Genomic DNA, 559,794 nt, shown 5'->3' on the forward strand with positions numbered 1-559,794 from the left:
GCATTCAACAACACAGGATAACCTATGGCCAAAACTACCATAACTTCATGCTATCATACCAGACAAGAATATACTCAGAGGTTTTCAGGAATCCGTTCCCCCACGTTCCTCTCAGAGATTACCAATAGCCATCCAACTTTTCATCCTTATCGGACCTACTAGATCTACAACCATTCAATTATACTACCAAGTCGGCCATTACCAGCCATGCACATTGCCTTTTATGCCTTTCTCAGGCCAGAGAATCCACTACCATCACCACCACTCAGACAAAGCATTGTCTTTAACGATCCCACGTACGTAAACACATATATCATTACCTATTGGCTCTACCACATTCCGAAACGAGTCAACACGCACCAACAGTAGAGAACATACATCCTACCGACAACAAATGGTGTCCACTTTCGGTCCTAGATTTCTACCTTCAAAATCCTTCCAGGAATTAAATACTGTAATGCATTTAAGGAAATGTCTGGTTAATTTGTATATATTTGTTGACTGTATTAAATCTTTGATTATTTATTTTTGCCCTCTTTATTTACAGGCCTACCGTATCGTCGGTCTCGGCACACCACAACCGACTTGCTCCCTTTATACTATCCTACGCTTATGCTGGATCCTTACTCCATATACGGCTATTTGCCCCTTACACAAATATATATATAGCTATGTATGTATAAATAAATAAATACAAATAATACAAAATATACATATGTCCATATACATAATTACATAAATAATTTCATAAATATACACGTAGACTTCAAATATATAAATATTTTGAGAGCGTATGGTAGCCCAGGAATGAGAATTACCCCCATAATGGCATACCATTTGCAAAAGAAGACAACCCAAGGTATTGCAAATGGGGTATGTTCAGTCTTTTTTAGTAGCCACTTAGTCACAAACACTGGTCAAAGTTGGCATTCATAATAGTTTTTTTGCATTTTTAACACACAAACAAATTTAAATGCTAAGTTGGCCAGTGTTTGTGATTAAGTGGCTACTAAAAAAGACTGACATCCCCCATATTGAATACCCTGGGTTGTCTACTTTTCAAAAATCTTTGGTTTGATGTGAGTAAATTACATTGTCCGGCTTCAAAAATGTCCCAAATAGGACATAGGTGCACGATGACCAGCTGTGAAAATTCCAAGTTGGAAAACTGGAATGTGCACCATGCAAATAAGGTCTTTTAGACGCCAGAGAACCCGACACACATATACATGGAGGGTATCACTGTACTCAGGAGATGTTACTGAACACATATTGGGGTGTTCTTTGGCAGTAACCCTTAAAGTTCTCAGTACATATATTCTTAAATTGCTATGTGTCTCATATAAATCAACAATTATTATTATTTATTTTTTTAAATTGGCATAGATTGGTGGTAAAATGGTTGCATGAAAAGAGTCAAAATACCTCAAGTTTAATACCTTTGGTTGTCTTCTTTTAAAAAATATATACATGTGAAGAGTTATTCAGGGATTCCTGACAGATATCAGTGTTACAATGTAACTTGCGTTAATTTTGAAAATAAAAATGGTTTGGAAATAGCAAAGTGCTACTTGTACTTATAGCCCTATAACTTAGTAAGTACATGTTAACATTGGGTATTTCTAAACTCAGAACAAAACTTAGAAACTATTTAGCATGGGTGTTTTTTGGCGGTTGAAGATGCGTAACAGATTTTGGGGGTCAAAGTTAGAAAAAAGTGTGTTTTGTTTACATTTGTTCGTCATATTTTATTCAAAAAATTATAGTAAATTATATGATATGATGAAAATAATGGTATCTTTAGAAAGACCATTTAATGGCGAGAAAAACGGTGTATAATATTTGTTGGTACAGCAAATAAGTAAGAGGAAAATAACAGCTAAACACAAACACCGCAGAAATGTGAAAACAGCCCCGGTCCCAAACGGTAAGAAAATTGAAAAGCAGTCTGGTCACTATATAGTTAAGGCAAGCAATCAACTGCAGTGCACAGTCCAACATTATCTTCATACAGAAGCAGTAATTAACATAGGTAAACAGGTAGGTTAAGTTGGATTAATAAACAACACAAGTACAATATATTTGCATGTAGAAATATATAAATGATACTCACTGTACTGTACAAGCATTTCATAATAAAACTCTCTTCCTGGGTACCAATCTCATAATAACATATATACTGATATGCCAGTAAATAAGCAAATAATGTTGCCACTTTAGAAGCAGGGATGGCATCCTTCTAATAATTCTGTGAAAATAGGAAATGGCACATGCTTTGCAGGTACTCTGTTACATAAGCAGACTGTGTGATGTCATAAGGCCACAAAAACAAGCTGCATCTGTTAGTCATTGCTTACATCATAGTCTGGCCTTGACAACATTCTTACCAACATACCATTCCCACTCAATACTATTATAGCTTCAATAGTTTATTATTACCAGATATGCACACTGAATATAATCCCAAAAGCAGTGGAACAAGGACATTTTACATTTTATTTTGTTTTTATTTTCTTTAGTTACCGTATGTCTGCTATTTTGATTACTGTTATAACTGTATAACTGTATAAAAGTGTATATAACATCTTGTATTTAAATGAGCACTCCAAGATTTTTAAAAACTAGTATGACCTTTGTGCTTCTTTCTTTCTAGCTCCTACATATCATTATTTTTTCTATCCTCTCTACATGCTATCCCTCTCTCTTCTTTATCTGTAATTTTTTTTTATCCTATTGTAATCATTAATCCTCATTTCCTTTTTTCTTTTTTTGTTTGCTTGTTTTTGTTCTCTTGAGTATGATTTATCCTCAGTCAATGTTTGTAGGAAAATATCGGTGATTAACCCAATGCTTCTTAAATTAATAGTCCAAGTACCATAACCACTACAGCAAGCTTCAGTAGTTATGATGCCAGGAGTGCCTCCCAATGTAATCCATCCCCCGTCTCCACCATTTTAGCAGAGAGCTAAACAGGTCCTTAAGCTCTCTAGAGGTTCACCCTGCAGGACAGGTCTAGCTCGTGGACTTGCACTACTAGGCTTAGCTCACAGAGTGCGTTTCAGGCTGTCCAGCTGATGTGAGAAACAGAACTGTAATGGTAATGCTGCTTGGATTTTTTCTTTTTCATTTTTAAAGTGGCCCTAGCGCTTTTTTTTCTTTTAGTTTTCCTTTTCTTATGCTTCTTGTACCTTGGTCATGCTCCCTCAGGGCAGGACTGGGAACAAAAGCAGCATTGTGCCAGTATAGTCTGCAGATACAGAGGCAGAAAAGATAACTTAAAATTGAAACTAAAAACCATTACTCTAATGTGAAAGAAAGCACTTATAGTGCTTCAAAATGAGCAAAAAAGAACGTTTATTTGAAGCAGACGTGCATTAGCTTATAATCAATGTCCAGCTATTTTGACATATTAAGAAAAGTTTGGTAATGGTACTGGAATGGTGAATGTATGCTGTCGCCAGTGGTGTATTTTGGATCTGTGCTGCCCTAGCCATGATGGAACTCGAGCACCCCCTAATTTAAATTTACCCCACCCCTTCCTGTGAAGGCCACACCTCTTCAGATACACTGACATATACACACACTCACTGCTTTGACACAATATGACACACACACACACACTCACTGACAGACACACACACTCACTCACTGGCGGATCCGGGGGGGGGGGGCAGTGGGAAAATTGCCCCCCCCCCCGCCCACCCGAGGCTCTCCCCTGTCAGCTAATGCAGGACTGGCACTGTCCAAGTCACGGATATCAGAGATCTCCCTCCCTGGTCCGCAGGCACCATTCTGGCAGCCGGCAGTGGAGGGAGGAAGAGAGGATCCGGCAGGGGAGGAAGGGAGAGAGTACCTGGGAGCTCAGCCTGCAGCTCCTCTGGTTCCTTCACTCGCGAGCACGGATCGTTGCCGCGGTTACCACGGCAACGCTCCGGCTCTCGCAAGAGTGAACTCTAGCCCTGAAACTGCGGGCTAGAGTTCACTCTCACCACTGTGACCACCAGGGATTCCCCACGGACCACCAGGGATCGAGAAATGTCCCCCCTCCTCCCTCAGTAAAAGTAAGAAGGGGGGGGGGGGCATTAATGTATTTATTTAAAACAAATATATAAAAAAGCCCATCTACCCTCCTCACCACACATTTACACACTGCCCCCTACACACATTGCACCCCCATACACACACTGCTCCCCCACACACACACACACATATACTGCCCCACATACACTACCCAACACACACACACACACTGTCCCCATACACACACTACCCAACACACACTGCTCCCCCCACACACTGCCCCACATACACTACCCAACACACACACACACACTGCCCCCACACACACATACACTACCCAACACACACTGCTCCCCCCACACACAGCCCCACACACACATACAAAGCCCCCCATACACACATACACTGCCCCCACACTCACACTGCCCCACACACATATACACTGCCCATCCATACACACACTGCTCCCCCCACACACACAGCCCCACACACACATACAAAGCCCCCCACACATACACTGCTCCCACATACACACACTGCCCCCACACACACCATACACATTCACACATTGGCCCCCACACACATACACTGCTCCCGCATACACACACACTGCCCCCACACACACACCATGCACATTCACACACTGCCCCAATACACACATTGCCCCCCCCCACACACACACACTGCCCCACACACCCTACACATTCACACATTACACCCCCCCACACACACACTGAACCTTTCACACACACTGCACCCCTTACACATTGCACCACTCACACACACCACTGCTCCTATGCCCTACTACGGCGCCATATCCCAGCAGACCCCAGGTAAGTTGTCAAACTGTTCTTAAACGGTTTGACTACTTACTCTGGGAGGGGGTCCTGGCACCATAAGCACTACACAGAGATGTAGTGGTTATTGTGCATGGATTATTTCTTTAAAAAAATCTACAAGTGCCCCTCCCAAGATCAGGCTCTGGATCCGCCACTGCACTCACTGACATACACAGACAATTACGCAGACACGCACCAACCCACATTCACTGACAGACACACACACTCACAGACACAAACACACTGACAGACATACACACAGACACACATTGACATACACACACAATCACTCAGACTCACACACACGCATTCACTGGCAGACACACACACGGTCACTCAGACACAAAGGCTCCCTTACAGACACACACTGACAGATATACACACACACTCACTCACTGACAGACACACACAATCACTCAGACTCACACTGAGAGACATACACACACACTCACTCACTCACAGACACACACTGACAGACATACAAACATTAACTGACAGACACACTCACAGATATACATACAGAGAGTCACTGACAGACAGACACACACACACACATATACACTCACACACACAGACAGACAGACATAAACACACACACACACACACACACTAACAGACATACACACTGAAATACATACACACACACCTTGCCAAAACAAAATAATATTAAACAAACATTTTAAATCTTGGAACAAACATTCAATAATATAACTTTAAAAAATATCTAACATTTTTAAACTTGCATTATTAATGGCGGCATGGCTAACTGAGCAACAGGCCTGATGTGTCTGAGAGGAGCTCCTACTCCACAAAATAGTAATTAGCCTTTTGCCATGAAAATAGTGCAATTTCTCGAGACAGACTACAATAGGGCAGTGGCCTCCCTTCAGCCTGACATCTGTTGATCCTTTGACAGGCAAACCCATGGGCCCTGCCCAAGATGGTGCCTGCGAGGCCACGAGGCTCAAGTGAATTGAATAACTACGAAAGGGAGGAAATTTTCACAGCCTCACAGGGGCCTAGTGGAGTGCACTGAAGAACAGACTCGGATACAGACACATCTTCCTCCACTAAAGGAGACAACAAAAAGCCACTGCTTGATCTTCGTGCAGTCCGGAAGGCAGACCTAGCTGGGTTGCAGACAGAAATATTAGGCAATGTCGAATCCCAAGAAGGGGAATAAGAGGACAGGCTGGTGGAGGCCTGATCTCAAATAGACACATTTTCTCAGCAGGTCCAACGACTTACCCGTACAGTGGTATCACTTGAGGCAAGGCACCAGAAACTGTGGGCCCAGGGAACCTGTTGTACTATGCCAATAAAGTAGTCTGGCAGTAGGGGTGCGGGGAAATAGTGGAGCCGCCAACTCTGTCAGAATTCAGAAAGCTTCCACCATCAAGGCGGATGCGCTCAGGGATGTCATAGTCACTCTGGACATCGCTATCAAGTCTCTATGAATTCTTCTTGTGTGCTCCAGGAACCCGCCCCCCCCCCCACTGTCAAAACCTCCTGCACACTTTCAAATCTTCCCCAAGCCTAAAATCCTTTAAGAGATCCCTCTACATATCTATATCTATATCTATATATATATAGATATAGATATATATATATATCTATATATATATATCTATATATATATATATATATATATATATATATATATATATATATATAATCAACCTGTCATGGCTGATTATATATATATTTCTTACCTGTTCTATGTAAAAAAAAATGTTTATATTGTGTATTAATATTGTTTTTTTTTATTTTTTTGTACCCTATTGTATCGATGCAATGTTTTGTGGACCCACAACATACTTGAAAACAAGAGAAAGTTCAATGTCTCCTTCCTGGTAAAATATTTTATAAATAAAATAAAAAATAGGAGAGTCTGGTAAATTGTTTTGATGATTTACCGTTTGCAGTCTTGATGGAAAGGTGCAGCTTCTGGACGATCACCAAAATGCTAAAAGAGCCTGGCATATGATACCAGTGGGAAACATTAGGTACCTGAGATGTGTCCCTGTTGCTGAAAGGGCCCCTCATGATCACACAGGTAGTAATCTGCTCTTACCACAGCTGTACTACATCTCAATTGATGTGATTAGATATAAGTAAAAAGTCCACAATTTTCTTATTGTGTTTAGCATTGCTCAAGCTAAGATGCTACTGTTACTACAACAACAATCCAGCACCACCAATACAGTTTCACAACAAGGTATGATGAACATCCTCCACAACAAGAAATACTTCAAAAACAATATCCTGCCACATCCAAAACCAATACCAGGTACAGATAAATAATTTGAGCACCTAAACACTCAGATATTCATATTTTATAAATTCAATTGTCAATTTTTGTCTTTTTTATGGCTACATGCATTGTTTTCTCCATCATTTTATCCTGAGATGACTCCCATGCCATATGAATTCTGCCTCATTCAATGTTGACAGCTGTACCACTCATACATTATTTTTTTTTAAATCCATGTTTGTGCCTAGATCATCCACAACAGACTCTTATGCTCTAGCCACAATTTGGACACTAGATGAGATATGTTGTTAAGCTCACTAAATGATCCCCACAGTTTACAGTTTACCAGTTTGTCCCTTGCAGTTTAGGGTATCTTGCCTACTATTGTTTTTCTAGGTTAGGGCTGTAGTCTTTCTATCCCTCAGACCGGATGGCTTTTAAGAATATACCCCCCAACCTCTAAGCCATGGGGTAATGCATGTTAGGATGGTGCTCATTTCTCAATCTAGGATGGGTTGAGATACATAGTACAGTACTAATGTAAATGATCGGTGCACATTCCATTAACTTTTCCAGGCTCCCTGCCTTGTTCCTCAATTTATTTTTATTCTATTGTTATTTTTATCTTATACACATTTCAAATACTGTTTTTAATGTCAACGTAGCGCTAGTTAGATTGTCGCTACATGTAAACCACTTCACCTTCTAATGTTCGCATCTTAATATAAAACCCACATGACAACTGCATTTGCTCCTATTATTGTGTTATGCTATGATTTTTTATTAATGTCTTATTTCAGTATCTAGCTATGCCAATCTCATGTCTAACTGTGGCAAAAATAAAGAAAAAAACCTTTAAAATTAAAAGGAACATAATACTTGCTCATAGTTCCTACGAATCCAGTTATTAGCAAAGGAGGGATCTTCTATAACAAATCTAGATTAAGATTCAGGTCTATTAATAACTGACTGGAGGACCTGCCTATGGCCCTTACTATACCCCCCATGTATAGCTGGTGAATTGAGGTTTAATGAATAAAACGTTCAGCAGCAGGTCAGTGAATGGCTAAATAAATCCTCCCATTTATCAATAATAAAGAGGGACTGCCTTTGGTAATCTCCTTATCTACCCGGCCTTAGTCAGTGGGGATTACCAATATTTGTGGGTTTAGTAGACCTCCCAGTAGAGAAGGAGAAAGCCTCAGGCATGGAACTTGCTAATAACTCAATATTATACACCTTACGTGTCTTTTAGATGCATTTTCAAACCTGGACTATTTTGTGTATACGCATTGTATGCATAAGTATGTTTCCTAAATATTTTCTGCAGTCAATAATCAGATTGACTTTTGGAATAATTCTTAAAAGTGTCTGCTATAACAAGCAATGTATTAAGTTTAGATTTGCAATTATCTATATGTTTGCAAAAACAACATTTGTTCTATTATATTAGTGTAGGTTAAATATAAGTGACAGGTTTATTTTAAAAGTTCTAGCAACCGTTTTGGCAGAGATTCAGGTTAAAAAGATCCACGGTCTAAGGGTTGATTCCCTGCGTAATCCAGCTGAGATGAATGATGCAGGAACAGTTGTCAATGATAATGTATTTTTGTTGTAACTGCATTCTGCTGACTCAGATAGTGTTATTCTATTTAAGATTGATCTCTTTCAATCATCTGCACTCATCACTTATCTTAAAGAGAAACTGTCACTTTGGACATTTTTGCACATACGACAGCTGTTAGATTTAAAAAAAATCTTATATGTTTAAAAAGTTTTTAATGTGTATGCCCTGCCAGGCACACCTCCAGAGGCAACACATGCAGGACCTTTTTGAATACCGTCTTAAATTCCTTCATCAATTCTTCAAAATACGCATAAACCACAGATGAAAATCTAGTAGCCAAGTTTAATATACTCTAGCTATAGCATTTAAAACCAAATAAGTTATTTTGGTAATAAACTTACGGTAATTATAACTTATTTTGAAAGAAAAAACTAATTCAGCATAATAAATGAACTATCTCAAAATAAGTCTCAGTTGCTAATTTAAATAATAAAATACAATGGATTTTATTTTATAAAAGGCCAAACTTTAGCTTATATATATCTAGTGTTCTACTCCGCACATTTTTCGAATGACAGACACACACAGCACCTTCACGTCTCTTACACACAAATCCTAAAACGTAAATTTAAAAACATAATTATTACACATTTCCCCTGAAGTGAAATATGAAATCTGGAATTTGTTTAAACAAGTGGATTTGTTTGTATTTAAGTTCAAGTTACCCTGAGGCGGTATCGATCTTTCCACTTCAGTATAAGTGATTATGTCACCGGTGAAAATATTGTGTAATCCAATCTACACTGCATGTGGTGAAAACCATGTGCAAAGCAAGAATGTCTCCTAATAAATTCACTACACAAAGAGTGTATGAAGTAGATCCTTCGAAAGAGTGGTTGTAAAAGTTCAGACAGGCCTGAAGCTTGTGTGGAATCTTATTGAGCAGTGAACAGTAGAGTTGCCCAATACACTGTAGCCCTTTCTCTACCTCTCAGTATGTAAAACACACTAAAGAGAGCACAAGGGGGAAAAGCTGAAATATGAACCAGTTGTGCTTGAAATATATGTCAGTAACACTCACACGTCGCTGTGAGTTACAGAAATAAGAAGTCTATTGAATCTTCCTTCTTGTTTTTTTTTTTTTTTATTTGAACATCAATGTCTTTTTTTTAAAAAAAAAATTATTTCCTTTTTCTTTCTTTTTTTATTATGTCTTTTTGATGTATTTTTTTTTTTTGCAAAGTCTTTTTGGTGTATTCTATTTTTCTTTTCCAAAATGTTTTTTTTTAAAACATTTAACTGCAATATAATAATGTTGAAGCACAAAATTAAAATGGAAGATGGTTATTTTTTAAGTAATAACTTTTTTGTTTGTTTGAAACGGCTCAAATATTATACAAATTATTTAATGCTATCAGGGATGTAGAATGAGCACCAGTCAAAGTTTAAATTTGCAAAATACTTGAATTCATGAGGCAGTGGTAGTCGCCCTGACCTGCAATTCATGAGGGACTTTTCGTCACCGTGGTCAGTGTGGCACCATAGTGTTGATTCGATATCTTCATTGGTGAGTGCCGTTCTTTATCAAAAAAGTTTACAATTCCAAAATATAAATTTTTGTGTTCTTAGAAACAAATTCCAATTGCATTGTAACTTTATTGACATTGATACTAGTATGCACTCAACTTGAGGTGGATTTTTGCTTTGTATGGTATGGCTTACAGTAGTGGGAGTTTGTGTTTATTTGGTACAAGGCTTATAATGGGTGATTGGAGCTCCAATAAACGTCTGGTAACTTTTATTAATGATTTGGTGACAGATATCAGATTGTAAAGACATAACTATCAGAACTGCATACCTTTAGGATAAGCCCTTTGGCAGGGAACTATTTTTATATTAGATCATCAAGGATGAGATAGCAGGTTGAGTGTTTTTTTACAAAGGTATTTGCATGTTTTAGCACTTTAACTCTGCTGATTCTCTTATGCAGCTCCCTGTTGTTAGAATCAGTGTTGCTAAGAGTCAGTGGTGGATTTCTTAACTGCCACACCATCAGGGGGCAAGCACAGAATCCCAGTGAAAAGCTATTATGTGTTCCAAACCAAAAAGGAGTCTTTTGTCAGAGAATTGTTTGGCTAACAATGTGCATTTCAAAGAAAATTAATGCCCACCATGACAAGAAGGAAGAACTCAGAAAGAGCCACAAACAGATTAAGCACAGCAGACTGCAACAAACCAAACTGTAAAATGTCAGGAAGTCACAGGATTGCCTGTAGGAAAAGGCAACATATAAGGAGCACTTGCAGATGAAATAAAAATAGTTACAGATAGCAACTACTAATTTAATGGTGGCCAGCTTTTCAGCAACAAGGTGTTAAGTTGTTGGAGTAGCAACATCAGACATGAGTGCTCCTATTTCCTAATCTTTAAATATGTACATATATATATATATATATATATATATATATATATATATATATATATATATATAAAGATCAAAGGTAGGAAAAGCACTCCAAGGACTTCTTTCAATGTAGAAAATAAGTAAATTTTATTCGGCAACTGCCATAAAAACTTCAACGTTTCAGTCCTGTGTCAGGACTTTCGTCAGGATCCTGACGAAAGTCCTGACACAGGACTGAAACGTTGAAGTTTTTATGGCAGTTGCCGAATAAAATGTACTTATTTTCTACATTGAAAGAAGTCCTTGGAGTGCTTTTCCTACCTTTGATCTTTATCAAATTTGCTGACAAGCACCGGGCTATACCTACATCTTTACAGGAGTGCAAGCATCGGACAACATTGTGTATATATATATATATATATATATATATATATATTGCAACCATGGCACCTGTCCGGGAGTGGGATATATTGGGCAGCAAGAGAACAGTCAGTTCTGGAATTTCATGTGTTGGAAGCAAGAAAAATGGGCAATAGTGATGTCCCGAACGGTTCGCCGCCGAATAGTTCCTGGCGAACATATGCGATGTTCGGTCCGGCCCCTATTCGTCATCATTGAGTAAACTTTGACCCTGTACCTCACAGTCAGCAGACTCATTCCAGCCAATCAGCAGAAGACCCTCCCTCCCGGCCCCCGCACCTCCTGGACAGCATCCATTTTAAATTCATTTGGAAGCTGCATACATTTAAAAAAAATATATATATATATTATTTTCCCTTCGTATAGTGGCAATACTTATAAGTGGGATGTTCCTTAGGATTCTGGACAAGAAGCTCCCCCTTCTTTAGAATTTAAATGCTGTGCTCCGCCTGCTGCCTCCATATAAGCTGTAACTCAGAGACACTCCCCAGTTCTTCTTGTCCCGGCAACGGGACGGACAGTTTCCCCCACAGTGCAGGTGGAGATTTGGTGCGTTCAGCACAGGTTGCTGACCGGGAGGTGAGTGCCCGATAGTTTCCCGGGCGGGAACTGAGCGGCAACAGTACTTCCGGGTTCGCGTTACGGAACGTGACCGGGTACTGTCTTTTGTGGTTTTTCTGACGGAGTTCCCAGGCGGTCCTCCTTCATTGCTCATTACGCATGCGCACAGCGGTGGAACGCACGCCCGGGAGGCTTTGCGTTCCACCAAACACAGAATCACGCTACTGAGCATGCGCGAAACGGTGTTTGGCGCCAAATTTAAAATTTGGATACATGGCTGTGCAGGACCTTCCTGACCCCAAGGGTGGGTGTACAGTTCTGGTTCTCCGTGTCACCTGCCCTCCTACACGGATCTTAGGTGATTTAAGGTGAGGTTTAACTATGAACTCTCCTTTTTTTCACCTTTCTTTATGCATGCTTCTAGAATAAGTCCTATGTCTCCAGATAAGACAGATATAGACAAGATGTCAACTTCTGTTCCAAACACCACAAGTAAATCTAAGCACTTATGTTGTCTGGAATGTGCGTTACCTCTACCTGACGGATGTCGCAGGTTATTTCTAGTGCTGCAATTACCAACCTATTGTCCTACCGGGGTTTTGTCATTTTCCTACGTCGGATCTGGAAAGAATGTGACATCTCCTAGATGTTAGAAGATCCCTGAAAATCTGTCTTCAGATGACTCAGGGATTAGATCCTTAGATCTATTTGTATTCTTTCATGGCGCTAACAGGGGTTGTGCTGTCTCAGGACCCTCTTTGGCCAGATGGCTAACGTATACAATCAGGTTGGCTTATCAATCAAAGGGATTCCCCTTAGTTTCCCTTTAAAGGCTCGTGCCTCTAGAGCTATGACGACCTCCTGGGCTGAAAAAGCAGCCGCCTCACCTGAAGACATCTGCAAAGCTGCTGCTTGGTCTTCCTTACATACTTTTATCAAGCATTGTAGGCTGGACGTATTCTCATCATCTGAAGCTGCTTTGGGCGTAAGGTGCTACAAGCTGTGGCCTGCTGAGTTCCCACCCTTTGTTGTTTGCAGGGGTCTTGCTATATCCCACTTGTAAGTACTGCCACTATACGAAGGGAAAAACAGTAATTTTACTTACCGTAAATTCCTTTTTTCTTAGTATAGTGGCAGTACTGGCTTTCCCTCCGCTTTCAAATAGATTAAATTCTATGCATCATTCGGTCTCCGTTTGGTTCTTTTGTATTACTGGTGAGTGTCTCTGAGTTACAGCTTATATGGAGGCAGCAGGCGGAGCACAGCATTTAAATTCTAAAGAAGGGGGAGCTTCTTGTCCAGAATCCTAAGGAACATCCCACTTGTAAGTACTGCCACTATACTAAGAAAAAAGGAATTTACGGTAAGTAAAATTACTGTTTTTTTTTATTTTATTTTTATTTATTTTTTTTAATTCTTTATTTTTGTAGTGCATGGAGGTATAACAAATGAGCATGTGGTACCCCAACGGCATTCCTCATGCTTTTCAAGTAACAATTGTAACAATAGGGTATATGTTAATACCCTAGTCTGCGCGGAGCCCTCCATGGGTGAAGATGGATTCATTTTTTTTTTGCGCTCGGGTTTTTTGTTATTTTTAAGTTCGACGGGTATGATGGCTTTTTATTTGGCCTTTTTTGGGGCTGAAAAATTAAGATTTTAGAAAAAAGAAGACGTCGAATAGTAAGTTGAATTTTACTTTACAGGGTAGTAATTTTATTCCCCCCTCACTACTTAAGGTGAGGGGGGTAGGTAGGGGCTTTTTTATTTGGGTGGGGGGGTGGGTGACTAGGGGCTTGGGGACCCCTAGTCACCTTGATGGGGGGGATTTTCATTTAGGGCCCCCACCCGCCGCTCAGGGGTGGGGGCCGGTGGGGACAGTAGGTCCCCCCCTTTATTGTTTTTTAGGGCCCCCACCCACCGCGCAGGGGTGGAGGTCGGGGGGAGGACAGTAGGTCCCCCCCCATTATTCTTTTATAGGACCCCCACCCGCAGCTCAGGGGTGGGGGCTGGGGGGAGGAAAGTAGGCCCCCCTCTTATTGTAATTTAGGGCCCCCACCCGCCGCGCAGGGGTGGGGGGCGGGGGGAGGACAGTAGGTCCCGTCCCCCCATTATTCTTTTATAGGGCCCCCATCCGCAGCTCAGGAGCCATGTTACTCTGTATATAGAGGGAGCCATGTTTACACGGTATATAGAGGGGAGCCATGTTACACTGTATATAGAGGGGAGCCATGTTACTCTGTATATAGAGGGGAGCCATGTTACTCTGTATATAGAGAGGAGCCATGTTTACACTGTTTATAGAGGGAGCCATGTTACTCTGTATATAGAGAGGAGCCATGTTTACACTGTATATAGAGGGGAGCCATGTTACTCTGTATATAGAGGGAGCCATGTTTACACGGTATATAGAGGGAAGCCATGTTACTCTGTATATAGAGGGGAGCCATGTTACTCTGTATATAGAGGGAGCCATGTTTACACGGTATATAGAGGGGAGCCATGTTACTCTGTATATAGAGAGGAGCCATGTTTACACTGTATATAGAGGGAGCCATGTTTCTCTGTATATAGAGAGGAGCCATGTTTACACTGTATATAGAGGGGAGCCATGTTACTCTGTATATAGAGGGGAACCATGTTACTCTGTATATAGAGGGAGCCATGTTTACTCTGTATATAGAGGGAGCCATGTTGCTATCTGAGGTGGTTAACTATGATTGGCCCTGGCATGTTTGTTAGTCTGGCCTACATGGTTGTCTGGCATGAATAAAAGTAGCATGTTTGAACTATATTAGTAGTTAGACTAGTTTGCACTAAAACATGGAAGACATCCTAGTATGAATCGTGATCAACCGCTCTCAGAGACTATGCATTGCGACATGTATATGATGTGGAAAGGTTAACTGTTATGACTGTCTATAGAAGAAGTGGCTTTAGCTGCACCTTAAGGATCACCAGTCCGTGGGTGCTGTATCTCTGCGACTGCTATTCAGGAGCCATAGATTGCCTGGTATTGTTGCCAATGCTATTCAGGAGCCATAGATTGCCAGGTATTGTTGTCAATGATATTCAGGAGCCATAGATTGCCGGGTATTGTTGCCAATGCTAGTCGGTGTAGTCCTGTAGCCTCCTGGACTGTTTGCAATTGTTTGCGGTGCGTTAAACGGGGAGTTTGGTCTGTCACTGTGAAGCGGGCATAACCCTTACACTACCTGATCGATACAACATCATACCTGATGTTTTAAAGCACGTTATTCCAAACAATTTAGGAATGTTAGGTGATTTATGCCCTTTATGGATTAAAACCAGACTCTGCATCAACTATGTAATTTTCCATGGGAGTTTTGCCATGGATCCCCCTCCGGCATGCCACAGTCCAGGTGCTAGTCCCTTTGAAAGAACTTTTCCATCACTATTGTGGCCAGAAAGAGTCCCTGTGGGTTTTAAAATTCGCCTGCCTTTTGAAGTCTATGGCGGTTCGCCAGGTTCGCCCGTTCGCGAACATTTGCGGAAGTTCGCGTTCGCTGTTCGCGAACGGAACATTTCATGTTCGCGACATCACTAATGGGCAAAGGTAAAGATTTGCAAAGATCTGATTGACTTTAAGAAGGGACAAATAGTAATGGCTAAACAACTGGGTCAGAGCATCTCCATGACAAGTATTTTGGGGTGTTCCTGATATGCAGTGGTTAGTACCTACGTAATGCAAGGAAGGACAATCAGTGATCCTGTGTCAGGGTCAAGGGCGCTCAAGGCTCTTTGATGCCCCTAGGGGCAAATGCTAGCCCGTCTGACCCAGTCACACAGAAGAGCTATTATAGCTCAAATTGCTGAAAAACATAATGCTGGGCATAGTAGAAAATGTGTCAAAACATACAGTGCATTCCAATTATATGTGTACCGGGCTGAGTAGCCGTAGGCCATCAGAGTACCCACAATGACGACTGTCCACTGATGAAAATGCCATCAATGGGGATATGTTTGTGAGAACTGGAACATTGAGCAATGGAAGAAGGTTGTCTGGTCTAATGAATCACATTTTCTTTTAGATCAGGTGGATGGCCAGGTGCATGTATTGTGTTCACATGTGGAGGATATGGCAGCAGGATGCACTATGGGAAGAAGGCAGGCCGGTGGAGGCAGTGTTATGCTCTGGGCAATGTCCTGCTGGGAAACCTTAGTTCCTGGCTGGATATTACTTTGACACTTGCCAAGAGATTGTTGCAGAACATGTACACCCCTTCAAAGCAATGGTGTTTGTTGATGGCAGTGGCCTTTTCACCAGGATAGTGCACCCTACCACACTGCAAAAATTGTTCAGGAATGGTTTGCCAGCACACAAGGTTGTCTTGGCCTCCAAATTCCCCAGATCTCAATCGGACTAAGCATCTGTGGGATGTGCTGGAACAACAAATCTGATCCATGGAGGCACCACTTTACAACTTGCAGGACTTAAATGATCTGCTGCTAATGTTTTTTTTTTTTTTAAATTCTTTATTTTTGACGTGCATGAGGCTAACAAGCATTCTCACTATGCCATAACAGTCATGGCGAGTTAAAGGTAAACTGTGATGTTAACAGTATAGGCATATTGATATGTCAGTACACATTTTTGTTTTTATATAGGGACATAAGAGTAAATTAGTTTAACATAACGAGTGAGTTAGGAAACATTCTATAGGTCGGCACCACATCAGTGTATCATCAGTTTCCACAATATTCCGACAGTGGCATGATAGGTCACATACATTTTATATTATACACGCTTAGCCAACTATGTGTGTCGTCTGTGTGATGTTAATTAAAATAGGACAAAAATTTTTCCCTAGGAACAAGCGCAGATGGCATGCAATCCGTCTAGCAATATACAATTAGTCACGTGTAGGATATGGCTAAACAGTAGACAGGTCTGATAAATAGTACACTGATACCAAGCTACATTAACCCAGTACTGTCCTGTTACTAGTCTAGCTTAAAGGAGACTATATAGGTTGTCATATCTGAAGAGAAATCATGAACTATATACAATTTAGCTAACATATAACTTATTGAAGAGGAGTTTCATATGAACCCCAAACCGTGGGTAAAAAATTAGTGGGTGATGTCCCTTTGGAGCCTGGATAGTCCTGCTTCACCTCATGTTGTGGCCACCGCATTGGTATCAGAGCAGGCCCTCTGAGGGACAAACGGGGTAATCCTAGAGGGGTCCCATGTGTGCGCGTTAGCGGTATAGCTCGGGCCAGTTTGGGCAAGCGCATCTCGTGGGAGGCCGATGGTTTCCAGCATGGCCGCCGCCTCCTTAATGTCCCTGACTGCGTGCACAGAGTCCTCTTTCAGGATGTGGAGTAGCCGCTGTGGTCTCCAGCGATATGGGATGGCATGGGTGCGCAGCAGTGAGTTAAGTGGTTGGAGAGTCTTCCTCCATTTCAGGGTGTCCCCAGATAGGTCTGAATAAAACGTGAGCGCCATGTTTTCGAAGGAAAGTGGCGAATTCCCTTTGGTTGCTGCCTGTACCGCTGCTTTCTCCCTGCCGCTGCTGAATCTGACCACCAGATCACTGGGTGCGGTCTCGGGGGCTTTTTTAGGCTTTGGTATGTGAAAGATCCCGTCAGTCATAATGCTTTTTGCCTGCTTGGGCGTAAGTAGCGACCCTAGCAGCCTTCTCACCAGGTGCGGGAGTTCTGCGTCTGGGATCGCCTCTGGGACACCCCGTATCTTGAGGTTATTTCGATGCCTGCCGTCTTCCATCACAGCCAAGCGTTGTTCCAAGATGGCTTGCTGTGTCTGGAGGGTCCGAACTGCACCAGAGAGAGTGGTGATTGTCTGGGCATGTTCAGCTGCTGTCGTCTCCACCGTCCCCAAGTGGCCCACCAGGCCCGTTAGATCTGCCCTGAGTGAGGCCATGTCGGCTTGCAAGGTGAGCTGGAGGCCGTGTAGTAGCTCCTTCAGAGTGGCATTTGTCACCGGAGCTGAGTCAGTGTTCTTTGGAGCTGTCTGGGGCCGTGGTGGGAGGGGGACCACAGCGGATCCCATCCCCATTAGCGAGTCCTCCGAGGAGTCTGAGTACTCATCCATATCAGCGGCCATCTTGGGCCTGCTTGTGCCGTGGGCCTGCCGGAGTAGATCTCCTATGTTCATGCCCGCTTTGGGCTTATCGGGCTTTTGCTTTTTCAGCTTGCGGCCCATGACCACTATTAGTAGCCGTGGTCCGGTTTGCCAGCGGTGGTAAGGGGTTAGAAATTGCCAAATTGCGGCGGTAATTGTCCTGCTGCTAATGTTTTGATGCCAGATACCACAGAAAATGTTCAGATGTCTTGTGGAGTCCATGCCTCGATGTATCAGAGCTGTTTTGCCATCACAAGTTTGACCTACACTGTTTTAGACAAATTGTTTTTTTTTATATTCTTTATTTTTATCTGTATTGTGCATCGTATAACAACAAAGCCCGCTTTGCCACAACAGCAAATGCAAGTGAATGTCAAACAAAAGGAACAGGTGTAAGGCAGTTAGATTCAGGCACTTTTATAGAGTTAGAGGAATCAGGCTAATGTGTCCATAGTTATGAGCTACGGTGGTGTCTGGTAGAGAAAGCCCCATGGGCACAGGAGTATATTAATTAATTTAAAAAGACATGAGAATTACATGAAAGTGTACTGTTAGGGGGTTGCAGTAGTTTTCCCCCATAGGGTAGCACGGTATGGGGCATCAAAGGCTCGCGTGTGTAGGAGAACCCCTAAGGGATTAGAGCCCCTCCATGAGTCTATGGATAAGGTACTATATCTTACTATCAAGACTTGGAGAGGGGTGCGGGTGGCCTCCGTTATGGTCCCCAGTGAGTGGGTCTAGAGGAAACATGAGCATAATTACCCAAATGTGTGCGGTGAAAGAACATAATTAAACAAATAAAATCAGCCTATGGCAACTTAAATATAAACGCGGTACACAGTAGTGTTAGTTGGTGGACCCGTCATAGGTTTGGAAGTCCGTCTGGGGCAGTGTCGTTCAGGTTTCTTCCCTGGTGTGCACTTTGCGTTGTGTGGAGCGGGGGGTGAAATCCTGTATAGTGAAGGGGTTCAGACACGCCAGACCTGTTCTTGCTGTCCCCACTGGGCCGTGCAGGTTCAGGCATTGCAGGTGGTATTCCAGCTTTTGGAAACTTGAAGCCTTATATGTGGAGCCCTGGTGTGTAAAGGACAGGGCCTTCGGGAAGCCCCAGTGGTAGGAGATGTCCTTAGCTCGTAGGGTCATCAATAGTGGCTGTAGGGTCTTACGCCATGCAATAGTGCCTCGGGTGAGGTCCGGGAACAGCGATAGGGCGGACTCTTCAAACATCAGGGGAGTGTGTCCACAGGCAGCTACACGAATTGAGGTCTTGTCTTGCAGGGATTGGAATCTGATTATCAGGTCTGCTGTCGCCTCTGATGGTGCTGACGCCGGTTATGGCAGTCGCAAAATGCCTTCAATCCTAAATGCTTTGGCTTATTTTGGTGATAGTAGCGTATTTAGCAGGCAGCGCACATAGTGCGGCAGGTCGGTCAAGCTCACCGAGTCTGGGATTCCCCGCACTTTTAGGTTGTAACGCCGTCTTTGATCTTCCAGAGCCTCAGTTCTGTCTGCCATGGCATTCTGTTTCTGTTGGAGTTCCGCCAGTTTGCGTTCCACAGAGGTGAGCCTATTGTCGTGTGTGCTCGTCGTTGCCTCCAAGAGGGTTATCTTGGTCACGGAACCTTCTATGGCGTCCTTATAATTTGCCATGTCAGCCGCTATGTTCGCTCTTAGTTCGGACAGCATGTCTTTCAGTTGGGCCACTGTGACAGGGTCTCCGGTAGCTGGTGGCTTGGCTTTAGGCGCTGCTGGCAGGTCAAACGAGGCCCCCTCTCCATGGTCGTAGGAAACATCTTCAGAGGAGTACGATGAGCCTTCGTCTCCCGGCGCCATTTTGTCCCATGTAGGCTTTTGAGGGCCCCGCATCAATTCACCAATGTCGCGGCTGAAGGGACCTTTGTCTGCCCGCTGTTTCTTATTTTTTCGACCCATTGCACTCTTAGAAAGTTGGGTGGCAGTTTGCTGTCGGGTTCTGGTACCAATTCCGCCTTATTACCGCAATATATAATAACATAAGCCCGGAGCTCGAGAGAGTCAGACAAATTGTTTTAATGTTGTGACTAATCAGTGCAAGTACTAATTTGGGATTGCCCCATGTTATCTGGAGTACTTCACAGAAATCTATCTAATTTAACATTTCTTATGAAGCAGAAGCACCCTTGCTTCCCTAAGTCTAACAATTTCTCATGAGTGGTACAACAAGTGATATATATTTTGACATATTGGTATAAAAGGAGTAAAATTGATTAATAATGATAATTATCAAATGCTCCCTGTATTACAACACACTTGTTACTACAGACTAAGGAGATTTATACAACTTTTTGTCTGGTTCTTTTGAAGTGACATATTGTGCATTAACTAGACTTATTTTATGACCATGTCATGCATATGCATTGACCCAACCCAATTCATCATGGTAAGTGTGTGGAATGGTCAATGGCAACACATGTTTTATTGCTTTACGGGTCTATTAAGGCTCCAAATGGTATTATTTCTTCTGACCAGAGGTCATTTAGTCGGTCACAATCGTGAAAGATAAATTTTGAATGACTGCTTAGTGTACCATGTGCACTCCTGTTATTTAATGATATTTTAGTAATACATTTATAAAACAGATTTTGCAAAGTTGTAAAATGGTGGAAGCGTGTTTGCAAAAATTAGCAGGGATTTATTCACTAAACAGTGAGATGTTTTGCATTAATGATCAACTTTAAAAATGTGTACAAAATAACAGATTCAGTGAAAATGATCCAACTTTGCTAATCAGTAGTCAGCTTACAAACTACTCTTTAGATAATAATAAAAAAAAACTAAAAGTTGAAGGAGTTGTTCAATCGAACCAAAAAACACAAAATAAATATTTAACAACATTAAAGATAATAGACGTAAGTTATTTAAATTATGCATTCAGTTTTAGTGATTGGAAAGTCGTCGCTATTCTCTTACAGTTTCATTTGTTTTGTGAATCTGGAGTTCTGGATTCAAAAAGAGATAATTGATCAAAAAAAGATGATTGATCAAAACAATATAACTGGTAGCTGGGGGATGAGAAGTAACCAATAGAGTGAAAACAGGAAGACCAGTAGATAAAAAAAACACCCATACATATTATTTATGATATATTTCATGAATATATAAATACAGATGTATTTATTTATTGACTCCTCCTTCTCTCCTTTATTGGTTGCTTTTTCACACTTGTTCTGTGAACCAAATGGTTTGGAAAATGCACCTATCAGTTTACCAGAAAATATCTCTGTAATATTTATGTTCTGTAAATATTTTGCAGTACGCTGATTAGCCCAGTTTCTCACCCTTTTGGTTCACCTGAATCAGCTTCCCCAAAATGATCGCATAGGCGATATTTGTGACCATATGAACGCAATTTGGTCTAACCAAAAAAAAAAAAAAGCATTTTTGTGGACAAATTGATTTGGCCGAACCAAATTTTGCCTTATGCATCATATTTCTTCAATGGTTTTAAACATATAAACAGCCCAGGAATCTCTATTTCAACTTCTAGTGTAACAAAAGCATTTGGATCCTAATAATTACTTTACTTGCTCCAGCCTAGAATTAAAGGAATACTCTAATAAAAAGCAATATATATATATTTAAGACCCCTGGGATCCTTTATAGCTGTAAATTAATATCCTCTACTCACTATTAAAAAAAAAAAAAAAAAAAAAAAAGTTTAGAAATTACTTTTCAGTTTACCGATAATCCAGCACATACAGATTCTTTACTGCAGCCCTGATGACTTTTGCCCAAACAAATGGTTCTCATAGATAAGTATTGAGGACATACGACACATGCACTTAAAATGTCACGATCTGTTATTGTTTGGATGAAGTATTAGTTGTACATCCACAGGGTTATCCACTAATGTGAGAATTAAAATTAATTTGAATGAATTTCAAATTAATGTTAAAAATAGCTGCAATGGAAACATTCTCTAAGTGAGCTATGCTTCCAGATTGGCTACTTTGGCCTTAAATTTAAAATTCACTTTGAATTCTCACTCTAGTAAATAACCCTGCCAGTGTCTGGAGTTGACATCTGCTTGCCGATGCATGATGCAAAATAAAATCTATGTATATATTTTAGAACAAAGCACCTGAGGCTGTTGGAAATAGTCAATAGGGGTGTGGGGATTGCAAAATACAAACTGTTAGATTAACCTTCTTTGCTGCCCAGGCAGTCCCTTCATTTACACATGTATCATGTATATTAATGTAATAGTAATTTTACATTCTGCTCAAAGGAACACTATAGGGTCAGGAAGACAAGCCCCCTTAGAAGGAGTTAAACTCACTTAATTTCCAGCGCGCGTCGGTCCGCAGGCCCTGCCCCTGATCCACCTCCTTGGTGACATCATCAGAATTTGTTTTTTTAGCCAATCCAATGCTTTCCCATAGAGAAAGCATTGGATTGTCTGAAATCGACAAGGAGGCGGGTTGTAAGAGGGGCAAAACGCTATATAATACTCTTCCGCAATTTAAACCAGGATGGATACGTTGAGATTTCTCTCATTTTCAAGTATGTCCTGGGTCCACAAAACATTGAATTGTTACAATAGGATACAATATTACAAAAATACAATACACAAACAATATATATATATATATATATATATATATATATATATATATATATATATACATACACACATTATTATTTGTTATTGCAATATTTATCAGAATTAAAAACATGTAAAACATCTATTTTTGCTTAGACTGATTCACTAATAAGAACTATTAAATGAATAATATAAAAATCAAAATACATAGGTATTGGTTTTCCATCACTGATGATGATCAACCACCATATTTTTAAAAAAAAAATGAAGTTCACAACATATAAGGGGTATGGTAGGTATCTGCTAAAGCATAATGATATGATTAATAATTGGAACGGTGCTAATCATTTAACCGCTGCAAACTATTTGTATTACTTTATTTATAAAGCTCAAATATATTGTACATTTGCAATAGGGAATACAACACACGAAGTGGTCCTCTGTTCCTTTTTTGTTGTCTTTACTGCACTTTTTATTTCCCCCATTTGTACAGCATCACAGAATATGTTGGTGCTTTATAAATACATAATAGAAATTTTAAAAAAACACCAGCAAAAATCAGAAAAGACTCTTCCTAGACTAGTCAGCTTACAGTTAAGAAGCAAAGTTGTACCATTGCCAGAAATGTGGTAAGAAAAACTAAACATACCACCCAATTAAAGAAATATATATAAATGAGAAAATACTAATAATTTATACAAGTTGATTTTTTAAAAAAATCTTATGAAAAAATATATATTTAATATTATTTGAAAAGCACCAACATATTGTGCTTTACAATTCTAGAAAGGGGACATTGATTATATAATGATGTGCTCAGGGAGTCTGTTTACTAAGTTTTAGTGTCAGGAGTGGGCAACTTTCTGTTCCTTAACTTATTTCACAGAAATCCCCTAACACCATAGCAGTGTGCAGGAAGGATGTCTCTGCATTGGCCACTTATCTCCCAGTTAGGATGCGCCGTGACGTCATATCTCCCCGGGATTGGCCGCTTGCTGATGACAGGCACTCACTAACTTTTAAAGCCACCTTTTTTATTTTTTTTCTCTTCTTTTTTTGAAAACTCAGCCGCAACATTCTGCTTGGTCTTCCTCACAGACAGAAAGACCTACACTGGCAGCTAAGGCAACTTAAACATCTGCTCCTTATAGAAACCTCTTGAACTGCCCCCTTTTTTATTCCCCTCCTACTTTCTTCCTTTCTCTCTCACCCTCACTCTCTCTCTCTAGCTTTCTCTCTCTTTATAAACTCCCTCTCTCACACTTTTCTTGGCTGCTGCTTTAAAACAAGATCCTAAAAGCACAGATCCATTGCTTCTTCACCATTCCCCCCTCCACCTTCCCCCTGGCCACTTGAAATCAGGTTTATAGTTACTGGCTACAACTAAACTGCTGCAAAGCCTGAAAGGTTTGCCTGGAACAAGGAGAGGATTCTATTTTTTTCACTTAACAGGCAAGAGTGAAGGAAAACCTGGAAAGAAGAATTGGGAAGGAGAGGAATAAAAAAACACCGCTTTCAGGAAGGAAAACACCAGTTTATTTCAGTTTCAGGAGAAGATATATTTATAAACGTTTGCGGGGTGTGAGTGTTGCCTGCATACATGGCTTACAACAGGTGGGGGATCGTGCTCTGTGCATTTGTTCTCCTATCTTGTGTGGCTGCTAATGTTGAGAGAGTTAGGAAGATCACTTATGTGGTTCACCCTGGACCTCCTGGTACCTACCAGCACTCTGTGCCCCTGGGCAACCGCAACACAGTGATCAGCAGCAGGCAGCAGAGCACCAGCTACGGGAGCACCCAGGAGAGGACCCGCAGGATGAGCAGAGTCAGCGGCAACCCTTCTGCCGTCCACCAACAGCAGCCCCAACACATTGCGGGCCAGACTGGACAGGCTGTGGGCAAAATGACCAGGCACTACTTCTCCAGCAGCAGTCTGCAGCACGACCCTCAGAGGAACCCTACTTTTCAGCAGTTGCAGCACAAACTCCAGCTACAGGGGTGAGAGGCTTGTTTCATTGAACTACTTGAGTACAGGCTAGGGGGGATGGGGGAATCCCTTGGACATGCTTAGAACTGCACTGTTTTGGTTATAGCCCAGAGATATATTGTAGCCATACAGATTATATAGAGGCAGGTGCTTGTGATTACCATGTAACAATTAGCCGGTAGCTACATGGATAGTTATTGTTCTGCCAAGATCAGTGGTGTAGGCTGCAACACCCACCACGCACAGCCACTTTTGGAATGGCTTTGCATGGTGAGAGTTGCATTTTGTTGCAGATGGGTGGGCATATGTAGTAAGCAGCACTTATAATGCATAACGGAGTTTTCTTATTCTTGATGTTAGTGTGAGTTATGAATGAGGATATTAAGGGAATGTGATTAATAACAGTTCTTGGGGAAAGGGAGGTGGGATTGGTCTGTAAGAATTCTGAATGGGACTGCTTGGTATTTGCAAGAAGTGCAGGGTGAGCTGGGGTGAATTACACCTTTTATATTGGACAGAAGATTTATAGAATTGTCAGTAAAATAAAAATGTACAGTTTTAAAAGTGGGACAAGTACAATGGAAAGAAACAGTCAACATACAACTTACATTTCGTTTCTATGGTGATTGCTTTACTTTTTGAACTTATCCTTACAGTCACTTTTATACGACTTTAATAGATCCTCCAGAGTCCAGTACATTAAAAACAGTGGATTCATTTCTGAAAGTGCCACTTGTAGAAAAGTGAAGCAAAGGTCTTAACTTTTAGATTCACTTTTAGAACTTTTTAGTTCTGTTTTGTGTAATTTATCACTGTTATGGGTGACACTGATCTTGAATGTGTAATTAGAATAGTGAAATTAATCATGTGCTGGAAAAGTATGTAATTGAAATGCTAAATTGATGGCACATTTAAAATGGTGTATCATTTCTGCGCACCACACACATAATATTCTCTTATATTGGTTCCAGAGTTAAATTAGGACTTAGAGTTATAAATGATATACACTGTTGACACCTGACTAACTCCCGCCACACTTTTTAAAATGTACTAATGTGACAAGTTGCTTAAAACATTTTTTTTTTACAGTGGTAAATTAACAGGCGCTCTTCAGAATATTTAATAACATCAGTAGGCAAAGGGCATTAGCTGATATCTTTGTATGCATGAATGGGTTAATTATATTGTAAAATGGCATGTGGATGCTCATGGTAGATGATGAGCTAACAAATGAAACTGGTAAATAGTATCCAGTGTCTGGCAACAAGCGCCCAATATAAGAAGCGTTGTAAAAGGGATAAAAGTGTAAATACTCTGTATAAAACAGTGATTTACATGTGATGTATCAGCTTTCCAGTTTAGTATACTAATGTACATTGTCCCAGAAACTGATTTGTTGAATGTATGTGACATCAAGACATGTTTAGGAGTAACCCTGTTATTTTTCAATGGCAGGGAAGAGATATATGCTCAATTTCTTTTTAACATTCTCAAAAATGTTAGGCGCCAGCGGTAACATTTTTAGGAGCCTTGACTTCCTGGCTTCTGGGGTTTGTCAAACCTTGCATTAAATATATTTAGTGGGTCCCTTGTGACATTGTGGCCCCGGGCTCCCACCTGTTCTTAATCCATCCTTGTTTGTAGGCTTGTGGATAGAATGTTTCATTCTTCAATCCATAATGTAACTCTAAAGAAATTCACATCAATCACTTTGTAGAGTGTCACAAAATGTCCTCAGGTAATAAAACTCTAATAAACAGATACATAAACAAATGTAAAGGCACAGTTAGAATCGTAAAATCTAAAATGGTACATGTTACCATTTTTTCCCTTTAACCAGTGATGCTTAATAAAATGTATCACTGTATCATGTAGCACAGAAACCTTTAAGTTGGCCCTGCAATATGCATTCTCGAAAAAGCCTACTTGGTCAATAGGAACATCTGGTTGAAACGATTGTCTGGGGTCGCTATATATCTTGTGCAGAGGGAACCTGCCAGTATTGTGGATCTGGATTGCTCATCTTGGTAGGTTCAATCTGATACATGAATAGCTAAGGTTCTCTATGTAGTGGCACAAGTGAGCTAAAACCTGTATGAAACGTGAGCATGGAGGGCCTATTCAAAGGATAAGCTATTTGAGCTGTTGTCCGTTCTCTGTTGTCTTGTAAACTCTTGTTTTTGGCTAATCTGACTACTTAACCCCTTAAGGACCAAACTTCTGGAATAAAAGGGAATCATGACATGTCACATATGTCATGTGTCCTCAAGGGGTTAAACTACATTTGTTTAAGAGAATGGTAGACAAGGATTATTTTATGTATTTTGGGAAAATTAGAGTTAGTTATTTACTCAAACCATTTAAAAAAGTAAATACTATATATATATATATATATATATATATATATATATATTCAGTTAAAGTTAAATTACTGAAATGTAATGATGATAGGTAAAGTAACAACATTAAGGACTGAGCTTGTGAATCCAAGACAGTCGGCAGGTATTTATCTGGTAGAAAAATGTTAATTCTAATCATAATTTGTAATCTAGAGACAGGAGAATTAACAATGGAGATCACTGATAACGGATCACATTAAAAGATCATAGCCAGATAATGACAGGAGCCTCCTTTATCCCTCTGGGGTCAAGGGGGGTGTGCTTTCAAGCATTTCGTAGCATTGTTGCATATGAATGAGTTAATATAGTTCAAGGAAGACTTTGTGCCGACAAATTCACCACCACGATGGCGTATACTGCTCTAAAAATACATTTTATTAGTTAAGCTTGTAAACTACACTTTTTTATGCTTCCCTGTCAATTTCAGCCTAATGGTCATCCTATACTTGGTTGGTTGTCAAAGAGACAAGTTAGATCACTGCACTGATCCTATGCTACTGCTTAATACCAGAGGCATAGACATCTTAAAGAGCTGTTAGCCATCACACTAGTTGAAGTCCATTATTCGTCAGAGAGGAGATATACCAGCAGGTGCCTGGGATCTTGGACTGGAGACTTTATAAGGCTTATTAAGCTCATCATTAACATATTTTACATGCCTCATGTTGGCCATTAAGCCTGTTGCAGTCAGCAGTAGCAGACAGATATAACAGTGATGGCTATCCTTGGCGGCACCACTCTGTTTTTGGGCTACAAATCCTATGAATTGTAGACTAGTGATAGGCCAGCAATACATCATGAGGAATATAGCTTGTAAACAAATATGGACCATTGTTAGCCAGCACTAGTCAATGCACTGCAGCCTGAAACATCACACTGACAGGTATCAACATAAAACATCTTATTTTGCTACAGTTCTTATAAGGACTTCAGCATTTGATCATTTTAGAGGGGAAATTAAAGGGACGTATAATCACCAGAACAACTACAGCTTTTTATGTTTGTTCTGGTGAGTATAATCATTCCCTTCAGGCTTTTGCAATAAACATGTTTTTTCATAGAAAATGCAGTGTTTACATTACAGCCTATGAATACCTCCACTGGCCACTCCTCAGATGGCTACTAGAGGTGCTTCCTGTGGCAGTGCTGCACATTGTGCATCACTGACATTCAGTGTATCCACCCTCTGCATGGAGACATTGAACTTTCCTCATAGAGATGCATTGATTCAGTGCATCTCTATGCGGAGATGCTGATTGGCCGGGGTTGGGTTTGGCTTGCGCTTGCTCTGCCCCTGATCTGCCTCCTTGACAAACTCAGCCAATCCAATACTTTCCTATGGGAAAGTATTGTGATTGGCTTTACTCACCACTTCTGATTAGGTCAGCCAAGCAGGCACATCAGGGGCAGAGACTGCAGCAGCAAACTGGAATAAAAGCAAGATTTTACTATATGTAGGGGGCTAGATGGTGTTTTTAACACTATAAAGTTAGGAATACATGTTTGTATTCCTGACCCTATAGTGTTCCTTTGAGTGAATTTGATATATTTTGTCCTCATATTCATGATCTCTTTTCTCCAAAACATTTACATTTTGTTAAATGTTTACATTTTTTTAATAAAGAATGGTTCAGACTCCTAGACTAGAACCAGCACCATGCTGACAAGACCCCAAAGATTGCAACTGTACAGCCTATGGTTGTTTTCTGGTTATTTGTACTTTTGGATCACACCCTATGCTTTGGTTTAAAAAAAGCTATGTTTAAAACAGTGATTCTATGATAAAGGCGACTAAAGAAATGCTGAATGAATCAAGGTCTTGCGTTAGATATGTAGATGATGTGTAATAGTACATTTTGAATTTGCATAAATGAGTGGGGAGTTTTAGCGTGTTTTGCTCTTACCGCATTATTCGTACTTACTCTAAAGGAAACATAATTTAGATTTTCATGTGGACGTTAATGTGGAAATTGAGTTGGAAATGATTGTGTTTTTAAAAATCAATGATGGAATTCTTCAGACTGGTCAGGAGCCATCATTAACCCTCTTTATGTCTAACTGATATTAAATCGTTAACTTTTCAGTCCATGTGTTTAATGTACCCATTTAGGTTCAGCTTTAGAACAATAGCTTTGTTCTCTGAAAAATAATGTTTGTATTATATCAGTAGACATTCATTCATCAGTTCAAAGTATTTTAGTTCACATTTGGGTACACTTAACAAACAACAGGACAGCCAACTTGCAAAATTGAAATGGCTGAATTTAACAATTTTCCAGTGTTATTATGGCTTTGATTGTGTTTTTTTCCCCATTAACTCAGCTCATTGTTTAGTGAAGAAAACTAAACATTAGGATGTACAAAATAAAGCCAAGAAGGAGGTGGAATTTTGACAATATTAAAGGAACCCTTTACTCACTGATTAAAAAGGGGAGGAAGGCAGGTGCGTGCTTGTACAGTGAAACTGCCACTTACATAAGATCTGTGGAGCTACTGGCAGTTTAAGAAAACCTCCCTGGCTGTCTGACAGGCAAGGAGTTATAGCCGCCACTGTGGAAGGGGAGAGGTATAACCACTACATTGTTAAGGGCCCTGACTGAGCACTAGGGCCAATAAGGGTCCCTCTAGAGATATGCAGTCCAGTTGAGGAGTTACAATTAGACTGCATGGAGGCAATTGGGTGCGGGCCCATTAGCGGGGTGTCCTTTTTTTATCCTGCGCGGTAGTCTCAGGAGAATGTGATAACATATGTGAAAAAGCTGTGCCAGAGGAGAAGAATAGTGCATTGGCATTTGCAGCCAGATCATCTCTGGACACCAGAGAAGTCAATCTTTGTTTGTTCCTGTCTAGCAGTGTATATCAATATCTTGTCCATGACTGTTTGTGTGTGTATCAATTGCTGTGTTTGTGAGTATAGTGTCTGTGTTTAGGATTGTGTATGTGTGGAGGGGGGACTTTGGGGTTGTAAGTGGCCCAAAGTGTTCTAGTGGCAGCCCTGCAGCAATCTTAAATGCTTTATATGTGTTCCATAAAGTAAAGGGTGAAATTGGTATCAAAAGATAAACAATAGATCAAGGAATGCATTAAAGGAAGCAATGTGGATGTCCAAAATAACCATGTTTTTTGCTACTCTCTAAAAGTGGAATTTTACTTTTCAATTAACTTTTCAGAACAATATAAACATAATGCCTGGTTGCTGTGCTATGCTTATATTTCATATGGTAGTGTCAGATTTATAAACAGTACGATAAAAAGCTTATATAGAATTTGAAGCCATATAGACTGTTTTATTGTTACCATATTTACTACTCAACAAGCTCCTACTGATCACTATGAAAAGGAAAACACCTTTTTTCTGTACAACTTCATTGAAACATGGTACATATGTATGTTCCAGGTCCCCAAGGAATATCTAGATTGTAAGCTTGTTCGAACAGGGTCCTCATCAACCTATTGTTCCTGTCAAAATTTGTAATAGTTTGTCTCATTTGTTGTTAAATTCATCCCTGTATAATATTGTAAAGCACTGCGGAAGAATTCAGAGCCATATAAATGCCAATAATAATGACAAATACTTTCAAGTAAATGAGTAGGCTTCTTTCCAATTACTGTTCAAAATACCGTAAATCAAAACGTGGTGTATACTCTTTATGTTGTATGACTTTGACTATAGATTTAATTGAAAGAATTCCATTCCACTCCAGTGGCATTAGAGTATGAACTAGTATGGTTAGAATGGGGTGGTGTGTAAATCAGGGGTTTCAACCAGTTTGCTATGGCACACTGTGCTTAAAGTAAAACATGTGATATATTGAAAACTATTAATATGACATTTGACCTTCCTAGAATGTGCTTGTGTGCATGCTTATACTTTGAACTCAGAATGTCTGCTTTTTAGACAATGTGGAATGCTTATCTAATTACAAAGCCTTATAGGCTAACTACAAAAGACAAAATGTGCCAAAAATTAGTTACGTTTGTAGCTTCAACTTTGAATAAATACCAATCATCTGAATTAAAGAAATAAATTTCTAAATTAGTTACAAATCATATTGTCCTAGATTAACCCTGAGTTGGACCAAATAGCTGGGAAGTATATTTCCTACATAGACATAGAATACATAGACGCCGCACGTCTATGGAATTATGTGCTGAGCGTCGAGGAATGCGGGCGCCATCTTGGACCGGTCCCGCTCTACTGAATCTATTGAAGAACCCTTGGAAAGTCCATCTCACAAAAGGTAAGTGAAGGGCATGAATCATTTCCTTCTGGCATTTTCATGTGAACACTGCCTTTTCAGAGAAATGGCAGTGTTTAGATTGCCCCCTACGGATTAACTCTGTGACCACTACTCAGATGGTGCTTCCTGGGGCAGTGCTGCACACGCTCTGCATGGAGACGATGAATTTTCCTCATTGAGATGCAATGAATCAATGCTGAGGAGTTGCTGATTGGCCAATTTGGCATTTGGCCCTATCAATCCTCCATGCCAGTTTCAGAAAATCCGATGCTTTCCCTGTGGGAAAGCATTGGATTGGCTAAAAATCGTAAATTCTCATGATGTCACCAAAGAAGCAGATCGGGGCAGGGCCAGCGCCGGAAAAACCCACATGGCATTGGAAACAAGGTATGTTTTAACCCCTTCTAAAGGGTCCATGGGGGGCAAGCCACCTAGATGGGGGTTTTAACACTATAGGGTCAGGAATACATGTTCGTGATCCTGACCCTATAGTGTTCCTTTAAATGACGACCTTCTGTTGCATCCCAAATGTAAAATATAACGAGAACTGGTAAAGTTTTGACAAACTATTTTGTGCCAGATGGATTTTGTAAATATTCAGCAGCCCTTCATGTTATGGTAAAAAATTAGAATTCATAGTTTCATAAAGGTGAATTGACAGCTTTTGAAGAAATTGTAGGATTGTGTGACATAAGTCTCCAGTCAGAGCTGTTTCTTTATATTCAAGACTGTTAGTAGCTATGTGTCTGACACTCATAATACTACATGCTGGAAATCCACTTTAACCACTTGGTTTATGGCACTGTTCTTAAAATAACTCTCAGAATACTCTACAGTCAGCCATCCCAAAGGAAGGGATATTTTCTCTCTATATGAAATAATTTCCCCTTGTACATAGACCATGCCCTTCCTGTTTAGCCATTCTTTCATCGCAAACACTAGACTCTAAATGCTATGTAAGCAGATCAAATGATTTATGCGCTCGATGTTACAAATTCAAGCAAAACAGTAAAGATTTGTAGAGACTAGAAGCTTCTTTGAGCAGGGCTTTCGTCAAATCTTGTTCCCATATCGTGTTGGTTAGTCATTAATTACTTGTATGTTTTGCATACATTTTGTACAGCACTGCGACTGTGTTGGTGATTTATAGCTAAAATAACACAAGAACATGAGTACGGGTATTATTTGAATGTGTTAAACACTAAATTCATTTCATCGGTGTGCACTGCACATTTAATTAAAGTGTGCACACAGGGATTCTTCTAGATATAGATATATATTTCTCAGTCATTAAAGGGACACTGTAGGCACCCAGACCACTTCAGCTCATTGAAGTGGTCTGGGTGCTGTGTCCCTATTGTACTTAGTGCTGCAATGTTTACATTTCAGCACTAAGTCTACACTCAGTGGCTGTCTACCAGTATCCAGCATCAGATTTTCCCCATAGGAAAGCATTGAATAATGACATCGGTGGGGGAGGAGTGTGAGTGTAGCCTGACCCAGCACCGAGGGACATCAGCGCTGGTTTCAGGTAAGTGGCTGCTTCGTTTTCCTGGCACTGTAGGATCCCTTTAAGAACATATATGATTATTAAAAAAAATACTAGCTAAACCTTATAGGGAACCTATAGTCTTGAATATATATATATATATATTTGTATTTATTTATTTTTTTTCTAGTCTATAAGGTCTATGATATTACTGTAACCTCTGTCCATCCCATTGTAGTTTGTAAAATGCCATTTAAGCATATTTTACTCAATGTATTTACAGCGCCAAGAATTGTTTTGGGTACCTGTAGTGGTCTTTTAAGTTTTAATGCAAAGTTAATAAAGTAGTCGCAAAATACCAACATTTTGTTCTTGGAATAATGGCATATTTATATATATCCTGCCAATTTTCGCATTCACTTATCTTCAACCTGATAATCAACCAAAACTAACAAATAGGTGCAGGTAGGGATCTACATGAGGTATAAATCAGCCGTGCATCAGGGTGAGCCTAGACATATTTAGAACATACCCTGCACATCCCTATGCTCCTTTTTACCTATGTCTGCTAGTGACAGGATATTATGGTACTCCAGCTGTTTTTGATGCAACTACTACCATGTCTACAGGTCCATAAATTAGACTTGTGCATAGAGGAGTGGGAAAATTGTTTGGCCGAATCATTTTGTCAGAAAAATGATTTTTTTTTGTGTGGTTTGAATTTATCCTTGTGACATTTCAATATAGATGAATTTCATACATGCAGTCGTTTTGTGTAAAATTATTAGGAAGAACCAAAAGGGCACCTTAATGTACTGCACAATAAATATATAATATAATATTATGTATATATTTTGTAGTACACACATTTTCTCACCAACTGGTTTACAGATGAAGTGATAAGAAGTAACCAAATGAGTAAAAAAAGGAGGAGCAGTAAAAATAAATACAAATCAATATTACATATAAATATAAAAAAAAATGTGTGTGTGTGTGTGTGTGTGTATATATATATATATATATATTTACTGCTCCTCTCCTCTCTTTGTCACTTTTCACTTGGGCTTTGAACATAATTAACATTAAATGACTGTCCACTAAATATCAATCATCTTTCTTCCTATAAATCATCTCTTTTTTTATATACCATGCATAGAACCCCAAATCACAAATCAAATTAAGCTGTTATCCATTGTCCCTTTTGGTTGTTTTATGATATGTCTGTATGGCATGTTGGAGTTACGACCCACCCATCACACAAAATTCTGAATAATCGCAATTGCTTTGAAAATATATATTTTTTTCATTATTTCTTACCAGAAATAGCTAGTGGAACAAACATACTTTTGCAGATATATTTAGATTATGCGATTTAAAAAAAAAAAAAAAGTGTTTGTGTTGTATCTCTAAAAAGAGGTTTTGTTGGCTGTGTATGATGGGAGTTGTAGAGCACATGGTATGCGTATGCACCCGAGTAAGTACATGAATCTGTTTGTTCAGTGAAACAAACCAATTGGGTGATACCCCAGAGGAGGAGATTTATAAAACACGTTATTAGTAAAGTTGTGCAATTGTGTCGCAGTGTTGTAAAAGTACGGCAAATACATTAACACGGTTACCAATGGAATCAGCAGGGTGGCTTCTATTGAGATAGCTCCAAATTTTGAACATTGCCTCAAAACCATTCATATCTCCAGAGTTCGGACTATCTAAAGCAGAAAAAGTAGCTGCTAAATTGATTAATTATATCCATTGTACCTCCTGTTATCCAACCTAAAAAGTAGTTATTTTCTGAAAAGAAAATTGTCCATGTTTTCAGTCATTTTCCATCTGCCCCTCTTTTTCATCCTAATGTCCTTCTCTAAGAACTAAGAATTTCTTGGCTGTGTGAGTGTGTAACATGAATCTGTTTATAAATGAAACAAGATTGTTCTTCTAAATTAAATTCTCGGTTGCATAATTGGTTATGGTACATCATGAAGTCCTGGATTAGCTGTCTTCTCTGACCACGTGTCCTATCATTTCCCCTAGAATAACATTTTTAATCTCTGATCATTTGTCATTTAAGAAGTGAGTGTTTGATTATTGAAAATAAATCACTACTATTAATCAAGTTATTCAAGTCATCTAATAGACTGTCAATTTATAGAATGTTCTATTTTGTATTTAAAAACATGTAATTAAATTAACAGTTTTATTTCAAAAAAGTTATCATAATGCAAAGAAAAGTATACAAAATTAATTAATGTAAAATACTGCACAGCATGTTTGATGGTGTAAAGAACTTAAAGGTTCTACCTCTTCATTGATAGCTATAATGCCTGTGAAAGATATCCATTATATATAAGGATTCAGTCTTTGGTGGAACAATGGGTTGTAGTAAATATTTAACTTAAGATTAGTAGTTTAGAGTGCCAATTTACACCAAATAAATCTGTCAGCTTTAGATAGTGTTAACTTCATTCTAAAGAGATCTACACTAAATATTTACTAGTGGATAGAATGGAATGATTAATTTATACAGTGCTGTGTTAAAGGATCACTATAGTGTCAGGAAAACAAAGCCGTTTTCCTGACATTATAGTGCCCTGAGGGTGCCCCCACCCTCCGGCTCCCCATCCCGTGGCACTGAAGGGGTTAAAACCTCTTCAGCAGCTTACCTTAATCCAGTGCTGGGCTCCCTCGGCGCTGGTGACCTCTCCTCCCCTACCGACGTCAGTTCCCCCATCCGACGTTAGCGGAGCCGAATGCGCTCTGCACGAGGGAGGCGAAATGTGCCTCCAGCATCGCAGATGCGCCTCTAGTGGCTGTCCGGAAGACAGCCACTAGGCTAGAGGCTAGATTAACCACAAATGTAAACATAGCAGTTTCTCTGAATCTGCTATGTTTACATCTGAAGGGTTAAAACCTGAGGGACCTGGCACCCAGACCACTTCATTGAGCTGAAGTGGTCTGGGTGACTATAGTGTCCATTTAAGAAGGGGAAAAAAAGCATTGCAGATAGTCATTCAAATTGCATACATTGTAAGAAGTGGTTTATTCAGTAAACAAGTGTATTGAAAACGGAATAGGAAAATGTAGGCCAAAACAGTTTTTCTCCAACACAGCCTTATTGCAGCTTGACTATATTAGCTTGGATTTTGTTATTTAGTGTTCTTCCCCATATTTAGTGTTCTATTGATGTACTCACGCTATGAATGTTGGAGACAGTTCCCTAATATCCCCAAAAGCAGGAATTAATGGCAGAAGAATATACACCATTATGTTTTGAACTGCAGAGTTAAAGGGGGGAGGGGGACATGACACTATAGTGTTCCTTTAACCTAAACCCCTAACTCTAGGTCCAGGGACAATGCAAGGATTTTTGCCACCATTGACAAAGTTCCATTTTGGCACGCAGGCAACTACATTATCTTCATAGTTACATAGTTACATAGCTAAAATGTGTGTCAGACTTTCTCACATTTGTTTTGCTGTTGATCCAAAAGAAGGCAGAAAACCCAGTTTGAAGCGCCTCCAATTTTGCAACAAAAAACGAAAATATTCCTTCTTGGCCAGAATGGCAGTCCAATTATCTCTGTGGATCAAGAAACTATTTTCCTACTAATTAAAAATGATATCTCTAAATATTGTATTTTTGCAAGTATGCATCCTGTTGCTGTTTAAACATCCGTACAGACTCTGATAAAACCACCTTTTCAGACAGAGAATTCCACATCCTTATTGTTCTTACTGTAAAAAAACAGTGAATTGAAAAGCTGTGCCTGATGTTCAGAGTAGGAGTCACAGCGTGGAGGTGGATTAGCAGGGTCTGGTGCAGGGTAACCGCACGCCCCCTGGTGTTGAGCACCAGCGTTTGTGCAGCCACATACCAAGACCCTGAATCAGCTTAAGCGGATACCAGGAACTAGGAGCTTGGAAATTAAGCAGACCTCCCAGGAGCTGAATATGGAGGCTCTGCAGCAAGATTGTATCCAGTACAGAAACAAGGCAAGACTAGAAATAGACACCAAACATGAAAACAAGACAGAACTAATAGAACCCAGAACCAGAGAAGGATAGTAAGCTAAACCCAGAACATATACACAAGACACGAGGAAAACATGGACATAGCATGGGCAAGACTGGACAGGACTGTACATGGACTGGGTATACAAACTAAAACAAGACAATATAACATAGGCAAAACAAGAGGAGAATTAACTAAGTACTACATATGGAAATCATGGGGATTTAGTCACACTATATGATCATACATTGCATAAGCCTGCCAACAACGCCAATGTACCCCATATCTGGCAGGTCCTACACTGCCTAAAGTATGCTAAAAACAACCAAAAGACATATATAGCACTTACCTGCAAGAAAGGGCAGAAGCCTTGAGGAGCTGCCTGCAGGAACACTGAAACAGAGTGAAAGATGGAAAACAAACGGGTGTGGCAACATAAAACAAACATTTAAATGAAACCTGGAGACTGGGAAATCCATGGATGAACTATAGGAATGAACCCAGAAATCCCATCATAAAGAAAACCAGACATAGACTAGAAAACCAAGCAAGAATAGCAAAAAGAGTACTGGGTACCAGAAGCCAAGTCCAGACATCAGAACAGAGCAGAGCAGGACGTGACAGTCACCCAGCAGCAGAGAGGGCTCCTCTGAAGCAGCACCAACCCTAGAGAACCCCTACAATTCGGTGCCCTAGGCAAATGCCTTATTTGCCTAATGGTAGAGCAGGCCCTGTCTAGGTACCCAAATCTTAAATCTTAAAACTCCTCAAAACCTAACTATAACCCTATTTTTACTTCAGTGCTGTAGGCGCTTGAATTTAAAGTTGGGTTTTAATAAGACTACTTATAGAAATTGCAACATCATCCTGTTTAACAGAGATAGTTAAAATGCATCTCTTTGATGACAACATGTTAAATGTTCACATTTCAGTGTAATGATGATATAATGGTGAATGTACCAATCTAGGCCTGAATAGTAAAATGTCTTATGCAGAGTGCCATGGCAACTTTAATCAGTGGTGTGAAAGATAAACCATGTAATATACCGAGAATGTCACATATTCTCTCTAAATGCTGGCTATCATGACGTGACCTAGAAGGTCAGAAAGCCTTAAAGGGTGCTAACTACTTCGTAAACATAGTAATCTGAACATTCTATGCCAATGTTTTATTCAACCACAATCCTGCTGTGAACCAATCTGTGTGCATACTTTGTATAACACTTTTTATGGTTAGTGTATCTAAAAAAGAATTGTAATTTGAAGAACATTGTGGTGTGTTTCCACAAAACATTATTAGACAATCCACAAACGATCTTCATATTTTAAGTTGAAAGATATTTTCCGGAAAGATTGAATCCTCAATTAGCATTATAATTTTTTTTATTTAATCATTGTTTTTAAGGAACACTCCGGGCACCATAAAAAGGTACGTGCCCTTTTTTTGTTTTTGGATATCCAGTCACACATAGCTGAACATAGCAAGCAGAACAGGCTAGATAAAGGTAGAAACTGCATATTTTATTTTAGGTTATAGTAAAAGTAAAGTGGTGGTTAGTAGTAAGTAGTAGTAAGATATATAGTTGCTGGTAGAAGGAAATAAGTGGTGCAGATCAGGAACTAAGAATGTCCTGTAACTTGTAACTTAATATGCGAGTGTGAGAGAGGTGACATAAAAGAAGTATAAGCGTATAAAACCAGCATTAGTATGTACTGGTATGCTAGCAAATTGGCATTTTTTTTCTTAGAGAATGTGTTTGTCAGTCAGCCAATGCCTTCTAATTCATTTTGTAAGAAATACGGGGTACTCATCACATGGATCTGCACTGGTGGGGAATGGAATGCTTTGGCCAGGTTGCCTGCATTGTTTCTAAACTGAAGTTTAATCAATATCCACAAATGGGTCTGTGAAGACATCCTTTGAGTAAGCAGTAGGTCTTTGCTTGTGTCTTAGTCCTTGCAGGGTAGGCCTAGTATGGTGTGTTCTCTGGAGCTTTGGATGATTGCATGGTTGCAAATGATGAGGTCTGATCTAGATCTTTTGGCGGCTGACAGCCACAAAGTAGTGGTAAAAAACATTATTTTGGTATCCTTACGAGTGTAAGGTAGGCCACCAAATACTGGATTATTTTGGCAAACTCTGCTAATAAGCTCCTGCCAGAATGCAGTTAGGAGACAGTCCAGAGCCCTCCCGTAAGGATACTCTCCCCACTACAGCTAGGAGCAGGTTGAGGAGGTTGATCATGGGTATTCACAGTTGGGTATGAAGAATACTGTGTCAGTCATTCCTAGAATTGGTGGCAGGATAACTCCCACCGACCCAAACGTGGCAGACAGGTGGTGCATAAGTGAGGTTTGGTGAGAACTCAAAGCCAGGGGTTTAAACAGGAGGGGTTCGCCTCTCCCACTCACATGCTGAAGTAGGCCACTCCGAGGTATCTATCACAGAGGCTCTCAGAGATTCGGCCACAAAAGTCAGAATTCTGCCTGAAGATTTTACCATGGGTCTACTTGTGAATAATCGATTATGAGGTTGGTTATGCATAGAAATAAAACAAGCAGCTCATTTTTGTCCTCTTGGAATGGCGTTCAGACTCTGCCCCTGGTGCTTTCCCTTTTTATTAATGGGGAGCTCCTGACTGGCTTAGAGCATCAGCTGACCATTATAAGCCAATCAGTATTGCCCCTGCCCAGCAGCAGGCCATGCTTCCTGGATCAAAATAAGAAAAAGTGAATGTGAATGGTTAACCCCTTAATGTAAGGAAACGCCAGGATACTCCTGGTACTATAATAACACTTCCATAAAAAATAAGACAAACCCTCCCCTATGCCTGGGAGATAATTGAGTTAGAAACTGCACTAAACTCAATAATCTCCAGGCACAAAAAACACAACTTTTAAAAACACCTTGAAAGTACCCCTAAAACACATAGAAACCCCACAAAAGTCATATCCCCTGATAGACCGAATCTGGGGGACCAACATATCCAAAAATCACCCAGATCGGTTAACTGGTTCAGGATTTTCATGGAAGTCATAATTTTGACCGACCGTGCACATGGTCTTATGCCGTAAACAGTTCCAGGGAATCAGGGCTAAAGGTGAGTCTCTCTTTTTGGAGTACGAAAGTACATACATTTTTAAAGGGCCCATAGTTTTTTGGCAGGAGGCTGACAATCAGGCCCCTCCACAATATATAATTAGCCATTAATGTAGTTTGGCTGAGATTTGCAGGACTTTCTTGCGCTTGCTAGTATAACATACTTCCCTTCTCTGATTATCAGGACGCCTGTGGGAGGGAGGTAAACGGGGGCAGGCTAATAATGTAATCTATTGTGTCATTAGCTCCACCCCAAAGAAGCACACCCGCCTGAGTTAATTGGAGGTGAATACACACCAGGCTGCCTGCCAATCATTTTAGCATGCCCTCTGAGGGCAGGTCATGCACGGAGCACTGTTTGATGCACTCGTGCTATGTTTGTTGGAAAAAGGTCCCTGGTGTCCCCAAAAATGGTACCCTTGGAAATTAAGGTGAGACAGTGAGACATTACCCAAAAATTGGGACTGTCCTGCCAAAATCAGGAAGGTTTAGAGGCATGGTATAATGTTGATTGGGACATGTTCATTTAAGTTTTTATATATTTATTGTAATTTATTTTAAGATTTTGCATGTTTAGGCTACAAAACAAAGTTATTCATTAAAATGGCAATTGTCAGAAATTCTTTAAAATTTTAGAAACATTTTGACATTTTTTTCCACCTTGGCTATTTTTTGAGACTCAGATATTTTTACCTAAACGTTTGAAGTTCCCGACATTTCACTGTTTAGCGTATTACCCTGATTATATTTAATAAATAAAGTGATGTGTGTAATGTTTTTACATGTGTGATTCCCAATTTGAGAACTTAAGGATTTCTTAAGGACCTCTTAAGGCCTAAGCTGTTTGTTTAAAGAGTATGTAATTGTGCCAAATGTGCACTTGAATGAATAAAACTTGTCCTCTTGGATATAATTACATTTCAGGCAAATCTCCATTTGTAGTGCTCTGGGGAAATATAAACCCCAGACTGCAATATTTTTACATGGTGGCTATACAGGTTCTATACTGGGCATTAGTCTGCACCCTATGGGATTTATTCATATAACCGAAAATTGTGGAGAACTGATATAATTGCAATTTTGACCTAAAATAGCTGAACTGAAAAATGCATCATCTTAGCTGTTTTGGTAGTTTGGCTGCTATGGCCACATTTTCCTTCAGTTCTTAAAGGCTCCTTTTTAAACTTACGCCAGCAAAGAAACACTATAGGAGGTTTCTGTGTGTCAGTCCACCCATATATCCGTACTATAATTTTTAGTTGTATGACAAGTACACTTTAAATCATGCTGCATATCTCTATAACTGATTTTGGCATATACTTATACTGACTATTTTTAATATAGAAAATTCAAGCTAATTCCAATGTTATTTGTATCACAGGGTTAATGTCTGTGGGGGCAAGTGCTGTCATGGCTGGAGCAAATCGTCTGGATCTGAACGATGTACCAAACGTAAGTGCAAAAAGTAAATTTTTAATGACGTTTCCATTTAGTTAAACCATTGTATGATTAATAACTTGCAAATATAAACATTTCTTCTTCACTTACGTAATATTAGGTAGCTCAAATATGGACATGTTCAGACAAGGTTTTCTGGTCACAGTCTCACATTACATTTCTACTTTATTGGTTGACATATAGCTGTTGTAGAGAAGGGAACCACAAATGAGAGAATCCACCCCAGGGATCCAAGGTACCAGGGAATCACCAGGATCCAAGGTATCCCCCATCCTTTCATCAGCGGTGATATCCACCTGGATAGATGTCTGTTAAAGGGACACTGTAGGAAAAAAAACGCCATCATTTTATTCAGGTGGTTATAGTGTCTGCAGTTCCCTGATACTATCCTTCCATTCATCATTAAACAGTTTTTAATGTTTTAATGCTTAGCGAGAGTCCTCAGAAGCCCAAACCCTTTGTGCTGCTTGAGGAAGCATTAGCCTGAGAAGGTGTCAGCTGACTGCTTACAGCCTATCCCAATGTAATTGCAGGTATGAATCAGTATGACTGCAAGGAAGTGTATAATCTCTGCCTAAGCTATACAGCCAGAGGGGGTGGACTATGGGAAGCCAGGAACTCTCATTCAGTGTTAAACTGACCAAAATTAAGTGCCAGAGGACTCCAAGCACTATAACCAACATAATGAGATGAAATTGTTAGATTAGCTGCAGTGTCCCTTTAATGTACTTCTGCCACAATCCCATGCTAATTGCTAACTTGAAGAGGATGTACCTGAGGAACTAAGGACTACCCTTTTCTGTATTGGATTGATGGCTGGTACTTGCTAATGTGCAAATTATCCTGTTTGGCCATCAATCAAAATTCCCTGCATTTGGAGGACAAGGCAGGATTTTAAAATCGGTCACAGATGCTTCAAGCACTTTACAGAGCATCTACAGGTCTTAAAAAATAGCACACAGGCACAATACTTGAATATTGTGTAAAGGTTCTGCATATATGTAAAAGGGCTGCATTTGTATGATTTAATGTGTGTAATATTAATTGTGAATGTGTAACTGGAGTTGTATATGCCTAAGGCTACATATGTTTGAAATTAGTTATAGTTTATTAGTTGCATATGTTGTACTAGGGACTAAGTGTAATGTGTATGTGTAATAAGCTTTTGCCTAGGCAAATAGTTATTTGACTTTTAAAACACCATTTGCATGGACAAAAGCCAGGGACAGTGGCTCCTTCTTACCAATAGCTACTCAGGCAACCTAGGAAAGTGGACCATGTTTACCAAATACTGCCTTGGAACCCCTCAAGGAAAGTAAAAGGTATTGACGAACAAGAGCCACTTTACTGGGGTACCTGGGTTCATATTGATAAGTAGAAGCCATCTTCCTGTAGAGCTTGGGTGTCTATTGGCAAGCTGGGGCTAGTTTCCCCAACTATTAGTGACCAGGGGCCACTTTTTTTGATCTCCTGGGGCGTATATTGGCAAGCAAGGGCCACCTTCCCATGGTTTCTGGTCGCTTGCAGTGAGGGAAAAATGTATTTGAGCCCCTGCTGATTTTGAATGTTTTCCCACTGACAAAGAAATGATCAGTCTATAGTTTTAATGGTAGGTGTATTTTAACAGTGAGAGACAGAATAACAAAAACAAAAATCTAAAAAACACATGTTAAAAAGTTATAAATTGATTTGCATGTCAATGAGTGAAATAAGTATTTGATCCCCTGTCAATCAGCAAGATTTCTGGCTCCTAGGTATCTTTTATACAGGTAACAAGCTGAAATCAGCTTGTTACCTGTATAAAAGACACCTGTCCACATAAGCAATCGATCAATCAGATTCTAATCTCCACCATAGCCAAGATCAAAGAGCTGCCCAAGGATATCAGGGACAAGATTGTAGACCTACACAAGGCTGGAATGGGCTACAAGACCAAGCAGTTTAGTGAGAAGGTGACAACAGTTGGTGGGATTATTCGCAAATGGAAGAAAAATAACTGTCCCTTGATCTGGTGCTCCATGCAAGATCTCACCTCGTGGAGTTTCAATGATCATGAGAATGGTGAGGAATCAGCCCAGAACTACACGGGAGGATTATGTTAATGATCTCAAGGCAGCTGGGACCATAGTCACTAAGAAAACAATTGGTAACACACTACACCGTGGAGGACTGAAATCCTGCAGTGCCTGCAAGGTCCCCCTGCTCAAGAAAGCACATGTACAGGACCATGTGAAGTTTTCCAATGAACATCTGAATGACTCAGAGGAGAAATGGGTGAAAGTGTCAAGAGCTTTTTGGCATCTTCTCAACTCGCTGTGTTTGGAGGAGAAGGAATGCTGCCTATGACCCCAAGAACACTATCCCCACTGTGAAACATGGAGGTGGAAGCATTATGGGTGTGTGTTTCTGCTAAGGGGACAGGGCAACTGCACAGAATCAAAGGGACGAAGGATGGGGCCATGTACCGTCAAATTTCGGGTGAGAACCTCCTTCCCTCAGCCAGGGCATTGAAAATGGGTCGTGGATGGGTATTTCAACATGACAATGACCCAAAACACACAGCCAAGGCAACAAATGAGTGGCTCAAGTTGAGTGGCCTAGCCAGTCTCCAGACCTTAATCCCATAGAAAATCTGTGGGGGTAGCTAAAGGTTCGAGTTGCCAAATGTCAGCCTCGAAACCTTAGTGACTTGGAGAGCATCTGCAAGGAGAAGTGGGACAAAACCCCTCCTGAGATGTTTGCAACCTGGTGGCCAACTACAAGAAACGTCTGACCTCTGTGATTGCCAACAAGGGTTTGCCATCAAGTACTAAGTTTCACTCATTGACATGCAAATCAATTTATAACTTTCTCGACAGTTTTTCTGGAATTTTTTTTGTTATTTTGTCTGTCACTGTTGAAATACACCTACCATTAAAATTATAGACTGATCATTTCTTTGTCAGTGGGCAAACGTTCAAAATCAGCAGGGGATCAAATACTTTTCCCCCTCACTGTATATACTATATAAGTATCTGTTGTCTGTGGTCTCATGATATTTGTCATGTTAAAACAGATTAGTACTTATTGCGTTACTGCTAGAGTTGAACATCCAAATAGGTACCTAACCCCTAATAACATTATTCTTAATAAAAAGTTACAATTTTATGAAATAAGAGATGTCATTGTTTTATTTATTAGGGTTGATCCTGAACAAAACGTCATATGAGTTCAATAATGTCTCAATGGATTATAATAATCTTAGAAGACAAGTTACTGTATTGTGCTAGAATAGAAACATATATTGCATCATAACATATCGTATCCATGGCTCCTTTTTACAAAAAGTATTGCAGTTTACAGTTACATTTGCTGATTTTTGCAGTTTTTTTTTGTATTTTGTTTCTTTGGATTTGTAAAACAAACTATTGAAATAATGAAATTGGTTACTATATTTGTTTGTTTAAACCTTAGGGTTACAAACCTTTTATTCATCTGAGGTTGCTCAAATGAGTACCATTGATTAGGATATTAATCACACCTTATAAATATTAAGAAAGGTAAATTAGTAGAATTTATTATTCTCAATTGCTCGTCTTAATATTATCATATTCAGATATCTTTATAGTTATGTTTACCACGAGCAACATCATTTTTATTTATACCTCTTTCCAAAGTATTTACTGCTTCAATCATTCAGAAAATGTTGATAATTTGCATTATAAAATGTATAATTGATAAGAATTGATGTTGCTTAATATTTTTCTTTTTTCTTTTTTTTTTTTTTTTAAATATGAAGCATTTAAATGAGAGTCCAAATAGACTATTGTGCACAAAGAATGTTCACCTTGACTGTATAGAAACAAATGTCCTGTAGGTGGTGGTATTGTTTAGTTTCTCTGTGAGTCCATAAATCCTGTACAGTAGCGCAAGGACAGCTTAACTGTACATAGGAATTGTTTGGCTCCGAATCATATTGTGAAGGATGCTTCTTGGCTGCTACACCCTTCTTAATTAATAATAACTTATCTCTAATGTGAATCTATGTCATAGAGTGAACTAAATGACTGCTTCCAACTTGGATACTTGCTGATAATGGAATTCTGGCCACATGGAAACTGTTCAAAAAGATACATGGGATGCAATTTGATTAGTATACAGATAATGCCTTTCTTCTTCTGTGCTGCTTCTGAAATGTCTATATGTGGTTTGAAAGTATTTCTAACAAGTTTAAAGAAATACTCCAATTAATAAATATATATATGTAATTGGAGTGTCTCTTAAACTATATAAATTCAGTTCTACCCCTTCCCCTATTTATGACCTGAAAGGCTTAAAATCAAGTAAATTGCCTCCTGTGATTACCGATGACTTGTGTTCAATTAGATGTTTCTCATAGAGAAGCATTGGGATACATGGCTCAACCATATGCTCACTGTGATCCACTAACAATGCGTTTAATAGAGAACTCTGAAACGAATACTTCTCTATGAAGAAGGAATGCTCAGAGGATGGAGCAACCTACAATGCAGCTTGTGTGACTGCATCAGGGCCCCAGAAGAATTAGAGATCCCTGCCACTGCGCTTTAAGGGATTTTAGAGTCCATGTAAGATGCTTATGCGGCACATTGCATTTTTACTTTTAATCTAATTTCTTATGTTCTGTACCGGTCAGATATCACACACAGTTATAACTGTCTTCTCATTCTCAAACAAAAATACATATACATTAATAAAAACAATAATTTCTCAGTCTTATGAAATGCATTAATATACTTCTCCAATCAAAATCAATATAGAAAAAGCGTGGATTTGGATTTTTTGTATGTTAAATTTCTGTTTGTATAATCTTAGGAAACATTTTGAGAGCGGCTAGATTTAAAGCACTATAATCATGTTTATAATGATTTCCTTTTTTTTAAAGCCTCTTCGTTCTAACCCACAGAGCATTGCTGCAAACATGTACTTTAAAGTGCCATATCTATATCACTGCAGCACATTAACTATTAATTTTATTCTTGCGATTTGTCTTACTAGTTACTAGTTCATACGATTCCATGGTTATTTATGTAAAAAAAAATTGTTAGCATCAATATATGATGATAAAATTAACAGCATCCACATAATGATATTCCCTAGCACGCAAGACATCATTCATTGTCTGTGATAAATCTGTCTGCGACATCATCATAATTTCTTATTTGCTCACGTTTCTTCTGCACTTCTGTTTATTTAAAATAACAGGCAATAGTTTGGGAATAAATTTAAAGCTGGATTTATTTGTGGACTAAACTGTGGCACTGTCAAATGCTTTCTCTGTGAAACTTAAGTTTTAAAAAGCTTTGCATTCACTTTACATTTAAGTAATGTAATGAACAAACCCCCTTTTGATTTAAAACATTAGCTTTCTATACTGATATTAAATGTTCTGATTTTTATTGACACTCATGTATACATCTCTAAGGTCAATAAATGTAGCTTTGCTGTCTTGAGTGACATCACCTGTCAAAACAACTTGAATTTCTTTAACAGAACTACAGGGTAGTGAATTGAGTAAGATCCTAAAAATGTACCCAGCCTTACAATCTCCTGCTATAACTCTCAAAATTACATTATCTCATCATTCTGCAGTTGTGTTCCATACAAAGGCCACACCTGCGATCCAAAGAATGTCTCTTGTGAGCCAGTATATCCAGTTTTGAAAACACTATTCTTGCCCTCGCTCCTTTCGCACAAACACAGAAAAATATGTAATTAAAGGGTTACATTAAGTGTTTTGATGTTGGCATGGTTGGTAAGTGTTTTGAAGTTGGCAACATCATTAGCCAAAGTTCCGGCCAGGCTAATGTGAATTCTGTGCATAATGGGTTTCTGTTGTCAAAACACACAAAGCTTGCTAGTGACAGGTGACAAATGGCAGTATGCCCCCCCCTCTGTTCCACCCAAGTTCACGCCTCAGCCTGTCCTCTGAGACATCCCTCCCCCTGCAGTGAAGTGGAGTGATGCCACTAGCGAAGGGTCAGTATGCAGGGAGAACTTGGCATCGGCACTTCACAAAAAAAGGTGAGGTTTTCGTCTTTCTTTCTTTTTTTTAAGCGGGAGCAGCGGAGGCATGGTAGCAGGTTTTTCTTCAATTAATAAAACTCTGGATTAAACCTTTAAACAATAATATGGTTGTTTTTTTTTTTTTTTTTTGCCTTATTGCTCATTTTGTAACAGTTGAAACATTTGTTTGTGTTCCTTTGATATACATTTCTACACTGCTTTCAGTGAGCTAGTAGTGTGCCTGTTGAATAGCTGTGGTATTTGATAACAGATGGGTAAATTCAATACTCTCTAAATATCCAACAAGTAGATGCTTTGAATATAAGTAGCTTTTTAACTGGGCCTTGGAAAGGATTTTAAACTTAGTTTGGTGTCCCTACTAGTGGGGTCATGTTTGCACAATAGCTAGTATAGCCACTGAAGGAATCTGCCAGATGTCTGGAGAAGGACCAGTGAGGAATTCCAGGAATATCTGAGCTGAGGTGTATTTAGGAAAATAAACTGAGCAATGCAAAATGAAATGATGTACACAGAGAACAATTCTAAATGCTGGAATCTCCCTGCACGTTCTTGGCCCCTATGGCTTTCCCCCTTTTTCCCTCAGGAATTTTTTCCCATTAGCATTGGGACCAGGTTATACATATTTAACCATTTCATTGTTTGTTTAATCTTTCCATTTGTTTGCAAACTTTGGCAACTATGCCTGTGCTGTCCTATAATATGCAGGCCAATCAATTTGCATATCATTGTTCGTTTCATATATTCTGTTCATAAATTAGATCTATTACCACAAAAGACAGGAGGGACCACACTCATTTCCTTTAGACCAAATGGGTGATTACTAAAGTAGGTTCAGCAAATCCTTAGCAAATGGTGTGTTTTGGATATACCATAAATTACATATAGGCTTAGTACAGGTTACACTGGAGTTTTTTTTAGCAAAATGTTAGTTCTGATAGTGTCAGGTTACCTTCTGTATCAGTCAGGAGTCAGGTTACCTTCTGTATCAGTCAGGTGCATGTCACAGGCTGGCATCTCATTGCAGGATACTGGGGACACTTCTACTAAGTTTCAGCTTGTCCCTAGCGATTTTCAGGCCAGCTGCGATAAACCCACTTCCTTTTATGATGCAGCGTCGTCATGACGCTAAGAACGCCACAGCCCGCCAAGGTCTTCAAACGAGAACATTTTGGAGGTGTGGTTACCTACCTAAGTGAACACGGTATTTAAAGAGAAACCATGGAGAGACTCATTGCCCTGTTGTGGTTCTTGTTTGACCCAAGCGCGCATATTCCATATTGGTATTCTTGTATTCTGACTTTGGCTGCGTTTGACTATTCCTCCTTCTGTGTTCCTTCGACCTCGGCTATTGCATTATCGTTGATCCTGATTTCTGGTACCCCTGACCTTGGCTCGCTATTTGACTATTCTTTGTGCATGTAGTGTTAGTCTGGCCATCCTAAAGTCCATTACTAGTATTTGCATTCTGCGTGTAGGATCCCCAAACTTTCCTGACAGATAGTTTCCGTGGTGACTGCTACACTTTTGGAACTTTGTAGCAGAACATTTGATAAGTCTCCATCTATGTGTCTGAGGCAGCCATGACAGAGTGTAGAGCTCCTCCCACAGCTTATCTGACAAAAGACCATTAATAAAATAATCATGAATTATCTTTGGCATGGCTTGACTCTTCATGTGAGCAGACACATAGATTGTGAGCTCCTGGCAATCCCCTTAGTAATCTCTTTATTATTTACCTTAGTTTTATAGCCATTCCCTTATGCAGTTTGGCATAGTCTTACCATAAAGGGAATTTCGGTGTCCACACATAAATTTAGGTTTCAGAATTCGTCGATGACCTTCTCTTCGCCATTATCCGCCAGTCCACCTCACTACCACCACTCATGGGTGAATTAATCAAATACAGTACTCTCTCTGTTTTCATAGTGAATAAAAGTAAAAGTAAAACCCTAAACATATCGATTCCACAGTCAGAGGTTCCCTCTGTGAAACAACACTTCCCCTTTAAGTGGGCCTCCAAGAGCATTAAATATCTAGGAATAAAATGTACTGCTTCCTATAAAGACTTATACACAAACATTTCCTACCATCCTAGAATCTAATAAATCGGACCTTAACTGTTAAAGGAAACTTCATTTCAGATGGCTAGCCGACTAAATATCTTGGTTATGAATGTTCTCCCTAGGCAAGGGGTAGGTAGTCCGGATGTAGGGAACTACAAACATGATGCAAATAATTAGAATTGTTTTTCTTGGATGAGAAATGGAAGATGGTTTTCTATAACACATTTTATGCCCATACGAGTGTGCAACTTCTAGAAGCCAATTCTTCTCTATACCTCTCCCACACCCCTTATAAAATACAAATACTAGTTGTTGTTCTATTAAGAGTGGTTCCTTAAAATTGAATATTATATTTCTATAGAAGAACAATATGAAATGAAAGACTTTTGTAGGGATGTGCATGAGCAAAAAATTTTGTTCGGTTCGGTACTTCAAAAAATTTGGGACTTCGGCAATTTGGGACTTCGGTTCAATTCAGCACTTCACAACGTCGGGACTTCGGCAATTCCCTAAGCCTAAACCAACCCCTAACCCTACCCCTAACCTAACCACAACCCTACCCCTAACCCTAACCTAACCCCAACACTACCCCTTCCCGTAACCTTACCCCTAACTACCCGTAACCCTAGCCCTACTCGTATACCTACCCCTAACCCCACTTCTAACCCTGCCCCTACCTCAAACCGTACCCATAACCCTACCTTAACCCTAACCCTACCCCTAACCTAACCCCTATACAAGCTAATTTAAGGAATATACATGGATTGTCTGGGTAATCTGTGATCAGCTACTCTTTACCTCTTATAAGGGGTCGTTATATACATGCCACAAACTGCCTATAATGGGTTATATCCCTGTTTAAATATAAGGCTCAGTGTATGTTTTTTTCAGTTTTTTTTCTCTTTATTGTTTTCTTGTTGTCACCTATTATAGATATTTTAAATTATCCCAATAAAAGGTAGATTTTATACATACAGGTTCCTCAGGGACTTCCCTTTTTTTGCCCTCTGGGATTTATGTGGTATTAAGAGAGAAACAAAAGGGGGACAGACGAAGAGACACAGAAAAGAGGTGTACAAAACACAAAAAGGAGGAGTAAGAAACCCAGAACTGGGAATAAGAGACACACATGGGTTTGCAGGACCTGGAACCTACTTTCACGTCTGTCAAAGTTATTCACATAAGTGAGAACTCAAAGCCAAAATAGACGAACTGGAAAAAAAATCTCTAAATCAGCTATGCTTCCAGTTAATCTACAATTGAATCTTAAATTTTAAACTCAGTTTGGATTCTCCCTTTGGTAAGTAACCTTGTGAGAGGTGGCTATAGCAGCATTAATTTTTAAGTATCGCTGTTGCTAAAGTCAGCTCACTAGGGCTGTCAGTGATAATGCAGGGTCATTCAATGCAAACAGAAAGTGGATTTCATATTTAAGGGAACACTTCTCTAAGTCAACTATACTTTTTGTTTGGCTTCTTTTGACCTTAAATTTGAAACTCATTTTGTATTGAATTTCTGCCTCACTTTAGTTAATAACCTTGTAGAGTTTTAATTTGCTTATATCAATTTTATAGTTATTTGTGCGTGTGGCATTTGTGCACGTGGCACGTGGCTGTTTGCATGGACAAAGGACCAAGATTTACACTGTGTATGTATGGGCTATTGCTCATCCAAGGCTCAAACACTGCCCGGTTTACTAAACTGAGAATTGTTGGAAACGGTAAATTTTAGGGGGGGTGGGGGAATTCACAACAATTTTCCATTTAGTGAATAACCTTGTCAATGTTCAGTTCCCTTTAAATAATTCAGGTTTTTATAATCTATATCTAATGCTGTTACATAGGTTTATTAAAATTGCAAACTTCCATTCATGGGAGGTATTGGCTATAAATGAGCCGGGACAGCTGACAAAACTTTATAACCCTCAGCACGTGTGTACAGTCTATTGATTGATGGGAGCATTTTTTTGGCAAAATAAAATGTCTCCAGAAGGCTTTCACTATAATGAATTAGGAAAGTATTAGGATTATTAGAATGCTTTACCCCAGAGTGAAATCCAATGAATTTTATATGTAAAAAAAGCCAAAAATGGCAACACATTGTAAAATAAGATTACAAAAAATATAGATATTAAAAGTCCACATGTACACGAGCAAAAGCAACAGAAACTAGTGTTTGCAAAGCAGACTAAAGTAGCTCCATAATCAGAACATACATTTTAAACGAAAACAGAGCATCAGATGAATAAGGTTATGAGTGAATTTCAATGTATTAGTGCCAGTTCCTCTTTAAACTGAATTAGATAAAAAACTATTCTACTTTATTTTGGTTTGCCCACTTTTGATTAATCAAACATATTATTGGATATTTATGATACAATCAATGTATGATTTTGAGTTAGTACAGAACCAGTATTTAATATGCATTTACTTAAATTAATCCATCTTTTTTTTTTGCTGCAAGCTATACCAAGATGTTCTTCCATGCCAACTACAATTCACTTGGTAACAGAAATACAGGTTTTAGAAATGATAATAAAAGAAGGGTGATGGAAAATATTAATTTATGATTTAGAATGTTGTTTTTACACAAATAGTAACACATTTAGGATTAAAGATATAATATGGTACTGAAAAACCTAAATTATGCACATACCCAGCTGCTTTCAACATCTTACATAGACAGCTATAATTCATTATCAGTAAGTCAGTTTTTGCCATAGTAGACGCAGGAAATGGGAAATTATATCATCACAGCAGTGTATGGTGTATGCTACCATTTATTATGAAAATGTGTAAGTTACATTTTACAAAGGGAAACAATGTGAGTAATTCACTATTTTATTACTGGCAACAATTATCTTGTGGGGCACTGCCCTAGGTACCACTATGGACGAGCTATCACTGCCAATCACCACTGTGGACTGAATGGTAAGAGCCATAGTTGGATGAAGTCCTCCTTATCTGAAAGATCACACTGTCATGGGTGGCAGTACTGAGACCGGGACCCCTGAATGCCTGATGATGATGAGAGTCTCAGCGTGGAAATGGACCATCAGGGCCTGGGGCAGGTTAACCACACGCCCCCTGGTGTTGAGCACCAGCATTTGTGCAGCCACATACCAGGGCCCTGATGCAGCTACTGCGGATCCCAAGAGCTAGGAGCTTGATGATATGCAGACCCCTCAGGAACTGGATAGGGAGGCTCTGCAGCAGATATGTATCCTGTACAGAAACAAGGCAAGACAGGAATAGGCACCAAACAAGACAAGACTAGAAGAACCCAGAACCGGAGCAGGACAGAAAGCAGAACATGTACACAAGACATGAGGGAAACATGATCAGGACAGGACTGTACATGAACTGGGAATACAAGACAAAATAAAACAAGACAAGAGATACAAGGCAAAACAAGAGGAGACATAACTAAGTACTATATATGTAAAACATTGGAGATTTAGACATGCATAAATGGCCAAGATGTATGCAGCCCACCACTGCGTCAAAGTACTCCAAATTACGGTGGGTCCCATCTAGATATGCATGACTAAATAAACACTAATAAAACACACACAGCCCTTACCTGCAAGAAAGGGGCAGAGGACTTGGAACAACTGCCTGCAGGAACCAACTGAAACAAAAGGATTCATGGAAAAGGAAAGGGTGTGGCAACAAAAAACAAACATTTAAAGGAATCCAGGAAACTGGGAATTCCAGGAACAGAATAAAGGAATGAACCCAGAAAACCCAGCATAAAGAAAACCAGACACAGAATAGAAAACCAGAAAAACCAAGAGAATTTAAATAAGAATTGTAAAAAGAGTACTGGATACCAGAAGCCAAGGCCAGACAACTCCGCAGAACAGAACAGGATGTGACACACACTGAGTGTCCTGAGGAGTGCACTCCTCAACACTTAATGATTATTTAAATCAGGCACAAGCAAGCCAATATCAATAATAGTATCCTTGTCAGTGAACGGATACAAGCCAACTGACTTAAAATGTGCCTATATAATACAAGGATACTCATGTCATAAAACAGGTACTCATACTAGCTTTCATTTTCCTTACAATTGTAAGATCATGCACAACGGGACTATCAAGGGTATGCAGTACAGCTAGAGAAGCAAGTGCGATTATACATAGTACCCCTAACTGTTCTTAGTACGAGTTAGAGCACGATAGTTACATGTTTTATTTCTTAACACGAAAACACCAAGTGTAAAGAAATTGACCACACCTAGGAAAATGCAGGCAAAAACGCATTGTATGATTACAAATCCTGAAATATGTAAAAATTAGAATTTGCATTCGTGCGGATACTGTTGTAAGCCGAAAACTGCTGCGTCTATGCCTATCTTTAAAATGTATTTATATTGTTATGTGTGCTGTGTATACGTTGTCCTGCTTTGGAACAAATAAAGAATAAAAAAAAACAGGTACTCATAGTGGAAGGACTCTACTCGATTAACCCCTTAAGGACACATGACATGTGTGACATGTCATGATTCCCTTTTATTCCAGAAGTTTGTTCCTTAAGGGGTTAAAACAACTCTCCAGCAAAATCAGCTCACTGACTTGCAATACAGAGGGCTACAATTACATTTTCCAGGATATGCTTGATCATGCATTCTCTCTTAAACATTGTCACCCAGAACCAAAATTTAATTCTCTCATTCAGCTTGAATCATCTTTAATCTTCCAGGAGATCTATCTGCATTATTTTTTACATTTGTCTAGTCACCCTGTATAAATGCAAAGCACTGTATGCATTTCTGGATTCCAGCTAATAAAAACAGTCAAAATATGGCCGCCTGGTTGCTAACAAATCAAACATGTTCTTGTCACATGACACTTATCCTTTGTTAATTGGATAGGTTGCCTGCAAATTGGCAAATACACTACAATAGTCTCCAGCAGACTTTAAAAGCTTTTCTAAAAAAAAAAAATTCAGCTACTTCAAGGAGCCACTGGTTATTTGCTGCCTGAAACATACCCTTCTGTGTACAAAATAAATAAATGGGAAGATACTGAGTTCACATAAACGTTTATTTCTCAAGTCCTTTCACATACTGCTCCTCCCTGTTGAACTGTAAAAGAAATTCTTTGAAAAATATTTAAACATATGTCATAAGTTCATCTCTTTGTCCAAGCTTTAGAACAAAACCCAGTAGTGAATTCCTACCCATAATGTTAACGTACGATCAACTAGAAGCGAAGCGATCTATAAAGTGTAGGAATTGTATACACGAACACATTGACACATGCATAAATAGATATGAATTGTGTGTAAATTGAAGTCCATATACACAAACACAATCCCCCCCCCCCCCCCCCACACACACAAATACAACAAGATATGTGAAATTAACAACATTCAATTTACAAATGACCAGTGCATACTGAAAGGGAATTTATTTATAGGGTTCTTGATTAGTGATATATCGCCTTTTCCAAACCAACTTTGCTCAGATATTGAATGCCTTAATATGTCTGCACCACACATAAATCTTTGTATTTTTTTCTTTGCTCATATTTACACTGTCGGGTCATTAATCTCACGGCTGTGTGTGGAAATATAGAGTTTCTGATATTATTTTCAGAGAAGCAACTGGGTCACAGGTTCTGCAATGTGTGGGTGGTTATTAAAAATGTAATGCATCTTATGTTTGAGCCAGAGATAAAAATTGGTAGGAAAGCCAACACTTAATCTGCCTCGAATAGCACACAAGGGGAAGGGATCATTTTGAAAAACAAAGTTAATGTGTTTGATAAGGAGTTTACAGAGCAAACAGCTAGCTGTTTGCATTTTTGTGAACTCTCTAAATTTCCGTCCATGAAATAGCTGTATGCCTAATATCATCTCACTGTCTCCATCAAGCCTCCTATATACTAGTTACCAAGGGACAGCTTTTTGTCTCAGGCACCTTGGCACAGAATTCACGAGACTCCTTCATGCACCCCCCCACCCCCCCCCCCCCCAAATAATAAAAAACAAAAACAAAAAAAAAACATGAACAGTTCTATGTTGCTTGCTTTATTTCGGAGGTGGAGGTGAAAAGAAATCTCTAAGCAAATAATTCATACCAGAATTATATTTAATTCAATGAATACAATAGTACACAGATAACATCACCTGTACATTTCCATGTAATGAATATAGAAAAATGTATAGCGTGCTACCATGCAATACATGAGCCCTTAGTCTCGTCCAGAATGGGGACATACAAGCCCTTTGCTAAAAGCAAACAAAGTAACAGTGCACCGAGTAACACAATAATATTTGAGTTTTGTTTCTTTTTCAATTTATTTTTTTGGACTATATTTTTCATGCATTATCTCTGTAAATACGTGGTCAGATATTTTATTAGAAAATCTATTTAAAACCTTAAGGACACGAGGGGCGGAGCCTAACCAACGAGCTGGCTGGACGTGCTCTGATAGAGCTCCCGCCACACGACACCTAAATCTGCGGATTACACAAGCTACAATGCCCCAATCACCCGGGGACCTGGCCCACGGCACGGGGGAACCCGGCCTGAATCGGATGGTGCCACACTCGACGCCCGGGACGACCGGGCACCGCTACGGCAAATCGGGGCCTACCAAGAGTGGCCGAGGAGAAGGACGGCCGCCTTCCCTCCGAATACAGCCAGCAGCACGCAAGTACACACTTACCCCCCCCCCCCCTATGGACCGGCGGGGGATATCCCGGTCCCCGCCAGACGGCGGACCTCGAGCCCTATACCTCCCGACAACGCCCGGGAATCTCTCAAGCAAGACGGGCTTTGGGACCTCCAAAATGGCGGACGAGAGCGAACTAGCTAAACAACATAAGCATCCATTACCTAGCTTGGGCACAGACATAGCTGAGAGAGACCCAATCGATAGAATCTTTGAAGATTTTTGGGCTAGATTGCTGGCACTCTTACAGCCACCCAGGCTGAGCAACACAGAGCTTACAAAGCGCACAGATCACGCAAAGGGGAGACCTGGGAACCCCCCACGAGACAAATCGGCACCCCTAACCACAAAGCCCCGAACTCGAGGCCCTGACACACTGGGGGCGGCATCAGAGGGGGGCCTGCAGCACCAGCGGAGACGCCGAGCATTGCACGAGCCCTCCTCGCTAACGCCGGGCTCTAACGCACCACACGAGAAGCCTCCGAGCACTCAGCCCACTCCGACGGCTGGGGCTCCACGCCGGCGACACCGCCATGAGGAAACACAAAAGCCTACCTACAGTGAAAAACACCGTAATAAACCGGTGCAGCCTGTACATGCTTCCAAGTATCAACTGCACAGGCAAAGGGCAACGTACAACAAAATCCTGCAGAGATTGGAGCAAAGGAAGCGCTGAGCGGCCTCACAACAGCCGAGTAAACGTCTACCTTCAAATCGGCTTCCAACCCGACAACAGAAGCTTACAGCTCTGGCTGCGACACAGACCCCAAAATGTCGGCTCGTGAAGTGGCGCCCATTGCTTCGGAAGCAGGCAGCACTGGCGAGAACACAGCGGCGTCCCAGTCATCGGTCTACTGACGCACCACAGGAGGTACTGGGGATCTCGACCCAAAGGAGAGACTCTGCCATCTGGCCCACCTTGATGATGGGTGATCAGGTCGCCCTCAAGAGGGACAAGTCGGTACACCCGGTGGGCATAGGCTGAGGGGGATGTGAATAAACGGCTTGTGGTACAAGGCCCCAGCTTACATGCCTGGCACTCTCAGGGACATTAATACTGCTGGTGACGACCTACAGCCCAGATACCTACCTGGCCTCATGTACCCCTGCTGAACTGTGACCAACATGCCATACCTTGTGTTGCGCCTACTTGCAAGTTGATACACTAATATAGCATGTTTAGAAACGTAACTAGCATAATTCCTTACCTAGTTTATAGCTAAAGTAAGACCGCTGGCTATTACCAGGCCTTTTTATTCTTGTTATCCATATTTGTTTAGACATAGCAATTTTACATTAAGCGATACAACTAACAAGCAGACGCTGCAGAAACACTGTCTTACCTAGTTTAGCCTACTAAGATTTTCTTGCATATGACAGCCTATAGTTTGTTCCTCTAACCATACCCAACTGCATATGTCAACGGGCCACCACGAAATCGTATGTCCCTGTTTGCATTCTTCACGTGCTGACCAATTGTACGAACCAGGCTATATAATTGTTATTACATATTTACACTAATGTTGGGACTGTATTAGGCTTAACTACTACCTCCCTATGGAGCTGCATTGGGTCCAGGCTACCGACACCCATGACACAATATGCTCATATATTGTAGATTTATCATCCTGCCCTATCGAGCACCACCGTTTATTGTTTCCTTAACTTGCTATGACATAAGCCTGTTTAATTCATTTACTCTTTTAATATCTTGATACCCCTCTTACTAGAATATTACGCAAAAGTCATTCTACGAAACGAGGCTTCGCACACTAACTAAACTACCTTGCCCGTAGTAAGCACCCATTTTCACGTAGACCACAATCTTCTACTCAGTAATTATAGACATGCTTCTACCACCAAACGTAATATACAAAAATCGCTTAGATTGAAACGCTCCTGCTGTTTATGATAAAAAAAAAAATTGTGCTGATATTTCCTCATGCTGACCAATTGTTACCGTATGTCTGATTATATACTTGTCAATGCTGTTGGGGCATGACGAGCCCGCTTGTTATACTTTCATGCACTCCAAAAATAAAGAATTAAAAAAAAAAAAAAAAAAAAACCTTAAGGACACATGACATGTGCGACATGTCATGATTCCCTTTTATTCCATAAGTTTGGTCCTTAAGGGGTTAAACACCTCTCCTTAAGCACTACAATTCCATAACCCTTACACTGTCCCTAATGCAAGCACTAATCCTAGCAATGACACTAATCCTAACACCGACCCTGACACTTTCCCAAGTAAAGACAAAATATATGTTATGGGAAAGTAATGGCATCTCAGGGTTCTGGAGACATTTATTAACCCCTTGATCTTCTGTCGTGGCATTATTTTCCAATAATAGATTGCACATTTTGCCTCTCTCTGTATGTTTGTATTAGAAATACATTTGTAGTGTCATGCTTTGTAGAGCTTGGTTGCTTCATCTAAGTGTTGCTTCTAAGTGTGTGTGTGGTTGGAGATATTCTGGAGAGTTTTACAGAAGCTTCAACTGTCTAAGAGTTGTGCTAAGAGTTCTTTTTTACTGTTACAGGTAAGATTCATCTGTAGGAAAAGGTTACTGACTGCACAAGGTTTGATTTCCTGTTGGTAATTATAAGGCATTTGATTGGATTAGGTAGCTACTTGCTATTGATTGCTATTTAAATTAGCTATTGTTTGCTAATAAGCAGAGGCCTACCCAGGTGTTAAACATTCCTAGTGGGAGGTGATTTTAGGAGTATATAAGGGTAGTTGTCATTAGCTTGGCTAATAGAGCTTGGTTGCTTCATCTAAGTGTTGCTTCTAAGTGTGTGTGTGGTTGGAGATATTCTGGAGAGTTTTACAGAAGCTTCAACTGTCTAAGAGTTGTGCTAAGAGTTCTTTTTTACTGTTACAGGTAAGCTTCATCTGTAGGAAAAGGTTACTGACTGCACAAGGTTTGATTTCCTGTTGGTAATTATAAGGCATTTGATTGGATTAGGTAGCTACTTGCTATTGATTGCTATTTAAATTAGCTATTGTTTGCTAATAAGCAGAGGCCTACCCAGGTGTTAAACATTCCTAGTGGGAGGTGATTTTAGGAGTATATAAGGGTAGTTGTCATTAGCTTGGCTAATAGAGCTTGGTTGCTTCATCTAAGTGTTGCTTCTAAGTGTGTGTGTGGTTGGAGATATTCTGGAGAGTGTTGCTTCTAAGTGTGTGTGTGGTTGGAGATATTCTGGAGATAAACTGGAGGTAATCTGAGGTATCCAGGAGGATAAATAAAAAAAAAAAGGTAAAATTAGTTTGATTTAAATTATTCGCCTCATTGGAATGGCAGACTTAGTTCAGTGTAATAGTTGCTTTGCATTTGTTTCACATTCCACTTTTTGGAGGTTTGGTTGTTGTCTAATCTGTAGACAGTTCTCTATCTTGCGGCAGGAGATTGTATTTTTGAAGTCTGAGATTTGTAAATTATCTGGTAAACAAATTCAGGCTGGAACTGCTGCAAAGCCATTGCCGCAGAGACATACTAGGAATGGCAGATGGATTACTGTAGGATCTGGTAGACTTGGAGTTGTGGATAAAAGGCATATTGCACAGTCTGTTGTTCTACATAATTCATTTTCTGCACTTTCAGAGTGTAGTGGTGTCCTGGAGATAGGCACTGAGGCTAGTGGTGTTGTGCAGAGAGGCACTGAGGCTAGTGGTGTTGTGCAGAGAGGCACTGAGGCTAGTGGTGTTGTGCAGAGAGGCACTGAGGCTAGTGGTGTTGTGCAGAGAGGCACTGAGGCTAGTGGTGTTGTGCAGAGAGGCACTGAGGCTAGTGGTGTTGTGCAGAGAGGCACTGAGGCTAGTGGTGTTGTGCAGAGAGGCACTGAGGCTAGTGGTGTTGTGCAGAGAGGCACTGAGGCTAGTGGTGTTGTGCAGAGAGGCACTGAGGCTAGTGGTGTTGTGCAGAGAGGCACTGAGGCTAGTGGTGTTGTGCAGAGAGGCACTGAGGCTAGTGGTGTTGTGCAGAGAGGCACTGAGGCTAGTGGTGTTGTGCAGAGAGGAACTGAGGCTAGTGGTGTTGTGCAGAGAGGCACTGAGGCTAGTGGTGTTGTGCAGAGAGGAACTGAGGCTAGTGGTGTTGTGCAGAGAGGCACTGAGGCTAGTGGTGTTGTGCAGAGAGGAACTGAGGCTAGTGGTGTTGTGCAGAGAGGCACTGAGGCTAGTGGTGTTGTGCAGAGAGGCACTGAGGCTAGTGGTGTTGTGCAGAGAGGCACTGAGGCTAGTGGTGTTGTGCAGAGAGGCACTGAGGCTAGTGGTGTTGTGCAGAGAGGCACTGAGGCTAGTGGTGTTGTGCAGAGAGGCACTGAGGCTAGTGGTGTTGTGCAGAGAGGCTTGAAGACTATGGTGAGGCCTAATAGAAAGCAGTTGTTGTTGGGGGATTCCATCATAAGAGGTGTGGAGATGGACAATGGTGGTCTTGTGAGGTGTCTTCCCGGAGCTACTGCTCACAGAGACAGGAGACGTATCTGTAATATTGTTAAGCAAGCAAAGCAGGAAGGGGAATTGGATGTACTTGTCCATTTAGGGACAAATGACTTGGCTTGCAATGAGGTTTCAGAGGTTAAGGAAGTTTTTAGTGTTTTTGCCAATGATATACGGCAGGTTGCTTCCACACTGTCATTCTCTGAAGTTCTGCCTGTGCATAACACTCAGAACGACAGGCGGATGCGTATTAGGGACTTTAACTTGTGGCTTGGTGAATGGTGTCGGGAGCAAGGATTTGGCTTTATTGCTCATGGTAGCTCTGTTTGGAATGGAAATAAACTGTACAAAAAAGATGGTTTGCATCTTTCTCAAAAGGGAACAAATGTTCTCAGTGAGCAGTTCAGAGGTTTTGCTAGGATGTTTTTAAACTAGGAGGGGGGGGCAAAAGGGTGATAAAACATCAATCCAATTGTCCCCCAAAACAAGGACAGAAGGTGCCTGTAGCAAGTGTGTTAAAAAATGATAAGCTTAGAGTCATGTCTACAAATGCTCGCAGTTTAGGGAATAAGATCCATGAACTTGTGGCAATAATGGCAACTGATAGTGTAGATTTAGTCGCTGTTACCGAGACATGGTATAATGAGAAAAATGACTGGGACATAGCAATACCAGGGTACTCTTTATATAGAAAAGACAGGGAAGGCAAGAAAGGGGGAGGGGTGGCCCTGTATGTAAAGGATAGCATAAAATCTAGCCTAATAAAGGTTAGTGAGGCGAACATAGAGTCCGTTTGGGTTACGTTAGAATTTGGTAATCACACAGTAACTCGTGTAGGTGTGATTTATAGGCCCCCAGGACAAATTGAAGAGTTAGATAATCTACTAGTTGAAGAAATAGCTAAAATGACAATGAAGGGGGAAGTTATCATCATGGGTGACTTTAATCTTCCTGATGTGAATTGGAAAACAAAAATAGCTACTTGTGCCAGGAGCACACATATTCTAAACTCCCTACTGGGATTGTCTCTAAAACAAGTCGTTGAGGAGCCAACTCGTAAAGAGGCCATACTAGATTTAGTGTTAACAAATGGAGATTTGGTATCAGATATTACTGTAGGTGAAAGTTTAGGATCCAGTGATCATCAGTCAGTGTGGTTTAATATAAGAACAGTGACTGAGTCACACCACACAAAAACAAAAGTTTTAGACTTTAGAAAAACAGACTTTTCTAAAATTAGAATATGTGTAAAGGAGTCATTATCAGACTGGAGCAATTTATATGGAGTCCAAAAGAAATGGGATTATTTAAAAGTTGCACTACTGAAGGCAACAGAAAATTGCATTAGGCTTGTCAGTAAAAGCAAAAAATTCAAGAAACCACTGTGGTACTCCGCAGATGTGGCCAAAATAGTAAAAAACAAAAAGTTAGCATTTAGTAATTATAAAAAAACCCAGAGTGAGGAAGACAGAATGACCTATAAGATTAGGCAGAAAGAGGCTAAGCAAGTTATAAGAGCTTCCAAATCCCACACAGAAGAGAAAATAGCACAGTCAGTAAAAAAGGGGGACAAAACTTTTTTTAGATACATAAATGAGAAAAGAAAAGTAAAACAAGGATTAGTTAGATTAAAAACAAAAGAAGGAGGGGGCGGGGCCGGGCCGCCACGCTGAGCGGTCGCACGATGGTGCAGCTCCTGCAAAATGTCCCAGTTTTATGGAAAAATCTAACCTTATCCTTACCGGACAATGACCGACAGCGGCGACCAAGTGCAAGCATCCACCCTGGCTCCGAGGAGAGGCTTGCCGAAGAGTTTTAGTCCCTCGGAGGGGTGTTCTCTGTCACCCACGATGGAGACCTCTCGGGCGGTGAGCAGGGTAGGCGGCCGCTGCCCAGCTATCCTGCCCGGCCAGAGGTGAGAGTGTAGTGCAGAACTAAGGGGGTCCGGCCCTGTTCTCCCCCCTCTGGGCCGGCGGGGGTGATCCCGGTCCCCACCCTGGGCCTGCCAACAGGCAGAAAACCAACACACCTGGCTGCGACTGAGCTTCCCTAAAAAGCGGAGGCCGCAAGGAAGATGGCGGAGACCGCATGGTGAGCCACCCGAGCGTGAAAGAAGGCGGACACATCTGCCGCGCAGTGACTGCGGAATGACATGAGAGGCAGGGAAATCACCAAGTACCTGCAAAGATCCACCAAGTGACCAGCTAAACCGTGACGGAGAAACTAGCAAGCACAACCACGGAAGATAAACCCATGGCGGGAGATGGAGGCCCAGCAACGACCTCATGTTAAACGACCCTCTCCGACGGGTGGCAGCCGTGCAGAAGCCGACAGCGGCACCATAAGGGGAACACAACATAGCTGCGGAGATATCTCTCCACCTGAGGCAGGCACGGGACTGCATCGCTTGTACATTGCGGGGAAACTATTGCTCTGCCACCCTGCCATCACACTGCCACGCAACTCGATACGCAGTCATGGACTTTCGTCCTGCTGATACAAAGCGGGTCTGGGGTGGACAATCTTATAGAAAGCGAAGACATCTGATATAAAAACAAAATGCATTTTGACTAAGCTATTGTCACTACTCACTAAAGTAATCTACTAAGACAGCGGTAACTATAGCATGTACCTAGCTTGTAAGAACCACTATGTATTGCTAACTCAGGCACAGCTAGTTTAACTTGTCTTATCACACATATGTTTTATTCTGAACACGCATAGTTACTTTAGCATACTACGCAAATAATCTATAACATGCCTAACTAACATGATTTAAGCCTGTTGAGATATATATATATAAAAATAGTGCATTATCACTCTTTGTTTTGAACTTAGCATGCGGATTGCCTTTGGGGTACCACGTGCCTGAATGTTATCACCATATGCACTACAAAAATAAAGAATTAAAAAAAAAAACAAAAGAAGGAAGGTATGTAGATGAGGATAAAGGTCTAGCTGACTGCCTCAATGAATATTTTTGTTCGGTATTTACAGATGAAAATGAAGGAAAGGGACCTCAGTTAAGAAAAAGGATAAATGAGTCATTTATTACACGTGAGTTTACAGAGGAAGAGGTTCTATTTCAACTGTCAAAAGTAAAGACAAATAAGTCAATGGGACCTGATGGAATACACCCAAAGCTATTAAAAGAGCTTAGTGGTGTACTAGCAAAACCATTAACAGATTTATTTAACCAATCATTGATAACAGGAGTAGTCCCAGAAGATTGGAAGTTAGCGAATGTTGTGCCCATTCACAAGAAAGGTAATAGGGAGGAGTCGGGCAACTATAGGCCAGTAAGCCTTACTTCAGTAGTGGGGAAAGTGATGGAGACCATGTTAAAGGATAGGATTGTTGAACATCTAAAAACACATGGATTTCAAGACAAGAGACAACATGGGTTTACTTTAGGGAGATCATGCCAAACTAATCTTATTGATTTTTTTGATTGGGTAACTAAAATTATAGATCAGGGTGGTGCAGTAGACATTGCTTACCTAGATTTCAGTAAGGCTTTTGACACTGTTGCACATAGAAGGCTTATCAATAAACTACAATCTTTGAGTTTGGATTCGAATATTGTTGAATGGGTAAGGCAGTGGCTGAGTGACAGGCAACAGAGGGTTGTAGTCAATGGAGTATATTCGAAGCTTGGGCTTGTCACCAGTGGGGTACCTCAGGGATCTGTACTTGGACCCATTCTCTTTAATATTTTTATTAGTGATATTGCAGAAGGTCTTGATGGTAAGGTGTGTCTTTTTGCGGATGATACTAAGATATGTAACAGGGTTGATGTTCCAGGAGGGATAAGCCAAATGGAAAATGATTTAGGTAAACTAGAAAAATGGTCAGAGTTGTGGCAACTGACATTTAATGTGGATAAGTGCAAGATAATGCATCTTGGACGTAAAACCCAAGGGTAGAGTACAAAATATTTGATAGAGTCCTAACCTCAACATCTGAGGAAAGGGATTTAGGGGTGATTATTTCTGATGACTTAAAGGTAGGCAGACAATGTAATAGAGCAGCAGGAAATGCTAGCAGAATGCTTGGTTGTATAGGGAGAGGTATTAGCAGTAGAAAGAGGGAAGTGCTCATGCCATTGTACAGAACACTGGTGAGACCTCACTTGGAGTACTGTACACAGTACTGGAGACCCTATCTTCAGAAGGATATTGATACCTTAGAGAGAGTTCAAAGAAGGGCTACTAAACTGGTTCATGGATTGCAGGATAAAACTTACCAGGAAAGGTTAAAGGATCTTAACATGTATAGCTTGGAGGAAAGACGAGACAGGGGGGATATGATAGAAACATTTAAATACATAAAGGGAATCAACACAGTAAAGGAGGAGACTATATTTAAAAGAAGAAAAACTACCACAACAAGAGGACATAGTCTTAAATTAGAGGGACAAAGGTTTAAAAATAATATCAGGAAGTATTACTTTACTGAGAGGGTAGTGGATGCATGGAATAGCCTTCCAGCTGAAGTGGTAGAGGTTAACACAGTAAAGGAGTTTAAGCATGCGTGGGATAGGCATAAGGCTATCCTAACTATAAGATAAGGCCAGGGACTAATGAAAGTATTTAGAAAACTGGGCAGACTAGATGGGCCGAATGGTTCTTATCTGCCGTCACATTCTATGTTTCTATGTTTCTATGCTTAGAGTCTCTTGCAGGGAGATAGATGCCAGTGGGCAGCTCCCTACAATGCCTACTAGCAAAGCCAGACCTGCATAAAGATTCTTCTGTCCATTCATAAAAACAAGGATATAGTTTAGCTAACTTGCAAAGTATCTATTGGTAGAATGTTTTGTATATTGCATTGTATTGTGAACGTTTTATTCTGTGTTTTAATGTTATGTAGAACAGTCATGTTGTCAAGCATTATAATACCATTAAGCTCTTGCAAATCTTAACTTAAGATAGCAATTTACCCCATACTTAAAAGTAAATGTTTCATGTTAGATATTACATCTGTCGGGTTAATTTTAGTCTGGTAGAACTGAGATAAACCGCTCAATTAATTAGAGACTGTCCTTTTTCAGTTTTTCAGCATTGCGTAAAAGGTATGTGAAAAAGGTATTTACTAGTGTCCATATCTAATCAGTTATACTGGCGTAGAAAACTCTTCGATTGAACTGAAAATTTCCCATAGGGAAACATAAAAATAGATACTAGGAATGGAATTTATTATATAGACTATACAGCTTACATGTAGAAATTGGATTCATTTACTAGGAAAGTCATAAAAAATCTCCTATTATTATATATTGGAAGAACCTAGCCAATTGTTTCAACACTGTTACTACTTTTACCAGCCACAACTAGCCCTCCAAATGGACTAACTGAAAATGTGCATGTAATCTCATTGTAAGTAATGGTGGATTGTTAGTTGTTATTAATATCTTTATACTTTATTTATGAATTGCCAACACATTCTGCAGTGCTGTGGATAGGTATAATTAGTCCAAGTAAAAAGGTAAAGTTATGTATGAGAGGATACATAATGTGACAAACAAATACAGGAGGAGTTGAGGGCCCTCAACCTGTGAGAACTTCCAATCTCGATGGATAGCAGGGATGAAAAGGGATGGAAGTTGGGACTGCAAAGGTGAGAGAAATTAGGGCATTTATTGTTTAAGTGGAATGCGTTACTGAGTTGAATGGTAGGCTTCCCTGAGCAAGAATGCCTTTAGTGAACTTTTAAGAGAACTCTATAGTCACCCAGACCACTTCATCTCAATGAAATGGTCTGGATAAACTGATCCTGTCCCTTTAACCCTGCTTTGTAAAACATTGCAGCTTTTGAGAAACTGCAATAATTTTATGGCAGGGTTAAGTCCTCCTCTAGTGAGTGTCAGTATGACAGCGACAAGAGGAGCTTCCGCTGCACTAACTGAGTAAAGCCCGTTCACATGACATGGTAGGCCCATAGGAAAACATTGATTGAAAGCTTACCTATGGTGAAGGTTTAGTGCATGTGCCTGCACATTATGTAACCAATGCTCCTCTATGTTCCTTTAATGGAAGGCATATCAGGGGAATATCTGACAACGTGGGGAAGTGTATTCAGTTAGTTCCTCACAAGGGACGTCCTGCAGTCTAGCATGGGAACAGAAGATGTAACACGTAAGTCACTGTTAGATCTTATAGGGGGGCTGGAGTATATTTGTTGATTAGTGAAGACAGGTAGTGGGGGCATTGTTAGTAACAATTTGTCGGTCGGGGGAGAATTTTGAATGTAATTCTGCTATGAATGAGGAGCCAGTGGAGGAATAGGTGCAGCAGGAAGGGAATGACGGCTGAGCAGAGTCATTCATGGTATGTTATGTATGTATGTTTTTATTACACTAACTTGGAATAGCATCTGAGCAAACGTTTGTCTTGTATTGTATTTATCATTGTTCTTAACAGTCCTGCATGGGTCCATCTTGTTGTTGTCAGTGTGAGATAAATTTAATCCAAATTCACTATTTCAAAGTGTTCATGTAAGTTTTGTAGTAGTGGAATTTTCCTGCTTCTCAATTAAATTATTGAATGGATTCACTCAGCACGGGCTGGCAAATGAAGCTTAAGTAGGCTTTATGAGCATTTCCGGCCAGTAGGTAATGCTGTCTTACAGATGAGCATAATCAACCCTGTGCTTCTCTCAGACACATTATATGTACAGCACTACGGAATCTGATGACGCTATATAAATAATAAAATAATAATAATAATAATGTTACTAAAGCATGTATTAAAGGAATTAAGTTGTTATGGTGCCTGGAGGTTCCTGGTGCTGGCTTGCCTTTAGGTGTTAAGCCGTTCACGAATGATTTATCGCCAAACAGTTTAACATCTGAATAGTTTAACACCAAAGTCTGGTATCCAGCGGTATTTATCACTGCCCCCTGCTCCTCCCACCCCCAGGCTGACACTATAAGCTTATGAGTAGGTTCCCATTCATAAAAATGGCTTGAGAAAAAAACATATGTTTCTCAAGCCATTTTGTGATTGGGGAGCTACTGATTTTCTTAGCAAAGCAGCAGCGACCCTGTCTGAAGCTGTGTGAGACTTTCTTTTTCAGGGAATCTGAGAGCATTGGAAGGAGAGAAGGCAGAGCTAAACTGCCCTGTTTACAAAACGGGTTAAACAATGTGTGAAAGGTAACCACTAAAAGTTAAGCCAGCACCAGAAACTTCCTGGCACCAAAACAACTTAATTCTGGTGAAGTTGTTAAGGTGTCAAAAGTGTTTGTTTAAATAATATTTGACTACAGATGTAATATTTGTAGAGTGACAATCCATTAAGTTGTAATTTTCAGTAGTTTTTAAAACATGTACTGTATACATGTAAATTGCCTTTCAATAATCTGTAATATCTTTGGGATGTACCCAGGATCGGCGGGTCCATAAGGCAGGACAGGTGGCCGCTTTGGGGCACCAGAGCAGGGAGGCGCAAAAATCCGAATCCCCTGCCTTTGGCTGGGTACTCGGATTTTATTAAAGAAACTGAGGCCCATATTATGCATTCTCTTTGTATTTTATTCTCTCAGCAGCAAAACAATTGAGAGAGAAAAAAAAAGAAGTAATTTAACAAATAACATTATAAATCTACATGTGAACAGGGCAGCCAATCAGGTTACAGGTGTCCATATAAAGAAAGTTGTCATGTCCTGTTCTTCCTCTTTCTTGCTGCTGCCTCAGAAAGCTAAGTATTTCGTCATTTCTTTTTGTATTCATTGTCAATAATTTTATTACTACTATTATTCTTGTTTCCCCTGGTGTATGTCTTTGGCGTCCCTCTTTGTGGTGTCGGCACTTTGGGGACCTCACTGGGTTCCCTTTGCCCCCGCCCGCCTCTGGCCTCCCTCCTTTCATTCGTGGTCCCCCTTCCCCGCCCGCGGCTTCGCGGCCACATTCGGGCGACGGCGGTGAACCCGGTGATCTCCCCTCCCTCGGGAGAGCCACCGCGTTCGTTCTGCTCAGCCGCATGGGGTTTTTCCCACGCATGGGGTTTTTCACACGACACTGGATCGACCGTGAGCTCTGTGCGCTCGCGCCCTTTGTGAGGGGAGGAGTTGGAAAGAAAGAGAAGGGGCTGGGGGGTTTGTAAGAGACATACAAGGTGGTGTAAGACACACTAATCTTCGCCTGTGTAGCCAAAAATCCTTGCACCGGCCATGGATGTACCTCTAAATCAAGGATGTCAAACTTGCGACCCACAATGAATTTCATTACGGCTCAGCGAATCGGGGGGGGGGGGGGGGGAAGGGGGGCGCAAAAATCAATTGTCAGACTGACAAATGATTTTTACGCCCACCTCGGCCTGCATTTCCTAAGACCACAGGCAGCGTGCGGCTCCATAAGAGAGATATGGAAGAGAAGGAGAGATATAGAAGAGAGGAAGAGATATGGAAGAGAGTGAGAGATATGGAAGAGAGGGAGAGATATGGAAGGGGGGAGAGATGTGGAAGAGGGGGAGACATGGATGGAAGGGGGGAGAGACATGGAGGGAAAAAAACATGAATGGAAGGTGGGAAGAAGAGACCTGGATGGAAGGGGGGTAGAAGCGAGCGGAGTGGAGTGTGCAGCCACACATTACTCTGCCTAGAGATTGCAGAGGGATTAGGGAATGAGCGGAGCGGACAGTGCGGCTACCAACTGGCTGAGACTGCAGTTTGCAGAGGGACTGAAGGAGCGAGCAGAGCGGACACTTCAGACAGTGGCATTACTACTGAAATAGTAAGTAACTTGAGGTGACGCTTTTGAGTGAATTATATATATGTACCCAGGATTACATATTGTTTGCATGAGAAGGATACGAGTAATTTTAGTTTGTGCTGGTCTAGGAGGTCGAACTCTTTTTTTTGTGTGTGGTCCACATAAACTTAAGCCTTGTTTATTTGGCTTGAGTTAGCCTTTGAGTTTGACATGCTTTCTCTAAATGGATAAGAAACAGATATAAATTAAAGGGTTAAGGGCGATTTGAAGTGGTCATGGTGGTAGGAGTTTGTATGTGCAACATTTCTGTTCTAAACACGGCACATCCAGAGTTATATTTCCTTTTGCACTGGATTACAGGTACGTTTAGAATTTAGAACAATTGTTTTCAGGTTTCAAATGGGATGGGGGAGGGGGGTTAGCTCAAATTGCCAGTATGGCATTCCATACTTTAATCAAAACATATACCGGTATATTTAAAAGGGTTACAGTAACTCATTAATTTTAAAGTACCAATATATGTACAGCTCTTTCATATAACTCTACAGTCATGCAAAGTATATATGTTCAAAAATATGTGTTTCTTTATTGAAGGAAATGCTTTCGCTTGACAAAAGTGACTCCTAGCTGCCTTGACTGATGACTGACAACATATTTATTATTAAATAGAGAACAGAAACATGATTTAGAAATGTGGATAGCTACAGGAATTTTATCTTTGCATATAGAATTATATTATTAACACAAAATGGTTTGATTTCTAAGTAAATAAATAACTGCAAGCAAAGTAGTACAATTTTCATAGGACAATATGGATATATCCATTAATTCTTAAATGGCCATTTACCGTTAAGCAAAAATACACATAGGATGTGTAGAAAAACTTACACAAATACCCAAAAGATAATAATGACTGCATTACAAGCATAAATATACAATATAAACATATATAATTGGGCAGCTACCTGCCACATTAGAAAATTATACTGTACAAGTAAATAAGTGACAAGTAAGAGCTGGGGGTAGCCATTCACTCAAGTATAGCTCAATACTAATAACCAAAATTAATCCGATACCACAGAGTGTCCCACTAAAGGAGTAGTGTGTGTGATACACTATACCAATAGAGAAAACACTAAAAAAAATAGCATATAGTGAGGAACGGTCTGCTGAATCCAAATATTTCAAGTGGGTAATGCCAACTGAGCACCCTTCTGAAGTGTATACACTGATTGCCCAGTACTGCCAGTAGACAGACCCAACCGTACAGCAGTCAAGTCTATGTCTGAAAGCTGGATCTCAACACTGGCGTGCAGAATAATTATAGAATGTGAAATGCCCAGTAGCACTTAATGTCCCAAGAGCTTAACTGAGTCAAGGGTGGATTGAATGGTATTCACCATGCTGGTATATGTATGAGAGGAAGGTGAGCATAGGGGCTTTTCCTCATATTGCAGAGAGGAATATGGTTTTGTCTTGCTCACTATCATATATGATAATCCGAATAGTAGGAGGGGAGTAAGATGCCTTTACAGGTTTGGGAAACATTAACTTGCCATCTCAGAGGAAAGAGATGGAGAAAGAAGGTTAGTTCCCTCTCAGATGTTTAATCAAAATGCCTCCTAACTTTGATGTAGCTTCTCCTCCTTTGGTCATCTATTACATATGTTTGCTGTTAAACTGTGTGATGGTCGTGACGAAGGTCGTGCAAAGTACTTGTCACACATTTCATGGAAACCAACAGTCTCTTGACAGGTTTGATATGGTTCATGGCTCCTGCTATTTCCTCTTAATGTATTAATGTAAAAGTCCTGTAGACTTTTGAACAATCCTGCAGTGACAGGAGCCAAGTCTCCATCCCCAGAAACCACATCTTATTTGTGAGTGTTGTAGGAGACTTTTCCACTATTTTCAAAGGAGAGATATTCCAGTAGTGAGGCAGAGAAGACTTCAGATTATTGCTGTGTCTATGCCAGACAGAGCTTTTTTTCCCCTCTGTTTTTTTGCTTCTGCACGCTATGGCCCAATGCACCAGGTTGGCTAATAGGGGTAAGTCATATAAAGTGTGTCATGAGATCAATTATAATTTTTTACTACGTTTAGTACAGAGTTTACAGGCTGTGTGTCTATCATGATTGGCTGCTAGCTTGGACCAGCCGTGTGCATATATTTTAAAAGGATGATCTATTTTGCATTAAATAATGGGGGTCATTTTCAGCCTACAGTGCCCCTTTAAGTAGAAAACAATGTCTAACTAGAACATCAAAATCCAAATTAGTAACATGTATTAACTGTATGTTGAGCACTAAACCATTAATTGTTTTGCATTTTTAAAAGTTATTTCCCCTGTTCTTGTGTACGTCTGATGCAGTGTCCTATAATGCGGTACCATTTAGAATGATGTTTGTCTTTTGACCGGGTCTCAAACTATTAAATTGCAGTTATTTTTTGTCTCCTTCCCAAATGACATATAAGTCCTGCCCTCTTGCATCCCTTTGTTCAACACCAAAGAACCAACATAATGTTTCTTCATGTAGACACTGATGTTTTGAATTCTGGTAGTGTATTAAATGTGATACATTTTCTACATGAGTGGTACTCAACCTGTTTAAGAATCAAGACCATTTTCAAGATTCATCACTTTTACAATACAATTGTGAGTTTCTTGGCCATAAAAAATATCTTCACCCTGGCTTTAGGTCACTGAGCGTACTCATGGGTAAAAAGGTAACAGTATTCATTGACTGTTGGAAATGTTAGTAAATCAGATGGTGACAGTGGAAATATTGTATTTGACCCTGACTTGCTTAGACAATTAATACTTTGAAGTGATTTAAAATCGTCCTGGAGGTTTCTAATTACCATAGCATACATTTACCCTTAAAGATAAATGAGTGTTTGGCACCAGGAAGAATAGTTTTAAAAGTTGTGTTCCCAAAGATTCTGACAGTATTGGAAATTGCTCAAAGTGTGGTGATAAGATCAAATATAATATGGATACTGTTTTATCTAAGATATATATTTTTCATATATTCTGCATTAGGACTGTGAATGGAAAACCAAGCCTGTGCAGTTTGGCTTGGTTCTATTTGAACGAAAGAGAACCTTATTGAGAATATTGTACATAATGCTCTCTGTTTGCTATTCACTTGCTTGGATGCTTAAACCTACAATGGAATCCCGAGTAAACACTATATACTTCTTTGCAAATAATGGAGTTAATCATCTTGGATAACAAACCTTGGATGACAAAAGGATTTCCTATTTGCTCAGCTGAAATGGCCTGTTCAGAAACTATAGAATTCTTTGCGTGTGGCTGCATAACAAGTCTTCATGTTTCATTTTACAAGTCTTCATGTTTCATTTTATCACAGCCAAATTTTTTGGTTTCATAGTAAATAGGTGATTTATAGAAATGATGCTGATACCTAATGTGCAAAGAGAAGGGGCAACTTTCTCCCCAAGTTGGAAGAGGGACAGGTGTGGACTTGCTGAAATGTTGGAGCTATGGCACAGTAATAGGGTATCCTAAAATATTTTACACTTGCAGTATGTACTAAATTAGTCTTCTAAACTTTATAAATATAGGTCTATAACACTTACTAAAACTGGTTTAGTATGTTTAATATGTACTCTATAGAAAGAGTAAGGCACCAAGAAATGGCATAAGAAGCACAAAGCATCATAAAATCAGAAATTAATGTAAGCATCTCTGACAAGGCCCTATTGTGGCTTTATATGGTTCTGGAGGTTAAATCTAAAGGTGATTTACTAAGGTGAAAATACAAAATTAATTTAAAGAGAAATACAAATGCATAGCCATAGTAGCCAAACTGGAAGCATAGCTAAAAATATATTTATTTTTTTCAGTTTGGCCTTTTTTCACATTGAATTCTCATCTTAGTAAATAAACCCTTTTGAGTTTTTATCCAGGAATATTGTTAAATTATTGATACCAGTGTTTAATCTCACTGTATAGAGACTGTATTCTATAACTGTATCTCCAATAATACTTTGCCTGCCTGAACGAGGACTTACCTTTTATCCGTTTTGTACTCTTGTCACTTCTACCTTTGTTGTCCCTAGATAAAACATTAACATATAATGCTAAAACTGTAGGTATATACGTAGACATAAATATGTTGTCTACAGGAAAAAGATTGAAAATAAAGTAAATTTGACTCATCAGTAATACAAACTCATAGGTGATGTTAATTGGGGTTAGAGGATAAGCAGATGGAGTAATCTCAGATATTATAACAACTCAGGCACAGGCAGGATGTCTAGTGGAAAACATGATTTAGGCTACTGATCCTGGCTAGCACCCGACTATCAAACCCGTCTCCACTGCAAAACAAAACTAGAGAACATATCGTAATCGCCTCAAATCCATGCCTGTTTAGTAAACCTCATAATAAACGTTGCAAGCAGTTACACAGTATTTAACATATCAACTTTTGCCATTTTAAAATTACGTAGAACATTAACTGTTTTCCAGCTTACTCAAAGAAGGCACAGAGTCACTGTTCAACCAGAGTATCACTTAGTGTATTTGGGAGAATGTCAAGAACAAGGCCAAACTGTTAAAGACACAGCAGAAGCAAATGTATCTGTATCCAGTTCATTTTCTTATCCTCATGTATTTCTTCATCCTCTATACTGCTATTAATGGACTATGAAGCATGTGTAATTTGTAATGTTTGTACTGTCAAACATCCGTGTTAAAGGCAGAATCTGATGACCAGTTTTCTTCCTTTGATGTTCTTCTGCTATTTGCTCACCTTTCTAATGAGGTTAGCAGTGTGCTGCTCCGACATCTAATGTTCTGCTGTTGTGGGTCACTGACTGCGATAATGGGGTCTAGAGATTTCCTGTTGACACATTTGACAGGACATTCACGAAAATGTGATACCTAATACTTGTTGATACAATGTTTTCAGGGTCAGACAAACAATTTATATTGCACATTAGTATGTCAATCCTTCTACCTTCGCTGCCCAAAAGACATGGCTATTTTCTTCTATTCCTATTATATTATTAGATTAGAAAAGATAATCCAAACTGTGGACATTGCAAAGTTTAGTTTATGCTTTAAAACCTTCTGACAGTCATATTGGACAGTGGAAACAATGTCACTTTAACATTACAATGATACTTGCTAGCAATTAAAAAAAAAATACTATTTGGGATATTTTCTCCCAATTTTCTTAGGGTGAGACGAAAATCTGAATCCTATTATTCGCCTATTATTTGCTTAATTTGCAAAGGATTGAAACTCTTTTTGGAGCTGCCTGAGGTGGAGTTAAATCTCCAGCAGCAATCTGAAATATTTCTGTATGTGCAGCGTTTTGGGTAAAAAGAGTAGTGGTTCTGGTAACTAAAGTGTCCGTTTAAAGGTCAGGTGGTCACAATGGTTCCCCTAAGATATCACAGACATCATGGTGCTACTGATTTTGTACTTATTGATGCTGCTATAATGAATCGGATAAAAGGAGACGCATTTCACCATGGGATTCAATTTAATATCGTTGGAACTTAAAAAAAAAAGGTTTCTTCATATTAAAATATTAAAACATATATCATATATAAATATTATATTAATATATCGGAAAAATGAAACTAGTACAAAGGTTTAATATTTCTCATAATATTAAATCATTTTAAAAGCATATCCAACAATATTAAATCAAGGCCCAAAACTAAACTATGCAGTGCTTGTAAGTACGTTTGCATGTATTTTTCGGGGTTGCTTTAACTTAGAACAAAGAAACAAAAATATCAAAACAAAAACTTCTGCAGCAGGTTTCTATGATATTGAACAGATTACCCAGCTCATAATGTAAATAAATACATTTGGTTTTCTGTAATACCAAGCGGCTGTTAACACTAAACCCTAATTTTAAATACAGACATAGGACCTTTTAAGCAAAGTTAGTGCCTGAACATCACATTATATTACATTCCTCAAAAATATAAAACATTACCTACATTCATTAACCACGGGATGCCATTTGGCAAATTCAGATAGGCTGCAGTTAAATTACCCTGTTTCATAAGAAATCTCCTGGGTAAATGGCTGAAGACTGTCAGTGTTTATGTTTTGCAATCACTAGCCTTGGGATTTAAGTTACAGCCAAGACATATTAATGACTAAATTCCACTTTGCATTTAGCCAGACTTTTACTTAGCAATTTGCCAACAAGATGCATTTGTATAGATTTAACAGTAAAATGTTTCTGAATTCTCCCTTTTATTAACACAGAACAGTTTAGGAACATACTTTGGATGCAGTACCTGTTCTATTGTCCAACCGATTTTATGTGATTTCACAAAAAATGGGGGTATCCCTTGTGTTTGCATGTTGTGTTGGTGTTTGATTGCTTGGAGGTGTGCACATAGGCACTGCCATATACATATACATTACCACACAGATACACACATATTAACACTGACATATACACACAAATGTATATACACACTGACACATGTGCACACCTTGACACATGCACACATGATATGTGCACACACTCTGACACAAAGATACTGTCTATCAGATACACACACTGATACACAGATGCACAAAAACAAATACACACACACACAATCTGACATATGTAAGCACATCCATCACACATACATGTCAATTTATTTATTTGCATCCACCCTCCTGTTAGCATAACTTTTTAACCAAAAGGGGGGCGTGCCTGTGGTCCTACTGCTGCTGACTGAAGCTGGTGGGAGTGAGTGTGAAAGTCTGCAGCAGCTCACTCCTGCTACTCTCCCCATGCTGCCTGTGCCGCAGACCTTCTCCCTGCCATGTGGCTCTCTCTGTATAAAGCTTGGAGGAAGTGACAGACTATTATTTCCTCCCAGGTAGCATAAAGGGCCTTAGTGTCCAAATGGGCCCCTGTTCAGTATCGCCCTTCGGATGGCCGTAAGTGCATGGGCCACCAGATGGGCCCCCAAAACATGCAAGCCCCGGTGCCTCCGCCACTGATGTGTAAATGATATGGAAAGAATAAAAAAATAAATGTATTAATCATTGAATACTATTGTATTTTTTTTTCTTCATTTGTTTGACCTTTAAAATGTTTTTGAAGTTGACATAATGTCCTACTTTCTGAATGCTCCTGTCCACACCCCTACTCACACCCCTAAAATTAAAGTGTGACTCTGTGTCCATTTGAAATGTTGGGAGGTTTGCTTCATTCATGTATAGCACACGGTGAGTGAGGAACAGCATCTGTCAGCAGGGAAACACTAAAGCTTTATAAAAGAGCCACTTTCTAATGAAATCAGGACTTTTATGAGCTGAGAAAGAGGGGCACCCAACCCCAAAAACACTCCGCAACCGTAGTGCTCCTTTAACCATCTTTCAGTTTTACACTTTATAACTTGTAATATAGATTCTACTCTATTCAAGAAACAAAAAGACATGTTATGGAGATGATGCAGAAACAAGGAATGAGTCTAACATGTCAAATAATGTTTATAGCCTATCTCCTGAGGAAGAGGTTACGGGATTTAATTTCACAAAGGGAACGAACAGTCTGTAAGCTTCAGGAAAATAACCACAGCTACTGTAATGTCAAATCCCTCTGCAATGACCATAACGTTTGCTGGTGGCTTGAAGAGCAATTATATATGTATCTAAAACACACGTGAAATATTGTTAATCTTACTGTCCATCATGACTCATAAAGTAGCGTTTTGGTTTTTATCTATTAAACAGATGTGCAAACATGGCTTTCACAAATTGTATCGAAATGTAAACAAGGGGTGCATTCGCCAAACAGTGAATCATGGTTTGTGGACGGCAGATGTCACAGATTCTTGAGCTTAGCTATTTTTGGAAGACAGATGGTACCTTACTACAGCTAACTGTTTAGTTAATAATCCCTTAAATAGGGACCAGTGGTCCTCCTAATCCCTGTCTAGATTTAGGGCCTCCCCTTTTGGAAGAAGGTGTTGAAGGGACACTCCTGGCACCGAACTTTATCGTTTTTGCACAGAATAAATAAATGTTTTGCCGAATGCTCAACAAGCCTGCCTCTTTAGCAACGCCCCCTCATGCCAGAGGGCACTATCAAAGTTATACACACAGTCTCAGCACTAATAAAACTGAGTGAGCAGCTTTTAATTCACAACCTTTAGATAAACTGCAAACTTTTAGTGATATCCTTCTATGCTTTCCTGGGTGTCCTTTCCTTCTAATGCAGGTTGTTTTCTAGTTCAGATCATTCTGTACCGAGCTGTGTCCATACTTTTTTCCGTAAGGAAATATTTTTCTGCAGTGAGGGTTGCAGCAGTAATTAGGCTGCAGCCTTCTCCTTCCAGTCAGGTATTGTCCCCTCGGCTTTGCCTCTTCAGCTCCTTTCTCAGACAGGCATCCATACCTCTGTCTGTACTGTGACAAAGGCACATCTGGCTCTCAGGCCTAGCTCTTATTAACTTGGCCGGGGATTCAGGGACCAAGCAGCCAGCAAACAGGTCAAAAGGCTCTGTGACTGGGATTCTCAAATAACAAACCAGGACTCAGAGTTCAAGATGGAAATAACACAAAATATCTCCCCTGCCTGCAGAAATCATAATATACAAATGTACCTGAATATGCAAATTACAAGCCTTTCTATTCAGGTCATGCATATATACTTAGCTATTTCAGGATCCCCACAACCAACAGATGGCGCTGTACAGGCTACACATCAGCAGAACATCAGCAGGACAGGCTAGTACACAAAACATTTAAAGGGACACCATAGTCACCAGAACAACTACAGCTTATGGAATTTGTTCTGTTGAGTAGAATCATTACATTCAGGCTTTTTGCTGTAAACACTGTCTTTTCAGAGAAAATTAAGTATTTACATTACAGCCTACTGATAACTTCACTGGCCACTCCTTAGATGGCTGTTAGAGATGCTTCTTGGGTCATGGCTGCCTAAATGCATCCAAACATTCAGTGTCTCCACCCTCTGCATGCAGTCACTGAACCTTCCTCATAGAGATGCATTGATTCAATTCATCTTTATGAGGAGATGCTGATTGGCCAGGGCTGTGTTTGAATTGTGCTGGCTCTGCCCCTGATCTGCCTCTTTGTCAGTCTCAGCCAATCCTATGGGGAAGCATTGTAATTGGAATCAGACTACCACTTCTGCTGTTGTCAGCAGGCAGTGGGCAGGTCTAAAGAACAGGCACAAAATAAGCACCTGCAGGCTTGAATGCAAGTAAGATTTTACTATATTTAGGGAGGCATGAGGGGCACAGGGGGCCTAGATGGTTTTAACCCTATACGGTCAGAAATACATGTTTGTGTTCCTGACCCTATAGTGCTCCTCTAACAATACACAATTACATTATACACACCCTGCACCTGTAATGGGCACAGGGTGATGACTAAAACATTAAGTGTTCATCTTAAAGGACCAGTATAGTGCCAGGAAAACAAAATCGTTTTCCTGGCACTATGTAGTCCTTACGTCCCGTCCCCCCCCACCTTCATGGCCCCCGCCCACTGGGCTGAAGGGGTTAAAACCCCTTTAGCCACTTACCTTTCTCCAGCGCAATGCTTTCCTATGGACGTCAGCGTCTTCTCACTGTGATTTTCACAGTCAGAATCGCAGAAGCGGCCTCTAGTGGCTGTCAGTGAGACGGCCATTAAAGGCTGGATTAACCCTCAGTGTAAACATAGCAGTTGCTATGTTTTCAGCTGCAGGGTTAAAACTAGAGGGTCCTGGCACCCAGACTACTTTAAGCTCCTGGTGATGGTGACTACCGTCACAGGTATGATATGTAGCAAGAACTCTAACAGAAATTCCTCAAGATCCAGGTGTGGGTGCATGAAGATATAAACACCTATTTTGAGATTCAGCATGTAGTACAGTGATAACAATCGTCAAATCTCTGCAAAAATCATTCAAGTTGGCAGCATTTGGACATCTCTGAAATATCTTTCTCACTCTCCATGAAACTGCTAAATAAGCAAAATAATAACAATCACTTTTTTTTTTTTAAAAATTCTTTATTTTTATTGTGCGGAAGTGAACAAGTCGTCCCGCACCGTCACAATAACGAGTGCAAGAACAGGCATAAAACACAGTGAAACAGATTACATAGGGTATTGAACATCATGAGTTTTCGCTGGTTTCATTTCGCTTCTTCAGCAGATTTTTATATTTAGGTGTACAGCTGCTTAGCTTGTATAGATTGACATTTATACTAGATATGTTTACAAAACGCAAAACAGAGAGCTTATTTCGCCTTGTAGACAGACGCTAGGGTCCTATTGATGCTTAAAACAAATATTAAAACATAGTTTAAACAAGATGGTAGCTAGTAAGCTGTTAAGTAGCATTTAGGAGGCATGCACATGTATACATATAGTGAGAGTAACTAAATCAAGCTGGGTACATGCTGATTGGTCATAAGGGGTTCTTCAGTCGTTTATCAACAATAGCGTTAGGTTAGTGAGTGTGTTATATGTCGTCGCTTTAGCCTCAGGTCCTAGGATTAGTCGCGCTTTATCATGCTCGAGTGTGGCATAAGTACTCCAAGTACTCCGAGCATTAACAGGCTGTCTAACCAGTCATGTGTCAAGCATTGTGTCTGTCGCTAGTTAAGTCACATTGGTACGAGAGATTAAGTGAGTTTATGTAAATCCTGCGTTTGTCGGGTTAATCTACCATACTTTAGGTATCCAGTAAATAACAGTTATCTAAAGAAACAAAAACACATATATAAAAAAAAAAACACATCAGAAAAAAAAATGACTGGTTAGGTTAACAAGCTGTGTGCCCGTGTGTACAGTGTGGACCATAGGTGAGTATGTTGATGGAGGATATCTCCAGGCATCGGATCTCATGTGGTGGTGGTACATAGTTCCAGTGGAAAAGATGGAGGCAAGATAGTGTCAGATTTAAAAAGTCCTGCTTTAGATGAATAAGCGGTGTCCCCTGCAGCTGCTGATCTTTGGTGTCAGGGAGCATGGTCTGTGGCTGGTTGCTGAGTGCTTGTCAAGCCCTCTGCTATGCCCCTTCCGCCTGTGAGCTTTTCTCCGACAACAGGGGTGTGGATGATCGATTTTAGCTTCTCCACTTGTCAGGTAAGCCCCTTAGTGCAGCGGTGGTTGTGGGGCACAGAAGTCCCTGTGGGGCGATTCGGTTCTCTGTAATGAGGGTATACAGGGATCTTGTGGGGGCTGTCTGAGGGTCCTGTCTCAGTGAGGGTGGGAGGCTTCCCAGGGTTCAAGGGAGTTTGCAGTTGGATGGTTGCTGTATGGGTCTGTACCTGCGATGTATGCTTTCCGCTCTATATACTGCTGCAGTGGTTAAGCAGCTCAGCGCCATCCCGCATGGCCTCCGCCATTTTGGAGTCACTGCCTGGAGCGTGGGTCCTAGCGGTCCTGCTGCTTCGCCTGAAGTACTTGTAGGCGATCAGGTCTCGAGGGCGTAGACCGGGATCACCCCCCCGGTCCAGAGGGGGGGGAACGGGACCGGTATCCCAGCGGGCCCGACTTTGAGCCCCGAACAGCAAGCGGCAAGGCAGCGGCCGTCCGCCCCGCCCGCCTCCGGAGTAGGCCTGTAGAACGTCGGGTAGGATTCCTCCTCCAGGGGACTGTAGCCTGTTGGGCCAGCCTCACCCTGGATCCTAGGGCTCTCTGCCCGGCGAGGGCCACCGGTGCCGGTAGGTTTTGTGCCCAAATTAGTGGTTATAAATCTGCGTTTAAGCTTATGCTGCAGGAGCTGGTCCTGCATGCGACCAGCCAGCTCGGCGGTCCGGCCCCGCCCCCCAACAATCACTTTTTAAACAAACAAAAAGAAAAAAATAGAGGCAGGTGTATTATAGTTGAAATATTTTTAAAGTGAATAAAATGAAATAAAAAAAACAAAAAAACATGTAGATAAAAATGTGTAAAATCAAAGAGATCAAGCTTTCCTTTTCTAGTAACCAAAAATGGGGAGTAATGAAATCAATATTTTCTTTTTGTCAAGAGAATTTTAGTTTTAGTTTTGTCAAGAGAATTTTAGTTATGTACTGTAAAATATAAAGGTATTTTGAGTGGGTCTATTATCTTGACTTTTGCAAGATGACTGGATTGTCAATAATATTGTAAGGGAATGAATCCAACATTATAGTTATATAGGAAGTAACATTACAGTTATATAGGAAGTACCTAGTTCATGTTGATGATTGTTCCACTATACGTTTCCCCAATGAACACTATTGAATAATATACTGATGTGAGACACGTAGTGATTTTAGTGATTACGTCTTAGTGTTCTTCATGGTTCTTTTCTCAAGGGGGTCTGGTGGTTGACATACTGGGCATCTTTCTGCCATGATAAAGTGTTTCTGATTTTGCAATGAGTAGTTAACCCCTTAGGGAAACATGACGGAACTATTCCGTCATGATTCCCTTTTATTCCAGAAATTGTGTCCTTAAGGGGTTAATTTGCATCAAAAGCCAAGATAGTATTACATTTGATTAAGACACTAACTATATTTTTTAGGTGATCAAAAAACTTTATATATATATATTATAAAGAGCTACTTTCAAAGGGACAGTTCCTCTGTAACCGTGAAAGTGCATCTTTTGCATGTGTTCAGAGAGATCTGATTTGCCTTGTTTCTTTATCAGTGACTTAAAGGGACACTATAGGCAACAAAATAACTTTTGCTTAATAGTATGGTTTTGGTGTACAGATCATATCCTTGCAGTCTAATTGCTCAATTCTCTGCCATCTAGGAGTTAATTTGCTTTATTTGTACTGCCCTGTTCACACCTCCCCTGCATGTGGCCATGTCAACACCTGTGACCTACACAGGCTCCCCACACAATTCTTTTAATGGGATATGTAATGTTTAAACTTCCTTTATTGTACAGTCTGTTTCATTTAGAATGTCTTATCTCCTGCTCTGTTAATAGTCTTGTAGAGCCAACGAAAACCTCCTGGGTGTGATTAAAGTTCAAATAACAGAGCGAGAGATAAAACTTCTAATGTAAACAAACTGTGCTGTAAGATCTTATTGGAAATGAAACCATGTTTCATGTAGGCTAGGTGAGTCAAAGCAAGTGGAGTTGTTTCTAGGGCTGTGTTAACGCTTAAATGGCAGTGCATTGAGCAATAAGACTGCTGGGGCATGGTCTATACACTAAAACTGCTTCATTAAGATAAAGGTGTTATGGTGCTTAGGGTACCCCTTTAATTCTCTTAGTCTGCAAACTAAGTGGGAAACACTGTATCACCCATACGTATTATATATTTCTTTAAAGGAGAAATAGGGCTTTCTTTTATACCCTATATGTATACATAACAATATTAAATAGCAATAAAATATTTAAATAAAAAAATAAAATAATAAAACTAAAAATATTTTCCCTGTTTTACATGTAATAATTCTTACACATCAAGCAACCAAAGACAACTTATTCATAATAGATTTACTGATTAGTCTTAATTGTTAAAATGCCCAATATGTCTATTATTTAACTTAATTCTTAGAAGTTATGCAACAAATACATGACAGAGTTAATTTTGGTTTTACAGCTTAAAACAATACAAAACACTGGTATGCTGAAATTACAACTTTTATAGCAGTCACAGAATCCAAAACAGCAACACAAAAGTATATATTTGTAGAAAGTACATACCCCTACAATATGTAACTAAGAGTATTTTGACACCTTTCATTTAAAACCATTTTTGTTTTTTAATTTATTGTTTTTGCAGTGCTTAGAATTACAAACATGCTTGTGCTGCCACAACAGCAGGTACAAGCTAAGAGCTGTTGCGTCGCCAGGGTCCCAGTGCACTGCTTTGCCCGAGGGCCCATAATGTTGTTAAGATGGCACTGGTCGTGGGTGCGTCAGTAGAAAATCATTTGACCCATAACTAGAGCATAGAATCCGCAGTCTACTAGCTCAATAACCACTACAAATTGTAATAGTGGTTATGGTGCTTAGACTGTCCCTTTAAATAATTTAATTTTTTTCTTTTTTCTTTTAGTAGCTTCAGTATATAAGCAGGTATTGTGTATGTAGTGTAATTTAATTTTTTTATTGATAAGGGTTAAGACTGAAAACAAGGCTTTGTTTAGTCAGTATTAAGTTGTTTGATTGTGGTTTATGTATACATTATATAATTGTGACTTCTACAGATATCTTATATTTAGACAATGTGATTAATCATCTCCAAATGCCTTGACAGAAATGGACAATATTTTGGTTTCCCTTATATTGGTTACCTTTAGTTTACACTACCATGGGTATGCTTGATCATATCCTTTCTTCATTGAGGCGTCATTACTTCTGGATATGCTGAATTGTTGCTAAGAGAGAATGTTATTTTCACAGATACATAAATTAACATTATATATTTACATACATATATTTACATTATATATACATTTACAAACACACACATACATTCATATACAAGCTGACATCAATAGGAAACAATGAATCACACAATATTATTATTTTAAATGTTGTTTACCCCTTTAAAATGTTTTTTACAGGATAATTCATTAAAGTCATTAAAGTCCAAATATGCTTGGGTCAGTGGGTCAAATTAAAATAAAAAGTGAGGACCTAATGTCCCTTCCAGTCTCAGTCATTGGTGATTAATGGGGGCTTTTAAATGTATAATATATGAAGGGGTCCTAATGTACACCGACCCTCACCCATGGTAGTAGGTGGAGGCTAAAATTAAATGCACAAGGTGGTGGCAATGCCATTGTCCACCCTAACAAATTAATATTAGGGGTCCCAAATTGTGAGACACCCCCCCCCCCTATAAAAATACCCCACCTACCCACTCATGACTGCTGACCAGTCCCCACCCCCGTTACACCCAACAAAAACACATGAGACCATAATTATGGGTAAGGGCAACAGCTTTACTAATTTTACACCTTTTTAACGGACCAGCCTTCCATCCAACTGTCAGCTGTTGTGTAACTTCCCCCAAACAGACAGATCCCACTTACTTGTCCAGAATTCGTACCGCCATCAGCCCTCGGCAGGCTGCGACTCCCCAAGCCACTCAACGTTTCAGTTCACTTTCCATTTTGCTGGCCAGGAGCCAGCACCACCTCTACCCCAGACTGTATTCCCAAGGTAAAAATGTCCTGACCAATCCCCAACAGGTGGACTTCATCTCTCCTCATTAAGTCCACATTGTCTCCCTCCAGCTCCACATGACGAACCACTATGCCACCCAGCCGTCGCACAAACCTAGAGACCGTCATGTTTAACTTTCGCCACCCACGCTTGAGACCCTGAGCATGCGGCAAAGCCCACCAACAAGGGCGTGGAACAATTTTGGGCAAGATGAGAGTGAGATCCCGAAACAGAGCCACACAGCGGGCCAGATCCTGCTTGATTAAATAAATGAGATCCACTGGTCTCATCCGGCCACATCGTTACCCCCCATGAGCACCACCAAAGTCACCGGCCCCAACAAAAACCTCCTCAACTCGACACATTCATCATAAAACTGCCCCCCATGATAGACCCCTAATACCCTGCCACCAGCCCTAGCCACTTCATATGGAAAGCCCAAGTTTCTGCCGTAGGACCTCACCTCCACTCTGCAAGCTGCCCAGTAAACATATGAGTGGCCCAGGATCCACACATAATGAGGGGAACCTACAAGAGAGGAAAGCATTACAACAACTGTGACCAAAGATACAGCCAGAAACGACCTGAGTCCCATCTGCCCAAACTCTTAATAGCAGATGCCCACCTCACTCGAAAGGAGTGAGCAGAATACCTAGAGGCGTCAACTCCACAAGCTCCTATCGCCTTCCAGAGCAATGAGTAGAACTGGTATTGTGTCAATGGAGACCCATCCCGATGCACCAACAGGGACACTGACGCCCCAGGCATTTGCTTCCAAATAGGCCCTGAACAACTAAACCAGACAAAAGGGGCCCCCAGTGGCCCCTATCCGAATCCACAATCCCCGACCCACATGGTCGGTTTTGGATCTACGCACCTGAAGATCCAACGATGATTCGGAGTGCCGAACATCTGACAGCAACATGGGAGACACCGACCGCAAGTTGGGCACCACCAATTCACCCATTCGGAACACCCAAAAAAACTAATAGAGAACGCAATCCGAAAGAACAACACCGCAAATTTCGAAGCACACAACTGCGGAAGGATCAATAAGAGCTGCCACAGTAAATCCACCGAAATTGGTCTCCTACTATCCTTACCTTTCCTATGCCTCCAACCTTTTCAAACGCTCTGGGCACTAAACTCTTTTGTGAGATCCCTCCACCCTAAAAAGCAGAACAAAAATTACAAGGCTGACATCGCTTCCGCAGATGCACACGACTTACCTTGAGTCTGTAACGCAGACAGGAACAGCAACGTAATTTCGAACTTCCCTGATTCCATAGCGATCCTCCGCTCCCCGTCGACGAAGGACAGCCACTGCGACCACACAGACCGATATGCCCGCCACGATGCTGGAGACAAAGACTCGGCCACAAGATGCCTCAGGCCTCCAAAGCGAGGTCCCATAAAGATGCAGGACACATCCGTCTCACTCAGTCTGCTTCGTGTGCTGCCTCTCGAAAACGATCCCACTGAAACCGAGAAAGAGTCAGCCACCACATTTAACACACCAGGAACATACCTCGCTTTTACCCAAACATTAAACTGCAGGCTCAGCCACACCAAGCGCTGAAGCAATGCCAACACGGGGGGAGAGGCCGAAGATGACCGATTCATGTTGTCCATGTGAAAAACCACCACAATATTAATTTGTTGGGGTGGCCCAAGCCATTGTCCACCCCAACAAATTAATATTAGGGGGCTCCAATTCTGAGCCACCCCCCCCCCCAAAAATAAAAAACAACAACTACCCACTCATTATAATATTAGTTAGGTGGGGGGCATTAAAACTAATACCTCTATAGGAAATTCTATGTATCATCAGATGTCAATGATATCCTGATGCTACTACTGAAAAAAAAGTCAGTACCGAAAAAAATAAAAGTGCAATGCAACAAAAAAATAACTCACGTGAGTCCTTTGAGGGCTTTGCACAGAATGAGGATTCAAGACAGGAAAAGCCTATATAAAGGCTTTCCCATGTGGCAATGGCATGTGCACCCCTACCTTCCTTGTATATTGCAAGCCCTGGGTGGGGGCTGTTGAAGGCTCTGGTTACTCTACAGGTTTTTATAACATTAATTTTATAATAGTAGTTGCTACTGACACTGGGTAAGGGCTACTCACACACATAACTTTTCAGTTCCTGCTTCAGAATGCCATTCCTAGCACCATACAAAAGGGGGAAGGAGCTGAGAAGAAGCTGTTTTGTTTTGCCTTGTTTTAATTTAATGGGGGCATACAAGCTGCTTAGTTTCCCACGATGGGCATGAGTTCTTCCCAGTCATGTAGGAGTAATCTCTTGTCCAATCAAGAGGCACCAAAAAAGATGATTGATGAGTAGGGGACAGACACTAAATGTTTATTTTATTTATTCACAGATCAAGTGACAACTGACCAATCAAGGGGAAAAAAGGAGACGCCGTTAAACAATTTATGCTTCCAAGCTGGATTATTCCAGACACTTTGATTGCAACTACTGAGGAAGACAGACCAGCAGCGATACAATGTATTTAACCATTGCTGTGTCTGCGTGGGAATGAGTGAGAGCCTGGGTTATTGATTCCAGTGAGACTAGGCTTAGTTTGCAGCTGTAATTTGCAAGATACCTACTTCTGCCAGGTGCATTTGAAATAACATTTAGTGGGAAATAGGAGATTAACATTTTTTTTTATTGGTTTTAGTGTGAGACTAGTTCCCAATGTCTGGTGGTGGAAGTGATGAATCCAATGATGAGAATTCTGTTTTCCGCATCATTGCAGGCATAATACTTTTAGCTCTGGCCTACTGTCAGTATGATGAGCCAGATGAATAAGAAGATTAGAGAGTGGACAAAACAAGTAGCAGGCCAGTATTTTCTCTGGCAACTAGTGTCTACACACCACCTGCATCTTCTTCACCATCTCCAAACCTATCTGCTATAGAATTGATACATCAAATGAAGACAGTTGTGGCATCTACAAAGATACCACAAGACTATTCCCGAGAGCAGACGCAGAACAAGGCAGCAGGTCCACTGGTACTGTATATGATTCTGTGCAATAATCAGCATCTACCACCAGCACTTTCTCCATCACTACAACCATGACCCTGAGGAAGAACAGGGTTGAAACTACCTGTAGGTGACAGAGGGTGGTTGGGCAGAAACAATTGCACTCCTCATCATCTGGTGAACTAATAATCAGATAAAAAAATAATTAAAAAGTTTCCTTTTGTCTAGTTGCTTCTTACGCCACTTACACTTACTTTAATTCACTGATTAAGAATTGACAAATCTAGCCCAAACAGAGTTTGAAATCAGTGATTTGTACATATTCGTAATCCTATACTTTGTATAGGGTCCAGATGCGTAAAGCATAGATTTTAAACCTGACACTGAACAAATTTTGACTGTAATTGAGAATTTCCCTTCCGGTCAGAATTTGTCTATTTACACTGAATTTTATCCATTCGGAAACAATTCAGTGTTTTGTGAGTTACCAAGCTAGTATTGGGGGATATAGTGGAAATCCACTACATCTAAAATCTCACCATTGTTTCAATTGCTTATCTAAATTGGCTTTATTTTCTATTTTGTTAAATTATGCACAAAGTGCATCTTGAATATGTGTCTTTAAATTAATAGGTTCTTATTTGCTTTATATACATTTTCTTTGGTATGTAAAATGTATATCTTTGACCAGAATACACAAATGGAAAAATACAAAAAATAATAGTTGTTGCGAGGAAAAAAGGAGACTACATTTCAGCATCCATTTTGCTATTATACATAATTGTTTCTTACATTTTGAAACCTCTAATCCCATAATTTATATCCACAACCATAACTTTCCAGCAGTTTTTGTGTAGGAGAGAAAGGCCCAAAGGTTCCATAGACCATCAGATGTCACATTTTGTGTTGAGTCTTTTTGAAACTGTCTCAATTTGGAGATTTTTTGTTACATTCAGTTTCTTAGCCATACAGAGAGTAATTGTTGACTAATATTACTAACTGGTAGTTGATGTTATTGTAGTTGCTAGTCATTTTCTTTCTTTTTATACTTTTTTTTGTAAATTGCCTGTAGAGAAGCAGCAAGCCAGACTGATTAGTTTTCCTGTTTTTCCCTGAAATTCAGGTAATTATTCCGATGACTGTTTAAAATCTCAGTATAGGTCTACCATATGTGCAGAGTTTGTTCTGTCTTACATCTCAAGCATATATTTTACTTTGAAGGATACATTTTGTTAAAAGGACACTGTAGGCACCCAGACCACTTCAGCTACTTGACGTGGTCTGTGTGAAGTGTCCCTTTTGCACTTAGTTGCTGCAACGTTAAACATTGCAGTTCCAGAGAAACTTCAATGTTTACATTGCAGCTCTAAGTCTGCCCACAGTGGCTGTCACCTAGACAACCACTAGAGGGCTTCCTGAATCGAAATGGACCTTTGGTATATGACGCTGGATGCCCTTATGCTCTGCATGAGGACATCCAGCATTAGATTTTTCTTCATAGGAAAGCATTGATTCATTGCTTTCCTATGGGGAGGTCTAATGCGTGCACGCCATTTGCCGCACATGCGCATTTGAACCTGCTTGTTGCGGGCCGTTAGAAGGGCGGAGCGTTGGCCAGCACTGAGGGAGATTGGCGCTGGGAAAAGGTAAAAAAATTATTTTTACCCTTTATTTACCTGGGAGGGGAGTCTGTGAGCGGGGTGTGGGGAGAGGGAGGCAGAGGAAGCTATAGTGCCAGGAATACAGATTTGTATTCCTGACACTTGTGGTGTCCCTTTAATATGGAAGCAGGATATGTTTCCAGATATGCAATTACTTGTATGCTGCTTCCATGTAGTTAATTTAGCTTCCCATCCTTACCCTCCTACAATAAAACTGCCCTTCTCTCTCTGGATAGCTAGATCATTAAGCAATAAGACCACCGTCAACCTAGATTTTTTTATGCCATCAACTCACATTTATGGCTTTGTGACACTGCTCCTTCTAGCAAATATCACCACTCTTGTTGCCCTCACAACAACCTCATCCTTCTTCTCCCATACTCCATGCCCAGCTGGAACTGGAGATTGTGTTGGCCTTTGTACATCTTATCCTCCTGGATACCTTCTCCCAACCCATCCGTTATCCCCTCTATTCTATTTTCTACCTTTGAAACCCATATCTCTTCTTTCTCGTTCTCTGTTTCCATAATTGTGATACTTATTGTCTTACATTTTCTCAACATTCAATGAATGCATAGTGATTGTAAGCATTGCATCCAGTTTCTATTTTAATTATACTCCCTGCGTATGGTATAGTGATTGTATACTGTTTACACTTTTTATTGGCACTATCATGAACACATTTCTGTTACTTCAAAACTTATTCTATTGCAGTGTGTCTCATTATTTATCCTGTTTGTATAATTACCAGAGTCATTTTTGCATAACTTGTTTTGCGCTCTGGAGAAGAACTGTTAAATAAATACCATGGGATATGTATTGTTTGTTAACAGATTTTCTACGTTAAACCATGTTTTTAATTCTGACTCTATTTTTCATGAATTTCTCACAAACCGTATCACTGCAGTGTACCTGATATTCTGTATTTCAAAAGTAAACACGTATTTTATTAAAAATCATGTCCTCTGTATGTAATAGCATTTTTGTGAAACTGGTGTTGGTTGTGATCTCCTTGCACTGAATTTTGTACAACATTTTAAATGTTTATACAAAATACATTGTCAAGAAGAGGAGCTTGTGATGTTCAGGTTTGCCAGACATTTTATTGTCGCTTTCATGGCTGCCATATGGTAGTCACATACGTTAGGAGAAAACAAGATTAAAGCTATTTTAAGCCTTGCTTCACGAAATACTTATCAATCAGCAGATTTATTGTGTGCACATGCATTTGTGATCTTTGACCCATAAAATCAATGCAAGTACCAAGAGTAAGCAGAGACGTTAGAGCAGCGCTCCTAATTTATATTTCAGAATTAGCAAGGTTGTCGATGATTGCAGTTGCGTTTTACAAGGCAGTCAATGCTTTAATTTGTTAATAATAGTCTTAGTTGTAAATTACTTTTCAAATGCTTATTTATATCTACCAAACACTACTTTTGAAGCAAAATCCAAATAGGTTATGGTGGGAAAACACTACTTTGTAACAGTCGGTTTTCTTGAATAATAAATGTGAGCTTCTAAAAGTATATTTTTTATGAAGCTGATCACATAAAAAAAAACTTATTAGTATCCAATAGATATATTGATAGCTATGTCTAAATTATATGACATCAGTTATCAGGATGTAATCACCATGCTCGTATCCATCTAGGAGGGCTGTGGAGGTCATACTACATGTTATGTAATTGAGAGGTTATCTTTAAGAGACAACAGAGATATTTATATTTATAAGATATTTATACAAAATCAGATTTATGATAACATTAAAATAAACTTCATCTTTTTCTACACTTTCTTCCTACTGAGGAAAAAAACATGTATGCGTTTGTGACACTTCATGTGCATGAGTACATTAAAGATGTTTCAATGCCCTCAGAGGGCTTTTTCATTATTATGAATGAGAAGCAGCCAGTGGATCAGCATATGAGCACGAACGTTTCTGAAAATGTGTAGATGAGATATATTTTCTTGAACCCCTAGAAGATCAGTGATATCCTACCCTTTCTCTCCATTATTTTAGTTAAGAAATAGAGAAGAGTGGTGATGCTGTGGTGCAAGTGTTTTTAATCCATTTTTTCATTTTATAGTCTGAAAAAAACATGCATTTGACATCATACCACAACATGAAAATGAGTTTTTGCATGACATTTTATAAGATACTTTCTTGTTGTCACGACTACTAGTATGGTCCAGCACGCAGAAACTATGTAAACATATACATAGACAAGAAAAGGAAAATAAAAGGACAGAGCGTAAACCGGACCTTAGAATGACTAATACGCTAGAACCAGAGAATGGTCAAAGGGAAAGCCGAGGTCAAGGAAGCCAGAAAATACACAATACCGTTTACACAAGCCAAGTCAGGGAAACCAGAATTCAGAATAACCAGGGAAAAGCCAAGATCAGGATACCAGGAAATCAGATTCACAAATATAAAGCACTCTCAGGAAATCAGGAACAGGAAACCACGACAGGGCAAGGTACTAGAGTGAGCTAGGGATTTAAATATCCCTCTCAAAGGTCTGATTGGTCAGAGGGCGACCTCTGACCCCAGAACGTGCGTGCGCGTCGACGTCGTGACGTCACGCGCAAGTCAGTATAAACTTTGGGGGCGGAGCTGAGTTTAGGCGCAACCACGTGGTCAGTGCCATTTTGGATGTGGGCGAGACTGTCGGAGGATGCGGAGAAGCGGTTGTCGGCTCGCCGGTGAGCAGGTAAGCTTGTGCTGTCGGCTAGACTGTGCCGGTCGGGCACAGCCTTGGCACGCGGCGAGCCGGCAACCGCAACAGTACCCCCCACTCGAAGACCGCCCACCGGGCGGTAAGGACCCTGCTTGAGGGGAAAGCGGTTGTGAAATGACCGGACAAGACGGGGCGCATGAACCCGGTCAGCAGGAACCCAACAACGTTCCTCGGGACCATATCCCTTCCAGTCAACAAGATAGGATAAGATACCTCTGGACATTTTGGAATCCATTATAGAACGAACTTCGTACTCCTCCTGGTCACCCACTACCAAGGGCGGAGGAGGTGTGGACATTCTAGTATATCGATTGCAAGTAAGGGGCTTGAGTAAAGATACATGAAACGAATTGGCAATCCTCATATGGGCAGGAAGTGCCAAGGAATAGGTCACTGGATTGATACGTCGGATGACTCGAAAAGGACCTATGTACAGAGGGGCAAATTTCATGGAAGGTACCTTAAGTTTGATATGTCGTGTGGATAGCCACACCTTGTCACCTGGATGATAGACAGGATTGGCACCCCGTTTCTTGTCAGCTTGGACTTTTGCACGTATCGAAGCCTTTTGCAGAGCTGAATGAACGGAATCCCAAGTATCATGAATAGATTCTAAACGGGTGTTTAAAGCAGGAATGTCCGTGTCTGAGAATTCAGAAGGGAAAACTGTGGGGTGATAACCCTGATTTACAAAAAATGGACTATGATTAGAAGATTCATGAGTTGCGTTGTTTCTGGCGAACTCAGCCATGGGTAAGAGCTCATACCAGTTAGACTGATTGGCATTGATAAAACAACGTAAATAGGATTCTAAAGACTGATTAGCCCTCTCTGCTGCTCCATTTGTTTGAGGATGATATGCTGACGAAAAGGAGAGTTTGATACCCAATTGTTTACAAAAGGAACGCCAAAACCTAGAAATAGATTGGGTACCTCTGTCAGACACTATGTTTTTGGGCACACCGTGCAACCGAAAGATCTCTCTCAAGAATATCTGAACGAGATCTTGAGCAGATGGTAATTTTTTAAGCGGAATAAAATGTGCCATCTTCGAGAATCTATCGATGATCATAAGGACTGTATTGAACCCGTTTGAACTGGGTAGATCCACAATGAAATCCATGGCTAAATGGGTCCATGGAGCATTAGGTATGGGCAGTGGTTGTAACAGTCCACGAGGTGATCTAGGAGGAACTTTAGAAACAGCACATATTTGACATGCCCCCACATAATCTTTGATATCGTTCCTAAGAGTAGACCACCAAAACCTCCTGGAGATAGCAGAGAGGGTTTTATGGACTCCAGGATGACCTGCTGTGAGGTTATCATGGAATAAATCAAGTACCTTTTTTCTTAATGGAGGTGACACATACAGTTTATCCGGAGGTTTTCCCACGGGTGCCTGAGTTTGATCTGCTATTATGGCACAGAAGAGTGGAGAAGTCACTTCGGAAACTGTGGTGGCAATGAGGCATTCTGGAGGTATGATAGGAAATACCTCCTGTTCAGGAACTTCATCTGTCTCAAACTGTCTAGAAAGTGCATCTGCCTTTGTGTTCTTAGTCCCAGGCCTACAAGTGATTATGAAGTTGAATCGGGAGAGGAACAATGACCATCTAGCCTGACGTGAGGACAATCTCTTAGCGTCCCCAATATAAGCCAAATTCTTATGATCGGTAAAGATCAAAAGTGGCTCTTTGGAAGAGATGCCTCCATTTCTTAAGGGCAAGTACAATGGCCAAAAGTTCCCTATTCCCTATGTCATAGTTCTTCTCTGCAGGTGTGAGTTTGCGAGAGTAAAATCCACAGGGATGTAAAGGCGTATCAGGACTTTCTCTCTGAGACAGAATGGCTCCAACTCCTGTTTCTGACGCATCCACTTCTAGAATAAATGGCTTGGTTGGATCAGGATGGGTCAGGACAGGTGCTGAGGAAAATAAAGATTTTAACTGTTCAAATGCCTCTCTTGCTTCTTTGGGCCAAGATATGCAATTTGCTCCTTTTTTGGTTAGATTGGTTATAGGAGAAATGACAGAAGAAAACCCTTTAATAAATTTGCGGTAGTAATTCGCAAAACCTATAAAGCATTGTGTAGCTTTAAGGCCCTTGGGCAACGGCCACTGTAAGACTGCCTCCAGCTTGCGGGGATCCATCTGGAAACCGGACGGAGATATAACATATCCAAGAAATTGTATCTCCGTTTGGTCAAACTGGCATTTCTCCAGTTTACAGTAGAGACCGTTCTTTAACAGGGTTTTGAGTACTACTCTCACATGTTCGTGATGTGTCTCTAGGTCTGGGGAATAGATGAGAATGTTGTCTAGGTACACTAGAACGAACATGTGGAGGTACTCTCTTAGGACATTGTTAATAAAATCCTGGAATACCGCTGGAGCGTTGCATAATCCAAACGGCATAACCAGGTATTTGTAATGTCCCATTCTAGTATTAAATGTGGTCATCCACTCGTGACCGTCCTTAATCCTGACTAGGTTGTACGCACTTCTGAGATCGAGCTTAGTGAAGACTCGAGCTCCTTTCAACCTGTCAAATAACTCTGATATAAGGGGAATAGGGTAGGCGTTTTATCGTAATCCTATTCAAAACCCTATAGTCTATACAGGGGTTAGAGACAAAGAAGAACCCAGCCCCGGCGGGTGAGGAGGACCTACAGATATGACCCTTTCTGAGAGCATCCTTTATATACTCCTCTAAACAAAGATTTTCTTGGGGGGATAGAGCATAAACTCATCCCTTTGGAGGCATAGTACCTGGTAATAAATTTATGGCACAGTCATAGGGTCTATGTGGTGGCAACCCCTCCGACTGGGCCTTGTTGAACACCTCCTTTAAATCCAAATACTGCGGCGGTATCTGTGTGGTCAGGGGAGGTGCATTGATGGTACCTATTGGTTGTGGTATCTGCTTTAAGCAAACACCTTTGCATCTCTCACCCCAACTCACAATCTCTCCTTCAACCCAATCTAAACGTGGATTGTGTTTCAGGAGCCAATTATTATCAGACATGTAGGTGAAGATATGATTTGGAAAACCATCTCTTCAGAGTGAAGAATACCCACTGAGACAGTGATTGGCAGAGTTTCGTGTGTGATGAAAGGCTGGGTAAGAGGCCTTCCATCAATAGCCTCGACTGCTATAGGTCTCTCTTTCTGTCTTAAGGGCAGGAGATACTTTGCAGAGAATTCTTTTGTCTAGGAAATTCTCCGCTGCCCCAGAGTCAATCATAGCCTCACACTGTACAGCGGTTTTCTTTTTTTTTTATATATATTTTTGGTATGACATTATTGTATACTGGTGTGTTAAAGCATATGTTACATGGTATATTCATCAGTCGACATTGGTTTGTAAACAGAGCATGTTTCAGTTTGCATCTGACAATACCGCGTCTTCGGTTTGCATGTAGTTACTCAGGTTGCATACATTTGCTATTTGGTGTCATTATTTATACATTTCGTAAAAATAACATAGTAGAAACATAGTAAAACATATTAACAACATACTAAGAGAGTAATTTCTAATGTCTAAAATCTTACTCCGGAGTCAGATTACTGAATTAGGAAACTTCGAACGTTGCGGAGTGGCCCGACGTGTAAGGACCATGACCTCTCGTGGTTGTGGATGAATGGACATGGTCTGTCCTCCAGCAACTGTGTTAGGGTGTGTCTGGGGAAAAGGGGGGGGGAGTAGGATGGAGGGGGGGTCCTCATGGTGGAGTTCGGAGCGCCGTGGTGGGAGGTTCTCTTGGTGTCAGCTTGGGGTATTGGGTCTGCGGGGTGGCCCTAGTGTGTTCTCCTTTTAGATCCCCCAATCCCCAGCCATCCATAGTTCCCAGATTTTTTCATAGGTTTTCATGTTACCTCTCACTAGTGCCGTGAGGTGATCCATAACCTGTATGTCTTGTATTTTGTGGATTACTCTGTTTACCTGGGAGATTGCTGGTTTAAGCCACGCCTGTGCCATGGTAAGTCTGGCCGCAAGCGTGATTTTGTGTAAGAGTTTTTGTTCCTTCCTCGGCCAATCGTCTAGTGTTCTAGAGAGCAGAAACACCCATGGGTCTACTTTTACTTTCCTGTGGAATACCTTATCAAGTAGGTTCCCAATTTCCCTCCAGAAGGTCTGTGTTTTCGGGCAGTCCCACCACATATGGATGTACGTCCCTTTATGTCCGCAGCCTCTCCAGCACAAATCGTCTGTTTTTTTTTGCATACGGTATAATTTGACCGGGGTTGTATACCATCTCAGCATGGTCTTGTAGGCCTGCTCTTGTTGGGTGACACACACTAAGATAGCTTTGTTCGCGTCCCATATTTCTCTCCAGTCTGTGCCCTCTAGGGTCTCCTTGAGATCTGTTTCCCATTGTGTGGTGTAGTGTAGGTCACCCCAGTCGGTGCTGTTTGTGCACAGGTGTGCGTATAGGTTTGTGATAAGTCCCTTTGGGGGATTTTCTTTGAGGCACATTTGTTCAAAACCTGTTGGTGTAGTTTGTGCTGCCGTTTTTGCTAGGTTGTGTTGTGCAAAATCTCTAATTTGGATATATCTAAAGAAGTCTGAGGGTCGTAGCCTGGTCCTTTCCGTTAACTTCTCAAATGGCACTGTTTGGTTCCCTTCATATAGGTGTATCGCCCTCTGTAGTCCCGCCTCCTCTATATTTTTGAAATCTCGGGCCCTCATTCCCGGTGGGAACGCTCTGTTTCTCAATAGGGGCATCATTGGAGAGGGTGACGTGGTTAGTTTATGTTTTAAGGTCACTGCGTCCCATACCCAGAGGGAGTTTAGGATGGCTGGACAATCAGTGCGTAAGATGGCCCTGTGTTTCCTGGGTAGCCAGATGTTGAATTGGGGTAGGTCGGCTCCCGTTATGCCAGATTCTAGGTCCGCCCATCTGCGGTCGCCCGGTGTCGAGTGCCACATGGCCACTTGTGCCAATTGGGCCGCTAGATAGTAGTTATAAAGATGGAGTAAACCTAGCCCTACTCCGTCTTTGGGTCTATACAATATGTTGCGTGCCACTCTGTGTCTTTTGTGCTGCCAAATAAAATCCCCAGTTGTCCTCTGTAAGGGGGCCAGATCCGTTTTAGTGATGGGAATGGGGAGGGCTTGGAAGAGGAAGAGAAGTCTGGGGAGAATGTTCATTTTTATCGTGTGGACCCTACCTATCCAAGATATAGGTTTGTCTGCCCAGCTGTCGAGGTCGGCGCCAAGGGTCCTAAGAAGGGGGTTTTTGGGGTCTGCGGTCAATTGTATCCCTAGATATTTTATGGCATTGTGTGCTATAGGTATGTGGTGTTGGTTCCTTATGTGCGTTGTATCATTTGCTGTCATGGCTATTGGGAGAGCAGCGGATTTGGACAGGTTGACCTTGTAACCTGAGAGGTCTCCATATTCTGTTAATTCTCTGTCTAAGGCCATCATTGAGTTCTCTGGGTTTGTAAGGTTGAGAAGGACGTCGTCCGCGTATCCCGATACTTTATATGTTTGGTCGCCCATTGTGTAGGGTGATGGGGGTTGTCGTGGCGCCCGGGATCCGTATGTGTTCCTTGACATCTGTATACATGGTTTGGATCGTTTTGATGTACGGCTCGGGGAATCGGAGATGTCGTAAGAGTTCGTACAGGTATGTCCACTTAACGCTGTCGAACGCCTATTCAGCATCGAGAGAGAGGATGAGCGTTGGGGTTTGTGAGGTCGTCTGTGTCCATATTAAGTCTATGTTGCGTCTATTGTTTTCAAATAGCTGATGTTCGGGGATGAATCCCACTTGATCTGCGTGGACTAGGTTAGTTAAGTGTGGAGATAGTCTGTCCGCTAATATCTTGGCCAGTAGTTTTACATCATGGTTGATCAACGATATGGGTCTGTAATGTTCTGGGTAATTTGTGTCTTTTCCCGGTTTTGGTATTAATACTATGTGGGCCGTGGACATATCTGGGTCAGGATGTCCGCCCTGCAATCAGGTGGTTGAACCACTTTAATAGGTGGGGTGTCAGTTCTTCTCTATATGTCTTATAATAGCTGCCCTCGTATCCGTCTGGACCCGGGGCTTTTCGTCCCTTAAGGCGCGATATGGCTCTGTCTATTTCGACCTCCGTGAATTCTGCCTCCATGGTTTCTATTGCTGAGGGGGTCAATTTTGGGAGGTCAATTTTGCTAAGGTATTGTCCGATCTCGTCTCGCGTGTGTGGTGCTTTGTCGGCGTCTGTGGGTGTGTGGTTGTATAGGGTTTTATAGAACTCGGTGAATATTTAAACTATGTCTGCTGGTGCTGTCTTAATCTGACCTGTGCGGTCCCTGATTGTCGTGATGTGTGTTTGTTTTGGTCGTGGGCGGAGTGTGCGTGCCAGTAACGTGTGCATTTTGTTGGCCTGTTCATAAAATGTTCTCTTAGACCATGTCATCGCCTTCGCTACATCGTCTAGTAGGGTCTCTTTGATGTGGCGTCGGGTAGTTTGTAGGGCTATGAGCCCATCGGGGTTGGGATTGGATTTGTACCTCTGTTCTTGAGTGTGTAGGTCACGTAGGAGGGATTTTAAGTGTCGTGTTTTTAGTTTCTTTTTTCTGGTAGCTTCCCTAATGAGGGCACCCCTGATGACCGATTTGTGAGCAGCCCATATGGTGGTGGGTGTCAGGTCCTGAGTGGTGTTTAGTTGGAAGTATTCTATTATCTCTTTGCGTATAGTCTCTTTAATAGCTGGGTCCTGTAGTAGGGAGGTGTTTAATTTCCAGTTCCACTGGGTCGCGGTGCAGAGGTTGCCTAGTTCTATGCTTATGTCTGCGTGGTCGGACCATGTGATAGATCCTACCGAGGACTTTGTGGTCTTCTGGATGGCTTGGTTGTTAACTAAGAAATAGTCTATACGGGAGTATGAGTCGTGGGGTGCGGAATAGAATGTGTAGTCTACCTCTCCTGGGTGGTCCTGTTGTGCTTATGAAGTCATATACCAATCTATCTTGTCTCCCCCTGCCGTGTGAGTGTGGTAAGCCTCTTATGGTCCCCCTGTCTGTGGCTGGGCATGGAGCGGCGTTGAAGTCGCCTCCCATTATAATCATGCCGTGTTGTAGAGTCTTCAGTTTGTCTGCCATTTGATCCCAAAAATCTCTGGATGGTTCATTAGGTGCGTAAATATTTATAAGGTGTATGGTGTGTGCGAATAACGTCCCGGAGACTATAAGGTATCATCCGTCTTTGTCTGGGTTGACCACTGTGACCCGTAGTGGACAGCGTTTGTGTATTAGTGTCGCTACCCCGTTGCGTTTGGAGTGTGCTCTAGCCTCGTATCCCGTACTGTATATGTGGTCTCTGAGGGATATTCCCAGGGACTTGGGTAGGTGGGTTTCTTGCAGAAAGGCTATGTTCTCTGTATAAGAGCCTGCGCTTTTTAGGGGCATTCAGCCCTTTGACATTTAGGGAGTTAATGCGAGTGGACATTGTGATGTCTGGGGTGAGTGCATGTGAGCTGACTTACGGGTGTTGTCATCTGGCTGGTTCTGAGGTTTTGTCTTTGGGTTGTCCCTGATCTCTGTTGCTGTGATCGCCAAGTTTGGGTCGCTCCGGCTGTACAGCGGTTTTCTTAAAAGACAAGGTAACTCTGACAAGGAAACGGTTCTTTGTCAATTTAGGGGACATATACATCACACCTAAGGTCGGTCCCCGTACGTGACTTAGGTGTGCAAGTTTTCCGGCCGAACCGGACATGAAAATCTTTGATGTCCCTTCTTGCCGCAAAACATACATAACCCTTCATTACGTCTGTGTTGTCTCTCTGCCTCAGTGAGTTTAGCAATACCCAATTGCATGGGTTCAGGTTCTGGAGGTGGAGCTTGGCTAATCACCACTGGGTTAGAGAAACGAGGGGCTATGGACAAGTTAGGACGTCTATTACGTTGTTTGTTTTTCTCTCTTTCTCTGAGCCTGTTATCGATATCTATCATGTACGCGATAAACTCATTGAGATTAACCGGAAGGTCTCTAGCTGCGGTCTGGTCCTGTATACTCTCAACTAGACCTTCAGAGAAGGCAGCCACCAAACCACTATTGGTCCAGTCAACCTCGGACACCAGTGTTCTGAACTCTATGGCGTAATCGGCTACAGAGCGACTGCCTTGTTTTATCCTTATAAGGGCTTTGGCAGCGTTCTTTTCTCTGCCTTTAGGTTCAAAAGTAGCCTTAAATGCTGTGAGGAAGACACTGTAATAACAGGCTACTGCGTTTCCACTCTCCCATAAGGGGTTAGCCCAGGTTAAGGCCTTTCCTGTTAATTGGTTCATCAGATAGCCAATTTTCAATCTATCTGTAGGGAATGAACCGGGGGAAGCTTTGAAGTGGTACTCAATTTGGTTTAAAAAAACTCTAAATTCTTTGGAATCACCTCCATAACGAGGGGGAGGTGAAAGGGTTATGGACGGTGGTTTATGTGGCACGGGAGCCACTACAGGTGGCGGAACCACAGGTGGTACAGGAGGTGCCTCTAAATAGGCAGTCCTCTGGAGCAAGGTCTGAAATGCCTGAGCAAATTGGTCTAAAGTGTGGTCCATATCCTCCACCATATTCTCACAAGCAATCATATGTTTGCATAGTTCTGCAGGATCCATGGCCCTGTCGTAATGTCACGACTACAAGTGTGGTCCAGCACGCAGAAACTATGTAAACATATACATAGACAAGAAAAGGAAAATAAAAGGACAGAGCGTAAACCGGACCTTAGAATGACTAATACGCTAGAACCAGAGAATGGTCAAAGGGAAAGCTGAGGTCAAGGAAGCCAGAAAATACACAATACCGTTTACACAAGCCAAGTCAGGGAAACCAGAATTCAGAATAACCAGGGAAAAGCCAAGATCAGGATACCAGGAAATCAGATTCACAAATATAAAGCACTCTCAGGAAATCAGGAACAGGAAACCACGACAGGGCAAGGTACTAGAGTGAGCTAGGGATTTAAATATCCCTCTCAAAGGTCTGATTGGTCAGAGGGCGACCTCTGACCCCAGAACGTGCATGCGCGTCGATGTCGTGACGTCACGCGCACGTCCGTATAAACTTTGGGGGCGGAGCTGAGTTTAGGCGCAACCACGTGGTCAGCGCCATTTTGGATGCGGGCGAGACTGTCGGAGGATGCGGAGTAGCGGTTGTCGGCTCGCCGGTGAGCAGGTAAGCTTGTGCCGTCGGCTAGACTGTGCCGGTCGGGTACAGCCTTGCCACACGGCAAGCCAGTAACCGCAACACTTTTACATTGGAATGTACATTTAATACGCTCATATACCACCTGATTTAAATGTGCAATGTTCTCATGATAACTTGAATTGTGTTAATATTTATGGTTAACAAATGAGGTGACAATTACGTTACATTTCAGAGTATTGACAATGCTTTTCTTTGCTTATTTGTTTCTTTAACAGCAAACTGTAGTCCACCATGTCAAAATGGAGGAATGTGCCTACGACCTCATTTGTGTGTATGCAAGCCAGGTACCAAAGGCAAAGTCTGTGAAGAAAGTGCAACGCAAGACACATCATCGACTGTAAATGGAGGTTATGATCAGGGACTTCCTGCACCACCCTCGCGGCCAATCCCTCAGCAAGCTTCTCCAAAGACCTATCCAAAAAAAGCACAAGGATCTCCAGAATCAAGTCCAGTGGGACAAGTGACATTAGCACTGAAACAGAAGCCACACATAGGCATATCTCAACCATCTCAGCCACAGTAAGTTTTATCGTACTCTTATACTTTTATTTTGTTGATGCAGGTCATATAATTGATTAAACAGTAGTTATGGTAGGGTGTGGAACTGCACTCTGTCCCTTTAAATAGTATGTAGCTGGGTCCAACTCGGACAGTAACAGTACCAGAGACCAAATGCTGAGTAACAAAATAGAAGAAAGGTCCAGGCACTCCAAGGTACAAACCAGGCAATTTTATTGAACCCACTCCATCACAACGTTTCGACCTACACGGTCTTTGTCAAGCTTGATTATTCTAGTCCATTGACTCTTGGCTCTTGGGTGTGCATATAGTCATGTACATATAGTCATGTGCATATAGTATGTGTTAGTTGATGTATAATTAATAAGATTAGCAGACAACAATTTATATCTGCAGAACAGAACATTATATAAAATACATTTTTATGCATCTGTTTTTACAACATGTCTTTATATTATCAGGATTATTTATGACATAGAACCCAGATAGGAATCCAAGCAATCACCAAGCAAAAATAATTATCAAGATGGCAGGCAGCACAGCATCCTCTGCCAATCATTGCTAGCCAAAGCTGGACATGCTACATTAGAAGTTCAATGCTTCATTAGTTGAGTGATAGAAACAGGATGGAAAGCTCCAGTTTTTATTAAACTGATTGAAAACAGTTTAACATGAACTGATCTCTGAATCATAACTGCTACAGTTAAGTATAGTGGCCATGGTCTTAAAGTGCCAAGTAAATAAGGCAGAACAGAGATGGAACTCATGAGGACAGCAAGTAGAGACATGCTTTAAAGGGAAACTCCAGTGCCAGGAAAACGATCCGTCCCTCTTCCTCCCACCCCCCAATCCCCGGTTACTGAAGGGGTGAAAACCCCTTCAGTGACTTACCTGAGGCAGCGGCGATGTCCCTCGTCGCTGTCTCCGCGACGCTCCTCCTCTTCATTGCGTCAGACGGTGGGCGAGACTCATCATGCGCATTACGTCTCCCCATAGGAAAGCATTGAAAAATCATTTCAATGCTTTCCTATGGGGTTTTGAGCGACGCTGGAGGTCCTCACACAGCGTGAGGACGTCCAGCGACGCTCTAGCACAGGTTTCCTGTGCTAGAACCCAGGAAGTGACCTCTAGTGGCTGTCGAATAGACAGCCACTAGAGGTGGAGTTAACCCTGCAATGTAATTATTGCAGTTTATAAAAAACTGCAATAATTACACTTGCAGGGTTAAGAGCAGACAGATCTTGCATACTATCTGTTCAACATTATGGTCAATTCCTCTGCAGGTTGATCCCTTGAGTTTGGTGTCTGCCCAGACTTAGTCTGGTAGCTTGTGTGGATACATGATTTCTCGATTCATAGGAATCAGGAAGAGTAGCTGGCCCTTAAATATTTACAGAAACCTACATTTATAGTGAAAAAAAAGGTCAACTGTATACAGGATCAGATGTTTCCAATCTGAGTGCAAATGCAAAATCACCACAGCAAGAGAAACAAAAAAACAGCAGAGTTCTAAGGTGACCTGGACATATATAGTTAAAGTAAAGGAGTGTAATTACGCTTTACATTAAAGACCTATTCTTCTAAATTATTCTGAGTGATTCGGATCTGGAATATTTTGGGGACATTTATATTTATGTCCCAAACTCAGCCCTGAAAGACTCTTCTTGATGACAATCCTGGTTCACACCAGTGTATGTTTCTATCCTTGGGCATGTCAAATAAATAATCATCAGTATTATCAACTTTCTCTGTCTCTATATTGTAAACTTTGGTTCCTGTTACCGCCTCTTATTTGCGGTTATTTTGCTACATAATATGTTGGCACATTGTACTTGTTAGTGCTATCATTAATATTGGTAATAATAATTTATAGCACACTTTGACATAAATGTAAAATTATGTTTGAAGTAGGACTCAGGACATTAGAATTGTAAATTGCATGAAGAGGGCATCTAAATAAAAGATTAATCTATATTAAATTGGTGTCACAAATGCAACTCACTAACAATGTGTTTTCCTTTATTAGAGTTTGCTGCTTACAAACCTTTACGTATAGGGAGGGAGATTATGTTACAGATTTTTTTTTAAAACTTGCTATTTTCTGTGATGTCCAGCTTACTTTTACAATAGGGCTGCTCAGTTTCTTTTAACATGAAAGAGTACAGTGCATTCTGAAAGTAATTAGACCCCTTCATTTTTCTGATCATTTTTATGTTATTGCCTTATGATACAGAAGTTCAAGTAATTTTTTTGTTCACATCAACCTACACTCAGTACCCCCATGATGATAAAACAAAAATCTAATTTTTAACAACTTTTGCAAATTTATTCAAATGAAAAACTGAAATACCACATAGATGTAAGAAGTTTGGAACAACCAGGGCTCTTCCTAAAGCTGCCTGCGATGCTTAACTGAGTAAATGGGGGGAAAAGGGGGGTGACCAAGAACCTCACTGTCACTCTGTGTGAGCTTCAGAGATGTGCGGAGGTGGGAGAAACCTATGGAACACTCCACCGATCTGGCCCTTATGGCAGACTGGTTGGACGGAAGCCTTCCCTGATTGCAAGATACATGAAAGCCTGCTTAAAATTGGCAAAAAAAAAACACTTGAAGGACTCTAAGACTGTGAGAAACAGAATTTTATGCTTCAAAGCATGTCTTGAAGAAAATAGGCACTGCTCATCACCTGCTTAGTACTATCCCAACGGTGAAGCATGATGGTGGTAGCATCATGCTTTGGATGTGTTTTTTAAGACAAGGACTGGGAGACTCTTCAGGGATGAGGGAAAGATGAACAAAGCAAAATACAGAGATATCCTTACTGAAAACTTGGTACAAAGCGCGTAGAAGCTCTAGATTCTAAGCTCGTTTGAGCATGGTCCTCGTCATCCTATTGTTCCTGTAACAGTTTGTCATTGTCTAATTTATTGTTAAATTTACCTCTTTATAATATTGTAAAGCACTGTGAAATAGGTTGCCACTATATTAATGCCAATAATAATAATAGGAGCTCAGAGTTGGCTGACATTTTACCTTCCAGTAGGACAATGACCCTAATCAGACAGCCAAGACAATGCAAAAGTGGCTTAGAGACAACTCTGTGAGTGTCTTTGAGTGGCCCAGCCAGAGCCCAAACTGGAACCTAATTGCACATCTCTGGAATCTCTGAGGTGTCCTGTAAATGGCTGTGCACTGATGGAGATGAATGACAGAAACTACTCAAATCCAGGTGTGAAGTCCTTTTCGCGTCATACCAAAAAATACTTGGGATGTAATTGCTGCCAAATGTGCTTTAACTAAGCACTGTGTTAAGGGTCTGAAAACTAATATCAATATGATAGTTCTGTATTTTTATGTTTAATACATTTATAATAAAAACTCTGGTGTTTGCTTCGTCATTATGGGCTATCGAGCATAGATTGATGTGTAATGATTCAAACAATGGCAGAGTAAAGTTGAAACATAAAAAGTTATGAATGTACAAAGGGGTATAAATAATTTCAGAATGCACGCAATTAAAAATGTGTGAGTGACATCACAATCTAATTTAGTCCAGGCATAGAGAGGGAGCAAAGTGCCAACCAACTATGTTTAATTGCAGAAAGGGGCAACATTGCTTAACTGGTCATAAGATAGAAGCAGTCTGTTCTAGAACAGATGTGCACAAAAACACATTTGCTAATCATAGGGGATAAGTAAACAGAATATTGAAAATCCTGGGACAAGACCCTTTTGCAGGATTGTATTAAAGGGACACTACAGGCAACCAGACCACTTTATCTCAGTGATGTGATCTGGGTGCCATGCCCCACCTCATTGAATCCTGTAGCTGAAATCATTGCCATTCTGCTGGTACAGTATTATTTTCTTTGCAGAGTTAAAATGCCTCTAGTGGCTGTCAGTAAGCCTCCACTATTTATTCAGACCATCTGATTGACACAGCGCACTGTTTTGCCTCCCAATGCTTTTCTATACAAAAGCATTTGATTGGCTGAGATAATCGATCTCTGCAAAGGAGGCAGGACCAGCCGTGGACATGGGATGTAAAGAAAGTTAACTTTTGAGAAGTAATTTTTTTTAACTCTTTGTGGTAGGTGCGGGCATCTAGGGCAATAAAGTGTTAGAAATACACATTTGTAATTCTAATGCTATAGTGTACTTCTAATCAGTGGTGGAACTACCGCAGTCGCAGGGGTCACAGCTGTAACAAGGCGTGCACTCTCGGGGGGCCCGGCCACCCTGCGGACCCCTGCCCGCTAGCTTTGTAACACTGCCTCGGCCTGCGCGGTATAATCGCTGGGGACGCGCGTCAGGGGCCCATCGGGTGGTTCGTGCTGTTAGGGCCTCCCGATGGAAATACATTTCCAGGGGGCCCGGGCAGCACTGCGGCGCTTTAAAAGCGTGACCGGGCCCCCTGTGATGATGTCAGAGCTGGGAGGAAATTACTGCCCTGGTCACTTCCTCCCAGTAATCACTGACAGAGAGCCGCAGGGCCACTGGACCCTGCCACTGGACCCCAGGGAAAGTCACCCTCTAAAAGGTAGGAAACAGGAGGGTGACTAAAAATTTTCTGTGTGTGTTAGTGTATGTATGTATGTCTGTATGTATGTGTCTCTGTATGTGTGTGTGTTTGTATGTATGTGTGTTTATGCATGTGTGTCTGTATGTATGTGTGTCTGTATGTGTCTTTGTGTGTATGTGAAAGTGTGTGTGTGTATGTATGTGTCTCTGTGTGTAAGTGTTTGTATGTATGTGTATGTGTGTCTGTCTGTATGTATGTATGTGTGTGTATGTATGCGTTTTTGTATGTATGTGTTTATGTATGTGTTTGTCTGTATATGTGTGTTTGCATGTGTATCTGTTTGCATGTGTGTGTTGGGGGGGATGTATGGGGGGAGGGGATGTATGAGGGGGCTGGGGGTAGATGTATGGGCGGGGGCAGGGCAATTTCCCACTGGGGCCCGTGGTTTCTAGTTACACCTCTGCTTCTAACTGATATATGTAGAAGAAGCTAATAAGCAAAAGTAGATTTTACCTATGTGATCAAAAGATGAGACAAATGTTGGTATTCAAGGAAAGCTTTAAAGGAACTTTATAGGGTCAGGAACACACCCTATAGTGTTTAAACCACCATCTAGCCCCCCTGAATCCCTCTTGCCTCCCTAAATATAGTAACATCTTACTTGTATTCAAGTCTGCAGCTGCTGACTCTGCCCCTGATCTGCCTACTTACAACTGACATCAGAAGTGATTATGTGAAGCAATCACAATGCTTCACGATAGGATTGGCTGAAACTGTCAAGGAGGCAGATCAGGGGCAGAGCCAGAGCAAATCAAACACAGCAATGGCCAATCAGCATCTCCTCATAGAGATGTATTGAATCAATGCATCTCTATGAGGAAAGTCCAGTGTCTGCATGCAGAGGGTGGAGACACTGAATGGCAGTACTGCACAGTGTTCAGCACTGCCCCCAAGAAGCACCTCAAGCAGCCATCTAAGCAGTGGCCAATGGAGGTACCCCTAGGCTGTAATGTAAACACTGCATTTTCTCTGAAAAGACAGTGTTTACTGCAAAAATCCTGAAGGGAATGATTCTGCTCACCAGAACAAATACAATAAGCTGTAGTTGTTCTGGTGACTATAGTGTCCCTTTAACCCCTTAAGGACACATGACATGTGTGACATGTCATGATTCCCTTTTATTCCAGAAGTTTGGTCCTTAAGGGGTTAAACAATGTATTCACTCATTTTTTATAAAATTATCTTCAGCTGCAATTATTTTTTCAGTATCCCATCATTTTAATTCATGTGATTGGCAAGTATGGGTAGTTGTCTGGAACTAGAAGTTAGTTCAGTGTTTACATGCTTGAAAATAGAATATTCTTGAGGATTCATATGTCCCAGTTTGTACAGAAAGGAAGTAGGAGTCATATCAAAATATATTGAAGCTGCTAAAAACAGGATATGCAGACAAATATAGATTTGCGTATCAGTTAGTGGTCTGGTGCCAAACACCAGAGGACGTCAACATGGAAAATACATTTAAAAAAAGTTGTGAGTCACCTAATAATACATTTTCACTTCTATTCATCTCTGTTTACATAGTGACATAGTTACATAGCTGAAAAGAGACTTGCGTCCATCAAGTTCAGCCTTCCTCACATTTGTTTTTTGCTATTGATCGAAAGAAGGCAAAAAAAAAAACAACAGTTTGAAGCACTTCCAATTTTGCAACAAACTAGGAAAAAAATCCCTTCTTGACCCCAGAATGGCAGTCAGATTAATCATTGGATCAAGCAGCTATTACCCTACATTGAAAAATGATATCCTTGAGTATTCTGTTTTTGCAAGTATGTATCTAGTTGCTGTTTGAACATCTGTATGGACTCTGATAAAGCCACATCTTCAGGCACACAATTCCACATCCTTATTGTTCTTACAGTAAAACCTTTTCTTTGCTTTAGACTTAATCTTCTTTCTTCCAGTCTAAGCACATGACCTTGTGTCATATGTAAAGTCCGGTTTGTGAATAGATTTCCACACAATGGTTTGTATTGACCCCGAATATATTTGTATAATGTTATTATCAGGGGCGGACCCTCAGGGTCCCCTCAGGGCCCCCGGGCAAAATAAATCAAGGGCCCCCTTACAGGCCCCACCCATACTCCGCAGCAAGCGCCACCCATGTCCCGCCTCCATGCACCGCCTCCAGCCACACCCTACACAATCTTTAGACACAAGGAACAAAAGTGCAATAATCCCTTCAAGGCCCCAGTAGAGACTACAATTGAGGGCTAATGGGCCATGGAGGGGGGTCTTTCTAGCAGAGGCTATCTCAGTGTCCTTTAGAGAGTGTGTTAGAAAGAATCCCCTCCAGGCCCTATTAGAGACTACAATGGAGTCTAATAGGCTTGGAAGGGGGTCTTTCTAACAGAGGCCATCTCAGTGTCCCTGCTGGAAACAGTCGCCTCCAGGCCCCAGTAGAGACTACAATTGAGGGCTAATGGGCCATGGAGGGGGGAGCATTCTAGCAGAGGCTATCTCAGTGTCCTTTAGAGAGTGTGTTAGAAAGAATTTCCTCCAGGTCCCATTAGAGACTACAATGGAGTCTAATGGGGCCTGGAGGGGGGGTCTCTCCAACACTCTGGTTCCTATTCACAATATAGCAACACAACATAGCTGATACCTAGGCCAAGTTGGCTCCTCTTACCTTAATTACTGTTGCTGGCTGGCAGTCTGTGGGCTTGCTGGAAGGCTGTGGGCTTACTGGCTGCGGCTGACAGGCTGTGGGCTTGCTGGCAGGCTGTGGGCTTGCTGGCTACTGCCGGCAGGCTGTGGGCTTGCTGGCTGTGGCTGGCAGGCTGTGGGCTTGCTGGAAGGCTGTGGGCTTACTGGCTGTGGCTGGCAGGCTGTGGGCTTGCTGGCTACTGCCGGCAGGCTGTGGGCTTGCTGGCTGCGGCTGGCAGGCTGTGGGCTTGCTGGAAGGCTGTGGGCTTACTGGCTGCGGCTGGCAGGCTGTGGGCTTGCTGGCTACTGCCGGCAGGCTGTGGGCTTGCTGGCTGCTGCTGGCAGGCTGTGGGCTTGCTGGCTGCGGCTGGCAGGCTGTGGCTTGCTGGCTGTGGCTTGCTGGCTGGCAGGCTGTGGCTTGCTGGCTGCGGTTGGCAGGCTGTGGGTTTGCTGGATTTAAGCCTAACTGGTGGCCTGTAGGCTGGCTGGCTGTCTACTGGCCAGCCTGTGGGCTGGCTGGCCTGTGGGATGGCTGGCTTGCTGGCTACTGGGGCACTCGTAGATTATTTAAAGAAATAATCCATGCACAATAACCACTACTACTCTGTGTAGTCGTTATGGTGCCAGGAGGGCCGGGCCCCCCTCCCAGAGTAAGTAGTCAAACCGTTTAAGAACAGTTTGACAACTTACCTGGGGTCTGCTGGGATATGAGGCTGTAGTAGGGTATAGGAGCAGTGGTGCAATGTGTAAGGGGTGCAGTGTGTGTGAAAGGTTCAGTGTGTGTGAGGGGGTGTAGTGTGTGAATGTGTAGGGTGTGTGGGGCAATGTGTGTACGAGGGGGCTGTGTATGTGTGTGGCAATGTTAGTATGGGGGGCTGTGTGTGTATGGGTGGGCAGTGTATGTGTGTGTGTGTGAGGCAATGTGTGTAAATGTGTATGGTGCGTGTGGGGGCAGTGTGTGTGTATGGGGGGCAGTGTGTGAATGTGTATGGTGTGTGGGGGCAGTGTGTTTATGGGGCTAAAGTTCACTCTCACCACTGCGACCACCAGGAATACCTGGTGGTCACAGTGTTGAGAGTGAACTCTAGCCCGTAGCTCCAGGGCTAGAGTTTACTCTCGCAAGAGCCGTAACGTTGCCGTGGTAACCGCGGCAACGATCTGTGCTCGCGCAGGAAGGGCCCAGAGGAGCTGCAGGCTGAGCTCCCGGGTCCTCTCTTCCTCCCTCCCCTGCCGGCTGCCCGCACGGTGCCTGCGGATAGGGGAGGGGGCAATTGCCCTCCTCTTACTCCCCCCTCCCCCTCTTCTTACCCCCCTCCCCCTCTTCTTACCCCCTTCTTACTCCCCCCTCCCCCTCTCCTTACTCCCCCTTCTTACTCTCCCCCTCTTCTTACTCCCCCCTCCCCCTCTTCTTACTCCCGCCTCTTCTTACTCCTCCCTCTTCTTACTCCCCCCTCTTCTTACCCCCTCTTCTTACCCCCTCCCCGCTCTTCTTACCCCCCTCCCCCTCTTCTTACTCCCCCTTCCTCTTTTTACTCCCCCCTCCCCTCTTCTTACCCCCTTTACTCCCCCCCTCTCTTCTTACTCTCCCCTCTTCTTACCCCTCCCCCCTCTTCTTACTCTCCCCTCCCCCTCTTCTTACTCCCCCCTTCCGCTTTTACTCCCCCTCCCCCTCTTCTTACCCCCTTCTTACTCCCCCCTCCCTTCTTACTCCCCCTCCTCTCTTCTTACCCCCTCTCTCTCTTCTTACCCCCTCCCTCTTCTTACCCCCCCTCTCTTCTTACCCCCCTCCCTCCTCTTACCCCCCTCCCTCTCTCTTTTTACCCCCCTCCCTCTCTCTTTTTACCCCCCCTCTCTCTTTTAACCTCCCCTCCCTCTCTCTTTTAACCTCCCCTCCCTCTCTCTTTTAACAACCCCCTCTCTCTTTTAACCCCCCCTCTCTCTGTTAACCCCCCTCCCTCTTTTAACCCCCCTCCCTCTCTCTTTTAACCCCCCTCCCTCTTTTAAACCCCCCTCCCTCTCTCTTTTAACCCATCTCTTTTAACAACCCCCCCTCCCTTTTAACCCCCCTCCCTCTCTCTTTTAACCCCCCCTCCCTCTCTCTTTTAACCCCCCTCTCTTTTAACTCCCCCCCCTCCCTCCCTCCCTCTCTCTTTTTACCCCCTCCCCGTAGCGTGGCCGAGCTGCTCTGCGTCCGCGGTGCCGGCCGGATTGATAGGAAGGTGCACACACACTGAGTGTGCACCTTCCTGTCAGTCCGGCCGGGTACAGGAAACAGAAACTCCTGTTCCGCGCGGAACAGGAGTTTCTGTTTTCTGTACCCGGCCGGACTGACAGGAAGGTGCACACTCAGTGTGTGTGCACCTTCCTATCACTCCGGCCGGCACCGCGGATGCAGAGCAGCTCGGCCACGCTACGGGGAGGGGAGGTGAGAAGCTGCAGCCGCATGAGCGCTCTTAAGAGAGCGCTCAGGCGGCTGCAGCATTTAAAGGGGCGGCCGGGCCCCCTGATGGCGGGCCCCCCTCCCGGCCGGGCCCTCGGACCATGTCCGAAGTGCCCGACCGGTCAGTCCGCCCCTGGTTATTATATCCCTTCTCAGGCTATATTTTTTCCAAACTAAAGAGGTTTACATTTGTTAACCTTTCTTCATAGCTGATATGATACATTCCTTTTATTAATTTTGTAGCCCACTTTTTCTAGTGCCATAATATCCTTCTTTAGAACAGGTGCCCAAAATGGCACAGCATATTCAATATGTGGTCTTACGAGTGATTTATAAAGAGACTAAATTGTATTCTTATTCCAAGAATGAATGCCCTTTTTCATGCATGATAATACCTTACTGGCCTTTGCCACTGCTGATTGACATTGCACATTGTTGCATAGTTTGTCGTCTATAACAATTTCCAAGTCCTTTTCGTGTGTTTTTATCCTAAATTCATTTCCATTAAGGGTATACGTTGCTTGTGCATTCTTTACGCCGAAGTGCATAACTTTGCATTTTTCAACATTAAATTTCATCTGCCATTTGAGTGCTCAGTCCCCCAGTCTATCAAAATCCATCTGCAGCAAAGTAATATCTTGCTCGGTACGTGGTCCATCCGACATGCATAGTGTTTCATAGAATGTGAGCTTGGTACTGGCGGCTGTTTTGACCTGTGCCGTGCCGGCAAAGTCCCGGAGTTGGAGGTATCTGAAATGATCTTTAGTGGTTAGCGGGGCTCGAGTTTGAAGGTCTTCGAATGTTGATATCGTTGTATGCCCGTGTTTTCGATGCCCCTGAAGTCTCTAGCAGTTAGGCCAGGTGGGAACGCCTTGTTGCGTAGGTATGGCGTGAGTGGTGATATTGGGTGTGTGAGAGCGTGTTTGTGGGCTGTTGAGTCCCAGATCCTGATTGAGTTCAGGATTGCTGGGCAGGTTGTGTGAATCTCCGGTCTGTAAGGTCTTGGGACCCATATCCAAAATTGTGGGAGATCTGTGCTCATAAGCAGTGTTTCTAGGTCAACCCACCTGTGGGTGTCAGGTGGTGAGTGCCACTCTATTATTTGTGCTAATTGCGCCGACAGGTAGTAGGTGTGTAGATTGGGGAGTCCCAGTCCCCATTTGCTTTTGGGTGTGTACAGGGTTTGTCTCGCTATCCTGTGCCTCCTCCCGGCCCAGATGAATTAGTCTATGGCTGTTTGAAGTGGTTTGAGGTCTCCATTTGTGACCCGTACTGGTAGCGCCTGGAAGAGGAACAGGAGGCGCGGTAGCAAGTTCATCTTTATACTATGCAGTCTTCCTATCCACGAGATGGGTTTTTCGTGCCATTTAGCAAGGTCTTTCATTAGAGCGGTCAGCAAGCGTTTGTTTTTCGGTGTATATATCGTTGGTGTCGGGTGGGAGTGTAACGCCTAGGTATTTGAGTGGTTGGTGGGTAATGTTCAGTTTGTGGGTTTGAGCCAACCAATTGATGTCTGCTTCAGTTAAGCCAAGTGGCATGCCCATCGACTTCTCGACATTTATCTTGTACCCCGAGACGCGCTTGTACTCTTCTAAAAGGTCGAGGAGGTTTGGTACTGAGTCTTTCGGGTTAGTGAGAGTTAACAAGATATCATCGGCATATGCCGAGACTTTAAAGTCCTCTGTCGCTATTCGGATGCCCCTGATCCCTGGGTGTTCCCTTATACGTATTAGTAACAACTCAAGGGCTAAGATGAATAGGAGGGGGGACAATGGGCAACCTTGTCGCGTTCCATTTTTAAGGGCAAAGGGGCATGGCAATGTGCCAGGCACCAGTGTTTGTGCTCTGGGGTTCACATAGAGGGCCTGTACTGCATTGACAAATGTGTCCGGCAGGTGCATTTTGCGTAATAGCGTGAACAGGTAGGGCCATAGGACCCTGTCAAATGCCTTCTCCGCATCCAGGGCGAGGATCAGAGCAGGCGTTTGTTTCCTCCCGGCCCTCCATATGAGGTCCGTAGCTCTCCGTGTGTTTTCATATAACTGTCTTGTGGGGACAAAGCCCAACTGGTCAGCGTGTATGTATCTGGTGAGCAGCGGGTTCAATCGGGCGGCCAGTAGTTTAGCATATGCTTTGAGGTCGAAATTGATAAGGGATATAGGTCTGTAATTGGTGATATGTGTAGTATCCCTATCTGGTTTGGGAATGAGGGTTATGTCTGCAATCGTGAGGTCTTGGTGTGGCCTTTCTCCCTCTGTCCATTGTTTGCACATTTAAGTTAGGTGTGGTGTGAGTTCTTCTTTGAAGATTTTATAGTATGTGCCGTCGAAACCGTCAGGTCCTGTGGCTTTATTCCCCTTGAGCCCTGCGATGGCTGCTATTACTTCGTCAATTTCTATGGGTGCTCCCAGCGGCTCTACTAGGTTTGTGGGGAGTCTAGGTGGTTGGGCCTTGGTAAGGAATGTCGTGATCTCTCCCATGTATTCAGTGTTAGTCTCCGTCAGGGTAGGGGCGTGATCATATAGGTTGGCATAGAATTGTGTAAATTCGTCGTTGACGTCTATGGGGTCAGTAAGAATTGTTCCTTTTTTGTTTCGTATGGCTATTGTTGTGATTTTATTCGCTTTGGGTCTTAGGGCTCTCGCTAGGAGGGTGTCCATTTTATTGGACTTCTCATAAAAGAGCCTTTTCGTGTGGCGGATGTCATTGCTGACTTCTTCAACCATCAACTCCCTTAGCATTCGTCTAATTTCTTGTAGGTCTCTTGTTGTGGTGTGTGTAGCCGCTTGTTTATGTTGCATTTCTATTTTGCGTAGTCGTTTTTGTAAGTCCGTTTTTCATATTTTTTCTTTTTATGATGTGTGGTCAATTTTATGAGGAGACCACGGGTTTCGTATCACGGGTTTATGAGCCGCCCAAAGGGTTGTTGGGGAGATGTCAGGGGTATCGTTGTCTTGGAAGTAGTTTGAGATCTCTTGCCTAGTGCTCTCCTGTATCTGCGGATTCTTAAGGAGGGAGGCGTTCATTCGCCACTTCCAAGGTGTATGTGTTCCTGCGGTTTTTAAAGTGACTTCAATGTCTGCGTGATCTGACCAGGAGATACGGTTAATTGCGGTGGTCTTTATCCACTGCATACCCATTCTATTCGTGAGGAAAAGGTCTATGCGGGAGTAAGTGGCGTGTGGGGCCGAGTAGAATGTATAGTCACGTTCACTTGGGTGTTGGATTCGCCATGGGTCCAACAGTCCTGTGTTGAGTATGAATTTGTGTAACAGTTTGTCCTGTCCTCCTCTGTGTTGTGAGCGCGGGAGCTGTTGACCTCCTCCCCGATCAGTCGCCGGGCAGGGGGTCGCATTAAGGTCCCCTCCCAGTATCAAGATTCCCCTCGGGAGATTGTTCACCAATGTTTCGAGTTCTGTCCAGAACTCTGGTGAGGGGGAGTTTGGTGCATATACATTCACCAGGTGGTATGTGCTGGAGTGGAGGGTGCCTGACAGTACCACGTACCGGCCCTCTATGTCATTTTGTACGCTTGTGACTTGCAGTGGGCATTTTTTATGTATGAGTATTTCAACCCCATTTTTTTTACATTGGGCACGGGATGCGTATGCTCTCGTGTATATGTGGTCTGTTAGAGTGATTCTCGAGTTCCGCTGTATGTGCGTTTCTTGTACAAAAGTGACGTCGGCCTTATGGAGACGAACTTCTCTCAAGAGTAGTCTGCGTTTAGTGGGTATATTTAGTCCATTCACATTTAAGGAGGTTATTTTCAAGGCCATGTTTCGTGGTGGGTTAGTGTATGTTGGCTTACCCAGCTTGTGACGATTTGCTAGAGTGTTCCTTGTTCCTGCCGGGGTCAGTGCCGTCCACCCCAGCGGGTGTATCCCTGCAGGTTAGCCTTTGCGCAGGTCCGGGGGCGTGTATGGGAGGATGAGGGGGGCGTGGGAGGGTAAAGAGAGGTGGAGGTAAACAAAGAAAGGTTGTAGTGGGTTTACAACCTAAGTGGAAGCAGATATACAAGTTATATATACAAGCCAATAAACGTTGTGAACTCTTTGAGTTCACTATATGCTGAATACAGTAAAACAAGTAGTAACTTTATCCGGGTCTTACCAGTCGCCAGCAGATATAGGGGGTGGGCGTCCACCACGCTGAGGGTATCTCCTCTAGCGGGGGGGAAGCTCAGCCGGTACGCACCCTGGCGAGACTCATATAATATAAGAACAACCTGTGTCTTCTGTACAGTGGGAGTGGGGGGGTGTCCTCTAGTTTCTTTCCTGCCTGATCCGACCTCTTGCCTTTCTATTTCAGTTGTCTCTTGGTCAGGTGGGGGGTACCCTTGTATGCTTTTCCAGCGTGCCTATACTTTCTGCTGTTGGGGGCGGCAACTACATTTGGCAAGGTTGGGCAGGGTGGTCTTCAGCGTCCCTCATTCTAGATCCCTGCCATGTGATGCCAGGGTTCTCCTGCCTGTCTTTGTATGCTATGTGGTCGCAGGGGGGGTGTGTTTATGCTGTTCGTTCTCTTGTAGATAGGTATGGGGATGCCCTACTCTGCTGTGGGTAGTAGTCTCATGAGGGTCGTACCTGTGTGTGTTGTCCCTGTTAATATGTGTCCCCTTCAATGGCCTGTACTTGGCTGTACGCCAGTGATTGCGCACGTCCCGTGAGGAGCGTCATCAGTGGGGCGTGCCTCTTACCCTCAGTATCGCATAGTCCTTCGCCCAAGTTTGAGCGGACTTCCTAGGTCTGGTGACCCGAATTTCCCGCTCTTCCCGGGCTATGCACCACCATGTCCAAAAAGCGTTTACTGTCAGTAACCCCGCGTACTGAGTATGATATGCGTCAATGTCCGCCACTTTTCTCTCCATTTTAACGTGCAGCCCTGTGTGTGGGGTCCCCTTTAAGCAACATAATTAATTTTTTATTATAATTTTTTTTAAAAAAAATTTGTGTGTGTGAGAGGGAATTCCCGCCTCAGACTATGTCCCACCCGCCATATTGTAGTAACTGGCGGTGAAGTTGTGCCCTTGACATTTCATTACAGCCTATTGGGATATTTGCGCTGTAATTAGGTGGGAAGCTGTGTTCCGGTACGATTCAGCTTTAGTGCCCACTTGCAGCCCCCCGTTCCCCGTGTTCCCAGTTTCCAGCAGGCCTATGAGGTCTCCCATTCCCGCCCCCCAAGCCCCAGTGCCAACACAGTATAAATGTCATATATAGTAACTCCAGGCCAATTGGCACTAACTAAAGCATTATTGTATAAAAAACAAATAAAATATTAGAGGGTGTTCAGTCTTATAGTATACGTTACGGAGTGTCCTCGTTTCAGGTCGGTCGGGAGTTGTGGTCCTCCCAGCTGTCAGGTAGAGGTGACAATGCTGCCAAGCCATTCACCGGTAGTTGTAGATCATCCGGAACCGTGATATCCAAGTCCTTCATAAAGTCTCGGATGTTTGTCGTAGGTAACAAGATTGCCGGTGTGGGGCCTTGGAATATTATTATCTTGAAGGGATAGCCCCATGCAAAGCGGATCCCTTTCTGCCTTAGTAAATCCGTGACCTGTTTCCATGCCCGTCTGTGGAGAAGTGTTGCGGGAGCGATGTCCTGGTATAATTGAAATTCGGTTCCTTCATGCTGAATGGTCGCGTTCTGCTTTGCTTTAAGATGGCGTTCTTTGTTGTGAAGTAGTGCCATTTCATTATGACATCTCGAGGTGGACTGGTCTTCGGGCCTTTGGCTCTGAGAGCCCTGTGTGCCCTATAAATTAGCCACAGGTGGTCTGGTATGTTTGGTAGGTGTTGGCGGAAGCATTGGACGAGCACAGCTTTTATGTCTTCCTCTCTCACAGTTTCTGGGAGGCCTCGGATACGCAGGTTATTGCGTCATGATCTGTTGGAGATATCCTCCAGTTCCATCTCCAAGTCAGTGATTTTTTGCTGGAGGGTGTTGGTAAGTTTTGCGGTGTCGTTTTGCGCTGCGACCATCCTGGCCACCCTGTGTTCTGTTGCTGTTGTGCGGGCTCCGATGGCGGCAATCTCGGCCTTCACCTCCGCCGCTGTGCGCTTAATTCCTGACGCCAGGTATCCTTTAACCTCAGCAAGCGATTGGAGTATGGCGCTGGAGGAGGCTTCAGGAGCCGCTGGAGGAGGCTTCAGGAGTGCGTCTGGGGAGCTTGAAATGCTGATACTCACGTCAACCATGTTGCCACGTGGCGACGGCCTCTGGGTTGCGAGCATTTCTGCCACCGAGATGGCGTCCTTGGGGCCTTTTTTTGTGGGTTTGCGGCTGGACATCCGCGTTGGGTCTACCTGGACAGCCTGGGGAATGTGTGGTCATGTTCGGGTGCTTTTGATGCAGGTTGTTGCAAATTATAGTGCTGTTTATTGAGCCTCTGGTGCGGAGCTCTGACTTTAGGCGGCCATCACGGTCGGCAGTCAGACCACGCCCCCCAATTGAATATTTTTATGACAGCATATAAATTTAAATTTGATGCTATTTAACATTTTTAAAATCTGTAAGTATATGATATGACAAATGGATATGTTGTTGAGTTTATACAGTTTCATCATGCTTTTTTTTATACTGAGATCCTATTAAGTGGTTGAGCAGTAGGTGGCAAACTTTAGTTTTCAATGTGATTATCCTGAAACAGAACCCTGAGAAACACATGGGAGGTGTAAAATTTTGCAGTATATTTTCTAGCTGTATTATCCGAGTTCTTCTAATTAAATTTTAGTATCAAGCAATCCTTTTAGGCTTCAGAGCTTAAGGACTTAAAAAATAACCTCTCCTTAGTATTTGTGCATCGAAAATTAAACTTGTGGAGCTACTTTAGATGGAAACCGTAGCCAAACTTGTACCCTCTATGTTTTAATGCATCGATAACATATTATAAATGCAAAAATAATAATATAAATAAATAAGTAAGATCTCTTTAAAGATCCTAAAGGTGCACTTTTATAACTAGGAAAAGGCCCCACCAAAACTGAGCCCTTCATTCTAGCCCATGGGGCTTGATATTACTCCGTAAACCATTCTCCAGCAGGAGTTTATCCTCCACCTGCGGTCCCACTGAAAACATAGGATGTATAAAACTTCTGAATAAACTGATAGCAACGAGACTGCATTTGTTATCAGTTTATTTATCTATATCCAGCAAAGACATTGAATTGAAATCCTTCTTACTTTAGCACATGATGAACCAGGCTAACTAGTTGGTCAGTCTCACTCAGGGATGCACAGAGCACTTTTGCAGTGCTCTCCCGTATACTGAATGCCCTGAGATAATTTCATGCAGCCCTAGTGTTTCTGATCATGCAGGATCCAGAAGGTAACAAATGCAGAAAGATAAGTCCTGCGCTCACTCCCATCACTGGGCGGCTGCAATGACTACGGTACACATCAGCCCCAATATATAGTAAAAACCAAAGAAAAACAAGTTACCTGCGCTCTCTCCTTAATCCCTATGTATTTTTAAACAAATGGAGGTTTTTAAGTTACCTCCAATGGCCATGAGAGGATGAGCCCACCTGCCAACGTCAAGGCAGACCCCCCTAGGTGGGTCCTAACTCTAACCATTCACCTTGCTTCCTTGAGCCTCTGGCAAAAATCTCTACTGAGACAGAAAGGGGTATTTTTTATATACACCCCTATACATTATTAACCCTTAATACGGAACACATGGGATGGGCGGCTGCATTGTAACAAGGCTGAGTGATACAAAAAATGGATACAAATGCAGAAAGATAAGTCCTGCGCTCACTCCCATCACTGGGCGGCTGCAATGACTACAGTACACATCAGCCCCAATATATAGTAAAAACCAAAGAAAAACAAGTTACCTGCGCTCTCTCCTCAATCCCTATGTATTTTTAAACAAATGGAGGTTTTTTAGTTACCTCCACTGGCCATGAGAGGATGAGCCCAGCTGCCAGAAGGTAGACACCACAGAACAAGCCTTTGGTGGTGGGCAGCAGCCTGAATTCAGAGCAGTTCCTCCAAATCTGGTACTGTGGTGTATGTTTTATGTTTTCATTTTCACCTACAATTCCTTTTGTTGTTAACCTCACACTACTCTGTTGCAACATTACTAACACTATTTTAACCCTTTCGGTGTGCTGCTAAGATACAAATAAAACTTTACAACAACATAGTGGATCCCCATTTCTAAATTTAAAGAAATCCTGAACAAACAACTTCTCCTCTCCAAACACAACTGGCAAATACAGGTCTACTAGAAGAATTAAAAAAATAGTTCCCTCTTTCCCGTTCCTTGTGGTGCCACACATCAGATACAAAATTAAAATAGAATCTTATAATTGATCTGTTACATAATGCATAATAACAAGAGTAACACAACGCCTGTGAGTGAGTGAAAACGTGTTCCTGACTTAACGAAATCTTTACATTATTCTCCCTTGCCTTTGGGTATATTTTTAGCATGTCTCTTGGAAATGCTGAATCAAAGCTATTTACCGGTACTTTTACAGAATCGTAACTAGGCAGCACCTGAAACCTGTTAAGTACAGGAGGAGTCGTTATTAATATGTTTCTCCATATGGCAAGTTCTAAAGACTTTTCTCCTTTTGATAGTTTATAGGTAGGTTATATGAGCATTCAGTATGAGAAAGTCAGAAGTTTATTTGATTTCTTTGTTTGAATGACTGAATACATGACCGCATAGCCAAGATCCAACCCTGATCTACAAACCTTAGCCAACATTTGCCAGTCTGTAATTAATGGGAGGTGTAGTCCATCCACAGATGAAGAACTGCAGGTTGGTTACGTTTATTTTACATCTAGTCTTTGAAGTTTACAAGACCATGAAAACTGTGTTTCTGGTTGAGTTTACTTTGTGTTTAAGTGATATTAAAGGACCACTCTAGTGCCAGGAAAACATACTCGTTTTCCTGGCACTAGAGTGCCCTGAGGGTGCCCCCACCCTCAGGGACCCCCTCCCGCCCGGCTCTGGAAAGGGGAAAGGGGTAAAAACTTACCTTTTTCCAGCGTTGGGCGGAGAGCTCTCCTCCTGCTCTCCTCCTCCGATCCGCCTCTTCTCCTCCCCGTCGGCTGAATGCGCACGCGCGGCAAGAGCTGCGCGCGCATTCAGCCGGTCACATAGGAAAGCATTCATAATGCTTTCCTATGGACGCTGGCGTGCTCTCACTGTGAAAATCACAGTGAGAAGCACGCAAGCGCCTCTAGCGGCTGTCAATGAGACAGCCACTAGAGGACATAGGGGGAAGGCTTAACCCATTCATAAACAGAGCAGTTTCTCTGAAACTGCTATGTTTATGAAAAAATGGGTTAACCCTTGAAGGACCTGGCACCCAGACCACCTCATTAAGCTGAAGTGGTCTGGGTGCCTAGAGTGGTCCTTTAATGCAATAATTCTTTTTTTTTTTTTTTTTTTTTTTTTAACATTCAACCCTAACATTCCAAGACACCTGTACTGTGGCATTGCACTTTACACCACCTGGCCCCAACATAGTGTTTCCATGACAGAAAACATAAGCACATCTTTGATTCCAGTCAGTGAAGTTCTTCCTCGTGTGTCATAGTCATGAGTTACCAGCAATTAGTCTGCAACGGCAGCTGGTTTTGTAATATACAGTTTCTGAAAATCAAACCATTAGCTAATCTCCTCTAATGGTTTATATTAGATTAATCTTATTAGGAATTCATGCATAATAGGAGGTGACAGATTTGGAATAATAAAATGTTTAAATTAGAATAATGTGATTCTTTCCCAGGATCTGTTGCTTACGTAAAATACAGTGATATCTGGAACCGTTAATTTGCATAGCCTTATAGCCGTGATGATGATGATGATGATTATTTTATTATTTATATAGAGCCAGCAAATTCCGTAGCGCGGTACAATGTAATTATGATGATGATTATAACTTGGTAAATGGCATTTTGCAACCATCTCAGATGAAATTGAAACTAATTCAGTGGCACTGCATAGTCCACAAAATAATAGGATCCTTTAACTAAGATCCATATTTTAGCTAGTGGCTTAGTAACTCGTGATGCATTCAGAAAAATTGCTGTGTAGCCAAATTTAATTGACTTGAAAACTCAGAGACTGTACAGATGTGCAGATGAACCAGTGGTTTAGTCTGTTAGTATTAGAAGAAGTGCTCTCTGAACAGAGCCATAATGCTAAAAAATGGAATGACACAATAAACTGGATGCAAACCGTACCGCCAATAGCCTCCTTTAAGACCATAACAATATCACATTTATATGGAGTCCTGGAGTTACTAAACAGAAAATTGGCACAGCGGCCAAACACCTGCCAGTTAATTTCAGACAGGGTAAAGGAACCCGTGGCTCTAATTCTTCTTTCCTTTGCAGCTGGTAACTGTTATAAGACCTGGAGGTAGGTGGCTGCACTTAGGTATACCTTACCTATCAAGCCTGTTAGCCGCAATGGGAAGCAAAACATTTTTAAAATAAATTTTTAAGCGGTGTGCAGCCCGAGCCTCTTTAAACAACTGCCAACAACACGTTTTGCCTCATGAGCCATTAAAATATTGTCTGAGGTTACAATGATCTCAAACAACTTGCAAGTCATCTTGGGAAATGTACTCTAGTCATTATTGGTACAACAGTTTATCTATCGCTAACAATCAGATGATTATAGACTCCTGGGAATTCACTCTTCATTCACTCTTCATTTTAAAGATTGTATGTGCAAATTAGTAACCTGTCTGAGGTAACTATGCTTAAGGCCAGCCATCTGTCTAGCAAATAAGGATGTGTATGTAAAGAAATACAAAATGTACTTCAGAAATCTGTTGCCTGAAGCTATGTGTTTTGTGTTGTCGTCGCACTGCCGAGAGTGAGTGATACAATGGCAGAGAAGGGTTTCATTTCTTGGAAGAAATGTGAGCCTGTGCAAACCAAAGGAATGCATACTGTACTGTAAGTTTACCTAGCACAAACAGATATTCTGCCTTTTCCTAGACCTCTGGTATGTGGCCTTGGCTTTTTGTCAGAGTGCTCTCAAAGAAATAAAACAAATACTCTGTGATTTTAAGTGTGAAGTGGGAGCTCTGATAGAACATGGAGTTTGCAAATATATTCTCTTCCAAACAGAGATTTTTTTTTTCAATAGATGGCTTTGGCAACAAAGAAGTGAACAGCCTTTTCTTTCAATTTTTATTGACCCTATGCCAGGATCAGGAAGATATAGTGTTCTGTTTGCGTTGCTCTATATTCTGTGAGAAATATTTGATATTTAAGTCAAGGCCAGATTAAGGAGTTTGGGGCCCTAAAGCAATTCTTAAAGAAATCTCCCTCATGTGTCCTGGCGTTTTACCTCACAATACAATGTGATGCTTATCTAGTCAGCAGATATTAAATACAGGGCATTAGTTCCCCTACCACTTAGCACAAACCATGGAAAACATTTTGTTGTCCTGCCATTAATGCGTTTTTTTTGCATCCGCTTTCCCTCCTGGTACCCCATCTCCTGTAATTTACTGATTAGAAACTGCTATGTTTACAATAGGGTTAATCCAGCCTCTAGTGGCTGTCTCACTGACAGCTGCTAGAGGCACTTCCGCGCTTCTCACTATGGAAATCACAGTGAGAAGACGCCAGCGTCCATAGGAAAGCATTGAGAAATGCTTTCCTATGGACTGATTGAATGCGCGCGCGGCTCTCGCCACGCATGTGCAATTAGCGGATGACGTCGGAGGGAGGGGAGTCCCCAGCGCCGAGGGAGCCCAGCGCTGGAGAAAGGTAAGCGTTTAACCCCTTCCTCCCCCTAGAGCCCAGCGGGAGGGGGACCCTGCGGGTGGGGGGACCCAAAGACCCTATAGAGCCAGGAGTTTTATTTTCCTGGCACTATAGTGGTCCTTTAACCCTGCAATTTAAACATAGCAGTTTCATTGAGCTGAAGCAGTGTGGGTGACTATAGTGGTCCTTTAAGTACAACAAAAAGAAGCAATGAAATGGTTCCTTTACAACCCTCCAACTCAGATATTTTTTATGCCTGACTGTTTTGGCCTACGTTTCACAACATTTTTGTACCCCAGTATTACCCTCTTATGAAGAATGGTTTGGCTGGCGAACATATCTGTGGGTGAATTAATATAAAAGTCTCTGGTGGAAGAATTTTAAAGAGCTTCCATAAGGACCAATTTAATGTCGAATGTATATGGAAAGGAATTCTTTCTTGACTAGTGTTTACAAATTAAAATATATTTAATGCATATATACATATTTCATCCAGTAAATATGCTGGGTTTGTCGGATTAGATCATCTTTAAAACATTTTGTTTCTTTTAGTTCTGTGAGACATCTGCTCCATAACAGACAACTGTAAAATGTTATATCCTAGTAATCCGTAAACATTATATGAATGCTTCACATCTATGTTGCTTGGACCAAGTCAGAGAGCAGGAGGATAAAAAGATAAAATTAAATGAGAATCACTTACAGCAATCATGAGTGCAGATAAGCAAGCATGTAAAATTGGAAGGATGTTATATGTGGCTGCTATCCAATAAATGTTATATGTGCTGTAAAATAGGAATGCTGTATATATAACATACAAATTGTGAATGTAGCAGATTTCATTGTTGTTAGATGTTAATTTTGTGGGAAGGGAATGTAATGTACTGCTCCAATACTGTTAGGCAATAATTTATACTAAAAGCCAAATTACATCTACCTGTATGCTTCTACGCATACTTAATGGGCATATACGGTGCCTTATTCTTGTATCCCAGAAGCATGACAGCACGGAGGTGTCCCTTCCTTTTTGAATTCTATGTTGGAAAGAGAGGAAGTGATCTTCAAGTAATTAATTTCATAATAGGATCCTTTAACCCCTTAAGGACACATGACGTGTGTGACATGTCATGATTCCATTTTATTCCAGAAGCTTGGTCCTTAAGGGGTTAACTAAGATCCATATTGTCCGGGGCATATACCCAGGGTTCAGAACTTTGCAGATCAATTAGACCTGGGAAGGCCAGAACATTACAGCTTACCTCCTGTAATGAGCATATAGCAATGGGTAAGGAATGTTCAAACATTTATTTAGTCATGCAATATTTTTCTCTAAATTCTAAACGTGCATGAGCTCCACTAAAGCAGCACGGCACAATAATTTCACCCTGAGCATGGAAAAGCTATGGAGGTAAATATGTTTCTGTGTTTTGATTCTATATATTTTGTTTGACAGCTGGTACATTGCATACCAACAATGGTCTAAGACATAATGCATTCAGTCCAATATATGTCAGCATAGAAGTACAATATCAGTGGTAAATTGCAGCATGTCATCCTTCAGTTGTTCATTGCTTCAGGAGCAAATTTTGTTCCCAAGTCATCAAAGGTTTTTTGTTTTTTTTTAATTATAGCAAAAAGAAAACTAAAAACATACCCTAGAAACTTTTAACGGTAAGAGAAGATATCGAATACCATCAAACATATGTTGGGGCATAATGTTTGAAATATGTTTCTTGTGTCTATCCCATTTGTGTTTACTGGCTTTATTAGCGTTTAATGGGACGAGGGAACAAACTTTAAAGGAGCACTAAAGTCAATGAAGTGGCCTAGTTGCTGTGGTTCCACATGTTTAACACTGCAATGTAAAACATTGCAGGTTTTTAGGATCTGCGATGTTTACATTTCAGGGTTAAACACACCTCCGGTAGATGTCATACTGACAGCCACTGGAGGCAATCCTATTGCAGTAACTGAGTAAAACATGTGACTGCAGCCCCCAGGGCTGCCCCAAGACATTCTGCTGCCTTGGTCCACGGATGAAATTCTGCACCCCCCTCCCTTCTGCTCGAAAAGCATGCCAACATACATTATGTTATGCAGTGTGTATAATGAATGCAATGTCTGTTTGTATAGTGGACGTAGTGTGTGTATTGTATGCAATGTGTGTAGTGAATGCATTATGTGTGTTTGTAGTGGATGCAGTGTGTGTAGTTGATGCAGTAGATGTGTGTCTGGATGCTGTCTGTTTTTGTGTCATGGATGCAGTGTGTATTGTATGCAGTGTGTGTGTTGACTACATTGTGTGTGTGGAAGTGAATGCAATGTCTGTGTTTGTGTAGTGTATGCAGTGTGTTTAGTGCGTGCAATATTTGTGTGGTGGATGCAGTGTGTGTGGTGGATGCAGTGTGTGTAGTGGATGCAGTGTCTGTGTAGTGGATGTAGTGTCTGTGTAGAGGATGTAGTGTCTGCATCTGTTTAGTGATTGTAGTGTCTGCGTAGTGGATGTAGTGACTGCGTAGTGGATGATAAGTGCTAGGGGGGTCAACAGTTTAAATTAAGTTGGGTTTATTCCCTCCTCCCTGCCTCTTACCTGTGGGCTGGAAAGGGGTACAGTGTGTAGGAAGGTAACAGAATAGGAATCTCACTTTAGGGTTGAGCCATTCGAGAATGGTTTGACCCCTTGAGGTAATAGTTCACCCGGGGACCTCTTGGCACCTAAACAACTTAATTAAGATGATGTTATTATGGTGCCCAGAGTTCCCCTTTAACCAATTTCACAGACTGTGGGACAGGACTTAAAGGTTATTTTAGGATTTCATGAACTCTCATGGCATAAATCTATTGTAACATAAATACTGCATCAATATGTTAACTCACCACAGCCTGCTGTTTAGTGAATAGACCTTGAGTTTGAAGTAAATACATTTTATCTCAACAGTTAACCTTACTAACCTTGAGTGCATTCTCTTGTACAAGTTAGAACTTGATAGTCTTGACAAGCGTCTTATATTATGTAAACAAAGCAAAGTGTCTCCTTCATTAACAACTGCTATGATTCTGCAGTTCTCATGCCAAAAAGTAAGTGAACTAAAACCACTGGTTATGCTCCACCAATATCATGGCTGAAAGAAAAGTAATGCTGTCAAGGCAGTCATCCCGATTTCCACTAGAGTCAATTCCCTCTCAGAAAATGTAATTGTTTAAAAACACCTAACTTAGGCAAACATAATGGGGACTTATATACAGTATATAATCATACATTGCATATGCGTGCCACAACACCAATGTAACCCATTCTTGGCAGGTCCTATCCTAGCAACCTAATGCCTGCTCTCATGAGATTAATCCATTTACTTGGGGAATGCTGGGGCTCTCTGCAGTGCATAAACCTCGAATGAGGCACCTGTGACAGAGAGGAGTGCAAAACAGGGGACTTGGCCAAGACTCTTAAAGGACCACTATAGGCACCCAGACCACTTTAGCTTAATGAAGTGGTCTGGGTGCCAGGTCCATCTAGGATTAACCCTTTCTGCTGTAAACATAGCAGTTTCAGAAAAACTACTATGTTTACAAATGGGTTAATCCAGCCTCTAGTGGCTGTCTCATTGACAGCCGCTAGAGGCGCTTCCACCTGATTTTCACAGTGAGAAAACGATAGTGTCCATAGGACATTCAGTGCATTCAGCCCATGACGGGAAAAGGAGGAGGAGAGTCCCCAGCGCTGAGGGAGCCCGGCACTGGAAAAAAGGTAAGGGATTAACCCCTTCCTCACCTTAGAGCCCAGCGGGAGGGGGTCCCAGAGGGGGACCCAAGGACCCTATAGAGCTAGGAAAACGCACTATAGTGGTCCTTTAAATATATATACATACAGGTCTCCTGACAGGCGTGTTTTTAGCAGGACAATCCCAGTTTTGGGGTCCTGTCCTGCCACCCCACTTTTGTTCCCCTGGTATACCAAATTGAGGGTGCAGCAGGACACCACTATCTTTAGCAGTGCTCCCTGCATGGTGGCTGGAGACTGGCCATCCCATTACAATTCTCACCTCCCAATTGTTGGGCGATAAGTACATATTAAACCAAGTAGTTTGCGTTCACCTAGACTTGCCCAAGTCCCTCTTCAGTGATACCTGTTTTCTCAAGATTTGCTACATCTTTGGCTCACACTCCAGGTGGAAAATCTCTATTATGGAGCCATGATACCAATGGGGGGGGGGGGGGGGGGGGAGGGAGGCTTGTGAAAACTTAGATTGTGTAAGATCCCATATCTTGAAAAGTCCATACAGGTTTTTTTGTAATACACCTTCTACAGTCACATCATGTTCCTAGCTATCTATCTCCCCAGAGTAACATTGGAAGAGGACTGTGCTGTGGCATCACAATCCCAGTCCGTCACACTGCAGAGTTCTATGAGCTGGTCTGTGTAGGCAGTGTACGTACTCAAACCAATTCTGAAAATACAGAGTGCTGGTATCTTGATTAAAAGGACACTCCAATGCCCAACTACAAAAATATATACAATTCACTGTTTAGTAGATGTAGCCCCAATGACAACATGCATGCATTTCATTATTATTTTCTTATTTTGGGTATATCTAGAAACATGATAGTAAAGCCGGTAGATCTGAAAATTAAGCATTTCATGTGGTGCCATCTGACTTTTTACCCATTTGATATTCTACCTTGTCTGTAGTAGTGTGCTAGATTGCCCTTTTTCTCCACTTGATAATTTTGATGTTAAATAATCTCAAAAGATGTGTTGCTCTCTGGTAGGAAGATGCATATATCCTATTGCAGTGAAGCAAAAAAGACATGCCCTCTATAAGGTGAGCGTAAAGCCTTATAATTTAAAGAGTCAGGGAGTGGAATATTAACCATTGTCAGATGAAGATAGTTCCATAAAGGTGTCTGAAATAAAAGTCATCTAAAGTGTTCTCAATTTAGTTTTTTGTTCCCAACTATGAGGAATATTTCCAGTTTTAATGAATTAGTGCATTTATTTTAGTGCAAATCTTGAACTTCTGCTGAAATTGAATACTTTGGACACTTGCAAGCAGTGGTGTATTTTGGATTTGTGCTGCCCTAGGCACGACTAAATTCAGGCACCCCCAAAATCTAAATTTGACCCCTAATTCGTGTCAAGGCCACTTTTCTCATTGATACATGCACTGATATACACTCACTGACAGATACACAGTCATTGGCACACACATACAGTCATAAGCACACACTGTTTAACCAACACACACTTTCACTGACAGACACATACTGACACACCCAATCACTGACAGGCACACACACTCAGATACACATAAAATGACATACACACATTGACACACACTCACAGGCACACCCAGTCTCACTGAAAGACACACACTTTCACTCACTCACAGACACACACTGACAGCTACACTCACTCACTCACTCACAGTAAGGTGGACAGCCCCAGAACACAAACAATGGTATGGTGGAAACTGACCTGGCGCTAGAAGACATGGCAAACAGGTCACGGAGGAATAACCTCCGCCTTTGGGTCTCCCCGAGGAGAAAGAGGAAAACTTGCGGGAGATCCTGCTTTCCGTCCTCCAGCCTGATATCTCAGAAGAGCAGTGGCACATGGAGAGGGTGCATGGGGCCCTGAGAACCCAGAAGGCGGACGTAAATACCCCGCGAGACGTGATCGCTCGATTCCTTTATTTTGGCACCAAGGAAGCCTTAATGAAAAAAAGGCGCGATGGGCCGATACGGCACAAAGGAGCCGTGATTTCCCTGTATCACGATCTGGCACCATCCACGCTTCAACGTCGGAGGGAGTGTCGGCCGATAACGGAGGCCCTAAGAGGAGCTGGCCTGAAATATGCCTGGGGTTTTCCATTCAAATTAATTGTGTTCCGAGGAGACCGGGCGCATATATTGACACTGGGAGGCGACCCCCAACGTTTCTTCAGGAACCTTGGGGTACAACCACCCCCCTGGCTTCCGGATATCTCACTGTACCCAGATGATCTTCCGCAGTTGCAGACCGAGTGGCTTGAATCAGGGGTGAGGGGCCATCGCTGATGCGCAGAGGGTATCGTACTATTCTTTCACTATACACGACCGTTTACAGCCTTCTGCGACAGTCTACAGGGGGGTGTGTATATTGTATATTGCGTCCCCTTTGGGTGGGGGCTGAGGGCAGAGGATCCCTGTGGGACATGGCGATGTCCACCTTATGTTTTTCATGTGGTTGGGGAGCGGGGGTAGAGTCCCGATCTGGGTCTGAAGCCATTTAGTTATAGTTATATTTTTCTTTTTAGATTTTATCCCTAAGTTTTTCTTATGTGGCTATTCATAGAGGAAGCGGTATCTTCCGTGGGGTAGGAGAGATAACTTAAATTCCTGTGCGTCTCTGTCGACTGGATTGGGAGGGGTCAGGGATGCGGGTTTACCAGGGCCTGGGACTTTTGCTCCACTACAGCACGCCGGGAGGTAGAGGCTTGGAAGAATCTGCTCCCTATGTCGGCTGTCATTGTCTTACTTTAACGTATATTTTTGAAGCAACACGCCAGCTACGACCCAGCTCCGCCTGTCTTAGATGCCCCAATATTGAGAGACTCATGGGACGAAAGTATTCTTTTGATCGGGGAACCGATAGTGTTTCTGGGGTGGGATTGGCCCTGCTGGTGACTCAATGGTATTGACCCTTTGCGCCGCCCCCTTCTCCTTCCTCTCCCCCCTTCTTCTCCTTCCTCCACCCAGATCTACATTTTGATGTATAGTATGTCTCTGAAATATTAACAATGAAGGCACAGTCGCAGTTTAGAAATTGCCCTTCAAATGTGAGCTTTGCAGAGTGGAGTTTCAATGAATGTCAATGGACGGCGTGAGTTGCAAACAAATGGTCATATTGTGAAAACTATAGGGAGTATGGCTTAGCCGTGGACATTTTTAGTGGCAGCAGGGATAGCTGAATGTTTTGATATAAGATTTGTGTAGGTGGGCCCAGTGGTGTATTTTGGATTTGTGCTGCCCTAGGCACGACTAAATTCAGGCACCCCCAAAATCTAAATTTGACCCCTAATTCGTGTCAAGGCCACTTGTCTCATTGATACATGCACTGATATACACTCACTGACAGATACACAGTCATTGGCACACACATACAGTCATAAGCACACACTGTTTAACCAACACACACTTTCACTGACAGACACATACTGACACACCCACTCACTGACAGGCACACACACTCAGATACACATAAAATGACATACACACATTGACACACACTCACAGGCACACCCAGTCTCACTGAAAGACACACACTTTCACTCACTCACAGACACACACTGACAGCTACACTCACTCACTCACTCACAGTAAGGTGGACAGCCCCAGAACACAAACAAGACATTTGTCTGGGAGCTTGGGGTGGCATTTTTGGCACCCCCCTGAAAGTGCCGCCCTAGGCAAATGCCTTGTTTGCCTTGTGGAAAATACACCCCTGCTTGCAAGACTGAAATAGTTTCACAGCATAAATTAAAAACAACATTTATGTAGAAGATCCGGACTAAATTATTAACTTCTGGAAGAGCTGGTGCAAACCCATTATTATAGCAATTCAATATAAAAATCGGGAGAAACTCATCCCATTTTTAGATGAGACAGTAATATATATAAACTGCATCCTTGTATAAGAGCTAGTTATGTTTTCTTCCTAAATAATACAAGAAAACAGCCAAGAAAAATGTGAGAATTCCAAAAATGAAGAAATGCAACATGTGAAATGCATGTTACACACTTTTACGAGCAAGTTATAATTTTTCTGCTAAACTACTTATTTCAGGATGTCAGTACAACCTAGACACAAATGTTGAATTGGGCAGAGCTGCCCTCAGGCCTTTGGATTGCAGATGGAATCCATTTCTTCTGCATTCCCAACTTTTATGGACTTGAAAGAGAAAATTGTGAAGTGAAGCGACACCACCTGTTTCAGATAGCAGACACATCGGTTTCGTAAAGCCGTCTGTGGTGTAAATGATGATTATCCATAGATCTATAGTTAAAGGAATACTTTTTTCATGTAAAGATACACGCATCAACATTGTAACACACTTAGGATTAGAGTGAGTGTTTAAATGTATATGTTTACTCTTTACACCTTGTATTATTCACGATCAACCTAGATCCGAGGTTCATAAGCTAATTTTCCCACTTGTGTACCCCCTGGCATCAAAGTTCCATAAATTGTACCCATCATATTAGCAAAATGTTTGTAATTAATATATTTGCTGTTATTTCAAATTTAGACATTCTTCTCTTCCCTATATCCTTTTTTTTTCCTCTGCCCCAGGCTCCCCTGCTTTCCCTCTACCCCAGGTATATGTAAGTATGTCTAGATAAACACACTGACACACAGAAACACTGATAAAAACACGGGAACACGTGCACAGACATACATATACAAACAATGACATAAATACAAATGCAGACACACACAAAATCACACAAAGATACACAGATACAAACACTGACACAAATGCAGATGCACAGACACAGATACAAACACTGATACACATACAGAAGTACATATACGAACATTGACACACATGCAGATACTGACAGACTGATACAAACTCTGACACACCTGTAGATACACAGACACACATGCAGATGCACAGAAACACGTAAAAAAACACTGACACACACACAGTTGCGCAGACACACCGATGAACACACTGACACACTTGCATATACACAGAGACAAGCACTGACACACATACAAATGTACAGACACACAGATACAAACACTGACACAAATGCTGTTGCACATTCACACTGATACACACACTGATACACATACATGGATACACACACTGACACACATACATATGTAGGCACACAGATAGAAACACCTCCACACATGCAGATACACAGACACACAGATACACACCCTGACAGACATAAAGATGCACACACTGATACACATACAGATGTAGACACATCTGATAGAAAATGATAGAAACACTGCTACACATACACACACATAATAAGTGCATGGACCAATCAATGAGTTCCTCACTCTGTGGTTCCCCACTAGTGCAGTGCTGATTCACCGGCGGTAGAAACGCCACTGCCAAATTTTTCGCGTACACCTGGGGGTATGTGCACCACAGGCACAGGTTGGGAACTGCTGACCTAGATCTAGTGTATCTTTTCTGAGCAAGTTTCCTAACTTAATTTTTTTTTTTTTCGAAATGTTTATTGAAAGAGCGTGTCACATACAGTAACTACATGGTAAGATACAGTACAGAAGTCAACTGTGATAAATCATAAATATTTTTTGTGTCTGTGTACTGAGCCCTATTTTTGTATTATGCTCCTCTACCCAAAAACACTAAAACTACACATTACTCGCTTTCTTAAAGGGACACTCCAGGCACCCAGACCACTTCTGCCCATTGGAGTGGTCTGGGTGCCAACTCCCACCACCCTTAACCCTGCAAGTGTAATTATTGCAGTTTTTATAAACTTTGATAATTACCTTGCAGGGTTAAGTCCTCCTCTAGTGGCCGTCTGCTAGACAGCCACTAGAGGGAGTTCCGTGTTCTTAGTACACAAAAAGTGTTTTAAACGATGCTGGACGTCCTCACACTATGCATGAGGACCTCCAGCGCTGCCGGAATCCCCATAGGAAAGCATTGACTAAGGCTTTCCTATGGGGAGGTGTAATGGCACGTGGAGGAGCGTGGACGGAGCCTGACCCACTGTAAAGGGACATTGACGCAGGATTCTGGTAAGTGGCTGAAGGGGTTTTAAACCCTTCAGCAACATGGGATGGGGGGTGGGAGGGAGAGGGGCACTGCAGGAACCTGCAGTGTCAGGAAAACGGGTATGTTTTCCTGGCACTGGAGAGTCCCTTTAAGAGAGATAAAATAGCTTTGTGTGTTGGGGTAATACAAAAAAAAATAGTTGCAGCAGAGCCCATAGATGGCAAAGTTTGATGTTATCAGCAGTAATGACTAGAGGCAGAACATGTTGGTAGGTTAATACATGCGTCGGTGTGTATAAATGATGCACATTGAACTTAGCGCAACTAAACTGAGTAGATCGTTTGCAAGACCTGTGCAGTCTTATTCATTTATTGTCTTGGAACAGGTGGAAATTATCTGTTAGTGTTCTATTTCTATATTCTGTGTAATGTATTCAGTTATAGTGACTATAGGCCTTTCAGCCTAGAGACAGTTAAATATATTTGTCCACAATTTGTTCCTTTAATAAACTTGCCATGCTGAGGATATGACCCACAGTGCTACAGGGTTGCATCATAATTTTAATGGAGTGTCGAAAAATGAATGGTACTAACTCCAGGCTCTGTGTTAAAAGTATTAAATTGTAACGTCCTGGAATGAAATTAAAAACTAAGCACCATTTGAAGCATTGCACAGAGTATCTTATATAATACAATAATACAATCATAAACTTGCTTTCAGAATGCACGATCCCAAATCTGTTGCAAATAGAGCAGTACTTTGCTGGTTAAAAAAAAAAAAAAAAAAAAAGCAAATAATAACTACGTTTTTGTGTTTGGCACTTGTCTTAATTTAAAAGCACACTCTAGTCATACTCTGGGCACCAACACAACTTAAGTATATTTGATAGATTTTGGCTTCATACTCATCTGCACATTCAAATCTCATTAGTTTTGTAAAAAAAAAAAAAAAAAAAATTAAAGTTTTGTGGCTTTACACCATAACCTTTTGCCACATCCTGTCTTTTCACAAAAGCATCTTCCGTATTAGGCGTATTATGAGTACATACTTACTATTATGGTTCTCGTATTATCTCTCCGCTTTCCTTAAGCATGGTTTAGACATACTATACAGATAATAAGAGGTCACAATTTGCTGAGCTCCACTGCTCCACACTGCAGGAATGAAATGCACTTAAAGGGACACTCTGGGCAAATGTGCAACCAGTATACCTTTAATGCCTTTGGTATGGGTTTCATTACAATGCTTTTTATGCCTTTTTGGGGCTTTTTCTAAAAGGAAAAAAAAAGGAAACCCTTTTCACATGTAAAGCACTTTTAAGGTCAGCTCATTTAGAAAGTGCATTCTAGCTAATTTGTTCTGTGTGTAGTAATATTTGGAAACATTTTTTAAAAATAGCAGACCCTGATACTATTAAAGATAGTGCAACCAAATTTTTGTTCAAATCCAAAACAGGCAAACTGGATGTCAACAATAAGTTATTTGCCACTGTTCTGCATTTTCACTTACTCAGCCAAATAGGAGCCAAACGTTCAAGCTTGAGTTAAAGTTTTGAACATTGCTAGATTAAAGGGACACTATAGTCATCAGAACAACTACAGCTTATCGCATTTGTTCTGGTGAGTAGAATCATCCCCTTCAGGCTTTTTGCAGTAAACACTGTCTTTTCAGAGAAAATGCAGTGTTTACATTAGCTTAGCGATAACTCCACTGGTCACTCCTCAGATGGCTGCTAGATGCGCTTCCTGGTGCAGTGCTGCACAGAGAGCAGCACTGCCATTCGATGTCTCCACCCTCTGCATGCAGATAGTGAACTTTTCTCATAGAGATGCATTGATTCAATTCATCTGTATGAGGAGATGCTGATTGGCCAGGGTTGTGTTTGACTTGTGCTGGCTCTGCCCCTGATCTACCTCCTTGACAGTCTCAGCCAATCCTATAAGGAAGCATTGTGATTGGCTCAGACCACAACTTCTGATGATGTCAGCAGACAGCAGGCAGTTCAAAGGGAGACAAGGGCAGAGCCAGCAGCTGCAGCCTTAAATACAAGTATGATTTGACTATATTTACGGAGGCAATGGTAGCCAGGGCAGCTAGATGGTGGTTTTAACACTGTAGGGTCAGGAATACATATTTACGTTCCTGACCCTATAGTGTTCCTTTAAGCTGTATATTGAACAAAAATATGAGGACTCCATGCTGGTCATGAATAAATGGTGGCCACCATGTAAGGACCTGTTTGGGAACAGGGGGGGGAGGGAGGGGCGCTCACGGGATGCACTTGGGGAGCAGGCCTCAGTGAGTATCAGGGGTGACCAGGGGATCCTTACATATGTGGAACTCTCAGAGGATGGGGTGGAGCGAGTAGGGCTAAAAACTGGGGGGACATAGAGATGGACAACAGCTAGAAGGGGGGGGGGACAGAAATGGCACATGAAAACAGAGGGAGTTAGGATCGTGCATTCAGCTACCCCAGGAGTAATCCATGGCAGGCAGATCTGATACGTGGAATCATGCGAGACCAAGGGATCCCGTGGGACTACCTATTAGGTTTACAAACCATATTGGGGTACATGTATCATCACTTCTTTCGGACAACTGGGATGCAAGGACACTAGAGCCCACAGGTTGTGTTAAGTTTTGTTTCAAGAAAAAACAGAAGTGTGTAAGCGCTATAGAGATAATGAGACACTCAGTCTAGCTGCGCTGTACCACAGTGACACAAAAAGTATAGACAAATAGAAATAATACGAACAAAATAAGTGCGCTTAACCCCTTAACGCCGTTACGGCGTGCTATGCCGTCACGGGTTAAGTGGGCTTTAAAGCCGTTATGACGGCATAGCACGCCGTAACGGCTTGCAGCCCCAGGAGGTAAGTTATACTTACCTCCGCCGCGATCCGCTTCGGGAGGACTGCCTCACAGCCCAGGCAGCCCTCCCACGGCAAATGAGGCCCCCGGGGGCCATGTGATCGCTCTCAAAGAGCGATCACATGGCCCCCTATAGCTGGCTGTGGATCTGCCAGCAGGGGGACTGTTTGAAATATCAGACAGTCCCCCTGCTGGTGGGAAGTATAAAAAATAAATAAAAGACAAGTGTAAAAATAAATTAAATATATTTTTATATATATATAATATGTATATATATTATATATATAATATATATACATATTATATATATGTAACGTCATACAAAGTGTATTTTAATATTAATATAAGTATATATATTAATATTAAAATACACTTAGAATGACGTTACATATATATAATATGTATATATATTATATATATAATAGATGTACATATATATATATTATATATAAATACGTATAATTAAAATAATAAATAAATTAAATAATAAAATAAATAAATAAAATATTGAAACAAAATTTAATATAAATTATATATGCATATGTAATTTCATTCTAACTGTATTTTGTTATTAATATATATATATCGGTAACAAAATACACTTAGAATGACATTCTATATATATCTATATATATATAAAATACAAATAACCGCAAATATATATATATAGATAAATACATATAATTACATAAAAGATTACATTAGTATACACGTAGAATTTAAATACCTATAAATGCATATATATTAAAATTCTACATGTATATTTAAATAATCTTTTAACGTAATTATGTGATTTGATTAATTAAAATTTGATTGACATGCATGACAACACAGGGAGAAAGTGCAGAGAATTTAATTCGCAAGCACTATATTTGACCCTGTAACTCTCCAAGACACCATAAAACCTGTACATAGGGGGTACTGTTTTACTCGGGAGACTTCGCTGAACTCAAATATTCATGTTTCAAACTGGTAAATTGTATTACAACGATGATATTTTAAGTAAAAGTGGCGTTTTTTGCATTTTTTACAAGCGAACTGCACTTTTATGGTCTATATTATTGTTGTAATATGTTTTACTGTTTTAAAACACTAATATTTGTGTTTAGTGAAGTCTCCCGAGAATAACAGTACCCCCCATGTACAGGTTTTATGGTGTTTTGGAACGTTAGAGAGTCACATATAAGGCTTGCATTTCATTTTTTTCACATTGAAATTTGCCAGATTGGTTATGTTGCCTTTGAGAGCGTATGGCAGCCCAGGAATGAGAATTACCCCCATGATGGCAAACCATTTGCAAAAGTAGACAACCCGAGGTATTGCAAGTGGGGTATGTCCAGTCTTTCTTAGTAGCCACTTAGTCACAAACACTGGCCAAATATTCGTTTTTTGCTTTTTTCACACAAAAACAAATATGAACGCTAACTTTGGCCAGTGTTTGTGACTAAGTGGCTACTAAAAAAGACTAAACATACCCCACTTTCAATACCTTGGCTTGTCTACTTTTTCAAATGGTATGCCATTATGGGGGTAATTCTCATTCCTGGGCTACCACACCGTCTCAAAGGTAACATTACCAATCTGGCAAATTTCAATTTGAAAATGTAATGTTCTATATTTGACCCTGTAACTTTCCAAAACAACATAAAACCTGTTAATGGGGCGTACTGTTGTACTCGTGAGACATCGCTGATTACAAATATGTGCATTTTTTTTGCAGTAAAACCTAACAGTATTATGACATTCACAGTTAAAATGTCAGACGGAAATATAAATTTAAAAAAAAATCTTATTTTCTCACATTTTTTTTACTTTTATTCATAATAAATGATGTTCCATATATGAATAGTTAATGATAGATTAAAGCCCTGTTTCTCCTGAACAAAATGATATATAATAAGTGTGGGTGCATATAATTTGAAAGAGGGGAACTACGGGTGAACAGACACATAGCACAAATTCCAGTTTTTGTTTACGTTTTGTTTTGATCAGAACGTGCACTATTGACTCCGTCCTGAAGGGGTTAAACTGATGAAAAAATTTCTGAAAATAAATAATAAACAGGAAACAAATATAGTGCAGACTATCTGAATAGATATATAACGCACAATAGGGGGCATAGGGGAGAACTCACATGGACCAAAGCCCTATCGCCCCTGGCTCTGGGTTTGAAAAACTCCACTTGAGAGTGAAGTATCCCACACTGTGCTGACAGGATCTGGATGGTATGCTCCCAGTTGCTCCCAGATGGTTCTTTGCAATATAGGACAGAGAGAGGCAGAAACCCCTAATTGAATAATATCTTGGACACTTTATTATAAAAAATGGTTAAAAACTCTTACTTTGCAATTGGTGGGTATGCCAGTAAAACTACCCACATAAAAGCATGTGTACACAGAGTGTAACGCCGTTCGCCACTCAGTATCAATCCCATCCGGGTTTCGCCAGTCCCGATCACGTGATCTCTTCCGGGTCCTCCTCTCCAGTGGCGCCTTGCATGACGCGTTTCACCCACCTTCCTGGGCTTCCTCGAAGACGTCATAAGTCCTTAGCCCCTTCTTTTAAGTCCCTGGTGCCTCCCCTCCTGCTTTCTTATTGGCCGGGGTGTGGTTTTGTCATAGAGAGTTCATTCAGTTCCTACTCTTTGGGATTGCATTAATGGTCTAATGTCCATCCTCTTAAGTTTTGTTTCAGCTTTACGTTAATGTTTAAAGTATTATGCTCTGTATATGCTACAGCTCGTGGAGCTGACCATTTTCATACCCTTGTTGGCCCTGCGGGATTGTTCACATGTTATCAACACTGCTACTAGAGCAGTACTGGAGGGACGTGAGACTCTGACAGGGTTCGGTATTTAGAGGGAATTTGGAGATCTGTGGCGCCTAGAGTAGTCGAGATCTCAGGTTTCTCGGATTTGACCTGCGTTGAGACTCTCGGCCTCGTACAGTTTCCCAATAGGACAAAGCTCCTGAGCTTGGTGGACGAGACCCAGCGGGCCACTGGTGGCTCTGCATGTCTTATTCTCCAGACGCTTGTTCCTGGTCGCCACTTCTGAGTGACGAGGCTACTTAATTACTTACATATTTTTAATTACATACATAGTGTTTCTTACTACCTATCCTTCCACTCTTCTCTCCTATTCTTCCCCGACACCCACTTTTCCCACCCCCTCAGACATCCCCTAATACTCTCCCGGCTTAGACAGTCAGGGCTGCTTTAAAACTTGGAGTGCTTAGCGTTCCACTAGGACCAAGATGACACTAACACCGACCAATCTCACCATCCTCTCCATTAACGCTAGAGGGCTAAATAAGCCGGAGACACAATCTGGGGCCCTAAGGGATTTTTACCTGCCTAAATTATGGAGGCGGTGCGCAATCACTACTTCAAGATATATTCAAGCTATATAACAGTCCCAAATTGATGCAGCGAGAGACTGCGTACGGGAATCTATCCAAACGTACTTGACAGCACACTCCCTGCCAACTATCGACAAAGATGTTTCTGACCAATTGGACGAAACAATCTTTCTAGAGGAGCTAGCAATTGCGATAAAAAACACCAGACCAGGCAAGAGCCCCGGCCCCGATTAGCTACCACTCCGGGGAGATGCCTTCTCTTGCTATTAACAGATGCGGAGAAGGCCTTTGACAGGGTGTGCTGGGAGTATCTCTTTCAGACCCTCGGCCATTTCGGATTAGGACCCCACATAAGAAAATGGATTGAAGCCCTATACGACCGACCCACAGCTGACATAATAGTCAATGGGGCACTGACTGCTGAATAGTACATACATAACGGCACGCGCCAGGAATGCCCCTATCCCCCCTGCTCTTCGTCCTTGCCCTTGAACCATTCATGACGACCATTAGACGTCACAGGGACATCACAGGGATAAAGACGCGAGACACACAACATAAGGTGGCCGCATAGGCCGACGTCCTTCTCTTTTTTGCCTCTCAACCGGAAATCTCACTCCCGAACATCCTAAAAGCTTTTAAAGAGTTCGGAGCCATCTCCAATTTAAAAATCCACTTTTCCAAGTCATATGTCTTAAATACAGGTGGAACAAAAGGTACGTTACTTGGGAATCTGGTTGACTAGACGGAGCGGTGATCTATTCAACGAGAATTTCACCCCCTTACTGGTTACATTTAGGCTGGAAATGGTGGAATGGCCTTACCTACACATATCCTGGCTAGGAAGAGTCCAGGTTATAAAAATGAACTTTCTCATTCCCATCATGGTTCCCAAACCCTTCTTCACCTCTCTGCGCTCAGCGATGGGACACTATGTATGGATGGGGAAAAGACAGAGGGTTAAGCTCCCTGCGCTTATGCAACCTAAAGACAGGGGAGGCCTGCCACCTCCAAAGGGTGATGGACTGGACAAAGACAAATGTCCACAAACTATGGACAGTAGTGGAGGTATCGGAGGCAGGCAGACCAGTCTCAGTTCTGCCATGGTGATCCGGGGGGGGGGGTGGACTGACAAGGGGGGTTCGCCCTACACATGATACACCCTAAGATTGTGACAGAGGGTCTCCGGGAAACATGGCCTGTCGCCATACCCCTCTACCCTGCTCCCTTTGACACATAACTTCCCACCTGGACTTGTCCCAAAAACATATTAGGACATAATATGCACTCCCGCCTCCCTGACTTCACCACGTTCACACCCAAGAGGACCGTAGAAAGCTGAACTACCTCTTGGCGGGAGACACCCCCACTTTTCTACAGACTTTTAAGTATAAACAAGTGACGAACTTCATTGACAACCTCCCTAATTGGCGAGCACTTACCAGGAAACCAACCAAAATTGAAGAGAGCTGTATGCACCCAGATGCTCAGCCCCATGAGATCTCTTTTATATACTGTTACAGAGGGAGACCCTGACGAAGAAACCCAACTTCATGGGGAAATAGGAAACAGCCTAGGCAGAACATTTACTGACAATGAATGGGAAAAGATGTGCTATCTCACGCACCATTGCTCGGTCTTCAGTAGAACTCAGGAGACGGCGCTCTTACACGCTTTAGACCCAACTCACACCGACCTCTGCTGGAGGTGCGGGAAGGTGGTAGGCACCACACTACACATCTGGTGGGACTGTGAAAAAATAAGACCTTACTGGATGGGAATACACATCATGCTGGAAAGGTTCTCCGATGCGCCGCCTACCCTGGACCCAGCGGCAATAATCTTGCACCACACGGCCAACCCCAGATCCAGATATCAAAAATCCATGACCATTAGAAACAGGCAATCATCCCCTCACTGCTGACATGGTTCACCCAAATGGAGGGGCTCAGCGCAATAAAGGAGCTTCACATGGGGGCAGTTCACACCTCCACAGCGTATATGGAGATTTTGTCTCAATAGATTTTAACCACTACCGCAGCAGACTTTACATCCAAACTACAACTGTAATTTAACCTGACGGACACAAAGACCTCAGACATGTACCTCACCTTCCCCACCTCTCCATCCCCTCACTCCCCTTCCTCTCTTCTCTTGTTCTACTTTGCTCCCAGGATCCCTTCCTGTACTGGGACACTCGACGATAGGGACCCTGAGCAGAGATCCCTTGCATCTGAAGGGACTCGCAAACCTGATGGGGGTACACTGATGCTTAAATAGTGCTCAGAGAAAGGAAATCACCCTCTAAGGGAAATCCATAATTCAATACATGCACCCAACCTATAATATTTCCTGGGTACCGGGTTCCACAGTTACCGGAAGGAGGCCCTAATTACGGAAGGAGGCCCTAATTGTCGATCACACAAATGACTATAGGTTACCATCTAATTGTATGTATGCTAAAGGACCTGCGTGTCCACCATGATGATGCTATGCTAAAGGACCTGCGCGTGTCTGAAGTATGCCTATAATAATGTGATTTCTCTAAACTTGATGACTTTAAATAATTGATGGGACCTGCAAGTTCACACTGCAGTTTTTTTTTTCTTATAAAGTATCAAAAGATAAAAAAATATCCAATAAAAATATATTTACAAAAAAAAAAATGGTGACCAATAGGTAGGCCTTGATTTGTTGTAAAACTTGAGGCAAGCAAAACCTAGTGAGGGATTAACAGGGTTATTTACTATAGTGAGAATTCAAGTGAATTTAAAATTGAAGGTCAAAATAGCCACATTGGAAAAATTCTCTAACTCAGCTTTGCTCACATTACAGACTCTCTGTTGTTAAAGGGACCCTATAACCTTAGGATACAAATGTGCATTCCTAATTCTATAACCCTGATGCCCCTTATCAATTAGTCCCCCAACTCCCCCTGTGTAAAAATAAAATCAATTATACATTTAACCCCTTAAGGACGCGGGACGGTTCAGGACCGTCATCGGCATTTTCCCATTGCCGACCGACGACGGTCCTGAACCGTCCTTAATTTAAAATGTACTTACCCGATCGCCGTCGTTCCCCCGGCGGCGATCGGCGGTGCTCCCGTTGTGGGGAGACTGCCTGCAGCCCAGACAGTCTCCCCATGGCGGTTTAGGACCCCTGTGGCCATGTGATCGCCCAACAGGGCGACCACATGGTCACAATAGGTGTCCTAGTCTCTGCCTGCAGGGGGACTGTCTGTGCTGACAGGCAGTCTCCCTGCATGTGTAAAATCATTAAAAAAAATTAAAGTTATAGTGAATAAAAAAAAAAATTATTATATATGTGTATATATATATGATATATAGACATATATTATACCTATATAATATATGTCTATATATCATATATATAATGTCATGCTAAGTGTATTTTTATATTAATATGTACATATATTAATATAAAAATACACTTATAATTAAATTACACACGTATATATATAATATATATAATAACTATATATATTGTATATATATATTATTATAAAATACAAATAATAAGTAAATTAAATTAAATAAAAAAAATTAAAAATAATAATAAAAAATTAAAAAAAAATTATATATCTATACAAAATTTTATTCTAACTGTATTTTGATATTAATATATATATATTTATATCAAAATACACTTAGAATGAAATTGTATATATATCTATGTATATATAAATAAATAAAAAGAATACGAACTATTCATATGTCCATATAAAAAATTACATAAATAATTATATAAATATACACGTAGACTTCAAATATATAAATATGCATATATATTTAAATTCTACGTGCGTATTTATGTAATATTTTTACATAATTAAGTTATTTTATTGATTGCAATTTAAGGGACCTGCCTGCCAACCCAGGCCGAAAGTACAGAGAATTGAATTTGCTATCACTGTATTTTACCCTGTAACGTTCTACGACACCCTAAAACCTGTACATGGGGGGTACTGTTTTACTCGGGAGACTTCGCTGAACACAAATATTAGTGATTCAAAACAGTAAAACATATCACAGCGATGATATTGTCAGTGAAAGTGACTTTTTTTGCATTTTTCACACACAAACAGCACTTTTACTGATGATATAATTGTTGTGATACATTTTCCAGTTTTGAAACACTAATATTTGTGTTCAGCAAAGTCTCCTGAGTATAACAGTACCCCCCATGTACAGGTTTTATAGCGTTTTTGAAAGTTACAGGGTCAAATATATGGGTCAAATATTTTTACATTGAAAATGGCCAGGTTGGTTACGTGCCTTTGAGAGCGTATGGTAGCCCAGGAATGAGAATTACCCCCATGATGGCATACCATTTGCAAAAGAAGACAACCCAAGGTATTGCAAATGGGGTATGTCCAGTCTTTTTTAGTAACCACTTAGTCACAAACACTGGCCAAAATTAGCGTTCAATTTAGTTTTTTACTTTTTTCACACACAAACAAATATGAACGCTAACTTTGGCCAGTGTTTGCGACTAAGTGGCTACTAAAAAAGTCTGGACATACCCCATATTGAATACCCTGGGTTGTCTACTTTAAAAAAAATATGTACATGTGGGATGTTATTCAGAGATTTATGACAGATAATAGTGTTACAATGTCACTATTGATACATTTTAAAAATGTATGTTTTGAAACCGCAATATCCTACTTGTACTTATAGCCCTATAACATGCAAAAAAATAGAAAAAAGCATGTAAACACTGGGTATTTTTAAACTCAGGACAAAATTTTGAATCTATTTAGCAGTTTTTTTCATTCGCTTTTGTAGATGAGTAAAAGATTTTTCACATAAAAGTCAAAAAACATGTATTTTTTTCAATTTGTCATCATATTTTTTCATTTTTAAAAAATTTAATTACATGAGATTATATAAATAATGGTATGTAAAGAAAGCCCCTTTTGTCCTGAAAAAAACAATATATAATTTGTATGGGAACAGTAAATGAGAGAGCGGAAAATTACAGCTAAACACAAACACCACAAAAGTGTAAAAAGATGCCTGGTCGCAAATGTACAACATCGCAAAAAAAGTCAGGTCCTTAAGGGGTTAAACTAATTACTCAACTTGTTGTAGCAACCTCCTCCTCGTGTTGCGTCCAGGATAACGGGCCAATCTATGATGACGGGCCTTATAGAGTATTGTATTAAACATTTCACACGTTACGGTATGTTAGTTGCGAAGTGAGATTCCCGGCTCTCATACGCACAGGACTTGGAGGAACAGTGCTACTAAGCTTTCTAAGTAGTAGTAGGGGGGGTAGGGCAAGGTATTGGGGGGGGGCTGCAGGACTGCAGGAACCATGACAACTTCAATAATATGAAGTTGTTAAAGTGCCTACACTGTCCCTTTAAAATAACTTTGATAGTTTTACAATAGTTAAGTATCTACTTGGTTGTCCATAATGACAATTTATATGTGCATCTATTCATAATTGTGTGGTTTTTCTTTTAATAATCAGACAACAATACATAATATTTGCAAAATATCAATGCTATATCAGAACATGCCCGGGATCTTTATTGTTTAATAATATATCTCATAGCTAGCTGTTTATATATTCGAATTTAAAAAATATATAATGTAACGAACATAAAACCACATTTATCACAATATTAAAGCAAATGATGTACAGTATAACCACTGCTCAAAATACATTGTAGATTGTATATCCTTTACAAATTCAATCTGCTCAATGGATTAGGCAGGGGTGGCCAAAATATAGACATCCAGCTGCCAGACTGGCAATATACTCCATGGGAGTTGTCATTCCACAACAGCTGTAGATCTGTATTTTTGGCCTCCACTGTATTGAGGTTTGGGAAAAGTTTGTTATATGATGAGGATCTTCGTGTATTTGTTTTGGGAAAAAAAGGAAAAAAGTATACTATGATTTATAGTCCAGTTTTGTTTGTACTAGACTATTTCTGAAAGGTGAATGTTGTTGGCCTTTGTACAACATCAATATTTCTAACAATGTCTCAAAATCTCACAGTTGAACTAAATATTGTTTTGGTTTAGCCTGTTGTCTCTGCTCTAATAATTGCATTGTTTAATTAACCCTTTAGTAACTGAAGCTTTTCCAAAATAAGGTTAATTTGTGATTACAAGCCAACCAATTAGAGAGCTCAACTGAGATTTCAAAGTTTGGGAAAACCTTTCCTGACTTGAAATTTCATTCTACACTGAGCCCTCTGAAGCTCATATATACTTATGTTTGTTGCATCATGCTTTTCTATATTTATTTTTGCTGGTATTTTTGCGATTTTCGGTAGTAGTGTCAGGATGTAGTGGATTTTTATGTGTTTTTTTGGAGATGAACAAAAAAAAAAGACTTTAGAAAAAAGAAGATTTCTGAAAGTAAGTAGATTTTTTTCTCTCTTCCAGGTGTTAGATGTATTGACATCCCTCACTATTATTAGGTTGAGGTGGATAGGTAAAGCAATTTATTATTGGGGACCCCTATACAGTAGGTGGGGGGTGTTGGCCCTAACTTGGTGGGGCACACAACAGCATTTACACACACCTATTACATTCAATATCCATCATCCGAAACCCAGTTGGGGGGAGGGGGAGGAAACAGTAGGACCTCCCCTGGTTATTAAGTTAAGTTGGGGCATGGGGGGTCAGTATATTAGAATATTAATAGCCCCACCCTGACCATTTGTCAGGGCTGGGGAGGTATAATGACCAATGGTGGGACAGTTGCCTCTATCCACTGGCCGCGGGTGGGGGCCTGTATGTGCGTTGGGTGGGGGCTGGGGCGGACATTGATCTGTTCACTCCCTATTATTTCATTCAAAACCCACACTGATGCCTCACTACAGAGAAGCTTACTGACAAACACAAGCTTACTACAGACACGTTCAGTGACACACACACAAGCTCCCTACAGAGAAGCTCAGTGACACACACACAAGAGCACTACAAGCAAGCTCAGTTACACAGAAGCTCACTACAGACAAATCAGTGACACACACAAGCTCACTAGAGACAAGCTCAGTGACACACAAGCTCACTGACACACACAATCCCAATGACACACACATTCTCACTACAGACAAGCCAACAATAAGCACACACTATATATCAATACTATATACTACAATACTATACTACGATACTATAATACTACATACTATATATCAATATATCAGTCAGGCAGATGAGCTTCCTATAGGCCAACTAGGCAGTGGTCTAGGGCGCTGCTTAAAGGGGGGCGCCGGCAGGAGCTTTACTGCTCTGCTCGCTTGGCCGCTCCTCTTTGTTTGAATAATTATACAAATCGTGCTGATGGCCATGTTACCGGGTGCTAAGGAGCACTTACATGGCTGCTGACTAGCTCCCGGTGTAACATTGGTCCAGCGGCATCCACTTCAGCCTGCTCAGCCAGGATCCCCCACAAAGACATCCATTGACGCAGCAGTGCAAGGGTGCTTAAATTCCTCGCTTCCGTCCCTTGCCCTGTACACGGGGACAAGTGGGCGGGAGCATAGCAGGGGCGGGGTTGAGATGGCCTGGCCCAGGAAAGCTGCCAGGAACACATGAAAAGCAGTTACATATGAAAAAAGGTAGGTGGGTTAATGGGACATGACAATATGTGTGTTTGTGTATTTCAGTCTGCATGTGTCAGTGTGTGTGTCTGTATGGGTCAGTGTGTGTCTGTATGGTTCAGTATGTGTCTGTATGAGTAAGTGTGTGTCTGTATGTGTGTGCATGGGTCAGTGTGTGTCGGAATGGATCAGTGTGTGTCTGTATGTGTGTGCATGGGTCAGTGTGTGTTGGCATGGATCAGTGTGTGTCTGTATGTGTGAGCATGGGTCAGTGTGTGTCGGCATGGATCAATGTGTGTCTGTATGTGTGTGCATGGGTCATTGTGTGTCTGCATGGGTCATTGTGTGTCGGCATGGGTCAGAGTGTGTCTGCAGTATGGGTCAGAGTGTGTCTGTAGTATGGGTCAGCGTGTTTCTGCATGTATCATTGTGTCTGTCTGCATGTATCAGTTTAGAAAAACATCGCCTGAGAGGGGATATGATAACATTATACAAATATATTCGGGGCCAATACAAACCATTGTGTGGAAATCTATTCACAAACCGGACTTTACATAGGACACAAGGTCATGCGTTTAGACTGGAAGAAAGAATATTTTGTCTAAGGCAAATGAAAGGTTTTTTTACTGTAAGAACAATCAGGATGTGGAATTCTCTGCCTGAAGAAGTGGTTTTATCAGAGTCCATACAGATGTTCAAACAGCTACTAGATGCATACTTGCAAAAACAGAATATTCAAGGATATAATCTTTCAATGTAGGGTAATAACTGAATTTTTTTCCTAGCTTGTTTCAAAATTGTGCTTCAAACTGGGTTTTTTTTGCCTTCTTTTGGATCAACAGCAAAAAAACAAATGTGAGGAAGGCTGAACTTGATGGACGCAAGTCTCTTTTCAGCTATGTAACTTTACTATGTAACTATGTGTCTGCATAAGCCAGTATGTTTGTCTGCATGAGACAGTGTGTGTGTCTACATAGGTCAGTGTGTGTGCACGTCAGTATGCATTCATCAGTCTGTGTGTGTGTGCGTCAATCTGCATTCGTCATTGTTTGTGCGTCATTCTGCGTGTGTCAGTTAATATGCGTCAGTCTGTGTGGGTCAGTGTGTGTGTGTCCGTCTGCTTGGGTCAGTGTATGTCAGTCGGCATGAGTGGATGGAGGAAATGGGGTGGTAAATTTTTTTTTGGCCCAAGGCATCAAAAATCCTTGCTCCAGCCCTGGAGCAAATCTACCAGTACATGCTACTGACAGTGTGAGGTTTCTCCGTTTATGAGGTTATCTCATCTTGTGTGAAAGGTCAGTTGGTTGAGGCTGGGGGGCAGAGCTCCATTGTGGGGTTGGCTCCATTAGGCCATCCTGGCTCCATTAGGCCATCCTGCACTGGAAACTGCTAAGGGACATTTGTGAGAGAGATTTATGGTGCTCTTTCACTCCTCCCTGATCTTGGAAGCCTAGTTAATTACACCAGCCCCCCCAACACACAGTACGAGAAGGTGAAAATTTAATTTATTCAATGTTTTCTGTAATGTGCTGCACTGCCCGGTCCCACGTGTATTGGCCCACTGTCAAATTTCCCATTGTCCGGTGGGCTAGTCCAGCCCTGATTGTCAGGAATTCAAAGTGGAATCATTGGCATCCAAATGCTGTGAGTTCTCGCCACAGTGTCCCAATGCAAAGGCAGCCTTTGGATATCTCATGCTTGAAACCGAGCAATAGTCTTGTAATGCACGTTTCAGCATTCTTCCCTGCCCTCAAAAACTTTCTATTGCTGCTGGCATCCTATCACTGTGGCTTAGTGTCATCAGATGTCTTTAGTAGAATGTGAGGGTAATGTCAGACTGCCTCACCAGCGAGAAATCTGGCAATAGCCAGGTTTTGCCACAAGCGTTGAAGGGCATAAGTGTGCTAGTGACAGTGACTTACAGGGTACAGTGCACTTCACAAAGAGGTTAATGTCTGCCTTTTGTTAGGCCATATTCCAGCTGTAAATATGTAAAAAAAAAAAAAAAAAAAAAAACTTTTGTTTTCTTCCTCCTTAGGCTATTGTTGGCTTTTAAGATGTTAAAACACTTTTCACATATCTGTAATGCTGAATAGCTGCAAGTCTGGACTCAGAAGGGATTTTGATAGTCATGGTTTTTCACTAAAGCGAGAATTCAAAGTGAATTTTAAATCTACAGTCAAAGTGGCAGACGTAGATTTTTTTAAATTCAGCTTTCAGTTTGCCTTTTCTGGCCTTAACCTTTTAATTGACTTTTGACTAATTTTCAATTCTCAGTTTAGTAAATAACCCTGTGTGTGAAATGTCATAAACAAATATATTTTAATACTCATTAAAAGGTTCACATTTATTCATGATTTATGATTGTGTACTGTATGAATATGAATGCATTCTCCTGGATTGGAATAATTTTGAATGGACACTCTAACCACCATGAACATTCCAGCCTATAGTAGTGGTTACGGGGTTGGAAAGCTGTCCCTGAAACGTACAATGGAATGCCTTCATTAAGCTCCATTCATCCATCCAAGTTTGTGAAACTGTGTACTTCAGAAGATGAATGTAAAGAAAAGCAGAGACAGCTTGCTAGCACTGTTACCACTACTAAGCGAAATTGTACCTTTCGTGTGGGACTTTTTATGCCTCATATCAATAATTATTTTAAGATGTACTATTGCAGTGTCCTATTCCTCAAAAAATAATAATCCTTTAAACAAGAGAAATTGAGGTGTTGTTTCAGCCAAAACGTACAGTATATAACCTGAATGTTAATTAGGTGGGTTCACTGGACTGTATCTTTATAATGGCTTCCATGTTCCCATCAGGAATGATTACATTGTAACATCATTATTAACTGTAAATGAAGCATGATGAACAAGAAATGATATGGTACATTTTACCAGCACTGTGAAGTCAAATGTGTATTTGTATATTCCTCAATACAGATCTGTGCCTGGAGATTGGGGCTTTTAATGTGGTCATAAGAGTCAACAAAACAGAAAGATACTTAATAATACTAAAGATACTTAATAAGAGGATAGATGTACAGTGTTTGATTTCCACTTTGCTTAACTTGCCAAAAATGTACAAGTGAAATAAAGTGAAATTAAATACTAGCAGACATGTTGCATTGAAGAAAATATGTTTATTTTAAATGGACACTATAGTCACAGCTTACGGTATTTGTTTTGGTGAGTATAATCAGTCCCTTCAGGCTTTTTGCAGTAAACACTTTTTTTTCCCAGAGAAAAAACAATGTTTACATTGCAGCCTAGGGATACCCCCAGTGGCCACTCCTCATATGGCAACTAGAGGTGCTTCCTGGGGCAGTGCTGCACAGTGTGCAGCACTGAAGTTCAGTGTCTCCACCCTCTGCATGGAAACACTGAACTTTCCTTATATAGATGCATTGATTTAGTGCATCTCTATTAGAAGATGCTGATTGGCTAGGGTGGTGTTTGGCTATCCCCCAGCCCACCTCCTTGGCTGAGATTATCAGAATTGACATTATCTGCCAATCACAATGCTTTCATATAGGAAAACATTGTGATTGGCTGATATCATCACTTCTGAGGATATCAGCCAAGCAAGCAGATCAGGGACAGAGGCAGCACCAGCAGAGTACAATTAATGTATGACTTTACTATATTTAGCATGGTAAGGGGGATAAGATGGCTTGATAGTGTTTTTAACACTATAGAAATACCTTTTTGTGTTTCTGACCCTATGGTATTCCTTTAACAACATCAGAGGCATCAGCACATTGTGCAGTTTTTTTAAGTTTTAACTCACTGTGCAGATTGTAACAATTGAATAAAATGTAATAAACATGCTATCAATATTCCCGAGTTCATGTTTTTTTTTAATTGTGTATAGCTTTCTTGTTTTAAATCACCAATGGCCCTTGTGGGATGCAATGTGCTATTCGTTTATTGGCAATCTTTTGATATTTTCACTGAAATTATTGTAAACTCTTTGGTGCGAGCTGAACTTTTGGTAAAGTTACTGGTTTAGAAAAAGGTGAGGCAGAGTTAAAGGGAAACTCCAGTGCCAGGAAAACGATCAGTTTTTCTGGCACTGGAGGGTCCCTCTCCCTCCCACCCACCAATCCCCGGTTACTGAAGGGGTGAAAACCCCTTCAGTGACTTACCTGTGACAGCGGCGATGTCCCTCGCCGCTGTCTCCGCCCCCCCGACGCGCCTCCTTGTGTTTGCGTCGGCTGGTGGACGAGACTGATCTCGCCCACCGGCCGAGGAGACCTAATGCGCATGTGCGGAAATGCCGCGCATGCGCGGAAATGCCGCGCATGCGCATTACGTCTCCCCATAGGAAAGCATTGAAAAATCATTTCAATGCTTTCCTATGGGGTTTTGAGCGACGCTGGAGGTCCTCACACAGCGTGAGGACGTCCAGCGACGCTCTAGCACAGGTTTCCTGTGCTAGAACCCAGGAAGTGACCTCTAGTGGCTGTCTAGTAGACAGCCACTAGAGGTGGAGTTAACCCTGCAATGTAATTATTGCAGTTTATGAAAAACTGCAATAATTACACTTGCAGGGTTAAGGGTAGTGGGAGTTGGCACCCAGACCACTCCAATGAGCAGAAGTGGTCTGGGTGCCTGGAGTGTCCCTTTAAGGTATTGGACAGGGTTAAGGTATTGAATGTTGCAATTAGTTATTTATTTTTGGTTTGCAAAAACTATACAAAAAGTGCATGCAGAAATACAGCTAATATTTCATGCCAAAATCTATCAAACAGATAAAAGTTGTTTTGGTGCCTGGAGTGTCTTTTTAAGTTTTTGCACATTTGATTTAAAACCAGGGCCAACTTGCAGAAGCATCATTAGGGATACTGTGATAACAAAAATGCAGAAAACCATATAATCTTCACATTTCAGTACATTACATTATAGTGAATGCTTGATGTCAAATGTTTACAGCAAGTGGGGACAGGGTCACGGACCTTCAGTTTGTGTCAGACTGTTAGAAAAAGGTTCCACTAAGAACCATAATGACTGAAATGGCATGTAATGGTTATGTGAATTAGACTGCCCCTTTAACCCCTTAAGGACCAAACGTCTGGAATAAAAGGGAATCATGACATGTCACACATGTCATGTGTCCTTAAGGGGTTAAATCCATCTGTGTACATAATGACAGCGCTATATATTTAAACCTCCAGATGCGGGTAATCTCAATGGATGTTTAATATATTTGTACATCTGTTCTTTGCTATGTTTATTTCAGAGATACAGGTAAAAACCTGACTGGTACCAATATGTTTAATACTCATTTTTAATAATAACTGAGACAATAGATTAAAAACATGCATAAAATGATTAAAAGAATACTCACATTTGGGTTTCCTAGGTCGCATGTAAATCCTCAAAAACAATTTTTTTGAGATCTGCTTCCAGAACTTTTGCTGAAAACTCTCATCCAATCTTTATTTATTGTCCGTCTGTCTATATATCTATCTAGTTTGGCACAAAGCAGTGCTTTCACTGCCATTTATAAAAAATATTAAAAAATGTAGTGTAACTTCTATCAATGTTGGCCAAAAGCTTGAAACTCATGAGAAAGTCTGTCAAAGTAAAAGATGTTATTGTTTTTTTTTGTTTGTTTGTTTTTTAACTGCAGTGTATGTTCAAACCTCGGTATTGCATGTTTGATTCCCAGTAAACATAACAGTCATAGCCCATTTCTAGAAAAGATCAACTGCTGAAATCTTGGGGTGATTTTACATTGCTGCAGGTTTCTGTGCTTAGTTAAGGTATATTTTAATTTGGTGTACATGTGTATTTTGCTAGAAAGTTTACTTTATACCATTTATACATTTTACACTTTTTATCTAACTGAGCAGTGTACTTTTTCTGTTTTTTTTGGTTGGTAATTTACACAAAAATCATGACAACGTAGCAAAACATTTGCACTTCCAAAATTGTGTACATTTTTAAGAAAAAAATAATCCCTTACATTTTTGTACAGGAATAAACATTATAGACAAATAATGTAGACAGTTTTAAATAACTATATACCCTTTCAGTTAAAGTTGAATGTAATTGATCACTGTAATATACAACAGAAAGCAAACTAGTATATATATATATGTATATATATATATATATATATATATTTTTTTTTTTTAGATTGTATTTACTATTTTAACAAACCATGCTCTTCAGATACAGTTCAGCAGTAGGAGTCAAGGTAAGGAACTTCAGGCTAACAGTAAATAGTTGGAATTTAAAAGCTGTCTGCTTAAGTCAGGCTGAGCTTATTTAGTCTAGACAGGCCTTTTCAATGCCAAGTATTGCTAGACTTGGGCCCTCTGTCAGAGTTGTTTGATAAAGGCAGGCAGGAATGTTTTACCTCAGAGCTAGCCTCATTTCTGGAAACCTGGCATTTGTTCATAAGTACACTGCAGATAACTGCTGGGACTGTTCATGAAACACTCCAATCTGTTAGAATTGCTGTCGCTTATTAACAAATTAAAGTTGACATGAACCAGTGACAACATGAGTTTCATGGCAATGAGGCCTAGTTTATTGTCAGTCTGGTCAATCAGTTGAAACACCCACCTCAATGGTATTATAGGAAATATAATTACAGTAGCAACAAGTAAATTACAAAGGCTGAGGTAATTTTGTAAAGAGTCATTTAAAATGATACTTTGTTACCCAGTGAAGCATTTTTAATTCATGCAATTATCATCTGAAAAAATGTAGACAAAATGAATGCAGGTTTGGATGTTGCCTCAACTTTTCAAAGAGTCAAAGAGACATTCAATATCACAAGAACTGGGAAATTATTTTTTGCATTTTGTATACAATAACTTTTAAGTATACCAGCAAAATTTACATGCAGAAAACATGAAATGTAAATTAGAATTCAGGAAAATAATGTTATTAACCAGAAAAAAAAAGCACTGCAGAAACTAGATATTTTTTATTTTTTTATTTCTTCCTCCCTCAATAGCTTCCTGATGTATTGAGTGTGAAGGAGCTGGCCGATGCAGGTAGGCAAGTACAGACCGGCTCATTTACAGATACAACCATCACCAAGACTTTCAACAATTAGTACAGGTGATCTTCTTATCCTTGGGGACATCCTGCAATATTATCTGATTCTTGGCACATATGCTGGTGCATCCTTTCTCTTCTCTGAATCTGCAAAAGTATGAGAGGTGGCTGGCTTGGGTTGCACCTCGCACCACATAATAGTGGTCAGAACTCTGCCAGCAGCCCCATGATACAGGCCCTGCTCTTCAGTAAGGCAGTTAGGCGGCCACAAGGCCCCAGTGAGCGTGAGTCCTTAGGCGGCTGCCTAAATCACCTAATTAGAGAGCCGCCTATGTTCTCAACATTGAGAGGTATGGATTACAGATGGGGGGTGGGTTGTCAGGCCACAAATAAGCAGACATGCCAAGGGTCTGTCTATAAAAGGGTGAATCTGTCTGAACCAGAGACATGTTAGTTTAGAGTAAATGCTTGCGAGACGGAGTACCAATTGTGTGTATATCTCATCTGCATTGTTAAATGATGACCACATTTAATCTATGCCTAAATATGTGTTCCTACGCACATATTGTTTCAGAAGATGATGATTTATACAGTGTTTTCTATATTTGCTTTTGTGGATTTTCTAATTGGTTCAAGAAAGTCTGGAAACAAACTAATTATGGTGCTATGAGGAAAGGGAGAGTGTTTAGATATGTGTTCTTCCAAGTCATTAAAACATTGAACTAAGCCTTCTGTGACAACATTTTTAGCACATTACAGGATAGGATACTTGCAGCACTGGTCATCATTCACTCCAAAGTGCCTGTTTAAAAAAAAAAAAAAATGCCTATTCACTTTCAATATAAATATGTGTATTAGTTCCAGTTATTTATTTTGTAACAAGAAACTATCTCACATCTTAGTGCAATGGCAGATTACACATTTGGATTATTAGGTATCTGAACCTTGATACAGAATAGTATGTTTATAGAAAACGATATATAAGAAAACACCCTTCTTAAAATACGGAACATTCCTTTTTTATTTTCAGACGTTACATCATATGTTCAAAAATGATACAGCAGTAACATGATTTTTCTTCTAAGAATATGTTAGATGTTCTTTTTTTTGTACAATAGGTTGTTATTGGATTTATAGTTCATTCCTGGAGATCTGTCTCACTTCAAAAGCCTTCTCTGAATTCATAATAAATTCCTTATCACATAACAAAGTATGCGTCTGTACAAACCATTTGCTTTTTGTGTATCTGCCTGTTCCATCTGGACCACCTTCATTACATATTCTACAAATCATATACCCTGGGACACTACATTGTATAGATAAAAACACACAACTGGGTCAGCGCTCAATAACAAAGAATAATAAACAACAAGGCATCAACCCTAAGAAATGTATCTTATCAAGAGGTAGATGCAGCTGTAGTTGCTAAGTTATTTATGCTTGGGAGATGTGGTAGATACGAGTGTCTTTAGGCTCCGTATGTGGAAAGAAAAAGACAAGGCAACCTGTGCAATATGTCAGAGCTTAGTGTGACAGTATGTTAATAATAGTGATGTTGCACTCACACGTAAAAGAGCTATGATCAGCTCTAGTGTATATCGCATACAGTGGTACAATCCCCACTTATGGGATATGGTGAGGGTCGTTCACAGCAGATGGGTGTCCAGGTACTCAGAAAGGGAATGAAAAGAGCCACAAATAGTAAAATAGTAAAAATTTTATAAAATTAATCAGAATTATACTCACAAGAGTAGAGCAGGCTCATTGCTCTATAATGATATCGTTTGTGGTATGATCCCCACCTGGGATATTCTGAGAGTAGAGATGATAAAAAAATTTAAAAAAAGATATAAATGCCAGGAAGTGTAAATTTGAAATGCAGCTCAATGATAAATCTTTGCAATACAGATGCTCTGGGCAATTGCTGCCTCTTGAGTTTAGCTCCGTTGAGCTAACCAAACCAGGGAGTAATGTGAACTTCAGTTCCAACATCACAAGTCTGTTAGCAGGGACTTACATAGCATGTACAAGAAGTGAAAGCATATGCTTTATTTTGTCATGTTTCTTAGAGGGAAGGAGAATTACAGGGAGTGCAGACTTATTAGGCAAGTTGTAATTTTGAGAATTAATTTTATTATTGAACAACAACCATGTTCTCAATGAACCCAAAAAACTAATTAATATCAAAGCTGAATATTTTTGGAAGTAGTTTTTAGTTTGTTTTTAGTTATAGCTATTTTAGGGGGATATCTGTGTGTGCAGGTGACTATTACTGTGCATAATTATTAGGCAACTTAACAAAAAACAAATATATACCCATTTCAATTATTTATTTTTACCAGTGAAACCAATATAACATCTCAACATTCACAAATATACATTTCTGACATTCAAAAACATAACAAAAACAAATCAGTGACCAATATAGCCACCTTTCTTTGCAAGGACACTCAAAAGCCTGCCATCCACAGCAACCACAGCCTCCCAGACACTGTTCAGAGAGGTGTACTGTTTTCCCTCCTTGTAAATCTCACATTTGATGATGGACCACGGGTTCTCAATGGGGTTCAGATCAGGTGAACAAGGAGGCCATGTCATTAGATTTTCTTATTTTGTACCCTTTCTTGCCAGCCACGCTGTGGAGTACTTGGACGCGTGTGATGGAGCATTGTCCTGCATGAAAATCATGTTTTTCTTGAAGGATGCAGACTTCTTCCTGGACCACTGCTTGAAGAAGGTGTCTTCCAGAAACTGGCAGTAGGACTGGGAGTTGAGCTTGACTCCATCCTCAACCCGAAAAGGCCCAACAAGCTCATCTTTGATGATACCAGCCCAAACCAGTACTCCACCTCCACCTTGCTGGCGTCTGAGTCGGACTGGAGCTCTCTGCCCTTTACCAATCCAGCCACGGGCCCATCCATCTGGCCCATCAAGACTCACTCTCATTTCATCAGTCCATAAAACCTTAGAAAAATCAGTCTTGAGATATTTCTTGGCCCAGTCTTGACGTTTCAGCTTGTGTGTCTTGTTCAGTGGTCGTCTTTCAGCCTTTCTTACCTTGGCCATGTCTCTGAGTATTGCACACTGTGTGCTTTTGGGCACTCCAGTGATGTTGCAGCTCTGAAATATGGCCAAGCTGGTGGCAAGTGGCATCTTGGCAGCTGCACGCTTGACTTTTCTCAGTTCATGGGCAGTTATTTTGCGCCTTGGTTTTTCCACACGCTTCTTGCGACCCTGTTGACTATTTTGAATGAAACGCTTGATTGTTCGATGATCACGCTTCAGAAGCTTTGCAATTTTAAGAGTGCTGCATCCCTCTGCAAGATATCTCACTATTTTTGACTTTTCTGAGCCTGTCAAGTCCTTCTTTTGACCCATTTTGCCAAAGGAAAGGAAGTTGCCTAATAATTATGCACACCTGATATAGGGTGTTGATGTAATTAGACCACACCCCTTCTCATTACAGAGATGCACATCACCTAATATGCTTAATTGGTAGTAGGCTTTCGAGCCTATACAGCTTGGAGTAAGACAACATGCATAAAGAGGATGATGTGGTCAAAATACTCATTTGCCTAATAATTCTGCACTCCCTGTATAGCTGCACAGATTTGTAAAGAGCATAGTTTATTATCAGGCTTGGATGGATACGTTTCACTTATGCAGTGATGTCAGATGGCACTAATACAGGGGTGGGCAATCTGTGCCCTTCAGATGTTTTGGACTACATCTCCCTTGATGCTTTGCTAGCCTTACGGCCCTAAGAGCATTGTAGGAGATGTAGTCCAAAACATCTGTAGTGCTGCAGATTGCCCACCCCTGCACTAATGTGTTTCAATATTATATAGAAATAGATATGCAAACTTTTTTCTATGCACCCATGGACGTTTAGACTTTAAAACACAAAGTCTAATCTGTATGGTTTATGCTTATATCTTTTAGGTATAGCTATGTAGCTAATGGCTCTAAAAGATTATTTTTTTTTTAACAGTCTTTGTGTGCCAAAAAACCTAATAGGGTCCACTTCATTACATCATTATATATGTACAATCCAAAAACTGTCTATGCTTAAACGATGATATATTTCTTTCCCCATTAAAAATTTGGATAGAACCAATTTAGGGTAATAAACAATATAGCCAAACGTCTGCTTTAAAACAGATTTGTTCTCCTCATTCTCAGTCGTTTGACTATACAGGCTATTTCACAAATATAAGAAATTGAAGGCTTGTCTTACTTTTTCTTTGCATGATATCCAAACATTCTGTAAAATGCTATGTCAATTTTGCTTGCTGACATTGTGTACCCACTTGCTTTTCTTTCACTTGTTAAGCGTTGTATACATAATAAGTAGATAATCCAATCAATTATTTTGCATGCACTGGATACATGCACTTTTACATATAAAACTATAGGCTATTAGCTGCTTATCTGTGTGATCACTCAGTCAGTACATATACACTTTGTTGTATTTTATATATTTGCTATCCTAGACTAAGGCCAGTCAATGCCTCTCCGTTTCTCTTAGATGTAAAATCCGAACAAAGAAATAAGTGCGCTAAATATTTATAAAGTGCAAATTTCACACACTGTATCAATAAAGTGAAGTAGTGCAGACAATTTATACCACTTTCTCATAAAGTGCAAAATGCAAGTGCTACATCCAAACACTTATACCACTCTTTATAAGTGCAATATGAAAAAATCCTTAATGCCAAAGTTGTAAAGTGACCTAGTGCATTAAAAGACCAAATATGGTACACTTACTAGAATCAGATACTTGAAGTAAACCTCGGTTTAAAATGGTGTTACATAAAAAGGAAATACAATACAAAGCATATGTAGTGAAGTATTGCTTTTTAAAAATAATACAGAGTGTATGTAAAAGTTTCACTCACAAGCAGAGAGCAGATGAGCCTGCTCTACTTTTGACAGCTCCAAATGCAGAAAGATCCACTGCAGCCAATAAAGTAAAACGGTTTATTTCCACAGTTTAAAAAACACAGCATGTGACTACAGTGATCAATTGGCAAGGTATACATTTTAAATCATCTGATTTTTGTTTAACCCCTGAGGGTTAATTATAATTTTTTTTAACCCTCAGGGGTTAAATTTATTGTATTAATTAATTTAAATATTTAAAAATTATATATTTAGGTGGCTGGGATGGGTGGAAGTTAGTGGGGAATTGGGGAATTTGGTGTTAGGCTAACTAGGGGTTAACGTTATTTTTTTTTAAAATAAGCTTTAAAAAGGTCAAAAAATTTTTTTTTAACTGTTTTAGTAACATTTAAGTAAAAAAAAAAAATACCACCCCCCTTTACCCAGTCTAAATAAAAATTAACCCCTTCCCTGCCAGTTGATCACTGCCTACAGTGATCAACATACAGATCGCAGTATTATACTGTGATCTATTTTTTTTTAACCCCTGAGGATTAACTATTATTTATTTTTTTAACCCTCAGGGGTTCAATTTATTTAATTAATTCATTTAAATATTTTATAATTATATATTTTGCTAGCTGGGGTGGGTGGGAGTTATGGGGAAAATGGGGAATTTACTGTTAGTGCTGCTTACTGCTAGTTAGGGGTTAACGGTAAAAGAAAAGTTTAGAAAAAAATGTAAAAGTGTAAAAAAAGTTAAGAAAATGTAAAACATTTAATAAAAAAAAAAAGTTTAAAAACGGGTTTTACAAAGTAAAAAAAGTTTTACAAAGTAAAAAAATACATTAAAAAATGCTCATTACCACTACACTTGGTACAAGCTAGCGGAAAAATGATCCCACGCTAAGGTTCAAAATATGCCTTTTGAATTACCCTGGGATGTCTTCTTTAAGAAATGGTATGCCTTTATGGAGTAATTGGATTATATAGCCTTGTAAAATACTCTAAAATGGGACATGGACACAGCGTAAAAATTCAAAGTTTGAAAAAAACTGGAATGGCTGTGTCTCAAATGTGCTTCTTAAATGTCCACATATACCTGGCAAAGGTACATATGGGGGTATTGCTGTACTCAGCCGACATAGTTGAGCAACATATGAAGTATTATACAGTCGTAGGAAACATAAGGTTTGAAAAATATACTGCGCAAACTCACTTTGTGTGTCAAAAAGGCAGAAAAAATGCGTATTACCACTACACTTGGTACAAGCTAGCGGAAAAATGTTCCCATGCTAAGGTTCAAAATATGCCTTTTGAATTGCCCTGGGATGTCTTCTTTAAGAAATGGTATGCCTTTATGGGGTAATTGGATTATATAGCCTTGTAAAATACTCTAAAATGGGACATGGACACAGCGTAAAAATTCAAAGTTTGAAAAAAACTGGAATAGCTGTGTCTCAAATGTGCCCCTTCAATGTCCACATATACCTGGCAAAGGTACATACGGGGGTATTGCTGTACTCAGCCGACATAGTTGAGCAACATATGAAGTATTATACAGTCGTAGTACACATAAGGTTTGAAAAATATACTGCACAAACTCACTTTGTGTGTCAAGAAAAAATGCGTATTACCACTACACTTGGTACAAGCTAGCGGAAAAATGATCCCACGCTAAGGTTCAAAAAATGCCTTTTGAATTGCCCTGGGATGTCTTCTTTAAGAAATGGTATGGCTTTATAGTGTACTCCTTGTGCTTTGGGACCTGTAACTACCAAAAAAAACTGAAAATCGCAGACACATTATATATTCTGTAAATCAGAACAACTAAATGAATTTATTTTTAATTACTTTCTTTAACCTGCACTAATTAGGCACACATTATTATTGCAAAAACTGTACAAAAAACACAAATGTTTTCATTTTTTTTGCATTTTTCTGTATTTTTTTTAATAATAAATAAGCATTTATATATATATATATATATATATATATATATATATATATATATATGTTACATCAAATTAAAGCCCTTTCTGTCCTCTAAAAAACAGTATATAATATGCGTCGGTGCAATAAACGAGAGAGATGCAAATTGAAGTTGAACGCATACAGCAAGAAAATGCAAAAATTGCTTGTGTCATTAAGCGTAAGACAAGCTTCTGAAGCTGTGTCCTTAAGGGGTTAATGAGAATAATGGGAGACATTTGCTGCTACTTAGGACGTGAGTTTAGGTAATGACAGCTGGTAACTGTCTGCCACCTGCATACTTTCACCTGTGGTAAGGAGTGACAAACAGGCACTACTCACTAACAGTAGTGACAGGCACATTAGTAATTGGTGGCTGACTGGTTGTAGCAATAACATTGGAAACTAGCCCTTGGTGTTTGCTAGCTGTGAACCTTCAATTTTTCCTGTTGCTCCAAGACCAAGACAGTGGCTTCAGTGCTACATTGCTAGGACCATTTGTGATGGTAGAAAAAACATGACTTCTACATCAGAAACTGGTGTTCTAGTCCTTTTATCTATTGAATCTAACTTTACCATCAACACTCTCTATTGTTAAAGCAATGCAATTCCCAGAGGTTACAAATGTATATACCATATTCATAACAATATAAAACGAAGGTAAAAATATTACTGTTCATGTTAAGACAATACAGACTGTAATAAAATGAATTCTGCTTAGTAAAACAGATACATGCACTGCAGCAGTAATATAATGCTTTATTGCTGAGATGACCTACTTTAAACTCAGGAATGAGGATGGAAAATAGAAACTGGAAAATTAGGAACCTTTAAAGGGTGAATGATACTTTATGGCTTCATGTATTTTTTTATCTATTAAATTCACTTTTTTATTACATTTCCAAGTTGATTTTTTTCTACTTTTCAGACCAGTGAAACCAAACCAGCATGAAACACACATAATATTAAATATTGCAGTATGAAGGCCTGGTTAGGAAAAAAAAAAGCTCAAATATTGTTTTTACATACACGTAAAATTCAGAACATATTTGATTTTTTTTTTTTTCCCATTGTGATTGCCAAACTCAGTAGATTTGCCACAGATCGGTCCCCGTTAGAAGTGAATAATGAATGTCAAAGGATTAATTCAGGGGGTTATTCACCAAAACATGAACTGGAGAAAATCTAAAGCTGAATGGCAAGATTTGACTAAATACAAGTATAAAAATACAATTTTACTCATTAAAAAATATGTATTTGAAGGATTGTGGCAAATATTTTAAGCACATGAATAGCCAACAGTACAGCAGAATTAGAATGTAGCTAACACTAGAAAAACTGCAGAAATAGTTCTTAGTTTAAATATTTATATTGTTCTTTGAAACAGATCCAATATTCGGGTGGTCCAACCCACCAACTATAAATCTATTGAAAAAATACATAAATCTGTCTGTCTAAAGACTGGTTAAGTGTCAAAGGTACCATGAAGTATTTCAATTGTGTGCATTATTTCAATAGAAAAGTAGATAAGACTTACTATGGAAGGCAAACATGTATTTGTCGGATGTATTGTAACCTTTTTTGGATTTTTCACACCCTGTCCTTTAAAGCACTTATATTGAAGCAACTGTAGATATATTTTGAAAACTAAAATGTAATCATTAGAACAAGAAAATAAATACACATGCAGACTATAGCATTTTCCATAAATTGGCATGGTCACACATCATCACATACAGAGCTGGAAATAAAAGGGTTGGACACCCACCGCAGTAGATATTATATTTTCAGAACGGAAACCCTTTTATTGCCAAGTTTTATTTCCATGGTGTGAGACACATTTATTTCATGGAATGTTTTGGGCCTACAGTGCATAATTCAGTACTGATAATTAAATTATGAGAAATATTTATTTCATTTTGCTCTGGAACCCCATGAACTCTTTGGTCAGAGACATGCCTAGGTTCTTCCCATTTTAATTTACTTGTTTTTCTAGTGCAGCCCTGGCCACTTAAAGGACCACTATAGTGCCAGGAAAACATACTTGTTTTTCTGGCACTATAGTGCCCTGAGGGCGCCCCCACCCTCAGGGAGCCTCTCCCGCCGGGCTCTGGAGAGAGGAAGGGGTTAAAATCTTACCTTTCTCCAGCGCCGGGCGGGGAGCTTTCTTCCTCCTCTCCTCCTTCCTCGCGATGTCATTGGCTAAATGTGCATGGGCGGCAGGAGCCGCGCGCGCATTCAGCCGGTCGCATAGGAAAGCATTTACAATTCTTTCTTATGGACGCTGGCGTCTTCTCACTGTGATTTTCACAGTGAGAAGCACGCTAGCGCCTCTAGCGGCTGTCAATGAGACAGCCACTAGAGGCTCTGGAGGCTGGATTAACCCTCAGTATAAACATAGCAGTTTCTCTGAAACTGCTATGTTTATAAAAAAAAAGGGTTAATCCTAGAGGTACCTGGCACCCAGACCACCTCATTAAGCTGAAGTGGTCTGGGTGCCTAGAGTGGTCCTTTAATCAACACCTCAGAAAGAAGTAACACAGCAGCTACAGTCTTCAGAACTGTGGCAGCTACTAGATTATCCTGCTCATCTGCGCAGTATGAAGCCTGGCTCACACTGGGGTAATACATTCATACTCTAACATGTGAGCTCAGCTCACATATCACAAAGACCCACCAGACGTGTTCTAATGGATTAGGCCCCCCAAAATAATCTGTTTCCCCTCACACCATGGCAATTATCAGAACTCCTCCTTCTTGACCACTGATGCTGAAGAGGCTGTTTGGTGAGGTCCTGCAAGGTAATGAATGTTACTGTTACACTAAGCTTACAGTGAGGGCTTTACTGCAGCTGTGGGTCATAGGACATTAAGGATTACAGTTCTTAAACCTAGAGCTGCAGGTAAGCATCTAACTGTAATGTTACTTACCTTGCAGAACTTTGCCGAGCAGCCTCTTCAACCAGTATAACGTTAGGGATGCAAACCTTAGATACCGGTATACATGAGTGTCTCTCCACCCCCCATGCTCAACAAAAATTTATCAATTGGTAAATTTGTTTTACTCAGTCAGTGCCACGGAAGCACCTTTTGTGACTGTCGGTCAGCTGCTCAAGGTCGATTTAAACCTGCAATGTTTAAAAGTACAGGGTCACTGAGCCCAGACCACTTCATTAAGCTCCTTTAGCAGTCTATTAAGATGGGAAGAAAGTAGAGTAATATAACAGTGGGAGTGGGAGATGATGACAATGAGTATGGTGGCATTGGTAAAAAGATGAACAGGCATCTAGGTAATTAGGCAGGGAGATGAGAGTAGCTAATGACTAGGACAGGGGTCAGCAACCGATGGCACAAGTGCCATATTTGGCACTCGAGGTGCTTTTTGCATGGCACTCAAGGCTGCCAGAGCCAAATAGTTTTTGGCCTATCAGGAGTCCCAGTGGGACTTAAAATATCTGCTAATGCAAACTGAGTGGAGATTACAGGTGGTGAGGGAAAATCCTCAATTAACACATTGCAGCACTTACAGGAAGTGATATCAGATCACTTCCTCCCAGCACTTGTGAATGGGAATCCACACTGGAGTAGAGCTGCCTGCAGCAACTATCACATCTCGAACCCTTGACCTGCTTCTGACCAGCTCAGTCCCCACTGGACCCCAGGGAAGCCACCTACACTCCAAGATATGCACAGAACTGCAGAAGAAGCCCACATACAAACACGCACAGTCTGCACAAACACAACACCACTGACAACCCACATACACGATACAACCCAACAAAAAGCCTCTCGTAAGCAATACCACGAAAAAGTCCAACACATATAACCAACACCAAACACACAATGTGACATATCCACACACACATCATGAACTCATGAGCATATATGACAGCCCACATATGCATAAATACAAAGCAACTGCTGCACTGCATAAATAACACAAGCAGAATACAACAAAGTAAACACCTAAATGTAAAAAAAAATAAAAAAAAATAGGACAGGCAAGCTAAGAGACGACAAGATTTTGTTTTGGCACAGTACTACTAAAAGGTTGCATACCCCTCTACTTGAAACCGAGGAACCACTTTGTTATGTGTGTTTCTAAGAACACTAAGGCTTTTTATTTATAATCAAAAATCTGCCAATATTTACTGAACATTTAAACTTTACATTTACATTATGTAAGTCGTTATAAAATATGTTGTTGATTTGCTGATCAAGGCACTCAAGTAAAAGGGGTATTATACACATATGAATGCATTTTGCATGATCACCACCACCATGCACAGCAATCTACTTGCTGGTGCAACGACCATCTACTTCTATCCTTACAGCTCAGAGATCTGAACAAAAAGCTTTTAAACGCAATGTAACAATGTTGTGACAAGTAGGATCTTACAAGACATGTCCAGTATGTTAGGTAAAGTCACTAGGGCTCTGACAGAGTGTGGAAGGAAAACATTGCTATTTTCCTCTGCTTTTTAAATTATGGAAACAAGATGCACCAAGACTATGCCTAAAATTTTGAGAAGTCATTACAATGAGACCATTCTTGGTTACAGGAATATGCTTGTTATTACCGTGTAAAGCCCCGTGAAAGTACAGGATTCTACTCCATATGTGCTAATCCCTTTCATTGCTAGAAGCCTGCAACACATTACAGAATAAGGATTAACCCTTCCTTGCAAGTTGTTCTGCTTCAGGCCATATGTATGCTATTTTAAACTGAACATAAGCAATGGAGGAAGCCAGATTTCAAATCTCCTTGAGCTGCAGTTTCAAGCCAGGAGAGTGTTGTTGGGTGGTCTTTTGTTATCTACTATAGAACCACATTTTGGTCAAGTCCCCATGGCTACTGGCCACTGATCTTCTGACATTTAGCTCATAAAGATTAGGTAATGTGAAATTGGCTTCATTCGGTTACAAAAGTTAAATAAAAAGGACTGTGGCAGTGACTCAGTCCTTCAGATAAAAAACTCTGAGTGGTGTAAGAAACAAAGTATTCTTTAACATTTATTAGTTTTAATAAAATAGAAAAAGTATAGGGGACCTTTTCATGTTATATGCTATAAATTACATACTAGAAATTGAACATTATTGCTTCATGTAATTACCTTTTGATACTTTGAGCATAGAGTATTTGTTCAATCTGTAATGTCTGTATACTGTAAATATTTTGCATCGTATTCACTAAAGTGAGCTGTTTTAATTTAAAAAAGTATTATCTGCTTTGTCTCATTATATCTCTTGTCTGGGTTGGAATTTCAGTGAAATCACATCACAATCAATGAGTATTTCATAAATATTTTAGCTTTCCGAAATACAAGTTTTTCAAGGAGGAGGGGAATAACTACTGCTCAAAGTACTCTTTGCCTGGCAAAGTTGGGAATGTGAAGGTTAATTACGTGCTGTCTGACTTGCTAAACGGCTGCCACATTAAAAAAGTAATAAATACAAAAGTAAAAAGTCTATATTAATGAATGTTTTAAACCGTATGCCCCGATCTGTCATATCTACTAAACATTTAAAACTAGTGACTGAGCAGTCATTGCTGCTCAGTTGCTAGATAGGCCCATACCAGGAGCATCCGGGGACTTTAAAAATGTAATAAGGGTTGGACAGATCACTGCTATTAAAAAAATAAGAATGCCGCCTGCCCCCAATCATGGTCAGTGGCGGGGGCTGTTACAATTTAATTGTCCCCCCCTCACCCCTCAAAAAAATTAATGTCCAAATCTTCCCCCTCACCCTAATAATAGTGAGGAAGGAGACCAATAAAACTTAGACCTATAAAAATATATATATACTTAGTTTCTTCTAATACTTTTGTTCTTCAGCTCAAAAAAATGGCAACTAAAAACCCATAATTCTCGATGCAACTAATACAATTTTTTTTAAAAATTGATTCGCCAAAAAAAAAAAAAACAATGGAAAAATGCAAAAACCCAATGCAAATTAATTAAATGATTTTGCTAATTTATGATAAAAAGCCATGATTTTATAAAAGATAGGGAGGCGAGTATTGCTTTATCCTTCCTTTACAGTCCTCCAATAGCTACAAATTATGCAACAAAATAGAAAAACAAAAAACACAGTGACACCAGCCAATCCCTTTCCAGATGTCAGTATAACCATAAGCACCACCCCCAAACCTCCCTCTTTGTTAGCTGCTCCGCAGACAGATAAGTAAGTACCTAATGGATTATGTAATCTGTTACCTGGAAATCTGGCTACGGCACTCTCTGCGTAAGGCGGCCTGGAACAAATTCAAAGCAAAGTGCCCAAGGATTATATTACCTAACAAGGTCTGTGATACCCTAGTGATTGACCCTAAAGTGACATAGTTTTTGACCAAATTTGGATGGAATCCATGTAAGGGACTGGATTTGGCACTTAATTAATGCAAGGACAAACACCTAAACATTTTTAGCCCACTGGCCAAGGTTATTTGACCTGGTAGAGGATGCCAGGGCAAAGAACTGGATGGTGGATCCAGAGGGCCACCATGTCTGGGTTTAATAGGAAATATGTATTGCGGGCAACGTGGCCCCTTTCTATAGAAATTTGATTCTGTTCAAAATTGGCCAATCTTGCACTTGCGGAGGCTGTTAAAGATGCCCAGGGTATGTTATTCGAGGACTTTTTTTTTTATCAAGGACCTGGGTAGGTTTGTGGGAGCATTTACTGCCCTGGATAAAGCTCAAACCTCCATGTGTAGGGTTTTCTAGGGGCAGATTCTGGGCGCCTGGAAAGGGTAAAGCAATATGAGCCATTGTGTCTTCACATAAAATTAAAATCAACACTCTGATTGGTTAGCTGGTTAGCCATCCATTCAGAGCGTTCTGACAGCCAAGTGGGCAATAATGGCTGCCCAGTCTCTAGTTATAAATAATTAGGGCAAATATTTAGTAGATATGTTAGCATATGGAGGTTTAAAAAGTTCCTTATGGTAATATGGGGGTCAGGCTGACCCGCCTAGGCTTTTTTATGGATTTATTTTAAAGTTTTTAATGTTGCGGCTTTCTAGCTGTTGGGTAATTTTAACTATGTGCCCGTTTGCTGCGATGCCTCCCAGCAAATAGATCGGATTTGCTTTTAATCATGGCCCATATTTGAAGCCACTTGCTACAGATTTAATAAATTTGGATGCAGTGTGTGTGTGTTTGTGTAATGTGTGTAGTGGATAGAGTGTGTGTTTGTGTAGTGTGTATAAAATGAATGCAGAGTGTGTGTTTGTGTAGTGAGTGTATAGTGAATGAAGTCTGCGTAAAGTGAATGCAATGTGTGTAGTGTGTGTAGTGAAGGCAGTGTGTTTGTGTAGTGTGTGTATATAATGAATGCAGAGTGTGTGTGTATATAATGCAGTGTGTGTTTGTGTAGTGTGTGTATATAATGCAGAGTGTGTGTGTGTTTGTGTAGGTATTTAGTGTGTGTGTAACATCTGTCAGCTGGTGCCAGAATAAGTTGCATTTTTATTTTTTTAACTTTTAAAAAATATATAATTTTTTTTTTTAAACTGTTTGCTTTTTAGTTCCCGCTCCCTGCTTCTTACCTGGCCAGGGAGGGGGATATGGCATTCCCTTGGGGGCCCAGCACACTCTTACTTACCTTCCCAGCCGCTCCTCTGTCTAACTCTCGCAGCCTGTGTGCTGCGCGTCGCTTTACCATGGTAACCCGTGGCAACGCTCTGACGGCCGCGGGACTCGCGAGAGTTAAACAGGGGAGATGAAGGGAAGGTAAGTAAGAGTGTGCTGGGCCCCCCAGGACCGCCGGGCTTGTCATGGACTCGGTGGTCCTGATCGGCAATATCGGTATCTTTATTGGCCGATGCCGATATTGCTGAAAATACCGAATATCGGCCGATAATATCGGCCAGACAGATAATCGATCAATCCCCAATCTTCACGGCTCCTAAGCTTGTCATACAGATAACCACTATGTTGATGTCGGAAAGGTGTTTTCACTGTGTTGATTTGTGAAAGGAGTATATGGTAAGACAGTGATATATTATAAAATACTACATAGTGCACAGTATTTTGTTCATTCACTAATGTCTATGTAGATTTTACACACTCCTATAAGAGATAAATAAGAAGTTACTGAATTGTAGCAAAGGAATGTCTGAGTCTGCCAGTGGCTATTATAGATTAGTCTGTTAATGTTAGACAAGATAGCAACAGCCTTGGCAGCTACACTTACATGTATTGACATGGGGATTATGTAAATGGAAATTTCTTAGGCATCTATTTATTTACCTGTCATGCACTGTTCTGTGTAGTAATTGATGAGCTGTGAGCTTATTTTGTGTTGACATCTGCATATATCGTTTTCATAATTTAGCCTAGGCGCTGTCAACAGGTTACTAGTCCAAATTAAAATTCTGTATGAAACTTTCAAGTCTTTCCTTTCATAGCATGACCTTTAACAGGGTTATTAAAGGCTGCACTTAATATATTTTAGAAAAATTACCTTATATTTCCTAATGTTGTGACAGCATTCTACCAGAATCGTATTTTGTCAGACCCAATAATAGGGCGGTGGTCAAGCTTTCTTGTATGAGTATGTGCTCATTGACTTTATACTCCTATTCCACTTAGCAATTGCTATGAACAATTTCCTTATCCCACACCAGATTACATAACAATATAATTATCTATCATTCAAGATACAGTCACACAGTAACTATTTTTAACATTAGGAATATAAAAAAAAATGAAAAATAATGCCAAATGATGGCATAAAGTAGACCAGTGGTAGTCAACCTTTTTCTACCTACCGGCCACTAATGCATCTTTTTGGTTGAAAAAATTTCCTTACCGCCCACCAGTTTTTGCGCAAGTGCAGAATATTTTTTCGAAAGGAGGGTGTTTAAAAAAAATAAATGTACGTACATTTATCTTTTTATTTCTACTTAATGCATGTTTATAATGTTTTTAACTTTATAAAGTTTAATGAGAAAACAATAAAGTAAATTAAAATTAGCTTTACTAGTGATTAATGAGATCCTTGAGGTTGATGCTGCAAGACTAAATATTTGATATCTGGTTCGATAAGGAACAAACAAGGGTCTCCTTTTTCGGTGATATTCAGACGACTTCTCTGTTTGCGCATAATATGATTTCTCATCTGTGTGTCAGCTCTCCCTCCTCAATTCCCCTCCCCACCTTTTTAAAAAAATGTTTTAACCTTCCTTATAGCAATGCCCAGTAGGAAGGCTGAGCTAGGTATCCCACTTACTATTACTTACTATAGCCCACTATAACAGACAGGCACACATACAGACACACACACAAGACACACATACATACAGACAGGCACACACATACATACAGACACACAGACAGGCACACATACAGACACACACACACACACACACAAGACACATCCATACAAACAGACAGGCATACATACATACAGACATGCATACAGACATGCATACAGACACACACATACAAAGACACACACACAAAGACAAGACACACATATATACAGACAGACACACACACACACAAACACACACACACACAAGACACATACAAAGACACAGATACATACAGACAGACACACACAATACATACATACAAAGACACAAACACACACAACACATACATACAAAGACAAGACACACATACACACACACATATACAGACACGTACATACAGACACACACAAGACATACATACAAAGACACATGCACAAACAAACACACACATTATATTTAAGTCACCCTCCTGTTTCCTACCTTAAGGTGCAGGAGGGTGACTTTCCCTGGGGTCCAGTGGTGGCTCAGGTGGATGGGAGTCAGAGTTCCCACTCTGACTCCCTCCTCCTTCTTCCTCCCGCACGGGCTCTCTGTATGTTGGGAGGAGTGACCGGGGAATCACTTCCTCCCAGCAGAGATGATGTAATCACAGGGGGCCCGGTCGCGCTGTTAAAGCGCCCAGCGCTGACCGGGCACCCTCACAATCCACATCCATCGGGTGGCCCTGACAGCATGGGCCATCCGATGGACCCCTCCATATGTGCCCAGGGCCGCAAGTGGTGATTGCGGTACCCGGTCGCAGGGGTTCCGCCGGCTCGCGCCCGCCCGCTAACCCAATCTCTCAAAATTAGAAAATCCCTACCGCCCACCTGGAATCCTGAAACGCCCACTAGTGGGCGGTAGGGACCAGGTTGACGACCCATGGAGTAGACTGTCATGCAGTACAAGTACAAGCATGGGTTCAATTCCTGCTAGTAACAAGTAACTCCGGGTATCAGCTGGTGCCAGAATAAGTTGCTCCAGACTAACCAATGCTTTATTTGCAGAGCTCAAAGTGAGCACTGTAATCAGGGATTTAAAGGGACACTCCAAACAGCTAAACAATTTCGGCTTAAATTAAAGCTAATAAGCACACAAAAACTGTGGTTAGTTTCTCTTTCAATTCTGTGTAGTTTTCCTGCAGTGCTGTCAATTGTTTTGCTGTTTTCAGCAGTGTAACCCAGCCTCATTGCCAGCCCCTTTGACATTTTGACATGTTCCCAATTCCCAGTCACTGAAAGAAACGTACCTTTTGCAGCCAATGCAAACACAGGCATGTCTTATCTAGTGTAAGGAATGCTCACAGCACAGACAGCTAGAGCCCATATGTGGGAGGATCCTCTCCCTTCCTCCCTGTAATTAAGTAATACATTCTCCTTCAGTCAATGTCCCTTCTCACAGGTAACCCCTTCCCTGCCTGTCCCTGCCAACCTCACTACTCAGTGTTAATATGTGTTGGCACAGTAAATGAGAGAGATGAAAATTGCAGTTGAACACAAAGAGCAAATATAAAAAAAATGCTTTGTATTTATAGAATGTCTGACTTAACAGTAATGGTGTAAAATGTAATACATATCCTTAATTTGTTTCCTTAAACAGGATGATTCTACCACAGACACTATCGATGAACCTGCAGCATGGTCAGACTCAACAATTCATGATAAAGCCCAAATATTACTCTAAGTCCAAAAATTCACATTTGGGTGAACAATCCACAGAGGGGTCTTTACCACTCAGAGCAAACTTGGATCACCTGGCATCCTCTTTTCATTGTAAGTATTGTGTGAACATGATTGACAATTGGAACAGGAAATTGATTTAACCCTTCTACAACATATAGAGAGTTAGTAACCTTAAACTGGCTAAATGATTTGATAGCATAAGATTTATTTAAGCATGCCCGCTATAAATGCACTGAGCATATTAGGGTAAATTCCACATGTTTATGGGTAAAACCCTCCTTTCTTTTCCAAGAAACCAGTCAATTTGAAGTAGCAGGCAAAATGTAAATACCATACAGATGTGGTAACTGAAGTTCTCCAGTTTTTCTTGGAGAACATCCCTTATAATAATCCTTAGCCTTTAACTCTGTCATCCTTAGCCCTTATGTTTTTGGATAGATGGTTGATAAAGATTCTGCTAGCAGTATATCAACAACAGCTAGAAGAATATGTTGCCCCTGTTGTCTCTTACAAATTTCAGACTCTTTACCTTGTATTCATTCTAACCTAAGTTTGTTAAAGTTGAAAATATGTTGTTTTTAGAACAGCATATTTGCACTGTTAAATGTAGTGTAAATTTTACTATTGTTTGATTAAAACGTTTTGTTGTTTAGATCAGTGGTTCCCAAACTAATCATGATGACCCACCAATAATCCAGGATTTATGTATTTCCCTTTTTCACTCCAATGGAGATACTGACAAAACCTGGACTGTTGGTGGGCCAGGTTTGGGAACCATTGATTTAGATTATTAGAATCATAAGACATACAGGCTAGTCAGAGCTGACTGCATGCGCACAATCCTTCGCCATTTGTTTGTTTACAGATCATCCAGTCTGCTCAATTTACCAGTAAATTCTACAGCTTCTGCAATATTCCCTTAAACTGATTTCAAATAAAATTGGACATACACTTTCCTAAAACTGTGTATTTACGGTTGCACTGTGAAAACAAATTGTAATGCTGTCTTCTGAACAATTGTGAATATACACGGGAAAATAATACTGAAAAGAAAAATTAACTGGTGCAGATTGAAAGTGGGTTCTGTTTAGCCACATAGCTACTGGTGTGAAATGTTCTATTCTTAAATGTATTTTTAACCTAAACCACTTTTTCTCAATGAAGTGGTCTATGTGCTATGCCCTGTTGTTTTAACGCTACAACTGAAAACATTGGCGGTTTGCAGGAAAAGCAATGTTTTCATTACAGAGTTATCATGCCTCTAGTGGCTGTCACACTGACAACCACTAGAGACGCTTCCGCTGTAATAGCAGAGTGAAACAGTCTCATAGGGATGATCTGACTGGTGCAGTGTGGCATTTTGCTTTGCTTGCGCACTAGCCTCCCAGTGCTTCCTTACTGGGAAACATTGAATTAGCTGAGATTATCTGCACTGATCATCTCAGCCAAGGAGAAGGGGTGGCAGGATGGAGAATTACCTTATATCACCTTTCAAACCCTCACAAGGAATATATATTACTGCTACATTTGGCAAAAATTGATGATGAAACAACCACATGCAAAGATTCTGAACAGTTTTCTTCTTTCCTAATCATGATATACGAGGATGATGACATTGTTATTTTGCTCCAAAGATAACTTGGACCCGATTACTTAGTTTGTCAAATGTCCAAGTTTGAATTCTGTAAATGACAATATATATTTTTGTGTAATCATCTTTTATTATGAACCTTATAGTCATCCTAAATTTGAAACTCTGAAGCAGTCATTTCCTCCATTCAATACGTGTGCTACAAATTTCAAAAACTAGTTGACATCCATGATATATGAGGAATTTCCACAATCAGAATTAATTGTGGAATATATTTTAGTGTATTTTTCTGGTGCTGTGTTATGGAGACATTATAATAAACTAAAATGTGCAAAAACAACTGAAACTGTGCAATTTCAAATATGGGATTTAAGTCACACACTATAGCCATATTATCGTTAAACTATAAGCTAGGAAACAAAATTGTATCCCTAACACTATAGTATTTTATAGTGCCCCCTCGCTTGCACCCTCCCCCCCTAACAACACAGAAAGGTTTTTGTCAATTATCTGAAGGGACAAAAGCTATGCCTCCACTCCTATTCCGCCAATGTCAGGCACCTAATGTGCAAGTGGACAAAAGTCGCCTAACTACCCGGAAGCGCCTCTAGTGACTGTCAGGTAGATAACCGCTAGAGGTGAAGTTACCCCGCAGGGTAATTATTGCAGTTTATCAATAATTACAATTGCAGGGATAAACTGATAGGGGCACTGCACCCAGACCACGTCAATGAGCTGATGTGATATGAGTGCATATAGTGTCCCTTTAACCAACATTGGGGATTCCTTATCTAATGTTAACATGCAACATCAACTTGTTAGCTACAGGAATTAATGTTTAAACTGATCCAAGAGACTTTCCTACAATTTGTATCTTCTCCGGACACTCCAAATAGTAAAAAACAAATGGAATAATTTTCAAATCGCTACCCACTTATAAGCGATGTGTCCGAAATGACCTCAAATATTGCAAAACAAACATGAACAGTTTCAAATCTGTCAAAGCTGCTTAAAATCAGTTGACGTGAAAAATATGGGTATGTGTCTCTCATTTGCAGGAAAACTATAGGGATTTGTTAACTTTTTGGGGTTTGTAATAGATTTTGCCCACTTTACACAGTAAAAGTCCTACATGTTTTAGTTTCTTTTTTTCATAAATTTTTCTTTGCACAGTTTCTGAAACTAGGGCAATGAAAAGTTTCTAGTTTCAAACGAGAGATATATGATCTGTATAATGGCCAGATGCAGAAAACCCTTGACAATCTAGCATTTTGTAAATATGATTTGCAATATGTTTGGAGCAATATTGCTGGTGCAATGGGAGGTGCATGGGAGGTACATTACATCTTTGCAAAGAAACATTGTATTGGTGCCCAGTCTGTGGTATTGGACTTCAGCCAATGGTGTGGCACCTCAGGGTCAATTTTGCATTACATGCTGGATGGAATGATGAATTGTGGTTTACATGCAACATTACACAGCGTCTGCTGATGTCAGCTTCAACAACGTTTCTCTTGGCAAAGGGGCAGTCCAATTTTCCGGGTATGTGTATGTAAGGGTTAGTGTCTTGTGGCTAATGTTTAATTAAGTCAATAGACACAATTCATCACACTTGTTTACAGCAAACTGCTTCCTATTCACTCTTTCCATCCTTGATTTAAGCAAGCATCCTGTTGTTTTATTTATGATAAGTCTATGGTAATCACAGTTGTTAACAGATAATCGCTGAAAATTAGTTATGGAAAAATAGATTGTGATGGAAGATAAAAACCAATTTGCCCACCTAGTTAGCTTGTTATGACATCCCAGACTGATTTTGCTTATTTGTGCCCTAGTGTGGCCTTATACACATCCCAAACACATGTATGAATTCCTGTCATCTGCAAATGATAACAAACCACAAAATTCAAACAACTCACTCAATGCAGTGCTTAAAATACAATGAATCCCTATCAGAATATATATTGTAGATTACCAAAAAGGTTCCTCAAGTTCCTCAGAGAATATGAAACAAAAACCAAGTATCTACAATAAAATAAAAACAGGACCATACATAGAGTAGTAGAGTAAAACACTGAGAAAGGGTGGTATTCAATGTTAAACTCACAAAATTATGAATTATTGGATAAATTCAATTATGGTGGATCTGGTTACCGTGGATCCTCAAGTATGCACGCAAAAGAAACATAAAAGCAAAATAGTGCAACACTGTATAAAAGTATAACAAATTACTTGTATTGGTCACACTTACAAAATATTTAAAAATCAAAAGCCTATCATCAACGCCCCTCACACTCTGTCCTGCATAAAAGAAACACGCTTCTACATGATAGTAAAAACTGAAAATGGTGGAGTGCACAAATGAGACTTAAACAGGGAGAATATTGAGTTTGTGATTAGTGAGATAGAGAGAGGATAGATGGACAGATATAGTGAATTGGAAGAGAGAGATTGACATTGGGTATGTGTATGGTTAAAAAATCATCCTGCATTTGATCAGTGGCCTCTCCAGCATTCATATTTAGGGGGGGAGGGGAGGGGGCTAGGAAAAAAGTAGGGGGGCAATTATAAAATGTGTGAGTATGTGTATGTATATATACACACACACACACAAACGTGGAGAATATTTAAAAGTTAACAAAATTCACATTTCCAGCAACCTCGTTAAATATGCTAAAGTCTATCTGCTTTAGATATGCCATTGTAACAATATCTCATATTTATTTTTAAAACAATTTATAGCATGCAATTTGAATGGAACTTAAATTAACACTTTTATATAGAAAATGGTCACTTAACAGTGTATTCTCTACACTCACAGCATAGGCATTTTTGAGTGATAGTAAGTTGTATATTGAAAGGCTAACGCCAATGAACTTTTCCTGCAAGAAGAGCAGATTTAGCTCTACTTCCATGAACAGCTAGAAATGGTTGGCACTAAAGTTTGTTCCCTGACCTATAGTTGGTGAATACTATACCACACCACTGTCTGCAATCTCAGGATTGTCACTGTCGTACCACTTACTGTCGGCAATCAGGGGTAAGTCACTTCTGTCACACTCACACCACTCACGGTAATCACTGCAATCAATTCACTTTTCTCAGAAAATAGATTTGTGGCACAGGCCACTGGCCACAATACCTGCTCCTCTCTGCCTGCTTGCCATGCTCCGCCTCCTCTCCTCTTGCTCCTCTCTGCTTGCTCTACTCTTCTTCTCTTTGCTTGCTCTGCTCTGCTTCTCTCTGCATGTTCTGCTCTTGCTCCTCTATGCTTGCTCTGCTCTTGCTCCTCTATGCTTACTCTGCTCCCCTTTACTTGCTTTGCGTCCTCTCTGTATGCTCTGCTACTCTCTGTATGCTCTGCTCTGCTTGCTCTGCGCTGCCTCTCTCTGCTCTTGCTCCTCTCTCCTTGCTCTACTCCTCTCTGCTTTCTCTGCTCCTCTCTACTTGCTCTGCTCCTCTTTGCTTGCTCTGTTCTGCTTCTCTCTGCATGCTCTGCTCCGCTCTTCTCTGCTTGATCTGCTTTTGCTCCTCTCGGCTTGCTCTGCTCCCCTTTACTTGCTCCGCCTCCTCTCTGCTTGCTTTGCTCCTCTCTGCATGCTCTGCTCTTGCTCCTCTCTGCTTGCTCTGTTCCTCTCTACTTGATCTGCGTTGCCTCCTCTCTGCTTGCTCTGCTCCTCTCTGCATGCTCCGCTCTTGCTCCTCTCTGCTTGCTCTGCTCCTCTCTACTTGATCTGCGTTGCCTCCCCTCTGCTTGCTCTACTACTCTGTGTTTGCTCTGCTCTGCCTCCTCTCTGCTTGCTCTGCTCCTGCACACATATTGCCCAATACATACACACCTATACAAGCACACTGCCTAATACATACATTCACACACATACTGCCCAGTACATACATCTATACTCACATATTGCCTAATACATACACTCATATTGCCTAATACATACAACCCTACACGCACACTGCCTAATACACACACCCATATAGCTGTGATAAATAAAGGTTTACTTCATTTGGTGGGGTTTTATGTATAATATTGTGACATTTAATTTATAGTAATGGGTTTAATTTAATTAATGTTACAGTGACCCTGTCTGACAGGTTCACTGTAAGTAAAACATTTTTTCAATATAATCTATAATATGTATTATAAATATAATTGGTTACATGGTCACTCAAACACTCTTACTTAAGTATACACACAATGTCACTTACACAATCTCACTAACACACACTATTATTAGTAATTAGTGCGAGTGTCGGTTGTGGGAGTGTCAGTGACATTATTAGGTATACACACAATGTCACTGACACTCATTAACACACTATTATAAGTATACACACACTCACTAACACACATTTTTATTAAGTATACACACAATGTCACACACTCACTAACACACATTTTTATTAAGTATACACACAATGTCACACACTCACTAACACACAATTAAATATACACACAATGCCACTGACACTCACTAACACACACTATTATAAGGATACACACACTCACTAACACACACTATTAAGTATATACACAATGTCACACACACTCACTAACACTCAATAAGGTGCTCTGGGTGCCAGGTCCCTCTGGTTTTAACCCTGCAGCTGAGGGTTAATCCAGCCTCTAGTGGCTGTCTCACTGACAGCCGCTAGAGGCGCTTCCGTGATCCTCACTGTGAAAATCACAGTGAGAAGATGCTGGACGTCCATAGGAAAGCAATGAGTAATGCTTTCGTATGGGCGGTTTGAATGCGCGTTGCTCTTGCCGTGCATGCACATTTGGATTTGACGTCGGCAGAGGGTGGAGAGTTCCCCAGCGCCGAGGGAGCCCGGCGCTGGAGAAAGGTAAGTGGCTGAAGGGGTTTTAATCCCTACAGCCCACCGGAAGGGGGGCCCTGAGGGTGGGGGGGACCTAATGACCCTATAGTGCCAGGAAAACAAGTTTGTTTTACTGGCACTATAGTGGTCCTTTAAGTATACCCACAATACCACTGACACTCTCACTAACACACACTATTATTAAGTATACACACACTATTATTAAGTATACACACAATGTCACACACTCTCACTAACGCACACTGTTATTAAGTATACTTACAATGCCACTAACACACTCAATAACACACACTCTTGCTGAAATATACACACAACGTCACTCACACTCAGGGCCGGACTGGGAAAAAAATTAGGCCCGGGCATTTTTCCATCAGAGCGGCCCCCTAAGAAGGGGGCGGGGCCAGAGAGGGTGTGTTTTGTCATCACTAATGACAATCACACCCCCTCTCAAAGTAAGCATGTTGGTTCAATACACAGAGCCCCGCTGAAGAGCTCTGGCATTAGAAAAAGGCCCTGTATTTGTTCTGCGCAGCGCAAGCAAATTTAATAACATGCTTGCGCTGTGTTTGCTTTTAAATTGTCTCTGGTGTCTCCACAGGTGAGATACCAGAGGACAAAAGGGCCAGGAAAGTGTATGGTGCATGTGGGATTGCGTGTGTGTAGAGTGTGGTGTGGTATTGTGTAAATAGGTAAATTTAATTTGTGTTTGTGGTGTAATATGTGTGGCTAGGGGATGTAGCGAGTGTGTGCATACGGGCTGTAGTGTGTGTGTATAGGTGACGTAGTGTGTGTAGGGGTTGTAGAGAGGGTGTGTTTAGAGAATGTTGTATGTGTTTGCTGACAAGGAATGTAGTGTGTGTGTGTAGGTGGTGCAGTGTGTGTGTGTGTAGGAGATCTAGTGTGTAAAGGACCAAGAGTGTGTATAGGAGATTCTGTTTGTGTGTGTGTGTGTGTGTGTGTATATAGAGGATTAAGAGTGCATATAGGGTAAGGGATCTAGCGTGTATCTGGAGCGTAATGTGTGTAGTGGTGCAGTGTGTGTGTGTGTATATATATATATATATATATATATATTTAGACGTATTGTATGTGTGAGGGGCGCAGTGTGTGTGTATGTAAGAGGGGTGCTGTGTGTGAGGGTGTTTTTATCTGCCATCACATTCTAGGTTTCTAATTTTCTTTGTCTGTTAACTCACTGAGGGTTATTTTATATAATATATATATATATATATATGTGTGTGTGTGTGTGTGTGTGTGTGTGAGCGAGGGTGCTGTCTGTCTGAGGGTGCTGTGTGTGAGTGAGGGTGCTGTGTGTGAGTGAAGGTGATGTGTGTGTCTGAAGGTGATGTGTGCTGTGTGTCTGAGGGTGCTGTGTGTGTCTGGGTGCGCTGTGTGTGTTTGGGTGCTGTGTGTGTGTTTGGGTGCTGTGTGTGTGTCTGGGTGCTGTGTGTGTGTGTCTGGGGGTGCTGTGTGTGTCTGGGGGTGCTGTGTGTGTTTGGGGGTGGTGTGTGTGTCTGGGGGTGGTTTGTGTGTCTGGGTGTGCTGTGTTTGTGTCGGGGTGCTGTATTTGTGTCGGGGTGCTGTGTTTGTGTCGGGGTGCTGTGTGTGTGTGTCGGGGTGCTGTTTGTGTGTCTGGGGGTGCTGTGTGTGTGTCTGGGTGCTGTGTGTGTGTCTGGGTGCTGTGTGTGTGTCTGCGGGTGATGTGTGTGTTAGGGCGCTGTTAGTGTGATTTTTTTATTTAAATGTAAGTATTTTTTTATTAGATAAAAAAAATCACACATCACCCCCAGCCACACACACATCACCCCCAGCCACACACACATCACCCCCAGACACACACACAGCACCCCCAGACACACACAGCACCCCAGACACATCCACAGCACCCCCAGACACACACACAGCACCCCGACACAAACACAGCACCCCCAGACACACACAGCACCCCCAGACACATATGTGGTGCTGTGTTTGTGTCGGGGTGCTGTGTGTGTGTCTGGGGGTGCTGTGTGTGTCTGGGGTGCTGTGTGTGTCTGGTGGTGCTGTGTGTGTGTCTGGGGGTGCTGTGTGTGTCTGGGGGTGCTGTGTGTGTGTCTGGGGGTGCTGTGTGTGTCTGGGGGTGCTGTGTGTGTCGGGGTGCTGTGTGTGTGTGTGTCGGGGTGCTGTGTGTGTCTGGGGGTGCTGTGGATGTGTCTGGGGTGCTGTGTGTGTCTGGGGGTGCTGTGTGTGTGTCTGGGGGTGATGTGTGTGTGGCTGGGGGTGATGTGTGTGTGGCTGGGGGTGATGTGTGTGTGAGGGGGCTGTTAGTGTGATTTTTTTATCCCCCCCTCCCTTCTTACCTTTATCCTGGGAGGGGGGGGGGGAGATCCGTTCTGCCTGGGTGGAGGAGGGGTGCCATGCTGCCTTCCTTCCCTGGTGGTCCAGTGGTGAGAGTGAACTCTAACCCCTGCCGGCTAGAGTTCACTCTCGCGAGATCTGAGCGTTGCCGTGGTAACCGCGGCAACGCTCAGACCTCGCGAGAGGACCCGGCGGAGCTGCTGGCTAGAGCTCCGCCGGTCCTCTCCTCCCTCCCTCCCAGCGGCCGCCCTTAACAGTGCATGTGGGCCGGTGAGGCAGATCTTTGATCTCCCCACCGGCCCATGGAGACACACAGCAGGGCCGGCGCTCGGATAGCGCTGGCCCTGCATGGGCCGGCCGGGGAGATCCTGAGATCTCCCCTGCCGGCCTCGGCCCCACGGCCATCGCGGCCCACCGGGCATTTGCCCGGTATGCCCGATGGCCAGTCCGGGCCTGCTCACACTAGTTTACAGTCACACTTTATTTACACACACACAAACATACACAAAATAATCAGCCCCCTTAGGCACCATATGGGCAATACCTGTGCTAGTGCTGTGTAGGAGAAACCATTCTTGAGCCTGCAGGAAGTCTCCCCTTTGTTTCTGCTGGGGGAGCAGGAGAGCTGTTCACAGTGAGCACAGGCTACTTCCTGTTCCCTCCAGCATCTATCCGATGTTTACAGTCAGGGGGCAGGCAGGATACCACTTTCTATTGAGGGGGCACAAGGCGGGCAAGGGCCTGATCTAGGGGTGGCCATGGCCCCCTCTATCCCATCCCTCCTCCCCCGTAGAGACGCCACTACATTTAACCCTTCAGTAACACCTACACCAGATAAAAGTCACTCGAGAGGTATTGCTGTTATAGTGCTTTCTATCAGAAAGATTCTGTAATTAGGTCCATCAAAACCGCCAGCACAGGGCCCAATAAGCTTTTAATCCAACACTGGGAACACACAATCTAGCAGGGCTCAGTTTCAATACTAGCACTACGTGTATCTGCTGATAACATGTTTTCCAATTGGAACACTATGACTCTACCTAGATATGTATCCCTCATGTCAGCTCTGCGTTTGTCTAATGAAAATATGTTCATGAAACCCCCAGAGTCTGCCCGAGTCTGTTCACTGAGATGCCCTCACAGATGCAGTGTGTGTAGAGTGGGTGCCGTGTGTGTATAGTGGATGCAGAGTGTGTTCGTGTACATGAGATACAAAGAGTGTGTAGAGTAGAAGCAGAGAGTGTGTGTTTAATGTATGGTGTGTGCATAGTGAATGCAGAGGGTGTGTATAGTGGATGCAGAGGGTGTGTATAGTGGATGCAGTGTCTGTGTTTATATAGTGGATGCATTTTGTGTATCTTGTAGTGGATGTGTGTGTGTGTAGTGGATGCAGTGTGTGTGTGTAATGGCTTTTAGTGTATGTTTGTGTAGTGGATGCATATGTGTGAGTTTATGTGTGTGTGTAGTGGATGCAGAGAGTATGTATAGTGGATGCAGTGTGTTTAGAGTTGTTGCTGTGTATGTGTTTATATAGTGGATACATTTTGTGTGTGTGTGTAGTGGATGCTGTGTGTGTGTAGTCGATGCCGTGTTTCTGTAGTGGATGCATGTGATGTAGTGTGTGTAGTCAATGCAGAGTGTGCATTTGTGCAGTGGATGTAGTGTGTGTAATGGATTAAGTGTTTATGTGTGTAGCTGATGCAGTGTGTGTAAATGTGTGGGTAGAATAGGGGCAGCACTCTGTGCTCAAAAAGCTTTTTTTTAATTTGTAGTTTATTCCCCTCTTTTTTTTTTTTTTTCTAAAAACACCTTAGACATAACTGGGTAGTCCCTAAATCCTGGACTTCTAGGAGGTACTTGATGACAGGGCTGGGAACCACTGATCTAGGGCCAAATGTCATTTTAACACCAATCATGCTAACCCTAAGGTTACATTGTGAATATAATGTTTTATTGGATTCAATAATGATGTGAAAAGAATCTGATTGGCAGAGTACAGTGATTGCAATGCATGTCACTTTTATTATTGATGTTCTCTGAGAGAAGCACTTGATTGGACTAATATTATTTGTCAGTATAGGTGTAATGGCCAAGGAGGCTGTCTCTGTGCTTAATTAAAGGTAAGTTCAAAGAGTTAATTTGCCTTATTAGTGTGTTCTAAAAAATAAAACGCTATGGGCAAGATAAATATATACATTTTTTAGCATGTTGCTAACTGTTTTCTCAGTTTTTTTATACACCTCATCACAGGGTTAATATATTACTCCATGATATACATGCAAATATCTTTACTTCGTAGAAGAATACAACATAAATAGATTAATTTACAACTGCACCTTTTCTTTTTTCTTAACAATTGAAGATTATGCTAGCTTTAGTGTACTAAAAATCTTAATTTTAATAAGGACAGGAGGCGAGTATTTTGCATTAACTCTCTTTACTAAACTCCATAGCAGTAAAGAAAAACGTAAAGAGTAGCAATAAATCAATGAGCAGCATAGTGTATATAAGGGTCATGCTGCCTGTACACTTCCTCTTTCTTTAAGCGACATCAAAGTCCTGACTGAACTCGACAATAACCAGAAACCCAAACAAAACTAATGGAAGCGTCCTCCGTGAAGCGCTGAACTTGAGGAGACTCCTAACCAGTGAAACCAGGACCAAGAAGCAAACAAAGTCCTCAGCCAATCAAGCGGAGTCGTGAGAGATCCCGAAGCGGCATCCAGTGGAGGTCCTGAAGAGGATTACACTGAAAGATGAGTATAAAATAGGTTAGGTACTGAACCATAACTGGTCAAGCAGATGAACCTTTATCAGCATGCTTTCCAGAAGAAATTAATACTTGTTGGATATCCAACAAGGACGCCCCCGCTCGGAAGGCTAAGGAGGCCGCCGCTCCGCGTACGGAATGAGCGCCGAAAGAGGGGTCTATACCGGCGAGAGAGAGGATCCAGCGAATCCATCGAGCTAGCGTGGTGGCTGAGACCGGAGCGTGGGGGCGAACGTAGGACACCAGAAGTTGACCCGACGCCGAGTTACGAAGAGGGGAGGTGACCGTGACGTATCTGTGAAGAGTAGATACCACACAAAGCTGCGGATCGTCTGGAAAAAAAGGGTAAAAAAACAAGGTCAAATCAGACTTGGTACGACGGGAAATACGGAATGTGACCCCATCGGGGGCGACATTGAAAGCGTCGACGTCGAAGGCTCGTACGTCCGACACTCAACGGAAAGACACAAGGGAAAGTAGGGAGGCGAATTTAGCTGATAATTGTCGGAGGGACAATTGTTCGTTAGGGTGCCAATCCCGGAAAAAACGGAGAACCAGCCCGACGTCCCAGAGGTGGGTGTACTTGGGGGCCGGAGGGCGGCGAAGCCGCATACCGCGGAGAAGGCGACAGACCAGAAGGCCTTTGCCAACCGGGAGGTCCCCGACGGGAGTGTGGCCCGCTGAAATCGCCGAACGAACGACGTTAACGGAGCGGTAGGAGCGACCCGTCGAAAACAAGGACGAAAGAAAGTTGAGAATCATGGGAATAGGGGCTGTAAATGGATCGGAGTCCCATTCCACGCACCAAGTAGACCAGGAGGCCCAAGCTGAAAGGCAGCAGTGTCTAGTTCCAGGGGCCCAGGAGTCCCATAAGAGGTCCCTAGTAGCCTGCGATAGTCCGCTGACTTGCCAGGAACCCCTGAAAGAGTCCAAGCCACAAGGGGCAGACGGTCTTCCAAGAGTAGTGGGTGAAGATTCCCTTTGGGATCCGTGAGCAGGTCCGGGAAGGACGGTAGGAGCAGAGGGTCCTTGCATGAGGAGGCCAGGAGATCCGGGAACCAAGGTTGGCTCTGCCACAAGGGCGTTATGAGGATCAGTGTCACTTGTTGCGTCCGGATCTGGTGCAGTGTTCTCGCAATCATGGAGAATGGGGGAAAAGCGTAGGCCCCGGTGGTCGGCCAACGTTGGAGAAATGCGTCCGTCGCCTTGCTCTCCGGGAGCCAGCTGAAGAACTCTGGGGTCTGGTGGTTGTGGCGGGAGGCAAACAGGTCCAGGTGAAAAGGACCCCTCCGGGCTGCGATGGCCCGGAATACTCTCGTGTCTAGCTTCCAGTCGCTGACGTCCCTCCAATGACGGGAGAACCAGTCCTCCGTGAGATTGATCTCTCCGGGGAGGTATTCGGCCTGGAGTGCGATGTTGCGGGAGAGGCAAAAGTTGAAGATGTCTTTCGTGATGTTCGACTGAAGGCGGAAGCGTGCACCCCCCAGGCGATTGATATATCGGACTGCGGAGACGTTGTCCATGCGAAGGAGGATGCAGCAGTTGGACTTCTCCCGAGCCAGGCTGCGGATCGCGAAGGACCCCGCCAGGAGTTCTAGGCAATTTATGCGCATGGAGAGCTCCTGTGACGTCCATGTTCCCCCCCCCGTGGAAGTGGTCCCGCTGGTAGCGCCCCTGCCCCACAAGCTGGCATCGGACTCCAGTATAAAATCCGGGGAATCTCTGAATATGGCCCTGCCGTTCCAGGCCTGCATGCTGTCCAGCCACCATGACAGTTCTTTGCGAACCTCCGCCGTCACTGGGACGGGTTGATCGTATGTGGGCCTGCAGCGCAGGAATCTTGCTTTGAGGCGTTGCATGGCCCTGTAATGGAGAGGGCCCGGGAATATGGCCTGAATGGAGGCAGAGAGGAGTCCCACAATCCTGGCTAAGTTGCGTAACGGGATGGAGTCGCAACGAAGTACTCTGCGGATTTCCTTGTGAATAGATGAGATCTTGGAGGATGGCAGTCTCAGAGTGCATGATGTGGAGTCGATCTCGAAGCCCAGGAATTGTATCGTCTGAGAGGGAATCAATTCCGACTTCTGGTGGTTCACCACGAAACCCAGGGATTCCAGCAGTGTCACTGCGAGACGAGTGTGCTGACGTAGCCTGAACTTCTCGGAGCAGAAGAGAAGGATGTCGTCCAGGTAAATGATGCACCGGATGACCCTGGACCGCAGGTGGGCTACCACTGGTTTCAGGAGTTTGGTGAAACACCATGGGGCCGAGCTGAGCCCGAAAGGGAGGCAGGTGAATCGCCAAGGACGGCCGTGCCAAAGGAATCGAAGAAGAGGTCGGCAGTCTGGATGTACTGGGACAGACAGATATGCGTCCTTTAGGTCAAACCTAGTAAACCAATCGTTGGTCCGCAGGAGATCTCATAGAAGATGGACACCAGGTATGCGTTGAGGTCGCGCAGGTTGATGACAGGGCGGAATTCTCCTGTCTTTTTGCGGACCAGAAAGATATTGCTGAAAAAGCCTCCAAAGCCGTGGGCCGGCTGGATGGCTCCCTTGTCCCGCAGTTCGCGCAATTCCATATCGACGAGATCGTGGTCGGAAGATGACAGATAGATGGGGTGCGAGGGGTGCGCCTGAACGGGAGTTCCCACCAGGTCTATGATGTAGCCCTGTACTGTTTGCAGAATCCACATGTCTGACGACAGGGTGGCCCAGTTCTGGAAAGAAAGGGAAATACGGCCCGCAGTGCGGGTGCATGGTAAGAGAGGAGGAATAAGATTGCCTACCTGTAACAAATCGGGAACGTCCGCGACCACGCGGTCCACGGCCTCTGTCCGAGCCTCTGGAGTAGGCGGGTGGTTGCCTGTAATCCCTGGTAGGGTAGAACGGTGTTGGCTGGGTGCTGGGGCCTGAAGGCCAGAACCGGCTGGCGGCACGGCCTCGTTGGCCAGCCCTTCCAAAAAACCCTCTCATGGGGTTGCCTCTGAAGACTCAGTGCATAGAGGACTGCGCTTTATTAAGTGAAGAAAACACATTTACGTGTTTGTTGAGTTCTTTGAGGAACGGTTCGCCAAACAGTTTCCCTTGTGCCTGGGGCCCAATCTCCTTTGTGCCAAGCTCTGCCAATTTACCGTTAATACGGTATAGCGCTGCTTTTCGTCTCTCAGAAGAGAGCGGAACATTTGTGTTTCCAATGAAACAAAAGCATTGTTGTGCCCACTCCCGAATTTCATGTGCCCATTCCCTGATATTGTCGGCAGAAAATGAATCGGCCTTGGCATAGGCGTCGTCCGCCAAGTACATGATGCGGGAAAGGGGGCCAACGGAATCCAGCAGATTGTCTTGAGCTCCCCACAGTCCTTTTTCCACCCCTCTGCGAGGGTCTTGTCCGCTCCGCATCATGAAGGTCGTCATGACCTTATCAAACTCAGGGGTTTGAGCCACCTTGTCCGGAAGGGAAGGACGTGGGCATTCCGACCTAAGTCGACTGCGTACCTCTTTGTCTAGAGGTTTGCGAAGCCACAGGTGCATGAACCTGGAGAGGTGCTCCGGTGGTGACCAGTCTCCTGATCTGGGGTGGCGTATGTTGCAAGGGTCAAACATAGCCTGACCCGAAGGGTCTAATATGGTGTCTGAGTCAAGTGGGGGATCTGCGTCCCCAGGATCCTCGCCCCTCTCTGTCTGGGCCGCACCCAGGAGGGTCTCACGCATGAAGGCGAAGATAGACTTCTCGTCCGAACCCCAAGCATCATAGTCCGAGTCGGATAGGTCTGCTTGCCACTCGTCTAGAACTGACATGGAGTGGGACAGTTCTTGGTCTTCGTCGGAAGAGTGATCCTGACACGGGGCCGGGGTACTGAATTTGGAGGATTTTTTATGTTTGGCAGACGCCTTACCCTTGGTTGGTTTGGGTGTAGTGTCTTTGTCTCTCCCGTGGCGTTGGCTGGGATGGGAGTCCTCTCTAGCATGGTAGTCCGAGACATCATAGTCTGACTCGTGGCGTGGGCGTCTGTAAATCAGGAGCCGTAGCTCGCACTTTGGAAAGTGCCTTCTCCACAGAAGCAGTGACAGCTGCATTAATCATAGCCTGGAAGTCCACAGGGGTATTCTGGGAGTCTTCCATGGTATAGGGTAGGCTTGTGAAACATGTCACTGATAGGCACTATACTAATGGCACCCAGGTCTTAGGTATTTGGCGTAAGGCTTAGGGTCAGTTGATGTAGTGGTTATGGTGGATGACAACTCCTTCCAGTTAAAACCCCAGCAGGGTATAGTTGGTGACCTTAGTAAAAACTGGGGCTCACCCAGTTAGAGAGAACTGCAAAAGCTAGTCTCCCAATAAGCAGTGCAGTACTTAGGTACTTATAATGGGGGCTCACCCCGGTTGCACAGGGTTGGAACCCTTAAGTGCAGGTCACAAAATATACAGGCAGCAGCACTGGCCTGACTGACCCAGCCAAATGAATGCAGGAATCTTCTGGTGATGTAGCAGGTACAGAAGCACAGCAATACCAAGGTATGGCAGAATTATATCCACAGGAACTGAAGGAGCCTTCAATAAGAGCAGGTGCTGGTAAGTATAGTAGAATACTGGTACTCACAGGGTGTGAGAAGGATCTGCACACTGAGGGAGGTAAGTACAGCTATCCAACAGGGTATAGGAGGGAAAACTGTCAGTTTTCAGGCACACACGCGGTAAAACAAGATGGCCGCATGGATCTCGCGAGATCCGCAATCCAAAATGGCCGCCGCGCGTGTAGGCCGCAAGCCGAGGACTACATTTAGCCCGGTTGCGGGTGAAAAAGGCCGACGCGTTCGGTGCCGCGAACGGTCGTGGCCGATAGAGAGGGCGCCCAGAAGGGGCTCTAAGGTACCAGGGCAGGAGGGGGAGCTGGGGGGAGCCACTAGTAAGTGAGAGGAGAGTCCCAGGGCCGGTCAGGGGATGAAGAAGGGGAAGGAAACCCCTATAAAGGCCCAGGCAAAACCCACTGCCCAAAGGAAAGGGAAATAAATAATACTACAGCAAATATATATACTACAGTAGATATATATAGACATATAACAGTGGACAGAATAAAATTAAATAACAGACTAGTACAATAAAGGTATAAGGCTGTGGGGGAGCCAAAAGTCTGACCTGTCTGCGATGGAGCAGTAAAGAAAGAGGAAGTGTACAGGCAGCATGACCCTTATATAAACGATGTTGCTCATTGATTTATTGTTACTCTTTATGTTTTTCTTTACTGCTATGGAGTTTAGTAAAGAGAGTTAATGCAAAATAGGAAGCCTCCTGTCATGTTATAAAATTACAAATCTTAATTATTATGAAATGAAACACACATATTGTTATATGGTCAAAAACCATACTTATTAATAACAAGTTTTGTACAGATTCTTACATCCCATATCACTTTAAAAGAGGTATTTTATTTTTGCTGATAACATGTATATGGTGCTTCTAGTGTATATGGGTAATAAATGTTGACAGCGTTTTTTGGGTTTGATTTTTTAAAATAAATTCCCATTTTATACAGGCTTGTCCTTACACATTTGCCAAGAGAATTTCACTATAGAAGTATAAACCATTTTCTAAGGGTTATAACCTTTTATACTTAGTGCAGCTCAAATGACAAATGTGCCCTTGGATTGTGTGAGCACCAACAAACTTTACTACCTATAAACTGAAAGGACTATAATGACTAACACATTGATCGAATGGACACAGTATCTATGAACTGCAGAAATGTAAGTGCCTATCATTAGTCATTTTATAACTATTGACCTGCCTTCATATAAATGTATCTCTCTCTTCGAAATTCAGATATTGTTTGCTGAATGTCGTACTTCCGTTCTAGGATGATATCATTTAGGTCATTTATCATCTTTATACCACGTTTGAAGTATAATACCTTAATGTATATTCATTGATTAAAAATGGCCTTGAGGTAGACACGTTCAATACTAAAATGAACATGTGTATTCTCCACTGGTACTTAGCAATTGTTTGTCATTAGATAGCTGGTTTGATAGTAAATAGCAAACTGTAGATTTATCGAGTTTTATTAGCACTATATTGCATTTTATAAACCGATGCTTATGCATATATTTTTTTTAAAATAAAATTTTTGAATTATCTAGTGATGATTATTTATTACATAACACTTAAAATGAAATTTAGCTAAACATTTTTTGAACCTGAACAATGTATTTCTGTTTAAATGGGTCAACTTGAGAAATAACCACCAATAAATGTACATCAGAAACACATTTATCAGCCTTTTTAGTGACTTCTGAAATAAATAAAAGCCAGCGGGGGTCAGTATGACCCCTATATTAGTGTTAGAGTGGTCTCAAACCACCCTTATTCCCCCATATGCCATGCTGCGGGTGCGGGCATGTCTATTCAACATGTCTATTAAACAGTGAGTCATGAGAGGTTGTTTGCTGTAATAATAAGCTAGCAAAGGTACGACCCCTTCTGGGGGCACAGTTTGGGGCTGTAAAATAAAAAATGAGAGGTGGACAGTGACAGCACAGCTAGACTTAAATTATATAGTGGACTCGGGGGTTGAGGATATTCAGTGCTTTCCAATGAGAAGCATTGGATGCATGCTGGACACTCGCTGCACATCAGGTGCCCAGTGAGCCTCTATAAACTAACTAGGACAGGGGCACTATATCGTTAGAAAAACATGTTTGTATTACTAAGACTATAGTGTTCCTTTAAGTTACTAAGCAGTTAAAAGAGTGAAAATACCAAAAACACCAAAACTGATGACTAGTTTTAACCAAAAGTTCAACACTGCTCCAATAGTTTACCTCTTAATATTTGTTTATGTTTATAAATGTATATATTGTCAATCTTTATTTTATTGAGACATTGCATTGTACAGTACAGAAAAGAAAAAAGGTACTATGTAAGATAAACACGTGTCAAAGTAGCTTCCATTAGATATACTCCTGGTTTAACTGTCTTATTTTTTATTTTTATTTTTAGAAAAAACATGCTAAGCAAATACGTCTATGCAGCAGATAAAACATTGCAGTCAGGCATAAAAGAGATATTAGACATGCGGGTAAACGATTGAGTCAACAAGAGAAGATACAAATCAAACTTTCAGAGTAATACACTGAGGGTGAAACCACCAAGTATTGTAGTAGTGGGGCACTAGATGCTAATCAGGGCAGATAAAACAATTGAAAGGGCATAAGAGAGACACTAAAAGGGGACATTGAACTGCATCCGGACAGTCACAGTGGCATGAGCAATAAATCAGGGTCTACAACCCAGTCCTACTGTTAAGTTGAGTGACCCCTAGGTAACACAGCCTGTTTAACCAATGCCCATTGCATGCAGGCATGGTCCAGGGAAATAGAGACGGCAGCTTGAGTCTCCAAGTCTGCCACAGTGCGCGGCTGTTCTCCATCTCCAGGTTCCAGCAGGGACTTGCGTCCCCCAGCTACAGACTTCACCCTTCATAGTCAGCAAGAATGTGTAATGTCTTGAGAAGTGATGTGTCCCCCAGGTGCGCGACCTGGCTTAATTATCCAAGCTGTTCTCTGCTGTGGAGGTAGTCTTCGGGTCCCAACCTTTCCCAGAAGTGGGCCTTGCAGGATGACTCTGCCTCTCTTGCAATGTCCTCCAGAATCGCTGACATATAGAGTCAAATGCCCTCAGAAAGCCAGTCTCCCAGCTGCTGATTGATGCCAGCACATCAGGTGGTGTAGTTGCATTGTCGTCGGCCATTTTGGGTAGACCGCGTGGGTGTCAAACACGATAGCTTTAATGGCAAATATATGTTCTGATTTCCATTTTGAGGAATATTCACTAGACAGTGTATTGAGTTTACTTGTAAACTGTGAATATGTAAATGAAAGTAACAGAGACAGGAAGAGACCGCTTTTGCTGAGCGTAGCATACTTTTTCAGTTTAGCTATTTTGACCTAATGATAATTCTCAAGTCAACACACCTCTCTGTTTAGTGAATTGACCCTTTAAGTTTGCAACTAGTTACAGGAAATCTCTTTGCTAATGCTTACCAGCAGCCAAACTGATTATGGATCTGGCAAGAATACTTCTTGTATTTAGTGTAGAGCTAAATTTTGCGGTGAAACATTTACAATGCACTGGGTGGACTTTTGGCAGTAAAAGTATAAACTTGTACATATTTTTACGTGGTGATTCTGAGATCATCACTGAACTTTTAATTTCAGCTAGGAACATTCAACTTTACCTGATCCCTTGTTTCTGAAGAGAGGTGTGTACTCATATATAATGGAACAAGTTAAAAAGGTCTCCGGGCTCCCTGTGTGGTATCAAGTGTTCCTTCCTGTGTATGGGTGACCCGGTGAAATGAATTGTGATTCAATGCAAGGGAATGTTAAGGATTGTATTGTAGGCGATAGAAGTTGAATTTATGCCAATACAAACTTTATTTCCATCCTTTTCGACATTATAAATTCCATGAATTAGCTGTCTGGGGAGTATAACTCAATCTAATGTCCAAGTTTTAGATTTGATCATTTCCATTGTGCCTCCCAATCATTTTATGGCAAATATGTGACGAGTTTCAACAAATAATGTTAAAATGGGCTATGGTTGATATCCATATGTCACAAGCAGCAAGGTCCCTTGGTCGCAACTTCTGCAATCCTTCAGTGATTATTAGCTACAGGAATAGTTATTATATCCCTCTGGAACCTTGTAAAATTCCCAAATATAGTGGACAAGACCAGATGTATTGGGTAAAACAAGAGAACTTATTATTGCAGAGAAACACATGTATTTATGCACACATAACAATGCAAACCACTCCCCAGTCTTTGTGTCTGGGATATAATTAGGTTAAGACATGATTATTTAAGAACCTGCTGTACATCAAGACATTGCACAATCTCATAGTGAGCACAATAGCTTTCCTCCAGTTCAACATTGTGCAGAATAACTCAACAATTACACAATGTACCCTCACATGCTATGCATCATTTTAAAGCTGTAATTGTTGCAGAAAATCCCCCTTTTATTTTACCAATTGCAGTATTCATATCAATAACATATATTTAGCTTAATTATATTTTTTAATTTTTTAATCTAAAAACTTTTGTACCTCAAATCTTTCTCATGTTAAATGATCATTATTCACTTAGGAGACATAGGTAATAATAATAATAATAATTATTATTATTACTACTTTGTGTACAGATAAGAAGTACTAACCCAACTGAAGGATACTGTTGTGTGCCACATTGTATACCGTATTTATCGGTGTATAACAGGCCCCGGCGTATAACACGCACCTCATTTTAAGAAGGAAATTTCCCCCCCTCCCATAGTATTCTCCCTCCCTCCCATAGTGTTCCCCCACCCTCATCCCATAGTGTTACCCCCCTTTCCATAGTATTCTCCCCCCCTCCCATAGTATTTTCCACCCCCTCCCATAGTGTTCCCCCCTCATCCCATAGTGTTCCCCCCCCCTCCCATAGTGTCCCCCCTCCCCTTGTCCCATAGTGCACTTTCCCTCCCCTTGTCCCATAATTGCTTACCTGTCTTGAAGCGTGGGCCGGCTTCACAGCTCGCACCGCGGTACAGGAACTTAAATTTCAGGTTCCGGTTTCCGGCGGGACTGAAAGGAAGTGTGCACACTGAGTGCGCCCTTCTTTTCAGTCCCGCTGGAAACTGAAATTGAAGTTCCAGTACCGCAGTGCGCGCTGAACACCAGCCCATGCTTCAAGACAGGTAAGTATACCTTCACATTCGCTCCATAAGACGCACAGACATTTCCCCTCACTTTTGAGGGGGAAAAAAGTGCGTCTTATGGAGCGAAAAATATGTATATCGGCGTATAACACACACACATCATTTGCCCCCTATTTTCAGGGAGAAAAAGTGCGTGTTATACGCCAATAAATACGGTAGTTAAAATTGACCCTGTTGTTAAATTGAAGAAATACAGATCTAAAGAAATACAGTACCAACCACAATACTTTCATAACTTATTGATTGAAATATATTAACAAAGCCCCATGAGTGGTGTCTACTCTGTTTGCTATATATTTTCTGGAATTTCCAAGACAATAAGATTCAAATATTTTATGACCCTAGGATCATGTTTTAACATATAGCATATATAATTGTGTATTGACATTATCAGGGCCGGACTGGGAAAAAAATTTGGCCCGGCATTTTTCAATCACAGTGGCTCCCTGAGAAGGGGGCAATGCCAGAGAGGGTGTGTTTTGTCATTACTAATGACAAGCACGCCCCCTCTCAAAGTGAGCATGAGAAAAAAGCCCTGTATTTGTTCTGCGCAGCACAAGCAAATTTAATAACATGCTTGCTCTGTGTTTGCTTGTAACTTGTCTCTGATATTTCCAAAAGTGGGATACCAGAGGATAAAAGGGCCAGGAAAGCATATTGTGCATGTGTTTGGAGCCTGCTTGTGTGATTGCATGTGTGTAGAGTGAGCTGATTGTGGTATGGTATTTTGTGTAAGTAGGTTGATTTTTGTGGTGTAATATGTGTGGCTAAGGGCTGTAGAAAGTGTGTGTATAGGGGATGAAAGGAGTGTGTGCATATGGGTTGTAGTGTGTGTGTGTGTGTGTGTGTGTGTGTATAGTTGATGTAGTGTATGTAGGGGTTGTAGAGGGTGTTTGTTTAGAGAAGGTAGTGTGTGTTTGCTTTTGGAAACCGATTTGCTTTTGGAAACCTATGTTTTTCAGCTCCTACAGATATGATTAAAATGATCTACAGATAGAAAACTTAGTGCTCCTCTTGTCCAAGCCATGTCTTTAAGATAATTTAAGCTTTTATGGTACTGCTCAAATAGGTAACGGAACAAATCAAAAGAAAAGTTATGGGAAATCCAGCAAGAATATTTAAAACAAAATACTGCAAGATTACCAGAAAAAAAATTATAAGATAGTTAATTTTCAAAATGAATTACTTCAGTTTTGCTCTCTTAATTAAAGTATTTAAAATATGGATCTCTTTAAACAATATACAAAAACATTGTGTGTTTGTCTCTGCACGGTCTATACCAGTGTCATTAGCGCTTTCTAGATTATGGGTCAAAATGCATAATTTATATTTAAGACAAACAGCTATTTTTATGGACTTCAGTTTTGTACTAATTTTACCTTCCAACAAAAAGAATGTTATGGCAATCATTCTCACTCCCTCATCAGTCCTCCACTGTGTGTGAATTCTTTGTCTTTCTTATTATTTAATAATTTCTTGTAGAAGTAATTAAAGTCATAAAAGGGTCTGCAGTTATTGCAGAGAAATGCCACTGTGATGATGCAGGGTTTTAGCCTCCCCAGGAAGACTGACGTTACGGAAATGATTTAATCGTCAAATTGCAGATGTTGGTGGGTTTATGTTGCTGAAAACTCAATTACAGTGAACAAAGGGGCAATGTTGCAATATTAGCAGTGTTTCCTGTTTAAACCAGCCTACTATCGGTCAGTTTTACAATTACATCACCAAATATATTATTTTACTGCTGTTCTAAATTTAGGGAAATCCCTTATTAGCAACAGATGGAAACTAATTAGTTAATCAAGTATAACAGAGAATGAAGCTGAAGTGAAAAATGACTAGTTAATACAATACAATGGAGGAGAAAACACAGTCTTCCAGAGGTACCTGGCCACCTTGGTGCACTTGCAACTTAACCCTAATTATTATTCTCATTGGAGCATTGAGCTTTGCTAGCCATTGGAAAATGCAATGGGTTCCAATAGCAGGAACAGTGATTGAAAATGATATAACCTACAGGTTACAGAAACCATAGGAAATCAAGGCAGTTGAACACATTTTTTCCCCCGTGTAGAAAAATATAATTAATTTTGTATATGGCTGTGGCACTGGCCTTGATCACATTCTGTCATTTGTTGTTTATTGACATGTTAATGGCTGCTGATAAGCCGTTGATGCCATCATCAAGCGATCACAAACCTTATAGTCAGCAAGTAGCTTCAGCTGATAAAATGATTTTTACATCATGTTATTTTTATAGTTGACTGCTATGATTATGTAATATTAAGCAAAGTGCCCTATTTTCACACAAATACACAAGCAATGACATATTTTGAGAAAATGCAGGGTTGGGTAATTGGCTCCACCCGAACAAGCAGTTATTTAAAGTAAGTTTGAAGGGTTGTACAGTTGTCTCTTGTGTTCAGGAGCAATAATCAGAAATGTAGGGACATGAGCTTGGGAGAAACAACAGGAGATTCAAGGAAAGTAAAACAGAAAATGGGAAAGTAGTGTAGAGAAAATGAATGACAAAAAGAAAATTGAGTCAGGAATCAGAATATATAGGAGGCAGAACATGTATTATGTATTTAAATGTCTCTATCATATCCCCCCGTGTCTCGTCTTTCCTCCAAGCTATACATGTTAAGTTCATTTAACCTTTCCTTGTAAGTTTTATCCTGCAATCCATGAACCAATTTAGTAGCCCTTCTCTGAACTCTCTCTAACGTATCAATATCCTTCTGGAGATATGGTCTCCAGTACTGTGTACAGTACTCCAAGTGAGATCTCACCAGTGTTCTGTACAATGGCATGAGCACTTCCCTCTTTCTACTGCTAATACCTCTCCCTATACAACCAAGCATTCTGCTAGCATTTCCTGCTGCTCTATTACATTGTCTGCCTACCTTTAAGTCATCAGAAATAATCACCCCTAAATCCCTTTCCTCAGATGTAGAGGTTAGGACTCTATCAAATATTCTGCACTCTGCCCTTGGGTTTTTACATCCAAGATGTATTATCTTGCAATTATCCACATTAAATGTCAATTGCCACAACTCTGACCATTTTTCTAGTTTACCTAAATCATCCTTCTGCAACGGTGCAGAAGGATTCAGTTTAGGATACACGCATACATTGCACTCAGAGGTTTGGGGGTAAAGACATTAAACAGTAGCTGGGTGAAGTGAATAGGGACAGGAAATGGACCTCTAAGCTAAGGAGTAGAAGAAATAAAGAGTGGCATTTGGGATTTGCAGGATTTGGGAGGAAATATTAGATGAATGTGAGACTGTCATGCCAAACATACCTTTCTCCTATTCTTTCCTCTTCCCTTCCTCTCTCAGAATCTGGAGGAGCATAAGTCAGTTCATTTTCCTGTGTCAAGGAGAAGGGTGAGTACTTTTTCTGACACAGGAAATGGAGCTGGCTTAAAGGACCACTCTAGTGCCAGGAAAACATACTCGTTTTCCTGGCACTAGAGTGCCCTGAGGGTGCCCCCACCCTCAGGGTCCCCCTCCCGCCCGGCTCTGGAAAGGGGAAAAGGGGTAAAACTTACCTTTTTCCAGCGCTGGGCGGGGAACTCTCTGCCTCCGATCCTCCTCCGTTCCGCCCCGTCGGCTGAATGCACATGCGCGGCAAGATCTGCACGCGCATTCAGCCGGTCGCATAGGAAAGCATTATCAATGCTTTCCTATGGACGCTTGCGTGCTCTCACTGTGATTTTCACAGTGAGAATCACGCAAGCGCCTCTAGCGGTTGTCAGTGAGATAGCCACTAGAGGATTTGGGGGAAGGCTTAACCCATTAATAAACAGTTTCTCTGAAACTGCTATGTTTTTTTTAAAAAAAAAATGGGTTAACCCTAGCTGGACCTGGCACACAGACCACTTTATTTGGCTGAAGTGGTCTGGGTGCCTAGAGTGGTCCTTTAAGCTCCACCTTTGGTCAAAGAAGGTCAAGCATAGGAAAAATACATAAGAGAAATAAGTCCCTACTTTATCTTATGATTTAAAGAAAACTATATCAGAAATAAAAAATAAATTAAAAAAAACAGATTCAGGGAGAAGAAGAGAAGAGGAAGCGAAAGGAGAACGGTAAGCTTGGCGGGACAGTGCCACTTTAATACAGGAGCTAAAGGAGAAATTAAATGGTATGCAATCTGGGGAAATAGAATCAAGACAACTTAATGTATGTATAGCGCATTTGATTAACAGTTAATAAAATACTAAGAAACATTATATTTTCTAAAATATAATAATGGAAATCATTCCATGAAACCAATATGTCAGCAGGATAGTTTATTTGCAAAGGAAAATTGGTTAGTTTCTTGGCATACTAACACCACCTGAATCTCTGATTCCCAATTCCAAAGCTATCAACCGTTCAATTTAAAATAAACGATAAACTAAATAAATGATTGAATAACTGAAGGTTAACAGTAAGGCTCTTAGTGAGCGCCTGCAGTATCGCTCGTGGTGGTTAGCAGATTGCTCTATGATTTACAGGGTTTAACCTCCTTGTAACATTTGCTACACATCTTATACAGTAAGCTGCACTTCCAATTGAATTAGACATACTATTTCATTTTCTGGCTAATCGGTGCAGAATGTCTCGAAAACACTTGCAGGAAAGCCATGGGGAGTGTAGGGAATTAATGTGGATAAATTTCACCATAGCCATTTTATTTATTATTTTTGTAAAAGAAGCCAAGACTATTACAGTTTTCTAAACCTTTTCTGAACGTGCTCTATGAATAATAAGTATTATCCTATTTCTCATAAGGAATGAAATAAAGTAAAATAATAAAGGGACTTGGTGCCATGTTTCCAGATGCTAAATCATCATCTTTGCATTGGTCACACTGCCTCTAAAATACAGGAAATGGAAGCACAAAGAACCTTTATTAATAAAGGTAAAATGTCATTATTCTGGAGCAGAATGAGACATTTGAAACAGTTACTCTTCTGATATTTTTTATCTTTTTAGAAAACATGATTCCTCCGATCAGGCAACATTCTTCTTTGCTCCATAGTCAAGTTCTGATGCAAACATGCCCATTGAAGGTGCTTTAGGTGGTGGAAAGAGACAGTCTGACCGGTCTGCAGCGTCACAGCCCAATATGCAGCAAACTGTATTGCACTGTGTGTTCTGAACTTCTGACACCATTCTATCATGTCTAGGATTACATTTTTCAGCAGTTTGAGCTACAGTAGCTCTTCTGTCTGATTGTACCAGGCAGGCTAGCCTTTCGCAGCCCATGTGCATCAGTCTGCCTTGGGTGCCTATGACCCTAATGCTGGTTTAAACTTTTGGTAGGTACAATCCACTGCATACTAGGAACACCCAACAAGACTTGCCGTTTTGGAGATGCTCTGACTTAGTTGTCAGTTGTTCTACTTGCCTCTATTGAGAGATCTATCTGTAGGAAATTAACTGGGGAAAATATAGCTGTGTGAAGATATATTGCATCAATATCTAGGGCCAAATATTACAATTCTTGGCTCGTTAGGTCCTTATAAGTCTTTGCTTCTTTGTTCTTCCTCCTCATTATGCTTTCTCACCACTGATGACGATTATGTGCTCTGGTAAGTGCCCGTTGTACCAACAAAATTGCTCATTTTAGCCAGCTAGGCTCAGAGCCCGAATTCAAATTCAAGGTAAAAATAAACTAATTGGAAACATTGTCCAAGTCAGCTATGCTTGCAGTTTAGCTAGATGAAATGTAAAATACAGTTTAAATTCAGTTTAAATTCTAACTATAGTGAATAACCCTTTATATTTTGCATTACACATCAATAATCATATAAATAGAAACAAACATTTTAAAAGTAACGTTTTAAAAAAAACTCTATACCCATATTGTTACAGTGTTTGTTTTGTTTTTTTGCACTTATTATTGTTTTTCATGCGATATATGTGCATTTAAAATTACACAAATCTATCCTTTATGTTAGGGTGACATATGAAAATAGCATTAAAAGTCTGCATCTTACAGAGTAAAGGTAAACATCAAAATATATTTTTTTCTAGGAATTATCTTCAACTGTGAAGTACATGGCAACATAAATGATAGTTTAATTTGACATTATTCAAAATAACAAGAGAGGCACAGCAGGGCAACATCTGTCTAGAAATATAATATTGTGACAGACTCACAATGAGTTCCAGTGGGGTACAGCCAAGTGTTGATATAATGTGGACTTGCATCAAAAACACATTTGGAATGGGGAAAGTGAATTCATATTTGGATAAGTTTGCTTGGTTCTAAATAACAACTTTTAAACCAATTTTAGACTTTTTTTTATTGTGGAATTATAAAATATGTTTGGCACGTAAACTGTATCTTTTTGTTATTCCTATCTTTTTTTTTTTTTTTAATGTGCTGTTTTTTTCATACCGGTCCCAAAGCTGTGGAAAAAGTATTCATTAAATACCCAGGTTACGATTCAGTTTTACCTTGATGGAATTTTTCTGGTGTGTGGCTTTTTTTCATAAGATATCCCTAATTTGTACATTTGTGGCAAAGAATTATTAGATTAGAATTATTATTATTAGAATTATTCTAATTCAGTGTATCTTTTTTTGACAAGGGTATAGTCTATATCTCTGTTATATTTATTTATTGAACAGTACATGAGTCTTAAAGAAGACATTCCTAAACAAATCTTTCAGTTTATTGCTCTTAAATAAAACATATTTAGATTTGTGATTTGCAAACAATCACTACAATAGTATGTGTTGCCAATGCACCTACCAGAATGAATGGAGAACTGAGCCACACATAAAATCAGATGTTCTTTGGAGAAAAAAAAGTTAAACATACAATTTAAGTGTTTAAGCATTCAACAAACATGCACATATGTTTATTTTATGGTTTTGATTTCAAATTTTCTATTGCTGCTGTAAATTATGTCTGCAAGGAACCACTGAGTTGAGGTTCTGTCTAACAAATGAACACATCGCTTAGAATTTGGTTCTTCATATCATTGCTAAAGTTGTTAGTGACCCTTTTTTATGTGCCTATATTTATTTAGTGTCTTTACATTTTCATTGGAAACCTTTGGGCCTGCCATTTATGTGGATGTTACTTTAACCAATATCACCTACCTAAAGATTGTTGCAGACTTAGTACATCCCTTCATTGCAATGGTGTTGCCTGATGGCAGTGGCCTCTTTCAGCAAAATAATGCATTCTACCACTCTGCAAAAATTGACCTGGAATGGTTTGAGGAACATGACAAAACGTAAAAGGTGTTGCCTTGGCCTCCAAATTCCCCAGATCTTAATCTGATTGAGCATCTGTGGGATGTGCTGGAACAACAAATCCGATCCATGGATGCCCCACCTCGCAAGTTACAGGACTTAAAGGATACCACAAGATTCCTTCTCAAATGAGTTTACAAGAGGAAATGGCAGTTATTGAAAACATATAATCTGGCCATATATTGAGTATTGCTGGTGGGGCTTTAGGGGTTTGAGAACCTTTTGTAGGACTGTTTAGTTCAAGATAATTTATTTTCCCCTGACTTGCAGTAAGACACCCACTAGTACATTGCTTTAAGGTTTACTCTTTACCAATATTCTCACTGGGGTACCTGGCTCACTTGGTGTCAAGGTGTTAGGAAGAGTACTCACAATAAAACCTGCCGCATCAATTCCTCATGTTGTCCGAACCTTCGCTTTAAACTGGATTAAGCTGATTCTGAGTCTGTTAATATTAAACAACCGTATTAATTTTACTAGGTTGCGGGCAAAACGTTGTCTTTTGCTTTTTGACTATTCTTTTTGACCCTGTAGTGTTTTCTTGGATCCATGGCCCTGCTAGTCCTGTTCAGCTTTTGCCTTATTCCCCAGGTTCTGAATGCGTTGGTTATTCTCTAGCCTAGTAAGTATTTAGTTTTCTTATTTCCAGTTTCTGTACTAAGTGTTAAGCCTGGCCGCTCTAAGGTCTGGAAATATGCCTATTCTATCCCTAGAACTATTCCTTTTTTAGGGGCTGATTTATATCCTACTGAGGGATCCAATCTGTTCCCGACACCAAGCCATAGGCCTTTTGCTTTTCATATTCTTCTGACCCATGTCAAATTTAATTGAATAATGCAGATGACTCTGTATACACAATGCTGCTCTTTATGGATATACTGTATATAGCACAAGAACCACGTTGGAATCTTGGAGCTTCTACAAGGAGGAATCCATTGAGGTGACTGGCCTTCCTTTTAGACCTTTTCACCATTCTCGCAGTGGGATTGCAGGTAATTTTTAACCTTGTTTAGGTCCTAAAGGATAACGTATTGAACTGTAGGAACACAGCATGTAGTTTTAAAGCAGAAATGCTTGACTTCTCCATCTATGCTCATCTGTTCAGGAACATCGTGTTTAATATTGTGATCCAGAGTGGCAATATAGTCATAGAAGTTGAGATGTGTTTGATGAGGTTGCAGTTTAGAAGGAAGGTTGCTTAAGTGGGACATAAGAAGGTTGAGGTGGATCAGGGAAGTGGTTGAGAAGCATAGTGGTGAATTGAAGTGAATCAAGACAATCTTGCAAGGCAGATATTTAAAAAGAAGACATCAATTTGTGTACATGCAATAGAATACCTATGCATATTGCATATGTTACTGGTATTATGTTTGCTATATAACAAACCAGTGGCTGAGGATGTATTAGACTTTGCATTTATTGCAACGCATGGGTCAAATGAATAGTCTCACGTTTAGGTAATAAAGGATTAAGAATGTCAAAAATGAATTTCCTGTATACCTGTCTGCTACATGTACAGTATATGTCCATACGTTTTTCTTTTAACCATAAGTAGTTTGTGTCTATTTTAAATCCTCCTATAGTTTAGTAGCATGTAGACAAAATGTTCACTTGTTAGTTTATCTCCAACAGTCATTTACACGAATTCCTCGTTTGGTATATTTTGTTTGTGAATATTAATCTTGTAGCTAAAATATTAAAAACAGATAAAATGTTTAATAGAAGTTTTCTCATGACTTTTCATTTTCCTAACGCACACAGTGACTCAACAGAACATTCCACATTAAGCCCCTTTGTTGAGTCACTTAAGTCATTATATTAAACTTGACATCCAGCTGAGGCGTGGCAGCTATGTATTGAGGTTTTGTAGCTAATTCAAAAAACAGAATAGTTTGACACTACTGTAGAAGGTTTTTTTCTACTACACTTGCCAGCATTTAACTCCATACAAATTATTCTTAGATAGTTTTCATTTTTTATGTAGATACTTTTTTTGACTGGCATATACCCATAATGATAAAAACTGTAGTCACTTTTATGTCTTACTTATTAGAAAGTGTTTTATTAATACAATCATTGGGTGAAATTGATCATACACTGAACTCAATATCAGTGACAATTAGTCACGATCAAAGTGTAATTGCAAGGTCACAAAGGAATAGGATGATTACCAAATAAACACTAAAGAAACCAATGCATACAGAAGACGTAAACAAAATAAGTCAGGCAAAAATGGAAGTGATGCTTACTGTCCCTGTTCCTGCTTCAGCAGGGTACTGGAGGAGAGATAGAAAATATTAGCCAAATAAAGGACATCATTATTTTTGGAGTTTACTAGTCTTTATCTGGAGACACGGCTCCATTAACCCTTCCCATGTAAACATGGGTTTACTTCAGAGAGATTATGCCAAACTAATCTTATTGATTTTTTTGATTGGGTAACTAAAATAGATCAGGGTGGTGCAGTAGACATTGCTTACCTGGATTTGTAAGGCTTTTGACACTGTTGCACATAGAAGGCTTATCATTAAACTGCAATCTTTAAGTTTGGATTCTAGTATTGTTGAATGGGTAAGGCAGTGGCTGAGTGACAGGCAACAGAGGGCCGTAGTCAATGGAGTATATTCGAAGCTTGGGCTTTTCACCAGTGTGGTACCTCAGGGATCTGTGCTTGGACTCATTCTCTTCAATATTTTTCTTAGTGATTTTGCAGAATGGGTATGTCTTTTTGCTGCTGATACAAAGATTTGAGACAGGGTTGATGTTGGTGGGATAAGCCAAAACTGTGGAAACTAACATTTAAGTGGATAAGTGAAAGATAATGCGCTAATTCTGGGCGACCAAGAATCCAACGACAAAGTATAGAATATCTGATACTGTCCTAACCTCAACATCTAATTAAAGGGAATTAGGGGTAATTATTTCAGATGATTTAAAGCAGCACTGTCATGGCCACATCCATTTTTTTAAACCCTCTTCTTGAATCTACTACATCTGATTGCCCCCATAGTGACCCCCAAATGCCCCTAGCCCCCCATTTCACCTTTTTTTACCTTTATATTTCTTGCCTGGATCTTGGTCCTAGGTGCTGGGCACCTCCTAAAATGATTGATGTGGGGGACATAGTGTGGGGGCTATTAAACTAAACCATGGACCTATTGTCCACCCTGGCCCCACACATTAGCAGCGAGTGTGAGCCCTAAGTGACAGAGGGGGGTTGGGGGGAATGATCCGCTAATTGGTGGGGAGCCTAAGTGACAAAACTGGGGATAAGCTATTGTTTCCCACCATGGCCCCCACCCACTAGCAGTGGGTAGGAGCCTAAGTGACAAAAGGGACACCTATTGCCCCTCTCTGCCCACCCCAATAGTGGCAAGTGGGGGTGCTAAGTGATAAAAGGGAGGGGGGCCTACTGTTCCCCTCCCCAGCCCCCACCAATGAAATTCAGATCCTAAAAAATTACTGGAATTCATCTGAACACGAATGGACAAACTGTGGGCATATAATATAAATGAAATTCAGTCAATTCGACGGAGCCCTGTCTATATGACAGGACGTTCGAGAATATGGAGGAAGGTTGAGCATTGTGAGAAAACTTTCTTTGACACAGGAAATTGAGCTGAATTTAGCTCCTCCTTTGGTCAAAGAAGGTCAAGCATTGGAAAAATACATAAGGGAGAGTAGTCACTACTTTGTCTTATGTTTAAAAGAAAACTAGATATGAAGAAAAGAAGAACAGATTCTGAGAGAGGAAGAGAAGAGAAAATAATATGGGAAAGGTAAATTTGGCATGACAGTGCCGCTTTAAAGGTAGACAGACTATGTAATAGACAAGCAGGAAATTGTAGCAGAATGCTTGGTTGTATAGGGAGAGGTTTTAGCAGTAGAAAGATGGAAGTGCTCATGCTATTATACAGAACACTGGTGAGACCTCACTTGGAGTATTGTACGCAGTACTGGAGACCGTATCTCCAGAAGGATATTGATACTTTGGAGAGAGTTTCGAGAAGGGCTACTAAACTGGTTCCTGGATTGCAGACTAAATCTTACCAAGAAAGGTTAAAGGATCTTAACATGTATAGCTTGAAGGACTAGGTGAAGTCTCAGAAGAAAACTAATCTTTAAAACAAAGGCCATCACAACGGGGATGCTTGTAGAGGCAAAACGTAAAACCATAGATAAATATTATTTTATCAATATTTTTCTTAGTAGTTTGTCATAATCCATGTATAGAACAAAATACCTGTCTCTGTTGTATTCTCATGGCAGACGGCCTTATTCTAGGAAATTACAAATCCGTATTGCTCATAAATGTATGTGAACTGATGAAAATAAGTATATAATGTTTAGAAATAGTAATATTAACAGTGAATTGCTCAGATTTCATTAATGGTATTTTGTAACCTAGCAACATTTATCCAAACAGTTATAACATATTTTAAATATTGCCACACTATTACACATTTAATAGATATTAATGTAGAATGGCTACAAACCTTGCACATTTGTAAAGCTCTTACATGTTTTTGGTATTAAATACACCCTCAAAACAATGCTTTTGGCTTTTTGGCTTACACAATTTCTGCCGCCTATATTTTCATAGCCAAATTGTGTTGGAAATCAGGAGTTGTTTTTTAGGCTGGCTCGGACATTTTTGTATGATTATGATGCACCATAAAAGGCATTCTAAAACTTGTCTTTGCTGACACACTATTGTTTAAAATTATAACTGGCCTCCTAGCTGTAGGTGTTTAGGGCCAAATAAAGCTGTCCTACAGATTTTCTTTACAGTATGTAAAAGAGTCATTGCTGGCATGTAAACAAAATTGGACAAGTGATTGTTGAGAATTGGCCTGAATTTAACCTTACATTCTTGAAACACTTAGATGCAAAGTTTTCCAAATGAAAATGAGCAGATAAAAGACGTACTTAAAATGAATTAAATAAGTTAGAAACGCCTACATAAGTGGTTTCTATGGCAGTGTGCAAGTTAATTTGTCTAGTTTAAAAGTTTTATATGGTTTGCATGTTACTTATGTTGCTTACTTTGTTATAATTTGTATTATCATGCTTTAAAAGTAAAATCTACCCTATATTATCTAAATATATTTGAAAAGGAAAATAATATAATAAAGTGACATAATTAATAATCAATAATGACATAATTGGGTTTACAGCAGGATATACATTTTTAACTGGTTATTTTTGGATTGTTTGTAGTGTTTGCATAATTGCATGTCATGTTATATAAATATAAATATCCCCTCTATATTTCTTTATAACTTCTTTACTATATATACTGACTTTCCACCTAATTTTCTTTGTCCACTAATTTTACTCATGTTAGCCTCAAGAAAACATTCCATCCACCTTAACTAATTTCTTTGTCCATCACTATTAATTGTTTCTCATGGCAATGCATATCCTACAGTACACTGTTTCTTCAGCCCCACCACACAATGTTTTGCTTTTCTTAGTCCATTTTACATTGACCATTGCTACTACTCCCCAATCCATAATTATCCATTTTTTTCACATTTCTGTTTCCAAACTATTGCTGCTCCGTCCTTTATAACCTTCAGTTTTTTGTACGTTGTCACCATCAATTACTGCTTCTCATCCTCCATCTTTCACTGATTACATGTGCAGTTTTATTACTCAGTCACCCTTATCTTTTGCTTTTTCTAAATGCAGTTGTACTCTTGCATGTTGCTCCTTCGTATGATGTTATAAAAGGGTGGTGCTACAGTTAGCGTGTACATGAAACCATTTCAAGTTAATACAGAATAGCGTCCTTTAACCCCTTAAGGACACATGACATGTGTGACATGTCAGGATTCCCTTTTATTCCAGAAGTTTGGTCCTTAAGGGGTTAAGGAAGCAGTAATACTTCATTTTAAGTTCATGTAATATAAGGAATATTTAGCAATGTTAAGCGATATGAATTATGCTCGTTGATTGCTCTCTAAATGTCTGCTCATTATAGAAGACATGGTTTCCCTGTTCATTTTCTGGCTTATTTGCTGGGTTAAATTGCATTATATTGAAGAAAAAAATCACCCATTTGTTATTGTATTTTAGTTGTGACATCTAATAATCTAATACATATTTTAAAATGTGTCTTTAACATCAAAATATCAAAATATATATTCATTTAGAAATAAATGGTAGTTTTTAATCCACTTTAGTTATAAAAGAAGTATATTAAATAAATAAAATATGAAACTATTTACATAGTTAAGTATGAATGAATACTTTAGTACATTTTGAATAATATGAGAGAGAGTTCTTCCACTGGAGTAAACCCTGTCCCACTTTTCACACCTAAGTGCATATCCTTCCTGAATTCTCAAATACTTCCAAACCAAGCCATCATTATAGCTTTTAACAGGCGTGAACAGGATTTTAAATATGAAGAATTTATGAACCAGACAGAGACACACAGACTGGCTATTTTAATAGACTCTTACGAGCCAGCCAGAGCTTATTTGAGGGATGAGTCCTTGGAGATATGTTTTGTAAAGTCCTCAAACAAATTCTGTCGGTCAATTGTATAACATATTTTATTTTGCTAAAAAAACAAAGAAAAACAATTAACCTAACAATCTCTAAGAATTTGTCATTGTAATTACATGTATTAAAATTAAAAAGGTATCATATGATACATTTGATGGATAAGTACTAACTATTTAGAACAGGAATAGGTTTGCTAAATAATCTTCTGATGACCATTAAAGGCATCCAGTCAATGAAGTTGTCTGGTTGCAGTGGCCCTGTCCCCTTAACTCTGCAATGTAAAACACTGCAGTTTTACTGAAACTACAATGTCTACATTGCATGGTTAAGAATGCCTCTAGTGGCTGTCTTCCTGATTGCTACTATAGGCACTTCTTTGGGAGAACCATACTCAGTATTCAATCAAATGCTTCTCTTAGACAAGTCCAGGACTAGTCCGAAGTTGAGCACCTTACCCAGAGTCGTGAGCATGCCCATGGACAGTGCAGTGAGTGGTATGTATCGCTACATACATGTAAGTCATAAGGGCCACTTATGCCTCTTTGAAAAGAGAACTCACAGAGGGTTATTCAAAGAATAAAGGTTGAATTAATCCAATTCAGTATATCAAATGAAAGGTTCCTTAATAAAGGCGTAATCCAAAGAATATTATAAAATCAAATGAGACAGAGAATATCTATACTATTCAAACTTTCATTAAGAAAACCAATATTTATTAAATGTTTTTAAAAAAAACCTGCATAGGATATACAGAATAAGAATATACAGCCCCCATCTTATGACACAACACACTAAAAAGGTGGTAAATAAAAAAAACATATGGGTCAGTTATTAGGGAATACCATGTAGAAGATGAAAGGGAATATATTGCTATTGGTTACAAATAAAACTCAGCTATGTCCCTATTTCAAAAGTGTTCATGCTCTATTCATACTTATAATGTTTCTTTCTGGTATTATATCATGGAGTAAAAAATTGGGTCCATGCCCAGACACTCATTTTGCTTCACAAAGAGTTAACACAATGCAAGAATTTTTATTGAGTAGAAGATCCACAGCGTTATCAACAAACTTCAGGGTAAGATTACATTTTCTGTCATTGGATGAATGTAATTAAAATCAGTTCTACGTTTTTGTTTGGTAGTGGTGCAGGCCGTAACCAAGTCTATTAAAAACTCTCCAGCACTTACCAACTCCACCTGCCTCCTAAAATAGAGAGGAAGGTGGGACAGTGCTTACTGCTTTAGATATTACATAGATACACACACACACAGTTTATCCTAGGGCCTGTGGTATATACCTAGATTAAAACGATTGTTTTAAGTAGTGATGAAAAGAGTGAGTAAAATAATTGCGGCACATGCCAATGGTGCAACTAAACCTCACCTCACTCTTTCATGCCTAATATCTGAGATTTGAAAATATGGTGCACTCTCTGGGTTTAAACTTAATTTATCAAAATGCGAAGCCCTCAATGTTTTGGTACCTGAGGGTAAGTACTTGGCACTCCAACCACCATTCCCCTTTAGTTGGTGCGTGTCGCAGATGAAGTACCTAGGCATCTGTGTTTCAAAGGACCAAAACGAACTTCAATCAATCAATATAATCAAATCAATATAATTTCTTACCACTCCAAATCCGCATCCAAAAAGATATGAAACAACTCTTATATGGAACTTTTCGTCTCTCTTCTGGCTTGGCCGCATAGTTGTAGTCAAGATGAACATTTTACAAACATTATTGTATTTGTTTCAGACCATTCCAATGGTGCTGCCAACGTTCTTTTTCTCGTCTTTAAGATCTTCCATCATACGTTATGTTTGGGATGGAGAGAGTTCTCAACTCTGCTGTGACTTACTATGTTTACCAAGATCGGACTTGCCCTCACGGATTTACACAAGTATCATCCGGCTGCTACTCTACAACGGATCCTGTACTGGCATATTTCACCCAAGCAAAAATAATGGGTCTTGTTGGACAGCAGCATCTACGGTCCCTCATTACATGCTGTGATTTGGAACACCTGCAACATCATGGTCAATGACATGGATGGGCCCTCACCACCAGACCACACACTATGGACATGGGTGGCACACCTGTTCCTGTGGCCTAGTCCGCTTACACCATTGATGAATAACCCAGTATTTGGAGGGGGATTGCCATCTCACGTGTAGAACATGCTGGGGAATGGGGATTATGTTCCATTGAAATAAGTATTTGGAAACAATGACCTAAAATCCCTGCATGAGTTAAACAGCGGGACGCACTCATCCCAACTCCAATCCTATCGCTACACTTAACTACAGAATTTCTATAATACTATCACGGATAGAATTGCCCTTTATGAGGACTTAACTTGGTTTAAAAAACTGTGTCTATGTAGATCTGGACCGCCCAAAGCAATTTCGTTGCTCTATCAGCATTTGCTTACTGAAGGTCTGGACGGCAAACAAAACTTCTATAAGACAATGTGAGAACCTTACAAAGAAATCCTTTTCAGATGCTAAATGGGAAAATGTACTACACCTTAAGAGCTCTTCCAGCTCTTGAAACCAGGAGGTCAATTATAAATTACTCTCCTTCTGGTACAGGACATTAAGGGATGCATGAGGCTGCTGGATGAGAGAGGGGGAGACAGGGACTGTTGGGTGAGAGGGGAGACAGAAGTTGCTGTGTGAGAGGGGGAGACAGGGGCTGCTGGATGGGGGTGGGGAGGGACATGGGGCTGCTGGGTGGAAGGGGGGCAGGGGCTCCTGGGTGAAAGAGTGAGGGCAGGGGCTGCTGGGCGGGAGAGGGGGACATTTCAAATTACATTTTTAGTTTAAAAAAAAAAAAACCAATAACTGTAAAGATCCATCCCCCATCCCCCGTTCTTACCTTGAGACTTGGAGGTAGGGGGAGCCAGGGAAGAACAATTTCCAGTGGATGAAGAATCTGGTCTACACCCCTTGCCAGGTGTAGACCTTGTGCACAGGGCCTGCGATGTGCATTGGTGTGCAGGCTGGTGAGTGAGATCAGCACCAGCTGTAAGGGGGCTGGCAAGGGAGATTTCCTGATCTCGCCTGTCGGCCTTATCTCATTGCCATCTCGTCCCACCGGGTATTTGCCCAGTTTGCCCGATGGCCAGTCCGGGCCTGCACACTATGCCTCTCTTAGTACAGATATCTCATCAATGCAGTGAAATCCATGGTGCCTGCCCTCTGGAGACAGGACAAAGTTCCCACATTAGAGCAATTAATCGAATGAGTAGAAAGTATTCAGAAGGCGGTGGCGATGATTGCATCTCTCTCAGGCCGTTGGCAGCACTGGATTACATTAATTGAAAAGAGCACAGAGACGACTAGGTAGCGGTGACTCCGGGGCACGCTCATTCTTCTCCCCCTGACCTGTTCCCTCCTTCCTCTCTTTCTACTTGTCCCCTCTACCCTCCTCCTTCTTACTTAAAAAGTTAAATAATAATAACATAAAACAAAGGGAGAAGGAAACAAAAAAAAAGGAAAGAAAAGAAAAAAAACAAGAAAAGGAAAGGGTTTATTGACAACTCTTCGTATCTATTCTCCTGAAAAAGAAACTGCAGTAGAGATCTAGCATCTGTGATCTCACTCTACCTCAAGATCAGATTTGAGTAGACTGCACAATTCTATTCTGATTTTCACTCAGATCCTGTTCTTATCCTCCATACCTAAACTTAAGCTCACAATCAGACTGCGTGACTACTCCATAAGCATGATAATCCTTATTATGCAGGTATTCCATGCCATTTATACAGATGCTCCTTTGCTACATTGGCTGGTCATTGTGCGATTTCAGCACGATGATCAATCCATCAGTGCATCCACCTGCGAACATATGTTGGTAATGTATGTGACATAGTATGTTATTTTGTTGATGTGTGATGAGAATTGAACAACCCGGTGCTACAAAAAAGCTGGTTTTAGGCCTGTTTGGATTTTAGCATATGGGGATAGGGTGATGTCATGTATGTCAGTGAGCTTTTGTTACTCACTAAATGGAAGAAGAATTAACCTCTTTCATTACGCACATCATTTTAAACTCGCCTGTTTGCTTAATCTCTGTTCCGATGTTCGTGGACCGCGTGTCCCAAATGGCTGTCATGTATTGTCACTTTCATATTATACTCCATTCAATAAAATGTAGCTTTGAAATTATGATTTAAAAGTGATCTGTAACTGGGAACACATCAGTACATCCTATACATGTAAGGCATTCCATAAATGAATAAAGGGGAATAAAGGGTAACATATTGTATCCACTTTTAGAGATTTGGTTTTAATTATATCAACTGTGTTACAATTTGTATAGGCAAAACTGTAATAAATGAATGCAAGGTTGTGATAAAATATTCCTTCCCCTCCCTTTATATTCCATATAGTCCCTATGACGGTGCCACCAGTTGATGAGAGAGTGATTTCTCCAGCTTTAATTTATTCCTCAAATTACCTGGTTTTCAGTGTGTGAAATGCCCATCCCAGTGTTCCATAGGTTCTTTGGGCCCACGTACGTCTAGCCCTGACTATATAAGAAACACCTGATAAATTTCATTCATTAAAAAAGTTAAGTAAACTACCATCTAATCCATAGGCGTGCACAGCCTATTGCATTAGATTAGAGTGTGCACCCTACAGCACAAACACATGCCTCGTGTATATGTATATATATACACACACACATACATACACTACTGAGGGTGCCGTTAGTGTGCTGTGTGTGGGTGCTTCATGTGTGTGTGTGAGGGTGCTGTGTGTGAGGGTGCTGTATGTGTGCTGTGTGTGTGAGGGTGCTGTATGTGTGTGGGTGCTGTGTGTGTGTGGGTGGTGTGTGTGTGTGTGTGTGTGGGTGCTGTTTGTGTGCTGTGTGTGTGAGGGTGCTGTTTGTGTGCTGTGTGTGAGGGTGCTGTTTGTGTGCTGTATGTGTGAGGGTGCTGTATATGTGTGTGTGCTGTATGCTTGGAGGGATTGTGGGAGTGGAGGTGGGGGCAGATTAGTAAATATCCCCCCTCCCTTCTTACCTTATGTAGAGAGGGGGGATCCTTGCTGCCATGTGCCATCCCTGGTGGTCCAGTGGAGAGTGAACTCTAACCTGTGGAGCTAGAGTTCACTCTCGCAAGATCTGAGCGCTCAGATCTTGCGAGAGGAACCCGGCGGAGCTGCTGGCTAGAGCTCCCCGGGTCCTCTCCTGCCTCCCTCCCTGCAGCTGTGTGCCGGTGTGGGAGATCTTTGATCTCCCCACCGGCCCATGGAGGCTTAGAGCAGAGCCAGCACTCGGATTGCGCCGGCTCTACATAAGCCGACAGGGGAGATCCTGAGATCTCCCCTGCCGGTCTCAATCCATAGGCGTGCTGCGGGGATTAGGGTGTGCCCATGCACACCCAGCAAACCCTGTGCGCACGCCTATGATCTAATCAATGGACGATTCATTTTAGCACAGGAACGAAGGCAAGTTCACTACAATCTAATCATATATTTTACCATGCTGATAATATGCAGTACAACAGCTGGATTGACTAGCCTTATGGTTATTTTTGGCCTGCTTGTTTTATTCTCTGCATCCAGCTCATATCTACTGAGGTGGTCACCCACAAGTATTCATCTCTGAAATTCTATCAATGTTTGGCACTCTGAGGAGGAAATGAGTAAATGGCTAAAAGAAGTAGTCACTCCTTCCTCTTCTAAGTATCTCATCATTTCCTTAGTAAATCCAACACCCTTTTGTTCATTTGAAAGTTTAATCCATTGGCTCCTTAACTTGTGTGTGATTCGATAAACTCTCCCTCAATGTGTGGAGATATTATTGTTTCACTGTAGGTCGTAAAATGCAGGAACATGTAATGGCATGTTAGGGAAGGCTGGTCAAGGAGGTCACAAGCTTTTTAGTGCTTTAGCAAGTCAGATGCGAACAAGAAATGTGTAAACCAAATTTGCCCTTGTTAACTCTTAGGACGCCAAACAGCTTTACAATTTGTTGCATTAAACTGTAAAACAATACATTCTAATTTCTATGTTTTTAAATCAAATTCATACATGAAAGATCATTTTCTAGTACTCAGCTTGTAGTACTCCAAATACAAGTCAAATTGCTAATACAATTGTAGGTGAAGTGAGTGAACCTTTTATATTGTCCTGGAGTTAGAATGCCAGTGAATTGGAAAATGTGTATCTTTCTTCATGTATGCCCAATTTGAAAAATGGTAACAAATAAGTGATGGTTGATATCAGTCAAGGCAGACATGACTAGTGCACATATTTTAAAGGATCACTATAGGGTCAGGAACACAAACATGTATTCCTGACCCTATAGTGTAAGCACCCCAATCTAGCCCCACTGGGCCCCTCATGCCTCCATAAATATAGTAAAAATCTTACTGTATTCAAGCCTGAAGCTGTAACTCTGCATGCTGTTATACTCAGAAAAACAAGCAGTCTGCTGACATGTGGTAGCCTGATCCAATCACAGTGCTTCCCCATAGGATTGGCTGAGACTGACAAAGAGGCAGATCAGGGGCAAAGCCAGCATGATTCAAACACAGCCCTGGCCAATCAGCATCTCTTCATAGAGATTAATTCAATCAATGAATCTATGATGAAAGTTCAGTGTCTGCATGCAGATGGAGGAGATACTGAATCACAGGATGCTGTGCACAGTGCTGCCCTGTGCTCTGCTGACAGCAGCTCTGAGTGGATGGAGGCATATTATGCCTCCATCAACTCTGAAGTCCATCTGGTTCACTCTGAGTGACTGCAGCTGGAAGTGTTCCTAGCTTTCAATGTAAACACTGTATTTTCTCAGAAAATACAGTGTTTACATGAAAAAGGCTGCAGAGAGCTATAGTTCTCACCTGAACAACCTCATTAAGCTGAAGTTGTTCAGGTGACTATAGTGTCCCTTTAAGCACAGGGGCAGACCAAGGAAACCTGTTGATATTTTCTTACCATGAACATCTACTGGCTGGCGTATTAACAATGTTTTTACAGACAAGAATTGAAACAAACTATTGGGGATTTTTCCATCTTTTAACAAATTAGGTTAAGTTAATTCAGACAGATCTTTATGAACAGATCCAATAATGTTGTGAGATGCGGTGACAATCAAGGTGTAAAATGTGTTCAATATTGCCTTACATTCATTTGACTCTGAAATATTTATCCTGGATTACATATTAAACTATTTCAGATGTCTTTAGTATAAAATATAAAGAGTTACATTGTTTAAACCAATATTTCTACAGAATGTACTATTCCTGTCCATTTCTTTTTTTTTATTATTTGGAAACAAAGACTTGGAGAACCAAAAAGAGTACTAAATAACTTAAATAGAAACATAAGCACCATTTATTAGCAATGGATCTTGAATTCGCTTCTGCTGAAATATAATGAATTAGGGCTATAATAATTCACAAATCTATGGAGAGACTTTTTGCCAAGAGGTAGTGAGAGAGAAAAAAAAAACAAAAAAAACTGGGCCCGGTTAGCTGCGTCACACAAGATTTGATCACTTCAGTCTGCGGTGCCAGGAGATTTGAGACAGATGTTCTCAGACACGCTGCATGCCTAAAACATTTCTAGGGGACGGACTGCAGAGCGAGGGAGAGTGAGGGAGAGCACGAGAGAGAAAGTGACTTAATAACAGCAGCAACAGCTGGAGTGTGTGTGTGCAGAAAGAAACAGGAGTTTATTCTTGTCTAGGTGTACTGGTGTACTGGCTTCATACATTACATCTGCCTGTCAGAGCTGGCTGTTTAAGCTGTCATAAACTGTACCTTATTTATTTTATTTTTATTTTTTTCTTTGTAGTCTTTCGATTTTTACCTTTTTTTTTTTTTTTTTTTTTTTTTACTTTAGTCCATGAATAAAGTAAAGCATTGTGATTACTAATCCCACTCCGGTGACTTGACTTTAAATGTGGTTTTGGAGTACATCCCGGATTTCTGTTTGTTAATCTTCCTACTCCTGTGTAAGAGACACCACTGGATACAGAGCAGAGAGCAGTTAGGAGCTGCCGCACTTTCTAAACTTGTCTCTCAGTTTTTAACACATCTGTTTCAATATTTGAGGAGCACGCCAATGGATACCAAGCTGATCTGTCTATTTTTCCTTTTCTCTGTGCCTCCCCTGGCAGTGGGAAACCAGACAGGGCGCATCAAGGTGGTCTTCACGCCTAGCATTTGCAAAGTGACCTGCACCAAGGGACATTGTCAGAACAGCTGTGAGAAAGGAAACACCACCACGCTTATTAGTGAGAACGGACATGCTGCTGATACGCTCACATCCAGTAACTTCAGAGTAGGTAAGTGCTTGAATTCAATCTGGTACATCAGTGTGCTGCTAGAACATACACAGAATGTGCTGATTACATGTGCAGGTAGAATGTACAGAATATACACACAATGATGGGACTTCCCAAAAATATATATAGAATATACACGTAGTGACTCCTGTTTGAATTAACTCACAATGAGCCAAACTGACGTGTAGATGGAATGTATCCTCATTAAGCTGATCACTGGACAACATATACACTTAGTGGAAAGCTTTTCTATGTTGGTATAATATATATTTATTGAGCTGACCCAATTTGTAGGTAAGAATATGTACCTACACTGAGCTACCTAACTGTGCGAGTAGAATTTGCTTACTTTTATATAACACACTCCTTCCAGAGCAGGTAGAATACTCATACTGAGTCATCGTACAAGCTGAATATTCACATGCCGAAATGTCTCACAACCCAGACAGAATATACACAGTCAAAAATACACCACATGCCAACTGACTCCTCTATATTGGCCGTCTATATATAATGAGATTATCTCCTGAGCAGGTGGGACAAATGCACTTTGCAGTAAGCTTTGATACACCTCGAGCAGTGCATAGCACCGTTAAAGATTTTTTTTTCATAACTTTTGCTAACCCTTAAGAAACCTTTATGTCACTCATTCATTCATGTATTCATTCATTCAATTATTCTTTCTTCCACTGGTCCATTAGTTTATTTTTTCCTTTACGATAAACCCACATGTAGAATTTTAAAGATTTCAAACATTTCTCCCTATGGTATCTTAGAACATTTTAGCACTTAAAAATTGCACTGTAGGAAACACGGAAGCCAGCAGTATTTAATATACATAATACTATTTAAATCACAAACCTCTGCATTATTATGCCACCAAACAAAAACATGTTTTAGTATATATCTATATGTGGTGTCATTTCATGAAAATCTAGACCTAGAATAGGTTTTATATAGTTTCTGGAATGTTATGCATAAAGCTCCTGATATGTTAGGTGTGAGCAGCACTAGTCTGCTAGCTGCTTTTTGTTATTAATACCATAAGTTAGCTATTCTGCACAATGGCAGAACAGCATTCATTCTGTAATATGGATGCTAATACATATATATGATGGAAAACTTTTCCTTCAGTAAGAGATGCTGGACCAGTTCTATTGTGCTCCATGCAAGACCATGGTAGTCATCAGGAAGCTCTCCTGTTTTTGTTGAAGTACAATCCCATTGTCCTTAGACAGCCTTTGGTTGACCACATGTTAGTTGAAGACATTTGTAAGTGGTTGTCCTGTAATATGAAGGTATGTAGGACTAAAGGGCAATAAGATATCAAAGTATACGACCGAATCCTGTCAATGTGCAAGATAATACTCGGATACCACCATGATTTCCTTGATGAGGACAGATTAATATGACTGGATTTTTACCAACACATTTCAATTAATGGCAGAACACAACAATTTAAGATAGTAATTAAACTTATTGGTTTATTATAAATGGCAACTATTCTTAACAAACAAATGATTGGACCTTGGATTGTATAAAAAACATATTTTAATAATTTTGCCAATTGCGGTTGATTTACATGTTTCATTGGAGAGTGCATTTGGATCTCAACCTTCTAGTAGACAATGTGTTACACCAGGGCTGTCCAACCTGCGGCCCCCCAGATGTTGCTGAACTACAACTCCCATGATTCTTTCAATTAAAAAGATAGCCAGGGAATAATGGGAGTTGTAGTTCAGCAACATCTGGGGGGCCGCAGGTTGGACAGCCCTGTGTTACACCTTTCAATTTATTATGTAGGGTCTATAAAATACATTGGGGGTTCCCAATGGATTGTTTGTTATGTTGTATGGTTCTAGTATTGCTCACTAGATTGTTCTGGAACTAGCAGATACTTATATTTACTAGATGTCTTTGTCATTTACTCCAGTATTTATCAGGTCTTGAATTATAAACGTCTGTAGGACAGAGCCAAAACCACAAACCATTCACACCACATTTTTTGTTGAGTCATATCCTGATTTACTTTTACTTTTTTGCCATCTTCTTTTTTTTGGTGAACTTTATTTAAGGAGATCTCCTCGTGCACTAACATGCTCAAACTATTCTTCCAATAGTTATCTTCTAGCTTGACCATAATAATTTGCACAACCAAAATATTATAGCTTCAGATTTTATGTGGCAGGTGCAGAACACACCAAAACAAAAGCAACAATGCCCAGCAGTAATTTTTCAGGAAGTGTTCATATTAGGCAAGGGGCATTGCATGTGCTAGTTTTTTTTTTCATCACCTGCAAGGTGTGAACTGCAATTTCTGTAGCAGTGTAAGACTTGAATTTGAAATCCTTTTGTCATTACTTCAAAAAAGTCAATGAATAAATTGCATTGTAGTGGTGGGTCCCCCTAACCACCCCCAAAAATATAGCATTCAAAATAAAGTGATAAGAAAAAGCGATCAAGGATACGGAATACACTTTCAGTGTAATTTGGATATTTAACATGTTCTGCCTGTGTTGTAATACATTTTCTGGAAGCCCTTTCTTAATGTCTTAGTCATGCAGGTTGTTTTCAAAAACAGGTTCAAAGAGGAATGTCTAGGCGTCTACGGGAAGGTAAAATATGTACTATGCCAGCAGTATTCTAGATAACATAAACCAAAAGAAAGAGTACGTTTATATTTAAGTAAAGAAAGTGAGAAAGAAAGTAAGAATGCTTATCTTCTATATCATGTTTACATTTTCTTGTCTTTGGTCTGGCTGGCTGCATTACTCATTGATTGCTTTTTAAAGTATGTGGGAGAAGTGGCTAAAAGTAAAGGAATTTACCTGTCACAGCTTGTAACACACCTCATTTCTGGAAAGTAATCTGTTACACTTTTCACCCAGGGCAAGCATATCTTTCGGTACTACACATAAGTGCATACTATATTCCTTTATGGAATACTCCATTGAATAGTTTGTTTTTACAGTTGAGTAGATAGCCACAAAAACATATATTATTTTTCTGCATATTTTCTTTGGGGGTATATATTAAAAATAGCTTTCAAAAGCTGCAGACCTGCTGTATGCAGCCTCTGCAAGCCCTACCCTCTTCCCAATGTACAGACTAAAAGCCAGGGAATATGCCAATCACAGCCTTCACAATGAGAATGCTGGATCTTTGACTGCATGCGTACATGCACATGATTGTTGCTTTCCTTTTTTTCCTCAAAGAACTGTAGTACAGCTTAGTGAGAAAGGAGAGGAGGTCAGGGGGCAGGCAGGCATGCACTAATTTAGCAGGCCATACATTTTAGCAGGCCAAACAAGAGGAAGAAAATCTCCCTGACTGTCTGAGTGAGTCAGAGAGGTGTTTCTGTCCCAATTATAAAAGTGCTGTTTTCTATTAGAATCACAAATATGACAGACTCCAGGCATATAAAGCACTTCAAGAAGGTCGGACTGTTCCTTTAAATCCCACTGAATACTGACAGTGCTTCATATCACAGAGCTTTTTAGAATTCGTTACACGGTTACAAATAAATGCTAAAGTCAAATATCTGGAGGTCTTTTTTCCTCATTGGTTTAATACATTTAAAGTAATTTGAAAACTGATTTACCAATACAAATCTAGAAATTGAAATATTTGTATATCCAGCATGGCCATGTTATTCTCCTCTTTCATATAGTTGCTTTTTCAAGCAAACAGTGTTATGGTAGCTATGGTAGCACTGTTTTAACTGTACAAGTGGTAAACGTATCACTTTACAGCTCTACCTAGCACACTTATCCAGGACATCACACAAACCTTTGATACATATGGCTATATACTATAAACTGATGCATTCTTTTTGGTAGCCATGGTGAGTTCCCCTTAATAGTACTTTTCTGCAGTATTGCACCTGTTTTGCCTAGATAAATATGGCCTCGTAATGTACAAAAATGATAAAGACTGTTTTGGTGGTGAATTCAATATGAAAAAAGTTCTAAACTATTAGTGACCCTACCAGCTTCTACCACTATGTTATTTGTAGTGCTTATGTTGCTTGGAAGCTACGTCTGCTTGTTTCTTCACAGAAGATGTCAGCAGAGTTCTGTATAATTATTACAAAGAATGTTGCTTCTTTCCTTTATTTGACAAAACAGAGGAAATTTAGATATTGAAACTTTACCCCTACCAGCAGGCTGTTTTGTTGATGTTGATGCAAGTATCTCCTGCAGGTTTGTTAGCTTCAAGGCAGAGTGATCATTCCTTAATCCTTTAAATGCTGGTTCTTTATGTTCTGAGTCCTGGTGTTGATCAAATCATTACCCTGGGGTTTTAGTAAATGTCAAAAACCCACCAGCCCAGTGATCTTTGTGACAAACAAGATAAGAAATATTTTGACCAGACACTGATCCGGTGTGTGCAATTAACTTGCCAAGGGCATTAATTCATTAGAAACCTGATCACTCCTGATAATATTTTCATACTGGACACAGAAGCCGACTTACATTAAAAATGAAAACTTGGAGATGAACTTATCATATTATATTTCATTTTATTTAATTTAATTAGGGTGACCAGCCAGTGGCAATATACTTGTTTTTTTCACCTAATACATAAGTAAATTAGCATATTTTTTAGCTGCTGGAAAATACATTTCACAGATGTCAGTGGAGCATTAAAACGTAACCTTCCTCTACCTATAAGTGCAAGTAAGATTCATTATTTAGGGGGTATTTGGCAGAAGCAGTGCAGAATAGAGAAAGAGATATGAGACGAGTTTTACAGTTGGCCGAGGTTGACTTTTACAGTTGACCCTTCATCTCCATAAAGTGGTGTAGGTGCAGTGGTACTAATAGCAACAGCATTTGATTGGAAAAGTGTGGCGTTTGCCTAATTCCAATCCATGGATCAATGAACTGCACTGGATTGGAGCAGATCCCAGAAGATGTCAGCAAGCATGCTGACGTCTTCAAAGGTGGAGCAGGTGGCCGCAACAGAAAAGTCCGTTTGTAAATATTCTCTTTCATTTTTAATACCAAAGAGGGAGGTAATGGACAGAAGGAAACTCATAGTTCTGACCCCCCCCCCCCCCCCCTCATCCATTATCTTTGGAACTATAGGTTCCATTTAAGTGGAAAGAGGTTAATGTTAGTTTGTGTTATCAGCGTAGATACGGTATTGAGATTTGCATTAAGTGAAAAATCAAGATCACTCAGCAAGGTAAATGGCTTGATTGCATAACTTTGTATGGATCTGAATGGGGAAAACCTGCTAATGGAATTTCCTAACCATAAAACAGTAAGCGTAATTCTGAAGGGCTGAACAATAATTAGCGAGGGAGTAGTTTGCTCTAGGGCACATACTTTTATCTTGTAAATCTCCAGTAATGTTTTTTTCTCCATCTGCACTACATATATTATGTGAAAGTGGTTTAAAGTATGACATGAGTAGAATATTAAACATCATCTTGAGTCACATGTAGATATGTGCATCTGCAAAACGTACGGTATGTCATGATTTTGTTATCTAGTAAATTATTCAAATCTGTCACACTTTGTGTGCCTCACAATTATTCCTCTTATAGTCTGTAAAAAGATGATAAACTTCCCGAGTGTCCATCGTAAGTATATAAAACAAAACAAAAATTGCTAAACTGGTAAAAAATAAATAAAAATAAACTTTGACTATTTTATAAATTAGTTTTTCAGTTTCAGACTCAGAATTAATAAATATTTTTCTTAAAATTGGAATGACATTTCAGCACAACAATAACAATGAAAACATTGAGGAAGTGTTTTGAGGTGCCGTAAATGTATACCCTAAATTGTGTTCTTCAGCTATAAGCATTATTTTACTACAAAATCCTACCCTCTGACCTTTATTCTCAGCGATGACAGTTTTTTTTTATTTTATATATATAATACCTTGTTAGAAGTGCACTCACAGGACTCGATACTGTTGCCAAAAATGTGCCATTTATTCAAACTTCAAAAAGTTGAATAAATGGCACATTTTTGGCAACAGTATCGAGTCCTGTGAGTGCACTTCCAACAAGGTATTTTATATTTTGAGGTCGGCAATAAACAAGACTGGGAGCAGGAGTGCGGGTCCCAGCGTGAATTATATATATATATATATATATATATATATATACATACATATACATACACACACACATATAGGGGTCCAAGGACAATAACACTAATGTCTACTGAGTAATAAAATCATTATCAATCTCCCAAGAAAATAAGACTATAATGTTAATCTGCCCTGGACACCTGTGTGTCAAGCATTATAGAGGTATATTTGATAGATAAAATTGCAAAGTTAAAAAAACTTTTTTTTTTTTTGTGGGGGTACAATTAATACAATTATCATGATATTCAACATTAGAAATTCAGTACTGATAACTATAGATATTAAGCAGTCTTGTTCAAAATCAATACTCCCCTAATGAAAATCTGTCACAAGGGTCAGACAAGGCACTTTGCGATAAAAAAAAATCAAATCAAGATTTGATTAGCAACTCTTTGTGGGGCCCCTTTCACATAGGATGTAACAAGTGCTTTTCTTGCAAAGTCCCATACTACCGTATATACTCGAGTATAAGCCGAGTTTTTCAGCACATTTTTTTGTGCTGAAAAACCCCAACTCGGCTTATACTCGAGTCAGTTGTCTGTATTATGGCAATTTACATTCCTTCCTAGCCTTCACCCTAGGCATCAACCACATTTGATGACCATACTAGGATGAGATGCTCAAGAGACGCACACCCACGGTCTAAGCGAGTCATCAGCTATCACCTCCATGTATCACAACTCTTACTGAAAACATACAGAGTAGCCCAGTAGCCTGTACTTAACGAGTCCATATAACTGGAGGCCACGTCCACACTCCGATCCGGAAAGTTACCACACACACCGACAAATATGGGTGACAAAACTGTACAATACCTCAACCACGAGCCGACTAGGCACGCCTCGCGCTATGCCGTAAACACACGGCTTGAGTAAGAGACTACCCATCACTACAATTAGATGCTAATAATATGCTAATGGCATGATATACTGGCTTTATGATGACTGGAAATACACTCTGAAAAATGAATAGTGCTAGATGCACAAAATATGACAAGACTCAACAGGGCTAGACGACCATTACCCTCCCCCCCCCCCCCCCCACGCTTGTTCAACCACTTACGACTTCACAGAAAGGACCTATGCCGAACCCATGTAACTCTTCCTGTTTCATTTATACACCTTGTAATTCTCGTGTCTAGCTATTATCTATTTCTGTAATATGCGTTAATGACAATAAAGATTTTGAAACAAAAAAAAAACATAGAACGTCAGGCATATGTCATGACACATACCCATCTCTCTGTTAAATTAGGGGTCATCAAGTTTTCTCTTTGGGCTTAAACCTTTAGGGGTTTAGGGGTTTCTGGAACCTAGCGACGTTCCTCTTAAAAAGACAATCAAAGCTAATGTGGTTTTAAAATAGGAACATTCACAGTTTACTTAGACTCACAAGATCTGGACCAAAAGTCCAATATCTTACAGGCCTGGTTCCCCTGGACAAAAATAAAATAAAAATAGAATGTTTTTGTATGATTTAGTGCTTAAAACAGTCTCTGAGGAAGCCCCACTGTAGTACGACAAAACACGTGAGACTTATACCAATATGGAGTATAGCTTAGAATAATTGTCACTGTTTAAAAACAAAGTAATAAATAGGCATATTACTCCAAAATAATAAAGAACCCTGCTCTCTACTCTGACATGTATAGCTATTGTATTCAAAGTCCTAAGTAAGGCAGCTTGCTAGTTAACTCTTAAGTATCACTTTTTTAAACTCTTACTAAAATGAATAATTGCACTACAGCCAATCATTACTGCCTAATTTGAAAGTCTGTACATTAATTTGTTTGGTAGGCACAGGAAAGCACAACATCTGAAGTACATTTCTTAACAGTGCTCTTTCCTGCTGACTCATTTACACAGAAATCTCTTGGTGCTAGTATGTCATTCCTGGGCATAGAATTAGTCAGATTGTGAAATTGGACCTAGAGAAATGAATAAACTGTTTTGGAGGGATGGAGAGCATTCAAAAGGAGAAACTTCTGAAATGGTTCTTCAGATGTTTGCTCAATTGACTTCAATAAACATCTTCAAAAGACTCTCTTTCATAATGGATATTTTTTTGGCTTCAACAAAGCAAGCCATTTTACTGTAAACCCTCTATTTACCCATGGTTTAGTAATTAACCTATTATTTAGCTTATAACACAGCACACAGAAATATCAAGAAGTCTGTTTATATTTAAACAGGAAGCCCAAGAAGTCCAACTAAAAAGATTTTGCTTTTCAATGGAAGCTTTTACTGTGTCCTACCTCCACTGATGTGTTAGTTTATCAGCTAATTTGTTTTTATTATTAAACACTGCTACCTGGTTTTTACTTTAGTCCGGTCACCAGAGAGGCTTAACCCATAATCGCTGTCTCAATAAATGAAACTGGCTTAGGTAAGATGAAGATAAATGACTTTATATTAGTAGTAAGTCAAAATATGTTTCAATCCATATGCATCTTTACCTGGCCAGTGAGGTTTTGTTACAATAAGGAGTGTAGAAGCCTTTAGCCTATAGTGAACACGGAGATAATGTTGACTATCTCACATGATAGTGTGCAAGTCAGACTTAAGGTTGATGCAACTTGACCTACTGAGTAAACTCATCATGTTTCTTGAATATTATGGTATTCATAAAACCATTAACATGAGTCTGGATTTTGTGGATAAAGATACCTGATTTGCATGGTGTAGCCACACTCAGAATATTAACACTAATTTTAACTAATGCTGTTTGCATTCCAAGTCGATATTATTATTAATATTATTACCATAATTTACCATATTGCTGGGAAATAGAATTGGGTTGCAGATCTTGTATAGAATAATAGAACCTTCACCACAAGTTCACAATATATACGGTGACAACAAAGTTATACTTATCTAAAAAGTATACAGCTTCCCTTAGATACCTTGTCAGATAGCAATCTTATGGTAACCGAAATATATACACAACAAATGAAATACAGCTGGTAAAATCTAGAAAGAGAAAAATACACAAAATATAGAGTAATACAGTTAAATATGTACAGTACAGTACATTTAAATAAAGTACTTTATGCTATGAATGAATGCACTCACAGGAATAATGCATAGATTGTGCACCAAGGGTGCTTCCCCTCATGGAGATGGGGGACTGTTTTTCCCTTACTTGATCCAAATACACCATTGCAAATCAGGACTCCGGATGGTAGATATTATTATAGCAGCTTTTCTTTGATACAAACAAAGCCAGAATAAAAGTGTGCATAAAATAGAATAAAAACAAAGGGTAAAACTTAAGACAGAGCACCACTATCTTGACAAAGGAATCAAAGCTCGCCTTAAGCTCCACCCTTTGCCAAAATTGTCAAGTGTAGGAAAAACACACAAGACAAAGTAGTCTCTGGCACCATTCCATAAATCTTGAATATGAGTTTGTACCGTTCCTGTAGATTAATTGTATATTAATAATAATGACACAATTTTGAGGTTGCAATTAATATTATTTAGTGAAAATGTCTCTATGAAAGAAAGATTATGAGAAGGCTTCACAAAATAATGTTAGCATGTTAGTACTACAAAAAATAACACAGCATTGATCAATATTGCTTGGGTGGTCATTCATCTGGAATTAATGTTTAACAAAAAGAACCATCTTCATGCTGCTCTCTTGTGATTATAGCATAATGGAAGGTGTTTGCTGAAGATTTTCCTGAATCCGTTACAAATAGGTATATTTGTTGGACACAGACATCTATTCGCAAAGCAGTGAGCTCTGATGAGTTGACAACCAGCTTGCAACATTTAGGCCAACATAGAGATTTTGGAAAAAACGTATCCAACCCAATTAGGTTAGATATTTTTGTTCCAACTTAGATTTTATGGACTACATTTTGCATGGCACTAGAACAGAAGCCAAACCCTACAGCGTCTTACGTGTTTATTCACTAAACTGAAAAATCTGGAGAAGCAAAAAAAGAATTGCAGATTTTAGCCCAAATAGTTGAATTAAAAATATGTCTGCAACTCACATGTTTTCTTCCACCAGACCTAAAAATCATTTATGTAATTACTACTTTGTGTAATGAACAGCAAGCACTGTCAGGTTGTTGTGCTGTTAATCTTGCTTGAACAGAGTTAAATAGTCCCTGAATCTGTGTCTGTTGGTGGGTTCTGAGTACTAGTTTGGGTACCACTGACAGAATGCCTTCTTAATGCCAACTGCAAAATATTTTGTAATATCTGTAACAGAAACAAATGAATCAAACATATGCTCCACTTCTATTAATTGATAACAAAACAAAACAAAAACCAACTGACAGACCTATAAGGCACAGTATTTGAAAATAAATGATATTACTTATATACTGTATTTTAAAGATAGATTTCTTCTAATTGTCATGAACAAGAAACCGAACAAGCCTGTGATAAAATCGACACATGATCGTATCTGTATTTATTTAAAATACTTTGATTTAATGGATTTAGTAAGAAACTGAGATTTCTTTGAATAACAACATATTCTTTATAAATTTTAGTCCTTATTTGGTAAAAGCATTTGCATCTAGCCATACTTTCTGTAATTATCATTTCCTTTCTGTCAAGCATTTAGTTCAGTTACATGTGCTGCCAAATCAAGCCATTCATATAAATTGGCAGGCAAGAGGAGCTTTTCAATTTCCAAATGAGATGATTTCACCAGTGCTCAGTTATATTTGGCTCAGCACATGTATTGGTCCTTCCACTGTAACCTTTTTTGTTAAAGAAAACAACACCACATGTAATAACAAAAGGTATATTTCAATTTCTTCATGCAAGCCATGTACATAAAATCTAGCTTAGCTTTAATATGTGTATGGAATATATAGCATGTGTGAATATAATTTATATTATTTCATGTACACTACTGTGCAAACGTTTTAGGCAGGTTTGAAAATGCTTTTAAATATAGAAATTAGAGGGTCAAAGATTTAAAAATAATTTCAGGAAGTATTACTTTGCAGAGAGGGTAGTGGACACATGGAGCAGCCTTCCAGCTGAAGTGGTAGAGGTTAACACAGTGAGGGAGTTTGAGCATATGTGGGATAGGCATAATCCTAGACTTAAGATAAGGCTAGGGACTAATGAAAGTATTTAGATCATTGGGCAGACTAGATGGGCCGAATGGTTCTTATCTGCCGTCACATTCTATGTTTCTATGTTTCTAAATGGTAATAGTTCGTGTTTGTCAATTAACAAAAAACAAAGTGAGTGAACACTAAGACAAATCAACATTTTCTTTAAAGGACCACATCTCACTGAAGTGGTCTGGGTGCTTTCGTCCTTTAGTTTAAATACAGCAATGTAAAAGGTTGATGTTCTTTCAGAAACTGCAATGTTAACATTGCAGAGTTAAATCCAGTTCTAGTGGCTGTCAGTAAAACGTGGTCATGTGACACAGAAGCTCATAGAAAAGCATTGATTCAATGCTCTCATATGGGGAAGTTTGAAAGCTTGCACAACACTCTACACCTGCGCATCACGTACCCAATGTTCCTCTATGAGTATGTGTATGGATGTAGCTATTAAGCAGTATGTGTGTATGGATGTAGCTATTAAGCAGTATGTGTGTATGGATGTAGCTATTAAGCAATATGTGTGTATGGATGTAGCTATTAAGCAGTATGTGTGTATGGATGTAGCTATTAAGCAGTATGTGTGTATGGATGCAGCTATTAAGTAGTATGTGTAATGGATGTAGCTATTAAGCAATATGTGTGTAATGGATGTAGCTATTAAGCAGTATGTGTATGGATGTAGCTATTAAGCAGTATGTGTGTATGGATGTAGCTATTAAGCAGTATGTGTGTAATGGATGTACACATTAAGCAGTATGTGTGTATGGATGTAGCTATTAAGTAGTATCTGTGTATGGATGTAGCTATTAAGCAGTATGTGTGTAATGGATGTAGCTATTAAGCAGTATGTGTGTAATGGATGTAGCTATTAAGCAATATGTGTGTATGGATGTAGCTATTAAGCAATATGTGTGTATGGATGTAGCTATTAAGCAGTATGTGTGTAATGGATGTAGCTATTAAGCAATATGTGTATGGATGTAGCTATTAAGCAGTATGTGTGTATGGATGTAGCTATTAAGCAGTATGTGTGTAATGGATGTACACATTAAGCAGTATGTGTGTATGGATGTAGCTATTAAGTAGTATCTGTGTATGGATGTAGCTATTAAGCAGTATGTGTGTAATGGATGTAGCTATTAAGCAGTATGTGTGTAATGGATGTAGCTATTAAGCAATATGTGTGTAATGGATGTAGCTATTAAGCAGTATGTGTATGGATGTAGCTATTAAGCAATATGTGTGTATGGATGTAGCTATTAAGCAGTATGTGTGTAATGGATGTAGCTATTAAGCAATATGTGTATGGATGTAGCTATTAAGCAGTATGTGTGTATGGATGTAGCTATTAAGCAGTATGTGTGTATGGATGTAGCTATTAAGCAGTATGTGTGTATGGATGTAGCTATTAAGCAGTATGTGTGTAATGGATGTAGCTATTAAGCAGTATGTGTATGGATGTAGCTATTAAGCAGTATGTGTGTATGGATGTAGCTATTAAGCAGTATGTGTGTAATGGATGTAGCTATTAAGCAATATGTGTGTAATGGATGTAGCTATTAAGCAGTATGTGTATGGATGTAGCTATTAAGCAATATGTGTGTATGGATGTAGCTATTAAGCAATATGTGTATGGATGTAGCTATTAAGCAGTATGTGTGTATGGATGTAGCTATTAAGCAGTATGCGTGTATGGATGCAGCTATTAAGTAGTATGTGTAATGGATGTAGCTATTAAGCAATATGTGTGTAATGGATGTAGCTATTAAGCAGTATGTGTATGGATGTAGCTATTAAGCAATATGTGTGTATGGATGTAGCTATTAAGCAGTATGTGTGTAATGGATGTAGCTATTAAGCAATATGTGTATGGATGTAGCTATTAAGCAGTATGTGTGTATGGATGTAGCTATTAAGCAGTATGTGTGTAATGGATGTAGCTATTAAGCAATATGTGTATGGATGTAGCTATTAAGCAGTATGTGTGTATGGATGTAGCTATTAAGCAGTATGTGTGTATGGATGTAGCTATTAAGCAGTATGCGTGTATGGATGCAGCTATTAAGTAGTATGTGTAATGGATGTAGCTATTAAGCAATATGTGTGTATGGATGTAGCTATTAAGCAATATGTGTGTATGGATGTAGCTATTAAGCAGTATGTGTGTATGGATGTAGCTATTAAGCAGTATGTGTGTATGGATGCAGCTATTAAGTAGTATGTGTAATGGATGTAGCTATTAAGCAATATGTGTGTAATGGATGTAGCTATTAAGCAGTATGTGTATGGATGTAGCTATTAAGCAATATGTGTGTATGGATGTAGCTATTAAGCAATATGTGTGTATGGATGTAGCTATTAAGCAGTATGTGTGTAATGGATGTAGCTATTAAGCAATATGTGTATGGATGTAGCTATTAAGCAGTATGTGTGTATGGATGTAGCTATTAAGCAGTATGTGTGTAATGGATGTACACATTAAGCAGTATGTGTGTATGGATGTAGCTATTAAGTAGTATCTGTGTATGGATGTAGCTATTAAGCAGTATGTGTGTAATGGATGTAGCTATTAAGCAGTATGTGTGTAATGGATGTAGCTATTAAGCAATATGTGTGTAATGGATGTAGCTATTAAGCAGTATGTGTATGGATGTAGCTATTAAGCAATATGTGTGTATGGATGTAGCTATTAAGCAGTATGTGTGTAATGGATGTAGCTATTAAGCAATATGTGTATGGATGTAGCTATTAAGCAGTATGTGTGTATGGATGTAGCTATTAAGCAGTATGTGTGTAATGGATGTAGCTATTAAGCAGTATGTGTGTAATGGGTGTACACATTAAGCAGTATGTGTGTATGGATGTAGCTATTAAGTAGTATCTGTGTATGGATGTAGCTATTAAGCAGTATGTGTACAAGAAATAGGGGGAAAACGCTTTTACACCTTATTTGACACTATGTAGTGTTTTTCATAAAGCATATGTTATCAATTTTATAATGGATAGATATTTGTCCCCCTGTTTCTTTGTGTTTGTTTGATTTATATGTATTCTTATTATTTATTCCATATAATTTATTGGTTTACAATGATTATTGTTAAAAATGAAAACCGTTCAATAAAAAATATTTGACGAGACAACTGCACTGCATCAAAGGGACGATGGACGGGGCCATGTACCGTCAAATCTTGGGTGAGAACCTCCTTCCCTCAGCCAGGGCATTGAAAATGTGCCGTGGATGGGTATTCCAGCATGACAATGACCCAAAACATACAGCCAAGGCAACAAAGGAGTGGCTCAAGAAGAAGCACATTAAGGACTGAGCCAAATGTACAAGTTGTGAACAAAACAAAACTTAAACAAAACCTGGCATTTGCGCTATATGTCTGTCCAACCGTAATTCACCTCTTTCATATTAAATGCACCCCCCCTTATTATATATCATTTTATTCAGGGGAATCAGGGCTTTCATTTAATATCAAATATTTAGCTATGAAACATAATTTAATATGAAAAAGATGGGAGAAAATAAGAAATGTTGTTATTTTTTTAGTTCTACATGACATATTAACTGTCCATGTCATAATACTGTTTGCTTTTACTGCAATAAAATACACATATTTGTATTCAGCAAAGTCTCACGTGTAAAACAGTACCCCCTATGTACAGGTTTTATGGTGTTTTGGGAAGTTACAGGGTCAAATATAGCACGTTACATTTAAAAAATTGAAATTCGCCAGATTGGTTACGTTGCCTTTGAGACTGTATAGTAGCCCAGGAATGACATTTACACCCATAATGGCATACCATTTGCAATAGTAGACAACCCAAGGTATTGCAAATGGGGTATGTCCAGTCTTTTTTAGTAGCCATTTGGTCACAAACACTGGGCAAAGTTAGCGTTAGTATTTATTTCTGTGTGAAAAATGCAAAAAACTCAAATTTTGGCCAGTGTTTGTGACTAAGTGGCTACTAAAAAAGACTGGACATACCCCATTTGCAATACCTTGGGTTGTCTACTATTGCAAATGGTATGCCATCATAGGGGTAATTTTCATTCTTGGGCTACCATAGGGTCACAAAGGCAACGTAAGCAATCTGGCAAATTTTAATGTGAAAAAAATGAAATACAAGCCTTATATTTGACACTGTAACTTTTGAAAACACAATAAAACCTGTACATGAGGGGTACTGTTGTACTCGGGAGACTTCGCTGAACACAAATATTTGTGTTTCAAAACAGTAAAAAGTATTGCAGCAATAATATCGTCCGTGTAAGTGCTTTTTGTTCGTGAAAAATGCAAAAAACTTTGCTTTTACTGGCGATATCATCGTTGTAATACATTTTACTGTTTTGAAACACTAATATTTGTGTTCAGTGAATTCTCCCGAGTAAAACAGTACCCCCCATGTACAGGTTTTATGGTGTCTTGGAAAGTTATAGGGTTAAATATAGTGCTAGCAAATTAAATTCCCTATACTTTCAGCATGGGTTGTCAGGCAGGTCCCGCTAATTGTAATTATTAGGATACCTAATTATGTAAAAATATTACATAACTATATGTGTAGAATTAATATATGTGTATGTATATATATATATATATATATATATATATATATATATATATATATATATATACATATGTGTATATATACGTATAAATATATATAATTTGTTTTTAATATTTTTATTTATATATAGGTATATATATAGTGATATATACGTATATATTTATGTATATAGATACAGGTGGAAGCTTGGCACTCTCCTCCAAAGGTAATACAGTGTATCTCATATGCCTGGGTGCAAATTGCTGGCGTCAAATATATATACAAATAAATGAAAAATCAAAATGCACTCACAGGTCTTTGTGTCAGTAGAAAAACTGGTGCTTTATTCGTTCATCAATAGTGTACCAAAAAATCAATCGACGTTTCGACCCTGCCGGGTCTTTTTCAAGACCTGTGAGTGCATTTTGATTTTTCATTTATTTGTATATGTATATAGATATATATGTAATTTCGTTCTACGTGTATTTTGATATAAATATATATATATATTAATATCACAATACAGTTAGAACGAAATAACACACATCTATATATTTTTTAATTATTTATTTTTAATTATTTTTTTAATTAGATTTTTTTACGTATTTACATTTTTTTTATATTATATATAAATATATATATATAACAATAATTATATATATATTTAATCAGTATCAGTCTACATGTAATTTGATATTAATATATATATATAATTATATATATATATATTAATAGTAAAATACACCTAGACAGTGTATGTGTGTGTATGTATATGTGTACATATATACTTAGATCATATATATAATATATATATATATATGATCTAAGTATATAATTATTTTTTTTTACACTGATTTAACTTTTTTTTTATTTGATTTCAGCCAGCAGGGGGACTAACTGTCATTACAGTTAGTCCCCCTGCTGGCAATGCAGCAGGCAGCTATCCCGGCCATGTGATTATGAGGTCCTCGCAAGCTATTAAGCTATTAAGCAATATGTGTATGGATGTAGCTATTAAGCAGTATGTGTGTAATGGATGTAGCTATTAAGCAATATGTGTATGGATGTAGCTATTAAGCAGTATGTGTGTATGGATGTAGCTATTAAGCAGTATGTGTGTATGGATGTAGCTATTAAGCAGTATGCGTGTATGGATGCAGCTATTAAGTAGTATGTGTAATGGATGTAGCTATTAAGCAATATGTGTGTATGGATGTAGCTATTAAGCAATATGTGTGTATGGATGTAGCTATTAAGCAGTATGTGTGTATGGATGTAGCTATTAAGCAGTATGTGTGTATGGATGCAGCTATTAAGTAGTATGTGTAATGGATGTAGCTATTAAGCAATATGTGTGTAATGGATGTAGCTATTAAGCAGTATGTGTATGGATGTAGCTATTAAGCAATATGTGTGTATGGATGTAGCTATTAAGCAATATGTGTGTATGGATGTAGCTATTAAGCAGTATGTGTGTAATGGATGTAGCTATTAAGCAATATGTGTATGGATGTAGCTATTAAGCAGTATGTGTGTATGGATGTAGCTATTAAGCAGTATGTGTGTAATGGATGTACACATTAAGCAGTATGTGTGTATGGATGTAGCTATTAAGTAGTATCTGTGTATGGATGTAGCTATTAAGCAGTATGTGTGTAATGGATGTAGCTATTAAGCAGTATGTGTGTAATGAATGTAGCTAATAAGCAATATGTGTGTAATGGATGTAGCTATTAAGCAGTATGTGTATGGATGTAGCTATTAAGCAATATGTGTGTATGGATGTAGCTATTAAGCAGTATGTGTGTAATGGATGTAGCTATTAAGCAATATGTGTATGGATGTAGCTATTAAGCAGTATGTGTGTATGGATGTAGCTATTAAGCAGTATGTGTGTAATGGATGTAGCTATTAAGCAGTATGTGTGTAATGGGTGTACACATTAAGCAGTATGTGTGTATGGATGTAGCTATTAAGTAGTATCTGTGTATGGATGTAGCTATTAAGCAGTATGTGTACAAGAAATAGGGGGAAAACGCTTTTACACCTTATTTGACACTATGTAGTGTTTTTCATAAAGCATATGTTATCAATTTTATAATGGATAGATATTTGTCCCCCTGTTTCTTTGTGTTTGTTTGATTTATATGTATTCTTATTATTTATTCCATATAATTTATTGGTTTACAATGATTATTGTTAAAAATGAAAACCGTTCAATAAAAAATATTTGACGAGACAACTGCACTGCATCAAAGGGACGATGGACGGGGCCATGTACCGTCAAATCTTGGGTGAGAACCTCCTTCCCTCAGCCAGGGCATTGAAAATGTGCCGTGGATGGGTATTCCAGCATGACAATGACCCAAAACATACAGCCAAGGCAACAAAGGAGTGGCTCAAGAAGAAGCACATTAAGGACTGAGCCAAATGTACAAGTTGTGAACAAAACAAAACTTAAACAAAACCTGGCATTTGCGCTATATGTCTGTCCAACCGTAATTCACCTCTTTCATATTAAATGCACCCCCCCTTATTATATATCATTTTATTCAGGGGAATCAGGGCTTTCATTTAATATCAAATATTTAGCTATGAAACATAATTTAATATGAAAAAGATGGGAGAAAATAAGAAATGTTGTTATTTTTTTAGTTCTACATGACATATTAACTGTCCATGTCATAATACTGTTTGCTTTTACTGCAATAAAATACACATATTTGTATTCAGCAAAGTCTCACGTGTAAAACAGTACCCCCTATGTACAGGTTTTATGGTGTTTTGGGAAGTTACAGGGTCAAATATAGCACGTTACATTTGAAATTGAAATTCGCCAGATTGGTTACGTTGCCTTTGAGACTGTATAGTAGCCCAGGAATGACATTTACACCCATAATGGCATACCATTTGCAATAGTAGACAACCCAAGGTATTGCAAATGGGGTATGTCCAGTCTTTTTTAGTAGCCATTTGGTCACAAACACTGGGCAAAGTTAGCGTTAGTATTTATTTCTGTGTGAAAAATGCAAAAAACTCAAATTTTGGCCAGTGTTTGTGACTAAGTGGCTACTAAAAAAGACTGGACATACCCCATTTGCAATACCTTGGGTTGTCTACTATTGCAAATGGTATGCCATCATAGGGGTAATTTTCATTCTTGGGCTACCATAGGGTCACAAAGGCAACGTAAGCAATCTGGCAAATTTTAATGTGAAAAAAATGAAATACAAGCCTTATATTTGACACTGTAACTTTTGAAAACACAATAAAACCTGTACATGAGGGGTACTGTTGTACTCGGGAGACTTCGCTGAACACAAATATTTGTGTTTCAAAACAGTAAAAAGTATTGCAGCAATAATATCGTCCGTGTAAGTGCTTTTTGTTCGTGAAAAATGCAAAAAACTTTGCTTTTACTGGCGATATCATCGTTGTAATACATTTTACTGTTTTGAAACACTAATATTTGTGTTCAGTGAATTCTCCCGAGTAAAACAGTACCCCCCATGTACAGGTTTTATGGTGTCTTGGAAAGTTATAGGGTTAAATATAGTGCTAGCAAATTAAATTCCCTATACTTTCAGCATGGGTTGTCAGGCAGGTCCCGCTAATTGTAATTATTAGGATACCTAATTATGTAAAAATATTACATAACGGCAGCAAACATGGCCGGTCGCACGCTTTAGGAGCTCCAGCCAAGGCCGGCACAAGAAAGCCACGATCGGGCGACCCACAAGCACCAACGGCAAACGGTGACCAAAAACGAGCACAGCACGACGAGAGCAACTGAACGATACCGGCCCGGCACCTGTGCGTCACAGATAAAGCCGATCCAGCCATGCGGCCTACACCTAAGCGGAGTCTGGGGCCCGGGGGAGATGGCCGACCTCCCGGCTCTGAACGAGCACCCAAGCGTAGACACACTGCAGCCCTGCTACCCCCCCCTCTGGACCGGGGGGGGATATCCCGGTCCTCGCAGGGGTCGACTAGCCCCATGAAGCAAACTACCCGAGCGGCACAAGCCCTGCCCGCAAGGGACCACCAGGTCCAAGCTAAAATGGCGGCGCAGAAGCAACGCAGAACAAGGTGCAAGATGCACAAACCTCCCAAACACACTATAGTGTTTTTTGAACAGCTCTGCAAGTACCTTTGGGCGAGGTGTAAAGCCAAGAGTCAGCCCTTCCGACAAGCGGTGAAAGTGGCGGCGAAGTGGATCCGCCCGGCGGTTCGGCGCTGCCTGGGGGGATATCCCACACGTGACCCCAATACAGCATCCCGACAGCTACGAAGACTGCAAACGGCAACACAGGGAGCAGACGGCAACACAGGTGCCCGCTGGCGACCACACACGAGAGAGTCCTCCACGAAAGCGGCACCTAATAAGGCTTCATCCAGCCTCCCTCCCAGCACCCAGCACAGCAAGACCCAGCTCCCAGCCGACACAGCCACAAAGCAAGGACCGGAGCGGCAGCAGACACTTCGGACTGGACATGGAGCTGGCCCCTATTGCAGAGAGACCATGCCCAGGGGATCTGATGAGGGCCATCACGCCAGCAATGCCCTCCACGCTTCAGGCGTTGGATGAACATTCAGGACTTACCCGCAGTAACCGTGAGTTCCATGCTGCGCAGTGGATGGAACCACGAGATGCTATGCCTCACACATATCATAGCAGTTAAACCCCTACTGTTTGAATGTTCCCACTGGCTCACTTTTAATTTAGCCTTAATTTTTAATTTTTAATTTGGCCTCTACGTTACCCTGCTATAAATGCTGCTGTAATGACAGAAGGTGATCGGGGGCATCCACATCGTGTCCTCTAACGAGGTCTTATCACATAGGCAACCAACCCTATGAAAGTCACGCTTTTTCAGTTTTACGGCATGGCCATCTTGGGATGTGGCACGACACAAGCACGCTCGCATTACAGCCAGCCTTATCTACCAACAGATAGCTTGCAACCATCTTGACCTGACCAACATGCATACATTCATTTTGTTATATTTAATCTCTATTCCCCACCAGTCACTTAGCCTGACTAAATCGTATATAATGTTGTAATAAGCTCACCTACTTACTAGTTTCTGACCTACTTAGGCACATTTGTATAAGCAGATAATGAGTTAACACTTCAGAGCCATCTTGCCTATTTACTTCACAATGCAAACAGGAAAATGTGCAAGTAGTCTAACATGTTATATCCAACGATAAACATGTGCGAATTGCCTAGCATATCACATTCTACTTTTAAAAGGTACAAATTATCTAACTTGTTACATCCTATATTTCTATATTGTATTCTTTTTAACGACAAAGAAAAGTTGTCTAGCATGATATAATTTACCATAAAAAGGGGCACGTTGCCCAGCACGTTTTCCTCTACTTTAAAATGAGTAGGGCGTCTAGCAAAGTATCACCTACCTTTAACTACCTAAACTGTCTCTAAATATAAAAATTGTGCTTGATTTTGCATGTACCTGTATGTTTCAAATGTCTTTTATGCGTTGGAGGAATGCCTTTGGGGTACCTCGCAACAACCTGTTACCAGCTTATGCACTACAAAAATAAAGAATTTAAAAAAAAAAAAAAAAAAAAAATATATTACATAACTATATGTGTAGAATTAATATATGTGTATGTATATATATATATATATATATATATATATATATATATATATATATATATATATACATATGTGTATATATACGTATAAATATATATAATTTGTTTTTAATATTTTTATTTATATATAGGTATATATATAGTGATATATACGTATATATTTATGTATATAGATACAGGTGGAAGCTTGGCACTCTCCTCCAAAGGTAATACAGTGTATCTCATATGCCTGGGTGCAAATTGCTGGCGTCAAATATATATACAAATAAATGAAAAATCAAAATGCACTCACAGGTCTTTGTGTCAGTAGAAAAACTGGTGCTTTATTCGTTCATCAATAGTGTACCAAAAAATCAATCGACGTTTCGACCCTGCCGGGTCTTTTTCAAGACCTGTGAGTGCATTTTGATTTTTCATTTATTTGTATATGTATATAGATATATATGTAATTTCGTTCTACGTGTATTTTGATATAAATATATATATATATTAATATCACAATACAGTTAGAACGAAATAACACACATCTATATATTTTTTAATTATTTATTTTTAATTATTTTTTTAATTAGATTTTTTTACGTATTTACATTTTTTTTATATTATATATAAATATATATATATAACAATAATTATATATATATTTAATCAGTATCAGTCTACATGTAATTTGATATTAATATATATATAATTATATATATATATATTAATAGTAAAATACACCTAGACAGTGTATGTGTGTGTATGTATATGTGTACATATATACTTAGATCATATATATAATATATATATATATATGATCTAAGTATATAATTATTTTTTTTTACACTGATTTAACTTTTTTTTTATTTGATTTCAGCCAGCAGGGGGACTAACTGTCATTACAGTTAGTCCCCCTGCTGGCAATGCAGCAGGCAGCTATCCCGGCCATGTGATTATGAGGTCCTCGCAAGAACCTCACTCTCACATGGCCGGGGGGGCTGCTGGAGGGCGGACGTGCCGCGGGGGGCTCCCTGGGAGTCCCCCCAACCACGATCGCCGGCGTGGGATCGCCGGCGACCGGGTAAGTAAAAAAACAACGGAAGGTGTACAATTACGCCCGGCGGCGTTTAGAGCCGCTTAAAAAAGGACGTAATTGTACGCCCTCCGGTCTTAAAGGGTTAAGGTCCTGGAGTGGCCTAGTCTCCAGACCTTAATCCCATAGAAAGTCTATGGAGGGAGCTGAAGGTTCGAGTTGCCAAATGTCAGCCTCGAAACCTTAATGACTTGGAGAGGATCTGCAAAGAGGAGTGGGACAAAATCCCTCCTGAGATGTGTGCAAACCTGGTGGCCAACTACAAGAAACGTCTGACCTCTGGGATTGCCAACAAGGGGTCAAATACTTATTTTACTCATTGACATGCAGATCAATTTATAACTTTTTTTTATAGCGTTTTTCTGGATTTTTTGTTTTGTTATTTTGTCTCTCACTGTTAAAATACACCTACCATTAAAACTATAGACTGATCATTTCTTCATCAGTGGGCAAACGTTCAAAATCAGCAGGGCATCAAATACTTCTTTCCTCACTGTATAGTCATTGTTTAATGCTTACAGTAGTGTGGCATGTCTGCAAAAGATGACACCATTATACGATTTAGAGTGCACATTTTCAAGACTGCTTATGTCTGTTCTTCTTCAGGCATTTGCTGGGAGACTCCTTTGTTAATAGTGTATTGTGTCCCTCTTGCAGTTCCTGAGAAACTTAATTGTACTCCCCAGCTGCGGCTAATTCCATGCTTTTATAAGCTGCTTGGTTTATTTGCTCCTTTCCTCTTGCGTGGATTTATTTTACTTTGTTTTACTTCTTATATTTGGACTTGGCCTGAACCTCACAAGGGACTTTAGTTCTGCCTTGATTTATGGCCTAGCCATGTTAATCTATATATTACCTCAATATTATTAGTCCTTTCTGTTGTTAATTCCCATTTCTTTTCCCAGACTGGCTAGATCCCTTAAAGAGACATTGATGATTGATGTACTCCTGAAGTGATCTTGCTGAGATGTGTTAAATAATATTTCTGTTTCTGACCGTATGTAAGGGACATGTTGGAAACTGCTCATACCCACAAACCTTTGTTCTTGTCAACATGATATTCCGGAAACCTGATACATGTAAAGCTGTGTTTCTATATTTTTATATCATGTGAACCAAATATAATCTTCCTCTTATATAATGATATATATTTGATGTCTTGACCTCTGTTGCAGTGCCTCCTTGCTTCATTTCTTTTAGGGTATTTCACTAAAATGAGACTTTTTTTCGAATTAAATACCAATGGCAAAACTTAGGTAAAAATAATAGACAAGATATTTCTTAGTATTTCATTTATGCAGAGTTTGGTGAATAGCCCTGTTTGTATTTATTATTCTGCATAGCTTACATTTGCGCAAAACCGTAAGGTTGATGAAAAAAGAAGCCACCAGCTCTAAAACAGTTTGACACAGAACCAGGTTACAGCAGCCACAGCCTCCTAGAATTGCCTATGATGGTAATTATTTAAGTATTTAAATTTGAATTATCGTAACAAATGGCTATGCTTGTGAAATGTGTAGAACAAGTAATAAACAAGCCAGAGTTCATCTATATTTTAACTTAATATAACACTTGAACAAATAAGTAGCTGGACATGAAAGTAGTGTACGTAAAATAAAAATTATTCTTGGAAAAGCTGTACAACCACTAAGACCATATCTGGTTACTTGAATTTACGTGCCATTTCCCCATGATATATGGTACCTTTATACTAGCTTTATTGAGATGTTATTGTTCGTTGTTTCAAATGTATAAAAATTGTTAATCCTTCAGTTCTTGGCTTCAAAGGCTATGATCATAAAAAAGTCTGAATTGAAGTTTGATCTAAAACATACATTTTATGTTTACAGCAAGTTAAACTTTGTTACGCATGTTCCTTTCTTATAAATGAGTCTATAGAAACAGGCTTTGCAGTTACCATTATTTTAGGATTATGCTGGTCTAGAATCGCATTTTGGCTCTGTTATTGATATCTACAAATGTATATAAAAAAAAAAAAAAAAAACCAAGTGTCTGAAAACAGATTTCCAGAGAGCCCCAGTCAGAACCTCTTGTTTCAGTTGAAACGTCTGGCCAACTACCATGTAGACGAGTGGGTCTTTTTTACAGACAGATTCCATCATACTTGGTTCTCTAATATATGTTGTAGTATACTGTGCCAGGGGAAATTTTACAAATACAAATACTTTCTGGTATTAAGGTAATAAGGTTATGTGGAAACCTTGAAAAGTCTGTCTGACATGCCTCAGTGATAGTGCTATTGAGGAAAGGAAATCGGCAAAGTCTGTGGTGAGTTCTTCAGACAAACCGAAATTACAGTTCACTGTTCATTACAAAGATCTTGTTCATGAAACAACTTGCATGGTATAAACAGAAAGAGAGGCCACCCTATTAGGTTTATAAACCGCAAGCGGCTACTATGTGGTAAACCGACCAAATACCATGTATTTGATTTGTCTGTCTAGCTTGTTTTCATTTACAGGTAGACCTGTTACAATATAACGTATAGCGTTGTTAATCCACTTTGACATGCTGTGGGCACTTGGTTCGCTATAAATCTGCTATAAAGCCTATGACATTCTAATTTATGTTTTCATCAAAAAAAATGTATGAAAAATAGTAGTAGACCATTAATAAGGGAACCCAGAATGTGGGTAGGAAAGCTCTGATGTGGCAGTAATGCAGGTGTCTATTTGATTTTTTTCACTTTTTTTTCAACTTTCAGATCTTGCGTACGAGCACAAACTTGTGGGGAATATTCCTAGGTTTTGGTTTAGCCCTCCCTTAATCCTCATGGAGACCAGCATGAAGGCATAGAGGAATGTACTATATTTAGAAACGTATGACCATGTCAAATATTTTCAATAAATTGCAAACAACAGTATTTCAAGTAGTAGACTGCTGTCTGAAGATTATAATATCCACTGGGTGAGATCAGTAATAGCTTCTATGGACCTGCCAAGCAGCACAGCCACTTACTCCTTATGAAGGGCATGCGTATAGTTTTTTCACCTTTTCAAGACATGCACATGTTGCAGCATGTCCTTAGTATAGTGATAATGTAACCCCTTTAAACTATTCAAACGTGACAGATGCCAGGACAATGCAATATGACCCAGGACACAATTATTTCAGCTGTACAGCTATGTCTGTGCGCAAAAACTCTGATTGTATAAAGGGTCACTATAAGAGCCAAAACAAGAATGCTTTAATCCAAAGGTTATGGTGCAGAGAGTATCCAGCCCCTTCTCACTCTGATGAAAGTGGCTTGTAATTGCAGTACTTTGTAAAATCACAATAGCTATACAACATCAACCTAAAATTCAATGTCTCGTATGTACCTTTTACGATGATTACCATTCCTATTCAATTTGATCAGTAGGAATGACCAAGGCTGGACATTTCCATTAGTCCATTCACATGTGATGAGACATGGGCTAGACTAGTAACTTTTATATTCCTGGAATGAAACCTTTTGTTCTGCTTGCGATGTAAGAGATATTTTGTAGGGCTCGGCAGTACTACATGCTACTCTGTATAATGTAAAATGTGACATACAGAAGCTTAAAACTGTATATTGTAATGTATACAATATCAAAGCAGTGCTGCCCATAAATGGGTTTTATTATTTGAACAGTGAACTGGAAACCAAGTTAAAAAACTGAGGCCAAAATAGCTTATTTGGAAACATTCTTCAGTAGCTCGGCTTTATTAGCCTAAAGTTTGCAGTTGAGTTTACTGTTCAGCAGGATTGACTGTTTAGTGAATAAAATCTGCTTAGGATTCCAGTGTGGATTGTAATGTGGAGCCTGGTTGTAGTCAGTGGTGTATTTTGAAATGGTGGTGCCCTAGGCATGACAGATCTCAGGCACCCCCTAATTTTAATTTACCTGTCCCTTCCTGCCAAGGCCACACCTCTTCCTGTTAACTAACACACATTTTGACTGACAGACACACTCTCGCGGACCAGCACACACTCTCAGATACACTAACATACACACACACACTCTAACTGATTTGACACAATCTGACAGACACATACAATCATTCAGACACTCACTGATAGACACACAAAAGCACTGACAGACGCGCACAATCACTCAGACACACATTCACTGGACACTCAAGCACATTCACTGACAGACATACACACACACACACACACACACATTCACTGACAGAAAGACACACACACACACATTCACTGACACACACACTCACATTCACTGACACACACTCACTGACATACACACTCACTCAAATTCACTGACACACACACTCACATTCACTGACACACACTCACATTCACTGACACACACACACACACACTCTCACTCACATTCACTGACACACATGCACACACACATTCACTGACAAACACAAACACACACACACACACACACATTTTCCCCCAACACTCACAATTATTATTATTATTATTATTTTAAATTTAAATCCACTTAGCCTCCCTACTTTTGGACCCCACTTGGGGTCCAGTGGAGATGCTGGGCAGGAAGGCGGGCAGACATGCAGGCGGGTGGGTGGCCACGCTTAGCTTTCAGCGGGAGCCAGAGTGACGTCATATCCTGGCATCACTGTGGGTTGCGTGAGGGAGCTGAGCACGAGAGCTCATGGGAAAGTGCTCCTTCGCCGCCCGGGAAACAACTGGCCGCCTGCCACAGGGGGGAGGGTGAGAGGCAGAAAGGTGGTCAAATGAGGCAAACGAGGCATTAGCCTGGGCATTTGGGGGCGGCTTTTATTGCCGCCCCCTGAAAAGTGCCGACCAAGGCAAATGCCTTGTTTGCCTCGCAGTAGATACAGCCCTGGTTGTAGTACTTCGTTTTTCACTTTGTTAGGGACCATGCATACTTTAGATGGTTGGATAGCCATGTCTAAAAGTATTTATCTGGGAATTGTATATCAGAGTGCATTTGTTTAATGATGCTAGATGTGAGTGTAGTTTAGCTAGCTGTTTACTCTTATAGCAAAAAAATGATGGTAATACATCAGTAAATCAACAATTTCTGAGATCTACAAATAACACAATAACCTACATGATTGCAATGCAATCTCTCATACAGTCCTTAAGATATCCTATTCATATCCCTTTTCACATTCTTAAAAAGAAAACATGTTATGTTCTTTGTATATGGCAAATACACCTTTTTTCACAAGTGGTGTTAAGTACTTAAAAAACACCAACTGCATATGTGAGCATCATCTGACCACTTATAGTGGTCTACTTTTTAACAGCATTTGTGTAGGTAATTAACATAAATTCATAGGTTATGTCAAAATAATGTTAAAAGTAAATCTGTGAGTATTACTATTTATAAGTTGCTAGATGTCAGCAATTGGAACTTACTAAGAAGGTTTTCTTAACATTAACCTCTTACTTTTTAGTTATCCACTTGCCAAGGAGCAGTATGTGTCATTAAACTGAGTTATCCAAATAGCCCTGTAATGCATCTGTTATATTGTCTACCAGTTTTTGAACGACATAAATGTAAAATGCTAATATTGTAGGCTAACCTCATAACATATTTTTTAATCAATTGTTTATAAAGCAATATATAACAGATGGAATCATAGCTGAACCTTTAGGAATCTGTTATTTTAGAAGTGATGTATTTAGCTGTTAAGCTTAATCTTAGTTCTTAAAGGGATATTATAGAGTTAGGAATACAAACCTGCATTCCTAACCGTATAGTACACTCTGCCTTCCCCCTCCCTCATGCCCATGGTCAATAGAGGGTTAAAATAACAACTTTATTTTCTTACCTGATCCCCGTGTTGATGTCCCTCGGCGCTGAGTCATCCGATGCGATGGAGAGGGATAAGGCGCATGCACGCTGAGCGCATTAGGCCTTTTCCATAGGAAAGCATTGAATCAATGCTTTTCTGTGTGGATTTTACTGACGCTGGATGTCCTCTTGTAGAGCGTAGCAAGCAGAGTCTGGTAGACTGCCACCAGACGCCGTATTAGTGTGCAATGTAGACATTGCAGGACTAAAGACAATAGAGACACTGTGCCCAGACCACTCCAATGAGCTGAAGTGGTCTGGGTGCCTATAGTGTCCTTTTATGCTATCCATTTTTTTCAGGTTCCTGTTTGCTACTGTTCCTACCATGCTTCTCAGGTACTTTCTGATTCCTTTTTCTTGCAGTTTTTTTTACCTTTTTTTTTTTACTTCACTTTTTTTTCTACCTGCACCTTCATGGCAACATTTTGATTGGGGTTATGCAGGAGTGATACAACACGTTAATACCTACTTTATTTTTTTTTTTTTTTTATTCTTAGGCTGTTTCTTTTTCATTATTATTATTATTATATAAACTATTTGTTTGTGTGGAGTTGAAGAGAAAACTGTCTCATTTGTGACACCACCATATGAATATATTATTATTATAATTTGCATATGGTAAAGCAGTGGGAGACAAGGCAAAATTATTTAAATTTTTTTGACTCTGAATCTGTAATTTCCCTGCAAGTCAACATTTAGATTGTTCCCTTTCGTACATTTCTATTGCTAGGCTGCTAGTGGAAATTATGAGCACAACTACTTATCCCAAACAAGTAATCAGACCTGTGTAACTGCATATATAAATATGATTGCATTGCAACAAGTGTCCCTCATTGGTTCGGCACCAGATTATTTAGATTTCTCATGTCTTTCATAAAAATATACTATAAACAAACCTTACATGTTTGTTGACTAAACCATTGAAGATCAACTATTAATAGCAAAACAAACATCTATTTAGAATACAACAAATTGTTCCTTTGCATTTGGTTTGTCTTATTTGATACAACTCATTGTTGCCTCTAGCCTTTGTCATTTACATACCTGTTTATGTCTTACTGGAGTCTCCTAATGCATAAAACCTGCTTGAGAACTGAGCGGGGACCCACCGAAGGGCAGGCTATTTCAGCTGCTCGTTCTCAGTATTCTCTTGCGACCCATTTTTTTTTGCTCTCCACAAGTTTAGAGGGTAATCCAGACGTGGACCCTTTGCTCACGGTGCCTAGGGAGATATCAGCTATGCCTCACTGAGGATGCCTAACAAGGCTGAAATGATCGTCTGGGGTTGCTGTATCTCTCGTGCAGAGGGAACTTGCTGGCATTTCAGATCTGGACTGCCCGTATGGGTGGGACCAGTCTGATATGTTTCAGAGATGTTCTGAAACATAAGATGAGCAAAAACCAGCTTGAGAACTGAGCGGGGACCCACCGAAGGGCAGGCTATTTCAGCTGCTGCTCGTTCTCAGTATTCTCTTGCGACCCATTTTTTTTTTGCTCTCTTAATGCATAATGTTTTGACTTACAAATGTCAATTCTGGTGGCTTTAATCTCATGTATATGAACTTGCTAGGTTTGACTTCAAGTTAAGTTTTTCCTATAAATTCCATAAAAACGGACACCTACTTCACCCTTCATTAACCACCACTCATAGACTTGTTTCATAAGGAACCTCTTTGATTTGATATGTGTATTATCTGACATGACCTCAAGTCTGTCTGTACTGGAAAGAAACTTCTGTTCTGTGAAGTTTATGACCAATAACAATATGATGGTTAGACACATTAAATATGCCTCTAACTGCCTCGAGATGTCCTTGAAACCACTGCAGTTGTCTGTTCTCCCTAATGAGTCTTCTGATGTTATCTTCAAAGAAAGTGGTGGCAGCAAAGCAAGAAAATTTGGTGTACTTAAATTACATAGCTAGCCTTCAGAGGGAAAAAATACAGAAAAACATAGTTGTGCTAATGTTATTATTATCAAGCGCTGCTCTTTACTGTGAGATTGAGTATTATTATTTTAAATGTTTCGCAAATTACACCACAATTCAGTTTGGTCCAGGCTCAGCCAAGGCATACATTGCAGATGCTAAGGAGAGGAAGAAATATTTTGTTTTTCCTCCTCTCTCTTTGTTTTCTCTGTGCTGACAGCCTGATGTAAAGGACAGAGCAACAACACCAAGTGTGAAAACTTGAGCAATCAACATAGTAGGTGAGTATACCAAAATAACTTCTGGTGGTATGACAGTAATGGGCTGTCTTCTGGGATCAACAGGTATGGCAAGCAATGAAAACCTTTTGTTTGGAACCCGGTGGTTGGGTTTCCAGACCACGGCACCCATGGAACCGACTCGCTTCAAGTAAAGCGTCTAATACTGTATGGACTGTTCAGTGGTCCCAATGTGCCAAGGTTGGCATCTCGATTTCTTAATAGTGGGTGCACTTTCTTGTGTATGGTCATTTCATAGAGTGTTCTCTTAATCGACTAGCAATCGGAGCCAGTTTCCTCTTCTCTATCAGGACTGAGAACGGGATGTCCGCATATATAGCGGCAGTGTGACCCTTATATTGTATCATCTCCATCTCCCTCGAGTGGGTCATAATCACCGATCTTGCTGCGATATCTCTTGTCACCGCAATTATATCTCTGGGTGGGCCACTTGGCACCGCGGCTGATTTCCTCACTCTGAATGCGGAGGTTATCATAGGCTGTTCAGAGGTGTCTTCAATACCCATGTTTGTAACCATATCTTTGAGAAACATAGGTAGTGTCTCTGTGTTTATTTGCTCTGGGATGCCCCTGAGACATATGTTTTTCTTCCTGTGGCGCATCTCTAGGGTGGTGACCACTCTGTTGAGGTGCTGAACCTGGGCGTCCTTCGTGTTTGTCATCTGTGTCTTGTATGTGTTTGGATCTGTCAGCCTCTCTTTGCTCCAGCCCCCTCATCTTTTTGAGGACTGAACCAATATTGGTCTGGGCCACCTGGATGTCTTTCCAGACCCTCCAGAGGTCAACCAGGAGCCTCCTGATGTCACCTTTCGTGGAGGGTTCTTCGTCCTCAACTGAATCCGAGGTGGGGGTCATAGACCCTGAGTGGGGAGAGGTGAGAGGATCTTCCTCCTCCAATGAGGCCTCTGACGGCTCTGGCGCACCTTGGGGTTCCAGCGCCATTGTAGACTGCTGCTGCGGCCGAATATCCGGCTGAAAGGAAGCCTCTGGCTTTTCTTGTCTTAGGTTTCCCTAGGCCTGGTCGGAGCTCAGGGAAATGTCATCTGTGTTGAAGATCTGTCAGCCACGCCCCATCCCAGTTAACTTTTTTTTTAAATAATACACAGAGGGCAATTGATCCAAACAAAATAAAAAGTCCAGTAATGTTATTAATGAAATATGTACTTATAATGTTAGTGTTTTTTTTAAGGCTAGCTATTTGTAATGGCAAATGTAGTTCCAAAACAAATGGGATGTCATGGCTTCCATCACTTTTCTAAGCCTGTAAATAGAGCATGGGGGCACATATGGAGGCAACACATTTCTCCTTGAGACAGAAGAAGGTTTTTTGGTTTTTTTTTAAACTTGGCATCCTTTTCTTGAATACGAGACACGAAGAGAGTGTTAGACAGGACCAGACTGGGAAAACAAAGTAGCCCTGAAAAAAAAAAAATTTCCAGCCCCACACATAGTTTGTGTGCGCGTGCATGTTCGTGCGCGCGTGTGTGTCTGTCAGTCAGTGGATGTGTCAGCCAACAGGGGTGGGTGTGTCAGTCAGTGGGTGCCTCCCAAGGCACTAAATATATAATTTATCATAGTGATAGATTATATATTTATCTGCATTGGCATCTGTTATATTGTTACTTAACTGCAGCCCCTTGCTCCAGACAGTTCTGTAACATGTAGCCTCCAGGTTGCCCCATGTCTGTTGTTATTGGCTTAGGGGCACTTCCCTAAGTAGAACAATCCTCCATCCTCATGCGGACATCAGTATAAATGTATACATGTTCCACATTAATAAATTACACAAACTCCATGGCACAAACAGAAAAGCTCACTAGCACACACACACACACAAATGTACTGCAGACAAGCTCTCAGACACATGCAAGTTGACTACAGACAAGCTCAATGAAATACACAGAAGCTCTTTGACTCACACAAGCTCACTGACACATACACAAAAGCTCACTACAGTCAAGCTCACTCACACAAACAAGCTCACTACACACAAGGTTACTGACACACAAAATCTCACAACAGACAAGCACACTGACACACATACGCTTAATGTAGGCAATCTTATTGGTAAATATATACAAGCTCAATACAGACAAGATCACCAATACACACAATCTCACTAGATGCAAATTCAATGACACACACACAAAAGCTCACTACAGACTAGCTCTCTCACACCAGACAAACGAATTCATAAACACATACAATATCACTACTGACACAAACACACAAGCTCACTGGCACACACACAAGCTCACTAATCCAAATACACACAAGCTTACTACAGACAAGCTCACAGACACCACCACATAAGCTCACTGACACAAACACACAAGTTCACTACAGACATGCTCACTCACACAAACACACACAAGCTCACAACAGACAACCTCACTCATACAAACACACACAAGCTCACTACAGACACGCTCACTCATACAAGCACACACAAGCGCACTCACACAAACACACACAAGCTCGCTACAGACATATATACAATAACAACAAATTGGTGGTGGCCTGGAGGGTGGATATTACAGCATTGTATCACCAATGCATGAGTCAGGGACTGCAGGTAAGTACCAATATAAGAGTTCCCAAAGCACATAAATAGTATATCTATTACTATAATAAATCACTTTAAATGCCTTGATAGTTGTACGTTAAAGTGAACCTGGCATGACAGACTACAAGCTCACTACAAACAAGCTCATTGACACACAAAAGCTCACTACAGACAATCTTACTGAAACACACACAAGCTCACTACGTACAAGCTCACTGACACACACATAAGATCACTGACATCCACAAGCTCTCTACAGACAAGCTCTCTGACACCCACAAGCTCACTACAGATAAGATTACTGACACACCCACACACTCACTGACACACACACAAGCTCACTACACACATGCACAAGCTCACTCAGACAAGCTCATTGACACACACACACACAAGCTCACTGATGCCCACATGCTCACTGAGGCAAGCTCACTGACATATACACACAAGCTCATTAAGACAAGCTCACTGACACACATACACACACAGGCTGACTACAGACAAGCTCACTGACGCACACACACACACACACACCGACACACACACTCACTACAGACAAGCTCACTGACACACACACACACAAGCTCACTGATACCCACAAGCTCACTGAGCAAGCTCACTGACACATATACACACAAGCTCATTAAGACAAGCTTACTGACACACATACACACACAGGCTCACTACAGACAAGCTCACTGACACACACACAAGCTCACTACACAAATAAGCTCAACACAGCAAACCTCACTGACACCCACACAAAATCACTGACATTCACAAGATCACTACTGAAAAGCTTACTGACACACACACACATAAAATGAATCCCTGAGCAAACCTACAAGTACCTCTCACTGGCAGTGGAGACTCTCATGGCAGCATGAGGTTGTCTCGTCTTCTTGTGTGAAAGATTGATGCTTGGGCTCCTGTGGCCATGTTAAGCAGGAAACAGCTAAGTGAATGCGAACTCTCACTCCTCCCTGCTGCTAGCAGGCTGCAGACTTTGCAGATGTATCAGCTGCTGGCAGCCTCAGTGCAGGCATCTATTTAGGTGCACCAGTCCCCCAGCACACTAACAAAATAATAATTTTAAAGAGGATTCATATATTGTGCTGCACTGACTGTCCCCACATGCCGCGGCCCAAAATTTCCCAGTATCCTGGTGGGCCAGTTCGGCCCTGGTGTTAGGTGACTGGCTGCTTACTAACCAACTGACCAAACTGACCAAAATAGTGCCAGTGTCCCAGTGTGCTGTGGGTGTGTGCAAACACAAATGAACTCCAAGCTTGGGTAGATATATACAGATATATATGCTGTTAGTAACAGTTACATCACATGATATTCAGGCCAGATATTCTACCCTCATTTTTAGTAATAGAAACATAGCAGATAGTCGGGCAAAAGATGCCTGATGATTTAAAGAGGCTGTGTGTTTCTAAATGATGCACATTTTATTGTTTAGCTACAGTTAAAGGTATCATTGAATCTAATTGTAATAAATCAGAAATATAATGTGTAAAAACAAAGACATACTTTATAATAAAACAGAATGATGATTTATATATATATATATATATATATAATATACCCTAGCTTACTCAAATGGTTACCTAACCTGGAAATAGACGTGCATGTGTCATAAAAGTGTTTTCTTGCATCCAGGTCAAAGCACAGCAAGTTCCTAGACTATAGGGCAAAATAGTTATTCCCTAAACTCGAAAGCGCATTTAACTAATATCCGAATTACAACATTTATGCTAACATAGCCAAGCTGTGACTCTGATTGTGCTAAGCTAAATTGTTTAATTTATCAGATCAACCATTTTTGCCTCAATGTTGCCATGTTTTATTTCACTACATGTCCGTGTTCAATCCAGGGATTTTGAAAATGGAGTATTAAGATGTAGCCATTGAAGTCCCCAGGTCCTACCTTAGCAAATTCTCAAGGATGGTATTACAACTTTACTATGGTCTGGTGCTTTTAACACTTTGTTATTAGAGAGAAGAATATTTAACTATATCTTACATCGTGCTAGGATTCAGAGTGTTAAAATTACCTAGATGCATTATACTAGGCTCAGTTATTTGAATATGGTATATGTTTTCAACATTTACAAATTAAATCACAAGCCTTTGGTGTCAGCAGAATTGGTTTATGTGCTATAGTACTCAGCAAGGGAAACATGTATAAAAGATTGTTTAAAAATCATATCACGATATTAATAAATATAGTCTGGAAAAAACTCTAAACATGTTACACTAAAATTAATCAGTTTTGCCTTTGTGGTTAAGTAGCAGCAACATGCTTGAGAAAAAAACGGTGTCTGGTAAAATTGTTTACTTGTGCGTTATATTTGGGGCTTTTAGCCCCTCTTAGAACTGTGTTGTTTAACTTTCTGATGGAGAGGAACATACATCATTAAGATTGATAATGTCCTGAAAAGGACTGTGTAAGATGCAATATAAAAGAGCATATGGAGTTCTAGACAGTCTGAGAACAAAACCCCCCAAAAAACTTTGTAGACTCTTATGCAGCACTGTAACCTTGTTTGAAATAAACTTCACTGACTTGTGACTTGCCAACTACAGTGTTGACCTGACAATCTTGTTAACTCTTTTGTAATATATGGTGGTAACCTGTAATTTAATTCTTGCTTATCAGTATTTAAGCAAGTTAAATAAGGAACAAGCAAGAAATTGAAAGAGCACACGTGTAAATTATACTAATTATTTTTAGTATGAGATCACTAAATGTGACCACTAAACGTGCACTATTAATTGGTTTTAAGTTTGTGTAACTGACTTAGAAAATACAGTCTTATAATTATGTATTCTTAGGACTAAAGAGATCAATTTCCTATCCTCATAACTTGTTTAAAAAAAAAACAAAAAAAAACAAAAAAACATTTTAGGAGATACAAACTGTGAGTGATACCTGCTTACTAACTAACATTAGCCAAACTCCTAGTGAAGTATTATTTAGGGCGGTGATTTCCAAACCAGTCCTCAAGTCAAGCCCACAGTCCAGGATTTAGGGATTACTCAATTGTATCAAGGAATACATTTTTTTCTTCTAAAAATACCTTAGACACAACAGGGTAATTCCTAAATCCTGGATTTGTCGTCATGTTGTGAGGACTGGAATGGAAACCATTGATCCATGACAGGGGTTCCCAATTAAATTTTCCCATGGAACCCTTTGTATGTAATGTTTGCATTTGCATGCAGGGGTGTGCTTGGATGTAGTGTTAGCTTTTAAATGCAGATGTACATTTGTGTGTAGTATTAGTTTTTGAGTGTTTGAGTGAAGGATATGTTTGAGTGTTGAGTGTTTGTATGTAAATTTGACATTTGAATCCAGGGTTTTTTGTATGTAATGTTTATGTTTGCAGGAGTGTGTTTGCATGTTTTGTTGGTGTTTGATTGCTGGGATGTATGAACATATACGTCTTTGATTGCTGGGATGGTGTTTGATTGCTTGGATGTATGCACATATGATTGCTGTACGTATGCAATACGTACGTACATATGTACCCACATATACACACAAACAAATTAACACACATATAAAAAATATTGACACATACACAAACATTCATGTACACACTGACATATACACACAGACACAAAGATACACACCTTGACACATGCACAGACATTACACACAGATACACACTGGCACATACACACACACTATTACACACATACTGACATACACACACACACACACTCAGATACACACATTGACACATACACAAACCTTGGCACACAGATACTCTTTGACAGACACACATATACTCTTTTACAGACACACATACAAACACATATATACTCTCACTGACAAGCAGACATACATTCTCACTGAGAAACACACACACAAACACACTGACAAGCACACGTGCACTCTCACTGACAAGTACACACACACTCTCACTAACAAGTACACATACACTCACTGACCAGCACACATACACACTCACTGACAAGCACACATGCACACACACCCACGGACAAACACACATACACTCTCAGTGACAAACACACATACATACACACACACTCACTGACAAACACACATACAAACTCCTTAACAGACACACACACAATGTATTTATTTTTTTACATTTCACTCCACCAAGCCTCCCTACATTTGGGAGTGCTGGCATGTAGTCTTTATTTCCCTGGGGTCCAGTGGGGCTGCTGGGCTGAGCGGCTGGCGTGAGGGCGTACAGTGTGCGCGGTGAGGGAGCAAATTGGTAGTTAAAGAAAGTGACCATTAAAGTGGTTTGGTGATGACATCTCAGTGATTACTCTGGCTAAGAGACTTAATAAGCACCTGACTGAATGAGTCTCTCATTATTTGTGTAGGTACATAGATCCTACAGGATGGAAACATTGAAACATAGAATGTGACGGAAGATAAGAACCATTCGGCCCATCTAGTCTGCCCAATTTTCTAAATACTTTCATTGGTCCCTGGCCTTATCTTATAGTTAGGATAGCCTTATGCCTATCCCACGCATGCTTAAACTCTACTTTACTGTTTTAACCTCTACCACTTCAATTGGAAGGCTATTCCATGCATCCACTACCCTCTCAGTAAAGTAATACTTCCTGATATTATTTTTAAACCTTTGCCCCTCTAATTTAAGACTATGTCCTCTTGTTGTGGTAGTTTTTCTTATTTTAAATATAGTCTCCTCCTTTACTGTGTTGATTCCCTTTATGTATTTAAATGTTTCTATCATATCTCCCCTGTCTCGTCTTTCCTCCAAGCTATACATGTTAAGTTCCTTTAACCTTTCCTTGTAAGTTTTATCCTGCAATCCATGAACCAGTTTAGTAGCCCTTCTCTGAACTCTCTCTAAAGTATCAATATCCTTCTGGAGATGCGGTCTCCAATACTGCGTACAATACTCCAAGTGAGGTCTCACCAGTGTTTTGTACAATGGCATGAGCACTTCCCTCTTTCTACTGCTAATACCTCTCCCTATACAACCAAGCATTCTGCTAGCATTTCCTGCTGCTCTATTACGTTGTCTGCCTACCTTTAAGTCATCAGAAATAATTACCCCTAAATCCATTTCCTCAGATGTTGAGATTAGGACTTTATCAAATATTCTGTACTCTGCCCTTGGGTTTTTACATCCGAGATGCATTATCTTGCACTTATCCACATTAAATGTCAGTTGCCACAACTCTGACCATTTTTCTAGTTTACCTAAATCATTTGCCATTTGGCTTATCCCTCTTGGAACACCAACCCTGTTCCATATCTTAGTATCATCAGCAAAAAGACATACCTTACCATCAAGACCTTCTGCAATATCACTAATAAAAATATTAAAGAGAATGGGTCCAAGTACAGATCCCTGAGGTACCCCACTGGTGACAAGCCCAAGCTTTGAATATACTCCATTGACTACAACCCTCTGTTACCTGTCACTCAGCCAGGGCCGGATTAACATAGGGGCTGATGGAGCTGCAGCTCCAGGCCCAGGCCCATGGAATAGGCCCATTTAAAAAAAAAAAAAAAAAAAAAAAATTTTTTTTTTTTTTTTTTTTACACACTACTTTTAGGTTTGCCACCTGACTGGTATTTTACTGGCACAGACGGTATTTGAGGCTGCCTGGCCGTGCCGGTATTGCATTAATACCAGCAATACAAATGCAGGTATTTTTCTCAGAATAAATGGAGATTACTCTGCAATACCAGCACCAGCCAGTAGGGGTCACTGTGTGTGGAGAGAGGCAGGTATAGGAAGTTACAGCATATCCCTGCCTCTCTCTACTACTCACTGATCCATGAGGGAGCAGCAACACAGCACAGAGTCCAGACAAAAGCTCTACAGTAAGTGAGGGATGGGGGTTAAGATAGTAGGGACACATGGGGACACTGAGACACTAGGGGACACATGGGGACACTGAGACACTAGGGGACACTAAGGGACATATGGGGACACTCAGACACTAGGGGACACAGACACTAGGGGGCACTGAGACACTAGGACATATGGGGACACAGACACTGGGAGACCTGGGAACACAGACACTTGGGGACACTGGGACACATGGGGATGCTGAGACACATGGGGATGCTGAGACACATGGGGACGCTGAGACACGTGGGGACGCTGAGACACGTGGGGACGCTGTGAGACACTGAGACATTGGGACACGGAGACACTATGTCCCCATTGTCACAGCCAGTGTCCCTAGTGTCTCAGTGTCCCCAAGTCTCCCAGTGTCTGTGTCCCATGTCTCTCAGTGTGCCTAGTGTCCCCATGTGTCCCTATATGTCCCAGTGTCCCCATGTCTATGTCCACAACTGTCCCCATGTCTCCCAGTGTCCCCAAGTGTCTGTCTCCCAGCCAGTGTCCCCTAGTCTCCCAGTGTCTGTGTTCCCATGTCTCTGTGTCCCTAGTGTCTTAGTGTCCTGAAATGTTTCAGTGTCCCCATGTCTCAGTGTCCCCATTTCTCCCAGTTTCCCTAAATGTCTCAGTGTCCCCATGTCTGTGTGTTCCCTGGTCTCTCAGTGTCCCCATGTCTCTCAGTGTCCCCGGGTCTCACTGTGTCCCCAGTATCCTAGTGACATGGGGACACACTGAGACATTGGGACGCTGGGAGAAATGGGGACACAGACACTGGGAGACTAGGGGACTGGGCGACATGGGGACACTGACACTGTGATACATAGGGACACTGAGACACTGGGTGACTTGCGAGACAGACACTGGGAGACATTGGGAGCAATCCATCTATACAGCAGAATCAAACTGAGTAGTTTGTTGGTGATTTTACAGAATTTTCTCTGATGTCACTCCTTGTGATTATACAAATGATTAAGGCTGGTATTTTTTCCCAAGAAAGGTGGCAACCCTAACTACTCTTCACATACTCTTGCTTAAAGGAGCACTACAGGGTCAGGAACACAATCATGTATTTCTGACCCTATTATGTTAAAACCACCACCCTGGCCCTTTCTTGCCTTCCAAAGTATAGTAAAATATAACTTGTATTCACGTCTGCAGCTGCTGGCTCTGCCTCTGAACTGACTGTCTGCTGACATCATCAGAAGTGGTGGTCTGAGCAAATTACAATACTTGCCCATAGGATTGCCTGAGACTGTTAACTAGGCAGATCAGGGGCAGAGCCAGCACAAGTCCAACATAGCCCTGGCCAATCAGCATCTCCTCATAAAGATAAATTGAATCAATGCATCTCTATGAGGAAAGTTCAGTGTCTGCATGCAGAGGGTGGAGACACTGAATGGCAGTGCTGCTCACTAGGCAGTACTGCCCCAGGAGGCACCTCTAGCAGCCATCTAAGGAGTGGCAGTGGAGTTATTTTCTCTGAAAAGACAGTGTTTACTGCAAAAGGCCTGAATGGAATGATTCTACTTACCAGAACAAATACAATAAGCTGTAGTTGTTCTGGTGACTATAGTGTCCCTTTAAGTTTGGAAGCTTAAGAGGGATGTATGGAACAAAACCTGTGTGGACTGGCTGAAAATAAAATTAGTTTAGGTAATGCTGTTGGTCTCTCTAACACTGTGGTATGTCCCCTCCTTTCTTCTACACTCACTACATACACCTTTTCTCTGTCTCAGACTGTATACCAGGAACTTCTGCCTGCTAGTAAGAAAGTAAGGAGACAAGTGGACCAGTGAGTGCTAGGGGACAGTCCTTAGAAAGCATGGAGTGAGTGCATCATTAGACGCATTTATGTAAAGCTCAGGGTGCTGCCTGCATAGTATGCCCTTAGTTGGCCAGCCTGCAAGATTGGCGGGCAGCCTGACATGCATTCATGCCAGGCTGTCCTTCAAATTCTTTGGACAAACATGCCACCTTTTTGGGCATGTTCTCCCCTTTTGGAAGGTCTGGTGACGTGATTCGCACCAGTGGCCCACCCTTTTACCCCGCCCATTGACTTCCTGCTTCACTGGACACTGCTGTTAGGGGGTATGGATTTACTTGAAAGATGAAAGCATAAATTAGAGAGAGATTAGCATAGAGTATGTGTTTTCTTATAGTTGCATCCTATGAGTTTCCCTCCAACACCATCTCCATCAGATACATGACGCTTGGGAGGTATGACCGTTTTAGTGTTTTTGGTCGATAAGATTCTGTAAATAGGCCCATCATAATTGTCAGCACCAGGCCCACTGGGCTCTTAATCCGGCCCTGCACTCAGCCACTGCCTTACCCATTTAACAATATTGGAATCCAAAATTAAAGATTGCAGTTTATTGATAAGCCTTCTATGTGCAACAGTGTCAAAAGCCTTACTGAAATCTAGGTAAGCAATGTCTACTGCACCACCCTGATCTATTATTTTAGTTACCCAATCAAATAAATCAGTAAGATTAGTGGAGACAGTGGAGACAAGGAATTCTAGCCTCCAACAAAGATAAATGGCAGATATGTACAGGCTCTTATTAATTCCTGTAACTGTTTGAGATAATGTAAATTGTTGCTTTTCATTCTGTGGGATGTTTCATTAATTAAGAGTGGTTTGGTCAACTTGAATAGGGAAAATAGGTTATGTTATTTTTAAAAAATTATTATTATTATTGTGTCACTGTCCAACTGTGGGCATAATTACCAGGATTGGTGAGGTAGAGTATGTTGTCTGTTATTGATGCAAATGTGCAGCAATGAGGTATTTGATACCAGGGACACGTGGCTGTTCTGTGACAAAGTGTGATGGTTGTGAGTGAGGAGGAAGGTGTGAGCGAGGGCAGTTGTATGAGCAAAAAGGCAATTATTAAATGTGGGAGTGAAAGCTATACTAATGTTCCCCACTGTTAATAGGCTTTATTGTGATGTTTTATAGACATACTGTGTTATTGCAGGGAATTTCAAGAAAATGACACATTTAAGGCCAACGTATCTGAAATGGAAGCATAATTTACTTGGAAAATGTGTTCAGTTTGACTATTTTGGCATTCAATTTGACATTTACTTGGAATTCCCAACAAGTCACTTTAGTGAATAATCCTGAAGGTATACTAAGATGTGGATCTATGTGTGAATGGAGATATCTGGATGGCATTGATAGTGCATTATGTGAGAGTAGATGTGTTGTTGGAACTGCCAAATATAATTGAGGGAAAGGGAAGAATAAATGGAAAAAAGGAGAAAAAAAGTAAAAGAAATCTAGCAGAGTGTATTTATGAAACTGCTATGCTTTCACTACTGGAAAGATACTTCTTGCGAATCTGAAACACTTTCTTGTGTTCACAACCTAGAAGATATAGATGTTGTTGTTTATTTAACAGGTACCTTGTATTTGGTGTTTGTAAGGATTAGCCTTTAATGAGTGTTTGGCAGGCAGACAAGTTTGAAGATAAAAAATAAACACGTGTAATTAACGTGTTGACATTTTGGAACATTGCCTCAAAGTGGCTTCTTGCTGCTTTACGCAAACAGTAACAGATGAAAGGACTTTTAGCACATGAACACCTATATCAGATAGTAGGCTATCGCAGGGATAGGCAACCTTCGGCACTGCAGATGGTTTGGACTACACCTCCCATGATGCTTTGCCAGCATTATGTGTGTAAGAGCATTATGGGGGATGTAGTCCACAACATCTGGCGTCTAGTGTAAGACAAAAATAAATACATAAAAAGCATAATATTTATTTCAGCCATCATTATGATATCCTTTGCTGATTAATCTTTACTATTATTTTACACTGGTCTTGGTAAAATATAGGAGCAAGGTTCTCAGCTACATTTAACATTCTGATTGATTTTATTAAATAAATGATTGTCATGTATGAAATGAGAAATATATCGGTGCATACTAGTAAAAAGGGGACAGGTAGAAAGGTAGTAGGAGATCTGCCAGATATTTTGAATGTTGATTATCTTTATCCACCTTGAGCCTTTCACTAACTGACCCTGACTATATTTGTGACTACTAAGCAGAATAGATACACTAGACTTTTTTTAAATGTTCCCAGGGTAACATTGCATTTAACTTTATCTCTGTTAAATGTTTCTAGTTGACTTGCCCTAACCTAGGTTATAATGAAGTTCTTATTGTGCACTGAAATCCATTATTGTTCTTAGTCCATATGTTGATGTGTAAAGTAAGGGAGCACTTAAAGAAAGGCAAACTAGGGGAAAGTCTGATAGTTCAGGGAAGTGTGTTCTTGGGGATTTGTGCTGCACAAGAAAAGTCCTGCAATGAGCAGGTCATTGTTATATCATAGTGGGTGGGCTGCAGTGTATTTGTTCATTAGTGAAGACAGGTAGTGGGGGCAGCGTTAGTGAGGGTTTTGTAGGTTAAAGGACCACTATAGGCACCCAGACCACTTCAGCTTAATGAAATGGTCTGGGTGCCAGGTCCATCTAGGAATAACCCTTTAAACTATGTTTACCTATGGGTTAATCCAGCCTCTAGTGGCTGTCTCATTGACAGCCACTAGAGGCGCTTCCATGCTTCTCACTGTGATTTTCACAGTGAGAAGACACCAGCGTCCATAGGAAAGCATAGATAATGCTTTCCTATGGACTGGCTGAATGTGCGTGCGGCTCTTGCCGCGCATGCACATTCAGCCGATGACGGCGAAAAGGAGGAGGAAAGTTCCCCGCGCTGAGGGAGCCCGGCGGGGAAAACAGGTAAGATTTAACCCCTTCCAACCCCTAGAGCCCGGCGGGAGGGGGACCCTAAGGGTGGGGGGGGACCTAGAGACCCTATAGTAATAGGAAAACAAGTATGTTTTCTTGGCACTATGGTGGTCATTTAAGTTGAGAATTTTGAATTTACAGGATGGCAGGTAAGCTGGATTAGCCCGACAGAGGATGGACTGAAATTTAGGATGGACTGAAATTTGGGATGGACTGAAGAGGGTATAATTAAGAGAGAGGAGGGACAGTTAGTAGGTTATTGCAGTAGTTAAGATGAGAAATAACAAGGGTGTTAATATAAAGCTAACTGGTGTCATAGCTCAGAAATTGACAAATTTTGGAAATAATGAATTAGTGGTTGTAGAAGGATAAAAAAAAAAGCAACTGGATGTGAGGGAAGAAGAATATAATGGAGTCAAGCTTTGATGTAGTGGTCTTGGGGTGATGGGGAAATGGTGATGCCGTCACTCTTTTTTCTGGTGAGGTCATCTTAAAAATGATCTTGGACAATAAAATTCTTCTCCAGAATCTATTTTGTGCAATCTATTTTGCCAACAAGATTCTCAACATAGAGAAGCATTTGCAGTCTCCACAAGGAAGGCTTTTTAGCCTTTTATGATTGACAAATACAAGAAGCACACAGAGTGACAAACATAAACATTGCTATTTATAAAAAAAAACAGCTGTGTTTTCAATTATAGCCTGCAGGAATGGCATCTAGGCACCACAACTACTGCGTTAATTTGTAGCAGAAAATACAGCTTTAACACTGTTAACTGTACATTTGAGCATTGACATAACATTTGGTTATCATTAAATCCTATTGCATACATTCAAACAAGTGTCAGAATATTTGTAAATACATTTGTGTGAAATTTTATATTAAGCCAATAAGTATCACTTTTCAAGGCATCCCAGCAGCCTATAGTGACTTGATTTTAGTACCATGCGTATAAGAAATGTAACATGATCAGAATCTTACAAATAGCTGGTTAGCAGTTCCAAGTCACAAATTAATTCCCCTAGGAGTTTGCATTAAAATCGACATACATACGGTTGTCATCGAAAAAATGTAGAAGGTTTAGGATAAAAGTAGATTTTTGGACCAAAGTGCAGTTAAAATCCATGAAAACAAGGGCACTGTTTCTGTCAGTTGCTTCCGATTTGTCACTGTGTTCGTCTCCTTTGGGTTAATTAAAATTCCCTACAGGAATATATTTCCTAATAATTTGCCTTTGAGTATAAGAAAGAGAGGAATGTTGCATGTGGTTATTTAATAATAATATCAGAATTGGTCATAACTAAAGTAAAATCATTGCTTATATTTTTTTTCCAGTGATTTGTCACCTTCCTTGTATCAATGGAGGACAGTGCACTGCTCGGGATAAATGTCATTGTCCCCCTAATTTTACTGGCAAGCTGTGCCAAATCCCGGTACATAATGGTAACCAGCAGAAGCAGTATCCACATCAACAGCATTCACTAAAGACTGTAGGTTCACATGTTATTCATTCTACACACACTTTGCCCCTAACTGTTACAGGACAACAAGGAATTAAAGGTAAATGTTTTTTTTTTTTTTAAATATCCAACTATCTGTCTGTCTATCTATCTATCTATCTATCTATCTGTCTGTCTGTCTGTCTGTCTGTCTATCTATCTGTCTGTCTGTCTGTCTATCTATCTATCTATCTATCTATCCATCTATCTGTCTGTCTATCTATTGTTAGCTCTCTTTATTGTATTTATCAAATACACATATTCTGTGTTAAAATAGATGGCTATATGTTAGAAATAAATAATAACAAACATTGCTGCTTAGTTTGCCACCCATGATATCAATATTGAAGTGTATTTCGTTTTTGCAGTTTTTATGTTTGTTCTGAAGTCATGTCACTGTTACCCAATAAAAGGTACTCATTATATCAACATTGAAAGGCAGAAAGGTCAGATAGGACCTGCAGGGAATCAGACGTGATGAGTCGGTAAGAACCACTCAGTCGGTGCACAAACCACCAAACTATCATAGCAGCCAGCTGAAGATGACTGCTAGTGAAGGTGCCCATGCATATTCATGTACAAGCAGAAATCACCGGTTGATGACAATATTTGATTTACCAATTAAACTATGCTCTCTTTTTTAAACACTTGAAGTATTTATTTGCAAACTGAGTGAAGGTGTGCATAACTATTCTAACCATTATTTCAGGAGATGTAAGGCTCACTAGCGCATATATGTAAAACAATTCCTCCTAAAAACGTTTAATAGCTGTATTTCTAAGCATAAATAAATGTTTTGGTAGCCCAATGTGCAATACGTTCTTTACCTGCTTAATATGTAATATGTACAATAAATCAGGTGTGTTCTAGTTAATTGTATTTTCTTTTTTTTCTAGTTAATTTTCCTCCCAATTTGGTAAATATCCATGTCAAGCATCCACCAGAAGCTTCTGTACAGTTTCATCAAGTTTCTAGAGTTGAGAGCTCCTCTTCTCAGAAGAAGGAGAGCCAGATTGGTCAAACACAGATTTCTTACCATGGCATCCAAAAACATCAACCGTACATCATATATCCACACCAACAGACCATACCCAATGTGTATCCAGTATCTGCAAAATCACAGCTTGGACGTTGCTTCCAAGAAACCACAGGCTCACAGGTAAGTTGGACATTACATGATATGTGGGAGTAAAGGGTTGGTTTTCTTGGATAATTAACACAAATGGAATACACTTTTAAAAGAGCACTTAACATCCTCCTATACCCATGTCTCTTTTAAAAATCATTGAAAGTGCAGTAGAACCACATGACATCTGAGAATCTATGTTCTCCTGTGTATTGTCATCAAATACAAAACCATTATGTCTAAACAATACCCAACAACCCTCCTGGATGTGTGCAGAGAGGCACGATTTGAGAACAAAGCAATAGGTTCCTGTTTATTTTTTGGTGCGAGCACATAATTTGGTCACATTTTGCCCCTGGGAATGTGTTTGCTGATATGGCTGCCTTGTGTGTTCCTTCAACCTCCAAACCTATCAACTCAAGGATGTTTGTGATCGACATTACATGTTAGACATTGAAAAAGGATACAAATACCTACAATGTTAGTATTAGCTGTAACTGTCCTTAATCTGTATTTCTTGTTATCTTTCATAATACAGTATATGTTTATATTACTTATGTCCTGGCATCCTTGTAGAGAATATCTGATATTAATATGACTTAAAATCTGTGATCTTTTTCCTTACCACCACTTGTGCACCACAAAGAAAGTTGTATCGGCTGAAGCAAATTTTAGCTCGTCTCTATTTTATTAACAAAAAACATTGGGGGAAATATATCACACAAACGAAAAGGCTGCGAAAACTGGTCAATCGTACTGCAAAATATACACTGATCAGCCAAAACATAATAAAACCACCTGTCTAATATCGTGTAAGTCCCCCTTGTGCTGCCTAAATAGCTCAACTGCGTTGAGGCATGGACCCCACATGATCTGTGAATGTGTCCTGTGGTATCTAGCACCAAGAAATATGAGCAATCCTTTAATTCCTGCAAGTTACAAAGTGGGACGTCCAGTAGCAAAAAACTATACTTCAGTGTTTAGGTGATATATCCCCACCCAACACACACTAAAGGGTGAGCGCTAAAAATACAATACAAAACACTTACCCCTATAGTAACTTTGCAGAAGTGATTTAAAAGAGAGAGAAAGAACACACAATAGAACAATATTGTTAATATACAAATAAGTACGAGTGAAAAGTGGATATAATTATGCTCGCAATATAGAGAGCCTTTTATACGGTCTGGCTGTGTGCCCTTTTGGTGGCAACAAAACCTCTTTTGATAGTGAACTGTATTTTCTTCCAGTAGGATATATATAAAGTGGGAAAGGAAAAAGGAGAGGAATCTGGTGCAATACTTTCCAATAGCACATAAAAGCGTAATATGCCAATGTATATGCTCACCTTTACTTGGAGCCCATGTAAGAGTGACGCCAAGTAAAGGTAAACGTTTGTAGGCAGACTTACAAATATGAAATGACAGGACCCCTTTTTTCGACCCAAGAGATGGAATATTAGGCCAGAAAACACTAGTAGTGTACTTAGGAAAATTAAAATGTATTAACAAAATCAATAAAAACAAAAGTAAAAGTTCTAATGAAATATAAAGTGCTGTCCTGAGGGCTTCAAAACGCATTTCACAGGCTCCAGTAGTCTATCCCAGTGTTTAAAAAAAAAACAATGTTTAAGACCCACCAACAGTACAGGTTTTTTCAGTATCTCCATCAGAATAAAACAGGGAAATAGATAAACTCCGGATTGTTGTTTGGACATGAGGAGTAGTTTGAAAACTACTGGTCTAGCCATCACTCATTGGCCCTTGTCAAAGTTATTCAGAACTTGTCGCTTTTCCATTTTTCCTGCTTCCAACACATGAAATTCAAGAACTGACTGTTCACTTGCTGCCTAATATATCTAGGGCTGGCCCGTCCTATAGGCTGATTAGGCGGCTGGCTTGGGCACTTTTTAAGGGGGGGCACCAATAAGAAGCGCCCCTCTTTGTGGGACACATTCTTTATTGTGTGCCGCAGGTGATAGCACTGGGCGCTAGGAAGCACTAACATGGCTGCAGACAAGAGCTCTGTGCCTTCAACCTCTGGCCACAAAGATCAGAGAGCCACCCCCCCTACACACTTGTCATGCTAGAAGCGCACGGGCGCATCACACGATCGCTTCCGTTCCGTGCCCTATACTCTGGGTCAAGTGGGCGGAGGGATAGCACAGGCAGAGCTAAAAGAGAGTCAAGCGGCCTGGACTGGGACCCACGGAGATACTATTTGAAATGAAGGCAAGTGGGAACTTCATGGTGTGTGTTTGTGTCAGCCTGTTTCAGTCAGTATGTTTGTGTGTGCTTGGGTCTGTCTGTGTGTCTGTGTCTGCTTAGGTCAGTGTGTGTGTATCAGTATTTTATGTGTGTGTGTCTTCTTAGGTCAGTGTGAGTGCTTAGGTCTGTGTGTGTGTCTGGATCAGTATTTTGTGTGTGTCTGCTTGGGTCAGTGTTTGTGTCTGCTTGGACTTATGTGTGCCTGGATCAGTATGTGTGTCTGCTTGGGTCTTTGTGTGTGTGTGTGTGTCTGGATCAGTATTTTCTGTGTGTGTGTCTTCTTAGGTCAGTGTGAGTGCTTAGGTATGTGTGTGTGTGTCTGCTTGGGTTAGTGTGTGTGTGTCTGGATCAGTATTTAGTGTGTGTCTGCTTGGGTCAGGGTGTGTCTTATTGTCTGCCTGGGTCACTGTTTGTGTCTGCTTGGATCTGTGTGTGTGTCTGAAACAGTGTCTGTCTGTTTGGACCTATGTGTGCCTGGATCAGTATGTGTGTCTGCTTGGGTATGTGTGTGTGTGTGTGTGCGTGTGTCTGGATCAGTATTTTCTGTGTGTCTGCTTGGGCCAGTGTGTGTGTGTGCCTGCTTGGATCTGTGTGTGTGTGTGTGTGTGTGTGTCAGTCAGTCTGCATGAGTCAGTGTATGTCTGCTTGAGTCAGTGTGTGTGTCTCACTCTGAGTGAGTCATTGAATTTGTGTGTGCATTCATTACAACTTGAAAAGATAGAATTATGTATTAAATGAAATTGTCTTCTAATTTTGTTAGGATTTAGATGGAGGTTTAATGACATATAGGTGAAAGCAGTGAAAAAATACCAATAATTCTGTTGAATTCTGTGGGTTTAGAAATGCATATCTTTGTTATATGTACCATTTTTATATGTCTTAGTATACACATATACAAAATACACAATCAAGCGCTTCACTAAACAATGATTACAAACCTCACAGATTGTAATAGTTTTATTTAAAAACCTCACCTAGGCAAAAAATAATGGGGGTTAAGTTACATTATATGATCATATATTGCCTACCACAACATCAATGTACCCCACTCATTGGTTTTGTTTATATATATAGGTATAGATATAGATAGATAGATATATAAATATATATATACACTTAGCTCAGTCTGTCTACAAAGATGTTATTTTGTATTTTATGTACCTTTTTTTAACTTTGCACTGCAGACAGTCTGGAATTTTTAGAAAGGATTTCTAAAATGTTTGATACATTATCTGTTAAATAACAGTTTTCTTAAAATAGCCAAGTGGATTAATTCCCCCAAGGGTTGTGTTCATTGAAATTTCTGGCATTATACTGCCTCTCTTTTAAATTTATTTCGCTTTTTGTTTCCTCAAAAAGCTTAATGACAAGCATTATTTTGCAGGACAGGGGCATAAATTAGACTTTCTGGACCTTGTTTCAGCTCACCTATTTTTTAAAGTTATTTTCCAACTTGGAAGTTAAACTGGAAAATCATCAAGTTTACATAATTAATTTCACCGAGAGGTCTTCCTGTCTAAACATTCTAAAAATGTCTAATGCATCCAGCATATGATTCACTTTATGAACTTAGTTAAAAAACCTGGAGAATCCCATTTGTATTTTATAATTAATAACTCCTTCAATTTTCTTGATAATTTTATTTATGTGCATTATGTACTAACATTATTAAGTAGCATATGCTTTTATCAGACTGGCTGCTATCGTCCAACATGAAAATGTAATCAAATAATACATTATACATATACATGTATTTTTATTCAGTATACTCCGAATAGTAATTTATACAGGACAGAAAACAGTCTACTTCTTAAAGATCCAACCATAATAGCCAATATATTCCAAAACATAATAGTAGTTACTGAAAAAGACATATGTAAAGAGCACAATGAATGTTGAAAAAAACCTCACATCAGCCCCTACAAGCACTCCATGATTGAAGAGGCACTCTATTTTCTGTTACCAGTACAGTCTCCTTATTGTGCCATGTAATAGGTAAACATATTGAAATATTGCACAAGCACACTTGTGTTTATCACCTTCACCAATAAAGTGTAAGCCCAATTTATGTAAAATATATCAGAAAGAACTAAAAATATATAAAAGTGCAATTTTTATACATATTTATATTGTTGTGAATGGAGAAATCCTTTTCCCTAGCTGACAGATCTGCTTTAACAAATAATTTGAATTATACTGAGATTCCCAAAACATATTTTACTCATGAACGGTAAAAAGGACACTAACAAATTATCTATTTTACAGAAAATGTATGTATTCTTCTAAGTGTATATAGTAACCTCTTAATAAGAGCATCAGAATAAAAATGCCTCTGGGGATGTTGTCACCGTGCACTGCCTTTGCCTGCCTAGCACTGTGTGGGCTTTTGATAGGGCTGTTGGACTGGACTGTCCGTGGGATAATTAAGTTAGCTCTGATGTTCATAAACAGAAAATACAATTTGATTGTACTTTCCTTCCCAAAAGTTGCTAGCCTTGCCATATCAACATGTCTACTATGTGCCATATTATACTTGCAGCACAGCTTTCACAGCCATAGTAACCTTTTTGGTTATTCAAGAAAATATTCTTGACTTGTCCTAGAACACTATATACCAGTTTTCTCAAAGTATTTAGTGCACCCCTGTATTCCCCTGTCAAGCAAGAGTATTGGCTAGTATGTATTAATGATTCCCCTGACACTTTATTATCTTCATCACAAGATGTGTAGGTACATCTATTTTTTTTCTTTTTCTTTCAAATGTTTTTTTTCTTTTTAAAAATATTTTGTTAATTAATAAACCAAAAATGGTAATGATCTACGTAAGATAATATAACAGGTAATGGTCACAAACAGAAATGTATATACATAACTAGAATACAGTAGCTGAGATAATAAACTAGAAGTTATTAAGTTGAAAGTGTTAATGTCATAGTGATCAATAAAAAACTTTTAATACTGATAAAATAATAATAAAATCAGGGATAAAATAAAAAAAATAAAAAAACAGGGGAGAGAAGAAGGAGGAGAAAGGGGAGAGGGGGGAAAGGGAACAATATTGCGTCTGCAATGCAGACCAAGAACTATCAACAAGAGAGTATATAAAAGTATATACAAGGAAAAAAAGATTGTCATGTCTTCAATAATTTAAACGGATAAATATGAAATGAGAAAGAAATAAAACGATTAAAAAAGGTGAGAAATTTAAAAGATGAGATTTGACCAGATGGATAATCAGACCAATTTAAATGTATTCCCCATTGCCTTTTCCCATTCAGACCAGTCGTGTCGTAAAAGGATACCACTGGCTGATGGTATGCGGAGAACAAGTTCACATCTCTTACTTTCAAATAGATGAATAATAACATCGGTGATAGATGGAATAGCAACCAATTTCCAAAAGCGTGGAATAGCTGTGGTGGCTGAAATAAGGAGATGGCCCAGCATAACGTGTTTATGATATGCTAAGTCATCTGGAAAACACTTAAGGAGACACAAACCAAGGGTCAAATCTATTTAGAAGTCTGTAATGGAAATAATTCAATTTAATATGTTTTGCCAATAAGTTTGGATTTTTGGACACAACCAGAAAATATGTGGCCATTTGGCCACATCCCCTCCAGCATAATTTAGATTGGAAAAGATTTAGACAATGTAATTTAAAAGGGGAAAAATACCATCCAAATAATAATTCCAAGTGAGATTCCCAATGAGTGATGTTACTAGTGATTCCCCTCAAGGCCGATATTAAACTATGCCACTCCGATACAGAAAACACCACACCCAGTTGATAAAATCATGTCAGCCATACTCGTGCGTTGAGATGGAAGTAGCCATAAAATATCTGTAATTAAGTAAGGAGAAAGCTTGCTAGCCTCCATCTCAAGCCAAAGATGGTAATCATTATCTAAGTATAATTTGAAGGCCATCACAGCATTGGTAGCATAATAGCACTAGGCAAAGTCAGGCAAACCCACACCTCCACATTTGCTAAGTTTTTGTAAAATGGATAATTTAATCCTTGCAGGTTTCTTGTTCCAGATGAGAGGCAAGAGGGCTGAGATAAAGGTATCGAAAGGGGGATGGCTCTGAGATAATATAACATTTTGGGAAGGAGAGTCATTTTGATCGAATGAACCCTACCTAACCAAGACAATTCCAGAGTACACCACCTTTCTAGTTCATGCCTAAAATCAGCAAAACGTATCACCAAAACGTACCCAAAGTATATTATACCTCTCCCCTTTTAAATGCAAATCATTTATTTGTGGCTTAATTAAATCTTATTTATTATTCCACTTATCGGTTCTGAGTGGGACTGCAACTAATGTTCAAACTACTTTCCCCATGGTTAAGCAAAATGAAACCATATATCAGAGTGACAAGGCTCCTGATTGGGCTTTTCTGATACAAGGTGGGTTTGCCTGCTCCCTCTGCTTACTGTATTACCAGAGATAGCAGGAAATTGAAATATCTATTTTATTATAATTGTTTCACAATCTTGAAAGCATTATCTATATACTTTATTAAAAAGTGGAGTTACATTGAGCTCCAGAGTTTTACATTTTAAATAAGTCCTGCTGAGTACCTTAACAAAATCTACGTGCATTTCAGCCTATTTATCTATTCTCCTTCTGCCTGCATTATAATCATTATTAATGGTTGCTTTATCAAAAGCTGCCTTGGTGTTGTTATTATATATGCCAAACTCATTACATAAAAAAATAACAAAAATCAATTAATTAGCAAAAGTGTCTCCTACCATCGCCTGGATCTAAATCACCAATTCTGAAACTATCGCACTGTCAGAAAAATTTAAAATTCAATCAGGTGTTTGACATTTTTCACATGTTTCTGAAAGAATGTATTATGTAGGCACAGGTTTGAATTGAACAGGAAAGGCAAAAAAAGTAATCCAGAATTTCTTAGACTTCATGGTTTGGCGTGATACATTTTAAAAACAAATATAGCTTCAAGAATCTGCACTAATGCTGCATCCCCTAAAGATTTTGGATAAAATCAATATTCTGAAATATCAGAGGATTAAGGATGTATCATATACCAATACAAACCAAATGTAGATATAATTACTCTAATGTAAGAAATATGGCTATTTGTGTGCTTGCCAATAAAGAATGTCTTGAATGAGCCAATATAAATTGTGATTCCTGACAGCTCCCATTAGAAGTCTGGGAATATTTAAACGGCTTTCTCCAGTTTTATGAGACAATTCTTGTTTCCAAGCCATATGCACAATGTTTTCTGCAGAAAATAGAATGTAAAAATTAGCATTTTGCTTGAAGGTTTTGGTTAAAAGATTTGCTGATTACAGTACTTTTGGTAGAGCTTCGATTAACCTATAAACCAAAAGATAATTCTTGTTTCTAAAGGGACACTATAGTCACCCAGACCACTTCAGCTCAATGAAGTGGTCTGGATGCCAGGTCCTCCAGGTTTTAACCCTTTCAGAGAAACTGCTATGTTTACATTGGAGGTTTTTATCCAGCCTCTAGTGGCTGTCTTCCTGACAGCCGCTAGAGGAGCTTCTGTGATGCTCAATGCGAAAATCTCATTCAACGTGCAGAATGTCCATAGGAAAGCATTGAGAAATGCTTTCCTATGGACTGTGTGAATGCGCACTCGGCTCTTGCCGCACATGCGCATTCCGCTCCACTCGGGAGCCGACGTCGGATTGGGAGGAGAGGTCACCAGTGCCGAGGGAGCCTGGCGCCGGATTAAAGTAAGTAACTTAAGGGGTTTTAACCCCTTCAGCGCCAAGGCTGGGGGGCCTTGAGGGTGGGGGGCACCTAAGGGTTGCATAATGTCAGGAAAACTAGTTTGTTTTCCTGACACTATTGTGATCCTTTAAGACAGGATGCATTGGGGGCTAGTTTAAAGAGAATTCTGTTGCAAAGTTCTAAAATTTGAGTAGTCACCTAGTAAACCAGCAGTATTCCCTGGATGATTGCTTAACTTTAAGAACTTTGCCCCAGCATTCTATTCCACAATAGAATGCCCTACTGGTTTATTAACGACAGTGTTTTAGGATTTTTTGAGGCACAGTAAGCATAGAAGTTCATGGGTGTTGTGTAAAATAAGTAATTCCGTAGCAAAGTTCTAAAAGTGGAGTAGTCAATAAAACCAATAGTATGACATTGATATTTGTTCCACTTTTTTGCTCTAGAATTGCACTTTATACATAACAACACAGTATCTGTTAGGACTGATTGTAATTCTTGTCTGAAAAGGATCAATGACAATGCCCATGGTCTACCCTGAACAGAGGCAGAGAGATATCCTTTTAATGTGATTGAAACAGTGGAGACGTGTCCACAGGGACACTTTGAGAAACACTACACATTAAATCATTGAAATACATGTATTTAGATGCACTATTAGTGTTAAAGTTTTGCTTTGCAGAACCATGTATGAAAAGAGCGCAATTCCTGACTGACAGAATATGTCTCATGGGAACTTATTGACAGGTTTTCTATGGGATCCAGTGCTCAAAGTATAGGTCAATTTTCTACCAAAGATGGCAGGAACATTGCAGGCACTTGCAGCCATTATAAGATAAAAGTATAGTCACTACACCGTAAAGAAGCCTATGTCAGAGAAACAAGAAGAGCAACCCCTACAATATCCAGGATAGAATTATGAAAATTGGAACTACAATAAATTAACAACATCAGGACAATGGGGATCAGAAATATCAATAGCCATGTGAAAACCAAAACGACCAGTTACAACTAAAATATGCTATTCTGGTGCAAGAACCATGAACGGGTTTTTGGAAATAAAGCGAAGTGGGAGATGCCATCAACTTGACAGACTTAAGGGCATTACTTATACGTCACTTAAGATGTGGTAATGTTGCACCAGGTATCATTGCTGCCACTGAGGTGCCTAGATTCGTGCGGGTAGCTCTAAGAAGACATATGTACCTGGTCCTACTAGTTGTAGACATTCCTACAGAAAATGAGCTTTCTTATTTCTGGAAACCTACAACACCAATAAATAAATAAGTGGTTTCCATTAAACAATTTTTTGATCTTCCAACACAGCTCAGATCCACCAGCAAGTAGATGTTATTTTGGTGGCACTTTGCTCTACATCATTGTTTTGGTTACTCCTAGTTAATCAATTTAAAATTGAATCTGATAAGAAAAATTTGAAAATTTACTTTATATGTACCTATGTGTAAAGCATGTTTCAGCCTTCTTATAATTTAACAGAATATGTGTAAGTCGGCTGCTATATTCCTCTTGAATCAAAATAATTCATCTACAGCTGGCGCTGTGAATTTTATGGGTCCCCTCTCTGATATGTTTGTTGTGCAAATAATTATTGAGATACTTTCTGTGTCTCCATGGAGATCAGTTCTTTAAATTAGGATAGGTTTTCTAAAATTTAATTTGAATGCTCTGCCCAATTTATGTCAGTTATTATTGTTAGCATAAATTTGGCACCTTACCTGTGAGATTTAAAAGTATACAGTTGGGATATAAAAGCAATTAAATGACTGACAAAATATTGGGGATTGATGTGATGAGGGTCCTACTTACATCTAGTAGGACTTGGCTAAGGAAGAGACTTAGCAAGGTGTCAGAAAGGGAGCAGAGGTTGATAGATATGATGTCTGTGTCAGTTAAGCTTGTAAAAGTTGTATTTGAAGGAACTGTAGAATTGTAGGTCAGAGAGTGAAGTAGACTGGGATGCATAGGTTATGTATGGAGGGATTGGATTACTGTTGTGACAAGATTGAATTGCTATTTTGATATTAATTATACATGTCATTTGTTACTCCTTAACAGTCATATCTAAGTCATGTAGTCTGCATGGTACTGGTGGCACAAACCTCTACAGATCTTTTCTTATTGCACAGTATAAATGCATATTAAATGAGAAAAGGCAACTTTGCAGACGTTCGTGGAGTTGGTTATCATAATTAATATGCAAAAGATTGAATTATATTTATCAAATTAGGGCAAGGGCAATAACCTTTATTTATTCTGATAAATAAAGAATACATCTCATTAACATGGCACTATGCATCTCTTTAATGATTCGCAAATAGTTTGAACAAATATTAATCTGAAAGAATTCTCCTGGAAATGTAATAGCAGTTGTCAGTCATTATTTCTTGTTATCCCGTTTTCTATAGTGTACCAAGTATTCGTGGAATGTTTGAGGTATGGGACCAAAATGTTGACATGGTATTGTTTTTGGATGCACTGCCAGAACGAGTGCAGTATGTGATTTATTTCCTGTTTATAGTCTGTTTGGCAAAATGTTGCCCAGCTGCACAAACTCATTGTTCGCTTACCTCAGGCTTCCATATGGCACAAAATAAATTCCCAGGAATGTTCTCTGATATATTTTTCTGAACAAATAATGAGAAACTTATTTAAAATCCCTCCTGTGGGTGGGTGTTGTGTTCGAAAGCTGAATAGTTTCTCTTATTTTTCCTTGTCACTATTATGGATTTCAGATGTAGAAATGGTTATTGTGTCCCCTTACTCATGGGATGGTAGTAAATAACAATTGGTACCTTGTAACTTGAAATATTCCTAATGTTTACATCATCTTACCATACATTGTGCCATGTGTTGTATGATTTTCTATGTAGAAAAATATGTCATGCTGTATTTGGAAATAACCAGCTATGTCACCGGATATACCAGCTATGGTTTTCCCCCAAGGTACTTAAAAGGTACTCAAGCCACAATTGTCTTGAAGTAAGGGACAAGAATAATGATAATGTTTACATTGGCAGGTCTTTCATCCCCATATTTTTATACTTCATCGCTTGTCACTGTATTTAAAGTAACACTCCAAGAACCAAAACAATTTCATCTAATTGAAGTTGGTATGGTGCCAGGAGGCCCCTGGAGGCCCTCTTACCACAAGGGGTTAAACTGTTCTCAAACGTTGTAACCCCAAATTTTGCCTCCAGCAGAGATGTCTGCTTTCCCCAGGCAGAATGCTGCTTCTGAATTTTCATCATTGGCTGAGAGCGGTCAGCTGATACAGTCAGCCAATCAAAAAAATAAATAAACGAAAAGTATAGGCAGCACTCCTGGAGTGCTGCCTATACTTTTCTTTTTTTCTCTTGTGATTGTTTGGAGTTGTGGCATCCATTGATGGAGCAGCTCTTGTTTTGATGGCCAGATCATAGTGAAGAACCTGTGTGCAGGGTTTCTTGTTTCTTGGCTGTCAGCCAATCAGTGACTCCCCTTTCACTAAACTGGCTAGGAAAAGGTATGTTTTTTTGGCCTTTGAATTAATGGCACATAGTGTGTTAATTTATTCTTTATTTTAGTCAGGACAATCATAAGGGGGGCTGCAAACTCTACTACTGAATCCTCTACCTTCTCTGACAGGAAACTGCTCTCTGAAAGCATTACAGCTTCATGTCAAACCAGATAGAGGATACTGAAGCTACTTCTTTACGGTCTGCCTATCCATGCTACAATGTAGAGTTAAGCTGACAGGGGGTAAGAGATACCCTTTGTGGGGCATACAAATGTGCTAAGGGGATGAGCCACACAAAAGTGGTGGGGGAATATGAAGATGGGCTGGAGAAAGGTATGAAGAGATACACAAAGGAGCTGGGGGGGAAAGAGACACACAGAGGGGCCGGGAATGGGAAAAAATAGAGAAACTTTAGATGTGGAAAAAGAGACACACTAGGGGCTAGGGGGAAGAGATACACAAAAGGGCTGGGAATCAGAAAATAGACTCACAAAGGGGTTGGGTGAGTAAGAGGCACACAAGGGCTTTGGGAAGTTTGAGACTCACAAGGGCTGGGAAAGTAAGAGACACACAAAGGGGCTGAAATGAAGTAAAACAGACATACAAGGGGTTGGGAGGGGGACTTAAAAGAGAGCCACAATGTGGTCAGGGGTGGGTTGTAAGAGACACACAAGGGAAAAATGGGGGATTAGTATAAATTTCTCTTTATTGAAACAATTTTTAATTGTTTTTTTTTTTTTAATCATTCATAAATACACAAATTTACTTTAGTTATCATTAATGTATATACGTAAAAAAATTAAAATACATAACACGTAACAAGACATACCTAACAGACATAGCAATCATTAACAATTATTGGCTGGAATCCATAGATTTGAAAAAAGAACCCATATCATCTAACATATCAAAAATAATTAATATTCATTGAAAACGTTCTTTAATCTTTCTTATCCAATTATCAAAATGATGTATGTATTTTCTATCGTTATTTAAACATGCAACTCCTCTCTCCATTTCAAGGTGGAATAACAATTGAGCTATAAACTGTTTCCTATCTGGTGTGGTTATTTGTTTCCAAGTTCTTACTATTAATATCTTCGCCACAATAAAGGAATGGATGGTCATTATTAATTGGTCTTTGGGGAGTCTATCCCAGTTGAAATGGAGTAGACCTACCTGTGGGCATTTTTTTACTTTAACATTGAAGAACTCTAAAAAACGATATATTGATTCCCATAGAATGGAGATTTTTGGGCAGCCCCACCAAATATGTAACATGTCTCCCTCATGTGTTAGGCATCTCCAACATAGGGAGGAATTAGACGTGGATATTTTAGCCAGCCTTGTTGGTACTAGGTACCAACTATGGAGAACTTTAAAAAAAGTTTCAATTAAATTTAAACAATGTATATGTTTAAAGTAATTTCATAGGTGAGCACCACGTCTTATCAGATAATTTAATATTAAGATCTTTTTCCCATTGTTTTTTAGCTGTGGGGTAAGTATCTGAGTACGTTTGTCTGTCTGATCAAATCAGTAGCAATGGAACATATTGATTTTGTTTCCTTTTTATAAAAAATTCTATAAACCAAATTATTTATGTTGCTTTCCTTTCTTAATAAAGACTCATTTAGAACTCCTCTTACTCTCATGTAAGAAAAGATTTCTATGTCAGAGAGATTGAATTTAGATTTAAGGTTATTAAATGGCAGCAATTTGCTACTTTGAAAGAGATCTTTAATATATATCTCTTTATAAACTCTCTATTTGGAGAGGTTTATATCTGGAATAACTCTTTCCATAGCCCAAATATTTGCTCCCTCAATTCTTTTTTTTTTATATCTTAAGTAATTTTTTGATTCATTGCCATTCTTCGATAAGATGGGATACAATCATAGAGTTGAATTGCATTAAATGAATATTATAATTAGTTTTATCATCCCAAATCAGGAGGGCTAGATCGTTCTCTTTTGTTCTAATTGATTCTATCTGATACCATGGTTGTTTTCTGAGTCTGAAATATAGAATTTATGTATATGGGAAATAATATTAGCACTGTATATATCTTTAATGAGCGGAAAGGCCATTCCTCCTTGATTAATTTTTTTGGTTAAAATTTGGGATTTTATTCTTGGTGTTTTTTCATTCCAAATAAAACTAGAAAGTGAATATTGAAGCATATCTAACCAAGGTTTTGGAACTTTCAATTGAATCATGTTAAAAATATAGGCCCATTTGGGGATAACATATGCTTTTATTGTGTTGACTCTTCCCCACCAGGATATTTCTAAGGGGCGCCATTCTTTTAACCCCTTAAGGACGCAGGATGGTTCAGGACCGTCATCGGCATTTTTCCATTGCCGACCACTGACGGTCCTGAACCGTCCCAACTTTAAGATTTACTTACCCGATCGCCGTCGTTCCCCCGGCGGCGATCGGCGGTGCTCCCATTGTGGGGAGACTGCCTGCAGCCCAGACAGTCTCCCCATGGCAGATTAGGACCCCTGTGGCCATGTGATCGCTCAACAGGGCGACCACATGGTCACAATAGGTGTCCATGTGTCTGCCTGCAGGGGGACTGTCTGTGCTGACAGGCAGTCTCCCTGCCAGTGTAAAATCAGAAAAAAAATTAAAGTTAAAGTTAATAAAAAAAAAATTATATATGTGTATATATATATATGATATATAGACATATATTATACCTATATAATATATGTCTATATATCATATATATATAATGTCATACTAAGTATATTTTTATATTAATATGTACATATATTAATATAAAAATACACTTATAATTAAATTACACATGTATATATATAATATATATAATAACTATATATATATTGTATATATATATTATTATAAAATACAAATAATAAGTAATTTAAATTAAATTAAACATGTAAAAATAATAATAAAAATTAAAAAAAATTATATATCTATACGAAATTTTATTTTAACTGTATTTTGATATTAATATATATATATTTATATCAAAATACACTTAGAATGAAATTGTATATATATCTATGTATATATAAATAAATAAAAAGAATACGAACTATTCATATGTCCATATACAAAATTACATAAATAATTATATAAATATACACGTAGACTTCAAATATATAAATATGCATATATATTTAAATTATACGTGCGTATTTATGTAATATTTTTACATAATTAAGTTATTTTATTGATTGCAATTTAAGGGACCTGCCTGCCAACCCAGGCCGAAAGTCCAGAGAATTTAATTTGCTATCACTGTATTTTACCCTGTAACGTTCTACGACACCCTAAAACCTGTACATGGGGGGTACTGTTTTACTTGGGAGACTTCGCTGAACACAAATATTAGTGATTCAAAACAGTAAAACATATCACAGCGATGATATTGTCAGTGAAAGTGACTTTGTTTGCATTTTTCACACACAAACAGCACTTTTACTGATGATATAATTGTTGTGATACATTTTCCAGTTTTGAAACACTAATATTTGTGTTCAGCAAAGTCTCCTGAGTATAACAGTACCCCCTATGTACAGGTTTTATAGCATTTTTGAAAGTTACAGGGTCAAATATATGGGTCAAATATTTTTACATTGAAAATGGCCAGGTTGGTTACGTTGCCTTTGAGAGCGTATGGTAGCCCAGGAATGAGAATTACCCCCATGATGGCATACCATTTGCAAAAGAAGACAACCCACGGTATTGCAAATGGGGTATGTCCAGTCTTTTTTAGTAACCACTTAGTCACAAACACTGGCCAAAATTAGCGTTCAATTTAGTTTTTTTACTTTTTTCACACACAAACAAATATGAACGCTAACTTTGGCCAGTGTTTGCGACTAAGTGGCTACTAAAAAAGTCTGGACATACCCCATATTGAATACCCTGGGTTGTCTAATTTAAAAAAATATGTACATGTGGGGTGTTATTCAGCGATTTATGACAGATAATAGTGTTACAATGTCACTATTGATACATTTTAAAAATGTATGTTTTGAAACCGCAATATCCTACTTGTACTTATAGCCCTATAACATGCAAAAAAATAGCAAAAAGCATGTAAACACTGGGTATTTTTAAACTCAGGACAAAATTTTGAATCTGTTTAGCAGTTTTTTTCATTCGCTTTTCTAGATGAGTAAAAGATTTTTCACATAAAAGTCACATAAAATATGATTTTTCATCATATTTTTTCATTTTAAAAAAATTTAATTACATGAGATTATATAAATAATGGTATGTAAAGAAAGCCCCTTTTGTCCTGAAAAAAAACAATATATAATTTGTATGGGAACAGTAAATGAGAGAGCGGAACATTACAGCTAAACACAAACACCACAAAAGTGTAAAAAGATGCCTGGTCGCAAATGTACAACATCGCAAAAACAGTCCGGTCCTTAAGGGGTTAAAGTTTTATTGGTGTATTTTGCATTTTTAAAACATTGGTCTCTACTATATTTGGAGGATTTGTCGTGATAGTAATTCCTAAATATTGGAACTCTTTTTTAGTCCACTGGAAGTTCTATTTCTCTTGAAGAGAACCTTGCATATGAGAATTTATATTAATTGTTAAAGCAATAGTTTTATGAAAATGTATCTTATAATTTGAAACATTTCCATAGTTTTTAATCTCTTGCATTAAATGAAAAAGTGAAATATCAGGATCTGTTATTGAGATTAATACGTCATCTGCGTAAAGACATATCTTTGCTTAATGGGGGATTAAATACACTAAAAGGGTGTAAGACACTATATAGGGTAAGGTGCACTAAAGAAGGCTAGACATTTGAAAAAGGGAATAAGATACACAAAAGGGAGTATGAAATTCAAGCAGGGGTTAAGAGACAAACATGTAAATATGCATTTTTCTTGGGGGGGAGAGGAGGGGCAGAAAAAATTATGTTCGCCTGTGTAGCCAAAAATCCTTGCACCTGTTCTGATTTTTGAACTTGGGTGTGTTCGGAGGGTTGTAGTTAATTAACACCTTAATGACCAGACCATTTTTCAATTTTCTTACTGTTAAGGACTAGGGCTTACTGTTAAAGACAACCATAGGTATTAAACTTGGGGCATTTTTACTCTTTTCATGAAACCATTTTACCACCAATCTATGCCAAATTAAAAAAAAAAAAATTGGTGATTTTTTTGACACACATAGAAATTTAAGAATACATATACGGAGGAGCAAAGAACACCCTAATATGTATTCAGCAACATCTCCTGAGTACAGTGATACCCCACATGTATAGGTGTGTCGGGTTCTCTGGGGGCTAAAAGACCTTATTTGGAGGGTGACCTTTCCAGTTTTCCAACTTGGAATTTTCACAGCACGTCATGATGAACCCATGTCCTATTTGGGACATTTCTGAAGCCGGCCAATGTAATTTACCCCTATCAAACCATATATTTTTGAAAAGTAGACACCCTAGGGTATTTCAAATGGTGGTGTTTTAACACTTTCTATGCACTAATTCTACCATCAGTCTTTTTCAAACTTCTGGGTAGTCTTTTTTTTTGTGTTATTTTTCTCTCACATTGTACTTTAGGTATGAATTCTCAGTTTTTTTTATGTGTTACTAACAGAGAACACCCGAATATATGTTCAGTAACATCTCCTGAATACAGTGATACCACCCATGTGTCGGGTTCTCTGGGGGGCTAAAAGACCTTTTTTGGAAAGTGCACATTCCAGTTTTCCAACTTGGAATTTTCACAGCTGGTCATCATGCACCCGTTACATTGGCCGGCTTCAAAAATGTCCCAAATAGGACTACTTGGGACCTTTTTTAAGCCAGCCAATGTAATTATGTAATTTACCACCATCAAGCCATATATTTTTGAAAAGTAGACATCCTAGGGTATTTCAAATGGTGGTATTGTAACACTTTCCACACACTAATTCTACCACCAGTCTTTGTCAAACTTTTACGTAGTCATTTTTTTGTGTTATTTTTCTCTCACATTGTACTTTCGGCATGGGTTCTCAGTTCCTGTTATGTGTTAATGACAAAGAACACCCCAATATGTGTTCAGCAACATGTCCCGAGTACAGTGCCCCCAATGTTCAGGTTTTATGGGTTTTTGCACACTTACAGGGGTGAAATATAGGGCTTTTCCATGTTTGCACATTGAAATTTGCCAGATTGGTTTGCTGGGCCTATGTTGCCTTTGAGACCATATAGCAGCCCAGGAATGAAAATTAACCCCATTGTGGCATACCATTTGTAAAAGTAGAAAACCCAGGGTATTCAAAATGGGGTATGTCCAGTCTTTTCTAGTAGCCACTTAGCCACAAATGCTTGCCAAAGTTAGCGTTCATGTTTGTTTTTTGCATTTTTTTTACACAAAAACTGCACTTTTACTGGTGATTTCATCGTCGTAATAAGTTTTACTGTTTTTAACACTCATATTTGTGTTCAGCGAAGTCTCTCAAGTATAACAATACCCTCCATGTACAGGTTGTATGGTGTTTTGGACAGTTACAGGGTCAATATAGTTTGCCCAATTCAGTTTGCCAGATTGGTTTGCTGGGTCTGTGTTGCCTTTTAAAACAATATGGTAACCCAGGAATGTGATATAACCCCATCATGGCATACCATTTTCAAATGTAGACAACCCAGTGTAAGAAATTATGACCCTATTACAAGGATATTCTTTTAGGGAATGTGTGACAAATAAGGCACAAACACAAGTGTATAATAAAATGTATTGTTAATAGGATACTGTTACAGATTTGGGGATATACATCTTGGGTAATCTAGGACAGTCTCTCTCAGTTCACCATGGCACCTGTGCTTGCTGCACTGTCCTCTCCAAAAAAGACAAAGAGAAAGGGTGGAGAGGGAGCCCAACCGCCTTGGCTGTTGTTCTTTTAACCCCTTAAGGACCAAACTTCTGGAATAAAAGGGAATCATGACATGTCACACATGTCATGTGTCCTTAAGGGGTTAAAGACTGAATCTTGCAGTCATTAACTACAAGTCCCAGAATCCCTTTTCCCTCCCAAAAAGTGGTTTATCCAGCCCCCTTTTTCCAGAGAGTTCTGTATTTACACAAGTCTTTCCTTTTGATCTCTTCCCTCCAGCTATACTGTAATATAGTATAATGTCGATATCTCTAATCAATAAATATCATTATCCATTACATTACATACATAGTTACATAGTTACATAGTTAGATAGCTGAAAAGAGACTTGCGTCCATCAAGTTCAGCCTTCCTCACACCTGTTTTTTGCTGTTGATCCAAAAGAAAAAAAAAGAAAAACAAAAAAAAACCCAGTTTGAAGCACAATTTTGCAACAAGCTAGGACAAAAAAATTCCTTCTTGACCCCAGAATGGCAGTCAGATTTATCCTTGAATCAAGCAGTTATTACCCTACATTGAAAGATTATATCCTTGAATATTCTGTCTTTGCAAGTATGCATCTAGTAGCTGTTTGAACATCTGTATGAACTCTGATAAAACCACTTCTTCAGGCAGAGAATTCCACATCCTGATTGTTCTTACAGTAAAAAAACCTTTCCTTTGCCTTAGACGAAATCTTCTTTCTTCCAGTCTAAACGCATGGCCTCGTGTCCTATGTAAAGTCCGGTTTGTGAATAGATTTCCACACAATGGTTTGTATTGGCCCCGAATATATTTGTATAATGTTATCATATCCCCTCTCAGGCGACGTTTTTCTAAACTAAATAGGTTTAAATTTGTTAACCTTTCTTCATAGCTGATATGTTCCATTCCTTTTATTAATTTTGTAGCCCGCCTCTGCACTTTTTCTAGTGCCATGATATCCTTCTTTAGAACAGGTGCCCAAAATTGCACAGCATATTCAATATGTGGTCTTACCAGTGATTTATAGAGAGGCAAAATTATATTCTCGTCCCGAGAATGAATGCCCTTTTTCATGCATGACAATACCTTACTGGCCTTGGCCACTGCTGATTGACATTGCACATTGTTGCATAGTTTGTTGTCTATAACAATTCCCAAGTCCTTTTCGTGTGTTGTTATCCCTAATTCACTTCCATTAAGGGTATACGTTGCTTTTGTATTCTTTACGCCGAAGTGCATAACTTTGCATTTTTCAACATTAAATTTCATCTGCCATTTGAGTGCCCAGTCCTCCAGTCTATCTAAATCCTTCTGCAGCAAAGTAATATCTTGCTCACATTGTATTATTTTACAAAGTTTTGTGTCATCTGCAAACACTGAAACATGACTTTCAATGCTGTCTTCAAGATCATTTATAAAAATGTTAAATAGAAGGGGTCCCAGAACAGACCCCTGAGGGACACCACTTGCCACCTCTGTCCAGCTTGAAAATTTACCATTAACGACAACTCTTTGTATTCTGTTTTTAAGCCAATGTTCTACCCAAGAACAAGCATTTTCATCGAGACCGATTTCCTTGAGTTTGAACACTAATCTTTTGTGTGGAACTGTATCAAATGCCTTGGCAAAATCCAAATAGATCACATCCACTGCAACACCCTGATCTATACTTCTACTTACTTCTTCGTAGAACGCAATCAAGTTAGTTTGACATGACCTGTGCTTCATAAAACCGTGCTGATTTTTGCTGATAACCATATTCTTCTCAAGGAATTCTTGAATATTATCCCTTAATAACCTTTCAAATATTTTACCAGCCACAGAAGTTAAGCTCACAGGTCTATAATTTCCAGGCAAGGATTTTGAACCCTTTTTGAATATAGGAACCACATCTGCCTTCCTCCAATCCTCCGGAACACTTCCTGAAAGAAAAGAATCTTGAAAGATTAAAAACAGAGGTTCACTTATTTCTACACTTAGTTCCTTAAGTACACGTGGATGGATACCGTCAGGCCCTGGAGCTTTGTTTATATTAACTTTCTTTAGTTGCTGCAGCACATTGTCTTGAGTTAACCAATTACAATTATTCTGCAAGTTTTTAGTAGCAATCATTTGCACATCTATTGCCATGGGTTCTTCTTTAATATATACGGAGGAGAAATAGTTATTTAGAATTCCTGCCTTTTCTTGGTCTTCATTAACTAACACCCCCGTTTCAGTTTTAAGTGTACCTATACTTTCATTTTTGGGTTTTTTGGAATTTATGTACTTAAAAAATGCTTTGGGGTTGGTTTTGCTCTCTTTAGCTATCATTTTTTCATTTTGAAGTTTAGCAAGTTTAATTGCCTTTTTGCACGCATTATTTGCTTTCTTATATCTTTTATAACATGCATCTGATTTGTCTGATTTAAATGCTTTAAATGCCCTTTTCTTATTTTTAATCTCTTGTTTTACTTCTCTACTAAGCCACATTGGTTTTAATTTGTTTCTTTTATACTTATTTCCCAATGGTACATACTGAGAAATGTACCTTTCTAATATTTGTTGGAAGATGATCCACTTATCCTCAGTGTTCTTTTCACTAAAGAGTTTATGCCAGTCAATATATTGTAAAGCTTCCCTTATCTTATTGAAATTGGCCTTTTTAAAATTATATGTTTTAGTATACCCCATGTGCTTTTGTTTTTTTGAGTTTATTTCAAAGGACACTATATTGTGATCACTATTTCCCAAGTGCTCACCTACTTGAATGTTGGTCAAAAGATCAACGTTGTTTGTTAAAACCAGGTCCAGACAAGCGTCCATTCTAGTTGGTGCTTGTACAAGTTGTGACATGAAGTTGTCATTTAACAAGTTTAAAAACCTAATTCCCTTTGCTGAGCTACTAGTCCCTATGTCCCAATTTATGTCTGGGTAATTAAAATCTCCAATAATTAAAGTGTTACCAAGATTTGCAGCTTTCTCAATTTGCTCAAACAGCTGTTGTTCCTCGTCAATATTAACATTAGGTGGTTTATAACATATCCCAACCAATAGTTGGTTTCCCTTCTTTTCCCCCAAGCAGATATTTACCCATAAAGCTTCCACATTTTCCTCATCGCATTCAATTTGCTTAAGATTTGGCTTTAAATCATGGTTGACATACAAACATACCCCACCACCCTTCTTGTTTTTCCTATCCTTCCTAAATAATGTGTACCCATTTAAGTTAACTGAATCATTGATAGATTCTGCAAGTGTTCGTTAACCTCAATGAAACAATTATCTTACTATTCAGGATCTCCCAAACCTTATGATAATATTCTGTCTTCCCATGAGCTGCCCAATGGATTTACTCCATTTCCCTAATTTTTTCAACTCTCTGTATCCATTGTTCTCTGGTCGGAACCATGGACTTACGCCAAAGGACCGGGATCATAGCATTTGCTTCATTCAATAAGTGATTCAACAATAGCTGTTTATGTTCCTCTATGAAGGAGACTGGCCAACCCAACAATATCTTTGAAGGGGTTAATTGTTTAGATGTGGGTAGAATCGTATATATATCCCCTAGGATATGCTTCCAATATGATCTAACATGTTTGCATTCCAACCAAATATGTTCCATATCTCCCCGTTCAGTTTCACACCTCCAGCATCGATCACTAACCGTTGGACAGTATTTATGCAGTCGGGCTGGAGTCCTATACCATCTAGTAAATCTTTTAAAAAAAACAAATTCTGGAGATTCTGACTTGTGAATTCATCCCCATTTTAAGGGCATATGACCAATCCTCATTAGTCAGATGAATATGAAGACCTTGCATCCACTTCCGTTGAAAAGAGTGTACTTCAGCTAGCTACACAGATACCAGCATGATCAACATGCTCACTCTGGGTCTGCTTTCTAGTGGCTGCACTTTGTCGGATTCCCTACTCTGGTTATTGTTATAATTAAATTATTTGGAGCTTACCTAAGTTTTTACCAGCATATATTAATGTCACATTATGTTATTTTAGAAGCAGCAGCATCATACATGGTTGTTTTTACATTTTAAATATTGTTGTATTCTTATATTTTCAGTGTTTACTTTGTATCTACTGCCACTGATTCAATTATTTTTTTATGTATGTATATTGTTAGACTCGGGCTGTTGCCTGTATTAAAAAAAGTTTTCACTGTATTTATTGTATGTATGTTTGGCAACTATACACATAATTCTTAATTTATGTATTTATTGTTTACTTAGGACATTTGTATGCACCAATTCTTATAGTTTTCTATTCCAAGAAAATAAGCTTTGAATTAGACATAATTGTTTTAGACAAATTTCTGATTTATGTAAATTCCTTTGGTCGTTATTAGATAGTCAAATATATATTGTAATGATTTATTCATTAAATAATATTTGAAACAAAAAATAATCATACCTGCCAGTGTCTCCATATTACCAGGGACAGTCCCTTGATTTGGCTCCCAATTCTAGAATGCAGCTGGTTTCAAGCTGGGATGATAGCCACATACACTATGTGGATGATAATCTGGAGAATTTCACAATTATATATGCTTGTCATTAATAAATTGATAAAGCATTATTTTTCCACTATATGTTTTAACTATTTAGTTTTATATCCTTAGACTTTTCTATCTTTTATCCTGTTGCTTCTTTAGGGGTTTCATCACTAAAGAGTGAGTCATAATGAGCAGTCAGCGACTTTAAATTTAAAGGACCACTCTAGTGCCAGGAAAACATACTCGTTTTCCTGGCACTAGCGTGCCCTGAGGGTGCCCCCACCCTAAGGGTCCCCCTCCTGCCCGACTCTGGAAAGGGGAAAGGGGTAAAAACGTACCTTTTTCCAGCGGTGGGCGGAGAGCTCTCCTCCGATCCTCCTCTTCTCCTCCCCGTCGGCTGAATGCGCACACACGGCAAGAGCTGCGCGCGCATTCAGCCGGTCACATAGGAAAGCATTCATAATGCTTTCCTATGGAGGCTTGCGTGCTCTCACTGTGATTTTCACAGTGAGAATCACGCAAGCGCCTCTAGCGGCTGTCAGTGAGACAGCCACTAGAGGAAATAGGGGAAGGCTTAACCCATTCACAAACATAGCAGTTTCTCTGAAACTGCTATGTTTATGAAAAAATGGGTTAACCCTAGAAGGACCTGGCACCCAGACCACTTCATTAAGCTGAAGTGGTCTGGGTGCCTAGAGTGGCCCTTTAAGAACAAACTTGCTGACTTGGGAAAAAAAAAAAAAAAAACAGTCTGCAGCTGTTGTCACCTAAATATTTTATGTCAGGGTTAGTTTACTGCTCAATGAAACTACCGGGCGGAGATCTGCAGCTTCCACCCGGGGTGATGGCACAGCTAAAAGGGCGGGAAAGAGGAGGCCAACGACCCGACACAAACCTCGACACCGCAGACCAAGACCAGCGGTGAGTCATCTTACCCCCAAACAGGGACTCTGCAGTCTCACCACACTCCGGAAGACCTGCACCCACCATGCGGAGAACCCACACAAGAGACCGCGGAGTCACACAGCGGAACCTTGCCGCGCTCCCACAGCACCCCTGAGACCTCATACCCAAGCAACAGACCTGCCTCGCACGCTGACGACAAAAGCGTCTCAGAATCAGACACCTTTCCCAGATATAACACCCCTGCACAAGCGAGGTATAGGCTGAACTGACCGCACCATCAAGGCACCAGCCCCTCCACCGCGAGATGCAGGCAGGTCGGGAGATGGGTACACAAGACTCTCTCATGCAGACACCGTCGATATAGTTTGACCTAACATGACTTTGCGCAGCACCTTAATAATGTGTTATGTTCATTTACATACCACCCGGTTTTAATAATATTGTTTTCTCATATAGCCGGCGTGTAGCCTAATATAAAGTGCTCGCTGTTTTGATGTGGCTAATTTCGTTTTGTTAAGCCCTTATTGTTGTTCCCTCACATTGAATCTCTCCTCTACTCTCACTCAGATAATCTAACCGTGTAAAACTACCTAACGACAGCTAGAAACCATCACTTAGATACACGCCAACCAAAGCTGACCTCAAACACCCAGGGACACCCTGTCTATGTCCACATACACCTAGTCTCAGTGCACCAGTTGCAGTTATGTTTTGCTTACATTTACTCATAACATAATGCTAATCTATAAGCTTGCACTCAATGCTGCAGTCAGCGCACCAGCTGAATGTATTGTTTGCCTTAGACCTTATGATCTGATCTAACTTAAATGCCAGCTATCACAGCACCCTCAAGTTTGTAAACCAAGTTAAATTACAGTGCGATAGCGTAACATCCTTGCTTTTTGTAATAATAATTTAAAAAATGTGCCGTTATCTCAAAGCCACAAATGTGACCTTCTATGTTCTTGCTTTACTTACTAATGATGTTGTGGCAATGTAAGATGATCTGTTATTCTATGCACACAGAAAATAAAGAATAAAAAAAAAAAAATGTTTTTAATGTACATAATGTTAAATAAGATTGTTGTTCTTAGCTCTCTCTATTAATATATTAATGCTATGTTCTGCTGTTATGTGATTGAGCAGGGGCCAGATGTCCCTAAATAGTGTTAATGTTAAATAATAATAAATTAAACTCCCAAAGAGCATTGTCTTTACCAGTATGCTGCCTTGTTGTGCATTGATAGATTTGATGAGTACTAACTGATATTCCTGGATGTGGCCGTTTATTTTATAGTGATATAATAAAATATCTAGCACCTTAGTTCGCAACATGTATTTGGGTGTCCATAGCTACTGTGGGCTGACAATATCTGCTACTTTAGAGGCATCTGCCAAGAGAATGTATATGTTAATTGGATTGTAGCTGTCATGGGATTATAGGAGTGGGATTCAGTGGATTTGTATAGTTCTATATGTATATATATATATATATATATATATATATACAAAACAAATATAAAACAAATATAACTTGGCACTCACCCTGTCTCAATATTGTAGTTTTAGCTGCCTTGGTGCTATCCCACGTTTAAGAGATATGTATGCAAAAATAAGGGAAGCACTCTCCGGTCTTGATAAAAGGTCATTCAGTATTTTATTTCCAAAAACGGATTTACATTCTTAGATCTTTTTTTTTTTTCTTGATAAAAGGTCATTCAGTATTTTATTTCCAAAAACGGATTTACATTCTTAGATCGACGTTTTGACCCCTCAGGGTCTTCCTCAAGATCAATGTAACCATGTACAATCACAAAATATATAACAAACTAAATAATGTACTCACCAATCGTGACTGAACCACCTCACCCCCTCCGTGTACACCCGGAAGTGAATTTGCGATCACGTGACCACGTGACTTACCGTGATGCGTGCGTGCTGACGTACGAATGTGTTGCTAGGGAACCAATATACATAAAAACATGTCGCAAAAGTGTCTACCCGGAGGAATATGAAGATATGTGAATGTATACATATGTAGATACTGTGAGACCAGTAGGAATAGCTATAAATCTAATAGAAAGCTATATAGGATGCTCAATGAAGTGATGTTCAAAATTTTTACAGTGAATCAACCTGTGCAACCACGCAATTGAAAAGTGTGCAAAATTCCATAGAATGAAAAAACGTGCATAAATATCATGTAGATCTCCCGAGAGAGCTACATCACCTTAACTATATTAAACAGGTCATATAGAATCAATTAAAACGGTCATATCCACCATATCAAACCATATCACACAATACAATGGAGAACTGGCCAAAAAATAACAAAATATATACAGAACAGGGAAACCATACTATTAATCTCAATAAATGATTTAAAGCTCTATATGTTGCTGGATAAAAAGGAGAGAGAGCGCTGAGGGACACACAGCTATCATATTACGGAGCTCTATATTCCTGGAAACACCACATCGAACAAAAACGGAAAAGAAAAGCCATAGACAAAAAAAACGGAAATCTCGAATGTATATCAGCAAATCTCATGATGATCAAAATCACCATTATAGGAACATAGCCTTCGGGGCAACAGTGTCCAATCGATAAATCCATTGGGCCTCCCGTTGTAACAAGATCCTAGATCTGTCCCCCCCTCTGGACATCGGAGGAACGTGATCTATGGCCACAAATCTGAGAGTAGGGAGTCTGTGTTCCAGGTTTAAAAAATGTTTAGCAACCGGTTTGTCGCTATGTTGATCCCTAAATGCGGTCATAATCGTGGATCTGTGTCCTCGTATACGATCCCGTAGTGTCAAGTCAGTTTTCCCCACATATGAGAGGCCGCAGGGGCATATGATCATGTATATGACATGATCAGTGGTACACATAATATAATGTGGTATTTTGATTTTTAGGCCACTGTGAGGATGGGCAAAGGTCGTCCCACTGATCATGTGCCCACATGTCACACACCCACTGCATTTAAAGCAACCTTTTTTGGAAATCAGAGTGTGTTTGCGATAACTGGCGACAGGGTCATTCTTGACCAGGAGATCTTTCAAATTCTTGTTTCTTTTATAGCTTAGTATGGGTGTTTCCAAGAATGTCTTTGGTAGGGTTTTATCAGATCTGAGCATTCCCCAGTTTTTATGAATAGATTCTCTGATTTTCGATGTGCCTGTGTGAAACGTGATGGGGAGATAGATCCTCGATGTTTTAGGTGTTTTCATAGTTTTAGGAGTGGCTTTCTCACGGTTCCAGATGTCTACTGCTTTAGTGTGTGCCGCCTTAAGTGTACCTGGTAGATATCCTCGTTCTCTAAATCTCTCCCACATCTCTTGGATTTGTGTGTCCCGTTTGGCCGTTTCTGTGTTATAACTGAGAACCCTCAGAAACTGTGATATCGGTAGTGATTTTTTAAACTGTTTGGGATGAAAACTGGAGGCCGTTTTTCTTGTACACTGTGACATCTAGAAATTGGATTGAGAGTACATCTTGTTCAACACTTAACTTAACCGGTGTAGATAATTGATTGATTTCAGTAGTCATATTTTCCAGGTCCCCGGAGGTCCCAGTCCAAATAAGGAACACGTCATCGACAAAGTGATAATAATGTTTGATGTGTTGTCCATATTTTCGTAGAATATATGTCTGTTCAAACATGAACATGTAGGCATTGGCGTATGCTGGTGCCATGGCCGCCCCCATCGCAGTCCCAGCTAACTGAAGAAAGAATTGATTTTCAAATTTGAAAAAATTGCAAGAAAGTGCTATCAGCAAAAATTCCATGAGGTATTCGATAGGAGGTCCTTCATATACCGATGATTTGATGAGAATATCTCTAAGCGCTTGCATGCCTTCCCTATGCGGTATGATCGTATATAGACTTTGTACGTCCATCGTTACCAACAGGGCTGTGTTTTCCACCCAGGGATCCTGATTAATCTTGGACATGAAGTCTTGTGTATCACGTAGGCATGTAGGTAGAGCCAACACGCTGTCTTTGATAAAAATATTGATATATTTAGCGATCGGTTCAAGTAAGCTGTCTCTGGCGGACACTATAGGTCTTCCTGGCGGTTGTAGTGGGTCTTTGTGGATCTTGGGTAAAGTGTATAATATTGGGTGTTTTGGATGTTCCACCTGCAAAAATTGCGCTGTTTTAGTATCCAAGTATCCACATTGTATTCCCATTTCTATATGGTTTTGTATCCTCTTCTGAAATTTCTTGGTTGGATCAAACGTGAGTTTGGCATATGTCAGCGTGTCATTTAATTGCTTATAAATTTCTGTTTGATAACTCTGATAAGACTGAATGACCGTGGCACCTCCTTTGTCCGCTGATCGAATTATAATATTCGGATCTTGTCTGAGATCCTTTAAGGCAAGTTTTTCACCTGGTGTTAAGTTATGGTGATGTTCTGGTGGATTTTTAATTGTTCTTTCAATCTCAGTTTTGACTGTTTGTATGAATGTTTTGATCGAGGGATTGGCCGTACGGATATCCCTTTGGTTTTTCGTATAAAATCGCTGTGTGGTCGTCTGGGTTCCCTGTTTTCTTAATTCATTGCTGTATAGTGTTCTTTGAATTTTGTACATTTCCACCTCCATCTTGAAAGGGTCAAGTTTGGCTACCGGCACAAATGAAAGGCCTTTGTTCAATAGTGAATAATGGTTGGCATCTAAACATTTTTCGGATAAGTTAAACACCGTGGTCATCTTCTCATTCTGGGGGGTTTTGTCGTAGGATTTGTATTTTGAACAGTTCCTCTGCCCCCGCCGAGTGGGTCGGCTTTTTTTGCGCCTCGGGTATATATCCGTGTTGCCTCTGGTGGTTCGTCTGGATAGCTGCCTCTTTCTAAAAAAGGTTCTGTGGTGTGTCTCTTAGAGTTCTCTAGAGTGTCAGGATCTGAAGTGGAATCTCCTGAACTGGCATCAATCGTCTGGAATGTTGGTTTCCGTATTCTTGTTCTAAATCTGGTATTGGATCTGTAGTTGTCCTGTGCTCCTCCCAGCCATCTATATACTTGATGGTATTTGTAGTCATTGTTTACCTTTTCCAGTTTCTGTTTTTTGAACCGGATAAGGTCGTTTTTATATTTATTAATTTCATCCTGTAATTTTAACATTTGGATGGTGGCCGTAGATGCTTGTAGTGTTATAACGTTGGTGGTCTCCAAATTTTGTATAGATTGTTTCACAAAGATCAGCTCTTTCCCAACCTCTTCAACCACAATCACCATCCAGTCTAAAGAGCATTTATTGGATATGAGCATCCATTTCTTACAGAATTCAGGATTTTGCCTCCCTATTGTGGGGGCATTCCTGACTCTATTCTCTTGGCACGGTAGTAATCCGAAATAAATACTCCGTGAAGGTCCAAATCAATTTCACGTTTTTTTTATTTTAGTAGGTCGTTGTAGAGATCCTGTACCGTATTTGTGTGCAATAGTTCTTGTGAGGTTTGTGGCCATAAAATGGCATTAGCTTGCTCATCAGAAATGGACAAAGTCTCAGCCGATTCCAATAATGCCCCTGCTTTGGCCAAAAATTCTTCCATTGTAAAAAAGAGGAAGTTTTGAGGGTGACTCAAGTTCACTGATTAGCAGACTTGTAATGAGGGGGTGCTCAAGTAGGTGCAACGAACACCAATGATATATACAAAACAAATATAACTTGGCACTCACCCTGTCTCAATATTGTAGTTTTAGCTGCCTTGGTGCTATCCCACATTTAAGAGATATGTATGCAAAAATAAGGGAAGCACTCTCCGGTCTTGATAAAAGGTCATTCAGTATTTTATTTCCAAAAACGGATTTACATTCTTAGATCTAAGAATGTAAATCCGTTTTTGGAAATAAAATACTGAATGACCTTTTATCAAGACTGGAGAGTGCTTCCCTTATTTTTGCATATATATATATATATATATATATATATATATATATATGTATATATATATATATATGTATATATATCATTAAAAGATACCCCCTGCAGAGTGTGAGTGTCTTATTTGCTACATATTTGTTCTTTATGTGCGTGCATGTGTCTGTGTGTCCACTGGAGAGCAGGCTGGCCAAGCACAAGTCAAGGGTAGAAGCTGTGATAGCTGCTGCAGGCTGCTTCACTCCAGTGCAGATTCCCATTACAAACCCCTGCAACTCACACACCCAGTTACAGGCATATAGGCACACACACAGTTACAGGCATACAGTCACACACAGTTACAGGCAGACAGTTACACGCACACAGTCAAATGCAGACAGCCACACATACAGTCACAGGCAGTCACACACACAGTTACAGGCAGACAGTTACACACAGTCAGTTACAAGCAGTCACACATAGTTGTAGTCAGACAGTCACACGCACACACAGTTACAGGCAGACAGTCACACATACAGTCACATACACACAGTCACAGGCAGACAGTCACATACACAGTTAAGGCAGCATCCCTGGTCACAGGCAGACAGTCACACACACACACACACACAGTCACACACACAGTTATATGCAGACAGTTGCACACACAGTCAGTTACAGGTAGTCACGCACAGTCACACACACACAGTTAGAATCACACACACACAGTTACAGGCAGCATCACACAATCACAGGCAGACAGTCACACAGTCACATGCAGACAGGTATACACAGTCACAGGTAGTCACACAATCACACTTACAGGCAGACTTAGTGACCAGCAATTACATACAGAACATGTACAGAGGGAGCATAAGCTTTCTTTCTATGACATATGTAAGTAAGTGTGTTGGCTTATATTTACTACTACCATTGCAGTTATGGTTCTTGTAGTATCCCATTTAAAACAGTTTTGATATAGTGCTGTATGGACCACGTTAAAGGAAACTGCAAATCCCTAAAGCAGTTCAGTGCATGTTGATGTAATTATATTACTATGTTCAGAATATACATAAAACATGAAATAATGTTGTCCCTTCTTGTGAATTCTAGTGTGGCAAACTACTACCAGGTCTCCACAAGCAAGATGACTGTTGTGGTACAGTTGGCTCTTCATGGGGCTTGAACAAATGTATGAAATGTCCAAAGAAAATACGTAAGTACTCTCATGTTTTTATTTCCCTACCTATGGCACTCATTGGGAATGCAATTTACTCAATTTAAACAACTTCTCAATGTATGTATTTAATTCACATATTACTGAATTATACTGAATTTGTCACTTACATAGAATCTGTAGACCCCGGTGGAGTAAGATGACATCACCAGTCTCTTGCTAGTTCTGGAACTCCCAGAAGTCCTTTTTATGCTAGCATAACTCTACATTCATTCTATAGCTTTTATTTCCCATGCAACCCATCAGGGTTATTCACTAAAGTGGGAATTCAAAGTGAATTTAAAGTATATGGTCAAAATAGGTGAAATGGAAAAATACTCTGTCAGCTCTATGCTTTCAGTTTGGCTACTCTGACTATTTGAATTCTTACTTTAGTGAATAACCTTGTAGATTATATATATTCTCCCTTACTCTTTAACATTAGTATTTTATCTCAATCCTATTAATTCGCAAACTGTATTTTCTTTCTCCTCTGTTTTTTCCTTTTCATTTATCCACATTCTTTTGAAGATGTTATTTATACTTGCTGTAGAAACTCTAGCAGGATTAAAATAAATGCATCATGTCTGATAAAATGATCATGGCAGGGATTTTATCAAAACATGGCAAACTAAAACAAGCTAAATACAATAGAATTATATAGAACATGATGAACCTGGACACACGTTACTTTCTTCTATCACAGATTATATACAGAGGTTAAAGGAATGCTATAGGGTCAGGATACACAAACATGTATGGTGTTAAAACCACCATCTGCCCCCCTCTTACCTCCCTAAATATAGTAAAATCTTACTTGTGTTCAAGTATGCAGCTGCTGGCTCCGCCTCTGTCTGACTCAGACCTGCAAACTGTCTGCTGACATCATCAGAAGTGGTGGGCTGAACGAATCGCAATGCTTCCGCATAGAATTGGCTGAGCTTGTCAAGGAGGCAGATCAGGGGCAGAGCCAGCACAAGCCAAACAAAGCGCTGGCCAATCAGCATCTCCTCATAGAGATTAATTTAATAAATGCATCACTATGAGGAAAGTTCAGTGTCTGCATGCAGAGGGAGGAGACATTGAATGGCAGTTCTGCTTACTCTGCAGCACTGCCGAAGGAAGCAGCTTTAGCAGCCATCTGAGGAGTGGCCAGTGGAGTTATCACTAGGCTGTAATGTAAACACTGAAAAGATAGTGTTTACTGCAAAAAGTCAGAAGGGAAGGATTCTACTCACCAGAACAAATACAATAAGCTGTCCCTTAAATATATGTTACAGCTTGCTACAGCTGCACCCACTGTCCAGTCTGCTAAACACACTTACTGTATGATGTTACTTCTCAGCAGGTGCTAATTTTACAAGAGACCTAGCACACATTATTGTAGCCCAGGTAAATGATGGTATAGGAAAAATGAATCTAATCAGTTGCAGTGTTAGACATTATAGGCTCCTGATTCTGATACTTTATTCCTTACACTCATAGGTTGTATAGTTTTTAAACACTTACAAAATCAATGCATGCTTAAGATTTTCTTCCACTTGCAAAAACACTACGCTACTCAATGTTCAATTTTATTGACTCAGTGGGCTAGTTCAGAGGTGGATCTAAAAGATTTGTGTCTCTTACAACGGTGCTTTGTTGTACTGGGCAGGACCTGTAAGAGCAATGGAATATAATGTATTTAGCTATCTCTTCTAATTAATGCAGTGTAATGGAAAACTGTTAAATAGATCTGTGCCAATGGAAATACAGAACTCCTGCCTTCTCGCAATTCACATGGAATCAATAATGCAACTTCTATTTTTGGTTAGCCCAAGGTCCTCAATAGTATCAAGCCCTAATACTTGGTACATAAAGTAAACTTTTTAGATAATGTGCATTACTGAAGGAATAACTCTGATAAATATTACTGTATATTACACTTTAAAACATTTTCTCACATTGATTGATTAGTAACCTTAAAAAAGTAACAGGGCTGTTGTGTACAATGCTGGAATATATTTTTTCTTAAATTCAAATTAGATACATAGAAAAATACATATTTCAGTGTAAATTCCCTTTAAAGTAACCACAAAGTGAAAACACTAGCTTCCACTTATTTACGTCTGTCACTTTGCATACCTCTCAGTCTAGATGATTCCTAGCTATTTCAATATAAATTTTCCGCAATCACAGATGTGATTTGGACCATTAGGAAAATTCGTGCAACCACATAATAATCTATTACATGGCTAGGGATTTAATTCTCGAAAATATGATAATGTGTGAGGGGATGATGAATGATGAGCACTGAATTAATTCACATTGCGCCAGTCTGTAAGGCCTGACTCACTACGAGCATTGTGGGTAGGGAATGAATCATGTTCAAGATTAACTGTTTTGACATAATGCGTGCAGCCTTGCCCCGATAGTGAATCACCTCTAAGTACATGTTCCCAGATTCCTAGTAATTTATTTTAGGTTTCCAGCTTAACAGTCATTTACTTGGATGAAAATACTTTCTTTTTTTCAATATGTATTCCTGGACATTTAATATATTTTCTACATCCCCTTAGGTTACCATGTTGCACGTCTCAAGTCATGGCGGGGCATGCAGTTAAACACTAATCTGCCAGTAATACTTTGCAAGTCTCCACAGGGTGCATGTAATTTGGAATCACAGAGCTTGGCTACAATATATGTCAATTATTTCAGACGGTTTTACAGTTTACTGGAAGAATTCATTCAGGCTGGTCTAAAATAGAGGAAATAATGTGGACCTGTAACTTTCCTATATTCAACCTGTTACAATGCGGTCTCCTTGAAGGAACACTCTAATGTTATAAATAAATAAGTATAATCTCTCTTTCTAAATATATTTATTTATTTGTTAATTAATAACGTTAGAGTGTTCCTGTAAGGACACTGAATACTGGAAAGATAGTTCAAAATGTAAATGTTGAAAGAAACACACAGACACACACACATCCACACTCTCTCTCTCTCTCTCTCCATTTAAACTCAGGGCCCATCTTTCCACCTTTGGAAACGTGCAAAATAAATAAAACCCACTTTTTTTTCTTTTTTTTCATCCAATCAGATACTTCTCATAGTGAAACATAATCCCAATGCTTCACTATGAGAAACATTTACATAATGCTGGGCAAGATGACACCAAATGTAGACTTTCAATTCAGGGATACATATGAGACAATGCATCTACAGGAGAATACGCATATTTCAAAGGGAAATATGATCAATGTTCTAAGTACTTTTTTAGAATAGTCACACATTTCTAATTGTATAAATAATAATTAGTTATTTTAATAAATTATATTATAAAAATATATTTTAACATTGTTTATCAATGCAAAGAACTACTTACCCATTCATTTTTCTAGAACCGTGATTCACTTAGCAGTGAAACAAATTTCTGTGCCAGGGCTCTGTTCTATACCTCTGCATCTTACTCCCTTTAGAAGTAAGCACCTGTTCTAGAAATCGTGCTTGCTATTGTGTCTGGACCTACTGTAATTGCCCGTTGGCCCTGCCCACATATACAGGCTAATTACATCAGTGTTAACACTTAGAGGTTTATGCTTCATTTGCTTTAACCATGCCATTTAAAATAAAAGCTTACAACTTGGACCTATATTGATCAGCCACAAAATTAAAATCACCTGCCTAATATTGTGTAAGTCTCCACAAGACTCCACAAGATGTTTCCCTGTAAAATCTGGCACAAAGACATTAGCAGCAGATCTTTTAAGTCCTGCAAAGTTCAGAGGTGGGTCCTCCATGGATCGTATTTATTGTTCCAGCACATACCACAGGTGCTCAGTCAGATTGAGTTATGTCATGTTCCCTAAACCATGTTCCTTAAACCATTCCTGAACAGTTTTCGCAGTGTGGCAGGGTGCATTATCCTGCTGAAAGATTCCACTGCCACCAGGGAACAGCATTGCCTGAAGAGGTCTACGTGGTCTGCAACAATCTCTAGTTAGGCGGTACGTGTCAAAGTAACATCCACACAATGCTAGGATCCAAGGTTCCCAGTGGAACATTGCCCAGAGCACTACACTGCCTCTGTCAACCTGGCTTCTTTCCGCAGTTCATCCTGCTTGCATCTCTTTCTCAGGTAAACAGCACACACACCAGATCTAAAAGAAAATGAGATTCATCATCACAGGCAACCTTCTTTCATTGCTCTACGGTCCAGTTCTGATGCTCACGTCCCCAATGAAGGTGCTTTCGGCAGTGGACAGGGATCATCATGGGCAATCTGCTACACAACCCCATACACAGTAAATCGACAAGCACTGTGTGTTCTGACACCTTTCTTTCTTGGCCAGTATTAGTTTGTTCAGCAATGTGAGCTACAGTAGCACTTCTGCATGATTGGACAAGATTGGCTAGCCTTCGTTCCCATGTGCACCAATGAGCCTTGGGCCCTCATGACTCTGATGCAGTTTACCAGTTTTCCTTTCTTGCATCACTTTTGGTAGGTACTAACCACTGTATAAAAGAAACACCCCTCAAGACAGCGTTTTGGAAATGCTCTGACCCAGTTGTCTAGCCATTATCATTTGGCCCTTGTCTTTATCTTTTTGCTTGCCCATTTTTATTGCTTCCAACACATGAAATTCAAGAACTGACTGTTCACGTGCTCCCTCATATATGCCACCTCTTGCAGGTACCATTGTAAAGATCTCATCAATGTTATTCACTTCACCTGCCAGTGGTTTTAATGTTGAGGCTGATCAGTGTGTGTATATCTACACATAAATCCTTATAGTGCTTGAAAGAGTAACATGCACATACTATGAGCCTCATAGATTAGTAAGGAACTAGTTACCAAATAATTAATCATCTCAGTCCAAGAGTTCTACATAGACCTACTTTATGGCCCTGTTAGTTCTGTAAGTGGGCATATTGATCCATTTATTAGCTTTCCTTGTACAATAAAGCAGTTTTACATCTCACCATTAACCCTTCTTGTTTCAGTTCGACCTCAGTGAAAAAAAACATTCATCTAGTAATCCTCCTAGTGTCATATATAACCACAGAGTAAGGAGATGATGGGAACATGCAGATTGTGTGCATGCGGGTTCTGGGCAAAATGTACTATTTTAGTACGTAAAGCCTGTGGGTAACAATCATCATTTGCTAGTAATTTTCTGCTGTAAATTAAATATGTGAAGTACATTTCAGATACAACCGGTATGTCATACTGTATTACTTATGCTGTTGTCTGTCTGTATTTTACAGACTATCCTGGATATTCTCAATATATGGATTGTCCTCAAGGCTACAAAAAAATAAATGACACATTCTGCCAAGGTAAGATATTGAAATGCAGTAATGATGGGTGTATATATAGGTACCGCTATTTTTATTAGTAATAGTAGTTCTAGTAGTATGATATATGAATCAAGTATATGTGAAATCATGACATTAATATGAGACTAGTAATGATGGTCCAGGCTCTTAAGGTAAATCCAGTGAGCAGATTTATTGAAGCAGATGAAAACGAACGTTTTGGCCCACAACAGGGCCTTTGTCAAGTTCTAAGCCGCAACGTTGCTTTTCATCTGCTTCAAAAAATCTGCTCATTGGATTTACCTTAAGTAAATTACATTTTGAGGATTGGCCAACCTCAGGCCTTGATGCATTCTGGGATCCAGGAGAGTGCAGTATCTGCTTCGGTAATTATATTAATATGCAGCTAGTCAAAAAAATTATGTCATGAAATAGTTCCAAGTGATAAATAGACCAACAGTGGTTCCTGTATTCATAACCAGAGTGCTGGCATAACACTTAATGGGCCAAAACATTTGGATTTACTTATTCCTTTGAAAGAAAGTGCAATTAAGTTTAAGTATTATTCACTCTACTATGAAATGTCAGAAATGGTCCAGAGAAATGCAAATTACAGGTCAAAATAAATAGACACAAAAAAAAAAAAAAACCTTCTCCACCATGGTCTGCAAGTCAACTATATTGGCATTATATTGCAGTACCCTTTTGAATTCTGTACACTTTCTGGTTCAGTGAATGACCCTGTGTATGTTCATTGAGTTAGTCCCAATGGTGAAAGTATATTGTCATTTGGTAACCATTATTGCTTGTTTTATGGTGAGTAGGTTTGTACTATTGTAAAACATTGTGAGATATGAGACCTATGTATTATTTGTTATAGAAATGTTTGCCTTATTTTCTCTGACAATATGACTGTATTTTAGTAGCAGGATGCTCTGGAACAGGGGTGCCAAAATGTAGCACCCCAGATGTTTTAGAACTACAACTCCCATTATGAATGGAATTCCTTTAAAATGCTTGAGAATGACAAAGCATCATGGAAGCTGTAGTTCTACAACATGTAGGGGTACTCTTGCAATTAATATCACCTTTATTTTGTAATTTATAAAGTGCTGGGATTGCATTACCCTGACTGCACAGCTGTTATGTTGAAATGCTGATGATATATATATATATATAAATATATTAATGCTAGAACAGGTCTTTTTAATCACATGTGTTCATGCGTGATTGCATGCAAACTACATATTGCACATTAATGGGGTTAATTGAGTGAATGGAGAATCCCCCCAAAAAATTCCCCTCTCTTTTTAACATTTTTATGTAAAATCCAAATATATTATTATGATGTAGATCCATTTACTTTATGTACTTTGTTGCTTGATAAATAACAGAGACATGTATGCTATATGTCTTTTTGTAAAGGATGCTTAAGTGAGTAGATAGCTCAAATACAGATTTAAAAAAAAGTACATACAGTATGTTATGTTTTCCCTTTTGTACCATATTTTGTTCAGTTCAATATTTTATGAATTACGATAAACTAAATAAAAGGAAGCCTATAGTACCAAGAATACTAATCTTTATTTTGGGACTATATGTTCCCTTCTGTCTACCTTTTCTCTTCACTCCCCTTTGCTCAATAAAATGAAGTTAAATAATGATTATTTGTCTTGTTTTGTCAAGAATATACAGACTCAAGTTTTGCTTGTTGACTTCCCCCCTCCCCCCCCCCCACCCCTCCATTTAAGAAATTAATCTTTAATCGTAAGTATTTACACAGTTTCAGCCCCAACAGAACTGAGTAAGCAGCTTTTAATTCACGACCTGTTTGTAGACATTTAAGAGAACCTGTAAAAAGATAGTGACTCTATGTCTCAATGCTTTCCTATGAGGAAAATCTGAGGCTGGAGGTCCGTGAGGACGGTGAGGACGTCCAGCGTCAGATTACCAACCAGAGGGCAGACTTAGAGCTGCAATGTAAACATTGCAGTTTCTCTGGAACAGCAATGTTTTACATTGCAGCACTAAGTGCAAAAGGGTCACAGCACCCAGACAACTTCAATTAGCTGAAGTGGTCTGGGTGCCTATAGTGCACATTTAATGATCATATAAATGTAACATTGAGTCACATTTATAAATATAGATACACTATATTTTTAGGTGAATAAATAAAAAATCTGACTCATGAACCGTGTTTTCCAAACTCATCCTGTGAATTAATGAGCAGTAAATAAACATTGATTTCTGCCAGTGCCTTTTTTGACATTTGCAGGAAAGTCTCGCTCCGCCGATGAATCATCATGTGCTTGACGTCAAGTTGTAATTTCTTTATGTACGCACATATTTCTATTGTGAATGAGGAGTTCAGGCTGAAAAGCTTCAGTTTTCATAACTTCATTGCTAAGTTAATCCAGGAATTTCCCTTCTTTAACTTGATCACATTGACCTGAGACTTAGAGTCCCACAGATGTCTCAAAACAAGTTGCAAACTTGGCAGCTGTTCTTCAGTGTTGGCTCACTCTCATAAGATGTAGACTACACTCTTTATTAAAGTTGTGCCAAGCACCATGGCTAACAAGAATGAAAGAGGATTAGTTTGGTCAGTGGTTTGCTGTGTTGCTCATTTTAATGAATATTTCACTGGGGGGAGTTTTGATTAGAAACGCATTTTGGAAATCATTGTCTGGTATACGGTTTGCTATGTTTGGGCGCTATGAACCAGTTGTAGCAATATATGCAAATCATAAAAAAAAATGTCCATGCATTCACAGGTCTATTTAAGCAGCTCAACCAAATTTAATGTGCAATGTTTGTTACAGAGTTTGCAGATGGATTAACTCTAAAAAAAAATAATATCATCAATGAATTGTCATGTTGCAGTGAATTATATACCTGTTTCATTTTTTTAATTTACTTATAAACTGTCACTGTAAAATAAGTAATTCTGGGGACAGTATATTGTCATTACACTAACTTGACAGAGGTAGGGTTATTGACATTTAAAATTCACCAATTGGCTGGTGAATTTTTTTAGTGTGTGCATATCCCAGATACAGTCATAGGGCCCATACAGAGTACCGCTGGACATGGCCACATCATACAATCACTCTAATTCATTCTCACAAACAGCTAGGAAACAAATAACTAGTAGCCCACTGGAAAAACTAGTACATATGGCACTTAAATATCTATTCAACAAGAAAATTAATGGATCTGAGGACTCCAAATGGGATATGCAGACTTTAATTGGAATCGAGACACAGTGTTTCAACCACTCTATATGGTCTTTATCAATTATAAATATTCATTACCGGGGCGTGGCCGGACCGCAGACTAAGATGGACGTGTAGTCTGTGAGCTCCGCAGCATCCGAGCACAATCTACCCACTATCAGCAGCATCGAGCCCCCAAAATCAGCTAAATTACCCCTAACATGTCAGGGGCGCAGTCCGGAGCAAAATCGCAGCGAAGAAAAAAAGGTGAGCAGAAAGAAGCCGCGGTCTCAGTAGCCGATATGCTTACCTCTCCACGAGGCTCACAGGCCGCACAAGATGGCCGCCGGATCAGCCCGCAACACTCACCGGCAGCCACACCGGGCCCGGACTCACACAACCCCATTCAGCCAGACATAGCCAGCGTCCTGAACAAACTGACAGAAGTCAGACATTACCTGGCAGGGGAGATCTCCAAGAGCACACAAGCGCTGACGGCAGAGATACACGCTCTGGGCACCAGAACCGCAACACTGGAGGCCAGAGCTGACGCCGCTGCACAAGCCCACAATCAAATGGTGGCCCACTCACAAGCCGCTGAAAAGAGAATTACCGACCTGGAGTTGGAAATAGAGGATCTGGCAAATCGTTCCCGCCGGAATAACGTTAGGCTGAGAGGTGTACCGGAGGAACAAAACGAAGGCCCCCTAACACCAAAGATGGAGCTCTTCTTCCACCAATTACTACCCGACATCCCCAAAGATAAATGGGCGATTGACAGGGCGCACAGGGCACTGCGCGCCCGAAGAGCAGAGGGGATGCCGCCAAGGGACATTATCATCAAGTTCCACTATTACTCCTCAAAAGAAGCGGTCATGCAATACACACGCCAAAACACCCTGCAATACCAGGGTGCAACCATCACTGCATACCAGGACTTATCACCGACGACATTACAGAGAAGAAAAGCATGGAAACCACTGACGGCGCTACTACAACAACACACAATAAAATACACGTGGGGCCATCCCTTCAAGCTGGTGGCATTCAAAGAGGGAGCCACTCACACCCTCTTGCCAGGGTACGACCCAAAGCGCTTTCTTCGCAGCCTACGCATCGAGCCCCCACCGACCCTCAACCTGCAAACATACCAGATGCCAGAACTCTCAACGCTCCAAAGTGACTGGACCGACGCCTAAGTCGTAAACAGACATAACGGACACGATAACTCTACAACTGGGGACACTGAGACCAATCTGGTACAGGCCGCAACAACGTATCGCAGCTAAGTACCGCTCATTTTTCCCAGAAGGGAAGGACTTAAAGATTGGGGGGGGGGGGGGGATCCTACTCCCAAAGCTCATCATCCCATGACCTAACACCCCAAAGTGAGAAAAAAGGGAAAAAAAAAAAAAAAAAAAGTATGTACAATTTGTTTAAAAAAAAAAAAAAAGGGGGATGAAAATGTATGTGCAAATGTAAATGTAACGGGTAATGAGTAGGGGACACACAGACACCAGAGAGTCACTCCCTACTCCGACCTACAAAATGAAGGGCACTATAGGCCATTTGGCATGTGGGACACACGCTCACTCCCTACGAGCAAAGGTTACAAGGCACTCCCCAGGGAAGAGCAAATAGAGAGTGCACGATAGGGGGCAAAACACACACACCACACAATAGAAGGATGATGTTAGGAGCAAATAGGGGGGGGGAGAGGGCCACAGGGTGAAACTACCAGAGGGGGGGACAAACAACCGAACACGGGGCTCACGACACCAAGGCTCGAATGCGAGGTGCATCCACACCTCCCCAGACGACTGACGCCATGACTCTGAACATACTGACAATTAATGCCAAGGGCTTAAACACACCCAACAAACGCAGGACCCTACACAGAGACATTAAGGTTAAACAAGCGGATATCGCTCTAATACAAGAAACCCATTTACCCAGGTCGGCACGCGTACACCTAAAAAATCATATTTATAGCACAGTCCACGAAGCGAGGGCTCTGAGGAAAAAAGCAGGAGTGGCCATCCTGATACACAAACGATGCCCGTTTAACCTGACCAAAGCACATATAGATCCAGAGGGCAGATATTTAGCTCTCACCGGCACCATACACTCCACGGGGATACATATAGTAAATATATACGCCCCCAACATTCCTGAGACAGGATACTGGGATTCATTGAAAACACTATTAACGCACCTCACAGGTGGCATCTTAGTGATGGGGGGGGACTTCAACGCGGTCCCCTGCCCGGCAATAGACAGGAGTAGCAAACCAGGAACGACTCGCGCGCAGGGGGGGGGAGACAAGACAAATTGCTAAACGCTTTTCTTACACACACAGGGCTATTAGACGCCTGGCGCATACAACATCCACACACAAAAGACTACACATTCTACTCAGCACCACACAACACATATTCAAGGATAGACAACATATACTTAAACGGGGCTGGCATGTCCAAACTGAGCCAAACAGAAATACATAGCATCACATGGTCAGACCACGGAGCAGTAACAGCGACCCTGACTAAAATACAGCACCACAGTAGCTGGACATGGAAATTAAACACATCACTCCTACAAGACGAAGCCATACTCAATGACACCAAAAAAGCTATATCAGACTACTTTACCACTAATGAGGGGGAGGATATAGGCCCAACACCACTATGGGCAGCACACAAGGCAGTCTTGAGAGGACACTTCATCACAATTGCAACCCATAAAAAGAAAACCAAAACGAAGCAACTCTTCGAGCTGCAGACTAAATTACGGAAAGCGGAAACTAGACATAAACAGGACCCCACCGCAGATAACTTCCAATCACTACAAGACCTTAGACATGCCCTGAAAGAACTGTCCATAGGCGAGATCACCAAAGCCCTTACGTGGTCTAAACGCTTTTTCTATGAAAAAGCGGGCAAAATGGACACACTATTGGCCAGGACCCTGAAACCCAGGCCCGGATTTCGACCAATCACGACCATAAAAACACATACAAACACTATAGCCAGCACACCTGAAGATATCAATAGGGAGTTCACTAACTACTTCAGTCACTTATATAACCACTCCCCCCACAGCGACAGCGAACACCACCAACACTTGAAAAACATAGAGACCTTCCTTAACCACTCGGATCTGCCCACAGTAACAGAGGGAGAAGCCGACCTCTTAAACGAACCGATCGCGCCAGAGGAAATCGCAGCAGCGATCTCAATACTCAAAGGCAACAAAGCCCCAGGCCCTGACGGCTATGATATCCAATACTACAAAGCATTTAAAACAGAACTGATCCCACAACTGACCAAACTATATAATCATTTTATGACCGGAGGAACCCCAGACCGAGACATGGCCACAGCAAACATAGTACTGCTGCCAAAACCCAACAAAGACACCACTCAGACCGCCAACTATAGACCAATCTCCCTAATCAACACGGATTTAAAGATATTCGCAAAAATTCTAGCGACAAGACTAACTTCACTACTGCCTAAACTAATACACTCAGACCAAGTGGGTTTTATCCCGGGCAGACAGTTATACGAAAATACCCGTAGAGGGGTAGACTTACTATGGCACATGGGACAGACCAATTCCCCATCACTGGCCCTGTCACTGGACGCAGAGAAGGCCTTTGACAGGGTACAGTGGCCCTTTATGTTCCGACTCATGGAAAAGCAGGGATTCCCAGAAAAATACATAACAGCTACCAAAGCACTCTACACGGACATACAAGCCCAAACACTTATAACCGGTGCCCAAAAAACACCTTTCAGTGTAAGTAATGGAACGAGACAGGGCTGCCCCCTGTCCCCGCTCCTCTTCGCGATGGTGTTAGAACCCATGCTGCAAGCCATCAGAAACGACCCTAACATCAAGGGGATACAAATAGGAACACAACAATACAAAGTGGCGGCGTACGCAGACGATGTTCTACTCACGCTGTCCGAACCAAAGCAGTCACTGGCACACCTGCATAAGCTCCTACTGGAGTACGGTGAGGTGTCGGGATACAGGGTAAACCTCACCAAATCGGTGGCTCTCTCCTTCCATATCACTGATGAGGACAACACTCATCTAACCAACACATACAAAATTAAACTAGCTAAAGAACAATTCACGTACCTAGGGATACAGTTAACAAAAAACTACTCTATGCTGTACAGGCAAAACTACACAACCCTAATACACAAACTGAAAAAAGATCTGGAGAACTGGTCGGACAAACCAATTTCTTGGATAGGGAGATTGCACTCCATAAAGATGAATGTCCTGCCCAGACTCCTTTTCCTATTTCAAGCACTACCCGTTAAAGTCACAAAAAAGGATATAGCCAACATCCAAAAAGCAATAGACGAATTTATATGGCAGGGAAAAAGACCCCGGATAGCCAGAGCGGTACTATACAATCCAAAGTGGAGGGGGGGCCTAGGACTGCCTCACTTATACCACTACTATCTAGCAGCACAGATAGCGCAAATAGCGCATTGGCACAGCCCTGAGGGACAACATCAATGGGTAGATATTGAAACCACCCTCATGGGCAAAGACCCACCACAACTACTCATATGGACCCCTAAAAACCACAGGGTAATCCTCAGAACCACCTGCCCAGCAATCCTAAACTCTATAGACATATGGGACAAAACAGCCATGAAATACCAACTCATGAACAACCCCTCCCCCATGACACCGATACTACGTAACAGAGCGTTCCCACCAGGACTATGTACAGAAGCTTTCCTAGGAATTAAAAACACAGGGACACACAGATACGCTCACCTGTACCAAGATAACCAGGTAATCACCTTTGATCAGCTAAAAACTCTAGCACCCCTGACAAACCATGACTTCTTCAGATACATCCAAATCAGAGACTTTGCACAAACAACAGAAGTCAGAACAGCAATACGCAAACGCAAAACCTTTTTCGAGAGCATGTGCCTTAGGGAACACATGCCCACGAAAATGATAACAACACTGTATAACCATATAGGGGAGGAATCAGGGGAATGGGGTACGTTAACCTACACGGACAGATGGGAAACGGATCTGGGAGAGAAGCTAGAAAGGGAAGAGTGGCGAGACATATGGGACGCAAGTTCCAAGATTTCAATATGCACCACCTTACAGGAACAAATGTACAAAATCCTATTCAGGTGGTACACCACCCCGACAAAACAATGCCATATGGGCCTGAGCCCCTCAGACACATGCTGGAGACTATGTGGAGAAAAAGGCACTTACATCCACATGTGGTGGGAATGCCCCAAGGTTAGGATATACTGGAAAGAGGTGACAGACCAAAACTCACGCATATTGCAAAGACCTCTGACTGCAAACCCATGGGCTGGCCTCCTGTCCAGACCGACTGAGGGGTTAGACAAACACAGTCAGAAATTACTAAACTCACTAAATCTGGCAGCCCGCAGGGCGTTAGCACAACATTGGAACAAAACAGACACCCCACCTATCACGCTTGTACGGACGAAAATTAGAGATAACTGTCTGATGGACAGGTTGACGGCCCAGGTGCGAAACACCTCATCTACCTACCGAAAAGTATGGGAACCATGGGAACAGTATGACACATGATTTAGGGGACCTAACTCTCAACTGGTAAAACCAACGGTTCAGATAATAATGTTGAGCCAAACAACCCTGTAATGCGCAACTATGTGACATATGTTAAATAGTTTATGTTATTTGTTACATTATTGTATTATTTAATTACAAAAAAGAAAAATGGACGGTTACCATGACGGATACAACGGGCTTCTGCGTAAGCCTAACTAAGCATATGTATTACTATGTAACTGTCAAACCAAAAATAAAGAATTGAAAAAAAAAAATATATATATTCATTACCACAGTACATATATGTCAGTTACATTAATTGAATTGTATTTTTAATAAAAAATAATGCTCACAGAATTTGTTTCACCGCGGTTGCCCTGCTGTGCCTTATGAAACATGGGCAGAGAGACCCAGGTGACATGGATTGCATGAGCTTTATTGTTAATTGTATTTTTACTAACGTGTGTGTATGTATATGTATGTGTGTATGTATACATATTTATATATGATTTATATATGTATGTATGAGTGTGTATATGCAGTGTGTGTATATATATATATATATATATATATATATATATTTATATATTTGTAGTCAGGGACAATAAACCGAGTTATAGTAGTGGTATAAGTCGGTTGTGGTGTGCCGAAACCGATGTTCGTGTAGGCCTGTAAAAGAGGGCCCACTAAGTGAATGCTTAATTAAGGGTGCGGTGGGTGGGCTGAACCAGGAAGTCTCAGCCCAGAGGAAGGGGAGGCCTGTGAATTTATAGGCCGGATAAACCCCTTCCACAACTACAGGCTCCGCATTTCCATATATATATATGTGTGTGTGTTTATGTATGTGTATAAATATCAAAACTATTCAAACCCTATTGAAAATCAGGTTTATTGTTTATTGACTCTATTAGGTCTGTAGGTTGTATAGATTGGTTTAAAACTAAACAATATATTTTTTTTCCATGGGATTACGTGATATTTAACTCAAACTTTTTCTTTAATGTTCATTGTCCTTTTTAAAATGTCCTCTTCAAAATAAATCCTCTTATTTATACGTGGTTATTCCAGTGATCTTATTCTATCATTGCTGTCCATGATTCACATGTGATTATTTGGAAGTGTAATTTTTCCTTTATTAGTGTGGTTCCAGAGGTTGCAGACTATGGGTACTAAGTAGAGACATGTTTTTTTGTCAGACTGATCCAAAACAATTTGACAGAAAATAATCCATAGTGGTCATGGTGTTTAGAGTGATACTTTTAATAAATGATTATCCATGGTGGTCATGGTGTTTAGAGTGATACTTTTAATAAATGATTATCCATGGTGGTCATGGTGTTTAGAGTGATACTTTTAATAAAATCATTTCAATTGTGTTGATCTGTTAAAATAAATGATTTTGGGAAAGGATTGCTAGAAATTAAATATTCTGATGAGGCTATTTTTCATCCAGATAGTTTTTAATTCTACTACTGCAGTGGCTTCGGACATTACAGTTTTTATATACTATCAATGCATGGCAATGTTTCAGATAATTTTTTAAAGCCTAGTTACTGAGATTTTATTTTCTATTAAATGGATGTGAATGTCTAGCATCATATGTTGTAAAAATGCATTAATGAAGTGTTGACTTGTCAAGTTTAAATATGGATGGACCCATGGGCGTCCGCAGGAATTTTTTTCTGTCGGGGGTGAGGGGGCATAATTGTAATGACATCAATGCCTGTCCCTTTTTCACAGTGTCATGAAAGGGAAGGGGCATAGTAATTATCACATTATACAAAAAAAGCAAATAATGAATAGGGTAGATCCAATAATTCACATAACTATATGCAAAACATTGAAAAAAAACCCATGCATTGCCTACCTCAAAGCTGCAATATAGGGGGTAACCCAGAGAAAATACACAGAAAAGGAGACCCTTGAAACAAGGGGATCCTGAGAAGCAACTTTGGACACGGAAAAGGCACTTGAATGCCCGGTAACAGGAAAGAGAGAGAGAGTAATAGGAGAGTGAACAGGTAAAAGATAATGAGTCATAACCTGTCCCCCCAGCTACCTTGATATACCATACTTTTACAAGATAATAGTAAAAACAGATAAATAGCCCAACACAGGGACTATAGAGGGGTAACAAGCAAGAGAACCCCCAAAAAATATATCTCTCCAAAAGCTGCCTAGTATTGTATGTGGATACAACCACCTAGACTAAGGCAAACACACTAAATACCTGCTACCGCTAGCAAACAAAAAAGTCACCTAATAAAAAACTATAAAGTGCTACCTAAAAGTGTAAGGCAAACATAGGAAAAAATAAATAAAGTGAAAGAAACGCTCGACGCGCGTTTCAGCGTGTATGCACGCCGTCTTCAGGAGCTAGTCAACCACTGTGTGCTCCCGGGCTTCTTAAGTGTCTGACATATCATAGCCGAATAGCCTGCAGCTGATCGAGGCAAATTGAAAGAGTCGTTCTGTCCCACCTCCTATACCGCGTCATAGCCTAATGGTGGCTATGCGTTGGTGGATATGTGGTGGATATCCACCAACGCATAGCCACCATTAGGCTATGACGCGGTATAGGAGGTGGGACAGAACGACTCTTTCAATTTGCCTCGATCAGCTGCAGGCTATTCGGCTATGATATGTCAGACACTTAAGAAGCCCGGGAGCACACAGTGGTTGACTAGCTCCTGACGACGGCGTGCATACACGCTGAAACGCGCGTCGAGCGTTTCTTTCACTTTATTTATTTTTTCCTATGTTTGCCTTACACTTTTAGGTAGCACTTTATAGTTTTTTATTAGGTGACTTTTTTGTTTGCTAGCGGTAGCAGGTATTTAGTGTGTTTGCCTTAGTCTAGGTGGTTGTATCCACATACAATACTAGGCAGCTTTTGGAGAGATATATTTTTTGGGGGTTCTCTTGCTTGTTACCCCTCTATAGTCCCTGTGTTGGGCTATTTATCTGTTTTTACTATTATCTTGTAAAAGTATGGTATATCAAGGTAGCTGGGGGGACAGGTTATGACTCATTATCTTTTACCTGTTCACTCTCCTATTACTCTCTCTCTCTTTCCTGTTACCGGGCATTCAAGTGCCTTTTCCGTGTCCAAAGTTGCTTCTCAGGATCCCCTTGTTTCAAGGGTCTCCTTTTCTGTGTAATTATCACATTAAGCCAGGGTGAATAGCGTTTTCACAACTATGGTGTCAGGAATACATGTTTGTATTCCTGACACTTAAGCAAATTAAAGGAACATTCTGGTCACTATAACCATAACAACTTCATCTAAATGCTATGATGCCAGGAAGCACCTGGGCAGGGCCGGACTGGCCCACCGGGATACCGGGAAATTTCCCGGTGGGCCGTCGGCACCTGGGGCCGGGGAGACATGTGGGTGTCCTGCGGCCGCAGGGAGAGCTTGAATGGCGGCCGCAGGGGAAGCTCTTCTTGCGACCGCTGGGGGAGCAGGTTGTTCTGTCTCTGCTCCCCCACCCTCGCGCGCAGCTTAATGAGACCGGGGCCGGAATATGACGTCATATTCCGGCCCCAGTCTCTTTCTAGCGCGCGAGGGCGGGGGAGCAGAGACAGAACAGCCTGCTCCCCCAGCGGCTGCCAGAAGAGCTTCCCCTGCGGACACCATTCAAGCTCTCCCTGCGGCCGCAGGACACCTATCAGTCTGCCCACCCACCCACACAGGTAGCAACAAGTGTCTGTGTCATGCTGTGTGTGTGTGTGTCATGCTGTGTGTGTGTCTGTCTGTGTCATGCTGTGTGTGTGTGTGTCTGTCTGTGTCATGTTGTGTGTATGTCTGTCTGTCTGTGTCATGCTGTGTGTGTCTGTCTGTGTTGGTGTGTGTGTCTGTCTGTCTGTGTCATGCTGTGTGTGTGTGTGTGTGTCTGTCTGTGTCATGGTGTGTGTGTGTGTGTGTGTCTGTCTGTGTCATGGTGTGTGTCTGTGTCATGTGTGTGTGTCTGTGTCATGCTGTGTGTGTCTGTCTGTGTCATGCTGTGTGTGTGTCTGTCTGTCTGTGTCATGCTGTGTGTGTGTGTGTCTGTCTGTGTCATGGTGTGTGTGTGTGTCTGTCTGTGCCATGGTGTGTGTCTGTGTCATGGTGTGTGTGTCTGTGTTGTGTGTGTGTGTGTGTGTGTGTGTGTCTGTGTCACTGTGTGTCTGTATCATGATGTGTGTGTCTGTCTGTGTCACTGTGTGTGTGTGTGTGTGTCTGTCTGTGTCATGGTCTGTGTCATGGTGTGTCTGTCATGGTGTGTGTGTGTCTGTCATGGTGTGTGTGTGTGTCAGTCGTGGTGTCTGTGTGTTTTTAAAAATAGTGTTTTACTCACCTGTTTTTTTTTTCCAACGTCGTGCTGGTCTCTGCCTCTATGACTGAGATCATCAAGCTTGATGATCTCAGCCAATCCGCACTGACACAGGAAGCGCCTCTAGTGACCGTCTGAGTGTCTGTCACTAGAGGTGTCACTAGGAAGCAATGTAAACACTGCCTTTTCTCTGAAAAGTCAGTGTTTACATTCAAAAGCCTGCAGGGACAGGCTATAGACACCAGAACCACTACATTAAGCTGTGTGTGTGTGTGTGTGCCTGCTAGTGAGTGAGCTTGCTTGCATGTGTGTGTGTGCCTGCTAGTGAGTGAGCTTGTGTTTTTATGTCAATGAGCTTATGTATATTAGTGAAATTGTTTGTCTATGAGGCTGTGTATCAATGAGCTTGTGTGTGTCAGTGAGATTGTCTGTGTCTGCATGTGAGTATGCTTACTGTATAATTAAATGTTTTACTCTGAAAGGACCAATATTTTACATTAGAAAAAGTAATATATATATATATATATATATATATATATATATATATATATATATATAACTCAATCATCTGGGGTGGCAATACATAGCCTTACATATTACATGCGACAATAAATGGCTTATAATGACTTATGGGGCTGGCATAGATTTTTTTTTCCAGGGCTGCTTTATATCCCCAGTCCGGCCCTGCACCTGGGTGTCCCTGGGTGATCTCTTTCCTTTAGGGGGTTAAACCGCTCTCAAATGGTTTAACCCCAAAGGCTTCATCCACCTCCAGATCGCTCAGTGGTATTCGGCTTCTCAAACGGAGTGTCGGGAAGTACAAATTGATGTCAGGCATGAGTGCTGCAGATTGACTAGAGTCGTCAGTTGACGCTCTGAGCCAATTGCTAGTTCCCGGTTCATAAAAATGTTTTACTTTTTTTTATAAATGGGGAGCTACTGATTGGCTTAGAGTGCCAGCTGACCGCTCTAGCCAATCAGCGGCACTCTGTGCTTCCTGACACAGTAAATAAAAGTGAACTCATTAACACTGATATTTTTTTTTTACCTGGGGAGATGAGGTACAAAGTTTCTTTGCCAGTCCCAGGTAACCACGGCCGTCTATAATATGAATAGGACCCTGGGCAAAGAATTTTGTTGGGCCCCCTTGGCCCTGCGACCCTCTCAATCCACAAACCCCCCAATTATGCCCAACCCCCAATCACACTGAGTTATTGACACATACACACACACAGACATATTAAAACATTCACAGATACATACTGACACACACATACACTGACACACAAATATATACTGGCAGACATATTGACACACATTCAGACATACTGACAAACACACACAGATATACTGACACACATACAGACACATACACTGACAGACGTATTGACACACACTGACATACACACAGACATGCTGACATACACACAGGCATACTGACACACACACAGGCATACTGACATACACACAAGTATACTGACACATACACAGGCATACTGACATACACACAGGCATACTGACACATACACACAGACACATACACTGACAGAAATACTGACACACACACACAGACATGTTGACACACACAGGCATACTGATATACACAGACAGACATACTGACACACACACACAGACAGAAATACTGACACACACACAGACAGAAATACTGACACACACACAGACAGAAATACTGACACACACAAAGACAGAAATACTGACACACACACACAGACATAAATACTGACACACACACAGACAGAAATACTGTCACACACACTGACAGAAGTATTTACACAAACACACACACTAAAACACAGACACACTGACACACATACATACATACTGACACACAGACAGACATACATACTGACAAATACTGAAACACACACAGACAGAAATACTGACACACACAGACATACACACACACAGACACAAACATACTGACATACATTTAGCCACCCTCCAACCACCCTTACCTTTTCTGGAGGGTGGTTTCCCTGGAGTCCAGTGGCAGGCTGAGGCAGTTGGGGGTTCTCCTCTGAAACTCCCCTCCTCCCTGCTTTTCTCCTCCTGTGCGGCTCTGATCTCCGGATGGAGGAAGTGACGCGAGGCACTCACTTCCTCCCAGCCGGCTGCCGAACAGGAAGGGGCCCGGTCGTGCTGTTTAAGCGTAACAGCGCCCGACCGGGCCCCTGCTGACACATGCCCACCGGGTGGCCCTTAGTGCATGGGCCACCCGGGGGCCCTCTTTAGCATGCGGGATGGTGCGGCTCTGTGCAGCCGCACCGCTGGGTCCAAGGGGGGTTGCGCAAATCGCGGGGCCCACGGAGCAGCTGCTCTGAGGCCCCCCAGGAGCAACTGGGACCGGGGCAGCTGCCCCGTTTGCCCCGCGCTAAAGACAGCCCTGCAGGTAACAAAGCCTTATGATGTGGTGTCCAAAATAAAATGGAGGGTTCACTTCACTTGCTAGTCCATTAAAGTTGTGTGGGTTTTAGCATGCTAGGACCAAAATCTGTGTAAGATTGTGACTTTTTCAGATTTAGCTTTAATTGACAATCAAGTAAAAGTTCATTGTCAACACTATAACTGGTTTTATATAATTGAAGTTATGATGCAAGACTTTGCCACTGCAGTAGCTCAATGCTAACAAGGGCAGCATAGATGCATATATTTAGGTTGCTGTTGCAGAGTCATGGATTTCACATTTCTTTAGCCATTAAGTGAATTTTGCCAGTTTAAATTAAGTTTTATTCAAGTTTTCATGGACCATTCCTGCATCCAAGCCTCTCGAGTGGGTGTCTGTCCATCCTTTGTTATGCAGGCTGGATGAGAAGACTGCAAAACCTGTAATCCAATGCTACCCAAAGCCAACAACTCCTATAATGTTCAGTAAGTATCTGAGACTGGTGGGAGTTAAAATATATATTTGACGCAATGGGCTTATAAGACAACTGCTTTCTTTGATTGGACAATGCCCCACACCAACAATTAAGTTAGTGTGGGGCAAAAAGGTTTTGATTTGTGGATGGTTAGCTGGAGAGGCTGGTTATTTAATTGTAACCACAATTTGTAATAAGCCACATATAATCTCTATGTTCAAAAATGCTTTGGGTTATTTTATTATATATTATATTTTATAGTATGAATATATTTTATTACTGACTGGTACTGTAACAGAGTTATAATCGAAGCTTCTTTTTGCAGATTAATAAGCATATTAATCTGCAAAAAGAAGCTCAGATTATAACTTTTTTTTTTTTTATGTGTTTGTGCCAGATGTATTGCTAGGCTAAAAAACATGAAGAAATGGAATATCAGATAATGAACTATGCTTTTGTATTCCATTCTTGTCATAGATATTAATGAATGTCGTATGCAAAATGCATGTCCCAATGGAGAATGCCTGAACACCATTGGAAGCTATAGATGCACGTGCAAACCAGGGTTTGTGCCAGATCCCACATTATCTGCATGTATAGGTAAGTGGTAAGGGTTTTGTATTTTCCCCATTTTTCATGCATATAACTCTAAGGGACATGAGACTTAATCCAATCTTCTAAAACACTTTCAGTCACACCACTAATAGAAGTGTTCTACACTGCTAGTATATAGGTCATATCATTGTTCAGTGGGTGGTGTGTAGATCAGTAGCATTTGCAAAAGATTCCTTATATTTAGAGAAGGCTGAACCAGCTAGTTTAATTACATCATGCAATTAAGACTTTTTTTTTAGTGATATTGAATCATACTCCTTTTTCATAACTTATCTGATTCATTCATTTCCTTTATGACACACAAAAAGTAATGGAATGATAGCCCCACTGATAGGCCTCAATTTAATATTGTTGTATATGTTTTTACAAATGATTTCATATTTTTGGATAAACTTTTAACATTATTTAAAATTATGAAAAATATTTACATTTTGTATTTTTTTGATAGGTTGATATCTTTTTTTTTATAATTCTTTCTTTCATTGAGGCATAGGTATGACATTAGATAAGTAAATGATTGAGTCATGTTATATGTATTGATATCAATAGAAAACTGTGGTAAGTGATGGATGTACATGAGAAATAGCAGACTGTTCGTTAAACTATGTATGCTCCAGTGACAGCCTCTTTTAATTTTTTTTCTCGGTTATATTACAGAAAGGGAAATGCTAATTTATGATAGGATGATAAATGGAGACATGTCTCCCTTCATTTAGTAGATAAGGTTTGTTAACTGCGGGCGGTCACCTAGATTGGTTGCCTTAATCTTAATGCATCTCGTTGATATAGCATGTTAGGTGGGTGATGAATTAAGTACTGAAGTTAAGCCGTTGTGTGAACAGTTGAACAGGGATGAGAGCTAGACATAAAGCACGTAGCTACTGCATGGCGATAGGGCGATCACTGTGCTGCAAGTTATGCTACCGCTGCCACCAGTATGTGACGATACAGACTAATATCGTCTGTGGGTACTTCCACTAACTTGCACAGCTGATCACTATACCAAGTGCTATGACCTGAGCTTGGAGTCCCTCCAACACCACACCTCAGTTTGTCATGGAAAGCCTTGTGTTTGTAAAATGGTTTCTAAAACATATGTCACAAAGTGAATGAGAGTGCCAGTATATGTCAGGCAATGTAACCTCTACAATAAGCTGTTGTGGTTATTTTGTTCCAAAACCGTTAAGGACCAAGCCATACTTCAGTGGTGTAAAAAGGCACACCTTCTTTATTTTTTTTTTCTCCCTCTCCTTGCCTTACTAGAGAGGTGTACATCTTCTGCAGTGCATACTTTGCATTATTGTATTGTATTGTATTGTATTGTATTTTTTAATATGTGCTTTTTTGAAAACCATGAGTTTAGAGTGGTGCTATTTGCACTAAAGCAATTAGCATATACCTTAACACACACTTTACATAAAAAACTAGAACAGAATTTTATATGCAGCCTTATCATTTCTTTAGCTTTTTATTGCTTGAATGCTCTTCTTAAAATGAAGGCTTTTGATTTGCTTTTTAGTTTTTTTAATAGTAAATGAACATACATTAAATTCTGGTGACTTGGCCATGTCTCTTAAAACAACACTTTCCAGCAGATGTCACTAAGAAAACTATACAAATTTGTAGATTCAATTAGTATTTATTATGAAAACAAAATTTCAGATACTCAAGTTATTACGTTTTATCATATTCCCAGTAAACGGATTCTAGGGCATCACTTACCTTGTTTTATTTAATTTCTAAAACTGGCTCCCTTGACCCTGACCTATATACATTTTTTGAGCCAGCCTAAATTCAGACAGTATGTATGATCTTCATTCTGTGTCCAGTTTAGGCATTATTCTGCAGCCTGTAGATGCTTTCCTTGTTACCCACATTGCTATATTTAACAGAAACCTGCAATGTTCAATTTTTAGAAACCATTTGTGTTTATTTTGGCTTGTAGACTAGTTTCTTCCTTGCTGATGAAGATAAAATTTCATTTTATTGGAATGAACAGCATAGTGATCTCACCACTGGGGAATTAGAGACATTAAGAAGACACATACCACATTTTAGTTAATACCCTGCATACTATATTGAGCACACTGTCTAGGAAGAATCGTAAATTGTACTTGTTACAAACATTTGCATTGATTGACGGTTAAGGAGATCAAATTTAGATGATGTGTGATCAGAACATACAAACAACATGTCTATTTATGTAAGCCGTCTGTTAAATGGAAATGAACCTTGTGCTACATTACAGTTTAAAGGGACATTTCTTAGTTACCCTTTTCCATTTTGCCCTTTGTATGTCAGACTGTGAGGTAATGCATGTTTATATTCGTAAATGAGAAAGATAATTTAAAGTGGATAATATACTTGAAAGATTTTGTTATCACTTTGAATTCCCTACATTGTAAATTTTTTTGTGAATAACTAAGACACACGATTTCAAGAAATATATGAATTAAAAGGTGTATTTTGTTTTATCATCTCAGCAAGAATTTAGGCCATTTGATTTGAGTGTTGTCAAGCTTGTTTGTTTTTGTATTTAAATTATCTAGACATGATTCTACTTAATTCTGCAGGTCTATATAATGGCATAGCTTCCTGCTTTTATGTGAATTTTGGCATCTTCTGGTCATGTGGTCTACACAGTGTCTGTATTTCATAAAACTTACATAAAAATGTATCTGCAATGCAAGCGCTCTCTACGTAAAATAATTACAAATTCTATGGGGCAATTTAAAGATTAAAAAAAAAACAACCAATTCACAGGCTGGGATATGGCTAGTTTTACGTACTTTCTTCTATTGGTAATCAAAGTTAACACCACAGTATTCTGTTTCTTATTGTTATTGCCATTTATATAGTGCCAGCATAGTCTGCAGTGCTTAACAGCGTTATAAAGGAAGGAATTTAGCAATAAATGAACATACTATTAACTTTTTGACAAGAACGATAGGTTGATGAGAACCCTTCTTGAACGAGCTTATAAACTATTGAGGTGGGGTAAAAAAAACATAGTAGGAAAGATAGCATGGGGGATAGCAATCATGTGACACGGCGCTGAATTGGAAGATGAAAGTGAAGTGGAGACTGCACCCACTAATTAAGTTTAGAAAATAATGAAAGTAAAACATAGGCTACTTTAAAGAGGTAAGTTTTTAGGAATGTCTTAAAGAATTGAAGAGTAAGGAGGAGACAGGCTGTTCCATAAGAATGGAGCTCCCTGTGGGAAGTCCTGTAAGTGTGAGTTAGCAGTATGAGCACGAGTGGCAGACAGGAGGTCACCAGCAGAGAAGCTGAGAAGGGGAGCACTTGCAAATTAGTTCAGAAATGCAATAAGGGGAAGAGTTGTTCAGAGCTTTGTAGGTCAGAGTTAAAGAGTTGAAGCAGTTTTAGTGTATAGATCATGCCTCTAAGGTTTCACTGCTCAATTCACTGCCATTTAGGAGTTAAATCACTTTGTTTCTGTCTATGCAGCCCTAGCCACACCTCCCCTGGCTATGATTGACAGAGCCTGCATGAAAAAAAAACTGGTTTCACTTTCAAACAGATGTAATTTACCTTAAACAATTGTATATCTTTCTCTCTAAATTGAACTTTAATCACATACAAGAGGCTCTTGCAGGGTCTAGCAAGCTATTAACATAGCAGGGGATAAGAAAATCTAAATTAAACAGAACTTGCAATAAAATATGGATAAACATTAGATGACTCTTTACAGGAAGTGTTTAGGGAGACTGTGCAAGTCACATGCAGGGAGGTGTAACTAGGGTTCATAAACAAAGTGATTTAACTCCTAAATGGAAGAGAATTGAGCAGTGAGACTACAGGGGCATAATCTATACAGCAGAACTGCTTCATTAGGCTAAAGTTGTTTTGGTGACTATAGTGTCCCTTTAATATTTTGAATTAAATCCGATAGGACACAGGAAATAGTTAAATAACCGTAATTTGCTAAATTGTGGATTTTTTGCTTGACTGAGTCATATTTGAAGTGACAAATGGATGTGCCTGGTTTACGGAACAGTGGTGTAAAATAACCATGTGCAATAAACTGATTTGCAAGGCGTTTATTGATCTAGACATTATACACATGTTAAATTTGGAAGTACTGTTCTGTACAGCTTTAGATGCAAGTGAACTATGTATCTGGTGAGTGCTTAACTTACATGTAAACACGTGTTGATTAAATAACAGAATAAACAAGTTCCCTTAGTTTTTTTTTGTGTGTAGATATAGTGCCAGGAAAACAAACTATTGAGCTGAAGTGGTCTGGGTGCCTATAGTGGTCCTTTAATGTCATAGACCATTATTTTATGCCATGGCACAAGTCTGAAGATTCCTTGAACTGTAGACAATAAGCTATGTCTACTGTGGTGTAGATATTGGGTCACAGTTCACTTTTCAAACCAAAATACATTATATATTTTAATAATAATATATCTAAAAGCTGTAGTAGTGATTGGAAAAGTTGTAATTGTATCACCAGTTCTTCATTATTATTGTGCCTAAAGAGTTGTTGGTACCTGGATGTCTAGACGAGTTTCCAGTTAAATCCTAAATAGTTTTATATTAAAACTGTGGGTGGCGCCAGAGAACTTGAGCCCACATTGCCATAAACTTCTTAGTGTGCCTTTTAATACTGTATATAGTCTGCCATTTATTGCCAGAGTAACTATAACTACTGTCACCATTTCTTCTGTGTTAAGAAGAGTAAAGACTTGTTTGTGTCATTTCATTTAAAAATAATCACTATGTCTGTATTGTAGATATTGTAGATATTTCCTAATTCTAAGATGTTCCTTCTAAAACACAGCTAGAATTATTAGGCATCTTGCTTTGATTTTCATTTCTTCACACTATAATTTTGGCTAGTTCTACAGACTTTCACCATTTTCATAAACAAACTATTAGCAGATTAATCCAATAGAATGCATTAAACCATCACGTAAAACAATTTGTAGGGTTTTAGCATAGTAACAGAAAGCTCTTTGCACACAAAAGTCACATAGTATCGTCTTGCATGAATCTGGTGCTTGTGTTAAAACATATACATCTCAAACTCCCAATTTTAGCTTAGAGTAACAATTGCTGATCCTAGTTAATTGTCCAACCTGTAGTCTCTTGCATTGTTAATTGGTCCGTATTAAATAATGAGTTCTTGCTATTCTCAAGTAAACTATTCCAATTTTCCTCTGTCATAGCTGAAATTCCTTTGTCTGAGGAGAAAGGCCCTTGTTACCGACTGGTCAATACAGGAAAGCAGTGCATGCATCCTCTGTCTGTTCAGCTTACCAGGCAGCTCTGCTGTTGCAGTGTGGGCAAAGCATGGGGACCGCATTGTGAAAAGTGCCCTGTTCTTGGAACAGGTAAGGCTAATAGAAATAAACCATATGTTTATAGGTTTATGCTACCAGTTCCTTGTATATGTATGCATTACAATTTATAGAAAATATTTATTTAAAAGTGCATTACCTTGTAGGATACTTTGAAACTATTTTGTGTCCTGGTAATAGAAATAATGAGAGATAGTAAACTGAAATATGTGCTCTAAGACATGCTTGTAGTAAAGTATAGGTGGCCCATGCTAAACAGACCTCTAGCGGGTGGCTTACAGTGAACAGTGGCTTAACTGTAATGAACTATACTAGACCTGCTTATTACAAATTATAGTTTATCCCACAGCAGTCCTATATATAAAGGCATCAGCAGGCCCCCATCTCTGGGTTCACATAGAGCAGGAGTTCTCAACCCAGTCCTCAAGGCCCCCCTACCAGTCCTGGATTTAGGGATTACCTGGGTGTGTCTAAGGTGTTTTTTTTTCTTTTTCTAAACACCTTAGACACACCCAGGTAATCCCTAAATCCTTGAGGACTGGGTTGAGAACCCCTGACATAGAGTAATAGGTACATTTCTTGGGAAGCAAAGTGTAAGATGGCTAACAGATAAAACAACAAAGGTAAATAAAAAAAGCAGGGAGCAAGGATAAACAATCAAAGGGTAAAAGGATCATAAATGTGAGTGAGAAAGAACAGTGTAAGTCCTCAGATCAGTCCCAATAAATCAGCTGATGCCTAATTTGAGGATTCTATTGCCAGACTTGTAATGTGAGACCATTAGTTTTGGCAGCTGCACCTTGATGCTGGAAGATTCCACTCTATGGCACTTGCTGCCTCTCTCCTTCCAGTATAGGTAAAAACGTGCTTGTATCAGCCTTAAGTCCAGCTCTATGACCCTCTGTTCGGAGAGTGGTACTGGGGTTTCATGGATATTCACACAGGAGGTCCCCACTTGATACATGGAAGGGATTCTCCTCTTTTTGCCCTATTTCCGAGCAGGCCCAGGTGCGCCACTTCTGGGGTTTCTCTCTTTTCAATAAGTGTATACAGCTTAGTCTGCTCCACCAGCCCCAGATATGGGGTTGCAAGGAAACCTCATGACAGGGGCCCTACTATAGGTTGGGTAGTGGAGTCGACCCAGTGGTAACTGCTGCTGCGAAGGCCATCTTAGATCCAAGATGTTTGAGCGCTCTCAGTAGGCCCTGCCGATAACTGCTCTTTGTCGATCTAGTGGGGACCGGGATAACCTCCACTGGCACAAAGGGGGGTAGGCATCTGTGAGGAGTGTCAGACAGTCATAATGCGGCAGCCAGGTATGTAGACGGGATGGCGGTTTGCCGTTCCGCTCTTACCCCTAGTAGGCCGCACGCTCCAAAGCCTCAATTAACTCACAGAGGCCCCAAAGCATTCAATCTCGGAGGGTCCAGTAGCGGCAACAATTAATTGGACAACGTTCAATACCCTGCCAGCTCGGATGCTTGTTTTGAGCCCAGATTATAAGTCAAACAGGTCGGATTCTGCAGGAACCTCTCCCACATGCAACCGGTCAGCATGGCAGTCGGGCGCTGCCCCCCCGAAATACACCATTTAATGCCTTTCAAAGTACCATGAGTCCAGTCACCATATAGCTATAATTTCAAGTGTGTCTGGACTTCTTATGGCACCCTCAGCTGCTGCCATTTTCTGCATTCTCTAATATGAATAACTTTTGTGTAACATAAATAAATAATTGTATTAACAAATGATTAACACATATATAGATTGTGAGAAGAACTTAATATTAAAGGGATTCTATAGTGTATGGATTACAAAGTTGGTCGGAGCTCCGACTAATCTGACATCATCTGATGGGGACTAATGCACATGCATGGTAGACCCTCTCAATAGAAAACTATTGCATCAATGCTTTCCTATGGGGATTTTACTGATGCTGGATGTCCTCATGCAGAGCGTGAGGATGTCCAGTGTCAGTTAGGCGACCAAAGTTGGTTAGCCACCAGGAAGTGCCTCTAGTGGCTTTCTGATTGACAGCCACCAGAGGCAGTATTAGTCCTGCAATGTAATTATTTCTCAAAACTGCCATTACATTGCAGGACTAAGTGGGACGGGGACACAATATTTAAAGGGACACTGTAGGCACCAAGACCACTTAATCTCAATAAAGTGGTCATGGTGCCTACAGTGTCCCTTTAAGTATTGTTACTCCTTTTAAAACCTGACAATAACAATTCTGGTTCAGAATATAAATTGGATCATTAGTCTGTGTTTCTGGGAAAGGAAAATATTCATGAGACTGCATAATTACTGATGCCTGCACTCAGCAGCCGGCCTGACATGTGCCAGTGAATGTTATGCTTTCGTATACTTTGGGGGGAAAAATACATTTCCACAATGTATTTTACATCTCAGAAAGGTTGTCAACATCAATCATCGCTGGTATCTACCTCGAGTACATGGTAAATGCCACTTATATTGCTAGCTCTTGTTAAGTTACAGGCAAATGCCTTGGTTTCCTGTTTTAGGATTTGAATACAATTTTAATTAGCTGAACGATCTAACATTGCAGTTCTGAATTGTGATTATAGTGTCACATGTATATGTCTTCTCAGTGGGAGTTAAACGTGAACTCAGATGTGAATGATATTAAATTGAAAGTGCTTTGGTGGATTTGAAATACAACCTAGTACTTGAATGTACTCTTCAGCTGTTCATTATTTGAAATTGCTTTTAATAGCTTAGCCATACTGTACGTATTAATGATTTTTATAGGTCTCCACACACACAACACATTATATTTGTTGTTTTATTGAGTGAGCGCCTGTAATATTTGTTCCTGTGGTCATCTATATGTTTCTCTATTTGACTCCCTTGTCTAACTTTCCACCTCTGGGTTGGCAATATATTCAATATGGATACTCAATTCTAGTCCAAAGAGACATTTTAGTGGTGCAGTTTTTAAATGTTCTACCTTATGAATTGCAGTAAGTATGATACAAAGGATTTTGTAAGGATATGATAAAGGAACACTATAACATTCCTAACCTTGCAGTTTTGATGCCCCTTTTAATTCCAGTGACCCCCCCACCGTGTAAATAAAAAATGTTTTAAAAAAAAATGAAATTAGTAAAAAAACTCAACTTTTCTCCCGCACTAAGCCTCAATCTGTGATGCTTCAACCTCCTCCTAGCATTGTGCAATCCTGGAGGCATGCTTTCAGGATGACCAGCCAATCCAATGCATAGAGGTGAATTGGGGAATGGAGGCACATATGCAGCACTTGACGCGATGCGCCTACGATTCTTCCATAGAAAATAAATGCATGCAGTATTTCTCTAATGAAGACTATGATGGCGTATGCGCGTGTTAGGGTATGAGAGCCAGGTAGCTCTGTTCTAGCTCTCATACCTAGAAGGTTCGGAGGCAGGACTTGAAGCCTCTCTTCAAAGGCTTCTAATTACTAGAATATTTAGATTTGAGGCCACTAGGAAGGGGGAAACCAATGTAGGCACTATAACAACTTCACCTCGACAATGTAGGCACCAAAACAACTTAAAATTAAACAGTTTTGGTGTATAGATCATGCCTCACTGCTCAACTCTCTGCCATTTAGGATTTAAATCACTTTGTTTATACAGCCCTTGTCACACCTCCTTGCATGTGACTTGCACCTCCTTCCTAAACAATAAATGTAAAGAGAGATCTCTGTTGAAACTTACTTTAATTGTACAGTCTGTTTAATTCAGAATTTCTTCTTTCCTGCTCTGTTAATAGCATACTACACCATGCTGCAGCCTTCTGTGTGTGATTAAAGTACAATTTAGAAAACAGGAGATAAAGCAGCTTCTAAACTAACTTCTAAAATAAGTTAACATCTGATTGAAAATGAAACATTTTTTTCATTCAGGCTGTGCAAGTGACATGATCTCTACAAGTGGTTTTGATGCCTGTAGTATGAATTTTGAGAAAACACTTCAGCCAAGAAGTTCAGGACTGCCATGCAGTTTGTCCTGGGTAGAGCATAGACCCTGTTCCATTTTTTTGCTCGATCTTTTACGGATGTATCAAGAAGCTGGAAAATGCCGGGTAGCAAAATGCCAGGAATAAAGAGATCCAAACGTCTCTCCAGACACCAGCCATGCCAGGATCGCCAGGCGTGCAGGTATGATCGTCTGGTGCCAGGTGCCCAAGAGTCCTGGATTAACTCTCTTACCGTTGTCGATACGCCCGACACATCCCAGGAACCACGAAAATGGTTCAAGCCACTAGCGGTAGGCGATCCTCTAATATCAATGGATGTGGATTCCCTTGTGGATCCTGTAGGAGATACCTGGAGACAGGGAGTAGTAGAGGGCCTTCGCATGACAACTCCAGCAAGAGAGGGAACCACGGTTGACTCCTCCAAAATAGTGTGACCAGGAGAAGCGACACTCCCAGGAGTTTGGTCAGATGCAATGTCAGAAGTATCATGGAGAAAGAGGGGAACGTATACACCCCCGAGGGAAGCCAGTCTTAGAGAAGCACATCCATTGCCTCGCTGTGGGGATGCGGAAGCCAACTGAAGAATAAGCTCCTTCTGACAGTTCACCCTGGATGCAAACAGATCTGAGTGAAGGGGGTCTCGGAGTGAGTCCAATAGTTAAAACACTGAACTCTCTCCAGTGTCGGGCGAACCAGACTGCTGCTTTATTGATATTCTGCCACAAATGACAAATGCTTGTCCAGACAGTATTTAAAGAGATTCTTCGTGAAATCCGACAGCAGTATGGAGCGGGAAACCTCCCAACTGATTTATGTAGTGGACAGCTGAGAGGTTGTCCATGTGAAGCAGCAGCGAGCAGTGATTCTTCCCCTTGGTGAAGCTGCAAATGGCGAATGATCCCACAATTAGTTCCAGACAGTTGATGTGAAGAGTTCTCTCCTCCGGAGTCCAGAGTCCTCCTGTCGCCACGCCATCGCAAGTAGCGCCCCAGCCCATACAGCTGGCATCTGATTCCAGGAAAAAGTCTGGTTGAAGTCCGAAAATTGCCTTGCCATTTCAGTCCTCCATATGTCGAAGCCACCAATGAAGTTCCAGACGGGCTTCCTCCGAAACACACACAACTCCGTCGTACGAGGCCAATGACCTGAGTGAGCCTTCTGGGGTTGGAGTGCCCGATAGTGCAGGGTCCTGGAAGATGGCTTGAATGAAGGATGACAACAGGCCCTTAGTGTGACCTGTGGGTCGCAGAGCAGGCTACTGATAGCATTCCTGAAGGTGGTCCCCATGGACATCGGAAGACGGAGAACCGCCTGAGCTGAATCCACCACAAAACCCAGAAACTGGACTGACCGAGAGGAAGCCAGTTCAGATTTTTTACACGTTGAGGGCAAATCCCAGGTCCTGAATCAGATGCATCGGGACCGTGAGGTAGGTTCTCCTCAGCTCCAGTTGAAATAACCAATCTCCCTCGCAGAGGAGATGGATGCCCTCCATCTTGAAATGTTGATAGACGACATACGCGTTGAGGGCATGCAGATTGATAACAGGACGGAAGTCCCCTGTCTTCTTCCATACAAGGTAGATTTTGCTCAAAAAGTGAGGTGGCCAGTCCCCACTCCACTGAGCCCTTGTCCAGCAGGGATAAATTGTCTGAATGAACCAAATCGGATGCCTCTTTGGCCATGCGTCGGCCGTGGAGCGCTGACCTGTTTAGAGATTCGACAACATTGATCCTGACTCCGGACACTGTCTGAGAGGCATCTGTGCCTAGTTGAGAGACATATAAATAGAAACGTGTCGGTATCAGGACCCAATTCCTTGGATGCCAAATCCACCAATTTGCTGTCCAGCTTGTAAAGGGCCGCTTTGCGGTGTTTGGAGGACAGGGCCAATTGGCATTTCTTTATAAACAAACAGATGGCCCTTTGGGCCCATTCTCATAGCAGATTTAGCATCCACCAGTGTTCCACTTTGTAGAGCGTCACCTGCCATGAGGAACATCTGTGTCGACATGCCACTGACATCCAGCAGTTTGTCCTGGGTAGATAGTGAAAAAAGTGATAAGTGCTCTCTATCCAATAAAGCAGCTATTCACCAACAAGGAGTTCCTTTTACCTTGTGAACAATAGAACAAAACAAGCAAGTAAATTAGGTGGACAGCGCTAAGAATTATTATAATAAAATCATACATACACAGGTAGCAGCAGATTTCGCAATTGTGTGTCTTACTCTTAAAAAAAGGGAAGTAAAAGTACAATGATAGTGCAGTATGTTATGAATAATATGGTTATAAAGATATATTCCAAAGGAGCACTCACGTTTTCCAGAGCTTATAAAGCTCTATTTTAGGAGCCTGGACGGAACAATCCCCGTCTAAGGATTTCTTTTTGCTGGTATCAGATTCCCAAGGTAGTGCGATTCATCATATGAAAAAAATAAGGATGTATACCAATGGTACAGTACGTATGTAAAAGTAGGATAAGTAAATAATATTTGACCTACTTACATTTGCTAGAGCAATGACCTGCTCTAGTGTATGGAGCTTTAGGTGGAACAATCCCCACCTAGGGATATATGTAGATCAGGAACAGCAGAGTGATGGTAAGAGTATAAGGAGCTCAAGAATGACTGGGTATTAAAACAGAATCTTTATTAATAAACAGAATAAATAAAACTATTTAAAAGTGAACTATATAGTAAAAAGAAGTATAAATAAAACCAGTCCTTTGTAGGCAATCCTTAATCTCCACTTGACATGTTTCGCTTACATCTTTCTCAAAAGAGCATAGTCCATGTTCCAGTTTTTTGATCGATCTTTTCCGGATGTATCAAGAAGCTGAAAAATGCCAGGTCACGATCGGGAATAAGAGCCACTTTGTCCGGTAACGTTGGGCTGGGGCATTCTGCCTGAAGTTTCGATCCTACCTCCTTATCCAAGGGGTGGCGGAGCCAGTAACACAGGTGCAATGTGGTCCGGAGGGTCCCATTACAAGGAACGAGGGCATTTAATGAGCTGGTGGATCGAATAATCTCACCAGGGTCATCAGTGGTGGTTGGCGGGCCATTTGGCGATCAGTCAGGAGAGAGTCCAACACAGTCTCCCTCACTTAGTGGGAATGGACACTGAGAAAAAAACCTGCACTGGGGGATGCGGCACCTGAGCTGTCGGCCCAGTATTCATCCAGGACATCACAACTCTCCTCCACCGGGTGGCCGCTTGAACCAGAAGCCTTCTTGGTTAACTTGGCAGGCAGCTTCTTCTTTATCGATGGCCAGTAACACAGGTGCAATGTGGTCCGGAGGGTCCCATTACAAGGAACGAGGGCATTTAATGAGCTGGTGGATCGAATAATCTCACCAGGGTCATCAGTGGTGGTTGGCGGGCCATTTGGCGATCAGTCAGGAGAGAGTCCAACACAGTCTCCCTCACTTAGTGGGAATGGACACTGAGAAAAAAACCTGCACTGGGGGATGCGACACCTGAGCTGTCGGCCCAGTATTCATCCAGGACATCACAACTCTCCTCCACCGGGTGGCCGCTTGAACCAGAAGCCTTCTTGGTTAACTTGGCAGGCAGCTTCTTCTTTATCGATGGGAGCGCCATGGTCCTTCCAAGGTCCCTTACATGCGGAGCCCATATCCACAGAGCAGAGGGAATCGCCCGAGCTGGAGCCCCGAGCACCTGAGGTGCCGGGTCCAGGGTAGCCGGTGGAGCATCACCATGGAAGGCAGTGAGGGCTTTGGGCAGTGAGATCACTATGGTGGCACAAAGCCAGGCCTGGAGACCTTCAGGGCATGGAAATCTGCTCAGTCAACCATGGCTGTATCACTGCCACAGAGGTAAAACACTGTCAGTGTGGTACCTGGTGAGGCCAGGTGGGGGTCACCCAGCGTGCAAGAGGGGGTCACCCAACGAGCACAAGCATACCATGTAGTATAGGCCAGCAGGGGAGGGGGTCACCCTCAGTATGATTATAACATGGCACTGTAGGTACAGCAGTGCAGCCAGCGGGAGGAGATCACCCTCATTATGATTAAAACAGGACCCTTTAGGTCCAGCAGTGCAGTCAGCGGGAGGGGTCATCCTCAGTATGAATATAATAGGACACCCAACCCAAAAAAGTGTCACTGACACCATAGCAGGGCCCAGTAGAGGGTAGTAATGTCAGACAGGGTAGTGCCCTGTAATATAGTAGCTGTAAGGGGGACACCCAACACATAACAGGCCAGAGGCAAACTCCACCTGCAAGGAAAATAAATTGATGTATGAGGGGCCGGCTGCACAGCCAGCACGTTAGGGGAGCAGGCAGGCGAGGAACCGCAGGTCCAGGTCGCCCGGGAACGTGTGGGAGCGCATGTGACACCAAAAAAGATGGCTGCCGCCGCGTGGAGCCACACAGGTCCAAAATAAAGCCGCCAGCGGTCTGTGTGCCCTTTCAGAAGTTGCATACATTGCATTAACATTACCCTCAAATCATTCATCTCTGTGGTAAGTAATCTACAAAGGAACACTCCACTGCTAAACATAGATAACTTTTATATGTAATGCTAGAAATAGTGTTGTAGATTTCGAGGCTACTCTTGGTCCCCTTAAACTGAAGGTTAGTCCTGCAAGAAAGTCTCAACATCAGAGTTCCACTCCCTTTCAGGCCAATCAAATGCCAGATTGACCAATAGCTGCTCTGCTCCGCTCTAATTAGGTTTGCTTATGTTCATAGCACTCCTGAAATGCTGTGGATATAAAGTATATCTAATGATGTGTTCTCCTTGCATTTGCTGGGGATACTTCCTGGGACTGGGAAAATTTTCTGGACTGGACTCTCCTGCCTGGACTCTCCTGCCTAACCTGGAACTGTCGTGAGGTATGATGTCATCTTTTTAGATATCATAGCTCACAAATGAACTGCCTGCAGAAACTCTTACGAATAACAAAAGTGGTAGTACCCGTAACAATAGTGGTAGTACCCTTTTTTTTGTTGTTGTTGGTTTTTTTTTTGTTCTAGGATGTTTCCTTCTGTTCAAATGGGAAATCCTTAAGAGGACACTATAGGCACCAAGCCATACTGCTGGTAAAGCACAACGTGTGGAGTGTCAGAGTTTGTTTACCTCTAGTAAAAAAATAAAAAAAAATAATGCTGCAATATTTATTTCTATATAAATATTTTCTTTGAACTATTAAGCTAACTATAGCTTAAAGGATTTTTTTTCTTCAAAAAAAACTATTATTTTGAATATAATACATATAGTGATTCATGCATACATTTTGTATACAAGTCCACAGACGAAACATATTAGTTTGGATTTGCAATGGTTACATGTTTGGATATAAAGTTGGAAGGCAACTCATGTTTGGAAGATTGAGGTGTGATGGTTTAAGTCAGCCATCCATGTATTTAGTTTACTTTTAAACATAAATATTTGTCCTAATTGTTTATCATATTTTACAGAGAAACAATTTGCTACAATTATTGAAGCACATGACAAAAGCATCTGTCAGATCTTTTAGGATATTGTCAGCTAATGGTAAAGCAGTAAAATTAATACCATGCACATAATGTTCCTTATATGGAGGACACTGATTTATATGCAGTAGACAACACAGAACTAAATGTGTTCTAATTCAATAAAAATGTTATGACTGGTGTATCAGCATGCAACCCTTGACAGTTCCTCTGCTATCATTACAATCTGGTCCTTGCATACCTGTATTTTCCAACATAAAATGTTCTGGCTATTTGGTATCCGTAGCGCTAGTGTTACAGATAGCAAATAGCCAGAACATTTTATTTCGGAAAATACAGGTATGCAAGGACCAGATTGTCATGATAGCAGAGGAAGTGTCAAGGGTTGCATGCTGATACTTCTGTCATAACATTTTTACTAATCTCTCAGATGAATTAGAACACATTTAGTTCTGTGTTGTCTGCTGCATATAAATCAGGTTCCTCCCCATAAGGAACATTATAGCATGGTTTTATCTAAGAAATTGCTTGTAGGGTCTGTAATGGTAGAATAGATCATCATTGATCCTTAACAAAAATATCTTTGTTTTTTACCTTGAATTTTTTATTCCCAGATGTGATCATCCACTAGCATATTCTGTAAATTAGGAGACATGGCAATACATGAAGGAAGTATTATAAAATTGTTATACTTAACTTTACTTAAACTAAACAATTATCAATGAGCCAGTATTTAGAGATAATACAATACAGCTCATATGAAGATCTTGTGTTTTTTGGCTCTTTAAGATAAGTTTCATGAACAATGAACTGGAATGGTAGCCTGATAAATGTATGTTAGAACATTATCGTATAATTCAAGAACATTTAGATTATATGAACTAAATATCTTGACATAAATTGAAACCCACAAGCATTTCCCCATGTTTTAATTTCACATTTTATTGTCATTTTAAGTGGCTTTTAAAGAAATCTGCCCTGGTGGAATGGGCTACACAATGCCTGTGGTAAGAGTTCCACCACCTGCAAGAACATACACCATGCAGCCTCCAGTGAGGACAACCCGTCCACCAGTTATAACCAAGGAGGAACCAATTGAAGCATTATCTGTGTCCGAGAAAAATGACCCAGGTGGGTCTACCAATCAAGGCCAGTGGGAACGGGATACAACAGATTATTTTACGAATTTAAGCTGTGTTTCTCCTAATACATTGAGAATGATATCTGAAATAGAGATAGTATCGATCAGTTAAGGGATACTTTGACAGTATTCAGAGGTTGTTGATGGGTGGGTGGGTAGGTAGGTGGGTGGGTAGGTAGGTGGATGGGTAGGTAGGTGGGTGGGGGGGAGGGGGCGGAAGGGAGAAATGTAAATATTTTTTTTTCTTTGTTTAACCCCTTAAGGACCAAACTTCTGGAATAAAAGGGAATCAGGACATGTCACACATGTCATGTGTCCTTAAGGGGTTAAAAAAAATCATTATATATTTGTCTTTGCATATAAAACACAATAATAGAAAGGAAGAGTATTGATAAAAGTGCTCAAATCACCAAGTGTGAATCACTCCAAATCACACAGAAAATATATAATAAAATAGCATAAATAGTATAGTGAGAGCAAACTCTATACACCGAATATAAAACAGATAAAATGTATAAAACAGGCAATGTTACCATATATCTTGAATGTCCTAAAAATATAAAATAAAGAACATAGTATAGCCTGCATAAAATAAACAAAATAAAATAAATATAAAATTGCCCACTCACGTGGTGCTGAGCCGTAAACAGTGGCTCAGACTATAGGCGCCTTGTGAAATATTCCTGGAGACCACAATGCTGGAAAAGCAGGTTTAGTTGATCACTGAAAGAATTCCCTTGTATCATTTGATGAAAGCCAAGTCAGGAAATACAGGAACAAACTTTATTTGCATAAAATAGCATTTATATTTATTTTATTTTGTTTATGTTATGCAGGCTATACTATGTTCTTTATTTTATATTTTTAGGACATTCAAGATATATGGTAACATTGCCTGTTTTATACATTTTATCTGTTTTATATTTGTCTTTGCAAACTATATTTAGTTGCACATTCTGAAACAAATGTGATAATGGGATAAATGTCACAATATAAACATTTTAGTTGCACACCAGGCCACCAACACAATCTTTATGCATTTTATAGTTTGATCTCATTAAAGAAACATTCCAGAGTAGTTTGTCAAACTGTTTTAGAGTGACATGGATTTCCACTCATCATAACCACTGCAGTGGGGTATAGTGGTTATGGTGCTTGGAGTGTTTCTTTAGTATGCAGTAGAGTCCTGCATGCTGAAATCTTTTAGCTTTTGAAAACAAACTAAAAAACAAACAAAAAAACAGCCGACAGACATTGTTTTTCTGTGTGGGTTTCCTCCTCCTTCTAATACAGACTTCTCACAGCTCATTCTGTGCTGCCAATAACTTAATTACACTCATAATGAAGTATTTGCATTAAAGTTGTGTTGGTGCCTGAAATGTCTCTTTATCATTTATATATTTAATTCTAGAAAATCAGTTTAGGCATGGTTATCATCCACCATTTGTTGATGGACTTTCATTTGGAAGCCCATGACAATGTGATGTTATGATGGCTATTAACTGTTTATAGCTAAATTTATAGAGCGTCACTATTATTCAGTCATAAAAAGTATATAGAAAAAGTATACTTTATAAAGGTTAATTAATTCATAATTTCCCTTCCCTGGAAATGTTGGTAATATTATGAGCATCTCCAGAATACACCTGCATGCATATTGTTTAAAAGTTCCACATATGCATTAACGATGGACAACTCGCCTTAGCCCTGAAATGAAACCCTAATAATTCTGCAGGTGTACATGATTAGTGTATATAACTATATCCCATTTATTAAATGGTTTTATGAGAGAGAGAAATATATTTTAGAGCTCAATTAGTGAATAACTGCTTTTCTGATTTTATGACACTGTTCAAACATACAAGATCAACTCTTGTGAACAGATGCTTTAACATGATTTTGCTTCTTCTTACAGATTCCACTGCAACTTCTGAACAGGTATGATGACAATATTTAATGAACTGATTTGAAGAAGATAGTAGTAAAAATATCTAGCAATGAATACCATTCAAATTATTTTCCGGACACGGCATAGCACAAGAACTGAACTGAGAATTCACAGTGAATGCAAATTTAAAGTAAAAATAAGTGAATTGGAAGAATGATCAGTTATGTTTCCAGTTAAAGGGAAACTCCAGTGCCAGGAAAACGATCCGTTTTCCTGGCACTGGAGGGTCCCTCTCCCTCCCACCCAACAATCCCCAGTTGCTGAAGGGGTGAAAACCCCTTCAGACACTTACCTGAGGCAGCGGCGATGTCCCTCTCCGCTGTCTCCTCCTCTGCGCCGCTCCTCCTACTGGCTCCGTCGGCCGGCGGGCGAGACTGATCCCGCCCACCGGCCGAGGAGACCTAATGCGCATGAGCGGCAATTCCGCGGATGCGCATTAGGTCTCCCCATAGGAAAGCATTGAAAACTATTTTCAATGCTTTCCTACGGTTTTTAAAAAAAACTGCAATAATTACACTTACAGGGTTAGGAGTAGTGGGAGTTGGCACTCAGACCACTCCAATGAGCAGAAGTGGTCTGGGTGCCTGGAGTGTCCCTTTAAGCTACTCCGACCTTAAATTCGAAATTCTCTTTGGATTTACTTTGAATTCTCACCTTTGTAAATAACCCTGTCAGTGTCAGTGTTTTTAATTGAACTTGTTTTTTTTGTTTTTTTCTATTTTGCTAGTTCCCTCATTTAAAAACTAAATGCCTTGTAATTTATCTCCATAACCAGCAAGTGTGCAATTGTTCTATCTTGTGAATGTATGTCATTATACATGTTTATTATTAGCAGCGTAATCATTCCTGGGCAGTGTTCTCATCACTTTCTCATATTTTGACAGGAGCTTGTGCCAAAAAGAGAAAAACCTGATGTGGATCGTAGACAACCTCAGCATTCACCCGAAATTTCCACCATTAACCTACATCCGCAGTTCCCAGGTACCTATAATATTTCCCATATTAACCAGTTTGGGTTGCCATTGTTTAAACTCAGGGTTTCACAACAGTTGGATATCAATTCCATCTTTAACATTGATTCCATAATGCATCAATATTAGTTTTCATGGTGACAGTGATAGACAAAAAAATGGACGGACAGTATATGTATATGAGTTCACTGCTGCTTTGTAAAAACAATTGCATTTAATTAAATTCAGTGCATTTTCATTTGCATGTCATCAAATCAGTCATATGACTTTATTTGCAAAAACAAAATAGATAATCTGCCCATGTAATTGTCAGCAAGGAATTAAAGCAATGGGTATAAAAGATCAAACAATTGTTTTTGTTTTGTTTTTAGTTGTAATTGAAAAATCGTCTCCACCTGTTCCTGTTGCAATTGCCCCAGATGTTTCCACATCCAGTGCAAGTCAAGTGATTGCTCCTACTCAAGTAACAGGCAAGGATAGCAAACTGCAAAATGTAGACATCTTAATGAATTTGAAAATAAAGCATGCTTTGCTATTATTGGGGGTTAAGACATTTCGTTAATAGTGAAGACATCAAATAATTTAATAAAAAGTTGATATTGAGTAATTTACTTGGATACTAATATTATTATTATTATTTTAGTTTTTTCTTCTTTGTCTGGTTTTAAAGATTTTTAACAGTCAAGTAAAACACATTTTTACAGTATTTTCACAAGTTTGCCTCAAATTATAAAGAAGATGGCTGGACATGTGGTTTCCTTAGCATTTGCTTAAATGACTACCGTGATCGTGGATATAATGTCAAGTCTATCCACCATATGAATCCAGATACTATGTTACAGCATTTCATTCCACAAAAATGATAGTAAACTGTACTGTCCTTGGTGTCACAACCCACCATATGAAGCAGTAAATCCATATATTCCTCAAGGTTTGCTTCTATTTACTGTGGGTTCATTCATTTATTGCTAGGCTACCTCTGCTGACAGTACTGGAAAAATATAAAGCATCAATTCGCAGAGATAACTTGAAATATCTGTCCTACTTCACATATCACAGCGTGGCTTCCAAGCGTAATTCAGCTCATCCAGCAGATCTATTTCCCTAGTTTAACAGAAGGAAATTAGATGGCATTAGTATTTTAGTTATTACTGGAAACCTTTTATTAGAGGGAGACAACCAACTTCTTTGCGCTCAGTTGATCGGCCCCAACCATAATATACAAGATGGAGGCTTATTAATTAATTAATTATTTTCTTTGTCGACAGCAACACAGTGTGTGAAGCTCTAATTCACTGTTTTTTTCGTATTTCCTTTTCTTAGAACACTTAGGGAAATAGATCTGCTAGGTAAGCTTAGGTACGCTCAGAAACCAGCCTGCAAGCCGTGATAGTAAATATCCTGGATGTTTAAACTGACTTCCAAGCATAACTAAATTCATAAGTGGAGTGACTATTTCCTCTGCTTAGTGAGTCAATATTTAAATAGGTAACTAAAACCATTAACTATCAGATATATAAACAACTTAAAAGTGACTAAAACATGCTTTACCTCTCTGTATGTGGTATTATCAAAAGAAATGATAGATGCCTATTTCTGCCATCATATTCGGGTTTATAGTTGCCTGCTTCATGATGCAATTGATCTAACCAGAAAACATGGATTTACATGTAGCAGTCTATTCAGTGAAATAGATGTGAATGAGAGTTTATTTAAGTCTCCTATTTTTTTCTTTTTCTACTCTATTTTTTTCCCATTCTTTAAGTGTAGACATCAAGAAAACTATCATACAATCCATACATTGACATAGTTAATATATAACATGACAGACCAATTTTTGACACATAATTAGTATTTTCGCCACAACAAAAAGCAGTGGTGCTAAGAACAGGAGAATAAAAAGAAAAAGCCACAGATGGTGTAGGAAGAAGAAAAGACAAAACAGAACAGCCTGCAGAATTTCTTCTTAGTATTTTTAAAAAGGTTGTGTGATATGTACATAATTTCTTATTCTTTCCTTTTCTTTCTTTAAGAGAAAATATGTTCTGAAAGAAAATACAATTTTACATATAAATAAACATTGTTTTGGCTCTAAATCTGAATTCGGCTGAATTTCTAACTTGCACATTTTTTAAGTTGAGTGTGTGCCTAGGAATTAATATATCAAAGTTTTGATGCAAGCTTTAAATTATAGTTCCTAATACACAATTTTCTGGCTGTATTTCTTTTATCTATAGAGATTAATGAATGTACAGTGGATCCTGATATCTGTGGAGAAGGGCAGTGTGTTAATCTTCCTGAAGGATACACTTGTATCTGCTTCACGGGATTCACACTAAATGAGGAGAGGACCAAATGTGTAGGTGAGACAGAGTTACTCTATTACTGTATTTCTAACGTAAATATAACCATTCTTACTGTGACACATCTGCAAGTTGAATGCTTGCTTTTCCTCTGGAGTGAATAGTTGGTTTTGTGTTGTGTTAGCAGGCTTGCTTTGTATAAAGAAAATACTGCCAGCCAGAATCATGACCAAATAGGAGTGCAGACATTTATTAGGCAGGCATTGAGTCCTCTGTTCTTATTGAACATTTTTAATGAAATGCACTGACCACCTGTTGCATAAATAAAAAATAACAAAAAAAATTGAAGAAACAAAAGATGGAAAGAGAGAAAGGTTGGGGAAAGAAAATGTGTCCTTTCTTCTTCTCCTGGAATGTAATTGTACATGTATACTTAACGACCTACCTGTTTAAGACTGCTCGGACTTACAACCAGCTCTCTAATGTGAGGATTTAATGGATTTCCACGTTAGAAAGCTGTTCTATGTTCAAGGAATTTTCCCCAAACATAGATTTCAGAGATTCCCTGTGCTAGTGAGCTGAATTATGTTAAGGGAAGTTTCCCCAAACATAGATTCACGGAATTCCCCCAAACGTAGATCTGCTCTCTTGCACATGCTCGCTAGCATATCCTCACTTACCGACCAACTAGTTTTACGACCGGGTCTTAAGAACGGAACATGGTTGCTAAGTGAGGACAGCCTGTAGTTTTAAACATTGAAATATTTTCACACACTTTACTATATATTTGCATCACTTTCAGTGGATCATATAAGCACCTGCACTACCTAAACTCCAATGCATATGTCATGGTGCTAGACATTTCTCTGTCCCTTTTTTCCCTTTTTTTTTTTTTTTACATTGTATATCTAAATAAATGAGGACATACACTCATCAACCACAACATTAAAACCACCTGCCTAATATTGTGTAAGTCCCCCTTGTGCTGCCAAAACAGCTCTGATGCGTCAAAGCATGGACTCCACAAGATCTCTGAGTGTGTCCTGTGGTATCTGGCACCAAACAGACTGTTTGGGTCCTGAAAAGAGCGAGGTGGGGCCTCCATGAATCGGATTTGCACCTACAGGTGCTCAATCGCATTGAAATCTGGGGAATTTGGAGGCCAAGGCAACACCTTGAACCCCTTGTCACATTCCTCAAACCATTCCTAAAAAATGTTTGCAGTGTGGTAGGGTGCATTATCCTGCTTAAAGAGGCCATTGCCACCAGGGAGCACAATTGCCATGAAGGGGTGTATGTGGTCTGCAACAATCTCTAGGTAGGCAATACTTGTCAAAGTAACAATCAGAAGGATGTCAGGACCAAAGATTTCCCAGCAGAACATTGCCAGAACATAACACTGCCTCCTCCAACCTGGCTTCTTCCTATAGAGCACCCTACTGCCATCTCTTCCCCATGGACTTACAAACACCCAGCCATCCACCTGATCTAAAAGAAAACAGGATTCATAAGACCATGCAACCTTCTTCTATTGTTACATGGTCCATTTCTGATGCTCAAATGCCCATTGAAAGCACTTTCGGAAATGGGCTATCATGAGCACTCTGATGGTTGCTTGGCTCACTTTGGTTGCCAACGGTTTAGACATTAATGGCTGTGTGTTGAGTTATTTTGAGGGGACAGCAAATTTACCCTGTTATACAGGCTGTACACTTACTACTTTTCATTGTAGCAGAGTGTAATTTCTTCAGTGTTGTCACATGAAAAGATACAATAAAATATTTACAAAATGTGAGGGGTGTACTCACTTTTGTGAGATACTGTATTGATCTCTCTATAGATCTGTCAGACTTTCAAGAGAAGGAGAGAGGGATATGCAGACTATTAAAAAATAAAAAATAAAATTTGCAGCATTTTAAATATTGTTTGGAAATTATAAAATAATACCATCTTTGTGTTCAGGAGACATTTTATAAATCATTCAAATTGAGAGATGTTATAAAACCATTAATCAGATTAAATATTTATTGAGAACAGATGAATACATTATTGTTTTTCCCCAAACAAGTAAAGTATTAAGACTTTATAGATAGACATTACGAGGCTGATTATTGGACTTTTAATAAGTTACTTGGCATGTCAGCAGGGTAAGGTGAATGTCAGTATGCCACAGTATTAGATTTTAATATTTAGGCAATTAAAACTGGACTGGTACATTTTAGGTGCTACAGACAGCTTATCATAATCCAAATCTGAAATAGACTACTGCTGGTTTACAACTGTGATTTAGTTGCCCAAGGGACAAAACTGTGAATTATGTTTTGTTTTTTTCAGACATTGATGAATGTACGCAGGTTCCTTACCTCTGCTCACATGGCCGCTGTGAAAATAATATGGGAAGTTTTCTCTGTATTTGCCATGCTGGTTATATGGCTAATGAACAGGGAACAAATTGCATTGGTACGTTTTTACTTATTTCTTTTTATTAATATAAACTGGACACGTTAGTTTGTGAATATGACTCTTCATATATTGATCTCTGGTGTTCATAACATGTAATACCTCATAACATTTGTATGCATTGTTCATTTCCTGCTTTTTTACCCTTCCGTTAAGGTATTGCTTAATAGCCCCAAAAAGAAGCATAGCTTGTACTCTGTAATGCTTGTATGTAAGTCCATGCCAGTAGACCAAAAGACTGTCATGACAAGTCATCTGTCATGAAGGAAGAACTTCTTTTTAGAATTTGATAACACAGCACATCTTGAATCCTAACAAGCACATAACGAGTCTTCCAAGATTCTCATCAAAACCATGGTTTGCTTTATTTCCAGATGTAAATGAGTGCCTGCAGCCAAACATATGTGAGAACGGACTTTGCATAAACACCGCTGGCTCCTACCGCTGTGAATATTGTGCAACTGGATACCGAATAAATAGTGTGGGTCGTTGTGAAGGTGAGCAAGTGTTAAATTCAACTTGAGCAGGTACTGTGTAGTGTAGTGATGGCTAACTTTGGTACCTCGTGATGGCTAATGTTGATACCTCGTACTTAATGCTAAGCCAAACCTTTTTTTCGGGACTCCAAAAGTAGCACACTTGGAAATTGAATAGCTTCGTCAAAATACATGTCTTAGACAATTTGGAGATGTCTTAACACGTGTAAGTATTATTTACAGCATGTATTACAATACATGATTGCAAAATATCTTTCTCACAGTCTTCACTTTTATCTAAAAATCTCAAAATTCTACGAACCAGTCTTGTATCCCAAATCTTAAAGCTATGTCTACTTCTATCTATATTATATCAAATCTGAGCTCAAAATTTCCACTAACTATTGGTGAAAATAAATTAAGCCCTGGTGAGTAGAAATTCACCCCTGGATGGTATACTATGGTTTGCAGTGACAAATAACGTTTTTATGGAATAACTAATAGGATATGATTACAATTTTTAAGTGCTGTCTCTCACTCTTTCAAATTAATAAATGTTAAAAATTCTGTAGAAATCAGTAGAAACATAATCACATTTCACCGACTCAGAATCATTAAATCATTATTTTAGATTTTTACTTTCACATATTTTAAATATAACAAGTGCTTTCCAATTTTTTTTCTTTCCATGAAAAAAAAATTACATTTTAGGACAGAATAGTCAGTTTGGAGGAGCTGCTATTTTGATTTAGTGTAAATTTAGCAATTTTCATGTTTTTTTTTTATTATTATTCAATAAGCACTTTAAAAATACATTGTGTTTCTGTAATGGTATTTTTGTAATCTATGCAGCTGTCAAATCAAAAGTATGAATGACCTTAAATGATAAATTAAAAGATATAGTTTAGATATATTGTACAAACACAAATATAGTGTGTAGAGCTTCAATTCAACATAGTTCATTAGAATTTAAGAGGATTTATGCATCAGCAGATTGGAACATGTAAATGGTGCAGTCATGTTGTTAGAAAAGCTAATGACAAATTCAGAGCCAGTCTCTTAAATGCATGATTCTTTCTGCTTTATCGGTTTGATTGAATTTATTTATTTGGTAATATGTTCAGAGTAATCTTGTTACATGATTATCATCTCAGTTTCCAAATGTCACACATTATTAAATAATTGCTTTCACGTTTCAATGTTTGTATAGTCTGATGACAGCTGCATAGTCTAAATGGTTGTTACAGTGGACATAATTGACATTATCTTATCATCATTATCTTATTTTCCTGTGTTTTTATAAAGGAATCATTTTTTTATTTTTTTTGGAATATATCAGATGTATAATTGCGCTCATATGCACATAGCAGCAGTTAGTGAATGTTTAGGCACAAAATGGGGCCAGTGGGACTCTATCCTAAAAGGTGTGACCAGAACTCTGTTGTACAGATTTACCAGCTCAATATTTAGAATGGGTCTGCATGCCAGAGTACCAAATTAGACCATTGGTAATGGGAAAGTAGTGGACTAAGAGCAGTGAGAAGGCATTAATTAGAAAATTTCTCTGACAAATAACCTTTTGCTTCTGACAGATATTGATGAATGTCTTTCTCCAAGCACATGTCCAGATGACAAATGTGTTAACAGTCCAGGCACTTATTCCTGTGTTCCTTGTGAAGAAGGATATAGTGGATTCAATGGGCAATGCTATGGTAAGTATGTATGTAATTGACGAATTGGCATGTTCCATTCCAGCTCATGTTCTCTAATGTCTAATAAGGGAGATATGGCAGCTCCGTTAATATATTATATTTTAATTGGAATACAACAATTGCAGTTTATGAAAGTCAGTCTAAATTAACTACTTAGGCACACATGACAGCATTATAACCATAGATGCACAATATACATATCTATGTGAATTACAATGTTAGCATGTGGATTTCTCTGACAATTGCAGACAGGTGTCACAGAAGCCTTAGGCGAAACTAGATTGTAGAATACAGCCCCATTGTATGTCCCATCTCTCCAACAAGTCGGTTTGTCAAATCTCTTTCCCGATAAACTGAAAGTAAAGCAACTTAAACTCCAGCCCCTCAGATGTTGCTAAACTACAACTCCCATGATTACCTGGCCATTTGTTGCATTTAAAGAATTATGGACATTGTAAGACATAAACATCTGGGGGAGCCAGAGTTTGAGATCTCTGGTCTAGAAGCTCTAGATGTTACGCGAAAGACCACACGATCCTAAGATTACCATGCATTAGGCTGAGCACTTGATGGATTGTTGTGAAGATTGCTGCCTCTGGACTTAGGGGCACTGCAAGCAGTTTCTCTTGGGTGATGAATCACATTCTTCCATCTGGATGATTTACAGACCACTCTTGGTTTGACAGATGCCAGGAAAATATTAACTGCCTGACTACATAGTGCAAAGTGTATAGTTTGATGGATAAAGAATAATGGCCTGTGGTAGGTTTTTTTGTTTGGTTTAGGGTAGGATCTTCCAGTGACGTTACATGTTAATAATATAAGTTACAGTGATAATCTAAACAAAGCTGTGACATTTCTGTCTGATTTTTTGCCCCTTTTTTGTCCTGTTTATTTTATATGCTGCGCCTTTGGTTCCCTAGCCATAATTTTTCAAAATATGCCATTCTACCTTTATCAGACATACAATGAATTGATTAATATTTCTCTAATTTTTTTCTGACAGAAAAGTACTTTGTTTCACTTATTTATTTTATTTTGTTTACCATTCTAATTTTGGCAGTATTCTGAAATGGAAATATCTGTGAAAACCACCTGAATTTGCTATTAATAAAACTGTCACTGTTTAATTAAATTTTAGTATACTTTATTTAAAATCATCAAAATGACAGAGCAATTTAAACTCTAGAGCCACATAAGGAAAGGTGTGGAAACAACTGTAGGGCCTCTACTCCATGCATTAAAGGAACACTTTAGTGTTAGCAATACAACCGTGTATTCCTAACATTGGAATGTCCCTCTGCCTCCTCACCCCCTAGCTGCGAAAGGGCTTAAAACCTCCCTATTTTACTTACCTGATTCCAGTGGCGATGTCCATTGGCATTGGATCACACTTTTGCGCGAACATCAACCGATGGACATCTGCAAAGCTACACTGACTATTATACTAATATTTCTTATTATAAAAACTGTATCTGAGAACTATAAATGACATTTAGTAAATATCCAATATGGAGACTTTTATCTCAATGTTTATTTCATCCATTAGTGTTCAGATCAGATATGCAAATTTGTGCAAGGATTATACTGCAGAGAACTGTTTATGTTGTCAATGTTTTTGTGTACTTCTCCCAGTTAATACTATTAATTTATATGGGCTTGTCAAACAGGAACTAAGAAATGATAGATAATACATAGAGAAGCAAAAAATGCAAACTCTCTAGACACAACTAGGAGATGCTACCTGGTTAGGTCCTCTGGTAATTTGGTCAACTGGAGTAGCCAATTTGTTTTTTCAATAATTAATACATATTTTTACAATATTTATAACAATCCCATTCATTTACACATTATTCCTCATCATAAAGGTTTTGTTGTAGCCTTGGATGCCCAACTTTCATTATTTTTGTTTATTACAATCTGTAGCTTCGTTAAGGGAACATCTGCATCTGCACAAGCAGAGAAGAGTGAAATGTATATTTTTTTTGTTTCTTTATAATAACATCACAGAAACAATAAAAGGGTGAAAAAAGACCAGGAATCCATCTGATCTGCTCCCCACCACTTTTATTTGGTTGTATGATTTTAGATGTTTCTTTGGTAAAGTTATTGAAAGTGTTTCAGTATTTCTGTCAAATATGGTTAGAGTAAGTATGTTTAGAGTAAGCCAAAGATTAGAGCAGAATAATGTATAATATAGAGTAATTAGCATTTATCCATTATTAGTGTCATAGTTAAAGTATGCAAATTTATTTAAATGAGAAGGAAACCACACTCTTCATTTGGCACTAGTTTCCATAGTTTTTACCTACAGACCACTTTAATACAGGAAATATTACAGCGTTATTCATTGCAGATATTTTGACCACTCACTTTGAATTTACTTTGAATTATCTTCAGTAAATAAACATTTTAGTTCCACCACTTCAATCCATCCAATCCATCCAATCCAATGTATGACTAACATTGTTTTACTCATGCAGTCTATGCTCATTTTGCAACATTTCAATCCAGACCAGATACTTGTCAGGTATTGAGTAGAAGAACTATGATTTATATCAAGTGCTTTTATGAATTTTTAAAGAGACCAAACTTAATGTTGTACCCTTCAAACAGAGCAACTTTTTCGGTGTAGTTTATTTTTCCTGTGACACCATGAATACCACTGTGAATCCATACAATATTGTAAAAGAATACTTTTTAAATATATTGTATGCATTAATTAGGATATATTAATGTGTTTCTTAATAAATTTGTCCTTAATTTGAAGATTGAGTGCAGATTTAATATAAATGTATGGAAGATGTTTTCTGGCTATTAAACAGAAAAGTAAAATTATAGCTTGGTTTAAATACATTATTTAGATTTTTCTTTGTATTTATTCTAATTATTTTAGATATTAATGAGTGCCAGGACGATGCATCAGTGTGTGCTAATGGTGATTGCTCCAACCTTGAGGGATCTTACAGGTGTTTATGTCGAAAGGGATATAAACCAACCTCTGATGGAAAGCAGTGTATAGGTATTTCAGCATTGGATGTCAAACTCCTTATCGTTCATTTCTTTCTTTTTCTGTTTATTCACCGTTGTATTAATGTTTAACCCCTTAAGGACCAAACTTCTGGAATAAAAGGGAATCATGACATGTCACACATGTCATGTGTCCTTAAGGGGTTAATGAATGATTTTTTTTACATATTGCATCTTCTACCACAGCCATTAGTAGCTGACATAGAGCATATAGTTATTTTTCAAGTGTATTTTTTGAGCAACATTCTAACAAGGGGGAAATTAAGAAGGAAGTTAGTGGAATGCATTTTCAGATCGCCTCTTTTATAGGTTTGCCTAGAGCTGCCTTGCTCTTTATAAATTAAGTCAATTTGTATAATTAACAAGTCAGCAAACTTATACTCGAACATCTAAACGAGACCTTGTATTTTACCCTACATATATTTAATTTTGGCATTGACATTGAAGTAGCCTAAACTGCATATAATGTTCTGAACAATTAAAGGACCACTATAGTGCCAGGAAAACATACTCGTTTTCCTGGATCTATAGGGTCCTTGGGTCCCCCTCACCCTCAGGGACCCCCTCCCGCCGGGCTCTAGGGTGAGGAAGGGGTTAATCCCTTACCTTTTTTCCAGGGCCAGGCTCCCTTGGCTCTGGGGACTCTCCCCCTCCTTTCCCGTCATTGGCTGAATGCGCATGCGCGGCACGAGCCACGCGCGCATTCAGCCAGTCTCATAGGAAAGCATTCTCAATGCTTTCCTATGGACGCTGGTGTCTTTTCACTGTGAAAATCACAGTGAGAAGCGCGGAAGCGCCTCTAGCGGCAGTCAATGAGACAGCCACTAGAGGCTGGATTAACCCATTTGTAAACATAGCAGTTTCACTTAAACTGCTATGTTTACAGCAGAAAGGGTTAATCCTATATGGACCTGGCACCCAGACCACGTCATTAAGCTGAAGTGGTCTGGGTGCCTATAGTAGTCATTTAAGGACTGTTGAAATAGATAAGAGTCATCAAAGAAGTGGTTAACTAAAGAACATTTTGTAATATACTGTAGAGTGATCCTTCCTGTGAGGTCAAAATATTTGACTGCTTTTCTAACCAAAGTTAGTTTAATTGCCAGATAAGACTGCCCTCTCCCCTCAAATCCCTAAAAGGGCAAAAACAAACATTAATAGTACTGCCTGAAACTGTATTGCTTTCAGCAATTTAACAAAGAGGCTAGAAATATATAAACGAGATGTTAAGACCCATATATAGATACCAATGGTCTGGAATTACAGCACAAAGTCATACACTGGTTGGACATTTCTTGAAATCTTCCCTAAACTAGACTAGGAGATTTGTATCCTTCAACGTCAGTTCACATTAATTTGGCATGATTGGTGGATTGTACAAATTCCTGAACTCAGTGTTGAGATGTAACCAGATCACGAACCAAACAAATAATGCAATGGACGGAACTCTGTCCTTGGCACCAAAAAAGATGATTGATGGCTATGGCACAGTCACCAATTGTTGATTTTATTCCCAGATCAAGTAAGAAGTAACCAAGAAAGGGGAAAAGGGAGTAGTAGAAGTAAAAAAAAAAAAAAATGCATCTATATTTATACATTACTTAACCCATTAAGGAAGGCGGGCGTGCTATTCCGTCTTTGGGGACCCGGCTCTAAACCCGGCGGGCGGCATAGTACGTCCCCGCCGTCCAGGGGACTTATCTGCTCGCCGGTGATCCCACGCTGACGATCGAGATGGGGGGACTTACCTGGCATCCCAGGCAGTCCCCCTGCAATGTGATTGCGAGGTCCTCATGATCACATGGACGGAATAGCCATTCATAGCAGTGCCAGCAGGGGGAGTGCCTGGAATGACCGGTAGTCCCCCTGCTGCCTTTAATAAAGTAAAATAAAGTTTTAAAACAGTTTTTAATTCAGTAATATATACACACATATATATATATATATTTGTGTACGGGATTATGGAAGGGGCGCACATTAAAACTGTGTGTAATTTTAATATATGAGAGTCGGTTGAGGTGTGCCGAAACCGACGTGAGGTTAGGCCTGCAAAAGAGGGCCCACCCAGGTATAAAGATATATGAAAAGGGTGTGGTGGGAGGGAATTTCCGAAATCGTCGCAGACAGGTGAGTGGGGGGAACGCGGGTTTAAATAGGCATTAAATCCCTCCCACAATTTCAGGCATAACGCCTTCTATTTGTGTACGGGATTATGGAAGGGGCGCACATTAAAACTGTGTGTAATTTTAATATATGAGAGTCGGTTGAGGTGTGCCGAAACCGACGTGAGGTTAGGCCTGCAAAAGAGGGCCAAAAAATGTGTGACATTTATTAGACGTAACAAATCACTTAGACATATTATAGAAAGCGAGCCTGATTTCTTTCTGGATTTGGAATGAACCGGTTGTATGCCGAGGACTACCAGCGTCCCATCTTCTCTACAAGATGAGTTGGAACTGGATGACTTGAGGCTACTGAGGCGGGCCTAACACGGAATGAATGTACCGAGAAGGAACTTTGGATTGAGGCCAAGACTAACAAACAAGGAGCGAATGTATAGCATGAACTGTTTGAGAGATGTGCAAAATTTGTACGTGCAACCGTTATAATCGGAACGTATTTAGCATCTTGAAACCACATACAATACTTACACATATCGAAAGCCGTAGAGTACGTTTGCTTAGTATTAGTGGACAAATCTTACCTGCGTAGTCTAACTACAGGCATGATTGATACCTTTTTTGAGCTGCAGAGGAAATCTGGACTGCGTGTTCTTTTATCTCAACCGTTACGTTTAAGCAAGGTCCGACGTCAGGACTTCGGAAGTGGCTAAAGTGGAGGAAACTGCAGGGGAACTTGAGACGTCAGGGTTAGTGTTTATTAAAGATAATACGATACCTGGAGCTATTTCTTGTAGCGTGCTGTGAGGAGGAAGGAAATGTAATAGGTTTAAATTATGCAAAACTCAGAAGCTCATTGAGCTTTCTCGTGTAGTTGAGCTGCTAGCTAATGGGAACCAATAGGTGAAGATAAGGACTATCCCGTAAGAGTTGAGGCCGTGCCAGTAGCCCTGTGTTTGAGAGAAGTCCTACCTACAATTTAGGCCATGTGGACTTGTACCATCTAAGCGTGGCAGGGTATAACCTCTTGTGGAAAAGTGATTAACCTGACCGAACACGTGCGATTACCTGCATTAAACCATAGCGAAAAAGGACTATAACAGGCGCCTGAAGAAACTGCCGTGACGTGAAACGAAGCATAGAATGCAAAACCGTGACCCACCGTAGGGAAGTGTTTGCACAAGAGAGGAACCTGAAGAGGAGCTTTGACAAAATTTGAAGACGATATGTGTTCGTATAGCAAGTACCCTATAGCGGTTATTTGATAGGCATGAGAACGTAAAGGATTGAACTACAGGATGCATGAGGTGATACGCCTTGAATCTGAACATCCAGCATGACCGAAAGTAACTCCCGATGAGCTACTTAAGCTTACATAAAGAGAAGCGTGAACGACAACAAATGCGTGACGAATGAATTGTCAGTGCATGGAGGACCCCGTGAATGTCGGGCGTGCAGACAAGTCCCTAATTAGCAGATAAGGATTCGAATAATATTAGTTTGGCCAAAAATGGAGGCGGAGTGATGCCTCGGTGTACGATATGAAACAGGTGGGAATTCCGTTCACCTGGTCCGAACAGATCGCTAAAGCTTGTCCTGCACAGCTCGTATAAGCGACGCCGACGTGAAAACTGGGTGATAGTATGAGTCGATAAACGGTAATTGAGAACACAGCGTACCAAAGTGCCGCCAAAACGTTGCGAATAAACGGTATATCCGTGATACCTGAGTCCAGAAGCGGTCACTGAACGTCACGTCAGCGCCTGGAGGACCCGACGATGGTCCGATACGAGGCCAAAACTGTGCGACGTGCAATGCGGAGGGCAACGTGAGACCCAACACACCAATTTGACGGAATATAAGCAAGAGATGCCCGAAACACGTTGTTGGAGGAACCGCTGGTCTTGGAGTCTCCAAGCTTGGACTGGGCACGTAGTGTACATGGTACCTAAGGATCGCCAGCGAGCGACAGGTTGGGGTAACATATATATGTATATATAAATATATACAACCATATATACATGGGTATCCTCGAACAGCTTAGCACTAAGCGTCTAGCAGACCCATTGCCCATAAGAGATAACGTATAGAAAGCACCGGAGTAGCCGAGTACGATAGTTCTTAAACACCGTTTTGCCTCAAAGTAGGAGTATGTAATGCACGATCGAATCAAAAGGCGGGAAATAAAGCGCCAGGATACCTGAAGCGGTTAAGGGGTCGAAAACATAGTGACTATGCTGGACAGGTCTGGGGATGTGCCGCCCCCCCCCCCAGCTTACTAGGAGCGCGAGCGTGAGTGCGTGCGTGCTGGCTGACTAGCTAGTGCCGCGATGCAGCGAAACGATTACACTAGGTTGGTGACAGGTGAGGCCCTGCTAGTTGCCAAGCGGCATGAGAGGCTCTATCTTTGCGTTGGCGTGAGGGGGCAGCGTGGCCACTGAATGAGGTGGCGGGGTGTCGGCCTCTCGGTGACAGTTAAACATAAGATAGAATGGGAGTGACGGATGAGGCCCTCTCTATGCCACAATGCGAGGCGACTAACTATGATTTGGCCCGAGGGGCATAGTACCTCCGAGTATGAGGATGGGTGTTGGCCTCGCGGGACCACTAACCTATGGCGAAGAAGCCAGGGGAAATAACAACTAGTGGACACCTAGGAACCTAACAGCCAGCAGTTGCTAACTAAGATGGAAGGTCGGGTAGTGAAAGAGGACATGCTACAGAGCGAGACGTGGGTAGCGATGAGGTAGGATCGTACGGTCTGAGCGAAACTGGAGTGCCCAGCGAGCATGTGGGGTCCGGATGGTCGGGACGTAAGAACTAGAATGCGTGTATGATCGTATGTATGGCCCTCGGGGCTCGTGGTGCCAGACCGTGGCCTTGAGTCGAAATGCAATGCGAATAAACGTGTATATCAGTTGTCGTAATACATATATGTTCGTAGTATCGTTAAAAGCGTACGTGCCTTAGCCGAGGCCCGCTCCCCAGAACTGCAATATGAAAGTAGACGCATTTGTCCAATAACGCAAGTGCTGGTCTGCGTAGGAGTACGCCGGGTTTTACACGTAACGCAAATCGCCGCGCTGACTGAGGATGAATTAGGGCTGGTAGAGACGACGCACCGCGTGCTGTGTACCCACATTGCTTAGAAGACCCTCACAACGATGAGCAGGCGAAAGAAAGTCAGAATAGCCAATTAACCAAAAATTTAGCCATAAGCAAACGAGCAGGCAAATGTCCGAAACCGCCAATGCGTGTCCCTGTATGTCCGTATGTCAGTGTGCGTATCTGCGTATGAATGCGTACGTGAATGTCCGGGATAATGTATTAATATAAACACGGAATCATGATATCATTATAGTTCTTTATTTTTTTATTTATTATTTTTTTTTTTTTTTTATTTTTTTTTTATTTTTTTTTTTTTATTTTTTTTTTTTTAAAGCTATAGAAGCTGTGACCTACAATCATAGGGCATGCATTCTAAACGAACCAGAGCGTAAAACCACCCACAGCTGTGCTCAGTATACCGCCAGCGTGCTGGAGGTACCGCGGGAGTGCTAAGTGACGGCTCCCCTACTCCCTGAAAATTAACGGCTGCGGTCCATAGACACGTAAAAACAATGCCGGTGGTATAGATACATTCGAATAAGATGCAAAACAGGCACAGGAGATAGGGAAAGTTTAAAACACAACCATTATGACAGCGAGCTAATAATGAAGTGTTTAGGAGACAGAGGTTTAAATGGAGTCACAAATTACGAAGGGTCAGTTCACCACCCGCTGATAATCCACGTGCAAGACAAAGGGGGAAATGCCTACTTCAAATATTCACCCCCTTAGCTACCTGTCTGCGCTACTGAACTTCGAATTGAGCAAACAGCTTGTCACATCACTAAACTCACTACTTAGTTGATAAACCCCGTACGACTGCCTTCCGTAACACGATCCCCCCAAACAGTGATAAACTATAGCCCCCAGAAACCCTATCCGCAATGGTTGAGAGTAAAGGGAGTTGTAGATTGCATTAGGTGTGAGTAGAAATTAGCTGTGTTCGAGATAGCATAAAGTGAATATAAATAAAACAAACTACACAGCCGGTTAGCGCCAGCAAGCCTACCTCTCCCTAATTAACTCCGTAACATAAGAAACCTATTTATTTACATATTAAGTAATTATTAAATGATTAGTGTGTACATATATAAATTTGTGTACGGGAGGCATGACCAGGTACAGGAAGGACCCCCCGCCGGCGAGACGGCCATCGGTTCCCATCGGAGAAACGCGACAAACAGCTGTGGCTGCGAGAAACGAGGAGGCCGACGGGGTGAATCTGGCAGGAAATACCGTGGGTCAGCGGAGCAGGTAAGTGAAACCATTCACTCCCCTACAAAGCCCTGCCCGAGGATAGTACGAAAAGCGGTTGTAGCAGCTAGCTAGAGAAACGTAGCGGGAAGCCATACAGAGCGTTTGGTGTTGTATGAAAGGCAATGCGAACGGAATGTATGCGTGAAGGAAGGTAATTTGAAATAGACTCACGGTTTGTACGAGATCGATGGATGGCTTCCGCGCGTGAAAAATACTCACGAAACCGGCGGGCAGTGTATGAGCGTCGCGGGAGACTGACGTCGGAGGTCTGTGAAAACGGAAACGAATTTCCGAAATCGTCGCAGACAGGTGAGTGGGGGGAACGCGGGTTTAAATAGGCATTAAATCCCTCCCACAATTTCAGGCATAACGCCTTCTATATATATATATTTATATATATATATATATATATATATATATATATATATATATATATATAAAATCTAAGTATGTGTGTGTGTGTATATGTATATATGTATAAAGTACTACTTTAATTTGTGTTATGAAACCTCTGGAGAATTGGTGAATTAATGCAACTTTCTGAATGCTATATTCTGGACCTATATTATGTCCCTCTCTCTCTGCTTACAGATATAGATGAATGCCAAGCTGGCAATTTATGTTTGAATGGCCATTGCCAAAACATTGAAGGTTCTTTCATGTGCTCCTGCAACCAGGGATACCAACTTTCAGTATCTAAGGAGCAATGTGATGGTATGTACACATCATTAGAAAAATACATCTAAACTATATATTTTTTTTCAAATATCAATGATCTGATCAATTGGTACTCCCCTCTTTTATCTTCCAGATATTGATGAATGCCAAAACAGGAGTTTGTGCGGTCACGGTCAGTGCAGGAATACACAGGGACATTTTACATGTGTATGCAATCAAGGATATAAGCTATCTTCTGCTGGAGATCAATGTGAAGGTAATATTGATTTATTGAAAAGTAATGTTTATTTTAGTGGTTGAGGTAAAGCATTGATAACCAAAAATACATAATAAGAAAACAATTAGTAGAGAACAGTTTTTAAGGAATACAGCACAATTAAAGGAAAACCGTTACATATCTAGAATTTACATCACTGAAATAAACAATGAGGATTTTTGTGTGATACTCAATTTTATTTTTTGCTTTTTTTTCCTATTAAAGAGAAAATGTTACTTCACTAATGAATAGAACATTTAAAATCACCTGTAAATTTTCACATGAAGTGAAATTATATGAAAGGAACGCACCATGCAGTGGTTATGGTGCCAGGAGTGCCTTAGTGTTGCACCTTGCAAGTATTCAAGCAGTTTATAGAATAATTTGACCTTCTACCTGGGTTTTGCTGCACCCCACTGCACACACCCACTTCAAACAACGGAGAGCCTCACATTACTGCGTATTAGCCTCCTCTAGCTTTCCTGAGCCAAATCCCGGTAAGAGTGTTCCTTTAAAGATTTAGCAAATTTCACAGATTTAGCACATTTTTTTTAGCAATGTTCAGACCAGGCAAAACCAGGACAATTATTGCATGTGCAAAGGAGAAATAGAAATATTGTTGAGGTGTGGATTTCCACATTTACTTTTATTTTACACACCTTACAAATACATGTTTTTTTTTAATCTTAGGGATATTTAAACGTAGCATTAAATATTGTGGTATGTTACAGTTCCAATTTAAAGAGTTACTAAATTATATTATAACCAGTTCAGACAAGGCAAAGGCAAAAGAAACATTGCAAACTAGGAGATGAAATTGAAGCATTGAGGCATATTGACCCCCATAGGCTTTTGAATGAGAAAATGACTTATCTTAACCCCTTAAGGACCAAACTTCTGGCATAAAAGGGAATCATGACATGTCACACATGTCATGTGTCCTTAAGGGGTTAAAGTCGTCACCAAATATATCATGCTGAATGGTGCAGACTTGTTTGGAATGATTGAATTCTGAACTGTTTTGGCTTTAGTAAATATCAGAATTGCCAAATTGGTAGGAATTCTGGCATTTCCACTGAATATTATTTTTCTTTAGTAAATAGATCTGATAGATTATGGATAAGAACTATGTATTAAACACTGACAAGCACATCACTGACTGTAGTGCTTTGCCAAACGTTAGGAACTGCCTAGTTCTCTCAGCCTTTCCAAGATCCCATGTGATAATCACTTATACACGTGCTTTATAACTGTGAACAATATGTCATTGACTTGTAATGAGAACTGTCTGCAAATAACTGTATAATCCTCCAGCATTTCTCAGATTAATAAAACAGTTGTTTGGAAATAATTATGCATCAAATTAAAATTACAGATAGCCTGTTGTCATAATGGGAATCTAGCATCAAAGAGTTTCACCAACCACAAAAAAGAAAACATTTGTTTGGTTGTTGTAACCATTGCTGGCATGCAAACAAAAGCACCAACAATCCTCCTCTAAGTTCTCCCTGCAGCCCTATCCTCCTTCCATACAGATTCCCTCACTGCAGGTGGTATTCATTGGCCGAGAGATGATGATCTAACACTCTCAGCTAACTGATAATGTCCAAACCTGGTAGGAGTTGCTATGATGATGCAGAAGTATGAACATTTGCTCTGTCATAGCAACTCACACCTGGCGGACGATACATTCACAACATGGCAAGGTTAGTGTCAAACAGTTTGACAGATTACCATAGAATATCGAAAGGCGTGACACAATAACCACAACAGAGTGCTTTAGTTTCCCTGATAGAATTGTTGAATCGTGGCTTCACCTAAAGTGTGAATTAACATTCTAGACCCAAATAGCCAAGCTAAAACCATTCCCTTTGATTTATTTTTACTTTTGTGAATACGCCAATATAACAGAGTTGGAATCTTTTTCAGATTAGCTACTTTGAAAACAAATTGTGAAATTGTGTAATGTAGCAATCCCTATATTTCACCATTAGATATTGGCTTGTAAACACAAAAGAAAATGTGACAGAAATTTTAGGACAATCACTTTGATTGCACAATTCAGTTACCACAACCCAACATGTTAATATAATACATTGTAATGTCAGTGGGAAGGTTTATGATTTTATTTATTTTTTTAAAGGGAAACTCCAGTGCCAGGAAAACGATCCGTTTTCCTGGCACTGGAGGGTCCCTCTCCCTCCCACCCCCCAATCCCCAGTTACTGAAGGGGTGAAAACCCCTTCAGTCACTTACCTGAGGCAGCGGCGATGTTCCTCGCCGCTGTCTCCTCCTCTGTATTGCGTCGGCCGCTGGGCGAGACTGATCCCGCCCACCGGCCGAGGAGACCTAATGCGCATGCGCGGCAATGCCGCGCATGCACATTACGTCTCCCCATAGGAAAGCATTGAAAAATAATTTCAATGCTTTCCTATGGGGAAATGAGCAACGCTGGAGGTCCTCACACAGCGTGAGGACGTCCAGCGACGCTCTAGCACAGGTTTCCTGTGCTATGAAGGAGGAAGTGACCTCTAGTGGCTGTCTAGTAGACAGCCACTAGAGGTGGAGTTAACCCTGCAAGGTAATTATTGCAGTTTATAAAAAACTGCAATAATTACACTTGCAGGGTTAGGAGTAGTGGGAGTTGGCACCCAGACCACTCCAATGGGCAGAAGTGGTCTGGGTGCCTGGAGTGTCCCTTTAAATAAATCAGCAATTGTTGCTTATGTGCTATAAGCATTTTTTTGTTTTTGTTTACAACATTGCATTTGAGTTTGCAGTCCATTCAAGCCCACTTGGTTTGCTAGCCAGGCTGCATCAGCTGGATAATGATCAAGATAAAGTTTCTCAAATATCTTGACTCCTTCAACACTGGAGTCAGACAGAGTATTTAACTTTGCATATTTATAAATAAATAAAATAAATTCTACTGAGAATTTGCAAGATGGTAAAGGAGCTCACATGACAATTTAGCCCAAAATAAAATATATGATTTACCTTGAATTTTATTAAAATATAGTGAATATTTACATATGCATAAATTCCACGTGCCAAAACATGCTTCCTTCAATTTGTGGTTAGGAGTGCTGTTTGTGGACCAGAAAAAAAGGTGGATAGAATATAGACTTTTTTGGTGGTCAAAAGTTTTACCCAATCATGTGGCCTGTCCAATCAAGAGATAGAAATCCATGAACCAGTTTAGTAGCCCTTTTCTGAACTCTCTCTAAAGTATCAATATCCTTCTGGAGATACGGTCTCCAGTACTGCATACCATACTCCAAGTGAGGTCTCTCTGTACAATGGCATGAGCACTTCCCTCTTTTTACTGCTAATACCTCTCCCTATACAACCAAGCATTCTGCTACAATTTCCTGCTTGTCTATTACATTGTCTGCCTACCTTTAAGTCATCAGAAATAATCACCCCTAAATCCCTTTCCTCAGATGTTGAGGTTAGGACTCAATCACATATTCTGTACTCTGCCTTTGGGTTTTTACGTCCAAGATGCATTATATTGCACGTATACACAGTAAATGTCAGTTGCCACAACTCTGACCATTTTTACCTTACTCATTTGCCATTTGGCTTATCCCTCCTGGAACATCAACCCTGTTACATATCTTAGTATCATCAGCAAAAAGACATACCTTACCATCAAGACCTTCTGCAATATCACTAATAAAAATATTAAAGAGAATGGGTCTAAGTACAGATCCCTGAGGTACCGCACTGGTGACAAGCCCAAGCTTCGAATATACTCCATTGACTACAACTCTCTGTTGCCTGTCACTCAGCCACTGCCTTACCCATTTAACAATATTGGAATCCAAACTTAAAGATTGCAGTTTATTGATACGCCTTTTATATGCGCAACATTGTTAAAAGCCTTACTGAAATCTAGATAAGCAATGTCTACTGCACCACCCTAATCTATTATTTTAGTTACCTAATAAAAAAAAAATCAATAAGATTAGTTTGGCATGATCTCCCTGAAGTAAACCCATGTTGTCTCTGATCTTGAAATTCATGTGTTTTTAGATGTTCAAAAATCTTTCCTTTAACATGGTTTTCATTACTTTCCTCTTTACTGAAGTAAGGCTTACTGGCCTATAGTTGCCCAACTCCTCCCTACCACCTTTCTTTTGAATGGGTACAACATTCGCTAACTTCCAATCTTCTGGGACTACTCCTGTTATCAATGATTGGCTAAATAAATCTGTTAATGTTTTTTCCTAATACACCACTAAGCTCTTTTAATAGCTTTGGGTGTATTCCATCAGGTCCCATTGACTTATTTGTCTGTAAACTCACATGTAACAAATTACTAATTTGTCCTTTTTCCTAACTGAGGCCCCTTTCCTTCATTTTCATCTGTAAATACTGAACAGAAATATTCATTGAGACAGTCAGCTAGACCTTTATCCTCTTCTACATAACTTCCTTCTTTTGTTTTTAATCTAACTAATCCTTGTTTTACTTTCCTTTTCTCATTTATGGATCTAAAAAGGATTTGTCCCCCGTTTTTTTTTTTTGTTTTGTTTTTTTACTGACTGGGCAATTTTCTCTTCTGTGTGTGATTTGGAACCTCTTATTACTTGCTTAGCCTCTTTCTGCCTAATATTATAGATCTGTCTATCTTCCTCACTCTGGGTTTTTTTATAATTACTAAATGCTAACCTTTTGTTGTTTTTTTTACTATTTTGGCCACATCTGCGGAGTACCACAGTGGTTTCTTGAATTTTTTGCTTTTACTGGCAATCCTAATGCAATTTATGATGCAACATCCTGACATACTGGAATGACAGAATTGTAACACAGTTCATGATTTGCAGTGAAAGAGATTGAGGAAGATTTGCACATTTAACTGAACATGTTTTCATTGTTTACTACTCCCAACAGCAGAGATGGCAGCATAAACCCAAGACAGCAGAGTGGATTCGCTGCGCTCTGGGCTGATACTGTTGGCAGTTTGGAGGGGTAATGGGTGGAGTGAGTTAGCTAGCAGCCTGAAATGGTCAGGGGTTACCTGTGCGAATGTGCTTTGCCTTCTATTGAGCAAACTCTGAGCTGCTGGGAAGACAAGAATAGTGTGAATTCCTTCTACTGATGTCTCTTGCCTTCAATATGGAAGCCTTGGACTGGGTGCTGCTAATATGCTGAAATTGTCAGATGATGCTCTTAGCATATCAGTAGCTTGTTATTCACAAAACTGTGTGAGAACGGTATGTCCATCAGCGGAAGGAGAAGGGCTCCAAATTCTCAACTTAGATAAGACAATACAATTAGACAGAACCCAGGACTTCTTGTACTATTACAACTTACAACTGTCTGGAATATGCATTTTAACCAAAAGTGACTGGATTAACCCAAAAGTAGCCAGAACCAGCTAGGGCTGCCGTGGTACTCTAACAAACTCAGAGAAGTGACATACTGTTTGGGACCAGTAATGGATACCCTTACATTGAGCATCATGGTTAAAACCATAATGTTCCTGTGCATGCAAATGGATGCCGTAGTCTAATATAACTACACTCTATACTTTATACTCAATTATTTAACAGGGCAAACTCCGATTTTCTTGTGGAATTCTGAGAGAAACAATCTGCTCGTGTAGTTTTGATATAAACTTTTTTTCATATTTTCTCTAGAAATATACTTTAATTATATTCATAGCTATCTGAAAAATCCAAAAACATACGCCACCTATAAATTATAACATATTTCTAAAGTAAACAAATAAAAGTGCCTATAGCATTAACTCCACAATACACAATGTTTTGCTATAATGCAATAATGCATCAGATGTTGAATCAAAGCAGACAAAAAAAAAACCATAGTATAAACATCTGCTTGTGGGGCATTAAGGACTGACTGTTTTTGATTATCCCATATGTTTTCCACTTGATAGCAACTGAAAGATGAATTGTGTAAAATTATATAAAGCAAACATTTTAGTGAACCACTATGTTATTGTTTTATTTTAAAGCTTTCTGATTGAAGCCTTGTGAAGCAAGTAAACTAATCTGTTAGATGATTGATTAATTGATGTCAATGTGTGGTCTATTACTGTACCATATCCTGTTAATGACTGTTGTCTTAAACTGTCTTGTTAACAAAAGAGGTGCTTTCTAGAAAATATTTGGCATCTGTTAAAATTGTATCATTTGAGTGAGTTCATCAGCACAACAACATGCAAACTGAATATTGGATGCAAGTAAAAAAACAAAAAACATCCGAACAAATAAAAAACAAATGTTTTAGTGTGCCAGTTAAATGGAAAATGGAAAAGGAAATGCATATGAGTATAATGTGGAAATCATGCTGTCTATAGGCCTTTATTTAACATCTATGGATCTATGGATATATCTTTCAATTGATTAAATATTTTGAAAAAAAAAATTCTAAAGACGTATCCACACATATTAAAAAATAAATTGAAGGAGTCAACTATACATACATAACATCTATTAAAAATAATATAGCAATAGATAAAATCATATGTAAATATGTTTCAATGCATTTGAAAAGTTTATCTAAAAATATTAAATCAGTTGAAAAGCTCATCCAAAAAAATATTAAATTTTGGCTTTAGTAGATTACATTTGTAAGCTTCACATGCCAATCATATCTTGTCTCAGTCATATTCAATCTGGATAAGAGACCTGCTTAATTTTGAAATTTGCACTCTAAATCTTATCTTCTTTACTCAATTTGTTTTTATGTGTTTTCCACAAACATATATCATTCTATACTGTTTGTGACATATGCTTGTTATCCATTCTTATGTATTGTGGTGTTCTGATTTTTGTTTTTTATGGTTTGTTATGACTTCTGTCATGTCAACAGTTAGTTATGATTTGCATACTACATAATGCAACAAGATATGTACTATAAGGTTTAGCACAACACACTGGAGTTTCATGCACAAATGAATAGGTATGTAGGAGTAAACCTCCTCCCTGAAAACAAAAAGACAGTTTAATTGCTCCTGTAATATAATGATAATATTTAGATATGGTGAGACATTTCTTCAAGTATAGAGCCTGATTCAGATGCAGTGAACTAGTAATTAAAATTTACTCTGATTCTTTGCTTACTTATCTACCTGTTAAATATGTAATGTTAAGCTTATATATAGAACATAAGAGTTCAGGTCCAATCCTGTTTTTTTCTTTGCCTTTCAATGTATATTTTCCCAGTGCAAATGTATTATTTTTTTGAAAACCAGTCTGTGTACATAGACAGCGTATCTTGCCTGTTTTGATTTGGAACTTCTATTTTTCCATTCCAGAAATATAATTGCATTTGCATGGTAATTTCGACAAGGAATGGCTCATATTTTTGCAGTTTGTGCTGCTGTCTGTATCCAAGTATAACTCTGGGTCATGAACAGTTGGAAAATTGCTAGAAATATTCTGCACGTGAGCACACAGTTTGCAAAAATTCAATTTTTATGTTATTTGTTGTCAGAGATGCAACGGGTCCAATTATCATCTGACAACCTGGAATGTAAGTTGATTTAAAATCATCATGAAATAACTGTTTTCTGTGCCAAAAATTTGATTGCAGACATAGATGAGTGCCAAGAGGAGAATGAAGCTTGCCAAGGAGGAGGAGTCTGCCACAATATGGAGGGGTCTTTTGAATGTTCCTGTCCAGATGGTTTCAAACTTGTAGATGAAAGAAGATGTCAAGGTAAATAGAATTATGCAGACTTTTTATTGAGAACAGAAAACTCTTGAATGGCAAATCAGCAGTAATAGTGAACAGAATGAATTGAGTCAAGGCAGGGAAGATCTTTATGCTATAACCTGTGCAATGAGCACAGGCAGTAAGTTTAAACCGAAAGGTGCATTGAGTATACACACATGTTTGACGATGTGGACCATTTTACTTCCACCATATTGATGCAAGCTGTAGATGTGGTTTGCATTATACTTGTGCACAGTAGGATTGTTTGGTTATGCCAAAAGTATATCCCGAAATTGACATATTGATCAGCTCATCTGATGCTAGTTCATGTGGCCATTCAGCTCGGCTGAACATCATCCATGAATAAATATTGATGGAAACATGAAAAAAAGAAACAAACTAACAAAAACACAGAAACCCAGAAAAAAAAAATGTATTTTAGTGTACTGTAATGTAAAAATTGCTACAATATTGCCTAGTCAGCCATGTTTTTTTTTTGTTTTGTTTTGCAATATTGTTTTAATGAAAATTGGGGAGCGGCTGCAGCAGAGATCTTTTTCATTTAAGTTGGGGACATATTTTTTTTTCTTAATTTAATTTTTTTTTTTTACATATTTTCTGATGAAGAAATGTCTGTGATTGAATTTATACATTTATGGAACCAATAAACCAGGTTTGATTGAAGAACCTGGTGTGACATTAAACTTTCTGTAGGCAATTCCCTTAGACATGTTGCATATAGCATGGTTTACAGAAACCCTTGGCTTCCTTTAATGGATCATGGGTGATTTATTATACTTTAAATCTTATAGCTGGTTCTTGAACAGTAATAAGACAGTGGGATATTCGAAAACTTTCTTGCTTTTGGCTACAGGACATTTTAACCTGCAATGCTCAATTGAATTGCTGTCTGCAAACAAACTGTTATTAAACACACTCCTGAAAAATCATCTAAATTAGATAACACTTCTAAAATCTAAATCAGATCTAAATTAGAAATCACTCTTTCGGCAGTTTGCACCTCTCTCATTTGGGAATATATCCACTAGTTATAGTGTAATGGGTAGTTTTATCCATTTGGGGTATGTTTCACTGTTGAATTTACCCACTGTTTTTTCCTTGTAATAGGGTTTAAGGAAGTGCAGTGCTCATGGATGTGGAATGTAGGCAAAATCTACATTTATACACAGGGCCGGTGCAAAATAATTTGCCGCCCCACCAATATGATCTGCCATATGAGCCAACGGCAGTGCTGCACACAGTGTCTTTTCTCTGAAAAGGCAATGTGTTTACATTAAAAAGCCTGCAGGGACAGGCTATAGACACCAGAACCACTTCATTAAGCTGTAGTGGTTCATGTGACTATAGCCCTTAATGTGAGGTAAATTAGGTAATAATATACTGGATTGCCTACTTACCACCAGATGAGGACAAGAGGATGATGATGGGCTAAAACTACAGTGTGGCTCCACTGGCCTGATGTTTACACAGGCACTCTGGAGGCAGTGCTTATAAAAATCAACTAACAGGAAGCTGCTCCATTTTCTGGAGCACCTTACACAGCTCAAAGTCAGGGCCCCCTAAGGCCTGACCGTGAATATGGCTACAAGGCCCGCCAATAAGCCTTATGCCTACAAGGCCCACGCATGAGTTTGCTCACAGGGAGTGGAGTGTGTGTGTAGGGGATTTGTTATGTATCATTGTAGAGGATGCAATGTGTGTGTGTGTGTTCTTATGGAATGTAGTGTATACGGATATCCGTTTGTGTAAGGTATGCAGTGTGTGTTTGTGTGTTAGGAATGTGTGTGTGATGCATTGTGTGAAGCTGTGTTTGTATCTGTAAGGGATGCAAGGTGTGTTTTTGTGTATGTAATGTAATGCACTGTGTGTAAGAGATGCATTACCAGAAGCAGTGTGTGTGTGTGTGTGTGTAAGGGATGCATTGTGTGATTCTGTGTATATGTGCAAAGGCTGCATTGTGTGTGTGTTTGTAAGGTATGCATTGTGTGTGTAAGGGATGCATTTTGTGTGTGTGTAATGGATGCGTTGTGTGTGTAAGGGAATCATGGTGTGTTTCTGTGTGAGTGTAGGATGCATTGTATGTTTCGGTGCGTCTGTGTGTGAGTAGGGATGCATTGTATGTTTTTGTGCATGTGTGTGCATGTAAGGATGCATTATGTGTTTCTGTGTATGTGTAAGGGTGCATTGTGTATATGTGTAGTGTATAGGAGAGGGCTTGTGGGGTAGGATAGGGTCTGAGAGGGGAGCAGCTCTTTATTTTTATTATATTTATTTTGTTAATATACTTTTTTTTGTATATTTTTTTCTTTAAGTTTTGTGTATCTCTTGCAAGCCCATTGTGTGTCTCTTATCCCTCCCCTTTTTGTATGTCTCCTACATCCTCCTAACCCCTTTGCGTGTCTTACTCCCCCAAGCCCCGTGTGTCTTTTTTCCTCCCAGGCCCCTCTGTGTGTCTCCCTTACAAGCGACTCTCCTGTGCCCCTCTATGTATCTGTTTCTCCTACCAGCCCTTCTCTACTTCTCTTTCACCCCTTCCTCAGCCTCTCTGTGTGTCTTACACTCCCCCGTCCCTGTATGATCTCTTTCACTTCCCCCGTCCCTTAGTGGTCTCAACTCCACTTTTTCCCTTGTCCCTTAGAGGTCTCCCATCCTGTCCCTTAGAACTCTCCCCTACCCTCCTGTCCCTTAGAACTCTCCCCTACCCTCCTGTCCCTTAGTGTTCTCCCCTTCCCTCCTGCCCTTTAGTGTTGTCCCTTTCCCTCCTGTCCCTTAGTTCTCTCCTGTCACCTAATGATCTCCCCTCCCCACCTGTCCCTTAGTGATCTCCCCTGTCCCTTTGCAATCTCCCCTGTCCCTTAGTGCTCGCCCCTGCCCCCCTGTCCCTTGGTGATCTCCCCCCCCCCTCCTGTCCCTTAGTGCTCTCCCTTGCCCCCTGTCCTTTAGTGCTCTCCACTGCCCCTCTATGTCTTAATGCTCCCTCCCCTCCCCCTTGACCTTTAATGCACGCCTTGACTGTTAGTGCTGTCCGCTACCACCACCTCCGTTCCCATAGTTCTCTCCCCCTGTCCCTTTGAGATATCCCCCATCTTTCCCTTAGTGGTCTCACCCCCCACCTATATTTCCCTTAGTGGTCTCTCCCGCCCCCCTATTTTTCCTTAGTGGTCTCTCCTCCCCCCATCTTTTCATTAGTGGTCTCTCCTCCCCCCCCATCTTCCCCTTAGTGGTCTCTCCCCCACCCCCTCCATCTTTAGAAGTCTCTCCTCCCCCCCCACCTGTACCTTAGTGTTCTTCCCCCCACCCCCTCCATCTTTCCCTTAGTGGTTTCTTCCCCCCCCCCCCCCATCTGTCCCTTATGGTCTTCCCCCCCATCTTTCCATTAGTAGTCTCTCCCCCCCATTTTTCCTTAGTGGTCTCTCCTCCGCCCATCTTTTCATTAGTGGTCTCTCCTCCTCCCCCCCCCCCCCCCCAGTGTCCTTTAGTGATGTCTCCCCTCCCTTCCCTGTTGTACCTCTTTGTAGCGTGGCTGGGCAGTGCGGACCGCGGTACAGTAGCTTCTGTTTCCTATACAGGAATCAAACGCTTCTGTACCGTGGTCCGCGTCGCCCAGCCATGCTACACTGAGTGACTGCGCTTCCCTCCTGCCGGGTTACTTGAATCTTGCGCCCTCCGGGCCGGTGCGCCCTAGGCAACTGCCTAAGTCGCCTATAGGACGCGCCGGCCCTGTTTACACATCTACACATGACTCCTCAGATATATGGCTCTCTGGCTTGGAACATGGGAAATATCTAAAATGATCAATCACATTCCAAATAGCTGATCATCCTTGCACCGTGCAAAGGTGCAAACAGTGCTTAACAGAGGGAGATACAAAGGATCACTTACTTTGAAAATATTTCATGCCCTAGTGTATTATAACCTTCCCCCTCGCTCGTACTTTGCTTGGGTGGCATTAAAAATCTTGACTCCGGGGTGCAGTCTCTGATAGGCTGGTGGGTGTAGGACAAGGAGCTCCTGCCTGTGGCCTGGAAGCAATGCACTGTTTAATACAATCTTTTAGATGTAGCAGGTAATGAGAAGTAAATCATGTGCTATAGTTTTTCAGAGTCCATTGTTAGCTATTCATAAAATAAAATTCTAGCATTTAAAGCACATAAATGGGCATCCAAAAGGTGACATCACTTGTCACATATGGACTTCAATCATAGACCATGTAAAGTGTAGAAAAGTCAGAAATACAGATATCTGTGGCATTGTCTCGATGTAGATTTTGTTGAATTGTCCACTACCATGAGCACTACGCTTACTCCATCCTCCAAGCCAAAAAACAATGTGCACTATGCATTCACTGAGAATGTCAAAGTTATATAGATATGTACGCATAAAAAGGTTATATAGCCAGTAATTCAGCAGTCACCACCAACTAGTAAAATAATAGTTAACAATTAGATACATAATGTGTCACTTTCCGCACATGTTGTTTTTAGGTGTACTACTTTAAAGAATATATTTCCAAGGTGATACAGTTTATTTTGTATATTGAACAGATCTGACAAACTAGAACATTTGTTGAATAATACATGAATTGTCTTCCAGATATTAACGAGTGTGAACAGACAGCGTTGTGCTCTCCCAATGGAGAATGCCTTAACACACCTGGCTCTTTCCACTGCGTCTGTGAACAAGGTTTTGCCTCTTCAATCAATCAGAGTTCATGTGAAGGTAAAATAACTTTATCATATATTACTTCATGATGTCTTGGTCTATACAAAGACTGTATCTATCAAAATATACTATTCTTTTTAATCTATATAGTGAATACACATTATTTCATCTAAAGTGGGAAAGACTAATCTAAACAATAGAAGATCTTGAATGGTATATTAATCATTAGTATGTATTTTAAACTATTCATTTTTATGTCTTTGGCCACTTTTCTTTCTTTTTTTCTTTCAGAGTAGTAGACATAAGGTGTTTATTCACTAAAGTGAGATCTGTGATGAATACTGCAAATTCTAGACCAAAATAGCAAACCTATAAAGATTGCAAAATTGGGAAAGGTTGCCAGTTTAACTAATTTGGTCTAAAATATGCAATCCCCTTGTCAATTTCCCATGAGAAGGTCGTATGGCCCTTATTTCTACCAGGGCACATGCAAAGGAGAGCAGCCCTCAACATCTCACAACAAACCCTGAACACACACTCACTTTGAAAAGGGAAATATAAACACATGAGGTTACCAATCCAGCCCCTTATGTCCTAAAATGGAGGTACAGTTATGTTGTACATCTAAAAAAGTAACACATGGTAACTTTGTTCCAAGGTTTGTGCCTTTCCTTTAAAAAAATAAATTTTTGGCCAGCCATAAAGTTTTCCGGCATCTTTTGTTTGGATCTTCATGTCAGTATTACTTAACAGGACAGAAAGGTGAGAAGTGCTTATAAGTGACAGCGATGTTCCTGATGACTGTAGTACGTGATGTTGCACAGTAGAAATCAAGCCTGTGTTAAAAAACACTCGAGCAGAATTGCCTTTCACTTTTTTCCTGTAAAACATTAAAGGAGATTAATTATATTCCAGCAGTTTTTGCAAGAGCATTTAACTTAGTTGACCATAGACCTGCTTTTAAATATTTATCTACTTTGGCTGGTATTTCAAGAAGTGATGTGAAGTGGTTTTAGCTTTGGATTCACTAGAGATTTGTTAGCAGATATGTGTAACGTAGACTTCACATTGATCTTTTTACCATCTGGTAGATGCATTTCTACTTTTAAAAGGTCTTTACCCGAGACCTGCTATCTGGATTGAGAGATTGCTAATAGTCTTACAGGATCTGGTTTAAGACCTTAAATCCATCTGTGGCTAATAACATTAATAATAAGGTAATGCACAGATGCACTTTAAAAACAGTGCCCCTCGAGGGGGAGAAAAAGTAGAGGTTACTCACTGGTGAAAGTGTAACATTTTAAAATTCTGATTATTTGTTATAAACAGCTATTAATCCAAGGGGTAACCTAGCAACTCAATATTGTCCCCCACAATTATAGATTATTTTGCAGGTCACTCAATAAAATATATGTAATTATATTATATCATTCTGTAATAGTTTAAGTTGTTTTGTAGGTTTTTAAAACTTTATAGCAGTTTCAGAAAGATATTTATAAGTGAGTATTCAACCAGGACTCTGAATTGTGCTGCATAATTTTACATATGCTCAAAGGTTTTTGTTATTTCATTTTTTAGCTTTACTCCAAAAAATGGCAACTTTCATCACATTTTTCTCAATAACAGTTTGCGTACTGTTCAGTAAATGATTATAGTCTTTAATCCAGCCATCACACCCACTTGTTTCCGCCCAAGGTTCACAGTGGGCCATAGCAGCAGGGGCGCCGGCAGCCGACACAGCTCACATACGCAGGGGTCAGGAGTACATCAGGAGTACTGCACTGAGAGTTGTGGGCCTTGCAAAATCAGCCATGGGTGCGGAGCCAAATCAACTGTGGGGGCAGAGCTAAATGCGGCCTCCGCCCGCTGAAGCTACTGCTGTACACAGAGGGGAAGCAGGAAGGAGTCACCGGGCACTTCAGTGACTCCACTCCTCCTCCAGTAAGTAAGAGTGTGTGCTCTGTGTGTGTGTAACTGTGATTGTGTGTGTGTGTGTGTGTGTGTGTCACTGTGTGTGTGACTGTCTTCCTGTAACTGTATGTGTAACTGTGTGTGAGTTTCTGCCTGAGACTGTCTGTGACTATGTGTGTGACTGTCTGCCTGTGACTGTGTGTGTGACTGTCTGCCTGTGACTGTGTGTGAATGCCTGTGACTGTGTGTGTAACAGTCTGCCTGTAACTGTGTGTGTGAATGTCTGGCTGTGACTGTGTCTGTGACTGTCTGCGACTGTGTGTGTGACTGTCTGCCTATGACTGTGTGTGACTGCCTGCCTATGACTGCTTTTTTGACTGCCTGCCTGTGCCTGCAAGTGTGATTGTTTGCCTTTGCCAATGTGTGACTGTCTGCTTGTGACTGTGTGTGTGACTGTGTATGACTGTCTGCATGTCACTGAGTGTGTGTGACTGTCTAACTGTGACTGTGTGATGCTGCCTGTAACTATGTTACAGTCTGCCTGTGATTGTGCCCTTATGTGAGATAGCAAATAGAGGAGCAAGGATAGCACATAGGGGAGTTATCAAATAAACAAAGATCGAAGTTAAAGGGCTCTCCAGTGCCAGAAAAAAAAATCAATTTTCCTGGCACTGCAGGTCCCCTTTCCCTCCCACCTCCCATCCCCGGTTGCTAAAGGGGTGAAAACCCCTTCAGTGACTTACCAGAGGGAGACTGATCACGCCCGCCGGCGGGGGAGACCTAATGCGCATGCGCGGCAATGCCGCGCATGCGCATTAGACCTCTCAATAGGAAAGCATTGAAAATGCTTTTCAATGCTTTCCTATGGGGATTTTAGCGACATGCTATAGACCAGGAAGTGTCTAGTAGACAGCCACTAGAGGAGGAGTTAACCCTGCAAGGTAATTATTGCAGTTTATGAAAACTGAAATAATTACAGTTGCAGGGTTAAGGGTAGTGGGAGTTGGCACCCAGACCACTCCAATGGGCAGAAGTGGTCTGGGTGCCTGGAGTGTCCCTTTAAGAGGTGTCAGCCAGCCCACAACAAGAAATCTGGGTGGCTAATGTGAATTCTATGCAAATTTGTTGTCAGACAGTCAATGACAGCACATTACCCCATCCCCTAGTGAAACATTTTAGTGCCCCCCAAACAGTTTTGACTGTTGTATCTTATGTGCCCCCCTTTATATATTGTTCCTAGAGTTGCCAGTGTGTTTGCGTGTGTGTCAGTACGTGTCTGTGTTTCTATATATCTGTATGAGTGTAAATGTATCTGCATGTGTGTCAGTGTGTATATGTGCTTATCAGAATCTCGCACAAATACACCCGTGCATTTCAACACCAACACTACATACAAACCCCACCATTATATATAACCACACCACTGCATTCAAAAACCACAAATGAAATGCCAACACTACATACAAACACACTACATTCACTGAAACATACTCCATACAAAAACATGCTAACATTCAAACACACAAACACTGCTCAGTGCTACATACAAAAAAAAAATTGTGGTTGTTTTTTACATTTTAAAGTAGAGGGGGGTGGTGGGGGGATTTTGCAAAAAATAGGACCTGCCCCAGGTGCCAAATGCTCTAGGTACGCCCCTGGGTAGTGTGCTAATAAGTGTTGCAGTGGAAGCGGTTATAAGCAAACATTAGGTTTCATGAAGCCAGATCATGTGTATCCCTACCATAATTGGTACAGAAATGTAATGTGTACAAAAATAGGAGGTTATTGCTACTATACTATGTGGCTTTAGGATTACTGGTATTTTAGTCACATCATAACACACCCAATTTACACACTTTGTAGTCATGGAGACACAGATGTTATAACTCCGTAAATTAATACACTGCCCTCCCCCAATTTAACACACTGCACCCCCTCCCACCACTCTAATACACTGCCCCACTCCCTCCCCCAATTTAATACACTGGCCCTCTCCCTCCCCCAAATTAATACACTGCCCCCTCCCTCAAATTAATACACTGCACCCCCGCTCAAATTAATACACAGGCCCCCTCCCTCCCTCAAATTAATACATTGTTGTCGTCCCCCAATTTAATGCACTGGCCCTGTTCCTCCCCTAAATTAATACTCCCCCCCCCTTCAAGTTAATACACTGCCCCCCCCCACTCAAATTAATACACTGCCCTCTCCTTCCCCCAATTGAATACTCTGACCCTAACCCTGCCCTAATTAACACTGTCCACTCCATCCCTCAAATTAATACACTGCCCTCCTCCCCAATTTAATACACTGGCCCCCTCCCTCTCCCAAATGAATACACTGCCTACTCCCTCCTCCAATTTAATACACTGGCCCCCTCCCTCTCCAAATGAATACACCATCCCTTCCCTCCCTCCCTCCCTCAAATTAATACACTGCCTCCCCCTCCCTAATTTAATACACTGCCACCTCCCTCCCCAAAATTAAAACACTGCCCCCCTCACCTATTTAACACACTACACAGGAAGGTCCCACAAGCCCCTCCTCCCGTAACCTTAACATGAGCCGCCTTTCCTCTAGTTCCAGCTCTGCTCAAGCAGACTAGACTCTCCTCTGGCAGGAAGGAAGGGGGAGTGGCTAGCCTGCTCTGCAGACAGACAGACGCTCTGCCCTCTTGTGGCCGTGGAAGGTAAGACAAGAATTAGTCAGGAAATATCTTTCCTGTCTTGCAGCTGGTCGCAGCGACAGCACAAAGCAGCGTCAGGGCAGACGGGCCACAATCATATTGAGTACACTGAGCATGCCGCAAGTTTGACATACTCAGTGTGCTTTATGTCTAACTTCACACGACACAAAACGTACTACACCAAAGTATTCTTACTGTTATAGTATACTGAGTGCCAGTTATTTTATTCAGTTTGCCCTCAGAGTAAATAGCCAAATCAATCCAGAGCCATATGTTTTTTTGTCTGAGCTAAACCTGGCAGTGTAAGGCTTAGCTCATTGGCTGAGATTAATCGGCTGTGAATGCGCTAGACCTGCACTGGTCTTAGCTAAGGAGAGCTAAAAATAAGCTACCGGTTCTCCAAGCTGATGAGAAGGAGTGGGGAGTGGCTATCCCCTGGTAAGAAGTTAAACTGTTCTACAAGGTTTTGTTACTTACATTGAGAGAGGGAGTGCCAGGGTGCTCATGGTACCATCGCCACTGTAGCACACTGCAGTATACCTTTAACAAAATATTGTTACTGTGTTATATGCTGCAGTAATATCAGTTTTGTTTTGTGTGCTTAACATAGCATGCTTGCTTTGTTTGCAACTTTACTTATAATGCATTACTTATGTAAAATAACAATAAAAACACACACACACATAAAATGCCATAACTAAACTCGACAAGTGTGTAATTCTAATGGGAGGAAGCAGTTTTACTTCTTGTAACCTTCAACCGAGAAAGTGATTTTAAAAGCTTGGAAATGCCTATATATAGATGAATTCCACAAAACAGAGGTCTAAGACCGTTTTAAATATGTACTTTAAATGTATGGAATTTCCCGGTTACTTATGTCAGTCCCACAAGAAGACATGCATTTTACTAGACAATGAAAACTGTAAAAAAAATGTTTAAAAATTGACTAACTGAAAATCAAAGCAGTGATCTAACTTGTTCCGTAGTGCTTTAATTTAATCATAATACACCTGAAACTTAAAGGGGACATTATAGTCACAAAAACAAGTTTAGTTTAATGAAGCAGTTTTTGTGTATAGATCATGATGAAGTTTCACTGCTCAATTATCTGCCATTTTGTAGTCAAATCACTTTTGTATCTATTTATGCAGCCCTAGCCACACCTTCCCTTGCTGTAACAAACAGCGTGCATGAAAACAAAATGGTTTCATTTTCAATAAGATCTTACATACTGTAAAGGTTTTAATCTCCTGATCTGTAAATGCAACTTTTATTACATACATGAGGCTCCTGCATGATCTAGCAAGCTATTAAGAGATCAGGAGATAAGAATTTCTAAAGTAAACCAAATTTGCAATGAAGGAAGTTTAAACATTAGATGACTCTTTACAAGAAGGCTGTCAATGTCACATGCAGGGAAGGGCTATATAAATTATAAGTTAAAAGGTTTAACTCCTAAATAGCAGAGAATGCAGCAGTGAGATGGCAGTAGCATGACCTGTGCACCAAAACTGCTTTACTAAGCTAAATTTATTTTGGTGACTATGGTGTCCATTTAAATTCCTGTCAATGATTACAAAGTACACAGATAAGGGTGTTGGAGGATTGTTAAAAGTGAAGCTATACAGGCTGAGTTGTGAGAACAAAGGGGCTTGAGCATTAGAACAAAAAATGTATCTTCAGAAAGAATACGGTAAAGTTTTACCTGATTAAATACTTAAAAACAGGACAGGATTTGCAATAAATAATAAAATAAACTGCACATGGCTGTATTTTGAGAGCTAATTCTATTTTGTTAACTTATTTTGCAAAAACAATACAGCTTCATGCTTAACCCCCTGGGGGTAATACCAAGCGTGACTTGGGGTTAAATTTCAGTACCAAAAGCAGTAATCCTGAGCTACGCTCGGGATTATACTGTAGTATCCCTTACCTTGTCCCTACGAGCCCCTGGTGTAAATACACACAATACATTGTAAAAACAATGTACCGCTTTAACATAACAAAATCCTGACATAATCAGACCGCCAGGGAGGTTAAAGGACAATTGCTTCCCTGGAAAAAAAAGTAATTTCATTTAAATATGCTTTTAATGACTGTAAACCTTTTATATAACTTTTTAAATATTACAACACATTTCAATACTTAGGAATATTGTACTTTACACCATAACGTCCCATTTATAAATCCATTGGTATAAGTAATGATTGTACACACCTTGTTTGGTGGCTGTCACCCTTGCTGCCCTGTTGTGTATTTGTACACCACCTCATCTAGACTGTAAGCTCGTTTGAGCAGGGTCCTCATCTACCTATTGTTCCTGTGTCACTGTGTAAATTGTCTCATTTATTGTAATTTTTTTTTTTTTTATTCTTTATTTTTGCTGTGCATGTGGTTACAAGGAATCAACAGACGCCACAACAGCATATTTCAAGATATATTATCAAACAGTGGCATGAGAGTTCGCACATTTTTATATTTTGGCAAGCTTGGCTAAACAGCTATATTGTTAGCGTAAGGTTAAATAAAATAAGATAATTGCTGCTTAACTTGTATACATCGGCATTTGTGCTAGGCATAATTATGAGAAACAAAACAGAGAGCTTATTTTTGCCGTTAGAACAGGAGCTAACGTCCTATAGATGCTTAATAACATAACACAGATGTATATGGAATCGTTCAACGTAAGCTAAGTTAATATAAGATAACAACTGGGCTACACATTTGCATCGAGACAAGCATAGGGAGTCCCCAGGCCATTTAAACTACTGCCTTAGGTGGAGTCGCAAAGCCATCATAGTGAGCTCTGAAAATAGGCTTTGCGTTTAGAGAGCCTGCGCGGAATTGTTTAGCCGATGCCTATTAATGGTAGGCTATTATCGTTTGGGGACAGAAGTCTAGTGGCCCACTTAGCTTCTCCCCCGCAGCCAGGAATTAGAGCGCTTTCTCGCCGGGCCGCACGTATGATCCAGATCTGAGGACAGTTTCCCAACTTGATCATTTATTGTAAATTTGCCACCCTTTCATAATATTGTAAAGCGCTGCGGAATTAGTTGGGGCTATATAAATACCAATAATAATAATAATAATACACAGCCTACAGCACCGCATAGTATAATTGCTTATGTATGCAAGTACTTACCTTGTTTACTAATTTGTGATGTCATTCAGTCGATTTGTCTTATTACATTTGTGATATGTCTGTTTCATGTAATCTTATTTACAGATGTTGATGAGTGTATTAACTCCATTCAGTGTGGAAGTCAAGGATTTTGTGAAAATACAGATGGCTCCTATCGTTGCCTCTGTTACCAGGGGTATCAGGACTCTTTGGATGGGCAAGGGTGTGTGGGTGAGTGACACTTTCTATAACACAGTTCTGGCAAACAAACAAAAAAAACTACAAATAAATAAAGCATATATAATTACATGTATAATATTAACTGTCTTTCAATAAGTTAGAGCAATGATGGCTAATCTTGATAAATAATTTCCTGTAATTTTAGTCTGGCAAACAAACAAAAAAACCTACAAATAAATAAAGCATATATAATTACATGTATAATATTAACTGTCTTTCAATAAATTAGAGCAATGATGGCTAATAATTTCCTGTAATTTTAGTCTGCATGAAAAAATGCAGATATTAAGTATACAAGAATATACAATTCCAATTTTATTCACCACTCTACACAGGGTTGCACAAATGAATAAATTAAAACTTGTTTCCACTTATTATGTCATAGGGTCATTATGTGCCTCCTCTAAAGAGTTAATAAATACATTACAAATTTGCAATAAAATCCTTATAATCAATGTGACTCTTTACAAAGAGAACCTAAGCGATTCTCTTCATATTTAAGAAACAATTCTCAATATTATGCACATTTAGAAACTGTAAGTTAAAGCAGTTCTGTCACACATAAACATTTTCTTCATCTGCCTTTACCTATAATTTTGCCAATCTTCATGGTACCATTTAACATAATGTCACTGCCTTCCCCTGCCCGAGTATGTGGTGGGGCCTTAATCCTGCTCATGGATAGCATTGGGCCTGAATCCTGCTCATGGAAAGCCTTGGGCACCACCGAAATGTTTGTTTATGTTCATATCGGAAGTTCATTTGGATCTTGAAGCCATTTAGTTAAAAACTCTCTAAATTGGCACCCTTGTGGGGTTGCCATATTTAAGGGTATCAAATTAGGGAGCTGTTTAGAAGATAGCCGTCTGCAAAATTAGTTAGTTTAAAACAGATCCAACCCTGGTGGACTCACTCTTCTGTACTATAAAAAGTTTCAAACTCTACTGCTTCTCTTGTCACAACAATTTGAGCTCCATTGTGGTAGGCCACAATCCGGACTCTCCGTCACCATTCTACCTAAGAAGGGGAAGGGCCCTGAGTTATACGCCAACTATAGACCTATTTCTTTGTTGAATGTAGATGTTAAAGGAACACTATAGGGTCAGGCACACAAACATGTATTCCTGACGCTATGGTGCAAAACCCACCATTTAGGTGGCTTGCCCCCTTAGCTCCCTTAAAGTTAATAAAACTCACCTTATTTCCAGGACTGTGCTGGTCTGCCAGTGCTGGCCCCGCCCCATTCCTGACATCATCAGAATTGCCATCAATGCTTTGGTTTGGCTAAAATTGGCAAGGGGGTGGGCCAAACAACATTTTGGCCAATCGGCACCTCCTCATAGAGATGCATTGAATCAATGCATCTCTATGAGGAAAATTCAGCGTCCAGATGCAGAGAGTGAAGATGCTGAACAGCACTGCTGCTTACTATGCAGCACTGAGCCAGGAAGCACCTCCAGTTGCCATCTGAGGAGTGGCCCCTTGAAAGTGTCCCTAGGGGCAAGGTAAACTGCCTTTTCTCTGAAAGAGCAGTGTTTGCATGAAAATGCCTGCATATAATGATTATACTCACAAGAACAACTACATTAGGCGGTAGTTGTTCTGGTGACTATAGTGTACCTTTAAACTTCTTGCTAAGGCCCTAGCCACTTGAATGTAATCACATATTCAGAGCCTAGTTCATCCGGATCAAAGCAACTTTATCCCGGGGAGGGAGGCGAGGGATAACACCTTACAAGTCTTTAATGTTCTTCATTTAGCATGGCCAATTTTTGTATTCTCTTCCTGTCCACAGACATCTAGAATATCTTTGATTGGGTTGACTGGCCCTAGGTTTCAGGCAGAAGCTAAGGCAGTGGAAAGCCCCAGTGTGGCTCTGACACTTGAATCTTTTCTCAATGCTTCCAACTGTTCTCTCTTGGGTCCACTCTTATCTTCTGTGTCATTTGCTGGTAACTCCTCCTATTCAATGCTTCTGTGAGGGGGTACCTCAAGGCTCAGTCTTCTCTTATCATCGTACGCTAGTGATAAGTTTTTTATTGAACAACCATGCATCACCCTACCAAATTTATTGGCTGCGTTTCAAACATACATCTTGCTCTCTAGCCTCAAGCTGAATGCAGCAAAGTGCTGAATATAACAGTCCTACAGGGGTTGAATGAAGGTCTGACAAAAGTTTTTTCCTTTAAATGATGCAAAGACAAAATTAAATACCTGAGGGTTTAGGGGACAATGAATTTCTCCAAGCTTTATCAAAGAAACCATATGCTGCTTTTGCACAAATTAGATTAACCCCTTAAGGACCAAACTTTGGGAATAAAAGGGAATCATGACATGTCACACATGTGTCCTTAAGGGGTTAAAAGTGGTCTTGACAACACCAGACTGGCATAACTGGAATACTTGGTGACACCCCAAACAACCACCCTAACTGAGTTTGCTTTGTGCAGATAGCACACTACAACAAGTCCAAAAAAAGGCAAAAAATGGATAGGTAGCTAACTACGGATGAGGACCTGTGTGTGGAGATGAGACTCTGCAGTGAAGGCTGTAGAGTCTATATAGTTATATAGTATTCTCATTACATTACAACAACCACAGCAAGGGGTCTTTTGAAAGCACTGGGAGGAGATGCTGGGGACAGTGTTCTCGGGTACAAAGTGGTCTAAAATTCTTATCTAAACTCATCAAAGCATGATGGGTACTAAATATCAGGAGACCTACACAGAGATGCTACACAGAGTCTTTTCTGACAGCTCATCTTTGTGCTGGAGATGTGGTCCTGCCCGAAAATAGAATCTTACTGGAAGGACTTACAAACAAATGAGATTTCAGGGAACTCACCTTCGTTCCGGGAGTGTCCACCATCACGGGACCATGCTACCTCTCTCTAGATGCAAAAAAATCTATACTTTTATTTTTATTGAAAGCCACAAAATTATGAATTCCTTTATACTGGAAGTCAATGTAAACACACACATGCAAAGCATAGGAAGAAGGCAGCGTGCCGCACCAGTGATACATCCTACTTCCACTACGTATACACCATCCCCCACTCAACTTTCTCACCTCTTTCTCCTTTCCTCTTCTCCCACAACTTCCCCAACGTCCCACTCCCACCAACCTCTCCTTTATGAAAGAGACTGAAAGAGAGGAAGATGAAGAGTTCTTTTGTTTCTTTGCTCCTCCTTTACAGCAAGTTTTTCATAATGATGTAGTATCCTTTACAGGGACTATTCTGCAAATGGTCCCAAATTAAACATAAGGTTTGGGGGAAATTAGCTAGGATGAAACTCAAACTATTAATGCGAGACATATTGTATGTTTTTTTTATTTTTTTATTTCAGTGTTTTTTTTAACTATGTAGTGACAAAATCTTTTTCAAATAAAGATTAAAGGTTAAAAAAACAAAAAGGACCACTTGTCATCCAAACTTTGCTTGTCATCCCCCAGTTTAACATCTGCTACATATATTACATTTTTAAATATGTTTTTTAAGAAACATAGATTTAATTTTGCTTTAAACTTTTCAGTGAAGCATAAACGGAGCTCCCTTAAATCTTTTATATATGTTTTTCCATGTGTGAAAGAAATTCATTGTGCCATTATAACCAAACTGAACAAATAATGTATTTCTGTGCATAAATATAATCTTTATCACAACAGGGGACCAGAACCGTAGTGTGTTTCAAGTAGAGGCAAGGAAAGCTTACCTCATTTAACTTGATGAATGTCTATTGAGATAGTAAGCTGCATAAAGACGTTTATAGAGATTTAAGCTGAATAAAGACATTTATAGAGATTTTAATCTATAATAAATGGTTGTTTTGTAATATGTGATTTGTAGTTACCTGGAAACCATGCTCTGCCTTAGATGCACAGGAAAGGAAAAAGTGTGGAGGAAGAGAGAGCTAATGTGTCATTTTCCGAAATATGCTTTATGGTTTGTTTGTTTTTAAATCTCTGCAAAGTCTGTCAAAGTACACATAATCACACTTTTGACAGACGGCTTCTAAGAAGTTGCCTTACTGCTATGGCCAGGGGCATTGCTTGGATCCAATATTTAGGGCTTGAGTCAAAAACAAAACTTGATGCATGCCAAAATGCAACCATTTGGAACTTATGCAGAGAGATACACATGAATATAAACAGTCACAGTAATGATGAGACACACATGCAGACATTGTGACTCAATGACAAACTCGTGCACTCAGACATTAATGCAAAATACTCATAAAGACACACACAAAAAATGCATACTTACAAACATGCATCCTGCATGCTCCTGGTTGCCCATTAAGTGGATTTTTTTCTGAAATTGTGTAAAGGTACTTGTCATCTGTATATGATGTAGAAAATACCCAATATGGGTTAACAGAAGTCATTGTGTAGAAGGTTGTGTAGAGTTCTAAATTTTTTTTGTCCAGGAAGACAAGATTTATCATCGTTTATTGTCCCAGGGGTGTTATCATTAAATGTCATGGTTCGTTGGGGAAGAAATATGAAATCTTAGTTCGATCAATCATCATGCAAAAATGCGTTGGTAACATGTAGCAAGAATTTCAAGAAGTTTAATTCAGAAGTCAACATAGGTAAAATAAACATACACTACAGAGAAAAGGAAGCTCACATATATTGTTCTGTAATTGCATGATCTCAGTTGTGGATCAAAAGCCAACATTCTTTCACACTGAGAGGCGATGTCATATTCTGATTTTTATTCTTCCATTTGGAATTGGAGAACTCTTGACACGTGTCTTTCTGTCTGTCAGTTTGTGTTTAACTCTTTATGTTGGGTCTATTACTCTCTTGGAAAATAATTAACATAGTGTGCTTTTTGTGCATTCTTTAATTTTTCAGTCACTAACTTTGGCTCAAGATTTTTAGGTTTACTCAGAAAATTCGAGTTTCTTTTTTTCCTAGTCAAATAAAATATTTTTAATAGCCCCATGCATTTGTACATACAATATTTGTTTCAGGGCAGACTGCCTTTTCTTTAATCAAATCACACCTATAGCAGGAATCGTCTTTATTGGAAGAATATTCTACTAAAAAGTAAACAAACTTTCTGTTTAGTTAGCTCTTTTAAAGATAAAAATAACTTAATTTCGTAAATAGTATAATTTAATTTGCTGGACTGTGATAGAAAATAGTTCTTGCATTGTGACTTCTCACACGGCTTGAACAGAAGAAGCAAACAATTTCTTCTTCTCTACTAGTTTACATTTTGCACGTGTTCTGTAACCTTATTTTACAGTTTCAGCATTAACAATATTTAGCTGTCTTGGAGACTTGGATGCTCCTAAAGACATTGCTGGCAAAGTTTGAAGGATAGAGATGGAAAGCTGTCAGTAAGAAAGAATGTATTCAAATTGCCGTTTTCTGTTTTCCAGATGTGAATGAATGTGAAATGCTCAGCGGAGTTTGTGGTGAAGCCCGCTGCGAAAATGTGGAAGGTTCTTTCCTTTGTTTGTGTTCTGATGATGACACTCAGGAATACGATCCAATGACAGGAGTATGCCGATTCCGAGACATAGGTAGGACAATTTATTCATACAAATGACACTCAATCCTACAATAAAATGGACATTATTTAAATTTAGAAATAAAATGGTATCTGTGAATGATTTTGTTGTTTTTTTGGGGGGAGGGTTTTACAGACTGAAATAAGTTTGCTAATTATTTGAGGAATATCATTGATGAATTGGAAAATGAGTCTCGGTCCAACTATAGAATCATTCTGAAACTGATATAAGGGATGATTAAATGGTTACTCCAAGCACCATGACTACTTCAGTGATCTGAAGTGATCATGGTGCCTGGAGTCTGTATATGCAGCATTTTGCTATGAAACGCACATATAGTGTTATGGATAAAATGCCTATTCTGTGTTCACTGTGTAAAAACTGGCTGCTAGAGTAAAAGCTTCCCTTCCCCCCTCTGTGTGCTCAGTAACTATTTCCTCTGCAAATTCCTCCCATCCTCCTACCTTCCCCCCTTCCCATCGAGCAAGCCTCGTGTAACAAATTCCTGTGTTAAAGGAACAGTTTCCTTTACTAACTCCTCCCCCACTTCCTTTGTGCAACTAAAAGCTCTATAGAAACATGCCACGTGTTGTAAAATGGAGCTGGAATGGGGCTGGGATACAAAGAAATGTCATGTGATGATGCTGGGGTCACTCCCAGTAGGGTGGGTTTAGACAAGACCCCTTAGACTGTTAACCAATTGATGAATGTATACTGAATGTATTTATTCTTTAAAAGGGAATTGCACCCCCTGCAATAAAGGCCACTCTGGAGTTCTTCATAAACCTGCAATGTGTTCGGTGTGATTTACTTCCAGGAGACATGCGCACAATCAATTTAGAAAGGAGTAGATAGACAATTAATCAAAGTTTTCTTTGATCTAAATCAATAGAGATTAATACCTTTGCTTCTGGAAGTGTAACTACACTTCTGGCATCGTAATTGTGCCATCATTAGTTTCGTGCTGGCAAATGTAAATTCTGTGCATATCTATGTAGAAGCCTGATGCACTTCACCAGCTATAGAGGACACTCGACGACAAGTGAAGACCCTGGTAAGAGGGCAAATCATTAAAAAATGGTCTATCTTGTTACCGGGAAACTGGCCCAGGGTACCCCTGGCATCATAACTACTAAAGTGGGCTGTAGTGGTTCAGATGCTTGGAATTATTATTATTATTATTATTATCAGCATTTATATAGTGCTGACATATTGTAGCGCTTTACTTTATAAGAGGAGGAGATTTAACAATAAATGAGAAAATTACAAAAACTTACATGAACAAAAGGCTGAGGAAGACCCTGCTCAAACATGCTTACAGTCTAGAGGAATAACCTTTTAATGAATTCCTCACAATAAACACGTGCGGCCAAAATATTGCCTATTTCACTTACATTCATTATTGATATTGTATTAAACATTCAATCATACAGTCTCATTGGATGATTTTTCAGAATTATTGCTTTGGGATATACTCCAAAAAAGAGTAATAACAGAATAGGAAAGGGGTAAAGTGACATATATGTCTAAAAATCTAGTGGTCACATACAATGTTATTTACTCCAAAGCGACAAATTTGGGGGAATTCATTCAGAGTTAAACATTTTCAAGCTGTGACAATGGCTGATTTGGATCATTTTTCCAGATTTTTCGCCATTTAGAATTCATGACCACCTAGAAAGTGAAATACCCTGCTGGCAATACAGTATGAAGTGGCACAACTCAAAATATCAACATATATTTTCCTTCTTAACTTGACTGTTAATCGATTATATGTGCTTATTTAGAGAGAAACCTATGTCTAGAATCATAGTGATATTTTTACCCAGCTAGCTCAGAGTGGTTATGTATCAACCAACTTACTATACCCCAAATACATGTGACTTATTGGTTTATTTTTAAGCAGAAAATTAGATCAATTGCTTTTGCGTGGCACACAGTGCCTCTTTCTCTCTTACTGGACATAACACAATAGGAACCCATTCAGCCTTGTTAAGGTAACTCTGGAAATTAACAATGTATGGCATGTGGACTAATTAGATCCTGTGAAATTCTTTCTTTGACTCAGTTGCCAGAATGTATTTTTTTCAAGTGTTCATAATGATTAAACTTGGATTGTTCGTGTGGAACAAAGTATTTAGTATTTCAGAAGAATTAAGTATTTAAGAAAGTAAGTATGATGAATGCGTATGAATTTATACCTAAACCTCTCAAGATTTGATGCTGGTTTAGAAAGAAAGCAAGAGGCCCAGATAAATTGGGGGTACGTAGTAAAAAAAAAACCTAAACAAACAAACATTTAATTATTCAAATGTGCATGCCCCCAGATTCATACTGCCAGACTATGCTACAGAGCTAAGGAGGTGTACCAGGTCAAAGATATTCAGGTAAAAATTAGTACCGTAATTAGCCAAAAAAGACAATTCATAGATCTGAAAATAATTTTGAAGAAACTAGGCACTGCTAATCACATGTGCAATACCATTATAACTGTGAAGCATGGTGGTAACCTCATGCTTTGGGAGTTTTTTTGACAACTCAGGCATTCCCCCTGCAGCCATTCCTGAATCGGCGTGATTGACAAACTGGATTACATTTAGAATTGTATGTAAAAAAAAATTATATTATATATTTTATGTGTGTGTTTATATATATATATATATATATATATATATATATATTCTAAAACATTTATTCTAAGTGAATTTATATATGTTTATATTATTTTGTTAATTGTATATTGGAGACCTGCCTGTCAACCAGTCAGAAATACCAGATAATTTAATTTGCAATCCCTATATTTTACCCAGTACCTTTGCAGAACCCCATGAAACCTGTCCATGGGGCATACTGCTGTAATCGTAAGACATTGTTGCACGCATATTTCAGTGTTTTAAAGGAGTAAATGTGTAATAATGATGATGAACATTAAAGGTGCAGTTTTTATGTAAAAAAAATGTATTAAAAAAATATGAACACTAACTTTGGTCAGGATTTGGCCAGGCTACTAAAAAAGACTAGGGACATATCCCATTTTCAATTCCCAGGGATGTCTACCTTTGCAAATGATATGCCATGAGGGGGTGACCCACATTTCTGGGCTGCCACATGGTCTCAAAGGCAACATAGGGCCAGCAAACCAATCTAGGAAAACTGAAATGGGCAAACCCCTATATTTGACCCTGTAACTTTCCAGAACACCATGAAACTTCTACATGGGGGGCAATTGTTGTACTCGTGAGACATCACAGCATACAAATATGTGTGTTTTATAACAGGAAAAACTAAATATATTATGACATTCACTGATAAAATGCCATGCAGCACTTTGAAATTAAATGCCAATATTTCAAATTGAAATTAAACAAAAAGTATCACACTTTTTTAAATTTACAGATTTTATTCACATTAAATTATGTTCCATATATAAACATAATTCCATATGTAAACGGCAGTATTTCTCCTGAAAAAAAAATAAAAATATATATATATATATATATATATATATAATAAGTTAGAGGGCACTCAATATGAAAGCGGTGATTTATAGTGGAACAGACATATATGACATATTCTAGGTCTTGGTTTAGTACTTGGGCAATTCCATCCTTAAGTGGTTAAATAGTGATATTCCTTTGGACAAATGAACCAAGTTGTTTTTGTTAAACGTACACGTTATTTACAACAAATACAGGTTTTGACAGAAACATTTTATTTAATGATTGTAGTAGATTATGTTGATCATACTGACCCTCCATAGTCCATTGATAGTGGATAATAGAATTTGGTCTTGGGGTTTGTTGAGATCAGCTTTTTTGTTAGGACATAACTCATCAAAGTAAAACCAGATATGTGTATAAATACCTGTATGAATAGCTATTAGTGTAAAACACATGCACATATGATACACATCCTCTCTTGTTGTTGTTGCTCTGTCAGTTTGTGACTTTGCTGCTTAAACACAGTCATAAATATATGAAAGGTGTGGCGAGGCCTGACTGTGAAGCCAAACAGACCTCCTCGATAATTTGCGTATTTCGGTGCTAAATCACCTCTTTTGTCAACATTTTGCTACTTTGGTAGTTACCTACCTGATCCTATGCTAATGTTCAGTGACTTTTACCTTTATACTATTGGACAAGTTCACACAGTTCCAGTCTTTCAACTGTGTGGCATATTGCGCCCTGCATAAGGGAGAAGTGTCTAATCTCCCAACCAGGAGTCGCCCGGGCCCTTGATGTCTCTTTTGCTTGTACCCTGTCGCCTCCCATGGACCGGTGGGGGTTAACCCGGATTCCACCAGGGGAGCTTTCTTTTATTGGACATGCGATAGAGCAGCGAGTTCAAGATGGTCACCAATTTTGAGGAGAAGTAGTGCCTGTGACAGCGGTATCTAGCTCTTCTGAATTCATATGACATCTTGTGCCCAAAACTTTTGATGCAGCATATTTTTTCAGCGCAGCCTCAGCACATTGCTTCCTTCTTAGTCTTAGAGCTGTAAGAGGTCTTATTCCCTTTGTCCTATTTCTTGTCCACTACCTCAGAGGGTACCCTGCCATCATCAAAATGGAGTAGATGGGAAATGTAGTGGTCTTACAGGGATATTGGCTTGTGCAGTTAAGGTCCCTGGACATTGGGTCAGGGCTCGTGCAAAAACTGGAGCAATGGTGTATTGAGGCGTTATGGTGACTCTCTGGTTAGACCTACTCTGCAAGCCTCTGTTTTTATCACATTTTTATTAAGCTATTTGGCCTCTTTCTACCCGGGCTTAAGTTTTTTTCTTTCTGGAGTACTTTAGTATTTGTCACTGTGAACTTGTATTTTTGCCTCCCTGGTGGTTTTCTTTTCAACTCAATTCAGCTCTGCTCAGCAGGTTTTCGCTTTTTCATGTTTCCAGATAAGATCTGATCTATACCTTTCCTTAACTTAGAATGAGATAAAAGAGCCCTATTTACGGGTTGTTAGATCATTATTCTGCCACTCTGTGAATCTAAATGATGTCACTGAGACCTCATCTTCATAAAATATTATGGGTATTGATAACATCCATTATCAGTTGTTTTACCCATCAGTTGGTTCTTGTTCTCGCTCATCTTTATCACAAAAAGCAAGATGCAATTAAAAAGATTTGAATTCCCTCAAATCGACAAAGCTCAAAAAAACATTATGGTTTGCATAGCTAACTTCCATCAGGAATTTTAATACTCCGTTATAGACTATCTAGTCTATGAGGACTCTAGCATGTAAATCATTTAGCATTACTGGGTTGGATTCAGTGACTGATGATATATAAGTATCTAACTTCATACTGGCATTGAACTGTAAGTACCAGGTTAGGAGAATGGTGTGGATTGTTACTGCAGTTTAAGGATTTATAATAAACTGTTTTTTAAAATGTTTTAAAAAGTTGAATGATACAGAGCACATAAGGTTCACATTTAAATTACATTTAGAGATGACAAAATGCCAACAAACCTTCAAGGATTTTCTGTCTATGAATATGAGTCTAGACTTTAAGCAAAATATGTAACATTGTTAAATATGTAACATTGCAAATATAGTCAATAAATAATCATTGAAGGAAAAGTGGAATAAAGCAGAGTTTTGTCTGTGTTTGGGTTAATGTAATATAGAGGAACAGTGCAGAAGATTACAGGCTAGTTTTAAACTTGAGTGTAGGTCAAGCATGTCAAACTCAAAGTCTAGCATGGGCCACATAAACAAGGTTTAAGTTTATGTGGGCTGCAAAAAAACAAAACCTTAAATTTCCATAGAAATGTAGGTTTATTTTGAAAAGTAGAGTATAAGAAAAACCCAGCATCCCCCTCTACTAAACCACAGCATGCCCCTCTAGTAAAACCCAGTCCTCCCCATATACTAAATCCGAGTACCCCCTCTAGCCAACAAGCAGACTCCACTCCCATTGCCGCTGCCAGTATGTGACTCCGGAGTCCGGCCTCTGGTATACCCCAAATGGAGCCGTCCGCACCCTGTGCCAAATCTGATCTTCCCGCAACTTCTTGAAACCCTGTAAAGGTGGAGCACGTCGATGTCATGTCGGAATGTGACGTGGCGTTGCGTGCCTCCATGCCACTCCAGGTACTCCACTGTCCAGTCGCAGGCAATGCAACACAGACCAACACACACGCACACTCACTGACAGACACACATACACACTGACACACACAGACAGACACACACACAGACACACTCACTCACTGACACACACACACACACACTCACTCACTGACAGACACACACAATGATAGATACACACACACTCACTCACTGACAGACACACACACATTTTCACATTCTTGCACTCACATCATTTTATTTATTGCTCCCTAACTTTGGTAGCTGGCGTGGGCCCTCTTCTATCTGGAGATCTCCTCCTGCTCTTCTGCTCCCTCGCGCGCAGTTTAGTGATGACGTCATATTCCGGCACCCGGCATCACTACAGGCGGCGCGCGCGAGTGAGCAGTGAGGAGCATGAAGGCTGAGCTTCCTCGCTGCCGCCAGCAACCTCTCCTCCCTGGGCGGGTAACTTGTAGCAGAGTAGGCACCTGCAATGTGGAGAAAGCAGGTGCCTACTCTGCTTTAACATTTAGCATGCACTCGCGGCTCACCGGGCCGCAAAGATGTCCATTGTGGGCCGTATGTGGCCTGCGGGCTTGGCATACTTGGTGTAGATGGTCCAATCTGGTTGAAAAATAGTGTTAAAAATGTATCAGGAAGCATCAACATCGAGTGGAACTAGATATACATTCCCTTCAGTGGCATACATACCGAGGTCACAGGGGTCACGGCTGCGACTGGGCCCGGCCACCCTGCGACCCGGTATGTATGCCACTGTGGCCAGCCTCTTCTCCTGGGGGGCCCAGAAGCCTGTCACCTCAGGACCCCCCGAGGCTGGCCCTGCTGTCACCGGGCGGCCGGTCCTGCGGGCACGAGAGGGAGCACTCTCCCCTGTGTGCTCCCTCTTCAGCTCCCTCGCGCGCCGCGTACTGATGCCGGAGCCGGAAGATGATGTCATATTCTGGCTCCGGCATCAGTACGCGGCGCGCGAGGGAGCTGAAGAGGGAGCACACAGGGGAGAGTGCTCCCTCGCGCGTGCGCCACCCAGATAGCCAGCCCGTCCGGTGACCGGCCGCCTTGGGGGATTAAGCTCAACACTTTCTTGCCTGGTAATAGCAGAGACTCTTCATACAGAAACTATCCACATTCTAATCAGAAAAGGGTTTACAAAGACACATAAAATAATGTTCCTGCACCAAACCTACTTTTCATCTTCTTTAAAAATTCTCATCACCAAAAAAACATATGTAGTTAAAAATGACCACTGGTCAACTTATCGTCCCCGTTGTCATGACTTACCCAGCCAGTGCAGTAGAAAGATATTTTTTCTACAATGATTGGTTTAATAAATATCACTATAAATGTTCTGGAATCTTAATCCTAAAGATTTGCAACCTTTAAGTTGTTTCAAAAACATTGATAGATTGGTATTGTGATTTAACACTTGGTTAACTACCCATTTTTAGCTATGTTTACCATAATTCTTGGGTCCTGTGTTGTTGCTTTTATCTGAATTCTTTGCTTGTTTCAGCCCACTCTCGCGCCGTCCAACAGGATTGCGACAATAGATTATTTATTCTACATTTTTATTAATACTAAAAAATTTAGCATTTTCTAAAACTGAGCAATTGTGCTTTTCCCATGTGCTGTTTAAAAATAAATATGCAGTCAGCAAGTTTTTCCTGGGCCTGATTCCATGGAATAGATTTGGCTTAGGTACCCAATAACGCCCCGTGATATTTTGAAATTCAGTCCTGAGTCTTACTTAAAATGCATGTGAAATTCACACTACATAGATCTCAGTAAATTGGCCCACCATAGACACACAAGGTTTTTTGCAGGCAGATGTATATGACATTATGGTTCTTAGAATTCTGCGGTGTGAATTTGGCATGCTTTCGTGTTTTATTAAATTCCTATAAGTTATCTTGGCCCTATGTGAAAACCTTGAGGTATTTTACTGTATTAAATCTGCAACCATATTACTTGAGTGTATCAGGTTGCCATCCTCCATTTTAATGCTTTTAAGTGTTCTGTCCACTACCACTGGCAATCCAATATACAAAGTCAAATAGGAAAGAGAGGGTATGATTGTAAGGGACGATCTGGATATAAAGTTCAACTTTAGAAGGACCTGTATTCAGAGCTGTATTGGGTAAAATACAGATTGGATACTTAACTTTATTTTTACTCCAATTTGGACCAAAGGTGTGCAGTTTTTTAAAGTGTTTATGAACTGGATTTGGCACAAGAGAATGTGATGGCAAATGTCCTGACGTTTATGAAGTAGACTTGAGAAAACTTGCTATATGTGTACAGGGCAAACGAGCAGAATAAACGTGCACAACATTTTTTTAACTTGATGAAAGCAGTATCCAATGCAGTTCGTAGTATTTTCATCCTGCCAGAATCTTAGGATTTATCTAATTACCATGTAACGTGAAGGCAAAAAGTCTAGCTATGCCTGAAGTGCTTTACGGGACTGAAGATAGACCCACTTTCTAGATACAACACTTTCAGTAAAAGCACTGCTACGCACTTGATTGTAATAGGAATGGCACATCTAGAGCAACGCGCTATTGACTCGGCTAAGATAGTTAGATGATGCACTATGCATGGCCTGTCTTTTCCAGAAACATAAGTAATGCAGTCTAATTGGGATAGTGAAAGGGCGTGTGGAAAATCCTAACTGGACTGGTTATACAACAATATTTAAAAATGTGAAGATACAGTTTTTATATCCAATACAATACAGAAAAAAAGAAAAACAGAATGATTTAATTAACTTTTATAAAGATATTATTGCCAGCAAATGTAATGTTCCTATGCTGCCATCTGTGTTTGCTGGCTAACTAAGTACACTCCTCTCTCTGGGTCAGTTAAATTTGAAAAATAATGTCTTACCAACATTTTTAGAGGGATTAACTTGGCTATTCCTCCAAATTTGTTTTTTTGCAAGATTTATTCAAATATTTTTGTTCTGCCAGTGTGACAGTGAAGTATTTTTTATCAACCATCAGAAAAAGTGGATAGTATTTAAACATGATTAAGTAACATACCTAGACTTTTATTCTGTCTTCCTTAAAGGGAGAACCCAGGTACCAAAACAACTTTTTATGCATTTTCATATCACTTTTGGGCCTAATAATTACCTTTATTTTGCACACACCATTTTATATAGCTAAACGTACTATATATTGCAACGTTCTGTATACTAACTCCTGTCCCACCTCCCTCATTCTGAAATACCTGATTCTTGCCAGTTCCTGCTCTGAAAAACAATGTTATTGCTCTATAAGTCTACCCTTTTTGTCTTTCACTTTGGTGGCATTTCTGGACATTCTAGTTCAGTCAGCAGCTTTCACATGAAAAGTTGATATTAAAACTTCATGTCTCAGAAACCTATGCTCTGAATTAAAGCAAAATGTAAAAATGCAATTGCAAAATTGCTCATTTGGATAGAGAATCTCCATCTCTCCTACAATCATGGCGTGGCTATTGTAGTCTAATTTTTTTTTTGTTTTGTTTTTAGTTCACTACAACTTTTTATTTAGTGAATAAACCTCTTATATATTTTTTTTTTTTCAAGGTCAGTTAAATAAGTACCATTAGATTGGGTAATTAATTTTTTTTTTTTGTTAGATTCCCAGGTTATGCGCACAAATTCCTTGAAAAAGTTCTGTATAAAGATATTGTCATATCATAAAATAATACATTTTGAAACATGTGAAAGATAAAAAAGGCCACCATGAACTTGTACTGTATGGAAACATGGTAGAATTTTGTGCACTAAAGCAATAAATAAAAAAAGATTTAGATGGTTTCACAGAGCAATGCATGCCACAATTTTAAGTCCACAGATGTACATATTTCATTGTGTTTCTCAAGAGACCCATTTATATGCCACATCTTACAATCGACCACCATTTTTGTTGTTGCCAGTAGCAGTCTTGTCTAAGCTGGAGCCACATATCAGATGTTTTATTTAAAGGTACAGTAGGGTGCTCCGAGCTGAGGTGGAACCTAAAGCGTATGTTCGGCAAGCGCGGCAGTTGCGCGTTATGCTTTCACCGTAGGGAAGCATTGAATTAATGCTTTCCTATGGGGATTTTGAGGATACTGGACATTCAGTGTTGTTTCGTAGAGTCAATCCTTGTAAAACATCCAGAAGTGCCTCTAGTGGCAGTCTTAACCCTGCAATATAGACATTGCAATTTCTTTTTTACATTGCATGGCTAAGGCGGACAGGGACAGTGCACTTAGACCACTACAATGAGATGAAGTGGTGTGGGTGTCAACAGTGTGCCTTTAAACTCTTTGGTAGCTCAATCACTATCCCATAAAAGTAACATGGGCATCAGTATTAACGAGGGTAATTTATAAAGTTGCGTGGAGTATGTGTTTATAATCCCTTGTTCATATGTCTGAAAAACAAATCTGCCTTTTTTTGGTGAGCACTACAATTCATTGGGCATGTCCCACAGGGCCTGGCAATTGTTCTGTTTCTTTTATAGCACTTTGGTTTGAAACCCCCGTGATTTGCTCCTCCCAGACTTCACATGTGTTTTTTTTTCTTTTATCTATTTCTTTTTTTCTTTGTGTTTTTGCTGGATTGTGAGCAGCTCACCAGCACTGGTTTTACATAAAACCTTCTGAGATACAGACTAGTGGAACTGTTGCTTTGAGATTCATTCACTTGTTTGTAAAAGAAAACCCTTAACATTATACAATACATGACAAGCTAATTTTAGTTTCCCTTTTAATTCTGCGATTCTGACATTTTAGCATGTGATGTTTTTGTTTTGTAGATTCACAATACGAGGAGGAAAAGAAGGAATGTTACTACAACCTCAATGATGTCAACTTTTGTGGTAATGTCCTGGCTGTTAACGTTAGCAAACAGGAGTGCTGCTGTACATTAGGAGCTGGATGGGGAGACAACTGTGAGATATTCCCATGTCCTGTCATTGAGTCTGGTAAGAGACAGATAAACACATCTTTTAGATTTGATGCCTTCTTGCATGTTGATTTTGTTTCAAATAACCTATGCTACTTGTATATCACTTACCTTTGCGTCTCTTTTCTGCATAGATGAGTATCTAGAAATGTGCCCCAAAGGAAAAGGCTACATCCCATCACAGGAGATCATGTATGATGGCAATGGTTTAATATATCAAGGTTAGACAGTTTTTTTTTTGTTTTGTTTTTTAAATAATCGTGTTGACTTGTTTTACCTACTGCACTGTACTGAAAAGGGACCACCATGTTTATTAAATTAAACATTTTCTAGCCTGCTGAGTACCAGTAGTCACACTTACAAAGGGATCATCTAATTAAACATTAAAATTGACCCCAGTTAGGATTCCTAACCAAAAAAAAGAGTTGAAAAGCTGCCGTGTTAAAAGCAGTTAAATTATAAACAGAATTATAAACTATTATGGTGTTTCACATTGTTTCACATTGTTCTAATGTGGTAGTCTGATAGATTTCCTAGAACAATAAATATTTATTTACTAAACAATGATTGTTGGTGACTCAGTAAGTCCTCCTGTCAGAATGTAGCAAAAATATATATCCAGTATTATCATTACAGCTCAAGTAGTTTCTCCTAAATATAGTCTGATTATCAACTCACCAACTAATTGTCTGTTGAACAACACTTGCTCTATAGACTTCCCCTTCTTGTGTGTGAAATGTACTGAGTTGATCATTTAAAAAAAAGAATTCCAAAATGAAGAGACAGTTATCTTTGCATCATGATATCATTATGAATCCATGTCTTTTTTGTTGTACTTCATTGCAAAGTGCAAACAAAAAGTCTATGTGGAGCAGCAGGTATTATTCTCAGACAGATAAAAGAATTCAGTCTATTATAATTTTAATATTTAGCAAGTGAGGAAATTTAACAATGGTGAGATCATTTATGATACCATGCTTTCAAGTCTATAGATTTAAATGGGTGTCTATCATGCTTAATTGAATTTCTGTTCTTTAGCGAAAGTTGCTATCAATTATAACTACCCAGCTCTAAATTCTTCTCCTTATCTGATGCTTTGAGGCAGATGAAAAGTGCTACTAACGTGGACGTTATATGTTTTTGACGAGCAAACAATGAATTATAATATTTGATCCCCACCAGTAGTATATACATTTGGCATGCTGGTGGAACACACATAAGGTAGCACTTGGTAGTTAGAAGTTAGATTATATGCCTTCCAGTAGAATGGACAATTCATGGAAAATGATATATGTGGATTGAGAAACAAGTTTATTTTTTTTATTTTTTATTGCATTTGTGGTAAATGCACTTGTGTTTATTATTTAGTTTTCAATTTGTATTTTGATGTATCTATTGTGTATTCATTTATATAGTATCTGAAGCATGTCTACTGAGTTTAATTGTGTTCAGCAGGCATGCTAGAAATACATTTTAATAGTTTTGTTGATACAGTTTACAAAACAATTGATCTACTGTATGATTCTCTGGTAAAGCTGCTTACTAAAGGAATGGAATTAGAATCTCCATATTTAGCAAAAAATATTTTAAAAGGGTTCCTGCAAGCATCATAAGCAATATATAGCTGGCTGTAGTGGTTATGATGCCCTGGCGCCAATCCCTGGGGCAAGCCGTTTTGCATCACTTTGCTCCTTTTACCTGGTACTCGTTGAGCACCGGATCTCCTCTCTTGCTTGTTGTAATGACATCAGAACTTTAAGAGCTTTATGCTTATCTCGTTGGCCATTCATTGCTGATCACTCTCAGTCAATGAGTGGCATTCTGTACATAGAGTTGACATACGTCAGCTTGAAACTCTTATTCTGAGTTGGTTAATGATGCCCACTGCCTCCAGCAGGAACGAGTTTACACTCTCTATGTGCAGTGTTTCCTAGTGAAAATGCTGCATAAACAGACTCCAGGCACCATGATCACTTCAAATCACTAAGGTGGTCATGATGCTTGGAGTAATTATTTAAGAAAGCAAATGGTGGGAAATGTATTGTGAGAGTTAACCAAAACTAAGGATTGTTACCCCCTTCCAGAGCTCTCATGAATTAAAGGGACACTATAGTCACCTGAACAACTTCAGCTTAATGAGGTTGTTCAGGTGAGTGCTACAGCTACCCGGAGCCTTTTTCTTGTAAGCACTGTATTTTCTGAGAAAATGCAGTGTTTACATTGGAAGCTTGGAACACCTCTTGTTGCAGTCAATCAGACGGCCACCAGAGGGACTTCCGAGTTCAGAGGCCCTAAAAAGGCCTCTCGTCCGATGCATTCTGGGTGAATGCATCAGACGGGCTATCAGCACACAAAGCACTGTGAACGCGCTTTGTGTGCTGATAGCCTGTCAGCACTGCTGCGGGCGTGGCTTCAGCTGACAGCTTCAGCTTCAGCTGACAGCTGAAGCCCGAACCCACAGGGAGCTGACTGTCCACAATAGTGGTTGAAGGGGGGGGGGGGGGGGGGGAGACCTACTCTCCTTCCCCCCCCCCCCGGCCCCCACCGCTGTGCGGCGGGTGGGGGCCCTAAAATTATCAATAAGGGGGGGGACCTACTGTCCCCCCCCCGGCCCCCACCCCTGTGCGGCGGGTGGGGGCCCTAAAATTATCAATAAGGGGGGGACCTACTGTCCCCCCCCGGACAGTAGGTCCAATAAGGGGGGGACCTACTGTCCCCCCCCGGCCCCCACCCCTGTGCGGCGGGTGGGGGCCCTAAAATTATCAATAAGGGGGACCTACTGTCTGTCCCCCCCCCCGGCCCCCACCCCTGTGCGGCGGGTGGGGGCCCTAAAATTAAAATTATCAATAAGGGGGGGACCTATTGTCCCCCCCCGGCCCCCACCCCTGAGCGGTGGGTGGGGGCCCTAAAATTATCGATAAGGGGGGGGGCCTACTGTCCCCCCCGGCCCCCACCCCTGTGCGGCGGGTGGGGGCCCTAAAATTATCAATAAGGGGGGGACCTACTGTCCCCCCCCGGCCCCCACCCCTGTGCGGCGGGTGGGGGCCCTAAAATTATCAATAAGGGGGGGACCTACTGTCCCCCACCGGCCCCCACCCCTGTGCGGCGGGTGGGGAACCCTAAAATTATCAATAAGGGGGGGACCTACTGTCCCCCCCGGCCCCCACCCCTGAGCGGTGGGTGGGGGCCCTAAATACAAAGGGGGGGGGGACCCTAGTTAACCCTCCCCCCCCCCCCCAAAAAAAATTATCTCCCTACCTACCCCCCTCACCCTAAAAATAATGAGGGGGGGAACATTAACTAAAAACCTGTAAAAAAATAAAAAGAGATAAAAAAAACTTACCATTCGATGTTTTCTTTCTTCTAAAATCTTCTTTCTTCAGCCCAAAAAAGGCCAAATAAAAATCCATAATAACCGACGCAATTAAAAAAAAAAAAAAAAAAAAAAACGAGCGCAAAAAAAATAATCCATCTTCACCCATGGAGGGCTCCGCGCAGACTGAGCTCCGCAGGGTGGGCAAGGCTTATAAAGCCTTGCCCCGCCCTGCAATTAGGCTAAGAACACTCTGATTGGTGGGTTTAAACCAATCAGAGTGCTCTTTGTCATTTTACAAGCGTGGGAAAGTTCTTTGGAATTTTCCCACGCTTGTAAAATGACACAGAGCACTGTGATTGGATGGATTTCAAGCCATCCAATCACAGTGCTCTGTGTCATTTTACAAGCGTGGGAAAGTTCTTTGGAATTTTCCCACGCTTGTAAAATGACACAGAGCACTGTGATTGGATGGCTTGAAACCCATCCAATCACAGTGCTCTGTGTCATTTTACAAGCGTGGGAAAATTCCAAAAAACTTTCCCACGCTTGTAAAATGACAAAGAGCACTGTGATTGGATGGCTTGAAATCCATCCAATCACAGTGCTCTGTGTCATTTTACAAGCGTGGGAAAATTCCAAAAAACTTTCCCACGCTTGTAAAATGACAAAGAGCACTCTGATTGGCTCAAACCCACCAATCAGAGTGTTCTTAGCCTAATTGCAGGGCGGGGCAAGGCTTTATAAGCCTTTCCCACCCTGCGGAGCTCAGTCTGCGCGGAGCCCTCCATGGGTGAAGATGGATTATTTTTTTTTGCGCTCGGTTTTTTTTTTTTTTTTTTTAATTGCGTCGGTTATTATGGATTTTTATTTGGCCTTTTTTGGGGCTGAAGAAAGAAGATTTTAGAAGAAAGAAAACATCGAATGGTAAGTTGATTTTATCTCATTTTTTCTTTTTTACAGGTTTTTAGTTAATGGTCCCCCCTCATTATTTTTAGGGTGAGGGGGGTAGGTAGGGAGATATTTTTTTTTGGGGGGGGGGGGAGGGTTAACTAGGGTCCCCCCCCCCTTTGTATTTAGGGCCCCCACCCACCGCTCAGGGGTGGGGGCCGGGGGGGACAGTAGGTCCCCCCCTTATTGATAATTTTAGGGCCCCCACCCACCGCTCAGGGGTGGGGGCCGGGGGGGACAATAGGTCCCCCCCTTATTGATAATTTTAGGGCCCCCACCCGCCGCACAGGGGTGGGGGCCGGGGGGGGACAGTAGGTCCCCCCCTTATTGATAATTTTAGGGCCCCCACCCGCCGCTCAGGGGTGGGGGCCGGGGGGGGACAGTAGGTCCCCCCCCTCATTGATAATTTTAGGGCCCCCACCCGCCGCACAGGGGTGGGGGCCGGGGGGGGACAGTAGGTCCCCCCCCTTTTTGATAATTTTAGGGCCCCCACCCGCCGCTCAGGGGTGGGGGCCGGGGGGGGCAGTAGGTCCCCCCCCTCATTGATCATTTTAGGGCCCCCACCCGCCGCACAGGGGTGGGGGCCGGGGGGGGACAGTAGGTCCCCCCCCCATTGATAATTTTAGGGCCCCCACCCGCCGCTCAGGGGTGGGGGCCGGGGGGGGACAGTAGGTCCCCCCCCTTATTGATAATTTTAGGGCCCCCACCCGCCGCTCAGGGGTGGGGGCCGGGGGGGGACAGTAGGTCCCCCCCCTTATTGATAATTTTAGGGCCCCCACCCGCCGCTCAGGGGTGGGGGCCGGGGGGGGACAGTAGGTCCCCCCCCTTATTGATAATTTTAGGGCCCCCACCCGCCGCTCAGGGGTGGGGGCCGGGGGGGGACAGTAGGTCCCCCCCCTTATTGATAATTTTAGAAAGCGAGCTGAGCTGTCAGTCAGACAGCTCAGCTCGCGAACGCGCATTCCGCGCACATGCGCGGTAAAGCGCTCAGGTTCTTCATAGGGCGGCATTCAATGCCGCTCTATGAAGAACGCGATTGGTCCAGCGCGAAGCCGTCCCATTGGGCCCCGCGATTTCGTCATTTTGACGAAAAAGGGGGCGCGGCCTAGCGGGGAGCTCGGCGCTGGAACGGAGGTAAGTTTTTAATATAAAAACACCGATTTTTTTATTTTTAATTAATGAAAGTTCATATAAAAGCAAGAAGGAAGGCTGGGGGACCTGTCTTTCTTGCTTTTATATGGTGACTATAGAGTCCCTTTAAGCTAAAATAAAGAGGATTAGGAAACAACAGCATTAGCAGCTTTAGATACTATTCATGTTCACCCGATTTTTATATTTATTTATTTTGTATTTTTAAAAAATGTTTTACCTTCAACATTTTTTTTTTTTTTTTTTTTTTTACCAAGAAGTGACCCACGATTAATCCAGATAATAGAAATTAGTTAAATCAGTAGTATGATATATATTAATGCAATTTTGTTTTTGAATCTAATTGACCTATGTAATTTCTGTATCATTTCTGTAGATGCTGATGAATGTTTGTTGTTTGGGAAGGAAATTTGCAAGAATGGCTTCTGCTTAAATACTGAATCAAATTACGAGTGTTATTGCAAACAAGGCACATATTATGACCCTGTGAAATTTCAGTGTATAGGTAAGTCTGTTGTTAGACTGTCATAATTTGAACATTTGCAGAAAATATCAAGGCAAGGTTTTTTTTTCCATTAATATTTTTCAAGAGAGTTAAAAAAAAAAAAAACATGTAAGTAATACGGTACATTTAATAGATATCTGACTCCTAAACTGTTCATTGGTATGTTTGTCACTACTGCCTGTAGAATGGAAAAAAAAATACCTGCAGATGAATTTGATATTTCCATCAATTTAAACTATTCCTTTAAATATGAAATGACTGTTTTGTATCAAATACATAATTTATTCACATTACCTTTGGTTTCTATGACAATGGATATTGTATTAATAACATAGATTGAACTTGTCGTTCACACCTTTGTGGATATACCTCTTTTAAATAGATTTAAATTTTGTTTGCAGTAGCTGTGATAGCACTACCATTATAGCACCAGCTCTACTTAGCGCTCTGCAACTGCACAGGCTGTTAGGGAGATCTACAGATTTGAATGGCTCTCTGCTGCTCAGTGTGCAGAACTGCACCCCTGGCTGGGAGCATCTCTCTGCAGATGCTCACTACCTGTTAGAGATAGAAAGGGAGCATTCAGAGAGGTCTACTCCCACTGCAGATCCCACTGGCAGCCTAGTGGTCCACCAAGGAATCAAGATTTAAGCCCCCCTCATTTCAAAAAGGTAAGCAAGAGGGGGGCTCAGCTAAATAATATATATATTGCTTAGCAATGTCTGGGGAGAGTGGACAGATAAATAAAGCCTCCCAAGATACAATATGCCACCCCAACTCACTCTGTTACATCACTCCCCCACACAAATGCAGTCACATTGTCACACTCACCTCTCCACACACACACAGTCCCATTTTTCATGAGCTGAACTCAAAGATCTAAGACTTTTTCTATGTACGCAAGAGGCCTATTTCTCTCAAATATTCACAAATGTGTTTAAAACTGTGTTAGTGAGCACTTCTCCTTTGCCGAGATAATCCATCCACCTCACAGGTGTGGCATATCAAGATGCTGATTAGACAGCATGATTATTGCACAGGTGTGCCTTAGGCTGGCCACAATAAAAGGCCACTCTAAAATGTGCAGTTTTATCACACAGCACAATGCCAAAGATGTTGCAAGTTTTGAGGGAGAGTGCAATTGGCATGCTGACTGCAGGAATGTGCACCAGAGCTGTTGCCTGTTAATTGAATATTCATTTGTCTACCATAAGCCGTCTCCAAAGGAGTTTCAGAGAATTTGGCAGTACATCCAACCAGCCTCACAACTGCAGACCATGTGTTACCACATCAGCCCAGGACCTCCACATCCAGCATCTTCACCTCCAAGATCGTCTGAGACCAGCCACCCAGACAGCTGCTGCAACAATCGGTTTGCATAACCAAAGAATTTCTGCACAAACTGTCAGAAACCGTCTGAGAGAAGCTCATCTGCATGCCCGTAGTCCTCATCAGGGTCTCGACCTGACCGCAGTTCGTCTTCGTAACCGACTTGAATGGGCAAATGCTCACATTCGATGATGTCTGGCACTTTGATGAGGTGTTCTTTACATGGATGAATCACGGTTTTCACTGTACAGGGCAGATGGTAGACAGAGTGTATGGCATTGTGAGGGTGAGCAGTTTGCTGATGTCAACGTTGTGGACTGAGTGGCCCATGGTGGTAGTGGGGTTATGGTATAGGCAGGCGTATGTTATGGACAACGAACACAGGTGCATTTTTTTGATGGCATTTTGAATGCACAGAGATACTGTGGCGAGATCCTGAGGCCCATTGTTGTGCCATTCATCCACGACCATCACCTCATGTTGCAGCATGATAATGCACAGCCCCATGTTGCGGATCTGTACACAATTCCTGGAAGCTGAAAACATCCCAGTTCTTGCATGGCCAGCATACTCACCAGACATGTCACCCATTGAGCATGTTTAGGATGCTCTGGATTGGCGTATATGAAAGCATGTTCCAGGTCCTGCCAATATCCAGCAACTTTGCACAGCCATTGAAGAGGAGTGGACCAACATTCCACAGGCCACAATCAACAACCTGATCCACTTTATGCAAAGGAGATGTGTTGCACTGCGTGAGGCAAATGGTGGTCACACCAGATACTGACTGGTTTTTGGACCCCCCCGAAAACCCTCAATACAGTAAAACTGCACATGTTAGAGTGCCCTTTTATTGTGGCCAGCCTAAGGCCATAATCATGCTGTTGAATCAGCATCTTAATATGCCACACCTGTGAGGTGGATGGATTATCTTGGCAAAGGAGAAGTGTTCACTAACACCGATTTAGACAGATTTGTGAACAATATTTGAGAGAAATAGGCCTTTTGTGTACATAGAAAAAGTCTTAGATCTTTGAGTTCAGCTCATGAAAAATGGGGGCAAAAACAAAGTGTTGCGTGTATAATTTTGTTCAGTGTATATGCAGATATGCCATAATGACAGCACACACATTAAGACCACAACCAGCACCCTCATACACAAAACACACTGCAAGCAGCTCTCCCACATAGATACACTGCTAGACACAGAGACACACATGCTTACATACACAGAGATACACAGACACAGATATGCACTCCAGACACAATCATACACACAGATGTACACTCACATAAGGATACTCACTGCAAGACATACACTCTCAGGCACATGCACACTACACCTGGGGTAGGCAACCTCCATATTGTAACCGACATGTATTGTAACCTATATATTTCCTGGTGCTATGCCAGCCTTATGACTGGAAGAGCATTATGGCAGATGTAGTCCACAACATCTGACGTGCTGAGAATTACCTACTCCTGCACTAAACAATGCCAGACAGGCACACTATGATTGTGTGTCTGTCTGTATGTATACACTGATCAACCACAACATTAAAACCACCTACCAGATATCATGTAGGTCGTGCTGCCAAAACAACTGTTATGCGTCGAGTCATGGACTCCACAAGACTTCTGAATGTGTCCTGTGGTTTCTGGCACATTAGCAGCAGATCCTTTAAATCCTATAAGTTGTGAGTTGGGGCCTCCATGAATTGGAATTATTGTTCCAGCACATATCACAGATGCTCGAACGCATTGAGATCTGGGGAATTTGGAGGCCAGACAACACCTTGAACTCTTTGTCATGTTCCTCAAACCATTGCTGAACAATTTTTACAGTGTGCCAGGGTGCATTGTCTTGTTGAAAAAGGCCACTGCCGTTTGCCATGAAGAGTTATACGTGGTCTGCAACAATCTCTAGGTAGATGGTTGGATGTATCTAAGTAACAATCACATGAATGCCAAAACCCAAGGTTTCCTAGATAAACATTGCCCAGAGCATAACACTGCCTCCACCAGCCTGGCTCGTTCCCGTAGAGTATCCAGCCTCCATCTCTTCCCCAGGCAAACACATACTTACCTGGCCATCCAGCTGCTCTAAAAAAAAAAACAAGATTCATCAGACCAGGCAACCTTTTCCATTGCTTCATGGTCCAGTTCTGATGTTCACATCCCTGTTGAAACTGTCACTTTTTTTTTTTTATCATGGCCAGCATTAAGTTTTTCAGCAATTTGAGCTACTGCATATTTGGACCAGAGGGGCTATCCTTTGCTCCCCATGTGCATCAATAAGCCTTGGGCCCCCATGACACTGATGTTGCCCTTCCTTGCACCACATTTGGTAGGTACTAACCTCTGAATACCAAAATCACCCCACAAGACTTGCCGTTTTGGAAACACTCTGACTCAATTGTCTAGCCCTTGTCAAAGTCACTCAAATCTTTTTACCTGCCCATTTTTCCAGCTTCCAACACATGAAATTCTAGAACTGACTGTTCACTTGTTGCCTTATATAACCCACCCCTTGACCGATGCCATTGTAATGATATACTCAATGTAACTCCTCTTGTTAGGGGTTTTAAAGGGAAACACAGTTGTTTTCCTGGCACTATAGCTCCCTATAGTTCCCCCCTATGTCAAATTCCCCCCCCCCCCCATAATGCATAAGTGGTTAAAAACCCTGCCTGTCACTTACCTGAGTCCAGTCCATGAGTCCAGTGCCTCTGCTCCTCCCCCGCCATTGTCAGCCGGTGGGGTTGACCTAATGCGCATGAGTGGCAATTGCCATGCTCGCATTAGGACTTCCCCCATTGGAAAGCATTATACAATGCTTTCCAATGGGGTTTCGGGTGATGCTGGATGTCTTCATGCATAGCATGAGATCCTCCAGCATCAGTTAGGTGACCAAAAGTCACCTAACGACCCGGAGGACCTTCTAGTGACAGTCTGGTAGACAGCCACTAAAGGTGGAATTAACCCACAAAGGTAATTATAGCAGTTTATTAAAAACTGCCATAACTACCGTTGCAGGGTTAAGGGACCTGGGACACTGCACCCAGACCACTTAAATGAGCTGAAGTGGTTTGGGTTCCTATATTGTCCCTTTAATGTTTTGGTTGATCAGTGTATATATAGATATTATACTCCAGATGACATGCACTCATGGACTGCAAAATAACAATTTAGGCTCGGTGCTCTTATCCAGCCATTAAATGATAGAACCCGAAAATAATGTATAGCACTCTTACGTCTGAGAATAAGATTTACATTTTAATTTTTGTACTAAGAATTTGGAGTGCTTTCCATTTTTTTTTTTGTGTTTATGCATATGCACACAACTGAGAAATGAATGCTTATTATATATATACACGGGGTGAAATGTTATTTATTTACAATATGGTTTTCTTTAAAGTATCTTTATTATTCGGGAAATGATTTTATAAAAAAGTTTTTGTTTCCATTAAATAGTGTTTAATGTATGCATACGAAAAAATATTTAAACATAACTTTCCAGGACATTCAAACTACTTGGATTCTGGGTAGGGGTGTTTTTTATTTTTTTAAATCACTTGGTTGTGATGGGGTTAAAGAACATCAGTGGGATTTTTGCCATAACTACTTATGCCATTTTAGTAGTTCTGATTTAATTAAATGGGCATCTATAACCACTGCTGTAGTAGCCTAGAAATCCATGCAAGAATCATAGAAAACCCATTCATCCAACTTCTCTTAAAGGCATGCTCTTTAACTCCAGAAATTCTTCCAGTGACTATCTGATGTTTAGTAAAGAATCAAAAAAGTGCATATGGGGAAACTCCTACAAGAGTATGATTGTGGTATAAACAAATGTGCAAGAAATTTCTCTTTAAAGCTAGTTTGGACCACTAGAAATATAACACACCCATTGTATGAATAGTGCTAGATTGCTTTCACTGGCTAAGTTCATTTATAGGTCTCATATGGAATGTGTTCTTGTGAAGGCTGATTATCCAGCTCATTTTTGTAATATAATGCCACACTCTCTCCATAAAATCACCTTCTACTCGTCACATTTAAACCACTGAAAATCCCTCAATAGGACTCACACATAGTTCTGCTGTATAAGCGGAAAGCATGTTGACTTAAGCACAGTACCACAAGGCTAAAAACCACAACAAAGGAACCCTTTCGGCATTTCCTCCCGTCCATAAACACATTCTCTTTCATGGTTTCATCTAATTATTGACTCTAAAGTCTTCAAATACAGCTGCTGGGCTGTGTGTAATTTACAATGTACACAGCACAGCATGTACTAAAAACCATTGTAAAAGTAGAAACTGCAAACTGCTACCTTGTAAAGTGAACAGAAAAAAACATGCAGATCAGTAATGTTTTGATAACTGTTTTGTTTTATTAACTTTTAGATAACGATGAATGTCAAGATCCATCCAGTTGTATTAATGGAGAATGTGTGAACACAGATGGTTCTTACAGTTGTTTCTGCACACGCCCAATGGTTTTGGATTCAACTGGGAAACGGTGTACAAGACCACTGGATGCAGTTGGTATGCTTTTGACGTTCCTATGTACTTATTTCTTACCTACAATTAAAGTTACATGCCTCATATATGGTTTAATCACCAATTTCAGTTAAAAACCTATAAAAGAGGTCAGCACATCTGAGTATTGCATTGTCATGTCTGGTGTATACAAGGAATGCACTGTTTTATAATCAACAAGAATGGTGTTGCATGCATTAACACAGTTCTGCAGATTTTTGGACTTCCTTGGGACACTTAATGTTTGTCTGTTGTGAGTGCCCATGGAACAGGAAACATTGGTGTAGGGTGTCATAAATTATTGGGCCAGTCTTAACCTTTGAAAGATGTTGCATTGTGGTATTTTTGTATTTAAATACTCAATAAATCTAAAGGTGTAATCTGGCAATGGTATGAAAATTGTACTAGAAACCCACAATATTAAAACGCCTGAAAGATCAGCTTAGTAAACATGTATTTCATCAGATATCATCTCTAAACTTTAAAACCTGTTTGAAAGACATCACACACAACTCACCTAGAATTGTTTGTCCTGCACCATAAAAAGTTATTACTTGAGTAATGTAATGCCACACAGAAATTTTGGAGCCCCTGACACAGTTCAAAGTCTGGGGCCCCCGTACTCGCCTCCGAGTCTGCCCATGGGGCCCATTCTGAGTCCGCCCACAAGGATGCCCTGTCTGTGTGGTGTGTAAAATAGATACAGAGTGCCCATTTGTATATTGGATGTAGTTGTGTGTGTTTTAGATAAAGTGTGTGTTTGTGTAGTGAATGCGTATTGTGTTTGTGTTGTAGTTTTAGTGTGTGTACGGTGAATGCAGTGTGTGTATAGTGTATGCAGTGTGTGTTTGTGTTGTAGTTTTAGTGTGTGTACGGTGAATGCAGTGTGTGTATAGTGTATGCAGTGTGTGTTTGTGTTGTGGTTTTAGTGTGTGTAAATGTGTAAAATAGGGGGCCGGATGGGGGGGAGCCTTTTTGTATATGACCTACATTTATTAAACACACTATTTTATTCCCCCCTCCCTGCTTCTTACCTGACTAGGGAGGGGGAGATTGCATCCCTGGTGGTCTGGTGCAGGGAGCCAGCCAGTTCAATGTAGACGGGGGGCCAGCCAGCACCATCTCAACTCTCCAGCAGCTCCTGTGCCTGTAACTCTCGCGAGCTGTGCCTGTTTTCCCCGCGGAGCGTTTCCATGGTAACCCGTGACAACGCTCTGCCGGCTGCGGAGCTCGCAAGAGTTACAGGCACAGGAGCTGCTGGAGAGTTAAGATGGTGCTGGCTGGCCCCCGTCTACATTGTACAGGTAGTCGAGGGCCCGAGGTGAACATATAGATAGCGATAATCGCTATCTATATGTGCACATATGAAATGTGGGGCACAGGACTCCCAGAGCAGTCCGGGCCCCCCAGGACCACCGGGCCCATGACATACTATCACCATAAAATCAAATCGTCATCACATTTAAACCAGTAAAAAGCACACATATTTCTACTCTGTCCTCCTTCCTCATGTTACAAGCCACAAAGTCATAGTTGAGTGGAGAGGCATAAATTATTGGGCCCACCTTGACCTTTCAATAGAGTTTTGCACTGCTATGTCTTTCAAATGCTCCACAAAGTCTACAGAGGAAAACTGACAAAATATGATATTAAAATAATAACACTAGAATCCCATACTAAAGTAAAAGCAGAAAGACATTATATTCCCCTTCAGTTTGTAAGCGATCAGAGACAGTAGTAAACTTCGGCTTGATAAACCATTGCGCCTGACTAAAACATTGAATTACAGCCTTGTACTCTGCTGATTCTACCACAGCATTCCAGGCTCAGTTTGTTTTGGATTGTCTCTGCGATTGTTCGCACAATAAGAAAAAGTGTGACTTATTAGGCCAAGCCACATTTCTTCTTATATTTCTCTCCTTTTAAGGCTAATTAGTCTTTTAATTTTTGGGAACCCTTTTATGTAACAAAATTCATTTTCCCGATGTCTAGTATTTGCCTAGCTCTCCTCTGCTGGGAAATGGCTTTACTTAGTTTTGTAACCCTATCCTCTACATTCACAATGTGTGTATATATATATATATATATATATATATATATATATATATATATATATATATAAATAAAACAGATAACATTTGTATCTTGTAATACCGTTTTTATTGGACTAACAGAATTTTATAATGACAAGCTTTCGGGAGAACCTCCATTTCTCAAGTCTGAAGCATTTCTGAGCAAGACGACACATAGAATTCAAAGTTGAGTTGTGATACAGGGGTTAAAGCAACATATGAGTGCAGATAAGACAGGTTTGATAGAACATAGACACCATTCTTGCAGAGGGTCGTAAATATCGTATGTGAAGATCAGAGTGAGGGGGGAGAGAGAGAAACAAAAACAAGCGAACAGTGCAGAAGATGGTGCTAGAAGGGGAGAGTATTAATATAAAGAATGCATGAATTCCCATCCAAGAGATACAAGCTATGCATGAAGGCCTATATCCAGCATACACAGACACACGTACACACTCACACTTATGTACAGTGCCTTGCAAAAGTATTCACCCCCTTGGAATTTTTCGTGTTTTGTTGCCTCACAACCTGGAATTAACATGGATTGTTTGAGGATTTGCATAATTTAATTTACAGAATTTACCCACAACTTTGAAGATTTTTTTTTTGTGAAGCAAACAACAAATAGGACAAAACAGAAAAAGTCAATGTGCATAACTATTCACCCCCCTAAAGTCAATACTTTGTAGAGCCAACTTTTGTGGCAATCACAGCTCCAAGTCGCTTTGGATAAGTCTCTATGAGCTTGCCACATCTTACCACTGGGATTTTTGCCCATTCCTCCTCAAGTTGGATGGTTTGCGCTTGTGAACAGCAATATTTAGGTCTGCCAACAGATTTTCTATTGGATTGAGGTCTGGGCTTTGACTAGACCATACCAACACATTTACATGTTTTCCCTTAAACAACTCAAGTGTTGCTTTAGCAGTGTGTTTGGGGGTCATTGTCCTGCTGGAAGGTGAACCTCCATCCTAGCCTCAAATCAAGCACAGAGTGGTACATGTTTTGCTCAAGAATATCCCTGTATTTAGCACCATCCATCTTTCCCTCAGTTTCCCAGTCCCGGCTGCTGAAAAACATCCCCATAGCATGATGCTGCCACTACCATGTTTCACTGTGGGGATGGTGTTCTTTGGGTGATGTGATGTGTTGGGTTTGCGCCAGACATAGCGTTTTCTTTTTTTCAACAACATTGTCCCTTACTTGTTTGGAGTGTTCCTTGGTCTTCATTGCAATGTTTGGTTAGTGGTGCCTCTTGCTTAGGTGTTGCTGCCTGTGGGGCCTTTCAAAAAAGGTGTGTATATGTAATGACAGATCATGTGACACTTAGATTGCACACAGGTGGACATCATTTCACTAATTATGTGACTTCTGAAGGCAATCGGTTGCTCCACAGCTTTTTATGGGCTTCATAACAAAGGGGGTGAATACATACGCACATTTTTCTATTGCCAATTTTCTATTTTCTATTTCTAAAAAATAGTTTTATGTATATATTTTTCTCATTTTACTTCACCAACTTAGACTATTGTGTTCTGATCCATCACATATAATTCAGATTAATAAAACATTGAACTTAAAGCTGTAATCTAACAAAATAGGTAATGATGAATAGGTAAAAAGTCAAAGGGGGGTGGATACTTTTGCAAGGCACTGTACATATACATATAAACAAGTAGTGCATATGTACAAGTATACACAAGAACATACACACTATACACAAGTTCATACAATATACATATAAATACAATCATATGCCAAAATATATGTACATGCACACCTACACATACATTCACACACAAGCACCAATGCATGTACCTACACATATACCAATATGCCTTGACAAACATAGACCCATATATATATAGTAAGTAAATTTTAACTTTCCCTGCTCCTTCCCATGGTGGACCAGCGGGGATGTCACTGTCGGGGATCTTTGCAAATTATGCAAAGCTCTCAAACGATGACAGTGCCGCTTTAATAGGCACTTATGACTAGTATTTTAAACCACATATGTTATAGAAATATATCCCAAAACAAATTCCTGCTTTTCTGAATGTTCAGAAAACCAAAATGGAGGCAAACACACAGGTGATGAATGGACTTATCTTTCACACAATTAGCATCACCGGTAACATCCCTGACCACAAAGGGGGCACATCAACCCAGCACATGGGCTTTAGGCTTGCCCATACACAGAACAATGCTTTAGCTCTTCTTTATAAGCTTAAAATGCCCTGAATTTAAATTGAGTGCACTGTGGATTATAGTGAAATGTGTGCTCATGGTGCATTTCCCTCAATCTTCTTCACTCCTGGTAATAGCACAACCCTATCAGGTGATCTAAAGGACTAAAGGCATATCGTGTTCATGAGACTTGGTAGGTCTCCCAATATCCCATCTTTTGGTGACAATACTACAGACAATATATGGTGCTTTCACTTTATCTTACATCAGTTTGTGTAGATCATAATATCAATATTTTATGACTGTCATATAGAACCAACAGAAGAAGCTGATGTTTTCCAAGATCTGTGTTGGCAAGATCTAAATGAAGACTTTGTGTGCAGCCGACCTTTGGTAGGAAAGCAGACAACCTACACAGAATGCTGCTGCTTACATGGAGAAGCATGGGGAATGCAATGTGCTCTGTGCCCTATGAAAGACTCAGGTAAAACAATGATCATTTTTTAGCCAGTTTGATAATGTACTGAAAAATGTATTCTATATGGCTACTGTTTCTTTCTTATATTTGCTGCATGGACAAAATGTATTGTTCTTTGGAAATGTTCCCTTCGCTCAGTTTTTATGATGATCTATGTCCAATTATTTTTTTTATTGATTTTTTAATGCTTAATCAGCAATATCAGTTATTTTCATTTATATATGAACATCTTACATAGCATGTGATTTTTTAATTTTATTTTAAAGTTGTATACAACCAGATGTCCGTCTATAATAATAATAATGTTATTATTAACTATAGTTCTGCTTAACTGCCGAGTGTCCAATACCTGGTGTATTTACTGCCTTAAAAGCCATCCACCTCTTCCTTTTGACTTAGGTTTATAGAAAGTTTAATAAAAAAATATTTTTTTGCACACGTTTATCTTAGTCATTTAGTTCTCATTTACTCCAGCATGATCTTTACTCAACAGAGAATCAAATATTTCATCTGGGCTCTAGTCAGTCCCTCTGCACCCCTCAAAGATACTGTTAAATGGTACACTGTACATTTCTGAAACATTCATGGCTCAGACTACAGTATAGCATTTTAGCAGCCATGGAGGGTTGAGGAATGCAACTCTTTGATTCTTTGGCAATGCCCAATATATTGCAGATGTCTTGTTTTAACCAGACAACTTTACCTTCTGTATGTTGACATAAAGCCCATATGTAAACTTTCTGTTCCCATTCTGGTGCCATTTTTGGTTAACCACATCCTAAGAGATGCTGTTAGGTTTCTTACAAGCCAATAAGCAATTTAGATGGAATTGATACTGATATTAAGAAATGTCAATTCTGCATTATTGATGTTACTGAAGATGGGGTAGTCTATAGGGACCTTGGAAATCATATTTTATTTATTTATAAAAACACAGGTTTGGGAAAACAAACTCTAGAATAGCACTCATATTCTCGTCATGCCATGACCACTACACTGAGCCTTTAGTGGTTATGTTGCTTAGGGTGCCCCTTTCCGAATTTTGTTTTTGTGTATTTTGTGACTGGGTGTATGGATTTGTTTGTCTCTGCTGAATTGGTTATGTAGGTGAGCTCTCTGAATTTTTATGTAAAGAAAAAAAAATGATCTTCTTGTATCTCTGTGTATCAATGCATGGATGTAGGTTTTTACAGTATATTACATGTGCAGTGTATTAAGTGCAGAAATAAAATAATACTTTTTCGGTAGTAGTTGTGGTGGCATAAAAATTAGCTTTTACACCCTGACACCAAACATTGTACACACCCTGGCATTTTCCCAGTATGGGCTATACCATAAGTAGTATATATTATTTCCATAATACCTAATGATGTCTTTTGACTGAAGAATTTACATTTCAGACAAGAGTGTAATGTCATCACTAGAAGATAATTTGTCTTTCTCAGACGTGTAGATAGAACTATAAATATGTTTGCTTAAACACAGTAGCCATTAAAAACAATATGTCTGAGGTTTCCTTAAACCAGTCATACTCCCTTGCACGTCTGTTTCCCAAGAGGCTGCTGATGCAGGTCCCAGACATCAGGAAGGATGTGTGGCTGTCTGACCAAAGTTACAACCATCTGGAAAACAGTCTATAAATTGTTCTTTTTCTAAGACTTAAAATTGCCTCTCATGTAAATTTAGATTTTGAATCTTTATGGAAGAACAGCACTCACCCCTCATCCCCCAAGTGTGTGTGTGTGTGTGTTTTCCCCACTTTTCACATAAACTCTTAATTAGGATTTAAATCATTCCAAGCGGTGTGAATTAATGGCTTACTGTGTGGCTCAGGGGTGATCTATAAACTGGCATTTCTGTATTGCAGAAATAATATGGAATACAAATCTTTTTTCTAAATAAGGCAACTTCCATTGCATGCAAAGCATCCCCCCATTTGTTCCCCACCACCTTTTAACCTGGCCTAGCCAAGAGTCAACCCTTAAAAGTACACTCTGGACAACATCAATTAAGTGTATTAAAGCATAGATGTGGAATCCTAACTTTTCAGTTTTGCAAAAAAAGAAAACAACTGTTTGCAGCGTAACTTTAATTCCAAAAGTCAAGCCTCTTTTTTTCTTAAAACTCCTAATTGGAAGGTAAACTGTATCACTCAGCTGACCTGCTGACTTGACTATGAAGATGTGGTAAGGAGGTAGATAATGACAGGAGAGTTATTGGCTGTAGGGCAAAACCATGTTATCAGTTCAGCCAACAATGATCTCTTAGTGGCCAAATGTCATGCGAAAACCTATGAATGAATAGTACGTTTTGTTGATGTCTGAAATGAGCTACATAAAAAAAAAATCAAAAAAAAATCTGTGACTTCATTTGGACTGGTACAAGATCTTACATGGGTCTTACATGACACCAATGGCGAGTGGAACCTTTGAGCTTTATAAAGATCCTTTAAATAGAAGCACAATTGAACTATTTTTTATTTTGACACAGTAATACCAGTGAAAGAGACAACTAGCACACATACTATGATTTTATGGTAAAATGTACTCAGGTTTAGTATGACTACTTTGAAACCATTCCTTTTTTATTCTTAATTTGCAGAGGACTATGCTCAACTTTGCAACATTCCTGTGCAAAGATACAGACAGCCTTATGGAGAAGATGGACTTGACTTTTCAGAACACTATATTCCACCAGAAGATCCATATATTATTCAGGAGGGTAAGTAAACCGATGTTTGAAATGTAATTCTATTAGAAATGTGCTTGTGCTTGCTATATGTACAGAAATTTAAATTCACATTCTGATATATGTATACATATAATAGTTAAAATAGTCTCCAGTGAGAAATTCCTCCAAGTTTTGTATATTTTGTATCTTGTTTATATATTTTCTGTTCATTCAACATAATATAATAAGTATAAACATAAGATAATCATAGGCAGTAAAGTTTGCAGCTTTCCACAGTGAGTCATCAGACGCATGATGTTAGACTTGTGGCTACAGATACGGCAAAATAATGTCAAATGCAGACGTTCTGTATGTTATACAGTTTCATCTACCAAAGTAGTAACTGTTTGTTAACAGGATACAAACCAGTGATCTGCTAGACTAGAGAACAACATAAAGAATGTATAAAAACAGACAAGGTTCTAGCTTCTAAATTCCACTTTAAAATAGATCTGTCACCCACCTCAACACACACAAAATATTTGAGCATATCATAAAGAGAAAATCTAAAAAATGCACATAAAGAATCTGTTGCAGTCAAAAGATAAGAGAGTAGGATCCTGATGAATGAAGTGCCACAAGCTGAAAGTCATAGATGGTGGCACCCATGGGTGGGCAGCATCAGGTAAGTATAATTCACCTCTGCTGCACCCCATGGCCACCGCTTTCCAAGTGGCAATGTTACCATCAAGGGCCTTTGCAAACTATGCAGATAACTCAAAAGGTGACAGAACCACTTTAACTATGGCAGTTCATGACTTATTTCTGAGCTATTTCCAAGTTGTGATGTTGATTATCCAACTTGATGCACATAAAATACCTGACTTTGCACTAACAAATATAATTTGAAACACAATCTATTATTTTAGGTTGAGTTATTAACATTTCTAACGTTTAACACATGCTCATCTTACTCTGAATAATGCATGACTAAATTTACATTATAGATTAAGACCACGTGTTGATTTTGTGCCTGAGGGACATCAATTCATGGCTGTGAGGAACTAAAACAATGTACACCTTGCAACTGTTCCACACTCTGGAGACACTTATGATAATAGTGATCTTTGCTGGTCCAAAAACTAGGTTTATACATGAGAAGGTAGTTCAAGGGCCAGGAAACCAGCGATAAGGAAGAGTGGTAGGAAATGCAGGGACACAGGATAGCAAAAATTAAAAAAAGAAACCCTGTGTTGCTGGTGCCCATATGTACATAGGTAAACCTTAAACTCGCCAAAACTGTGATGCTTGAGACAGCCAGTTGTATCCTGAATGACATGTTCAAAGTGTGGCACCAATGTTCACAAATCTTTATGCAAAGATGTTTGCATAGCATGTTGCTTCAGTAAAGGTGTGTTGCAAGTATGAGGCTACCTGATCCCACCACAATGACTACAGAAAGTTTGCGCCTGCAGTTATTGGTATACCTGGACTCTCTCTTTGTTACTGGTATCGATCACTGTTGGGCTAGTGGTGGCCCGTAGTCTAATTTATCACACTTGGCTTAATGTGAATTGAGTGCAGTTCCCTTGTCTATTTTGCAACGAGCATGGACAGTTGTCAAGGCATCAAGTAGTTGAGTGCTACATGAATAAAATACTAATGTTTGCTGCTTTTTTATTTATTTGATTGTAGGGTGCTATGAGATGATAAGTCACACACACTGTACTCTTCACTATACTGTCCCATACATTTGTAATTCTCAGATTATTTTTTTTTCAAGCTGTGAAAACTTATCTTCAACATACATTCAGATCATTTTCTACATTCTTCTTCTCTTGAGGACCAGGCAGCCAAAGTCAAATAAACTCAGAGGATAGCAACAACAACTTATCACAAATTGATTTTGTCTAAGTCTGTTGTGCAATGTAATTAAACTATGTAGAATATTTGAATTCTTGGACGCTGGGTGTAGGATTTTATCAAAAAGATTATATTTTGGCACCAGAAGTCTTTGGCGTGTTTGGGCTGGCAAGTCCTATCTCATCGCCCACGCAAGAACTTTAGGAGTTACCTTACAATCTCTACTTGGTGCTGACAAGCTTTTTTTACTATCTATAGCTCTATTAAAATGTCCCAGATGGTCAATATCTTTAACTTGTGTTGTAACTTTAATGACCTACAGACAACAAATTATTGATGTGCAAGCTTGGCATTATGGTGAGGACATTGTAAATTTTGCTCCACTCATAAAACAGTAGTGAGGATGTTTGTCACAACATTTTTAAAATGTATTGCGAAAATAAGAAATAATTTTTTTGTGGTGTGTACAATATGGAAACCACTGTTTTTACGGACATGGAGTGAAGTCAAGGTAAAAAAAATCGGTTATATTAATTCCCAAGAATATATCATGAACATGTTTTGTTAAATGAAGAAATCATTTTCTTCAGATGTGTTCATTTAGAAAAAGCTGGGGGAGAAATTATGTAATCTAGTGGGGCAAGTTTGGATCAGCCAGTTAAGAAACAGGACAATGGTGAACATGAAGCACTGTCTTCAGATTAACAGGGAGCAAAAACCTAGCATGGAGATAAACTGCTTTCCCTTAAATCCTTGCTGGACATTAATTTATGGGATTAGATTGTGTAACTGATCCCCTATACTCCTGCTGAGTATATACGTTATGAATCTCCCGAGTCCCAAGCGCAGTAGTGATTATAGCCCAAGTTCCCTGAACATCAGCCTAGACTTGATGAAGGGTAAATCGAATCTGTTTTATCCAGGCTCAATGGTCCACTTATATACAATACAGAGACACCGTAAACACATCCATGACACTCCCATAAACACACCCACACAATTTCCCCAAAATGCAATGTCACCGTGACTCAGCAATAAATAACAAAATATGAAAAACACACAAAATCACATATTGCCCACCTAGGAACCCCCATAGGTTATACATCTCCGGATAGCCTGGATCTGAGCACCCAACATGTCCGAAAACACAGCCGAAACGCAACCGGGGTAAAGTTCTGACCAGCTGCACACATGGTCCTGTGCCCAAAACAGTTCCAGGGCTTTTTGTGCTTTTGCCGGTCAACTGCAGGAGTTCGATGGGAAAGAAATACCGAACACACACTAGGGCTATTTAGTAGCGTTTGTTCAAATGGTTCATACGAACAAACCTACCAAACGGCGCTCTCCTGACATGTGTAGGAAGGAAGCAGGTGTTCATCAAAGTTCAGCGGTGTTCGGGAGTTTCCGTGTCCAATTTTAGTTCCATGCGATCGACGTCCAAACACCGCTGCCTGCCTTCCCGCAAACAAGATGGCCGTCAACACAGTTCCCACATGTTCGCGCATATGAATGGTGGAAAATCAGAACACACAATGTTTGAAGCGTCAGGAGAGGTTACCAGGGGATAACAAGCCCAGGGGTGGTCCGCAGTTTGTGAGTTTGTTCGGTTCCCGAACAGTACAAATAAATCCCACGAACCAAGTATTTTTACCAGCCTTTTCTTTGGCCTATAGTCTGTGGGCAGGAGGCTAGCCTCCACACTCCTCCAGGAACCCGTGGTGAATGTCCAGGCAAGGGGGCGTTCATCACAGATTGACCTATTGACTGCAATGGTTGGCTCCTGATCAGAATATATATTCCTGGTGTAGGAGGAATGCACCAAAAGACACTTTCAATGTTCATTTTTAGCAAGACAACCCCTTTAAAAATATATAATTATAAAATGGAGTGCAATTTTGTGACGACAGGTGAAAATGCATAGCTGACCTTATTCAGCAGTATATATACTCCAACATATATTTTGTTAAGAATGTGTACTGTGTCTTGTTGAAGCAGATTTTAGTTAATTCAGCGAAGTCTAGTATGGTTTAAAGGCATGTAGTTCGGCATTGAGACCTTGAGTATTTATGTATTTATATGACTGAAGTGGCAGCTGCTACTTTACCAATAGCCTTGTGTGTGTTTTTTTTTTTATTATGGAAACAGGCAGTGAGGGTCTGCAACATAGCTTTGTATAACAATTCAGGCCAGACTATCAAAGCTTGCTTCCTTATGTAGTCTGATAATGTCATGCAAGCACATACTGTGTAAGTAATGTTAAATCTGGTGGGCATAGGTTCTCTATATGGTGTAGTTACAAGCAACAGGCAGTTGGGTGAAAGGCCAGGGAAGAATGGTTCTTAGTGTCCCAGTAGTTCTGCTAATTGTTCAATATATTAATTGACATACTGTGAATATTTTATATTATATAATCAAATCTATTTTACTATATAAACATATTTTAAATACATACATACACACATCTGGAGTGCCAAAGCTTGCCTACTTATGGTCTACTGTATGGTACCTGGGGCAGTTTTATCTGTTGGCAACTCCTATTTATGTTTAACTGAAAACTCATAAGCTTCATAGCTATGGTAGTCTTTTTTTTTTTTTTTTTTTTTTTTTTAGTGATTATGGTGCAGCCAAGCTTGCAAGTAGGTTGTGAAAAAAAAATGAATTGCCCTACCAGTGTAAAATGGGAAGAGCCATTGCGGCTACTTTCTATGTCAATACTAGGAACTATAGGATTTGGGAAAAATGGATAGAGATCTTGGATCTAACACCATGTTACCTCAAACAGAACTACTGATGTCCATATCTAGATGCCCACAGCTCGACTTTCCTCACCCTTCTTTTATCTTTCCCGAATTTCTGTGTCACTATAAATGTTGTTGTAACATCATCTTACACAAATGGAACGCAATATTTATAAATATGTAAGGAAGTATTGATGGTGCTATGTAATTGTTTGTTACAAAACTTCAATAAACAAAGTTTACAAAAAAAATAACCCATTAGACACTTGTGCACGAGAAGACACGATCATTTCAAATCACTGTATTACTTATAGGAATGTTGAGCAACTCAAGAATCAACTCTACAAATCAAATTAATTATTTTTCTCACTTGCCTAGTCAGTCCATCAACACAGAGCACTTGGTATGTAAGGGGATTTGTGAGAAAGGACATAGAAACATAGAATGTGACGGCAGATAAGAACCATTCGGCCCATCTAGTCTGCCCAATTTTATAAATTATAGGATACGACAATAAATGAAAACTAGATGTGCCTCTTAATATTTTGCAGATTACTGCACCCCCACCCCCCATTTTGCAGATAAGAAAAAGGTTAAAAATGAATGAAACTCCCCTTTATTCCATTTTCATCATTCCAGAAGAACAGTGTGTAGCGTTACTTACCCGGTCCTCGTGCCGGTCGGGGGTTGGGCACTCCTGCCTCCAAGCAGGTCTCACATGGCTTAATAACTTCTTCCCCTGAGCAGGCTGTGCACACCGACTGTTCTGATCTGTTGCGCAGCCCAAGCCTTATTATGAAGAACGCTGCTCATGTCACAAGCACGTTCTTAAAGTTCTTAAATGATAGCCACATGTCACTTCTTGTCCCCATTCATGCACGTATTTGCATGAAAGAACATAAAGGTATTTGAAATTTCCTGACCCTACCTTCTGTGCCATATTGGGGTTTCTGTTCCCAGTTCCCTTTAGTGTGTTCTTTGATTAATTGTATATTAATCTGTTATTGAAGTTGGTTTTCTTACTGACCGTGAGTTTATGTTTACCCTTGCCTGTGTTGTTTGCCTGCGTGACTGTTTACCATGTACCTGACTTTGGCTAGTTCTCGTTTTTGCGGTCTCTCCATTTCCCTGACTGTGGCTTGTATTTTGACTACGCTTTTCTCTCTGTCTAACATTAAGTCCTGCTACTGTAAGGCCCAGTAATACATTTATTTCCTTTGTCTATTTCCTTGCTATCCTAAGCTCGCATGTTGGGGTTTTATCACAGAGCTATTTTTCTTTTACCTGGTTTTATGAAAAGTCCCCAGTTGCTCTTCTCACGCCGCTCTTCATGTGCTCCAAACTGCACTGACAGTTTTGGCAAAGAAGCACAAATGTCTTCTGTGGTGGTCTTGCTCTGCAGTTCAAAGCAGCCTCTTTCTAGATATCACTCACTTCCCCCCATAAGTATGCTACTGGTTGAGTGCACAGAAACTGTTAATCAAATGGTGGGCCAAATTGTATTCCTATTGTGATTTAGTGGTCTCTTCCTAAACGCATGTGAATTTGTGTTAACGGAACACTCGTAACTTTTAATTCCTTGCCACACCAGCCTTCCCTTGGCCGCTGCCCCACCCCCAATGAGGTCATCACTAACAATGATCTCAGCCAATCTCCCTGTAGTGAAGCATTGAAGGGTCACCCACCATGCATCTGTATGAGGAGCAATCAGCAACCTCTTTCTGAGACTATTTATATGGGGTGCTCCACTGTCAGCTTAGTGACATGTTTTTCACTATAATGTTGTTAAGGTTTTCATTTATTTCTGCTGAATTTGTTGATGCTCTATAATTAAACTAACATTAGTAGCAGAATAAGTCACTTTTAATTCAACGCATAAGGTAAAAACTATGCCCCAGTTTTTCACTGTACGTTTTCTACACTTTTTCCAATTATCATATTGAAATAGATTTATTACCATATTCAGCAAAGCTCCAAATCAGCCTTGTAATCTATTGTTTGGGAAGATGTCACATCACTTTTATTGCAGCAAGGATAAAACCTGTCTTGCATATAATCCCTCAAAGCATGTATATCATTTCCTCAGCTGAATTAATTTTTCCATATTTCGATAAAATAACTTTCTTCACACATTTCTCATGAGTTGTTATTCCTAGGTTATCATGCATTAAAAGCAAACCCGATTAGGCTGTGCACGCCAAAGAATGAAAAATAAAATATATATTTTACACAGTTTTATACAGTTGGAAAGATAGTAAAAATATACTTCACTTGCACTTTGTTTACTGTGACGTTTAAATCCTATTTTTCTGTGAGGGGAAGACGCAGTCATTTGTAATTCGTATTAAAACGTACAGAACATAAAATCTAAAATCATAAAATGACTCCATTAATGGGATGAATTCTGAAAACATCTTACTGGATAATGCTTGACCATTTAAATATCTGGCCTGGGTCATGGCCGCTTCACTGCAAAACTCCTACAGCCGAGTAGCTTGATTACTCCTGTGCCTTTTAGCCCCTTGAACCATACTTCCAGCACTTTACTCAGTATATCCTGTTCCACTAAGGATGTGGGTTGAGTAGCAATCCATACATACTCGGTTTCCATAAACAAACCATACATAGTAGTAATAGCTTATGTTTATTTTCTATGAATTTAAAATATTTAAAAGACATCACATTTAATTGCACACAATTGTACTGAAAGTCTGAAAAGGAAACGATTCACAGCCCCAGCTGCATCTGAATTCACTGACACAGAACAGAAACTACTGAAACAAGCTTACACTGTACTGTAAAATAAACCCAATTCCAGCGCCTTAATCCTATAATGCTCACCAATTTAGTTTAAATTATCACAGTTAAAACTTGTTGGAACATAATTGTGTAATATTTCCCACAGGTGTGTGTTTGGATTCTAGGCTTTGTGTACAAGCTCGTACAAGTGTATACACAAAGTGTATTTGTATATAGTACAATTTGGCTTATACTGCAAACCCTTTTAACTAATAATCGTAAAGTAACACACGTCACTTGGAACCTTTCACACCAGCTTACATATGCATCCTTATTTATGCTCATTTTAATTATGTTTAGAGCTATATACTATTTGTATACTGGCCAAGCATCATTGTTATTTTGTATATCCCACTTCCTATAACCTCCGATCCAGTACCAACACTTTACTTAGTCTACCTCAATACAAAAAGAAAGCAGCCCGATCCTCCTTCTCCTACAGAGCACCGCATTTGTGGAACGACCTCCCGCACAAATTAAAATCTTCCCTAAGCTTAAAGTCCTTTAAGAGATCCCTCTCTACATACCTGTCATGGTTGATTATATATTTCCTACCTGTTCTATGTTAAATTTTGTATATATTGTATATTAATATTGTTTTTGTATTTTATTGAACACTAACTGTAACAATGCAATGATTTGTGGACCCAGGACATACTTGAAAACGAGAGAAATCTCAATGTATCTTTCCTGGTAAAATATTTTATAAATAAAATATTTTATAAATAAATAATATCTTCAGTTCACCCATTCTCACTTTTGTCACACATGTTTTCAAAGCATGTTATAATACTTCACTTGCCAAGGTCTTGCTGCCCCCTAGTGGACTTGTGATGTCTATATATTTTATACTAGTCACAGATTGAAGAGAAAAAAAACTTCTCAAAGTTCTTATGAAATCATTTGAACACATCCTCAACTAATGCAGGACATTTTTTGTGAAATGTTCTCTTAAATACAAGCTTTTATAAAATTCCTCTATATACATTTTTCCTAAAACATAACAATTGATCTGAAGTATGACCCACCTTTCTGTCAAGAATTTGAAACCTTTCGAGTTGAGACTTCATTCACCTCGGTGTATACAGGATCTGCTGAGATAGTCCACCAGAAGATTCACTGAACCTAGCAGGTAGATAGCGTTTATACCTTTCAGGCTACATTGGGCCATAGTCATTAGAGGAGTTAACTCTTTTAGGATTTTGTTGCTTCTTGTACCGCCTTGATGATTTATATAGGCAGCAACTGCTCTGTTGTCTGTTCTTATAACAATTCAAGGCACTTCTATTACGTGAATGAAATTCTTGAAAGCGTTTGTTATGGCACTTAGTTCTCCTAGATTTGAGTGTGGTGTTCAATCTGATGGGAACCAGGTCTCTTGGGTCCAAGTTTAGCCTATGTTTGCTTTCCAACCCAGGAGACTGGCATATGTTGTGATTGTTTGCTCTAATGCTTCTTCTGGACGGAAACCTTTTAGGATGTTTTCCTCTTGTAGCCACCACCCAAATTGATTCTTCACTTAAGGAGGTATCTGTATAAGTTAGTTCCAATCATTTCCCGTAATGTTCTACTGACTCAGGAAGTTCATCTGGATAGGTCTGGTTTACTGGATCTATGGTAGTAGTTAGTGACTCATGTAGGCCCTGGCTACAGGTTTTCTGGCCAGATTTTAAAGGTTCTAGGTAATGCAGTAAAGCCAATGGCTGGATGTAAATCTGAGTCGAGAGATATGCAAGACAATTAAATTTACATCCAATTTTTTTTCCCATGGGTTCTCTGAGATACGCCATGGAGTCAATAGGAAGAGTGGTGCACTTGGATTTTTTTAATAACAGCTGCATCTCGTTTTGGAATAGAGGTCTATGATTTACAGCAAAAGGGTAGATTTTTGGAGCTTTATTTTTTTAAAGTGATCTCAGGTTTTTTCCAATCATCAATGATAATATCTTGAACAGTAGGATGAACTGGAAAAGTAGGTTGTGAAGATTGTAAATATTCAAAGAATTTGTCTGATTCAGATTTTTCTTCTTGAATCCTGAGTGTTTCTCGAATGAGATATATCAATGTATCCACTGATTTGGAGTCAAATGATTTAGGACAATAATCATCAATCATGTCAATGTAATCTTCTGAGAGGCCTTTAACCCCTTAAGGACACATGACACGTGTGACATGTCATGATTCCCTTTTATTCCAGAAGTTTGGTCCTTAAGGGGTTAAAACAGTATTCTTCTGATTCTGATGAGTAAAAAATAGTATCGACTTTTGGATGAGATTGTGCTTTTTGCAGTGGCTTCAAATTCTTCTATAGTGTCTTGTTTTAAGCTCCTCCTATAGAGAACATTTTCTAGGATATTGCTCTGTAACCTACGTCAGATAATTTAGACATACATCTTCTCAGGAGCTACTTTATTGCAGCGCAAGCATTAGTTAGATTTATCTTTATGCTTCCTAGGAGACTTTTCCCGTCTTATACTTGGGCTGCAAGACAAGAGGCCATACATAAATATAATTGGGCCTGTTGACTCTCTTTTATGTCCCCAAAGAAAAGGTCTAAACATTTTTGGTCATCTATGTTTCTTGGAACCCAAATAATGTGAGGCAGAGAGAGAAACCATCTATAGAATAAATGTATACAAGGAAGATTAGAAGAAATTTCCAAATTACTATAATGCAGAGAAAAACAAATCTGAAGACAAATAATTGAAATGCCAATGAAGTACCTTAATCTAATAGAAAGGTGGCAGAGTAGCACAGCAAGTTTTTTGAGAAAGTTGCAATACAGGCAGATGTTGCGATGTTACCTCTTTAAAATGCCCCTTTAAGATTGTGGTTTAGGTTGCCGAGGAACTCCATTTTTGCCCAAGCTAGGGTAGAAGAAGGGAAAATTCCTCTGCAACGCACACCGGGGGAAGGAGAGAGATTGGAAACTGGCTGAGGAGGGTGTAAATACGCCGGGAAGCGTTGTACCTGATAAATGAAAATCAAGCAGTGGGAAAAAAAAGTACAAAATCGTTAGAATCTTAGAACATTAAGCATCTAAGATATTGAGCCTAGCAGGGAAAAAGTAATAATAAAAGATTATGAATAAACTGGGACATGTATGAAGGGTAGGCTACTCCCCAGAAATTGCTTCAGTGGTGGACAAGTCAGAAGGCTTCTGATAAAAGGAGCCATGGCCAATCCTCAGTATATTGTAATAATTATAGATATTGGGGTTTCAAAATTTTTATTTTTTTTATACCCTGTTGAGGCAGACTGTTTTATAGGTCCTTAAGGCTTTGTCTGGGAGACCCATGGTACACGTGGAAAGGTGGCAAAAAAGACAATTTAAGGACAAATGATTTCCTGTCTGTCTGACTGAGGACATGAAAAAGACTGCTGAATGGAAGGAGGAGGGACCATTTATGATCGCAGTCTCCTTTTTATTTGGTTATTTCCTGTCCTGATCTGACTGTAACATCATACATTCACATTATAATACAGCATTATCCTTTTGTGCCAAATTTTCTAAAGCATCTATATTACGAAAGCTAAATAAAAAACGATAAACAGGGGAAATATACACGATGCAATTCTTGCAACATTCATTTTTCGCATGTTTTTTTGACAGGTGTTGAATTGAGAAAGTATGAAGAGCTGCAGGCAGAGGAGTGTGGCATCTTAAACGGATGTGAAAATGGAAGATGTGTACGTGTCCAAGAAGGATACACTTGTGACTGTTTTGACGGATTTCACTTGAACATGATGAAAATGACCTGTGTTGGTAAGCAATGATTTACTGATGGGTGAATAAGAAGTTTCAGAATTGTTTGGTATAACTCTACAATAATAAAAGCTTTGATTTGGGGTGAATACCAGAATATATTCTAACCCCAGCCAGTGCTTCCAATAGACTAGTGCAAACCTGTCCATGTTATATATGCCTCACGTAACTATTATGTCTTTTTTGAAAGAAGGAACATGATGGCTTCACCTTATTTTCTTTTGCAGATGTCAATGAGTGCAATGAATTGAACAACAGGATGTCTCTATGCAAGAACGCTAAGTGTATTAATACAGAAGGGTCCTATAAATGTGTCTGTCTGCCAGGATACATACCATCAGATAAACCCAACTACTGTACAGCGCTCAACTCAGAGAAAGACCACAGTGAACTGGAATAAAATGGAATTATTCCGATGTCTTAGCCCATATACTCTGCACTGTATGAAATATAAAAAAAAGCAATAAATAAAGAAGCTATGTGTGTTGTCTGAGAAGAAGATGGAAAAGAACTGCAAATGATGGTAGAAAATAGCATTAACTGTAGTATCTGGAAGTGGAACTTCGTAGTTGACTTTCTATACATCAACTTCAATAAAATTACAGACCAAATGGACACATTTTCTTGGATGAAACCACCAAGTATATAGTCTGATCATAAATAAACGTGTTGGAAGATAGAGCATTGTTATGTTAAACCTGTTATTATTTTGTATCTATTGCTTTATTAACTTGGCATTTTAATAGTGGCGGGAGCATTTTATTACACTTTTTTTGACGATGCAGCACATTGAAATACTGTGTAAATTCTACCGAGGTGAAAGCTATTTTTTTCCTTTTTCTTTTTTTGGTCACTTTTCTCACTTTTTTTTGCAAATGTTTTGTAGGGCAAATTTTCTAAGAACACTTTCACATGATTATGCTATTTGTCTGGAAATATTGTTCAGTGACTTTTATAAAATCTTGTTTGCCCTGTGGAGCAGACATCTTTTTGTTCTAACTTTTTGTACATCTTGGCTGGAAATATGTATTTTTTTCCCCCTCTGTCTTTGCCTCTTACTGCACTTAAATTCTTTAGAGGATTTCTTGCCAAGTTTGAAAGCTGCTAGAAAATCATTGCATCCCTTTATATACGTTAAATTAGATACCTAAGTTTCCCAGTTCACATTTTATTGTGTAAATTGAATATTAAAAAGTAATATTTGAGATTCTCTGATGCGGTGTATTAAACCTCAAAAAAGTATTTATTTTTTTCTTTCTAAATATATATGTATGTGCATATCAATACATATATACATACACACAATTATATATTTATGCATATGTATGTATGTATGTATCTACATTTGTATTTATTCATACACATACATATTATTCAGTTGGCTTTATTAGACATGGTAGCATGTGAAACCCATGAGTATATATGTGCTTGTGGATGTGTATATGTGTGCACATAGATACATACACACACACACACACACACAAACAAGTTAAAGTGAATAACACATTTTATCTTGAAATCATACATAATCCAATAGTCAACATATCATTCTGTTAACTGACTTTTTCCACATATGACCAATGAATAATACATACACTTAAATACACAGTGACACCGAGATCAGGTGCAAAAGCCCATATACTGCAAAATGAAAGTGCATTGGCTAAAAATAGTAGCCCAGGTACTAGACGCCAGACCAAACAAATCTTTTTAGGAAAGCAAACCTTCCAGTTTAAATTAGAATGTTTTTTAATCATGCTATGTAGAAAAATGACATATATATTGGTGATTGTTAATGTGTTTGTGTTTGTGTGTGTGTGCATAAATATATTTGATAGATACACATACCCACGTGTACATTACTCATGACACCAGTGGTTTCTATAAAAAAAAAAAAAAAAATTGTATGTTTTCCATACCTTGCCATTACTGTTTTTTTGTAAATGTGAATTTGCAATTTGATTACACATTTAAACAATATTTAAAATTTTCTCATCATATCTGTCACTGTAACTGTGGAATGTCTGACCTGTGTTGCTAAAATCATGGGTTATGGCAAAAATGCTAACTTCCCTTATTACATAAGACCAAATAAAGACCAGAAACATTGTGGATTTTAATTAAAGTGATTGTGTTGCCTGTTTATATAAAAAAAAAAGTGTTGAATATTCCAGTTAATCTTCTTACAAATACATACTGTTACAAAAAACAAAAAACAAACATTTATTATATAATGTTTCATTTATTTTTCAGTAATAATGTTAACCTTTATAGTATAGCATATCAGACCTCCTGCAATCATTATGGATTTATGCACATCACTTGATAATTAAAATGTTCCCAGTATTTAAAATACTGTCTAAATAGTAGAAATAGTTGTTAAGAAATATGTGTTAAGCCACAAAATACATTACAGTTACACTGGTTAATTAAACTATGTTTAGAAACAAAAGAAGGGGGATTGCAATGAGGAACCAAGACACCACTGCTACCCCTTATAGGTTACAGAGATATCCTGGGGCATGAACCCCCAATTTACATATTACAAAAAAGAAAGGAGTGGGGTGGATCACCCGTCAGCAGAAAGCGGGTGGATGTCCACTCCACTAATGGATATCTCTTTAAATTAAAATTCGTATTAATGGTATAACCTTTATTAGCCAAATACATAATATATATATATAATAGATGTGAAATCTTACACACATGAAAAAATGTGAAACCCAAGTGGTACTATCCCTGGGTAGACTAAGTCCAAAAGGCCACATACATACCAGGAGTGTAATTAAGGAAAAATAACTTCCAATATATTCTATAAGTAGAATACTCCAAAGAAATGGTATATAAAGTGTGTGGCTAGGGTTATACACGGGTGTATATGGAGATCCCCCCTATTCACAAGGTATCATGATCAGGAAAGGAGTAGACACTTATAACCAGGTATAAAATTCCTCGTATCTAAAATGTAGCAGATATGAACAAAGTTTAACTGGACTCAGTGAATACAGTCATGTATCCAATACTAAGTGTCCAAAATAGAAGATGGTTACCAAATAAATAATTAGTGAACTTGCTACAATATGGACAAAAGTGCTACCGGTCTCCTGTTGACTGAAATACTACACTAGAGACGGGGTGTAGTACAGAGGGTATCTTGATGTCAAAAAAGGTAGACAGAGATCAAAAGAAAGGGGAAAATTATGTTTAAGTCAGTAGAGGGTTTTCAAGGTAGCTGGACGTTGTTGCCTTATACCTCAGAAAATAGTAGTAAGCAGGTTTTGGGCGAAACTGATAGAGTGGATATACGTACACACCACCTAAAATACAAAGATCGCCCACCTGCCAATATAATCGCTGTGCAAACAACACCTGAATCCAATGAACCCTCATACGATCACAAACTGTTGCCTACACATGCCCCTGAAAATAAATAAAATCTCTATCACATTCTCTTACTGCTGCTTCACGGCAGCCTACCTAACCCCCACTCTCCATAAATAACGTGTGCAGCACTATTTAGTGTCTTCACCCTCTGCATGGAGACACTGAAATTTCCTCCTAGAGATGTATTGATGCAGTTTGGCTTTTGCTGGCTTTGCCCCTGGTCTGCCTTCTTGTCGAGCTCAGCCAATCCAATATGAAAGCATTGTGATTGGCTCAGAACACCAATTCTGATGATGTCAGCCAAGCAGGCAGATCAGAGGCAGAGCCAGCAGCAGTGGATTGCATTAAAGGTAAGATGGTGCTATATTTAGGCGGGCTGGGGGTTCTAGATGGTGCTTTTAACACTATAGCGTTCCTTTATTTCGAATCCTTCCAGTAAACCTTTAATAGAAGTCATCAGAGATGACATGGTCGGCAGAATATCATCAAATAATGTTATATTCAAGATGTCCAATTTGTATGCCTTGAATCTCGGTTGAGGTTCTGATATATGCTGCTAAGGGCTCAATGGTTAAAGTGTGTAAAAGAGAAGCTAAAGGACCGTACTGTTCTTTTTATAAAAAAAAAATCTGATTCAATTGACAATCCGCAAATCATGGCTTTTGGTTTGGAATACAAAGCCATAATATGTTCTTAGAAACAACCAGTTAGGCTAAGCTACCATAGGATCACCGACATAAATCGTCAATTAACTCTGTTGAATGCCTTCTCAGCATCTAAGCTCATAAGTACAGAGGGTATTTTCTGAATGTTTAGGTCCTCCAAAATGCTAAAGTGTGTTATCTCCTACCGATCTGCCCACCATAAAGAAGCCCCCTGGTTTATGTGTATCAAATTCCGGATGACCATATTCAACCTTTTAGCTAGTATTTTTAAATAGATTTTAATACCTAGGTTAATGAGGTAGATAGGTCTATAATTATTTACAAACATGGGGCCCACGTTTGGTTTCACAATAGGATAAATAGTTGCTTGTAACATTTCATGTGGAAAGGAAGAGGTTATACCCATTTGGTTGAATAAATGACTCAACAAAGAAGAAATGATTGGGTCTATAATCTGTTTAAAAAAAAAAAAAAACGAGCAGAAAATCAGGTCCTGGTGCTTTTCCTTCTTCAATTCTCCTAAGTTTTAGAAATCACCATTGTGGTAAATTGTTGGCTTATTAGTTTAAAATGTTCTTATGAAAGTTGGGGTAGACTTAAGTTGCACTGAAACAGGTGCTCATCTAAGGTAGTGGTACCAGAAAACTCAGCAGGCAATACAGCAGGATGAAGACTATAAATAACATAAAATGCAGATAATAGATAATAAAAATAGAATTAGGTCGCGCCACAGTAAAAACACTGAAATAATATAGTACCAGTAATATACTTACATAGAGAAGTCAAAATGAGATATAAAATAGTCCAGGTTTTAAGACATATAAATGAAAGTCCAACTTATTTGATTGTAGGATGTATTGTATGTTTCAGGGTGTCTGTGTGTGAGTAGTGATGCATTCTGTGCAAAAAAGTAAGTAAAGATGCATTGTGTATATGTGTAGTGTGAAAAAGAGGGTTTGTGGGGTAGGCATCTGGAGCTGCTATTATGACACAAAGAAGAGTTGTGGACAAAGAAAGGACTGTAGAAGCCACAATACATTCTGGAGGTACAATAGGAGAATCATCTTGTTCCTGTTCCTCGTTTGTTTCATATTGCCTGTATGTTATAACAAAATTAAAACGAGACAGAAACAAAGACCATTTAGCTTGTCTGCAAGACATTCTTTTAGCCACCCCGATATATTCTACGTTTTTGTGATTGGTTATGATTATCAGGAGTTCGTTGGCTCCTTCCACTAGATGTCTACATTCCTTCAATGCTAAATGATAGCCAGTAACTCCCTGTTCCCTATATCATATTTTTTTTTAGAAAATAAGTCACAGGGGTGATTGGTGGGCTTGGAATCTAACCAATCAGAGTGCTCTGTGTCATTTTACACAGCGTGATAAAGTTCTTTGGAATTTTCCCACGCTGTGTAAAATGACAAAGAGCACTCTGATTGGCTTAAACCAGCCAATCAGAGTGTTCTTAGCCTAATTGCAGGGCATGGCAAGGCTTTATGAGACCTTCCCCCGCCCTGCAGAGCTCAGTCTGCGCGGAGCCCTCCATGGGTGAAGATGGATTTTTTTTTTGCGCTCGTTTTTTTTTTGGGTTTTTTTTTCATTGCGTCGGTTCTTATGGCTTTTTATTTGCCCTTTTTTGGGGCTGTAAAAAGAAGATTTTAGAAAAAAGAAGACGTCAAATGGTAAGCTGAATTTTTCTTTACAGGTTAGTTATTTTATTCCCCCTTCACTATTTTTTAGGGTGAGGGGGGTAGGTAGGGGGTAGCTTTTTTTGGGGTGGGGGGGTGGGTGACTAGGGGCTTGGGGACCCCTAGTCACCTTTGATTGGGGGGGGGATTTTTATTTAGGGCCCCCACCCACCACTCAGGGGTGGGGGCTGCGGGGGGACAGTAGGTCCCCCCTTATTGTTTTTTTTAGGGCCCCCACCCACCGCTCAGGGGTGGGGGCCAGTGGGGGAGGACAGTAGGTCCACCCCCTCTTTATTTATATGGCCCCCACACCCACCACGCAGGGGTGGGGGCAGGGGGAGGACAGTAGGTCCCCCCCTCATTATTTTTATGGCCCCCACCCACCGCGCAGGGGTGGGGGGAGGACAGTATTGTGATTTATGGCCCCCACCCACCGCGCAGGGGTGGGGGCCGGGGGGAGGACAGTAGGTCCATTGTGATTTATGGCCCCCACCCACCGTGCAGGGGTGGGGGCAGGGGGGAGGACAGTAGGTCCCCTCCTCATTATTTTTATGGCCCCCACCCACCGCACAGGGGTGGGGGTGGGGGGAGGACAGTAAGTCCTCCCCCCATTGTGATTTATGGCCCCCACCGACCGCGCAGGGGTGGGGGTGGGGGGGGGGGACAGTATGTCCCCCCCAGTGTGTATCAGGGTCCCTGAGGACAGGTGTCAATCCATATCTGCCAAGTGACCCTATCTAGGGGGAACAGTCCCTATTCTGCTCTGTGTCAGTGTGTATCAGGGATCCTTAGGATAGGTGTCAATCCATATCTGCTAAGTGACCCTATGTAGGGGGAACAGTCTCTATTCTGCTCTGTGTCAGTGTGTATTATGGTCTCTGAGGACAGGTGTCAATCAATATATGCCAAGTGACCCTATGTAGGGGGAACAGTCTCTATTCTGCTCTGTGTCAGTGTGTATCAGGGTCTCTGAGGACAGGTGTCAATCCATATGTCAAGGTGTCAATATGTCATATGTCAGGTGTCAATCCATATCCATTGTGATTTAGGAATGTTAGGTGATTTATGCCCTTTATGGATTAAAACCAGACTCTGCATCAACTGTGTAATTTTCCATGGGAGTTTTGCCATGGATCCCCCTCCGGCATGCCACAGTCCAGTTGTTAGTCCCCTTGAAACAACTTTTCCATCACTTTTGTGGCCAGAAAGAGACCCTGTGGGTTTTAAAATTCGCCTGCCCATTGAAGTCAATGGCGGTTCGCCCGGTTCGCCGGTTCGCGAACGTTTGCGGAAGTTCCCGTTCGCCAACCGAAAATTTTGTGATCGCGACATCACTAATGACTAATATGAGCTGTGCAGAAAGAGCACATCGTTGCACCCACTTTTGCTAGCCATGGAGATTGGCCAGAGGTGGGTCCCACTACAGATTTGGTTGGCAACAGGAGGGTTGTAGATGGTAGACATATGGGCAGTCAGGCAACGGCTGGGTCCTTTCTTTCCACTGGCATACGACACTCTTTTTCCCCTGACAGGCTATGGGAGCAAAGTGTTTCACCTGTTTCACCTCCCAGGATGATGTCAGGGAGACAAGGTGTGAGTTCAGACACACGCAACAGGGTTTCCACAGTTAGAAATGACGCAGAGGGACAGCTCGTGTTTTTTTTTTTTTTATTCTTTATTTTTTCTCAGTAGGAAAGGAAGCAACAAGCAGTATACATTCTGGCTTACGCAAAAGCCCTGTTTACAATGTGCCCATTATTGCATTTACAATATTCCTGGGTTACTATAGGAGTGGTATGTCTTAGGCTTACAGATGTTTCGAATGGCTAGTTCCATCTCCATACTTTCCTCTGAGAGTTTATTTTTAGTAAAATAGTCCCTTGAGATCCAATGGGTAGAGAAACTTAGAGATAGAGGCAGGATAGGAGAGATAAGAGAAGGGGGAAGTGGGGGATGGGTGTTGGGCCAGGGGTCGTGCGGTCCGTGCCGCTTCCCACCTCCAGGCTATGCCTCGGTTCTGTGGGGTTCTGTTCTCTCGCCTGTGGAATTGGGCTATTCGTCTTGGGTTTGAATGTTCTTGCGTAATTCACTCTATTTGTCCTATTGGTAATTGACCCGGGATTGGGGGTCACTTCTGCTTGGGTTATTCCATGGGTATACGCAAGGACTAATGGCCCTAGGAATGTTATTGTAGGTACCTTCATTTTTTCTTGAGTACTCCGGATATGGCTAAATCATTCTGTACCTAATTGCCTGCGTGTCATGGGTATGTGCATCTGGTTTCCCTGTGATTTTTACATGACAGCAATATGTTTTAGATAAGTAACAAATAGGAAATCACTCAAAGCTGTTTTCTACTACATCTTGATTTGTCACCTATATCTCCACCTTTCCGCTTTGCTGACATTTTTGACGGGGTGTGTATACCTTTTGATTACGCGCATTGATTCTACCGGTTAATATTTGTCTGTGTTAAACCCTTACGCAAATGTATGACTTATCGTGTATTTCTATGCCTTAGGCGTAGGGGAGTGTTTGAGGTAGGAGTGAGGGAGAGAGGGCAAGCGCAAGAGGAGAGGTGCCAACGGAGGTGGGGGGGAGACAGAGGGGTATGTGGCGCTGAGCATCTTCCACTTGTACAGCTGCTGTGGGCTGCTAGGGGCAATAAAAAAAAAAGAAGGGGGGTGGGAGAGTGGGTGTGGAAAGTTTTGGTGGACCCTCGAATTCTGGCTGTCAGATCATCCATCAGTCTTATCTCTTTAACTCTAGCTACAATTTCTGATCTGTCTGGCATAGTTGGTTTGAGCCAGGAGGCGGCTGGTGCCTTCCTAGCTGCCAACGTAATTTTGTGCAAGAGTTTTTGTTCAGCTCTGGTCCAGCCCTCTATTTGTCTATTGAGTAAATATACCCAAAGATTTAAGTCTATGGTCCTGGAGAACACTTGCCTGAGTAGGCTTTGAACGCTATTCCAGAATCTAACCATACTGGGACATTCCCACCACATGTGGAGGTAGGACCCTTTGAGTCCGCACCCTCGCCAGCATTCATCACTCGTAGTTTTATGCATTCGGAGCAGTTTTACGGGGGTGGTGTACCACCTGAACATCGTTTTAAAGGATTGTTCCTGGAGAGTCACGCATACCGAGGTGGTGGCGTTAGCCTCCCATATCTCCTGCCACTCAATCCCTTCCAGAACCTCACCTAGGTCCTGTTCCCATTGTTCCATTTAGGTTAGTTTGCCCCATTCCCCCGTCTCCGAACAGAGATGGGCGTACAGCAATGTTATCATACCCCAGGGTAAGTTCTCCGATAGGCACCAACGCTCAAAGAATGTCAGTGGCTGTGTCGCCGCGCTTTTGATATGTGGTTGTTTAATAAAATCTTTCAGTTGGATATATCTAAAGAAGTCGCTTGGTTTGAGATGTCTCTCTTTAAGAGGTCGTTAACCCCCACGATTTCTGTGCCTTTGTATAAGTGGCAGTCATAGTAAGGTGTAACGAAAATATACCCCAACACGCAGGATTCAGCTAAACAGAAGACAACACAGAGGGGAGATACGTCTACTGGACCTTATAGTGGCCGGACTCAACGTATATTTGAGAAGTACAGAATCAGGAATTATCCGAGGTCGAGGGCACAAAGAGACAGCGTAAACTAGGACTAGCACACAGTAAACAGCAAGCCGGCAAACAGAACAGATAAGGATAAAGAGATAACGTAGTCAGAAAACAAAGCCAAGGTCAAGTACGAAGGAACACAACTGAATACAACAAGCACTAAAGGGAACTGTAACAGAAACCACGATAGGGCAAGGAACTAAGGAAAAAAGGTGAGTATATATAACTAAACACCTATTTTGATTGGCCCCTGTCATATCCACGCCCCCAAAAGGTAAGTGTATGGGGAGTGTGGTATGACAGGGACCAATGGGAGGCCTTTTCCAATTTAGGCTCCCACTGTCCCTTTAAGAGCGCGCCCGAGACCCGCAGCGCGCTCTTAGACTCAGGCAGGACACGTGACCGCTTCTCTGCCTTCCTGTCACTGCCGGCCTTCCTGTTCCAGCCGTCGGATGAGCCGCGCGCGGCTCGTGCAGCAGCAGGACCGTGCACGGCTCGAACAGAGGACCCCCGGCCGGCCCCTGGAAAGGGTAAGTACCGCTACAGTACCCCCCCCCCTGAGGACACGCCCTCCGGGCGGGGAGGGCCAGGCCTGGCAGGAAAACGAGAAAGGAAGGAACGCACAAGGCGAGGAGCGTGAACAGCATCAGTGGAAGTACAACTGTGCTCCTCAGGCCCATAGCCCTTCCAATGCACCAGGTATTGAAGTCGACCTCTAAGGAAACGAGAGTCAAGAATGGCAGAAACTTCAAACTCCTCATGACCCTCCACAGAGACAGGAGGGGGAGGAGGAGTATGCCGGGTATAGCGGTTGCGTACGTAAGGCTTCAACAACGAAGTATGAAAGACATTAGGAATACGCAGATTCTTAGGAAGACCCAAGGCATACGAAACAGGATTAACCTTATGCAAAACACGATAAGGACCAATAAAGCGGGGAGCCAATTTCATAGAAGGCACCCGGAGGAGAATATTTCGCGTGGAAAGCAAAACCCTGTCCCCCACAACATAAGAAGGAGCCGCCCTGCGATGCTTGTCAGCCTGCACCTTCTGGCGAGCAGCGGAATCCACCAAAGAACGCTGAACCTGCTCCCAAGTATTACGCAAACCAGCCAAATGCTCATCCAGAACTGGCATGCCCTGTGAGGAGAAAGCAGCCGGAAGAACAACGGGATGCTGGCCATAGACAACGTAAAAAGGACTTTTGCCGGAAGAATCATGACTGGCATTATTCCGAGCAAACTCAGCCCAAGGAAGAAGGTCAGACCAATTGTTCTGATGGTGGGATATGAAACAACAAAGGTACTGCTCCAGAGATTGATTGGCACGTTCAGCAGCTCCATTAGACTGGGGGTGGTATGCGGAAGAAAATGAGAGAGTAATACCCATTTCCGAACAAAAGGCTTTCCAGAACCTGGAAATAAATTGGCTACCCCTATCGGACACAATAGATACGGGAATGCCATGCAACCGAAACACCTCTCTAGCGAAGATAAGTGCCAGTTCCCTAGACGTGGGCAGCTTGCGAAGAGACACAAAGTGGGCCATCTTGGAAAACCGATCTACTATCATTAGGATAACTGTGTTACCATTCGAAGGGGGTAATTCAACAATAAAATCCATGGACAGGTTAGACCAAGGTCTCTTGGGAACGGGTAACGGATGCAACAGCCTACAGGGAACTCTACGAGAAGATTTCATACAGGCACAAGTAGTACAAGCACCTATATAGTCGGTGACATCCTTGCGTAAGGAATCCCACCAGAAATACCGAGAAACAGCTGACACCGTTTTGGAAATACCAGGATGTCCAGCAGTCTTAGTGTCATGATACAACGACAGAATCTCCCGTCTCTCGGGAACATCAACGAATAGTTTATCAGTAGGCCTCTCGGTAGGAGCCATGCTTTGTTTCGCTTGTATGGCCTGCAAGAGGGACGAGGAAATAGCCAAAATAGTAGTAGCTATTATCCTGTCTGGGGGAATGACGGGAGTAACATCAATCTCCTGTTTGTCAGCAGTTTCGAACTGTCTGGATAGAGCATCTGCTTTAGTGTTGCGATCACCTGGCCTATAGGTGATAATATAATTGAAATGAGACAAAAACAGTGACCACCTAGCCTGCCTAGAAGACAATCTTTTAGCCTCACTAAGGTAGGATAGGTTCTTGTGATCCGTAAATATGAGGATAGGATCCTTAGTTCCTTCTAACAAATGTCTCCATTCTTTAAGTGCTAAAATAATAGCAAGGAGTTCGCGATTACCCACATCATAATTATTTTCTGCTTTGGACATTTGTTTGGAAAAGAAGCCACAAGGATGCAATGGCTTCTCAGGCGACTCTCTTTGGGATAAGACAGCACCTACCCCGATATCGGCAAGAATATAGGGCAGTGAGGGGACAGGATGCTGTAAAATAGGTGCAGAGGTGAACGTAGTCTTAAGAAATTCAAAAGCCTGAAGTGCCTCGGGAGACCATACACGAGTATTGCCATCTTTTTTAGTCATACGGGTGATCCTGCTATACAAATCTAGCCTCATGGGATGCCATCTGCTGAGCTAAGTCTGCGGGGTCCATGGCCCTATCGTAATGTAACGAAAATTTACCCCAACATGCAGGATTCAGCTAAACAGAAGACAACACAGAGGGGAGATACGTCTACCGGACCTTAGAGTGGCCGGACTCGACGTTTATAGGAGAAGTACAGAGTCAGGAACGATCCGAGGTCAAGGGCACAAAGAGACAGCGTAAACTAGGACTAGCCGGGGTCTGGTACACAGTAAACAGCAAGCCGGCAAACAGAACAGATAAGGATAAAGAGATAACGTAGTCAGAAAACAAAGCCAAGGTCAAGTACGAAGGAACACAACTGAATACAACAAGCGCTAAAGGGAACTGAAACCCTGATAGGGCAAGGAACTAAGGGAAAAAGGTGAGTATATATAACTAAACACCTATTTTGATTGGCCCCTGTCATATCCACGCCCCCAAAAGGTAAGTGTATGGGGAGTGTGGTATGACAGGGACCAATGGGAGGCCTTTTCCAATTTAGGCTCCCACTGTCTCTTTAAGAGCGCGCCTGAGACCCGCGGCGCACTCTTAGAGTCAGGCGGGACACGTGACCGCTTCTCGCGGTCACTGCCCGCCTTCCTGTTCCAGCCGTCGGATGAGCCGCACGCGGCTCATGCAGCAGCAGGACCGCGCGCGGCTCGAACAGAGGACCCCGGCCGGCCCCTGGAAAGGGTAAGTACCGCTACATAAGGGGGGCTGACAACAACGGCAGGGTACCTCTTCAGGAAATACTCAGAGGAGGCCTTCGGATTCCCCTGTCAGGATTGCAAACCGTAGGCATAGTGGATCTAGATCTACCAGTGGGAGTTCTCCGGATAGAGGTCGTGCTGGGGCTTCTTCGCACGCTCGTGGCTATAGGGGTCAGGATGCTAGAGGGGGAATGATTCACGGTTCCCGCTTGGAGGTAAGGCAGGTCAGGGATAGAATTGCCAGCCTCCTTACAGGTAAGGCAGGTCAGGGCTAGAATTGTCTTCTCCTTACATGTTGTCAAGACGGTCGCCCACAGATACCAGGGAGATTGTAAGAGGAAAACTTCAGTGCAAATGGAACACTATATTTGTTGCACAAGCATATGCTGTGCAGGAGAGTCACTGGGGGAGGGGGGCAGAAAGGGCCATGGCCCCCCTATATCATACAGTGCACCCCTTTGTGGCCCCTCAATTGAAATTGAAGCTGGGAGCACTAAGTCTCCCCCCCTCCCCCCCCCTAAATATGAATCCCGGAGATGCCACTGATGGTGTGTAAAGTGTTAAAGGAACACTATAGTCACAGGAATACAAAAAGACTATTTAGCCTCTTACTTAATATAGAAGCAGTAAGGGTGTTTTTTCCACACATGGCTTCTACAGCATTATTTTTGTTAAATAAATCATAACACAATGTAAAACGTGTCATGTATTGTTGTTCATCTGAGGTTGTAGTTATCTAATTTATATATTATCAGGGCCGGCGCGTCCATAAGGCGGCACAGGCGGCCGCCTTAGGGCGCCAGAGGAGGGGGGCGCAAAAATCCGAATCCCCTGCCTCTGGCTGGAGACTCGGATTTGTAATCTCCCCTCTCTCCCTGCAGCCAGCACACAGCAGGAGCAGGGCAGTGAAGTCAGCCGTCCTCCTCTGATGATGTCAGAAGGGGGCGGGACTTCTACTGCTCCCAGACTCCCCAGCGGTCCTGACTGCAGCTCCAGCCTCCAGTGTAGCTGTCCCAGCCGACCAGCAGGGGTAAGGCTCTCCCTCCCCGGCCCAAGGTAAGTCTCTGGGAGGGGAAGGGGGTGGGGGAATAACTTTTAGCTTTTTTTTTCTTTTTAAATCAAAACGTTTTTTATTTTCAGCCCCTTTCTACAGCCACTGCCCCCACCATACTTCCCCTGCCCCCACCATACTCCCCCTGCCCCCACCATACTCCCCCTGCCCCCACCATACTCCCCCTGCCCCCACCATACTCCTCCTGCCCCCACCATACTCCTCCTGCCCCCACCATACTCCCCCTGCCCCCACCATACTCCCCCTGCCCCCACCATACTCCCCCTGCCCCCACCATACCCCCACCATACTCCCCCTGCCCCCACCATACGGCCCCTGCCCCCACCATACGGCCCCTGCCCCCACCATACGGCCCCTGCCCCCACTATACTATCCCTGCCCCCACCATACGGCCCCTGCCCCCACCATACGGCCCCTGCCCCCACCATACTCCCCCTGCCCCCACCATACTCCCCCTGCCCCCACCATACTCCCCCTGCCCCAACCATACTCCCCCTGCCCCAACCATACTCCCCCTGCCACCTCTATAGCCCCTGCCACCTCTATAGCCCCTGCCCCTCCAAACTGCCCCACCATACTACCCCTGCCCCCTTTACAGCCCCTCAATAGCCCCTGCCCCACCATAGTGCCCCTGCCCCCTCTACTGCCCCATGTGCCCCTCTACAGCACTTCTATTTCCCTCTATAGCCCCTGCCCCACCATACTGCCCCCTCTATAGCCCCCGCCCCTCTATGTCCCTCTATAGCCCCTGCCCCACCATACTGCCCCTACCCCCTCTACAGCACCTCTATGCTCCTGCCCCACTATACTGCCCCTGCCCCCTCTACAGCCCCTTCCCCACCAAACTGCCCCACCATACTACCCCTGCCCCTTAACAGCCCCTCTATAGCCCCTGCCCCTTAACAGCCCCTATATAGCCCCTGTCCCCACTCTACTGCCCCATGTGCCCCTCTCCAGCACTTCTATTTCCCTCTGTAGACCCTGCCCCCACCATACTGCCCATGTCCCCTCTACGTCCCTCTATAGCCCCTGCCCCACCATACTGCCCCATGTGCCCCTCTACAGCACCTCTATAGCCCCTGCCCCCACCATACTGACCCTGTCCTCCTCTACTGCCCCCTGTGCCACTCTACAGCACCTCTATTTCCCTCCATAACCCCTGCCCCACCATACTGCCCCTCTACAGCTCCTCTATTTCCCTCTACAGCCCCTGCCCTGTCTACAGCCCCTCTTTCCCTCTAAAGCCTCTGCCCCACCATACTGCCTATGTGCCCCCTATACAGCCCATGCCCCCCTCTACAGCCCCTGTCCCCACTATACTGCCCATGCCCCCCTATTGCTTTTGTGCCCCCCTCTTTATCCCCTGTGCCTCCTCTATTTCCCTCTACAGCCCCTGCCCCCTGCCTCTGCCCCCCTTTCACACGCCTCTACTGCCCCTGTCTCCCCCCTCTACTTCCTCTACCCGCCTCAACAGCCCCTGTCCCCCCTCTACTTCCCATTTATCCCCTACCATACTGTCCCTGTGACACCACTTTATTGCCTCAGTGTCCCTCGTTACAGCCTGTGCCCACACCATACTGCCCCTGTGTCCCCCTCTACTGCCCCTGTTTCCCACCATACTGCCCGTTTCCAACCATATTGCCCCTTTGCTCCCACCACAGCCCCTATACTCCCTTCTACAGCCTCTAACTCCCTTACTTCACATCCCTTCCACTCCCTTTTACCCCATAACTCCAGTACAGCCCCTATTCCCTTACTACAGCCCTTACCCCCACGACAGCCCCTCTCCCCCAATTGCTGCCCATATCCCCCAAACTACAGCCCCTGTTCCCACTTGCAGCCATCAACCTACTTCAGTCCCTAACCCCCTACTACAGCCCCAATTCCCCACTACATTTCCTAAGCCCCCAATTACAGCCCCTAACTCTCAACTACAGCCCCTGTCCCCCTACTACAGCCCTTAACTCCTTAATTAGAGCCCCTATTACCCCACTAAAACTCACTACCACCCCCATCCCCCACCCAAGATTAGGTTCTGGATCTGCCCCTGCTGTGTATGACTATGTCTGTAAGTGTATGTATGTCTGTGTCTGTATGTCTCTATATGACTGTGTTCGTGTGTTTCTGAATGTCACTGTATGCCTTGTTCTGTATATCTTTGTGTGACTGTCTGTGTATATATGTCCCTGCATGCCTGTGTAAGTATGTCTCTGCATGCCTGTATGCCTTGTTCTGTATGTCTCTGTATGCCTGCATCTTCATGTCTCTGTATGTCTGTGTTTGTATAACTGTGTCTTTATTTATCTATATGCCAGTGTCTGCATGTCTCTGTGTGTGTGTCTGTATGACTGTATGTCTGTGTACCTGTATGTGTTGATTGTATGACTGTGTGCCTGTATGGCTGTGTTTGTTTGATTGTGTGCCTGCATATTTCTGTGACTATGTGCCTGTATGTGTGTGTAGCTATATATCTATGTCTATATGGCTTGGGAGGGAAAAGTTACACAAAGGAGCCTGAGGGAAAGAGGGACACACAAAAAACAGGCTGAGGGGAGAGACCCACAGAAAAGGGCTGTGGGAAAGAAAGACACACAAAGGGGCTGGGGGGGAAAGGATATACACATGGGGGTTGTAAGAGACATACAAGGGGGTGTAAGACACACTAAAGGGGGGTACAATACACTACATGGGGATTTCAAAAGGCTGGATATGAGACACCGCTAAAGATACATCTTATTCGTGTTGGGGGGGCGGCAAAATTCATCTTTGCCTGTGTAGCCAAAAATCCTTGCACCGGCCCTGTATATTATATATTATATACCTATTAATAAGGAACAGATGTTATTATGTCCTGATATGTAAACCCATAGAGGGTTTACTTTCCTTGTCCGATGACTGTAGCACATCTGAGAAAAGATGCCGGCTTACAGCTGTAGAAATTTTTGCAAATGTCTGAAATTATAAGCCACTGTATGCACAGAGTCAAGGATTGAGCACCTTTTTGCACTCTTATCTATCTATCTATCTATGGTGCTTGAAGTGTTATTTTAAATAAGCGTGTAGTTCTCTGAAATGAACATTAGGGGGCAGTATACTCTCATATATCTTCACACCAATGCTCTAAATGTTACAGGAATTGCCCACTTACATTTTGTATTATAAAATAACAAGGTTTGGTCAGTTTAAACGTAAATTAAAATATTGTTTTCTGAAGAGAGCCATAGGTGGCAACAAAACATCATATCACTGCTCTATAGTTATGCATCTCTGAATACATTTCTCAGATCCTGAAAAAGAAGTTCCATTGTACAAAATGGTTATCCTCACAAATTATGATCTTGTTTTTCATTCCATGTGACTTAGCAAGATAGATTATAGTTGTACAATTATAAAAATACTCTAAATATTGTATAAGCTTTTAGGGAAATTGGTATTCCTAGTACTTACATATTGTCGATATGTTATGTGGCACATTTCAATGTATATATATATATATATATATATATATATATATATATATAAAAAGACTGCAAATAAATGACATGCAAGTTAAGGTGAACACTGAACAGAAACAGGAGGTGAAGAGTGACCAGAGGAAGTAGAAGAAAAATAGCAGCAGCAGGAGGTCAGTAGTGTGAAGATACAGTGAGGGGAAAAGTATTTGATCCCCTGCTGTTTTTGAAGTTTGCCCACTAACAAAGAATTGATCAGTCTATAATTTTAATGGTAGGTGTATTTTAACACTTAGAGACAGAATAACAAAAACAAAATCAAGAAAAACGCAAATCAAAAAAGTTATATATTTATTTTGCAAGTCAATGAGTGAAATAAGTATTTGACCCCTTCAACTTAGTACTTGGTGGCAAAACCCTTGTTGGCAATCACAGAGGTCAGATGTTTCTTGTAGTTGGCCACCAGGTTTGCACACATCTCAGGAGGGATTTTGTCCCACTCTTCTTTGCAGATCCTCTACAAGTCATTAAGGTTTCGGGGCTGATGTTTGACAACTCAACCCTTCGGCTCCCTGCACAGATTTTCTAGGCCACTCCAGGACCTTAATGTTCGTTCCATCGTGTCATAAGTTTAAGCACTAAACCCCAAAAGGAAATATTCCACTGATTTCCTTTAACAATTTAGTAGATATACCCCCAAAGGAAATAGGCTTTCTTTCTGCAGGCCCTCAAATCAGAGGCTTCTCCTTGAGAAGCCTCTGTTCTGGGGCCACAGTTGTACGCATGCACATTCAATCATAGATTTTCTGTTTCCCATTGAGCTCCAGTTCAGCTCATTGAGAAAGATGGAAGGCAGGTGCATGATAGTACAGCACGTCTGTCTCTTCTGTTAGCTATGTGGACAGGGCCGGTGCAAGGATTTTTGCCGCCCTAGGCAAAAAAAATTTTGCCGCCCCCCCCCATATGTCCTGCCCACCATGTGACATCACAATGCACCGCCCATATGCTCTGCCATATGGGCCAACGCCAGTCTTCACAAAGTGTATTTTATCTGAAAAGACAGTGTGTTTACATTAAAAAGCCTACAGGCACAGGCTATAGACACCAGAACCACTACATTATGCTGTAGTGCTTCTGGTGACTATAGTATCCATTTAATGGGAGGTAAATTAGAGATTAGTGCCACTAATAATATATTGGATTGCCTACTTACCACCAGATGAGGACAAGAGGCTGATGATGGGCTCAGTCTGGCTCCACAGGTCTGGTGTAGAAGAGGCTCTCTGGAGACTGTTTTTAACAGTGCTCACAACAATTAACGAACAGGAAGCAGCTCCATTTTTTAGGGCCCCTTACACAGCTCAAGGTCTGGGCCCCCAGGGGGCATACGCCTACAATGCCCACCCATAAATCCACCTACATGGCCCATCCATGAGTTGGGGATGTTTTATGTGTGCAATTTGTGTAAGGGATGTACTGTGTTTATAGGGGATGTAGTGTGTGTTTGCGTGTAAGGAATGCATTGTATGTTTCTGTGTGTGTGTGTGTGTGTGTGTGTAAGGGGTGCAAGGTTTGTTTCTGTGTATGTAATTGAATGCAGTGTGTGTCTGTAAGGGGTGCATTAAATATGTAAGAGAACGTAAGGGATGCATTGTGTGTTTCGGGTGTGTCTGTGTGTGAGTAGGAATGCATTGTATGTTTCTGTGCAGGCCCGGACTGGCCATCGGGCACACCGGGCAAATGCCCGGTGGGCCACGGTGGCCATGGGCCGAGGCCGGCAGGGGAAGGTCCCAGGATCTCCCCTGCCGGTCTATGCAGGGCCGGCACTATCCGAGCGCCGGCCCCGCTGTTTTCAATGAAGGGCCGGTGAGGAGATCAGAGATCTCCCTCACCGGCCCCCTTGGAGAAACATGCGGCTGGGGAGGGAGGTAGAGGACCCGGCGGAGCTCTATCTTGCAGCTCCGCCGGGTTCCTCTCGCGAGATCCGGCGCGTTGCCATGGCAACGACCGGATCTCGCGAGAGTGAACTCTAGCCCTCAGGTTAGAGTTCACTCACCACTGGACCACCAGGGATGGCGTCGGAGTGCCTGTCCCCCTCCCACTCACCAGCATGCCGGTCCCCCCTCCCAGGCTAAAGGTAAGAAGGGAGGGGGGGACATAATGCATACTCTTTTATTTTATTTTACCCCCCCCAACACTCAATCCCTTCTAACATTCACACACAGCACACACATCACTATCACACACAGCACTCTCACTCCCATCACACACAGCACTCTCACTCCCATCACACACAGCACTCTCACTCCCATCACACACAGCACTCTCACTCCCATCACACACAGCACTCTCACACCCATCACAGCACTCTCACACACAGCACTCTCACACACAGCACTCTCACTCCCATCACACACAGCAGTCTCACACCCATCACAGCACTTTCACACACAGCTTTCTCACTCCCATCACACATAGCACTCTCACACCCATCACAGCACTTTCACACACAGCACTCTCACACCCATCACACACAGACCTCTCACACACATCACACTCAGCACTCACACACATCATCCACAGCACTATCACACTCGGCACTCTCACACACATCACATTTAGGACTCACACCCACATCACACTCAGCACTATCACAAAACACATCATACACAGCACTCTCACACACATCACACTCAGCACTCACGCACATCGTCCACAGCACTATCACACTAGGCACTCTCACACACAGCACTCTCACACACATCACATTTAGGACTCACACACACATCACACTCAGCACTATCACAAAACACATCATACACAGCACTCTCACACACATCACACACAGCACTCTCACACATCATCCACAGCACTATCACACTCTGCACTCTCACACACAGCACCCTCACACACATCACCCTCAGCACTCACACACATCATCCACAGCACTATCACACTCGGCACTCTCACACACATCACATTTAGGACTCACACACACATCACACTCAGCACTATCACAAAACACATCATACACAGCACTCTCACACACATCACCCTCAGCACTCACACACATCATCCACAGCATTATCACACTCGGCACTCTCACACAAATCACATTTAGGACTCACACACACATCACACTCAGCACTATCACAAAACACATCATACACAGCACTCTCACACACATCACCCTCAGCACTCACACACATCATCCACAGCACTATCACACTCGGCACTCTTACACACATCACATTTAGGACTCACACACACATCACACTCAGCACTATCACAAAACACATCATACACAGCACTCTCACACACATCACACACAGCACTCTCACACATCATCCACAGCACTATCACACTCGGCACTCTCACACACAGCACCCTCACACACATCACCTTCAGCACTCTCACACATCATCCACAGCACTATCACACTCGGCACTATCACACTCAGCACTCTCACACACATCACACTCAGGACTCACACACATCACACTCAGCACTATCACAAAACACATCATACACAGCACTCTCACACACATCATACACAGCACCCTCATACACAGCACCCTCACACACATCACACACAGCATCCATCATACACACATACTGCACCCCTCACATACACACCGAACCTCCCCAACACACTGCACCACACACATACACAATACTTCCAAATATATATATATATATATATATATATATATATACACACTCACACACACTACATTCCTGACATACACACTCTGGATACCCTATACACACACTAGATTCCTTGTAAGCAAACACATACTACACCCCTAAACACATACTCTCTACAAACACTACATCACATATACACACACACACACACACACACTATAGCCTGTATGCACACACTTGCTACATCCCCTATACACACATTCTTTACAGACCCTAGCCACATATGCATTACATTACACCACAAACACAACACGACTAAAACCGACCTTATTACACAATACCACACCACAATCAGCTCACTCTATACACACACACACACAATCCCACAAGCAGGCTCCAAACACAGCACGATACTCTTTCCTGGCATTTTTGTCTCCTGGTATCCATTTATAGAGACACCAGAGACAAGTTGCAAGGAAACACAGTGCAAGCATGTTATTAAATTTGCTTGCACTGTGCAGAACAAATACAGGGCTTTTTTCTCATGCTAGAGCTCTTTAGCAGAGCTCTGCGCATGGTCTGCCCTGGCCTGCACTTTGAGAAGGGGGCGTGTTTGTCGTTAGTGACGACCAAACACACCCTCTCTGCACCGCCCCTTCTTAGTGGGCCGCTGTGATAAAAAAATGCCCGGGCCGAATTTTTATCCCAGTCCGGCCCTGTTTCTGTGTGTGTGTGGGGGGAAGCATTGTGTATGTGTGTAGTGTAAAAGAGAGGGTTTGTGGGGTAGGATAGGGACTGAGAGGGGAACAGCTCTTTATTTATTTTTTTAAAATTCATAGTGCTCTCCCCTCCGGTCAATTATTGATTTCCCCTTCCCTTCTGTCCCTCCGTGTTCTCCCCTTCTGTCACTTAGTGCTCTCCCTTGGCCCCCTGTCCCTGCAGTCCCCCTTGGTGGCCTTCTCACTCCCCCTCCCTCCCTTAGTGGTCCTCCCTCTCCCAAAGCCCTTAGTAGACCTTACCCTACTCCCCCCACCCCCTTAGTGGTAATCTCCCCCTCCCCTTAGTGATCCTTACCCTCCCCCCCCCTCCTTAGTAGTCCTCCCTCCTTACCCCCCTTTGGTGGTCCTTCCCCCCCTTAGTGGTCCTCCCTCTCCCAAACCCCTAGTGGACCTCCCCACCCCCATTCCCCCTGTGTTCCTTCACCCCCCTCCCCCAGTGGTCCTGACTCACCCCTCCCCTAGTGGTCCTTACCCTCCCCTCCCCTAGTGGTCCTTACTTCCCCCTCCCCTCCCCTAGTGGTCCTTACCCTCCCCTCCCCTAGTGGTCCTTGCTCCCCCCTCCCCACCCCTACTGGTCCTTACCTTCCCCTCCCCTAGTGGTCCTTACTCCCCCTCCCCTCCCCTAGTGGTCCTTATCCCCCCTCCCTCCCCTAGTAGTCCTTATCCCCCCTCCCTCCCCTAGTGGTCCTTATCCCCCTCCCTCCCTCCCCTAGTGGTCCTTATCCCCCTCCCCTAGTGGTCCTTATCCCCCTCCCTCCCCTAGTGGTCCTTACCCCCCCCCCCAACCTCCCATAGTGGTCCTTATCCCCCCACTCCCTGCCTTAGTGGTCCTTAACCCCCCCTCCCTCCCCTAGTGGTCCTTAACCCCCCTCCCTCCCATAGTGGTCCTTATACCCCCTCCCTCCCATAGTGGTACTTACACCCCCTCCCTCCCATAGTGGTCCTTATACCCCTCCCTCCCATAGTGGTCCTTATACCCCCCCCTCCTTCCCATAGTGGTCCTTATACCCCCCATCCCTCCCCTAGTGGTCCATATACCCCCCCCTCCCATAGTGGTCCTGAAAACCCCCTCCCTCCCATAGTGGTCCTTATACCACCCCCTCCTTCCCATAGTGGTCCTTATACCCCCCATGCCTCCCCTAGTGGTCCTTATACCCCCCTCCCTCCCCTAGTGGTCCTTATACCCCCCTCCCTCCCTCCCCTAGTGGTCCTTATACCCCCTCCCTCCTCTAGTGGTCCTTATACCCCCCTCCCTCCATCCCCTAGTGGTTCTTATACCCCCCTCCCTCCCCTAGTGGTCCTTACCCTTCCCTCCTGCCCATGTAGCGTGGCCGGGTGGCGCGGAACGTGGGACAGGAACCTCTGTTTCCTGTACCCGGCCGCCGGCGGAATGACAGGAAGTGCTCACTCAGTGAGCACTTCCTGTCATTCCGCCGGCGGCCGGGTACAGGAAACAAAGGTTCCTGTCCCCATTCCGCGCTGCCCGGCCACGCTACATGGAGAGACCGGCAGGAGGGAGCGCTCTGCGCTTCCCTCCTGCCGGTAACAAACCCGGCCGCCCTCCATGCAGCAATGCTGCGCCGCCTGGGGCTTGTTGAAGCGCTCAGGCGGCGCAGCATGAGGAGGCACAGAGGGCACAAGGATCCGGCGCCCCCTGGTAAGTTACGCCCTAGGCGGCTGCCTAGGTCGCCTTACAGGTGGCGCCAGCCCTGAATGTGGAGCTAAAGGAAGAAAAAGAAAACTTTACTAGCTGTGTGACAGACAGGGAGTTGTTTTTACCCCAATTATAAAAGGTCTGATTTCTACTGAAATTACCCCTTCTATAAACTGAAAATGACAAACACCAGACATATAAAGCACTTCAGCAAGCTGAAATACTTTATGTGAGGGGTGTATTCCTCTCTTAGCAAACTGCATTATACGTACACACACCCACAAAAAACTGCCTTATACATATAAACACACACTGTACATACATACACACAGGTACACTGCCAATTACATACACACATAGAAATGTACACAAACAAACTGCCTAATACACACACAGACACTTCCGAATACATACATAAACCAAAACATTAACCCCTTAAGACCGCAGCCAAATGTACAAGTTGTGATCCAAAAAAACGTAAACAAAACCTGGCATTTGCGCTATATGTCTGTCCAACCATAATTCACCTCTTTCATATTAAATGCACCCCCCATTATTATATATCATTTTATTCAGGGGAAACGGGGCTTTCGTTTAACATCAAATATTTAGGTATGGAACATAATTTAATATGAAAATAATATTTAAAAAATGGGAGAAAATAAGAATTTTTAAAAAAAATTTTGTTCTACGTGACATTCTAACTGTGAATGTCATAATACTGTTTGCTTTTACTGCAATACAATACAGATATTTGTATTCAGCGATGTCTCGCGTGTAAAACAGTACCCCCTATGTACAGGTTTTATGGTGTTTTGGGAAGTTACAGGGTCAAATATAGCGTGTTACATATTTCAGTTTTTTTACATTGAAATTCGCCAGATTGGTTACGTTGCCTTTGAGACCATATGGTAGCCCAGAAATAAGAATTACCCCCATGATGGCATACCATTTGCAAAAGTAGACAACCTAAGGTATTGCAAATTGAGTATGTCCAGTCTTTTTTAGTAGCCACTTGGTCACAAACACTGGCCAAAGTTAGTGTTAATATTTGAAAATGCAAAAAACTAATTTGAACGCAAATTTTGGCCAGTGTTTGTGACTAAGTGGCTACTAAAAAAACTGAACATACCCTATTTGCAATACCCTGGGTTGTCTACTATTGCAAATGGTATGCCATCATGGGGATAATTTTCATTCCTGGGCTACCATACGGTCTCAAAGGCAACCTGGCGAATTTTAATGTGAAAAAACTGAAACGCAAACCTTATATTTGACACTGTAACTTTTGAAAACACCATAAAACCTGTACATGAGGGGTATTGTTATACTCAGGAGACTTCGCTGAACACAAATATTAGTGTTTAAAAACAGTAAAACGTATCACAACAATTATATCAGTGTAAGTGCCATTTGTGTGTGAAAAATGCAAAAAATGTCACTGTCACTGACGATATCGTCGTTGTAATATATTTTACTGTTTTGAAACACTAATATTTGTGTTCAGCGAAGTCTTCCGAGTAAAACAGTACCCCCCATGTACAGGTTTCATGGTGTCTTGGAAAGTTACAGAGTTAAATATAGTGCTAGACAATGTAATTCCCTGAACTTTTGGCCTGGGTTGGCAGGCAGGTCCTGCAAATTGTAATTAATAAAATGACCTAATTATGTAAAATTATTACATAAATATATGGGTAGAATTATTATATATATATGTGTGTATATATATATGTGTGTATATATATGTATATAATTTTTTTAAATTATTTTTATTTATATATAGGTATATACATAGTGATATATACGTATATACTTATGTATATAGATATATATATTATTTCGTTCTACATGTATTTTGATATCAATATATATATATTAATTTTAAAATACAGTTAGAACGAAATTACGCATGTTTATATATTTTTTATCTATTTTTTTTTCATTATTTTTTTATTATTTTTTTATTTATTTTTTTAACGTATTTATATATTTATTTATTTTTTATTATATATAAATATATATATAATGAAAATTATATATATATTTAATCAATATCATTGTACGTGTATTTTGATATTAATATATATATATAATTATGTATATATTAATATTAAAATACACGTAGACAGTGTATGCATATTTATGTGTATGTGTGTATATGTGTGTATATATATACTTAGATCATATATATAATAAATATATATATGATCTAAGTATATATAATTTATTTTTACACTGTTTTAACATTTTTTTTTTTTTTTTCAGACAGCAGGGGGAGTACCTGTCATTACAGGCACTCCCCCTGCTGGCAATGCCTTGGACGGCTATGCCGTCCATGTGATCGCGGGGTCCTCGCAAGGACCTCGCGATCACATGGCCCTGGGCGGCTGAAGAGGACGCAGGGGGACTCCCTGGGCTCCCAGGTAAGTCCCCCATACCGCGATCGCCGGCGTGGGATCGCCGGCGACCGGGTAAGTACATAAGATCGCAGGACGTACTATGCCGTCCTGCGGCTTTTAGAGCCACCAAAATAAGGACGGCATAGTACGTCCTGCGGTCTTAAGGGGTTAAAACTGCCTCATATTCACAAACTCTTTCTAATACATACACAAACTGCCTCATACATACACACAAACTGCTTTATAAATACATACTCACATACTGCCTAATCTTTACATTGAAATTTATGATTATTACAAACATGTAATGAGTACAGCAACAGACAAACTGTCTCATATTCACACACTAATATATACACTCACACACTGCCTAATACACAGACACACACAGACATACTCAGGTGGGCTTTTAGGGCACTGGAAGCAGCCCAGTCAGTTAGTGTGTTACCTCCTCTGTTGTCATGCTTCCAGTCTTCTCATGGTAACGCCTCAGAAACAGGACAGGGGTGGCAGCATATTGAAGCTTCGCCCTCCCACTACCCTCCTCTTCAAACCCAGGGCCGTTTGAAGGAATTTGGGGGCCCCAAGCAAAACGGACATGAGGCCCCCCCAAACTCCAACCCCCCCACCCCCCACATGTACGCTCAAGGTCTGGGCCCCCCGGCGCCTGCACCCGGGTCCTTCCTCCCCCCCCCCCCCCCGAGTCCGCCCACAGGGATGCAGTGTCTGCAGGGCCGGTGCAAGGATTTTTGCCGCCCTAGGCAAAAGTAAAGTTTGCCGCCCCCCATGTGACATCACAGTGCCCCACCCATATGATCTGCCATGTTAACTAACACAGTGCTACAGTGCCGCCGTGTTTACAATAAAAGGCCTGCAGGGACAGGCTATAGACACCAGAACCACTACATTAAGCTGCAGTGGTTCTGGGGACTATAGTGTCCCTTTAATGTGAGGTAAATTAGAGATTAGTGCCACGAATAATATACTAGATTGCCTACTTACAACCAGATGAGGATGAGGGCCATTTACACAGCTCAAGGTCTGGGTCCCAGGGTCCACCTTCATGTTCCACCAATGAGTTTGTTCACAGGGGTGTGTGTATGTGGGGGGGGGGGGGGGATGTCCTGATGTGTGTAAGGAATGCATTGTGTGAATCTGTGTTTGTATGTGTAAGGGCTGCAAGGTGAGTTTGTGTATGTATGGGATGCAGTGTGTGTGTCTGTAAGGCAGTGTTTCCCAACCCAGTCCTCAAGGCACACCTACCAGTCCAGGATTTAAGGATTACCCAGTTTTGTCTAAGGTGTTTTTAGAAAAAAAAGAAAACACCTTAGACACAACTGGGTCACCCCTAAATCCTGGACTGGTAGGTGTGCCTTGAGGACTGGGTTGGGAAACACTGCTGTAAGGGATGCACTGAGTGTGTGGAAGGGGTGCATTGTGTGTTGCTGTGTGCAAGAGATGCATTGCTTGTGTATGTGTGTCTGTGTGTAATGCATTGTGTGTTTTTCTGTGTGCAAGGGGTGCATTGTGTGTGTGTGATGGATGTCAATCTCTCCCCCTACCCCCGTCAATTTCCTTCTTCTCCCCCCTCTCCAATTTCCTTCTTCTCCCCCTCCCTCTCATTGCCTTCTCCCCCCTCCAATTTCCTTCTTCTCCCCCTCCCTCTCATTTCCTTCCTTCTCCCCCTCCCTCTCATTTCCTTCCTTCTCCCCCCTCCAATTTCCTTCCTCCCCCCTCCAATTTCCTTCCTCCCCCTCCAATTTCCTTCCTCTCCCCCCTCCAGTTTCCTTCCTCTCCCCCTCCAGTTTCCTTCCTCCCTCCCCCCTCAAATTTCCTTTCTCTCCCCCCCCTCAAATTTCCTTCCTCTCCCCCCCTTCAAATTCCCTCCCTTCCTCCCCCCCAAATTTCCTTCCTCTCCCCCCTTCAAATTTCCTCCCTTCCTCTCCCCCACAAATTTCCTCCCTCCCTCCCCCCCACTCCCTCAAATTTCCTCCCTCCCTCTCCCCCCCAAATTTCCTTCCTCTCCCCCCCCCTTCAAATTTCCTCCCTTCCTCTCCCCCACCAAATTTCCTCCCTCCCTCTCCCCCCACCCACTCAAATGTTCTCCCTCGCCCCCCCTCCCCCACTCAAATTTTCTCCCTGGCCCCCCCTCCCCCCTCAAATTTTCTCCCTCCCCCCTCCCCCCTCAAATTTTCTCCCTCCCTCCCCCTCCCCCCTCAAATATTCCCCCCCCTTCCCCCCTCCCCCCCAAATTTCCTCCATCCCTCCCCCCCACTCCCTCAAATTTCCTCCCTCCCTCTCCCCCCCACTCCCTCAAATTTCCTCCCTCCCTCTCCCCCCCACCCACTCAAATTTCCTCCCTCCCTCTCCCCCCACTCCCTCAAATTTCCTCCCTCCCTCTCCCCCCCAGCCACTCAAATTTTCTCCCTGGACCCCCCTCCCCCCTCAAATTTTCTCCCTCCCCTCCCCCCTCAAATTTTCTCCCTCCCCCTTCCCCCCTCCCCCCTCAAATTTTCTCCCTCCCTCCTCAAATTTTCTCCCTCCCTCCCCCCTCCCCCCTCAAATTTTCTCCCTCCCTCCTCAAATTTTCTCCCTCCCTCCCCCCTCCCCCCTCAAATTTTGTCCCTGGCCCCCCCTCCTCAAATTTTCTCCCTCCCCCTCCCCCCTCAAATGTTCTCCCTCCCTCCCCCTCCCCCCTCAAATTTTCTCCCTCCCTCCCCCCCTCAAATTTTCTCCCTCCCTCCCCCTCACCCCTCAAATTTTCTCCCTCCTTCCCCCCTCCCCCCAAATTTCCTCCCTCCCTCCCCCCCGCTCCCTCAAATTTCCTCCCTCCCTCTCCCCCCCACCCACTCAAATTTCCTCCCTCCCTCTCCCCCCCACTCCCTCAAATGTGACCGGCTGCTGGGCGCCCCAGGAGAAGAGGCTGGCCCAGTGGGTACATACCGGGCCCCCTGCGACCCGGTATGTACCCACTGAATGTGGGGCCCGGACGACCTGAGCAGTCTGGGCCCCCCAGGACCGCATGCCCTGATGGCGGCCCTGCCGGCTCTGCTTGGGGCCCCGGGCCAGCTCGGGGCCCCAAGCAGTTGCTTGGTTTGCCTGTCGGGTAGCGACGGGCCTGTTCAAGCCATTAGGTTTCTGGAGACATAGACTTGGGAGGAGGGGAAAGGCAGATGGGGGGGGGTGGAGTTAGAATGATTGAGGCGGGGAAATGCGTGGTTAGATGAAGAAAAGGGTAACATCATTGTGTTATGTTAGTAACTCCTATGATCTGCTGAAATAATTGTAATTACCCGAAATACAAGGAGGAGGGCTGCAGCAGTGAGGGGAGGGCGTCGGTAGTTCGTCACATGCAGAGATGGAGTCTCTATCGTCTCCATGAGTAAACACTGACAGCTTCATCTCATGGGGGATTCAGACTGTATTACAGCCCCTGCGGGCGCCCTCTCTCACACAGAACCCTAGGCCACCACCTAGTCTGCCTATAGGAAGTGCCAGCCCTGGAAGCACCAGACCGAGGGAGACTGACAGTTAATTTGTGTTTCTTAAATTTGCGCATAATAGCATCAACTGTTGTCATCTTCTCACCAAGCTGCTTGGCGATGGTCTTGTAGCCTATTCCAGCCTTGTGTAGGTCTACAATATTGTCCCCGACATGCTTGTACAGCTCTTAGGTCTTGGCCATGATGGAGAGTTTGGAATATGATTGATTGCTTCTGGGGACAGGTGTCTTTTATACAGGTAATGAGCTGAGATTAGGAGCACTCCCTTTAAGAGAGTGCTCCTAATCTCAGCTCATTACCTGTATAAAAGACACCTGGGAGCCAGAAATCTTGCTGAATGATAGGGGATCAAATACTTTTTTCACTCATTGACATGCAAATCAATTTATACGTTTTTCGACATTCTGGATTTTTTTTTTGTTATTCTGTCTCTCACTGTTAAAATACACCTACCATTAAAATTATAGACTGATCATTTCTTTGTCAGTGGGCAAATGTTCAAAAAAAGCAGGGGTATAGATGTAGCTAGTGGGGGCTTTGGGTCCTATAATTTCAGGTATGGGGTTCTTTGACTCCTGATCTCCACAGGTAGTTAAAGGGCAAGAGGATATTATTTTTATTTTTTTATTTTTACATCAGGCATCTGCTTTCAAAAGATGTGGTGGATCGATAGTTACATAGGGATGATGGGAGAGTTTAAATTATTAACTGTATGTGGTTGAAGGTTGAGATCATTAACTATGTTTGGTGGGAGAGGGGCATTATGTGTTAACTGGAAGTGGAATCAGTGGATCCGGGATCAGCATTATCGGTAATAACTTGCAGTCAACATTTCGATGTTCAGAATTTTTCAAAGATTGTAAACGGATACCCTTTTTATCGAGTCGAGATGTTCATGTGATACCTGCAAAGTGTTTGACATGGTTTTACTTATAAATGTTCATTGTTTAGTCAACCAACAACTGCTTACCTTTATTTTATTGTTTTTAACTTTTTTGTGAATTTTATTTAGTTGAATCTGCAACAAAAACAAATAGAAATGCTTGGAAGGGGTGCAGATAGCAAAAAAAAGTGGGGACAGGTATGGAAAATTAAAGAACTATTGGCATAGGAAATCTCCATTGTGAATATACAAATGAGAATAGAGATAAAGGAGTGGCACACATGCAAAAAACAAATACAGTTTGTCAGTATATTTATACTGTCAGACATTTTGTGTTAAGACAGAAATTAAAAATGTATACTGTAAGTCACCAGAACAGAGGTGACTCAATTTTGTATTACAATGCAAAGACTGACACAATTTTTTTCTCTCTGTAACTCTATTCACTCAAGCTTTTGTAAACATTGGCAGAGATAAGACATGCGATAAGACATGATGTCTGCAGCAATCCAGAGACAAATATATATATATATATAGTAAAAACCAAAGAAAAGAAAAAGTTACCTGCGCTCTCTCCTTAATCCCTATGTATATTTAGACAAATGGAGGTCATTTAGTTGCTCAAATGGCCATTGGAGGGAATGCCCGCCTGCCAACGTCAAGGCTGACCCCCCTAAGCGGGTCCTAACACTAACCCTTCAGCCTGCTTCCTTGAGCTTCTGGCAAAGATATCTCTAATGAGACATAGAGGGGTATTTTTATATACACCCCTATATACTTATTAACCCTTAATAGGGAACACATGGGATGGGCGGCAGCATTGTAACCAGGCTGTGTGATACAAAGTAAATACAAATACAAAAAGAGAAGTCCTGAGCTCACTCCCATCACTACTGGGCCGGCAGCAAGGACCACAGTACACATCAGCCCCAATATATAGTAAAAACCAAAGAAAAGAAAAAGTTACCTGCGCTCTCTCCTTTAACCCTATGTATATTTAGACAAATGGAGGTCATTTAGTTGCTCCAATGGCCATTGGAGGCAATGCCCGCCTGCCAACGTCAAGGCAGACCCCCTTAAGCGGGTCCTAACACTGATCCTTCAGCCTGCTTCCTTGAGCTTCTGGCAAAGATATCTCTAATGAGACGGAGAGGGGTATTTTTTATATACACCCCTATATACTTATTAACCCTTAATAGGGAACACATGGGATGGGCGGCAGCATTGTAACCAGGCTGTGTGATACAAAGTAAATACAAATACAAAAAGAGAAGTCCTGCGCTCACTCCCATTACTACTGGGCCGGCAGCAAGGACTACAATACACACACACATATATATATATATATACACACACACACACACACACAATATCTACTTATAACTTACTATAAGTATATTAATCATATATAAATAGTACCATGTTAATAATATAGAATATTCATGGATATAATACCAATGAAGAAATGTCATATTATTTACTAACATTGGTGGAACATGTGTAATACTAACTACTACAGCTTCACACAAGAAAACCAGACACCAATGACAGAACACTAAGCAATTAATTTTACTTTGAAAAAAAAACAACGGAATCTTACAAAGTTCAATTGTAAGGAAGGGTGAAATTAAGGCTACAGGTCTCAAATTCCAATCTGACGAACCCAAAACCAGACACTCTGGCTGGTTAAAATCAAAGAAAACACTTTAAAGGCTGACAGGTTTGATGGACGATTATCCATAAAAGATAACCAAGATGACGTCAAACGCATCCCGAAATTCAGTTAACCCATTATACAAAAAGGTAAATGGACCCGCTGACAAGAATTTTCTGTTATGTAATTGCGCCATCTACTAACCAAAATCTAGATGATAGTCTGTAGGGAAGACGCACCCAAGTGACATATAGAGAACTTCTCCTTTAAAAATTAAGGACAAAAGAGAGAGAGGCACTCTGGACACTCTGGACACTCACTCAGACTCAGATACACTCTCACTCTGAGGATGGACTCACACCTAATCTGGAGCCAAACCTGGACACACCTAATTCTTTGTATCTTTTCCAACTAACACAACTTCAGAACTCTGAAAACTTTTCTATTTTCATACAATTCCCTCATCATACAGGTATTCACTATTCCTGGGACATATCTTCAAATCTGATAGAGAAATTCTACAACATAACTGGTAATCATGCTGGTTTTTATTTAATTGAATTAAAACAATTAATTAATTTTTACTAATAGCAGGATTATATATATGGATAAATGTTGGTCAGATTTCAATTATTAGAAATCATATTTAGCTAAGGAATATATGGTTATAAAAATTCCTTTCCTGCAGGTGGACTAACGATAACGATATATTAATGGTAAATATGCCAAATGTTAGCATACCAAGCTTTTATCCAGAGGTATTGACTTGTTTTGAAATTAAGGATAGTGAATCTTAATTAGGAAAGTTAAAATTCTGCAAACGTAAAATCTGGTTAGAATTATTCATATTGCATGGACATAGGAATGGTAAATGATTTGGTATGAGAAATATTATATTTGTAAAATTGCAATATAATAGGATATCTTGCCTATGAGAATTCTAGCCAGCAGTGAAAGAGTTAATTCAGTGTGATTTGACTGTCAGCCAAAGTTTGTATTGCTTTACTCTGTGCTGCTGTGAGATGTTTTTCTGTGTGTTGATTTCAAAATAAAGTGTCCTGTCGTAAATCTTGTTGAAAACTGCATACAGTTGATATAACTGTTGCTATTTAGCTGTCTGTAATTGTGTTAAACCACTGCCATATTGTATACTTATGCTATACCTAAATATTCACTGATATGATCACGCATTTTACATATTATTAATATTTTTATTATTATTGTCACAATAAATTGTTATTTTATAATTATTTTGTGATTTAAGTGTGAGATAAAATCCTATAATGTAACTTACTTCAGGATCTATGAGTATTAAAATAGTGGGTAATTCTCAGCTTTAAATCATAATCGGGGAAACAGTGCTAAGATATAAATTTTGATATAATAAAAATTTAAATAATTTTTGATAATGTTTATGAAAATATTATTTTTAATATTTATCACCCCATAAATATCCTCACTTGTTTTAAATAAACAACTATGGTGATTCAGTTACACCATATGGCTATACTTTGTTAAGTCCTCATCACAGTATCCCAATATCGGTGGCTCCTACACTAATTGTAACATGGGAGATTTACATGCAAACTGCAATACTTACAGCTTCAACCACTTTCAGAGACTCCTCAATTTAAGCTTTCCTGTGGTCACCTCCAATGGTGGATTGGTGGGGTTCTGGTCTGAAATTCAAATCTACACAGAAAAAATGGGAATTATCAAACAATAAATTGTGATAAAGGACATGGATTGTTGGCATGGTATTTCCAAGTTAGCATTATACCAATAAATGTTTCCAGTCTTAATAAAAGGAATTTACTTGAAATGTAACATTAATTAAAAGTATTGAGTGTGGATAGGTATATATATTCTTACAAAAAAGATACAAACAAAGCACATATTGAACATTAATGCAAACGAAAGTCTATTCCACCTGAATTTTTGCTAAAAGGTCATACAGATCTCAGGTTAACTGGACGAATATCTGCCCTTTCCCTGGTTCTTTCCATCACCCCACATCAGTAGGAACAGCAGAAAAAGGTAAAAAAAAAAGAATTACACTTATTATGTACTTTTCATATCTATTTTTATTTATTTCCATTCTTTTTCATTTTCACATTCATATTCCTTTCATTTTCTTTTTAATTTTTTTTAAATTTAAATTTTCATTTTTAAATTTACTACTTACCGTATATACTCGAGTATAAGTCGAGTTTTTCAGCACATTTTTTGTGCTGAAAAACCCCAACTCGACTTATACTTGAGTCAATGTCTGTATTATGGCAACTTACATAATACAGACAAGGACCGCTGGACTCATTACAAGCCCGGCGGTCCTGTGGGGGCTGGCAGCGAGCTGTAACTTACCTTTCCTGCAGCTCCTGTCAGCTCCCTTCTCTCTCCTCCGGTCCGGTCAGCTCCCTTCTCCTCCACTGCAAGTCTCGCGAGAGCCGCGGGGCAGAGCGTTGCCACGGATTACCTTGGCAACGCTCCGCGCGGCACTCACACCGCGAGGCTTGCAGTGGAGGAGAAGAGAGCTGACCGGGGGAGAGAGAAAGGAGCTGACAGGAGCTGCAGGAAAGGTAAGTAACAGCTTCCTGCCAGCCCCCTCCTACACAGCCCATCCACTAGACCACCAGGGAATGAGAGCCCCCCTCAGGGAGGGGGGACGAATAATAAAAATAAATAAAAATGTAAATAATAATAAAATATTAATAATATAAGAAAAAATAAAAAAAGTAAAAAAAATTAATAATACAACAAAAAAATTAATATTAAAATAATAATAATTAAAAAATAAAAATAAAAATGCCCACCCCCCACCAAGGCTCTGCATCACATACACAAACACCCTCTGCATCACACACACACACACACACTGCATTCATACACACACGCACTGCATTCATACACACACTGCATTCATACACACACTGCATTCATACACACACACTGCACTCATACACACACTGCATTCATACACACACACTGCATTTATACACACACTGCATTCATACAAACACACTGCACTCATACAGACACTGCATTCATACACACACTGCATTCATACACACACACTGCATTCATACACACACACACACACTGCATTCATACACACACACTGCATTCATACACACACTGCACTCACACACACACTGCATTCATACACACACTGCATTCATAAACACACACTGCATTCATACACACACTGCACTCACACACACACTGCATTCATACACACACTGCATTCATACACACACACACACTGCATTCATACACACACACACTGCATTCATTATATACACACACTGTAAATAAATATTCTATTAGTATAATTTTTTGGGGATATAATTTTATTTAGAAATTTACCAGTAGCTGCTGCATTTCCCACCCTAGTCTTATACTCGAATCAATAAGTTTTCCCAGTTTTTTGCGTTAAAATTAGGGGTCTCGGGGCGGGGCCTGACAGCCAAGATGGCCAGTCGCACATCCTAAGAGCTCCTGCTAAAACCGAGCAGCATCAACATGCTAGCGGCACAGGGCGACCGGGAACAAAGGCAGAATCTCAAGTTCAACAAAACGGTATTTGTCCAGCACCTGTGCGCTGCTGAAAAACCTCTACTGGCCACGCGGCCTAAATCAGAGCGAAGCCTGAGGCCCGGGGGAGGCGGCCGATCTCCCGGCACAGGACAACCTCACAATCGGAAGCCCACTACAGCCCTGCTATCCCCCCCTCTGGACCGGCGGGGGACATCCCGGTCCTCGCTGGGAACGATTACCCCCATACCTGGACAAGCGACAAATCATGCAGCCAAACGGGACAGACGGGACCTAGCCAAGATGGCGGCTCAGTCACAGCCTATGACCAAGTGCACACTTATTAAGCCACCCGAGCACGTGCTAGAGTTCGTTGACTGGCTGGACACCTACCTCTGGGCAAAATGCAATGCCAGAAGGCAGACTCACAGGCTGGCGATGAAAGCAGTGATGGCGTGGATCCGCCCGGCTACCCGGCGCCACCTGCAAGGGAACTATCCTTGTAAATCCCAAGCAGCCTCCCGATGGAAACAAAGTCGAAGCACATCCTGGCAGAGGAGGGCGCCGGGGTCCCCGGATGGCACTCACGACCCCAACCTCCGGATCAGGGCCTGCGGGCACACCAGACCAACCGCCTACTCTGCGACACCGGCAACTCTCAAACGGAAAAGAGCCACCCTGCACGCGAACACTCACAATGCCTCCTGTGACGCTGACCAGACCGTAGCGAGGCTGACGGCAGCCCTCCCACGGCCCACCGGTGAGGGAACCTCGACGGGGCACATACCCCACCAAGCAAGCACAGCCACGTTGAGGCGTCAGACCTACCCGGCAACACAGCCCTCCAGCCCACCATCCAAGGCCGGCATCGGCTGAAAAAATCAACCTCAACCAGGAACTGACCGCCACCATGAAAACCAGACAGCAGACGGGACATTAACCTCACCACAACGACTACAAATAGTATGCTTTTCTTACCTTTTATGCTTTTCTAGAGATGCCAATGCTCCTGGCACATCTGCGGGACTCTGTAATTTCCAGGGACTTTACAGTCACAGCTATGCCGAGCCGAGGTATTGGCTGACGGGGCCCTAAGTTCCAGTGTACAATCCCCACCGTGCCGGGCTAAGGACTGGACTGCATGTACAAGCGCATTAATGGTATAGGGTGGGGGATAGCAGCTCCTATTCTGCCAGCTGCCATACTAGACAACAGAGCGGGACTAGAGTGCTTACATTATTGTTATTGCATGTCACATACCCAGTGGTACTAATGTTCCCTCCTAATTGTCTTACCTGTAGATCAGCCTGTTACTGCATAACCAGCTCTATTCACAAGCGTGGTAGGCCAGTCGATTGATATAACATGTTCCCTAATGCTCACCCTAACCGCACATACCAGGCTAAGCAAATACTAAGCATGTTTAACAACTTTCTTACTAACCTGTCCAATATGTACTAACACTTAAACTGTACTACCTCTCACAGGGCCATCACAAGGTTTGCGAACAGTTTATTAACACTATCGACATAATAAACCTATGAAAAAAGCATAGTTAGCAACTATATACTAAATCTAAAATATTGTGCTATTCAATCGAATTGAAACATTATCAAACCATTAGATGTTTCTGTTGTTCTGCTCACTGTTTCATTGTGTATATGACTAACTCCTGCGATTGCTGTTGTGGCATCGCAGGCTGCAATGTATTCTCACGCACAACCAAAAATAAAGAATTACAAAATTAGGGGTCTCAACTTATATACGGGTCGACTTATACTCGAGAATATACGGTATATATATATATATATTTTTTTAAGCTAGTCCCCTTTTTTGGGAATAATGTCTCCAGACTCCCTCTCGTATTACTGATGAATTGCATGTTGACTATAATTCAAAATTGGTATGTTTAGTACACATTTGGTGAACTGATATTACACTCGATATCTTTTTCCATTTATTAAGACTCAACAATTGGGTTTGTTCATAGGTAACACACTATGTATACCAGATGTTATATTGATATGCTTTTGACTGTTGATTATTCCTCTTCTATTTATGTTAACTTGTCTGACCGAGAGTCCCTTGTAACGATATGGACAATGTTGGAACGCATTTTTGCGTTCCAGACATAATTACGTCACGAACCACGGCGTACCCATGAGATGAACTTCCAGGTATGTGGAACGCATTTGCGTTCCAAGGCGAATTAGCGGATCTCCATATATGGATTCTAGTTATCTTAGAGAGTGCAAACAGATGCGGAACAAAGGAGAGATTGTCTGACAGCCGGAGGAGGGATATTTAAAAGAAGGGTTCCGTTCCTATACAGACTACAGCACTTTGCCCATGCACTAACAAGCACCTTTCATTACTCCTGATGAAGTCTATACTAATTAGATGAAATGCACAGAGTGAGTTTTTTTTTTTTTTTATTGTGTTATATGTCGCTGGCTTGTTCTGCCTAAAGTACCTGTGAGAACTCAAGTTGTTTACATTGCTGAGATCTGGACTGGGGATCATGAGAGCATACTGATGGGCTTTTTATTCATTTTTATTCTGTAAGTGTGACCATTAAAGCATGTATTTTCTACTTTTAACTAGTGTTGCCCTATGGTCTTTTTAATTACTTTCCACATGAATTTCTGGATATCTGAATGACATTTGAATCCGGTGAAATCTACAGATTATTGATGAGCTCTGCTATTTTGTGAGTGTAACCTTTAATTCTGGGGGTCGCCTAATACTGCCTTATTACCCTATGAGCTCTTTCTCCATTTTATGTTTTTAGGTATATTTTGCTTGTTATTGACACACTAATGTCCCCTGATGACATTGTTTCATACGTTATTTGTAACCATACCTTGGTTCCATATAACTCAACTTTACTAGGATCCTTCCAGGGGGGGTACTCACTTCTCTGATATTCACTTTTCAGCCTTCTAACGGTTATATAAACTCAACCCAATACCAAAATATCAGGAAATGTGCATGAAATCTATTATACTTACTATTCTGCACAACGACATACATTGAGGTTAAGGGAATAATTTATAATCGTTTCTTTCTCTGATACAAGGCAAGCTAGATTTAGAGAGATATTAACATTTGGCATCCCTCATAACAACTCCAGTCCACCCAATAGGGGTTACAGTATGAGTGTTGGAGATGTAGTGTGTACGTATAGAGATGTAGTGTATGAACAGAGGGGATGGAGTGTGTATACGAGGCCCAGTATCACTGGGGGATGTAGTGTGTTAAAAGATATGATGTGTGTGGAATGTGCCCTGTATATAGAGGAGTTTGAGTGTGCTGCATCAGAACTACCATATGCGGTGGAAGCCCATCGGGTGGCTCATGCACTTATAGTGACTCGATGGCTAATGCTGAAAAGGGACTGGTCAGGAGCCGCAACCTTTAAAGAGAGTGACCATGCCCCTTTAGTATTGATGCTGGGAGGAAGTGAAAGCAGGTCACTTCCTCCTAGCTTATATAGAGAGTACCATGCGTGAGAGAAACAGGCACAGGCAGCAAAGGGGAGAGAAGCAGGGAGTGAGCTGCTACAGAACCCACACATTAGCCTCAGCCTGCACCACCCCAAGCAAACCACCCCGCTACAGACAACAGGAGGGTAAAAAAAAATGGGTCGCAAGAGAATACTGAGAACGAACAGCAGCTGAAATAGCCTGCCCTTCGGTGGGTCCCCCCTCAGTTCTCAAGCTGGTTTTTGCTCATCTTGTGCCATTACAGAGATAACATCTCTGAAACATATCAGACTTGTCCCACCCATACGGGCAGTCGAGATCTGAAATGCCAGCAAGTTCCCTCTGCACGAGATACACAGCAACCCCAGACGATCGTTTCAGCCTTGTTAGGCATCATCAGTGAGGCATAGCTAATATCTCCCTAGGCACCGGGAGCAAGGGGTCCACGCCTGGATTACGCTTTAAACTTGTGGAGAGCAACAGGAGGGTGGCTGAAAATATTGAAATTATGACATGTATGTATCAGTGTGTGTATATGTCAGTGTCTGTATCTGTGTGTGTATGTGTATCTGCGTGACAAGGTGTGTATGTATCAGTGTGTATCTGAGTGTATATGTGCCAGTGTCTATATCTGTGGATGTGTGTCAAGGTGTGTATTTGTCAGTGTGTGTATCTAAATGTGTGTGTGTGTATGTGCCAGTGTGTTTATATGTGTGTATATGTGTTTTAATGTGTATGTATATCTGTGTAAGTATGTATTCATGTGGCAGTGTATGTGCATGCATCCCAGTAATCAAACACAACATGCAAACACACCCCTGCAGTCAAATACAAACATTACATACAAACACATCCCTGCAAATATTATATAGAAACACCAGCACTATACACAAATGCACCTGTGCATTTAAAGGCCCACACTATGTACAAAAACATCCTTGCATTCAAACACTACACCACTGCATTCCATGGGCAATAGTGCATACAATTACAACCCTGCATGGGCACACATACTCTATACAAAAACATGCTTACATTCAAACGCACAAACACTGCTCACAAATACATCCAGCAAGGATGAACAAATGGTAGAACCCCAGCTGGCATAGCATTGTGGGAGTTGTGCGACAGATGGTGATCCATCTTTTCGCCACTTTTGCCCTAAAGAAGGGGCACAAAAAATCTTGCCCCAGAGCCCTCTCTACATTAGTTCCACCACTGAGTGTGTGTGCGTGTGTGTGTGTGTGTGTGTGTGAGAGTATGTATAGGGGATCCAGTGTGTATATATATATATATATATATATATATATATATATATATGGGATCCAGTGTGTACACATGATGTAATGTGTGTGTATAGGGGATGTGGTTGGAATGTGTATAAGAGCTGCAGTGCCCAACTACAATAAAACATATCTACACAGGTAGTTGTGTTTAAAAAAAAAACCTGTTTTTTGTTTTGTTTGTTTTTTAATAATAGAAGATAGGATCATGAGTGAACATAGGAAGAATATAATGTTATATTTTTAATTCTGATTTTCTTGTTATTTTATTAAACCACAGTGTTTCCTCTGTATTATGATTTACAGAGGCAACATGGTTTCTAACGTGTAGTAGCAAATTGTGATAAGGGAAATTGTCACGTCACTTTTGGTGAAACAGTTGTGAAATATTAAGGCACACCTGCAATATGCAGGTAACTTAATAGACCAGCCAAACAGAGTTGTTTGCATTCATGTCCAAATTTACTCTCCAGCCATTTCTTCCACAGCTACGCTTCACCGGACATCAGAAATCTATTGGGACCATCACAAATTCAACAGGAAGTGCTCTTAAAAAAGAACAATCTAAGAAAAAAAAGAGACAAAACAATCCTTTTCTGAACTTTTCTGCCAGGACGGGTGGATTAATGTGAAACATGATGAGCTTAAAATTAGAATAAAGCAAGTCCAGGGTACATTGTCATCTGTAAAGTTAATACGCATTACGCAGAGTTCAAACAATAACTCTGCAGGAAGCTTTAGTTACGTACTTTGGTTAGGCACATAAATAATAATGTAGAACTTCACAACCGGAAGTACAAGACAGCACATTTTTCGGCATACAGTTCTAAATATCCTATAATATATTATAGCAATTCCTATTTAATGCATTTAAAAAGTGCAATTCACTGTTTAATCTACCTAAACTATATATTGTTATTTATCATTAATAATGACCATTATTAGGGTTTTAGAAATCTACATATCTCTGTGGGCCAACCATCTTACCTGTCTTGAAAATTAAACTATCCCTCTAGTGTAAAAGCAGATTTACACGGTAACAATAGGAGGTAATGTATTTATTATCAAAGTACAAGCCAATAAAACAGAATTGGGAACAATTTTATTAAGATAAAATAGTCCCTATCCAAGTCACCATTAAATATCTCTAAAACAATTACAAACTAAAAAATATATATATATAAAAAGCCAACAGACCGGCTAAACACGCGTCGGGGCTCTCCTCTGTGTTTACCACTGACTTAAAAAAATTCTCTCAGTACTACCAAAGACATACTTTATTGGACAAAGGTGTCTCTACAAGACTTAGGACATTGCAACAAGCCAGAGTTACACACGCAGGGCTTGTTCTTATTTTTCCCTATATGGTGCTAACCTTAGACTAGCAGATAGCTTATTGATACAGAATAGGTGCCCTCGAAGGCACAGCTTAGAAATCTAGAACTTGATAGTTCACTGCACCATTTGAGGACTTATATGTAAATATGTTTACTTTTAACTAAATTGGTTTGTTTTCTTGCTGGTATTACTATCAACTGGGTTGAGTTTGTTCTGCTCAGGTCAGACCTGCGTATTAGTTATTTTAACAGCTTTCTTCAAGGACAACTTTTATACTTTGTTATATGGGTTTAACTTGATATTGTTGTTACCTTAAACTGCCAGTTTTCATTTCACTGACAGTCTTATGAACACTATAAGTTTCTAAACACCTTCCTTAGTTAAATGATCACTATAGGGTCAGGAACACAAACATGTATTTCTGACCCTATAGTGCTAAACCCACCATTTAGGTGGCTTGTCCCCCCTTAACCCCCCTATAAAAGTTTAAAACTCACCTTATATCCAGCGCCATGCGGGTCTGCCAGTGCTGGCTCTGCCCCCTTTGTGACATCATCAAAATGGCCAATTTTTAGCCAATCCACGCTTTCCCAACGTTTCTTATGGACCTCCTGCATCAGAGTTTCCACATAGGAAAGCATTGAATAATACTTTCCTATGGGGAGGTCTGATGCGCGCGCAGCCATTGTGCATTAGGTCTCCCCCACCGGCTGACGTTGGTGGGGGAAGAGCGTGGGCGGAGCCAAACCTAGCGCCAAGGGATATTGGTGCTGGATTCAGGTAAGTGGCTAAAGGGGTTTTAGCCCTGCGGGAGGGGGGAGCGCGACAGAGGGGGTACCTATTAAACCTATGAAACGGGTTTGTTTTCCTGGCACTATAGGATCCCTTTATTAACTTCTTTTCCATACTAATTATTGTTAATGATCTCTGAAATAGATACCAATTATTCTGTTACAGAATGGGTGACATTGAGAGTTTTAATGAAAAGTATCACAACCATGCTTTTTATTAACCTACCATGGTATGATCCGATTGTGGAGTCATTCCACTGGATCATTAACTTTGATAATAGTCAGTCAAAGAAAACTTTGTGTAAATGCATTTATTTAATTATTCATTCTAACCAAGATAACATTTTAGTAGTTTGCACTGCATTTGAACACATTCACACATGGATAATGATGGAAAAATATGCAGAGCCATTCCTGACCATATTCAATAACCATTCCAAGGACTGAACTAGTAGGCTATGGAATTTTTGAGGTCATATTATAATGGTGTGATTTTCAGTAGGATTTTTAAATGTATTTTAAATATATTTAAAAAAAATGTTAATAAATAAATGTGAAAAATAAACAAAAAAATATTTATTTTTTTCACATTCATTTTCACTTCTGTCCACAAACAGTAGCCTTAAATAGTATCCCTGTCTTACAGTATCAAGCAGGAAAGGGAAACAGGACACAAGTAAGTCACTCTGTTAAGACCCAAGCTTGTTATCTCCTAACAAGATAAACCCAGCAAGATGAAGGCATCTGGGGGGGAAATTGTCTGTTAAGAGCAAACATGTAATACAGCTTAGCAGGATTTGACAGAGGTGACACAATTTACTTTTTATGTTTTTCCCTGATGACACAGGTAAATAAATAAATACATTTATACATTATAATTTTATATAAGAAAGTATACAAAAGTGATTATTTTGTAATCACCAGGGAACAGGGCTAAGGGCTAGGGAAACAAGTATTAATTTTCCACCTTTGCAAAACCTGTCACATAACCTGCTGTGTTTGCTGGCAAAGAGGGAATTGTTGTTTGCTGCTTTGCCTGGTCTGTATATATCAGAGCTATGCTGTGCAGTTTTTTGATCCATGTGGTTGCTTCTAAGATTGCAGTGGTATCTACATCCTATATCAGAATTTCCTTCAACAAGTCAGTCAACAACACATAAACATTGTTTAAAATGTTCCTTTATAGAGTTGTTGTTGTTGTAATGATGTTGTGTTCATAAGGTTCCAAAGTTCACCTAAAATTTTTTTAAAAAAGGCAGATTTAAAAGAAAGTACCAATATACAGTTAGGGTTTAGGTTAGCCCTTTAGGGTTGAGGTAGTTATAGTTTGGGTAGTATTAGATGGACTTAGAGTGGTGGGTTTATAGTTAATGAGGACTAGGATTTGGATCTGTTTTCTTAGCCTGCTTACATTTCCAATGCGAGCAGCATATAAGAAGTGTGCATTTTAGCACCTCGTATTAAACCTTGCCAAAAATTAAAATCAATAAATCCATCAATAACGTTATCACATTTGTCAGTGATATAGAAAAACTATTACTTTAAGATCAGAAGATTGATTTCTTGTATCTGTACATCCATATTACATTACAGTCTTGCAGATGCATGGTAAGTAACTCATATAGTAGGCAATATAATCCAGTTCAAAGTTTTCATAAACTGTTTAAATTTGGATGAATAATGCATGGGAGGTATATATACAATCATTGTACAAAATGTATACAGTAAGCTGAAATATAGGAATTGCTAAATGTTTACTACAGGTAACTATAATGTATAGTAATCTCTTCTTCAGGACTATATATTTCCTGTAAGTGGATCATAACAAAAAAGACTGGCCAATTACGACACATTACCATCAATACTGGCATGTCATTTGGAGGGAACGAGGAACAAAACTGTGAACTGTGTTTTGTTGGGAACTACTGATTCTGGAGACATTATAATAAACCATGACACTCAAGGTTAATGACTTATAAATGTCTCCAGAACTCCCTAGATGGCATTTTTTTCTCTTAATACATATGTGTTCTCTTTGACTCCGACCTCTCCCTTAAGCCTCATGTTCAGTCTATCGCCAAATCCTGTCATTTCCATCTAAAAAATACTGCGAGCATCCGTCCCTACTTAACGCCAGATGCGACTAAGGTGCTGGTCCATTCCACTGTCCTTTCTCGCCTTAACCACTGTAATCCGCTTCTCAGTGGTCTTGCGTGCTCCCAACTTGCGCCATTACAGTCCATAATGAATGCGGCTGCGAGGCTCATCTTCCTGTCTGCCCACACCTCCCACTCCTCACCCTTCTGTCAGTCCCTACTTTGGCTCCTATAAGATATAGAGCTCAATTTAAAATTCTGGTTCTTGCTTTCAAATCTCTACAAAATGCTGCTCCCACCTATCTATCCTCCCTTATACACAAGTATGTCCCGTCTAGGCCCTTACTATCTGCTGAAGACTTACGTCTATCTTCTGTCCGTACACCCTCCTCTGATGCTCGCCTTCAAGATTTCTCGAGGGCTGCACCGTTCCTGTGGAACTCGCTTCCCTCCTCTGTTAGATGCTCACCCAGTCTCCACTCCTTCAAAAAAATCTTTAAAAACCCACTTCTTCATAAAAGCGTATCAATTAAACTATTAATAGCTCCCGACTGATTCCTCTTCCGCAACTGTCACTAGTATAATACTATCCTTACCTTTTTGTGTCATTTTACCCCACTCCCTCTAGCATGTAAGCTCATTTAGCAGGGCCCTCAACCCCTATGTTCCTGTGTGTCCAACTTGTCTGGTTACAACAACATGTCTGTTCGTCCACCCATTGTAAAGCACTGCGGAATTCGATGGTGCTATATAAATAACATAATAATTCTAATAATATATATTTTACATTACATTATATTTTTAGATGAGAGTTGATTTAAGTGGTAAGGTAGTGTGTGGGCATAATGGTAAGCCATACTATTTAGTGGTAGTTAGATTTGGAGATTTGTTTCGATCTAAACTGCAGTTCGTCCAAATTTGGGCTGGCTGATCGGTCATATTCCCGAACTCTAAACCGAATTATACACAAATCAAATAACAAACAAGTCACACAATGGCCAAACATATTAGTTTTGATTTGTGATTGTGAATTCTGCCCATAATGCCAAACAAGGATGGTTGATGACTGCTCAGAGCTGCATAGAGATTTATGCTGCTAGGAGTTAGATCTGGGTAACTGACTTCTATTTATCTGCATGGAGTTTTACATTCTTCAAAAAGGAATAGTCAGCAGGGCCGGACTGGGGATATGAAGCAGCCCTGGAAAAAAATCTATGCCAGCCCCATAAGTCATTGTGCTATGTAGGGTGTATATATATATATATGCAATTGAAATAGTTGGCTGCACTCTCGGATTTCCTTAAAACGTAACTTTTATTGAAATATTTAAGAGAAGATCAACGTTTTATCCCCTCTTGTGGACTTTCATCAGGATCATGATGAAAGTCCACAAGAGGGACTGAAATGTTGATCTTCTCTTAAATATTTCAGTAAAAGTTACGTTTTAAGGAAATCTGAGAGTGCAGCCAACTGTTTCAATTGCCTGGATACTGGAGCCCTGGTAATGCACCCGGTCACACAACTTTCAAGCCTGAGTGCAAGGTACAACAGCTTATATATATATATAATAATATATATATATATATATATATATATATATATATATATAGCAATACCAGGGTACTCTTTATATAGAAAAGACAGGGAAGGCAAGAAAGGGGGAGGGGTGGCCCTGTATGTGAAGGATAGCATAAAATCTAGCCTAATAAAGGTTAGTGAGACGAACATAGAGTCCATTTGGGTTACGTTAGAATTTGGTAATCACACAGTAGTTCGTGTAGGTGTGATTTATAGGCCCCCAGGACAAATTTAAGAGTTAGAAAATCTACTAGTTGAAGAAATAGCTAAAATGACAATGAAGGGGGAAGTTATCACCATGGGTGACTTTAATCTTCCTGATGTGAATTGGAAAACAAAAATAGCTACTTGTGCCAGAAGCACACAAATTCTAAACTCCCTACTGGGATTGTCTCTAAAACAAGTCGTTGAGGAGCCAACTCGTAAAGAGGCCATACTAGATTTAGTGTTAACAAATGGAGATTTGGTATCAGATATTACTGTAGGTGAAAGTTTAGGATCCAGTGATCATCAGTCAGTGTGGTTTAATATAAGAACAGTGACTGAGTCACACCACACAAAAACAAAAGTTTTAGACTTTAGAAAAACAGACTTTTCTAAAATTAGAATATGTGTAAAGGAGTCATTATCAGACTGGAGCAACTTAAATGGAGTCCAAAATAAATGGGATTATTTAAAAGCTGCACTACTGAAGGCAACAGAAAATTGCATTAGGCTTGTCAGTAAAAGCAAAAAATTCAAGAAACCACTGTGGTACTCCGCAGATGTGGCCAAAATAGTAAAAAACAAAAAGTTAGCATTTAGTAATTATAAAAAAACCCAGAGTGAGGAAGACAGAATGACCTATAAGATTAGGCAGAAAGAGGCTAAGCAATTTATAAGAGTTTCCAAATCACACACAGAAGAGAAAATAGCACAGTCAGTAAAAAAAGGGGGACAAAACTTTTTTTAGATACATAAATGAGAAAAGAAAAGTAAAACAAGGATTAGTTAGATTAAAAACAAAAGAAGGAAGGTATGTAGATGAGGATAAAGGTCTAGCTGACTGCCTCAATGAATATTTTTGTTCGGTATTTACAGCTGAAAATGAAGGAAAGGGACCTCTGTTAAAAAAAAGGATAAATGAGTCATTTATTACACGTGAGTTTACAGAGGAAGAGGTTCTATTTCAACTGTCAAAAGTAAAGACAAATAAGTCAATGGGACCTGATGGAATACACCCAAAGCTATTAAAATAGCTTAGTGGTGTACTAGCAAAACCATTAACAGATTTAACCAATCATTGTTAACAGGAGTAGTCCCAGAAGATTGGAAGTTAGCGAATGTTGTGCCCATTCACAAGAAAGGTAATAGGGAGGAGTCGGGCAACTATAGGCCAGTAAGCCTTACTTCAGTAGTGGGGAAAGTGATGGAAACCATGTTAAAGGATAGGATTGTTAAACATCTAAAAACACATGGATTTCAAGATCAGAGACAACATGGGTTTACTTCAGGGAGATCATGCCAAACTAATCTTATTGATTTTTTTAATTGGGTAACTAAAATTATAGATCAGGGTGGTGCAGTAGACATTGCTTACCTAGATTTCAGTAAGGCTTTTGACACTGTTGCACATAGAAGGCTTATCAATAAACTGCAATCTTTGAGTTTGGATTCCAATATTGTTGAATGGGTAACGCAGTGGCTGAGTGACAGGCAACAGAGGGTTGTAGTCAATGGAGTATATTCGAAGCTTGGGCTTGTCACCAGTGGGATACCTCAGGGATCTGTACTTGGACCCATTCTCTATTTTTATTAGTGATATTGCAGAAGGTCTTGATGGTAAGGTGTGTCTTTTTGCGGATGATACTAAGATATGTAACAGGGTTGATGTTCCAGGAGGGATAAGCCAAATGGCAAATGATTTAGGTAAACTAGAAAAATGGTCAGAGTTGTGGCAACTGACATTTAATGTGGATAAGTGCAAGATAATGCATCTTGGACGTAAAAACCCAAGGGCAGAGTACAGAATATTTGATAGAGTCCTAACCTCAACATCTGAGGAAAGGGATTTAGGGGTGATTATTTCTGAGGACTTAAAGGTAGGCAGACAATGTAATAGAGCAGCAGGAAATGCTAGCAGAATGCTTGGTTGTATAGGGAGAGGTATTAGCAGTAGAAAGAGGGAAGTGCTCATGCCATTGTACAGAACACTGGTGAGACCTCCCTTGGAGTACTGTACACAGTACTGGAGACCATATCTTCAGAAGGATATTGATACCTTAGAGAGAGTTCAAAGAAGGGCTACTAAACTGGTTCATGGATTGCAGGATAAAACTTACCAGGAAAGGTTAAAGGATCTTAACATGTATAGCTTGGTGGAAAGACGAGACAGGGGGGATATGATAGAAACATTTAAATACATAAAGGGAATCAACACAGTAAAAGAGGAGACTATATTTAAAAGAAGAAAAACTACCACAACCAGAGGACATAGAAAAATAATATCAGGAAGTATTACTTTACCGAGAGGGTAGTGGATGCATGGAATAGCCTTCCAGCTGAAGTGGTAGAGGTTAACACAGTAAAGGAGTTTAAGCATGCGTGGGATAGGCATAAGGCTATCCTAACTATAAGATAATGCCAGGGACTAATGAAAGTATTTAGAAAACTGGGCAGACTAGATGGGCCGAATGGTTCTTATCTGCCGTCACATTCTATGTTTCTATGTTTCTATATGTATTAAGGTCGTTTGGCCTGTATTTGTGGGAGGGGCTTAAATTAATTCACTCCCCTATATAAGGGACACCCCTTACCTGACTCATATCACTTGAGGTCAGCATCAGAATGATTTCCACTTCCGGGTCATCCAGACGCCATTTTACCTGATTACTCATGAGGTTTTCTAAGCAGAGCTGTGTCAGGAATCCAGCCACAGGCTTTTCCGGCCTACCACCTTCTTTCTTCAATCCATCACCGTGGATGGTGTCCAAGTGACTCACAAACCGTAAGTCGACCTACCCGTTACGCCAGGCATCAGTCCCACGGCACCATGCACGGGTCAGGTCCTCACTTTACGGCTGCATTTTGTCTAAGTCTGTTCTAAAACCATTGCAAGTTCATGCATATCATTTGTTTAAACCCCCTACCGGCCATTCAGTGTACTACAGGCTTTTCAGACATTATTGCATTTCATGTACAAACCATCGAACCACTGCATTTTCGCCTACACACTGACCCCTACCGGTCATTCAGTGTACTACAGGCTTCTCAGACATTATTGCATTTCATGTAAAAACCAAACAACCACCGCATTTTTCACCTACACACTGACCCCTATCGGTCATTTGGTGTACTACAGGCATCTTAGATGTTTTTTGCATTTTCATGTACAAACCAATAAACCACTGCATTTTCACCTTTACACTGACCCCTACCGTTTTTTGGTATACTACATTTCTTGTACAAATCAACGAACCACTGCATTTGCGCCTACATACTGACCCCTACTGATCATTTGGTGTACTACATGCTTCTCAGACATTATTGCATTTCATGTACAAATCAACGAACAACTGCATTTTCGCCTACACACTGACCCCTACTGGTCTTTTGGTGTACTGCAGGCTTCTTAGATATTACCGCATTTCATGTACAAATCAACTAACCACTGCATTTGCGCCTACACACTGACCCCTACCGGTTATTCGGTGTACTACAGGCTTCTCAGACATTATTGCATTTCATGTACAAACTAACAAACCACTGCATTTTTCACCTACACACTGACCCCTACCAGTCATTCAGTGTACTACAGGCTTCTCAGACATTATTGCATTTCATGTACAAACCAACTAAACACAGCATTTTCGCCTACATGCTGACCCCTACCGGTCAATCGGTATACTACAGGCTTCTCAGACTTTATTTCACTTCAAAAGCAAACAAACTAACTACAGCATTTTCGCCTTTATACTGACTCCTATCTGTCAAACGGTAGGATTAACCCCTTAAGGACATATGACATGTGTGACATGTAATGATCCCCTTTTATTCCAGAAGTTTGGTCCTTAAGGGGTTAAAGGGTATTTTAACATACAATCAGCATTTCTGACCCCTACTGGTCAACAGCAAAACTGTCTTCACACGTCATATACAATTTACCAGCCAATATAAATTACACATAAGATTGTTTTAAACATAACCATAAACCATAAATTAAACTCCAGCACGGGCTCAACTTCAGGTTTAATTCACAATAATTTACATTTCACATAAAGACCAACAGTGGTTCTATCAACACTGCCACCTACAGGTCTGTCAAGTACATTGACAATTTTCATGGGGTTTTACAAACACCAAAACACTGACACCTATAGGTCAACAGACAAACAACATTTCACATACCAATCAGTATCCAACTACACTGCACCTATAGGGCACTCGGCAGATCTCCAGTGCACTTGCATTTTGCAACACCATGTTCACTGACCCCTACCATTCAATAAGACATACAACAATTCACATAGCAAGCACTATATCAACATCTGGTATAAATACATATATTATTACACAGTAGCAGACGCATCTGTATATACGTCACTGGTAATATAGTTCACATACATTTTTCACAGCACACTGCTCACACAACAGACTTTCCCCTAGCAAGGGGACATACAACTTACAAGGTGGGGACAGACCACATTTTCACTTGTACATACGGCACTTAATGGGTTAAGATTTAACCAGTATGGCTACGATGTTTAATATTTACACATCACTGCACTTTACTTTTCACATATACTGTACGTATTAAGATAAGCTTGGTCTATGCCACATTTCCTTATGCCATACGGTTTTATCCATTCAGGTTACAGTTACTACTAAAAACTTATATGGATTGTCAGGTTCAATACCATACTACAGGGTGCATACACCTGCTCACGTAGTTATTCATCTCTTACCTTCCCTGGAATAGTAATAGTGTACTGGCAATTAGGGTTCTAGGGCCCAATAGGTATTACCCCCTTTTTTCTCTGCATTATGCTTCAGTTAGTGGTCCCGCGAGGCCAACATCCCGCCTCACACTCGGAGGCATACACCCCTCGGGCCACTCATGAGCTAGCCGCCTCGCATTGTATCATAGAGAGGGCCTCACCTGTCACTCCCCTTCCTATTTTCTGGTTACTGTCACCGAGAGGCCAACATCCTGCCACAACATTCAGTGGCCACAAAAAATCCCCTCGCGCCAAGCATAGATAGAGCCTCTCAAGCCACTTGGCAACTAGCAGGGCCTCACCAGTCACCAAAAAACACCAAGCCTAATCATTTCGCCTTACGGCTTAGCTAGAAAGCCAGTACAAGAACCCTGGGTACAAATAATAATTGCAATCTTTATTGTTATTTAAGTATTTCTCCAAAAGATGGTGAAGAATCACCTCTTCCTAGCACCCCGGCTAGAATTGATACACCTTCAAGCAGAGGAGATGTTGCTAGTCCAGCAGCAATCAGATCCTGGACGATCCCACACATTACCACCGACCTAAGGAGGTGACAAATCCCCTACCCTGCTACAGCAAGGAAAGCAGAGTTATTCAAACTCCTCCATACATCAACGGACAACACGGAGGCAGGGGAAGGCCCAGCTACATCAACTCAGGTGACATCCAGGCTATGCTAGCCTCACTCATAAACTCATGAGCCAAAAAAATAAAAATAAAACATTTATGATAGACTGGCAATCTCGAGTTGGTCACCACAGCCCTCACAAGGCTGGGCCTCACGCTACTCTACAACCAGCACCAACCGAAACTCGGTTACCTGGTACAATCAATTCTTATGACACACAAGTCGTTAACCCTGCACGTATGATCCCAGCACATTGGGGAAGCAAGGCATATATATGTATCGGTGATGGTCAGATCCAGGGATTCCAGGTAAATCGGGAACTGACCATCCCTTGGTTGGGTTGGCATTTGGAATATGTAGAGATGTTTATTTGTGCAGGTACCCATACAGAAGGGAGTTTGTCCCAAACAAATGGACGAGCACTCTCAGGCTCCAGGTACCAGCACCTCTGAACTACCAGAGACCATTGATATGAGTAGTTGCATTGCATATAGACTGTTGCATATATGTTCAAATGGTTCAGGGCACATGACAAACCATGTGTCCCAATACAACTTACAAATAACGTACTCACCATCTGTACACACTAATGCATTTTCAACACTACTGACTCATCACCCTTCCAGACTTGTAGTAGATTTACTAAAGCTCTGGAGCTTCAAAGGGCTCCCATACAGGTATCATAAACACACCTTCAAGGAATATAGCATGCCCTCACTTACAGTCAGCACAACAAAACCATTGGCTGTAAACACACTCATAGCCAAGATTTGCAGAGGGGTCTTCCAATCTCCACCATTTACAGCATGGCACCAAACACAAACACATTGGTATTGTCACAAGGAATCTTCCCTTAAACAAAGACTAACCATAGACTTATTGGCACCACACACCTCCGCTACCCCAAGTCTCAACTCGCTCATACCCTCCGAGGAGTTTTCTTACTATACAACACCATTGATCTACCTTTACAGCTATCACTCAAGCATGGGTTGAAGCTTGGTTAAGTAAGACCAATATCATCAACGCAGTAAACGGCTACCATCTACCCTACACACTGGCACTTACATGGCATAAATTGGGCAATCCTTTCCCTGCTCATCTTTCGAGCTAGTAGATTAGCCTACTATCGATATTCGCAGATACTCTGTGCTGGTTATGATAACATATCCAGATGCCTTAGTCATACACTATCTAGAAGATATTTTTCACTAGAAGCCTCACGGCAGCTTAGTCTGGTTGACCACTTGGGCGTCCCAGTACCCCATAAGAAACAGAAGGCTCAGACACTATCATCACATTACTGGGCATATGACTTGAGTCGGCATCCATACACGCAAGTTACCACAAGACAAATAGGGAACATTCTCAACTACATAATTCACTACCTCCTGCTTAGTACTTACAAATGCAAGGAACTACAATCCCTACCCGGTTCCTTAATTTGCCATGCCAATCATACCACAAGACCACGCTTTCACATCCAGAGTACTTTCCCCTTTTTTCCACACTTCCAACATGACGATCAGAGGATGTCCCTAGACACCTCAGCAACAGCAGACCTGCACATGGGGGGAATTTCTTAACCACTTGGCATGGTAAAAGCATGTTCCTTCCAGGATTGTCTGACACTTCCCCAACCAGATGGTCAGATGCGGCATCTACCACGGGTTTGGCAGCGATCTACCGGGAACAATTGCTTTGGAGCTGTTGGCCATGGCATCCAGGTTTGGAATTTTTTCCACCACCTCAGCCCCTTTGGGAGATCTACCCCATTGTAGCAGCTGCTGTGGCATGGGGTAAATCATGGTCAGGGTCATCAATCCGTTGTTACTCAGACAACTAGGCACATGTCATATCATCAACAAACACCACTACTCATCCATAAGGTCATGATATTTCTGGGGAACTCACTTGGTTGGCCACTTATCACATTTCACTTTCATGTACCAGACGGGGGTATACATCCCTGCCGACAATTGTCTCATTTATATTCCAGGCATGTTCATCATACGCTTCCTACAGCCGCCCATACAGTCACGGCCACTCTTTTGTTCCAGAGACAAAATCATGGATTAGACATACTCATGCAGCATAGCATGCACTATCCCATCTAGCACTTTCATCCCATACTTGTAGAACACATAACACAACATTTTACCTGGCTTAAATAATCTAATTGGAACACAACATAGCTCAACCTGTGTCATAACATTTCTCCTAGGTTTTGCTTCTTTTTGCCACCTTAAACTATCTCACACACCATTAATTATATATTTTACAGGCATTCAACAACACAGGATAACCTATGGCCAAAACTACCATAACTTCATGCTATCATACCAGACAAGAATATACTCAGAGGTTTTCAGGAATCCATTCCCCCACGATACTCTCAGAGATTACCAATAGCCATTCAACTTTTCATCCTTATCGGACCTATTAGATCTACAACCATTCAATTATACTACCAAGTTGGGCATTACCAGCCATGCACATTGCCTTTTATGCCTTTCTTGGGCCAGAGAATCCACTACCATCACCACCACTCAGACAGATCATTGTCTTCAACGATCTCACGTACGTAAACACATATATCATTACCTATTGGCTCTACCACATTCCGAAACGAGTCAACACGGACCAACAGTAGAGATAACATACTATCCTACCGACAACAAATGGTGTCCACTTTCGGTCCTAGATTCCTACCTTCAAAATTCTTCCAGGAATTAAATACTGTAATGCATTTAAGGAAATGTCTGGTTAATTTGTATATATTTGTTGACTGTATTAAATCTTTGATTATTCATTTTTGCCCTCTTTATTTACAGGCCTACCGTATCGTCGGTCTCGGCACACCACAACCGACTTGCTCCCTTTATATTATCCTACGCTTATGCTGGATCCTTACTCCATATACGGCTATTTGCCCCTTACACAAGTATTAAGGTCGTTTGGCCTGTATTTGTGGGAGGGGCTTAAATTAATTCACTCCCCTATATAAGGGACACCCCTTACCTGACTCATATCACTTGAGGTCAGCATCAGAATGACCCTCCCACCCACTCCTCATTTCAACACTTTCTCTTTTCTTTCCATTTACTTTTACTTTCTTACTCCTTGGTGGGCCCTCTTTATTTACAGGCCTACCGTATCGTCGGTCTCGGCACACCACAACCGACTTGCTCCCTTTATATTATCCTACGCTTATGCTGGATCCTTACTCCATATACGGCTATTTGCCCCTTACACAAATATATATATATATATATATATATATATATATATATATATATATATGTATATATGTATATATAAGCTGTTGTACCTTGCATATATATATTTTTTTTTATTATTATTTTTTTGATACATTTCTTCTTCTAATTCAAAATATTAGTTCTTTCAGGGTAATTAAATTATACAGTAAAGCATACGCACATGCAGACACAGACAATCTTACTGATGCACACAAATAAGCTCATTGACATACAATCTCAATGACACACACAGACAAGGTTACTGGCACACACACAAATTTAGTACAGACAAACTCTGATACACACACAAGCTTACTACAGACAAGCTCACTGATGCGCACACACTCTCCCTACAGACAAGCCCATTGACACACACATGCTCCCTACAGAAGAGCTCACTAACACACAGATTCACTACAGACAAGCTCAATGACACACACAAACTCACTAGCAGACGCGCACACACAGAGGCTCCCTCACTATCAGATGCGCGCGCGCACACACACACACACACACACACACAGATGCTCGCTCGCTCGCTCACTCACTAGCAGATGCACACACACAAAGGCAGACAGTCACTGACACCGAGGCAAACATCCACACATACAGAGACAGGCAGACGCCAGACAGTCACTGACACCGAGGCAAACATCCACACATACAGAGACAGGCAGACAGTCACTGACACTGAGGCAAACATCCACATATACAGAGACAGGCAGACAGTCACACACACAGGCAGACCGTCACACACACAGGCAGACCGTCACACGCACACAGACAGACAGTCAGTCACACACACACAGACAGTCAGTCACACACACACAGGCAGACAGTCACACACGGACAGTCACACACACAAACACAGTCACACACTCACAGGCAGTCACACACAGACACACTGACCTGCTTCTTACCTCCACATCCCTTGTAGCTCCTGGAGGCTGGGTGTTGGGGAAGCAGGGACTCCCTCCTGCTTTCCATGCTGCAGTTAGCCAGGCCCCCGCCGCACGCTAAGCTCTGCCTCTGCCGCACAGTAAGCTCCGCCCACGCTGCACGCTAAGCCCCGCCCCCGCCGCACATTTTTTTTTTCTTTTTTTTTTTTATGATCCCGGCCGGCCATGTGTGAGCTGTGCCGGCCGCCTGGCTCACCCTGCTCCCATGGGGTCCTGTGCAGTAGCCAAAACTGTCTACACCTGCTAAAAAGGATTAATTTCACACAGCAATTTTTCTTTGAACCATAGGTTTACTAAGAAGTTCCATACCACAAAAATTTAAGTTTCTTTTTTTTCTTCTTTTTTTTACATCAGAATATGGTATTTGTTATTTCATACTTTGTGTGATCGAAATTGATATGTATTATTTTTCCTCTCTTTTTCTCTTGTATATATACCTTCTTGTTTAACCTTTTTTTTAATTATCTAGTATTACATAAATTTTTATTTAGTGACAAAATACACATACAGACTAACTTAAACAAACATTTGTTTAGTGCACAGTATACCAGAAAATTAAATAAAATAAAAATAAAATACAAAAAAACAATATGGGGCTTGAGGGGGAGAAGGGGGGGGGGTAAGGGGAGGTTCCTGGTAATCTCCCAGTTGTAAAGGGACTATTTGGCTAGAAAAAAAATAAATTAATACAAAGAGAAAGAAACTCATTACCCAGAGTCTAGTTTTTTTTAGCCATCTATCCCAATATGTATAATGGTATTGTTTCTTTGTGGTAAAGTTAGTAATAGCCCTTTCCATTTTACATTGCATGATAATTTGAGAATGAATCTTAGACCAGTTATCCACCTTGGGAGACTTCCAGTTTCTGGCTATTGATATTTTGACAGCCATTGGAATGTGGAAAGTAATTGGTCTAAGTTCCCTATCAATCATCCCCATGTCCATATGTAATAGAGCCATACTTGGAATCAGTTTAAACTTCGTTTCCAATAAAGATGATAAATATTGGTTAAATTTCTCCCAAAGGGGTCTAATTATCTGGCAATCCCACCAAATATGTTTAAAATCTGCAATTGGTTCATTGCATCTCCAACAGTTAGATGGAGCTGTAGGATATATTTTTGCTATTTATTTGAGGCGTTCTATACCATATATTTAGTATTTTATAGTGAGTTTCATGTATATTTAAGCAGTGGCAGGCTTTATATAATGTATTAAGGGAATTATTCCATTCTTTCATAGTTATGTCCTTTTCCAAATCATTATTCCATGTATTAATTGCCGAGGGAATTGGTTTAATCTAGGTCTTATAAATTAATTTTTGGCATTTATTGGCCAGATGAGTGTAGTCTGTTTGCTCATATAATTCAGAGAGAAACTTAACTGGTGATTCGAGAGGGTTAAATCTTAAAAATGTATTAAAATGTATTTTTACCCTTATATAGTTAAACCATTCAGAAGAAGGTATACCATATTCAGATTGGAGTTGTTCAAAAGATTTTAATATATTTCCTATCAGGAGATTAGATATCTTTTTATACTCCTAAGGTTCCATATTTCTAAATTCATATACGTCATTAAATCTGATAATATATTTATATTTATACCCGGAATTATCTTCATTTTTAGACCAATTTCTTTTTTAAATGGAGACCAGGTGGGGAAGATTTGTTGAACTTTCAACGATTTAGAATTTTTAATATAGTGATTTGTTTCTTTATCTTTGGGCCATAAAAGGGCTTTGTAGTCCCTATCTCCCATAGTCAGAATCTGTTCCCTTTTATACCTATTTTCATTTATAGAATCTTCCTTATTTATCGTTAAAACATGTGCTATAAAATTGGCTTGTGCAATATCTTGGATAATTGGAATACTCATGCCTCCTTCATCTTTTTTCCTGGACATGATATCTTTTTTATCCTGGGTTTTTTACCTGACCAAATAAATTTAGTAAATGATGATTGGATTAAGTCTAACCAACTATCAGGGATCTTTATGGGGATCATTCTCATAATATATGAGAATTTTGGTACAATATATGCTTTTAATGTATTTATTTTCCCTGACCAGGACATTTCCAAAGTTTTCCATTTTTAAAATTAGCATTTTTGTTTCTTTAATTAATCAGAAAATATTGATTTCTATCCATTTCTTTGGGTTTTTTGAAATTTGTATACCCAACTAGTTAAAATGTTTAAAAAAATTTAAGTTTCTATCACCCTTGTATTATATTTATTGTGTTTTGGGGGCAGACGAGTACCTGAAGAACAATAGCTTCTGATTTTACCACATTTACCTTCCTACCAGAATCCTGTCTTCACAAATATAAAAGCACTCTGATAATATTTTGCCTGTTACAAATTAATTTGCCTGAAAAAAAATATTAATATATATTTTTAGTAAAAAAAACAAAAAAACTTTCATTTTAAAACACCAAACCCCATCCCCTGTGTGATGAGCTGTGACTGTACTGCAGATAACATCACTTCCTCTGTATCTCAGCATCCTCTCTGTTCAAAGTGTGGAGATGAAAGACATTACGAATACAGGAAGCAAACGGCTTGACCAGGAAGTATACTTGCAGCATTTAAGAAGAGTTACTACCATCGGTCAAACTTCACAGTCACAAATTCACTTATCCATTTTTGGAGTCTAGAAGACATCACATAAGCTCTTGTGGTATATAATTAATAATGTATGTCCGATATAATATATGCATATTTATAACATAAAACAATTCTAATGAAATTATGATATTACTAATGGTTTATCTTGGTGCATTAGTGGTTATTTGAGTTATTTTTGCTAATGTCCAATTTTGAAGAATTCATTTTGAGATTTCACCTCTACTTGAACATTTCATACCTTAGCCCTTACATTTTTATTATGTTTCCAAGTTGATGAGATGTTATACATTTAACTGCTATAAGTTGACTTGTTATTGTAACGATAGCAAGTCAACTTTTTATCAAGCTCTTGTGACTTTCCTAGACTTTCCCTGCATTCTTCAAAGTGTTTGGGTGATGGAGGGCCCTGCTGATACTACTGCTCCTTTGTCTACCATCATTATTGCTACTCCCTTTCAAGGAAGTATGAGCCGCTTGGCAAATGCAGCCACATAACTTATTAGTGCATATGATGGCAAATAATATATAGCAACAAATTGGGGGAAAGAGCACGGTTAAATTATACCATTATTTTTACCATAGTAATTAACATGTACAAGATCGACAATTTTTTGTAGCAGAAAAAACGTTACATTGGCCAAAGACAAAATTATGTATTTTCAAAAATGACCTCTAGGGAGCAACAGATTTAATACATATATCCGAAAATGTGTCAAATATTTGATGTAAAAGTCTCAGTAACAGATTGATTAATCTCCCCAAATGTGTCCAAAAGATTAAGGGATTTGTGCATTAAAGGGACAACCAGACCACTACATCTCAATGAAACAGGCTGGATGCAGTGGAGCTCTCATCTTAATCCTTTGGACCAACACCAAAGAATCATGCCTACTTAATGACATTGTGGGAGGCTGGGCTCTGGAAGAAGATGAATAAAACCATAATTTCATTCATTTTTATTGCACACGTGAGGGAGCACACTTGTATTAACTAGAGACAGGGTCAATATATATATAACTCTATAGTGTTCCTTTAACAAGCACAGTATTCCATATTTGTGCAACCATGAGAATAAATAAATACATTAACAAGTTTCTGCAGTCTTTAACCCCTTAACGACGAGTGACGGACGAGGTCCGTCACTCAGGGGAATGCGTTAATGACGAGTGACGGACCTTGTCCGTCACGCGTTAAAATTAACGCCGCGATCGCGCAGTGCCGGCGATCGCGGGGTTAATGCTGTTGCTGGGTCCCTCCGAGTCAGGGGCAGACCAGCAGCAGCAAATCCGGATATCCCAGCCCATGTGATCGCTGTGACAGCCAGTCACAGCGGTCACAATGCTGCTGGGATATCTGATCCGCCTCCCTCCACCTCGTGTGGGTTTGTGAAGTGGAGAGAGACGGATCGGTGCTACATTGGGTCCCTGATTTATTGCAGAGTTATACTTAAGTATAAAATTCACTTTTCTGGAGTTAAAAAAAAAATTAACCCTTTCCCTGCTGCTTGATCACTGCTAGCAGTGATCAATATACAGGTCTCACTACTCTACTGTGATCTATTTTTTTTTTTTTACTTTCAATGGTTAATTTTTAGTTTTTTTGTAACCCTAAGGGGTTAAATTTTATTATTTGATTTTATTAATTTGTGATTTAGTTATTTTGGTGGGTGGAATTTAGTGGGAATTAGGGAATAAAAAAAAAAAAAAAAAAAAAATTTGTTAGAGTTTTGTTAGCTGTGTTAGCTGTATTAACAATGTTTAGAAAGTATAGCGCGGAGGAGGCTTATGCCCTGTTAGCGGCAGACTCAGAGGCGACTGACACTGCCTCAGAGAGTGAAGCAGGGAGTGACGCAGGAGATGCAGGGGACATGGACTATGTGCCAGATACTGCAGGACCATCAGGAGAAATCGACGATTCCCCTAATGCTGACCATGGCGCAGATGACTGGGTACCCCCTAATAATTTTTCCCCAGACATCCCAGTGTTTACAGGCAATCCTGGCATACAGGCGGACCTGTCTGCCTATAGTGCGCTGGATGTTATGCAGCTGTTCTTGGGGGATGAGATTTTTGGGGAGATAGTCACCCAGACTAATCTCTATGCGGAGCAATATCTGGCACGCAATCCAGACTCTCTTATCTCTAGGAAAGAGAGATGGTACCCAACCAGTGTGCCAGAATTTAAACAATTCTGGGCACTGACCATGTTAATGGGGCTAATTAAAAAGCCCACAATTAGGATGTATTGGGCTAAACATCCTATTTGCAATACTCCTATTTTTGCCGAGACAATGACAAGGGAAAGATATGAAGACATACTAAGATTTATGCACTTTAGTGATAACAACAAGTGCCCCCCAAAAGGTGATCCGCAGTATGATCTTCTTTACAAACTACGCCCTTTAATTGCCCACTTTAACATTAAATTTGCCGCTATATATACCCCCAATAAAAACATTTCCATTGACGAGTCCCTAATGAAGTTTAAGGGAAGACTGGGGTTTAGACAATATATCCCATCCAAAAGATCCCGATATGGGATCAAATTTTATAAACTATGTGAAAGTGGCAGTGGCTACGTATACACCTTCCGTGTATACGAAGGAAGGGATAGCCACCTTGATCCCCCAGGTTGCCCAGATACAGTAGGGACAAGTGGAAAAATTGTCTGGGACTTAATAATGCCACTACTTAATAAAGGTTATCATCTATACATCGATAACTTTTATAATAGCATCCCACTGTTACAAATGTTGTATTGCTTCGAGACCGTGGCCTGTGGCACTATTCGGAAGAGTCGCACAGGTTTCCCAAAGGCTCTAGCGAACAAAAAAATGAAAAGGGGGGAAACAGCAGCTCTCTGCCAGAATGAACTGCTGGCACTCAAGTACAGGGATAAAAAGGATGTTTTCATCTTAACCACCATCCATGGTGAAAACACTCGGAGGGTCGCAGTTCGTGGCAGAGACGAATATAAACGGGTGCCAGTCTGCATACGGCAATATAATCGGCATATGGGGGGCGTTGACCTGTCCGATCAACTGATGCAGCCATATTTGATCATGAGAAAGACCAGGGCATGGTATAAAAAAGTGGGCATATACCTGATGCAGATGGCAATCCACAATGCCTTTGTTATTTTTAAAAAGGCAAATGCTGGGCTGAAAAGCACTTTTCTTTCTTTCCAGTTTGAGCTAATTTCTAAGCTGCTAGAATGCCACACAAGGAGACCATCAGTGGAGCCTAGCAGAAGAATGGAGGCAGGTCACTTCTGCTTTAAGATTCCACCAACCCCTAAAAAACAAAACCCCCAGAAAAGGTGCAGGGTGTGTTACAAGAGGGGCGTAAGAGTTGAGACCAGCTATTACTGCCCTGATTGCCCCTCTCAGCCCGGCCTATGTATTGGCCATTGTTTTAAAATTTTTCACACCCAGGCCGAATAAGTAGACCAGTTTTGGGGTGTGATTTTTAGTCATCTTTCTGATTGGTTACCGAATCTTGGCTTTGTCTACCGTTTATCCTGTCTTCTCTGATCCTTGACCTCGGCTTGTCCTATCGTTGTTCCGTTTCTCTTTACTCCTTTGACCTCGGCTTGTACCTTGACAATTCTCTGCTTGTATAGCCCGGCCATTCTAAGGACCGGTATTACAAGTTTCTCTCTCTGTGTTCTCTCTCTTTGTGGTCTGTCTGTGTTTTGGTTTCGGAATCCATGACAGCTTTGCCCGGGACGCAGATGACTGTGTACTACCCCCGGATAAGTTTACCCCAACTATTCTGTATATGGGGGTATCATTGCACTAAGATGGCATAGCTGAGCAACATATTAGGTGTTATACTGCCGTAGCACACATAAGGATAGCAAAATATACAGTAACATCTCCAAGTGTGTGTCAAAAAGGCAGACAAAAATGCTAATTGCAACGAGACTTGGTACAAACTAACAAAAAAATGATCCTACACTAAGGTTTAGAATATACCTTTTGAAATACCCTGGGGTGTCTACTTTAAGAAATGGTAGGCCTTTGTGGGGTAGTTTGAATTTAATACCTGCTAAGATGCTTGGAAATTGCACATAGGCCCATCGTCAAAATTCAAAGTTTGGTAAAAACTCATATGACATGGTCTCCAATGTGCCCCTTCAACATCCACATAACCATGAAAAAGGTACACATGTGGGTATCGTTGCACTAAGATGACATAGCTGAGCAACATATTGGGTGTTATACTGCCATAGCACAAATAAGGATAGCAAAATATACAGTAACATCTCCAAGTGTGTGTCAAAAAGGCAGACAAAAATGCTAATTGCAACGAGACTTGGTACAAACTAACAAAAAAATTATCCTACACTAAGGTTTAGAATATACCTTTTGAAATACCCTGGGGTGTCTACTTTAAGAAATGGTAGGCCTTTGTGGGGTAGTTTGAATTTAAAACCTGCTAATATGCTTGGAAATTGCACATAGGCCCAGCGTCAAAATTCAAAGTTCGGTAAAAACTGATATGGCTTGGTCTCCTATATGGCACTGTAGCTTCACAAAATAGTCCCAAAGACATACAATAGGGGTGTCATTTTACTCAGAAGACTTAGCTGAACATAATTTGGGGGGTATGAACTTAGTGGCACATGTGAAATATACAAAATGCCCAGCACAAATGCAATCCATATGTAAAAAACGCACAACATTTTTTTTTACCACATACTTTGGCATCTATTGGTGAAAAAATGGGGGCATGTTAAGGCACAATATGCACCTTATGAGATACCCTGGAGTGTCTACTTTTACAAATGGTAGGCCTTTGTGGTTTTTTTTTGAACAGTCAAACTGTTATAATACCCCAAATGGAAGCATAGGCTCATTAAATCCGTCTCTCAAAATTCTACTGTGAGTACTGAAAAGGACAGGTCTCCTATATGGCACTGTAGCTTCACGAACTAGTGCCAAAGACATACAATGGGGGTGTAATTTTTCTCAGAAGACTTAGCTGAACATAATTTGGGGGGTTTGAACTTAGTGGCACATGTGAAATATACAAAATGCCCAGCACAAATGCAATCCATATGTAAAAAACGCACAAAATTATTTTTACCACATACTTTGGCATCTATTGGTGAAAAAATGGGGGCATGTTAAGGCACAATATGCACCTTATGAGATACCCTGGAGTGTCTACTTTTACAAATGGTAGGCCTTTGTGGTTTTTTTTTGAACAATCAAACTGTTATAATGCCCCAAATGGAAGCATAGGCTCATTAAATCCGTCTCTCAAAATTCTACTGTGAGTACTGAAAAGGACAGGTCTCCTATATGGCACTGTAGCTTCACGAACTAGTGCCAAAGACATACAATGGGGGTGTCATTTTACTCAGAAGACTTAGCTGAACATAATTTGGGGGGTTTGAACTTAGTGGCACATGTGAAATATACAAAATGCCCAGCACAAATGCAATCCATATGTAAAAAACGCACAAAATTATTTTTTACCACATACTTTGGCATCTATTGGTGAAAAAATGGGGGCATGTTAAGGCACAATATGCACCTTATGAGATACCCTGGAGTGTCTACTTTTACAAATGGTAGGCCTTTGTGTTTTTTTTTTTTGAACAGTCAAACTGTTATAATACCCCAAATGGAAGCATAGGCTCATTAAATCCGTCTCTCAAAATTCTACTGTGAGTACTGAAAAGGACAGGTCTCCTATATGGCACTGTAGCTTCACGAACTAGTGCCAAAGACATACAATGGGGCTGTCATTTTACTCAGAAGACTTAGCTGAACATAATTTGGGGGGTTTGAACTTAGTGGCACATGTGAAATATACAAAATGCCCAGCAAAAATGCAATCCGTATGTAAAAAATGCACAAAATTATTTTTTACCACATACTTTGGCATGTAATGGTAAAAAAATGGGGGCATGTTAAGGCACAATATGCACCTTATGAGATACCCTGGAGTGTCTACTTTTACAAATGGTAGGCCTTTGGTTTTTTTTTTCGAACAGACAGACTGTTATAATACCCCAAATGGAAGCATAGGCTCATTAAATCCGTCTCTCAAAATTCTACTGTGAATACTGAAAAGGACAGGTCTCCTATATGGCACTGTAGCTTCACAAAATAGTGCCAAAGACATACAATGGGGGTACCGTTGTACTCAGCAGAAGTAACTGAACACATAATAAAACTTTGTACAGGAATAGCACACACCAACTTTACAAAATACACATGAGAAGTTCTTTGTTATAAGTTTGTGTGCGAAAACCCCAAAAAAACACAATTTTACTCCAATATTTAGCAGAGGTTGGCGGTAAAATGGCTACGTAGAAAGTGTCAAAACAACCTTAGGTAAATAGCCTGTGGTGTCTACTTTATATAAATATATACTTTTGTGTGGCAATTTTGTTTTCTTTTATGGCTATTAGGCTTACAAGACAAACATACCAAATTCTAAAATCGCTCCACATAAAAAAGTTTATTTTACTCCTTGTGCTTTGTGACCTGTAACTACCAAAAAAAAACTTAAAATCCCAGACACATTATATATTCTGTAATTCAGAACAACTAAATGAATTTATTTTTAATTACTTTCCTTAACCTGCACTAATTATGTACACATTATTATTGCAAAAACTGTAAAAAAAACCACACAAAAAATCATTTTTCTGCATATTTCTGTATTTTTTTAATAATAAATAAGCATTTATATATATATGTGTTACATCAAATTAAAGCCCTTTCTGTCCTTTAAAAAACGGTATATAATATGTGTCGGTGCAATGAATTAGTAAAAAGCAAATTGCAGTTGAACGCAAATAGCAAAAAATGCAAAAAATGCCGTTGTCATTAAGTGAAAGACAAGCTTCTGAAGCTCTGTCCTTAAGGGGTTAAGGAATATATATATTTATTTTTTATTAAAAGCTAGGTGTTGAAATAAATACATGACACAGTTTGCAGATAATGAACAACTGACTGCACTCTTACTTTCCTTTGTAACATGTCAAACTGGAGTGACGTTTGCACCCATGGCTCTTCTGCTTCGTCAGTTTCCTAATTTGAATGTCACAAATCTGATTCTTCCTTTAGGATCCATGATAACAAATTAGTTAACAGGAAAAGACAAAACAAAGCTGCCTGCGGGACACCAATGATGATTACCTAATCTTCTGGCTTGGAGACACAATAAAATAAATACAGATATTATAGTTGGAAAATAACTAAACATGGATGTGCAGAATTATAAATAGCTTTGTGGCTGTGTGAGAGTCACTAGTGTTTCCTCAGTATTCTTGGCACTTGATTTGAAATGCACAATAAAGATAGCCATTTTATGCATATTCAATATATAGATCTTCGAAGATGTTCGGTAACATGTATTTACCTGCAGTAGCCAATATGCTGATTAGTGGGGCAAATATAAAGAATATATATATATAGAGACACACACACACACACACACACACACACACACCACCACCACCACCACCACCACCACCACCACCACCACCACCACAACAACAACAACAACAACGAACAGGTGGAGTGAATAACATTGATTATATCGCTACAATGACACCTGTCAAGGCAGCAGATGAACAGTCGGTTCTTGATTTTAATTTGTTGGATGTAGGAGAAATAGGCAAGTAAAAAAGATCTGAGTGAGTTTGAGAAGGGCCTAGTGATGGCTAGATGACTGGGTCAGGGCATCTCCAGAATGGCAAGTCTTGTGGGGTATTACCAGTAAGCAATGGATATTACCTACCATTGGTGCAAAGAAGGACAACTGGTGCACCAGTGTCAGGATCATGGATGCCCAAGGTTCATGGCAATGGTGCCCCTGATGGCAGTGACTTCTTTCAGGAGGATAATGCATCCTGCCACACTGCTAAAATTTGTCAGGAATGGTTTGAGGAATATGACCAAGCGTTCAAGGTGTTGTCTTGGTCTCCAAATTGAGCATTTATGGGGTGTCCTGGAACAAGAAATTCTTTCCCTGGAGGCCTCACCTTGCAACTTGTAGGACTTAAGGGAACTCTTGTGGAGTAAATGCCTTGATGCATCAGAGCTGCTTTGACAGCAATAGGGGAACCTACACGATATTAGGCAGGTGTCTGATCAGTGTAAAAAAAAACAAAAAAAACACATACACTTTAGGAGCTGCTATATTGTTGCTAACGTGCAGCCCCTTACTCCAGAACCTCCATTCTCAGAGGTCCATGGGTGTTACAGTGCTCCCCTTGCCTCCCCTTGACTGCTGAAGTATATATAGATATCCCTAAGCAAAGCCAACCTCCACATCCTCCATGCTAAGGCTAACATACTGGCTTAACCCCTTAAGGACCAAACTTCTGGAATAAAAGGGAATCATGACATGTCACACATGTCATGTGTCCTTAAGGGGTTAAAGGAACACTATAGTCACCTGAACAACTTTAGCATAATTAAGCAGTTTTGGTGTATAGAACATGCCCCTGCAGTCTCACTGCTCAATCCTCTGCCATTTAGGAGTTAAATTCCTTTGTTTATGAACCCTAGTCACACCCCCCTGCATGTGACTTGCACAGCCTTCCCTAAACACTTCCTGTAAAGAGAGCCCTATTTAGGCTTTCTTTATTGCAAGTTCTGTTTAATTAAGATTTTCTTATCCCCTGCTATGTTAATAGCTTGCTAGACCCTGCAAGAGCCTCCTGTGTGTGATTAAAGTTCAATTTAGAGATTGAGATACAATTATTTAAGATAAATTACATCTGTTTGAAAGTGAAACCAGTTTTTTTTTTCATGCAGGCTCTGTCAATCATAGCCAGGGGAGGTGTGACTAGGGCTGCATAAACAGAAACAAAGTGATTTAACTCCTAAATGACAGTGAATTGAGCAGTGAAATTGCAGGGGAATGATCTATACACTAAAACTGCTTTATTTAGGAATGCCTGCTGGGGGAGTAACACAGGGGCAGAAAGTAAACAAACCACCTGAAGGTGGGTTCTTTTCCTCACCCTGTCACATGGCATGCTGGCAATCAGGCCCGGACTGGCCATCGGGCAAACCGGGCAAATGCCCGGTGGGCCGCGATGGTCATGGGCCGAGGCCGGCAGGAAAGATCAAGAGATCTCCCCTGCCGGCCCATGCGCAGCAGCACCGGCCCCAAGATGGAGTTCTATCCCATCATGGGCCGATGGGGAGATCGGGAAGGGAGCCGGTCTCCCTCCGCGCACGGCGAGCAGCTTCCGTTCTCTTCTTCTCGCGAGCTCCGAGATTATCAGAGCGTTGCCATGGTAACCCGCGGCAACGCTCTGAAAAAACGGCGCTCGCGAGAGGGAGAGAGAGAGAGATGGTCTGTACCCTGCGGGGTACAGACTGAATTACCTGCCGCTGGACCGCCCGGGATGTGTGTGTGGCGTAGCCCCCCCCCCCCCCCACTGGACCACCAGGTATGTGAATGTTCCCTCCCCCACATAAAAGTTAAAAGGGGGAATAAATTGATTTTTTTTTTTTTTTACTTTTTAATAATAATAATAATTTAAGGCCATATACACACACAAACACATTACACACATACAAACACACTACACACACTGCACCCCTGCACTAACACTCACTGCACCACTAACACACACACATTCTGCTCCCCTGCATTAACACACAAACACACACTGCACTAACACTCACTGCACCACTAACACACACACATTCTGCTCCCCTGCATTAACACACAAACACACACTGCACTAACACTCACTGCACCACTAACACACACACATTCTGCTCCCCTGCATTAACACACACTGCACTAACACACTAACACACAAACATACTGCTCCCCTGCACTAACACACTACACACACAGCACCCCCTGCACTAACACACTACACACACAGCACCCCCTGCACTAACACACAAACACACTACACCCCCTGCATTAACACACTGCATACACTCTATACCCCTACATACACACTACAGCCCCTGCATTAACACACAATACACACTCTATACCCCTATATCCACACTGCACCTCCTGCACTTACACACAAACACACTAAACACACTCTATACCCCATAAACCTACACTACACTCCCTGCACTCTCATACGTTATACCCCTATAAACACACACATCACACCCCCTGCATGCACCCACACTAATTTATATCCCCTATAAATACATATTCTGCACCCCTTGTACACACTACACCACCTATGCATACATTATCCCCCCTATACACATGTGCTCTACAGCTCCCATATGCATACACACACTAGAGCCCCTAGATACACTCACAAACACACAGTACAGCTCCTTACATGCACACACTCCACAGGCCCTATATAAATACACACACACAAACACACATACTTTACAACCCAGAGACACACACACTACAGCCACTAGCCACATGTAGTACGCCACAAACAGACCTCTTCACACACACAATTGCTCTACACACATGCAACGTCCAAACATTTACAACAACACAAGGAACATCCCCACACATGCACAACACTCTTTAACAGTCCGGTTCCTGTTTTGATCTCTGGTATCCCACTATTGAGGACACCAGAGACAAATCGTCAGCAAACGCAGCACAAACTCAACCCCCCCCCTTCCCCCCCAAAAAAAATCCTGGCATTTATTTTAGCCAGGAGCACTGGATGCTCTGGAGCAGTCACATTAACATACTCATTTGGTGGGGGGGGGGGAAGGGGGTGTGCGTGTCAATGGTGGTGACATGACATGCCCCCTTTTTGGCCCCGCCCCTAATAGTGGGCTGCTCTGCCTTTAATTGCCCGGGCTGAATTTTTGTCCCAGTCCGGCCCTGCTGGCAATAACTACCAATGGGTTTTTGCTGCCCAAGTTCTCCCCTCAGTCCTTCCTCCGAGATGTCCCTTCTACTGCAGTAAAACCCACAAGTTGATTTAAAAAACACACACACACACTATGTCTAAATCATTTCTATTTTTATAAAACAAAGAATAGACTTTAATATGAAATACGTTTTGTTCTCAGGCTTTGCCCCACAGTTCGTACAATACCTGCACTTTCAAATCCTCTGTCTGAGGACATTGAGTAAAAGGATATGTGCTTTTTCTGTTTTGAATTGTTAAAAAATAATTATACCTTGTTTGTTGTTCACTTCCTGCCAGGCTTACTGCTATTAGCTGAGCTGTGGTTGTCAGCCCTATTTATAGTCAAAATTAAGAAGAAAAAAAAAAGTAGTACAAGAGGCAGGAAAAGTGACTTAAAGAATAGAAGGAAACGTGCCTCAAGCTCAGCCAAGACATCCAGAATTTTACATCAAGGTCCCTCATACTGTCTTTATCTAGACCTTCTGGAAAATAGCAGGACATTCTATTCGACACAAGGAGAAGATGGTCAGAATAGACCAATAATGCAAACTAAGGAGATACAATTTGAGCAAGCTGGTGTGCAAATGAAAGTCAGATATATCTATAATTTCTTGTTTCAAATTTGTCTAGCTGATATATATGCAGAGGTACGGCTCACAGGCTCATCACAATATCCACCTCATGATGTTCTTTGACTTCACACTACAGCAAAATCACACTGAAACTGTTAATAAAACCTATTTATAAAGCTCATTTATAAGCAGTGCCAGTGACAGAATTGCACATGGTTCTCACAATTCAGATCATGGGATTAAATGTCTGTGAAAAGAATAAATCTCAATTGTGCAAGGCAAATCGTTTATGGAGGTACCTCATACTGAATGTCAAAATAGCTGGCTTTATGTGTGCACATAGGTTTGCTGTAATAAATGAACTGCCTGTCTAACTGTATGTCATCTAAATGGTAAAACGACAGCTCATCACATCGGTGTTCAAGATCTTTTATCATTTATATCATTCAAGAAATATTAAACTTTCTGTCTGAAATATTAACAGTTATTCACTAAACTGTGACTCTTAGAGAGTTAATTCGGAATTGTAACAATAAGGCTAAAATAGTCAAGGTGAGTTGGGCAGTTTTTAAAAAGGATCTGTTTTTGCCTGAATTTGCAAAGTAGCTCGAGAGTGATCAAATACAATGCACAATATTTCTTAAATCAAACTGGCACAAATCAACACAAACATGGCACAAACAAATGGTGTATTTGGTTTTTAAAATGTATTCTCTTGGAGTGGAAAGTTGGTGAGTTTAGACCAAATCTAATGTTCAATATCTCCAAAACCACAGTGACCCAATCAGCACACAATCAGCACACAAATTGTGTATTTGTTTTTAAAATGTAATAACGTTGAGTGGAAAAGCGGGTGGGTTTGATAAAAAAATGTAACGTGCAATATTTCCAAAATCAAAGCATTTATTTTTGCAGCACAAAACAGAACAAACACAGCAAAAACAAATGGTGTCTTTTTAAAATGTAATAACATGGGATTGAAAGTGGGCAGGGTTTGATAAAAATCTAATGACAATATCTCCAAAACCAAAGCGGCACAGACATTCATTTATGCAGCACAAAGGCAGCAAAAATAAATGGTGCATTTTTATTCACCTTTTAAAAATATGGGATGCAAGCTTCCCACAGCTATAAACTAGGCACAGATTCTAAGAACTGAACAGAATTACCGACAACTGCTGTTATCAACGTTAGCTAAAAAGAAGATCTAGCACACATTCAGTTACCGTAGGTCTGGAAATATTTGGACACTGACACCATTTTCATAATTTTGGCTTTGTATGCCACCACAATGGATTTGAAATGAAACAACCGAGATGCAATTGGAGTGCAGACTTTCATGTTTAATTTAAGGAGTTTTAATAAAAATATCATATGAAAAAAAGTATTTTTATTTCAGGTGCTCAAATGCAATTGGACATATTAACAAAATCATAAATAAAATGTACATTTTAATACTTGGAATCCTTTGCAGGCAATAACTGGAATGCATGGACATTACCAAATGTTGGGTTTCCTCCTTTGTGATGTTTTTCCAGGCCTTTACTGCAGCAGTCTTCAGTTGTTGTTTGCTGGTCTTTCTGCCTTTTAAGTTTTGTCTTCAGAACGTGAAATGCATGCTGATTGGGTTGAGATCAGGTGATTGACTCAGCCATTGTAAAATATTCCACTTCTTTGCCTTAAAAAACTCCGGGGTTGCTTTTCCAGTATATTTTGGTTCATTGTCCATCTGTAAAGTGAAGTGCCGTCCAATTAACTTCGCTGAATTTGATTGAATATGAGCAGACAATATATCCCTATACACTTCAGAATTCATCCGGCAGCTTCTGTTACATAGTTACATAGTCACATAGCTGAAAAGAGACTTGTGTCCATCAAGTTCAGCCTTCCTCACATATGTTTTTTGCTGTTGATCCAAAAGAAGGCAAAAAAAAAAAAACAGTTTGAAGCACTTCCAATTTTGCAACAAGCTAGGAAAAAAATTCCTTCTAGGAAAAAAATTCCTTCTGTCTTCTGTCACATCATCAATAAGCACTAATGACCCAGTGCCATTGGAAGGCATGCATACCCATCACACTGCCTCCACTGTGTTTTACAGATGATGTAGTATGCTTTGGATCATGAGATGTTCCAAGCCTTCACCAAACATTTTTTCTTCCTATCACTCTGGCACAAGTTAATTTTATTATTATTATTATTGGTATTTATATAGTGCCAACTATTTCTGCAGCGCTTTACAATATTATGGAAGGGGGGGGGGGAATTTGCAATACATGAGACAATTACACAGTGACACAGGAACAATAGGTAGATGAGGACCCTGCTCAACCGAGCTTACAGTCTAGATGAGGTGGGGTACAAATTTACAACAGGGCAGCAAGGGTGACAGCCACCAAACACGGGGGAAAAGTAGCATAGCTGGAGGTAATAGTGGAGTATGGCTCTTTAGGAGCGCAAGAGACAGACTTGGGTAAGTATAGATAAGTTACTCTGGGAGTCCATAAGCATTTCTGAACAGATGTGTTTTGAGGGACTTCGTAAACAATTGAAGACTTGGGGAGAGTCTGATGGGGGTAGGCAGGCTGTTCCAAAAAAAGGGAGCCACCCATGAGAAGTCCTGCAAGCACGAGTTAGCAGTAAGAATACGAGTAACAGACAGTAGTAGGTCACCGGCAGAGCGGAGAGACCGAGAACGGGCATGTCTATGAATCAGGGAAGAAATGTAGGAGGGGCTAGAGTTGGTTAGAGCTTTATAGGTATGGGTTAGTATTTTGAATTGACACCTATATGATACAGGAAGCCAGTGTAAGGTTCACCAGAGGGGCAAGGTATGGGAAGAACGACGGGTGAGAAAGATCAGCCTGGTGGCAGCATTCATTACCGATTGTAGCGGGGCAGTTCGGGGAGACTAACTAGGAGAGAATTACAGTAATCCATGTGAGGGATTACCAGAGCATGAACAATCTCCTTGGCAGCATCTTGCATAAGAAAGGGTTGGATGCGGGCGATATGTTTAACCCCTTAAGGACCAAACTTCTGGACTAAAAGGGAATCATGACATGTCACACATGTCATGTGTCCTTAAGGGGTTAATGTAGAATCGACAGGTTTTAGCAACATACTGGATATGTGGGGCAAATGTGAGGCCAGGATCAAAGATAACACCAAGGCAAGGAGCTTGCCTTGATGGACTGATGCAAACACCATCGACTTGCAGGGAGAGTGAAGGAGGAGGATCAGCATTATAAGGGGGAAAAATACAAAGCTCAGTTTTAGAGAGATTGAGTTTCAGAAAGCAGGAGGACATCCAATCAGAATTAGAAGAAAGGCAAGCAGTGGCACGTTGCAGGACCGTAGGGTAGAGATCAGGGGAGGAGAGATATATCTGGGTGTCGTCAGCATACAGATGGTAGCGGAATCCAAAGGAGCTTATGAGTTTGCCAAGAGAGGCAGTATAAAGAGAGAACAGAAGGGGATCAAGAACAGATCCTTGGAGGAGTCCAACTGAGACAGGGCGAGAGGAGGAGGTGTTATTGCAATCACTGAATGAATGTTGTGAGAGATAGGAGAAAAACCACAAGAGGACAATGTCACAGAGGCAGAGGGATTATAGAGTTTGGAGGAGGAGGACATGCTCAACAGTGTCAAAGACAGCAGAGAGGTCAAGAAGAATTAATATAAGTTGCCTTTGGATTTAGTTTAGTCTATCCAAAGAATGCTGTTCCAGAACTGGTCTGGGTTTTTTAGATGTTTAATCTGGCCTTTCTAATCTTGAGGCTTATGGATGGTTTGCATATTATAGTGAGCCTTCTGTGTTTGCTCTTGTGAAGTTTTCTCTTTATGGTAGACTTGAATAATGATATGCCTACCTATTGGAGCATGTTCATCACTTGGCTGAAGGGGCTTTCTTTACCATACAATGGATCCTACGATCCACCACTGTTGTTTTCCATGGATGTCGATGGAAAATTTATGTTTCAGAGCTCAGCAGTGCCTTCTTTTTTTTTTCTCAGAATGTACCAAACTGTTGATTTGGTCACTCCTAATGTTCCTGCTATCTCTCTGAAGAAGATTGGCTACTTGTACCACAGGATTCTTGGCCTTTGGAAACAATGGGGCCCGGTATCTTCATTTGCTTTTCATCCCACAGTGTAGAGGTTTGTGTATATAGAGTGATAGAACCTTAAAAGGGCAAAAGATGTGGAAAAATTGTCAAGGTCATTCCATTATTTCCATGGTGATTGTTCTCTTTTTTCAAGTAATATATACTCTTTTTATATAATCCCATTTATTTATTCACGACAATGGTTTTAAAACAAGGCTTTCCCCAATAATAAAGAACACTTATGCTAAGGTTTGTAGCTAAGGTGGTGCTGAACATTTAATTATATTAAGCAATTAAGTGTACTTCTGGTTATGCTTTAATTGACAAAACCACCTCCTGATGCAGTACTTGAATTCAATTAAAAATAATGAGCCTGGACATTAACACTCATTACCTCATAAAAATATGTCAATAAAAATTAAATAATAAAAATCTGTGGCTATGCAGGATGCCTATTACTGGAGTTGTTTTTCATGCTACATTCAGTTTGTACTTTGTAAAATCTAGGCATTGGCTGGAAATCCGTGAATATCATAATTCATAACTCTATTTTTATAGCATCATCAGAGCATTTAATGAAGTAGATTAAATGAGCAGTGACACATTTGAGGGACTTCTAATCATTGTGAATTCCTGTCATTCTTCTTTTTAGCTTAAGCCTCAATTACATTCCAGCCGATCGTGTTTATCAGAAGTTTTCAGCTCCCAATAAGCAATTAAAAGGTTCAATTTAACTCCATCAGTTAAAGGCTTATCGGCAGTCAAAAATTTGATTAAATATCAAGTCAGAAACCTGTATTTTAAATATATAATTTCTGTCCGTAGGGGTGCTAGATGCCGTTGAGTGAGTATGTGTACTTTGTGGCTGTCAATTAGTGAGTAGTGAGTATGGTTACTTTGTGGCTGTCACATTCAAAATGACTGAGCAAGTAGAACAACAAATCTGTATCAAATTTTGCTTTAAGTCACACGCTCCCTTGTTAGGGTTGATCATTTACAGAACACACGCACGCTGACTGAACGTCAACACCATATCACTTGATCCCACTCAAGGACCACACGGTCGGCTAACATATACCTCGGATACCAACGTAAACCACGGGACGTGGCACACCAATGGGTGACCAGGGGAACAACACTTCAAAAGAGAACCCCCGACACAACATCCTAGAACAGACACCTGATGTACCGATAGCGGGAGACAGTAGCCCGACAGTGGACTTGACTGCATAACCTTGTAAACTCAACACAGTCCACCACAACACGTCTAGACAACTCTCAAATAACGCGTACCAGAAACTTACACACTCAGCTAAGACGAGGAATTGTGGAAACCAAGGAAGGACTCTTCTAGACTTATGTAACCTTTCTCCCCCTTTCCTCTCTTCTCTCCATAACAATTACTTCCCCCTCCATCTAGCCATGACATGACACAGGAACGCAAGAGCCATACTTAATGTACAAAAACGCTCGAAAGGCCGTGACGAGAACTTGGATTGTAACCAATGGATACACGCAAGGTTCTTACCCGAACCTGATCGTGGGGAAAACACCCTCATACCACGATAACACACTCCACAGATACACCGGCCATGTCTTATATCTCTTGCATTGTACATTAACTTAAAGTTACACATGTTCCATGTCGCAATACTATGTCAGTTGTTAGAAACTGTTAGATAATGTATGTCATAAATTCATACACTGTTTTATTTGGAGGCCTGCGAGCCTCATTCTTTGTGTCTCATTTCTCTATTGAATTTACCTAAATAAAATCAGATTTACACAAAACTAATTTTTGCTTTAAGCTTGAACATTCCTCCGCAGAAAAATGCTTCATAGATTATTCGACTTCTGACTTTTCCCAAAAACTAAAATCATCTTGGAAAGGGAAGATATTTTAGACAGTCTGATGGGCTGATGTGTACTATATTCATTGTTGCCGAGCGTTTGTACATAGGGGGCACTGTTTTACACGTGAGACTTTGCTGAATACAAATATGTGTATTTTATTGCAGTAAAAGCAAACAGTATGATGACGTTGACAGTTAAAATGTCATGTAGAACTAAAAAAAATAACAACATTTCTTATTTTCTCCCATCTTTTTCATATTAAATTATGTTTCATAGCTAAATATTTGATATTAAATGAAAGCCCTGTTTCCCCTGAATAAAATGATATATAATAAGGGGGGGTGCATTTAATATGAAAGAGGTGAATTACGGTTGGACAGACATATAGCGCAAATGCCAGGTTTTGTTTACATTTTGTTTCGTTCACAACGTGTACATTTGGCTCTGTCCTTAAGGGCTTAATTTTGTATGTTTGTATTTGTATTGTGGTGCTGGGCTGGTGGAGTTCTTTATTAGTAATGATGATGTGTGATGCTTAATTTGGGGAGTTTTAGAAGAAGTTCTAGTTCTCACTGATGAAGGTGGCATTGTGCTGGACTCTTGTGGTTACTGACCAATGTGATAATTCTTTTGAAAGTTTTTTGTGTTTAGTGCTTGGGCCATTATGTTCACAAAGTGAGAGGCTTACCAAGATTCACACATTTTTGGTTCTATCACAGTGAAGAAAAAGTTATTAAAATGTTTTTTTTTTTTATCCAACACAATGCTGGAGTATGAATTCTAATGCAGAATCATTTAATAATTTGTATTTAGTGTGAAAGTTATTTATTCTCAAAAAGCAATACTCAAGCGAAACCCACACCCTTACAGTGCAGTGCTCAAATACAATGACTATTTACCCTTCAGTTAAAATATAGTAGATCTCATAAGGATTCCTCAAACTTCTCAAAAAGCAATACTCAATTTGCTGATTTTAAAAAAAGGAGTATAGAAATTTTGGAAATTATTGATTTGATTTTAAAAAAGGGCCAATACCACTGTATAAAGATTTTAGTCAACATTGAATTTCATTTATCTTTAAGTGCATTATTGTACTACTCTATGTTTGGCTCTTGTTGTTTTATTATTGTAGACACATTATTGTACAGTAAAGTAATTTGTTGTCTGATTTTAATAGTTTTTTATTAATTTTGTAGCCTGCCTCTTCCCTAATCTCCTTCTTTGGATCAGGTGCCAAAAATTGCACAGCATATTCAAGGTGTGGTTTTAGCATTGATTTAGGTTCCTATAAATATATTGGTATATGGTTAGATCCTTATCTCTCCTTTGGCATACATGCTTTCCCTCAAGCTCAGTAGTTTGTACCTAAATTAAGTCAGTTTAGATCTTCCCATAAAACAGATTGTGCAGTAAATGTTAATGCCGTTCATAGAATGTGATAATGCATCTGCAGGCCAAAGAAATTTCATTAAGCTAAATGCTAGACGATCTATTATGTCACTTTGTTCTCCCCTGTTACAGCACTACATATCTTGCGATATGCTGAAAAAACTAAATTGGTTAACTTACAAATCCACTCTTCAAGATTTTTTTAAAATGTATTTATTTATTTTCATATTCCTAACCACCTCTCTGGAAATGTTCTACACTACACGAGCAAGATGCTCTATTCACCCTGTATGTCATCTGTTCTGCTTCTTTCTGCTTAGTGTTATTAGCCCACCTTAAAATAAAGGTTGGTCAAGTACCTTTCATCTTTATGCCAGAGAATATCAGCCATCAGTATGAAGCCAATGAAAACATCTGAATGCCTCTACATTCAATTTTACCTCTTGTATCATCTCTATGCCACTCACTCTAGCATTTAAGCTGATTTGAGCCTTCAACACCCTCTGTTCTTGTGCTCGTCTTGTTGCAAATACTTATATTTTAGTCCACTCCTTGTACAGCGCTACAGAATTTGTTGGCACTTTATAAATGTGAGCGATTCCCTGTCCCTGAATCACTGTTTTATTTAATTGATCCGAACTCCACTGAACAAAATTGAAAACTTAATTTGTGAACCGAACAATTTGCCGAATGGATTGCCCACCCAGTGCAGTCGTGTGCCCTCATTAACCTGGCTGACCTCTTTCACATTTGCAAAACCCCCAAAATCAATAACATTCTAAGGGATAAGCTGTGTGGCCGGCGTTCGAATGGCCGAACACGAGGTGGCTGCCATCTTTACTGTGCGAACGCTTACAGCAGTGTTTGGTTGTCGAGAGCGTGGAACTAAAATCAGCCACTCGACGGCACGATCACCGCTGGGACTTCCAGCCACAAGTACGTTTGGTTCGAGTCTCTGGAACGACATTTGGTAAAACCAAACTCCCGAACTAGAGGCACATGAACTGCTACTTTTGGTATTTTGTTGTGTTTGAAGCTCCCGAAAGAAATCGACTGCACAGCATGAATCTATGAAACTATTTTGGGCAGGAGCCTCGGGTGCAGTCGGTCAGAAATAAGACTTCCATGAAAATCCTGAACCCCTGAACCGATCTGGGTGATTTTTGGATATGTTGCTCACCCAGAGCGGGGTTATCAGGGCATATACTTTTTTGTGGGGTTTATGTGATTTTTTGGAGGGCTTTCGGGTTGCCTGTAAAATTGTGTTCTTTTTCGCCTGGAGATAATTGAGTTAGTTCAGTACTTGACTCAATTATCTCCCAGGCAGAGGGGAGGGATTGTATGCTATGTATGGGAGTGTCATGTATTTTAACAACGTTGTCATTGGTCTGTGACTTTGTACTACAGTCTTCCATAAGGTCCAGGTGGGAGTACCCCTTGCATGGGGATTGTCATAAAAGGCCAAGTGTGGTCCCATTATAATCAGTTCACTTCACCCTCAACACGCAGCCTCGTCTTGTGATTGTAGGGAACAGCTAGACCTGCTATAACCACTAGCTCTTATAAGAGCTGTACAGCTATACTGGCTCTATTGCCTGCTTGGAGACCGACTTGGGAATACTACAGGGGAAAAGGACATCTTTGTCGGTGGAAAACGCTCCTCTCTCGGGTTGACCACCAAAATAAATGATAGTAATAATAATCAAAAAGCAACTGCACTCATTGCTCATAATCTGCTTTTCTGCATATGCCAGTTAATTCACTACAATGCCCTATTTTTGTGATGCAGGACTGTTGTAATTGGAGTAAAAGCAATGCAGTGATAGAGGTACAGGAAATATGTCACTATCATATTCAGACATATCTCTATTACTAACCCCCTCAGTTAGTTTCAGCTGAGATACTTCCTATCTCAGCTGAAACTAACTGAGGGGACATGGCAATGAGAGGACAGAGCAGTCATGCAGAAGAACCTGGGGTTGCAACTGCCGGCTCTAAAACAGATGCTGGACATGCTTTCTGCTTTCTCCCACCCCCTGCATGATGAGATCCTCCATACCTATTTTTGTAAGTATGCCTTTATGTGTCTAGATGTGCTAGCGTGTGTGTCTGTGTGTGTATATACGCATGCCTGTGTGTACCTGTCTGTATCTGTGTATGTCTCTCTGTGTCTGAGTGCCTGTCTGTGTATGCCTCTCTGTGTCTGGGTACCTGTCTGTGTCTGCGTATCCCTGTATATACTTGTCTATGTCTGTGTGTGCCTGTTTGTGTCTGAGTGTTTTAATATATATGTATGTCTGTTTTTGTATAGCTGTCTGTCTGTGTCCATCTATGTGTTCTGATCTGTGCCTATATGCCTATATATGTGTCTCTCTGTATCTTTGTATGCCTGTATGTATATTTGCCTCTCTGTGTTTGTGCATGCCTGTGTGTGCCTGCTTGTCTTTTATTGCGTTTGTCTGTGAGTAACTGTGACTGTGTTAAGAGGTTGCTGAGGGGTGGTGCTTGGGGTGAGGGGAGGGGCATGGTTTATGACGGTATCACCAACTTATTTATGGGCTCAAGCCACAGGTGTTTTTACCCTAGCAATGCTCTTGCCAGTAGGATATGAGTTACCTAGTTGCATTGTTGTTGCTTTCATAAGTAGAATCACAGAGCAGTATATGTGTGTTATTAATGTATTGTTCCTTTATGGATTTACATGCTGGAATACACAGAAAGAAAAGTAACGATTCTACATCAAAAATGAAAATATTAAATACATCGGTATAATTTGCAGTTTACAGGAGCACATCAGACTGTGTTAATGGCCTGCCTGGTTTATAAATTGGTCTCATGGAGATATTCTTAAATTGATTTGGAAAATGTTCAAATGTAATTATTTAACAGCATTTCCAAATTATATATTTAGAAAACTGAAACAGTTTTAAAAGAATACAGTAAGAATGACTGATTTGCTTTTTAACCCCTGAAGGACCAACCTTCTGGAATAAAAGGGAATCATGACACGTCACACATGTCATGTGTCCTTAAGGGGTTAAACAGCAAGGTGAAACTTAAACACTCAAAATAGGCACTTTAATATGACACTTGCCTGTGCTCAAACTCCCACTACTCCCAGGTGGCTGCAATGGCTACAGTATACAGCAACCCAAATACATAGGTCAAAAAAACCCCAAAAACTTAAAGACTGTCTGGAGTGATATGATTCATAAACGCAGTGCTATGTTCACAACCTGGAAAAAAACACAGTGTGCTGTAATGGTTATGGTGCCAGGAATGTCCTGGCGCCCCCTAAGTAAATAGTCAAACCGTTTGCTCAGCTCATTGACTAGATGCATAACAGTCAATAAGCTAAGCCTTGTTCCCATAGACTGGGTGACCTGCTGACCCCAGGTAAGTTGTCAAACTGTTATCAATAATTTTACTATTTTCATTGGAAGGGGCACCAGGGCACTTCTGGCAACATATCCACTCTAGCACCCTGTAGTGGTTATGGTGTTTGTAATGTTCCTTTAATGCAATAAGGTTAGATTTTATCATATTCAATCACTGTGAAATAATATTTAGCCAACATTCTCGGCCAATGAATAATCTCCAAAGCTAGCTTGCTTACACTAAAATATAAACTTCTGCTTTAGTCTATTATTGCATGCAGGAAGAACTGAGGGTGCCCGACAGAGCCAGGTGAGTGTCATATTGTTTGTAAATGGTTTGACAGTTTACCGTAGGATAGTGCCAAGAGACTCCTGGTACCTTAACCACTACAGAACATTGTAGTACTTATGGTACTTATATCCTTTTCAAGTGAATCTTCTATAAATCAAATGTCATACTGGAAAATAGAACGTAAATCTGCATATAACTTTTGTTATTTTTGATTATTGTAATATCAATAACTAATTAAATATAACACTTAGATGAATGTGATATATTAAAGATATAATGATATATTTCGCAAAATAGTGTTATACAAGTCGCGATCAATGCATTTTTTTAATAGCTCTCTCTCGCATATCATGGTCATCCTGGCATTTTACCTCACAGTCTTCTCCGGTTGCCTGACAATTCCATTTCAACTTTTAACTCAATGTTAATTTTGAACATGATTTTTATAGAAACTAGTATTTGCCCTTGTTATTTACCCTAACGTCACATGCTGTAGTTTCTGTGGGAATCATGCATATGGTAAGCACATTTTCTAAGTATATGCAGCAGCACAGGAGTACAATACATTACTTATTAACTGCAATGGAAGGGGGTCGTCTGTTTTATATGTTAACAGCTAGGTATTGTAGTTGAGTATTCTAATGTCTGCGCATAATACAAAACTTTTTTTTCCAAATACTTGCTATTCATACAGTGTCATGTGGTATGGACGTGAAAAGCTATTTTTAAATCACCCCACTATAAATATCATCTTAAATAACAGCACACGTTATTTATAAACCTTGTGAACATAAAAAGTTAACCAAAGGTCAACAATGAGACAACAAAGTAATATATTAATTCAGTATATTTCTAATTGTAAATGATAAAACCTGAACTTGCTTTAATCAAAACAGAGTTTTAATTTTTTTATGTTGCTTGATAATATGGAAACAAACAAACACAAAAAACAATACACAAAACTGTTGTCTGCTTTTAATGTTTTACAAGTTATCAGCAAACAAGCCAGAATATATATACATATATATATATATATACACAAAAATATATAAAATGGGCTAGCACTCAAGGTCTTGTAATTAAAAGGTACTAATCTTTATTGTGTTATTCCAAAAAAATCGATGTTTCAGCCCACGCCCGGGGATTTTCTCAGGATGTTTGTTGATCCTGAGGAAAGCCCCGGACGTGGCATAAAAAAGTTATTTTTTTGGAATAACACAATTAAAATGTCTACCTTTTAATTACAAGACCGTGAGTGCTAACCCATTTTATATATTTTTGTATATTTTGACTGTGGCTATCTTCAGCACCTGGCATTGAATTTTTTCCAAGGACTGGAATGTATATATATATATATATATATATATATATATATATATACACACACATATCCAAAGATTAGGCTGCACTCACGCTCTTTATACAATCCAAAAATGCTTTACTGTCAAATTTTTAAAAACGATCAACGTTTCAGTCCACTTGTGGGATTTTCCTCAAGATCAAAAAAACAAGTGAAATCATAGACATGAACATATAAAATATATAGGGAAATAAATTATTAATAAACACACCCTAGTTGAAGCTTGGGATCGCCGGTGTCCTAATGACTGTACTGCACATGTGCAAAACATGCTCCACCCACCAAACGTGCCGGAATGACGAAATGATGCACACACACACACACTCATGGGAAAAAGAAAGTATACCCTCTGAATTCTAAAGGTTTTACATATAAGGGACATAATAACCATGTGTTCCTTAGCAGCAGTGGCGGAACCAGGGGGGGGGGCAATGGGGTAATTGCCCCCCCCCGAGGCTCTCCCCTCCTGGCTAATGCAGGGCTGTCCAAGTGCCAGCCCTGCAATGTGCCTGCGGACCGGGGAGGGAGATCAGCTCAGCCTGCAGCTCCTCCGGGTCTACGGCAGCGCTCCAAATCTCGCGAGAGTGAACTCTAGCCCTGGAGCTACGGGCAAGAGTTCACCTCCGCACCACTGGGACCACCAGGGATTCCCCACCGGACCACCAGGGACTAAGAAATGTCCCCCCTCCACCGAGTAAAGGTAAAAAGGGAGGGGGGACATAAAGTATATATTTTTTTATTAAATAAAAAACAATGTAAAATCCTCCCTACCCTCCTTCCCCCCCATACAAACAATGCCCCCCATACACACACTACACACACTGCCCCCATACACACACTACACACACTGCCCCACAAACACTGTCCCCATACACACACTGCACTCACTGCTCCACAAACACTGCCCTCATACACACACTACCCCCATAAACACACTGCACACACTGCTCCACATACACTGCCCCCATACACACACTTCACACATTGCCCCACAAACACTGCCCCATACACACACTGCACACACTGCCCCACAAACATTGCCCTCATACACACACTGTACACCCATACACACACTGCCCCACAAACACTGCCCCCCATACACACACTGCACACCCATACACACACTGCCCCCAAAACACTGCACACATAGCCCTAATACACACACTGCACACATTGCCCCACAAACACTGCCCCCATACACACACTGCCCCACAAACACTGTGCACCCATACACACATGCCCCACAAACACTGTCCCCATACACACACTGCACACCCATACACACACTGCCCCACAAACACTGTCCCACAAACACCGCCCCCCATAACAACACTACACACACTGCCCCACAAACACTGCCCCCCATAAACACACTGCCCCAAACACACACACTGCAACTCTCACACACACTGCCACCCTCACATACACAATGCACCGCTCACACACACACACACAACAGCTCTCTCTCACACACTGCCCCACACATACACTGCCCCCTAACACACACACTGTAACCCTGACATACACTGCCGCCCTCACGCACTCGCACACACACTTCACCGCTCACACACACACACACACACACACTGCACCTTTCACACACACACTTCACCCCTAACACATACCACTGCTCCTATGCCCTATATCCCAGCAGACCCCAGGTAAGTTGTCAAACTGTTCTAAAATGGTTTGACTACTTACTCTGGGATGTGATCCTGGCACTACTGGTGCCATAACTACTACACTGAGCTGTAGTGGTTATTGTGCCTGGATTATTTCTTTAAATAATCTACAAGTGCCCCTCCCGAGATCAGGCTCTGGATCCGCCACTGCTTTGCAGGTCTTAATATCAGTTAAATACAACTTCAGATGAACAATAATACATAACATATTAAACAGTGACATGATTTATTTAACAAAAATAAAGCCAAAATGTGTGAAAAACTAAGTACGCCTTTTGATTCAATAGCTTATAGAACCACCAGCAATAACTCAAAATAATCGTTTTCTCTATGACTATCAGTCTCTCAAATCGTTATGGAAAAATGTTAGAGCTAGAGTTATAGCGCTCTGACTGGAATTGTATAGCTTTGGAAACCCTAGGCACACAGAGCGGGGAGGGAAGCCAGCCCAACAATTTTGTAGGGGTTCAATATAATTGTACAGTTTTTTATTGGCTCCACCCGACACTAATCCGTATGGGCTGGAGGAACAATAGGTCGCTCCCCAAGTTGTTATTTAGAACCTTTTACCTGCCACCAATGGGTATGGGCTGGGGGAGCAATAGGTCCCCCCAAGATGTTATTTATAGGTAGGTTCTGGGGAGGACAAAAGGTCTATAAATAGGGTCCTTCCTGTGTTTTTAATTAGAGCCCCCATCTAATGCCAATTGGTTTGTTGTATTAGAGCCCCTACTCACCATGGGTGTGGATTGGAGGGGAAACCAGGCCACACCTGTGATGTAATCTATGACGTAAAGACCACCATAACATTACAACTCTTAGAATCATCAGTATACTTGTTGGAAAATAAGTATAGTTGTTACCTATAATGCTACATTATATTCCTTATAATATTGATAAAGCATTTATCTGTCCTTTTTTACTGAGTACCTTACTCAGAAACGCATCCAGGCAGATACCGTGGGAGGTGGAGCATGGGGCAGAACAGAGTTAATCTTGGCACTTGAAAAAAATGTAAGTAAAAAGCTTTTTTCAATATGCATTGCTTTAATTTGTGACAGAACTGCATCTAACCAGTTAGTAGAATTCATTTGTATTGCTAATGCTATAGTGTTTCATTAAAGAATCAATAAAGTTTTGACATACAAACAGAAGTAAGTTCAAATCTCTGTGTTAAAGCACTTGTCTGCTTGGTATATTGGGCAAAATAAACCACAGATTCATACCACCCATAACATGGACAAAGATGGACACTTTAACCCCTTAACGCCGTTACGACGTACCATGCCGTCACGCATTAAATGGGCTTTAAAGCCGTTGCGACGGCATGGTACGCCGTAACGGCTTAAGCCCCCAAGAAGAGAGGTGTACTTACCTCCGCCGCGATCCTCTTCTGGGGGGCTGCCTGAGAGCCCAGGCAGCCCCCTTCCGGCAAATGAGGCCCCCGGGGGCCATGTGATCGCTCTCAAAGAGCGATCACATGGCCCCCTATAGCTGGCTATGGATCTGCCAGCAGGGGGACTGTTTGAAATATCAGACAGTCCCCCTGCTGGTAGGAGGTGTAAAAAAATAAAATAAACATGTTTAAAAATAAATTAAATATATTTTTATATATATATAATATGTATATATTATATATATAATATATATACATATTATATATATGTAACCTCATACAAAGTGTATTTTAATATTAATATAAGTACATATATTAATATTAAAATACACTTAGAATGACGTTACACATATATAATATGTATATATATTATATATATAATAGATGTACATATATATATTATATATAAATACGTATACCGTATATACTCGAGTATAAGACGAGTTTTTCAGCACATTTTTTGTGCTGAAAAACACTCACTCGTCTTATACTCGAGTCAGTTGTCTGTATTATGGCAATTTTCATTGCCATAATACAGACAAGGACCGGGGGCTGTCAGGAAGCTGTAACTTACCTTCACCGCAGCTCCTGTCAGCTCCCTTCTCTCTCCTCTGTCCGTGCAGCTCCCAGGTCAGCTTCCTCTGCAACTCTCGCGAGAGCCGCGGGGTCAGAGCGTTGCCACGGGTTACCGTGGCAACGCTCCGCGCGGCCGCGAGAGTTGCAGAGGAAGCTGACCTGGGAGCTGCACGGACGGAGGAGAGAGAAGGGAGCTGACAGGAGCTGCGGTGAAGGTAAGTTACAGCTTCCTGACAGCCCCCCTCCTACAGCCCATCCACTGGACCACCAGGGAGTGAGAGCCCCCCTCCCTGGCCAGCTAACAAGCAGGGAGGGGGGACGAAAAAAATAATAATAATAATTAAAAAAAATAATAACAACATTAAAAAAAAATATATCACAATAATAATTAAATAATAATAATTAATAAAATGCCCACCCCCACCAATGCTCTGCACTCACACACACACACACACTGCACTCACACACACTGCATTCATACACACACTCATACACACACTGCACTGCATTCATTATATACACACACTGCATCCATACACACACTCATACACACACTGCACTGCATTCATTATATACACACACTGCATACACACTGCATTCATACATACACACATACACACACTGCATTCACACTGCACTCATACACACACTGCACTGCATTCATTATATACACACTGCACTCATATACACACACTGCACTGCATTCATTATATACACACTGCACTCATACACACACACTGCACTCCATTCATTATATACACACTGCATACATACACACTGCATTCATTATATACACACTGCACTCATATACACACACTGCACTGCATTCATTATATACACACTGCATGCACACTGCACTCATTATACACACACTGCACTCATACACACACTGCACTCATATACACACTGCACTCCATTCATTATATACACACTGCATTCATACACACACTGTATACACACACAGCATTCATATACACACTGCATTCATACACACACTGTAAATAAATATTAAATTAATATAATTTTTTTAGGATCTAATTTTATTTAGAAATTTACCAGTAGCTGCTGCATTTTCCACCCTAGTCTTATACTCGAGTCAATACGTTTTCCCAGTTTTTTGGGGTAAAATTAGGGGCCCTTCGGCTTATATTCGGGTCGGCTTATACTCGAGTATATACGGTAATTAAAATAATAAATAAATAAAATAATAAAATAAATAAATAAAATATTGAAACAAAATTTCATATAAATTATATATGCATATGTAATTTCATTCTAACTGTATTTTGTTATTAATATATATATATATCGGTAACAAAATACACTTAGAATGACATTCTATATATATCTATCTATATATAAAATACAAATAACCGCAAATATATATATATAGATAAATACATATAATTACATAAAAGATTACATTAGTATACACGTAGAATTTAAATACCTATAAATGCATATATATTAAAATTCTACATGTATATTTAAATAATATTTTAACGTAATTATGTGATTTGATTAATTAAAATTTGATTGACATGCCTGACAACACAGGGAGAAAGTGCAGAGAATTTAATTCGCAAGCACTATATTTGACCCTGTAACTCTCCAAGACACGATAAAACCTGTACATAGGGGGTACTGTTTTACTCAGGAGACTTCGCTGAACTCAAATATTAGTGTTTAAAACTGGTAAATTGTATTACAACGATGATATTTTAAGTAAAAGTTAAGTTTTTCGCATTTTTTACAAGCGAACGGCACTTTTATGGTCTATATTATTGTTGTAATATGTTTTACTGTTTTAAAACACTAATATTTGTGTTTAGTGAAGTCTCCCGAGAATAACAGTACCCCCCATGTACAGGTTTTATGGTGTTTTGGAAAGTTAGAGAGTCACATATAAGGCTTGCATTTCATTTTTTTCACATTGAAATTTGCCAGATTGGTTATGTTGCCTTTGAGAGCGTATGGTAGCCCAGGAATGAGAATTACCCCCATGATGGCATACCATTTGCAAAAGTAGACAACCCGAGGTATTGCAAGTGGGGTATGTCCAGTCTTTCTTAGTAGCCATTTAGTCACAAACACTGGCCAAATATTCGTTTTTTGCTTTCTTCACACAAAAACAAATATGAACGCTAACTTTGGCCAGTGTTTGTGACTAAGTGGCTACTAAAAAAGACTAAACATACCCCACTTTCAATACCTTGGCTTGTCTACTTTTTCAAATGCTATGCCATTATGGGGGTAATGCTCATTCCTGGGCTACCACACCGTCTCAAAGGTAACATTACTAATCTGGAAAATTTCAATTTGAAAATGGAATGTTCTATATTTGACCCTGTCCAAAACAACATAAAACCTGTTAATGGGGGGTACTGTTGTACTCGTGAGACATCGCTGATTACAAATATGTGCATTTTTTTGTGTTATGTCAGTGTTATGACATTCACAGTTAAAATGTCAGACAGAAATGCAAATTTTAAAAAAAATCTTATTTTCTCACTTTTTTTTTATTTTATTCATAATAAATTATGTTCCATATATGAATAGTTAATGCTAGATTAAAGCCCTGTTTCTCCTGAACAAAATGATATATAATAAGTGTGGGTGCATATAATTTGAAAGAGGGGAACTACGGGTGAACAGACATATAGCGCAAATTCCAGTTTTTGTTTACGTTTTGTTTTGATCAGAACGTGCACTATTGACTCCGTCCTGAAGGGGTTAATTTTAAGGGTGTGAGTGGAAGTGTGGGCAGTGATGGGGCTGTTATTATGAAATTTTAGGTTACGTTATTTACACAGACTAGTTTCTAAACATGTGTAATGCAGTTCAAAGACACATTAATATGAGTATTATTGCAGTGGAGGAATTAATATAGAGCAACTAGAAAAGAGGAAAATTAGGATAAAAGTACAGAGTGATTTGGGCCCAACACAGGGACTGTCACTTGTAAATCAGGTCACTTGGAAATTATTCAATTTTGAGTTAAATTATGGTCTGTAATCATGTAAACCAGACATAGATAAACTAATTGTGACTATAGTCTCACTGGAGTGTCTCTATAGGTGAAAGGTGACCAACCAAGGGAAAAAAGTAGCAGTTAAAAATGTAAATCTACATTTATATATTATATATGAAATAAATATATAAATATACACTCTCATCCTCTTTTTCCTCTATTGGTTACTTCTCGGTATTTAATTCAAATAGTGTGAAAATGTGCTGCAAAATATATACATAATTGATATATTTAGCAGTTCGCTGATTGGCCAATTTTCGTACCATTTCGGTTCGTCTGATTAGTTTTTCCCCAGAATGATTGCATGGATTAAATTAATCTGAATCGAAACACCACATGTATAAATCCCGAACTGCACAAAATGTAATTTTTTTTTCCTACAAATCAATCTGGACAAACCCAATTATTTTTCTCCATGCACACGCCTAATATTTTTTTATATGTCTTAATATATTTAGAAATTTCTGTAAATGATCTATGCTCTGTAATTTATAAATTGAAGAGTGAAAAATGATTCTACCTTTAATTTGCAGTATGCTACAAATGGAATATATTTAGGACATACTCCATTACAAGCCTGTGTATACATGGTGTCATTTTTGTTTAGCTTTGCAATGCAATGTAACACAACACTTTGTTTCTAAAGTTACCTTACAATTTGCTCCAAAACAAGATGTCACCCAGTCTTCACCTAGAAGAGAAATAAATGTATGTGCTAGTGTTTCAGCTAACAACTTGGCATCTCATAGTGGAACTATTAATACATTTTCTTCCTGCTAAACTGCACAGTAGCCCTTTGTATATCCATGCACATTGGCTAGATTGATTCTATTGGTTAAGGAGAAGAGTGCAAGATGGTTCTAAGCACACATCAATGTTAGAGGCCTTAATAGTACAATATAATGCCCTGACTAGTGCAGATGTTTTACCCAGGCATCTGTACTTATTACATGTATGCATAATGCCCAGATGCCAGTATTATTTAGCATTTTGTATTCCAGAAACACCATCATGTTCCATTACCAAAGCCCATTAGTGGGTATTAACCATATTTATAATTTACATTTGGCACACCTATAGTATGTATCAAAATTGTATTACTGCTTCTGTGCTAATATTTCAGACCCGGTCTAAAATATTGCAAGTTACTTAAAGGAACACTATAGGGTCAGGAATGCAAAGATGTATTCCTGAGCCTATAGTGTCAAAACCACCATCTAGCCTCCCTGGCAACCCCTTGTCCCCCTAAATATAGTAAATGTACCTTTATTCCAGTCTGCTGCTGCTGGCTCTGCCCCTGATCTGCCTGCTTGGCTGACATCATCAGAAGTGATTCTCTCAGCCAATCACAATGCTTTCCCATAGCACAGTCCTGGCCAATAAATATCTCCTCATAGAGATGCATTGAATCAATGCAGCTCTATGAGGAAGGTTCAGTGTCTCCATGCAGAAGATGGAGAAACTGAATGGCAGTGCTGCACACTAAGCAGCACTGCCCCAGGAAGCACCTATAGCAGCCATCTGACAAGTGGTTAGTCCCTAGGCTATAATGTAAACACTGCATTTTCCCTGAACAGCGTTTACTGCAAAATGTCTGAAGGTAATGATTCTACTCACTAGAACAAATACAATACGCTGTAGTTGTTCTGGTGACTATGGTGTTCCTTTAAAGAAGCATGCTATCTAAAATGAGTAATTCCTACACTATTTATTCAAAGGAATACTTTAAGAACCATAACCATTATAGCTTGCAGCACTGATTATAGTGCCTGAAGTGTCCCAGTGCTCCCTTATTATTAGTCAAACTGTTTTTGAACAGTTTTACTTCTTACCTTTGGTATGCTGGGCACCACTACTTGCTTCCAAAACTAATGCAGGAGAGCTGGAGTTTCTGAAGCAGGATCTTCGTTAACTCTCTTGAGCTATGTATGTAGTGGGGCGGGACGTGACTGTCAAGCAGACCAGACGTGTGCTGTGCAAGCTCCTGCGTTTGTCACCGATATTTAAGTAATAATTACAGTCAGCTTGCTGATACCACTGCAACAAGGCACTAGTAATGCAGAGGGGACACTGGTGACTTTAAGAATACCTCACTTGTATTTTTATCTGCCACTGGATTTCTCAAATCATGTTCTTGAGGTCTGCAGGTGGCGATACTGAGGAGAGGCAGCTGCTCTCCTTGCTCTGTGACATACTGCTATGGTGGTCCCAGGAATCCATCTCAAGTCAGTTACCATTTGAATAGGCCCACGAAGCTCCTAAGTTGGCGACTGTGGACGTGAGAGTCTCGAAGCTGACACCCATGAATACTTTCCTATCCAAACTCAAGCTCCATTTCGAGAACTTATGGTGTCAGCTCTAATGCTCAGCCAATTTATCAGCCACACTCGAGGATGAAAGTGAAGCCACTCTGGTGATGTTTTTCAGCACTGAACACCAAGGTGCTGCTTCTGGAGGCGCTTGTGGTTGGAGTTTGAGGGAGGCCTCTTTCTGGACTTCACAAGTTGGCGGCAAAGTCCCAAAGTCCTCGTGGCGGCTATAATACTACAGCTAGCCCCACCAATCCTCAGATCATGCTCTGACAAAGACTATATCACATTTGGCTGGCTGCCCTGCTGTAAAATAGGAATTGGATGAGGCAGTACCTCAACTATTGTGGCAATTTATGCTGTTGTCGTTATACTTTGCAGGGTGGACTCCTGTACCTTTATAGTTTTATTATATTAATGTCTAGCATGTTCCATTTTATTTTAAGTGTTCTGCTGGTTTGCCTATGATATTTCTTAATTTATTATTATAAAAAAAAGTGCAGTATTTTTCTATGGCATTGTAAGCTACACCTATTACCTTTATTATTACAATTATTCTTGCTAAAATGTCCTTAAAAGCTTGTGTATTTCCCTATGCATGCAAAAAATAATACATAAATAAATAATTATATATATATATATATATATATATATATATATATATAGATATAGATATCTATCTATCTATCTATCTATCTATCTATCTATCTATCTATCTATCTATATATATATAACCCCATTAGGAGTATATAAAAATAAGCTTGCAAAAGCTGCAGATCTCTTGTCTGAAGCCTTTACAAGCCCTCCCCTTTTTCTCTAGCCAAAATTTTCTGTGGCTGTCCGATCGCAGATGTCACAATGCAGTGGAGTGGGGAGGAGGGTAAGGACCACTAAGGGGGGGGAAGAGGGTAATAACCACTAAGGGGGTAGGGGGAGGAGGGGAAGGTCTACTAAGGGGTTTGGGAAAGGGAGGACCACTAAAGGGTTTGGGAGAGGGCGGAACGCTAAGGGGAAGGATGGAGGACCACTAAGGGGGAGAGGGGGGAGTGAGAAGACCACCAAGGGGGGACTGCAGAGGGACAGGGGGCCAAGGGAGAGCACTAAGGGACAGAAGGGGAGAACACGGAGGGACAGGAGGAAAGGGGAAATCAATAATTTACAGGAGGGGAGAGCACTATGAATTTTCTTTTTTTTAAATAAAGAGCTGCTCCCCTCTCAGACCCTATCCTACCCCACAAACCCTCTCCTTTACACTACACACATACATAATGCATCCCCCCCCCACACACACACAGAAACATACAATGCATTCCAACTCACACACAGACACACCAAAAACACACAATGCATCCCTTACGTTCACACAAACACTCATTCTCTTACACACAGAAACAAAATGCATCTCTTACACAATCAATGCACCCCTTACAGACACACACTGCATTCAATTACATACACAGAAACACACCTTGCACCCCTTACACACACACACGCACACACAGGAACATACAATGCATTCCTTACACGCAAACACACACTGCATCCCCTATATACACACTACATCCCTTACACAAATTGGTATCCCTATACACTACATTCTATAGGAACACACCCACATTGCATCTTCTACAATAACACATAAAACATCTCCTACACACATACACTCCACTTCTTGTAGGCCATGTAGGTATTTATAGGTGGGCATTGTAGGCATACTTACGGGGGGCCGGACCTTGAGCTGTGTAAGGGGCCCTAAAAAATAGAGCTGCTTCCTGTTCGTTAATTGTTGTGAGCACTGTTAAAAACAATCTCCAGAGAGCCTCTTCTACACCAGACCTGTGGAGCCAGACTGAGCCCATCATCAGCCTCTTGTCCTCATCTGGTGGTAAGTAGGCAATCCAATATATTATTAGTGGCACTAATCTCTAATTTACCTCACATTAAATGGATACTATAGTCACCAGAAGCACTACAGCATAATGTAGTGGTTCTGGTGTCTAAGGCCTGTGCCTGTAGGCTTTTTAATGTAAACACACCTTCTTTTCAGATAAAAGACACTTTGTGAAGACTGGCCGGGGCATTGTGATGTGGCATGGTGGGCAGGACATATGGGGGGGTGGCAAAAATGTTTTTGCCTAGGGCGGCAAAAATCCTTGCACCGGCCCTGCATACAGCACCACTCAAACACTCTGCACCCTTCACACACAATACCCCCTCACACACACTGCATCTCTCTCTCTCTCTCTCTCACACACACACAGCACCCATTCACATACAAACACACACACACAGTACCCTTCACACACACAGCACCTCTTACCCACACACTGCACCCTTCACACCCAATGCCCCCTCACACACACACACACACACACACACACACAGCACCCTTCACATACAAACACACACACACTACCCTTCACACACACAGCACCCTTCACACACACTGCACCTCTTACCCACACACTGCACCCTTCACACCCAATGCCCCCTCACACACACACACACACACACTACACCCTTCACACCCTACATACACACACACACACACTACCCTTCAAGCATGGGAAATTGGTAGAACCCCACCTGTCAATGCATTGTTGCACGACACCCCTCACACACTCACTGCACCCTTCACACACATACAGCACCACTCAAACACTCTGCACCCTTGCCACACAATGCCCCCGCACACACACTGCACTCCTCACACACACACAGCACCACTCACACACACTGCCCCATTCACACACAATGCCCCCTTACACACACTGCCCCATTCACACACAATGCCCCCTCACACACACTGCCCCATTCACACACAATGCCCCCTCACACACACTGCACCTTTCACACACTACACCCTCCACACACACATAGCACCTCACAGACACATACAAAGGTAGAATACAAATTGGACAAAAAGGGAAAAAATTGATCAATTTAAGTACTTTAAAAAAAAAATGTTAATAACCCCCTTTCTAAAAAAAAGAAAAAAGAAAAAAAGCACTTGCGCTATAAAATAAGTTACTGTGGCACTGGTGGGTGGTAAGGAATTGTTACCAGCAACAAAGATACAAAAGTGAGTGGTAGGTATTAAGAGGTTGACTACCCCTGATGCAAGCTGTAGGTGTTCTGGTGTCTTCTGCCTGTCCCTGCAGGCTTTTTAATGTAAACACTGCCTTTTTCAGAAAAAAAGACAGTGTTTACATTACTTCCTAGGAACACCTCTTTTGTCAGTCCCTCAGACGGACACTAAAAGCGTGCTTTCTAAGTCAGTGCTGCACAGTTTTGCCACAGATGCATGATAGCCTCCCAATGCGTTCCTATGGGAAAACATTGGATTGGGTGAGAACATCAAGCTTAATGATTTCAGCCAAGGGGGTAGAGCATGAGGTGGGCCAGTCACAAAGAGACCCGCATGGCGCAGAAAACGGTGAGAAAAATCACCTTTAATGTGGGCAGGGCTTGGCAGCCAAAATAGCCAGACGCTCTCTTTCTTAGCTCCAGCACAATCGTACACAAAAATAGCTATAATTGCACTCACCCACACTGGTCACATCTACCCACGATCTCTGGACAGTCTTGAACCTTGTGGGAACACAACGATACCCAATTTGTGCCACTACACCAATAATTTCAGCCATCCGACTATGAGGCCTAGCATGTCATGTGGCCCGGCGGCCGGGTGGGGGTATCTGATCTCCTGCCATGGGGCTTTCTTCCGCTACAGATTCGCCTACAGCCCCGCAACCCCGACCCCCTTGGACCGGTGGAGGATATCCTGGTCCCAGCTGGGGAAACTCACCTGCTGCAACAGAGAGATCTCCTGCTGCACCAACAAATAGAGTACAAAGAGTTGTAATGGTAAATTTTTAAGCTTGACAGAGGTGGCAAGTGGTGTCCCTCAGGGTTCTTTTCTTGGACCCCTCTTATTTTTAACATGTTTATAAATGAACTTAAAAAAGCATTGGAAGAAAGATGATTTTGTCTCAGGCAAAGAAAGTATTTTTTACTGTAAGAACAATACGGATGTGGAATTCTCTGCCTGAAGAAGTGGTTTTATCAGAGTCCATACAGATGTTCAAACAGCTACTAGATTTTGTAACTATGAAACTATGAAACAACCCCACAACAAAGATGGCCGCCGTGCCACAGCTTCCATGACCCCCGGAGAACTTGACAGTCCTGAGATGGAGGGAGAGCTTTTAAGCCCGCTTCAAGAAAATCTTTCAGTTGTTTTGTGAGTGTATTAATAGCCGATTTCATGCCACAGTTCTTTCTGTTGGGTCCGTGCCCTTGACTACTGCTTTGAAATGCCAAACCCAATCTAGGCTGGGGACCCATGTGGAGGTACTTTCAAGTAGCCACCCAAATACACAGCGAGTTCATCAAAACTCGGTGCACACCCGTGCCTGTGACCCTGCCAAGGAAAGAAAAAGGGTCATGTGATATGTTGCGTCAGTTCCCCGTGCGGCCTGGGTGTTTGGAGGATGAGGAAATCTGGTGCAACAGACTTCCAGCAACTTGTCTGCATGAAACCTGGCTACCTTCACAGCAAAACACTTGGGCTAGTGACATCGGCAAGGAGATGGAATTTCAAGTGTGGCATACCTGTGGCGTTGGATGATACCTGGAAGCATGCCCATTCACAGCTACTCCTGACCCTAGTGCCGGGATTTTTAGGGTCCTCTTTACTGACCTATAACTGTTGAGTACCCGGTGGAATTAACACTGATGAACAAACATGTCTCACTACTTTGTTTAACCAGTTGCTCACTTACGTTAATCTCTATTTACCTAGCATGTTTTTCATATTCATAAAACTGTGCATCTATCCTGACTGCCATGCCACAGTTATACTATGTCTGATAAAGTAGCTTCTTGTTCTTGTTATGGTGGGACAAGCTTGTTTTGTAATTAAAGAATATAGAAAATATATAAAAATCACCTTTTTATATATACCACGTTTTTCAGAGGCCTAAACTGTTATTTTAGAACTATTGTGTCAGGAATACATGTTTGCATTCCTGACTCTATAATGTTCCTTTAATAATAAATAATACATCATTGTCAATAATGAATATATATTTACCTAACCCATTGCTTCCAGATTGACACACAAAGTACATAAAAAGTAAGTGTTCTCTCCGTTTACTGAATATCAATTCAATGGGAAAACCCTGTACAGCAACAGAGTAACATGTTACTCACCCTGCTAGGAGAATCCAGTTATATATTTGTAATGGAAAGGCTAAATAGTCACACAGTGTTGACTGCATGCTGTTATCATCTTCAGTGATACACTTTCATTTTTCCATTGACTTGTCTTTATTTCTTGCCAGAGGCAAGGCACCGAAATACACTTGAAATGTTTTTCATTTTATTTCCCCTTTTATTCCTTGGTAACCCACATGTGATTACTGATGGTATTTCAATATTGGCCAAACATTTCAACATGAAAGCTATATTTTTTGGCTTAACTCTAATTTACTATTAGAATGAATAAAATGTTTGCCATTCTACATCTTCATGTTCTTCTTTCATTTAATTTTCTGTTTTCCTACTCCATCATGTTCTTTTTTATATTATGTGTACAACAAAATGTCATGATCTCCATCAGCAAAAAAGGCACTGAATTTGGTGGTGGAATATATTATAAGTAGAATTTATTATATATATATATATATATATATATATATATATATATATATATATATATATATATACTATTAGACAAAGTAATCTATATTTTAACTTAGATTACATTTTAAAACGGGATGGGTCAATGTGAATATCTAACATTAAATTTAACAACATATTATAATGATTGTTGTTTTACATCATGTATAAGGTACTTGAATCAGGTCAGTTTTTTTTTTTATTTATTTTTTATTGATTGTTGTTATTTTGTGTACTTTTCCTGTTCCTCCGTATTCCCTTATGGTTTTATTTTGCTGTAATGCATTTTCTTGGGGAATTTTGGTAGGGCCGATTAAGGGAACAATCAAAAAATACAGTTTTAAACCATACAATGCTACTTAAAATCACCTATCTTAGCAAACAAATATAGCGATTCTATGACACCATATGGCTGTGTTGCATTAAGCCCACCACTACATCACAGTACTCGTTCTAAACCAATTTTAACATGAAAAATGAACTTGATAACTGCGATACTTACTGCTTATATAGCTTCCTTTAAATCTTCTCAAATTATAGGTACACTATAGTCAACAAAACAACTTTAGCTTAAAGAAGCAGTTTTGTTGTATAGATCGTGCAGTCTTGCTGTTTAATTCTTTGCCATTTAGTGTCCCTTTAATGCTTGTCTGTGGTCACCTCCAAAGGGGCACAGAAAAAAGGGGCACTGTGGGGCCTGGAACATGCATTTCTCAGTAGTGGTGCTGCTATAAAATATATAAAAATGCAGATTATGGAAAAGTGCACACAAAAAATACAGTGTTAAAACTTACAAGACTTTAAAAGCTTAGCAAAAAATACATAGTGATCTAGTTACACCATATGGCTATAATGTGATAAGCCCACCACTACGTCACAGTACCCCACGATCGATGGGTCCTACACTAATTGTAACATGGGAGATGAACATGCTAACTGCAATACTAACTGTTTAAACTGTTTATATTGACTCTATTCAAATGTATGCTTTTCTGTGGTCAACTCCAATGAGTGCTTGACCCAAAAATAATCGGGTCTGGATTTTAAATATGTACAGTCATAATGGTGACTAAAGGAAAGTATACATTTGAAAATAATCAATGGAACCATGTTGAAACTACCCATCGATATTGGGGCACGTTAAAGTATCGGTGGGCTTAACACAATATGGCCTTATGATGTAACTAAACCCCATACTTGTTTGCTAAGATAGGTGATTTTGAGTAGCATTGTAAGATTTTAAATTTTATTTTTTGTGTGTGCACAGTTCTCTTAACCCCTTCCCGATGCTAGAGAGAAATAAAGGATGCATGACAGAAAATTTCCGCCATTTACTAAAAAGTTAACGCCAGATTGCCACAATCACTGCGATTGTGGGGGGGGGGGAGGAGGGGGAAGGTAACGCTCCTCCGCGCTGCCTCGGTATTTGAGGTACACCGGGAGCATTTTTTCGCGCTGTTCCTGCAGGTGTGTTCGCTCTGACAGGCTGTCAGAGCAAACACATGTGCCGCAGGAACTCCTGAACCACCTCCCTGCTCTTCCGCGGTCAGTGTGAAGTGCAGGGAGACAGATCAGTGCTGCTGATCTTCTCCCTGTTAAAACAATATATATAAAAGTTAAATCCCACTCCCCCCCCCCCCTTTCCCCTGTTGTAATAAAATTAACAACTTCCTTGCCAGGTGATCACTGCCTACAATTATCAAAATACAGATCACAGTATTATTATTTTTAACCCCTGAGGGTTAACGTTTATTTTATTTTTTTAAATTTATTTAATTCATTTAAATATTTTAAAATTATATATTTTGCTAGCTGGGGTGGGTGGGAGTTATGGGAAATTGGAGAATGTATGGTTAGTGCTGCTTACTGCTAGTGGGGATTAACAGTAAAAAAAAGTTTATAAAAATTTTAAAAGTTTTAAGAAAGTTTAAAAGAGTTAAAAAATGAATTAGTAAAAAACGTTTAAAAACAAGTTCTAAAAAGTAAAAAAGGTTTAAAATGTTTAAAACGCGATGATGCATCTTTCCGCCTCCCCCCCCCCAAAAAATAACATCTTCACCTATGTGCCTCTTAACCAGCCCCTCTCCCTTCCCTGTCCATTAGTGGTCCCCTCCCTTCCCTGTCCATTTGTGTTCTTCTCCCCTCCCCACTCTTTTCCCTGTCCCTTGGTGTGTCACTCCCCTGCCCTCGCTGTCCCTTGGTGCACCCTCCACCCCCTTAGTGGTCACACTCCCCTTCCTGGTAGGCCTCCTACCGCTCTTGTAGTGTTGCCGAACAGAGCAGATCGCCTACAGGAGCTTCAGTTTTCTGTACTGACAAGGAGTGCTCTCTCAATGAGCACCTCCTGTCAGTCTGGCTGGGTACAGGAAACAGAAGCTCCTGTACTGCGCTCCGCTCTGCCACGCTACACTCAGTGATGTATACACATTGACAGTCACACACACTCAATGACAAACACACTGACAAAGACGTCACTGAGAGCTTCCCTCCTGCCGGTCACTGAAATCTTGCGCCCCCAGAGCTCGTGCGCCCTAAAGCGGCTGCCTGTGCTGCCTTATGGACGTGCCGGCCCTGCTTGTACTCACTTACGCCCAGCACCACAGCTTCACATAAAGAAGGAAGCCAGGTCGGCTGTTAGAGGGCGGGACGCCTTATTAAGCCACTGACCAAATAGGGCCATCGGGTGGCCCTAAGTGCATGGACTCTGTAGTGGTTATGAGTTCTCTGACACTGTCTCATAATATGTAATGAAATTCTTTTAGTATAGTTTGATGAATTACCTGGGTCCTCAAGGCACCAAAACAGCATCCAGTCTTCTCCAGCAGGATAAGCTGGATGTCACTGCAGAGTTATGAATAGCACTTATTGACTGACAGTGCTCAGCTAATGATAGATGGAGAGCTAACCAGATTATCTTAAAGAAGACCAGATGTTGTTAAACCGTATTTGCCATGGCATGGCACCAGGGAACTTGAGACACAGTAATCTCTACAATGAACTGTAGTGGTTATGGTACTTGGAGTATTCATTTAAGTAAAACTAGAGGAGGGGGACTGCATGTAGGTTGCATGTAATTTGCAGTTGTGCGTGTAGATCTAAATAGGATCTGAACTGTGTGTTTGAGGGATAGCAGCTGTAGAATGTATGAACAGGGAATAGGAGCTGTAATATGTGTGGAGGATTGTAACTGTACAGTATATGTGTGGGGGAGGGATACTGTAGTGGGTGATGGGATAGGGGCTGTAGTGTATGAGGAATGATAGGTGTTGCTATGTGTGTGGGCGGAGACTGTGGCTGTAGTGTTGATCAGAGTAGGAGTTCAGTATACTATTGTTTGATGCAAATACAGTATGAATATGTGCAATATACATTTATTAATGTGCAATTACAACAGACAGCTGGCAATATTTAGCATTTTGATAACTCATAAGTAAATTAGAATTAACTATTGACTTTTGTTTTTAAAAAAGCTCTTAAATGAATACTGCTATTTTTGGGATAACATTCAGCTAAATGAAGATTGTGATGTAATAAAAATGTTTACCGGTTTATCAATTGACCGTGACCAAGTTACATTTTGTCTTTGTGTTAATGCTTAATTGAGACAAATTAGTATAAATAGTTTTGGAATTAAAACCTTTCCTCACTATTTAAGAAATGTCTTGTATTTAGTGTTCTGTTTAGTGATGGGAATTTATTCTGTAATGTAATATAACAAGATGACATAAGCATGTCTAAGCACATTAAATACATTATTCATAGGAATAGTACACGTAATAAAGAATGCTATAATGCTAGTCTATAGAGACATAAATTACTTTGTTGAGGGGTTATCAAAAAATTTAAAATGGAGAGAGTAACAGAGTCCCTTACATTGCAAATGGCCTGAGATAGACATTTACGTAGGCAGAAGAATCATCAAATGACCAATAACCCGACAGTGCCATATTATGGAGAGTTATGGTGATTAAATATGTGCTATAATGAAGTCTCCAACTTTTAAAACATTTGCAACACAAACCAAATAAAATATTAACAGAGGAAAAGTGGAAGGGGTATAAAAAGGCAGAGCAAGCCGAAAAGACTCTGGAAAAAACATTCCTGAAGGCTTGGGATTAAAATAGAAGGATATATTATTGATTTGGAAGTATTGATTTTTCATTGCATTTTGGTGTCCTAGGAGGACATGCAAGGACCTAAATGACGTGAGTATATTTTATTAATATAATAGGCTCTTAAGAGCCAATATATGACAAGATTTTGTTGGCTATAGTCCATATTAATGGTTACAATTAAAGCATTATTATTTTTAACAGTTGCTAAGCATCACTATTGTACATGTTTAATAGTTACTGGAAAATAGCATTACAACATACTGGAAAATACAAGAGACTGAAACAAGGCAAAAGGATAAAAGCAAAGAAGTCAGCATAGGATAAACTTAGTATTTTACATGTTCAATGGGGAAGTTCCACAATTTTTTGTTTTTACTAGTACAATTTTTGTAAAATTCTGTAATCTTTAAATATTAAATTAATGCGCTGTAAAAAATGTTTAGATCTTTTTTAAGGCTTATCTCTTATTCTGGTTTGCTGAAGAACTGAATCTATGTTTTATTCCACTTTTATCAAGAAAAACATGTTCAGGTTTATTGGAAAATTAATGAGCATGACCTTCTTTAAAGAAATCAGCATTGTTTCGTTTACAAGGTACAGATTGTCAGATAAATACATTTAACTTTAATAAAATACAATATGTACTTTCTTTTTTTTTATTCTTTATTTTTGTAATGCATGAATAAAATACAGGATTGTTAAGACACCTTAGCGTAAGCACGTTTAACAAAAAAAGTTGGTCTCACATGTCATAGATGCTGCACTTCTTTATTTTTTTTTAAAAGGTAGATCAAACATAACAAGTTAAACAGTATGGCATTAGAATTAAATCAATAGGAGAGAAGCTGATATGCAATTATGTATGCCATATCAGATTAAGGTCCCTGAGCCCTCGGCATCACACAGCCAGCTAAACAAGCGTGGGTATCCACTGTACTAGCTGCATGGAGAGTCACCCCAGTCCCCAGGTAGAGATCCCCATCTCCCACCGCCGGTCGGTTAGAGTCCCCATTTTCAGACATCGGACAGCCATCAATCAGCCTTGTTAACCCAGTCACTCCTCAGAGCCAGGTGCGGTGTGTCGCTTGAGGTTGTGGAGTGACTTGAAATTTCTCCATGTTGCGAGAGCTGATGCTGCAAAGCCAGGAGGTGGCGTGTGGAGAGGGAGAGGTCGGTGCTTCCGGCAGTCTGCCTCGGTGTCAGTTGTTAGCACCCATGAGCCATGTGTGACACAGTGTTGCCCTGCCCTGCACGCATTTGGCGCCAAGACCCCCGAGAGAGACCACCATCTCTGTGGAGGTATGAATAGACTCCGCCGCCATCTTGTTCGGTAAGCGGGTCCTCCAATGCAAGTAGCTGGCATTGCAAGTAAGCTGGAAGTAGGGCTTCAAGGTGGACCGGGTTGACCCCCACCGGTCCAAATGGGGGGGCAAGCAGGGCCATCGCCTAACGGAGTCGAGGGTCCAGCTTGTTTCCGGTATGCAGGATTGCAAGGTGGCGGCCGTCCACCCCACTCACTGCTGGATTAGGCCTTAGGCACCAAGATTAAATTTCTCCCCTCAGGGGGCCAAGACTTCGGTCTTCAGGACCAGTACCGCTTAGTGCATGTGGTGGTAGCTTCTAAGTGCCTGGTATAGGATCAAACTGCTTTTGTGGGCCAAAAGGCTTGAAAATGCTGGGAGCTGTTCTTCCACGACTTGTGTGCATGGCGGTCAGGCCCCGCCCCCCAATATGTACTTTCTTACACTACCTAATGTTAATTCTAAAATACTTTAGATGCAATGTTCTGCAGATGAGAGGGAGTACCAACATGCCTTATATTAAGCCATTTCTGTCTTAATTTCTACAGTTTCCCAAAGCATGTCTATAGGATCAATTTATGATCCATGTTGTTTTACAAATGCTTATAGAACAAGATTTAGGCCCTCAAGGAACTCTTTTGAGATGTGACACATTTGAGACAAAGGCTTTTTTGGCACTTTTACCATGCATTTAAGCTATCCCAATTTCACCCGTTCTGTTTAAGTGCACCCATACATTTATGGAATTTTTAAAAGACAAACTAGGGTTTTTCTGCGACACCCTGCATGTATACATAATATAGTATTAAATAGAAGCAAAATATTACAAATGAAAAAATATAAATAAATCTATTTTTGCATAGTTTTAATAGTTCATTCATGTGAAGGATTTTCCATGTACTTGCCTGTGGGCCCTCAGTTAAACCCTCTCCCTGCTGTTTAAATACCTGTATCTGTTCGGTTTAAAATGTATAAAAGAAATGTATTCGTTTACCGAACAGAGACCATACACCCTGGGTAGCAAGTAGCAATTAGAACACAGAGAAAAACGCAACTTAACTGCTACTAGGTGGCCGCCATTCGGCATACGAACACGTGGCGAGAACAAAGGATGGCGGCCATCTTAGAACTCACGAACGCGGTCAGCGGGACTTAAGCAGGGATTGCCTGGAACTAATTTCGGCACGGCAACCATGCGAACGCCCGGTCCCCACGGAAGTCCTGGATGAATACGTTCCCCTCCACGAATCAAACTGGCATTCGGTAGATAGAATCTACCGAATGAGGGGAATATTCACATGTAACCAGCTATACCATACAAACGGTGGTTTTCGTGTAGTTAGATGTGAACAGAGACCGGCTCTTGCTACTGATTCTATGGAACTCTAGATCGGATACCTTCACATGGCAAGCCGGTCAAACTTCCACACGATGCGACACGGAAACTACCGAACGGAAATTCGTGAAATTTGGATATATGACCACCAGTATCCTCAGCTACCCAGGGATGTTTGTATGTTGTATGAAAAGTACTTTTCTGAAATTGTTAAAAACTGTAAATGTTCTGGCCAGCAGATAATTGAGCTGTGTGTATTGTAAGAACTCAATTATCTAGCCTGACCCAGAGGAGGAGTTCTGTGTGCCAGTAAATCAGTCTTGTTCCAGCATTAAGCTTTGGCTCATGTGTGGATTATTTGGCGAGACCAGCAAGTTATTACTCTGTGGATTACTTGGTGATTTTATTTTATGGGAAGAAGGGAATGCTTGACGGAGTAACGGATTGTACCATCACAATTCACAACAAGCACAACTATAAAAGCTAACTCAAAATAGATTCACAAATTTGTCCTGATTGTTAAAATACCCAATATGTCTAGGATTTCTGTTCATTTCTATAAGTTGTAAAACAAATATTGCAAGGAGTGAATTATGGGTTTAAAGCTAAAACGTTGCAAACTTTGGCATGGTGAGATTACTTTTATAGTAGTCACAGAATCTAAAATTGCTACACAAAAGAATATATTTCTAGAAAGTACATGCCCCAGATTATGTAACTGATACCATTTTGACACTTTTCATTTAATAATTGTATTACAAACCTTATTACAAAAAGAAATTTTATTTTTTTAAATGTGGTTTATTTTGAAGAAATTCACAGACCAAGTCTGTCCTACTACTGTATTTGTGTTTACAAACCCTAATCACCCCCCCTAATCCAACCTCTAATTTTGCCCCTAATCCATCCCTTAATCAAACCCATAATCAAACCACTAAACCTACCTAGAACCCAATTTCTAATCATATCCGTAATCCTACCCCAATCCGAATTTACTATCCGACACATTATTAACTCCTAATCCTGCCCCTAATCCGTTTACTAATTGCACCACCTAATGCCACTCCTAACCCCAGATCACTGACATCAGAATCGGAATCTCCCAGATCACACAGTACAAGATCTCACTCTCATTCAGCAACTTCTGCACACTGTGACCAGTACTGGGCAGCTGTTAAAAGCCCATGATGGGTCACTGGGCAGAGGGGCATGTAAGGAGACCTAACCAGTGTCTTTTCAGATCTTGGGGGTCTCCCTCACTGCCGGGGTAGGCTCAATATCAAAGAAATCAGAGTGATTTAAAGGGCTACTTTTCAATCTCACTTTGAGCGCTGCTCATCTGTCAGTCTGGGGATAATAATTGTGGCCTCAGATGGCAGAAAGGACCTTCAGCAATTAAAATATACATGTTTTAAGCTAGGAGAAGGCTGGAGAAGGCTCTAATTCAGCATTTCCCAATTGGTGGAACACCAATTGGGGTCCCACCAAAAGTTTAAAAAATAAAATGGCTACGGGTGGCGAGGGAGCAGTAATCTCCCTGCTCATCTCCCTTGTGCGCACAGCAGTGATGCTGGAGCCGGAATATGACTTCACTCCGGCTCCGGCATCATTAAGAGGCGTGCAAGGGAGCTGAGCAGGGAGATCACTGCTCCCTCGTCGCCCGCACGCCAGCCGCTCAGCAGTTCCACTGGACCCCAGGGACCACTCAGAAGCCACCCAGCAGTCCCACTGGACCACAGGGACTCCATGCCAGCACTCCTAAAGGTAGGGCTGGGTGGAGTAAAATGTAAAAAAAAATAAAAAAAATTGTTTGTGTGTCTGTCAAATAGTATATGTGTGTTTGTCAGTGAGAGTGAATGTAGAAACATAGAAACATAGAATGTGACGGCAGATAAGAACCATTCGGCCCATCTAGTCTGCCCAGTTTTCTAAATACTTTAATTAGTCCCTGGCATTATCTTATAGTTAGGATAGCCTTATGCCTATCCCACGCATGCTTAAACTCCTTTACTGTGTTAACCTCTACCACTTCAGCTGGAAGGCTATTCCATGCATCCACTACCCTCTCAGTAAAGTAATACTTCCTGATATTATTTTTAAACCTTTGTCCTTCTAATTTTAGACTATGTCCTCTGGTTGTGGTAGTTTTTCTTCTTTTAAATATAGTCTCCTCTTTTACTGTGTTGATTCCCTTTATGTATTTAAATGTTTCTATCATATCCCCCCTGTCTCGTCTTTCCACCAAGCTATACATGTTAAGATCCTTTAACCTTTCCTGGTAAGTTTTATCCTGCAATCCATGAACCAGTTTAGTAGCCCTTCTTTGAACTCTCTCTAAGGTATCAATATCCTTCTGAAGATATGGTCTCCAGTACTGTGTACAGTACTCCAAGTGAGGTCTCACCAGTGTTCTGTACAATGGCATGAGCACTTCCCTCTTTCTACTGCTAATACCTCTCCCTATACAACCAAGCATTCTGCTAGCATTTCCTGCTGCTCTATTACATTGTCTGCCTACCTTTAAGTCCTCAGAAATAATCACCCCTAAATCCCTTTCCTCAGATGTTGAGGTTAGGACTCTATCAAATATTCTGTACTCTGCCCTTGGGTTTTTACGTCCAAGATGCATTATCTTGCACTTATCCACATTAAATGTCAGTTGCCACAACTTTGACCATTTTTCTAGTTTACCTAAATCATTTGCCATTTGGCTTATCCCTCCTGGAACATCAACCCTGTTACATATCTTAGTATCATCCGCAAAAAGACACACCTTACCATCAAGACCTTCTGCAATATCACTAATAAAAATATTAAAGAGAATGGGTCCAAGTACAGATCCCTGAGGTACCCCACTGGTGACAAGCCCAAGCTTCGAATATACTCCATTGACTACAACCCTCTGTTGCCTGTCACTCAGCCACTGCCTTACCCATTCAACAATATTGGAATCCAAACTCAAAGATTGCAGTTTATTGATAAGCCTTCTATGTGCAACAGTGTCAAAAGCCTTACTGAAATCTAGGTAAGCAATTGTAACGGATCACCTGGCACCCCGACTTGGTACCTCCGTTAATGGATGCTCCTAGCGCTTCCTGAGGACTCCAAGCACTCTGGCAGACACCACAATCACCGAATCCGAGAAACCTTTTAAATTCTCCCAAGCATATGAATGCTGTAGACCATTGAATAGGAACCATACGAATAGGCTTGTACTCCTAGCAGTCAACTGGAACAGCATACAATAAATCCTTCCCCCAATAATGAGACGACACATCACTTTGAGGGTAAAACAGGAACTCTGGACTGGCTCATCCAGCCTGGCTTTTATTACACTAATCCACATACAGGCCACACCCAGGGGGAGGCATAAAATAACCAATCACATACATGGTTCAGCCCACACATCCCCTCCCCTCAGATAACATTAAACTCAATTATCCGGTACACTTTTTCAGCCAAGTTCTGGATGTACCCCAAAACCCGGGGGTACACCTTTAAATCCAGCATCGCTGGATAGCCCTTATTCAGGGGGACAACATATCCAAACTTCAAGTAATTCGGATGAATGGTTCGTGAGATATGGGGTTCCAAAGATTTGACCGACCGCATGGGTAAAGTATCCGAAAACAGTTCCATGCATTTTGGCCCTGCGGTCGGTCACAAACAAGGGAATGAAAACAGGCGAATTGCCTGTGTTATAGAGCCTGGAGAGGGTTTGAATGAATTCCCTTGTTTATGGGGCTCTTTCTACCGAACGGCGGGTCATTCGGTAGTTTCCATACGAATTTCTGGAAGTATGGAGGTCTCAGCGGTGTTTGCCTAGTCAAGTGTCCGATTTTAGTTCCAGACACTCGACGGCAAAACACCGCTGTTCGGTAGTTTAAGATGGCCGCCGCCACGTGTTTGTTTCCCGAATGGCGGCCACCCAGAGGACAAAGACCACACTGCACTGATTGCCAATTACCTGTTTGCAACATTGTTGCAAACGGTAATTGGAGGCACACTCATTCCTGGGTGGTCTGGTTGTTCGGTAGTTTCACTCAATATACTGAATGGAGTGATTCTACCGAACAATCAGATGAATGTTGCATACAAATCACCCAGGATACACTTAACACATCTATAAATACATATATAATATTACAGGCAGTACACTCGAATATGCTTCACAGTCTTAAAGGGACAGTAGTCCCAAAGGTCCCAATATGTCCATAGATGCTGTTAAAAGGGCCAGTAGCAGCAATATACAGTACAATATGCCCCAAATAACCCAGGGGCCATAGTCAGTAGGTAGGAGGCTAGCAAACAGGCTTCTCCAGGGCCCAGTGGCGAGGTTGGTTTCGCCACATTTCTCCCCTTTTCCAAACAGACTAACAGGGTACCTGACCTCTTGCCGGTCAGTGCCCTTGTTAGTCCAGCAGCCCACCCACAAAACAGAAACAGCAGTACAGCCCACCCACAATAAATGGTTACTACACCTGAGTAATGGAAAAACTTGTCCAGGTCCAGGTGCCTCACCCCGGCTGTGTGGGGGACTGGTAGGCTGTTTTGGTGGGTTGCTGAGTGGGCAGAGACCAGCGGTACTCTGCCCTGGTGCCAGCACTACTACAGGAGTAGTCTGGTTGGAGCCTGGTTGCTGGAGACCGACTGTCTCCCCTTTAGCTGCGCAGCTCTGCTGCTGGAGACCGACTGTCTCCCCTTTAGTTACACAGCTCTGCTGCTGGAGACAGACTGTCTCCCCTTTGGCTAAACAGCCCTGTTGTGGGGGGGCAGGACCGACCGTCCCTACCCCCTGTGCTGGAAGTGCAGAGACCACGGTCCCATCTGTACAGGTGTGGGGCTTACAGTCTCCCCCTGGTACATTAAGCTGCCGCTGGGGAGAGGTGGTAACCAGCTCCTCTCCCATTAGAACACTCTGCCCATTGATGATCCGCCGCTGGGGAGAGGTGGTAACAATCTCCTCTCCCATGCCTACTTTCAGTCTTTGTGGAGGGAGACCGACTGTCTCTCCTCCCAATTCAGTGTCCTGCTGCTGGGGAATAGAGACTGGGCTCTCTATTCCCAAAAAATCACGCTGCTGCTGGGGGGTAGGACCAACTACCTCTGCCCCCTGTAACTCAGCCTTCCGCTGGGGAGGGAGGACGCTGCTCTCCTCTCCCTGCACTTCACACTGCATTCCCGGCATATCACTCTGCTGCTGGGGGATAGGACCCACTACCTCTGCCCCCTGTAACTCAGCCTGCCGCTGGGGAATGGAGACTGGGCTCCCAATTCCCTGCAATTCACACTGCCGCTGGGGAATGGAGACTGGGCTCCCAATTCCCAACAAATCACACTGCCGCTGGGGAGGGAGGACGGCCCCTTCAGCTCCCTGTAACTTGGGCGCAGAGACCACGGTCCCATCGGCGCTGGTGTGGGGCTTACGGTCTCCCCTTGGTGGGTTAGGCTGCCGCTGGAGAGAGGGTGTAACAAGCTCCTCTCTCTGAACTGTAACCTGCCGCTGGGGAGCAAGGATGGCCCCTTCAGCTCCCTGTAACTTGGGCACAGAGACCACGGTCCCATCTGCGCTGGTGAGGGGTTTACTGTCTCCCCTTGGTGGGTTAGGTTGTCGGTGGGGAGAGGGGGTAACAAACTCCTCTCCCTTACACACCTTCAACCGCTGGGGAGAGGGGATAACAGGCTCCTCTCCCTGCACCGTAGACTGCCGCTGGGGAGCAAGAACGGCACTTTCAGCTCCCTGTAACGCACACTGCCGCTAGGGATCTGGGCCGACTGCCCAGCATCCCTGTAGGGCCGGTAGAGAGACCGCAGTCCCATCTCCACCTGCCATCTGTGGGTCTTCCCAGGACCAATCCGTGAGGCCCCTCAACATTTGTGAGTAAGGGCCACCTGCTTCCCCACCTGGCAACTCTGGCTGCTGCTGGGGATCTGGGCCGGCTGCCCAGCATCCCGGTGGGCCCGGTGGAGAGACCTTGGTCCCATCTCTACCTGCCTGTTGTGGTTCCTCACAGGACCAGTCTATGAGGACCCCCACTTCGGGTTCCTCCCGCCGCCTCAGGGAAAGACGGCTAACCTCCTCGGATGCAGCCTCTACTCGGCTGCTGTAACGCTCCTGCTGCTGAGCATACTTCCTCTCTTTCGCCAACCGGAATTCTCGGTCCAGCCTTGTGTTTCGCTCAGCCATGACCTGGTTCCAGATCACCCGGCGTGTCTCCATGGGTATATCATCCCCATACTCGGCCACTCGCTGCCTCACCTCGGCCAGCCAATCATCTCCAGAGCCAGAACCTTCCATACTAGTCTGCTCCCAGGGGCGCTGCACGACTGCTAGCGTTGCCCTCAATTTGTAAATCCAAACGTACTGTGTCTCCGAGCTGCTTTACCTCGCACTAGGACGCCATCCCACCGCTGCCACCAATGTAACGGATCACCTGGCACCCCGACTTGGTACCTCCGTTAATGGATGCTCCTAGCGCTTCCTGAGGACTCCAAGCACTCTGGCAGACACCACAATCACCGAATCCGAGAAACCTTTTAAATTCTCCCAAGCATATGAATGCTGTAGACCATTGAATAGGAACCATACGAATAGGCTTGTACTCCTAGCAGTCAACTGGAACAGCATACAATAAATCCTTCCCCCAATAATGAGACGACACATCACTTTGAGGGTAAAACAGGAACTCTGGACTGGCTCATCCAGCCTGGCTTTTATTACACTAATCCACATACAGGCCACACCCAGGGGGAGGCATAAAATAACCAATCACATACATGGTTCAGCCCACACATCCCCTCCCCTCAGATAACATTAAACTCAATTATCCGGTACACTTTTTCAGCCAAGTTCTGGATGTACCCCAAAACCCGGGGGTACACCTTTAAATCCAGCATCGCTGGATAGCCCTTATTCAGGGGGACAACATATCCAAACTTCAAGTAATTCGGATGAATGGTTCGTGAGATATGGGGTTCCAAAGATTTGACCGACCGCATGGGTAAAGTATCCGAAAACAGTTCCATGCATTTTGGCCCTGCGGTCGGTCACAAACAAGGGAATGAAAACAGGCGAATTGCCTGTGTTATAGAGCCTGGAGAGGGTTTGAATGAATTCCCTTGTTTATGGGGCTCTTTCTACCGAACGGCGGGTCATTCGGTAGTTTCCATACGAATTTCTGGAAGTATGGAGGTCTCAGCGGTGTTTGCCTAGTCAAGTGTCCGATTTTAGTTCCAGACACTCGACGGCAAAACACCGCTGTTCGGTAGTTTAAGATGGCCGCCGCCACGTGTTTGTTTCCCGAATGGCGGCCACCCAGAGGACAAAGACCACACTGCACTGATTGCCAATTACCTGTTTGCAACATTGTTGCAAACGGTAATTGGAGGCACACTCATTCCTGGGTGGTCTGGTTGTTCGGTAGTTTCACTCAATATACTGAATGGAGTGATTCTACCGAACAATCAGATGAATGTTGCATACAAATCACCCAGGATACACTTAACACATCTATAAATACATATATAATATTACAGGCAGTACACTCGAATATGCTTCACAGTCTTAAAGGGACAGTAGTCCCAAAGGTCCCAATATGTCCATAGATGCTGTTAAAAGGGCCAGTAGCAGCAATATACAGTACAATATGCCCCAAATAACCCAGGGGCCATAGTCAGTAGGTAGGAGGCTAGCAAACAGGCTTCTCCAGGGCCCAGTGGCGAGGTTGGTTTCGCCACAGCAATGTCTACTGCACCACCCTGATCTATAATTTTAGTTACCCAATCAAAAAAATCAATAAGATTAGTTTGGCATGATCTCCCTGAAGTAAACCCATGTTGTCTCTGATCTTGAAATCCATGTGTTTTTAGATGTTCAACAATCCTATCCTTTAACATGGTTTCCATCACTTTCCCCACTACTGAAGTAAGGCTTACTGGCCTATAGTTGCCCGACTCCTCCCTATTACCTTTCTTGTGAATGGGCACAACATTCGCTAACTTCCAATCTTCTGGGACTACTCCTGTTAACAATGATTGGTTAAATAAATCTGTTAATGGTTTTGCTAGTACACCACTAAGCTCTTTTAATAACTTTGGGTGTATTCCATCAGGTCCCATTGACTTATTTGTCTTTACTTTTGACAGTTGAAATAGAACCTCTTCCTCTGTAAACTCATGTGTAATAAATGACTCATTTATCCTTTTTTTTAACAGAGGTCCCTTTCCTTCATTTTCAGCTGTAAATACCGAACAAAAATATTCATTGAGGCAGTCAGCTAGACCTTTATCCTCATCTACATACCTTCCTTCTTTTGTTTTTAATCTAACTAATCCTTGTTTTACTTTTCTTTTCTCATTTAGGTATCTAAAAAAAGTTTTGTCCCCCTTTTTTTACTGACTGTGCTATTTTCTCTTCTGTGTGTGATTTGGAAGCTCTTATAACTTGCTTAGCCTCTTTCTGCCTAATCTTATAGGTCATTCTGTCTTCCTCACTCTGGGTTTTTTTATAATTACTAAATGCTAACTTTTTGTTTTTTACTATTTTGGCCACATCTGCGGAGTACCACAGTGGTTTCTTGAATTTTTTGCTTTTACTGACAAGCCTAATGCAATTTTCTGTTGCCTTCAGTAGTGCAGCTTTTAAATAATCCCATTTATTTTGGACTCCATTTAAGTTGCTCCAGTCTGATAATGACTCCTTTACACATATTCTAATTTTAGAAAAGTCTGTTTTTCTAAAGTCTAAAACTTTTGTTTTTGTGTGGTGTGACTCAGTCACTGTTCTTATATTAAACCACACTGACTGATGATCACTGGATCCTAAACTTTCACCTACAGTAATATCTGATACCAAATCTCCATTTGTTAACACTAAATCTAGTATGGCCTCTTTACGAGTTGGCTCCTCAACGACTTGTTTTAGAGACAATCCCAGTAGGGAGTTTAGAATTTGTGTGCTTCTGGCACAAGTAGCTATTTTTGTTTTCCAATTCACATCAGGAAGATTAAAGTCACCCATGGTGATAACTTCCCCCTTCATTGTCATTTTAGCTATTTCTTCAACTAGTAGATTATCTAACTCTTCAATTTGTCCTGGGGGCCTATAAATCACACCTACACGAACTACTGTGTGATTACCAAATTCTAACGTAACCCAAATGGACTCTATGTTCGTCTCACTAACCTTTATTAGGCTAGATTTTATGCTATCCTTCACATACAGGGCCACCCCTCCCCCTTTCTTGCCTTCCCTGTCTTTTCTATATAAAGAGTACCCTGGTATTGCTATGTCCCAGTCATTTTTTTCATTATACCATGTCTCAGTAACAGCGACTAAATCTACACTATCAGTTGCCATTATTGCCACAAGTTCATGGATCTTATTCCCTAAACTGCGAGCATTTGTAGACATGACTCTAAGCTTATCATTTTTTAACACACTTGCTACAGGCACCTTCTGTCCTTGTTTTGGGGGACAATTGGATTGATGTTTTATCACCCTTTTGCCCCCCCCTCCTAGTTTAAATACATCTTAGCAAAACCTCTGAACTGCTCACTGAGAACATTTGTTCCCTTTTGAGAAAGATGCAAACCATCTTTTTTGTACAGTTTATTTCCGTTCCAAACAGAGCTACCATGAGCAATAAAGCCAAATCCTTGCTCCCGACACCATTCACCAAGCCACAAGTTAAAGTCCCTAATACGCATCCGCCTGTCATTCTGAGTGTTATGCACAGGCAGAACTTCAGAGAATGACAGTGTGGAAGCAACCTGCCGTATATCATTGGCAAAAACACTAAAAACTTCCTTAACCTCTGAAACCTCATTGCAAGCCAAGTCATTTATCCCTAAATGGACAAGTACATCCAATTCCCCTTCCTGCTTTGCTTGCTTAACAATATTACAGATACGTCTCCTGTCTCTGTGAGCAGTAGCTCCGGGAAGACACCTCACAAGACCACCATTGTCCATCTCCACACCTCTTATGATGGAATCCCCCAACAACAACTGCTTTCTATTAGGCCTCATCATAGTCTTCAAGCCTCTCTGCACAACACCACTGGCCTCAATGCCTCTCTCCACAACAGCACTAGCCTCAGTGCCTCTCTCCACAACACCTCTAGCCTCAGTGCCTCTCTCCACAACACCTCTAGCCTCAGTGCCTCTCTCCACAACACCTCTAGCCTCAGTGCCTCTTTGCACAACACCACTAGCCTCAGTGCCTCTCTGCACAACACCACTAGCCTCAGTGCCTCTCTGCACAACACCACTAGCCTCAGTGCATCTCTGCACAACACCACTAGCCTCAGTGCCTCTGTGCACAACACCACTAGCCTCAGTGCCTCTGTGCACAACACCACTAGCCTCAGTGCCTCTGTGCACAACACCACTAGCCTCAGTGCCTGTCTCCATGACACCATTACACTCTGAAAGTGCAGAAAATGAATTATGTAGAACAACAGACTGTGCAATATGCCTTTTATCCACAACTCTAAGTCTACCAGATCCTACAGTAATCCATCTGCCATTCCTAGTATGTCTCTGTGGCAGTGGCTTTGCAGCAGTTCCAGCCTGAGTTTGTTTACCAGATAATTTACAAATCTCAGACTTCAAAAATACAATCTCCTGCCGCAAGATAGAGAACTGTCTACAGATTAGACAACAACCAAACCTCCAAAAAGTGGAACGTAAAACAAATGCAAAGCAACTATTACACTGAACTGAAGTCTGCCATTCCAATGAGGTGAATAATTTAAATCAAACGAATCTTAACTTTTTATTTATCCTCCTGAATACTTCAGATTACCTCCAGTTTATCTCCAGAATATCTCCAACCACAGACACTTAGAAGCAACACTCTCCAGAATATCTCCAACCACAGACACTTAGAAGCAACACTCTCCAGAATATCTCCAACCACAGACACTTAGAAGCAACACTTAGAAGAAGCAACCAAGCTCTATTAGCCAAGCTAATGACAACAGCCCTTATATACTCCTAAAATCACCTCCCACTAGGAATGTTTAACACCTGGGTAGGCCTCTGCTTATTAGCAAACAATAGCTAATTTACACAGCAATCAATAGCAAGTAGCTACCTAATCCAATCAAATGCCTTATAATTACCAACAGGAAATCAAACCTTGTGCAATCAGTAACCTTTTCCTACAGATGAATCTTACCTGTAACAGTAAAAAAAAAAACTCTTAGCACAACTCTTAGACAGTTGAAGCTTCTGTAAAACTCTCCAGAATATCTCCAACCACAGACACTTAGAAGCAACACTTAGAAGAAGCAACCAAGCTCTATGTGTGCTTGTCAGTGAGTGTGTAAGAGTGTATGTGTTTGTCAGTGAGAATGTATGTGTTCTTGTCAGTGAGAGTGTATATGTGTTTGTATGTGTATGTGTGTCTGTAAAAGAGTATGTGTGTTTGTCATTGAAAGTGTATGTGTGTCTGTCAAAGAGTATGTGTGTTTGTCAGTGAGAGTGTACGTGTGTCTATCAAAGAGTATGTGTGTCTGAGTGTGTCTGTGTGTGTATCTTTATGTCAAGGTTTGTGTGAGTGTCACTGTGTGTATCTAAGTGTGTTTGTGTATGTGCCAGTGTGTATCAGTGTGTTTGTATGTGCCTGTGTGTGTGTGTGTGTGTATGGCAGTGTGTGTGCATCTGTCAGTGTGTTCACGTGCCAGTGTGTGTATATGTCACTGTGTGTATTGTGACTCAAGATGTGTGTATCTGAGTGTGTGTATCTGTGTGTCGAGGTGTGTGTCTGTGTGTCAGTGTGTATCTGTGTGCCACTATATGCCAGTGTGTGTGTGTATCTGTTTGTCAGCTACATATACACACACACACACACACACACACACACTCAGAGATACACACTGACACAGAGATACACACACTGGCGCATATAAACACAGATATACACACCTTGACACACTGGCACATACAAACACAGATACACTCACTTTGAAACATAGATACACACACTTTGACACACAGATACATACACACACACACAGATACACACTGTGTTTCTATGTGTGTGCATCTGTGTGTGTCACTATCTGCCAGTGTGTGTATCTGTGTGTCAAATTCATACACACTGGCACATACAAACACAGATACATACACCGTGATACACAGACACATGCAAACACAGATACACACTCTTTGACACACAGATACACACACCTTGACACACAGATACATACATACTTGATACATACATACACACACACACACAGATACACACTGTGTGCCAAGGTGTGTGTATCTATGTACCAGTGTGTGTGTGTGTGTGTGTGTGTGTGTGTGTGTAAGTATCTGTGTGTCAGATATACCCATACACACACTGGCACATACAAGCACAGACATACACACCTTGACACACACCGACAAAAAATGGCTCAATGTATTATTATTTTTCCCCGGAGGGTTCCACGGTGTTGATACACTATGTCAAAGGGTTCCATGGGAAATATTAATTGGGGACACCTGCTCTAATTAATGTAGTAATTGCTCAGCTGTAGTATTTAAATGAATTTAAAGAATAATGTGTAGCACTCATTTTGAGCGCTGCACATAGCTTATCTGTCAGTCTGAGGCCACTAACTAGGGCTCATTGGTACCAGCAGGGATTTAACTCTGGTGGTACTTTTAAAGCATAAAGGTCTATACTGTTAAGTGGTTAAGGAGTTAAACTGAACCACAGTCTGATTAATATGTTACTAAAAACTCTACAACACGCTGTGCATAAATGTTCTGTAAAACTGTTAAAGTATTTCCTTTCTAAGTCAGTGAGCCCCATTTCATAGTGGGTATACATACAAGCATATGCATGTATTTTAAAAAAAATACATAGTTACATAGTTACAATTCTTTATTTAAAAGACAGGAAAAGTCTCATTACATGACAAGTTTTATCAAACACGTACATAAAATTCACATATTTTTATGTAAAAAAATAAAAAGACTGTGTAAATATTCTTACTTATCAATTAGCATCGAGACAGGCATACATATAGGTACAAAAAGGCATATGTAACTAACATCCTCTTCATGTACATGTCATTTTATAAGAGATATCATATATGGAAAGGTATCACATGTTCATATGGTATACCTTGCAATATTTGCAATTTATACCTTGCAACATCTTAAAGGACCACTATAGTGTCAGGAAAACAAACTCATTTTCCAGGCACTATAAAATCCTTAGGTCCACCCCCACCATCAGGGCCCCCCTCCTGCTGGACTCAAGGGGTTAAAACTTACCTTTATCCAGCGCCGGGCTGGTGACCTCTCCTCCCCTTCCTACATCAGCTCCCTAGTGGAGCCAAATGCATAGCTCAGGTAAAGTCCTGGATAAAAAAGTGTGGGAACTCACCCAAGATCCACGCCCCGCTTGTATGCATGGGCTAAGTAAGGGCACAGGGCTGAGGAGGGTGACAGGGGCTGAGTAAGGTGACAAGGGCTGAAGGGGACAGGGCTGAGGAAGAGGGACAGGAGCTTAGAAGGGGGGGCATGGGCTGAGGAAGGGGACAGGGGCTGAGGAAGGGGACAGGGACTGAGGAAGGGGGCAGGGACTGAGGAAAAAGGACAGGCGCTGAGTGGGACAGGGCTGAGGAAGATGGACAGGAGCTTAGGAGGTGGGACAGAGGCTGAGGAAAGGGGACAAGGTCTGAGTAAGGGGACAGGGACTGAGGAGGGGGACAGGGACTGAGGAAGAGGACATGGACTGAGTATGGGGACATGGATTGAGGAAGGGGACAGCGACTGAGGAAAAGGACAGGGACTGAGGGGGACAGGGCTGAGGAAAAGGACAGGGGCTGAGGAAAAGGACAGGGGCTGAGGGGGTCAGGGCTGAGGAGGGGGACAGGGGCTGAGTAAGGTGACAGGGGCTGAGGAGGGGGACTGGGGCTGAGTAGGGGGACAGGGGCTAAGTAAGGTGAATGGGGCTGAGGGGGACATGGCTGATGAAGAGGGACAGGAGCTTAGGAGGGGGGAAGGGGCTGAGGAAGGGGACAGGGGTTGAGGAAAGGGACAGGGGCTGAGGAAAGGGACAGGGCTGAGGAAAAGGACAGGGGCTGAGGAAAAGGACAGGGGGACAGGGCTGAGGAGGGGGGCAGGGCTGAGGAGGGGGACAGGGGCTGTGTAAGGTGACAGGGGCTGAGGAGGGGGACAGGGGTTGAGTAGGAGGACAGGGGCTAAGTAAGGTGACGGGGCTGAGGAAGAAGAACAGGAGCTTAGGAGGGGGGGGACAGGAGCTGAGGAAGGGGACAGGAGCTGAGGAAAGGGACAGGGCTGAGGAAAAGGAAAGGGGCTGAGGGGGGCAGGGCTGAGGAAGAGGGACAGGAGCTTAGGAGGGGGCAGGTGCTGATGAAGGGGGACATGGGCTGAGTAAGAGGACAGGGACTGAGGATAGGGACAGGGACTGAGGAAAGGGATAGGGACTGAGGAAGAGGGACAGGAGATGAGGAAACAGATAGGGACTGAGGAAAGGGACAGGGACTGAAGATGAGGGATGGGACTGAGGAAGAGGGACAGGAGCTTAGGAGGGGAGGTAGGGACTGAAGAAGCGGGACATGGGCTGAGGAAGGGGGACAGGGACTGAGGAGGGGGGCAGGGACTAAGGAAAGGGACAGGGACTGAGGAGGGGGACAGGGACTGAGGAAGGGGACAGGGACTGAGCAAAGGATCAGAGACTGAGGAAAGGGACAGGGACTGAGGAAGAGGGTCAGGAGATTAGGAGGGGGACAGGGACTGAGGAAGGGGGACAGGGACTGAGGGGGACAGGGCTGAGGAAGAGGGACAGGAGCTTAGGAGGGGGGACAGGGACTGTGGAAGGGGGACAGGGACTGAGGGGGGCAGGGCTGAGGAAGAGGGACAGGGCTGAGGAAGAGAGACAGGGCTGAGGAAAAGGACAGTGGCGAGGAAGGGCGGCATGGGCTGAGGAAGGGGGACATGGGCTGAGGAAAGGGACAGGGACTGAGGGAAGGAACAGGGACTGAGGAAGGGGGACAGGGACTAAGGAGGGGGACAGGGACTGAATAAGGGGATAAAAAAACAACCTAAAGTTTGTTCCCCCCTCCCTAAGCTTACCTTGGGCCAGGAGGGGTGGGACAGGATCTGGAGCCTGCAGCCTGCAGTCAGTGGAGTGGGCCATCCTCTCCTGATGAAGTCAGCGGTCCTGGGAGAAGAGCAGTGAAAGTCACGCCACCTCCTCCTGACATCATCAGGGGAGGCCGGTCGACTCCACTGGCTGCAGGCTGCAGGAAGAGAGGTGAGTTTAAATATCCGAGTCCCCAGCCAGAGGCGGGGATTCAGATTTGTGCTCCCCTCTGCTCTTTCGGCTGCTTGTGCCAGCCCTGGATCCTGCAGAACTAGTAACAGGAATGGTGTTCCTGCTGTGTAAAAAGTGCAGGAACGCTGTTCCCACGCGTTCCTGCAGGACTCGAGCCCTGGCCCATAGGAAAGCATTTCACAATGCTTTCCTATAGATGTTCTGCGTATTGAATGCGATTTTAGCATTGAGCGTCGGGGAAGCGCCTTTAGCGGCTGTCAGGGAGACAGCCACTAGAGGCTGGATTAACCCTGCAATGTAAACATAGCAGTTTCTTATTATTAGTAGATTTGATTTCCATGGGAATTAGGGAGTTATCTACTAAGCGGCTGCAATAGAACATCCGAAGTCCTGAAATTCCGATGTCCCGAAGTTCCGAAATTTCGAAGGTCTGAAGTTCCGAAGTGTCGAAGTGCAGAAGTTCCATAGTGTCGAAGTGCCGAAGTGCCGAAGTCCCGAAGTGCCGAAGTTCCGAAGTGCCGAGTCACGAATTTTGGAAAGGCGAACTGAACAGAATTTTTTCCCCATGCACATCCCTAGTCGACTCAGGAGTGGCTTTTGTTAGAAGATACAAAATACCCTTAAGGGAGAAGGAAACACACTTGGCCGTTGAGGCCATAGATGGTAGACCATTCTGTTCTCCGGTGATCACTCATGAAACGGTTCCTATTCTTATGTCTACAGGGGTGTTGCATACTGAAAAATTTGGTTCTTTCTTCTCCCTCTTCTGAAATTGTGCTGGGTGATCCTTGGCTGACCATACACATCCCTACTATTAATTGAAAAACAGGTCAGATAGAATCATGGGGTACCCCTGCCCCCCGCCCCCCGCCCCCTTTTGTATGCTACTGCACACTAATACACATGCATTCAGACTGGGTAAATGCACAGTACAAGAGCAGCTGTCAGTTCCAGAGAAGTGACAGTGCCTTAGTCTTGTATCCTTTTAAATGTTATATCAGCATTTACTGAGGTGAATAATGCAGCAAAGGGAATGAAAAACATACTTATCTCCATCACAATGCATTGCAGTATCTGTACAAACTCATGATGTCACAGGTGCTTCGGCATCTAAATAGGAAATTCCATGCATACACATGTGCACCTGGAATTTTCTTCAGCATTACCGACACTGAGCGACTTAACTAATTTAATAAATGTACATGCTTTGCCTGGCCTAGCAAAGTATGTAAATAAAAATACAAACATAGAATTTATAAAATACCACAACCATTTATCTAACTTTTAGTTAGCCATTTGGTTACGCTTAAACCCGCCAAGTGAGACATCCTCTGTAAATACATACAGGGCCCCTGACAAAGCACAAGGTGTGTGTTGTATTAGTGTATGCAGAGTGTGTGTTGTATTAGTGTAGGCAGTGTGTGTGTGTTGTATTAGTGTATGCAGAGTGTGTGTTGTATTAGTGTATGCAGTGTGTGTGTTGCATTAGTGTATGCAGAGTGTGTGCCGTATTAGTGTATGCAGAGTGTGTGCTGTATTAGTGTATGCAGAGTGTGTGCTGTATTAGTGTATGCAGTGTGTGTTGTATTAGTGTATGCAGAGTGTGCTGTATTAGTGTATGCACTGTGTGTGTTGTATTAGTGTATGCAGAGTGTGTGTTGTATTAGTGTATGCAGTGTGTGTGTTGTATTAAATTAAACTAAATTAAATGTTATTCCCCCCTCCCTGCTTCTTACCTGTGTCCAGGGAGGGGGGAGATTTAATTCCCTGGTGGTCCGGTGGCATGGTGGGCCCCCGGCTCCCTGTTACTGCAGAGGGGGTCCAGCACACTGCGTCTACTCTTCTCTTCTCCTCTCTTCTAATTACTCTTGCAAGACCCGCAGCCTGCTTGCCGCGCGGAGCGTTGCCATGGTAACCCGTGGCAACGCTCAGAAGGCTGTGGGTCTCGCAAGAGTTATTAGAAGAGAGGAGAAGAGAAGAGTAGACGCAGTGTGCTGGGCCCCCTCTGCAGTAACAGGGAGCCGGGGGCCGCAGCTGCACATATAGATAGCGATATTCGCTATCTATGTGTGCAGAGAGGGAATGTGGGGCCCGGGACTGCCAGAGCAGTCCGGGCCCTACAGGACCGCCGGGCCCGTGACAACCATCATGATGACCCCTGATGGCGGCCCTGAATACATATGATTATTCATACAAATGCTATCTACCACATACACATACATTTATAGGGTTTTTCATTAAGCTGAAAATTGTGTTGACAAATTAATGTTGACAAAAGGAATTGCAAATTTAAGACAAAAAAAAAGTTTTTTCCAATTTGGCGGTTTTGGTCTACGTTTGGAAAATATTTTTTTAATAGTGTATAGAGTATAATAGAGTATTGTGCATTTCTGTCTGTACAAATCCATGTTTTTTTTTTTAATATTTTCTGTCTCAGTAAGGGGACATCAGATTTTCTTTGCAATAGACATCCCCCAAGATTATTTATTATTATTATTATTATTATTATTATTATTATTATGTCCATGCCTATACAATGCACACTAATGCTTTTCCCCTACACTAACTTAGCAGTTACACTACCCCTAAATATGCAGTTCTCTAACTCAAACAGAGGGCATGAGCCAAGAATCCCATAACTCCTGATGTCTCTATTTAGAAAAAAACAAGACATATTTTGGATCCTAATCCATCTGTTCCTCTTTTCCATCCTGATGCCCCTCTTATGAAGTTCCATATTGCTGGTGTGTCCAAGCACTTGAGAGCAATAATTCTCACTGTAAAGGGACACTCTAGTCACCCACACCACGTCTACTAAATGGGTGCAGTATTCCTGTCCTTTTAACCCTGCAATAGAAAACATTGCAATTTTTAAAGTCATGTTTTTAGGGTAAATACACCTCTAGTGGCTGTCAGAATGAGTCAGTCTGTGTAAATAAAATTAATTGTTCTAAATTATATTTTAGTTCCATAAATTGCATTCACCATAAATATACTAATGGTTTTGCACGTGAGTATGCACTTGAATTAAGTAAGCATTTTCTTTCATATATATTGTATGCATGCATATATTTGTGTACATACAGAAATGTACCCTGTATTTACACATGGGTACACTACTATGCACACAAAATATACATCCATTTACACACAATGCACATATGTATTGAAACATATAACCATATTTTGTAAATATGCTGTAAAGTTTCGTACCAAACATTACGGTTTTTGGATCCCGGACCCGAACACAGACATTTCACTATATGTTCGGGTGGGAATTCAGTGTTCAGCAATTTAATGGCGCGTTTTGAAAGGCTGCAGGGCAACCAGTCAACAAGCGTTTGACTCGTGTGCCCTTAGAAGTCATCACAACCATGCCTACTAATGGCATGGCTGTGATTGGCTAGTGCAGCATGTGAGCTATCTACCAAAAGGCTGAAAGACCTAAATTGGTCTTTCAGCCACATTTACTAAAACTAAGTAAAGATCACTTAGTATTAGTAAATTCAGCCCCTACTTGCTATATCGCAAGTAGGGGCATGTCTAGTAAACAGTGACCTATTGTCCTCTCCCCTGGCCCCCACCCCTGAGCGGTGGGTGGGGGCCCTAAATATCAATGAGGGGGGCGACCTACTGTCCTCCCCCCCAGCCCCCACCCCTGTGCGGTGGGTGGGGGCCCTAAATAAGAGTGAGGGGGTACCTACTGGCCTCTCACCGGTCCCCACCCCTGCGTGGCAGGTGGGGGCCCTACATAACAATGGGGTGGACCTACTGTCCTCCCCCCCCGGCCCCCACCCCTGTGCGGTGGGTGGGGGCCCTAAATAAGAGTGAGGGGGGGACCTACTGTCCTCTCACCGGTCCCCACCCCTGAGCAGTGGGTGGGGGCCCTAAATAAGAATGAGGGGGGGACCTACCTAAATAAAAATTTAACCCCCCGTCACCCCCTTACCCCCAAAATATAACCCCTACCTACCCACTCATCCTAAAAATAATGAGGGGGGGGGCATAAGCTAGATACCTGTAAAAAAAAAAAAAAACTTACCATTTGATGTCTTCTTTCTTCTAAAATTTGCCCTTTTCAGCCCCCCAAAAAGGCCAAATAACATAATAACCGACGTAAAAAAAACGAGAGCAAAAAATCCATGTTTACCAGGAGGTCTCCGCGCAGACTGAGCTCTGCAGGGCGGGGCAAGGCTTATAAAGCCTTGCCCCGCCCTGCAATTAGGCGCAGAGCACTCTGATTGGTGGGTTTAAGCCATCCAATCAGAGTACTCTGACAGGTAAATGAAGAGACTGACAGGTAAGTCTCTACATTTACCTGTCACAGCACTCTGATTGGTTAGCTTGAAATCCACCAATCAGAGTGCTTTGTGTCATTTTACACAGCGAGGGAAAGTTCTTTGGAATTTTCCCACGCTGTGTAATTTGACTCATAATACTCTGATTGGTGGATTGAAAGTAACCAATCAGAGTGCTCTGTGTCAAATTACACAGCGTGGGAAATTTCCAAAGAACTTTCCCACGCTGTGCAAAATGACACAGAGCACTCTGATTGGCTGTATTTTAAGCTAACCAGTCAGAATACTCTGTGTCATTTTACACAGCGTGGGAAAATTCCAAAGAACTTTCCCACGCTGTGTAAAATGACGCAGAACACTCTGATTGGATGGATTTCAAGCAATCCAATCAGAGTGTTATGAGTCATTTTGCACAGTGTGGGAAAGTTCCTTGGATGACTTAAACCCACCAATCAGAGTACTCTGAGCCTAATTGCAGGGCGGGGCAAGGCTTTAAAAACCTTCCCCCGCCCTGCAGAGCTCAGTCTGCGCGGAGCCCTCCAGGTGAACATGGATTTTTTTTTTTTTTCAAAGTGCATCGGTTATAATGGATTTTTCTTTGGCCTTTTTTGGGGCTGAAAAAATAAGATTTTAGAAGAAAGAAGACATGAAATGGTAAGTTTTTGGTCCCCCCTCATTATTATTAGGATGAGGGGGGTAGGTAGGGGTTATATTTTTGGGAGAAGGGGGAGGGATGGGGGGGGTTTACATTTTTATTTAGGGACCCGCCCAGGGGTGGGGGCTAGGGGGGAGGACAATAGATCCCCCCCTTATTCTAACTAAGGGGCCCCCACCCGCCATTCAGGGGTGGGGACAATACGTTTTTTTTTGTTTTTTTACAGTGAGCAGCCACTGGCTGGTCACTGTTTACTAGACATGCCCCTACTCGGGGTATGCGAGTAGGGGCTGAATTTACTAATACTAAGTAATCTTTACTTAGTATTGATATAGATTATTTTAAAAATAAACAAATATGTTTAAATGTCTATCTGTTCCTGTCCAAATCTGAGATGATTAAATTGCGTATACGCAGAAGTAAATTCACACTGACACACGGAGTTCAGGTTAAAAGCACTTCGAGGAAATTTAATGGCATCTGGTTAAAAGCGGGCTCGCAGACCCTTATAAGAGCAAAATTACATCATCATTGAATATCAAGATAACAACAAATAAACATCATTAATTGGGTTAGGTGTTAAGTGGCTATGTCAATGTCCACCCATCAATATTATTAATTGGCTCAAGTACTAAGTGGCTGGCTAGGTGTCCTCCCACCGGGAGGTGGCGTCTTTTTGGACACGGGTGTGGACAGATGGCTCAGGCGCCATCTTACTCAGCACGAGGCTTTACTCGATGGGAGGGGGGCTTGGGGCGTCATTTTGGGTAGTTAGTGATGTCAGGCTCGGGGTCAGGTTCAGGGTCTTTTTTATGAAAGAACATTTCATTAGAGCAGTTTTCTCATGGCCTAGCTATAGTATACTTTGTTTCATATTACAGGAACTTGGTAATTCCGGTGTTAGTCATGTCCTTCTAGAAAATACATTCTCTATCTAATATTCTAAATGCTGTTAGGAAAATCTGTCATGTAATGAAGTTAAATGGAGTTAGTACAAAAATGTAATACAGGTTTAATAAAGGTTTTTAATAATTCTACATCAGTCCCCCCTATGAAATGTTAGACTCTAAAAAAGATAAACTTTATTTGTTAATACCAGAAGACGTGTTAGCCCAAAGGCACAGAAACCCCGTGACCGCTAGCTAGGTGTTATTGCAAAGTGCAATTCTGTCCCTTCCTTTCCCTAATAGGCTGCAGCACATCCGTCAATACGGTCAGGAAATCTCTTCACTCCGCTGGTATCCCGCGGTGGCTTGTCCACCACATCTCCGCACGGCAGTCAGTTCCATAGAGACGGACGCTGTCCCTAAGCTGGTTCCCTACCTAAAACTCTTGCACTTTATCAGTAAAAGGGATAGTTTGCAGCGGTATACAGGGTGAGTTGAAATCTTGGAAATCTTGGTCATCAACTGTCAGATGTGCAAAAGTGGGTGCCGCTTGGTCTACAGTCTTCAGCAGGAATTTTCTTAGACAGGGGAGGACACAACAAACGAGAAGAGCGAAAATAAAAAGAAAAATTAGTAATGCCATACCAATATGTATTAAAGCTTTTTGCCATCCTGTCATCCAACCAAACCATCTTTCCCAGGGATCTTTTATCCCAGAATTCCTTTTTAACTCTTCAGAGAGCTTATTTAGTTTCTCTATGGCCATGGTGACTTTAACATTAGGACCTGTGTTTTCTGGGATGTATGTACAACAGGTCATGGTGTCAGGCAGTATTTTACATACACCCCCCTTTTCAGCTAGAATCATGTCTAAGGCCATTCTGTTCTGGAAGGACATTTGGGATCTGGCCTGCAATTGTTCGGCTAAACCCTGGAGGGCATCTCTGGTGTAGTTGACAAAGCGTTGTTGGTTGTAATAAATGTAATTGATCCAATTTAAATTCTTGTTTGCAGTAACTATGGTAAAAAGTGATTCAAACCCTGCAGCAACTTCATCTCTTGCTTTAAATTCATTAGGCACCCCCCTAGGCACCCCAATGGCATCAATGTAAATGTGGGGGTCAAAACTGCCTCTTACTGGGGCTTCACGCTTAACCTTGGCTGGTGTGTGTATGGACTCATGTATGTCAGGGTGTGTGTCAGAGATAATATGTATAGGCATGATGGCTTTAGCCAGAGTACACTCCCCCCACCATTCCTTGTCCATCCTGGATCTTAGCTGTAAATCCCCACACAACCAGTAAATATCCCCTAATGACCTAGTATGGAATTGTAACAGGTGCATAGGGACAGTTCTGTAAGTGGCACAATACCCTTTGGAGAAGTTACCCAAGAGCTTACCAATTCCATCATAATTGGCATAACAGGTGTAGTTTCCCTTGTAAACTGTAACACCATCTGGGGGTTTGACATCCTAAGTTAGGAGAGGGTATTCTACTGTCCATGCTTTGCAGAGGGACCTATTGAAGTTGTAGTGATAGGCAAAAAGACTCAAAACACATTCTTCTATGTCTACTGGCAAAGTCAAAGGAACAGTGCCGAGGTGAGGCCGGGCACCACCACATACATAGCATGCGGTTCTGTTATGTTTGTTGGCATTGTATTTCATCCATTCTAACCATAAATGAACATCATTAAAACCTGTTTCAGCGGCCATAGTATCTTCAAAGGTGGGGTTAGCAATGGCCATCATATCTTTAAAGGATTGGATGTGTGGTTTTAATGGATTTGAGACCATGTGGGTGGCCCCTTGCCATTCTGGAGAGTGGCACATATCTTTTAGGTAGAAGTGCCCCAATTTGTTATAGGAACCTTTCTTCCAGTACATTCCCATTACATACTGGTCTGCATCCGTTGGACTGGGATGCTCTATGTTTAGGATTAATTTCATGGGTGTACCTCCTCCAGGCTTCCTTAGAGTCATTCTTTGGAGGAGGGATCTACCGTGATCATCTACCTTAGATAAGGCACTTTTGGGTTTGTAACCCCTGGCAGGCCCAGCATTCCACCCTGCAGCCCCCCAATGGTTACAGTTATGCCCCCATTGTTTGTCAACTACACAAACATAGGGGTCCTTTACATGAGGGATATCTCTATAGATAGTTTGAATTTGTGACGTAGGAAATGGGCAGTCTACAATGTCACAGTAGTCAAAAGTGTATGTAGCCACACGGGTGCATGAGGAATTGTACCAGAAGGTATACCCACTGGCATCTTTAGTAATGGCTACTTGTTGGGCCTTAATTACGCTAATTAAGGAGATAATGTACCAGGGGTACATGGTTGTGCGGTATCTGCTTCCTCTGGGGCAGGAGTCTTCTTGCAATGGCCAGCCAACTTGACGGAGGTTGAAGTGATCAGGAGAACTTGGAATGGTCCGTCAAATCTTGGTTCCAGGGTGTGTTTCCGCACAAATCTCTTGACCAGAACCCAATCTCCGGGAAGCAGGTTGTGGGTACCCGTATCAAAATCGGGATCTGGAATTGAAGAGAAAACTTGGGCATGTATTTTGTTCAAAGCACTTGCAAGTTCAGTTACATAATCTACTAAAACATCAGTTTGAAGCTGTAGCTGTTGAGGGTAATAACAACCTAGTCTGGGTGCAGTCCCAAATAGAATCTCATATGGGGATAGTGAGTGCTTCCCTCTAGGTGTGTGTCTAACGCTGAATAAAGCTATTGATAAGCTCTCTGGCCAGGGCATCTTTGTTTCTTGTGACATTTTTAGCATTCTGGCTTTTAGGGTGCAATTCATGCGTTCCACTTTGCCACTACTTTGTGGGTGGTAAGGGGTGTGAAAAGCTAGGGTCACCCCCAGAGCAGTCCAAATTTCTTTAGTCACTGTTGCTGTAAAGGCTGGGCCCTGGTCACTCTCAATAACTTCTGGTAGTCCAAATCTACATACAATTTCTGTAAGCAGACGTCTTGCTGTTGTTTTAGCAGTAATATTGGTTACTGGATAGGCTTCTGGCCAGCCTGAAAACATGTCCACTATTACTAGTGCATATTCATGAGGCCCACTCTTGGGCATTTGTATGTGGTCAATCTGAATTCTCTGGAATGGGTACATAGGCTTAGCCAGGTGTTTCAAGGGCACTTTGGTTGGTTTTCCTGGGTTGCATTTTGCGCAAATGACACAGGCCCTACAGAAGCTGTTGATCAGTGTTGTGATTCCAGGTGCTTCGTAATACTTCTGTATGAGGGCAGCCATTAAGTCTTTTGACAGATGTGCAGGTCCATGTGCCCATTGGACAACTGCTGGATATAAATTCTTAGGAAGGCAGAATCTAAAGTTGTTGTAGTATACTCCATCCTTTAGGACTGCTCCCTTCTTCTTCCATTTCTGTATTTCTTCAGGGGCAGTTGTAGCTTGCTGTTCCCGTAGGATTCTTAAGTCAGTAGGAAGAGTCTGCAAGGTAAAAATAGGAATTTCTTCGTGTCCGGACACTTCTTCATCCACTTCCTGCAATTTTCTTGCTGCTTGCATAGCAGCCTGATCAGCTAAGTGGTTGCCCTTTGCTTCATCTGTATCCAATTTCCCATGTGCCTTTACCTTCAAAATGGCCACTTCTTCTGGGAGTAGGAGGGCATCCATTAGTTCCTTGATAGCAGAACTGTGTTTGACTGGCGTACCGGCAGTGGTAAGAAATCCTCTTGTTTTCCAAATTAGTCCGAAGTCATGTGCCACACCCAGAGCGTATCTTGAATCTGTGTAGATGTTGGCACGTTTTCCTTCAGAGATCTTGCATGCTGAAGTCAGGGCTTGCAATTCAGCTTCTTGTGCAGACATTGTTGGTGGTAAAGATGATGACTTGATAACTTCATCTGTTGTGGTTACGGCATATCCTGTGTGGTATTTTCCTTCTTCATCAGCATACCTTGAACCGTCCACAAACAGAGTGAGATCAGGATCTGCTAATGGATTCTCATGCACGGTTGGTAAATGTATTGTTTCAATTTTCATCTGTTCAAAACAGTCATGAGGTGTCTCTGGGTCATAGTCATTCACTATGATCAGATCCTGAAATTCATTTTCCAGGAAGTGGCGTGGCCATGCTTCCAGATGGTCAGTTGTTGGGTATTTGACAATGCCATTTTCCTGTAGCTGTGATTCATTCATGGTGGCCCATAATTTTGCCATGGACCCAAGATCATTCCATGATCTTGTTTTCAACTTGGTGACAGGGACATGTGGGATGGCAATGTCCCAATGACGATACAAGTATTTGAGTTCTGAAGGTAGATGAATCAGGACCATGCTGTTGCCTTCAGAGTCACAGTAGAAGTCTTGTGCAGTGAGTTTCACCTCCACCAGATGATAGAGCTCATCTTCATAGCAAGGTTCAGGAGTGATGTTTGGTTTGTACCACATGGTACAGAAGGCATATCCTGCTCCCTCGCAGAGAGGTGTTTGTTCATCGTGAAAGGATAAATCAGGATGCATTCTCTTGATGGTACCAGTAAGAAGGTAAATGTAGGTTTCATCCATGATAAACCCATAGTGGATACCTCCCTCAGGTAGTGGGAGAAGAGTGGACGGATTGAGAACTTGACATCTTTGTATGGTAATGTTGTCAGGTAATAGGAGATGACATTGAAGACGTAGGTGCCTTGCAGGAGACACATGCTTGAGTTGTACTTGGTTGATGATGGCAGAAATGTCATGAGGGGCCAAGACAACTAGAGGGTGGCCAAGGACCAGGTCCGCAGTTCTTTCAATTAGTTCTCTTGCTGCAAAAACGGCCCGAAGGCAAGAGGGGGTCCCTCTGGCCACAATATCCAGTTGGCAGGAGAAAAATCCAATAGGCCTTTGACGGCCTCTTGATTCATTTGTTTGAGTCAGGACTCCTGTAGCATGGCCTTGTCTTTCAGAGACAAATAACTTGAAGGGTTTGGTATAGTCTGGTAGGCCAAGAGCAGGAGCAGATGCAATGGCACGTTTTAGCGTACAGAAGTTGTCATATGCTTCATTGGTCAGGCAGAATGGGTCTGACTTGAGTGCATCATAGAGTGGTTGCATGAGCAGTGAGGCTTCTGGGATCCATGCTCGGCAGTAGGAAATGAGGCCTAAGAAGGCATGTAGAGATTTTGAAGTCCTTGGAGGTGGAATATCCAACACTGCTCTAACTCGGTCACGAGTGAGATGTCTAGTACCCTGAGATAGACAATGGCCAAGGAAGATAACAGTTGGTTGGCAGAATTGAAGCTTGAGAAGTGAAGCTTTACATCCTTGTTCTGCCAAATAGCAAAGGAGACTAATTGAACATTCTTCTGTTGTGGGTATGTCATCTCCACAGAGCAGCAAATCATCCACATACTGGAGTAGGACAACTTCTGGATGATCTGATTGCCATGGATCAAGGATAGAGCACATGGCCTTCGCAAATTGACTTGGAGAGTTTTGTGCCCCTTGGGGCATGACAGTCCATGTGTACTGTTGCTTTTCATGTGTGAAGGCAAACAGGTATTGGCAAATTGGATCCAGGGGTACACTGAAGAAGGCATTGGCCAGATCAATGACTGTGAAGTATTTTGCAGAAGGTGGGACCCCAGAGAGCAGAGTGTGTGGGTTTGGTACAATAGGGGTATCCAGGATTGTTGCTTCATTCACTGCACGGAGATCCTGGACCATTCTATACTTCTCAGGTTCACCTTTTGGAGTCTTTTTCTTCACAGGAAACAATGGGGTGTTTCATTTTGATTCGCATTTCACAAGAGCACCCTTCTCCAAGAGTGCTTTGATTTGAATTGAGATAGCTGCAGCTTGAGCTGGTTTTAAAGGGTATTGTGGTTTCCTTGGTAGTTTTGCTCCTGGAATGAGTTTTACCACCACAGGTGGAACCTTTAGGTGGCCTATGTCCTCTGGGCCTGAGGACCATAGTTTTGCAGGTACTCTTGTCTTTAGTGAATCAGGGAAATTGGACCTCAGTTCCTTTGCATCCTCATGGGGATTTTCTAAATGGAGCATCAGAGGCAGGGAGCACAAGGCTGAGGTGTCTGACACAGATAGAGGGGTAGATAACTCTACTTGTCCATCTGGAGTGAAGGGGTAGATAACTCTACTTGTCCTGCAGGCGTGAAAGGACATCAGCGCCTAACAGGTTAATGGGGCATGTGGAGGACACCACAAAACGAGCAAGCAAGCTAGGATAGTTGCCAACTCGTAGTGGAGTTGTTAAAGGACTTTGTCTTGGTAGGCCATCCACTCCTACACAAGAGACATCAATATTTGACAGAAATGATGGGTCTGGCAGATCTTGTTCTCGTAGAACACTTCGGGCTGCACCTGTGTCAACAAGAAATGTAGTAGGTTGTCCTTCAATGGGTAGAGTCACAGTGGCAAGTGGCCCCCCCTTATCCCCTGAAGACACTGCCATGACAGGGGTTAATGACACAGGCTTGCCAATTTCCTAATCATCTGGTTCCTCAACAATTGGAACTGTTTTTGGGGCCTTGGGGGTAGGAGCAGACTTGAAAACCTTCTTGGGTTCTGGGCAATCATTTTTGAAGTGCCATCCTCGGGTTTGGTGCCTTTTGGAACAGGTCCGGGGCGGGACACCATGAGAGGAGCTGAATTGGGCTTTCTTGGAGTCTGAGCAGATTCCAGTCCCCTAGCAACTTGGAGTAATGTATCCAGAGGAACAACTCTAAATTCAGGACGTGCAGCAACGATTCCCTTGCGTATGGAGTCTTTTATGCCTAGGACAAATGAACCAGACAGCATTTGAGAATGAATCTTATTAGTAAGATCAAATCCCAAATCTGTAAACACTTGAAACAGTCTTGCATGGAACCTTTCCACTGATTCTCCTTTTTCTTGTACTATATCAGTAAGGCCAGCAGCCTGATCTGCAAGTTTGTCCTTAGCCCATTCCTTTAGCTGGTTGCAGAATGCCACTCCGGAAGCATAGTCAATATCAGTAGTAAGTAAATCCGTGCTGAGGTGGTGGGCTATGCTGGGCCAGTATGCATCTCCAGCTTTAATGGCACAAATGCTTAGTAAATCTCGCCATGCTGCGGAATAAGTCTTTTGGATTTGAACTATCCCTCGGTAAAAAGGCATAGGTTGTTTTTCTGGGTCAGGGAGTGATTTCATCAGAGCACTGGCCTGAGTAGGGTTAAAAGAAACATATTTAGGTGGAGCCTGATCTCCTCGGCCCATATGTCCGAAAGGATCACCAAGGGAACAGCGAGGCCGTGACTCCGAGGCATCCGGTGAGCCCCGGTAACCATGAGAGCCGGCCTCCTCATCCTCATCTTCGTATGTAACCTGGACCCCTCTGGGAAGTGGGGTCACTTGAGGTGTCAGGTGTCAGGACCGGGGGGTATGCGGGGATCCCGGATGTTGGGGTGGCCAGTGGATTATGAGCTTGGGGTGAATAGTCACCGGGAAGTACCGGCATTAGGGGTGCTGGATTACTGGGGGCCGCCATATTGGAGGCGTGAAAGGAAACTGCGTTAGGGTTAAGGGAGGAAGTGGCGGCCATGTTGGATGTGGGCACATCCGGGGTAGACTGTACCGGAATGGGCATGGACAGGGTCTGGGGAGTGGCTTGGGAAAGGAAGTAGGGATGGTTTGAATAGGGCAGGGCCATGGAGTAGGGGAAGGGGTATGGCCAGGCCATCTGGGCAGGGGCTAAGGCGGAACCCGGGGAGGGCGGGATAGCTGGGCAGGGATTAGGAAAGGAGGTGGGATATCCGGGGAAGGGAAATGAAGCTGGGGGGGTGGGAACTTGGGCTGTGGAAGGAGTAGGTAGGAGAGAGGATGGAGAGAGATTAGCAGAGGCAGGTGTAGTAGGAGGGACCGGAGTGGGTGTAGTGGGATTGACAGTAGCAAGTGAGGAGGGGTTAGCGGACTGGGTGGATGCAAGTGGGAGGGTAGGATTGTTAACGGAGAGAGAGCGTAGGGGAGGAATGACGGATGAAATGGTTGGATTAGACAGAGAAGGTAGTGTAGGGATGGATGAGGATGATGGGAATGATAGAGATGATGGGGGGGGAAATAAAGATCCATCAGAATTCAGGACCGGGCAAACAGGGGCAATGACGGGATGGGTTATGGGAGGATTGGGAGTGGGGAACATGGTCAGCTGGCTGTCACTCATTGCTGACTGAACCTTGGGGATAAACATCCCCTGGGCGCCATTTTGGGGTGCTGGCTGAGGGAGTACCCCAGCAACATAATTATTATGATACACATACAATTTTACACCTTTGTGATCTATTTCTTTCTCAACCCAACCTTCCTGTTGAATAGCTCTTGATACTCTGTACCAGGCTTCTGCAGTACGCAGTAAATCATTATCTGTAAGCCTTTCTTCTCTGTTAATAATCTGCGCCAGCTCTCTGGCTGTAATCTACCACATGAAGGCACAGCAATTTTACACACCTTAGCAATCTTTTCAACTACCTTAACCATCTCTTCACCCTCTCTGTCTTCAACTAGATCACATGCTAACCAGCCCTTACTGGGCTTTTCTAATCCCTGTCCCATTCCCCCTATAAAAGGCGTCCCAGATATAGAGGAAAGAAGGTTTTAAACAGAGTGTCTACAATGCTCGACTGCCACTTGAAGGGTGGGTCCCCCAAGTGCGTCTTCCCAAAACGTAGACTAGTCACTTATTCCGCCTACCCGAGGTAGCCACGGATTGGAGCGAGGTGAGAAGTGTGTGACCAATCACTTCTCTCACAAGAGAAATAGGAGTGGAAAGTGTAAATAACACAGGAAGTAGTGTAAAAGTAAAAGTAAAGTGAAAGTAGAGACAGACACAGGAGTTTGAATGACTCTCAATTAAGACAACAATTCAATTGAAATACAGTGCATGCATCACAGTTCAAATAAATTCAACAGTAATCCCTGTCCTTTACTCATGTGACCAAAGCCACCTCCCTCAACCTCGTAGTGTCCCCGCTCGGAGAATGACTTCCTCAAGTCTCACTACCAGCGGCCACGGATAACAGCTAACACCGGCCCGAGATCCGTATGCCTCCCCCGTTACAGCGGTCCATTAAGTGTGACCACCACTATCCTCACCCTCGTAGCGCCCCTACGGACCCACCCGTAAGTCTCACTACCCCGTGGTGATGGAGACAGCAATGCCTGCCTGAATCCACGCACCACAAATAAAATTGGAATGCCACCAGCCTCAGCGCTCGAAGCTGGAGGGTACCACTTCTCTGCAAGCAGAGCTATGTGCACAATGAGGCTAGCTAGGCTATCAAAGTGACACCATGGGGAATCCCCAGGAAGCAATGAGTCTACACCCCTCCACAGATTCCCCCCCCCTCTTTTTCCTTACTGCTGCAGCTACCCAGCACCTAAAAGAGGTAAACAGGCAAAGAAGACCCCCAGGAAAACTTCCACAGGTCCACCCCCCTTTTTCCCTGCAGCCACAGCCACGTGGCTCCTAAAAGGGGTAAACAGGCAACAGAGGACCCCCAGGCAAACACCCACAGGTCCACCCCCTTTATCCCAAAAGGGGCAAACAGACAAACACTCCACCCGGGCACTTTAAGCTAGACAAACCAATACAAACACACCCAGGCAACAGATAGGCAAAATGCAGGTAAACAGGTGGGTAACAATAAGGCACCGGGCAAGATATTACCTGTCTTTGATGTCCTCCCGGTAGCAGTCACAGACACTGGGACGGGTCAATCAAAGGGGCCGGAACATACCGGGATGCTGCAGGCTCAACCGTGTATTCAGAGGTGATCAGTCTCCTTTCCTTCCCCCTGGATTCCTCCGTCCAGCAGCGTCTTCATAGGACGGCTTACCGGCCAAAGGCCATAGCCCGGTGCCCCACGTTGGGCGCCAATTGATATAGATTATTTTAAAAATAAACAAATATGTTTAAATGTCTATCTGTTCCTGTCCAAATCTGAGATGATTAAATTGCGTATACGCAGAAGTAAATTCACACTGACACACAGAGTTCAGGTTAAAAGCACTTCGTGGAAATTTAATGGCATCTGGTTAAAAGCGGGCTCGCAGACCCTTATAAGAGCAAAATTACATCATCATTGAATATCAAGATAACAACAAATAAACATCATTAATTGGGTTAGGTGTTAAGTGGCTATGTCAATGTCCACCCATCAATATTATTAATTGGCTCAAGTACTAAGTGGCTGGCTAGGTGTCCTCCCAGCGGGAGGTGGCGTCTTTTTGGACACGGGTGTGGACAGATGGCTCAGGCGCCATCTTACTCAGCACGAGGCTTTACTCGATGGGAGGGGGGCTTGGGGCGTCATTTTGGGTAGTTAGTGATGTCAGACTCGGGGTCAGGTTCAGGGTCTTTTTTATGAAAGAACATTTCATTAGAGCAGTTTTCTCATGGCCTAGCTATAGTATACTTTGTTTCATATTACAGGAACCTGGTAATTCCGGTGTTAGTCATGTCCTTCTAGAAAATACATTCTCTATCTAATATTCTAAATGCTGTTAGGAAAATCTGTCATGTAATGAAGTTAAATGGAGTTAGTACAAAAATTTAATACAGGTTTAATAAAGGTTTTTAATAATTCTACATCAGTATTAGTAAATGTGGCTGAAAGACCAATTTAGGTCTTTCAGCCTTTTGGTAGATAGCTCCCTAATACCGTGGGAAATAGGGAGTTATCTACTAAGTGGCTGCTTATTTTATGTTATTTTAAGTTATTTCCCTATCCACATTTGTTTGCAGGGCACTTGTCCTACTCTTACCCCGATTTTACTTCCTTTTGCAGCCCTCTAGCACTTTCCAGGACTTTTTTAGAGGCATTTTAGTGCCCAAAAGTTTGGGTCCCCATTGACTTCAATGGGGTTCGGGTTTGGGGTCAAGTTCGGGTCAAGTTCGAGCCCGAACTCGAAGTTCTTGACGAAGTTCGGCCGAACTCGGTGAACCCGAACATCCAGGTGTCCGCTCAACTCTACTATTTCCTAGTGCCTGTAATTTAGATAGAATGCAAGGCCCATTTTGCCAATGATGGCTAGGAGCTTTTGTGTTTAAATCGCTTGCTATTGATCACATGCTACAAGAGCCAATTTTCACAGAATAGGTATTTGCATTTGTGTATTCTCCTAGCTATATAACTGCAAAGTAATTCACTGTGGCCTCAATTTAATTCATTTGAATCAGAATCAGAAATAATTCCATTCTGTAAAAAAAACACTTTTCAAACGATTTAACATACGTTTACCTTATCTTTAAACAGCAGAAACTAATGCTGCATTCATAGTTTTTTTTTTTTTACCAACTTCACTGCCTTGCTGTTTTTCATTGATTTTGTCTGAGTTAAAGGTATATCTGAGATTCTCAGACCATGTTTAACTGTGCTCTCTGCTGTCCTGCAGCTGATAAGCACAGTAACTCCAGGTGTTTCTGTTATGTAAATGAAGTGGAAGAAAAGAGTCCACAATTCAAAAAATACAACATGTGGGGTTTTCAGTTCTGTTACATTTTCTGAAGCACGTGCATATGCTGGATGACTGGGGGAATATGTATGTGTGCAAACTGATGCAAATACACACACAGGATTCATAATGTGCTATGGGAGCATAATTTCCTCTTGGGGTTCTGCAGACATCATAATAAACAATAAGATTGAAATGTGAGTGGTTTATAAATGTCTCCAGAACCCTAAGATAGCATGTTTTCCCCCTAATACATGCTGCATTTTGACTTTTATAATACATAGAAACATAGAATGTGACGGCAAATAAGAACCATTCGACCTATCTAGTCTGCCCAATTTTCTAAATACTTTCATTAGTCCCTGGCCTTATCTTATAGTTAGGATAGCCTTCTGCCTATCCCATGCATGCTTAAACTCCTTTACTGTGTTAACCTCTACCACTTCAGCTGGAAGGCTATTCCATGCATCTAATACCCTCTCAGTAAAGTGATACTTCCTGATATTTAAAAAAAAAAAATGTTTGCCCCTCTAATTTAAGACTGTGTCCTTTTGTTGTGGTCGTTTTTCTTTTTTTAAATATACTCCTTTTCTGTATTGATTCCCTTTATATATTTAACTGTTTCTATCATAAACCCCCCCCCCCCCCCATCTTCTCGTTCCACCAAGCTACAAAAAACATGATGTGCTTAATCTAGGATTAGTGTGTTATGATTAAATTGCGTATTAAAGATTGTTTTAGAGTTCATGTTACTGCTAGGGTTAGGACTAGGCTTCTATTGAACTCCCCAAGACATGGGAAAATAAGCAGAAATGTTGCACTCATTACTCATACCATGTTTCATTGGGTTATGGGAATAGGGTTCCATAGCTCGGGTACACCAGTTAATAGTGATTCTGATGACCTAGGCTAAACTAAACCATGCCACCCATGGCAATGAGGAGTCACTGACTAGGTTCTCTACTAGATATCCTGCTGACAACTATTATTAATTATTACCTAGACTTTGAGCTTTGATTAAGGCAGAACTGGAATTTTTCCAAGTTTGGGTGAATGGAAGAATTTCCAATTATTAAGTTGTTACATGGTAGAATCTTAAGAGAACCATCAAATGGTAGCATTTTGAGTGCAAGCCTGGACATAATTGTTTCAGCTCTTGATTTAGAGTGCCTTTCCTGGCACCAGAAAAAAAGGGGATGGAATGGAAAAGGAGCTGTGTTATGTTGAATCAAAATATAGCAAAAAATACATGTTAATTGATGGTTAGGGGCTGATGGAGCTGCAGCTCCAGGCCCCTGCCCATGGAATAGGCCCATTGATTTAAAAACAAACATTTACACACTACTCTTAGGGTTGCCACCTAGCCGGTATTTTTTTTAGGCTGCCTGGCCGGTGCCGATATTGCAGTAATACCGGCAGTACAAATGCCGGTATTTTACTCAGTATAAACAGAGATTACTCTGCAATACCAGCACTGGACAGTAGGGGTTGCTGTGTGGAGAGAGGCAGGGACAGGAAGTTATAGCATATATCTGCATCTCTCTACTCACTGATCCGTGCAAAGGCAGCTACACAGCACAGAGAGTCCAGACAGCAGCTCCAAGCCTGCAAAGACAGCCTGTAGCTCAGGGAAGTGAGAGATGGGGTAAAGGCTGCAGGGAGACATGAGGACACTATGAGACATGGGGGACACAGGGAGATCTCTGGGAATGCTAAGACACGTGGAGACACAGGGACACAGACACACATGGGGACACTGAGACCTGGGAACACTGAAACACTAGGGGACGCTGGGAGACATGGGGACACAGACACACAATGTCCCCAAGTGTCTCAGTGTCCCCATGTCTCCCAGCCAGTGTCTCAGTGTCCCCATGTCTCTCAGTCTCCCTAGTGTCTGTGTGCCTATGTCTCCCAGTGTCCCTAGTGTCTCAGTGTCCCCATGTGGGGACACTGGGCAACATGGGGACACACAGACATGAGGACACTGGGAGACATGGGGCACTGAGACCAGTAGTGTATTTAGGATTTGTGCTGCCCTAGGCAGGACGGTCCTTGGGCATCCCCCTCTTAATTTACATTTTCCCCACCCCTTCCAGTCTACACCGCACTTTGACTGACAGACGCATACACTCACTGATAGATGCATACACTCATTGACAGACACACACTCTCATATACACTCACAAACAATGACAAACACACACACTCACTGATTTGACACACTGATAGACAGACACACACTATTACTCGGACACACACTGACAGACGCACAAACTCACTGACCGACACATATAGACTCACTGACCGACACATAGACATTCACTGACCTACACACACATTCACTCACAGACACACAGACACACACTCACAGATGCACACACTCATTCACTTACAGGCACACACACATACACACACACATTCACTCACAGACACACACGCACACATACATTCACTCACAGACACACACTCACAGATACACACACGCATTCACTTACAGATAGACACACGCATTCACTTACAGACACACACACACACTCACTCACTCACAGACACACACTCACAGATGCACACACTCATTCACTTACAGGCACACACACATACACACACACATTCACTCACAGACACACACGCACACATACATTCACTCACAGACACACACTCACAGATACACACACGCATTCACTTACAGATACACACACGCATTCACTTACAGACACACACACACACTCACTCGCTCACAGACACACACTCACAGATGCACACACTCATTCACTTACAGGCACACACACATACACACACATTCACTCACAGACACACACGCACACATACATTCACTCACAGACACACACGCATTCACTTACAGATACACACACGCATTCACTTACAGACACACACACATACATACACACATGCACATTCACTCACAGATACACACACACACACATTTACTCACAGACACACACACAGACATTTCCCCCAACATTCACAATTTTTGAAAAAAATTAAACCCCCACAAAAGCATAAAAAAACTGACAAAAACCTTATCTAGTAAAATTACTAGAAAAAACATACACTCAAACATACTAGAAACTCTAAAAAGAGTCAAAAACCAATCGCTTTTTATGGGTCTTATTACCCATTTTCAACCTTTACAAGGTTGCAGTGGTGGAGGCCAGGCCTCGGATGGGGAGAGCAATCTTTGTTCTAACTTTTTTACTTACTAAGTAATTTTAAGAAATTAAATAACTATTTGTTTATTTTGTCCTGCTATGTGTAGTATTCTTATTGAAATTTATCATTTCCTATCTATTTTTCTTTCCTTTCTTCTGAAGTGGGCCACTTTATTGTGATTACCTCAACCTGAATCAGAACACAATCTCTAAAATATTTAGTATTCCCTTTCTCTCTCCCTTTTTCCCTATTGTTTCTCCTCCCCCCTCTAAACTCTTCTCCACCTCATAGATAGAAGAGGGAGAAGATCTAGGGACACAGGGGATAAGAGAAGGAGGAGAAAAAACAAACAAACATTTACTCACAGACACACACACAGACATTTCCCCCAACATTCACAATTTTTGAAAAATGTTTTTTTATTTTAAATCCACCCATCCTCCCTTGGAGAGCGGAGTGGAATACTTACCTGAATATTTACCTGAAGTCCAGTGGGGCTGCTGGCAGGGGGCAGACAGGGTGAGTAGGCCTCGTGTGCCGCTTAGTGATGCTGGGAGCCGGTCTGACATCATATTCCGGCTCCCGGCTTCATTAAGCGGTGCGGAGTATGCTCCCCAGGACGCGAGGCAAGCAAGGGATCTGCCTGGGCGTTTGGGGGTGGCTTTTTTTGCCACTCCTTGCAAAGTGACGCCCAAGGCAGATGACTTGTTTGCCTCGCAGAAGATACGTCCCTGACTGAGACACTGTGATACATAGGGACACTGTGATACATAGTCTCAGTGCCCCCAAGTGTCTTAGTGTCCCCATGTCTCACAGTGTCTCCTAGTGACATGGAGACACTGGAAGACATGGGGACACTGGGAGCAATCCATCTATACAGCAGAATTAAACTGTTAGTAGTTTTTTGGTGATTTTACAGAATTTTCTCTGATGTCACTCCTTGTGATTTACATAATGTGATGTCACACATACATAATTAGTTATGCAAATTAGTAAGGGCTGTGTTTTTTCCCCAAGAAAAGTGGCAACCCTAACTACTCTTCGCATACTCTTAGTTAAGTATGGAAACTTAAGAGGGATATATGGAAACAAAACTTGTGTGGACTGGCTGAAATGAAATTAGTTAAGGTAATGCTGACTTTGGTCTCACTGTGGTATGTTCCCTTTCTTCTACACTCACTACATCCACCTTTTCTCTGTCTCAGACTGTATACCAGGAGCTTCTGTCTGCTAGTAAGATGGTAAGGAGACAAGTGGACATGTGAGTGCTAGGGGACAGTCCTTAGAAAGCATGGAGTGAGCGCATCATTAGATGCATTTATGCCAAGCTCAGGATGCTGTTGGTCAGCATGCATGATTGGCAGGCAGGCTTATATGCATTCATGCCAGGCTAGGCTTCCAATTCTTCCATGCCTCCTTTTTGGGAATGTTCATCCCTTTCAGGAGTTCTGGTTACATGATCCACGTCAGTGGCCCTCCCCTTTGCCCCGCCCATTGACGTCCTGCTTCACTGGACACTGCTGTTAGGGGGTATGGATTTACTTGAAATATGAAAGCATGAATTAGAGAGCGATTAGCATATTTTAAGAGCATCTGAGTTTTCTTATAGCTGCATCCTTTAAGTTTCCCTCCGGCAACACCTCCACCAGATAAATAACACTTGAGAGGTATGACTGGTTTAGTGTTTTTGGTCGATTAGATTCTGTACTTAGGCCCCTCATTATTGTCAGCACCAGGCCCACTGGGCTCCTAATCTGGCCCTTGTTAGGGGTCAGCCACTAAATGCTGATTTCACTTACAGACCATGTGAAGTAAGCCAAAGAGGGAAAAAAAGGAGCAATAAAACAACTGTACTTCCAAGCAGGATTCTTCTAGACACTTTGAATTCTGCTACTGAGGGAGACAGTGGGTTTACCCTTGCTGTGCCAGTGTTGGAGTTATAAATATGGTCATTGATTCCTGGGTCATTGATTCTAACGTAAGACTAGCTTTAGCTTTATGTTGTATGTAGCAGATAGCACTGCCAGGAGCACTAGAGAGAACTTAGAGTGGGAAAAATGCGATTGTCACTAACGTTGGCAGGCATTTTGTCCTTTATCCTAGTGAGAGACTATTTTACCAAGATGAAGCTGTTAAAAGTTTTTTTTTCTTTATAAACTGTTTTGAGGAAGAAAATCCTTCTTTTGGACACCTCAGTGCCAGTAAAAAATATTTTCCTAGCCTACATCATTGACTGTATTATGAGGCTAGCATACCAGTATAGAATTAGTAAAATTGTTAAAACTATTTTTTTGTTAACTGTTTAGAGGTAAAATCCCATTTTATCAATTTATTTTGTGTGCTGTGCAATTATGCGAGCCAAAAGAAGCATTTCTTAATGTCAAATTGTCAAACACAATAGCGTTACCTGATTTGTTGTAATATGAAAGATAAATCCACCATCATTATGTCATATATTACTCCCAAATTGAAACTAAGGGATGACATGGGAGGGGCCCTGTTCCCCAATCCACCTGCTGCAGAAGTTGGAATTTCATTTGAAAACAGGGGATTGAATGAAATGAAAGGAAAAAGTAAGTAGGCACTCAATGACCCTATCACCTGTTCCACCCTTAAATATTTTTGAACATCCTTTTTTATAATTAAATTAGTCCTGTTGCTCCTAGGGCACTGTGTTCTTTCACACTAAAAGACTGTCGCTGACATTACAGACTGGATATGTGGGAAAGCTTTGTTCTTCTCATGGTAGAAGGTATGAGTGGGATGTCAATTGTCCACTGACTTTTTTTTGCGTATGTCCCCTTTCTCCTTTTTTCCAAGGTACAATTACTTTTGCTCCCTATTTTTTTTTTTATTAATACATGATAGCAAAAGGAAATAGATTACAATTAATAATTTAAAAAGCTAATTATCTCACCTCCTATTATTACTTTAATCCATGTATATAATAGACTAAAATTGGCATTTCAAAATTGCAGATTGACATTAGGCCAGGCAATATTGTAGCATCATTGGAATGTCAGCACAGTCATAATACCATTTTTGCTGCTGTTCTGGTTTTCCAAAAATAAATTTGTCTTAACCAAACAGTTAAATCATTTAAATTCTGTCAACTCT

General features: G+C 40.8%; 1 protein-coding gene across 2 annotated transcripts; it reads left to right on the forward strand.

Annotated features, from left to right (window-relative positions):
- Positions 1-23,806: 23,806 nt before the first annotated feature.
- LTBP1 (latent transforming growth factor beta binding protein 1) lies at positions 23,807-419,585 on the forward strand. Of its 2 annotated transcripts, XM_063443116.1 has the most exons (34): positions 23,807-24,753; positions 41,362-41,432; positions 101,330-101,633; positions 171,402-171,574; positions 214,703-214,870; positions 259,896-260,120; positions 260,956-261,218; positions 291,940-292,042; positions 297,293-297,364; positions 313,832-313,954; positions 319,168-319,332; positions 329,701-329,874; positions 331,800-331,822; positions 332,717-332,813; positions 333,175-333,273; positions 335,041-335,166; positions 337,441-337,566; positions 337,941-338,063; positions 339,635-339,754; positions 342,651-342,776; positions 349,861-349,983; positions 350,081-350,203; positions 357,773-357,898; positions 362,510-362,635; positions 370,402-370,527; positions 375,930-376,073; positions 386,948-387,115; positions 387,231-387,317; positions 392,886-393,014; positions 398,753-398,893; positions 403,460-403,630; positions 406,226-406,345; positions 417,308-417,460; positions 417,688-419,585. In XM_063443116.1, exons 1-34 carry the CDS (start codon positions 24,356-24,358, stop codon positions 417,858-417,860), a joined length of 4,989 nt encoding a protein of 1,662 aa, XP_063299186.1. In that variant the 5' UTR covers positions 23,807-24,355; the 3' UTR covers positions 417,861-419,585. The 2 variants fall into 2 exon arrangements, with proteins under 2 accessions (XP_063299186.1, XP_063299187.1); XM_063443117.1 differs by lacking the exon at positions 214,703-214,870.
- The last annotated feature ends 140,209 nt before the right edge of the window (positions 419,586-559,794 follow it).

Source organism: Pelobates fuscus, chromosome 2, assembly GCF_036172605.1.
Source record: "Pelobates fuscus isolate aPelFus1 chromosome 2, aPelFus1.pri, whole genome shotgun sequence".
Classification (NCBI taxonomy): Eukaryota; Metazoa; Chordata; class Amphibia; order Anura; family Pelobatidae; genus Pelobates; species Pelobates fuscus.

Excerpts from the sequence above, each read along its gene's own strand:
- LTBP1 (XM_063443116.1), top strand. The coding sequence starts at position 24,356 with ATGGCTTACAACAGGTGGGGGATCGTGCTCTGTGCATTTGTTCTCCTA. Across the intron at positions 331,823-332,716 it reads CCACTGCAACTTCTGAACAG|GAGCTTGTGCCAAAAAGAGA; the intron begins GTATGATGACAA and ends ATATTTTGACAG. Across the intron at positions 406,346-417,307 it reads TCCATATATTATTCAGGAGG|GTGTTGAATTGAGAAAGTAT; the intron begins GTAAGTAAACCG and ends TTTTTTTGACAG.